General features: G+C 41.6%; 9 protein-coding genes, 1 long non-coding RNA gene and 1 other non-coding gene across 11 annotated transcripts; 4 read left to right on the top strand and 7 right to left on the bottom strand.

The window, feature by feature from the left end:
* Window positions 1-14,659: 14,659 nt before the first annotated feature.
* kdm4b (lysine (K)-specific demethylase 4B) lies at window positions 14,660-282,936 on the bottom strand. Its single transcript, XM_078424193.1, has 22 exons — window positions 282,735-282,936; window positions 248,229-248,383; window positions 244,851-245,026; window positions 242,941-243,055; window positions 234,472-234,665; window positions 195,080-195,129; window positions 187,511-187,614; window positions 165,989-166,126; window positions 104,632-104,828; window positions 99,643-99,878; window positions 94,124-94,545; window positions 92,722-92,842; window positions 80,578-80,756; window positions 76,242-76,458; window positions 68,935-69,011; window positions 65,099-65,154; window positions 61,750-61,858; window positions 35,480-35,665; window positions 27,963-28,130; window positions 25,970-26,089; window positions 21,852-21,944; window positions 14,660-19,200 (listed from the first exon to the last, which is right to left on the bottom strand). Exons 2-22 carry the CDS (start codon window positions 248,367-248,369, stop codon window positions 19,012-19,014), a joined length of 3,288 nt encoding a protein of 1,095 aa, XP_078280319.1. The 5' UTR covers window positions 248,370-248,383; window positions 282,735-282,936; the 3' UTR covers window positions 14,660-19,011.
* Window positions 282,937-285,475: 2,539 nt separating this feature from the next.
* On the bottom strand, window positions 285,476-310,178 carry uhrf1 (ubiquitin-like with PHD and ring finger domains 1). The gene is made up of 16 exons (XM_078423562.1): window positions 309,990-310,178; window positions 306,039-306,308; window positions 301,233-301,414; window positions 300,183-300,398; window positions 299,394-299,503; window positions 298,994-299,180; window positions 296,813-296,936; window positions 296,305-296,412; window positions 294,844-294,948; window positions 292,641-292,747; window positions 290,019-290,181; window positions 289,454-289,591; window positions 289,179-289,287; window positions 288,486-288,643; window positions 288,192-288,290; window positions 285,476-286,941 (listed from the first exon to the last, which is right to left on the bottom strand). The coding sequence occupies exons 1-16, from the start codon at window positions 310,140-310,142 to the stop codon at window positions 286,795-286,797; spliced, it is 2,376 nt and encodes a 791-aa protein (XP_078279688.1). The 5' UTR covers window positions 310,143-310,178; the 3' UTR covers window positions 285,476-286,794.
* Window positions 310,179-326,959: 16,781 nt separating this feature from the next.
* Window positions 326,960-333,117, top strand: LOC144607197 (arrestin domain-containing protein 5-like). The gene is made up of 3 exons (XM_078423876.1): window positions 326,960-327,236; window positions 329,875-330,101; window positions 332,614-333,117. The coding sequence occupies exons 1-3, from the start codon at window positions 326,960-326,962 to the stop codon at window positions 333,115-333,117; spliced, it is 1,008 nt and encodes a 335-aa protein (XP_078280002.1).
* Window positions 333,118-338,752: 5,635 nt separating this feature from the next.
* Window positions 338,753-338,935, top strand: LOC144607466 (U2 spliceosomal RNA). Its single transcript, XR_013549105.1, has one exon. It is a non-coding gene; the product is annotated as a U2 spliceosomal RNA (small nuclear RNA).
* Window positions 338,936-350,734: 11,799 nt separating this feature from the next.
* ticam1 (TIR domain containing adaptor molecule 1) lies at window positions 350,735-365,945 on the top strand. The gene is made up of 2 exons (XM_078423598.1): window positions 350,735-350,784; window positions 363,012-365,945. The coding sequence occupies exon 2, from the start codon at window positions 363,228-363,230 to the stop codon at window positions 365,370-365,372; it is 2,145 nt and encodes a 714-aa protein (XP_078279724.1). The 5' UTR covers window positions 350,735-350,784; window positions 363,012-363,227; the 3' UTR covers window positions 365,373-365,945.
* A 15,419-nt stretch (window positions 365,946-381,364) lies between these two features.
* LOC144607246 (protein fem-1 homolog C-like) lies at window positions 381,365-384,888 on the bottom strand. The gene has a single exon (XM_078423944.1). The coding sequence runs from the start codon at window positions 384,748-384,750 to the stop codon at window positions 382,900-382,902; it is 1,851 nt and encodes a 616-aa protein (XP_078280070.1). The 5' UTR covers window positions 384,751-384,888; the 3' UTR covers window positions 381,365-382,899.
* A 3,944-nt stretch (window positions 384,889-388,832) lies between these two features.
* On the bottom strand, window positions 388,833-417,797 carry LOC144607129 (cysteine dioxygenase type 1-like). The gene is made up of 5 exons (XM_078423749.1): window positions 417,515-417,797; window positions 399,153-399,230; window positions 398,375-398,535; window positions 392,544-392,713; window positions 388,833-389,936 (listed from the first exon to the last, which is right to left on the bottom strand). Exons 1-5 carry the CDS (start codon window positions 417,682-417,684, stop codon window positions 389,907-389,909), a joined length of 609 nt encoding a protein of 202 aa, XP_078279875.1. The 5' UTR covers window positions 417,685-417,797; the 3' UTR covers window positions 388,833-389,906.
* Window positions 417,798-441,959: 24,162 nt separating this feature from the next.
* LOC144607023 (immunoglobulin lambda-1 light chain-like) lies at window positions 441,960-444,717 on the bottom strand. Its single transcript, XM_078423567.1, has 4 exons — window positions 444,630-444,717; window positions 444,208-444,526; window positions 443,784-443,821; window positions 441,960-442,654 (listed from the first exon to the last, which is right to left on the bottom strand). The coding sequence occupies exons 1-4, from the start codon at window positions 444,673-444,675 to the stop codon at window positions 442,332-442,334; spliced, it is 726 nt and encodes a 241-aa protein (XP_078279693.1). The 5' UTR covers window positions 444,676-444,717; the 3' UTR covers window positions 441,960-442,331.
* A 19,776-nt stretch (window positions 444,718-464,493) lies between these two features.
* Window positions 464,494-467,644, top strand: LOC144607173 (immunoglobulin kappa light chain-like). The gene is made up of 4 exons (XM_078423839.1): window positions 464,494-464,614; window positions 464,695-465,013; window positions 465,399-465,436; window positions 466,950-467,644. The coding sequence occupies exons 1-4, from the start codon at window positions 464,569-464,571 to the stop codon at window positions 467,270-467,272; spliced, it is 726 nt and encodes a 241-aa protein (XP_078279965.1). The 5' UTR covers window positions 464,494-464,568; the 3' UTR covers window positions 467,273-467,644.
* A 13,492-nt stretch (window positions 467,645-481,136) lies between these two features.
* Window positions 481,137-490,912, bottom strand: LOC144607174 (uncharacterized). The gene is made up of 3 exons (XR_013549076.1): window positions 490,336-490,912; window positions 487,856-487,970; window positions 481,137-481,486 (listed from the first exon to the last, which is right to left on the bottom strand). It is a non-coding gene; the product is annotated as an uncharacterized LOC144607174 (long non-coding RNA).
* A 5,903-nt stretch (window positions 490,913-496,815) lies between these two features.
* Window positions 496,816-528,741, bottom strand: LOC144607358 (ELAV-like protein 1). Its single transcript, XM_078424144.1, has 6 exons — window positions 528,549-528,741; window positions 524,277-524,504; window positions 512,385-512,488; window positions 509,370-509,523; window positions 507,981-508,206; window positions 496,816-504,374 (listed from the first exon to the last, which is right to left on the bottom strand). Exons 2-6 carry the CDS (start codon window positions 524,485-524,487, stop codon window positions 504,047-504,049), a joined length of 1,023 nt encoding a protein of 340 aa, XP_078280270.1. The 5' UTR covers window positions 524,488-524,504; window positions 528,549-528,741; the 3' UTR covers window positions 496,816-504,046.
* Between the last annotated feature and the right edge of the window lie 47,975 nt (window positions 528,742-576,716).

Genomic DNA, 576,716 nt, shown 5'->3' on the forward strand with positions numbered 1-576,716 from the left:
CTTAACCCCAAACGTCACCCATTCCTTCTCTCCAGAGATGCTGCCTGTCCAGCTGAGTTACTCCAGCATTTTGTGTCTACCTTTTGTTCTTTTTCTTCTTGAATTGTAACCAAACCTTACAAGATGAGAGAGCATTGTAGAAAATGCAGCAGATGGATAATAAATAATTTGTCTCCAATCCACTTAATGTCATAAAGGATGCGAATTTATTTATTATGTGACTATTTTAACAATGGAGAGGATATGCACATTAGTGCCAAACATCACCCTTGTTAGCTAGTATTTTAGGTTAACAATTTAAATGTTATATTGATCATTTTGATATTGATCATTTGCTCTCCACAATCATTTCCTGATGCAGGCAGAGCCCCAGACAGAGTCAGTAACCCTGCCTTCCTGAGGTCTCAGTCAGCCAGAGACCTCACCGCTGATGGGTGGGGAAGGACATCAATGGAAAGGCCGGGAGATTGGAATGCAGCGTGGAGAGGTGGCAGCATTGGCCACTTGGGTCACTGAAGGACAACTCCTTCTTCCCCCCTGCAATAAATCTGAAGAAGAGTCTCGATCCAAAAAGTCACCTATCCATGTTTTGCGGAGATGCTGCCTGACCTGCTGAGTTACTCCAACATTGTGTCCTTACATCCCTCAGCCATGTTCCAACCAGCCATGTTTCAACCAGAAACAATGACAAGTACTGGCCATTTAAAACTCTGATAATCCAGTTCTCGGTGCTTCGATGTGTTGGACCAACAGATTTTCCAGATTATTGGAAGTTACTATGCAAACATACTTTCTTTTGGTGTGCTTCATGATATTTAATAAAACAGTGAGTTTATAGGAAGCAGGAAATTGAACCTGGTGAGTTTCAGCTTGTGTGTTTCAACACCCCATGTTCACAACCCTGACCCCAAGACCTGTCACCTTCTTGATCCTCAGCTCAGTCTGCACCAGCAGCCAGGACCTGCAGATCACAGATCCCAAGCAGTTGGACGGCGGATTGTCAGAACTTCAGTTCAAGGTCCAGACAATCGGTCTTGGGCAGGCAATCCCACATGAGAATCTGAGAGTCTCCAGGGCACAGCAAATCAAATACAGTCCCCTTGCACAAGGCAACAACAACCAACACAAACCTGGATGGAGCCAGCGCCTGTGTGGATTCAGGGAGGGAGGCTTTTTTTTCCAGATATGGAGATGGTTAATTAGAATTATAAAGCACGTGAGATTCAAAAATCTAAGTTGAATTAAAGCATGTACACTAAATAGGACTACGGGGAGAAAGGAAAATCTTTACAAATCTGATTGCTCTGCATTGCATTAATCAAACAAAGTGCCTAATAATTAGTTTGCATGGAGCTGTGTACGGGCCCCTTTGTCACTGTCTTTTCATTAAATGGTAAAGTGTAATCTTCTCCAGAAAGACTCTATGCTGTGGACAGCTTATCTCCATATCCCACAGGCAATCAGTCATTCTCCCTCTTAATAACATCCTGCCCAAAGAGGGGCATCATGGCAATTATTCACAGCTTGCAAGGGGCTACAAGCTAAACGCACACATGGTTCTGGGCAACGGCGTTTAATGAAAGAGGGGAGGCAGAGGTCCTGCAAATATGTATTTCATGAAATATGTGGAAGGGAGAGAGGATAGAAACACAACACATTAGTGCTTGATAGCACAAAGATTTGCAGTCTGAAGCTGTGTAATGGCTTCAGTTCAACATGGATATGAATATTTGTCAATGTCTACAATGTAGCTCAATGGGATTCTTTTCCCCTCAAGTTGAAAACACTAATGATTTTTGTTTTTGAATGATGTACCATCCAAAAAATATAAAATCCAATGACTCAATGGCTAGTATCTTGTTCTGTGCAATTAGGGTGAAAAATCTATCCCCATGTGAGACCTGCAAACGAATTGAACATTTCAGCTTTGCGGTTTTTCTGTAAAGTGCTCTTCTTGTGACAAAGCTGCTGTTGTATTTCTGACTGATGGCTAAGGGTATGTGGCTCACTAATGAAAAGGCAGTAGTCCTGACCAGAATCCAAGGAAAGTTTTGCAGAAAGGTGTGCAGTTTTGGTCTCCAAATTTGAGGAAGGATATTCTTGCTATTGAGGGCGTGCAGCGTAGGTTCACTAGGTTAATTCCCAGAATGGCTGGATTGCCGTATGTTGAAAGACTGGAGTGACAAGGCTTGTATACGCTGGAATTTTGAAAGGATGAGGGGGGATCTTATTGAAACATATAAGATTATTAAGGGATTGGACACATTAGAGGCAGGAAACATGTTCCCAATGTTGGGGGAGTCCAGAACCAGGGGCCACAGTTTAAGAATAAGGGGTAGGCCATTTAGAACGGAGATGAGGAAAAACTTTTTCAGTCAGTCAGAGAGTTGTAAATCTGTGGAATTCTCAGCCTCAGAAGGCAGTGGAGGCCAAATTATCTGGATGCTTTCAAGAGAGAGCTAGATAGAGCTCTTAAAAATAACAGAGTCAGGGGGTATAGGGAGAAGGCAGGAATGGGGTACTGATTGTGAATGATCAGCCATGATCACATTGAATGGCGGTGCTGGCATGAAGGGCCGAATGGCCTACTCCTGCACCTATTGTCTATTGAAAGCTTTTACATCCAGCTGTCTAATATTTTCTACATCTCTCCTTCTCTCCCTCTTGCTCTATTCCCGTTTCGCAATCGTTAACTTTTTCTCCATCCCCCCAATAAATTGGGGTACTTTCTCCTCTGAACTTCTCTCACTCAATTCTATAATTTCTCTCCCTGTCTAACATTGACATGAAGACTCATTGCATTACCTCCATACCTGTGTTGATCTCTTTCCTCTGAAGGTCTTAGAACTCAATCACTTGAAAAATTGCAAAATGCGATAGACAAATAGATTGTTGCGGAAAGATATTAAGGGGTTAAGGAGCAAAGATGCACACTCGTCAAAAAACAAACCAGGCTTGAGGAGCCGACTGGTCTCTCTTCCTAGTTTATCAATGAATCTTTTACTGCAGGATTTTCTTCGTTCTACAATCTCCATGTTTTATAGCAAAACCTTGACAACACCTGGCCACCACTTGTGTGGCACGGTGGCACAGCGGTAGAGTGGTTGCCTTACAGCACTTGCCGTGCCAGAGACCCAGGTAGTCCATCCCGACTACGGGTGCTGTCCGTACGGAGTTTTACATTCCCCCCGTGACCACGTGGGTTTTCTCCAAGATCTTCGGTTTCCTCCCACACTCCAAAGATGTACAGATATGTAGGTAAAATTGGCTGGGTATAAATGTAAATTGTTTCTTGTGTGTGTAGAATAGTGTTACTGTGCGGGGATCGCTGGTCGGTGCGGACTCGGTGGGCCCAAGCACCTGTTTCCACACTGTATCTCTAAACTAAACAAAACAATAAAACTCACCAGTACCAATGTCGGCACTGGTGGGGCCAATATGGCAGGTGAACTGGAGTGCTGGATGTTATTCGTAATAATACGCCAGCACACATTTAATTCACTTTTTTTTAAAATGTTACCCAGGGTTTAATACATTTTCCTTTATTATATAAATAAAGGAGTCTTATAAAATTGCCTTAATTGTATACATTTTCCTTCATTAAATGTGTGTTCTGTGCAAGATTCCAGCATCTGCAGTGTATCTCCAAGTTTATAAGGAAGGCAGGAACCGGGGCTGTGGGGAGTTTAAAGGGAGTGTGGGAACCGGGACCCAAATGATTTTAAAAGCAGAGAGGGACATGGAGACCCAGCATGTTTAGTGGGAATGTGGGAAACAGGGTCCTGATGAATTTAGAGGGATTGGTGGAAAAATCATCTGGTGTGCCAGATCCTGAACCATTCAGATTACTCAACATTCAGACAGTGGATTATCAGAGTTTTACATTCCTTTATCCTGAGCAAGTTTGCAGAGAATGCAGTGGACACAAAATGTTGGAGTAACTCAGCGGGTAAGGCAGCATCTCTGGAGAAAAGGAATAGGTGACGTTCTGGGTCAAAACCCTTACGTTACCTATCCCTTTTGTGTCTATCTTCGGTGTAAACCAGCATCTGCAGTTCCTTCCTGCACAGAAGGCAGTCTGCCACCCAGACTCACCTACTCTGCTTCCCACCTGTCGGCACTCACCTGGCCAGGATACAGAGGGTTAAAAGGGGCGATGTTCTCTGCACACTGGAGCCAATGCAAACTTTGAAGCACTTTTTATATGTCCTTGTATATAGAGGCATTCAAAAACTGCTGAAATTGCTTCAATTAATTAAATGCACATTTAAACACTAATAAATAATTTAAAAGCATTAAATTACAATTTTAAAATGGAACACTCATTGTTATTTAGTTATTCCCCATCTAATCTGCAGGGTCAGAAGTCCCCATTTAAAGTTGTTGATCCTGCACTAGGCCGGACTGCAGTGGGACAGCATGAGCAGACCTCCCAGTGGAGTGCTGCACGATTGAACTTTGCCTCTGAGCTCCACAGACTGGAGCGACTAATCACCATCACCTGTCATTTACTATGCCGTGAGCTCATAGGACTTACCAACAAGTTCTCTCCAGCCACAGTCATCCCAATTCCCCCCTTTGACGCCACACCACCAACTCCAAACCTTGAAAACCCTGGTGAGATTCTACATTTCATGGCATCTGGTTTTTAACATTTAAAAAAATTAGTTCCAGCACTGCAATAAATTTAATGGAGAAATACAACGGCTTGAGCAGCATCTGTACATAGAAATGAACCATCGATGCTTTGGGTCGGGAGCCTTCATCTGGACCATCATCTTGTCCATTTCCTTCCAGAGATGCTTCTTCATTTGCTGAGCTCCTCCAACAGTTTGTTGTTCCAGATTCCAGCATCAGCAGTCTCGTATATCTGCAACACCACAATGCTGGTCTCCAAGTGGGAAATCCTACGATGTAGACTTTGGCAATGGTTTGGGTGACTGGGAACTGTTGACCGATCTTTGGTGGAAGGAATTGGCCAGTCCGAATGCCTCAATCTGCTGTCAACTCACAGACAATGCCCAGCAATTCAAGAGGTTTTGAAACATTTGAATTTAGTTTATTGTCAAGTGCAGGGAAAAGGTTTTGTTGCATGCTAAGCAGTCAGTGGAAGGACAATATATGATTACAATCAAGCCATCCACAGTGTACCAATACATGATAAAAGGAATAACATGAATAACGTTTAGTGCAAGTGTAAGGCCCGGTAAAGTCTGATCAAAGATAGCAGAGGGTCTCTAATGAGGCAGACAGTAGCTCAGAACTATTTTCTTCAGCCGAACAGTGGAAAAAATGTAAAATTCCCACCACACTTTGGTACCAGTTCCTATAATAATTTAAAGTGTGAAATCAATAAATACATGCGAATGTAAAACAGAAAAAAACGGGAACTGAGCTAGGCACCATTTGCAGCGTAATTGCTGTCTGATACGCCATGTATTGCCAACAATTTGTGTTTTTAATTCAGATTTCCAGTATCCAAGGTATAATGGACAATTATGTAATAAGGGTATGACAGGATGTTGCTGAGGCAATGGCACTTAGATCTTTCTACATCTCATTAAATAGCTGTTTGGGCTAAAAGGACTGAATGGTGAACTGCTGTTTGCAGGTTTCTGTGCTAATCTGTTGGAAGTAGGTAAGAGAACTGACAACACTAAAGAGCATATAGAAAAGCAGAAAATGCTAGAAACCTCAACAGTTCTGGAAGCAACTGTGGAAAGTGAAACCGACTTAACACTTTAGACTGAAGACAAACAAATTTCTATCTGGCCTGCTTAGTGTTTCCAACATCTTTTGTTTTTTAATTTCAGATTTCTAGCATCTGCAGCTTTTTAATTTTCAACATTTGGGAGCTCCTGCATGAGAAGACTCAGAGAGCGAGAGGTGCACTTACTGCTCACTCTGGTAACTTACCCTACGGCTTAGTTAAATGACTCAAACTCCACTGTGATACCATTGACAGGGAATGCAACACTTTCAACATGCATTTTATCAACCACTCTGTGAACTGTCCAGCAACACAAAATCAGCACCCCAAGTTCCTCACTGATGTTATGCAGACAGTCCAATTAAACCACATAATTCTCATACCTAAGTTATCCTACCTGTGCCTCTAAAGCCAATACTTAACCAGTAAACATCCCTAAAACACAAATAAATTGTCTCATGGAACCTTATGCCTTTACTGGCCAATTTGACCCATTCAATTTCAGTTCAAGACCAACATAAATGTCTGGATACTCATCACTCCAAAACACAAACAGTTTCATTAGAGCTCATTATTTGAATGTCCAACCTACTCCATCCAAGGTTATCTCCCCATTATCGGCTAACTTGCCCCATTACAACCTCAACATTCCAATGATCAAATCGTCCCATTAACACTTGCCCACCGAAACCAATCCCAGCTATTGCAACTCATGATGAACAATTCCATTGAACCATAACTTTCCAACACCTACATTTGAAACTTATCCCTGCAGGGGAAAAAAAGAGGGAGGTAGAGGGGTTTTATAGGAACTCGGAAATTTCCATACCGTTGACTTGTAAGCTCCCCAAGTGGAATATGCGATGGTGTCCCTGCAGTTTATGTGTGACCTCACTCTCTTATGGTTGGTATGGGAGTGCGAATGGGCGTGAAATTGGTTCACAACCAGGAGATCCCAGCAGGCCCTGGCAGACAGGGTACAATTTTAGGCAAAAAGGTCACCTGGTCTATGTTTGGTCTTGCCGATGTGAAGGAAGCCACATCGGGAGCACTGAGATCATAAGTGATAGGAGAAGAATTAGGCCATTCAGCCCATCAAGTCTACTCCGCCATTCAATCATGGCTGATCTATCTCTCCACCCCAACCCCATTCTCCTGCCTTTTCCCCGTAACATCTGACACCCGTACCTGTCTCACTTCTCAATGTGTAGGGCTAAACAAGATGAACTTTGCATGAAACAGGTGCCTGAAGAAGGGTCTCGACCTGAAACGTCCTTTCCTCCAGGGATGCTGACTGACCCGCTGAGTTATTCCGACATTTTGTTTATTTTCAGAAGACGTGGAACAGGTTTTGTGCAACGCATAGACCTCAGTCGGTCTGTGGGCCCAACCACATTGCCCTGAATTCCTCAGATAGCTCCTTCCAGTAAAATTTATGAATTTAAGTAAATAAATTTAAACATTCCTTTTTAGAAAAAGATATCAGTTAATAATTCAGAACATTAGGTCACATAAAATATCTAACCACAAGCTTTTTCAATGAAGGGGGAACTCACCATTTGTACATCAGCTCTCAATAGACAATAGACAATAGGTGCAGGAGTAGGCCATCCAGCCCTTCGAGCCAGCACCGCCATTCAATGCGATCATGGCTGATCACTCTCAATCAGTACCCCGTTCCTGCCTTCTCCCCATACCCCCTCACTCCGCTATCCTTAAGAGCTCTATCCAGCTCTCTCTTGAAAGCATCCAACGAACTGGCCTCAACTGCCTTCTGAGGCAGAGAATTCCACACCTTCACCACTCTCTGACTGAAAAGGTTCTTCCTCATCTCCGATCTAAATGGCCTACCCCTTATTCTTAAACTGTGGCCCCTTGTTCTGGACTCCCCCAACATTGGGAACATGTTTCCTGCCTCTAATGTGTCCAATCTCCTAACTATCTTATATGTTTCAATAAGATCCCCCCTCATCCTTCTAAATTCCAGTGTATACAAGCCTAATTGCTCCAGCCTTTCAACATACGACAGTCCCACCATTCCGGGAATTAACCTAGTGAACCTACGCTGCACGCCCTCAATAGCAAGAATATCCTTCCTCAAATTTGGAGACCAAAACTGCGCACAGTACTCCAGGTGCGGTCTGGTAGACCATCTGCATCAGATCACCACTTCACCGATGGACACATCAACATCTGACCTTCAGAACATTTGGACTTGTGCACTGTAACAAGCACAAGCTGATATGCAAGATCTTAACAAATAGTTCTTTCGGATTATGCTCAATTTACCCAATCCCAGTTTTCCAACCTCTCTGCAGATCATCATGCATCAGGATAGGAACAAATCTCTGAACAAGTTTTCTTCAGTGGTCCCTTGGGATTGAGGATGACCTACTGCCATTTCGGTTTTGTGGATCCATAAATCAGAGGAGCATAAGTAGACCATTTGGCCCATCTGGTCTACTCCATTCAATTATGGCCGATCTCTTTCCTTCGCAACCCCATTCTCCTGCCTTCTCCCCATAACTCCTGATATCCATGCTAATCAAGAGTCTTGTCAATCTCCACCTTAAAAATAGACAATGACTTGGTCTCCACAGCCGTCGGTGGCAATGAATTCCACGGATAACTAAATACATTTCTCCTCATCTCCTTTCTAAAAGAACATCCTTTTATTCTGAGGATCCTGAGGTGGTTGTTGTGGTCAATGTGGTAACCACAGATTCTTCGTAAGAGGGAGTGCCTGATGGGGTGCGTAAGTGGGTAGTGTGCGAGATGGTGCGGACCTTCCAAGGCTTGTGTGTGTATCCAATGCAAAGATTCAAATTTCTCACTACACCTCAAATGCTCCTTTCCAACAAGTGTAATCAAATACACACATGGCATACACTGGTGTGGTACAAAAAGATGGGCTTGTATTAGTGGGAACCAGACAGTGATAATCCAACTTCAAGAACTGACTTGGCAGAATCACTTTGGAAAAGACAAATATATAATTAAGATTTCAGTTCTTGCAGGTTTTCATTTAGATTAACCTAGCTCTTTTGGAAAACATTGCTTGCTGCAATGGATTTTGATTCAGTTTTTAACTTATCTTTTGGACGATTACTCAGATATTCTTTGAGCTCTATCGCCCCTCGACAACATAGACCACTGAGAATATAGCTGATGGAATATAGCTCAGACAAGTAAGGAGATCCATTTTAGCAAGTTAAAGCAGGCCAGGACATAGAGTGAATTGCACAACTATAGGGTTTGCTATTGAGCAACAAGACCTTGGGATACAAATACAGAGTTCCCTGGAAGTGGTGACAGTTAGACAAAGCGGAAAGAAAGTGTATATAATATGGTTTCTTCTTCTTCTTCTTTCTTCTTAAGCCCTTGGCTCCTCTAGGGAGCATAGGCCATTGATAAATGTCCTCCACCTCACTCGGTTGTTGGTGGTTCTTTCGAGATCTCCCCAGTTGAGCCCATTCCCAGACATTTCTGCCTGGACACCTTTTCTCCAGCTGTTCCTAGGGCGACCTCTTTTCCTTTTCCCTTGGGGGTTCCATTTCAAGGCTTGCCGGGTGATGTTTGTGGCAGGTTTTCTGAGGGTGTGTCCAATCCAACCCCATTTTCTCATTCGAATTTGTAAGTCAATGGGATCCTGGCCTGTTCTTTTCCACAGGTCCACATTGCTTACTTTGTCTCTCCTCCAGATGTTTAGTATTCTCCTGAGACAGGTGTTAATGAATGTTTGCAGCCTGTTTGTTGTGTGTTTTGTTGTTTTCCATGTCTCTGATCCATACAGCATTACCTGCTTCACATTTGAATTAAAGATGCGTATTTTGGTGTTGATTGAGATGTATTTTGAGCTCCAGATCTTCCTGAGCATGTTAAACACCACCCTAGCCTTATTGGTTCTGCTTTTAATGTCTGCATCTGCCCCTCCGGTGGTGTCCACAACACTGCCTAGGTATGTGCATGTTTCTACCTCCTCCAGGGCAGCGCTGTGCATGAGGATAGGGTTGCTGGTTTTGGAGTGGATCTCCATCACCTGTGTCTTTGCTATATTGGGTGTAAGACCCAGTTTTGTTGCAGCTTGTAAGAATCTGTCCGTCTTCCCCTGCATTTGTATGTGTGTGTGTGTGTGAAAGGAGAGCTATGTCGTCTGCAAAGTCAAGGTCATCTAGCTGTTCCCACATTGTCCACTTAATATGTAGTGGTATCCTGGTTTTGGGAATATGTGGCTGCACTGCTGGTGGTGGCCTGTTTAGGACTTCTTCGAAATGCTCTACCCATCTGTCGAGCTGCGCCTCTTGGGTTGACAGCAGTTGGCCGTTTTTGTTTGTAATTGGTTTATTACTATGCAGGTATGTCCCGGACAATTTACTTGTGATGGTTTATAACTCCCTCATATTCCTTTGAGTCGCTGCAATTTCTGCCTCCTTGGCTAGCTTCTCCACCAGTGTTCTCTTGTCCCTCCTGATGTTCTTTCGCACTTCTTTGTGGCATCTGTTGTACTCCTTTTGGGGCCAAAGCCTTTTCAGCTCCTTTTCTTGAGTTGTTCACCTTCTCTTTGAACTGTCTCCTCTGTTGGATTGTGTTGAGGGTTTCTGGTGTTATCCACTCCTTGTGCTTTTGGGTCCTTCTCCCTAGGGCCTCCTCACAGGTTGAGCTCCAAGCAGCTTTTAGGTGTTCCCACTCCTCATTTATTGTCCATCCTTCCTTCCTCCTCAGCTGTAGCTCTGTATTTTCCCTTGAGAGGATATCCTTGAACTTCTTCACCACTTGAGCACTGCTGAGGTATTCAGTGTTGTATTTCACTCTTTGGCTTTTGGCCCAGTGGTGTCTCCTCAGCCTTAGCTTGAATTTCCCTACCAGGAGGTGGTGGTCTGAAGCTGCATCTGCTCCTCCTCTTGTTCTCACATCTTCCATGGACCTTCTGAACTTTTTACAGATACAAATATGGTCAATTTGATTTTCTGTGACATGATCTGGTGACACCCAAGTTGTTTTGTGGATATACTATGGTTTGCCTACTCCAAAGACGTACAGGTATGTAGGTTAATTGGCTTGGTAAATGTAAAAATTGTCCCGAGTGTGTGTAGGATAGTGTTAATGTGCGGGGATCGCTGTTCGGCGCAGACCCGGTGGGCCAAAGGGCCTGTTTCCGCACTGTATCTCTAAACTACATCAAATACATCGGGTTTAGGGGTTGGAATGCCATGTTACAGTTGTACAGATTGTTGGGTAGGTTGCACTTGGGAGTATTGTGTGCAGTTGTGGTTGCCATGTTGTGTGATTAAGCTACGGGGATGCAGAAAAGTTTCACAACACTGTTGCCTGACTGTAGGGCTTTAGTTATAAGGAGAGATTGGATAGGCTGCGACTGTACACCCTGGAGCAAAGTAGGCTGGAGTGACAATATAGACTTTATAAAATCATGAGTAGCATAGATAGATAGTCACAGTCTTTTTCCCCAGGAGCTTAAAACTATAGGCCAGAGGTTTATGCTGAGAAGGGAAAGATTTAAAGGGTATGTGAGGGGCAAGTTTTTCACTCGGACGATGGTGGGCATATGGATCAAGATGCCAGAGGAGGTGGTAGAGGCAGGTACAATTAGAATGCTTCAAAGACATTTAGACAGGTTCATGAATTAGAAAGGTTTGGAGGCATATAGCCAAATGCAGGTAAATGGGGTTAGTGTTCATGGGTATCTTGGTCGGCATGGACGAGTTGGGTTGAAAGGCCCATTTCTACACTACATAGCCCTGTGAATTTATAATCGATTATCTCATTACTTAGTTAAAAATGTGTGGTCACCTTAAGTCAGTATACAGCTATATTGAAGCTAGGTATAGATTGTATTTGGACAAGACTATCTCAAGTGCAAAGAGCTACACGATGGTAATTCTTTTTAAAATGGTTACTTGCTTGTTTTGCACTATGTTGGGAAACAGCACAGGATAACTCAATGACTCCCTGCTGACCACCGATCACTGATTTGCACAAATCCATGTCCTTGATGTGTGGGTAAGAAGGGTCAAGGCAAGTTGGGCGATTCTTGCACCTGTTTGTTATTTTGAGCAGCTGACTGGCTTCAAAGGGGAATGTGCCTTTCTCTGATTGCCAGGGAGAAATATGCTGGCAGTTATAATACATTGGGGAGCTCTTATCAGTAAGCTTGCAGGCTGCTGCATGTTCGTGTACACCCAATTTTGCAACATCAGAGATTATTATCAGCAGGATCTTTTCATTCAGAAGCTACTTTTTTATGGAGAACTGCATTACTTAAACTGTACAGGCTGCTGAGTGTTCAAAGCATTTGTAATCAGTTGGCAGAGAAGAGGGAGGTGATATTTCACGAAATGTTCACCTCGCTGGTGTTGGTCTATCTACTGGTTATCGCACATCCATCTCCTTATTATGATGTTGAAGACCAGGAAATAAAGGCATTGGACTAATAATCTTTACTCATCAAAACACGGTCGCAGGTTACTGGATGTAGGGGCAACAATCTCACTGAAAGTAAATCATCTGAAATTAATTAATCCGTGTTGTGGGCATACTGAGCATGAAACAAACTGTTGGAGGAATCAGCAGGTCAGGTAGCATCTGCAAAACAAATAGGTGCAGGAGTCACCAGAGATGGAGGCAGAGTCAAAACCTCCACAGATGCTGTCTGACCTGTCGAGTTCCTTCAGCAGTGCCTTTGCTCTGGATTCTGGCACCCGAGACTCTTGTATCTCATAAGCATTTTGCCTTGGCTACTCACACTAGTCCCAACAAAGGTAGATAACAGTTGCTAAGATTGGCTTATTCAATTAATTACATCACTGCAACGTGGCATCATATAAATCATCCATTCATAGTTAATAAATTTGCTTAATATATCATATCATTGTGTCAAACAATGTCACTTGACCCGTGCCACAGTAGGCATACCCATGTTTCATCTCTTGCTATTGGAGTGACCCACTCCAGTTCGCATACCGTCCGAACAGATCCACGGATAATGCGGTCTCCCAGGTTCTGCACGCCGCTCTCTCTCATCTGGACAGCCAGAAGGGGGGCTATGTGAGGGTGCTGTTCATTGACTTTAGTTCAGCTTTCAATACCATAGTCCCCACCAGACTTGCTGAGAAGCTGCTGGAACCGGGGCTTAACACTCCTCTGTGTGCCTGGGTCCTGGACTTTCTCACCGCCAGGCCCCAAATGGTCAGGATGGAGGAACACACATCTAGCCCCCTCACCCTGAACACAGGACCCCCCCCAGGGTTGCGTCCTTAGCCCCCTACTGTACTCCCTGTACACACATGATTGTGTGGCCAGGTTCAGCTCAAACTCCATCATCAAGTGGTGGTGGGCCGGATCTCCGACAACGATGAGAAGGCCTACCGGGAGGAGGTGGCTGATCTGGCACTCTGGTGTCAGGACAATAGCCTCCTCTTGAATGACAAAAAAACTAAAGAGCTGATTGTGGACTTTAGAAGGGCTCAACATCCAAGGACGTACACGCCACTGGAAATAAATGGGTCTACTGTGAACAGGGTGAGCAGCTTTAAATACCTGGGAGTCCACATCAAAGAGGATCTGACATGGACAACACACATTGCCACACTGCAAAAGCAAAGCAGCGCCTTTACCACCTTAGACAGCTGAGGAAATTCAGAGTGTCTCTGAGGATCCTTCAATGCTTCTACTCTGGGGCTGCAGAGAGGATCCTGTCCGGCAACATCACAGTCTGGTTTGGGAACAGCAGGCATTGCCACTTTCATTTCACTGCACATCGTGTATGTGTATGTGACATATAAACTTGACTTGACTTGGTTATCTGGCCAGGCCTTTAGCATCGACTATCCCCCAATCGACATTCGGTGTACGGAGTATCTCGGCGAGCCACGTGCCAGGAGTATCCTGGCGAGTCGCACTCTGGGAGTATCCCAACGAGCCGGAGCCAAGCCCTCCAGCAGACCCGGCTCGACCGCCATGGACCGAGGACTCGCACACTGAGGACTGAGGACTCACCCGGTAAGCCCAGCTCGTTCACCGCGGACTCAGCCCCAAGCCACCAGCGTTGACGGGACCTGCGCTGCCCGAGGGCCGCCGCGAGCAAGGTCGATGGTCGAGAGCGCGGTGGACCATCAAGAGCGTAGATGGATGTCGAGAGCCTAGGTGGACATAAAAAGCGAGGAGGGGCGATGAGAGCTACCCGGCAGAAGGCGGACCGTCGAGAACGAAAGGGGGACCATGCGGGGGGGGGGGGGGGGGCAAAAAGGATGAGGGGGCCCGCCGAGAATGAAGGAGGGACCTGGCAGGACGGGCTGCTAAGAGCGATGGGGGGGCCTGCCGAGAACGATGGGGGAAACCAGTGGGGGTGGGGGCGCACCTGCTACCAGGTGTAGTGGCAGGCAGAAGATAGGACTGTTTGGTGAACTTTTGTAACATTGTCAGTGCCAGAGACATGGCAACATTTACTTACTGCCTAAGTGAGGCCTGCTATATGATTTTATCAAGGTATACAAAAACAAAGCATTTCACATGTGGTAATCATTGAAGAAACATATTCATGATTTACACTCTCATCAGTTCCCAGACTGGTTTGAGGCTCTGTTAATTTAATCAGTGCCTAAAGTCTGACCTCTTTCTAATTAACCATGATAATCTTACAGTCACAGCTTTGTTACTGTTTGTCTTATAAAGAAAATGCAGGGATCGACTGAGCATGTGCAGGATAGGTCAACTCAATAATTCATAGTAAAAAGCCACGTTACAGATCACGCCGAGATATTTAAACTGCAATGCCATTTCACTTTTATTTCATTACCAACCCAGGGCAAACCAATAGGAAAACGTAAGTACAAGACACTGAAATCCAACAAGTCCAATTCCATTAAATCATACAGTTACAAATTCAAAAATGTACAGTATTTGCAAAGTGAATGAAGCAAATCAGTCCCTCCCACCCTCCACTACAACGTACTTTGCAATCCACAGTTGTAATAAATCGACAGGTAATGCAAGCAACATTTCTTTCTAGTCAAATGCATGTTAATTGTACTATTGCAGAAAACATTAATGATTACATTCGTACAAATGTAATATGGAAAAAGGGATTTGAGAAAAGCAAGATGCTCTTATTATCACTGACTAATTGATACTATGCAACTTGTCTTTGACAGTTTCCCCAGGTACTGATGACAAAATACAAATCATTTGTGTTCTGCTTTCATTTTTAGGCATTTGGTACTCATGAGTTATACCTTCTGTGATGAAGCAAAGTTTGCTATCCTGCTCGAACATTCATCTCCAATAAGAACCTGAACACCTGGGAACACCAAGGAAGAAGGGTCTCGACCCGAAACGTCACCCATTCCTTCTCTCCAGAGATGCTGCCTGTCCCACTGAGTTACTCCAGCATTTATGTCTACCAGGGAATCTAACTCTTGCCCAGTGAGGGTGAAGTCTCAAAGATCCCAGTGAACCTGGGCGCCAATGACCTAATACCATATTACAAGCTGCTGCGAAGGTTACATATTCCCACAGCCCAATGCAAAACAATCCCACAACAGAAATATTCCACATGCTTGTTTTTTTTGGCAACATTTATGAGAAGATGCTGAAGCCATCCAATGAACTTGAGTTGGGAGTGTAATCCAATTATTAATTAATTTCTGCATTTTTAAAATTTGATAAATTTGATTTGGCTGGAGATGGACAAAATATCTAACTTTATCTCACACTTGTGCTTAGACTAAGATCAGCTCCTCAATGCAGTCCAGAAATGGAACTTGGCCCATATGGTTCAACTTCTTTCTGAGCCCATTCTAGACGAGACAAAGTATTACTACACTGGAGCATGTTGAAAAGGGAATATCTTCCAACAACAATATGCAGATTTGAAACTTGGTCATTTTGTCCAGCGTTATCTGGCAATATATCTTGTACAACTTTTCTTCTTTTTTTTATCAATCCATGCACTTCAATAAGTGGCTGAACTGGAAGCCAAGTTTAGATGAAAATAAATTTTTCAGCAAACCAATAAACAGGACCTTAGAGATACTTGCCTACAGTACCATCAATATTATAAAGATTGCTTTCTCATGTACCTTTACCTTAACACAAACTATATAAACACACAATTACAAAGGTTAATAAAATGTTGCATCTCTAATGTTCACCCTCAGGCATTTTACATACAACCACTCTTTCTTTCTCACAGTTGGCTGAACTTTTAATTATCTTCTTGAATTTCCATGTGGCTGCAAGACTGCTGGTGGTTCTACAGATTAGATGCCAGTGCTCTGTCTGGTGTAAACGGAATAGCCCAAAGCAGACTTAGATTCATTTAATGGTTTATTACAATAGAGCCTCATAGACCCTTATCACAGATTGCTCTAGAAATCCCCTTGGGGATTTGCAGATTAACTGAGAGTGTGGGAGGATCTGCAGGGACGGTATCAGGGGAAACTGTCTTAGACTCCTGTCCATTGTAGTCTTGAGAGGACTGCAGTATGGTTTCATCATGTTCAAGGGAAACAGTGCACATGCAATGATTAAACTAATTTAAAACATATCATGCTCCATTAAATCTTCCTCTCTGTAATGTGATTTTGGGCTCAAAGTTAACTAGGTAGCAAGGGGTACAACAGACACTCTATATTATCGGTCCTCTTTATGGCTTTCTCCTTTTTAAAAAAAAAGATATTTTATCCCCTTTCTTGATAGCATTGAACAGCAGCCAAAACCTCCGAAGTTTAGTACGAACTGAGAAGTGCTTATGTAGAAATGCGCACTAAACGTGTTATGTAACTGGTGATTTGCTGAATTTTGAACAGCACAAAGCTGTGCTGTGAGGCCAAGGTTAGTCTGGTTCTTGGTCACTTTTTACAAAGTAATAGTGTGATCATTTTCTTTTTAAGGGTGCTCTCATCTCATGAGATAACACTTAATGCAACTGTTAAAAAATTCAACCAAATTAAGCACCATACAAGGTACTGAGAGAGGCTGCTGAGCAGGAATAATACCCAACATATAAACCATTAAGAATAAGATTTGCAGCTGAATTTTGAATGGTATTTATTGTTTGAGTCTGTACAACTAGAGACAATGAGGATCCATTTAAGACACTCTAGCCACAAGGTAAAAATTAATGCTCATATGTAATTGAAAATTATTGTGATGAAGCTGTGCAAATTATTTGGTAGATGTTGCAGATGGATATTTCTTTTTAAAAATGACACAAAACTCACCAAATTTGGTTGAGTCGCATAAAGGGAAAAGGTTCGCAATTTAGACACTTGGAATTACAAAGCTCAGCCTTTACTAAACCATCTACTCGAGAAACTATTTATTTACAACTGCATTCTATACATGGCCACCATACTTCTAAACAAGACATCCTAGTTCTAATGCAAAGGCTGAAAACTTACTTTATTAATAGTTTTAAGTCTGACATTTTGTGAAAGAAATAATTTAAAATATTTAATAGTGACATGATGCATTTTGTACATGATCATCAAAATGGAGCTGCTGATGATAACCACCTTTTAATTCCACTTTTATTCTTGCTTCATCTCATCTCTCATCAGGTGTACGATACCAAAATTTCTTCCAATCACAGGAACTAACTCATTTCGATCATCTTGATCCGTCCCTTCTTTCTCTCACTCACACACACGTGTTCTAATTCCTTCCAACCATCAATTTCACCATTTATTATGCCACCCTACTATTGCAAGGTGAGCGACCATGCTATTATATGTTAAAAAAAGTTAATTATGTCCTTCTGTTTTCTTCTAACTGAGCCAAAAAAATCCATATTTACCATCTGATGGCACAGCTAAAGGGGTGAGGGGAAGGGGGAATGTTAACTCACACATAGGAACTGGTGCAGTACAACTTCAACCAGCTCCAAATTGCTCATAAGAGCCATTGGTTTGAATGTTCCAGTTATGGAACCATCATTCACAGCCAAATGAAACAACATATTGAGATGAAGCAATTAAAACAGGGCAATATCAAAATTCGTATAAGAATACCTCTGAATTTACTAGATAAATATATTGGTTTCTAATTAACAGAACATGAGGTTGGTAACTGACTCAACTGTTTCTAGGAAATGTGGCTCAACAGAAATCATTTTTTTTTTTTAAAGTGCCTCTTTTAATTATTGAGAACCAATTAAGGTTTTAGCTTTGAGCCTCTGACAGCTCAAATTGTAGTAAGGATAAACATTACAGACTACAAGACAACATTAACGACCTGGGGTGGGCAAAGAGAAGGTTGGATGCACAAGGCTTTCTTTATGGATGGTTACGTATTTGCTTTGTGGCAACCCATATGAATTCTAGTGCGTTTATCTTAGCTTCAGCTGTAATCACAAGTGAATCAGACCTTAAATAATTCAGATATTTAGTTTAAAAAATGGACAAAAAAAGTCAGAGCCTCAGCATTCCCTGCAAACCTGGAATCTGCCAGTGGAAATATGACTTGGATTTGTGTTGAGATCACTGGCTCAGCATTCCTTTCACATGTCACCCCCTTCACAACTGTCTCCTTTCACCCTAAATCAGAAGTCATTTTGCAAATATGCAAAAGCAGAAATCAAAATGGAAAAAAATTGAAAGGTGCTATAACTTTTGCAAATGGTAAAGCTAATCTTATTTACTCCATGCACAGACACGCAAAAGATGTGTTCAGTCTAAACCCCAGTAAACGATGTTAACAATAAATCCCTCTCTGTTCAAGGAACCAGAGGCACAAGACCTGTCAATCAGTTGCATCTACGTCTTAAAATGATTTTTCCCGACTGGAAACAAAAAAAGAAATAGAGACTGTTTATTGTGTTTCATTTAAAAATTCTTCTAAACCAAACAAAAAATACTGTACCTGAAAAGTGTTTGGACAAAATCAAAGGAGTAACATTGGCTTCCTTCATGTCAACACTACCACATCGGACAACAGTAGCAAATATTGCTTTGGTTCAAACATGCCAAGGAAATACACACAAAAGCTAGAAAAATGCTGCAATTTGTTCTCTCTTTTTGCTTAAACCCAAGATTTTCAAAATAAAAACCAGACCTCACACACAAGTTTTCTTTCTATTTACAAGAGATGTGATTGAAGGCAGATTCAGTAGTTCATTTCTGTTTTTGTTTAGCACCTTCGTAGAAGATGGCTCACAGTATTTACTGTTGAGTCTTTGCTACAACTTTTTTTGTTTAAATTGAATTCATTTGCTAAACACAAAGACGTTTTGCTCTCCACTGAAAACCTCAAAACAAAGGTAAAACTCTCAAACAATTTTTTTCTCTTTAATTAATATATCCCTGCTGGTAGGATGGATGAAACAGGTTTTCCATAAATGTTAGATATTCAGGATTCTGGGTGTAATCTTTCTGGCTGTAGTCATTGAGGAACTTGGAGTTGGTTGACTGAGTCTTCTTTTCATCTTTCTCCTCCTCTCCCGAGAAAACGTCCTCACGCTGGGAGTTTAGCAGTGACTGTAAATTCAACGAGATTGTGAGAGGATGAAGCGAATCCAATGTTTTACAGCAAAACTAAGACAGCACTTTGTGAATAGATGGCTTGAAGGGGCATCAAGTCCAAATGATTTCAGTTGAACAAACAACAAATTATAATTAATCCATAAAATGGGTTTCAAATATTTAGACTAAAGATAAGGTGATTATCAACAAACAATTGTAATGCTGTGCTTCATTTAGATGTTACCCATAGGGAAAATATTCAGGTGGAATAATGGATGAAAATCAAAGCAAATTTTGCTATTTAATATGTTGAGATTAAGTTCATACCTATATTCCAATACCTTGATTGAAATATATTTGCCTCCTGAAATAATGATTCAAGACACATTTAACCCCAGAACAAGGCATTTGGACCTTAGTCTGCTGATGCACATGCCCAGGTAATCCACACAGATCTGACATCCATTGCACACTTTTCTTACCAACCTCTCCAAATCTGAAAATGTACTCCACAACCAAACTCAAGATGAAAAAGTAAAGCTATATATTTCTGGTAAATTTTAGAGTATGAAGGAGAAATGGAACACAGTTGATTTTACACCCTCAGCAACACCACACAGCAGTGCTGGATGTTATTCCACATCTGTAGCCCTCTGAGGTTCAGAGTATGTTCAAAATTTTAAATTAACATTTGGCATCTAGTTGTCATTGGCACGGGCAGCATTTTTTCCCCATTTGTAATTGCCATTGAGAAAGTGGTGGTTAGCCATCTTGAAGTTCTGAAGATACTCTCAGTGATGTTGGGAGGGAATTCCATTTAGACCCAGATTGCAAATCTGATATATTTCCAAGTGAGGATAGTGCAAAACATGGAGAGAAATCTACAAGTGGTGGTGATCCACTGACATTGAACTGCTTGGTGTAGAGGTCACAGATTTGGGAGATGCAGTGGTGGAGGGAATGAATGTTTATAGTGGTTGATGGGGAGCAGACAGTGTGGATTGCTTGGTCCTGCATAGCGTCAAGCTTCCTGAATGTTGTTGGCACTGCACTCACCCTGGCAAGTGGAGTGTATTTTATCTGACTCCTTTGTAGATTGTAGAATGGCTTTAGGTGATAAAAGGCAAGTAACAGGCCATAGACTTAGTCTGTTCTTGTAGCCACAATATTTATATGCCTCAGCCAATGAGCTTCTGGTCAGTGGTGACTCCCAGAATATTGATTGTGTGGGATTCTGAAGAAGGATCCTTGCCTGCAATATTGTATGCCCATTTCCTCCACAGATACTGCTTGACCCACCAAGTTCCTCCAGCACTTTGTTTTTTGCTCAGGAAAAAAAAAAGACATTCTCTTGTCTGTTTTTCAATTATAGCCCAGATTAGAGGATCACAGGATTTCTCCTCACTTTACAATTATGTTATACATCCAAAGTATTTCACTGGCTGTAAAATGCTTGGGTCATGCTATTTCAACATCTTCTTTCTTAACTCAAGAGCACAAATGCAGGTTCCAGTGTTTTCATTCATGTCTTTTAATTAGTCAGAAACAAATCTGCGGACAGATGTTAAGTAGAAACAAGGAACTGCAGATGCTGGTTTATAAAAGACACAAAGTGCTGGAGTAACTCAGCAGGTCAGGCAGCAACTCTGGAGAAAAAGGATGGGTGACGTTTCAGGTCGGGACCCATCTTCAGACTGAAAGTAGGGGGTGGGGTGAAGACCTGGAGGCGAGGAGAGAACAGGACCAACCACTAAGTTACTCCAGCACGTTGTGAAATAAACCAGCATCAGAAGTTCTTTGTTTCTACATTTGGGCTGATGTATACTTATTTAAATGCAGGGAAGATAATGAGTAATGTGGATGAACTTCGAGCTTCGATCAGTGTATTTACTATGGTGGTGTGGACATTACAGAGACTTGGTTGCAAGAGGGACAGGACTGGAAGCTCAACTTTCCAGAGTTTCAATGTTTCAATGCGAGAGGGAAGAAACGGTGAAATTGTGCAACTAATCGGAGAGAATCCCACAGTGGCACTCAGTGAGGACATGGTGAAGGGTTCATCCACTAAGGTAATATGAGTAGAGTTCAAAGATAAGAAAGGTGCAATCATTCTAATGGGAATATATAGGCCTCCCAATAATCAGCAGGAAATAAAGGAACAGATATGCAGATCGATTATGGAAATATATCAAAGCAACAGGGTTGTTGTAATGGGTGACTTTAACTTTCCCAATATTGACTGGGACTTCCTTAGTCCAAAAGATTTAGATGGGGCAGAATTTGTCAGGTGTATCGAAGAGAGTTTCTTGACACAGTATGTGGATAGTCCAAATTCGAGGAGGAACCATGTTGGATTTTGTATTAGGAAATTAGCCTGGACAGGTGACTGGTGCTTCAGCAGAAGAACATTTGGGGAAAATGATTACAATCCCATCAGTTTTAAGATAGTTATGAATAAAGATAAGTCTTAACCTTGGGGAGAAAAGTTCCAAATTGAGGGGGGGGAAATTCCAACTTTATTAGGCAGGAGTACTTTGAACTTGACAATTGACTTCCACCATTCTTACCACTGTTAGCTTAAAAATTTGATGGAACAATACAGAGGTAAACAAATACATTACAAGCTGAAGACCAATATGATATGTCATTGGGGTTTTGGAACTCACTAGTTGTACTTTGACATGCTTTGGTAGCTCCTCATCCAGTGTGAAAATCTCTTCTCTCTTCAAGGTCAGCTGAGAGCCTCTCTCAAACTCCACCTAAGTCACAAGTAAAGAATTAGACATACAACCATTGACTGACATTATGTCTGTTAACTTAGTTTCACATCATTCTTTCTCACTGTGACCTCCTCTTGTTCTATAACTCTGCATGACCTCTGGCTTCTTCGTATCCTCATTTTCTTCTTGGCATTCCTGCAGCTGTGACTTAGTTGTAGAATCCACTCCCAAACCTCACTATCTCCACCAGTCTTCTTCAGGTGGGTATTGTAATCTTGGCCATCTACTTCAATAACTCTTGTGCATCACCATGATAAACTGTTGTTTAAACTGCACTGGTGTAGCATTTTTGGATACTTTACATTAAAGGTGCTACACAAATGCAAATGCTGTTGTTGCTGATTCAATTTTTGTCAGTAGATGGCAGCAGGTTACAAGGCAATTGTTTAGTTATATCTGAATACACTGAAGAAAATGTATGACAGAGAACAGAGCAATTGCAATTTTCTTATGGATAGGATTACGGCCATGTTTTAGCCAAATCCAACACATCATGCTGGCATATCTAGCTCCTTTTCAGCTTTCAGGCCAATTTTTCATCAATTAGGCAGAGTCTCATTTGACATGTGGGAACTGGATATTTATGATACCAGGCTTTTGTTTTCAACTCCTGATAGAGAAACTTCCTTTAAACTATATCAGCATTTCATAATTTTTCCATTTGAACTTTCCTGTTTGTGCCACATGATATTTGGGATAATTTATTTGGATTGTTTTCTTCGGAGAATAAATTAGAGTGAGTGTGCAACAGGTGTTGAAATCAATCCCACTGAACAATCACTATCTAATTTACTGACCAAATAGCCCTTGCTTTCCCTCTCTCTCCATCTCCTCCCCTTCCCAGTTCTCCCACCAGTCTTACTGTCTCCGACTACAATCTAGCTCTGTCCCGCCCACTTCCCCTGACATCATCTGAAGAAGGGACTTGATCCGAAACGTCACCCATTATCTCCCAAGATGCTGCCTGTCCCGCTGAGTTACTCCAGCATTTTGTGTCTAGCTTCGATTTAAACCAGCATCTGCAGTTCTTTCCTACACACTATCTAATTTATTCTCTCTCGGGACCATTAAACGCAACAACTGTGCCTCCATTAGTTACCCTTTTCTCTTAGAAGCCACAGGTCCTTTAAATCACTCTGAGGATCAAACACATTTGATCGTCCTCAATAAAGGTGATGTCCCACAGTTTAGATTTGTAATAATGCAACTTAAAAAAAAACATGGTACATAGAATTACAAATAAGACCATCACGATGGAAGGCCCCGCGATGTCACAGAGTCACGTGTGGCGGCGCCTAACGGCTGCGGCTCGCTGGCAGTCTGTTTGTCCTTTGTCCTTTTTTTGTTTGTGTGTTGGTGTTGGGGTGTTTTGTTCTTGGTTGTGTATGTGCGGGAGGGGGGGGGTGTATGTGTAAGGGGGGGTTGGGGAAATCTTTCTTTTTTTAGGTCTCTTCCTCGGGGCGAGGCTTGGCCGCGGGGCCTTCCATCGCCCGGTGCGGCTCGGTCACGGGACTGAACAGTGCCCGGTGCGGCTCGGCCATGGGACTGAACAGTGCCCGGTGCGGCTCGGCCATGGGACTGAACAGTGCCCGGTGCGGCGCGGCCGCGGGACTGAACAGTGCCTGGTGCGGCTCGACCGCGGGGCCTTCCATCGCCCGGTGCGGCTCAGCCGCGGGGCCTTCCATCGCCCGGTGCGGCTCGGCCGCGGGGCCTTCCATCGCCCGGTGCGGCGCGGCCACGGGACTGAACAGTGCCCGGTGTGGCTTGGCCGCGGGGCCTTCCATCGCCCGGTGCGGCGCGGCCACGGGACTGAACAGCGCCCGGCGCGGCTCAGCCGCGGGACTTTCCAGCGCGGCGGCGGGACTTTCCATCGCCCGGTGCGGCGCGGCCGCGTGGACTTTCCATCTCCTTGCGGGGGCTGTGCGGGTCGGTCGCCTCGGTAGGGGTCGAGTTGTCTGTATGTGGGAGGGGCATGGGGGAAGAGAGAGGGGAAGTTTTTGGCCTCCATCACAGTGAGGGGGTGTTTGGAGTCACTGTGATGGATGTTTGTGTTGGGGTTGTGTCTTGTGTTTTTTGTACTGCTGGCTAAGTAATCTCGTTTGGAACGAATGACAAATAAAGCTATTTTGGATTTTGGATTTTGGATCCACCTCCTTGAGCATATTCCACAGTTTAGATTTGTAATAATGCAACTTAAAAAAAACCATGGTACATAGAATTACAAATAAGACCATCCACCTCCTTGAGCATATTCTGCCATTCAGTTAGATCTTGGCTGATACGTTTTAATTCCATTGACCACTCTCACTGCCTACTGGTCCCAGAAGTGGATCTGCATTCATTAAAATCGCTCATCTCTTTTAAATCTCTACTCCAGCAGCAGCATTTCCTACTCTAACTATGCTTTTAATATTCCCGTTATCCTATATCTGTGCACTGTGGACGGCTTGATTGTAATAATGTAGAGTCTTTCCACTGACTGGATAGCACTCAACAAAAATGCTTTGGTGGGAGAAAATATTGGCGGGAGTTGTTTGCTGGCCACCCAGTAGTTGTTGTAGTGTAGGATGCAGTTTAAATAAGGATATTAGATATTTTGAAACGGGGTCATACAATAATCTTTGGGGACATTAATTTCCATACAGACTGTGGAAATCCAATTAGTACCAATAATGCAGCAGATGAATTCCTATAAAGTTCATAGGATGGATTTTTTGATCAGTATGTTGAATGATTGATGAGGGAACAATCATTATAAAATGTACTGTGCAATGAGGAAGAGTTAATAATCTTGTAAATAACTCCTTCAGAAACGTGTATAGGCAAGGCCAGAGAACTTGCAATAAGGGGGCACATGGAGTACAGAGGAACAATGTGAAGATATTCATTTTGGCAGGAAAAAAAGTTGCTGGGTATTTGTTAAATAGTGACAAATTGGTACTTGGTGTCTTTCAGAGAGACGTGGGCATCCTTCTATGGAACTCACTAAAAGTAAAGTTAACGGAACAGAGAAATGCTATATTGTTTTTTTTTTACAATAACATTTGAATAAGGATGTCTGAGTAAAATTATACAGAACTTGGAATACTCTACAATTTTGGATTCCTAGCTAAACTATATATATTTATCATAGGAGGACTGGAATGAGGATTCACCAGACTGGCTTCTGAGGGAGTGAGGCTTGCCATACCAAGCAGATTGAGAGGGTTAAGCTTCTCCCCTCTGGAGTTTAGAAGAATGATATGTGACCTCATTTAAACACTCAAAGAGAGCTTGGCAGGGTAGTTTCCAGGAGGATGCTTCCCTGGCTAAGGGTCATAGACAAAGAACTAAACTGAGGCGACATTTCATCATTCAGTGGATTGAGCATTTTTTGGGTTCAGTCATTAACTGCATTCAAGACAGAGATCCATAAGTTTCTGGATATTAAACCATTCAATGATTCAAATGATCTGCCATTTAACAAGATTTGGGCTAATTTTTAATGAGGTTGAAAATTTAGCCTAGATCTTTTAAATGGCAGGTGCATGGTGTCACTTGGTCTCCACCTGCTTGTAGATTTGATGTGTTTATGCTGCTATTTATTTATCTCCCCATTCTAAAGGCGTTGGATGCTGTAAAATTTATCTCTGAGTCATACACAGCTGGTAGACAAATGTACATAATGAAATTATTCTCGGGTGTATTGCATTTATTAAGGGTTGAAGATAAGAAAAGCTGGAGAAAAGAGAATATTTTTCACACAGAATGGAAGACCAGAACTAAGAAGCTGAACAGTTTCTGAAGCAGATTACCGAAAGTGACTGGACTCGAATTCTAGAAAGCTAAAGACGAAAGAGGAATTTAAATTGAATATGCCCATGCCCTACAATAGTCTCCTGGGTCCCCTACAATGAGTGTAAAATGTGCAGTGATGGAATATTTGAGCAAAATTTCAATGATGTACATTCATAACACGGTGCTGCATGAGTCATTCAGAAAGGAATACGTGAACTTAGACTTACCTGATAGTTGTATCTGACCTGGGAACCAACAAACTTTGCATTGTACACCCGGCTGTCTGTCCATCGCACCTGGATGACCTCCCCTTCAGTGGGTGAACCATGCTGTACACAGTCCCTGTTCTGTACAGAGAGCAAAGAAATGCATAATGTGGGACAGCATTCTCAAGGTTAGGCTACTTCTCTGAAATTTTAAATTAAATGACGAATGACGACAATTGGACTAGCTTAAAACTGTGATAAAACTTCCCCCCTTAATTAAACGTAAGCTCCTCTTAATCGGATTAAACGAGATTATAATCAATGACCACTTCAAGCAATCTGACAGATACGAGTCATGCAGTTGAAAGGCAAGATTGGTATTATTGTCACATTTTGGTTTTGTTTAGAGATACAGAGTGGAAACAGGACCTTCAGCCCACTGAGTCATGCGCCGACCAACGATCACCACGCACTAACACTATCCTACACACAATTTATAATTATACCAAACCAATTAGCCTACAAACCTGTACGTCTTTGGAATGTGGGAGGAAACCGGAGAACTCGAGGAAAACCCACACAAGTCACGGGGAGAACGTACAGACAAGCCTCAGTAGTCAGGGTCGAATCTGGGTCTCTGGCACTGTAAGGCAGCAACTCTACCGCTGCGCCACCGTGCCGCTGGTCTCCCAAGGTCCGGACTAAGCTAAGTACCCTAGCTTAGAGAGTGTTATTAGATAGTTTCTTTGAAGAGCCAACTAGGGAGCTGACCTGGTGTTGAGCTCACATGTACTGAGAAAAAGTGAAAAATGTTATTCTGCATGCTGTGCAGGTTTTTTTTTAAATGGGGGGGGGGTCTGTACTTGCAATGTGCAAATCACTGTTCTCAATATCTTCTCGATACAAGGATTATCAGGAGAATTTTTCATGATCTGTAATACAGGATGTTGGAAGCCAAATCAATAACAGCTTCCAAAAATGATGATAAATAATTTCAAAAGAGAATATTTGTAGCATCATAGTGACAAAGCAGGAGAACGGGGAAAATCAGAGCTGATTCGTGCTTAAGGGACTGAATGCTCTCCTGCTGTGTCGTATGCCTCTGTGATGCCAGGTGAAATAATTCTAAGGTGCATGATATTAAGTATGTAGGAAGGAACTGCAGATGCTGGCTTACACCAAAGATAGACACAAAAAACGGGAGTAACCCAACGGGACAAGCAGCATCTCTGGATAGAAGGAATGGGTGATGTTTCGGGTCGAGACCCTTCTTCAGATTCTTAAGGTTGCAGCTCTTAATGATGGCCGTAACATGATAGAGATAGAGATAATCTAAGTTTAAGAAGCCAGGATATGAAACCATTTTGGGTAGAGCCAAGAAATAATAAAAGCGAAGGAATAATTTGTGGTAGATATATGTGGAACCCCTTAAGAGGAAACAAAGTATAAAGAATGAAATAATGAGAGCTTGTCAGAAAGGTATTTTAAACTACATATAAACTGGGGGGAAAAAAAGCAGATGGAGAGAAGTAGCCTAGCCTAGAGAGTATTATTGGAGAGCTTATTTGAAGAGCACACTGTGGACCCAACTAGAGAGCTGACCTGATGTTGTGAAATTAATGACCACTCGAGTGGTGCGTCAACGCAGCAGCATTATCGTTCAGTTTGAAGGAGAGAATGGGTCCAACAATAGTATTTTAAATTTAAATATCGGCAACCATCAGGGCATGAAAGCAGAGCGAGCTAAACGGAACTGGTTAATTGGATTAAAAGGTCAGTCAATCAAGAAGGTAGAAGGGCAGTTGTTTAATGGGAAGGGGATGCAGGCAAGGTAGGGGGTGCATGTAAAGAGGGAAGGATAAACCAGATGTCACCATACTCTGCACATTCTTCAGGATAACTGTCCATGCACCCCCTACGAGAAAACCCTACTGGCTATAAAATCGCCGTTCAGATATACTGAAAGTTTACACAAACAAATGAGTGAAAAGTTGTAAAGACATCAGCTACTTACAACAATATTTTCGGGATATACGTTGTCACTGTAGGATCCATCTTCAAAGTTGATTTCGTAGAAGGTCTGTGCTGCAGTTCCAATCACCTTACACTTGCAGTAACGGCCACTGCTATTTTTTGCAATGACCGTCTGACCTAATGACACAGGTGGAAGATCCCGGTTTTGCTACAGTTTATGGGTGTGGGAAAAATGAAAGGGAAGAAAAGGAAGGCAACTGAATTAAATTAAACATACATATTAGATTTTTCTCACTTTTAACTGATAATGGAAAGCATGATTATTCCATGACTGTAAAGAATTTATTTCTCATAAAAGCATTTCAAAAACTACTATGAATTGATTTCTTCCCTTGATACTCTCCTTCCAAAGCCTATTCTCTCTCCCCCCTCTAAGGTCACTCTGTACACTTGCATCCAAAGCCTCCAGTCCCACTATCTAATAATTATTTCATGGGCAATTGCCATATCCCGACAGGCCACGCGGCCAGAAGGCTTCCCGACGGGCCGCGGATGTGGACTAGGAACACGGCCGGAGGCATTAATCGAGGCGCCGCAGTCTCGGTACCTCCTGGATTGCCGCGTGGAAGCCTGGCTTGGGGCCCGGCTGGGGCCTCGTCAGTCGGACAGAGGAGCTGGGCCTCGTGGATCAGAGTCCGGGTCGGCGGAGCGGCTGACGGAGCCCGCGGCTGTGGCCTGGGTTGACACCACGGAGGCATGAAGTGGGGCGTCGACAGCGGTGAGACCTCGGCAGTGGTGAAGCCTCGCGACGATGGGACCTTGGCGGTGGTGAAGCTTCGCGGGTCAACGGTCGATGAGAGCATGGGGGGGCTGCCGTGAGGGGGGGGCGGGGAAGAACAATGGAGGACCCGGCGTGGGGAGGAACCGCTGTGGGAGGGGGGGTGGGGAGAACAAAAGGAACCTGCGTGCTTTGTAACTTTGTCAGCACCGTAGGTGGCCGCTATTTGTATACATTGGATATACAAGCAAAGAATTTCACTGTGCCTAGTCACATGTGACAATAAAGTATTCCATTCCATTCCAATCGATTCCATTCTTGTATCCATGTGGTTCAAAGGTACAAAGCACAGTGCCTCAGCAGTCACCGAGATTTAAGTTTAGATTCACGAGGGTAAGCAAGCATTCTGATTTATAACCCAGTGCGACAATTAACCTCTGTAAAACTCCAGACCTACAACAATACCATACAATACAATATATCTTTATTGTCATTGTACAGGGGTACAACGGGATTGGGAATGCACCTCCCATACGATGCAATAAATTAATTAGCTAGTCAGTATTAATTTAAACAACTCAATGAAACAAATTAGAACAGTTTTAAAACAGAATAAAGTGCAAGTAGATCTGTGCCGGTTCACTCAGCAGGACCGGTTCATAGCAGCTATGACCCTGGGGATAAAGCTGTTCCTGAGTCTGGAGGTGTGGACGTAGAAGGCCTTGTATCGTCTGCCAGATGGTAGAAGTTCGAACAGACTGTTGCAGGGGTGTGAAGAGTCTTTGTGGATGCCCACCAGATGAGGGCTATGTCAATAGTATTGATGGCCTGTGCCTTGGGAACCACAGTGACCACTATGAACACTTTGATGATCCCAGCTGCTTTCCTCTGCTACTGCAATGGTTTCTTTACAAGCATACAAATTAGATAAGCTATGGCTTATACAAATCGTAAACAATTTTTTGGTCACATAAATGAAATATTTCTAGTTGCTTGAACAATCATTCATACACTGATGAGCCAAAACATTATGGCCACCTGCCTAATATGCTGTTCATCCTCTGTGTGCCGCCAAAACTGCGCTGACCCACCGAGGCATGGACTCTACAAGACCCCTGAAGGTGTCCTGTGGTATCTGGCACCAAAACATTAGCAGCAGATCCTTCAAGTCCTGTAAGCTGCGAGGTGGAGCCGCCGTGGATCGGACTTGTCGATCCAGCACATCCCACAGATGCTCAATCAGATTGAGATCTGCAGAATTTGGAGGTCAGGGCAACACCATGAACACTTCATCATGTTCCTCAAACCATTCCCGAACAATGTTTGCAGTGTGGCAGGGCACATTATCCTGCTGAAAGTGACCACTGCCATCAATGAATACCATTGCCATGAAGGGGTGTACCTGGTCTGCAACGATGTTTAGGTAGGTGACACGTGTCAAATTGACGATCACATGATTGGCCGGACCCAGGGTTTCCCAGCAGAACATTGCCCAGATCATCACACTCCCTCCACCAGCTTGTCGTCTTCCCACAGTGCATCCTGGTGCCATCACTTCCCCAAGTAAACGGCGCACACGTTCACCGCCATCCACGTGATCTAAAAGAAAACGGGACTCATCGGACCAGGCGACTTTCTTCCACTGCTCCAAGGTCCAGTTCTGATGCTCGCGTGCCCAATGTAGGCACTTTCCATCGCTGAGCCTTGGGCGGCCAACACCCTGTCGCCGGTTTGTCCCTCCTCGGACCACTGTTGGTAGGTACTCACCACTGTTGACCGGGAGCACCCCACGAGCTTTGCCGTTTCAGAGATGCTCTGACCCAGTCGTCTGGCCATAACAATTTGGCCCTTGTCAAAGGCACTCAGGTCTTTACTCCTGCCCATTTCTCCTGCATCCAACACATCAACTTCAAGAACTGACTGTTCACTTGCTGCCTAATATATCCCACCCCTTGACAGGTGCCATTGTAACAAGATAATCAATGTTATTCACTTCACCTGTCAGTGGTCATAATGTTTTGGCTAATTGGTGTATGTTCGTGAGGCAAGAAGTGTTTGAAATTACCAGTGTACTGCCATTAACAGTACAGACTTACACTGGTGTTTGTACTTGAATTTTCACAAAATATGACAATAATAAATACGTATCTTAAACTACTAGAACACACCTGAAAATGTATACTGTAGTGGCCTGGCGGAGGCCAGAGAAAGGCAAGACGCCAGGCAGTGTTTTGTGAGATTCTTTATTAGGCTGTGAGCTCCTGCCCACAGCGTAGTTCTCCTAGGGAATAGCTACGCCTTCCCTTGGTCTGGCTTTTAACCCCTCTCTCTGTCCGTCACGTAACGAGGGGGCTGACCCAAGGAGTGGCCCGATCCGCCACAGGACCCCCCCCAAGAACCGGAGGTACAAAACGGACAGGAGGGCGCACGAGGCGACCAGCCCGGGTGCGCACCATGACCGGCGCAGGGACCGGCGGCTGACCGACAGGTGGAGGGGTCGAAACAGAGACCGTAGGGGGTAGCTTGGACGGGGGGCGACCGCGCGGACGGGGCTGCGCAACCAGCACCGGCCGATCAATGTCCACGTGTGCCGGCTTCAGCCGTGCGACCGAAACAGTCTCTCTGCGGCCCCCCATGTCCAGAACGAATGTGGCCGAGCCGTGTTGCAGGACCCGGAAGGGGCCCTCGTACGGCCGCTGGAGAAGTGATCGGTGTGCGTCCCTGCGCAGGAATACAAACTGGCAGTCCTCCAGAGCGGCAGGGACGTGTGGCTGGAATGTCCCATGACGTGACGTGGGCACAGGTGCCAGCCTGCCCACCGTCTGCCGAAGACGTTGCAGGGCGTCAGACGGCTGCTCCACTCGACCCTGGGCTGGTGGGATGAACTCCCCGGGAACCGTCAAGGGGGCCCCGTACACCAACTCGGCGGAGGAGGAGGCCAAGTCCTCCTTGGGTGCGGTGCGGATCCCCAGCAACACCCACGGCAGGGCGTCCACCCAGTCTGGGCCCGTGAGCCGAGCCTTCAGGGCAGCTTTCAGCTGGCGGTGAAAGCGTTCCACCAACCCGTTCGACTGTGGATGGTACGCCGTAGTGTGGTGTAGGCTGACACCCAAGAGTCTTGCCATGGCCGACCACAGTTCCGAAGTGAACTGTGGCCCCCGGTCGGATGTAATGTCCAGTGGCACCCCGAACCGGGCGATCCAGTGCGCCGCCAAGGCCCGCGCGCAGGTGGCCGTCGAGGTGTCTGCCAGCGGAATGGCCTCCGGCCACCGCGTGAAGCGATCTACCACCGTGAAGAGGTGGGTCATGCCCCGGGACGGCGGCAGGGGCCCCACGATGTCCACATGAATGTGGTCGAAGCGCTGCCGAGGGACACGAAACTCTTGCAGAGGCGCACGCACGTGTCGCTGGATTTTTGAAGTTTGGCACGGGATGCAGGTGCGTGCCCAGTGTGCGACCTGCTTACGCAGCCCGTGCCACATGAAACGGGAGGATACAAGGGCCACCGTCGCCCGAATGGAGGGGTGAGACAGCCCGTGGAGCACCTCGAATACCCTGCGACGCCAGACGACAGGGACGATGGGCCGAGGCAGGCCAGTGGAGGTGTCGCATAACAGTGTTGTACCCCCGGGGCCACAGACAATGTCCTCCAGCTGCAGGCCGGACACGGCTGTACGATAGGCGGCCATCTCCTCGTCCCCCAGCTGTGCGGCTGCTAGGGCGGAATAGTCGATCCCCCCGGCCATTTGTAGGACGGCGTGGATCGCGGGTCTAGACAGGGCGTCGGCCACCCTGTTGTTTTTTCCTTCCACGAACCGAATTGAGGTGGTGTATTCCGACACATAAGCCAATTGTCTCTGTTGCCGCGCAGACCACGGATCGGAAACCTTTGCGAACGCAAAGGTGAGAGGCTTATGGTCGGTGAACGCGGTGAAGGGTCTCCCCTCTAGGAAGTACCGAAAGTGGCGTACCGCGAGGTAGAGGGCGAGGAGCTCCCGGTCGAACGCGCTGTAATGCCGTTGGGCTCCGCTGAGGTGCCTGCTAAAGAAGGCGAGTGGCCGCCAACACCCGTCGATGTGCTGCTCTAGCACCGCACCAACCGCCACCTCAGAAGCGTCCACGGTCAGGGCGGTTGGGGCATCCTCCTTAGGATGGACGAGCATCGTGGCCCTGGCTAGGGCCTCCTTAGCCTGCTCAAAGGCCGCTCCTGCTTCGTCGTCCCACTCGAGCTCCTTGCGGCGACCAGCCATGAGGTGGAAGAGTGGGCGCATAGTTCGGGCCACCGAAGGCTGCGTGTTCGAATCACGTCGGGGTCACCAATGTAGTGGCCTGGCGGAGGCCAGAGAAAGGCAAGACGCCAGGCAGTGTTTTGTGAGATTCTTTATTAGGCTGTGAGCTCCTGCCCACAGCGTAGTTCTCCTAGGGAATAGCTACGCCTTCCCTTGGTCTGGCTTTTAACCCCTCTCCCTGTCCGTCACGTAACGAGGGGGCTGACCCAAGGAGTGGCCCGATCCGCCACAATACCATCCTTCCCTATAACATGCTCTTCTCTCCGAGCTGAACACCATTGTTCATTCTTTACAACAACAAAATTGCCTCATCTTCCAGCCAATAAAATCCACTTTGTAATGTTTCCTGTACTTAAATTTATTTTATATTGTAACCATCATTGTTTATAATTTCCCTTCAAATTAATCATGATTTTTGAATGTTGCACTTCCAGATATCAATATTTTAAGTTTGCTGCCTGCATCTCCTCCCAAAACAAATGGTGATAGTTCTATATATCAATATGGAATATCAATTTAAAAAATGGGATTTTGTGGCTGTAAACCACAGGGTGTCTTAGCTCATTAAATGTCTATGTACATAGATTTAAATGGTCAGGTACAATCAACAACCTATAGCCTAAAACAATCAGCACTTGCAACTGGAAACAAGCTTACATCTGGAACATGCTATACAAAGCTGTGGTTAGACCACACAATGATATCCATGTAATTTTTGAGACTACACCTTACAAAGTATGTATGGGGAGGGTGCAGCAAAGATTTATCAGAACAATATGTGCATTTCAGGGGTAAAATGAAGTAATATTAGACAACTTATATATTCCCCGAAAATTTGAAGATTAAGGGATTATTTGATCATCTTTTAAAAGATTTGAAGGAAAACTGGCTAGATAGTTGCAAATGAACTACTTTCAAAGATTAGGGAATCCTGGGGATCAAGAAAGTTTCAAAACTTGTAGCATGCTTTCAAGTTATAAAATATTTTTATACTGAAACAGTAATATAATTTTGGAACACCATAAAGAGCAATGATGCCAGATCAGTTGCATTTTGGAGTTTTATTTACTGAACGACAAAAGGAGTTAAGCCAGAGATTAGCCATTACCTCATTGAATAGCAGAACAAACTAGAGGGGCTAAATGGTCTTGTGTTTCTTAGTTTCGAACCATCACATTAACTCAAAAACCACAAAGTTCTGGGGCCAAGAAATCCTATACAAAAACAGGTTATAAGCAAAACAAATCCAATTTTTTAAATTGATGAACAGTATGTACATCATGCTGAATATTTCTGTACTTCTTGAAAGAGATAAGAAAACTAGCAACTTTCATGTCTTGATTTCAGCTGGAATAAACCTATAATTTTCATCCTGTGATATCACTTATCCCTCATTATAAATTCCCAAACGTTTCATTCTGTCAATTCACCTGCATAGCTGCTTGATATGATAATTTATGCATTCTTATTTCACTGAAATCCACTGCTTCTTTCAAAACAACCGTCTTAATCACAAGTGACTAAAATGAACGTGCTCCCTACATTTGTGATGGACTTAAAAGTACGTTAAGCTAAAGTAACCAAATGTGCTACAAAACATCTCCTATGGAGTTAAATTATTAAATTTACCTCAGCCTACTTCATGGTTTCAGAATTCAAAATCACAAGGTGCTTTTTTGAAACAAATTAAATAATGATCTAATGAGAGGACTGGACATCATTAGGCTGATTACGGCAGGTGTGATCAGTCGATTAAATACCACACCAGACTAATTTTAAGGAAAAACAAATTACAATAATCTACTCGTACACCTTCAACACAAGATTATAAATATAGAAAATGCTGAAAATACTCAGCAAGTTCGGTCCCACCTCTGGAAAGGGAAACAAAATTAATGTCTCACTGTCAGAAATGGGAAAGATAATATAAGTTGGTTTTCAGCGGAAGAGGTAAAGGAAGGAAAGGTAGAACAAAGGGACTATCTCTGATAGGTTGAGACCAGATGAGTCAATGTAGCGACCACACTCATTCATTAGGTCACACCATATCATTGTCCCTAGTGGGTGTAGGATAGTGTTAATGTACGGGGATCACTGGGCGGCACGGACTTGGAGGGCCGAAAAGGCCTGTTTCCGGCTGTAGATATATGATATGATATGATATGATCACATTCATTCATCCCATCTCAATCTTCACTGCAATTAAAAACTCAACTTGGTTTCTTTCTTTCCCACTACTGACGAAGTCTCAAGGATCTGAAAAAATAATTGTATTTCTCTTTCCACCCATGCTGCCTCACCCGCTGTGTTTTTCCAAAAAAATCTGTTTTATTTCAGATTTCCTGTATTTGCAGTTATTTCTCGATTTTCAATAATATCTATTAATTGTACAATTTTAAGCAAATTTGGCACAAACCCCAGTAAACAACAGGTTAACACTGATGTAATCAGTTATCATCAATTACCAACCTAACTAACACGTGCACTTACATTCTGGCTGGTTGCTTTGTGCTGAGAGCAGATGATGGATACAACATAGGGCCAGTCATCTGGTTCTATTACAACCCCTGCAGCATGTGCACACGTCACATGAAATGATGTGGAACAATGCTCGTACGAACACTGGATACAGGATCCCGGGCTGCTCCTTGCTTTTTTTCTGCAGTACACACATTTCTGAAGAAACAAAAAAGTGGAATATATGAAAAAATATTTTCTGACATTATTGTAACTAGTTTGTGTGCACTTGGATGTTTTAAAAATGAGATGAAGCAGAATGTGACGATGGGGTAACTGTAAACCTGAAGTGAATTCAAACAGCAGAGAAAGTTCCAAGTCAGGCTCTTAAAAGATCTTAATAATCTTGGTTACCCTCTCAATGTTTTTGCAGTAAATCCAAATGATACTTATTCAAACAACCATCTGCCAATGGTCATGAATGTACATCAATCTCAAAATCAGTACTCAGAATGAAGAAATGCCATCATTATTTTGTTTCTTAAATGGCTGCTTTTGAAATCTGACTTTAATTACAATCAATAAACCCATTCTAACAGCGGCTCTTCACATACATTTCCAAGCCAAGCTGCCATTACCATCTTCCTCTTCAATCATCAAAGGTCATGCTCAACCGATGAATATCTCAGGCTTTCCAACTGAGAAATAATTTTCAAAGGAGGCTTTAACTAAACAGATAAAACACTCATTGGTTCATAAAATTTGCTTTTCTCTAATATTGATTTAAGCTTCTTGAAACTTCTACTGATGGAAGACAGAGCATTGTGGCGGATGGACAATATTCAGGCTGGACGTCTGTGACCTGTGGAGTTCTGGAGGGATCTGGAATGCCGGAGGTTGTAGGGAGACCTGATAGAATTACATAAAATTCTAAGAGGCATAGATGGGGTAAGCAGTCAGAATCTTTTCTTCAGGATGGAAAAAATCAAATACTAGCGTGCCTGGAATATGCTGTCGAGGGTGATGGTTGAGGCAGGTACAATAGTGGCATTTAAGACATTTTTGGATAGGCTTATGGATATGCAGGGAAAGGAGGGATATGGATTATGTACAGCATAGATAAGAGTTGGTCTTGGCATCATGTTCTGCACAAATATTGTTGGCCGAAGGGCCCATTCTCGTGTCTACTGTGCTATGTTTCATGAAACAGGTTTCTGAATGCAAGGGAATGTCAACCGTTTGAAACTTATTTCTGAAAACTCTGTCACTGGTTCTCCAATCTACACTGTCGTTTCTGTGCATTATAGTGTTTGTGGCACCATCAAAGTTATACGTAAAACTGTGAATTTGTCTGCTCTCTCTGATTCACCAAAGTTTTGATGACACCAATGCAAAGAACAGCAAGGGGTGTTTACCCTGATTTCTGTACTGTTTAATTTTTTTTCAATTAAACATCACACAAACAGGTTATTCCAACATTATCACAGAGCTATAGGTGAACCTTCGGTATACAAATTAACTGCTGTATTTCTTACTTTACAATAGTGCCTACAATTAATATCTGATTCTTTGGAATGAGATGGAACTGTAAAAAGAAACCATATAAAGATGAGTGTAGAAGAAAAATTAAAATCTCCAGATACTTAATTAAGGTTGGAATTAAATAAGGTAATGGAAGGGTGTGCAGATGTGACAATTGGCATCTCTTGTTGACCAGCTGCAGAGAAGATCATGAGAATCTTGCAAAACAAGTTACAGACACGTTATCTCCTAGAATTGACCTTGCGCCTATGTTTATTGTCTGGGAGCGTAGCCTTTCTCAGGCCATTCTATGGGAATCCGTAGCATTGGTGAATAAAACACAACAGCAATAGTTGGGTAGACCACCTGCGCCCCCTGTCGCTAGTAGCGCAGAAACGTTGCAGACAAGGGGGCTTATGATTAGCTCGGGGAGGGGCAGTACTCTGATAAGGGGTGGAGTGGAGTGTAAGGGTGTCCTTCTATTATGTTTGACTTGTTTTAACCATCTGTTGTTGAATAAGATTAACATAAACAAAAAGTATATTATGACTAATGAAATAATTAATAACCATGTAGTAGATAGCAATAACAGGAAAACAGATAGCCAAGGACGAAGTATATTTTCATATAATTGTATCTAACTGGAAAAAAAGTTGTTTACTGCACAGTATAACTATCGGCTAATTCTCCTGCAAAGACAGAGAACTGGTAAGCAGTTAACTGCTGCCATCTCTCCATATCATGCAAGAAAGCCTCTTGCAGCGAAACTCAGTCTCCATTTTTCCTTTAAGTCAATTTCCTCGACAATGAGTTTACTTCTCTTGTTTCCACTTAATTTATCTGCAGACTATGGGTTTCGCAGCATTTGCTCTCTCTCAATCACGCACCAGGATGAAAGAAGCATTCGAAGCAAGTTCAGATTTCAAGGCTGTGGCCATCCTGCATCCAGTCATTTATGGGATTACAATTAGTAAAATAAATGTAAGTTCCACAAGGGAAACATATTAAGAATTGCTATTAGTCTCACTTTCATCTATTCAATACAATGGTGTGAATAGCTTTTACTAAAGCTTGTGTGGATGCTATCACTTCAACATCGTGAAATTGTGAAAATAGAAAAATGAAAAGAAAAAGCACGATTATTTCACTTTCTATCCAGTTTCAATGGACATTGTCTGACATTTCTGCCAGTGGGGAGGCATCCCCATTTGCACCAGATCTCTTGCAATTCTCGTGTTAAAAAGGAGAATAAACCCAACTCTCCAGTCTATCCACATAATTCAAGTTCCTCATCTGGAATCATTGCTGAATCTCAAGATCCCATAAATGCTTTTCAAATTAGTTTAAAATCTGTTCTTCAATGAACTTTGCACACATTCTCTCAGCTCTGTTCTACACCCATTTGAGATCTGTTCCCTAATTATTATTGCATATATTTCGTTTTTTCTCGCATTACCTGTACTTTTTACTTTTCAATATCTGCCTGTGCCACATTCCACTTTGTAACAAACGTGTTGCTATTGTCCTCTCCTCTCCCCATCTTTTTTTGTTTACCCACAATTTCCAAATCTAATAGGAAGTCACCAATCAGAAATATTACCAAATAAACCGCAGTTCTCTCCACAGATGTACTTTTCACATTTTCTGTTTTTATTTCAGATGATTTAATAACTAATATTTAATATTTCATTCACTGAGTAGCTATTCCAGCAGTGCATATTTTTTTAATCAGTATTACATTAAAGAGCCAACCTTCACTAAATCCTGAAAGTATTGGAAATACTCAGCAGGTCAGATAGCATCTGTGAAGAGAGAGGCAGTGTGAACGTTTCAGTTCAATCAACCTTCAGCAGGTATATAAAAGGGTCAGTGATCTGAAATATTAATTTACCTTAGAGATACAGCGTGGAAACAGTCCCTTCAGCCCACCAAGCTCATACCGATCACCAATCGCCCCGTACACTAACACTATCCTACACACTAGGGACAATTTACAATTTTACCGAAGCCTATTAACGTACAAACCTGTACGTCTTTGGAGTGTGAGAGGAAACCGGAGCTCCCAGGGGAAAATCCATACGGTCACAGGGAGAACGTACAAACTCAGTACAGACAGCACTCGTAGACTGGATCAAACCCGGGTCTCTGGCGCTGTAAGGTAGCAGCTCTACCACTACACTACTGTGCTGCCCATAAAAGGGAGCACAAGCAATTTATTTGTAGCTATTTATTTTTGCTTCAGATCTCCAACATTTGCTGTTTTTTTCTTTAATCCCCAAGACCTTTAAAACAGAATATGGATGACATTTCACATGAACCCAAAACCGTCCAGTCCAAGCATGAGGGACGAGAAAGGTTTAATTATTAAAAAGTAATGAGGGTAAAAAAAACTGCAGCTTTGTTTCACTGAGACAGTGATGAACATAGTAATTAAGAGTTTGGATCAGTCAACTCCCAGGTGACCTCAATGAGATACAGACAAGATAGATCCAGAAATCAATATCAAAATAAGCTATGATGTTACGAAGAAGCTCACATTTAAAACCAAAACAAGTTTAGACTATCATAAGGAATTTTGTTGCCACAAGAATCATAAGCGTATTAATAGATTTGAGAAAGTAGCAATTACAAATGTTATTTAAAATGTAGATATATATTGTGGGGAACAAAACTAACTGCTGACTTTTTTTTGATTAATGGGAGAAATGACAATCCTCCCCAATTAACACCATCGATATTTACTTTGATACTAAGGATCCCAAATCCAGCTTTGGGGAGAAGAAATTCTGAAGAAGTGCTTTTCTTTCATCTGAGTTTGCAGGAAAATTTAAAGATCATTCACACCAAGTACAATCAATCTGATATCAACGCTACCGATGAATGGTCCCGGGTTTCAACATTTCTAAAGAACAAGCACAATCAGAATCAGTAAAGCAGAAATTTCCCATTAAACTCTCTTTATTTACAGCTATCATCTTGTGCTGAGAATAAGGGGACTACTTAACCCATGCTCCTGCCTCTATGGCACTGCTATCACAGATTTTAAAGGTTGTGATTGCAGGTAAACTCACCTAATAATACAAGTCTCTAGCTCAAAAACCTCCATAATTTGGCCCTAACTTCAGCACTGCTAATATTAATTGTTTACAAGGATCAGGAAAGAGATGGATTGCAAACTACATAAATAAGACATGGTATTTTCTTTCACAGAGCATATGAGGCACCTTGAAACAAAATTGCGATAGCATCTCTCGTACATAATAATGGCTGGATGCTCTTGTACAATTTAATTTCAGAGAATGTGCTAACATTGCTTACTTCAGAAAAGGAAGTGTCACAATAATGTAGTTAGGTGTATACGTCTGAAACTATAAGTGAGAAACAGGTAACTCGGAAAGTACTCAAGGCAAGTTCTCAAAAATAATTTAAATAGAACACCCTTAGCTTTAGAAGATAACTCTGTTGGGTCTTGAAGAATCATCACTCAACCAGATAAAATCATTAAATGCTCTTGTAATCAAAACACATTCCTCTGCCAACACAAATAGGAACCTTTGGATTTCCCACAACATTTTAATAAATTCCATCCTTCTTGAATTTAAATTATGACTTTGTACATGGTGTATCAGCTTCGAACACCATGTTCTCTCAGGCTTTTCACTGTTCTCAGCATAGTAAAAGTCCCATGCTGAATCCATTTTAAATTAAAGGTTTAATCAAAAGATAAACTAGAACAAGCACAGGATGACTTTTATAGAAGTACCTGACAATTCAAGATCCCAAGGTACTGTCGTAGAGGGCAGAAGTGGTGCAGCAAAGGAATCTGAGGACACTTTTGAAAATGGTGAAGAAGGTAGAAGGCTAGTGGTGTTTACAAAGTTCATTCTAATGTATTCCTAAGAGACTGGGAGGGAAAATTCTAATGATGATTCTTGTCAGATATACATGGAAGAGTTAGAGTTCAACAAGACAGGGGTCAACGAAGCCCATCAGCTAACCCTTGCCATAACCAAGTTTGAAAATAAAACTGACCTTTGAATGAGATACAACAGCTGTATTTCCCTCTACCAACCAGTCAAAAATATAAACTATGATTTCTCAGTTGAAATAGCTTGAATTCTTTTGAGAATGGATGCCAAATAGTAAAATTGCAGCATTAGTTATTAAACCGCCCAGAGGAATTGCCTATAACGTAAGTGAAACTTCTATATTTCCCTACTGTCTCAGATTTCCTTGCTAAAAAATAAGCTGATCAGAACAAATATTACTTAAGCAGCCACAAACATCATAACTTTAAAGTTGGGCAATAAAAATTTCAGCTAATATTTTATTTGAATGGAACATTTCTAAGTTTTTGGTTAACTTATCTCTACATTTAATCTGAAGTGAAATAATCGCAATTCTATTAACACAAACTAACTTCATCTAACCTGTTTTCAAACTTTTCTTACTCTTTTTACAATCCAGTTCTTAACACAGCTTCTATTTAATGTGCAACAGAATACTCTAGTCTGTGACTTGCTGTATGAGCTTGACTTAATGTTAACTAGTTAAATGAGATAGAGTTAAGTAAACTAGCAACATCCTTCTGAAGGCAATAACCTGTGACATTGTGTGGTATTTCACCCACTGACTCAAAAATATCTCAAAATTCCTACCAACCAAGTGGGCTAAGGATCATTTGATAAGTACATAGACGGCTTTTTATTTATTTGGCAACAATTTACCTTTGTCTCGTGTTAGCTGGAATGATCAGTTTTGCAGCAGGTCAAAGGCTTCAGCAAATATTGCTCAGCCAGCCCAGAAACACTTGCAGAAACAGTGAGAGGTCTTCTTTCTATGAACCTATTCTGTATTAGTCATATAACTGTTTATACATGTTTTCAAATCTTGTTGGCTACCATATTAAAAATTGATAACTAGACACTAACTTCCTCTATAAATACAACAGATGTGTATTCACATTTAAAACAAAATTGCCTAGTAATATTTGTCATTCTATTAAGATAGACACAAAATGCTGGAGTAACTCAGCGGGACAGACAGCATCTATGGAGAGAAAGTATGGGTGATGTTTTGGGTTATATCTCCCTATTGTATCTTCCTATCACAGTGCTGCAGCACCTCCGTTTGTGTTGCCCATCTCTTTTTTGATAGTGTAGAGAAACATTTGTTCCAAATGTCTTAGGTTTTGCCAACAAAAAGAAAATAACCTAGTTTGTAAATATATACATACATGTATATACACAAATATATTCCCACATGTTGCAGTAATGAACGACCACTTAGTCTGTTCTTTGGAATACTTATTATGAGACGTTGTCTTGGATAAAGATTTTTTTTTAAACCTACTTGGAAAAAGACATGGGAAATTTCAAACACAAACGTATTAACACTCCCAAATATACACTTCTCCCATTGTACAGTACTGAAATTGCCAACAGGATCACATGTTCAAATTACAGAGGTAGGGTATGAATCATCGACCTTCCTAACACACAATTCCCGCAAGGCTCAGGTCATTCTTACTAGGCTTTATAAAATTAGGGATAATGTAACAAAGATTACGGTTGCATTCTCATCTTGGCACCTTGATTCAATTCGTACCACTATTTCACATACAGACTTCCATTTGTTCTCAACTCCCCATTTTCAATGCAGCGACAAAATGATCAAAAGTACCATAAAATCACATTCAGTGATTTTGCAGTCACATTATTTTTTAAGGTATATGGAATCTATCAGCTTGATAATCTATGAAGTGTGACAGCTGTGAAGGACACATAATGGAACTGCCTATCCAATATCGTCTCACTATTGTGTCTCACTATAGCAGTATAGTATAAAAGAAACAAAATGAGATTTAAAGTAATACAGCATTTGGTTAGGCAAGAATAATCTATGATGTGACTGATTTTAAATTAGTGCATAATAAGAAGATTTTTTTTTTTACAGGAACAGTTTCAGGAGTTAAAGAGGGTGAAGTGTTTTATCATGGCTGCAATATAAATAGATAAATAAATAGATAACTATTTTGAGAAAACTGCAGAGCTTTGGGGAGAAAGTAGAGCTGAGAAATTAAATTAGTTTACCAAGGCCATTCTGTGTATGGAACCAGAAAGTATGGGTGGTCCAAAATGAATACTTTTCAAATCAGTATTCAGAAAGGAAAACAGATTTGTTGGAGAGATACAAGGAACTGCTGGGCTGATTTACAATAAAATACATTAGGAGTAACTCAGTGGGTCAGGCAGCATCCCTGGAGAATATGGATAGATGACTGGGGGAGTGAAGAACCTGATGACTGGGGGAGAGCAAATGTGGTCCCCCTTTTCAGGAGGGAGCAGCTTGGCAACTGGCAAGAAAAAAACACGTAAACCGTGAACTGAAGACATTGGAAACAATTCTGAGGGAGAGGATAAATGATCGAAACATAGAAAATAGGTGCAGGAGGAGGCCATTTGGCCCTTCGAGCCAGCACCGCCATTCATTGTGATCATGGCTGAACATCTACAATCAGTATCCTGTGCCTGCCTTCTCCCCATATCCCTTGATTCCACTAGCCCCTAGAGCTCCATCTAACTCTCTTTTAAATTCATCCAGTGAATTGGCCTCCACTGCCTTTTGTGGCAGAGAATTCCACAAATTCACAACTCTCTGGGTGAAACAGTTTCTTCGCACCTCAGTTTTAAGTGGCCTCCCCTTTATTCTTAGACTGTGTCCCCTGGTTCTGGACTCCCCCAACATTGGGAACATTTTTCCTGAATTTAGCTTGTCTAGTCCTTTTATAATTTTATACGTCTCTATAAGATCCCCTCTCATCCTTCTAAACTCCAGTGAATACAAGCCTAGTATTTCCAATTTTTCCTCAAATGACAGTCCCTCCATCCCAGGGATTAACCTCGAACCTACACTGCACTGCCTCAATAGCAAGGACGTCATTCCTCAAATTAGGAGATCAAAACTGTACACAATACTCCAGATTAAGTCTCACCAGGGCCCAATACAACTGCAGAAGGACTTCTTTGCTCCTGCACTCAAATCCTCTCGTTATGAAGGCCAAAATGCCATTAGCTTTCTTCACTGCCTACTGGACCTGTGCGCTTACTTTCAGTGACTGGTGTACAAGGACACCAAGGTCTCGTTGCACTTCCACTTTACCCAATCTGACATAATTGAGATAATAATCTGCCTCCTTATTTTTGCCACCAAAGTGGATAACCTCACATTTATCTACATTATACTACATCTGCCATGCATCTGCCCACTCACTCAACCTGTCCAAGTCACCTTGCAACCTCCTAACATCCTCTTCGCAGTTCACTACCACCCAGCTTTGTGTCATTTGGAAAGGCAGGGACTAATCAGAGACAAACAACATGGCTTTGTGAAAAGCAGATCCTGTCAGACCAATTTGATTGAACTCTGAAAAGGTTACAACTTGTATTGATGAGGGAAGAGTAGTAGATGTAAAACCTTTGATAAGGTCCCACATGGAAGCTGATTCAAAAGGCCCGTGGGACCCTGGAAAAGTTGGCAAACAGGGTCCAAAACTGTCTTGACAATAGGAGATAGAAGGTGATGGTAAAGGGTTGTTTTTGCAATTGGATACCTGTGCTCCCAGTGACCCACAAGGATCTGTGCTGGGATCTTTCTTGTTGGTATTATATGTGAATATTTAGATGTGGAAGGCAAGATCAGAAAGTTCATAGAAGATGGGCAGAGTTATTGAAAGTGTAGACGCTGTAGAAATAGATGTGTTGGTGAAATGGTCTGAAAATGGCCGATGGAATGAAATTCAGATAAACATGAGGTGATGTCTCTTGGGAGCACTGATGAGGCTATGCCATACACCATGAATGGCAGGGTCTTAGGGACTATGGAAGAACAGGAAGATCTTGGAGTACAAGGCCATAGATACTTGAAAGAGACAACACATGGAGATAATGTGTTTAAGAAAGCATATGGAATAATGGCTTTATTGAGTTGGAGCATCACAGACAGAAGTAGAGGGGTGATGCTTCAAATGTATGAAACCTTGGTCAGACCTCAGGGTATGGTGTGCAATTCTAGCAACTAAGGTATAGGAAGGTAGCGATAACGTTGAAGAGAGTGCAGAGGAGCTTCAACAGGATGTCGCCAGGGATGGAACAATTCAATTAGGAGGAGATATTGGAAACACCAGGGCTGTTCTCCCCAACATGGGAAGATGAAAGGACCATATTTGATGTACATAAAACTATGAGGGGTATAGACATACGGTAAAGTTTCCCACAGTTTATCAGAGATAGATAAAAATAGAGAACATAAGTTTAGGGAAAGGGGGAAGAGATTTAAAAGGGATATTATGGGGACCATCTTCACCCAGAGTGGTGAGTACCTGGAAGGCACTGCCTGAGTGAGTGGTCGAAGCCGATCACATTTATGAAAAGTTTGGATGAGCACATGAATCGTTTAGGCAGAGGAAGTTGTGGACATGTACTAGGTGATTGTTTAATATGGAAAGGTGCCCACTGGTCAGTTTGGACAAGTCGGGCCAATAGTGGTGTGTTCCCCTACTGAATGATGCTATGATTCTATGGGCAGCACGGTGGCGCAGCAGTAGAGTTGCTGCCTTACAGCGAATGCAACATCGGAGACCCGGGTTCGATCCCGACTACGGGTGCTGTCTGTACGGAGTTTGTACATTCTCCCTGGGACCTGCATGGGTTTTCTCTGAGATCTTCGGTTTCCTCCCACACTCCAAAGATGTACAGGTTTGTTGGTTAATTGGCTTGGATGAGGTATAGGATAGTGTTATTGTGCAGGGATCGCTGGTCGGCGCGGACCCGGTGGGCCAAAAGCGCCTGTTTCCACGCTGTATCTCTAAACTAAACCAAAAACTAATTCTCACAGGCAGCACTAGCATGATGGCCCAAATTCCAACACGTTGGTACAGTAAGTAAAATTACCTCCACTGGCACTGCACCTCAGATTAAAACAACTCCAGCCTTTCCTTTCCACAAATAATTTCAATTTTTCATTATACAATGAATAGAATAGACAAATGTCTGCAGATTAAAAAAAATTATACTTAGGCCAGTAATATAGAAAATATCCATCTCTCGATTGAAAATGGTAAATACCTTGTCAATGTTAACATGTAACAGACTCGATATTTAATGAAAGGGACTTCAAAGGCAGTAGCAATAAGTTTAAATGGCTTGAACTAACATTCTGCTGTGAAAGATATTAAATACCTAAGAAAAGCTCTATCCAATCAAAACTGCTGATGCAATCAGCTCTGCAGTGCCACAATGAAGCAATTTAACTCCAACTGTGGAAGCCATTCAAATTTTCTTCAAAATCGGTTAGGATTCGTGCTAGCTATTTTTAAATATATATATACTTATTCATGCATTGTGTGCAAGGCTGGCAAGGACAGGTTTTATTTTCTGCACAACAATCTTTGATAATATGGTGATGAGCCAACTTCCCGATGACTCTAGATAAGGTGGTGAAAAGTAGTTTCAGAATGCTTCAGGAAATAGACACACAAATGAAGATGGAATGCAATACATTTCCAAGTCAGAATGGGAGTGCAATTGATGGGAACTTCGAGGTAGTGGTGTTTACACGGATCTGCAACTCTATTTTCTATTTGAGGTGGAGATTATGGGTTATTGGTGAAGTAGCTTCTGCAAGCTGCAACGGTGCTTCTTTCAGTGAGCAGTCAATGATATACCTCCTCTGCACCCTCTTCAAAGTCTCCATATCTTTCTTATAATGGGGCAACCAGAACTGCACGCAATACTGCAAATACGGCCTAACCAAAGTCTAATAGAGTTGCATTATGACTTCCTGACTATTATATACAATGCCCCTACAAGATCTCTCCGCACATCAAGGTTGTTAAGGGTCTTGCCATTAACCATATACTTTTCTCTTACATTAAACCTTCCAAAGTGCAACACTTCACACTTGCTCAGGTTGAGTTACATTTCTCTGCCTTTCCTATCCAAAAATCTGTCCAAATGTCTTATAAACATTGTAATTTTATCTGCCTCTATTACTTCCTATAAAAAAAATTATCCCTGGGGTCTCCTTTAAATCTTTCCCTTCTCACCTAAAAACTGTACCCTCTAGTTTTAGACTCCCTATCCGTGGGAAAAAAATGACTGTCCAACTCATCCTTGCCCATCATGACTTTATAAATCTCTGCTTCTTTCGCTCAATAGAAAATCGTCCCAGCCGATTCAGTCTCTCTTTATAACTCAATCCCAGCAGCATTCTTATGAATATTTTCTGCGCCTTTTCTAGTTTAATCACATCCTCCTGCAACTGACATTTCACAGACCTTGTAAATGAATTTCACGGTTGGTTACAAGCTTTTTCTTTGTACTAGTTGACCCAAGTTACAAGAAAACTAAGCTTCTGAAAGTTATGCATTTTATGGAACTTCCATTGTGTAGCTTTAAAAAAATAATCAAAAGGAAAGTATGATTTCTCCGAGGTTTCACATGAAAAACAAAAAAAAACGATGTTAAATCATCAGGTGAAGCCATTCCTTAGTACATAGACTTAATCTTTCATTATCAATGGTGAGGAAACAATTCAAGGATATTCTCAGTCTCTGAAAAAATCTAACATCTCCACTGACTCATGGGAACCCATGACACGATCTCTCAAAATGGAGGAATATTCAAGATGGCTGTGTATGGCAGATGTGTACACCACACATATGCCCACTCTACCATGCATGTCCTGCCTCACATGTGCAGAGTGGGAGGATCCCGCATTGGGTTCTGCGTTGGTACTGATGAACTAGAGAAATGAAGGACTGCCCAAGCAACCCTCTCCCCTTTACACTAATGCCATTAAGGAGTACTAAAATTGCCTCTGATAAAAGGCTTTTTCAATCATTGCTGTCATGACAGCATCAAGGAAAAAAATGCCAAAAAGTTCCAGAAAGATCAAGCTCAAAATGAGCAAGATCAGTCACAACATATTCAGTCTGTCAATGTTGTAGGATAATAATTATCTATAATGTTCCAGTTGACAGCATCTCCTCAGAATGAACATTCCAATTGAAGTTCGGTCTTTAAATTTTAAAAACACTGAATATTTTCATCTGACAGCATCAATCTCCTCTCATCTTTCACGCCGAACACATAATAACGTACAAAATCCACTAAAAGGCCGAGTTAGCCCTGTTTAGAGTGGAATGTGGTTGCTGTTTAATCCTTCGAGAACCTCAAGAGCCAGAGGGAAGTTGCACCATCATTTACAACATGTGCTTTTCTTTGCAATTCATCTGTGTTGGGATCAAGATTATTTATACTCATATCTTTCTGCTATTTCCTGCATTTTCCCAAGGCAAGAATTTCCTTTGTGCATGGACATAATTCTCTTCCTTGGCCAATAATGATAAGCGATGTGAAATTACAATTTGAAATATGCAACTTACTTCTTCAGCACAAATTTTCCATTAACAATCACATCTCAAGAGAACCAACAGTGCATTGAATTACTGTGCAAATCTTTCAAATTAACATATTCTTTGTTTACAAAGCAGGTTCAGAAATAGACAGACCTCACTTCTGGCCCAAGTGAGAATTAGGAATATGAAGAAAGAAATTATACTTGGATGTCTGACTTAAATTGCTTGGTCCTCCTCCGCCAATATCTTGGATTAATGGTTACTGGGCGTTACTGAACTTGCCATTAACATTGCTGTTACAAATGCAGATCAGAAACACTGGTAAACTATTCAGGAACTGACTCTCGGAAGCTTGTTCAACAGCTATAAGGGTGTGAGGGGGCAAGTTTAAGGAGATGTGCGAGGCAAGTTTTTGTTTACACAAGTGCCTGGAAATCGCTGTCAGGGGAAGTGTTAGAAGCAAATACGATAGCAATATTTAAAAAGCATTTCGATTAGCACATGAACAGGCAGTGGAGAAAGGAATATGAACCATGAGCAAGCAGATGTGATAAATTTAGATTGACTTCATGGTTGACACAGACATAGTGGACAGTTGGACCTGTTCCTGGTCTGCATTGTTCTATGAAATAGAAGTCATAAGTTAGCTGCATGATGGAATATTCCCTTATTTGTCTCAATGAATGCAGCTCCGTCAACAATCAAGCAATTTGATACCATCTGGGACAAAGCTATCCTCCTGGCTGACAATTCACCCATTCATCCTCTTCTCTAGAGGCCCACTGTGTATTATCTACAAAGCATACTGCAGCTATTCACCAAGACCACTTCAACAACACATCATGTTAAAGACAAGGCAGCTATCACATAGGATAACCACCATGCATCCCAAGTTTTTACAAACCTCCCTAACTAAGAAATATATTGCCATTCTTTCATTGTCTATATCCTGGAGGTTGTTACCCAAAGACAATGTTGAAATACTTTCACAGTACTGCAGCTGTTCACTGCTGCTTTCTCAAAGACATTAGGCACGACCAAAATAACTGGTCTTTCCAGTAAACCCCACATTTCACAAATTAGTTAAAAAAATGGTGGCTGAACAAACCTTGAGAAAGGAGACTGTATAACTCGAGGTTTTGTTCAAATTTTATCTTTGGCCATTTTACTTGAAATGGGAAAAGTTCTTCAGAAGAGTATTTGTAAAACTTATATTGGCTTGGCCAAACAAATCAAGTTTTCAGAATCATATCCCCCACCTTACAACAGTACATTTTTAAGGCGAGAGCACTGGGCACTTGAGTAGTCAGTACAAAGCAGGTTTCACTGCCAGAAGTGCCGACTTTCAGATTTCAGATATTAAATTGAACACATTCAGACACGGATGTTCAAAATTCCCTGGCACCACTTTGATAACAATTAGGAAAGTTATCCAAAATGTCCTGTCTAATATTAAACTTTTGTTCAACGCAATTTTTAAAAAAAGACCCAGGTTACCTGGTCATTATTTAATTGCTGATTGTGGAAGCCTGTTGTGTGTAAATTGGCCCCTATGTTTCCTACATTATAGTGGTGAAGGCATTTCAAAAATATTTATTTGGCTGTAAAGTTCCTTGGGATGTCCTGAAAAGCATGTGCATGATGCTTTATAAATTCACAATTATCTTTCTTTCTTTCATGCGAATTGATCAAATTATTCAAATTACTCTGCCAATAACTACACTGGTTCCCAGCAGCTTAGAATTCTGATCTATCCACTGAATTATGCTGATAATAATCATATTATTCATATTTTAATAGGCTGGCCTACGGCCAAATCAATCAGTCTAAGACTTTCAATGAAAGGTTTTAATAGATTAATTAGCTAACTCAGTTCTTTAAATGTTAATGTTGGTAACACCTGAAACTGAATGCCAAATATTAAAATGCTGATTACAATAAAAGTGTGAGCTACAGTGCCCTCCATAATGTTTGGGACAAAGATCCATCATATATTTATTTGCCTCTTTACTCCACAATTTGAAATTGGTAATAGAAAAAACTCACATGTGTTTAAAGTGCACATTTTCAGATTTTATTAAAGGGTATTTTTATACATTTTGGTTTCATCATGTAGAAATTACAGCTGTGTTTATACGTAGTCCCCCCCCAGTGCCGGATTAACCTAATAGCAAAAGTAGCATATGCTACAGGCCCCGCATTTTCGAGAGCCCCGCACTAAATGCTTCTTCAGACTGAAGTACTTTTAACTAAAGTACTTTATTTCTGAGTTGTTTTGTACAAGCCAACCTTACCCTTCCCTCCCCACCCTCTCCCCACCCCACCCCACAACAGTCCCGACTGAGATTAAACGGCCCCTGTAATGCACGGCTCAGTTTGGGCATGGCGATCTGTGGGCGTGTCTTGGTCCCCGGGCCGCACCGTCCCACCGGTCACTCTGCACTCCGTCCCGGCTCAGTGACGCTTCCGGTCCGGCCAGTTCCGGCTTCTCCTGCGGCCACTCCGCCTCTGGCTCCTAGGCGGACCCCTGATGAAGCCCCAGTCCACGCTGATGGGCTGCCCGGTCAGCTACGGCCAGTTCAAAGCCTCCATGGCTGCCTGCACCTCCTTGTAGCCTAGGTTTCGTACTCCATCAGAGCGTTGCCCTAGAGGTAGCCGCACCTCAACCTGATCTCACCGTACTCGGCAAACTTGTCATGGACGTCCTCCTCGTTGGCTTCCTCGTGGACCCCGATCACAAACAGGATCCACCCCTCCACCGAGCGTTGAGGGCCTGGCTCATCGCCGTCTTGCTCCACGGAGTCGTAGTCTCGCAGCTTGGATCGAGCGCCTTCCTCGCTGCCAAATCCTCGCCCCTTCCTCTTCTTTGCCTTCTCCTTCAGTGTGTGGTTACTTTCGTCGCCCTCATCGGACAAGTATGTAGGACATCCTCGCCGCCCGCCTCATGGAGGTCCAGCAGAAGATGGGTGATGTTTCGGGTCGAGACCCTTCCAAAGGTCACTCATTTCTTCTCTCCCGAGATGCTGCCTGACCCGCTGAGTTACTCCAGCATTTTGTGTCTACCTCCGGTAAGGGTGCCAACTATAGCACTCCCAAATACGAGACAAGGTGACGTCACTGCCCCTCGCCACATGTGACCTCACCCAGCCAGCGGCCACGAGCTCCTGCTCCATCAATGGCGGCCGCCCGGGCCGGGTGTCAGGTTGCTACACACCCTCCGTTAGGCAGGCCTACACTGTTCCGAGCTCTGGAGGGGAGGGACAGATTTTATGCAGCATCTGCAGTTTTTTCCTACCTACACTGTCTGGGCCGACAACGTCCAGGCCTACAGCGCCCCTCGGGCCTAATACGGGGCAAGGACGGTCCCGTACGGGCAAGCCAATTGGGCCCAAAATACGGGATGTCCTGGCTAATACGGGACAGTTGGCAACTCTAACCTCCGGACAGTGGAGGCCCGGGCGCCGCCTAACGGAGGTTGCATAGCAACCCGCCTCCCAGCCCGGGTGGTCGCCATTGGTGGAGCGGGAGCACGTGACCACTGGCTGGATGAGGTCACGTGGGGCGGGGTCGTCACCTTGTCCCATATTTGGGAGTGAGGAAGTTGGCAACCCTAGCTACAGACCCCGCATGAGCTTAATCCGGCCCTGGTCCCCCCCATTTCAGGGCACCATAGCGTTTGGGACACATGGCTTCACAGGTGTTTGTCATTGCTCAGGTGTGTTTTAATTGCCTCCTAAATGCAGGTAAAAGAGAGCTCTCAGCATCTCGTCTTTCCTCCAGTCTTTCCATCACCTTTGGAAACTTTTATTGCTGTTTATCAACATAAGGACCAAAGTTGTGCCAATGAAAGTCAAAGAAGCCATTATGAGACTGAGAAATATGAATAAAACCGTTAGAGACATCAGCCAAACCTTAGGCTTACCAAAATCAACTGTTTGGAATGGCGGCACGGTGGTGCAGCGGTAGAGTTGCTGCCTTACAGCGAATGCAGCACTGGAGACTCGGGTTCGATCCTGACTACGGGCGCCGTCTGTACAGAGTTTGTACGTTCTCCCCGTGACCTGCGTGGGTTTTCTCCGAGATCTTCGGTTTTCTCCCACACTCCAAAGGTATGTAGGTTAATTGACTGGGTAAATGTAAAAATTGTCCCTAGTTGACTGGGTAAATGTAAAAATTGTCCCTAGGATAGTGTTAATGTGCGGGGATCGCTGGGCGGTGCGGACTCGGTGGGCCGAAGGGCCTGTTTCCACGCTGTATATCTAAATCTAAATCTAAATCATTAAGAAGAAAGAGAGCACTAGTGAGCTTACGAATCGCAAAGGGACTGGCTGGCCAAGGAAGACCTCCACAGCTGATGACAGATGAATTCTCTCTATAATAAAGAAGAATCCCTACACACTTGTCCGACAGATCAGAAACATTCTTCAGGAGCCAGGTGTGAATTTGTCAAAGACCACTGTCCACAGAAGACTTCATGAACAGAAATACAGAGGCTACACTGCAATATGCAAACCAATGGTAAGCCACAAAAATAGGATGGCCAGGTTACAGTTTGCCAAGAAGTACTTGAAAGAGCAACCACAGTTCTGGAAAAAGGTCTTGTGGCAGATGAGAAGAAGATTAACTTATATCAGAATGATGACAAGAGCATTTCTAAATGATGAGAGATTGAACATTTGTTTTTCAGAGTTCTGGGTGCACTTGTGCACAAATTATGAACTTAACATGCAGGTTTGTTGTGTGATTGGTATGTGAAGAAGACAGGCAATATGCTGACCTTTGTTTCAAGAATAATAATGATGGTTTGCTAGAAATAACAAAGGACCCTGCTGAGACAGCACCTGGAATGTTGTGCACAGGTCTGTTCTCTCTATCTATGGACGGATACTATTTTGATAGTGGGGGGACAAGGACAATTCAACAGATCTTGGATTGGGGAAATTATCCTGTAAACTGAATACAAGTCACATGCTATCTTGACGTTAGAAGACAGAAGTTACTGAAACACAGTTTCAGGCTTGAAATGGTAATGCAGGGATGATATTTCCTCTTACTTAGGTGTTTAGAACTGGGAAGGTGGGGCGAGGGGTTCAAGCGATACCAAAACAAAGGCTCAGCCAGACATGACTGAGATGAGAAGAAATGTCTTTACTCAAAGAGTTGAGAATCTTTGGATTCCTCTGCTGAAGCGGGTTGTTGAGATTTATGGATGCACAAACATCGAACACAGAACAAAAACCGGCCCTTTGGCTCACAATGTTTGTGCCGAACATGATATAACCGCACATAACCCATATCCCTCCAATCTGAGCATATCCATACGCTTATCAAGTATTTTAAATGCCACTAATGGATCTGCTTCAACCACTGCTCCCTACAGTACATTTCAGGCATTCACCACCCTCTGTAAAAAAAACCTGCCCTGCACATCCCCGTTAAACTCTGTCCCTATCCCCTGAACGCTATGCCCTTTCGTTGATTTTTCCATGCGGTGTATGTCTGTCCACCCCTATCTATGCTTCACATCATTTTATATACATTTATATACATTAAGGTTTATGAAGCTAATATAGAGTAAAATATTAGCAGGCATTGTAGGGACAGAGAAGCAATTAGCCTGGACTTATTATGATTGCAAGGAATGGTACTTTGGAAAATCAAAGCAGGAAGCAATGTATTGGCATGGATAGAGAATTGACATTTGAACAGGAAGCAGAGTTGGCATAAATAGGAGAAATATAGAGACAAAGAACTGCAGATGCTGGTTAATACACAAAAGGTCACAAAGTACTGGAGTCACTCAGCATCCCCAGAAAACATGGATAGGTGACGTTTCGACCCGAGACCCTTCTTCACAGAAGGAGGAATCCTAAGAAGGGTCTCGCCCCGAAACCTCACCCCGAAAACTCTACAGATACTGCCTGACCTGCTGAGTAACTCCAGCGTTGTGTGTTCTTTTAGTCCTAGATGAGAGCTTTACTGGTTGCAAGATGTAATGAGTGGCATTTGCATGAAAAGTCACAAAATTTGCTGATGTCCAAGACTAGTGGGAAAGTAAGCTGCAAAGGCAACAAAGGGTGGATACAACGAGATAAAGGTCGTTTAAGAGAATGGACGAGGATTGGGAAAAATTGAAGATAACGTGGCAAAATGTCAAATTGTCCATTTTGGCAGGAAATATGAAAAGCACTTATCTACATTGTGATAGATTGCAGAATTCTGAGAAACAGAAGGATCTTGGCTCCTCAGGCATGATTCCCAGAGGGTTAGCTGGCAAGTATAGCATGCAATTAGAAATGATAACCGAACATCACTGTTTATAATGAGAGGAACTGATTATAAAGGTGGGGTCATTATCCTTCAGTCACATGAGGCATTGATAAGAACTTATCAAGAAATGCATGTCAAATATTGGGTTCTTCATTCAACGAAGCATATTAGGTCATTGGAACCAGTTCAGAGCTTTTTACTGCACTGATACACAGCATGCTGGGTTGTCTTATTGAGGAAATGTTAGATCGGCTAGGCTGTTATCTTTTAGAATTTTGAAAAGTGAAGCATAATTAAGACACAAGATCCCGAAGGGTGTTGACACGTGGATGTGGATAAAATGTTTCCTCTTTTGGGAGACATAAGGGTCAATGTTTAAAAATAAAGTGACATCGACCTCACATAAAGATGAGATTACATTTTTTCTCAGGGTGTTTTGAGTCTTTGGAATGCTCTTTCTCAAAAACCAGTGGAAACAGTCTTTAAATATTTTAAATATATAACTGTGTCAACTCCTGATAAGCAAGGAGTGGATGAAAGGTTATCAAATAGTAAATGGGGTTGAGGCTACAATTAGATTGGCAATAACCTTACTGAATGGCCAAGCTCTGTGGTCATCAGTCTTACTATTGCTCCTAATTTGTATGTTCATGTGTTTCGATTTGTTTCAGGAGTAAATTGTTATCGTATTGGAACACTGCAAATACAGTAGAGCATATTTCTAATCTAGAACAGTTAATCTATGTGAACACGTTGCTTTGCTTTCAAAATCCTCCATCATCTCTCCCCTTTCTAGCTCTGCCATCTTTCCAGCTCCAAGTATCCTACACCCTGATATATTGGAGGTTTTTTCCAATTCTGCGATTTGAAATTACAAAATGTAATCACTATTTCTGAATGTTACGTCTTCAGCTTAAGAGCCTCAGGTCTGGAATTCCCTCAACCAATCCCTTTGCTACATTCCTCCTTTATAATGCTCACAAAAACCTATAACTCAACTTTTGGTCAACTACCTGAATGCTGCCTTATGTGCTTGGTATCAATTCTTCATTCAGTAATGTTCCTATGAAATGCCTTGGGATATCCTTGCTACATTGAAGGCTTTTAAATTGAAATTTTAGTTCTTGCTGAGCCTTGAGGCTACTATTTCATACTTTCATACAACATAAAAGGAGACTATAGATGCACTGGGTCTGTGCCAGCTCTCAGAGTAATCCCATTCCTCCTTATGTTTTCTTGCAACACTATCTCCTCACACCTGACAACTGCCCCATTATTATTCTATTAACTTACTGTCTCTGGGTCGAGGTAGGAAACTGGTGCAAGAGGACGTGGTCGCAGGCAGAATATGCTAACTCCGCACAAACAGTACTAATGAACAAGATTAAGTCCAGGTTATTGGCACTCAGATTGCGTCACTATGTTTGCTGGTACATGAGATCATAACTCCTCTTATGGAGTTAAATCACAACATGGTCATGTGAATTAAATGTCTTAATTCTATGTTTGTATTTATTATATAACTTCTTTTAATGGTTTATGTTTTGCAGTTTCTAACAAATCGTCATTTTGGTCATGAACATCTCCAATGTGTTCTGGAAGCAGGTTTCTACAGTTGAAAAAACCAATAGTTGTCGAATCAAAAATTCATACATCATGGAAACGGGCCCTCCAGCCCAAAATGCATGATTATCAAAATGTTCCATTTGAGCTCGTCTCATTTCCCTGCATTTGGACCATCTCCCTATAAACCTTTCCTATCCGTGCACCTGTCCACATATTTTGTAAATGTTATTATTCTACCACCTCACCTACCTTCTCTGGTAAGTTGTTCCTTCTACCCACCATCTTCTTTGTGAAAATATTGCTCTTTAGGTTCTTATTAAATATTTCCTCCCTCACCTTAAACCTATACCCTCTAGTTCTATATTGCCCTATCCTGGGAAAATACATATATGTGTATTCATCCTATCTATGCCCCTCATGATTTACCCCTCGAAAAGATTACCCCTTAGTCTCTTGTGCTCCAAGGCATAATGCCCTACACTGTCTAACCTCTCCTGATAGTTCAAGCCCTCAGGTACTGGCAACATCAACATAAATCTGCAACAGATTTGAAAATGTACAGACATTTAATTAAATTATTTTTAAGGTTACTGAACGCACAATAAAATGGTAGCTGCCCAAATCTTTCAAAATCTATGAGGAAAAATAGTGCTAATTGACAGTAAATACCTTCTTGAAGGACTTACAGATATACCTTGACAGATCACTCATTATGTAAACTAGCTAGCAATGAAAGCAATTATAATATTGGCCAATAATTGAATCTGACAATCTCTAGTCTTGTTTGATCAAATTTACTAATCAAATATGCTCACCACAAAATTCTTTCCTCATTCCTAAACTGAAGTTATGGCTTCTGAATGTTCAAGCAATTCCAATTCAAATTCTTCTATATTTCTTACCCTTAATTAATTGTAGATATTCACAGTTTAAGAATGACATGCACTTTCTTCTTTGGATGAGCACATAAGAAAGAAAAAGATTTTCATTTCTTACCCGCCCTTTTTAGGACATCCCAAAGTGCTTTACAACCATAATACTTTTGAAACATAGAGGTGGCGCAGTGCCAGAGTCCTGGGTTCGTTCCCAACCTTAGGTGCTGTCTGCGTGGAGTTTGCATGTTTCCCCTGAGACCATGTGGGTTTCCACTGGGTGCTCCGTTTCCCCCCACATCCATAGAAACATAGAAAAATAGGTGTGAGAGTAGGTCATTTGGCCCCTTCGAGCCAGCACCGCCATTCAATATGACCATGGCTGATCATCTAAAATCAGTACCCCAAAAGTTGTTCCTCATCTCTGTCCTAAATCGTCTACCCCTTATTCTTAAACTGTGACCCCTGGTTCTGGACTCCCCCAACATTGGGAACACTTTTCCTGCATCTCGCCTGTCCAATTCTTTAAGAATTTTATATGTTTCTATATAAGATCCCCTCTCATCCTTCCAAATTCCAGTGAATATAAGCCCAGTCGACCCATTCTTTCATCATATATCAGTCCCGCCATCTCGGGAATTAACCTGGTGAACCTACGCGACTGCACTCCCCCAATAGCAATAATGTCCTTCCTCAAATTAGGAGACCAAAATTACACACAATACTATCCCAAAGATGTGCAGGTTTGTAGATTAATTGACATCTTTAAATTGTCACGAGTGTGTATTGAGTGGATGGAGTAAAGATGGAGTAGGCAATATCCAACCTTAAGACATTGTAGGTGTCTTAAGTCTTAGTGCTCTTAAGACACCTACTCTGTAGGGTACTGCCATTTTTTTGTGAGCAATACATCATGGTACAATATACAAGTCCTCTGATCACTGTGCAATTAGGTATTCAGTACTGTTATGAAATTTAAATTTTCTTCATAAACCAAATGCAATATCAGTGTACATAAAACTGAACCAAACAGCATTTTATTAACAATAACCCAAGTATTTAATTTGTAATCTTAACTCCCTGTTGCACACAATAGCTGTGTTAGATTATGGTGCTGGAAAACCAACAATACTTAGAAACATTAAAGTACTTCTGATAATGCATCGCATCGCTAGTAATAAAATCAATTCTAATTACAAAATCATAAATATACAGTTTCAAAAGTTGGCTATTCAGTGTATGTTCAGATTCTTTAGAAAATGCAGTTAGAGTTTTTCCTTCAACTTTTAAGGCAGAATGCTCTGACCCACAACACTCTTACAATACAAAACTATGCACGACATACAAAACATAAATGTCCCACAACTGGTGTTGAGTCCACTGGTCTGGCTAAGCTGCAATGGCTGTTTGGCCCAGTCTTGGCATCAGCAGCTCAGAGAGCAATAGGGTCCTCTCTTGAGTTAACCTTTTGGGTCAATTACAGTCTTAGGACAAGGCATTAGCTCCACCTCAAGAAGGTCCACAGCTGCTTCTTGATTCTGCTCTGCATATTCTGCTCGCGTTCATTTTAGGGACAGAGAACTCTCCGAATCAATCACGGATGGGTGAACGGAGGAGTGTATAATAAAAGACAGATTGAGTTCTCTTAGCTTTGTTCAGATATTTCGTTATTTTCTGATGATCAAACAAAGGGACCCAAAGAACCCACCACTAATCCTTAATCGGCTATGCTAAATCATACTCTCTTGGCCTACATAATTCAACAATAACTTCTGCACGGAAGTTCAAATTGTTCCATTTGGAATCATGCTGGAATCGATAAAATAACTGTTCAGCACAATCACATTAAGTCATAGAATCATACAGCGTGGAAACAGGCCCTTCGGCCCAACTTGGCAACACTGACCAATATGCCCCATCTACACTAATCCCACCTGCCTGTGTTTGGCCCTCTCCCTCTAAACCTATCCTATCCATGTACCTGTCCAAACGCCCAAGAGTCCTGGCAACATCATCGTAAATCTTCTCTGCACTCTTTCCAGTTTAACAACATATTTCCTATAACAGGGTGACCAAAACTGAATACAATACTCTCAATGTGGCCTCGTCAATGTCTCGTAGAACTGTAACATAAACTCTCAACTTCTATACTCAATACTCTGACTGCTGAAGGCCAATGTTCTGTAGGCATTCTTGATGTCACCTTGACCATTCTTGATGTCACTTTCAAGGAACTATGTACCTGCACTCCAAGATCCCCCTGCTCAACACCATTCCCGAGAACCTTGCCATTCACTGTGTAGGTCCTGCCCTGGTTAGACTTCCCAAAATGCAACACCTTGCGCTTCTCTGCATTAAACCCCATTATCCATTCCTCAGCCCACCTGCCCAGCCAATCAAGATCTTGCTGTAATGTTCGCTATCTACAATACCACCCACTTTCGTGTCATCTGCAAACTTACTAATCATGCCTTGTGTGTTCTCATCTAAATTATTGATATAAACGGCAAACAACAATGGATTCAGCACCGAACAAGGTGTACAACTAATCACAGGCCTCCAGTCTGAAAAACAACCTTCCACGATCACCTCTACTTCCTTCCATGAAGCCAATTTTCAAACCAGTGGGCTAGCTCTCCTTGGATCCCATGTAATCTAACCTTCTACGGCAGCCTTCCATATGGAAGCGTCAAATGACCTGCTGAAATCCATGTATACAACGTCCTTCTCAACCTTTTATGTTCCCTCACAACCCTCAAAAACCTCAGATTTGTGTGACACGATCTCCGACGTACAAAACCTTGCTGAATATCCCTGATCAGGCCGTGTCTATCATACCGCAGAATACTCCCTTGTAACTTTCTACCACAAATGTTAAACTCAAAGTCTAAAGTCTCAAAGTGGTTAACAGTTAACTAGGGGATAGTGCACAAGAATGTGGTCAAAACTCAAGTTAAGAAAATGAACAGTGTGGGCCAAAGGGCACAGGGAATATAGCTTAAAAAACCTTGAGGATTCTTAGTTTTGCTTTTGTACAAATACTTGGGATAAATTAATGTTAAGAGACAAATTACATGTGGGACAGTTCAAAGAAGACAAATTTACATCGATGTAAAAGGTGTGATGAAGACAGCCAGGAATGTACGAGTTCAAAGTCTGAGGAACACAGAATCCTGTGGAAGAATTGCAAACATAGCAAGGGATAAAGCTTCAGGAAGTAAAATATGAGTGCAAATGTTAATTTGTTCATTTCTGCATTGGCAGAGATTAGGATACAAGGTAGGTCAGTTGGGAAAAAATATGATGAATGAACTGGCTGAGCATAGGATACAAGCTGAAGTTTACAGTCAGTTGAGGACGTGATGCTAGTCAGGACCGAATTGGAAAGGTGGTTCTTCTTCATTAATTTCATTGCTGCATGTGAGATATTACTGTGAACAACATGGCTACCATCTACGGCTACAAAACATTAACTACCTTTCACAATAGTTTCAAGTATGTGAGTGCTGCGTGAAGACATAACATGATGCTGTGTTAGGTATGTATTTTCTTTAAATTCCATTCAATTACTTTACTGCTGAATTTTTAACCCAAGTAAAAATCCTCTCATGCAAATGGACTCGTCACAAGGTAATCCGCTATTATAAGATAATAACTCCGTTAAAAAGATTCAAATACCAACCTTATTAGCACAATTACATCTTGTTCACAAAAGGTCAACAATTTTTCTGGGTATCACATTATTGCTACATTCGTGAAAATCCGTTAATTTATTATGTTTTGCCAACATGGGGAACAAAGTTTTATTGAGCATTGTGACAGTGTCAACTCAAAACCACATCAGAGTTCAATAACTAGCCGTTGGGAAGATATTGTTTCACAGAATGAATATGGAAAAGCAATAATAAGTGTTCCCATGGCATTGATTTAACAAAGTATCAAGCCTAAATGCAAAAGCACAATAAACTTGAATTTAGACACATTATTTCTCGACATATTTGCATTGTTAACCTAGAAGCAAATTCATATGCAGAAAATGAAGGGATACTAATCTATAATTGCCAAAGAAACATGGCCCAATCGATTTGTAATGACTTTAACATTAGATAGCTATTTTGTAATTTTTTTCCTTCAGTAAAGGGTGGCATTTAGATTGCATATTACAATAATACTGATTTGTAAGTGTTATTATATTTAGTTGATTTGCTGGAATCCAAAGTAGTAACATATTATCAAAAAGATGGACACTACAGTAAAAGTCCAATAATCCAAGATCCAATTGTTCTGAATTCCTGCTAGTTTATCACCAGTTCTGATTTGCTGTTTTGCTTTTAAACATACAATGGCTTGGTTTCCCCACAATTCTTTGAAACGAATCGGGGATCCATTTCTGTGTTCTTTTCAACATCACTGGATTCTTTGGAAAAATACATAGGATTTGCAACATATAAAGAGTTATAGTAGGAGAAGCATCCAATGGTCCAGAAAATTTGTTAGTATAACACAAAGTCCCTCAGATTGTGCATTACTGGAGATTTAAGGCATGCATGCTCTCTATATTTTCAAGTTACGTTTTCTTCACCTCGATAAACCATGAGGATCAAGGTCAAGATAACAGTGATAACAGATTTAATAATGATCCATTAAACACCTACCAATTTCCGCCTTTGCTCTGGAATCCCATTCACATCAACTGGATTACGCTCCAACACGTTCACAAATTTCACCTCGGGAACAGCTATTGCACAGATTACATGGACCCACCTAAACAGAAAAAAGGCAATTATAAATTGTGTCTCACAGAAACTTTGGATCCAACTACAAATTGTCTTTACATTTCCATTTATAGCAATAGTGATATTAAATGTATTCACTTTCATTACATTGGGTTTCACCTTTAAAAACGAATCCCAAAGTTGCTATAGTAATTCGACTCTACAGTAATTCGAACAAAATAAATTACAAAATGTGGTAGATACTGCCCCGTCTATCACGGGTACTAACCTCCCCATGATCGAAGGGATCTATAGGAGGTGCTGCCTCAAAAAGAACCCACACCACTGCATTGCCATCGTGAAGAAGGTACAGGAGTCTAAAAACTGTGCCCTCCAGGTTCAGGAACAGCATCTTCCCAGCAACCAGGTTCTTGAACACTACAGACAGCAATTAAACCATGAACTACCTTGGTTGCAACTAAGGTTTTTTTTCCACTAATATTGGGGTTTTTAATTTGTTGTTTTTTTTTGTTTATTATATTATCTATGAGTACTTTGTTTAAAGACTTGTTATGCTGCTGAAAGTAAGAATTTAATTCTGTTTTTTGACACATCTGACAAATAAACACTCTTGACTTGGCGCTCCTGTGTAGGATGTGTGAAATGGACCTATTTCTTGGATAACATGGAGTAAATTATTGAGCTACTTATTGAGCTGAATGAGCTTGGACATTCAGGGCTGACAACCAGAAAAAAATATTTTTTAAGAAGGGCCATGGAAAACTGTAACCTTCTCCTTCTCACCCATGACAACAAGTAATTTGTCACAATGAGCACATTTAAATTTGAGGAGGTGAGGTAGAATGATTTGGTTAGTCATGTTTATTGATGTAGAGTTTGAACATGAAATGATTTTTCAGTTTTTCGTCAAATCAGAGGCAATACTATCGTATGCACATAAATAAGAAAATAAACAACCAGCGTAGTCCTACTTCCAACTATATGTCCCTAGCATTGCAAGTCATCACTGTTCAAGTACAGATTTCAGTACTGTATATATGTAATGAGGATGTTCACATCTATCTCACTTTCAACAGCAAATTCCATATCCCTATCAAGTTCTGGAAGAAAATAGTGTTCCTCTTTTCTTCCACCAATTAGTTTAATCAGTGACTTCCCTGCTGAGGGAAATAGCATCTTGAACTTTCAATTTCATACATCCCATTTCAATCTGTTGTTCCCTCTGTTCCAAAACAAAGAGCACGTAGCCTGTTCATGTTCACAAGTTATAGGAGTAGAATTAGGCCATTTAGTCTACTCTGCCATTCAATCATGGCTGATCTCTGTCTCCTGATCCCATTTTCCTGCCTTCTCCCCATAACCCTTGACACCCGTTCTAAGTTGAACCTTTCCAAGTTGCTAAAATGATTTAGTCCGACAATATTTTCATAAATTTCCCCTGCAGCCTCACTTGCACAATCTCACACTATTTCTAGAATATGATGACCAGAACTATGTAGAGTACTTCAGCTATGGCCCAACGTGTTGCCAACGGTTCAAGCACACAAAGGACTCTTATATTCTCTGCCTTATTTAATAGATTAAAGTATCACATGCCTTTTGTAACCACCTCATTGATCATTTTTTTAACTTTTAAGGATCCATATACACAAACACCAAGGTTCCTTTGTTCTTGCATATCATTCAATACTCTCACATTTCTTATGTATTCCATTCCCATGCTTCACTCTTCTGTAATTTAAATTTGTTGTCGTTTTTCTGCTCAATTTGCCAGACAATCAATATCTTCCTCGAGTCTAAGGTTTTCCTCTTCATGTTCAACAACACAGCCAATGTTGGCAGCCTCCACAGACTACTTTTTCACAGTCCTCACAGTTAAGCCAACATTATTAAATTATTATTACACAAAGCAAGAGACCAAATACCAAGAAATAATCAGCCTGCTCTTTGGGACCTTTACAAAGTCTTGTTACAATTCATCAAAGCACACAGCCCTCATTGACCTGCCTTGTTACTTACTCGAATGTTATTAAGACCTGACCTTCCTGTAACAAATAAAGGACAGAGGCCTGTAAATTATATCCAAAACACATTGTTTCAATGCGCCATACAATAAAGCTTCTGAAGAAACAAATCATGAATAACAATTTGGGTCTTGATATTCACTCCATGAGGTCTGCACTTCACCTTCCTGTCCTTCATGGGCACCAAACGACACATAAAGGCCCATACACAGATTTCACGCCTCCTCTTTTAAAACATTAATCAGCGTTAATCCTATGCATGGCCCATAAACTGATTCCAGCAATTGGGACAGATTTCACGCCTCCTCTTTTAAAACATTAATCAGGGTCCACCAACGTTCACACTCCTCCATCACCCTCACCACCACATTGTCCAAATGAATCAAGACCTGGTTCAACCTTCTACAGTTTTTTGTCACTCTGAACCCTCCCTAACATATGCATCACCTCAATCCAGCAGCCAACAACAGCCCATTTGCCCATACCTTAACCAGATCCTTAAAATCCCAGTTTCCACAACCATCCCGTCAATCAACAATTGCGGGGTGAGCAGATGATAGGTCTCTGATCACACTTAGCATGCGACGCTTGTCAAGTGCACACTATACCTTTGGCCTCAAGCAAGAAAAAAAAATTAAGTATTGAAAAATGTTCTCTGGCCTGTTGCAGACCATCAACATAAGGAACCTCTCCAGATTGGGATGACTTAAAACTAGAACACATTGGACCAGAACTAGGCCATTCGGCCCATTAAGTCTACTCTGCCATTCGGTCATGGTTGATTTATTTTCCCCGCTCAACCCCATTCTCCAGCCTTCTCCCAGTTACCTTTGATGCCCTTACCAATCAGGAACCTTAAAAAATACCCAATAATCTCCACCGCCAAATTCCACAAATTCACCGCCTTCAGGCTAAATAAATTCCCTATGTGTCACATCACAGTTAAGACAAATTGTATCCTAAATTACTATTAGACTGATTCATAATAGCAAATCAAAATAAGATAAAATATTTTTGCAAAACCAGTATCCCTGTTCTCACTACAAATAACAACGGTTTCAGTAACAATACTGCTTAAGTTCGGCTTTTTAGACAGCCTAATATTCTTATCCAGGCACAATATATTCTGGATCTCGCTATCCACTAACAAGGGAATGCTCTATTTTGCACCACCGTAACGATATGTGGATCATTATAACTTGCGAGTAATTTCAAATGTTTTTTTAAAATATGCTTCCATTTACCTTTTGTCAGTAGTACTTTTCAGTGCCCCACCTCGTAAGTTGCACAAACAGCAAGCCTGAATCAAGGAATAAAATACAAAAGGTAAACAGAAAATTAAAAAACTATCAACAATATTTCCACCTAAACAATCACAATTAGACTGAATCTAAAAAAACTAAATGTTTCCATTTTGAATTAAAATTTAAATTGTTTCTTTAATTTCAGTTCTTGCAATAACCACATGAAATGTGAAACCATATTGTGAAAGCCATTCCCACAGGTCACTAGACAGGCACAAAGATATGCCTCAACATATGGTGTTGGCAGAATGGTTAAGCTACACGTCCAGTACACGTCCAACTTGCACTTTATCCTGTCTAAAACTGTTACAATTGTTTCGTTGGGTTGCTGTTGTCTAAATTAATTAAAATATTGCATCGTATGGGAGGCGCATTCCCAATCTCGTTGTACCCCTGGGTACAATGACAATAAAGGTGTATTGTATTGTAACCCAGAGTCCTGTATTGACATTGCAGTTTAGAGTGTGCTGCTTCGAAACTCAGCCCATCGAGTCTATGCCAACCATCGATCTTACCCATTCACACTAGTTCTATGTCATCCCACTTTCTCAACCACTCCCTAGGCACTAGGTGCAATTTACAGAGTCCAATTAGCCTACGAACCCATGTATCATATCATATCATATCATATCATATCATATCATATATATGTCTTTGGGGTGTGATAGGTTTGCTAACTAATTTACCTCCCCTTCCCATTCTGAATTTTCTTCCTGAGCCTCCTTCATTGCCAGAGTGAGGCCACACATAAAACCAAAGCAACCACACCTCATATTCCACTTGGTAGCTGACAACCTAACAGCAGGAACACTGAATTCTCCAATTTTGGGTAACTAACCTACAAACAACCACCACCCTTTTTTCCCCTTTCATCCCTGTGCCATACTTGGATTTGTCCCCATTTCTCTTTGTAAACCAGCATTTGCAGTTCCTTTTGTCACCATGCCAATAGTGTCAACAGAAATTATCCATTGTTAAGGAACAATGATCCATTTTCCAAATAAACTGATCATATTATAATCAAAAGCAAACATCATTGTAGTTATTTATGTTTTAAAGTAAACAATTATTTTTATCTCCAACCTCATCTACTGTGTCCGGTTCCAGGTGTCAACTTCTCTACATCGGCGAGACCAAGCGCAGGCTCGGCGGTCGCTTCCCGAACACCTCCGCTCAGTCCGTCTTAACCTACCTGATCTCCTGGTGGCTCAGCACTTCAACTCCCCCTCCCATTCTTAATCTGACCTTTCTGTCCTGGGCCTCCTCCATCGTCAGAGTGAGGCCCAGCGCAAATTGGAGGAACAGCACCTCATATTTCGCTTCGGTAGTTTACACCCCAGCGGTATGAACATTGACTTCTCTAACTTCAGATAACCCTTGCTTTCTTCCTCCATCCCCTCCCCCTTCCCAGTTCTCCCGCTAGTCTTACTGTCTCCGACGACATTCTATCTGTGTCCCGCCCCCTCCCCTGACATCAGTCTGAAGAAGGGTCTCGACCCGAAACGTCAACCCATTCCTTTTCTCCAGAGATGCTGCCTGACCCGTTGAGTTACTCCAGTATTTTGTGTCTACCTTCGATTTAAACCAGCTTCTGCAGTTCTTTTCTACACATTTATTTTTATCCCCTATCTAAGGCATTTGACAAGTTCCTCATGGTACCTCGTGGTAGGCTGATCTGGTAGATTAAAATCCATAGGTTCCATGGTGATTTTATAGTTTGGATTCAGAACTGGCTTACCCATAGAAGACAGAGATTACAGGTGGAGAGATGCTATTCTGGCTGTAACCAATGGCGTTCAACAAGAATCTGTGCTAGGAAAAACATTCTGATCATCTACCCTAGCTTTGCCTCACGTAATTTTATAAACCATCAGGTCTCCCCTTAGCCTTCAACGCTCCACAGAATACAATCAACGTTTGTCCAATCTACCCTTACAGCTAATACTCTCTATTCCAGACAGCATTCTAGTAAACCTCTTCTGCACCCTCTCAAAAGCCTCCGTATACTTTCTGTAATAGGTCATAAGGAATAGGAGTAAGATTAGGCCATTTGAACTCTGCCATTCAATCATGGCTGATCTAACTCTCCCTCCAAACCCCATTCTCCTGCCTTCTTCCCATAACCACTGACACCTGTACAAATCAAGAATCTATCTCTGCCTTAAAAATATCCATTGACGACCTCCACATACTTCTGTGGCAAAGAATTCCACAGATTCACCACCCACTGACTAATGAAATTTCTCCTCATTTCCTTCCAAAAAGAACATCCTTTCATTCTGAGGCTATGACATCTAGTCCTAGACTCTCCCACAAGTGGAAACATTCTCTCCACATCCATTCCATCCAAGCCTTTCACTATTCTGTAAGTTTCAATGAGGTTCCCCCTCCTTCTTCTAAATCCAGCGAGTACAGGCCCAGTGCCGACAAATGCTCATTATAGGTTGACCTACTTATTCCTGGGATCATTCTTGTAAACCTCCTCTGGACCCACTCCTGAGCCAGCACATCCTCAGATATGGTGCCCAAAATTGCTCACAGTACTCCAAATGTGGCCTTACCAGCGCCTTATAGAGCCTCAACATTACATCCCTGTTTTTGTATACAAGCCCTCTTAAAATATATGCCAGCATTGAGTTTGCTTTCTTTACTACTGATAGGGCAGTCAGAACTGCACACAATACTCCAAATGCAGCCTAATTAAAGTCCGATAAATCTGCAATGTGACTTCCTGACTCCTATACTCAATGCTTCAACCGATGAAGGCAGCATACCATAAGCCTTCTTTACTACTCTCAATACCTGTGTTGCCACTTTCAGTGAGGTATGGACTTGACCCCAAGATCCATAATCATATTGATCACAGGCGGTGTAATGCTTCAATATGGTTCACGATTGAGTGTCTCAAAGATTGCTAAGATGTTATACAAATTCACCAAATGGGCACAACTGTTGTAATGCCAACACTTCTGCACAGTTTCAACCATTGATCTATAATTCTGACAAGAGCTTCCCAAACAAATCCAATCAAAAATATATTACATAACACCTTGACAAACCCTTCACTTGTGAAGCTGACATTAACAACTTAAAATGTAATCAATGACATGCTTGATTCTCAACAAATGAATCATCTGTCCATTGACTGCTTGGACATTAACCACATACTCAGCGTCCTTCCCCTCACATGTTTCAGTCCACTACTTTCCCTTTGCTTATTCTCATACTGTCAGACCCTGGAGCAGTGCAAGGAACTTTATGACATACATTTCTATTCATTGTCCATCTTTCCTCTGGGGAGGAATTTTCTACAGTGAGGCTCGAAAAGATCATAGTGTTTCACAGAATTGTCAGTGTCAGGTATCTACTGTGGACGATATCACAATTGACTTGTTTTAAAGGCCGTTGGTGGCTCAAAAGCATGTTTCTAAAAGACCAGCAATTTCTGTGAAAGCTTGCTACAAAGGCTTCACTGCCACAAAAATTTACCAAGGGAATTTCCGATAGATATTACACTGGATGTAACAGCGGGAGGATGTGAAAGCTGTTTGCCAATTAGCTGTCTGGGGAAGAAATGTCACCATTCTATTTCTAAATGGTAAGGCAAAGCACAAAACTTTCAAAACCATGTTTAGTTGAAACTGTTCATTCATTTCTCTCACGGCTTGTACCCCAATCCCAACAGTCAAGATAACTTGGCTTAGTAATTCAGAATTCAGATGCTGGATCTCTATTAGTTCAAAACTTTTCTGTAACACATTGGATGGAGGACTTACCGCTGTCCAAGCATTAGCTGTACATCGTGAGCAGGTCCAGCCATCCTTGACTAAATCTGGTCGAATACCATAACAACCTGTAAAGAGCAAATCAGCTCATTGGTAATGTTGACAAACATGCTTGCCTCCCCTCAGATCAGTGCTTTAATTATTGCTGTTCCTAAATATTAATAATTAATCCCCATTTCCCTCAGTATAATTATTATCTGAATGGCCGATTACTATCTGAATGGTGTCAGATTAGGAGAAGGGGAGGTGCAACGAGACCAGGGTGTGCTTGTACATCAGTCACTGAAAGTAAGCATGCAGATACAGCAGGCAGTGAAGATAGTCAATGGCATGTTGGCCTTCATTACAAGAGGATTTGAGTTTAGGAGCAAGGAGGTCCTACTGCAGTTGTATAGGGCCCTGGTGAGACCGCATCTGGAGTATTGTGTGCAATTTTGGTCTCCTAATTTGAGGAAGGACATTATTGCCATTGCAGCATAGGTTCACCAGGTTAATTCCCAGGATGGCGGGACTGATATATGATGAAAGAATGGGCGACTGGGTTTGTTTTCACTGGAATTAAGAAGGATGAGAGGGGATCTTATAGAAACATATAAAATTCTTGAGGATTGGACAGGGTAGATGCAGGAAAAATGTTCCCGATGTTGGGGAAGTCCAGAACCAGGGGTCACAGTTTAAGAATAAGGGGTAGGCAATTTAGAACGGAGATGAGGAAAAGCTTTTTAACCCGAGAGTTGTGAATCTGTGGAATTATCTGCCACAGAAGGCAGTGGAGGCCAATTCACTGGATGTTTTCAAGAGAGAGTTAGATTTAACTCTTAGAGCTAAGGGAATCAAGTGAAATGCTGAAAAAGCCGGAATGGGGTACTGTTTTTAGATGATTGGCCATGTTCACATTGAATGGCGATGCAGGTTCGAAGGGCTGAATGGCCTTCTCCTGCACCTATTTTCTGTGTTTTCTATGTTTCTATGAGAACTACTAGTAATGAAAACATAACTGAAACAATTCTGAAGTATATGGTCGTGATCATCTCTAAAGTGCTGCCTCTTGCCAAACACACACATGAAAACAATGGTAAACTTTTTTTTAAATCAATTTTCTGTATAGTTATTTTATGGCAAGGTAGGGCTCAATGGGCAAGTGTGCTATTTTTGAGTAATCTGAATCCCTGCCATGAGAAAGCCCAGAATATGAAATTCAATGTAAGAGTGTTTCGGCAAGAGTACAGGATAATCATGGTACAATGAGTCTTTGCGCAGGTAAAACAATAGAAAGAAATCATTGGCTCATTGAAAGTGGTTCTTCAGTTCTTGTGTGATTTCCTTCATCAAATGAGAAAGTAGTAAAGGACCAGCAGAAGTGAAGAACTAATTTGCTTTTGCGGATAATGCAAAGCATAAAAGAACCCCATCAATGCCAAATAAATGTACAGTGGAGGCACTTCAAAGCTACCTTGTGTCCATAAATTCAGGATCAGACTTTTACCATTCACATTCTGACTGCAAGCTCTTCTAATTATTAGAGCATTAAAGCTTCTTCACAATAACTAATACAAATTAATGTGCAGACTGATTAAGCCAGGCTGAAACATAGTTGCCACAAGGTTCACAACATATCCTCCTCCATTCCATAGGTTTTATGTTGTTGCTCATTAGGTATGAAACTGTCACTTCTCTGATTTAGGTTAAACTCAATTCTCAAAAGAAAATAATTAAGTTGTCTGAGGATCTCAGCATAAACATTTTACAAAGGGGACAGAAGTTATTATTTTATTTTAACCAGTTTCATTGGCATAGCAAAACAACAGGACGAACATTATTCTATTGCCACGTCTCCCACACCAAGGGATGATTTCCAGCTCAGTATTTTTATTTATAAGGCTGCAATCAACATTTGAAATTCACCATTCAAACAACTTTTTAAAATCTGAACACCAGAAAAATAGCATTACTCATTGCTACCACAAACAAAAAACCCAAATAATGAACCTCAACAATTGTCTGAGGGACCTTGTAGGAAACAGGAAATATACGGGCTTATCGACATCTGCAATTGCAAGGATAACTTCAAACGTGGGTGAATATTTATATCCAGTCTGTTTTCTATTGAATTGAATTCAATTTATGCTATGACATTCTACTTGAGTTTTAATAGATAAGTTTGCTTCTGGCCTTTCTCAGTCAGACACAAAGTAAAATTCCATTTCTTGAATGTAAATTCAATTCATCTGCAATCTGAAATGTTCTACTTTATTTAGCGATTGGATTGTAGATGGAGGTAATGTGCAAGTATACTCCTAAAAATATAGACTTGCAAACAGATAACTTAATAGAATGATAACACTTTTTCTGGGCCACTGTCGTAGACTCGTTGAGAATGGATCAGACACCAAGGTGTTTGCCGGGGGGGGGGGGGGGGGGGGGTGAATGAATGGAAGGGGGAGATCTGAAGGATTGCAGCAATGTCAGAAGCACCATATTTCAGCTTAGACATTAAATGTGTCTGCTTGTTTAGAAAGTGGTGCTCTGATTAGGATTCAACTCATTATCAAAAATCCAAGTCGCTTATCTAATTTACTATTTGTGAAACCTTTTGTTTTGGTCTATTTAATCGCCACAACTAATTTAATAACGTTATTAGCTATGAAGCATTTTGGGATCTCAAAGGTTCTGGGTTAATCTGTCCCTTCTTTTATTACCCTTCTGCCCCTTATCTGAATAACCTTGTGCATTTCATTGTACTGTTGACCCTGTGCCGACCTACATATGACAAATAAAATCTATTATTATTATTTCTCAAAGTTATACATAGCAGAACTTCATCAATGCATATGAATTCAGATAAAATATTCCTTTTGATATCGTGAACTTTTCCACTCTCCGAAAAGTCGACCGATCTACAATTCACTTCCAAAATATACTGGTTCAATTTTGTTTTTTTCTGTTTCTTATATATGCATTTGACTGTTCCACAATGAAGTAGGTAATTTATGTTAAAAGATGCGCTTATCAGATTTACGTAAACTTGCATGCAAAAGAAATCGAATTGTGAAATTACAGCAACATCTGCATGTTACATATTACAGCTACATGTTCAATGAAAGACTGAATGGAACAGCATCTGGTGTAATTCTCCCCATCTAATAATAATTCTCCCCAAATAATAAATGGCCTCCAGAAAAGTGAGAATAGTTTAAATCAAATACATCACAAATATGGAGATACGCAATGGTTCATATTAATTTCAGCCACAATTAGGGAAGCACATATTTCACAGTGCAACGGTACAACTGGTTTGGTTGCAGTGGGGCATCTACAATTGCTGCAGTAACTAAACAAAGAGATGTGATTGAACAAGCTCACAGCAAGTGTGCACAGCAGACAACTGCTGGAGTACAGCTAAAGAGATGCGTATTTTAGCAATCCTGTGTGCTTTGCAATGCTATTAGATAAGCACAGTAAAGTTTTACGCATTCTGCCACATGTTGGAAGATGATGGTGCATTGCCATGTTATGGGGTGAACTGTTGACAGAACACATGCAGAATAAAACGGTGCACAAGCTGCCTACACTCAAGTAGATTTCTAATTTTCTGACATGCCATAAGAAATATGTTGTTTACTGTTAAACTTTTCATTCAGTGTTCCTAGTTTTATGGCAATTCATGAACAATTAAACAGTGTGTAGGAGGCTACAGATAACAATGCCCAGCAAAGTGAAAATTGCTCATGTTCCCAGCAAGGAAGTCAAATCCTTTACAACTAATTACTTGTTATGTGCAAGGAGGAACTGCAGATGCTGATTCACATCCACAAAATGCAGTAACTCAACAGGCCGGGCAGCATCTCTGGGGAAAAGGAATAGATGATGTTTTGGGTCGAGACCCTAGCAGCTTAGTCTTCACTGTCGAGAGTTTTTGACTACAGGAACAAAGATGTCTTCCTTTAATGATGCAGTGCCTTGGTGAGAGGACATGTGGAGTATTATGTCCAGCTTTAGTCTCCTTACCCAAGAGAGGATATCCTTTTCTCTGAGGGTGTGTGATTAAGGCTCATCAGCCTGATTCCTGTTGTCCGAGGAGAGGCTGGGTCACCTTGACCTTTATTCACGAGTTTCAAAGAATGAGAGATCTCCTTGAAACGCACAACTGACTGGTTGGATGTATGGTCGATGTTTCTACTAACTGTGGGGGTCTAAAAATATGGTATCACTGTCTCAGGATAGATCAGAACAGTTATTACTGAGATGCGGATAAGTTTATTCACTTTGAGCGCTTTGAACCTTTGAACACGCTGTGGTGGGCAAGTAAAAAAATATATATTTGAAAGAAAATATAGATTTTTCAATAGGAAAGGCACCAAGGGAATGATGAGAGAGTGAAAATACAATATCGAAATGGTACTAATTTCTCACTTTAGCAATGGCACTGATAGGGCTGGCACCAACTAGTCTGTTCTGCTCTTGTGTATCTGTGTTTCCCCTCCTGCAGGTCATCGCTGACCAAATACTAAAATGGACAAGCTACATAAATACTGCAGCTGAGAAAGCAGGTCAGAGCTTGTTATCCTGCAGAGAGTGACTCAGCTCCTTATGCCCCAAGGCCTTTCCATCATATTCATGGCACGTCAGGAGTGTGGAGGGAATATTCTCTGGTTGATTGTATGAGTTCAACTTCAACAATACTCAAGCCGCTTGACAGCATCTAAAACAAAGCAACCCTATCCACCACCCTGAACATTAATTCTCCTCCACCAACAGCATATGGTGGCTGCAGTTGGCAGCATTGATCAATGTATCAATTACTTGCCTCATGTACTTCAACAGAATCTTTCCACCCATGACCTCCACCACCAAACAGGCAGCTACTGCTTGGAAACACCTAATGCAGGTCTCACTCCAAGTCACACACCGTCCTAGCTCGGAAAACTCAACAGCGAATACATTAAACAAAGGGACTGCAGCAGTTCAAGAAAGTGGTTCACTACTTTAGGGATGGGCAATAAATTCTGACCTTGCCAAGGATCCCCAGATTCCAAATAATGAACAAATACAAAAAGACCGCAGTCATTTGTGGATTTTAAACAAATTAATACAAAGGTATACTTTACCTTTGTTTAAAAATTAATACAAAGGTATACTTTACTTCATAGATATTCTATATCCATCTTTTCTGCATTCTAACTTTTCTAATACAAGAAAAACATTCATTCTACATGGGGGATGGTTAACATGTCGTCAATATGAAATGCACAACTAACGAAGACAGAAATTTTGTAGCATGGTGTTTGCAATGTGCTGCTTCGGAAATATTGCTAAGGAATTCGTAACTGTCCACTTCCGAAAGGAAATAATCACCACAGTTACTTAAACGGTCGATCGACAAGCACAGGATCCTCGAGGCATTGAATAAATAAATACGTTTCAATGGGTGAATAAGAAAACGGAAGTGCTGGCAAATTAGATGGATAAACATTGTCCACCCATGGAAATGTTTCATGTGAAATACGAGGAATGCTGAGAATCAATACCCTAGCCAAACAAAGAGCAGAATCTCAATTTTTCAATGAGTGCTCTGTAGTCAGAGGACAGTAATACAAGAATACAAAATGAGATCGAGCCGTTAAACATACAGAAGCCACAAAACCTATCAAACCTATCAAAATGATTATGCAGTAGTATCGTCTGTCATTTAGGAAATAATATGTTCCCCCTTTTTTCCCCCACAAAATCTCTTAACATGGAATACTACTAAGCTTAGTCAGACTCCTTCAGCTACCTAATTAGTTTTCTTTTCTGTTTTTTGCACAAAGCCCTGTAAATCTTTCCTCTTTAAATACAGGTTTAATTTCCCATTGAGAGTTATCACAGAATCTGCCTCTGCCATCTTTTCAGGTCGTAAATTGTTCTCATTTTACCAATTCCCCTTCATCAACTATATTAAATCTGTGGTTACTGGAGCTTCTAGCACTGGAAACAGTGGTTAAACAATCAAAACCTTTCCTAACTTTGAATACTGCTATTAAATCTCTCAACAGGCTCTGCGCAGAGGAAAGCAATCCGACGCTCTAATCCTTCTCCTTACTGATATTTCTAATATAGTCAAGTCAAGTCAAGTCAATTTATTTGTATAGCACATTTAAAAACAACCCACGTTGACCAAAGTGCTGCACATCTGACCAGGAAAAAAAAGAAACATACAGTGGCAGATGGGAGAGCAAAGTTCCAAAAGAAGATACACAGGTGTTGAGGTACAAAACTGCAGAAGGCAGAAATTCATGTGTAGGTAGTCTGTAATTTCTTGCTTCGGAAAACTTGGATATAAATTAAAACTGCTTATATAGATCAGAGCATTCCCAAATGATGAGATTAGAAACTGTGATCATTAACATGTAGGAGCTCATGTACAAAAGTCACAAACATTAGTACACAGGTAAATAAAAAGTAATAAAGCTAATGGAACACAAAGCCTTCACCTGAAGCAAAAGTTTTGCTTCAGCATATAAGGACCTCGTTAGAACCCAAATATATAGCATTTATTCTAGATACCATACTCCCTGGAAGGACAAATTGGCACCAGAAAAAGTGAACCACAGCATTACGAGAATGATGCTTGGATTAAAATACTTTAATTATGGTACAGATTTCATGGACTAGCATTTTACTCCATCAAGTTTTAGATTCATTGTAAACTATAGGGTAAACAACACAATGATTAAAGAATTTATAGGGTCAGTAGAGAAAATAAAATATGTTTTCAAGAACAATGCAGCAGAGTCTAACAAATTCAGGATAATGTTAGGAAACATTCCTACACACCAGGGGAGATATCTGTAATCTTGACCCTTCAAAAGGCGCTCAAGATAATTGAACATTTCAGAACAAAATTGGGCAGGTCTTTCTTACAGAAATGAAACACAACAATGACAGGTACATGGACCAAATGTACAGTTTTGATTTAATTAAAACCTGTAGACACAAAAGGTTGAACAGCTTTCTTCAGTTCCTCAGGCCCCAAACCCAATATCAACCCGTATCTTCTTCAAAACCATGACTTCCAACTTGCTACAGGAGAAAAGACCATAACAGAATGAAACACAGACTCAAGATTAAGTCTGCTTGAAAGGTCCTTCGTCATTCTGTTTACACTTTTCAATTCAAAATTTTGAATTAGGACAGAATTTGAATTTGGAAAACATGACATTAAGTCTGATAGTCTCAGCGACATGGATTAATAGATTGGAGAACTTTCAAGGAGTTACATTTTGAAGATATATTTGCTGGACAAATTAGAAACTTACTAGCATGGACTTGTAGACAGCATTTTGCACAGGAAATTAGCAAGCTGGTCCCATCTTCACCGATGTACGAGTTTGTAGGTAAAGGCTCTGTGTTTTCTCCACCTGATGTGAAACACATTTCAGGGATGATTGGCTTTGTCTTTTGCCCAACCTTGGCAGCCACTGGGATGGAACTTCCTTCGGCTATGGAAATGCCCTGAGCATTTTCTCTTTCAGGCTTTAAAAACAAAGACATAATTTAAGAATCAATAGGGGCAATTGCAATATAATTTTGCAACCATAATCTCAGGCAACGACGCGCAATTTAAAAAAAATCTTTCTAGGCAAAGAAAAAACATTCAGCTCGTGACTTCGGAGGCCAAGAGAACAGAACAAATTATCCACATCCCGTGTTGTTGCACCCAGAGGAGTCTGGTAACTTGACAGGCAGGAACAAGTAAGTGAAAAGCTGCCCAAGGATAAAATAAAATTCAGAGACTACAATTCATCTACCGGCTGGCTGTATTGACCTATTCTATTCTCAAGTGACAACAAAAGAACACAAGCCCTCTGGACAACATGCTGCCAGTCAACTTTAAAATATTATCCATTCACATTTTGTCACTACTCACCCTGTGAGTTTTTTTTCCCCCAAGCTCCGTCCAACCTCCTTTCCTTTTAAATTTTAAGGCTCTTTACAGCATTCGATAATATTCTCTTAAAAAAAGTATACAAAATTAACAGCAATACCTGTTACTACCACACGATTATTTCCTGAATTATCCAAGACCTCAGCTCATACATGAGGAAGCTCAGCATACATTCGGGAAATTCTGCATTTTGTTGGAGATCAGCCAATTTCAGGCAAAATGTTAAATTAAGTCTTCTTCACCCATGTTTACATATTAGCAATCCCGATTTATTTTTGTATTTATTGATGTGATGGATATGAGCACAGCTCGTAAGATTAGATGTCCTTCCATATATGCACTTGATCTGGCTGACTAGCTCAGTCATTTCACAGGGCAGTAAAGAGTCAACTGCATCCGAAAGCTTGGAATCACATTTAAACTAGGCAGATTAAGGATGGCAGATGTATTTCCTTAAAGGATATTTTATTGAAACACAGTTCCTGGGGTGGATTGTGAATATCAAAACCTGTGCAAGTAGTTATATTGCCAGAAGAGGAACAATGAGTTTTATTAACATTTATACAGATACTCATCTACATAAACACATACATTAATCGCATAGTGATGTGTTATGTGAAATCTTGCGATATTTTACTAATATGCCATGGAATTAAAAGTATTCTGTCAAAATGAATGCCATAAGGATGATATAAAATCCTGGATTGTGAGTGTCCATATTTGAAAAAAAGTGTTCAGAAATTACAACAGACCACGGACAAAGCCAGCAGAAGAGGAAAGTGAGCCCGATGGCACATGCATGTCTAGATAAATTTGAAAATGGATGTTCTCACAGCCAACACCATGTGGCTTTGATGTTCACCCATGGATCCCTCGTTTGGTGACATTTTACATAGAAAAAAGCCTGAGAACAGCATGATGTTGCTAGCGATGCCCAGTAAGACCTAGGGCCATTATATTTGTAGTTTTAAACCACAATGGTTTAAACTACTGATCATCTGTTGACCAATTCTGCCCTGTTCCGTTCACTGGTTATCTTAAACCAGAATACATAGTACTTTCAATGTACTGAATATTATTGCGCAAATTGTTCTCAAATATTCCTTCTGCATCGCTTCTCCTCCTTCCAATAAGGTTGTATCATGTCGACATTATACGAACACATTTAAAGATCATTTTCAATTACTTGAAGATGTCAAATTCTACATGTCTCTGTTTGATGTCGAACAGAATTCAATTCAAAATCAATCTCACTTTAATCAAAAGTTTGTTGCAAATGTAACATGGGCACATTATTTGGCCTTCCATCAATTTTAGAAAAAATTGTGCTTAGACCTTGCTACATGAATTTATTAATCAAAACATTCAAGCTAATAAATAAAAAGATATTGTAAAGACAAACTTATCTTTTCAAATGTGTGAACTTATATTCCTTTCTAGCAGCAAGACATCAAGAAAATGTACTTGGCTTCGAGCCTGTGCTCACAACTGGGTTTTGCTTAAGAAATTAGACTTCTAAAGATACAATTTAAAAACAATTTATAGACAGTTTCTTTTTAAAGGTACTTTGCTGGAGAAAAATAAAATTGAATGTTGGGCTGAAGGAGCAGAGATTATGAGGGAGGAGCAAATGCTTAATCAGATATTTCAAGAGAGATTTTAAAAGCAAAGAAGTATTCTAGTGCTTGGAACATTACCGATGATAGGCACTGCCAGCATTGCATGTCAAAGGCAACAATGTACACACAAGAAAATGACAATCTAATATCTTAGAAAATTAGAAGACAGTAGCAAAGTCAGCAAACTGTGCTGCGCAATGTTCTGGGAGAGAGGCCAAAGTGTTCATGGCAGACCTTCCCATAGTAGCTATAAGCATCGTCTAATTCCTGGATCATCTACAAGCCACAGCCCGAGCCCTCTTGTGGTCCTCTATGATAAAATGCACCAGCCTCAGTCTGGCTTCACGGGACTGCGTGGTTGTGGGCATATTCACCACTCTCAGTGGGGATGCCAAATTGCTTGGATTTCTCATTATTTTGGAGCTGTGGGTGGTCCAGTTGGCCATGAGCATAGTTTTCATCAGGCAATCTTCTGGCACATACTTCAAACTAGCAATGACTCCAAGCATCTGGAATAGTCTATGCAGAACCTGGGCTAGTTCTCTTAAGGGCTTCTTTCCTGCTGATCTATTGATCCCAACTGACTCGGGCATTTTTACCACATTGAATGTGGAAGCTGCTGAAACCTTTATCTTGCAACCAGCACAATGTAAGAGCTCAGCCAGTGGTGGTGCATGTGGTTTTGAAGCCAGGATTCTGATGCAACTGTTTTGCCAGAAAAGCACAAGGACAGGAAAGTATTTTTTACCAATCTAATCCAAATTCCAACGACTTGTCTATGTAGCCTGTAATTCTAAAACACAGTAGCATCACAACTTTGTTAAGTTTGTATCTCCATTTTTTTTACTTTGCCTGTTTTTGACTTCAAGAATATGGTTAATCCAACATGAACTGATGTTCCTTGTTCAATTGCTCCCAGAAAAGCTTGGTCTGAAATGCCCTGCTTTGCACATTTCATAGAGGTCAAAAAGAGGAACATCAAGAGCGAATCAAATCATATTGCTACTTATAAACAATCACGTCAAGGTTTACTGCCTGCCTTATGTAAAGCTCAATTAAGCCCTATGATCCTTGATTAACCCATGTAGAGACAAATCTTTGGTGCCAATCTTTATAAAATGTAATGGTTTTTCACAGATGTGGATAATTGGTTAATTACAAACAATTAGGTCACAATTTTCATAATGCAATGCATTTCTCTAATTGAGTTTCTCCATTTCTACTTCACTGAACTGCACAAGTACTTTCTTTGGTCCAAAACACCAGAATGACTTCTAGATGGCCGATTAGTATTCATCTCACAATATGTTAATTTTGAACCTTAATTATAAACAGATTTGAACTTTGCATAGTTTAACATTTATTCTTGGAATAACATTTCAGAAATGTCATTCATATTGAGTGAACTAATGCATCTTGTTTAGGGTGTTTTATCTTCCAAAGAAAAACTCAGCAGGACATTTCATATTTATTCCTTCCATTTTGTCTTCAGAGCCCATGTTTTCGGAGCCAACCAATCAAAGGAACCAAAGCGACCCATTGCATTGGAGCAGCATGCACCACATGGTTGATCACCAAGGAGATACACCACTCTGTTGACTATGAACAAAAGCACCATTGAATGTGTCTGTGCACAAGGGACCTGTGTGCTCTGTTTTAAAGTACAGGTACTTCCCTGGCATTATATGGAAAGATCAGAGCTACAAAATTCCTCGTATAATCAGCATTGCGAGCCAGGCCATAGCAACTCTCATCTTCTGAAATCACATTTAAGTGGCAAAGGGTTCCTGTTCAAAAAACATACTACTGGAGCAACTCCAGAGGGTAGGGCAACATCTGTGAAGAGAAATGGAGAAACAACATTTTGGGTCATGACCCATCTTCGCACTGCCCACTTCCCTCCACAGATACTGCCTGATTCACTGAATTCCTCTAGCAGTTTGTTATTGCTCAAAATTCCAGCAATTGCAATCTCTTGTTAAAATCAGATTTTAAAGAATAAAGATCAAACATACACAACAACCAAAAAAACCAATAAATTAGACAGATCAGCATTATCAGTAATAAGCGTGCAAAGACATTCTTTACCTGGTAGTAGGGATAGAACAGCGTACAGACAGCGCAGAATGGCTCAGTTAGTGCAGCAGATCCATTAAACTTCCTTTCTGCCAAAAAGTTGTACGACCGACTTTGCCAAAGGTGAGCAAGTGGCGCCTTCCAAACCTCTGATTCAGCTTGATCTTCTTCACTGGAGAAAACGAGCATTTCTATGGGGGAGAATTGCAAATCAATACTCTGATTGTATCAATTTATGTACATGATTGCCGGTATCCAGTCCAAAATGATCTTAGCTACTTTTCAGCAAATGAAGGTAATATTTTTGGTTGCTGTGATTAAACTTTATAATATGGCATTACTACTCTCTGCAGCCACTAAATGGCAAAGCAAACATGGTGTCTGTGGATGGAATAAATAAAAACTGTACAGTTTGAACAAGAACCGGTGGTTTCTAGGTCACGTGAAACATTGCCTATGCCCACTGCTTGCATTACATGGACAATCTCTACACGTGTATGATTACAGAAGATCTGTTTGAGCTGTTGCCCAATAAATCATGCCAAAGACAACATTTCTCATCTTTTAAAAATAAAAGGCAAGTGGATACTGATCAAATGCTTCAAATAAATAATCAATTATTTAACAAGATAGGTAGGGAAGAAAATTGCAGATGCTGGTTTAAATCGAATGTAGATACAAGATGCTGGAGTAACTCAGCGGGTCAGGCAGCATCTCTGGAGAGAAGGAATGGGTGATGTTTCGGATCGAGAACTACTGGTCTGAAGAAGGATCTCGACCCAAAACGGCACCCTTTCTTTTTCTCCAGAGGTGCTGTCTGACCCACTGAGTTACTCCAGATTGTTGTGTCTATCTACTGAACTTCCAGTTCTGCTGGACTGCAATCTAATTACAATTCACTGAATAACTCAAAATTAAATAATTCTTTAAATTTTCATCTCAGATTTTTAAATTACATCTTCGCTATATATTATTTATTGCAGGTGAGCAGTCGGATCCTGGAGCTTCTGTGAATTAAACAAAAGATTAGCAATTAAACAATTAGCTTATCACAACAACTTGCACTCAAAGTTCATTGAAAAGGACTGAACAGTGACAGGAAAGTTGGACTTGGATAGAGAATTTCAGAAGATAGAAACTCACTGCCTGTAACGATACAAGAAAGAAAATGACAGGAGATTGAGGGCACTCTCAAAGAGAAAATATACAGTGGGCCATTCAGAAGATGTGTGAGTAATGGTACAAAGATTGAAGCTGTTTCAATGTCTAGTAATTAATTCATTGAAAAGCGAATCAGTGAAAGCGCAAGAACAGGCCCTTCAGCCCACAATGTCTGTGGCAAACGTGATATAAAGGCCATCATTCATCTACCTGCATATAACCCATATCCCTCCATCCCCTGCATATCCATATGCCTAGCCAAAAGTTTTTTTTAATCCCACTGGTGTATCTGCTTCAACCACCATCTCCGGCAGCATGTTCCAGGCACTCACCATGCTTTGTGTAAAAAAAATTGCCCCCAACATATCCTTTAAACTTTGTTCCTCTAACCTTAAAGCTATGCTCTCTCATCTCATGATTTTTCTATCCTGGGACTGTCTAACCTCTCCCAGTAGCTAATACCCTCCAATCCAGGAATGATTCTGGTAAACCTCCCCTTTACTCTTTCCAAAAACTCCACATCCTTCCTATAATGGGACGACCAGAAATGCATGCAATACTTCAAATGCGGCCTTACCAAAGTCCAGTAAAGCTGCATCATGACTTCCTGACTCTTATACTCTTGCATTAATTATCTAGTTCAGTTTAGTTTATTGTCACGTGTACCGAGGTACAATGAAAAGCTTTCGTTGCATGCTATCAAGTCAGCAGAAAACCAATACATGATTACAATTGAGCCATTTACAGTGTATAGATACATGATAAGGGAATAACGTTTAGAGCAAGGTAAAGCCAGCAAAGTCTGATGAAAGATAATCCGAGGGTCACCAAGGACGTAGATAATAGTTCAGCACTGCTCTCTGTAACCTCACAAGGTTCTCGATCTCCTTCCTATACTCCGTGTCAACATTATTTGATATCCTGCCCACAATGGTGGTGTCATCTGCGAATTTGAAAATTGAATTAGATTTGTACATGGCTGAACAGTCGTGGGTACAAGGCATAAAGAAGGGGGGCTGAGCACGCATCCTTGCGGAGCCCCCATATTGAGGATTATCGCGGAGGATGATTTGTTCCCTATCCTCACTGATTGGGGTCTGTTGGTCAGGAAGTCGAGGATCCAGTTGCAAAGATGAGTGCTGACACCAAGTCCCGTGAGTTTGGTGATAAGGTACTGTAATGGGACAGCAGTTAAATTGCCAAAGTAGTAATCCAGAAGCCTAGAGAAATCCAGAAACCAGAATTCAAATTCCAATATGGTAGCTGCCCTTACTTGGTCTGGGCTAAATCTGACACCAGAACAATCAGTGGAGTTGACTCTAAAATTTCCCACCAAAATGGAAGAGCAAGCCTCTCAGTTGTACTGTGACTACCATCTTGACATTTAAAAAAAAACCCAGATGGAGCACCGGATAAGGATGCAAGCACTGAATTTAGATATGACAGTCAGCCTTGAAAAGTTCTCTTCCAAAACAGATGGGCATTGAAATCAAAAGCAGGAGAGTTATTGTACAGACCACTCAGGCAACAGCCCGATGCTGTCAACCTCAGAGAATCATATTTTGCAGATCCATGCCAAATTCCTCCATCAATATGTTGACCCAGTCATAAAAGATAAAATGGGATAGTGGTATAGAGGTGGGTGTGAGCAGCCGTGAGAGTACTCAACATTGAACTCAGATGCAAGAAATCTCTGGTCAAGCACAAGTAAGAAGACCAAGAACACAAGTAAGATGCCTTCCATCCTCAATTGATGAATCAGTGTTCCTTGATGTTGAATATCTCTAGGAGGAGGACACAGAATGGATGAAGGTATTCGATGTCCAACACCCAGTGGCTTGGCAGCCCCACCACTGGCTGAATTCTGGAGATATAGTTGCCAGATTGGATCGGTGGTCTGTAGTGAGGGAGCCAAAATGAATTTTAAACTTGCTTGAAACTTGTCCTTAAGTTCAATTTATCCATGGCAGATGAAAGCATCGGAGAGAAGTGACCAATGCACAGTCCTTTGCAATTCAAACCTTATCATTAATGAAAGGTGTTATGTGGCACTACAATTGTGACAAGTGGACAAATTCCAAATTGGGTATCTATAAGATGCTCGGCCTATTAGCAGCAGCAGATATGCACATTAACGCAATCTAAAGATTCATGACCTAGCATTGCTATCAATCAACCCAAATTTAATGAGTGCAGAGAGAATGTCAGGAGCAACACTAGATGTACCTAGAGATGTAGTGTCACCCTGGTAAAGCTGCAACACAAGACCATATGCATGCTAAACAGCATGAAATAAACAAAGTCACAAAATTTCAAAACCAATGGATCAGATCAAAGCTCTGTAGTCATTCTACATCTAGTAACAAATGGTGTTTTCTGTTAAACTGCAGAGGTTCCAAAAGGACTGTATTAGAGGTGACTCAACATCACTTTCCTCAATGGCCAATAAATGATGGCCTTGCTTCTATTGCCTAGATTCCCAAAAATGAATTAAACAAAATTCCAATCATGTTTATTTTGAAGCTCATTTCAAATTGTGTTTTGATAACTGTATCCATCTACCCAGTTAATGCGAGAAAAGGTATAAGACAGGAAAAGGCAGGATTCCATCTCAGAACCTCATCAATATTAGAAGTGTCCATGGGTCTGGTAGCAGCATTCTCCAATCTGTTGGTTGTGGCTTTAAATTGCATTTTAGATCTTTGAGCACAAAATCTGAACCAATATGTCAGCTGCTGTCTTTCATATGAAAGATTAAACTGCTACATTAATTGCACAGATTTTGGAGTTCCTGATGTAAAACATTATAAAAGTACAAGATATCTCACTCTTTTAATTTCCAAAAAGTAGAATTGCCTGTGAATCTCTAGAGCAATCAAAGCATATCACAAAATGACATGGCTGAGAACCATTTTAACTAAACCATAAGCATCCTTCTCCAAACCCGAATTTTACCTGCAGGCAATTCAGTAAAATACAGGATTAAAGTGATATCCAATGCACCTGCTCTCAATAGCCTCTGACCTGCAAAGGAAAACTAACAAGCAATTTGTTTAATGTGACTTTAGATCAACATTAGTATCTTGACAGCATTATTCTCTGGAGATGACAGTAGGAAACCTGCCTCTTCTAAATAAGTAAACCAACTTTCAGGGTCTATCTTGTATCTAATATTGCTAAATGTTTTAAGGGAAGCATTACACGTCAGACAAGTCCATCTTTCCAGTGGTTGGCATGAGCTACTTAAATATCAGCCGATGAAATAACAGCCAAAACATTGTTTAGAACCATTGCTATCAAAGATGCTTAAAACATTATACGTATACTTTAGAATATAGAACAGTGTGGCACAGGAACAAACCCTTTGGCCACAATTTCTGTGCCAAACATGATGCCAAGCTAAGTGCAAACCCCTTTACCCGTACTTGATCCTTATCACACCATTCCCTGTGTATTCATGTGTCCATCTCAAAGCCTCTTAAATGCCACTATAGCATCAACATCCACCACCATCCCTCACAGTGTGTTCAAGGCACCCATCACTTCATATAAAAAACATTTCCCGCACTTCGTTAACTTTCCCCCCCCCCCCCCCCCCCCCCCCCCTCCCCCCTCCCGAATTTAACATTATTGAAATTCCACCTTGGGGAAAAAGACTGTGACTATCTACTCATGCCTCTCATAACTTCATATAATTCTATTTGGTCTCCATTCAACCTCCATTGCTCCAGAGAAAACAATCCAAGTTTTTCCAACCTCTCTTTTATAGCTAATACCCACTAATCCAGGCAGCATTCTGGTAAAACCTTTCTGCACCCTCTCCAAAGCCCCCACATCCTTCCTGTAATGGGGCAACCACAACTGCACCCAATCCTCCAAATGCAGCCAAACTATATTTTTATAATGCTGCAACATGACTTTATGACATTTGTACTCAATGCCTCAATCGAAGAAGACAAGCAACCATTGCGAGGTAAATGCATCAGAGCCATGAAAGGGGGCATTGAAATTAGCGAGAGGGATGGGGCAAGATGGTGAGAAGTAGAGGGGGCGAGAGGAAGAGAAGCATCAATCTGCACAGATATTATTGAAATAGATAAGTATATACAGCAGGGAGCTAGGTTACATGGCTGCAATGTAAACTTTATACAATTCCATTGCTGTACTTTAGATCAATGGGGCCTGAAATTAAATAGTAAAGTTAAAGTCACTCTCTGCAGTTTGTATATAATGCAGGATGAAATACTTAAGAGATTTTCACTTTAAGCATGGTATGAAAAAGGTGAAATGCAATAAAATGCATAATGCCATTGCAGCTAGGTGAGCCTGTATTATTTTGGGTTTTTAATGATGAAAGTGATGCCAATTGCCGTCCCTAAATAGTTATTTTTCTGGCTGTTCTTGGATGATCTGCCAGATGGGAAAGCCTACTGACATGAAGCCCTTTCTAACACAGTGGTAATCGGCTTACAGATATGTGTTTCAACCACCCTGAGAAGCTTGGAATGACAGCTACTGCTGACCTGCTCAAAGTGACTTTGAAGGCAGGTAATTGGAAGTCATGATCCTTGAATCAATAACTGTCTTCATAAGCAAAACCATGGGGGAAATGACTACAACGCTGACAATCTGTCTCCAAACCAACCTTAATTGCTTTGATTGCCCAGAGAGCTCCTTGGCAAATGCCTGCCTGCATCTGGTGTGGTAAGTCAACCCTAGACTTCCTTTATCAGAAACGCAAAGTATATCAAACGATTCTGACTGCTAAATATATTAAGTTTAATTTCTATCTTGCTTTTAATAAGGTGCTTTGGCCTATTTGTAAGTGGTTAGAGTGGATAACCCCAGACCTTAGAGCACCAATTGGATTTAAATCAGCCGGGAAACAAAAACAAAAAGGAAGCAACAGGTAAGTATGAACCAAGCGTTTATCCAGCAAGTTATGACCATCTGCAGTCCCAATGCTGTAACAGGTATCCTGTTCAGCAGTGAATGCTGCAGTACAAATACAAAATATTAAACATGCCAAATAGTTATATTTGGCATAAATTTAATATTTTGTATTTGTACTTATTCAATCTCAGGAAAATACAAGTTCTCAAACTATACATCTTGAAAATTGAAGAAAAGCATTAATATTCATTTATTTTCGTGATAAAGCTTGTAAAATTCTGAGACTTCCTTCTCGGATCACTCGTTTTCCACTCCCTCCCAGAAATTGCAAAGTTGTATAATCTGAGGAGAGCAAAGTAATTGTTCTGTTGGATATTTCAAACATTTCTAGGTACTTAAATTCCACTGTGATATCAAGTTGCAGAGTGCCCTTCAGCTGACTGCATTAAACAGCAGCCCTGGGAGCAAAGTACAAGTATTGAAGGAACTCCATGGGTCAGGCAGCATCTGTGGAGAAAAATAGACAGATGAAATTTTGGGTTGGGACCCTCCTTCAAGGGTCAAGCAGGTCAGGATTTGGCAGTGGCAAAAAAAACCAGCAGCCATGTTCCATGTTCCATGTTCCATGTTCCAGAACCAGGGGCCACAGTTTAAGAATAAGGGATAGGCCATTTAGAACAGAGATGAGGAAAAACCTTTTCAGTCAGAGAGTTGTGAAACTGTGGAATTCTCTGCCTCAGAAGGCAGTGGAGGCCAATTCTCTGAATGCATTCAAGAGAGCGCTAGATAGAGCTCTTAAGGATAGCGGAGTCAGGGGGTATGGGGAGAAGGCAGGAATGGGGTACTGATTGAGAATGATCAGCCATGATCACATTGAATGGCGGTGCTGGCTCGAAGGGCCGAATGGCCTACTCCTGCACCTATTGTCTATTGTCTAAAAGCTGATCAAAATGCCGTATTTTCATTTTACTCCCGTGTTCAGAATGTAGGAAATGTGCTTTGATCATGTGATGTTGAGGGTGAAACTTCTAAATGTGCTACATATCCATTGACATTTCAATAGTTTTGTGAGAATTTAAGAGAAAAAAGCAAACAGGCAGCTTTTGGCGAGTAATTTGTTTTCTTTAATAGAACAAATAAACCCCAACAAAGAGCATGAAATTGCATACAGGATTCCAGCTAGGGATATTCACTTGACATTCCTGCTTTAATGAACCCATCGCTCCCTAAAGGCAAATATCATCTCTTTGGTTCATGTACAAAAATCCATCAAGATTACTGACAAACACCACAAGGGAGCTGCAAGGACGGCTTCATTATCTGACAAGTAACTGAAGCAAACTGAACTGAACATGATTGCATTAGGAGGACAGCAATCACAACAGAACATATTAAATTCAAATTAAACTTTTCCTACTGTTCATTCTATAAAACACCTTCAAATGGCGAGAAAGCCTGTATAAGTTAGGTGTTGGAATATATACAAGTGTGACTCAAAGTCAGACGGTAAGATTTATCCAGTTGTTTGCTACGTGCCTCAGTTGTTTTGTGATTTATTTAGGTTTCATAATATCCCTTTCACAGGCCAGCACGAAAGAATGGTGTCTCGGTAAAAAGGTGGGGTTCATTGGATTGCACAGCAGACTTTGAAACTAATTTGTAGAACTGATGGTTTGTCACTTTTCAGTTTTTACTCTACTTTCCTCACCCATTCTGTGAGTCAATCCAGTTCACACAAGTGTGGCTGCCTGCTTGTAGTATACAATACCAAGAGTTTAAATTGAGGAATGGACTGAGTAAATATAATGCTCGTAAGCTTTTTTAAGCACCTATCCTAACACCTAATAGAGTCTGTTTCCTTCTCTCTCATTATACTTATGATTTAGTTTTTAGTTTTGTTCAGAGATAGAGAGTGACCTTTCGGCCCACCGAATCCGCACTGACCATCGATCACCCGGACATCAGTTCTATCCTACACACTAGAGACAATTTACAGAAGCTAATTAACCTACAAACCTGCACGTCTTTGGAATATGGGAGGACCCTGAGAAAACCCACGCGGTCACAGGGAGAACGTACAAACCTCGTACAGACAGCAACCGTAATAAGGATCGTACGTGGGTCTCTGGTGCTGGAAAGCAACAATTCTACCACTGCTCCACTTTGCAACCCATGAATCGAGCAAAGAAATGAGTGTGAAAATAGAACTGCATGTTGCACAAAACCATTTTACCAAGATAGTTAAGATTTAGATCTACTGCAAGCAATGCACACAGGTTTAATCCATTCAATCAAATCTTACTGAAAATAAAGCCAGTCAACAAATCAGACAGCAAGGAAACAAGCCCTTTGGCAGAATGAGTCCATGCTGACCAACATATCCTGTCCAAGTGCCTGGCCAATATCTCTGTAAAGCTCTCTCTATGTACCAGTCCAAAATTATTTTTGAAGTTGTAGCTGCCTCAACTACTTCCTCTGGCATATCGTTCCATATACCCACCATGCAATGTGTGAAAAAGGTGCCTCCCCGTTTTCAATGAAATCTTTCCCTTCTCACCTTAAACCTTTGCTTCTAGTTCCAGATTCCCCTAGACAGGGAAAAAGACTGAAATTGATTCCCCTCGCGATTTTATATACCTCAATGAGATCACCCTTCAACTTCCTGCACTCCAAGGAATTAAATCCTAGTCTGCCCAATCTCTCCCGACAGCTCAAGGTACATGGAACAAATGGCACATGCTCAATCCCAGTCAAGTAGGAACTTGCACACAACCTTGCAACATTACAATGCCTTACAACATCACAATACATAACAGGTAAGCAGAAATTACTTAATAAACGAGTTGGGAATAAGAGAGTAAAGTCAACAGGTTAATTTTTTTTTGAAGAGGGTAAAAGAATGGAGGACAAACTGTAAAATGTTCTACTTGAAATCTAACGTACAGAAGGAGTGATCTTTGAAAAGCTGACAAAATAAAATGAGTAGAGACCAAAGTGTGAATGACAGTAGGCAGTCTACTTCACTCTAGCCCCTTCAAGCTCATGCCTACAATGCTACAACTATTCAATTCTTCAAAAGGTCAACTTTAACATGGCAATTGCTATGCTTTAAAGCAAAAGGTCACTAACTTATTGGTTGAAAGGGAAGAAAGTTAGTAATGGAAAGCCTCCCGTCTGCATTGGATAAATTACAAAAGATGATAACCGAAAAGCTGATATTTCCATCATATATGCCAGCAAATTCACAAGTTGCATGATGTCTAAAGTTAGTAGTCACGCTCTGATTAAGTGAAGAACTTTTATTTTGAGTTAACACGCTTCCTGTTTTACAAAAGCAGTACAAGTCTCGATCCATTAATTGCTGTAAAATTCTAGTGTGACGTCCATAACTTACAAAATACAGCGATACAGAATAAAATTGCACAATATATATTAGTAATATCATTACACATCAGGAAATTAATGAGCTTATTTGAATTCTTCGAAAATCTGTAAGCCATGTTTCACATTTTGTATCTACGTTATGGCCTGTTTACTTCATGGTATAAAATTGTAATAAATGCACAATCCAGAGGCTTTCTCACACTTCAGGGTCACCTTTCACACCTTTATATTTCTAACCTCTTACAAGTCACTTCTGTGGTAACCAAGGTTTATTAAGAAGCTCAATTGAAAGACTATCCCTCAAGTACACCTTTATGATACAATTAAGCAAAATTGTTCTGATTCTTTTTTTAAATATTCACTCAGTTTTCTTTACAATTCTAAACAGGCCCTTCAGCCCACTGAGCCCATGCCAATCATTGATCACATGTTCACACTAATTCTATGTTATCCCACTTTCTCATCCACTCCCTACACACTAGGGACAATTTTACTGCAGCCATTTAACCTGCAACCCCGCATGTCTTTGGGATGTGGGAGAAAATGAGAGCACCCAGAGGAAACCCACACAGTCACAGGGAGAATGTGCAAACTCCACACAAATAGCACCCGAGGTCAGGATTGAACCCGGGTCTCTGGCGCTGTGAGGCAGCAACTCTACCAGCTATGCTGCCTTACCTCTGTGGTTCAATGGTTCAACCTCTCATGTACAGTATAATGCCGCACTTGATCAGAAGGTCATAAGTGATAGGAGCAGAACTAGATCATTCAGCCCATCAAGACTACTCCGCCATTCAATCATGGCTGATCTATCTCTCCCTCCTAACCCCATTCTCCTGCCTTCTCCCCAAAATCCCTGACACCCGTACTAATCAAGAATCTATCCATCGCTTCTTTAAAAATATCTGATGGTACTGACCCTAGTCAGAAGATTGTGGGTTCAAGCAACACAGCAGAATTTGAGCACAATAAAAAATGGATAACAGTGCAGTTTAGTACTAAGGCATTGCTGGTTGGAAATTCTGTTCAAGTGAGGCTCCATTTAAACTTTCAGGTGAATTCAAAAGCTCCCATGAGTCTATTTCACAGTGCAGGGAGTTATCCTCAGCAGCCTGGCAAGGATTTATCTTTACTCAACACTTCAGAAACCTATTATCTAGCCATTACCACAATGGCACTTGCAGGAACTTTCTTTGAGAAATGCTCTGGGAATACATGACAATCTTTGCAATGGTTTTAAAAAGTTTAAATGATTTATCTGGAATTATGCAACTATAGACATTCCTCGACTTGTGCAAGGGTTACATTCTCCCGTTGCAATAACACAGGTCATTCCAGAAACAGGACCACCTATTCTGCATTGTTTACGCAAGTGTAAGTTTACATAAGTCGCATGTTACACAAGTCAAGAGTGCCCGGATTATATTTCAGATCCATAAATTTATGTATATATCATAATTTCCAGTTACATTACAGCACAATCTATGAAACTAATAATAATAATAATGAGAATGTCATTAGTTTCTGCATTGTTTGATCAAAATATGAAGGTAATATTGATCTGCCAGAATAATACGCAGGAAAAGTTTCAATATGAACTTCAGAATGATTAAATAGCATATAATATTTCCTCCAAACCTATTTTTATGAACATTCAACTCCATGTTAATCAGCTTCCTTCAGATGCTTCCTCAAGTTTTACAATCTTAGTTCTCTTGCAAAGTGATGGTTAAAATTATCAAACACTGATTCAACTATTTCATTGAACCAATGAAAATATCAATATCAGTATTGGAGACTCAGGAAAAGTTTAACTTTGGCAGAGGCACAGAGCCTGATAGCACACGAGTTTGATAGCTCAAGTTCTTCTACGTCTACAACACTTTGAGAAAAGCAAGTTGATCTAATGTACCAAATTTTATTTTCTCAACCATAATTTGGTTTAATTTGTTTGAATTCCAATATTGCTTTCAAGCGTGGAAACCTGACTACCTCTCTAATATGCCCGAACTGCAATTTTTCTCTCTTCCTTAAACTCATATTTACTTATTAATATTGTGTTCCCTAATCCTTCAAATGATTTTCTTGCTACTTATAAGGCAAACTATGAATTATTCCCTTCACATGCTGACTCAATTCCAATACTTTACTTCCTCAGTCTCAATGCTCCTTCATTTCCTTGGTGTTAAAATCTTTACCAATAATCCAGTCTCCATTGTTCTTTACCATTCAATCAGCTCCAGTCTTCACACTCCATAAATTCCCCATCCTTCACTGTTAATCCAAACCCAATATTTACCACAAAGTATCTCTGTTACTTCTCCAACTTGCACTTTTCTTTCCACATGAGAGAAAGTTACCCTAAATCTACTGAGAGGTGAATTTTAAATTGAGCATCATAGGTGGACATTTAGGAAAGGAATTTCAGAGCCTGGGACCTAGGTATTTCAAGACACAGTTTCCAATGGTTCGCAAGAGATCAGGAGGCCTGAATTGGAGAAGCACAGCCAATCTTGAGGATTACCGGAATGGAGGAGATTACACAGATGGGAGAATGATAAAGCACAGATAATATTGAACATTGCTCAATGAGTAACTTGGTAAGAATGGGGTATGGTGGAGATTAGAACTATTCTGAGATTTTTTTGTTATGTGTGCACAAAGAGTTCAACAAATACTGTGCTTCCCAATTTTTTTGATGAAAACAAGTTCACTCACCTTCATCACTGCTTGGTTCAAGTTTGACAACTGATAATGGAGATCTAGCTGGTGGTTTACTGAATGGATGGCGTCGACTCTTTGTGATCTCTTTCTTCAACTTTGGATAAACCGGAGGCAACTGAAACAGTCAAGAGATTAAAACTGGATTAAGAATCAAGAAATAATCCACAGATTTGGATTTCTGCCTAATACTACAGTAACTAAAACACAGTCAACTTGTTGAAAAGCAACTATTTTATAAGAGTCATAAATATAAAGAGAAAATGCTGGAAACATTTCCAAGTGAAGATCATTACTTCAGATTTCCAGCATCTGCTGTGTTTTGCTTTACAATTAGCTTGTTTATCTATCCTTTAACTTTGATAACTCATACTTATATGAAGTAACATTGTTTGTTAATTTTAAGATATATATAAATTACACTCTTTGATCAATTTTAATTTGATGATTTTTAATTCAAATTATTCCTTCATTGAAAAACAACACAAATGGTGCATGGTTTGTAGATGGGTCGAAACATTGCCTATCCACGTCCCCCAGGAATGCTACCTGACCCCCCAAATTATTCTGATACGGTGTTTAATTCATGATTCCAGCATCTACAGTTCCTCGCGCCTACGAATGGTTTTGCATTTACAAAAAGCTGTATTCATGTCAGAAATATTTATTCCATTACATTCTAATGCAAATGTAATGAACAAAAATTTAAGATTACAAATAGTTAAAAATGTATGTTCGTTAGCAGTCTCGATTGAAAGATACAGTCACCCTGCTGGCCTGTGTAACATCTTCTACTATTTGGAGTATATAAAAATAACTTAAAATTCGGAGGCAATGCAGCCTTCAGAATATGACTTTGCATCCCTGGACACCATGCAGTTCTTCCGTATTCACCACTTTAAAAGATGAAAATGAAATGGGATGAGGAGTTTTACAGGAATGCATATGGCGCAGTTCATCCAAACATGCAATGAGCAGATATTTTCAATGTTCACAGTGTTCTTCTTAAATGGGGTACAGAGATTGATATGGAAGGACAATATGCTTCTGATAAAGAAAAAATGGGCAATTAGGCAGAAAACTTAGTACATGTGTTATCCCCCCCCCCCCCCCCCCCGCGGGCTTTTTAAAAATAAACAGGCTGCTGATTTTATTCAGGGGAACAAAGCTTGACTTTAAAACCTTACATATAATTTTTTTCAAGTGTATTTTTCTGTTTTAATTAGAATCAAATCTGCTACTTTTTGTTGTTGTTTATTATGGTGTTTACAGAGTACTAGGTATACATCTCTGGTGTGCTACTGCTTGTAAGAATTTCAGTGTTCCGTTTTGGGATATATGACACTCTTGACGACTTTTTTGTTTGAAATCCACAACTTAGATTTTTTCTTTGCTGTACCTGTACGTCAGTAGTTTCAAAAGTGGCGTCAACACTTTCATGGTCACTCGCTTCCTCCTCCATTGCCGCTCCCTCATTGCTGGTCTCTGTTTCCTTCCACGATGTCACTTTGTCCCTGGTGGCGAACTGCTCAAAGGCCTGCTGGCAGGACATGTGCGCTTTGTCAAAGACCACCTTCTTTGATTTGGGGAGTACATACACCATGGTGGGTTGACTTCTGGGCTTAAATTCTGCATCAGCAGCAAAACTTTCCGACAGCATCATTGCCAATGCAGAGGGTGAATCTGCACAGGATGATTCTGCTCTGGCTTCGGTGCCATCAGTTGACGTAGCTGCTGTGGTGTCTGGTTCCACCCTTTTCTTTTTCTTTTCATTTTTGGATTTTGAAGAACGAGAATATGTTTTCAATGGCTTGCTATTTGCTGCTTACAGAAAAACAAAAATGTAGATTCAGATCTTGTAATAGTTTTCACACTCATTTACAATCAAACGCTATAGAAATTAGGCATACAATGAAATTAAAAGATCATTCTGTCGAGGACGGGTTATTTCATGCATCATATCAACTCAGCAGCAGCTCTCTCCCAAGTCAGTATTGGATAAAATTTAGTAGACACGCAAGTACAGTACTGAGGGAGCTGCATGGCTTTTATATGCAATGTTAAATCAAAGCCCTGTTTAAGTGGACATATATAAAGATCCCATGGGTATATTTCAGTCTTTTTCCCAGGGTAGATAATTCTGAAAGCAGAGGATATTGGCTTAAGGTGAGAGGGGAGAGATTTAAGGGAGACTTCAGGGGCAACTTTTTCACTCAGTGAGTAGTCTGCACTTGGAAAAAGTGCCAGAGGAAGCTATAAAAGTGGATACATATGGGCGGCACGGTAGCGCAGCGGTAGAGTTGCTGCTTTACAGCGAATGCAGCGCCGGAGACTCAGGTTCGATCCTGACTACGGGTGCTGCACTGTAAGGAGTTTGTACGTCCTCCCCGTGACCTGCGTGGGTTTTCTCCGAGATCTTCGGTTTCCTCCCACACTCCAAAGACGTACAGGTATGTAGGTTAATTGGCTGGGTAAAATGTAAAAATTGTCCCTAGTGGGTGTAGGATAGTGTTAATGTACGGGGATCGCTGGGCGGCACGGACTTGGAGGGCCGAAAAGGCCTGTTTCCGGCTGTATATATATGATTAATATGATGATTAATTACAGCTTTCAAAAGATATTTCAACAAGATATATATGTATTGGAAGGGTTCAGAGGTACATGGGCCAAATGCAGGACCAGTCCAGCTACCAACTTGGTTGACAAGTTGGGCTGAAGTGCCTGTTTCCATGTTGTATAGGTCTATGACACTGAGAACATAGCGTCCCACATTGCTATGACCAATATTCATCCCTTATTTAACATTAATGTCAACAAATCATCTGTTCATTATCAATCTGCTATTTGTTGTATCTTGTTCCTTGGAAACTGTACCATGGTTCCGACATTACAATTTACACAGTGTGGCCGCTGTTAGAGCTGCTGCCTCATATTTCTGTCGATCTGAGTTCAATCCTGACCTCAAGTGCTATGTGCACGTTCTCCTTGTGGCTATTTGGGTTTCTCCCATATGCTCCAGTTTCCTCCTGCACCCTAGATAGCTTGGGGAGTTAACTGGGCACTATAAATTGTTTAGATGAATGGCACAATTTGAATAAAGCGAGAAGATAGTTCAGAAGAACAAACTGGAATTAGAGGAGAATTAGTATAAATGCTCAATAGGCAGCACATACTCAGTGGATTGAAGGACCCAGTCTGTGTTCCATGATTCTAGATCTCAGAAGCATTTCATTGGTTTTAAAGCACATTGAGATTGTCAGACATGGATGCTAGATAAATGCAGTCTCCCTTTCCTTTGGTTAAAAAGTGCAGAATTCAATAGTTTATGAAATTTTCAGCAACGTGAAGGTAATTAACTTAGTAAGATGTTCAGGTGGCTCAACATTCAGATAGCCAGAGCTCTCTCCTTCATTCACTCTCACAGAATAATACTTCATGGTGGGACTTTCTCCAATTTCCCAGAATAAATTGGACCATAAATTAATTTCTAGGTAAGGAAAAAATGCTGAGATCTTATGAGAAATTCATACATGGAAAAAAGTTAAGGCAAAGGCCCAAATAATTTGTAACAATAAGCCTTATTTTATGCAGAATAAACTCTGCATCATGCATGAGCATTGTATGCACTGTCACTCGAGAAGGACTGAACAAAGATCTTAGTTTAAATTCCTTCGCCACAGATGAAGCTGTAAGTCGCTCCACTCAGCCGTTTCCATTTGAATTTGATGAAGGGGGAACGATTAGTGTATAGCATAAAGTGCTGAAGGAACTCAGCAGATAAGGCAGCATCTGTGGAGGGAACAGACAGGCATCATTTTGGCTTGGGACCCTTCTTCAGAACTGTTTGCTCATGATTGCAGCATCTACATTTCCTTGTGTCTCCAATTATTAGTGTCAACTTGCACCATTAAGTGTTTGTTATTTTTAATTATTTTTACAGAAGTTAGGCATTGCAGACAAAGGCAACATCTATTTCCTATGCCTAAATATCCTTGGGACTGAGTTTACTTAATAGTAAACTCTCCTGAACTACTGCATTTCTTCTGAAACTCCCACAGCAGATCAGTACAAAGACCTGAGATTTAAGTTTTGATATGATGAAAGGCCAATGTATTTCTCAGTCAGGGTGGTGTAAGTAAGTCAAGGAGGGGATCCTTTAAGTGATCATGTTGCCTTGCTCAGGTTATCTTTGCCTTCATGAAATTTCAGATACTGCCTGAAAAGCCAATTCAATGTTCCTGCAGCTCATTTTGCAGATGGCAGACATGGTAAAAGCTTTCGGGTGCTAGAAAATTAAATTTCTGATCAAGGTGATCCACATTAATGACAAGGGGCTCTACAGATGATCATTATCTAGTACTTCTCAAAAGTTATTCAATGCTTAAATGCTTCTAGGTCTGCGGGTAAGACAACGTGGATTACTTCAATTTCTGAGAAGCTATCAAAAGAATGAATCTTAGTGTAATTATCAGCAAATATGTCCACTTCTGAAACAGTGATGGAAGTTCATGATGTTGGTTGGGTCTCAGACACTGCCCGAAGAAACTCCTGTAACAATGTCCTGGAGTTGAAATGACTGCCCTCCAACATCAACAACCAATGCCCTTTGTGCAAGGTATGGCCACAAATACTGGTTCTCTTGGAGACTCAAGGAACTGCAGATGATGGAATCCTGAGCAAAACATGTGCTGGATAACTCAGTGTACTGGCAGCATCTGTGGAGGGAAGGGATAGGTGACGTTTAGGGTCGGCACCATTCTTCAGACTTCAGTCGCCTATCCATTCCACAGAAGTTGCCTGACCTGCTGACTCACTCCATCACTTTCTGTTTTGCCCACTTTTGCCCTCTTCTGCTGTTGACCTCCATTTTATCAAGACTCCTGATTCAGCACTGTCAAATACTAAAATATTGTAAAGTCCATCAGTCTGAAGAAGGATCCACACTAGATCTCATTTTACATAAACTTCAACTGCTTTTGTATCATTTGCTCTTTTAAGAGTAGTGAAAATGTTATGTATAAATGAGTTTTAACTGGTATGGCAGCGTATTAATTATGTTTGGATTTGTAAATTTAGGCATTTCACTGGGTACCGAACAACTTGATTAAAAAAGACATGTATTAATTCTATGGGTTTGTGCTCAATTTTAACCATGGCTCAAAGCATTCAGGGTCTGTACAAAACATGTGTTCTTTGCACCATTTCTGAACATTGACAAGTTCCCAGTTCTGATGTTATGATCTGAAACATATGAAATATACAACCTCGCTCCTCCAAAAAACTAACATTACATGAAGAAAGTTAAATTCTTCAAAAATAATTATTTCAAAATTCCAGAGATTTTTAAATCATTCAAGTTTGTTTATGACATTGCATTTTTTTTAAATCAACATGCATATCATATTCTTCATTCTCATCTCTTTAATATTTTTTCAAATTCACAAAGGTTAGAGCATTGTACTTCCCAGTCTGCTAAGTCAGAATTTTTCTGATTGTGCCCTCAAACTGTTTGATGACATTTGTTTTAGGAAAGAGGAGTCCATGTCAAAAAACCCACTGAATCATTGAGGATGAGTGCGAGCAACGTTTGCTGACTGTAAAGTCTAAGTTACTATTTTGGTCCACTGCATCCAATTACATCTCAATCATTACCAATAAAATTTACAGGCTTCAAGATTACATTCAATTGACAGAAACATTAAAGCACATTAACTGCTTTGTCATGAACTCAATTTTTCAAGAAATCAATTTAAAATAATGTCGCTTGTAAAAAAAAAATAACCTGCACTTTCTGAACAAACCAATGTCCTCAAATGTGGAAATATTCAAAATGCAGATTTGGGAAGTAATTTTGAAAAATGGCCTCTTAAATGTCCTCAAATTCTGTGATATCTGACAAGAGTTTTGCAATGATATTGATAGAGTCCAATTAAAGTAAAAATTGTTTAGGCTAGGTATTTCCATTGACACTTCAAGTACAACTTATAAAACATGCATTAATAAGAACTCTACAATAATCTTTTCCAAGTAGGCATGTGCTAAATATATTTTCAACCCGTAATCCATACAATCATGTCACAGCAAAGGAAGCGCATTTGAGAAAATGCCTTGATTTTACTTTTATTTTGAGAAAGGTTAAAGTGCATATTTCATATGCTTTAGATCTTAACTTGTCAAAACTTGTCAATGTCCAAGGATAGTGGAAAAATACATGTATTATAGAGATTGAATACTTGGAACCTGTGTTAAAATTGAATACATACTAATCAAACTAATGTATCGCACCTTTTTTAATAGGTTGCATGGCGCCAAGTGAAATAATTTTAAATTTACAAATCTAAAACTAGAAATAATAATGTTATTACACAGCAAGTGCTTATAAATTACTGCTGATTCACAATTTTTGAAAACGAACAATCATACTGGTTTAAAAAAAACGTCAAGAGAATGAAGAGCCTTGCAGAAAACAGCAAAGTACAGAAAATCCACATTCTCCAACACAGCATGAGAATGTCAGAAGCTGACAAAGTGTAAATAAAATGGAAAAGTGTTTCATGTTGACATGAAACTAAAAAACTTTATTTATGCAGGGATTGCTGGTCGGCGGTGGGCTGAATGGCCAGTTTCCGCGCTGTATCTCTAAACTAAACTAAACTAGAATGAATGGCAGATTGATGTTATCATCTGGCCTTCGATTTGTAATGCTTGTCTAAAAAGGGACCAAGAAAACATATGCATCATTTCTACCTTCACTGGTGAACTGTATCACTTTCCCTTTATTCCATATATTCGAGGTAAGCTTATCTATGTTCACTGTGTACTAATAGAAAATAATATATCACTCACAAGCATTCGTCATTTTCATTGCATTCTACATAAAACACAATGGAAAGAACAGTAGCAGCGTTGAATGCACACCTGGAAAATGGTGATCATACAAATTTTCTGAGAGACCATCTTGTCCAATCTCCAAGATTGTAACTTTGCTAGGTTTGCTGTCTTCTTCTGTGTCCATTGTTCTTTTGTGCTCTTCCCTGACTTTGACATCCTCTTCAGTCACATCTTTTCCAACAGTTTCCTCAGTTGCAGTCTCACCCGCTGGTTTCTGCTCTTCAGTTTTCTGTCTCCTCGTCTGTGTTCTTCGTCGATGGGACCTGTTGTGATTTTTTAGGGAAGAACAAAAATATGCATCACAAAAAGGGAGATTACAAAAGGGTACCACACAGAAGCTGGTCACTGTAAAGAATCTTTGGTCATAAAACTGTCAAAGTACAAAGATATCAACAATTTTTTGAACGATTAATGTTTAATAAACAGAGAGAGCAAGATGGGGACTGACAGGAGAATATAGAAAAAAACACCAGCGCATACTTTAAGTTCTATTGGCCTATTTCCATTCTGAAATACTGCTAATTCAAATATATAAGAAAATACTCAATTACCCCTTCAGGCTTACTCTGACATTCAATACGATGTTAGCTGAGCCTGTAATTGAAGTCTGATTTTCCACTCATTCTCATATGCCTTGATTCCTTAATGCCCAAAAATCTATTTCTCAGCCTCACACCATACCCTCCTCATTTTAATTTATAAAGAGGGATGAAGTTACAGCACATGAAACTCATGGTGGGATGGTCGTGGGTGTAATTGACTGGTATGTATTGAGGAATCTGTTAGCAAATAAGAAGCAAAGCATGGGAATTAACAGGACCTTGTCAGATGGACAGGCTATGACTTGTGGAACACCACAGAGATCGGTGCTTGTGCTCCAAATATTCACGCGGTGGGACTGAGTAGGGTGGAGGATATAAAAATGATTTTTGAGAATATAGTCAAGCTGAAGGAGTAGGTAAGAAAATGACAGATGGAACATAATGTGCAAATTATCTTCAGTGCACAAAACTGAAAAGCAGAGATTTTTACATGGTATCAAACTGGGCGATATTGTTTTTCAAAAGGAGAAGCAAGCAAAAGATGGTATATTGTCCTCTATCAGGAGTAAAGATGTCTTATTGAAATTACGCAGGCCCTGATGAGAATGCTAGTATTATATACAATTTAGGTATTTTTACCAAAAAATATATCTCCAATAAAGCTAGTGCAAAAGATCCTCCATACTGACAACTGAGGTGCCCAGTCTTGTCATGAGGAGAAGCTGATTTCAGCCTGTTTTCTCTAGGAATTTAAAAGAATCAGAGGTAATTTCCCTGAAACTTCACATTTCTTACGTGGCTCGACAGGGCAGATGCAGGTAGGATATTTATCTTGCCTGAAAAATGTAAAACCAGGAGTCATAGTTAAATCATTTTCGACTGAGATGAGGAAAAATTTCTTCCTTGGAATTTCCTACCCTGAATGGCTGGGGAGGTTCAGTCATCAATCAAAACAGTGACCAATAGATTTCTGAATATTATGGGAAACAAGGGATATGAGGATAGTGCAGGAAAATGGACACCGGCTGGAAGGTCATCAATGATTCTGTTGTTTGTCAAAGATGGCTCAAACTCTCTCCTAGTTTGAGCCATCTCTGAATGGCTCTCCTCTCTCGGAGTTCTCATTGAAGTTTGTCGATCACTGAGAGAATGTACACTCACTGAACCAATGTCAAGTGACTAGTAGCAAAATGCATTGCAAATATTGATTCAGATTTCTTTGATACACATAGAACAACTGAGATTTCTAATATTAATAACCTTCACGGGCAAGACAGTGATTTTTTTTCTATTATTATACACAATTATTATTATTGTAGCTGCAAATATCTTGAACAGCTCAAAGGAAAAAAATCATGCAAGAAAGTAGATGGAAAAATATCGCCATATCAATTTATTGTGTAATAACTGCGAGCTCCAAACGTGTTCTTTGAAATAATATCAAATAATTTTAGTGTTGCTCAGATCTTGGTTCAGATGACAGATTTTTAGTTGAATAAATCAGCTCAGTTAATATAGCAGATACAGTTATTTGAGCCAATCAGGTAATAGGCACCTTGAAGCTTGATAGACAGTTTATCAATGCTTCAGACGTGTGACAGACAGAGAACTTTTAATTATATGGATATTGTGGCAGTGTCATTCAATAGCTCTTGAGGAGAAAAAAAGAACGATATAATAGAAAGCTCAAATGGCACTTTGAGCAGTGAGGTTAAATGGAAAGGCATCTACAACTGCTCACGGTCTCTTTTTTTTTTGCCCGGATACAGCACTTACAATTTAAATCAACAGCCAATAAATATATGATGCCCTTCAACCTTACAACTGAATCAATGGATGCATCACACCGGACAATTTTACTGTATTACAAATTTACAATACAAGAATAACCTGATAAGAAATGTGTAACCAGTCAATGTTTCACATCCATTCCAATCCTTGGCCCCTTGAATTTTTCTTAAAGTCGGTGACCCCAGCGGTCTACAGTGCCGAGTCCATGTCTTCAATTAACAGCAATCTGCATCCCTTCACTCATGAGGAACGGAATGTGAAGTTTTCACAAGATAACAGTTTATTTCTTTCACTTAATAAATTGTGAAAAACAGTTCTAGTCCTCTACGCTGTGGTCTAAGAAATATTTGGTGCCACATCATGGTGAACAGTGTGACGGGCAGAACCTGTTCTTGGCCCTGCTCATTGGAGACTTTATCTTAATCTTGCTATCAAAGGATATGATAATTACAAGATTTATTTTCCATTTAAGGGATACTGGAATGGAGGAAGGAAGCAGTTTCTTTCAAGGTGGCATTTAGAGGGCTTGAGAGCAAGCTGCACAGATGTGCAGATGCAGAAATTGTTTGGGACAATGATAGTGGTTTTTCAACTGTAATTCTATATAGTTTTTAAATGTGCTGGAATAATTCTGAAGTCAGGCAGCATCCCTGGAAAACACGGAGAGGCGACGTTTCAGGTCGGGACAATCTTCAGACTGATTGTGCCTAAACGTTGCATATCCATGTTCTCCAGTGATGCTGCCTGAACCTCCGAGTTACTCTAGCACTGTGTGTTTCTTATTGTTAAATCAGCATCCGCAGTTCCTTATGTTTCTAGTTTAATATATAACCTAGTTATATCAGACCAACATCTGTTATGATAAAAGGTCTTCAATCTGCAATGTTAACTTTGTTTCTCTTTATAGATGCTGCCTGACCTGCTGAGTATTTCCACCATTTTCTGATTTTATCTCAGATTTCCTCAACCTGAAGTTGTTAATTTATTTATTTTTAACAGATATGATCTTTCTTCAATTATATAAAAAATAAAAACAATGTTTTGAATAAACTGAGATAGTCATGCCATTCTTTCAATCATAATGTTTCTTTGGGCCTCTCGTGACCAGTATATTAACCAAAATCCATTGGAGGCTTTGTGTCAGTATTTTGTGTAAAAAGTCATTAATTTACGTTTGTACGGTTAAACGTGATAATCAAGGTGGTGCTGTCCAGGATGTGCTATTCCTCCAGAAATAGTGCAAAGACAATGATTTGCTGTTTGTTTCTATAAATATAATAAATATATTAAGGAGCATGAAATCACAATACTTGCATGTAAATATACGTAAACCTAGCTACAAAAATGTAAGCACACGTCTATTTCAGCATAAGTGTGCATTTTATTGCCAGATACCCCTAAGAACAAAATCACAAGCTTTCAGTCTTAATTGCTGGAAATATTATTAATATTCCTCTTTTCACTTTTATCCCCCATAGAGGCTTCCATATTCTTTGGATCTCTAACTTTTATTAACTAGCACCTCAAAAACCCAAACATTAAATGGGCAGGAGCAATGTAATGATCAACTGCTGCCATTCAATCGCCAGTCCATTCTGACTGATTAGCTTATTTAAATTTATGCATCATATGAAGTTGATGAAGGTTAGTGTTCCAGTGATAAGGAGGCTTAATTTATGCAAGGACATTTTTCTAATTAGCATAGCTTCTATGGTTATTCCAACATTATAATTCACTTTTCCATATTTCACAATGATAAGATTTTCATTTTTGGTCACGGGGGAAAGTACTTTTTAAATTCAAAGTTATCTTACTTGGTCAATAATATGGCAAATGCAAGTTCAATTTGAGCTGCTTTAAGCTACTGGGAGATGAGGGCAGATCATGAATCTTGCAGGCTAGAGCTAAACTCATTATGTCAAGAACAATAAACCATTTTTTAATTAACAGTATTTGTATGACCTCAGACACAGTGCCATAGACTGGGTAGGATGTAGCCAGTGCTAACAATTCCCAACATGAATGTAGGATCCGAGTCATTCTGTCAGGCTGGAAGCCCTAAACAGATGGCAAGTGATTTTCCTCAAAGACAAAGGAATAAAAGTACAAAATAAAACCCACACATGATGACATGGGTTACTTGTGTGCACCTGCTGGTATTTGAACTGACAGAGCAGGTTAGAGCAAGCTTACCCCTGTGGAACCAAGGAACTCCAAATGCTGGTTTACAGAAAAAGGATACAAAGTGCTGGAGTAATTCAGCAGGTCAGGCAACATCTCTGGAGAACATGGATAGGTGATGTTTCATGTTCAGGACCCTTCTTCATACCTCTTTTTGTCACATTTTGAAATAAACACACATTTATTCTACTCTTCTAATTTGCAATAAGGCAAGTTATGCTCAATAGGATCAGATCTTCTAAATTTAGAAGTCAAATTCCAAAGTGCCAAACGTTACCAAATTCTTCCAGATAAAACAGATGTTAATTCATCTTGACAGCAACAATAAAGGTGGCCAAGTATTACGGGAATAAAGAACAGCCACCTACTTCCAGTGTACTTGACAACAGGGCGATGTGGATGAAAGAGTTTAAGTTAATTCAACTGTAAACCCGCTTACAGTAAACACTAAGTTAGTGACTTCCCCAGATGAAATTTCGAGAAGATGAAGGGACAGTTTTACCTTCTAATACATTTTGCTTTCAATGAAGCTTTTCGCTCCAGCCAGTCATCCATCTGAGGGCTTGATAGGGCAGTTGGCTTGTTGTGATCAATATTGACATTGTCTTTACCACTTTTCCACAGTTCATAGCGATCAGGCTGAAGGAGCTGCACAAATACATCCATTGATATCTTCACCATGTCCTTCCTGCAGGTACACTGTAAACAGGAGAGGTTGGGAAGAGAGGAGGAGAAAGACAAACAGATTAAGTATACAAAGCACATGCTAGTCAGAAATATGATTCTTTCAGTGTACAAAATATACCCAATTTCTTATAAAAAGTCTTCATTAATCATGTAAGTTTTAATTATGTCTAATACATTATATAAAATGTACTGAGCATGTCGGGAAATTTCTATGCAGCTGCACATAACACAAGTTAAAAATAATTTTAAGACACAGTCACAATTCACCTGGAAATCAGCCAGGGTTGGATATCAAAGAAGGGATCCTAAGCACAAGAGTCATGGTGATAGCGCACAACTATAATGGTGCTGAAGACTGATCCAAGAGCAGGATAAAAATCTCAGGAGCAGGAAAAAGGAAAGCACAATTGAAGATAATGCACCAACCCCTCGATGTCGAGATAAAAGCACTACTTCCTACCTTTTTCAGTTCTTTGTCTGGCTGTATAGTTACTGCACGTGCCTGTCCAGTATATCACAACATACCTTGTAAAATAGACATTTGTCATCTAGAAACACCCGTGTTGTCACAGCAACATTTGACTGCAATTGGATTTCTGGAGATTTTCAGAATTTCATTCAAATACTATAGATGTTTATTGTCCATTTCTTATTACCCTTGAGAATATGGGGTGAGAAGCCGCTTCAATTCATGTGGTAAAGATATGTAGCCCTCGTGCTGTTAGTAGTATTACAGGATAGTCTCAGTGACAGTTAGATAATACTTACAGCATTAACAATGTGATGTTAGTCAAGGAAATCAATAAGATGCCAGTCAAAAGATTATTTTGACAGAGACGATGAGTTTCTTGAACTTTATTGGAGCGGCACTCATCAGGCAAGTGAAAAGAATTCCATCACAGTCTTGTGCTTTGTTGATCTTGGAAAGGTTTTTGTCACAAAACATTCAGCCTCTGAACTGCTCTTCTTGACAACTTTATGCATCTTGTCTGATTAATTTTCTGATCAATAGTACCCAAATGTTAGTTCCAAATGCTTCAGCTTGTATTTGCGAATGTGCATTCAGAACGGTGATCGCTTAAAGCCTTCTCTTCTCGTTTAGCTTTCCACCACCATTGGATGTGGATGTGGCAGGTTTAAACTGTTCTGTTCCGATCTGTTGGTTTATGACTGTTTTCATGTTTCAATTGCTGAGATGCACTCATTGCTTGGTGCTGTCATGCCGCATGTTGCTCCCACTTTTAGCATACAGAGCCATCATTTCTCTAGGCTGATACAAAGACACAAAGTGCTGGTGTAACTCAGCAGGTCAGGCAGCATCTCTGGAGAAAATGAATGGGTTACATTTCGGGTCTGAAGAAGGGTCCTGACCTGAAACGTCACCCATCCTATTTCTCCAGAGATGCTGCCTGACCACTGAGTTACTCCAGCACTTTGTGTCTATCTTTGATCTGAACCAGCATCTGCAATTCCTTGTTTCTACCTCATTTTATAGGCATTGTTCTGGCATGCTCATTGACAAGCTTGGTCCCCGGATTATAAATGTCCAATTTATGTACACCCAGAACATATGAACGAACTTTTGGGAATATGGCAAGATGGATTTTTTGGCTACTGTGAGGCTGTAGGCTGTGGGGCTGTAGGCTACTGTGGGGCTTCCCTTTTCCCATCTCTTCTCTGAGCCTAAATAACTGAAGACTGGGTCAAACTGAGCAGACTCAATTGTTCACTCCCTGGGTCAGCGAGGCCAGCTAGCGTCCACTCTTCCTGCAGGAGGACCTCTTTGCTCCTATACTCAACTCCTCTCGTTATGAAGGTCAACATGCCATTAGCTTTCTTCACTGCCTATTGTACCTGCATGCTTACTTTCAGTGACTGATGTACTAGGTCACCCGGGTCTTGATGTACTTCCCCTTTTCCTAACCTGACACCGTTCAGATAATAATCTGCCTTCCTGTTCTTGGCACCAAAGTGGATAACCTCACATTTATCCACATTATGTAGGAAAATAACTGCAGATGCTCATACAAATCGAAGGTATCACAAAATGCTGGAGTACCTCAGCGGGTCAGGCAGCATCTCTGGAGAGAAGGAATGGGCGACTTTTCGGGTCGAGACCCTTCTTCAGACACATTATACTGCATCTGCCCACTCACCCAACCTGTCCAAGTCACCCTGCATCATCATAGCATCCTCGTCACAGATCACGCTGCCCCCCAGCTTTGTGCCAACTGCAAATTTGCTAATGTTACTTTTAATTCCTTCATCTAAATCATTAATGTATATTGCAAATAACTTTGTATATAGGTTTGTACGTTAATTGGCTTGGAAGAAATGTAAATTGTTCCCAGTGTGTGTAGCATAGTGTTAATGCGAGGGCATTGCTGGTTGGTATGGACTCAGTGGGCTGCAGGGCCTGTTTCCACGCTGTATCTCTACACTAAACTAAACTGTATTAGGCCATTTGCTTGGCTAAATTTGTGAGATAATTCTCTCTTGCAGCACATCCCCTTGACTGAATGTATTGTTGTAGGCAACAGATGCCGGGGGAAATGGGTGAGGGGGAGTAAAGGACAATGATTCTGGCCTTTGTTGTGCACAGTGATGAAGGTTTTGTACAACAAAATGCCTTTAAAGGGGATTAATGAAGTAGATAATTAGAACTGAACAGCTCGCTTCAAGGCCACTGCGAACAATATTTCAGTTTTATTTAATTACATGAATTTAAATTCAGTGGCTCACTGGAGACTCTTAATCCAGGCCTCTGGATACCAGGCCCAATAGCATATTCACGAGCTGCCCCTCCCCAATAAATAGAGAGATAATAAATGTGCTTCGACAAGATGTTAGAGGAGTAGGCAGTAGATTAATTTCTTGGAATTTATTCAAATTAACTTTGTAGGGCGCAAGTGTCACAGCTGGACAAAACTCCAATCGCTGGTTTTATAAACTGCACATTTTGCCGATTAGTAAGGTATTTCCCCGCCTCAGCAGGTATTTCCCATCCTTCCTTCACCCAAGCTCATTTGACGTCAATTTTCTCTAGCGCATTGTGTAAAAGGAGAAACCACAGGAAACACTGGAGATACTCAGCAGCTCAGGCACCATCGTAGAGACAGAAATAAAGTTAACATTAACTCGGTGTCTTCACAGATGCTTTTTCTGTTTTTAATTCACCATCAGCAATTATTTGCTTTGGAACAATTCAAAAAGAAAACCTCAAATGGGTGCAAATTTCTCTGCAGTTTGTTCAAAACTTTTAAACTTCGCAATATATTCCACGCAAATTAAATAAATCAACAGAATCATTTAAACCAAAATGGGAGGTAGGTCTAATTCCTGGAACTCCCTGCCCACAGAACTGTATTTACCAGAATGTACCATTTACCAGAAGGACTGTCACCGTTCAAGAAAGCAACTCTCCTTAAAATACATATCAAGTTATGTTGAGTTGTTTAAAATCAGTGAGATAATACTAATTAATTGCAGCTACACATCTTCGAATTCATCATCAAATGTATGTGGTCAAAGTACTATGCTAAAATAGTTACTGACATTGGTGCAAACCTAAGTCTTTGCAGAACAGGAGAGTGAGGCAGCTTTGAACAATGCCAGGTGTAAAACTCATTAGCTGTTTAAAGCTTTCAATCGTTTGTAGAAGGAAATTAAAAATGCACAATATGAAATCCAGTAAAGAGAGCTGCAAACCCCATGGCCTATTCACATACTAGAAAGGGACCCTCCACAACCTCCACCGTGTTTTTCAATCACTCTTAACATCTGTTAGAGGACAAATCCAATAACAGAGAACACACATCAATTGGACCTCATTTTATTTGCTCCTAGACTCTCTGAAATATTTATGTTGTATGATCGCAGTCTGTATAACTCCATAGTGTATGTTTTGCTTAGGTGCCTGTAAGATCATTCTTTAGTTTATGAAGTGCATTGTATGCCTTATGTTCAATTACTAAGAACAGGGTTTGGAAATTACCAGACAAGCAAATCAAACCACTCGTACACGCAAACATTCAAAATTATTTGGTGGCACAATTACATGGAGCAAATTTAATTATTTTAATTAAGAAAGGAACGGTACTGAAATGTAACAAGTTGCATGACACAAACAGTACCAAGCTCAGAAACAAACTTATGTCAGGCTAGTTCAGAGCAGACAGGTTCATGGATTCATTCACAGTGCCTCCGGATTATTTTCCTTTAACGATTAAAAATATCCCTTTTGTTTCCCCTGGGACAGGTCAGGTGGGGAAATTGGGTTACAAAAATTAACAAACTCCTCTTCGAATCATTATCTGTTCTAATGTTTCACTTACAAGTAATTCTTCTCATACTACTGACATGGACCAAAGAGTTAAATCCTAGAGGTGTGGTGAGGGTGACTGCCTCTGACATTAAAACAGGGTTGTAGCATTAAGGCACCTACAGTGAAACTGAAGTAATTGAGCATCAAAGGATAAACACTCAAATGACTGGAGGCATACCTTGCACAGTACAAATGAAAATAGTTGTGATTGTTGCTGAGGTGATTGTTGTCACCTCAGTCCATGACATTACTGCAAAGTTTCCTCAGTGCAGTAATGTCAGCCCAACCATCTTCAATTGCATCATCAATTACTTTCCTTCCATCACAACTTGAGAAGTGGGGATGTTCAGATCCATTTGCTACTCCAAATGAGGCAGCCCATACTTTAAAGTAGCAAAATGTTCACAACAATACCGGCACAGGATGTCAAGAGTCAGGTACATTTTCAAGCTGCAAAAGTGCCAGACAATAGTCTCCTGCAGGCACACCACATCCTTGATATTCAAGGGCATTACCATATCAGGGATAGGATGTACTCACACCAGGAAAAGCATAGACTTTTTAGGGATAGTCAGCATGCTTTTAACGTGATAATGGTCATGTCATCTAAACTTGATTCTGTTTTTTTGAGATGATGACAAAGATGATTAATGAGGGTAGGGGAGTATATACTGTATATTTGGACCTTAAAGTTTTTGACAAAGTTCATGGTAGACTAATCAAAGTGATTAAGCTACAGGGTATTCATGGAGACTTCTTAGATTGGATTCAAAAAGGGTGGTTGCGGAGGGGAATTATTCTAACTGGAGGTCTCTCATCAGTGGTTTATATATAAAGATTTAGATGAAATTGTAGCTGGTTTAATTAGTAAAATTTGAAGACAACGGACAAATTGGAGTTTTAGACAGTGAGAAATATTGTTAAAGGCATCAGCAAGAAATAGACTAGTAGAATAGACTAATAGAATAGACTAGTTGGAAATATGGGCGGAGAAATGGAAGATAGCATTTAATCCGAAGAAGTGAGATGCTGCAGTTTGGGAATCCAAATGAGAGGAAAGTATACAGTCAATGTTTACTTGACATACATTGTGAAGCATGTACAATCGCTGAAGACCTGCAGGAGCACTGATGTTTAGAGGGATGTTGGAGTTCAAGTCCTTAGCTCCCTGAGAGTGGCAACACAAGTAAATTGGGTGGTACAGAAGGCATACTGCTCGCTTGCTTTCATCGATCAGGGCATTGAGCAGAAAAGTGAGGAAGTCATGTTGCAGCTGCGTAACACTTTGGTTAGAACACATTTGGAGTACTGCATGCCGTTCTGGTTGTTGCATTGCAGGAAGAATGTGGAGGCCTCGTAGAGGATGCAGTAGGGGTTTATCGGGATGTTGCCTGGATTGGAGATTATTGGCATCGTTTTAAAGTGAGAGGGGGAAAGTTTAAAGGAGATTAATGAGGCATGATTTTTTTTTTTACAGAGAATGTAAGTGCCTGGAATACGTTGTCAGGGAAAGTGGTGGAAGCAGATATGATAACAACAGTTAAGAGTTATTTAAAGAGATGCATGCTAGGGCAGAGAATGGAGGGGTACTGACCATGTGCAGGCAGCTGTGTAGTTTAAATCTATGTCATGGTCAACACAGACATCGTGGTCTGATGTGCCTGTTCCTATACTATACTGTTCTGTGAAACATTGGCTATGTTTCTGCACGATACTTCTGTGAAACAAATGTTTTATTACATTAATTACACAACATAACAGTATCAGAGAGACGAGGTTTCCTTCAGTGAAAAACATTCATAATTTACAGAACTGTAGCAAAGATCATGATTTGTATGTGCAGTAAAGAACTGCAGATGCTGGTTTAAATCGAAGGTGGACTCAAACTGCTGGAGTAACTCTGGAGAGAGGAATGGTGATGTTTCAGGTCAAGACTCTTCTTCAGAATGGTTTGTACATCAGGGGTCAACTTCAGTAACACTGTTTCCAACTGAACTCAACCATGCCAACTGCCATGGTATACAGGTAGCAGATGGAATAAATGTCAAGAATGGCTAACAGGGTGTCACTCCAGCAAGGTGCTTTGTCCTGCGTGGTGTTGAGTCTCTGAATATTATTGGAACTGCCGTAAATTAGACAAATAGAGAGTACTAGACGACCCGTGGACCCATTGGGTTCCCGTTGATACTGAAGGTTCTTTAGATAGATATTACATATGTAATTATTTCCAGACATTATGTGGCAACAAATGCAGTGCTATGATCTAATCTGCTGGCTGTGGGAACACCCAATCCCATCCACTACATGGTGCTTCTGTTGTTGACCATGCCTTAGTTCTTAATTGCAGTTTCACAAAACTGGCATCTACCTTTTAGTGGGTCTTTCTGCATTCCTCATTGAAACAAATCAGCTGGAATTGAATGCATTGGAAGAAAAAGGGGTATACTGTTATGCTGTTACAGATTGTGGTGTTATATATTTCTGTTGTTGCTGATGGTCCACCTTGTCTTATTAATGCTCTATTTTACACTATGAAATCTGTTCTGAGTTCAGCAGCTAGATGGACATTGAAGACGAGATGTAGTAATTTCTCCTAAAAATGGTGATAACACTTGGTGAAGTCAAGCAAGTTTATGCCTTGACACAAAGTGCTGGAGTAACTCAGTGGGTCAGGCAACATAAAAAAGACTGGATGACGTTTCAGGTTGGGACCCTTCTTCAGACTGATAGTAGGGAGTTGGGGGCGGGAGGGGAGGTGAAGAGCTGGAAACAAGAAAAGACCAGGGCCAATCAGGGCTGGCCATTTTCTCCTTTTTCTCCAGAGATACTGCCTGACCCACTGAGTTACACCAACACTGTGTCTATCTTTGGTATAAACCAGCGCCTGCAGTTCCTTATTTCTAAACTTTGTCTTGCCTTGATTTACTCGTTATTTGATCCAGCCCTCACCAATATAAGACTCAGGCACACAAATAAATTCAGGTGGTCACTAAAATGTGATCCCTGGGGTTCTCCATAATCTTCATAGTGATCAACGTGATAACCTGAAATGAAAGGAAACAGGACTGGCAGATTTTACAATTTATTTTAGATATAACAAATTTATCCAGTATAGTTTTTTGGATGACTGATAACTCCCCTAAATTGTCAGAGGTAAATTAAAGGAACAGTAAAATGTCTTACACATAGCTCATTGTAAAGGGTCCTGGCCTATTTTAGTGTTTAATATTATCGTTGCAATACAAAATTGTGTTAAAGATAAGTTATATTAAGATAAAGATTAAAATGCAATTTCTATATGTTCTAACGTGTGTAAGGTCGAAAAGCAAAGCAGGATGACCAGTTAACTCAAACATGCGAAGAATGACCTGAGAGTTATGGTTTGGAATAAGTAGTGTGGTGGTGGTGGTACAGGGAAATAACTGCAGATGCTGGTACACCACTGTGGTGGTGGTAGATTAACGACCAAGGTGCTAACAAAGTATTCAATTACAACCACGTGCTAACAATGTATTTAATTACAAGTAAGGACAGAACGCAATTAAAAATACGGAGAACAAAGAGTTTGAAACAATGAATATTATATTTGTAAATTCTAGACAGCTGCTGGGGTGGACCCATTTAAGTAGCAGCTCGGTCAACAAATCAGCAAGGATAATAAAGAAAATACCGCTCTAAGAAAAAAAATGCTCAGAATGAATAAAACAGAGTGTATTTTCTAAGCATTGAGGTAAAATAGTTCAAGACCATAGAAACATAGCAAATAGGTGCAGAAGGAGGCCTTTTGGCCCTTCGAGCCAGCGCCGCCATTCAATATGATCATGGCTGATCCATCCTAAATCAGTACCCCGTCCCTGCTTTCTCCCCATATCCCATGAGTCCATTAGCCCCGAGCTATATCTAACTCTCTTGAAAACATCCTGAATTGGCCTCCACTGCCTTCTGTGGCAGAGAATTCCACAGATTCACAACTCTCTGGGTGAAAATGTTTTTCCTCATCTCAGTCCTAAGTGGCCTACCCCTTATTCTTAAACTGTGACCCCTGGTTCTGGACTCCCCAAACATCGGGAGCATTTTACTTGCATCTACCCTGTCACAGAATTTTATGTTTCTATAAGATCCCCTCTCATCCTTCTAAATTCCAGTGAATAGAAGCCCAGTTGACCCATTCTTTCATCATATATCAGTCCTGCCATCCCAGAAATTAACCTGGTGAACCTATGCTGCACTCCCATTTAGCAAGAATGTCCTTCCTCAAATTTGGAAACCCAAACTACACACAATACACCAGGTGTGGTCTCACCAGGGCACTGTACAACTGTAGTAGGACGAAATTCAAATCCTCTCGCTATGAAGGCCAACATGCCATTTGCTTTCTTCACTGCCTGCAGTACCTGCATGCTTACTTTCAGTGACTGATACAAGGACACTCATTGTACCTCCCCTTTTCCTAATCTGACACCATTTGGATAATAATCTGCCTTTTTGTTCTTGTCACCAAAGTGGATAACCTCAAATTTATCCACATTATTATACTGTATCTGCCATGCATCTGCCCACTCACCAAACCTATCAAAATCACCCTGCAGCCTCATAGCATCCTCCTCACAGCTCACAATGCCACCCAGCATTGTGTCGTCCGCAAACCTGGAGATGTTACATTTAATTCCTTCGTCTAAATCGTATATATATATATATATATATATATAATATATATAGTAAATAACTGGGGTCCCAGCACTGAGCCTTGCAGCACCCCACTAGTCAATGCCTGCCATTCTGAAAAGGACCTGTTAATTCCTACTCTTTGCTTCCTGTCTGCCAACCAGTTCTCTATCCATGTCAATGCCCTACCCCCAATACCATGTGCTCTAATTTTGCACACTAATCTCGTGTGGGACCTTGTCAAAGGCTTTTCAAAAGTCCAAATACACCACATCCACTGGCCCTCTCTTATCCATTCTACTAGTTACATCCTCAAAAAATTCCAGAAGATTAGTCAAGCCTGATTTCCCCTTCATAAATCCATGCTGACTTTGACTGATCCTGTCACTGCTTTCCAAATGCGCTGGTATTACATCTTTAATCATCGACTCAAGCATCTTCCCCACTACCGATGTCAGGCTAAAGTACTTCATCACTAAAATTAGAATGCAAAGAGAAAATTTACATAAAGTATAGGATTAGAGAGAGGAGAGGCAAGCATGACTAAAAGGAAGTAAATCTGCAGCAAACAGGACACAGTGGAAAAATGATCCGTACCACAGTCATTCAAAGGGCTAACTCCGTGATTTGGAAGAATGCTGTGACTATTGTATTAGTTAAGCGGTTTCAATGTTCTGGGTGCCACATACTTAATAAACCTATTGTGTTTATAAACAATAGAAAACCCGTCCTTGTAATGAGGACATTATGAGAGAGATGCAGCCTGACCCGCCGAGTTTCTCCATCACCTTGTGCCCTTTTCTCATTATGGTCTGTTGTAGTCACAAACAAGTCTTCTGTACATTTAAAATAAAACTACGTTTGAATTGGCAAATCTGACAAAATGCATAAGTAATGATTTACTAGAGAATAATATAATCTAAAATGACTTTTGTAAGTAAACTCAAACAGTTTCCTGCTAGTTTTTAGATCAAGATTTAATTCCAGCACAGGGTAATGCTTGCTTTTTTTTTCAGGTGGATGCATTTCAAATAAACTGGCTGTAACAACTCAGATGCTAGAAGCAATGTCTTACTGTTACAGCATAGGGTTCCCTTAATAGCTTTCAGCATAGAGGCAACTCCAGTTTTCATTCAACCCTACCAAATTTGACAAGCTGTTTTTCATCTTATGTTCTGGGCTGTCAACTCCCAACATAGTGAACTTGTGCAGCCAGCAAAATATTCTGAAGTGCTTTCCATTTTAAATATTGGCCTCCACTGGATCTTTTTGGCAAAATTTACTGCAGGTCTTGCTATCTGCTCATACCAGAAACCATGGCAATACAGAGCAGTGGAAAAACAATTCCAAAGGTATACAGAGATCGTACTAACCACAGACATTGCCAGTTGTTGCAATTCATTTATTTGATGATACAAACAGAAGTCATGTAGTAAAAATCATTTGGGTGTGCTAGTTATGGAGTAAGTGAATGTTTAGATTGGTGAACTGAGATCAAATCAAGAAGGCTGCTGTATCCTGGATGATCTTAGAATTGGTAGCATGCTACAAATGTTCCATTTACATTTTATGTAATTGCCATGGAGATAAAATTCATCCTTTTCCAACTGTCTTCCAACAACTCCACCAGAATAGGTGCCGGGTAACTTTTAAAGAGAAATGGTTCATAGATTCATATAACTGTAGCGATCGTCAGGATTAAGAATACTATTCTGCTGACAAATACTTTTTTTGGCAAATTTTGACATTGCTCTGGAATAGATATTTGCATTTTTACACAGAGAAAATAAGCTTGAATGAAACTTATTCCTATTCGGGTGAACTCTGAAAGATGGAAGTATCTGAGATAATTCCATAAGAGCTCAATGCAGTGGATTTACTTTCATCATTCTAAACATTTCATTAAAAATCACTTCATGATTTTCTTTTTACAATTTTCAAACAACGTCAGTTCTATCAAAGCTCAACGAAGCTTAAAAACATCATCGCCAGGTCAATGTAATGCTGAAAATTCTCATGTCATGTCAGAATAGGTAATTTCCAATTTAGTATCCACTGGTGGAGTTAAGATACTACTCGACTGTAATATATAAAATCTTGAAGGATTTTGACCAGGTGAAAAAGATGTTTAGGAAAGAACTGCAGATGCTGGTTTAAACCGAAGATCGACACAAAATGTTTCCTCTGATCAGAGAATCTGAAACTCAGGTTATGTCTGAAACTCAGGCGTCTCCCACTTCACACATAGGTGGAATTTTTCCCTGAGGATCATGAGTCTATGAAATGCTTTTCCTCAAAGAGCGGTGATGGCAAACTCTTTGAATATTTTAAAGGTAGAGATGGATAAGCAAGGGGGTGAAAGGTTGCTAAAAGCGAGTGGGAATGCAGAATCAAGGTTACAATCAGATCAACCACGAGCAGACTTTAAGGCCAGAATGTTCTAATTTGTATGTTCATTATTGAAGACATACTTTCCAAATTATTACTGACCTCAAACTTCTTCAAATCAACATGAATCTAAGGGGAAGAGGAATGGTGGATACATCATAGGGAATGGTATATACATGACGAAGTGGTAGATACATCAAATGGAACAGTGCTTCATAAACTCTGAAGGTGTCCCAAATGCAGACAGGTGGGACAAGTGTAGATGGGGCATGTTGGTCGGCAAAATGGGCCGAACGGCCTGATACCATGCTGTATTACTCTGACTCTATGACCATCTTCCAAATCCAAGAAGCAGGAATCTTTTCCTGCATCACTGGAATGCAACCAATTTCTAGTGCCAGTGTCAGAAATGGTAGGAGCAAATAATGCTGTATATTTTGGGATGTAACTAAGAATGTATACAAAAATTGTCTGTTCAATCAATTCCACAGAAGATTTCTTACTTGTATGGATAATATTTGTCTGACAATGTATTAGAACTGTTGAATCTCTATCACCACTCATTGGAACTAACAATTGATAATTAGTGACAATTGAATTAGAGGGTTTCAACAATAGAACCAGAGCTGATAACAGGGATGGTATGGGTTCAAGTTCCCTCCAAAGATCTGGACTGATAGAGAAATAGTTCACTGCCAGCAACTTAGCCACCAGCTCCTGTGAATCTCTAGCCCAACGTGGGAAAGGAGAATTCAGGAAGTGAAACCATGCAAGTCTTATACAGAAGCTCGGCATAAACAGCAAAAGATGCAGGCAGCTCCCTTCATGAACTACTGAACACGCAGTCAGTCACCACTTATCCTATGAATCTGCATTACCTCCTCTGGCCTCAAACTAACTTGGAAGAGAAGTACATTCTGCTCAAACCAGCACCAATGACAGAGATACCTCCTCTCAGATGAAATATTAAAGCAAGACTCCATATGCACTTTCAAATATAGCTGAAATATGCCATTGTATATTTTGTGGAAAGAAATTATCCTTGGTGTTCTGGCTAATATTTATCCCACACATCTAAAACGTATCTGGATGATGTTACATTATTGCATGAGGAAGCTTGCTTTGTACAGGTTATTGGCTGTTTCCTATGCTAATTACCATGATTGAAAACTGATTTCAAAGGCTTCAGTGTGCCCCATGATCATGAAATGCATTACACAAATGCAACTCCTGAAAGAGTTTTCCACCTTAAAACCTTTGTACTTATGCTCTGAGGGAAAGTTGTTTTATTACAGCAAAATTATGGCACAACTCCACAAAGCACCTTGCACAGTTACTCCATCTTCAGGTCCAATAAGCTTGCTCCAAGAGGCTATCATTCTGTAGACACAAGAAACTGCGGGTGCTGGAATCGTGAGCAAAGTACAAAATGCTGGAGGAACTCAGCAGTTTAGATGGCATCTGTGAAGGGAACGGATAAGCAACGTTTCAGGTCAAGACCCTTCTTCAACCTAATCATTCCCTCCACGGATACTGCCTGACCCACCGAGTTCCTCCAGCACTGTGTGCTTTGCCATCATTCTGCACCAGCTCTGGGCGTCCTAACTTACATTTGATTTATTTTCAATATTGGCAGCATGAGTTAACAATCAAAATAATTCAAGTCCTTCATTCATATTCAGAGGAATTTGGTTCTTATTCAAAGATTCAATTGAACACCATTAAGAATGCAGCAATTTACTGAAAAGCCAGAAATAACAGACTTATTTGTATATCATATCTTACTATCTACACTCAGGATCTGCCCAGGCAGAAGGACTGTAGTGGTTCAGTCTACCATTACCTTCCCAAGGCTACTTAGTGAGAGGCAGTAGATGCAAGCATTGCAAGAAATACACAATCCCCAAAAAAGTAAAAAACCAAACAGCCTAAAACTTTTGTGAAGGAGAGACAGGCAGTGTAACTGGAGAATGGTAAAGTGGGGGTAGAGAGAGTGGGAGACATACACTCCGTAATGACATTATGGTACAGATGCAATTACCAGATCAGGTTTTTATTTCCCAACGATTCATTTACCAAGTGATTACAAGCTGAAACAAGCTACTTTGAAAACTTGCAGGCTTAATTCCATGATACTCCATCATTAAGCTTTAAATGCTTCAGTAATTTTATGGTCAATGATTACATAGTTCATGTGGAGATATTTTTTATCAACACCAAATGCCGCATGTGATAATTGCAATTAGTATTAGGATAGTGTGACATTAATAGCGCTGGATGGTGGAAATCATTTGACATGGTTGGGCACATTCAATTCAACACAAATTTTTATGTTGCCGAGAGGCCAGTTCCATTTCTGTGCTAGAGGAGGAATGAAGGAAAACTCCATGCCATCTTCTAATCTACAGTCTTTAAAAAAAATGTCAATGAGGGTTGCTAGAAAACACAAGCCATGACCATTATATTTTAAATCAGGAACTGAAAGTTATGCACAATGTTCTATTCTAACTTGGGCAACACAATGACGCAGCAGTAGAGTTGCTGCCTTACCGTTTCACTTGAATTTCTTTTTGATCAGCTTGACTGCATCAGTTGCCATCTTAAATCTAAAATATCTACCCCATACATAAAAATGAAAACCTTTCCCTACACCCATCCTATCAAATCCTTTCATAAGATTTGATTTTTTAATTAAACAAATTTCTGGACAAAGTTTCCCCAGTCTGTCTTCCCAGATTAGTACATCCTCTAAATTCCAATTAAATGCATTTTGTCAAAACACATCCAAACCCTGCACTTAATCCACTCTAAAAATTGCCTTCCAAATCTGCGAAATTGTTAAATATCTAACAAACTTAGCTCAATTAAGATATCAAACAGCAATAGTTAACTGCATCACCTCTCAGTGCCTTGCAACGTGCTTGTGTATCAACTTCCACACCCATTTCAATTGCTTTCTTTCTTATAGTCTGATCAAGCGTTTAGAGTCAGATGGACACAAAATGCTGGAGTAACTCAGCTAGACAGGTAGTATCTCTGGATAGAGGGAATGGGTGACGTTTCGGATTGTGACCCTTCTTCAGACTGAGTCGGGGAGAGTGAGATACAGAGATAAGGAAGTATAAGGTGTGAAAACCAGACAAAATGGAATGATATCAAGGAAAATGTGGAATATATCGTTGTTAGCTAGGAGAAGGTAATAACAAAGCAAAAAGATAAAATGTAAATAAGAACAGTCAGACTAGTCGGAGAACTGGGAAGGGTAGAGGGATGGGGAGAGAGGGAAGGCTCAAGTGTTGCTAAACACTAACTCCCCCTCCCATTCCCTCACTGACCTTTCTGTCCAGGGCCTCCTCCATTGTCAGAGTGAGGCCCAGTGCTAATTGGAGGAACAACACCTCATGTTTCGCTTGGGCAGCGTACACCCCAGTGGTATGAATATTGACTTCTCTAACTTCAAGAAACCCTTGCCTTCCCTCTCTTATCCATATTATCTCTTGAATAACAGAACCACATTTTATGCCATCCAGTCACGTGATATCTCTTCTGTGGCCAGAGAAGATTTTAAAATTGCTGTTAGACCCCCCCAGCCACACTATCTTCTTACTAGGCATGGCACAGCATTCCCAACTCAAATCTGAGGTCAACAATTTCAGATAGTCTGCTTTCCCATTACTTTGTTCACATTACAGATTTCCAGAAAATACAATATATTCCTTATTGCAATTTTAGAATCTGCCTGACCCATTTGAACCTCTCACAGGCCAATCTTGTTTCTTTACTTGGTCCATTGAACATCCCTTTGTGCCTTGCACATCACCACTTTTCTTCTTTAATCTCCTCTCCCCAACACCTTTTCACAAACTTTGTTTTTCTTGCACTCTCTTCCCTATCATCTATGTATATCCCCAACTTTTCCCAGTTATCAAGATCATAGATTTGAAATGCTAACCCATTTCTCTCTCATGGTTACTGCCTGACCTACTGATTGTTTTCAGCATTTTTTGTACTTATCATCTCGATGCTAACCAGATTTAAGCATGAAATATTCCGAGATGATTTGACAAAAGAGACAATAGTAGCTACTGGTCGCTCAACTTCCAAGAACAACAACTTTCTCCATGATAGTGGAGCAGTAGCTTTGGGAGATATGCATAAAAGTTACTTTGCGGTCAGTTGCTTTTACAGGATTATTTGCTTCCAAATTAACCCAGAAAGAAAATACTTTCTTTGCATCAGGATAGGTTCTGCAAGGATATGTTCTGCAAGGCAAGAATTAAATCTCTCTCAGGAGATGTTTGGGGGGGTAGAGAGCGAGAAGGGGTACAAAATGGGTGAGCGAGAGCTTGAGAAATATACAGCAGGACACAAAGTGCTGAGTAACTCAGCAGGTTCACAAAGTGCTGATGTAACTCAACAAGACCACAAAGTATTAGAATAATGCAGGTGTCTGATTTGCTGAGTTACTCCAACACTTTGCATCCTTTTTAGACCATCATGTCTCTGTTTCGAGAGGGTGACATAGTGCACATTCTGGCTTTTTCCAATGTTATCTTTTTTCCAGGCATTTCAAGTATTCATCAAATTTTCTTGTGAGAGTGTGCTTCCAATACCCATTTCAGTGGTAATTCCATATTGTAATAAAGTGAAGAATTTTTTTCCCTTCATATTGGCTCTTGATTTTTTCCAAATGCTTTAAATTTGTCCTCTGCTGATTTATTGACCATTGTTCTTTGGGAAATGGTCCCTCATTTGCTTTCAAGCAAAACGCTTTGTGGTTTATAGCATTTCGAACAAATAATCCTTTAACCTTTCCAGTTTTCACCAGTTTCTCCACAGAACTTACTTGCCGTATTACTGAATGGATTGTATTTGTGCCCATCCTCCTAAATGCTGAAATAAACATGGAAGTCACACTGGTCTAACCAATATGTTATGAACTCATCTTTCCCTTCTGTACTTGGTTGATCATTGAGAACAAAGACACCAAACCCTTTTTTTAACATGAGGGGTAACTTCTTTACTCAGAGGGTGGTGGCTGTATGGAATGAGCTTCCGGTGGAAGTGGTGGAGGCAGGCTCGATTTTATTATTTAAGAGTAAATTGGATAGGTATATGGATGGGAGGGGATTGGAGGGTTATGGTCTGAGAGCAGGTAGATGAGACTAGGTCAGAGAAAGTGGTCGGCGTGGACTGGTAGGGCCGAACGGGCCTGTTTCCGTGCTGTAATTGTTATATGGTTATATGGTTATATGGTTATATGGTTAAACAGCCTTCTGGAATAGTCCGACCAGCTTCAAAATATCTCAACAAAAATGAATTTGCTATTGCAGCCTTAACAGCCAGAAGTCGGTAGCTAAGAGGTACATTTGAAAATAATCTGTACATGATTCTTCCATGTTCATGTCCCCTGCTCAGCCTACCCTACCAACTACACTGAATTGATGCAATAAAGATTACAGCAAAGTCCTAAAGAGCCCAATAATAAGAAAATATTTAGGCATTGTTATGAAGAATCCATATTAACATCACTTTCTTCCCTCATCAACATGTATGCCACTGCAAATAACCTGGGGGTAGGGGGAGGAGAGTGGAATGGTTAGGCACTGGAAGAAAAAGCAAAATTAAATTGGATCATATGTTACACATTTGTATTAAAACAATATCATAAACACTACTTAAAACTCTGAATTCTAAAAGCCAATCTCAATGTTATTGGCTTGGCTTTCAGTCTGTTAACATATTTTGAAAATTAAATGAACATTTATTCACTATTATATTTCTCAACCCATAAGCTTACTTAAATGTCAACTTCAGTGTACGCGCTGCTATTATTTCTATTTGTCAAGGAAATGCATATGAACATTTCATCCCCATTGCAAGCAGTTAATTGCCCACTGGTGATTGACTGATGCTCGAGGGCGACTCGTACAATGACCCAGCGCGGCAGGATTCTGTGTATCAGCAGCACAATCCTTTCATAGACACAGCTAGCTTCCACATTATTGCTGTGAGATACAGGCCCAGGATTAGGTTTTTATGGATCATTAAGTATTAATGACATAAAGCAGCTTGAATCCATCAAGCTGGAACATATTATAAAGGACAGAGGTTTCCACCATTCCCATCAAAATCGCCCCCTGTACTCCCACCACCCACCAAAGAAATTATACAAACCCACAAAATTATACAAATGGAATTGCAGCATGCAATAATTATTAGCCAGAGTTTTAGACTGTGTTCTGTAAGAAAAGTCTGCAGCACTATTACAGTTGGGTGCATTTCTGGGCACAGGGCTTCATGAAGGACATAGAGGCTTTGGAGAGGGTGCAGTTTGGGAAGTCAGAGTTTATATGGATACGCTGCCTGTCGGAGCAAATGGAAAGGCCATGCGGAGTTGGTGTTTGAAGTATTGCCAATTTATTGAAACTATTGTGCACCAGGAGACCAGTCAAAGCTGATCTGCTAAATGTGACTTTGGTACAGCATTTATATTCTCAGCTGACAAAATTACACAGAAACTTGAATAACAGTAAAACTAGGTCTTGATTACAGACTAGGTCTTGATTACAGTGTAAAATGATTATCCACAAGTCTAACTTAGTTGACAGTAGATCCAATTTTCAGTTACAACAACGGATGCACACTAGAACATAATCAATTAAGTTCCTGATAATCAATGTCGTCACTGCTGCATTCCATGTCTACTTTTCGGCTTTTTCTGTGGTTCCCTGTCACCACATTAGCACAATCCACATCCCTATTTATTATTTATTAGCCCTCAATAGTCTTTCGCCTACAACTCTGCCTTTCTTGTGATGGATCGACAAAGTCCCTATTTCTTTCCGTTTATTTTTTTCACTTAATGACCGGAATTTTATTTGGTTTACATTTGCTTCATCTCAACATCCTAGATTTCATACACTTTGGCTTTCGAACCTATGTATTCTACATTAACAAGTAGTCCGCTAACTTTCAATCAAATCATTTGTGAGGTATTTCATGATTTCTAATTTCAGGATTAATTAAAAACTCCAAAAATTAACACACCTGCATTTGGTGACGGTACAGGGAGGGTCTGCATAATGTATATTCTTTAAATATATCCACATAACCTGCTTTTACAACAAACTGATATCTTTAAATTAGGAAATTGAAGACATACATTATTGTTCTAGGTATTATTAAACATCTACTCTTTTAATTAATCAATATTACCATTATTGGAGATTTTTTATCTTATAGACTGAGGATAATTGTCTACTTTGTGGTATGTTGTATTTTGATGGAAAAAAATCTTAGTAATTGGTTAATTGTTAAAACAAACCTATACATTATATTCCTTAATTGTTTAAATGCTGCCCATGTTTATAGATAGCTATTTCATGTGTTTTATTGACACTAGACCATGCAACATTCTGTCTGCGCTCAAACATTGCCGGTGTCAAAATGTAATGATCCCTTTGCCACCTTGCCAGGTGTCAGTTTCTCTCCGAAGCAGCATGTGCAGGAATCTAAGTAGACACCTCTGACACAAACTATAGGAAAATAGAGTAGGTGAGCAGTCTGAGGTGATGTTCAATCTGATCTATTCAGCTGTTGGGAACTGATGAGCAGAAGGTCTTCCCCACAACAGCAGAATTGTTTTTGCACTGTCCTGGAAGCATGAATCGACTGAATCAGTGTAGTACATGCTCATTCCTAGCACACAATCTACAAATAATGTGATTTCTCAAGAACTGAGGACACCAGGTTAGTTGAAGGAAATAAACAAACTATTATATTCCAAGAATAGACAGTGCTGGAATAACTCAGTGGGTCAGGCAGAATTTCTGGAGAAAATGAATATTTCTGGAGAACATGGAATAGGTGACATTTCAGGCCGTGACCCTTCTTCACGGTGGTGGTGGGGCAGGACAAAGCTTGGCAAGTGGTAGGTGGATACAGGTAAGGGAGGTTGGAAGATGAGTGAACAAAGGCCAGAGTTGGGAAGAAGCCAAAAAGGTTGAGGAAAGGAGAGAAGAGAAGAGAAGAGAAGAGCCGTGGAATATGAAGTTGGAGGAAGGGACTCTCTTCCTCTGGGCAGATGACAGGAAAGCGTTGTTGTTGGTTAGTCACCTAAAATTGGAAATTTCAATGTTGATACTTTTGGGCTGTAAGCAACATCTTACATACTCAAGATGTCATGAGATGACCTATCAATACACAAAATGTGCTTTATCATTGAATAAGAAATTGTAGTCTTAAAGCAGAAAATACCTATTTTTCACGTTGTTCACGATATTTGAACCATCTACCAGAATGATAGTAAACTGTTGAATTCTGATCTACCTAAAAGCTGAATCAATGACAAGCTCTCCATATTACACTAGACACATTTCTATCAGTTCAGGAACCGGAGAACTGCTTTAACCTACAATCTTGCCATACTATAGGCTAGAGTGTTGCCAGCTAAAATGTTAACTATTAATTTTAAATATTGCATCTTGTGTATCACACTTTCAATCAAACAAGAAATAATAGGTTCAAGCCAAGTTTTAGAATAATTAGTCTGAGGGGTTGTGGAAGGGGAAAGAGGTGAACTATTAAATAACATCAAAACATTTAAACTTGCTCAGAGATTCCACACAATATCAGTGAAAGGGTTAATATGTAGGTCACTCTTTAAGGGTAAATGGATGATATAATTTGGTCTTTATTACACACGTTTTATGGGATTTTAAACAAGGGCAAAAAAAGCATTTTAGATGGCAGCAGGAGGTTAATGAACGTTGTGTTAGAGGAAGCACTACAGGACTTAACAGCAGCAGGATCCATTATAAAACTCTAATAGTCACCTTTCTGCATAGCCCATACAAGAGATGAAGAAACCTACAGGGGTCAAAGGAAAAAAACAATGGGATGAAGTTGCCCTGCAGAATTCCAGCAGCATTAACATAATGAGGCACACAGGACAGAGCTGCTCATTTGTTTGCTCTGTAAGAGTAATAATTCTATATTAGAAAAGACAAAGACTCCAGCTGAGTTGGAATTACTTTCTGCAGACCGCTGAGAAGTAGACGTAAAAATGATGTTTTACTCCAGCCTAGGAAGAAATATGCGGATGCAAACTCAGCAAATAGATGATCTGAAGCAGACGGAAAGCATTTCAAAGCAAAACATGCTACATCAGCCGCGGCAATACGAACCAAATGTGTACATTCATAGAGAACTTTCAGCAAAAGAAAAATAAACAGATTAAGCTATCTAAACTTGTGGATTAATGGCTGTGCTGAAGTAAACATATGGAGAAAGCTTGGTCTGATCATATTTAGATGGTTGGTGCTTCTGTAACCATCCATTTTGTTAGAGGATCCTTCTCTGCATATATTTCCTTAACAACCCTGTTTTATAGTATTGCTTCCATGACAAAATATAGTATTGCTTCCGGATGACAAAATGGCTCTCACAGATATGACATTATTTTTATTCATGTTTGGAGATTTCAAAAACTGCCTTTTGCTGAAGAGGAGACTCATGTTCTGATAAAGTTGCAGCAGAGCTTTGTGTAATACATTCAGATACTTAAAATAAAATAGCAAAATATTAACTCCCAGAAAATCACACCATGCACAGGCCACACGAAACAATGCAAAAACCCTTAACTTGACAACTCTGCCTTTACACACGTGAAGAGCAAATGCACCAAGGTAGTTAATTTTAAATTAATTTCTGGTACTAAAAAAAGGGAAACTGTTTCAACAAGGAGTGATGGGCACAAAAAAAAATTCTATGCTACGACCACAAAACAGATATAGATTTAATTAAATAACTTGGCTTCAAATAACATGTTAATTATTTTCCAGAGCTGAAAAAACTGCATATTACATAAACCTATTGTTCATTTTAGCTTGTAAGTTGGGAAGGCAGAAATCTTAAACATCAGTTTTGTGCCAATTTAATTTCCCATTGAACTTGCAATCCACTTGTCACATCAGTAAAAATTAAGTAATTGACGGCAAGTCCCAGAGCTCAAGATCAATAAATAACCCACTTGAGTTTCAGGTTTATGATCAGAACAATGGAACATTTTTAAATCACAATTACTTCAAATACTCAAGTGTTGGTGGCATCAATAATTGAAAGATTCAAGAGCTTTTATACATGAAAATGCTAAATATACTCAATAGATCACACAACATCTTTGGCAAAAAAACAAATGCTTTATGTTGACGGCGTTTTATCACAACACCAGGTTCTGTTGAACCATTAGACTAAAATGTTTTAAATTAAGAATTCTACAAGCATTAAGATAATGGATGTTTGAAAAATACATCCAGTGTAGAATTAAGAATCACTTTTTATCAATGCAAATTTCAAAATTATACTTTATGGTTTCATTAAAAGGAAGTTTTTACTTGACAGTTTAAAAGCTGGTTTATGTACAAAATAAATGTCTCAGCTATCTATTAAAGCATTCATTTAGGATATGCTCAGTCTTCACCAGAGGAGGGAATACTAAGATAGAATCCCTGTGAAATGTCTACTGACAAAATGAGATACTACTTGCAATTAAGACAATGTTCGTAGGTTGCTGATCGTGCACTATGAAACTTCTTCATCGTTATCTGCCCTAATATTTAACATATATTTATGACTCAGATTATGCCATACTCCCTGAAAACATTCATCCCTGCTTGAAAAAACTTTATAAGCATCACATGCGACATGGTGTTCACAATTCAGTACCTCTCACCTTAAACTCCCTGGATTAAGGGCATGTGCCCCTGATGCTTGACAGCTATTTTAAACAGACAAGGAAAAAATGAGCTATTAATATTTACACCTCTCCTTGCCTTATCCATGCAATTATGCATTGTCTTACTTCTGTATTTGTGGGTGGGTTGGTGCTACAATTGCAGAGCAAATGCATCACAAATCACATTTACACAGACCGAACTGAAATCTAATTTAATTTCAATTACTTGTTTCCTCACAGATAGTTTAGTGAGTTGAATAAACAATTGCTTTCACATATTAGCCGGGGCTCATGTTGTCGACCACCCCGTGGTGAGCCCTGTCAACTGACCTCAGTCAGACGAACGACAACAGAAACAGCAGAAGCAGAAGCAGCTTCATAACTTCTGTTGCCTCAAACGCAAGAAGACATATTAGCCAAGATGTTTGTCATTAAAAATAAGAAATGTAACAGCATTAAGTTCTTGCAACAATATTAGCTATCTCATGTTCAACCAAACAATTTTAAGGATATAATAAATGCAAGATGTGGAGGAAAGAACTGCAAATGCTGGTTTACACCGAAGATAGTCAGATAGTCGGAGAGATAGTCTGAAGAAGGGTCTTGACTTGAAACATCACCCATTCCGTCTCTCCGGAGATGCTGCCTGTCCCACTGAGTTACTTCAGCATTTTGTGCCCATCTAATTAATGCAAGAATCAGCTTGGTCAAATGATAACAAAATGCTGTGACTCAAAGATTACTCTACTCACAGGAGAAATTTCTACAGAAGGCTGCAGAGGCCAAGTCAGTGGATATTTTTAAGGCAGAGATAGAGAGATTCTTGATTAGTACAGGTGTCAGAGGTTATGGAGAGAAGGCAGATGAATGGGGTTTGGAGGGAGAGATAGATCAGACATGATTGAAAGGCAGAGTAGAGGATGGGGCGAATGGCCTAATTCGACTTCTATTCCTAATGAATCCACCTCTACATTGCAGTAAAGTATTATTGGCAGTCATGTCGTATGGATACAATTTTAAACTACGAGCCTGTCCAACTGCTTGGTTGGACATAAAAAAACATTTAAACTATTGAATTTAGAAGGATGAGAGGGGATCTTATTGAAACATAAGATTATTAAGGGAATGGAAACACGAGAGGCAGGAAACATGTTCCCGATGTTGGGGGAGTGCAGAACCTGGGGCCACAGTTTAAAAATAAAGGGGTAGGCCATTTAGAATGGAGATGAGGAAAAACCTTTTCACCCAGAGTTGTGAATCTGTGGAATTCTCTGTCTCAGAAAGCAGTGGAGGCCGATTCTCTGGATGTTTTCAAGAGAGAGTTAGACAGAGCTCTTAAAGATAGCGGAGTCAAGGGCTATGGGGAGAAGGCAGGAACGGGTACTGATTGTGGATGATCAGCCATGATCACAGTGAATGGCGGTGCTGGTTCGAAGGGCCGAATGGTCTACACCTGCACCTATTATCTTTTCAATGAAGAGTGCAGCATTCTGGTAATATTGCTCTCTCAACCAATATTATCACGATAGATTATGTGATCGTTCAAATCAGTTGTCTGCAATGCCTGATTCCGCACATATTTCTTGACAAAACAACAGTGAGTGTACTCTCAAGCTCTTTTTTTTAAATCTCAAGTCCTGATAGTGAGAAATGATGTCTACAGGCAGGTTCTTAATTTATGGTATGCAAATCAAACATACTGTTCACAGTGCAAGCAAATGTTCAAGTCAATGAGAGCCACTGATTAATTACTGCTTCAAATCATGATTATTATTGATCTAACACAACTTTAAATGTTGAAAACCAATGCCAGAACCTGGATTTAAGGATTATCTCTGACAGGTAAATGTAAGAAATAAACAATAGGTAACTCAGCAAATGTAATGAGGAAACAGGTTATTATCTGCATCCCTCAGAATGTAGGCAAAACTTCAGACAAGCAAGCAATTTTCTGCTTGTGTTGCTTTACAGATGGATCTCCTGATTAAAACATCCCATAGGTTTTCTTTTTAATAACATCTTGCTTTCATATGGTTCCAACACGCATGTAAATGTTTTGAATTTACTTCATAAAAGTCTTAACATTTGACACGAAGACACAAAAAGTTAGACAAGTAGCAAAAGCTAGATGACAATTTTATTAATAGGTAATCTGAAATAGTCGATGGAGAAAAACTAGAGGAATGCAATTCAGGGTGGTGATATAAGCAGTGCAAAGGATACTATACACTGACAATTTAAGTAACGATTGGCTGCACAGTATACACTGGAAGTATGGACACAAATGCCACATCTTGAAGCCTGCAACGTCTGAGAGATAAATTTGATAGTTTCGCTGATGTGAAGTTATTCATTGTAAAGTAATTCAGGTGTGAATAAATTCATCTGGGTACACTGATAAGAAAACGGCTGCTGACAATGGAAATTTGAAACGTAATCAGAAACTTCTGGAACCTTTTATCCAGCATTCAAAACATTTGGAGTAGTTAAGATCGCAAATTGTTGAACTCCATACTGTCAAGTATTTAATGATATCCGAATTAAAAGTCATTGGACTAAAAGATTAGTTTCTTCCACCCACAGAGGTTGCCTGACCTGCTAAATATTTTCAGAGTTATATTTTTATTTCAGGCTTCTAGCAGTATTTTTAACAATAGATTTTCTATGTTCCTAAATAATTATCCAATAGCTAAACAGGCTTACTTTGTCTACAGTGCTGTCTTAACTGTCATAAAAGTTGCCAAATGTGAAAAAACTTGAGACTTAGTTGTCCAACCATCTAATTCTTCATTTTAATTTATTAACGACAGTGCCCCTGATGAATTAAATTAAGTGATCCATTTCCTCCACCCCCATAATGAGTGAACTGCAATATTACCTGCTTCAGACTGACTATCAATTTATTGAAATAGGGTTAGTTATATTTTAACATGCTGGAGGTTGTTTTCCTCCAAAGAATAAACAAATAAAGAGTGTAAGCAAGTGACCAGGAAATTGCAACTATTCACTAATAATGCTCACCATGTCCTTCTTTACTGCCGCCGCACTGTTGAGCTTTCTACTTGCTATAAAAAGTCTGAGAAAGTGTTAGTGGGTTATAGAATCTAAAGTGAGTCATTGTTCCGTACATAACTGCTTTCTGCCTCCTACTTGACTCCTGCTCTTACTACTAACTTCTTATCCATGAAATCTGGGTCTCCTACAATTACCCTCCTTTTATCTGCAGAAATGGACTATTCCCAACCTTGTCAGTTCATCTTAAAGTCAGGGACTTTATTTTGTTCCGCAAAGAAAAGTAAGTTCATGCTCTCACGTCCTGCTAAGTGGAACCCCTTATGCTCAGGTTAAGCACTGCTATTTACGTCAGAATTGCTGAGAAGTGAACAGTGCTCCAAACTGAGCTAACCTGAATGCCTTATGATATAAAACAGAGTATAGTTTTGGTTAGTTCCTCTGCAAACACAATTTTACCTCTTTGCCGTAAAAGGGATTGTCAGTTATTTACCTGCTGCAATATCTTGATGTATTTTGCAACCAATGTACTGTACTGAATGTCTATTCTGTGATACTCTTCCCTGGTCCAGAATTATTTCACATTTACCATATTAATTGTTACCATTAGCTATGTTCCAGGGGGGGAAAAAAGAAAGGGATCACTTTCTTCGAAAGAATTCAGATTTTCTTCCATGGTTTACCACATCTTCTAGTTTGGTGACATCTGCAGAAAATGTGCTTTAAATTATAACATAAATAGAGGGATTAAAAAGGGTCATATCACAGATGAATGGATGGTGTTTTACAAAAAAGTGTGGATTTACCCAAAGACCCTGGAGAGATGCCTTTAATTATCCAAAATAATTTGCTTTTCTGCATATGAAAAGAAGCATTTTTTTTATAACACTTCAAAAATTTGTAGTACGGAGGTTACATGGTAATTCTTCATGTGGTGGAAAGTAAATATTTTACAAGATAGTCATTTATTGAAGCAATAGTAATTAAAGATTAATAGTTTTATTAACTAGAAGATTAATACAAACTGTGTCGAAGTAATACGAGAAGCTGGCCGCTACATCGCTATATCAATTAGATCCCAAGCTGCCACTTGCATTGACCGGGTCAGCGATAAGCGTAATGACTCAAACAAATAGTAACAGAGATCCTCCTTGACGTTTTAGTTAGTCTTCTTTATTTGAAGGTGCAATAAACATATTGGCATATCTCTTGTCATCGACTGGTTATTTATTGCTAGGTAAAATTCCATATCTTACCACAGTCTATGCGATCGATACTGGTTGCCAGATATTACTTCGACACAGTTTGTATTAATCTTCTAGTTAACAAAACTTACAGGCGATTACATCATGGCTGATAAATCTTTTGGCGGAGCTTCTAGCTGACCCTCTGTCAGCACCTCCCAGCTCACACACTCTGCCAGCACGTACCCAACTGCCCGTACTCTGGCTCTGCCCAGCCCCTACATAAGCATTGCATTAACTCTATAGTGTCCAAACTACAGCAGAATACAAGGTAATGATATTAATAAGCAAAAATAACTAATAACTGCAAAATGGCTCCTACAATGACTGAATAAAAATGCTACCATTTAACTGATTGCACAAATATGTAGTACGACTGCACGGCCAAATAATTTTATAACGTCTATCCTAGGGTGCAACAGTAGGACACTTCAGATTCCTGCATGTTTCCCCAATGGGCCAGTTTATTTTTTAGGGAATCGTTATCGAGTTGCACAGCACCAGTTTATGTGTGGAGTTTGGCAGTATGTATTTGGCCTCAGCTTTATGCCAGTCACGGCTAGTATAGGTAGCGCAGTCTCACTCATTTGATCTAGATTAAAAGAGTCAACAGTGTGTCCATTTCAAATTTAATCAATCTTAATTGTTATATCTATCATTTATTATAAATTTACTTAAAACATTTTTAATTTTATCAAGGACATTAAAAGTTAAAAAGGGGATTACACCATTCATAAATACAATCAAACCAGAACCCAAGTACAATAGGTAGAACAAAGGGGAAGAGAGCTGGGGGCAGGGTCCACAGCCTGAAGTAACATCATGGATGATTGATCACTCCAATTCACAGGACTGCTGTGAAGCATGGTGGATGCTTTGACCATGGGGTAGTAAAAGTATGTTCTACGTGGGAGGGAAAGCAGAAGCAACCAACTGGGTTGGGCAAAGGTGAGACAAGTCAGATGCAAGCAATTGAATAGCTTTATTTTACGGCAGAACTTCAGGGGAAAACCCCACTGCCCTTATTCGAGATAACATTACAAGCCTGCCTTTCTTTCCCTAAAACAATTACGGACCTAAACTGCAACTTCAGCTTCCAATGCCAGAACAATTTTTGCTTCCCGAGCCTTTTACACAAAGCAATTGCGGCTCAACAATGTGTTTCCCTTTCTTCAATTGCCAGCCAGAAATCAGTTGGTCGAAGTCCCTTTTCACCTTCATGAAGAAGCTCTATTAACCAAACAGCCTGAAAGTAGTTTCCTTCCAGTCATCTTATGGAAAGAACAGTGCTCACAAGACGTGCAAACATTTGCTTGCGACGTTAGATGAGGTAACACACTGCCCAAATGTCCTCGGTCATCCTGAACAGTGGGCCTCTAATGGCAACCTATCCTCATATCAGTCCGAAATAGATTGCTCCCTCTGGCAAATAGAAAATGCTTGAGTAACTCAGCGGGACAGGCAGCATCTCTGGAGAGAAGGAATGGGTGACGTTTCAGGTCAAGACCCTTCTTCAGACCTACCTCTGGCATTCGGTGCCTGGCATGTCTGGATTTAACATACTTTGAGTAACTCCAACTTAAGCTTTTTGGTTACATGTATTTATAAACGTATTTGTTTTTTTAATTAACCATTTAAAAAGAATCACAACTCCAAAATCAATGCCCATCTCTTTCAAAGAAAATACTAAAAAAAAAAACTTTAATACAATAGTTGACGTAAAATTAGTTGCCAATCGGGCTCAGAATAACCAGATCTTATTACATCCAGTTTTGCAAAATGAATTGACATTTTGATGAAGACCTGAAAGGGATAATGCTGATAGCATGGTAGAGATGGTGTACCTAGACTAGGGAAAGGCATGTGACAAAGCACTACCAGAGACATGTCAGTAGAATGGAAACCTGTGAAATTAATGGAACAGTGGCAAAATGAACAGTAAGCTGACTGAGGAACAGAAAGCACTGTGTATGAAGAATAACTGCTTTCCCAGATGGAGAGAAGTCAATAGTGTTGTGCCCTTTGGGATCTTTACTTAGGCTACTGCTCATTTCAGTTTTTGTTATCATCTATGTCTAGGGCTTGGCTTCAAAGTTTCCACAGGACACAAAAGCCTGAAGTGCAGTGAAGGGGGAAAAGTTGCAGATGTGAGCGGTATACAGACAGACACAGCAGGCACATGGCAAATAATTAAATGTATAAGTATACAGTGTTGCATATTTGGTGAGGCTGTAGAGAGAGATTATGTAACCTGCTGGTACATTTAAACAGTTGTACCAATAGCGACCCCTGCAGGCCTGAAAATGGTAAGACAATGTTAAAAAGGTTGTTATAAAAGCGTACTTATTTCATGTTTATAATATAATGACTACAAACTGAAGAAAGTCACACCGAATTAAATCCTAGCTGGGGAAATGTGTTCAATTTTTGATGCCGAAGGTTAGGAAGGCTGTTTTTGCATTTGCAAAATAGCATCCGGGCTGGAATGAATTATATAGGCAGATTCAAAAAGATCAAACTCTTGCTTTGGGATTAAAAAAATTGTTGAAACCATGAAGGATTTTGACAGAGTAAATAAGTAGCAGAAGGACTAGGAAGGTTTCAAGGTCAGTTTATTGTCACATGTACCAATTAAGGTACAGTGAAATTTGAGTTACCGCACAGCATACAGATTTTAAAAGATTATCATGAAGGCCAGTGACCTGTTGCGACACGGAATATAGTGTCTGAAAGAGTGCTTGCAGCAGATTCAATAGCAACTTTCCAAAGGAATTCGAAAACTATGGGAAAGTAGGAGTGGATTGGGACTAATTGGATGGCCGCTCAGAGTTACCATGAGCTGTTTGGATCATGTAGTCTCCAGTGCATTAAGATTCCTATACTTCCAGCTTCAGTGAGCCAAAAAAATGAAAATCAAAACGCGTAGAAAGGCTTCCTTCAGTATTTTCCATGTATTGATGCAGATACCCTGTCCAAACCGAAACAAGGTTTACATAGTGCAAGCGTGTTGGATTTGTCATTATTGAAGATTATGCTTTAGCACAACCAAGCTGTAAAGCACCAACTGTGCTGAATGCCAATTTATAATTTACACCCTCCTACTCTGCAGACTAACACTGTCTTTTTGCCACACCTATTCCTTGCAACGCAGCTATTTGAAGAGACCAGGGAGAGTAACTTAAGGAAAAATATACTTGGGTTGCAAAATGGAATATATTTCTCACATCAATCAGACATTTAAATTCTAATATAACTGAACAGTTTGTAACTGAACACAGACTGGCACTAATTTGCAGCTGTGCTGCCCAACAGATGAAATTAGTTAATAGCAAGGATGCCTTCCAACACCTTTGAGTCCATACGTTTTGCATTTCTAACTTGTGAAATATTCAGCACCTTACCAAGAAGTAATCTGCCTGAGAAAATACACCATTGTTATACACCATCAGGTAACCATCTTATTTACAAGCCTTCACTTGTAAATAAGATTTGTATGTCCCAGAGTGATTTAAACAAATGCCCAGGTAAGGTAAGTCAGTTTAACAATGCTTCGTACTCAGTATAACCAAACAAAAAACTCCAGTATAAAGGCTGTACTTTGTTCCAAACATTAGCCACAAAGAATTGCATTTAAGACATAAAAAAGTGAAATGCACATTACAGGAAATAAGATAGAGGTACACTGTTTTTGTGCAAGACTATGATATTCTAACGGTGCTTTCCACAGTTCCCGTCAAACCAGGCTTGTGAAGGATACAGAATTAAGAACTACTTATATGGAGAAAAATATATAATCTCCTGGATCTGACTATCATCAATAGAGGTAATAAACTTTTTTTTAAATCAGTCTTAAAAACTTTTTTTTTTTAAAAGGCAATCACTTCAAACACCAAGCACAAAGAAATTTGAATGTCAACTATCCCCCACAAAGCCGACAGACCCCTTAAAACCTTTTAAAGATATTTAAAATTGTGAAATCCATCCTAAATGCAATCAAATTTAGAAAGGAACACAGGATTCAGCATCCAATATCTAGGAATGGCCAATCTGCAAAGCAGGATGTTCGAAAATAGATATTTTTTAAAGCAAAGTGATTAAATTTCCTCTGGTTTTACGAGGCAAGGAAATACTTGACTCATCAATGCCAACAAATTGAGTAAGAGCACCATCTAGAGGACCAAGCCAAACTGTTCAGAGCACTGCTCAGAGGGAAAACTATCAAAAGCATTTTGCTGGTGGCTGTTCCATAAAAACAATGCAAAGGTGAATTCAGGAGTGGTGTTTATGCGGCGAAATGCAATTAGATTTGCTAGTCGTAGTTATAGTAAACTATAAACCAGACCGTAATTTGAGATAATTTTCACAAAATATACTAAAATTATGCGGGTCAGGCAAAATCTCTGGAGAGAATGGGTGACGTTTTGGGTAAATCGCAGTGGGGCGGCAAGTTGTGTAGGAAAATAACTGCAGATGTTATTTTCCTACAATTTGTACCAGCATCTGCAGTTATTTTCCTGCACAACTTGCCGCTCCTCTGCGATTTACCCAAAACGTCACCCATTCCTTCTCTCCAGTGATGCTGCCTGACCCGCTGAGTTACTCCAGCATTTTGTGATACCTTCGATTTGTACCAGCATCTGCAGTTATTTTCCTACATACTAAAGTTATGCAATCATTGGTAAGTGTGCCACACAGTTGCCAGTGACAACAAGAGTCCATATTTACCTACAGCCAACTTGCTGGCTGAGAGTGGCTCAATTTTCACTGGCAAATTGAGATAGCAGAGGCTTCTGGATATAAACACCACTAGATGGGAAGAGCCAGACAATAAACTCCTTCCTAAATTAGTCAAAGTTATTGACAAAGATTTCCTAATTCTTTTTGACACTAAAAAACATTACAAAACAAAAAAATTCAAGCTATTAAAAGTATGCTATTGGAAAATATAATAAAATCCTAACTAACATTAGTTCAAAACATGTAGAGAATTCATAATTCAAATGAATAGAAAGTGTTGCAAGTCCAGAAGGAATCCAATGCTAAACTCTGCCTAACATTGGCAAAAGGGCATCCTTCAAGTCTGCTTCCATAAGAGGGAATTCTAAAAATTGATGACATTTATTTATACTGGTAAATGAACTATCAACAAAAAAAAAACAGGATGCAGACTTTGTAGAGCTAGTCAACATAGTACTGGGAAATATATATACTTTGTAGTGTTAGACAACATATAAAAGACTTAAGACTTGAATTATCAAAGTAGAACTTTTGAAAGATATTCAAATATAAATTAGTGTTTAAAAATATGGCATGGAAACAGGCCCTTCAGCCCACACCGATCATTGATGACCTGTACACTAGTTCTATGTCCTACACACTATGGGGAATTTACAGAAGCCAATTCACCTACAAAACCTGCACATCCTTGGAACGTGGGAGGAAACCAGAGCTTCCAGAGAAAACCCATGTGGTCCAGAGATACAAACTCGGCATAGGCAGCATGCATAATCAGGGTCGAAGCAGCTTCTCTGTGAGCACTGTGAGGCAGCAGCTTTACCGACCGCTGTGCCGCTGTGCTGCCCAAGGGCAATAATGTAATACATCTTCTAAATGGAATTACATTATTGAAGACATTTCAATCCCTTCCAGATATATTTTCTATAGATAAACCTGTAAAAATAACATAGCAGTGCAAAAGTCAATTCCATTTTCAAATAAACAATTCAACTGGTGATAATTAACTTCAATGCATGAGGAATGAAATGGAATTGGTAACTTTGATTTTCAGTTCACAATTTTCCCTTTCCATAATAAACCAATAGGCTAAATTATATCTTATTCTCTTCCTACCTATCCCTGGACCATAACCCCACCGACAAACACCAGACCTTCATCATCAGCACCATCACGGACCTCACCATCTCCGGCGATCTTCCCCCCCAATGCCTCCAAACTCATAGTTCCCCAGCCCCGCACGGCCCGATTCTACCTCCTACCCAAAATTCATAAACAGAACTGTCCCGGCAGACCCATTGTCTCTGCCTGCTCATGTCCCACCAAACTTATTTCCACCTACCTCGACTCCATCCTATCCCCCCTGGTTAAATCCCTCCCCACCTACGTCCAAGACACCTCACACGCTCTCCATCTCCTCGATAACTTCCAGTTCCCAGGCCCCCACTCCCTCATCTTTACCATGTATGTCCAGTCACTCTACACTTCCATCCCCCACAAGGATGGTCTCGAAGCCCTCCGTTTCTTCCTCGACCGTAGAACCAGCCAATCCCCATCTACTAACACTCTCCTCCGCCTAGCAGAGCTGGTTCTTACCCTCAACAACTTCTCCTTTGACTCCTCCCACTTCCTCCAAACCAGAGGCGTAGCTATGGGCACTCGCATGGGCCCTAGCTACGCCTGCCTCTTTGTCGGGTACGTCGAACAATCCCTGTTCCGGACGTACACCGGCCCCATCCCCGAACTCTACCTCCGCTACATCGACGACTGCATTGGTGCTACCTCTTGTACCCATGCAGAACTCTGACTTCATACACTTCACTTCCAATTTCCATCCTGCCCTTAAATATACCTGGACTATCTCCGACATCTCCCTCCTGTTTCTGGACCTCACCATCTCCATCACAGGACACAGACTAGTGACGGACATTTACTATAAACCAACTGACTCACACAGCTATCTGGACTACACTTCTTCCCACCCGATCCCCTGCAAAAAGTCTATCCCCTACTCCCAATTCCTCCGTCTACACCGCACCTGCGCCCGGGATGAGGTGTTCCACACTAGGGCTTCCGAGATCTCCTCGTTCTTCAGGAAACGGGGCTTCCCCTCCTCCATTATAGATGAGGCTCTCACTAGGGTCTCTTCTACATCCTGCAACTCCGCTCTTGTTCCCCCTCCCCCCACTCGCAACAAGGACAGAATCCCCCACGTTCTCACCTTCCACCCCACCAGCCAGCGGATCCAACAAATTATCCGCCAACATTTTCGTCACCTACAACGGGACCCCACCACTGGCCATATCTTCCCATCCCCTCCACTCTCTGCGTTCCGCAGAGACCGTTCCCTCCGCAACTCCCTGGTCCACTCGTCCCTTCCTACCCAAACCACCCCAACCCCGGGCACTTTCCCCTGCAACCGCACGAGATGCAACACCTGTCCCTTTACCTTCCCCCTCAACTCCATCCAAGGACCCAAACAGTCTTTCCAGGTGAGACAAAGGTTCACCTGCACCTCCTCCAACCTCATCTATTGCATCCGCTGCTCTAGATGCCAACTTATTTACATCGGCGAAACCAAGCACAGGCTCGGCGATCGCTTCGCTGAACACCTGCGCTCGGTCCGCATTAACCAAACTGATCTCCCGGTGGCCGAGCACTTCAACTCCCCCTCCCATTCCCAGTCTGACCTTTCTGTCATGGGCCTCCTCCAGTGCCATAGTGAGGCCCACCGGAAATTGGAGGAACAGCACCTCATATTTCGCCTGGGCAGTTTGCAGCCCCTTGGTATGAACATCGACTTCTCCAACTTTAGATAGTTCCTCTGTCCCTCTCTTCCCCTCCTCCTTCCCAGGTCTCCCTCTATCTTCCTGTCTCCACCTACATCCTTCCTTTGTCCTGCCCCCCCTGACATCAGTCTGAAGAAGGGTCTCGACCCGAAACGTCACCCATTCCTTCTCTCCCGAGATGCTGCCCGACCTGCTGAGTTAAATACCTTAATTATATCTAAGCTCCATTAACAGTGAGGTAAAAAAATATATAGTTCAATAATCGCTGACATCAATATGGATATATATGAGCATTGGCATTCTTCTTGAAGAAAGGAGAATGTCAAATGGGAGAATGATGCCAGTGAAGCCTGTGTTACTGCATTAGCTGTGCTTGTGCACAACATCAATTACACACGCCTCCAGGTTTTCAGCAGACAAAACCCATGCATGGGGCTGCTGAGAAATTTTACAATGAGCATGTTTAATTTTAAACAACAACCCATTGTGATTTGTTATGAAACAAACCCGCATGTCTAGAACAAGAACATAAAGAATACTGAAATCTGATGGGTCTCCGAGTACTTATTTCACAGATGGCTTAAATCCAGGTGATGTGCATAAAATATATCAATAGCAATAAAGAACAAAATCAGAAGAAACTGTTACAGACATAATCTCTTCACTTTTAATCTTCCAACGTAGAGAGGCAGTAGTCAATTTATTCTGTTCAGGTGGGTTGCTTGCATCAGGCATTATAAAGCAAGGGGGAATAATTTGCAGGCATACTTAAGGCGGCAATTTAAAAGGGAAATCCGCCAGGAATCGCAGCATGGATTATCAATGGTTGAATAGTTTTCATATGTCAGTTTACATTTTTCAGCGCTTCTCTTGGTCATTCTGTGCAGGCAATGAAGGCAATGCACTGAGTGTTCATTGAACTAAGCAAAGTCTCCATATAAAAACACAACATGTGTGGAATGTGTGTGAATTTTCTCTTAAAAACCAGGCACACTCCAGAGAAGCATGAAAAAAGAAAAAGTGAGACGAAACACCAGAGTAGAGAATATACAAAGTCACGGGGGCGCCCTTTGAAAATATCACATTGCAACATTACAATAACAACTATTTTTCAAAAGTAAACCTTTGGGTGTAAAACATTTTGAGATGTCCTTATTTGGGTGCTCTCCAAGAACATACAATTCTTCCTTTCATGTGACTGTTATGGTGCGAAATATCATCGTGACAGATCAACTCTGGAAGTATTACACTTGGAATTTCAATGTTGATGTGTGTCTTCATAATCCATATTCATTATCCACCTAGCTGCCCCATTGAGAACTAATAACTATCTTGTAACATAGGCAACCATTTGTCCCATCAGGTTCATGCTAGCTCAGGGAAAAATCACATTCATCCCTTCACCCCCTTATCTCTGTACCCTGGCAACTGACTCTTACATACATCAACTCTTTGATTCCTCTTAGTCATTTACCTAAACTAAGGGGTAATTTATAGTGGCCAGTTAACTTACTGGCAAGTCTTCAGGACATGGGATGAAACTGCAACACCCAGGGCAAATACATATTCATGGAGAAAACGTGCACACTCTGCAACCCAGGTCAGGATCGAACCTGGGTCCCTGGAACCGGAAGGCAGCAATACTAACTGCTGCACCACCATGCTGCCTTAATTCTTTGCAACTGCCAGCTTCTAATATTACACTTTAGAGATACAGCGTGGGAACAGGCCCTTCGGCCCATCAAGTCCACGCCGACCAATGATCACCCACACGCTAGTTCTATCCTACACACTAAGGACAATTTACAGAATCCAATAAACCTACAATCCTGCACAACTTTGAAACGTGGAAGGAATCCGGAGCACCCAGAGAAAATCCATGCTGTTACAGGGAGAAGGTACAAACTCCATTCAGATGGCACCTGTAGTCAGGATCAAACACAGGTCTCTGGCGCTGCAAGGCAGCAACATCTCAAAGAATATATTTGGCTATGCAAGGCAGCGATGATAGCTGTTTTTTTATTAATTTTCTAACTGCTTCATTGTTACCCAAAGTAATGAGAGAAATATTTTCCTTGCAATTGTGCAAAATAGTGGGGAAAATATCAAAGAGGAAAGTAACTATTCCTTTAAATCTGAAAGACAAATCTGAAATTCCAGTTACAAACTGGTTAGTTTATTTTCACCATAATTCCACTGACACTGGAGAGTGAGATTCTATTTTTAAAACTCTATTGATTGTCAAGTAGGGTGTTCTGTGCTTAATAGAGAAATGTTAAAGAACCCTTTGTCTCTCATCCCTCCAAGGAAGTGGTGGCCACCAGAGGATAGAATGTACCACAACAAACATTGCACAGTTTTTCGCAAACAATAAAGCTGAAAATCCCAGCCAAAAGTTTCATTAAACAGCCTGTCAGCTCTGTGATGTGATGGCAGCAAATCGCAGCAAAAACCAATCCATCAAAATCAGCTTAAAACAACAAGGTGCCCCATGCCCTTCTGACTGAAGGGAATAGCAAAAACAAGCTGCAAGCTTTTACCCATTAGGCATGTTACGAACAGCAAATAAACAAGGCACTTAAACATCATAAATCAGAAGGCTACTGAAGCAGGAAAGGACCATTCTGCAGGCTGCATGTTGAACTTAGAGAAAAGTCAGGCTCAGCTCAGAAAATTTCACACTCACTGGAGGAGAAGTGACACTGGACAAAACAGGAGGGAACCATTATAGTGGCCAGTTAACTTACTGGCAAGTCTTCAGGACATGGGATGAAACTGCAACACCCAGGGCAAATACATATTCATGTATTTTCATATTCATATTCAAGTTTCAGTAGGTCGTGTATCAAGAGTTTATCGAGGAGTAAAGAAACATTACTTCTTGGTGAAAATCTCAAATTACTTCTTTAATTGATTAGAGAAGATCCAGCCAACCAGCACCCGAAATGCACCTCTAAAAATAATATACAACATTCCTGCAACACATTCAGATATCTCATCAATCAAGAAATAGTCATTAATGGAAAAACATAATAAATATCATTATCAATTTACATTTCTTGTAATCTGACTCAAACTGTGATTGGGTCTATAGAATAATTATATTCGTATCCAGTCATGAAAACAAACTCTCCGCTCCTGGATTTCATTGTCAAAAATGGTAATTAACTAAATCATCGCCTCCTCCTGGGTTGACACAGCTACATATATCACACATCACAGGGATTATTCTGCAGCAAGTTCCTGATAACAATACTAAGGTAAAATACATCTAGTATACAGCAGCATGATAGGTCCCCATCAACAGATTCCTGTGAGTCAATAGCTCATATGGCAACTAACTTGTCCAATTTACTACTTGAGCAGTCTGTTTTTCATAAGGTCAATTTTGGTTTCCTTTAAGATCCCAACAGACCCTCCAACTAGCACTGAAAATACCTTTTCAGTCAAAAGACAGTAGATGCTGGCATTGTGGGAAACATTTTCTATCATAACTTGTAATTAAATAAAATTTAACAAGCAACCCAACATCCTGGTCAAGGTGGTAGAGTTGCATTTTAGGGAGTACTTTTACAGCTTCTATTTATTTAACACGGGCCAGAATTCCACTTAGCACTGCGCAGAGTAGATTCATTTTAGCCCTGTTGATCTTGAAATCAGAACACTTGCAGGGATAACTCCCACTATACTTTTATATTAAAATAAACCTGAACTTTCTCTGTGCTTTTGAGTCAGAAACCTGGCGAGAGCCCCAACCCTTCACCACTGTTCTAAAGGCAATGAATATCTATGGATTGGTATTAAAAAGCTGCCTGTGAAGACTGTTGCCAGGTGAGCTGGTGAAAGCAGTGCAACTACTCAGCATGGCTTTTCTGTTGCCCCTAAATCTGAAGCAGTTGTAAATGCAAATGCATCTGTAAACCTCCTGCTATAATTGGCATGGTTAACCCATTAATGGTTGACACTTTGCTAAGATATTTTAACTGCAGTAAAGTCTGTTTCTTGGACATTTAATGTTCTTATAATTAGTTGCTATGTTTAAGAATATTTCCATACTTAATTAAATTCAATACTTTCTTCAAGTTATTGGGCAAAATAACACTGACTAGCAAATAGGCACTACACCGCTGACATCAAATTACTGCAAAATGCCCGTCCTTTCATTGCCCAGAGTAATATCAAAACATAGCCGAACTATTGGAGAATATTTAAACAAATTATCATTTTGCTGGCAGCTGACAACATTAAAGGTGATGACAATATTCTTATCGAGATTCCATATCCATAACCGAAGTTCATCATATAAAGTATAAACAAGGTTCTAGGTATTTGAAAAGACAATAATATAATATTCTTGGAATTTACATGAAGCTGTAAAATTCAGGAGACAAACTAATCCTGATTGAACTCGTGGCAAGTCGGTCGAGTGAAAGGAAAGGATTTTTATCCTGTTCAACACCCTCCAACAAGCATCAGCATCACCAACATTAATCACTCAGTCATTAATCTCAAGCCGGTTGAGGGATTCTGATGTGTACAAAATGCCTGTAAAAGTTATCGTGCTTTTTCTTAATGGAGTGAACTCAGATGCCCACTGAGAAAAATGGTTAGGCACTGAAGAACTTCTTTTTTTCCTGTAAAATAAGTGTCATCTGGCATGCAAATAAACACAGCCTGGGCAATAGTTCTGCTATTACTTTGCCGCACCACTGGTACAATTAGGAATCTTGAATGTATTGAGAATTTAAGTATAAATCCAGCAATAAACGTCCATTTATAATAATCCAGACTTGACCTTTGACCTATTGGATGTTGTTTTCTTGGGGCGAGCGTTGGTGTGGCACAAGCTGGCGACAAGTCTGTCATTAAACATCCCTGGCAGTGGCAGAAGAAAACCAACCCTGTACTCTCGTCTGTTTTCTGTGAGACCCTGCTGCAAAATATCTATTATGACTTACTGTTCAAATAAATGGGTTTTCTACATTAGGATTTTGTCACAAGCTTTTAATAATTAAAAATGCCAAAATATTATCTCAACATGTCTGCATTTTATAATGGAAATACACAACATTTTATTAACACTTTAAATAGTGGGGGGGGGGGGAAACAATTAGCCTGTCACAGTGCAGGTGCAGAAGCCAATGTTCAACTGGGACATAAATTGCCTGCTCCACCAACCATTGAACCTTTTTAGATTGTTCAACAAACGTGCAAGTTGGCTTAATGCAATAATTGACTAAATTAAATTTCCCTGCATTCCTCCAAAGTATTTCCTGGTGATCTCTTCGGTTTCATATTGAAACCCTGAATTGCTACAGCACGTACCGAGAAGAATTTGCTATCTTTGGCACCAGTTTACCAGCATTCCTGAATTGAATGTGAAAGTATGTATCTAGATCTTCAAATATGAATATAGAAAATGGAGGCCAAGCCATGAAGAGATATTCTTAAAGAATTTGTACCTCACAAGCTTCCAAGATGCTGTTGACTGCACTATGTGTTTTCATATTTGAAAATTAAAAGATATGTCTACAGAGATCTGCTTTTGAGAATAGAATACATTTTAATAAAGGTTTTAAGCTTAGAGATTTAGCTCTTGGAAATTCCAAGGAAATTTGGATGTTCTTCCGTCAGTCCACTTTAAAAAATGACTATTGCTCCATTTAAGCAATGAGTGGATGGATGGTATTTTTTTTATACATCTTGCACAGAAAATACCAACCTAAGTGAAATGCTGCAAATAATCGCTTTGATCCGAAAAACCCTTAAACTCACCACTTTTGAACTCCATGACTATCAAAGTGAGATTGTTCTTTTTAAATTATTTTCAGAACCAGAATGGAAGATAAGGTAGCTTGCCGAAGTTTTGGACCACTGTGCTGGTTCATTTTACAGCTAGGTATCATGTATCACTGACAACAAATTATATGATGTACTACAATCTCCAACCTACCCTTTCTGTCCAAAGTTTTGGAACGTGCTGTAGCTTCCCAACTAAAATACCACCTCTCTACCAATAACCTGTATGAAACTTTCCAATCTGGATTCCGTTCAAACCACTGTACTGAAACTGCGCTCCTCAAAATCACAAACGACATTCTCCTCTCCTCCGACGCTGGCAACCTCAACATCCTCATCCTACTTGACCTCAGCGCCGCCTTTGACACCATAAATCACTCCATTCTCCTCACCCGACTTGAAACCTCCCTTAACATCACCGGCACAGCCCTATCCTGGTTTAAATCTTACCTCTCTGACAGACACCAGTTCATCTCCATTAACAACTGTAAATCCCCCACCGCTCCCCTCCCCCAAGGTGTCCCCCAAGGCTCAGTCCTTGGCCCCCTCCTCTTCATCCTCTACCTGTTCCCCCTTGGTCAATTAGTCCGCCGTCATGGTCTCAACTTCCACTGCTTCGCCGATGATATCCAGCTCCTCATCTCCACCAAGTCAATCTCCTCCACCACACACTCTACACTGACAAACTGCATTACTGAAATAAAATCTTGGCTTCAATCAAACTTCCTCAAACTCAATTGCAACAAATCTGAAATCATCATCATTGGTCCAAAAATGCTCACCAAATCCACCCAAAACTTCATCCTCAACATTGATGGTCTCCCAGTATCCACCTCACCTCACATCCGGAATCTTGGAATCATCCTTGATCAAACCCTCTCCTTCGACAAACACATCAAACACATCACAAAGACAGCCTTCTTCCACCTCAAAAACATTGCCCGTCTCCGTCCATCCCTCTCCTCCACAGCTGCAGAAACCCTCATCCACGCCTTCATCACCTCCCGTCTGGACTACTGCAACAGCCTCCTCTATGGCGCACCCTCAAAAATCATCAATAAACTTCAATACATTCAAAACTCCGCTGCCCGTCTACTCACACACACCTCGATCCGTGACCATATCACCCCCGTCCTTTATAAACTCCACTGGCTCCCCATCCCCCAGAGAATCCAGTACAAAATCCTCCTCATAACCTACAAAGCCCTCCATAACCTGGCCCCATCCTACCTGACCGACCTCCTCCACAGGCACACTCCCACCTGCACCCTCCGCTCTGCCGCTGCCAATCTCCTATCCCCCCACATCCGGACTAAACTCAGATCCTGGGGGGACAGGGCTTTCTCCATCGCTGCTCCCACCCTATGGAACTCACTACCCCAAACCGTTAGAGACTCCCCCACACTCACCACATTCAAAACATCGCTGAAGTCTCACCTGTTCAGTACTGCCTTCAACCACTGAAGGTCACCTCACCTACTGTCTCCTTTCTCTGTTCATTTATTTATTTACTTATTTATCTATTTATTAATTTCCCTATGTTCTCAAAATCTCTGTAAAGCGTCTTTGAGTATATGAAAAGCGCTATATAAATAAAATGTATTATTATTATTATTATTACAACACAAATCACATATCTGTTGAAGTGCACAAGTATTTGTTCATACTCATGTTCATAGTCTGTCCATGCATGATATTGCATTTAAATTAGTTCTGTGTTCATAATTTCTACATATGAATTTCAGCGGCAGCTTGTAGAATAATGGGATTGCTGGCAATTTAAAGACTTAATTATATAACTTTTTCACGAGAAAAAAAATTCAATCATTCAAACAAATGAGATAGTACTTCATATAACCATCTCCAAATCTACCTGCCACACCCTCAGTCTCATCAGTAATTAACTAGACTTTGTAGTGAAATAACCAGACACAATCTGTGAAACTTGGGTTGAAAATGTTGTAATTCAGCATTCAGAATATATTCAGCATGTTATACTTATCTCAATAGTAAGCTTTACTAAAGTATTCCTATATACTTTAGCAGCGAAAAACATATTAACTGCTTTGAATTTATAAGGACAACATTGCACAGATCTCGGATGCAAGTAATTTCTCTGAATTGCACCTCTATTGGCCAATGGATATTTTAATACTATATAAATATTAAGTATAAGGCCCACACACTGCAAAATGCAATTGTTTTTCCAAGAAAATGTTTCAATTACATGAGGAAACTATTTTACTTCAATTTATATTGTCACCTTATTCAGCTATCCCGACACACAAAAGCATAATTGCCTCTTACATTGCTGCAGCAGTTCATTTCCAGTACAGTTATCGAAAGAACAAATCTTCATTTTGATAACCCTGAATAGCTCCCATTTTAAGGTCAGGGTATAAAACGATAATTTTAGGAAATATTTTGTGTCTCTGGTCAGTATTGTTATATAAATAGACAATAAACTCCAAATATTGCTTGATCCTCACAATGGGAAAGCTACTATACTCGTAAAGCAATAGAGGCTTGCAGAACACAAAAATACTTATCATGCTATGATTATGTGAAATTACAACCATAGTTTCTGTACTGTGGCCTGTTTTCAAATTGGGGTCAAACTCTCACAGCAGTGCAATAACAATAGAAGGTAGTGCAATTATAAAAATGAATCGTTTTTTATTCTCCATATATAATGAGAATGGATATTGGTGGGGAGAAATAAGAATATTTTTTAAATAGGAGTAGGCCATACAGCCCCTTACTCCTGTTCAATTATTCAATAAGGCTATGTCTGGTCTTATATTCCAGAACCACCTTTCTGCATTTCCTTTAAATTTGTTTCCATTGGAACAAAGGTGGCTGGTAGAGGTGTTCAAAAGTATGAGAGGTTTAGATAGGGTAGATAGTAAGAAACGTTTCCTCGTGGCAGAGATAGAAACACAAGTTTATACAGCAAGGAAACAGGCCCTTCAGTCCATGCTGACCAAGATGTTCGTCTTTGCGAGAACCCATTTCTCAGTGCCAGATGTTTAAAACCAGAGGACATATGTTTAAGGTGAGGAGTATGAGGTCAGACTTTTTTTCCACCAAGAAGGTGGTTGAGGTCTATATTGCATTGCCTAAGACAGATACTCCAACAATATTTAAGCAGCATTTGGACATGCACTTGAATTACAAGGCATAGAAGGTTATAAATCTTGTATCTCTAAATCTAAACTCAATGCTGGTAAATGAGATTGGTATAGTTGGGTACTTAATGTTCACCATGGACACGGTGGACAGAAGGGCCTGCTTCAATGCTGTCTGATTTTACCAATCTCTCCAAAGTGTGATAAAACATAAAGATTTTTCAAAAATAGGTATGTTAATAAATGGCACAAAAGAATATGGCTCTAATGCAGGCTAATGAAATTAGCGTTGATGTGCAAACTCACATTCAACCAATTATAGGCACCTGCACATTTGAGAGAATATCATACTGGACCTAGGTGCCTAACTCCAGGATATGAGGAAGCTCAGCTTTCCATCTTGGAGAAATTGTCCAGCTGATCTCATAAAAAGAAATGGCTGCATTTATGCAAAACCAAAGCTCGTTACAGAGTGATTTCTTAGCACCTTTACAACCGCATGACTAAGCACTTCTCATGTATAAACGGTCCTCTCCATCTTCATTAGTACGACGGAGGAGTGGGTCAGAAATTATCTGGAGAGTGCTACTAATTCACACATAATGCAGGGAAATTCACCTCCAGGATGCAGCTACAGTTTCCTACAGCTTCTCATGCAAAGAAATGATTCCTTCCACTATGCAGGAGAGCACAGGATCTGAAATATACTTTTGCAGCACACACAGACATAATACACTTGAATTACTGCAGTCAGCAATCATGCTGCGACAGTTTGAAAATGTCCTCAAATTCACAATGTCACTGATTTAACAGAAATATGTTTTTCCACAGGTGGGAAACAATAATCATCTTGGTTGGGTGATCAGTACATCCTAGAGATGTTACTTCTGGCGATTCCTAATACTATCTACTACTAATTGCCTGTCACATTCATACGGCTGAGATAAAAGAGGCAAGTGAACGGAGGCTATATCCAAATGAATAGAATCTTGAAAATCAAGAACCACTGATGCAAAAGCATCCCAATAACTCCAGCACCTTTTAAGTCCAGATTGATCGAATTAGCCATTTACATACACAATATAACACTATCGACTACAGACACAAAGAACTGCTTTTGTTGGTTAACTAAAAAGACAACGTGCAGGACTAACTCAGCGGCAAAGGCAGCATCTCTGAAGATGAATAGGTGACATTTTGGGTCGGGACCCTTCACGTGTCATGGTCTTCAGGCATCAGTCATGGTCTTACTCAAACAAATGAAGAACAATATTTCCCGTGTATGTACAGCTGAGGAACCCGCTTCAAGGAGTTAACATATGGAGAAATGGTTGCACACATCAGAAGTCCCAGTAGCAACTTGAACAATATTCCCATGTCTCTCTGGCAACTTCCATACTCCAGTGCAGCAAACTGCACAAATTAAGGGGAGGATGGCTAAATAATCTTAATTACCGTGCCACTATAGCAATGATAATCCTGTGGCTGACTGTGATTTGAACGGATTTTCTCGTCAGTTGCCATTTTACAGTTATTATTTTTATTGTTATTTTTCTTAGTGAAATTTGATCTACAAATGTACAAATCTACAAATGTAATCTACAGTTTTGATGCAAGTAATTACCATTTAATTGCAGTGCTTAAAGAAATGGCCTTTGAGTGAATAAATGGATGAGGGCATTCTACAAATGTTTGTGTGTGCAAGTAAAGCTGCTCAGAAAACGGCAGGGCTTCTTTCTGATTTAACGTAGCAGGGCTAATCAAGTTAAAGTTCAGTTAATAATGGAATTGAAATAGTTGGCCGACAGAACACAGCTGCACCAAGCACTAGCACCAAGGACAAATTGTTTCTACTTACATTTTTTTAATAGGACAAACATTTATAAACCATGTACATGCACACCCATCAATACAACTACAGATATTCACAAAAATAGACATATACATTAAATTAAAAAGTAAACAAATGTGAGGAAAGTGGATTTCTTCATGTTGCTTGGGTCCTTTATGATGTAAATGGAAACTGTTTGCCTACTGACATAGTCTCACCCTTCTCAGGAATTTACAGCATCATTCATCATAACGCTTAATAACAAATAGCAATATTTCAATCTAATGACAAGGTTACAACCATTTCCTGGAACACAACACTGCAAGTGTAAAAGATAGGAAATATTCAGAAAATAAGCGGTATATAGGGCAAATATAAATAAAAATGGTTGGCGGGGGGAGAGAAACAGAAAGAAGAGGGAACCTCTCAGTAGTGCTTGTACTGTAATTTCACGCTACGCTGCATAACAGTGTAAGCAAGGCAGCTCAATCAACTGCTTTTTATATGTCACTGCTTGTGAACACATTTCTGAACTAAAAATTCTTCATAATGTTCAATATCAGCTTCCTTAATTGCCAACAAAATGTTAAAAATCCACCAGAGAAATTAAAGCTGCCTGTGCAGCGATCAAGGGGAAAAACAATGAAAGCCTTCCAAGATGTGGCAAGACAATCACTGGAGTGTTTAAAAAGCACAGCAGGAATTACTTCCCTACCAGAATTAAATGGCTGGAATGGGTGGTTTCGGCTGGTATTAGAAAAGTACATACATGAAACCAATGAAGACAGTCTATGCTGGAAATATATGCTGGTTTCATTAATATGTAAAAAAAAATATCAGGACACACAGTTATAACAATGGATCGACACTTGAAAATACGAACCAATCTTTTTCTCTTACTTATTCTAACTAACCTGTGCATACTATTATTAGGATCCGTAGTTTCTGTTTCTTTATCTATTCTTATATCATTATCACGTCTAAATAGAGGCCACTTACTAAATTTGAAACAACCACCACTAAAAACATTCCAAACAAATTTTCCTTTCGGGTTATTGAAGCAGTTCCATTAAAACTGGGCACTTGCAAGATCAAACATTGGAAGAGATGTCTACGATAAGGTGCAACTCAATTATATAATAATGTTTTAATGCACTTTCTGTGGTTAGCAGAGATTTGCCTACTCGGGTCAACCAATTGGATTCGCTCTTATTGAAAGTTTTCCCCATTCTTTGCAAGAATTAGTCTATTATTAGGATGTTATCATGACTACCAAAGAAGTCTTATTTCAATTACTGAATACACTGCACAGGTAATGCAATCATTATCTTTTCTAATGTGTCTAAATACCACAGAGCCTGACCACACTGCTATTTATTTAACTAATTGATCGGTTACTTTTCAAAAGTGAAATTACACAAGCTAAGTAATGATATCTATAGTTAAAGCAAGGTAATGGAGGGACACTGAAAACCTATAATTTCAGGATGGATTGCAGCAATATAACTGGTGTCCTAATTTCAAGGTTTAGGTTAGTTTAAGATACAGTGTGAAAAAAGATTCTTCGGCCTACCAAGTCCGCGCCGACCAGAGATCCTTGCACACTAACGCTATCCTACATACAGAGGGACAATTTACAATTATATCAATTCAATTAACCTACAAACCTGTAATTCTTTGGAATATGGGAGGAAACCGGAGATCCCAGAGAAAACCCACGCAGGTCACGGGGAGAACGTACAAGTTGTTAAACATGTGCCCAGTTCTAACTCAACTTGCACATTATAAAGGCAGTTCTCTGATGGGAGGCCAGAGAAAAGGCTATTGAGTGAGCAAAATGAATTCAGTTTCCTGGTGAATGACACTCGCCTCCATAACTACAAGGGAAGCAAACTCAGTGGTCTGCTGAACCCTGCATTGTACCCACAGGAAATAAATATTCAACAGGCAGAATGGACTCTTCCAGCACAACAATATTACACAATAAGATTTATATGACAATAGACAATAGGTGCAGGAGTAGGCCATTCGGCCCTTCGAGCCAGCACTACCATTCAATGTGATCATGGCTGATCATTCTCAATCAGTACCCCGTTCCTGCCTTCTCCCTATACCCCCTGACTCCGCTATCCTTAAGAGCTCTATCTAGCTCTCTCTTGAATGCATTCAGAGAATTGGCCTCCACTGCCTTCTGAGGCAGTGAATTCCACAGATTTACAACTCTGACTGAAAAAGGTTTTCCTCATCTCCGTTCTAAATGGCCTACCCCTTATTCTTAAACTGTGGCCCCTGGTTCTGAACTCCCCCAACATCGGGAACATGTTTCCTGCCTCTAACGTGTCCAACCCCTTAATAATCTTATATGTTTCGATACGATCCCCTCTCATCCTAAATTCCAGTGTATACAAGCCTAGCCGCTCCAGTCTTTCAACATATGACAGTCCTGCCATTCCGGGAATTAACCTAGTAAACCTACGCTGCATGCCCTCAATAGCAAGAATATCCTTCCTCAAATCTGGAGACCAAAACTGCACACAGTACTCCAGGTGCAGTCTCACTAGGGCCCTATACAACTGCAGAAGGACCTCTTTGCTCCTATACGCAACTCCTCTTGTTTATGAAGGCCAACATTCCATTGGCTTTCTTCACTGCCTGCTGTACCTGCATGTTTCCTTTCAGTGACTGATGCACTAGGACACCCAGATCTCATTGTACGCCCCCTTTTCCTAACTTGACACCATTCAGATAATAATTTACCTTCTTATTCTTAAAGTGGATAACCCCACACTTATCCATATTAAACTGCATCTGTCATGCATCCGCCCACTCACATAACCTGTCCAAGTCATCCTGCAACCTCATAGCATCTTCCTCACAGCTCACACTACCACCCCAGCTTTGTATCATCTGAAAATTTGCTAATGGTATTTTTAATCCCTTCATCCAAGTCATTAATGTATATTGTAAACATACCGAGCCTTGCGGTACTCCACAAGTCACTGCCTGCCATTCTGAAAGGGACCCATTTATCCCCACTCTTTGCTTTCTGTCTGTCAACCAAATTTAGATCAATGCTAGTTATACACCTAGACCCGTAGAAGCCTGTAAAATTAATTTATTGCTAACCACCTTAGTTGCCACAGGAAACAACAAGGGTAGAATATCTTCTGAAAGCTACAAGCTCGATCTGATGTACATTGGAAAGTGAAGATCTTCAATGTGAAATAAAGAATTCTTAAAAATAGTAATTATATGACAGGCGACTACAGGAGGCAGCAAAAAAAGGGATTTGCAGCAAGTATATTCAAAATTGTTGAATTGTTTTCAAAAGGGGTGTTCAGGAGGCCTAAATTAGAGGAGCAGATAACTAGATCATGGCAGAGAAAGGAGAAGGGTAAGGTGAAAGGAACTTGAAAATAAACTTTAAATTGAGATATTGCTTAATGTGATGCCAATGCATTCTGATGAATAAATGGGGTTTGGTCGCGGTCAGATAAAGGGCAATTCAATTTTACATGCCCTCCAATTTATGCAGAGTTGAATCTGGACTGGCTGTCCGGAATCTATTGCAATAATGAAATATAGAGTTACAAAGGCACACAAGAGGATTTCAGTAGTAGATGAGGGGATGACAGAGAGAAACAAGCATTCTTAATAATGGCAGGTAGACACAAAATGCTGGAGTAACTCAGTGGGTCAGGCAGCATCTCTGGAGAGAAGGAATGGGTGGCGTTTCGGGTCGAGACCCTGCTTCAGACTGAATTCTTAATAATGGCATTGACTCTCATCTCAGGTTCAAATATGACACCAAGGTAACGGCACAAATGTTCACTCTCAGAAGTTGTTAAATTATCTTCATTGGCAATTAAATGCTCTGGAATGGAAGAAACGTCATGGACGAAATTACATAAAAAGATAATGTTTGATGCCAGTTAAAGATTTAAAATAATACTTTGTTTCTGAAAATGGTACATGTATTGCTTTTACGTTCTTCGTGTGTGACATAATGGCCCGTTTTAAGAGAGATACACGAAACATAAAAATGTCAAATACAGACTGATTTTTTTTAAACCTCAAATGATTAAAAGTAGCATTGACAAGAACTTGAAGATCGGGCACTAAGTGAAATATATGAAAACTACATACGTTGAAGGTAATTCCACTACTCATGGAATGGGTAACTTATTTATATCACCCAGCATGCAAGAGGAAAAGCTCAAGTCTTCAGATTTTAAACAGTTCAAAACCTGAAAACTGATCATATTCAGAGAAAACGTTATAAGCAGGCTCTCACTCCCTTACAAAACTATTTAGAACTCGCTCTCATCAGTACCAAGTCCCTTAGTTTTGTGCTATCACGTGCAGAAAATACAAGTGTTTCCCTCATGGAATTGATCAACATTTATTAAATCGCTCAGCAATATTAGAACCAAGGCTGAAAAAAGAACAAGGACATCTACGTACCACATTTGAACTGTAATCCTTTTATTAATGAACAGTAATGCTTAAATCCAGGTGGTCTCAGGTCCATCAGCCTGGATTTCAATCCCTTAAGAAGGAATTGTCTCAAAGTTCATAAGCTTTCCACTTACTAATCTGTGCACCAGACCAGTGAATGTGCACGGTCATAAAGGAAATGTATTTGAATCATATAGAACACAAAATTCCAATAGAGAGCAACTGCAAAAGGCTGTAAACAATCAGATGCAACATTCAGAGAAGCCTCTATGGGTGTAGCAGAAAATCACATTACAATCAGCAGAATCTACATGGCTTTATGAAGGCAAGAAAGCCAACGTTAAATTTGTTGAGAATTCTTCAATGGTGCAACAAGCAAAATGGGTAAAGGAGAATAGATTTGATGCTTTTGATTTCGAGAAGGCAATTAATAACGTGGTCATTGTTCCAGCTTCTGCCTCTTAGCTTCTTATGCCCTTGCATTTCCTAGTATTACTCAATTAGGGGAAATCTGCATCAGTACTTGGAATAATTGAGTTAAAGGAATACTTCACAAGAACTTAGAAAATTACTCAAAGTTTATCTTAAATGCTTAATTCACTCTACATTATGGCTCTAAATGTTTTAGCAGAGACAACACAAGGAATCTATTGCAAGTAATGTGCACAAGGGATGAACCCTCGTCAAATGTTTCACTTAAAAACAGCTAATTGATATTCCTTTGTGTAGATGAGCTATTGCATGCTAGCCAATCTGATCACTTCATTACACTTTGGAAATATCATTACATGTCATGCCAAACGTATGCTCTTGCTACTCAATCACATTGGTCTTGGGACTGCATCAAGTTCGTTATATTTCAAAATTTCAATGCACACATACACACAAACTCCCTCTGCAGACTTGGAAGAATAGGTAAAACTTGTAGTTAAGTCTGTTCAAAACATTTATCGCAATCCGAGCAGAAAATATTGTTGCAACAGTTATATTCAGCCAGGAGCAAGTTCCCCTCTAAAGGTGTGTTATTTTACACATGTTAGACCACCAGTTTCCACTAGATTTTGCTGCTTTCTTCAGAAACCTTCAACCCAACTTGGTCGAACCAGCAAAGATTATTGCAGAACATCAAGTGCAAATTACATAACGTTGTTTGAAGTTTCCATTATTTTTACAGTGAAAAAACAGCAAGAGTAACTATTGCTGCTTACAAGGAGGCCTCACCACTAAATATTTTCACCAGCTGAACATATTTACGGACCCTTGAGCTGGCTCTTAAAATTAGGCGTATGCAAGGGCTCCTCTAAGGAAGTTTTCATTAATGTTTCAGTTGTTTATTAAACCCATACCATGGTAGAGCAATGACTACATCCAGATTTCATTAATACCAACTTCCTGTGGGATACAATCAGTGTAACAGATAGGGGACACAGAATTTCTAAATAGTATTCAGAAAAAAATTATCTGGAATGTGCACACCATTTATATGTGCTTACAAGAAAGTGGCAGGTTTTGTTCCAATTGTGGATTTGGTCGAATCTGAAGAGATGGTAGGCGTCTCAGTTGGAAAGTACTTTTGTGGCCTAAACATCATTCAATTACATTTATCAGAGTTATGTAAAAGAGAGAGACGATATGGAAGCAAAGATTCTGAATTACAAATCAATGAACCACATTGGTTATAGCCTATTAGCCTCAAAACCATTTCTCGACTATTAATCCTTTGCTTCCTCCTACTGAATTACCTTGGATTCACATTACCACACTCACTTGGATCACATATGGAAAATTCTTCTCATATGGATTCCATTAATGTTTCCATTCCCCACTACATAACTTGCAAACTCTGATTTGGCTCCCTTAACAGGTGACTCCCAAGACATAGTGTTGACCCTATTACTACCTCTATATATCAACTGACGTGTCGAACAAAAGACTCGAAACCAAGGTTTATTTTCGTTTAGGATAACTTAACCTTTATTAACGCTCGAGTAACTTTAAACATGCATGCAAACAATTGACTTCTATTAACTTCTCATTTACTTTACTATTTCAACATCACTTCTTAAACTAAATCACAAAACTCATGACTTTGAGTCAGATATGACCCATGTGAATGAATTGGCCAGCTTCACTCTGTTGGTAGGGGGTTTGTCTTCTCTGAGGTTCGAACTCAGGTCCCTTTTCTTCTTGCGATAGTTGTTTCCGGATTGTTACTGCCGATGTCTCGGACCGCCCTTCTTTTATACTAATTTACCTTCCATCTTCGAAAGGAAGCATTTGTTCTAACCCAAGGCTCTCATGGCTTTACAGTCAATCATTTCAAGCTCTCACTCCTCCAAGGGCTGAATAAACAAAACACATCTTCATTACTTATCAGGCTTGGGAGTTCTTATTGGTGTTGCTTGTTCATATGTCCTTCTCATTATAGTTATTTTGCAATATGTCCGTGCCAGGCACCTTATCTTCTCAAGGCTGTACTGGCTAGCCGTGAAGTTACCTTCAGCTCTGCTCCCACCAGATGTCAATGACGTGACCGTTTTCACTGCGCTCCTTTGTTCTCCTGGCTCAAGCATTTCGTTCTGTCTGTCTCTAGCTCCTAGCATCCTCCCAAAACCTGTCAGGATACTTGACATCCAGTCCCAGGCTACAATAGAAAGTGATCCAAGTTTTCCAGGATGATATACTGAACCTTTATTGCCATAGGTACTATATCAGAAAGGTTGTTTTTGCTACATGTGACACATTCTTAGATGCTCCAGTGAGCAAATCAAGAATGACTTGGATCCATTAATTAAAATAGCTAACTTGCAGCAATGTTAACATGGATAATGATATAATGTGTTCTGATCAGATAAGACAGTAATGAAATTCAAACCAGACATGTGTGAGAAACACATTGGTGTGGATGAACATAAACATAGCACAAAAAGTAAGGAAATTTGTGTTTGGTAGATTATTTCTTTGTTGTAACAATGCTTCTTGGCAATAAATCTTATACCGTTGGAAAGCCTGTTTATTTCCCTTTTAAATGGTGCCACATTTGTAAGGAACATGCATTTGTGGGATGAGCAGCAGAGCTGAGTATATGGGTTGCGCCCATGAAAAATTTGCCAAATCTTCTCTGCCAATGCCAAACAGCTTATTCTGCTGTTGCTATTGACTCTTGTTTTGAGCTTCTGGTACCCCCAGGTGCTGACAAGAATGGGATGCCATCCCACAACAGTGTGTGACCAGGCTGGTGACCAGCATGAGGAGGAGGTGCCAGGCTGTTATGGCTGTGTATGGTTCTTCCACACGCTACTGTGGCTCCTGTTTATTAAATGAATAAATTGTTAAATTGCCAATATGTCTTGTTTCTTCAGACTTCAATCATCCAATCCACCAAACAACACTGAACAAGAGTCAATGGCAGAATAAGCTGTTTGGCATTGGCAGAGAAGATTTGGCAAATTTTTCATGGGCGCAACCCATATACTCAGCTCTGCTGCTCATCCCACAAATGCATGTTCCTTACAAATGTGGCACCATTTAAAAGGGAAATAAACAGGCTTTCCAACGGTATAAGATTTATTGCCAAGAAGCATTGTTACAACAAAGAAATAATCTACCAAACACAAATTTCCTTACTTTTTGTGCTATGTTTATATCCCCACAGACCTTTAAGCATAATAGGATTGGTCAAAAAAGTTATCAAAAACTTGTACAGGATAATAAAGGCTTTCCTTTATTAGCTGAGGCACATAATACAGACACAGGAAGTTAATTCAAGAACTGCCTACTAAACTACTTAAAATTGTCAGGAATAAAAAAAATTAGACTATGATGATAGTTTCGATAGGCTGGAGCTGGTTTGATTGAAACAGAGGCTGCATAAAAGTCTGGCACTCTGGGGCTCAGATAGAGTAACTGGGAAGAAGGATTAAAATCAAGGAAACATTAAATTTATTGGGAGGAAAATTAGAGGGCAGATGAGAGAAAAAAATCAACCAGAGGGAGGTAGAGTCTGGAACTTGCTGCTTGAAAAGATGGCAGAGCCAGAAAATCTCATCACATTAATATCATACTTGGCTAAAAACTTCAATAGTTGTCTCCTGCAGAGCTAAGGACCTTATATGGAGTTCAAACTGCGTAACTTTTTTTCCAAAGGCACAATACAATAAGCCAAATTGCCTCCTCGTACATTAAAATTTACAATAACTCATCATATTAGCACCTCAAAACATCTCAAGGAATATTAAACTAACAGCTTTGGAACAAATATTCGAAATGACTCTGTAAATGTGCCGTGTACTGCAGATATTTCATTTGGGGATGAATACGTTTGTTTGCTGGTAAAAATAACAGAGAAATCCTGTCTGAAAACTAGTACAACCTGTGTCAGATCACCAGCGAAACCCAAGATTCTATTCATTCGAACATGTCAATGAAGTACTCACAGGAAACCCTCTCTCTATATAGTACTGTAATTATATAACTTGCTTTTCAATTGCAAGTATCTTAGTTAGGCAATGTAGTTGAGTGGTTGTTTTCAATCAAACATTGTGCTTTGTTAATGTTAATACTTATTTATAGTCCCAAGCATTCATTGATCCATTTTTACTTGAAGTTCACCTACAGTTCCTTACAATTCCTAAGCATTTTTCCAATCTAATGTTGTATGAACAGTTCCACACAATCATACCCTTGAACAATTGCAGGCATGAATACCATCTCCCTCGTAACCTGGGGATCTTGCCGCCTTGCTGAGTTGCCCGTGAATCAGAGTCATCTCCTGGCCCTTGAGTTTGCAGATACCCACAATCCAAGCAGTACTTGCTCGAGTGGCAGACTTACTTGAACGGTACCTTGAGATATGCAAGTCAACTGCTTTAAGATGTAGACACCAAGGAACTATTTTTCACATGAACCTCTCTCACCGGAAAAACTGTTGTAACTACATGGGTTTTCTCTGGGTGCTTTGGTTTCTTCCCACACTCAAGATGTACAGATTTGTAGGTTAATTGGCTTCAGTAAAATTGTAAATTGTCCTGTGAGAAAGGTAGTAGTGTATCACTGGTTGGTGCGGACTTGATAGGCCAAAGGGCCTGTTTCCATGCAATATCTCTAAAGTTTAAAAGTCTAAAGTAATAAAAGTTGTGTTCTACATCAGTGTAGGAAGCAGCACCATTACAAGCATCTATATAATGGGAAGTGAGTTGAGAAAGAGGGGAGCAGAATAGCACTGAAGCAAGGATTGCTCATTGTATTCACAAAAACGGTTCAGACTTTGAGTATGTGTACATTTCTCAACATGCTAACAGAGGAGACACGTGTGAGGACGTACTTGACCATTCCTTCTCTCCAGAGATGCTGCCTGACCTGTTGAGTTACTCCAGCATTTTGTGATACTTGACCAGGCATATCATTTAACCGATATACCTCAACGCCAAGAATATCAAGTGAGTTGGGTGATTGACTGGCATGTGGCATTATTTCATAAACTGTTGCACTGTAACCGATGAATGATTTTCTTTCCTCCCTGCCCTGGGAGTAATTTAATACTATGTTTGGATTTTTCACATGCAAAATATTCTGCAAATATAATTAAAAGTCATCTTGTTTGCCATATCAGAACATAAATGGGTAACTACTTTACACAGCCCAGTTTTTCTCTGGTAATTCAGCCTAGAATGATTGAACTACTTAATCGTAAGGAAAAGATGTTATAAAATTGACATTTTCTCGTCACGGACAATAACTGCATTACAAGGCATTCATTGCTAATTCTCCAAAATTCAAAAGTAATATTCAGAGAAAATTCAGATGATTACATCTTATGATACAGCTCTCTATATTTAACTGATACAGAAATAAAACATCAAATGTATTTTCGAACAAACTTTGCTGGCACCAAGTGCAGAAACAGGAGGGCTCAGTCTGCATGTTTATCAGGCAAAACAGCCATTCAGGTTTAAATGTTATCAGCTACCTTAATGCGTAACATGGAAAAACGATTGTAAAATATGCAGAATCAGACCATTATATTGCAACTTATTCAAAATAGCTTGTAATGCATTTAATTAGCATGTATTAAAAAATAAAACAATCTTTTATTAAAATTGATACCCTACAAATCCCATTTTATGTCCATAATTGTTGAATCTTTGAAAAGTAAGTAAGAACCAATTCTAAACAGGCGAAATTTAAACAGATGACTATTCTTTCTACATTGTGTAGGAAAATAACTGCAGATGCTGGTACAAATTGAAGGTATCACAAAATGCTGGAGTCACTCAGCAGGTCAGGCAGCATGTCTGGAATTAACGAATGGGTGACGTTTCGGGTCGAGACCCTTCTTCAGACTGATGTCGGGGGGTGGGGCAAAGAAAGGATATAGGTGGAGACAGGAAGACAGTGGGAGTACTGAGAAGGGGGAGGGGAAGAGAGGGACAGAGGAACTATGCATTTCATTTAACCTAAACGATATTACCCAATCTGATTGTTACGAAGTCTGAAGAAGAATCCTGACCCGAAACATGGCCTCTATTCATGCCTTCCCGAGATGCTGCCTCTGATGTTTTTCCAGCTGGTTTGTGAAACCAGCATCTGTAGTCCCTTGTATCTATTCTGATTGTTATCATGTAGTATTATCAACAAAAAAGCCTGCTTGTTGTAGCTCTGAAAGATGTAGCTTGGAAGGAAGCGATCTGCAAACATGACATTAAAAAAAAAAATTTTTTTAAATCAGCCCAACAAAGAAATATCCACCTTCACCTGAAAGTATTGTGACCCTGCACTGCCCGTTTCTATCTCCAACCCAAAATCCACAAACAGTACTGACCTGACCATCGATCCAAGTGTTCTGCCACATAAATAACAAAAGGCTAGAAGATTGGTCCAACAAGGAGTTAGATTAAGGGGGTAGGCAGTTAATAGGTTAAGTAGTTAAGTCACATTTTGTGAAATAAATTAATTTAGAGGGAAATTAATGAAAAATGAAAAGCGAGAAACTTTTTGCTTTGAGATTTTATTGCCTGATATCATGGAGAGATGGCGGCAGTAAACTGCCCACCAGTTCTCTGACTTCACAGCAGAATTAGCCGACAGTTATTCTGTGCAGTAAACAACTTTTGTATTTCTTTTAGATACTACTCTGTGAAAATATTCTATCAACTACATGGGCATCAATTATCTCATTAGTCATAACATGCGTTTTGTTTATGTTAATCTTAATTCAACAACAAATGGTTAATACAAGTCAAACACAATACAAGGGCATCTTGACATTATTCTATCTCACATTTTAGGCGACGCAGGTGATCTACTGTAGCTTCCCACAAAGGAAAACAAGCTCCGTTATCACTTCTACTATTTATGTTCATATTTATCATCCACCCTTCAACACATTCCCAGACAAGAGGTAATACGTATAATCTTACTTTGCCAATTCCCACAAACCTCTTCTGCACCTGGTCAACGAAAGATGCCAATTGTCACTTCCAAGCACCCTTTCTTTCCCTTGTTTAATTCCAATCAGAATTAAGGAAGGATATTAATTTTTCTTCCACACATTTCGATAGGGAGAACACTGATGTGCCTTCTCAGGCCCCATAGCTCTAGATAGTATCGCAATCACAGTCATAGAGGCCGACATCAGAAGAACCTTCGGTAGGTTCACCCTCCGAAAGCATTTGAACCTAATGGTGTACCTAGTTGCATTCTCAAAACCTGTGTAGGCCAACTGACTGGAGTTTTCCAAAACATTTTTGACATCATTACTGAGGTCTGAGATTCACACATGCATCAACATTGGCAACAACACAAGTAAGGTGACATGCCTCAATTACTACTCACCAGTGGCACTGACATCCATAGTGATGAAGTGCTTTGAAAGGTTGATTATGGCTCATATCAAGTCCTACCTTAGCAAGAACCTGGACCCACCATCTCTTGACCACAAATGGTATTTTGTCCTACATTGCCAATGGTTTGGAGTTTAAAAATAGGGAGGTTTGTTGCTTTGTACAATGGGTATAGAAGGCCTCACCTAGAATACCGTGTACAGTTTTGGTCTTCCTACCTAAAAACCAAGATAGACAGATGAGTTTGGGCACAAAATTCTTAAGATTCAGAAGAATAAAGAGCGACCTTATTCAAGCACATAAATTTCTAAGGAATCTTGACAGAGTAATTGGGATGCTTTTCCTCACGGGGAATTTCAAACAAAGGGGCATAACTACCAGATAGAAAGCCAACCATTTTTAACACGGATGTTCATTGAAATTTCTTCTCTCAAAGGGTGATGAATTTCTAGAATTCTCTGCCCCAGTAGATGGTGGAAGATGAATCATTACAAGTATTTAAAATGGAGATGGATAAATATTTGGTAGAACGAGGAACAGAGGGTTATGGAGAAATGACACCAAAGGGAATACGAGGGCAGTATAGATCTGCCATGATCATATTAAATAGCGGTGCAGGTTTAAAGGACCTGAAGGCCTATTCCTGATCCAATCGCCTTGTGACTGCAATTGCAGAGTTTTAAGAGCAAAACCAGCAATCAGGTGGTCAGCATAGTTTATCCCAATAAGATACTATCTACTCTTGTTCAGCTCCACTCCTACTTGGTTTAATCACACATTCCTGCAAGTCTCCAAGCAATTTAGAGAACCACTCTACCCCATCATCAAATTGCTTGAATAAAACTTTATTAGCCTTGTAAGTGCCTTTCTTCAGGATAAGCGTTTCATTTCAAGGATTGTAATGTAAGAAAAAGGACAGAGTATCAACAGAATACAAATCTGGATGCACATTTTTCCACACAGAACAGAATGCAAAACAAGCATAGTAGCAATGCCTCCAGAAATAAATACTCTAAATGAGAAGTTTCTTGTAAGTGAATGGAAACTAATGCTCTGTCCAAATTATACACTTGTTTGCAACATTGATAGCTAAAATTGCAATCACGACTAATGCCACACTCCGCATTGATTCTGCAGTGGTCATTAGCATTCCATTGAAAGACGACACAAAAAGTTATATTTCACACAATATTTGAAATACTCTGCAGCGAATGCATCTGCTCCAAAACACTCTACATTTGCAAGTCTTTTGAATAAAAGCATTCCAAACTAGCCCAAATGTACTTTTGCGACAATGAAAATCAAGGCCAAGAATTCATTAACACAAAGGGAAGTTCAATCATTGATGAAGACAGAATTTTTAGACGTTAATAAGTACGAGAATAAATCAATACCGGAGGAAAAGGTTCAGTGAGTTGAATGATGTTCTTTTGCACTCACAAATGTAAAATTATAACTTTGCAAAACCAACCATCTTACATCTATCTGGAGAGGAAAGCACACTGCAATGTGCCACAAAAGAAAACAAAATTTGAGAGAAACAATAAAGGATTTGTCAAAACCAGAGTGTGCGAACAAGTTGAACTGTTTATCGGTTGGAAAAAAGCGGCTTCAGGCGGAGATCAGCCTTTCCAGATCTGGTGACACTTCCAAGGTTTCTTCCCAAGACCTTATTAAAGTAGACTGAAATTGCATTACTGGCTGCAATATTCAACAATTCAAAGTGTTCCAAAGAGTGGATAACATCAATTACTTTAGTCTTCATCATTTTAGGTTATGTGAAGTGGTTAACACTTATGGTCAAAAAATGCATGTAAAAATATGGTTTCTGTTCCTTTCGTCGGTTGAATTCCTGTTTATATTAGCAACTAAGCCAATTGGCCTCATTAATATATATAAAAACACAAGCATTTAACAGAATTGGATCAGAATTTGCAGGATATTGCCAATATTCTAGCAGGCTTGTGACTCCCACTTGACATAATATCGCTGGCCTGGGAATGCTGATTTTTATCCTTCTAAAATTCCTATATACCCATGTATTCCTGGAAGTCAGAGCTACTTGCAAATCTGTCTGCCATCAGTATCCTTGAGGTCATATCTAACCAGAATCTCAAAAGATTTAGCATTCATGTCACACACCAAAAACTATTTTTTAAAAATCAGTCAAGCCATTTGAATGCAGTTTTAAAAAAGTGTTGGAGTAACTCAGTGTTGATCACAGTGTTGGAGTAACTCAGTGGGTGTGGCAACATAGCTGGAGAGCATGAATAGGGGACGTTTCAGATTGGGGCCCTTCTTCAGACTAATTATGGTGGTGGGGGGAGTGAGGAGGAAAAGCTGGAAGAGAAGTGGAACAGGACAAAATGGGTGATAGGTGAATACTGGTGAGAGTGTTTTTCGATAGGCAAGATGATTCGACTAAGGTCAGAGATAAAAAGACAAAAAGTGTGAGATAAGGATAGCAGAAGAACGGCAGGAATCAGAGAAATAGCAGCGACAGTGTTTCAGAACTCCCATCGGAAAGCGGAGAACTTCTTCAAAGTAGGCATATCTTGAGATTTCACAGTGGAGCTGAAGAAAGGTGATGCAATGAACTGCAGATGCTGGTTTGCAAAACAAAAGACAAAGTGTTTGAGTAACAAAGTGTTTGTGTTGGGTCAGGCCGCATCACTGGAGATGTGGATAGGTGGCATTTCGGATCAGGGCCCTTCAGTCTGAAAAAGAGTCCCAATCCAAAACGTCACCCATCCATGTTCTCCAGAGATGCTGCCTGACCCACTGAGTTACTAACACCCTTTGTCTTTTTTTGTATTTATATTTCCAGAGTAAATCACTGACTGTAAAGAAGGCCTATAGAAGAGTTGCCAAAACAGAAGATAAATACAAATCTTTCTTGTGTCTTTGTTACTAATTTAGCAATGACTAGACCAAGTGGACCCGTTGGGCCCAAACCTCTCATACATTGGTGCAGCACCCTCCCCTCCCCCTCCCCCCTCTCCATCCCCCTCAACCTCCCTTATCCATTCTCCTCCCCCCTCCCTTCTTTCCACTTGTAATCTTGCTTTCAATGAGCTGTTTAATTGCAGAAATACTCTATCCTGGCTTTCTGCTTTAGTTTCAATAGCGATAAATTGAATTTATGACTGCACTATTTTACAAACTTATTAGAAATCTATTAGTCAAGAAACCCAAGTCCCAAGGGCAAAGCTAAAATGAGAAATCTCAGTTCCTGCCCTCCATGTACGGTGGCTAACAATGACTTGACTCATTTAGATCAGTCTTGCATGTCATTACACTGCCAAGATGTTTTGAGTTAAGATTCTTACTTTAAAAGCCACAAGCACTCACATATTCACATAGCAGTTTAAATCTAAAAAGAATAAATTATACAAAAACGTGCTATGAAAAACACTGCATTCTAAGGGGTTTTATTAGCAGCCTTGAAATATGTTTACACATCCATTAGCTTCCAAGTTTAAAAATTACAACAATGTTATGTATTTTTATTTTCAGCACGAAGTAGCCTGAGGAACACTCAGAAACAAATTAAACAGTCTAATGATACAATAGGTAAACAATACTTCAGCCTGGCTACAAGCCAACTCCTTATCCTGTATCTCGACTTGCTAATCACACGGAAACATTTCTGCAGGTAGACAGACTACCAAGCAACAGTCTTTTCCATTACACACACCTGCTAATGCAGTTGATAGCCTTTATTACCCAGCATAATAAGTAAACTGAACAGTGAGATACAGAATTGACGTCGATAATAATCACATGAAAATTGAAAGAACACTTCAAAACATAAGTTGATGATGCGCTTTAATGTGAAAAGAAATAATATAGTGTTCAACTTCAGGAAAGTTTATTATTTCCTCACATGACCGCCATTGTTAGTGGTACCCTTCTCGCCCACATCTAATTCATTGACTGACTGTTGGGTAAATTTCAAAGAGAAAGCGAAACATTGTGTCCACAGCTTTCTATTTCTAAAGATTTCTTTTTTCCATTTAGTGAGCAGATTTGTGGTAAGGAAAAATTGGAAGGAAATCATGGAGACAACAGGTGGGGTCAGGGGAGGAAAACGACAAATTGATTTGCCACTTGCATTATGTATTCTTGGAATGTGGTTTAGTAGTGGCTTACTGAACAATGAGATCTAACATCCAATAAATAACCTATGTAACTAAATTACAAGCGAATCACAGTTCTTACCTGAGTAGCCATTTTCCCATAATCGATCCAGCGAAGCGTGGCAAAGTTGGTTGATTCTGCACAATTGAATCCATGGTTAAAGCCAGCATGGTAGCCATAGGGAAAGGTGATCATAAACTCGCCAGCCTCTTGTGTAATCTGAAGTGAAAAAGTAGAAGCTAAAGACTTTGATGCCATTAAAAAACTATGTTGATCAACAATCACAGATCCCAGCATTGCCCAATAGGAAAATTAGAAATAAATGTCAATGTTGTATTGAATGCAAGTCATATAATTCGTTGACTGATAGTAACATGTGAATAAAACGCAGAATTAAGAGTTTTCCCAATGTTCAAACTGATGGTGTGGTAAAGATATTTTGGGCAGAGGATGGGGATAGGGGATAGAGTCTTTACAGGAAGTAACATTTATTACAAACCCACTGACTCCCATAGCTATCTAGACTACATTTCTTCCCACCCTGCTTCCTGTAAAGACTCTATCCCCTACTCCCAATTCCTCCGTCTATGCCACATCTGTGCCCAGGATGAGGTTTTCCATACCAGGTCATCAGAAATGTCCTTATTCTTCAGGAAACGGGGATCCCCTCGTCCATTACAGATGAGGCTCTCCCTAGGGTCTCCTCGATATCCCACAGCTCCGCTCTTGCTCACCCTCCCCCCATTCGTAACAAGGACAGAGTCCCCCCTGTCCTCACCTTCCACCCCATCAACTGTCGCATACAGCATATAATCCTCCAACATTTTCGCAACCTCGAACAGGATCCCACTACTGGCCACATTTCCCATCTCACCCTTTTCTTCTTTCCGCAGAGACCATTCCGTCCGCAACTCCCTGGTTAACTCGTCCCTTCCCACCCAAACCACCCTCTCCCCAGGTACTTTCCCCTGAAACCGCAGGAGATGCAACATCTGTCCCTTTACCTCCCCCCTAGACTCCATCCAAGACGCCAACTGTCTTTCCAGTTCAGGCAGAGGTTCACTTGCACCTCCTCCAACCTCATCTACTGTATCCGCTGTTCTAGGTGTCAACTCCTGTACATCGGCGAGACCAAGTGCAGGTTCGGCAATTGTTTCGCTGAACACCTCTGCTCAGTCCGCCTTAACCTACCCGATCTCCCGGTTGCTCAGCACTTTAACTCCCCCTCCCATTCTCAATCTGACCTTTCTGACCTGGGCCTCCTCCATTGTTAGAGTGAGGTCCAGCGCAAATAGGAGGAACAGCACCTCATACTTCGCTTGGGTAGTTTACACCCCAGCTTGATGAACATTGGCTTCTCTAACTTCAAATAGCCCTTGCTTTCCCTCTCTCTCCATCCCCTCCCCTTCCCAGTTCTCCCACCAGTCTTACTGTCTCCGACTACATTCTATCTCTGTCCCGCCCACTCCCCTGACATCAGTCTGAAGAAGAGTCTCGACACGAAACGTCACCTATTCCTTCTCTCCAGAGATGCTGCCTGTCCCGCTGAGTTATTCCAGCATTTTGTGTCTACCTTCGATTTAAACCAGCATCTGCAGTTCTTTCCTACACAAAGATATTTTGGGACCAGGGATTCCGAATAGGTGAGGAGGAGGGGAGGGGGGGGAGCTGCTTGTGTTTACATAGTTGCCGATAAAATATACTCTGGATCTTTTCACATTCATTTAAGGGACATCTGCAGCACTGCCAAAGCTAGCATTTATTGCTCATCTCCAATTACCTTCATAAGGTAGTTGTAATCGTTGAGAAGCTTTCTTGAGAAGCTTTCAGGATTTAAACTCAGTCAGAATGAAGGACCAATAATATATTCCAGATCAGAATGGTTTGCAGCATGGAAAGAAATCTCTTGTCTCACCCTTGATTGTCCATACTATAGCCAAATGTGAAGGCAATGAATGTTTAGGGAGTTTGATATGGTTGCTTTATCGTGCACAGGGTCAACTTACCTGACAGTTTCAGGTAAGTAGAGAGCATCTGGCAAGTGGGAGGATAGTCTATCACATCACTAATTTATCCCTTGTAAATACAACATGGCGCATCTAAAGATGAGTAATTGGGCAAAGAATACCCAGCCTTTGTCTGTTTCTTTAAGACATGGTATCATGTTGGGCAGTTGAATTTCTGGCCATTGCCGACACATAGGATATTGGTGGCTGCGGATCCAGTAATGGCAATAACGTTCAGTACCAAAAATAGGTGGTTAAACTCTCTCTCAAGTTGGTGATGATCACTTGCACTTCTGCAAAATAATTGTTATTCATACTTCAAAGTTGTGTCAGTCAGTGTGGCATGGAACTGGAAGGCCAAATAGCATTTTCTCACAATTGATCAAGACCAGAAACAACCTGTATTCCTCAAACATCTACATTATTACTTGTTTATTAATCATTTACTTCAAGCAAATGTATAAGACATTCATGGTGGATCAAACTACCATAAGTGCTAGATGGGTAGGATCTTGAAAATCTAGTAAGGAAACAGTGTGCAAGTACTGTGTTGAGTATATTTTTTATATCAGAAGCCCACAAAAACACCCAATTTCTATTTTGAAATTAAATTCCAGTCTGTAAGCCAGCACAAGATTGGGGCATTGAAGGCAAGCATAATTCGCATGAAATACAATTAATATCAGCAGGTAAAGGTGTCACGGCCTGGAGGATGGCTGGCAGGCATCAGCGAGCACAAGCTATCAGCTACTGTGCAAATTACAGACATAGAGTTATAAGTACACACCATCCCTCACTTCTTTTCCTGTATCGTAAGCATGCAGACCTTCGATTTCAACCAATATTTTTCTCCAGGAATTCAAAGTGTGATAAGAAAACCTTATCTTAATACAAGAGTAATGGTCAAGCCTTGAGTACTTTTATTGTTAATGGCAAATTAAAAATTATTGAAGATAAAAGACTAACTTGGTAAAAGAGATGAAATTGTAGGGAGCTTTAGCAATGGAAATGCATTTTTTGGTTGAAATACTAGTGATTTATAACGCACTAGTCTAAAGCTAATTGGTCAACTGAGTGAATTTAAGTGAATCTTGTTAAATATGGGCGAGAATGGCGGCGCTGCCCTAGCAGCTGCGGCTTACCTGCGATCCGTTTGTCTTTGTGTTTTTGTTGTTTTTTTTGTCTTAATTGTAGATGTGATGTCGTGTTTTTTTGTGGTTGGGCACTATGTGTGTGTGGGGTGGGGGTGGGGAGGGGGGACTGCAACATTATAAATTTGTCCCTTCCGAACGGAGACCCAACCTTCGTTTTCTAGGTCGGGTCTCCATTCCTGCTGCGGCCTACCATCGGCCAAACTCCTGGAGCTGGCGGCCTCCACCCGGGACCACCTGGGGCTCTGGTTCGCAGAGCCCGCGGGCCGGACTCACCATCAGCGGAGTCGGCTGTCTTTGTAGGCTGACATCGGGAGCTCCGGCAGCGGCAGCGTGTTCGCCCGCCCCGGATCACGGGGCTTGGGTCGGCCCGCCGCGGACATTTCACCGTCCGGCGCGGCCTGAAATAGGCCGCGGGGTTTTTTTCTGCTCGGAGGGGGCTTCAATGTCGGGAGCCACGACCGCCCCGACGTGCAGCAGCAGCGGCAGCGTGTTCGCCCGCCCCGTGTCGCAGGGCCTGGGTCAGCCCGCTGCGGACCTTTCACCATCCGGCGTGGCCTCAAACGTGGCAACTTCAACAGCCTGACCGCGGGAGAAGATGGCAGGGGAAGAGAAAATACATTCTGGCCTTCCATCACAGTGAGGAGGTGACTGGAGGAGACTCACTGTGATGGATGTTTCTTTTTTTAATGTTTTGTGTTGGTTGGGGTTGTGTAATTTGCTTATTTTATTGCTCTTATTGTTGGACTGTGGGTGACGAAATCTCGTCTAAAAAACTTGTTTTTTGGATGACAAATAAAGATATCCTGAATCCTGAAAATGATTGGAGGATCAGTGAGAATAGTGGGACGAGCTTGTACAGAGCATAATCTGTGGCATGTACATGTTGAATCAAATAGTCTGCTTCATAGTTGTAAATACTATGTAAAATGTAAGCTTAACAATAGATAAAGGAAGACAAAGGAGGGACTGAAACGGCAACTTGAGGAACTAAAATCAAAATTTCCATTGCTCCAAACCATTCCAACTGTTTTCTTGAAATGGTCGGACTCGCATGTGGTGACGAACTTCAGATGTAATTTGAAATAAGCAGTGTATAGCTTCGCTAGATCGATAGTTATTTTTCATTCTCTTATACATTCTCTTATATTTGTACAAAGTACTTTTCATTACAGTTTTTTAACCAGTCTCTGGTATTTGTGATTCAAATTAATATGAATTCTTGAATGCATTTTAAATAGGAAGAACCGAGGGAATTAATAAAACTGAGAGAAAAATATCTACTGAGCCTGAAAGTGCTGCGCAGTTACATTGACATCTGGATAGAATGTCTCATTAACCCAGGGATCCAATTTCATCATTCGTAAAGTGCAGCTGAACTGTCTGGCTTAACAACTCCTCCAATGCAGATCACAAGAAGATATCACCAATTATTATGTAAACCAAAACATTATTTAAAGCCAAAACACCTAAAACACATAACAGTCAGAAATAGCAGCACGCATAGTCTCACCTTCAATTACCAACAGGTTGGGAAGAATGTGCAAATGGTGTTAAAATGGACACAGGAAGAATGAGGAAAAAGCATCACTCGCTAATTTTGCCCCGACAGTGAAAAAGCATTCAACAATAAAATTACAGATTTTATCATTCTAAATTCACAGTATGTCAACATTTTCTCTTGTACAAGATCAGGGTGATGTTCTGCTCTTTGCGGACCTGTTACTAATATTTGCTCAGCATCATAGCAATATGTACTGACACAATATTAAAACAGTATGCCAGACAATAAAATGAACCCATTAACTTCAAATAATAATACCAAACAAACCATCTCATGCAACTGGAGACAATACTCAGAAGGAGAACGAAAACATTAATCTCAAAAGTTATTTATCTTCAACACTTCCCCATCAACCCACGCCCTAACACCAACTAACATTTCAGGATTTAATTTGTCAAAACAATCATTTAGGGTTTTCAACTCCATTAATCCAGCTGGAGGTCAATTAAATGCTACTGTTTCCTTGAATAAGAGTTTCCAGGTGTCAACGTTAATTTTATTCCAACTGATGCCCCCTTCAACCCATTCTTGCAATTCTGTTTGACATAATAAACAAGGGTCTGCTAAATCCAAAGAGCTGTACTGTTATTACTCATTCAACAATGACAAATTAATTTATTGGTAGCTCCGACAGCTGAAAAATCTAAAACTATTGATCAAACTTAAGGCTTTTCTCTCAAATGATTATTCAAATATTGTGTTAACTAGAAATGGTTTTCTGGCACATCCTTGGCACATGAGGAATTTCTTGAGCCAGTGGGTGGTGAATCTGTGAAATTCATTGCAGCATACAGTTGTGGAGACCAAGACAACGGGTATTTTTAAAGCGGAGATTGATTGAGCATATAATACCTTTATCATTTCCAATATTATCCTTGGCTATTTTTCCTCGCTTTATGGTCCCCAAGTTACTTGTTTTTAATCTCACCCTGTGTTCAGTGCTGTATGTACTCAATTTCCAAATCCATGTTGAGTCCATTCCACTTATTATAAATCAGCTTGTTATTCATTGCATTGCCATTAATTTGTGATAAATATAATTTCCCTGTCCTCATGTGTTCACAATTCACATGCAAAATCTTGGTACAAAATAAAAGTGCCATCATCGCTCACCTTTGAGCTTGAATAAGCCATTGAAAAGATGACAAAAAAACTGACTGTTTTAAGGCATTAATAACAGCATAATGCATTTTATTGTTATTGTGGCATTGATATACGAGTGATAGATTGCAAATACAGAAAGCAATTAAATCAGAAAATTTGAGATGACAAACACAGACTTGAAACTTTTTCCTGAGTGAATATGGGTTTTCAGGGAGAGTGTTTGACCAATAACTATCAAACTGATTCACTGCTCATTTAAAATCATGAGCTAATTCGCTTTTTACACTAAATAATAACATTTATATTGTGTTTTATTGGGTTTTTCTTAATACGTTTCATTCATTTTTGAAAGCTTTTGTTTCAAAATATCAAAAAATACTTTAAAATATTGTTGACTGAGCTGAGAAAGAAGTGTGGATTTACCACCCGTCTGTTTTTCTTTAGCACACTGGTTCTGCACTCCCAACATCATCCTCCCACCCACACCCAGAAGTGAAGGTAGTTAGTCAGTTATCGCAGCAATTTATCACTCTTCAGTGTTTGGAAAGCTACAGAAAGCAAGTTCTCAAGGGGGATCCCCTTTGGACACAAGGCAAGCATGGACATTTTGCTGTTTTAATAATACATTTAAAAATGTAGTGTTATTTTGCTTGTGTGTGAACGTGCGAGTTAGCAAAGATTAATTGGTGGCCCTGGTTTAGGTAATGCAATTTTACACATTCAGCTTCCATGTAAATTACTCATCAGTCACAGATATTTTTTATGTTTATAATAATTTTATTTTTACACCATCTTTAACATATTCCCAAAACCTTTCAAGGGAGGGACCGAAAATGCTGGATCTGGCAGCAAGGTTCATATCCCTTGATTTTTAAAAAATAGATTATTCCTAGTTAAGGGTAAAAGCAAGTAAATGGAGTCAAGGCAAAAAATCAGTATAATCTGATTCAACTAAACGGCTCAAGGGGCTGAATAACTTGCCCCGGTCCAATTTTAGCAAGAAAGCAGAATTTCAAAAAAGTATCACATCTGCGATAAAACAAATACTCCACTTGCCTATATATTTTTAAGAGACTTGATACCAATCACATAATTTCAGCAAATCATGTGCTCATCATCAGATATCCATTTTTCATCCAAAACTTTCAGCATCTTTCCACTGATAACATACCACATTTCTTTTTGTTCCCTATTCACTTATTCAAATTAAACGATGCTTCTGCCCGCACGATAAATCTACCAATTTGTCTGGAATTGCTCAAAGTGTTTTACAATAGGGGCTCATATCCATTGGTCTCCAATCTGGATTTGTACCACAGCTTAAATGAAACTGCTTCTCAAATGAGCTATAGTTGTACTATAATTGCATTTAGATAATATCCTCAGCTGCAGCCTTGATCTTGGCATTGAACCTTGAGCTCAGATAGATAGATGCAGCATTGATGCAAGCTAATTATTAGACTGAAGGAAGAAAATAGTACCAAACGATCTGTATAGTTATATCTAGTTACCCAAGGGATCGAGATCGCTTACCTAATATGCTGCTTTCAGCAAAACAAGGATAACGGACAATGAAATAATTAAATTCCACGATGGTATAATTAAATTTGAGTACTGCCGTTTTCCTGACAGAAACGAAAGCAAGAGCAATTTACTGGAGCTTTTCATTTTTATATTTCAATGCATGAATAATATTCTAAAGCAAGAGAACAGCCAAATATTTTCCCATTATGTTCTAAGTGAATGGAAGACTATACACGTGGTTAGTTGACTCCAACACACCAATTACTGCAAAAGCCATAACACAAACTATATGATGGCTAACACCCATCATATCGATTGCATTAAATGTGATGCATGTAAAAAGTCAAATATGGTACAGAAAAGATCTGCCAAGATGACTGGCTTCAGTTATGCAGAGCAATGAAAGGAAAATGGTATTCAGTTCCTTAGAACTATAATATTGGTTTAAAATTTAAAGTTTTGATGAGGTGAATATGGTAAAATCTATTCCACAGAAGCTGTAAATAGAGAGTATAACTTTGCAATGACTACAAAAGGGAAATGTGGGATTATGGAAAAAGTCAATTAAAATTAATGGTAGTAAGGCATTGGAATGTTCTGCTAGAAAGATGAAGTGAAAATAGGATCCATAACAGGTCTATTCAAAGTAAATTGGACAAATATTTCATTAAAACAATTAAAACAATATGGGAAAAATAGCAGACGAATGATCCTAAATACAAAGGAACCAGCACTGGCAAACTGCCTCCTGACATGGTACAACTTTCAGAATTTATCCCCATCTACACCCTAGACAAAGCCTCACATTATGAGGAATAACCTTGCCTTCTGATTGAGAAAAGTGGAAGACATGTCAAATATGTTCCAAGATCAATTTTACCAAGATTTTTTTAATTAAGGTTATACGGTGTCCAATGTCCCACAAGGGCAGAGATTTACACCACCTCCACAGCCTTCTGTGGCAAAGATTTCCACAGATACACCACCCTCTGACTAAAGAAATTCCTCCTCATCTCCATCCCAAAGGAATGTCCTTTAATTCTAAGGCTATGACCTCTAGTTCTAGACTCTCCCATTAGTGGAAACATTCTCTCCACATCCACTGTATCCAAGCCTATCACTATTTAGTAAATTTCAATGAGGTTTCCCCTCATCCTTCTAAACTCCAGTGAGTACAGGCCCAGTGCTGCCAACTGCTCATATGTTAACCCACTCATTCCTGGGATCATTCTTGAAAATCTCCTCTAAACCCAAGAGAGAAAACAGGGAATTATAGACCAGTTAGCCTGACATCGGTGGTGGGGGAGATGCTGGAGTCGATTATTAAAGAAGTAATAATGGCGCATTTGGATAGCAGTAAAAGGATTGGTCCAAGTCAGCATGGATTTATGAAGGGGAAATCGTGCTTGACTAATCTTCTGGAATTTCTTGAAGATGTGACAAGTAAAATGGATGAAGGAGAGCCAGTGGATGTAGTGTATCTAGACTTTCAGAAAGCCTTTGATAAGGTCCCACACAGGAGATTAGTGGGCAAAATTAGAGCACATGGTATTGGGGGTAGGGTATTGACATGGATAGAGAATTGGCTGGCAGACACGACACAAAGAGTAGGAATAAGTGGGTCCCTGTCGGAATGGCAGGCAGTGGTAAGTGGAGTGCCGCAAGGCTCAGTGCTGGGACCCCAACTATTTACAATATATATGAATGATTTGGATGATGAAATTAAAAGCAACACTAGCAAATTTGCAGACGACACAAAGCTGGGTGGCAGTGTGAACTGTGAAGAGGAAGCTAGGAGGTTGCAGGGAGACTTGGACAGGTTGAGTGAGTGGGCAGATGCATGGCTGATGCAGTATAATGTAGATAAATGTGAGGTTATCCTCTTTGGCGGCAGGAACAAGGAGGCAGATTATTATCTCATTGGTGTCAGATTAGGAAAAAGGGAAGTGCAACAAGACCTGGGTGTCCTTGTGCACCAGTCACTGAAAGTAACCATGCAGTTACAGCAGGCAGTGAAGAAAGCTAATGGCATGTTGACTTTCATAACAAGAGGATTTGAGCATAGGAGTAAAGAGGTCCTTCTGCAGTTGTGCAGGGTCTTTGTGAGACCACATCTGAAGTATTGTGTGCAGTTTTGGTCTCCTAATTTGAGGAAGGACATTCTTGCTATTGAGGGAGTGCAGCGTAGGTTCATGAGGTTAATCCCCGGGATGGCGGGACTGCCATACGAGGAAAGATTGGAAAGACTGGGCTTGTATTCACTGGAGTTTAGAAGGATGAGAGGGGATCTCATAGAAACATATACAATTATAAAAGGACTGGACAATCTAGATGCAGGAAAAATGGTCCCAATGCTGGGAGAGTCCAGAACCAGGGTCCATATTCTAAGAATAAAGGGGAGGCTATTTAAAACTGAGAGTTGTGAATTTGTGGAATTATCTGCCACAGAAGGCAGTGGAGGCCAATTCACTGGATAAATTTAAAAGAGAGTTAGAGAGAGAGCTCTTGGGGTTAGCGGAATCAAGGGGTACGGGGAGAAGGCAGGCACGGGTTACTGATTGTGGATGATCAGCCATGATCACAATGAATGGCGGTCGGTGCTGGCTCGTAGGGCCGAATTTCCTTCTCCTGCACCTATTTTCTATGTTTTTCTATTGTCACCAATATGAAATTTAGAATGAGGAAATGTGTAATTAATAATATGCATTGAAAAATAATCTCTATCAAATATGCCACTAGTAACTGTCATTCATCAGTGAACTTTCAATTTACTAACTTAAGTTGTCTCATATAAAATGAGTAATCAATAACAGAAATAGATGTTTTAATAATTAAGAGCATGGCATTGATTCCGTTTCAGCTAAATGTAAATATTGGAAAGATTTATAAATATAAACTTATCCATTTTAAGACTGCCATAATTTAAATTAATAGAAACCACCATAATTCATGTGAAAATACATTACTGCATCACTGAGTTTCTACAAATTTCTTTTCAGTATAGCAGGAATAAATAAATCAACTTTGAGGCACATTAAAGACAACCTAGACCAACACCAATATAGCTAGAAAATGCCTGATGCAAAACTGCACAACTCCAGAAATTTTCATTCACTATTTTTTTTTAATCCATTAACTTATTGTAATACTATATTGGAATAGATCTTAAATGTGATTAACAAATTTACAATCATTAGTTAAACTCATCAATGGCTTTAAATTCATGGACTTCCACGATTGAATTTGCTTCAACAAAATCACTGAACCTTGCCAGTTCTTGGGAAATCTCAACCTGTAAGGTAGCTAGTCACATTTTCCCGTGTTTGGCCCATATCCCTTGAAACTTTTGCTATCCATGTAACTATCCAAGTGTTTTTTGTTTCAGATTTTCATCTGTTGCCTCTCAGTTCCTGCAATTGTTTATTCCCTCTCTCTCACCTGTCTTCATTCACCTCCTCCAGACAGTTCAGATACGGTAAACACTTCCTTCTCAATAACCATCAGTATTGGGGCACCTCAGACCCGTGTTCAGACCCCAGTTCTACTTACTCACTCTATCCCATGACTACATAGCCAGACGCTGTTATAACTTTGTCTTTAAATTCACCATTGATACCACTGTGGCTAGACAAATATTGGGTGCTGATGTGTCAGTGTACAGGAATGAGATTAGCCTGTCCAATCCCTTAAGAATTTTATATGTTTCTATAAGATCTCATCCTTCTAAATTCCAGTGAATACAAGCTCAGTTGACCCATTCTTTCATGATATGTCAGTCCCGCAATCCCGGGAATTAACCTGGTGAACCTACGCTGCACTCCTTCAAAAGCAAGAATTAGGAGACCAAATTTGGAGACCTAAACTGCACACAATACTCCAGGTGTGGTCTCACCAGGGTCCTGTACAACTGCAGTAGGACCTCCTTGCTCCTAAATTCAAATAAAGGGATCGATTGGTGTGTGCTTCCAAAATGCAGCCAATATCAAAAACACATACCACCTTCCCTGATGGTTCTTCCCAACAACCACCAGGCTCTTGGACACTACACAACACTAACCTCAACTATGAACTTCTGTGGAAAGCCACAAAATGCTGGAGTAACTCAGTGGGTCAGGCAACATCCCTGGAGAACATGGGCAGGTGACATTACGGGTCGGGTCGGGTCGCTACTTCAGACTGATAATCTTCTGTGCACTGCCTTTGGTTGCACTAAGGACAAATTATTTTTGTGCTAGTATTATGGTTTTGTTTATTATACATTATGTGTATTATGTTTACAAGCTTGTTATGCTGCTGCAAATTAAGAATTTCATTGTTCAACTGTTGGTACATTCGACAATTAAACACTATTGACTCTTGAATAAAACTTCATCTATGCGGACTCAATATCTTCATCATTCAACCTCTCTTGGACTCCAATCAGCCTTCTTTGATTTCTAATTTTCCAATCTCTATTTTACTCCCCACAAATTCTACCGGATCTGAGCATTTTCAGCATTTTCTGTTTAAAAAAAACAAAAGATTGATATCTTGGCCTGCAAAGTTCAAAGGTTTTCCTGAAAAAGTCCTATTGTAACAATGATAGAAACACCAAGGAGCCCATGCCCATTGTTATGGTCAATGTAGTGGTGCTATGGAGATTTAACTGCAGTTAAGAATGTATTATGACTTTAGTTCTGTGCTCCAAATTGTTGGCTATTATTTGGTTATGGTTAAATGCTCCACCTATATTGAACTCAAAAGATCAAAACTTATAATGATTCCAAGTATAAAGAATAACCAGTTAAAACAAAAAAAAAGTATTATTTGGAAGATAAATTCTTAGAGCTCTACACGAAGGGTTTAAGGTTGTGACAATTTTATGGAAAAATAGCACTGACTTGGACTTCATATTGGTTTTGTTGCGAATAAACAATATTTTACCATATTAAATAACAGAGGGAAGGTTTACTTGATTTCTACATACCTTTGCTGCACACAACTAGCTTTAAGAAACTCAAAAAAGCAAGAATATTACTTCATCTTTTGACCAGCCAGTTCACAACCTTCTGGACTTAATACTAATTACAGTGACTACAAATCAAAATCACCAGTCTTTTGCAGAGCAAATGCTGGTGATGGGGTTCTTATGTGGTCACCTTCCGCTCCGACAGAACCTAAACCAACCTTTTTTTATCCCCGCAATATCAAGGGGTTTTTTTTCAGTTAATATCTCTTGCTTTATACTCTATTACAAAATAGTACCTTATCAAAAAAGAGACTTGAAAATATACCATATAAAAGGCTATTAAAGTAAGGACACAGGAGGTAGGTGATAATATAGAGTGACAGAAAACACACCTTAGGAATAACTGGTCTTTTTGATTTGGCAGGCTGTAATTTATGCAGTATCACAACTGAGCCCTCAGCTATTCACGATTTATATTCACATTTGGATAAGAAGAGGGCGATACATCCAGGTTCGCTGGTGATACTAAGCCAGGCAGGCAATCAAGCTGCGAGGAGACTAAAGATATAATCTAAAGGACAGTAGATAAGTGAGCAAGGAGAAAGCAGATAGAGAATAAATGATGGCAAAGATGAAGTTATTCACTTTTGATAGGAAGAACAGAAAAACAATTGTATTTAAATATAGGAACTAAAAAATATTTCATTGCAATGAAATCCTGAAATCCTCCAGGATTTGTTTTGGACACTACTGGAATGAATTGTAATCTCCCTGCCAAGGAGAGGATATATACCTGCAAGAGGTAAGGTATTCAAGTAATTCACTCTCTCCGAGATGCTTAACTCTAACTTCCTCCCATTCTGACAGAAGGACATAAGATTTTTCTTGCTCTGCAGATACTGCATGACTGTCTAAGCATTCCTGCATTGTTTGACTTATTTTTTTCTCGACTGATTTCAAGTCGAGAGATTGTGAAAAGTGTTTCCAGCCATTTTGAATACCGATTGTAACCAGCAATAAAAGTAATTAAAAAAAATTAAGAATGCACAGACCACAATGCCTCATCTTTAACTAATTCTTAATTAGTTAACACGGGACTGAAATGAGGGGTGCAGAGAGGTGTCCAATGGAGGGAAAGAAATAGGAAAAAGGGTAAATGAAAAGATGAAAGGTCACGAACATGTCCAATCAGAAAATTGATTTAGTATTTACATTTTTTTTCACATATCTTCTTTCAACTAAGGTTCAATACAATGGTCAAGGGATAAGATAGAGTTTAATTTCAGGTAAATCCACCTTTTCTTTCCCACAGATATGAATCTCAGTACCTTTATTTCAATTTATGTTTCAGTTTCCATCATTTTTGTTCGAACAGTTTTTTTTTGGTAATCTATACGTGGCAACTATAAAATTCCAAGGAAATCATTGACTCTCACTGTACAGGTGACCTTTGGATTCTGTTCAAAAATTACCAAGCTCGTACAATTCCTTGAAAGCGAGAAATCTTATTCATAATCCTGCACATAACCATCTCTTTATAGGCTACAAGCATTTTAAATACTGGCTAAATATTTAATGTCATGGCAGCAGATGAAATATAGTCGTTTATTAAAGTTACACAAAATAAATTGTTCCAATTTTCTGAACAAAGCAATAATTGACCCAAAATGCATAGCAAACAAAAACAAAACCTAAGTAATTGCAACCACTTATTTTAGAGAAAACTTTTTCTGCTGATGGAGATCATATTGCTGATTCAAATTCCCTTTTCCTTGCCTCAACTGCAATATCATGGCACTTAAATAGACATTTCCATCACCACACTTGCCAACATCTGAGCAAGTTTGTTAATATAATACTACATTGTGCTGCAATAAAATACACCATTAAAATTTTCACAGTTAGTCAAGCAAAAATAAAGTGAAACCACTAGAGGACGTTTTCCTGAACAACTCTTCATCTTATCACCGAAACAATGAATAACCTTCAGCTCATTGAGGAGGCAGTATCTACAGCTTTGGCTATTGCCGTATGGAAAAGACTACTGAGTTGAAGATATTTCTACATGCACAATCAAATAGAGGGAAAAAATAGAGTGAAACGAGAACTGCAGATGCAGGTTTACAAAAAAAAGTGCTGAAGTAACTCAGCAGGTCAGGCAGCATATCTGGCGAACATGGACAGATGACTTTTCAGGTTGAAACCCTTCTCCAGTCTGATTGAGGGGGATGGGGTAAGCTCCACAATTCCCCTCTTCTCCTCATCCCTCACCTCCACCTACCCCCCTCCATCCCCCCCGTCCCGTCCCTCCACAATCATTCATCAATCTGGAGAAGGGTCCTGTCCCGAAACATCACCCGTCCACATTCTCCAGAGATGCTGCCTGACCCGCTGAGTTACTCCAGCATTTTGTGCTCTTTTAAAGAGTAAAACAGTGAGCAAATCAGATTCATGATCATTCTTTCCACCTCTGCCTCATAGCTTAAAATTAAACCAAAATAGAAAGAATGGAAATGTTTCCAGTTCTGTAAGCTTCACAGACATTTTTCTAGTGGGTATGAGCTCTCTATACAAAAAAATCTGTTGAGAATAAAATGATAGCAAATAACAAATCCTAAGAAAAAAGAAATCAGAGAAACATTCTGGGAAATGATGGGAAGCCGGCAATACCCATAATTTATTTGTTTGTTTACAAGATATAGATGCCATTGGAAAATTCGGTATTTATGATCCAGACCACTAAGGGAGCTTGAGAAGGTTATGGTTATGTCTCCTTGAACTGTGGGAGCTACTTGATGGAGTTACTCCCACAGCACTGTTGGGTTGTAAATTCCAGGATGCAATCCCACAAACAATAAAGAGACATAACACATTTAAAAGTCAGGATGATAAACAAACTAAAGCTTTAGTTTATTTTTCAGGAAATTGTCTGGTTTGTATTTGCATGGCTTTTTTCCTGTATCCACGCAAATGCACAAGGAAAAGCTCCTGCCAAACAACATGAAAGTTTACTAACCACAGCAGTAATAGGAAATATGATGATATGCAAAATGATTACGGATTTTCCTTTTATTTATCCAAATCAACAAAATTATTCATGCATTTAACAATAAAAATTAGTGACTAAATATGTTTGGACTATATCACAGGATCATATTTCCTGACTACTGTTTATTGAGCTGCATGCACGGTTTCATGTGTTAATGATCTGATTTTCTTCTTTATTCAAGGAGCAGTCGATTGTAGGATCACACCAATGCTTCAACAGAATCATCTGTTCTGCTGCAGTTGTACAGGGCCTTGGTGAGACCGCACCTGGAGTATTGTGTACAGTTTTGGTCTCCTAATCTGAGGAAAGACATTCTAGCCTTAGAGGGAGTACAGAGAAGGTTCACCAGATTGATCCCTGGGATGGCAGGACTTTCATATGAAGAAAGACTGGATAGACTAGGCTTATACTCGCTGGAATTTAGAAGACTGAGGGGGGATCTTATTGAAACATATAAAATTCTTAAGGGGTTGGAGAGGCTAGATGTGGGAAGATTGTTCCCGATGTTGGGGAAGTCCAGAACCAGGGGTCACAGCTTAAGGATAAGGGGGAAAGTCTTGTAGGACCGAGATGAGAAAACATTTCTTCACACAGAGAGTGGTGAGTCTGTGGAATTCTCTGCCACAGAAGGTAGTTGAGGCCAGTTCATTGGCTATATTTAAGAGGGAGTTAGATGTGGCCCTTGTGGCTAAAGGGATCAGGGGGTATGGAGAGTAGGCAGGAACGGGATACTGAGTTGGATGATCAGCCATGGTCATATTGAATGGCGGTGCAGGCACAAAGGGCCAAATGGCCTACTCCTGCACCTATTCTCTATGTTTCTATGTTTCTATCTCTTCAGCTGTGCTCACCTGCAAAATAATAAGCAGCAGCTCGGCCCTCACCTCACAGGAAGAGTAATGATTGCTACAAAAACATGCAAGAGGGTAGGAAAATCCTTGCAGCAGCATATACATCTAGTATTTTGCTGGTCCAGTTCACATTCTATTGACAATACAAATACCGAGAAACAGTGGACGGGCATCACTGAACATCAGTCCCATTAAAAAAAAATCCAACAAAGCAGAAAGCAAGATATACAATAGTCCGAGGTGCAGGAAGACTAATATTACGAGACAAAAAGAAAATGTAAGAGCTTGCAAAGAGATTATTAGCCAATATCCAAATATAATTTATCAAGTGAACTATTGCAACAGATACTATCATTGCACCACCGCATCAGACTGAAGTTTTCACCGACAGGCTTTACAAGCTAATATCTACTTAAAAAAAGTTACATTACTAATTCTTTTAATACATGCAGCACTCATCTGAAGCATCTGTAATGTGTATCTTGAATGTACATGCTCTCAGGTATTCTGGCGTGGCAATTAATCACAAAGGAATTGTCTTGTATAAACCCAGGATTTGCCTCTAATTCTAAAATTCTTTTTTGCAGTGGATTTAAAAGTTCTTGTATTGCTTGATCAATACCAATTTCTCACTTCGTGACCACACAATAAACAATCAATCAATCCCAACAGCAGCAAAGCAATGACGATGGTAGCAGATAACATTTCCTACCAGGTAATTATTTCCAATTACAAGAATTACAGATTACCTATTCTCACATGAATTGTGCCTCGTGACAAACCTTCAATTTCAGTATTAAACCCACAGCATATTCTTCTTCAGTTAAATTAGCTTTTATACAAAGAGCACTTTCCAATTCATAAATGTTATTTCTAACTGAATAGCCACATCTGCCAGACCTTAATGACTTGTCCAAAAAATGTTGTTTTAGATTAAACCAAAAGCCTCATACCTAAGACAATTATTCCCTGTGTACCTTGTGGGAAATACTGATCTCTCCGCTGTATAGCCGACTCTATTTGGAGAGACTGTGCAACATATTTGAGGGACAAGGGGTCGTTCAGATTCCGTTCAGTGTCACTGAATATCCTGACCCAGTCCATTTTACAATATCAGTTAGAAGAAAATCATTAAAACAAAATCAATATAACAATTCACAATTTATTTAGAATTACTCAAGCGCAAGAAGATGAGGTTTGAAATAAAACTAAGGAGATAGTCACTGCTTGCCCTCTGATGCTTGTTAATTAACTTGTGCAAGTGGATTATGCAGTATACAAGGATTTATCAGTCACACACCCCAACAAATGCAATGTGTCAGTCAACATAAGGTCAGTCAACATAAAGACCTTAATATTGTTGGCATACATCTGCCAATGGGTAATAAATTTTTAACATACAGCAAGGTTTTCACATCAACATACATCATTTTAATACTTTAAAAACAACATATTCCTTTGGTGAACAAGTACCAGAACCTAAAGGTAGAATTGGAGGGCAAATTCGACTTTTTATCTAAATCATATCCTCCTTCAGACATACTTACTGAAGATGCAATCCCATCCAAGGTTTTCGACAGAGAAAACAAAAACTAATGTAACATTGCCATCTGAAGAGTGGTCCGCAATAACAATTGTTACTTATTTAACAACTTTTTCTACTCCCATATGTCAATCTGGTTCAAGCTATCTGGTGTAACTACCCCAAAAACTCTGCGTGATTGACCTATTTTCACAGTTTCTAAAACCACCCCAACACCATCTCTCATAATTGTAAAATGCAAACCTTTCTTGAGATGCATCAATTCAGTAGAGCAATGCTAAAGACAGTGCAGAGCTCCTAAATATTAGTAAACTTAAAAATACAGTAAAATGCTAACTCGTTCATTCCTACAACGGCCATTCTAAGACCCACAGACTGGCATTCCCAAGTTTCTGTTGAAATCCAGTTACAAGTTTAAACATGCAGTCATCACACTGGCCCAATCTCACTCAACGTGGATTTCAGCCTATTAGTCTTTGTATTAGCATACATGCTCTTAACCCTATTTACTTTTTTTTTGTTGAAGAATATTTGCATGATTGTTTATTTGACCTGCAAAAGGGATTAAGGATTGAATCAATTCAACATTACCAGCACTTTTATCATTAGAAAAATTATTCCCCAGTATTCCTCATTCTCAGTGAAGCTCCAAACAATTTGTGCAGTCATTTTAAACAATTTGTTGGCAGATCCAATTTGCAATATTACAAACATTTACCAACTGAAAGACTTGCTTAATATCCATTATTTTATATTTTGAAAATCAATATCACAAAAGTCAAGTGCAAGATGTTGTAGATTAATAATAATAATAATAATGCATTTTATTTATATAGCGCTTTTCATATACTCAAAGACGCTTTACAGAGATTTAGAGAACATAGGGAAATGAATAAATAGATAAATAAGTAAATAAGTAAACGAACAGAGAAAGGAGACAGAAGGTGAGGTGACCTTCAGTGGTTGAAGGCAGTATTGAACAGGTGAGACTTCAGCGATGTTTTGAATGTGGTGAGTGTGAAGGAGTCTCTAACGGTTTGGGGTAGTGAGTTCCATAGGGTGGGAGCAGCGATGGAGAAAGCCCTGTCCCCCCAGGATCTGAGTTTGGTCCGGATGTGGGGGGATAGGAGATTGGCAGCAGCAGAGCGGAGGGTGCAGGTGGGAGTGTGCCTGTGTAGGAGGTCGGTCAGGTAGGATGGGGCCAGGTTATGGAGGGCTTTGTAGGTTATGAGGAGGATTTTGTACTGGATTCGCTGGGGGATGGGGAGCCAGTGGAGTTTGTAAAGGACGGGGGTGATATGGTCACGGATCGGGGTGTGGGTGAGTAGACGGGCAGCGGAGTTTTGAATGTATTGAAGTTTACTGATGATTTTTGAGGGTGCGCCATAGAGGAAGGAGGCTGTTGCAGTAGTCCAGACGGGAGGTGATGAAGGCGTGGATGAGGGTTTCTGCAGCTGTGGAGGAGAGGGCTGGACGGAGACGGGCAATGTTTTTGAGGTGGAAGAAGGCTGTCTTTGTGATGTGTTTGACGTGTTTGTCGAAGGAGAGGGTTTGATCAAAGATGATTCCAAGATTCCGGATGTGAGGGGAGGTGGATACTGGGAGACCATCAATGTTGAGGATGAAGTTTTGGGTGGATTTGGTGAGCGTTTTTGGACCAATGATGATGATTTCAGATTTGTTGCAATTGAGTTTGAGGAAATTTGATTGAAGCCAAGATTTTATTTCAGTGATGCAGTTTGTCAGTGTAGAGTGTGTGGTGGGGGAGATTGACTTGGTGGAGATGAGGAGCTGGATATCATCAGCGAAGCAGTGGAAGTTGAGACCATGACGGCGTAAGTGTAAGAATTACCCTTTTAATTGCCATGATCCTTTTTTTCTAACTTTGACCACAATATCATATGCTCATCTTAACTCCATCTCTGCCTGCAGCTCATTTCCAGATCTCCAAATTATTTTTCCCATTAAGTCCACTTTCTGCATTTTTTAATTTTTACTCATTGTTAAAGATTATATTGTCATTGATAACCAAAGATCCCAATTACCATGGAAATTATGATGATGTCCAATTCAATCAAGTGGAGAGCCACAGAAAATTGACCCAGTGACAAAGGGATAGGGATATTATTTTGAGTTGAAAATGTAGATGGGGTTCAATTTTGGAGTTCAAGTTTCAATCAATGGAGGCATTGTTATTCCCATCCACCTGGTATCCTCGGCCTTGTAGTTGGCTGAAGTCACCAGGTGCTGCCAAACATTAGCAGCTTAAGCCTGAAATAATTCTGAGGCCAGGAATCTGAGCGTGACTATGACACAACCTTCAGAGTTATAGTCCAGGCATGTACTGGGGGTCAAATTAAGACTGCAGGAGGTCACAGATCTCAGTCAGGGGAGTCTCAGCAAAGTCCAGCCTGCATTACTATGTACGTTGCAGAAACGACACTCTACAGTCATGTTACATCAATGGTGAAGAAAGATAACTTTTAAGGTGGCGATGAGTGTGCCAAACAAACAACTGGTGATGCTAATATAGGACCAGGAAGCAATATGGCAGTGCATTTTATAGAATCTTACAAAATCATACAGTGAAAGACCCAGTGAAGTCTGCACAAACACAGAAGCCACAAGGGCTGAGAAGATGATCCATCTTGGCTTCCCCCTGAACATTAGTTTTGACCACAAACTATGTAATGCACTTCACATGATATTATGAAACAGTCATCGGCACTGGATACAATGAGAGCTATGGAGCCAGACAACATCAGAACTGAAGTGTTTGAGACTTGTATTCCAGAAATTCTATATACTTCCAGTCATGTTATTCAAGTGAAAGTACAACATTGGCTATCTGACAATGTGGAAGATTCCCCAGATACTTCTATCCAAAAGTAAAATGACGAAAATAATCTAGCTAATTAACAACCTTTTTAATCCACTTTCTAACTTCAGCCAAGTAACAGAAGACGTCATCTGTTCGCTGATCACTTTGGGTTTTACAAAGATTACTAGCCTCCAGGACACATTACACTCTTGATCTGAACATGGAACAAAGAGCTGAATTCCGGAGGCACGGTGGCATCAAAAGAAAAATGTGATGCTTTAGAGTGCCTTAATAAAAAATGAAGTGAATGGAAATCAAGGGGTCGCTTAAGTGACCCAAAAGACATGTTGGCAGCTTGATTAGCTACCAGATTAACTTTTAGCGTAGGTAAGTGGCAAACAAATCAAAAGGGAATGTGGAAGATCATAAACTGCAGGGGAAAAAAGGAGCGGGCATAAGGGCTGATAGGATTGGTCTATTGGTCTATTGGAAGTCAACATTGACCCTGTAGGCCGGACGCCCATTTCTGTCTTATCGTAAGAAAGCTGAGATTCAACAGATTGAGTACTGTCAGGATCACTTAATTTGCAAGTTAAAGAAACCTCCAGCAGAACTGTAACTGTTTAAATGCAATTTAAAATGACATGGTTCCAAAATCACATCCTTATTCAGTTTTGTAACAACAACTATATTGCAAAAGTGCATCATCCTCTTGAGGGAATATTTTTTACAACAATTCCAAATGCACATATATTTATTTCTATTTTATCTTGTAAACTAGGGTACCCTTGTAAGAATTAAATCATTTTATTGACCAAATTATTCCAATGAAAACCAACTGATGTCAATTTAAATAATTTCCAGAATTTTACAAGAAAACAATTCTTGCTCTAGTTCTATTGCTGCAATAAATAACATCAATTGCCGTACCTTGCACAGAACAATTTACATCTCAATTATCTTTGGTTCTGGGTAGCATGTGTAAAGAAAATAACAACATATGACAAGATGCATCTGAATCAGACCTAAAAGCAAGACCTACCCTGTCAAAAGGAATGCTGTACTTCTTCAATATGGAGGGCGATATGAGAGTCATTTTGTGGCGAAGAAATGCATCACATCCTTGAGAGCTGCCTGGAAAGAAGCCTGCAAACAAAGACAAAAACAGAAAAGTCATAATATTCTTAACACTTTTAATACAGCATAACATCAAAATACAGTGATCTAACACAATTAGTGTTTCTTTTGAAAGCCAATGATCATACTCTGCGGATTCACCTTAATTATAATAAAACAATGTAAATAACTTGGTTTCTTTCCCTCCTCTTCCTGAAGGTGTTGACGACACATAGTTGCAAGCTTGATAAGAGGAGATTGTGGAAATATTTTCAAATTCATGCCCACTGCGTATCAGAAGAATGATTAGATTATTTTAGCATTCTCAAATCCATGGGGGTGAAGGCTGGAGATGAAATGAACAAAATGGTGTCAGATGAGGAGAGAAATGTAAAGCTGGGGAGAGATATACAAATGGAAAAGGATGGAGAGTGGAAAGAGAGGGGGATAAAAAGGTGATGGGGTGACTCAGGGATGAGAGATGAATGCATGAACGATACAAAGATTATCAGAGTGTACAAAGATCAACCTTTGTCCTTGCCAGTTTCATTAGCTCAGCAATAGGACAGGAAAAATCCAAAATTAACTTAGAAGGGCCACAAAGCAAATACAGAGATTAGTTTTAGAGTGGAGACAATGTTCCTTTAAGAAACTGAAATTTTATACAAAAGGACATTTTAAGATAATGGACCAGGAAGGCAATTGGAAAGATCAAAGTGTGTGTTTTTGAGAGGAAAGGAAATGGCTGCTATAGAAGTTAAAGGATGCAGGTGAGGAGGCTGTCCTGGTGAGAAGCCTCAGGAATAAAGGCATAGATTATTTTCTAAATGGGGAGAGAATCCAGAAATCGGAGGTGCAAAGAGACTTGGGAATGCTGGTGCAGGATTCCCAAAAAGTCAAACTGCAGGTCGAATCAGTAGTAAAGAAAGCAAACACAATGCTCGCATTTATTTTGAGAGGCCTTCTGTACAAAAACAGGGATGTAATGCTGAGGCTCTGTAAGCTGCTGGTCAGACTGCATTTGGAATATTATGAGCAATTTTGGGCACCATATCTGAGGAAGGATGTGCTGGCTCTGGAGAGGGCCCAGAGGAGGTTTACAACAATGATCCCAGGAATGAGTAGGTTAACATATGATGAGCGCTTGACAGCACTAGGCCAATATTCGCTGGAATTTAGAAGAATAAGGGGGACCTCATTGAAACGTACAGAATTGTGAAAGGCTTGAATAGAGTGGATGTGGATAGGATGTTTCCACTAGTGGGAGAGTCTAGGACTAGAGATCATAGCCTCAGAATTAAAGAACATTCTTTTGGGAAGGAGACGAGGAGAAATTTCTTTAGTCAGTGGGTGGTGAATCTGTGGAATTCTTTGCCACAGAAGGCTGTGCAGGCAAAGTCAGTGGATACATTTAAGGCAGAGATTCTTGATCAGTACGGGTGTAGAGGTTATGGGGAGAAGGTAGGAGAATGGGGTGAGGAGGGAGAGATAGATCAGCCATGATTGAATGGCGTAGACTTGATGGGCCGAATGGCCTAATTCTGTTCCTGTCATTTATGATCTTATGATCTTCGCACAGAATGGTGCACAGCCTCTTCCAGGTCAGAAAAATATGTGTTTTCAGTTTTTATTCAGAATTTTTTTTTGTGATTAGCAAAAACAAATGATTTTTTAAGTCCCATTAGTCAAGATCCGTGGAAGTTACCAGTTTTATTCTGTAACTGATTACTAACTTGATGTCACAATGCAACATGACATGACTTTCACCTTATCAAACTTGTCAGCTAGCACACATCAACTCTGATCAATTCTGTTAGTGGAAAAGCACATTTGACGATGATGGATTTCACCATTAACAAAAATCCAATGTTGCCAATTTAAGTTACATATTTATCTCAATCACACCGGTCAGAATGAATCAAGTTCAACACCTTAGCAGCAGAAATCTTCCATTAATTTGGCTCCATAAATTTATTTTGCGGCAGGGTAAAAGAAAATTCCAACGGGGAAAAGTTATACAAGAAAAATAACATGGAAGAAAAATCTTATGACTTAACATGTCAACACAATGTTTACAGGGTCTTTTGTTGTCTTAACATAATGTTGGCGCACAGTGGAAAATGAACAAGCAAACGTCCCCTGAAAGTTAAGACCAACTCGACTTAAACCACATTTTGAATGCAATCGAAATCAGAAAGATCAATGCAATGATATCTCTTCTCAGCAGCTTGTTTCCAGCAATTTTCAACATTTGAAGTTGTCTTGAGGCTTTGAAATTAACATTGACCGCACACAACACCAAATACATCTCGGGCTGCATCAAGTTGACTGAAACGATTGGCTCTGCACTGAACCACTGAATCAGCATTCAGCAACTGCTGCCTGGTAAAATTCTAAAATTGAGTGATGGTCATCATTGCATTATGTAACTACATGGTGGATGTACTCTCCATACGAGGTCCAGCAACAAAGCCCCAACAGGCTTGCTGGGAAAATTGCCTCAACCATCCCAATAGCAACCCCAATGTTTAAACTGGGGATTCCCAGCACTGTGAAATAGCTGTGAAACAGTAAGTGCAATCAGATGATACATGTTTAGCTATTTTAATTATTTCTATAATTTGAAGTAAATCTAAAATCTGTTGTATAACGTCTAATATTTAAACCACTCTTCATAGTTTTTATATTTCTTTGAATTATGGGAAACATCCAAAAACTGTAAACAAGCCTTGACAGAAGACAAAGCTCCACCTCCATCATACAACTGCTGATGGTAGTAGCATAATGAATTCTGAAGTGTATAGACACATCCTATGTGCTCAAGTTCAAACAAATGCCTCACGCAAGGCAATGATCCCAAACATACTGCGAAAGTAACAAAGGAGTTTTTCAAAGCTAAAAAATGCTCAACTAGTGGCCAGCAACTAGTGATGTTCATGAATCACAGACTTCAAGCAGTCATTGCATGCAAAGGATATGCAACAATATACTAAACATGTCCACCATCACTTATATGATATTGCTGTGTCCCAAACATTATGGTGCCCTGAAATGGGGGACTATGTATAAACACTGCTATAATTTCTACATAGTGAAACCAAAATGTATAAGAATGGCCTTAATTAAAATCTGACAATGTGCACTTTAACCACGTCATTTTTTTCTATTACAAATCTCAAATTGTGAATTACAGAGGCAACTAAATAAATGATGTGTCTTTGTCACAAACATTATGGAGGGCACTATAAGTGCAAGCTGGGCCAAAAAAGGCCAACCAGACCCAGCTTCATTCTATTCCTTAAAAGCAAATCATTTCCTACATTTCCTACATTATTGTGTGTGAGAAAACTAATTTAAAACTGTAAAATATTTCTCATTGCACTACGTTTATTAAAGTACTATGTCAAAAATGAAATCACTTTGAACACACCAATTCTCAACATGTCTACTTTAAAAATGGACCAAGACCAAATAGGGAAATAAGTTGCCCAGAGTGAAAAACAAGTTAGTGTTAGAGGTTTCAGAGTATTAAGGTTGTGACATTTTAAAACATTTTTGGGGCATTCAGCAAAACTCATAATTCACGCCTTTCAGTTCAGTTTCCCCACAATAGCTTAGGTTAATGGGTAATTAATATGCCCACAAACAAGGAAGTATCTACATAACACAGCAATGGTACGGATGATCCGCTGCTATGAAGGGCCTTGAACTGCAAGGAAGAAAAATTGTCCAAAATTTAGTCAGTGAGATTGAATTCTCTAATTTTGAGATCTATGGGGCCCTTGCCGATGAGGAAAACATGATCGTTAGGCCCACCAGACTGAGACTGCAATGCCCAAGCCCTGAAGTGTCTGAACTGGAATGAGTTAGTTGGAGAAAGAGAGTTTAACTCCAAGTCAGGTACAAAAGCAAAACAAATGGGGGAAAGAAAGCTTTCATACAAAATGGAGGAAAGATTGTTTTAAAAATGAAAATCCCCATAACAATTAAGGAGCATTAACGAGATACAACAACCAGAACATGTAATGTCAATGCTAGAGAGGCTGTTTAGCAGTTTATACAATTTAGCATATTAAAATGGTTTTCGGATAAAAATAAGAAAACTGCAGGCACTGGAAATCTGAAAGAAAACCTGCAATGCTGGAAATGTTCAGGTCAGGCAGCATCTATGGAAATAGAGTTGATCTTTCAGTTATTTTGTTACACTTAATGGTTATTTGATTAAAATAGACACATCCCAACTATCAACGACAAATTCCAACTTTATCTAAATTTCAATGTTCGTTACAATTGAATACAGTGAAGCAGAATTTTAGGCCATCTTAAATAGTAATGCATTCAGCTATCAACATTCATTTTTTTACAGTCAGAATCACATCTGCAATGGCCAGAAATTGCTGTACAGCATGTGCATGATAAACAGATGGAACCATCAGAATCAACATTTTTTTATTAAACTATAAATGAAATAAATATTCTACTATTTAGAAGTGAATATATTTTAAGTAAATGAGATGCAAAAAAGGATATTATTTTTGATGACACCGGATCATTTCTGCTCATGTTTAAAGAGGACATTCAAAACCAATTATAAAAAAATTACAGGGAACGTCATGATATTTCATACTTAATCTTTGACATAGTGAATCAGTATAGATTCAATTGTGGAAAGAGCATTAACTGTGATGTACAGATGATGGGACCAAAAGCATAATGACTAGACTTCTGGAAGCCTACGTCAATGGCTGACAAAATAATAACTGAAGAATATTGTCCATTTTTTCCCCTACATAGATAACTTTGCACCTCCAGTGTTAAGTGCAAAGTATTATAAGTGAAACATAGACAAATAGAACACATTTAAAGCCAGAGCAGCCCAAACCTAGGCTTAGCAGTCAGTTTTTTAAAAAAAATTGCAATAAATAATATTCACACTTATTTCCAGGCATCTGTTTTGATTCTTAATTTTTTTGAATTTTCAGAACTGTGTAAAATTTAAGCATCAATCAAGCTAGTTTTACTACAGTTTAAATACCTGCTGCAACATGAACACTTATCAATATATACCAATAAAAAATGCATGCTGCCTTGCCAAATGTCAACATAATAAATTTATAGAGTGAAATCTTGATCATTTTAGCAATCCATTGGAAAATTGGAAATTATAGATTGCTTATGGATAGTTACTATTCAGCGGCTGACCTTGATTGGTGAAAGAAAATAGGAAGAACATTCCCTAACAAAATTACATAATCTTCTTAAGCCGCTGAGATCCTTCTGAGAAATAACATTCTTCATTAGGTGGTCCCAGGATGTGAAGCCAATAACAATAAAGTGAAATTTCCCAGTCAGGATGTTATCAATTTAGAAGGGAAAATTCTATTAACCTGGGCAGATGCAATTTAAAGATGCTTCGAACATAAAGTTGTTGCATCAGTAAGAATTGACAATGTAAATAGGTGTGTCTCTTTCTCCCAGAATGATTCCAAGATGGGCTGAAGTAAATTGAAAATTGAATGCTCAACAATTTAGCAGGCATTCATTTTGATTATGAAGTACTGCAGAGTATATTCAAATAGTTTAACTTACACTGCTCCCTCAATAAATAACACCAAAAGGTACACATAAATGCCATGCTTGGCTACAAATCATTCCATTATAAATGCTTCGATATTTCAACACAATTATAATATAAATATGTATTTATTTTTGTTTCTTCGCACAGTCATTCTAGCTCATGAAGATGTTTTTAAAATGAATTCCAACACGATGTTAAGAATACATTTCCAGCAATTAATTGGAATGACATGATTCTGCTAAAGGATGCTTATTCAACATAACCTGCAATGTTTTCCAATACACTTTTAAGACTTTTAAATTACATCGGCCACAATAACTGCCTACTACCACTTTCCTTTTAATGCTATTAGCAATCTGTTTAAATGCTATCAATAATACAACCCACCCCATTGAATGACTAGACAGATAATGTGGTATGTAATCATTTTTCTGTAAAGCATAATGTTTTGCTCAGTCACTTGGCAAAAGGATTGGAACTTTGCCATTAATGTTCTGCATTGATCATAGAAAATCTGAAAAAATCAAAACCTTGAATCTGTAGTTAATAATTGCACTAAATTTATTTAAAAGGTGAAAGTGAAAAAAGTAAGCTGTCAGCTGTATTATTTGATTAATTCAATGCTGTCTCCCAAGTCTTGTCGCTAAATGAAGAATCATTTGTGGAGATCAGAAAAATATCTACAGAATCTCAGGTTCCTACCAAACTAACATCCGCATCCAATTACATTTATAGTCATTCTTTTCAGACCAGTATTTATATATCTCAAGTAGAACTTTAAAGAACCTAGACACTTTCATGACCTTAGGACATGTTTTCCTACCAAATACTCCAAAGTTAAGGCTCATCCAGAAAACTGCATATATTATTAATGCATATATGTTGATATCCAAGAATTATATAGACTTTTCACACAAGATTAACTGTTGAATGTACATGCTGAGATCCACATGCAGATGTATTAACACATTTTTAACCAGACATGTATGCGTTCATGATATACCATTACAATGGCTGTCAGCAATATTGGCATTCGTGTGACATTTCTCCACTATATTAATACCATTAAATTATTTCTTTAAAACTGGTTGATGCCCCAGTTAAGGACAGAAGCATATCACGTAAATGAGTTAATTATTCTTTTGTTGATATATTCCTTTGTCGCTGTAGGTTTTTGTAAACCGTGATAGTTTAAATGTGATACTAAAGATTGCAAATACTCCGGCATGAAAGAGTAGAGATGGGTGAAAGAATAAAAACTGTTTTCTCCTAAAAATATACAAACTTTGCCATGAGGAAAGTCAGCTACTGTTAAGTACATATAGTTCCAGTTTTAAAAATTATTCTTTGTGGTTAAAGTAGGAAGTGTATCAGTTAGGAAATTAAAACTTTATTTTGTATGGTAGCATTAGCTGAAAACAACCAGTGCAATAAAATAATACCGGATGTTTTCCAAAAAGGTTTTAACTCTCTACCTTAAGCAGCACTTCCTGCAACAATAACGTGAGAATTTAATTGATGCTATCAATAAAACTGGTGTTTAAGATTACCAGAATATTGCTGATATGTACAGCACATGTCAAGTTATACCCATGTCAAGCACTAGAATGGGTATAAAAATGTGCATTGATCTCATCACAAGCAAATGCTAAGACCAGGTTTTCATAAAAATATGGCTGTATAAAAATTATATCAAATATTTCAACCATTGCAGCTGTAAGTACAAGCACATGAAAATAACTGATATGTATGTATATTTTATAAACTTACCTTGGTTATTAATTCCTGCTCCTTACAGTACCATGGTCCATTATTGCTATGCCTGTTTTATTTGGCTTTTTGAGCGCTTCCAGGATCAAAATCCAAGTAATGAAATGAGTGCAGAAAGATTATTTGCTGATATTTGTGCTTGCTTACCTTTTGCGAGCCGTTCTAGCCTTTTCCCATGTTCTGGTGGTATTGCATACCTACAATAAATTGAAAAATATTAAATTAGCCAATTTAAATTATGGTACAATTTTTAAATACGTTGCAGTTCAATTGTTTTGGTAATGAGGAATTCGTTTTTCAAACAGAGATTGACATTTGACTGCGACCCTGAATGATTTAGGCAAATTTCACTATTTTTTTTAATTATCAGATTTGCTGTACAAGTTGAAAATGGATCCTCTGTGGTCTTCTGAATATATCCTGGGACTTTGTCCATTCTCTCCAGGTCATAGTTGTCCATAACCAGTGAAACAATTTCTTTGAATGCAGACACCAGTACAACATATTTAAGACAATACACCGATTAAATCAAAGATAACTTAAAAAGCTAATGTTTGAGTTGATGTTTTTCTAAATTGAAGGCAGTACTATGCAGCCGGCTATAGTTCCACTTGTGCAGCTGTCAACTGAACTTGGTATTTACCAAAAGAGTTCACTCTGGACCATTCCCAGAAACCTATTGTGCCCCACGCCCCACCAATCCAAGAGGTTCTGGGGTTTTTATAGATACTTCTTACAATGCCCAAGTAGCTAGACAAAAAATGCTGGAGTAACTCAGTGGGACAGGGACGTTTCAGGCTGAGACCCTTCTTCAGACAGTCAGGAGAGAGGTAAACGAGAGGTATGGAAAGGTGCAGAACAGATCTGATGACTAAGCCCACAATGGTCCATTGTTGGCTGTGAAGAGGAACTCAGCAGATCAGATAGCATCTATGGCGGAACAGCAATGGTTGATTTTTCAGGTCCACCCTCTAATGCAAGATTTTGACCTGAAACATCAACAATTTCTGTCCCCACAGATACTGCTTGACCCACTGACTTCGTCCAGAAGTTTGTTTTTTGCTGTGCATTATAACATGTGGCATGAAAAGTGCTGCCATGAATCTTCAAGAATCTCCACAGTTGATCGGACATTACATTAAGCATACTTTTAACATAGCATTTAAACTGAATAGGTCATGGCTTACACAGAAAGATAATAAACATCTCCACTTGCAAAGCTGAATTATAAGGCACAACTCACAAGTTGGTCACTGAACTTCAATTCTAGAGATACTGATTATTGCTTGCCTGTAGCTGTCACATAGTCACTACATAATGCATTAGTTTCATGAGTGCAAAAAAAGGTTGAAAGTTGTACAACACATTTCAAGTGGAATTGACAATTGCCCTTCAATTTGAATCCTGGCCAGAGAACCATTTCACTCTTAAGTGATTTCATTCTTCAACAGCTTCTGTAAACTAGTCAGATACAAAAAAAAATTGCTAATCCTTTGCAAAAAAAATTAATACCAAAAAAATACTTTTCAAAACATACAAACTACGAGGTTACACTCAGTATTTATCAGAACAATGTCAAATAAAATAACTGGCTTTAAAAGAGAATGGAAAAATCTGTCCTTTTGAAAAATTGTATGCTTAATAGGTTACAATCAATCATTTGTGATGGCATGATTGTAACACTTGAATTAGGTTTAAGATCCAAGGATCCAACTATAGGTGAGAAACATTTTTTCCCTGGTTCCACTTGAAGTCCCAACACAAAAGTTTCCATTTGTTATTGTCCAATGATTAAAAGACCTCATGGAGAGAAACCCAAAGTGGTTAATCCCAGAACTGGTTTTGGCATCACTTTATTTTAAACTAATCCTTTATCACTCCAAAATAAAGTTTTACCAGTCAGCCTCTGGGTAAAGCAGCTGAATTTTGTGAAGTAAATGTCCGGAGCCAGCTAAGGAAGCACCAATCTCTTACCTAAACAACTGTCAGTATAAGGGAAGTGGAATTGCAGATTGTAATAAACCCAAATACCATCAGGCTTATCCCCTCAGGAGCCATAACTACTCTGAATGCATATAAATGATGCTTTGCATTAAAAACACTAAACTTCTGCCTCAAAAATACAATATTTCTGCTTTTGTATGTGATTCATAATTAAATGAATTTGAAATTCAGTTGAAATAAAATGAAAAAGAATAACAATAGGAATAAACAAGAGTCAAGATTGTTTTACTGTCATATGTCCCAGGTAGAACAATTAAATTCTTACTTGCTGCAGCACAACAGAACATGTAAACATAGTACACTGCAAACAAGATTCATTTAATGAAAAAAAACTTACCAAGATCAAAATGTCAGCTGAAAGAGATTCTGAAGGATGTTATATGGAAAATACCTACTTACAATTCACCATTCCATGAATAGTTCTCAATATCATTCCCTTGCGGAAAATCCACTAATAAGTCAAAATATGCCATTGTGATGGATGTCAGTTCCCAATAACCAGAATGCTACTTTCAGACAAATATCAAGTAACGTGGTGCTTTTCAGAAAAGCTTGTAACAATATGCAGTTCAATGCGTATGACATGACCTATGACCTCTTAATCCAAATTTCAGAACACACATGCTGTGGTAGTCTAAAAACTGCACTGATTGTTCATTAAAAATGACAGAATAGCAATTATCAATGAATATTTTAGCAGCATGATTATTTCTATTGATGCTTTGAATTGAATTGAGGCAGTTCACTTTTTTCCCCTAATAACCATAGACCTGAACGAAAATCTGTAAGAGAGCTTGTTGGTGGAATCCCAGCTACCTATCCACCGCAAACCTTTGATTTACAGTCTTCAGTGATGATGCAATACCATGACAGACTGAGATGATTGGGATGACACATACACTCCTTCGTACCTTGAAGCAGGCATCAGTTCAGTTAGACGAATTCCAATCTCATGTTCAACTTAAGATGGACCTTAAAAATATTCAGCTTGGCCAAACTAGCCAGTTCGATACGTTAACTTCCAGTGATTGAAGTACAGAACACCCAAGTTCCTCTAAAACTTCAACACCTTTGCTCCCTCACCATTTCAAAATGTTTTACCTTTCTTATTTTTAATGCAAAGTAGATTTTTTCCCCCAAAATAAACCTTATTCAGAATATATAAAAAAACAAAAAATGTGCAAAAACTCTTCATACATTCTATATGAAATCTATAAATTCAAGTGTCATATTCAGTTGTGTTCCATTGACTATTCACATAGCCTGCCTACATCCCCTGAAGCAAGCCCATAACCAATCCTCAATCCAATGCAGTATTTTCCCCGTAACACATGCATTCAAATTTTGTTTAAGCAAATTGTGTGATGCCTAATTAAAGGCTGCTACATCTTTCAGCCGAATCATTTTGAAAAAAATGAATTTATTTGGTTAGCTTAATCCAGAACTCAAATTAGGGTGATGCAGATTAATCAATTATTCAAATATAAATGTGGACTTATGTTCATAAATGTACATTTTAAGAATGAAGTTAAATTTTAAAAGTGCTCATTTGTGTCATAATCTTAGACAATCGGGCAAACACAAAATATGGCCATCAATAAACAAAAATATACTACTTCCAGGTTGGTTAGTACAAACCAAACTTGAAGTAATCAAAACAAAATAAAATTGCCATGAATTTGCATGAAAAGGGATTTACAATTTTATTTTGGACTACAATCACCATGTACTCACCAGCTTAAAGTGAGCTGAATTAATAAAATGTTACGAACAAATATATAGTCTTGTCTTGCCTACTTTCAGGTTTGGGGTAAATAAAACATGACATACTGACACCTTCTGGAAGCAGAGAGATCTTCACGCAGAACAAAAAAAAGAATATGGTGCACTTACTCTGACAGGAGAAAAATGAGTTGTAGTAGAGAGAGCAGGCACATGAAAGTAAGAACGTGGCACAAGATCAAATGTGCCAGAAACAAAAAGGCAAAGAATATCCTAGAACATAAAAGGTTTGAGGGCAAAACAGAGAGCACAATAGGACAAGCATGATCTTTTTTTCCCAGACGCTGCTGCAGGATCATGAAGATGAACCGATGCAGATATCAAGACCAGCAAGACCAACTACTGGAAAGCAGAAACCCGATATCTGCTTTTGTGACACAAAACACTACCCAATGTTTCAGGTTACACATCCTTTATTGTGATTTATCTTCAACACAAACTAGTATCTTCTACTTTTTCAAGATGTAACTGACACTAATTACCTTTGCGTTAATTTACCTTTTATGATTATATATTAATATACTCAAGTTACAACAGTGACTACATTTCAAAGGTACTTCAATGGCTCGAAATAGCCATAATACATACAATGTAACTGTAAGCCTTTATTTAAGTCTTTATGAAATCATTCTCCACCATTACAATTTCTAATATGTGACAAAAAAACAAGAATATTATTCATTAAAGTTAACTATGAGTTTCTGTGCCGATATACTGACATGTCCAACTTGTCTTTGGATTTTTGTGATCTAAAATGAGTATTAAATAAAATCTAGACAGTTCAAATATGTATTCTCTTAATTAAAGCCAATGAGCCAAAATAGAATTGTTATTTGCAGACTGCTCGACTTGCATACGGACATTAAACATTAACATACTACATAACTATAAAGCCAACTAATAGATATGTCAAACCATCCTGCAATCTTCCTCTCTCCCAAGAGTTATTTCCTGAACATAAAAGTCTTGCATCAAAAATTCGACAGATACGCCATAAAAAGCATTTTATAGTGATGCATCAAAGCATGGTTTGGGAACAGCTACATCCAAGACCACAAGAAAATACAGAGAAATTGTGGACGCAACTTAGACCATCATGCAAACCAATTTCTGTTCGATTGACCCCATCTACCCTTCATGCTGCCTCGACAAGGCCACCTGCATAATCAAGGACATCTCACCCTAGTCAATCCCTCCTTTCCCCTCACCCATCAGGCAAGAGGTACAAAGTGGAAATGCATACCTCCAGATTCAAGGACAGTTTCGTCCCAGCTGTCATCAGGCAACTGAACCATGCTATCACCAACTAGAGAGTGATCCTAACCTACCTCCTACCTCATTGGAGACCATCGGACCATCTTTAATCGAGCTTTACTGGACATTAGCTGCACCAAACGTCATTCCCTTTATCCTGTACAGTACACTGTAGACTAGTTGATTGTAACCATCTGTAGTCTTTTGCTGACTGGATAACACACAAAAAATGCTTTTCAAAGTACCTCTGTACACGTAATAATAATAATAAACTACACTAAACTAAAGAAAGATCAACCCTGATATTCACTGCCAATTTGAGATCACCATTTCAGTATCACTCAGAGCAGTAAAAAAAAGGCTCCCTTTTTAGCTGAACACTCAAATAAAGCCTAGGCAATCTAATTGGGAGGAATAACCTTCCTGGGAAAAGAGTTTCATGTGGATGAAAAAATTATCCTTCTCACCAATAAAATATTATGAAGCCATTTACAAGCTTGGATGTAAACCTGTAGAAGGACTTTTGTAGGAAGGAATAGCAGATGCTGGTTTAAACCGATTACACAAAAAACTGGAGTAACGCAACAGGTCGGGCAGCATCTCTGGAGAAAAGGAATGAGAGATGTTTTGGGTCGAGGCCCTCTGCAGATTGAGAGTCAGGGGAAAGAGTAATAAGAGAGAAAGATATAGAGCAAATGAATGAAAGATATGCAATAAACTGATGACAATCAAGGTAACAGTCCATTGTTGGCTAAGGGTTAGGTGATAATGAGTTATATATAGACAATAAAGCTCATCAGAACGACTATGAAACTAGTACGATGACTAGGGTGGGGAGGGATGGAGAGAGAGGGAGAATGCAAGTGTTACTTGAAGTGAGAAAAATCAATATTCAAACTGCTGGGTTGTAAGCTGCCCAACCAAAATCAGAGGTGCTGTTCCTCCAATTTGCGCACAGTCTCAATGGAAGAAGCCCAGGACAGAAAGGTCAGTTTGGGAGTGGGAAGGGCAGTTAAAGTGTTTGGCAACCGGGAGATCATGTGGACCAAAGCAGACAGAGCGACTTACACTAGACGCTCCCCACCTTCATTAAATAAAGCTGCCACTGCCACTGAATGGCAAGAAAAGGTCGAATGACAGGCACTCACCTCTTCAGCAATCTGGAAGCAGAGATAATGGACAATGATATTCAGGCTTATGACACTTGCAATTCCCACTGACTGCATTAATCTTATCTTTACAACTTGCAATTACAATTTGTAATTAACATAATGCTGTATTGTAGAAATGGATTATTGCATCAATCACAAAAGCCCAGGAACAATAAATTAGTTTTCCTTCCAATCCATCAAGTTCTTTCAAAATCAAACATAACTTACTTCATTTCAAATATTGTAAGTAATACAAATCCATCAAAGAGGCTTTATACATTTAAGTTTTTTTAATAACTATCATTCTTAACCTTTTTAATACCTTAATCGCTAAAGTACAAGCAGCAGTCACAAAGGTTAATTCCTATCAACCACCCACCATCCCTCCCAACCACCATTAATTTTTACTAAGAGTTTAAGAGATTCATTACTCACTGAGAAATGATTCTAGTCAGGTTGTGTATCAATGTCACCATCAGTATTCCAAACAACTTCATCTTACCCAACACAAAATTACCTCAACATACAGAAGGAAAAGAAGTCGAATAGACGTAGTTCTCACACTACCATTCTCGCCGTTATTGAAATTTGATTCCAAACCTCGTTATATTCACTAAACACATGGACAAAGGGATGACATGATCACAACAGCCTAATAATGTTTGCTGACATTGTTTTTTATTTATTTACTGCCACTCAGATTCCAGTAACTGGTGTCCATGACCCAGTCTTCTACCTTTACAATATCAAATCATTACTTCATAGAAAATTGTGGCTTAATGATTTGCTATCAGAATGAGGAAATCACATTTGTCCAAGTTCCCAGAGCTTACCTAGAAATATTAGCTTCTCAGAATCGCTTCATCACACAAATCAAACACCAATGCAAAATCAAACCATCCTGTATGTTGAACCCAGCTGAAACAAGCAGCTAGAAAACCCATTCTCAATGCTTCAAAACGACACATGCAATACATGTTTGTGAAACATTCAATGGGAACAGAAATCTCCAGGTGAGCAGTATTTAAGAAATAGAACAAGAAAGGCCGGGGGAGGGGGGGGGGGGGGAGAATCAAATATGTACAAAAAGATGATGTACTGGGAAATGTACAGCATGACCAGTAACATGCACATCAGCATTTTCTGATGTTACATGCTACCCAACCAGCTGAGTCGTTTCAGCATATTTTGATTTTGGTTTGAATTTCCAGCTGCTTGACTATTTTGCTTTATTTTCAAGAACAAAATTAGACATGGCCGTGCCATTTGACAGCAGTTAAATCTTTCTCATTAAGCAACATAAATTCTACTACTGAGGAAATCGTACTGCAGTTAGCAGAAGAATATAGATTTCTTTTTCACTGTTTGCCCAGAAATTGAATAGTTATCTTCATTAGAGACAGGTACAAAGAAGAATTGAATAAATACATCCAATCAGATTTCAAAGTAATATCGGCAGCAAGGAATACTGCACCTTCATTTGGAGTTTATGTGCATGGCAAATAAAGCACTTTCAAAGTAATTAATCACATGTAGGAGGACCTCAAGTTTTTTTTAACATGTATAGATATATAAAACAAAGCAAGTCATCGAGGCATTGTAAGGAGATATATAATATATATATATATATATATATATACATATACACACACACACACTTACACACAATGCCTCGATGACTAGCTTTGCTTTGATACCATGAAAGAAGAAACAAAAACATTTTCATCCACACCAGTTGTACTGCTAATGGATACAATCACCAGTTCTTGAGATTGTATTTTATGGTCTCAACATTAAAAGGAGGGGGAAATAAAACAGCTCACAAATAAATCTATTCAGTTAACTTGCAAATTGCTTTTAAGCAAGCGGCAAAAAGGAAATAGCCAGTCTGTGCACTGGGACATCAAGGAGAACATGACAGGTGTAAAATTACACTTGTAACACTTGTGTGCGTATCTGCGCAAAAGTCTCTAAATCTCTTTCAACACAGTCACAATGTACCCAAAACTAGATTTGACAACCGACATTTGAAAAAGAGCTGAACATGTAAGCAATAAAGCCATTTTAAATAGCTGTTAATAATTTAATAATGGATAACAACTGATTCTATTGACTGGAGAGTTTGCAGAGTTTATCTAATCATTCATTCAGTGTAAAGAAAAGGATTTATTTTGCCAATTCTCCCTGTCAGATAACCCATGTTGAAATGCAATTACAAGGCAATGGCACTTCTCCAAATGATTTCTCTGTACTTTTTGGGCATCAGCAAGCTGTTTAATAAACAAAAGATAGACACAAAAAGCTGGAGTAACTAAGCGGGACAGGCAGCATCTTTGGAGAGAAGGAAAGGGTGACGTTTTGGTTCGAGACCCTTCTTCAGTCTAATAAACAATACCAGAGACTTTATTCCAGACACAAAAATGGAATTCATCCCTCCCTTTACATTCAGCCTGAAAGGGAAGGTATAAGCATAGTTTTATGGCATTGTATGCTCACCAGAGATTGCTGCTTCAGAATGTCCAGATAGTTCTTTCTAAGACATGTCCGATTATTTACCACGCTCTGGGAACCAATCCAGAGTTTGGTAAAAGGGGATTGGGAACTCATATATTTATCCCAAATTCCCGAGTTCCTGAAATGCTTTTCGTATGACTATGCCATTTTCAAATTCTTAATGCATACCATATGACAAGCCTCCTTTCAAATTCTTTCTAAAACAGGTATTTGAAATCACAAGTTTTATTACTAAAACAATTCATTTTTAATGGTCAGTCGTCTTCCAAACTGAAGGCCAATGCAAAGCACCCGTTTAATATTGCTGCTAAGTCCAATGAACAGTTCTGTTCCTAACAACTGGAAAATCTTTTCTCATTAATGGATCCACATCTCTATCAGGCTTTCAGCTGAATTAGTTCTTTTCTTGAGCTGTTCCTGGTCCTCAGATCGGTTTGTTTGAGCATTAGCCGTATCTGGAGATTAGTTTCCTTCATTATAACAGTGTTCATACATCAAAAATACAGAAGTGGTCTTGAAGCACTTTTGAAAATTACAACACATGTTTTAGTAATGCAAGTTCTTTTTCCATGGATCCTCTAAGAACATCAAAAGGGACAGTTCAAGTGCTGAACCCCATATCACCACAGAATGCTACCAAGCATAAAGTTTTTGATGATTACTGAAATGGTGACCAAAGTAGGGTGGCACGGCGGCACAGCGGTAGAGTTGCTGCCTTACGGCGCTTGCAGTACCGGAGACCCCGGTTCGATCCCGACTACAGGTGCTGTCTGTATGGAGTTTGTACGTTCTCCCTGTGACCCCGTGGGTTTTCTCCGAGATCTTCGGCTTCCACTCCCACTCCAAAGAAATATTGGTTTGTAGGTAAATTGGCTTGGTATTAGTGTAAATTGTCCCGTGTGTGTAGGATAGTGTTAATGTGTGGGGATCGCTGGTCGGTGTTGACTCTGTGGGCCGAAGGGCCAGTTTCCACGCTGTATCACTAAACTAAACTAAAACTAAACTAAAGTATGCTCAGAACAAGCGTGCAAGCAAATGACCCGAACAAGCAAGAATGGTGATTGAAACACCCACACCTCTCGATCACCACATCTAGTAGAATAGATGAGATCTGCCCTCTTGATAAAGGTTGCTGCAGTGAGTACAAAGGGGTAAGGAAAATATATTCTCACTGCAGAGAGAGAACCCACATTTCTTCAGTCTTTTCAGATAATGTAAACCTCTAGCTTTAAGATCAACCTTACAAATCAATTTTGCGCTGCCCTAGCTTCCTTGAGAGTTTTTTAGCAACTGGAATAACATAATCAGATTCGGTAAAAGGATGGTCTGAACTTTTACACAAGTTATTTATAACTTTTCAATATTTCAGTTTTATTCCTCTGGAAGTAAAAGTTCACTGTTTTATTTTCATTGTCAGGAACGTTAACTTATTTACATAAAATGAAAAGTCGCTCCTCTGCAAGTTTTCGCAATCTTTCTCAAACACACTTTTAATCCTAATACATCCCAAAAAATAATGGCAGTAAAATTGAAATAGTTTCTGAAATGGAATCATTTAAAGCAGTACTTTCTACTGCTTAATGTTAAGCTGAAATACTGGCTAAGATGATTAAATCCGACAGGTTTTCAGGAAGAGAAATCACTTTCCTCATTAAAAAAAGTTTATTAAACCCTCCCGGGGTAAATCAGCTTTAGTTTTGGCAAATCTACAGACACACAACCAGGCAAAAACATCCAGCTATGCTTTCTCTTACTGCTATACGCAATATGCAATGAAATACACGAATGCTTTGCACAAGTTAGACACATGAAATTATTGAGATCGGATACATTCCCTAAGAAAGGATTTAGTGCAAGTTTATCTTACAATAGTTGATCAATGAAGTAGAGATACATTTTAACCTCACAAGTGTTTTCACATGTATTGTGGCAATAAATATCATATCATATCATATCATATCATATATATACAGCCGGAAACAGGCCTTTTCGGCCCACCAAGTCCGTGCCGCCCAGCGATCCCCGTACATTAACACTATCCTACACCCACTAGGGACAATTTTTACATTTTACCCAGCCAATTAACCTACATACCTGTACGTCTTTGGAGTGTGGGAGGAAACCGAAGATCTCGGAGAAAACCCACGCAGGTCACGGGGAGAACGAACAAACTCCTTACAGTGCAGCACCCGTAGTCAGGATCGAACCTGAGTCTCCGGCGCTGCATTCGCTGTAAAGCAGCAACTCTACCGCTGCGCTACCGTGCCGCCCATGGACAGCATTAGTTCATAGCAGCTGCTGCACCTCCTCGTGGCTCAGTCCAGGCTTTCCAAGTCAATGCTATGTTTAAATCTGGCACCAAATAAAGACTGTCTTCCTTCCATACGGATAAAAATATATAAAATTATGAGAGGCATAGATAACAGACAGTTAGAATCCTTTTTGCAGAATGGAAAAATCAAATATTAGAGGGCATAGTTTTAAGATGAGGGGCAAAGTGCTGGGCAAAACTAATGACATCCCCAACCTTTTCCAGTTCTGCTGTAAATTCCTTGGCTTGAAACACAATGGTTCTCTCTGCATAAATGTTGGCTGACCAGCTGAGTATTTCCAGTAATTTGTTTTTATTTATGCCATTTCTCTCATGAAGAATTTTGAAACCTGTATGTTGACAATTAAATATTTTAAGCATCTTGACCAGAACCAGTAGGTATCAGAAAGTGAACAAGACCACCAAACAAAAATTTGGAAAAAAATCCACTAAAGAGAAAGTAACTATAAGGGTCTTATTTTTTCTACATTAAATACAGCAAACCCTCACAATTGCTGTAGTTGCGAGGGTTTGCTGCATTCGTGGATTTTGGTTATAGTGGACCGAGGCACCCGCTGCACTGCTGTTCCCCCCCCCCACTTACGCCAGTTGCTCAATGAGCTGGCATCACATGACATGCCTCCGGCTGGGGGAGCGGGGAGAGTGAGCAGCATGAAGTCGGCGTGAGTACCTGGCCCGTCCCTGGTGCACCATGTGTGGGGCCGGGGCCTCTGCGGCTCCCTGGCCTGTAAATTCCCACTTGTTTAACCCCCCTCAATGCCATGTTGCCACGGCCTTGGGTTAAACTTTACCTCCCCTCACAGGGTTACAGCTGACAATCAACAGTAACGGACACCATCGTCTCCCCTCCCCCCCCTCCCATTGTCTGTTATTGTGGGGGTTTATTGTTAGTTAGTAGTCCGAACACACAAAATTATTAGAATATCATACCAAAGAAAGAAATCACTGACAATTGCTAGGTATTCTGATAAACCACCCTCCCACGCCCCTCTTACTAAAAAAAAAAAACCCTTCTATTTCATTTGCAAATAATATAAATTAAAAGAAAAAAAGGCACTGAAAGCCCAAACATTTTTACAACAACCTCACAATTTTCCATGGCCCAGCTTAGTTATTTGTGCCTTGTTCCTTTAATGTCTTCTTCAGTGATTACCTTTATATAATTTACCATTCTCATTAAGATGCAGGGCATATGCATCTCTTTTGTTTTGCTTCCTATCTTTCCCTAACTCCATTAACATGCACTTTAACCGGTATTTCTCTTTTGTAATGCTAGCTGGTTTTAAGCTATTTCCAGACGTCTCTTCATTTAAGCGAGATCTTATGGTCAGAGATTTACAGCATGGAAACAGACCATTCAGCCCACCACATCCATGCCAACATGTCCACACTAATCACCTTTTTCATCATCTACCTAATATCGTTTTATGCATTTATAATTTTTGCATTAACAAATCATCTAGAGTTCCTTTCATCCTTCTTCAAAATAAATTCTGAAAGTTTTCCATGTGTGAAACAGTGTTTCTCTTTGCATCAAATTTCTAAATTAATTTTTGCCAAAAATTGCTCTAGGCATTAATAGCATTTAAGTGGGAGAAAAGGGAAAATATACTGACCATGTCTCCAGCCTAACAATTTTGTCTTATATAAATTGTGGGTTCAATTAGGCATCTTCCAATTAAACATTAAAGATTTCAAAGATGGTAAAGATTTAATTAGTCACTTTGCATTAAATAGACACAGATGCACATCAGATCCAAATGAACTGAACTTCAGTTCTGTTAGTCAAAGATTATAATCTTGTACTTGATAAGAGCCCTTTGAAGGGCTTTTCTAACCAAGTCAGGTACATCAGAAGTCAATTTCACAGTGGCTGCACAGAGGTTGTACAAACAGCCGATGTGTATTTTAACATGCTATAATTACCCAAAACTGAAGACAAGGAATTTAAAATGCATAATTTCTTGCTCATACTGAAAGTTCATCCATGTGAATAAACTCATTCTGATGACTGCTGACATGCATAAAATGCCATCATTGCAAATTGAAAGTCAAAGCACATTCCAGCAATGACTGAGCTGGAGTGTTTTATTTATGGTAAAATTAAGACAGCTTGGGCTCTCCAAAAGATCTTGCTCATGCAACTTGTCATTAAACTGAAGTTAATGACCACCCAGCTTAGTCAGTCCTCTTTTTTACTTTTAAGTCTCCAACTTCCATTCTACCAGCACAAGAAAGAAACAATCCAGAAGAGTCTCGACCCATAATGTCACCCATTCCTCTCCAGAGAAGCTGCCTGTCGCACTGAGTTACTACAGCTTTTTGTGTTTATCTTCCATAAAAATAATCATATGTATTCTTCCATACAACAACAATGCATTACCATCAGATGGATTGTAATCATCTCTACACTTTTCAGTCCAAACCTCTGAGGTCTTGACAGATTGTTCATCACCATCAAGATGGTATCAAATCTTGGTGATCCAAACAACTAACATTTACCAAGGCAGCAAGGTCCCATAGTTAATGCTCAGTCACAGCAGTGGCTTCTTGTTAGAGTGCTTTGTTTACGGTAAACTTAAGAGGGCCTTGCTTACATTACTGGGCTGACTTAGTAATTTCTTTGGTCTATTGAATCCATCCTGTTCTCTATCTTTCTTTTCTTTTCCTTCCTTAAACTTTACCAATGATTTGAGTTCTGTGTTCTATTATTTTGCCCGGACCATTTACTTGCTCAGAAATGATGGTTCCTGCATGAACATCATGGCCTCAAGGGAACAATTACAGTTTATCTAGCCTTGGACTAAATGAATTTGGAGCCAGCTTTAAAAACACAAAACTTTGTGTGTTAAATGAGATCTTGCATTTTGTAGCATTGGCTGGTAAAAAAATGACTTCAAAGTTCTTCAAAGGGATGTTAAACAAAATTTGATATGTTGGAGAAAAGACCAAAAGTTTGGAAAAAGGGGAAGTTTAAGTTTTGTCTTAAAAAAAACCAAGAGATCTGAAGATTTAAGACACACGTCAATAATAGAGCCAAAGAAAACTCAGGATCAGCAAGTGTTGGAGGAATAGAAATCCCAAAAAGTTATGCTGAGAGAAGAAGTCAAAAGGGCAGTCATCGAAGAATTTAAATGCGAAGATGGAAATGTTATAAATTGAGATGTTGTTATACCAGGATCCAACAGAGGTCAGTGCACCCATAATTGATTATAGAATCACTGACCATTAGTTTGAACAAGGGCAGCAGTGCCCTGGATGAGGTCAAGATTACGGGAATTAGAATGTGGGAGGTTGGCCGGAAGACAACTGAAATTCCCTAGTGGATCTGGAAAGAGTCATAGCCTGTTCCTGAACCAACGATACTCTTTCTCAATTAGACCGAAATTAGTAAAAATGAAGCAAAATAAAATTCCTTTTTCATATCAGTGCCAAGCCAGGAATGGAACAGAACTCATAACCTGTAAAATACAATTATTAGCAAGTTATGGTCAGTGACTACATTAAAATAACTAATATGGAAGGTATAAAATTTGAACTAAATCACATAACTTCCTAGTGCTGTCAATTTCCTACTGTCGAGTCAATTGACAAAATGAGAGTTGTAAACTAATATTATTTTAGAAATAAAACAAGCATCACATGATTTAAATAATTAATTCAAGATTTAAGATTTTCAGTTTGGAGGATATGTAAGGTAACTTTAAGCATCATCTTAACTCAACTGTCAACAATCTCAGCTATGCATGGGATGATCGTGCATTTGTGACTCGCTATGGAACCTAAGCACACGATGCAGGCAAATATTTCAGTGCAGTAAACTCTCACTTTTGCTTAAATATCACAAAAGTAATTAACTGGCTGTGAAACCCCTGTGGCTATCGTAAAGTACAAGACACTCCAGTTCAAATTAATTTTATACCTTCAATGTTACTTATTTGAATTTACCTTATCAGTTACATAAGCAGAATATTTGATAAGCAGCCACGAACTGCGCAGTGACCATAACTTGCTTTTAATTGTTCCTTACAGATTACAAGCTTAGCTGCCTTCCTGGCTTGCATTGATATGAGAAAAGAATTTCATTTATATAGTGGCTTTTAACCGGGAGGTGAGAGGGGAAAGAAAAAGCTTTTCACATCAAAAAGTTTGTAAACAGAAAATATGTTTGCTGCTGCAGATGGGCTATGAAGGAAGTGGAGAACATTGTTATGAATCAGAGTAGCACGCTTTCTTTCCTGGAGGACAAGAACTTGGAAGATCTGCTCAATGTCAGCTATGGTCCCACAGTTGCCAATTTGAGTTGACCTGACCCGAGAAGTTAATTAGAGCAGCATCTGGGGCCACTGCAGTAGGGAACATTCAATCAACAGTTTAATTAAGATAAACAAGCATTCATGAATAGAAATTCTTTGTCCGGGAAGAGATAAGAAAACATTTGCATTATTAAATGGGATTTATTGTAGGTCAAAATAAATGGAGTCCAATTTTAGGCAACAGGCAAACAACATATTAGGCAAATAAACAACCTTATCAGATTTTTTGAACCTCAAATATAGTTGCTTCCTGTTTGGTAATATAACAGACTTTGCCCATAACATACCACATTTTAGAGGAATTCGTTAATGTTCATTGCAAGAATAGTTCCAGACACCCACCTATCTGTGTGGAAAACTTGCCAGGCACATCATCTTTACATTTGCCCTCTCCCACCTTAAACTGTGTGGTGCGTCTGTCACCGTGCCCGTCGGAAACCAGCACCACTGCGTTGCTAATGTTTTCAACAATTTTAATAAATTAATTAATAAACATTAAATCTGTACCCTCTTGTCTTTGACATTTCCACCCCTGGAAAAAGGGCTTTGACTATATGCCACTCATAATTTTGTTTACTTCTATCAGGTTTCTCCACAGCTTCCAACGATTCAAAGAAAACAATCTAAGTTTGTCCAAACTATCCTTAGCTAATATCCTCTAATCTGGACCATTCTGGAACTCTGCAATACTCTGCAGAGATAGTCTCAACACTTTTGAATCGCTGCTGTTTGCCGTTCATCTCACGATTACAGAGACTCAACAAATGACTGCAGCTATATACTGAGAAAGTGCAGAACATAAAAGGGCTAAAGAGGGGTGAAGCAAACAAAGGAGGAGGGCAGGAACTGGGGAATATTGCATGAAACAACTACTCACTCTACACTCATGACTGTATAGCCGGACACAGTGCGAACTCCATCTTCAAGTTCGCCGACGACACCACCATTGTTGGACGAATTATAGATGATGATGAGTCAGAGTATAGAAGTGAGATCGATCGATTGGCCAAGTGCCAGCACAACAATTTGGCTCTCAATACCAGTAAGACCAATGAACTGATTGCGGACTTTGGAAGAGGACGATGAGGACCCACAATTCTGTTTATATCAACAGGATGATGGTGGAGAGAGTTAAAAACATCAAATTCTTGGGCGTGCATATTTACAAAGACCTTTCCTGGACCCAGCATACTGATGTGATTATAAAGGCAGCACATCAACGCCTCTACTTCCTGCGAAGATTACGGAGATTTTGTATGTCAAAGAGGTTTAGATTCCCTTGAACTTCTACAGGTGTACAGTAGCGAGCATATTGACTAGTTGCATCACAGCCTGTTTCGGCAACTTGAATGCCCAGGAGCAAAGAAGTTTGCAAAAAGTTGTGAACACTGCCCAGTCCATCACCGGCTCTGACCTCCCCACCATCGAAGGGATTTACTGGAATCGCTAGCTCAAAAACCAGCCAGCATAATCAGAGACCCAAACCACCCTGCCCACACACTCATTTTACCCCTGCCACTGGGAAGAAGGTACAGGAGCCTGAAAACTGTAACGTCCAGGTTCAGGAACAGCTTCTTCCCTACAGCCATTCGGCTATTAAACACCACAACCTCAAAGAAGCTCTGAACTACGTAGACTTTTATTGCACGATTATTGGTTTTTTTTTAATGTGTACGTATATGTGCGGGTGTGTGTGTGTGTGTGTGTGTGTGTGTGTGTGTGTGTGTGTGTGTGTGTGTGTGTGTGTGTGTGTGTGTGTGTGTGTGTGTGTGTGTGTGTGTGTATATGTGCGGGTGCGTGTGTGTGTGTGCGTGTTTGTGCGCGAATATATAAATGTATGAGCTAAAAATATACACAGACTGAACTTTTTTTATCTCCGTCTCATTTATTATATTGTTTACAGTATACTATGTTTATATATTCTGTTGTGCTACTGCAAGTAAGAATCTCATTGTTCTATCTGGGCCATATATATGACAATAAAACACTCTAGACAGACTTGAAACATCATTTTAGCCAGAATGGACATAATGGACTGCATGGACTAAATTTCTATGAGTGGATGTTATTACTCCCTTTAGCGTAACTCAAACAATTTTAGTTACTATTGAAGGAAATATTACTGGACATAGCTAGCCCACTCAAACAGTGGTTTCCACCGCTAGGATTAAAGCAGGCCACATTTTCACTGTAGTCCTTAGACTTTTTGTGGTGCTGTAATGAAAGTTGAGGTTAGACGCAACTTAGTGGCTGGAGTCACAAGTTCTATTGGAGCTGCACACCATTGTAATACTAGAAATGATGTTTTCTAAGTTATCTAGTAAAGCTGACAAGGACTGCATGTTTTTTATCCCTGCATGCAGAATTTCTGGCATGCCTGCCAATAGACAATAGACAATAGACAATAGACAATAGACAATAGGTGCAGGAGTAGGCCATTCAGCCCTTCGAGCCAGCACCGCCATTCAATGCGATCATGGCTGATCACTCTCAATCAGTACCCCGTTCCTGCCTTCTCCCCATACCCCCTCACTCCGCTATCCTTAAGAGCTCTATCCAGCTCTCTCTTGAAAGCATCCAACGAACTGGCCTCCACTGCCTTCTGAGGCAGAGAATTCCACACCTTCACCACCCTCTGACTGAAAAAGTTCTTCCTCATCTCCGTTCTAAATGGCCTACCCCTTATTCTCAAACTGTGGCCCCTTGTTCTGGACTCCCCCAACATTGGGAACATGTTATCTGCCTCTAATGTGTCCAATCCCCTAATTATCTTATATGTTTCAATAAGATCCCCCCTCATCCTTCTAAATTCCAGTGTATACAAGCCCAATCGCTCCAGCCTTTCAACATACGACAGTCCCGCCATTCCGGGAATTAACCTAGTGAACCTACGCTGCACGCCCTCCATAGCAAGAATATCCTTCCTCAAATTTGGAGACCAAAACTGCACACAGTACTCCAGGTGCGGTCTCACCAGGGCCCGGTACAACTGTAGAAGGACCTCTTTGCTCCTATACTCAACTCCTCTTGTTACGAAGGCCAACATTCCATTGGCTTTCTTCACTGCCTGCTGAACCTGCATGCTTCCTTTCATTGACTGATGCACTAGGACACCCAGATCTCGTTGAACTCCCCTTCCTCCTAACTTGACACCATTCAGATAATAATCTGCCTTTCTATTCTTACTTCCAAAGTGAATAACCTCACACTTACCTACATTAAACTGCATCTGCCATGTATCCGCCCACTCACACAACCTGTCCAAGTCACCCTGCAGCCTTATTGCATCTTCCTCACAATTCACACTACCCCCCAACTTAGTATCATCTGCAAATTTGCTAATGGTACTTTTAATCCCTTCGTCTAAGTCATTAATGTATATTGTAAATAGCTGGGGTCCCAGCACCGAACCTTGCGGTACCCCACTGGTCACTGCCTGCCATTCCGAAAGGGACCCATTTATCCCCACTCTTTGCTTTCTGTCTGTCAACCAATTTTCTATCCATGTCAGTACCCTACCCCCAATACCATGTGCCCTAATTTTGCCCACTAATCTCCTATGTGGGACCTTGTCGAAGGCTTTCTGAAAGTCGAGGTACACCACATCCACTGACTCTCCCTTGTCAATTTTCCTAGTTACATCCTCAAAAAATTCCAGTAGATTTGTCAAGCATGATTTCCCCTTCGTAAATCCATGCTGACTCGGAATGATCCCGTTACTGCTATCCAAATGCTCAGCAATTTCGTCTTTTATAATTGACTCCAGCATCTTCCCCACCACTGATGTCAGACTAACTGGTCTATAATTACCCGTTTTCTCTCTCCCTCCTTTCTTAAAAAGTGGGATAACATTTGCTATCCTCCAATCCACAGGAACTGATCCTGAATCTATAGAACATTGAAAAATGATCTCCAATGCTTCCACTATTTCTAGAGCCACCTCCTTAAGTACTCTGGGATGCAGACCATCAGGCCCTGGGGATTTATCAGCCTTCAGTCCCATCAGTCTACCCAAAACCATTTCCTGCCTAATGTGGATTTCCTTCAGTTCCTCCATCACCCTAGGTTCTCCGGCCCCTAGAACATTTGGGAGATTGTGTGTATCTTCCTCAGTGAAGACAGATCCAAAGTAACGGTTTAACTCGTCTGCCATTTCTTTGTTCCCCATAATAAATTCCCCTGCTTCTGTCTTCAAGGGACCCACATTTGCCTTGACTATTTTTTTCCTCTTCACGTACCTAAAAAAACTTTTGCTATCCTCCTTTATATTATTGGCTAGTTTACCCTCGTACCTCATCTTTTCTCCCCGTATTGCCTTTTTAGTTAACTTTTGTTGCTCTTTAAAAGAGTCCCAATCCTCTGTCTTCCCACTCTTCTTTGCTATGTACCATGTATTTCATTGCACATATCCATTAACCATATCCTGCAGGGCATCTGATCAAAACATTATGCAGTAGACCTCACAGTCCAACAACCCAGCTCCTAAAATTTCACTAGCCCAGGATTTACCTCTCATGCCTGGTGACAATCCGCATGCATGCCCAAAATTGCATGAGGTGTTAGTAATCAAAAAAATACTTCAAATCTCAAACCAATTAATGATGTGGCTCTATCCTTACTCGTTCCTCTTTATTCTATCATTGCCTCAGCTGCTCAAAAGGAAGAAACAGGGCTATGATTGTGTCAAGTGGGAGTGGGGTGGGAAGGGCTATGGGATCCTGGAGGCACATTCTTGTATAACCTACAAACTAAATGTATCTGGCACTAAACAATAGTTTATTGCTGTGTTGAATGTAGACAAAATCATCTAGTGGTCTTAGAAATCACGGGGTGATATCACTGCTTTGTGCAACTTAAACTAATTTAGTAGCTCATACTACAAAGAATATATCCAAATACAAAGTATCCATTCATTCCCGAAGAACAAGCTGTTTGTGCCACATAGTATTTGCCATGCTCATGTGCTTTCCCCTCATTAAAAACATAGAACAGCACAGGAAAAGGCCACCAGTGCACAAAGCCTGTCCTAAACAAGGCCTATCTCCATCTGCCCTCACATTTAGTTTAATTTAGAGATACAGCGCGAAAACAGGCCCTTTCGGCCCATCGGGTCCGCGCCAAGCTACGATCCCCGCACATTAACACTGTCCTATACCCACTATGGACAATTTTTACATTTACCAAGCCAATTAACCGACAAACCTGTACGTCATATCGTTCCATTCTCTGTACCTTCATGTGCCTGCCTAACTGCCTCTTATATACCACTATTGTATCTGCTTCCAGGCATCTACCAGGCATCTACCGCGCGTTCTATATAGAAAAAACCTGCCCTACATTTCTCCTTTAAACTTGCCTCTTCTTTGACATTTCCATCCTGGGAAGGTTCTGACTGACTACACTATAGACAATAGACAATAGGTGCAGGAGGAAGCCATTCGGCCCTTCGAGCCAGCACCGCCATTCAACGTGATCATGGATGATCATTCTCAATCAGTACCCCGTTCCTGCCTTCTCCCCATACCACCTGACTCCGCTATCCTTAAGAGCTCTATCTAGCTCTCTCTTGAATGCATTCAAAGAATTGGCCTCCTGAGGCAGAGAATTCCACAAATTCACAACTCTGACTGAAAACGTTTTTCCTCATCTCAGTTTTAAATGGCCTACCCCTTATTCAACAGTTCAACAGAGCTTTATTTGTCATTCGGTACCAAGGTACCGAACTAAACTACATAGCAGTCACACACAAAAAAGAACACAAGACACATGACCCCAACACAAACGTCCATCACAGTGACTCCAAACACCCCCTCATTGTGATGGAGGCAACAAAACTTCCACTCTCTTCCCCACGCCCACGGACAGACAGCTCGTCCCCGACCGACCCGCACAGTCCCCGCAAGGGGACGGAAGTCCCCGCGGCCAAGTCGCACCGGGCGCCGAGACGTCTCGCGGCCGAACCGGGCGATGGAAGGCCCCGCGACCGAGCCGTGCACAGCTAAGTCCCGCGGCCGAGCCGCACCGAGCGATGTTAGACCCCGCGGCCGAGCCGCACCGGGCGATGTTAGGCCCCGCGGCCGAGCCGCACCGGGCGATGTTAAGTCCAGCGGCCGAGCCGCACCGGGCGATGTTAAGTCCAGCGGCCGAGCCGCACCAGCGATGAAAAGTCCCGCGGCCAAGCCGCATCGGGCGATGGAAGGCCCCGCGGCCAAGCCGCACCGGGCGATGTTAAGTCCAGCGGCCGAGCCGCACCAGCGATGAAAAGTCCCGCGGCCGAGCCTCGCCGGGCGATGTTAGGCCCCGCGGCCCGGGCACTGTTAAGTCCAGCGGCCGAGCCGCACCAGCGATGTTAGGCCCCGCGGCCGAGCCGCACCGGGCACTGTTAAGTCCAGCGGCCGAGCCGCACCAGCGATGTTAGGCCCCGCGGCCGAGCCGCACCGGGCACTGTTAAGTCCAGCGGCCGAGCCGCACCAGCGATGTTAGGCCCCGCGGCCGAGCCGCACCGGGCGATGGAAGGCCCCGCGGCCAAGCCGCACCGGGCACTGTTAAGTCCAGCGGCCGAGCCGCGCCGGGCGATGTTAAGTCCAGCGGCCGAGCCGCGCCGGGCGATGTTAAGTCCAGCGGCCGAGCCGCGCCGGGCGATGTTAAGTCCAGCGGCCGAGCCGCGCCGGGCGATGTTAAGTCCAGCGGCTTCTTAAACTGTGGCCCTTGTTCTGGACTCCCCCAACATTGGGAACATGTTTCCTGCCTCTAACGTGTCCAACCCCTTAATAATCTTATACGTTTCGATAAGATCTCCTCTCATCCTTCTAAATTCCAGAGTATACATGCCTAGTCGCTCCAGTCTTTCAACATACATCAGTCCCGCCATTACGGGAATTAACCTAGTAAACCTACGCTGCACGCCCTCAATAGCAAGAATTGATGCCACTCTGCCACTAAGAAATTTATAACATTCTATTATGTCTCCCCTTAGCCTCCAACGCTCCAGAGGCAATCAAGCCAAGTTGTCCACCCTCTCCAAGAAGTTGGCATTCAGAATTGACAAAATGTCTTTGATCCAGTGTTAATTATTTCTCTTTCCACTGATGTTTAGTGTTTCCCGCATTTTCTACTTTTAATCCGATGGTCCAGTGGACAAATGGGTAAGTCAAAATTTAACAAACCAAATTATTACGTAAAAACAATCTCAAAAACTGGAAACGCAGACAGTTGTAATATACATATTAAATAACCTCCCATGAAATGACTGTTATTCAGATCAACAAATATCCATCATAGAAAATTACAGTATGGCCCAACAAACCTTCAGCAGATTTAACAGCGCCACTTTTACGGAAACTAATTTAAGTTGGAGTTCATAGATTCATGGAAATGTTACAGCACAGAAGATAGCCATCCAGTTCAGGTCTATATTCACCCCTTGCATACTAATCCCTTCAATCCTATTCTATTAATCCTTCCCCACGGCTCTAAAAAGTATTCTCTTTCATGCCTATCTAATTTGCCTTCTCAACCCACTGATTGATTCTGTTTATACACCCATAAAGACAATTCTGGATCATAATTGTTCATGAATTATTTTACCTTCTCATCCTTTTGGTATATTTTGCCCAAAGATTTAAATCCAAGTCCCCTAGTGCTTTAATGGTCTGTTAACAGAAACAACGACATTCTATTTTCCCTATATAAATCACGTGGTAATCTTGTTAACCTGTGCCAATTTGCCTTCCTACCGTCTTAGCTCCAGAGAACTGCCCAGCTTCTCCAGACTAACCTTGCAGCTGAGATCCCTCATTCCTGGGCCTATTCTGCAAACACTTCCTGCATACACTCCTAGATCTTCACATCCTTCCTGAAGCGTGGTGCTGAATCAACACCAATAGAACCGTCGAGAACAATTTTCAATATATTTACCCATCAAGAACACAATCAACAGAAAACAAATAGATGCATGCACTACACAAAAAATGGCACTTGCTCAATTACACTGGTATCTTGCTGGTATATACTGGTATCATTAAAATCAGCACCTTTCCAACATTTTGGAGTGTTGCCAGGAAATGCTCCAATAATTGGGGCGTGGTGGGGAGGATTGAGGGAGCTGCCACCAGTAACTCACCCCCCCCCCCCCCCCACCTACCCCACCCCACATAAATGCAGGCATTGGTGACCTTGCTAATAGGTCTCTTTCAACTTTCTCTGATGAGAGCAGAGGTGGTTTCCAGTGCACATTTTGCCTGTGTTGCCTCCTCCCAGTCCTTCCCATCCCTGTACTCCTCCCCCACCCCTCACCCCAACCTCTTTGATGGGAAGGACAGGTAGGAGGCAACACAGACCTCAGAATGTGCACTGAGCTGGAAACCACCTTCTGCTCTCATCACAGAAAGTTGCAAGAGACCCATTAGCAAAGTCACCAATGCCTGCATCTCTGGGAGCCCTGTCGAATAATCAAATATAAAACTCTCCACCTTTACGAGTTGGGTTGCAGACAGTGGACTGTTACACCAACTCGATATCTTCTTATCTCAAAATAATTCTTATCAAAATACCTCACAACTTTATTAGTTTTTCTACCAAAGGTATTGGAAGAACTAACACTGAAATTCAATCTCATGAGGTGAATAGTCAAGAGTGTTTGATTGTCCTTTGTACCGAAACAATGAAATTCTCACCTGCAGCAGCAACACCAGGTTTATAAACACATCACTTAATAGATGATATAATAAACAAACTTATTTTTTATAAATAAATAACTCGACACAATGCAAAAAATAAAACCAAGCCCAAAATCCCTAATGTAACCAAGACAGATTGTAGTGCAGACTTTAGTTGAAGTTTGTCATGTTCCAATTGCCTGATGGTCATCAGGAAGAAGTTGTTCCTGAGTCTAGGTTAGTTTTCAGGCTCCTATACTTCCATCCTGATGGCAGGAGTGAAATGAGAGCCACGTCGTGCGAGTCCTTGATGATGCTGGTTGCCTTTTTGAGATAGCTCTTCCTATGAAGGATCCCTTCGATGGTGGTGAAGTCAGGCCCAGAAGTGTTTACCACTTTTTGTTATCTCCTACATTCCTAGTCACACCCAATGAGTAAATAGCCCATAGATCCAAGACTATCCCCCCCCCCCGATGTGAGGAAAATAAGCATCCATGTTTCTGATGATTCATCACCACACAATGTACTTACCACTATTGCCTTCCACATCTTTCAGCAATGCCTTGACATGGCCTGTAAACAGGCTTTTCTTTTATTGACCTCTGCACAGGTGCATGACATATTTTTCATTTAATCAGTCTCTTGGAATTAAATATAATTACAAATTAAACTTCCACTGTAACTTGATTGCGACCTGCAACAGGCAACATGGACTGTCCACTGCATTTTTAAAATATTGCATTTGAAAAATTGATCTCCTAGCGAAGCTTCATGAAAAACATATTTCTAGTTGTTATGAAATTTATTAGCTTCAAACTGTTGCCCCAATCCACCCCCATTTCCATCAATGCTAGGATGCCAATCCAATGTTAGGTAGCTGAAAGTGCTCTGCCATTCAACCCAGGAATTGCAACTGCAGCATCCCCACACCCCCCCCCCCCACCCCCCACCCCTCCGAGAATGGACAAAATACTCAATACTCATACCCAAATTAAAGATTTTGCAAAAAATGAGTGACTACTTTCATTTTAGTTCATTTGTAAATTAATTTTAGTTTGTTACTCAGTACATTCCATCTCAGATCCTAGATTTCTGCATTACATGCATTATGCTGTAGGCAAGCAAAGGTAGACCCACGCAGGCTTTTATTCCTTCTCACTATAATTAGCTTACAATGCTTTCAAGAAAGATACTTTGTTTTTGCATTTCTGCCATCTCCAATAATCCTTAAGAACTGGCTTACTCCACACGATATTGATTAACAAATAACTGCAGAGTGCAAGGCCAAAACATTAATGGGTTTCCCCCTGTCATTTATCAAGCTGAGGGAACAAAAGTATTTTGTCAATATATAATTTCTTTAAACAAATCATGCCATAATCAAGTGCGTGCAGTAATTTCACCAAGATAAATCTATTCAGTCCTAAATTCAGGTGGCTAACCAGCGAACAAACGACATTCCTCAATCTCAGATGCAACACCTGCCCCTTTACCTCCCCCCTCAACTCCATCCAAGGACCCAAACAGTCTTTCCAGGTGAGACAGAGGTTCACCTGCACCTCCTCCAACCTCATCTAATGCATCCGCTGCTCTAGATGTCAACTTCTTTACATCAGCGAAACCAAACGCAGGCTCAGCGATCGTTTCGCTCAACACCTTCGCTCAGTCCACCTTAACCAACCTGATCTCCCGGTGGCTGAGCACTTCAACTCCCCCTCCTACTCCCAGTCTGACCTTTCTGTCATGGGCCTCCTCCAGTGCCATAGTGAGGCCCACCGGAAATTGGAGCAACAGCACCTCATATTTCGCTTGGGCAGCCTGCAGCCCAGCGGTATGAACATCGACTTCTCTAACTTTAGATAGTTCCTCTGTCCCTCTCTTCCCCTCCCCTTCCCAGTTCTCCCTCTATCTTTGTCTCTCCACCTATATCCTTCCTTTGTCCCACCCCCCTGACATCAGTCTGAAGAAGGGTCTCAACCCGAAATGTCACCCATTCCTTCTCTCCTGAGATGCTGCCTGACCTGCTGAGTTACTCCAGCATTTTGTGAATAAATTCCTCAATCTCATTGTAGCTATATTTGATAATAGTCAGAGCTGATATTTATTAAGCCCTAGAAAATCCAAGCTAGAAAGGATATGAGGCAACAGATTGAGTCACTCTACTGCAAAAAATTACCCAAGCACGGGCAGCCTATTATAAATCAGTCACCTTAACAGCACTCCATTAAATAACCTTCAGAAAATTTTAGTTCCCAGACCCCTTCACTTACCAGGCATATAGTAGCTACAATCGTCATTACCCAAACTAGAAGAAAGTACCATACAAACCACTGCTCCACTAGTCACAAAAATTGTAACATTGATTAAAAAAAAGCATTCATGGAAAACTGAGCCCCTGCCCCACCATTCCAAAAACAAAACAGTAATAAAACTGTGGCCTAAAATCCCTAAATTGATTAATACGATTCCAAGAGAGAATAATTCCAACAGAGCAACATTACCACTATAAGGTGTGACATATCAGATTGGATTACATATGACGGTCCACTGTGAAGCTATATTCATCACTTTTTGATTAAGGTTCTAAGGTGACACTTCAAACTGCATTAATTACTTCATAAAAAAATTACCAGAAATATTACAATTTCCTGCTCGATGTTAACCTCCTCTACTGCTAATTGTCACACAAGTCAGCATATGCGTTTGTAGCATGACCATCGCAAAACACATGGGTTCAAAGTACCTGCCTCAACTACCTCATCTGGTAATTTGTTCCATATAACTACCACCCTGTGTGTGAAAATGGTGTCCCTCAGTTACTGATTAAATCTTTCCCCACTCATCTGAAACCTATGTACTCTGGTTCTTGATTTCCCTATTCTGCATTAAAGATTGTGCATTTATCTTATCTATTCCCCCCATGATTTTATACACCTCTGTAAGATTACCCCTCATCCTCCTAAACGCCAAAGAATAACGTCCTAGCCTGCCAACCTCTCCCTATAGCTCAGGCTCTCAAGTCCTGGCAACATCCTCGTAAATCTTCTCTATAACTATACCCGTTTTGAAGCAATACCTATTTTGCTGTCTATACCTATTTTGAAGGGAAATGGCCACAGAGCTCAGTTGCACTTGTGTACCTCAGCTATGACCACCTCACTATAACGCCTATATATGAAGCTTGTTTTTCAGTAACAATTTTGCAACTGAGGCTGAGAACCAGGGTTATGCCAATTGAACATGGGATTAGGTGAAGGGGAGAGAATGACCCGATCAATTGGATACCTGTGATAGTGGGGATGGGAGGAGAAATGAGGCAGGTGAAGATGTTCCGACAGATAATAAAATTAAAATTCAAGATCTGAAAGGATAAAACATATGGGATAGATATTCATAGACACCTGGTAAATCCAGAAAGGAAAATGTAATAGGGAACAGCTTGCAAACCTCCATTTTATAATTTTATATAAATTGTAATTGGTTCTCTTAAATGATCTGGACATTCAATGCATTAACATTGCTTCAGTTAGCATTTAACTCAAACTGATGTAAACATAAACATGCATCATGGTGTAAACAGTTTTTCGCATGGCTTGTGAGTTTAAGCTTGATCCATTCCATGTTCTGGATCTTACAGCTGAAATGGTCAGCAACAACACTATCTTTGGTCATGTTAGAAGAAACAGTCACATGATGTGCCCAAAAGCAATTGATGCTGATGAACCATAACACACCAAGGACTCAATGTCTTTTGTCAAGGAGGAAAGGTCTCGGTGAAACAATGGATGAAGAAAGAAAAAACATACAGCTCTTCTGCAGAGGGGCATTGTCATTTGGAGTTGTCTAGCCTTGTTAAATGTTTAATCGTGTAACTGGTACTGAAACTTCAAAAATAGCATTCTGAGATTGTATAAAACCTAGTGAAAGGATGCATGAATAAAATGACATATCCTAACAATCTGCAGTGATCACCATTGATCTCGATTGCCAGGATCACACTGTAACATCAGAAGATTAGAAAATCAAATTCATGAATACAGAGACAAGCAATAATGTCTTGCATATCAGTGGCTGAAATCACAAACTATACTGAAAGGCCAATTACCAATGAAATCCAACTCAATTCTTCTTATCAATTTCCCGGAGGCCAATTTTACTGATCACTTTATGGCAGGAATCAATCTTAACAAGTAAAGTACATATTCTGAAAGCAAAATACTGGTGTCTAATTTTTCCCCATTGTTAATTAAAAGTATCTGAACCAAGAACATCTTTACTTCTCTCTGCTGGATTTGCAAATCTGCTGGGTATTTCCAGCATTTTGTTTCATTTAAAAATGTTAATAATGTTAATGTTTAACCATCCAAAGAAAGAAAAAAATAACAATCATAAACAATTACCGATATAGCAATTTCACTTTCGTATCATTCCACAGATTCCACCTATGGCAGCAAATCGATATAAATTCCACCTTTTCCCTTTACACGCCTGGTTTTATGTCACCAACACTGCTTCCAGCACAAATCTTGTATGAAAGATTTCTCTGCAAAAGATGGGAGATACAGGCTGTGCCACAGGAACCTGTTTGACTGCTATTTACGCCCTTGACATTTGCTAATAACTTCTGAAGATGACAGTTCATTTTTCATTATGGAGGATGACCATCAAAATTGCCCAACTGTCGCCTTCACCAACAAGGATTTTTATTGATCCCTTTGTTTCAATGCACTCATTCTTTAACATCTTTTTTACTAATACTCTTCAAGCAACAATCAATATGATATATTCATAGGATATAACCAGAATGCCTCCCCAACAGAACGCCATCCTTTGAAGAATGGAATGGGTGGAATTGCTTCCCTGCTTGATGCGAACAATTAAACTAAGGTGCAAATTCTCCTCTGTCGACACATGGACCATCTCTTCCACAATGAATAATAGCATCAAGAAAACAAAATTTAAATACTTCATGGCCTAAAGTAAAAATGAGTGATGGCTTGCAGCTGAAGAAATTTCTTACTTGAAAACAAGAGTATTCAAGTACTTTGTAAAAATAAGTAAATATTTCTTTATAATGCTGCCCACTTATCATGTAATAGGCATAAAAAGCTGGAGTAACTCAGCGGTACAGGCAGCATCTCTGGGGAGAAGGAATGGGTGACGTTTCGGGTCAAGCCCTTCTTCAGATAGTCCCTATCGTGTAATAAGGCTGCAGAAGCCATTAATGCATTGATCTCAGATTTGCAGGTAGGTGTAATGCATCTTTAAGCATGCAACATGACGTTTTGGTGTGCACATGCATGCTTCTATCATCATCCTACTGGACTGCAGTCACACCATCTGCCTGCCTCTCAAACAATGAAATAACGTTGAGAACATTTCAGTTTGCAAAGCCTCAAAACTCAACATTTACATGGAGAGTGCAGAGTATTGTAGATAAACCTATTTTCTTTGTACATATTATCTGCTGTGCTTTAATGTAAACACTGTTTAAGCTTTCTTTGCCATAGGTAAAGAGTTATGGGTATTTATTTTGTCCTTAATTTATGCACAGAACGTACGAATTAAGGACGCAAAAAATACATGTGCATATTTTCATTCTAATCAATAATTAGATGTTCATGTGTAAAAATTATCAGATTCTAACAGATTTAATCAAATAAATCAGGTAAGCAAAAATATCCTAGGACAGGCCTCCTCCACTCATTTGTTTACCTCTCAATTGAAACCATATCCTTCTAAATACTATCACAACAGCTTGAACAATCTTCAGCTAGAAACAGCAAGGTCTACTTATACACTTAAGTAGTTCTGCACCAAAGTTTAACCATTGAGAAATTAATGTGATTGTCTATAGATGAAGCAGTAATTTTACAAGCTCATTCTTCCCTTTTATGGAAACATATTGTGTTGCTGTATTAAATATTCATATTCTTTTGTTACTCTAATAGAAAAAAAATAGCATCCTGATTTGCTGTGGTCCCATGTACAAAGATTCGACCAAGCTTTAGAGGTCCACAAGATACATTTGCAAAACGGGAAAATCACAGCTAACTGAATCTGGATTATGATCAGTCTGGGGCAGATTCTGCACCATACAGCACGTAATCAAGATTGATGAATGCAATTCTGTTGACCAAAACATCACATGCACAGCATGCCCATTCCTCTTCTTACAAAGAAAATATCTCTACCATATCCCCGAGCAGTAATGGCTATCGAAGTTGGATTTTGAGAAGGTATAGAAACTGCCATTACAATTACTAAGGTAAAGTTTTTCCAAAATGCAGATCATTAAGACAAAATAAAAGCTTGCATTAATAATAAAACCTGTTGAGGCCAATGCAAGTTGAGGAAAAGTTGAGGTTACCCCTCATCGATTCATTTGATTAACTTTCAAAACTGTGCTCAAAGATTGGCAGGCTTCAAGGAATCATTGGGAAAGTGAAGATTTTAATATTATTTCATAACCTCTGTCACTTCTATAATCCATAACATTACCTTTAACTTCCACAGCCTTGCAATGCTATAAACTGTGATTCAAAGCAGAGTTTTGGAGAGCATGACAAAAGTAGATCAGCCATTTTTAAATTGAGGTGACAATCCAGTGAAGCTACATGTCCACATGCACGATAAACAATTGAAACACCATACAATAGGCATTCTACACAAACACATAACTGAAGGATTGAATTTAAAGCTCTGCAGTCCGTCACCTCAGTTTGTCAAACAAATAAATCACTTTCAAAAGGGAAAAGGATACATAAACATCCATCCACATCTTCAACAATACACAGAAAGATTGCAAAAAAAGAATGAAATCATCACAAACATCTCCAGATAGAAATGTTGTGAGAATCGGCTACCACCACTTCTGGAGGTCTCCACCAAAAGCAGACACAAAGTGCTGGAGTAACTCAACAGGTCAGGCAGCATCTCTGGAGAACATGGACAGGTGACGTTTTGGGTCGTGTCCCTTCTTCAGAGACTAAGTTATTCCAGCACTTTGGCTTTTTTTTGTAAACCAGCATCTGTAGTTCTTCATTTCTCTACTCTTCGCCCAATTTGATTCATTCTATGATGTCAAAAATTAACCAAAGCAATGGGATTCAACAACATTCAGAACATTCTCAGAACATTCCTTTCCAACCCATTCAACACCCCCACTGACAGGAATAATATACAATAGCAAATTAACCTACCACGTCCAGTTATCTTCAGTGGCTATGTGAATTATATTCCCTGCACCACGATCAGAAATTATGATGCTAGATGATAGTTACTCATTGGTAAAATCCACTTGCAGCTATTGGAATTGACTGACTTAACATGCAGCAAGACATCAGGCATTGGGTGGCAAACGGTAAGAAACATCGGCATGAAGCAAGTGTCAAACTAAACTAAATTAAACAATTACCATGACCTGGAGAAAGCCGAACTCTGTATACTGATCTATCACACCATCACCAAGTTCCCCACCAACTGGCCAGAAACCTAACTACGGCAGCCATACAATAGCTATGTCACCAAATCCAAGGCTGGGTATCCTGCAACAAGTGAAGAACCTTAACTCCAAAAACCTCCAAGTCATAGACTCAATCATACAGTAAGGAAACAGGATATTCAGGAAGAAAAGAGTTGTATGTGATATCAGCAAAAATCAACGGTTATTCAAAAATATCTTGGAGATTGTGTATGGCGAAAAGTTTTGTATCATAGGTCACAGATTAAGTCGCGTGCAACTCTGGTCGCCACACAATGAGGACACGGGGGATAAAGTGGAGATTCACTAGGGTGTTACCTGGGATGTAAAGCTTTTGTTATGAGGTAAAAATTGATGAGTTGAGTTTGTTTCCCTTGGAGCAGAGAAGGCTGAGGGGCTTCTTGTAAATTGTAAAAACCTTTATTGTCACTACACAAAGTACAGCGAAATTAAAGCAGTCCAGATGATGCAATCACACACAGCAGACAGTACAAAGGACAAACCTCTAACCATAACAAGCCAAACCTAATCCACTGAATCAAACAAACTGACCTCCAATACAATATAGACAAAACAACTACAACACGGTCGAGGCAGTGTACAGTGCAATCAAGACAGCAAGTTATTGCACAGCAATGAGCTAACATATTGCAAGTGCCGTTTTAAAAAAATAAAAGAAATAATGTAATCAAATATAAGGTGCGGTCGGCTGTAACATGCAATAAGTTCAGCAAATGCTAACAACATAAGTGCAGTAGAATGCAAACTTGTATTAAATTGAGGCCTATGTTTTCTGACAAGTAACTGACAGTGTTCCGACAATTGAGGTACAAAATTATAAGTCATAGATAAAGGTTGCTAGTGAGATTTTTTTCTCGTTACTAGCGATCTATACCAGACAGTATAGTTTTATGGTAAGGGTAGGGGATTTAGAGTAGATTTTAAGATTTTTTCTAACCAGAGTGTGATTGCAATCAGGAATGGATTGTCTGAGGGAGTAGTGATGGAGGCAGGTATTCCTCAAAATATTTAACGTTTATATATTTAGACAAGCATTTGAAACACCTTGGCATAAAAGACTACGGGCTGAGTAATGGAAAAAGGGGGTTGTGTATCTTGATATGAAAGCCTGTTTCCATGCTGTATGAATTGGTTGCAATGCCAAATAACCTATAAAACTTCCAGTAAACAAGGCGGGAGAAATAGGAAGCAAGAGGATGAGTTACAAGCCTTCTGCGCAAATGCGAGGGCAAATGCCCAATATCAATCGCGCTTCAGCCAAGCAAAGTCAGCACTTGCACAAAAATAATGATATTTATTTTGTTGTTACAATGAAATTACACCAAAGAAATATAAACCCCAGTGCGCCATTCAGAAGACAAGGCAAACTTTTCAATCTAATTTCCCACATGGGTAGCTCAGCTCTATTTTTTTGTATAGCTGGGGAAGAAGTGCATTTCCTTAAGTCACAACATGAAAATAAGCCGTAACTGAACTGTTTTAAAAGATTCCAAAACTCTCCAGTCACCGAGTTGAAACCAGACCAAAAGTCTCTCAAATGTCACTAACATATCTGCCTCAACTACCATCCCTGATAGCACGTTACAGGGACTCAACACCCTCTGTGCAAAAAAAAATTACTCCTCACCTTAAAGCTATGCTGTCTAGTATTTAATTTTTCCATCCTGGAAAAAAAGATTGTAACTGTCCTATGCCCACCTCTCTTAGCCAGCTTTCTCACCCCTGCTCCAATTATTCTGAAGGATCCCAACCCAAAACATGACCTGTCCATTTCTTCTGCAGATGCTCTATGACATGCTGAGTCCCACCAGAACTTTGTTTTTGCTAAAGATTCCAGCAAATTGCCAATTAACAGTGTTTACACATACCTCCAGTTGTAGCTCTTCCACCACCAGACATTAGTTCATAATACATTAACTGGAATGGAGCCCATGACCCAAATAGGATCAAAAACATAGCTCAGCTCTTTGGTGAAGTTAACAGGGCAATTGTGTCATTAACTCTAATACATCAAAGGAAATGTATAACTGGAACTTGCAAGTACTGTATGTGTGGCTGTGCATGCATTGAAGTCGCACAAAGACACTCCTGCACTCGACAGGGAGACAATAATCTATATTCTGCAATTGACTGCCTTTCAGAGTAGTATAGTAAATACAATCTGCCGGATAGGGATGGTGATTGGCCATCACTTTATGAAACAGATTTTATTATTTTTGCTGTCAGAACAGTGTGCAACAGTCAAGCAATATTCAATGCAGGCTGCACAACTAGGCAGACAATTCCAGTCTCAAAATTACCTTGGTGTTGTTCAGCAATTCTGTCGTAAATCCTGAATGAGTCTTTCAACTGTTAGCGTTGGTTAACTAGATTTTCAACATTATAACAAACCTCGGCAGAGTATTTCAGAATTCTAAATCACTTTTGTCGAAGTCCTTTATCTATATACTAAAACTCTCATTTGTTTGTTCCTAAACGACAGCCAAAACAGTACACAATAGCGCAACAATATTAGGCCCACCTTACTCACCATCGTCCCTTTGGTGCTAATGGAAGAAGTTTCATTGAAATCGGTGTTATATTTTAAAAGTTATTCACATTTTAAAGTTTAAATCTATCTCCTAGGGAGGGAGGGCGGTGGAGGGAGGGAGGATAAGGGGGATGGAGTGGGGGGAGGGGAAGGGAGAGGGGGAGGGGAAGGGAGAGGGGAAGGGAGAGGGGAAGGGGTGGAGGGGAGGGGAGCGGAGAGGGAAGGGAGTGGAGGGGGAGGGGAGGGGAAGAAGGAGGGGGAGGAGGGAGGGGAGAGGGGAGGGGAGGATAGAGAGGGTGCTGCACTAATGCAGGAAAGGTTTGAGCCCAACGGGTCCACTTGGTCCCGTATACCAATAAAATACTCCTTCATTCCCTCTCTACTAAAATAAAAATGAGAATCTCACACTAATTCTGCCAGGCTGACATCCCCAGCACTCAGGCCCTAAAATGGATCCATTGGGCAATCTATGACATTTGCATGCCTGACAATAAAGTTCTGAAACAAGTTCTCCATTACAAAGCTTCCCTGAAGAAAAAGCAAATCCTGAATGACCTGTAAGACTACCTGGCCCATGACTTCTCGAAGAGGATGAGGAGCATTCCAAATGTGACTGAGAACTTGGCTCCATGTCAGGAATACACAGAATCCCTGAGGACTCATGAAAAGTCCACCTGCCACTAATGCTGGCAGTCACATCCTGCCCCAGCTGTGGCAGGTCCCAAACTGACCTCAGTCACCTCAGAACTGGAAACAAGTCACCGTTGATCCCAAGAGACAACATAACATGATGATTGTGTTGTGCACACCCAGAATATAATTCTAACTGTCCCCATAGATCTTGATCTTGAATCCCATAGATTTTGAACTTCAAAAAGGTATATGCTCAACCTCCAAAATATTTTATCTGGTCCAATGATGAAAATTGGTAAATGTGCCACAAATCCAGAAACTTTCCTGAAGCACTGAGATTAAAAGCAAATAAAAATAAAATTAACATGATAAAAACAATCCCCACTTCCCCTACAACTTCAAATGGACGTTCTTGGCCTCTGTTTTTTAGCTCTAGTGCATTGCAATGCACTTCAAAAGGGTGGTGTGAGATTGTTTTGGGGAAGAAAGGGCAGGAGGGAGACGGGTGGTGGAAAGGGCAGGAGGGAGACGGGTGGTGGAAAGGAGGAAGATGCTGCTCTGAACACAGGATGTGTTTGCAGAATTAATTACACAACAGCATCCCCCAGTGGAATAAACTGGAATCACAACCATTTCACATCAAAACACGTGCCATTTTCCCCCCTCTGCCAACAGCCTTCTGAACAGTCCTTCCATGAATTTGGGTCCTCCCAATTCACCTCTACCCCATTGTGAACATCGGACTGTCTATAGAAATGATACGCTACAACGCCAAGATCTATATTCCGCACTTGGTATCTCCAAGACCACCTCCAAGACCAAGGTGCTGATCGTCAACTTCCGTAGATCACACAACGGGGAATACGCTCCGATCTTTATCAATGGGGACAGTGTGGAGAGTGTCCAGCTTCAGGTTTCTGGGCACTCACATTTCGGAGGATCTCACATGATCCACTAACACCGCTGCGCTGGTCAAGAAGGCGCAGCAACGACTATTCTACCTGAGAACACTGAAAAAGTATGGTCTGCCCCAACAGCTGCTGACGACCTTCTGCATCCTAACGCATGACATCCCTGTGTGGTACCTCAGCTGAATGGAGGCAGAGAGGAGAGCTCTTCAGCGGGTAGTCCATAGAGCTCAGAAGACTATCAGAACACAACTACCAGCCTTGGAGGACATCTACAACACACGATGCCTCAGAAAATTCACAAAGACTCCTCATACCCCTGCAATAGTCTGTTCGAAATTCTACGATCGGGCAGACGCTACAAGGCCTTCTACGCCCGCACTTCCAGACTCAGGAACAGCTTCATCCCAAGGCCATAGCTGCTATGAACCGGTCCTGCTGAGCCGGGTGGTCACATCACACAGTGAACCGGCACAGACCTACTTGAACTTTATACTGTTTTAAAACTGTTTCTAATTTTGTTTCACTGGGTTGTATAAATTTATACTGATTAGCTAATTAATTTATTGCATCGTATGGAAGGCGCATTCCCAATCTCGTTGTACCCCTGTACAATGACAATAAAGATATATTGTATTGTATTGCTCTATCCATTGCACTTGAGTTTGACTTGATTGTATTTATGTATAATATTTCTGTCTGTTTGTATAGCATGCAAAACAAAGCATTTCACTGTACCTCAGTACACATGCCAATAATAATAATAAACCTAAAGAACCATTGAAAGAACTAAAATATTAAAATAGGCCTTTACAATTGGCATATATATTGTGAGGAACCTTGCCCTTGCCCAGTGCTTCCTCCTCACTTCCACTTTTCCCCATCTAATGTCCTCTCATTCTTGATTGTTCTGATCCCTGGATCTAATGGAGTTGTAGAGCCACAGAAACAGGCTGCTCAGCCCAACTTGTCCATGCTGCCCAAGTTGTTTAACTGAGCTAGTACCACTTGCCTGTACCTGGCCCCTATTCCTCCAAACTTTTTTCTCTCCATGCACCTGTTTTAAATGTCAATATTGTACCTGCCTCTACCACTTCCTCTGGCAGTTTGTTCCATATATACACCACCTATCTTTGAAATAGTGCCCCGAAGGTCCCTTTAAAAAAAATTCCCTCTCATCTTAAACCCAAGCCCTCCAGTTTTAGATTCTCCTTCAATGAGTAAATATCTGCGTCAATTCACGTTATATTGATGGTGATAGTGAGGAAGATAGTTTTATGTTCAAGAAGAATGCTGATTAGCTGGAAAAGTGGGCAGAACAATTGTAAATGGAAATAAATCCTGATGCGCATGGTGATGCATTTTAGGAGTTCTAATCAGTATATGACAGACATCATGAACAATTCTTCATTGTTCCCCTCACCCCTGTCCTTCTCCCTTCAATCCTTGCATATCCTTTCTTCTCTCTTGCATTCTGCTGCTTGTCTCCCACCTTCCTTCCTTGTTCCAGGTCACACTCCCTCTGGTCCTCTACTGCAAAGAGTATCCCAACAAAAATTCTAAAACTCAGCAGAGTTTGCAACTTTAACTCCCACGTGGAGAAGAACGTGCCACTAGATCAGTGAGATGCCAGGTCATGACCATCTTGAAGAAAGACGAAAACCACCGTATTCTTGATCTACCATCTCAACCACAGAGAAAATATTCCCCCAAGTCCTCAATTACCTCCTTCCAGCAGCCAAAGCATTGATGCCTCAAAACAGTATGAATTCTGTCCTACAATCAAACCGAAGCAATTCTATCCACTAGATCCATGCAAGAGAAGCAATCCCATTAGTCCCAATTTCTTCTCTTGTTATTTCCTTGTGGCCCCAGTTCGCTCTCTCGTGTAGTCAGCTTTTTGGATTTGTTTCTACGTTAACTTACACCAAGGAGTAATTTACAGGTGTCATTGATAAATCTACAAGAACCCACTTGGAAAGTGGGAGGAAACCAGACCATCTAAAGGAAACATAAGCAGTCACAGAGAGAACATGCAAACGTGGCACAGACTGTACCCAAGGTCAGCGACTCTGCCTGCTGCACCACCATGCAGTCCACCACACCTGAAGGAATAATGCACAGCAACTGCAAGAGAAATGCATCAACCATTACAACTGGTCTTCGAATCCATCAATCGAGAGGAACACAAAAACGCACTGACAGGCAGCATCGCTGGAGAGAAGGAATGGGTGAAGTTTCGGGTCGAGACCCTTCCTCAGACTGAGAGTCAGGGGAGGGGGAGACACAGAGATCTGGAAGTGCAAGGTGTGAGAAAGAGACATCAAAGTGGGTGGAGATCAAGGAAAATGTAGAATAGATCATTGTTAGCTAGAAGGTAGCAACAAAGCAAACAGAGATAAAATAGAATCAGGGACAGTCAGACTGGTCAGAGAACTGGGAAGGAGAGGGATGGAGAGGGGGGAAAGCAAGGTTACTTGAAGTTAGAGAAGTCAATATTCATACCGCTGGCGTGTAAGTTGACCAAGCGAAATATGAGGTTCTGGTCCTCCAATTTGTACTGGGCCTCAGTCTGACAATGGAGGAAGCCCAGGACAGAAAGGTCAGTGTGGGGATGGGAGGGGAAGTTAAAGTGTTTAGCAACCGGGAGATCAGGTAGGTTTAGGCGGACTGAGGTGTTCAGCGAAACAATCGCCAAGTCAGCGCTTGTTCTCACACAACTGGAACAGTGGATATAGTACATGAAGTTGGAGGAGGTGCAAGTGAACCTCTGCCTCACCTGGAAAGATAGTTGGGGTCCTTTGACGGAGTCGATGGAGAAGGTACTGGGACAGGTGTTGCATCTCCTACTGTTGCTGGGGAAAGTACCTGGGAAGGGACAAGTTAACCAGGGAGTTGCGGAGGGAACGGTCTCTACAGAAAGCAGAAAGGGGTGGAGATGGGAAGATGTGGCAAGTGGTGGAATCCCGTTGGAGGTGGCAAAAATGTTGGAGGTTTATGTGCTGTATGCGACGGCTGATGGGGTGAAAGGCGATGACGGGGGACTCTGTCCCTGTTGCAACTGGGGGGAGGGGGAGCAAGAGCGGAGTTGCGGGATATCACAGAGACTCTCGTGAGGGTATTACTGATATTCCTCCTTGAGATGTAGGGATGGATATCAAAATCCACACAAGGGTCAGGTCAACCCTGAGGTAAATTTGTAGCAATGCTGTCTGACCCACCGAGTTCCTTGAGCAGTTTGCTCAAGAGTCCAGCAGCTCCTCGTGTCTACATTTCCCTGAAGTTGTGCCATTTTAGGTTGTGCAGGTTTTCTACATCCAGCTTGACTTGCCATTAAATGGAAATCTGACATTTCTGAGTTTTAACATCAATCCTCTTTACCATGACATCAGGAATTCTGAAGTTGTCAGAAATCTTGCTTTTTAGAAAGGTACATGATTATGCAGGGAATGGAGGGATTATGGATCAGATGCACGCAGATGCAATTAGTATAACTTGGCTCCATGTTTGGTACAGACATTGTGCTGCACTATTCTAATGCGCCATATTCTGTTCAGCCAAAGCACAGCTCTTCCTATGTCAAAAGTGTAGGTGAAAGGTCTACCTTTAGTGTTTTTTTAGTGCAACCTAGAACTCAAGACGTACCAGACAATCAGAAGTCCCCCCCGTACATATTAACGAAGCTTTCTGCAGTCATACTCCAATCCCTTTAGGTGACTGATGTGAAAGAGGGAGCAAAGGCTTGGCAGAAACCTGTATAATACTTTGATGTAGCCAATAAGATGGTCAACAATGATAAACTACGTGGTCCCCAATATGTTGCAATATGCCAATAACCTTACATATTTCAACCTTACAAACAATCATTTTGTTTTCAAATATTTAAAGATGATGAGGTGGTGCTGAAAGAATGAATTTGTTAATTCATCTTGCTCATGCAATCTCTGAACATACCAAGATTTCGGTTCTCCAAAGTGCAAATAGTTAATGCTGTAGAGATCCATATCTTCCGTGTGCCAGGCAAAAGTGGTTTTCCACATCCCGAAGTACAGGTATGAAGTATTTACACCTTCAATCACAATCCCACATTCTTGCTCCACCATATCCAGCAACGTGTTCAGATTTCCAATATTCCACTCCTCAACATGCTAAACAAAAAATGGATGGCAATGAAAAGGTTACCATTAAGGACACAGGTTTTTTTTTTAAATTATTTACATTATTATGTATTTTGGAATCCAGATAGCAGATTGTGCAAATATTTCCAGACGTAATCTTGCCTAACATTTAGAAACTGTAACGTATGCTGCCATGATCCATTGTAACAAAATTATTAATTAATGACTAATAAAAGGCTACCAAAACAAGTTTAAATTGATTATACATATCATATTTTGAAACAGAAAAATTTATGACCCATTAAGATCAAGGAAAGTAAGATCATGGAGATGGTGTTGGCAGTGTAGATTACTGTGTATAGATCTCTTAAAGAAAAAAAAATTAAACCATTCCTGACGGGACAGCTATAAATTAATTAATTACGTCCATCTGCTATTCTGCCAAGAAAAAGGAGCAAATCCAAACGTACGTCAATGCAACTGCAACTAGATTTGCCACAGTCACACCTATCACTCTGGTGCATTTAACAATACCAAATGGCATTGACTCTTTGGATAAAAAATGATCTGAAATTAAAAAGGACTAATCTTAGAACATTACAGCACAAGAACAGGCCTTCGGCCCACGTCTATGCCAAACATGATGTCAAGATCAATTCTTATCTGCCTGCACGTAATCCATATCGCTCCATTCCCTGGATATCCATGTGCCTATCTAATAGTCTTCAAAATGCCACCATCGCATCCTCCTCAAGCACCACCCATGGCAGCACATTCCAGGCCCTCACCAACATCTGTGTAAAATAACCCAGCCCCAAACATCTCCTTTATACTTTGCCCCTCTCACCTTAAACCAATGCCGTCTAGTATTTGGTTTTTCCATCCTGGGAAAGGGGTTTTGACTGTTTGTCCTATCTAGGCGTCTCATTATATTATATACTTCTACCAGGTCAGCCAACAGCCTCCAACGTTCCAGAGAAAACAATCCAAGTCTGTCCAACCACTCTCTGTGACTAATACCCCTTTATCCAGGGATTACCCTTTCCAAAGCCTCTGATACGTTTTACTCAGTATCATTCTCTAAAGCACGCATTGAGTGGGAGACCAAAACATCACAGGTCTGGACACAAGATAGCCATTTTAACTCTGTGTATTTTAGCAGCTGCGCAGGCACAGCTTTTCCATATTGTTGCATGTATACATAGCATAGCAGCTTTACCATATTGTTGCATGTATACATCACATATCTCCCCCCTTAGAATTGTGATACTTTTTTTTAATCATAATGATCTTTATACATTATGTTTCCAAAGTATTTTTCTATAACAAAACCCCATTTAAGTAATTCAAAAAAACATGCATAATTTTGGTATCTATTTACAATCCAAATCAAAGTTTACATAACCAATTCATCTTTTGAATATGAGTATCATCTTCAATGTAATGCCGAAAGAGTATTCACGCTACAGTCCTTTCTATTAATGATAACCAAATTTTCATGGCATTTACATTGTCCGTATAACCGAGTCCGTATAATCAAGTCCGTATAGTCAAGTTCGTTTTCAGAATCCATAATAATCCGGTCGCTTTCTATTTCGCTTGGGGTACTGCTTACGCCCTGAATTGGTTTCTTCGTTGCGCTCTGATGTCGCGTCCTCGACGGTGTCATCGTGGTTACTTTCGTCGACGTTTTCAGGTGCAACGCTTCTTTCGTGTTTGCTTTCGTTGAAGTTTTCCTGTGTAACACTTCTTTCGTTGACGTCCTCATCGTGCACTGTGGGCGTACCCCTGTCAAAATCTATCGAATTTTCCGTTTCGTTGGTTGTGGGAGAGTTGATTTCCCATTTCAGAATCTGGTCTGCGTGCCGTTTCCAGATTTCTACCCCGTTGACGTGAACCTCGACCTGGTATGAGACAGGACCTAGCTTCTTTGCGATGTGTCCTGGTACCCATTTCTCCCCTCTCGCGTAGTTGCGCACTAGCACGCTCTCTCCCTCCTCAAATTCTCGAGCTGGGCGCGTATCATGGTGCAACTTTTGCGAGAGTTGTTTGTCACCAATGGTCGCTCTTTCATCTGGCACCGCGATGCTGAAACGCGTGCGAATTTTCCTTTTCATCAGCATTTCAGCCGGCGTTTGCGTTGTAGTAGTTTGCGGCGTTGAACGATACGAGATCAGGAATCGAGCGACATGCGTTTGCAGCGGTCCCGACACCTTGCGGAGTGCTGCCTTCACCGTCTGCACGGCACGCTCTGCGAGACCATTGGTTGCTGGATGGTATGGCGCACTTTTGATATGGCGAACGCCATTTGCTTTCATGAACTTTGCGAACTTTTCGCTAGTGAAACATGGGCCATTGTCAGAACCCAGTGTATGCGGAAGGGCATTTGTCGCAAACACGAAGCGAAGCTTGTCCATAGTAACGTCACTGGTTGATTCACGTGTGATATGCACTTCAATCCACTTTGAATATGCGTCAATGAGAACAAGCAACATCTTTCCCTGTACCAGGCCGGCATAATCGACATGAACACGTGACCACGGTTGACTAGGATGCTCCCATGAATGCAATGGTGCTTTGGGCGGATCCCGCTGATGCATTTGGCATTCTGAACATGTTCTGACTTTGTGCTCTAAGTCCTTGTCGATTCCAGGCCACCACACACAACCTCTAGCAATCGCTTTCATCTTCACAATACCTGGATGGGCATCATGCACTTCCTCGATCATTTGCGAGCGACATTGGGGTGGTAGTACGACACGACTACCCCAGAGAAGACAACCCTCGTGAATGCTCAGCTCCACTTTGCGACTGAAGTAGGGCTTGAAATCATCATTCGGTGGTTTGTCTGGCCACCCGCTCATGATGTATTCACGAACACGAGACAGAATCGGATCCCTCTGTGTCATGGTGCAAACACGCGACGGAGTGATGGGCGATTTCTCCAACTCGCTCATCAGAAGGACGATCTCTCCAGGTATTGGCGCTTGCGATACCGTCGCTCGTTGTGGGAGTCGGCTAAGTGCGTCTGCATTGGCGTTGGCTGAGCCCGGTTTGTACGCGATGTCGTAATCGTACGCTGCCAGTGTTAGCGACCAGCGAATCACTCGCGGTGAAGCCATTAGCGGAATGGCCTTGGTGTTACTGAACAACCCAAGAAGCGACTTGTGGTCAGTGTTGATTACGAATCGTCGTCCGTACAAGTACATGTGGAACTTCTTGACGCCGTAGACTATGGCTAGACCCTCCTTATCTAGCTGCGAGTAGTTGCGTTCGGCGTTATTCAGACTGCGTGAAGCGTAGCCTATTGGCATTTCCGTGCCATCTTCCATGACGTGTGATAGCACTGCCCCTACTCCGTAAGGGCTGGCATCACAGGAGAGAACGAGCGGCTTGTTGCTGTCGTAATGCGTCAGAACTTTGGACGATTTCAGGCCTTGCTTAGCTTGTGCGAACGCCTTCCGCTGAGCTGGTCCCCAGTGCCATCGAACCGTTTTGCGCAGCAGTTGATGAAGCGGTTCGAGCATGGTTGAGAGATTAGTGTGAGGTTATTCACTTTGGAAGTAAGAATAGAAAGGCAGATTATTATCTGAATGGTGTCAAGTTAGGAGGAGGGGGAGTTCAACGAGATCTGGGTGTCCTAGTGCATCAGTCAATGAAAGGAAGCATGCAGGTACAGCAGGCAGTGAAGAAAGTTGCTGCTTTACAGCGAATGCAGCGCCGGAGACTCAGGTTCGATCCTGACTACGGGTGCTGCACTGTAAGGAGTTTGTACGTTCTCCCCGTGACCTGCGTGGGTTTACTCCGAGATCTTCGGTTTCCTCCCACACTCCAAAGACGTACAGGTATGTAGGTTAATTGGCTGGGTAAATGTAAAAATTGTCCCTAGTGGGTGTAGGATAGTGTTAATGTGCGGGGATCACTGGGCGGCACGGACTTGGAGGGCTGAAAAGGCCTGTTTCCGGCTGTAAGATATGATATGATGAGGAGTTGAGTATAGGAGCAAAGAGGTCCTTCTACAGTTGTACCGGGCCCTGGTGAGACCGCACCTGGAGTACTGTGTGCAGTTTTGGTCTCCAAATTTGAGGAAGGATATTCTTGCTATGGAGGGCGTGCAGCGTAGGTTCACTAGGTTAATTCCCGGAATGGCGGGACTGTCGTATGTTGAAAGGCTGGAGCGATTGGGCTTGTATACACTGGAATTTAGAAGGATGAGGGGGGATCTTATTGAAACATATAAGATAATTAGGGGATTGGACACATTAGAGGCAGGAAACATGTTCCCAGTGTTGGGGGAGTCCAGAACAAGGGGCCACAGTTTAAGAATAAGGGGTAGGCCATTTAGAACGGAGATGAGGAAGAACTTTTTCAGTCAGAGAGTGGTGAAGGTGTGGAATTCTCTGCCTCAGAAGGCAGTGGAGGCCAGTTCGTTGGATGCTTTCAAGAGAGAGCTGGATAGAGCTCTTAAGGATAGCGGAGTGAGGGGGTATGGGGAGAAGGCAGGAACTCGGTACTGATTGAGAGTGATCAGCCATGATCGCATTGAATGGCGGTGCTAGCTCGAAGGGCTGAATGGCCTACTCCTGCACCTATTGTCTATTGTCTATTGTCTATTAGGCCGTAATAGTTCAGCATCCCAAGGAACGCCTTCAGTTCCCTGACGTTCTTCGGTTGAGCCAGCTCATCGATGGCTTTGACTCGTTCATCCACTGGCTGCAGCCCTTCAGCGCTCACCTTATGGCCCAGGTATTGGACTTCATTGAAGAGAAAGGCGCATTTTTCTCGTTTCAGTCGTAGGCCTGCATCTTGGAGCCTGCGGAGGACTTGTTCGAGGTTGTCGAGGTGTTCTTCCTCGGAACTACCTGTGACGAGCAGATCGTCCAGATACACCGCAACCCCAGAAATCCCCGCCAGAAGATTGTCCATCGTACGCTGAAATACAGCCGGTGCTGTTGAAATGCCAAACGGCATTCTGGTGTATTGGAACAAACCGCGATGGGTATTTATCGTCACCAGTTCACGGCATCTGGACAACAAAACCAACTGCTGGTAAGCATGCGACAGGTCAAGTTTGGTGAACTGCTTCCCCTTCACCAGCTTCGTAAACAACTCATCCATCCGAGGTATCGGATACGTATCAGATCGAGCTGCTGTATTCACCGTTAACCTGTAGTCTCCGCAGGTTCTCACGCTACCGTCTGCCTTGTCAATGGAGACAATCGGTGCCGCCCATTTCGAGTGTTGAACGGGTTCTATGATTTTCTCCTCCTGTAGGCGATCTAATTCGCGATCAACGCGATCGCGACGGGCCAGCGGCACTGGTCGAGTCTTCATGAATTTCGGTGGTACGGCCGGGTCGATGTAGATGTCGACTTCGAAGCCCTTGAGCGTCCCGAGTTCCGCTTTGAAGAGGTCACCGTATTTGGAGAGGAGGCTCTGCAGGCGGTCGTTCACGTTGACCTGGTTCACCTCCTGCCAGTTGAGTCGCAGAACTTTCAACCACTGACGGCCAAGTAGGCTTGGTCCCGCCCCCTTCGCTACCAGCAGCTTGAGTGTCACTGTTTGCTGGTTGTGAGAGACAGGCACTGAACATTCTCCCAACAATTCCACTTTCTCTCCAGTGTAAGTATGGAGAACCACGGTGCTATCACGAAGGCGTACCCTTTCACCTTTTCGCCACTGGTCCTTCCACGTCTCTGCACTGATAAGCGTAACTGCAGCTCCAGTGTCGATTTGCATGTGGATAGTCTTTCCCCCCACACACATGTCCACAGTGAAAGGAGTAACTTTCTTCTCACTTTTAGTATGATAAAGACCATACACATCACCTTCCTCGGTCAGTTGGTGGCTTTTATCCGTTTTTCCAGCTGACTGCTTTTTCTGCAGTTTTTCCTTTCCACGCTGAGCATTTTTCCCACTCGACCTGCACACCCGTGAGAAATGCCCTTTTTTTCCGCAGTTGAAACACTCCACCTGTTTCGCTGGACAGTCGTTCAGGTCAGCGTGGGGAGAGCCACCACAGCTATAACACAAAGATCCTCTTATGGTTCCCCGTTTGGGCTGACCACTGTGAGGCCCCCTTGATTTCGCGATTATATTTATCACTTCGCTGGACTTTTGTTTCCCGTCACGGAGAACAGCCGTGTTGCGGTCTGCCGTCCCCATAGCGGTGGCGATACCGAGTGCCTTGTCGAAATCCAGCGTGGCTTCCGACAATAACCGACGCTGAATGTGGTCCTCATCAATCCCACACACCAAACGATCACGTAACATTTCATTGAGCGTCGAACCATACGCACAATGTTCAGCGAGGTGACGTAACTCGGCCACATAATCAACAACTGACTCACCCGGTTGACGATGACGAGAGTTGAATTTGTAACGCTGGACGATGACCGACGGTTTCGGGACCTTGTGATTCGTGACTGTTGACACAATCTCCGAATATTCAACTTGCCCAGGTTTCTGTGGAGCCAGTAAACTCGAGATGAGTCTGTATGTTGGTCCTCCACACACGGAAAGCAAGATAGCCCTCTTCTTTCCTGCATCTGTAATGTCGTTGGCTAGGAAGTAATGTTCAATGCGCTCGGCGAACTGCACCCAGTCGCCCTGTGCAACATCAAATTCCCCTATTGAGCCAAAAATAGCCATTGTATCCACAACAGCCAGTCACCAAGCGAAATTTCAAAACAAGTTTATCCTCGTCGCCAATTAATGATACGTTTTACTCAGTATCATTCTCTAAAGCACGCATTGAGTGGGAGACCAAACCATCACAGGTCTGGACACAAGATGGCCATTTTAACTCTGTGTATTTTAGCAGCTGCGTAGGCACAGCTTTACCATATTGTTGCATGTATACATAGCATAGCAGCTTTACCATATTGTTGCATGTGTACATCACAGCCTCCACACCCTTCCTGTATTTGGAGAACCAGAACAAATGCAATGCTCCAAATGTGGCCTAATCAAAAAAAAAACCACATCACAACTTCCTCACTCTTATGCTCAATGCTCCAACCTATGGAAGCATGCTTACTATATGCCTGCTTTACCGCTCTCCACTGTGTTTCCATTTTCAGCAAGTTATGGACTTGGACTCCTACGATCCCTCTGTACATCAATGCTGTTAAAGGTCATACCATTTATTGTATATTCTCCCTTTCCATTTGACCTCGCAAAGTGCAACCTCCCAGGTGTTGCCAGGACTCGAGGGCTTGAGCTACAGGGAGAGGTTGGGCAGGCTTGGATTGTTTCCTTGGAGTGTATGAGGATGAGAGGTGATCTTGTAAAGGTGGAAAAGATCTTGGGGGAATAGGCAGATTAAATGCACGGTCTTTTACCCAGAGTCAAGAACCAGAGGACATAAGTTTAAGGTGAAAGGGGAAAGATTTAATGGGAATCTGACAGGCAACTTTTTCCACAGTGGAGGGTGGTGGGTACATGGAATGAGGCCCCAAAGGAGGTTGGGGCAGAACCCTAGAAATCCTAGTAAGGGATAGGAGTTGAGGCAGAAACTATAACATATAAAAGACATTTGGGCATACATTGTCAGGAAAGGTTAAGTGGAACTACTGTAGATGGGGTACCTTGGTTGGCATGAACAAAGTGAGCTAAAGGGCCTGTTTTTCGTGCTGTATGACTTTATGACCTCACACTTGCTCAGATTAAATTCCATTTGCCATTTCTTCTCCATTTCCAAAGCTGATCTATATCCCACTGTATACTTTGACAGACTTCCTCACCAGGAATCTTGGTGTCATCTGCAAACGTACCAACCAACTCTTCTGCTTACATCCAAGTCATTTATGTATATCACAAATAACGGTCGCAGCACAGATTCCTGCAGAACCTCACTAGTCACAGACCTCCAGCCTCAATATTATCCTTCCACTACAACCCTCTGTCTACACCCATCTGTAAGGTGGTTCCGAATCCATACAACCAAGTTTATAACAACTTGTGCCAATCTGTAAGTGACCAATCTCGTTTTAAATAAATACTCCAAAATATTTTTTTCTCTCTCAAAATGAAATGCTGTAAAGGAAAACAGCTATCAAAATATCAAATTTTTTGAAATCAATTTCTTAGATTTAAAATAGACAACATACTGGAGTAACTCAGCAGGTCAGGCAGCACCTCTGGAAAAAGGTATAGGTGACATTTCGGGTCGAGACCCTTCATCAAACTGAGGAGATTTACAACCCATGTCCATTCACTGGGCATAGGTGGTTCACTAGCTGGAGTAATAGATTACAACTCAAAAAAGATTCATGCTTTTCTTTAAATATGCATTACTACTCACATTGTCATACAGAGAACCACTGATATCAGCTCCATAGATGGGAGAAACAAATGTCAAGTTCTTCCAGTATTTGCGTTCAAGATCATCAAAATCTAGATGACGTGGTGTACAATACCTGAAAGAGAGGGATTACAACATTTATTTTTGTGTTCTTTTCAGAAATATGTTACTCTATTTTTAAATAGAGATGGTAAAAAAAAAAAGATAAATCCTCAGACTGACATGACATGTATCCCAGGCTCTTAAAAGAAGCAAGGGGTGAAAAAAATGCTGGCTTTATCTTTCCTATTTAACTACAGGTGTATTGGTCTAGAAGCAGGTTTGATGTGTGGTACGGTTATCTTAATATAAAACCAGAGATAGAGTTAGATTCAGGGACAGCTTTCCAGATTCAGGGACAGCTTTCCAAATTCAGGGATAGCTTCATCCCAGCTGCTCTCAGACAACCTCGAACCATCCCATCAACTAGAGAGCGTTCCTGAACTACTATCTACCTCATTGGAGACCCTCGGACTATCTTTCATCGGACTTTACCATGCATTAAACATTATTCCCTTTATCCTGCATCTATATACTGGATGGCATGATTGTAATCACGTATAGTCTTTGTGCTTACTGGATAGCATGCGACAAAATGTGCATAGTACATGTGACAATAAATTAAACTAAATTGTACAGAAACAGGCCCTTCCGTCCAACTCATGCATGCTAATCAGGTTTTATAACTGAGCAAGTCCCATTTGCCTGTTTTTGGCCCATGTCCATCTGAACCTTTCCTACCCAAGTACCTGTCAACATCTTTTAAATGTCACCATTGCACCAGTCTCTACAGCAGGTAAGGTCAGCATGAATGACATGCGGTCAGTAGGCTTCACATCAACATTGGGCAAATTATTGAACAGGACCTGTATATATCAAGACCGCATAGGGTTATCAATAAAAGTCACAATAGATTTATTAAGCAAAGGTCACGTCTAATTATTGAACCAAAGGATTTACCGGGGAGGTTCATTCAGGATGGCACTTTGGCTAAACATTTTAGTAAGGCATTGACAAGCTGCCGCCTAAATCGGGAAAGTAGAAACACACAAAATCACTAAGAAAGTGACATGATGAAAGGTAATGGTCAAGGTGGGAACAGAAAGGACTGAAAAGAAATTCAGTTTATTGAGTGTGCAATAACAGATTTAGGTTGTGCAAAAAAGGAAAGGATATTCAGTGCCCTCCATAATGTTTGGGACGTTCTAATTATGCATAATTAAGTCAGTGCAATGCTTCTGCAGGGACTGGAATATTCAATTTAAATCAATAAATAATTCATGAAAAAATCCTGTATACCTATCTTTGGAAAAATCTTGAAAAACCCTGTGCCATTAATGTCAATCATGCAGAAACTGTATTTTCATTCACTTTATTTTTTAATTTAATTCACGACTTTCGAAATGTGCCCATGGTGGGTGGAATATGTGCGTCAGTGTTGAGGCAGTGGTAAAATACTTTTGAGTATGTACAAGCCATGTTCTGGTGATCACCCAATGGAAAATGGAGATGGTGTCGAAAAAAGAGTGGAGCCTGAACTAGTCCATACTCGTTATTATCAGTTTTCATCGAGTTACATTTTTATAGAGATTAAAAACTGATGCATCACAAGTGTTTCTGAAAATGTCTTTCCATAAACTAAAATAAATAGTATTGTACAAGGATTCCAAAATTTCAAGTCATTAAAAGCACATGCTTTTATTTACATACTCTTATTTTGTATGGTTATGTAAGGCATTCCATTCAATTTGTTTGAGTTCAATGTATACAAATAACACTGCCTTTTTAAAACCACCACACCATTCTTGGATTTGTACCACCACATTTGCAACATTGGTTAAAATGCAAACTGAAATGAAAGGTGTCCATACTTCTCACTGTTGGCCAGTTTCCTGTACTCCCCAACTGTCATGGACTTCTTCTGAATGTTATACTGTGTGAAAAGCCCTGACTGGCCAGTCACCACCTGTTGGATTGGAGCTGGGATCGTCATATCATCTATTTCTTCATACGACTTCCTTGGTTTCCACTCCTTAGGTGGAATGACCTGAAAAGGATAGAACATACTCAACAATTAAAAGACAAAATCTGCAGTTATTCCGAGGATATACATCTGCGGTTTGAGAGTGCGGCAGAATCTCAAGTTAGAGGCTGCTTGTACAGAGTAAACTGGTCAAACCCTCTCCTTCGACAAACACATCAAACACATCACCAAGACAGCCTTCTTCCACCTCAAAAACATCGCCCGTCTCCGTCCGTCCCTCTCCTCCACAGCTGCAGAAACCCTCATCCACGCCTTCATCACCTCCCGTCTCGACTACTGTAACAGCCTCCTCTATGGTTCACCCTCAAAAATCATCAATAAACTCCAATACATCCAGAACTCCGCTGCCCGTCTACTCACCCACTCCCCGACCCGTGACCATATCACCCCTGTCCTTTACAAGCTCCACTGACTCCCCATCCCCCAGAGAATCCAGTACAAAATCCTCCTCATGACCTACAAAGCCCTCCATAACCTGGCCCCATCCTACCTGACTGACCTCCTCCACAGACACACTCCCACCCGTACTCTCCGCTCTGCTGCTGCTAATCTCCTGTCCCCCCCCATCCGGACCAAACTCAGATCCTGGGGGGACAGGGCTTTCTCCATCGCTGCTCCCACCCTCTGGAACTCACTACCTCAAACCATCAGAGACTCCTCCTCACTCACCACATTCAAAACATCACTGAAGTCTCACCTGTTCAACACTGCCTTCAACCACTGACCGTCACCTCTCCTTATGTTTCCTTTTCTGTTCGTTTACTTTACTTTTTTTTCCAATGTTTTAGTAAACCCTGTAAAGTGTCTTTGAGTTTTTAGAAAAGCGCTATACAAATGTAATGCATTATTATTATTATTATTATTATTATTATTATCTACAATCCCTTGTGTCTACTTGTCCATAGGTTATTTGATTGCATTTGAGAAACTTGCTGTGCCCTGGGAAAAACAATTATAATATTATTCAGAATTACACACATATTGACTGCAATTTTTTTCAACACCAAATTATTCTGCACCATTTGCAAATGTCATAGTGCCTGATTTCCAAATAGCATTGGTAAGCAATCCAATTTATCATTCCATTTGCATTTGCTTTTCAAAATAAAAATCATAATATTTGTGTTTACCTGTTTGTAGAACAGAGTAAAGGCACATAATACAGCACTGTAATAATGTAATCCATTAGCTTTAGTGGCAGAGAAGTTTCTGACATCCTGTATTGGCACGCTTTCACCAGAGAGGGGCACTAGTATGCCGTCACGGCCTGAGGGGGGCACTGCTATGCCTTCACCACCAGAGGGAGGCATGAACACATTGTCAGCAGGCGATTCTCAGTGAACAATACTGCTGCTTCCAACAAGAAACCTTCACTTTCACAAACACATTTGTGTCAGCACAAAAAGGTGCAGCGCACAGAGGACAGTAATGCAATATCTATACAATTCCATGTCAGGATATGGTGTCTAGCCAGGCACATAAACTATGGTTGGGAGGGAAATCTTCACTGAACCCAAAATTTTTGAATAGATGTTAAGAACACTGGGAGTGTTCCCTCAACGTTTTAGTCACAGGTTGTTTTTCCACATTCATCATTCTTGCATAACAACTGATTACCAGTCCAAGATTCTTGCAAACTTGTTTATTTTAGATGGATGAGTTCCAAAATGAAAAACCTAGAGACATTAAGGGGCAACAATATGAACATAAACCACGCGACTCCAAATTACTGGAGGCACATTAAAAAAAATGTTTAATGTGGGGCATCAGACGGTGGAATAAATTACAACAACTTCTGTTTATAAAACACTGCTAACACAACAACATTCTCAAGGCGTTTCCAGAAGAGGTATCAAACAAGCAAGACACAGAGCAACCAGACAGATAACCAAAATTTTGTTCAGAACGGGCAGGTTATAAGTTCAGCCTTAAGGGAGAGGGGAGAAAAGAGGCTAAAAAGAGAGGAAAAAAAAGAATTTAAGGCCTTAACAGGCTCTGTGATTAAATCTGGGCCTGATCAAGTGAATAGAAAATATCGTGGAGGATTACAGGGCTGCAGCCAATTAGAGATAGGGATGACTGAAGCTTGAAGGATTTTAAAATCAAAGCAATTAAGGAAAATTGTTTAAAACCATTGCCTTCAAACAATGATTCGATGACTCAAATAGGCAGCCAATATTAAAGACTCGCACCATCCTGGACGTGCTTTCATTTCATTGTATCATTGGAAATGTGGCAGAGAAGCCTGAAAATCATGATCACCAGGTTCAAGAACCAGGTTTCCTCCCACACTCCAAAGACGTACAGGTATGTAGGTTAATTGACTGGGTAAATGTTTTTTAAAAATTGTCCCTAGTGGGTGTAGGATAGTGTTAATGTGCGGAGATCGTTGGGCGGCGCGGACTCGGTGGGCCGAAGGGCCTGTTTCCGTGCTGTATCTCCAAATGAAAATGAAATGAAAAACTGCTTCTTCCTCGCAACCATCAAGCTCTTGTACACTACACAACACTAACCTCAGCAACTCCAATCTTCTATGGACTGTGATAGACACAAAAAGCTGGAGTAACGCAGCTGGACAGACAGCATCTCTGGAGAGAAGGAAAGGGTGGCATTTCGGGTCGAGACCCTTCTTCAGACCGTGTTTTTGTTTGCACTACGGGACATTGGTTTTTGCACATAATAGTGCAAAATTATCCGCTATTAGTTATTAATTTATTGCATATTTTATACTTTTCTGTGTGTTATTGCATTTTACAGGCCGATTAAGCTACAACAGATAAGAAGTATAAGAAAATAACTGCAGATGCTGGTACAAATCGAAGGTATTTATTAACAAAATGCTGGAGTAACTCAGCAGGTCAGGCAGCATCTCAGGAGTGAAGGAATGGGTGACGTTTCAGGTCGAGACCCTTCAGTCTGAAGAAGGGTCTCGACCCGAAACGTCACCCATTCCTTCTCTCCTGAGATGCTGCCTGACCTGCTGAGTTACTCCAGCATTTTGTGAATAAACAACATATAAGAATGTCATTGCCCCGTTCCCTATACATATGACAATTAAACACTCTTCCAGTAACACGCAGCATGAAGGGAATGGGTGGGAACCCCTGCAACAACATTAGTCAACAGACTGAGTGACAATGTCAAAATAACCGGATATCAAAAAGGAGCACACAATGTCGATAACGTGACTGATACGATGTCTTACCTTTGCCAGACCTGCCCGATGGGCTCCCTGAGATTCAATGTAAGCAATATACTTCCCAAAATCCTTGAACTCTTCCATTGTTGGATGAAAGGTCATGATCTTGCAGTTCGGATTGGGAGGACCTGGATTCTCTGATGCCATGGTGGTGCAAATTCCTATTTTTAAATAAAAGACAAGATAATTAAAAGTTGCATAAATTGAGTTGCGCAAATCTGGATTTAAGATCGAGAGGGAGTGATGTATTTGCTGACAGAGCATCCTCCAGAAAATGGTGTTGGGCACATACAGCAATGAGTGCGGATCTCATTGAAACTTACTGAATAGTGAAAGTCCTGGATAGGGTGGATGTGGAGAGACCATTTTGACTAGTGGGAGAGTCTAGAACCAGAGAGTGCCGCCTCAGAATAAAAGGACATACCTTTAGAAAGGAGATGAGGAGGAATCTCTTTAGTCAGACGGTGGTGAATCTGCGGAATTCATAGCTACAGATGGCTGTGGAGGCAGAATCAGTGGGTATTTTTAAAGTAGAGATTCTTGATCAATAATGGCGTCAAAGGCAGGAGAATGGGATATATCGGCCATGAATGAATGGCGTGGTAGACTTGAAGGGCCGAATGGCTTAATTCTGCTCTAATGGCTTATGGACTTACAATGGGCTGAAAGGCCCCCAGTTGCATTCAATTATTCCTATTGCTACAGGTTGTGCTCTCAACAAGGCTGTACGATCATTAGAGTACCTTCATTTCACACAGAAACAAGTGCAAAGTTTAGCCTTAAGATTAATTACATGGCACAGTAGGCTTTAAAATAAACAGTATTGAGATGTATAGCTTGTGCACGGAATGTACCACAAGTAGTTTGGAAAAAGGAATTTAGGCTGAACTATTTATTCTATGCAGCTGCCAGTCCTCATTAGAAAGTGCAGGCTGTGGTCAGAAGACAAGACAACTTCTTGTCATACCAACAATGGAACATAACGTGCTGTGATGGGAAAATAAGATCAGTCGTTAACAAACCCATAACTCTGAAAAGGTGTGTATGTATGCGGAATGTTGAGTGTGCCAAGAAAATAAGTGTCACTGTCAACCGGGAGAGGAGAAAGCGGTTACTGAGAATTCTGAATATGGCTCATCTTGCTTTCTCCCTCATTTCCCGGCCGGTACGGAGGCACAGCGGAAACATAGAAACATAGAAAATAGGTGCAGGAGTAGGCCATTCGGCCCTTCGAGCCTGCACCGCCATTCAATATGATCATGGCTGATCATTCAGCTCAGTAGCCTGTACCTGCCTTCTCTCCATACCCCCTGATCCCTTTAGCAAAAAGGGCCACATCTAACTCCCTCTTAAATATAGCCAATGAACTGGCCTCAACTACCTTCTGTGGCAGAGAATTCCACAGACTCACCACTCTCTGTGTGAAGAAATGTTTTCTCATCTCGGTCCTAAAAGACTTCCCCCTTATCCTTAAGCTGTGACCCCTGGTTCTGGACTCCCCCAACATCGGGAACAATCTTCCCGCATCTAGCCTCTCCAACCCCTTAAGAATTTTATATGTTTCTATAAGATCCCCCCTCAGTCTTCTAAATTCCAGCGAGTACAAGCCCAGTCTATCTAGTCTTTCCTCATATGTAAGTCCCGCCATCCCAGGGATCAATCTGGTGAACCTTCTCTGTACTCCCTCTAAGGCAAGAATGTCTTTCCTCAGGTTAGGAGACCAAAACTGCACACAGTACTCCAGGTGCGGTCTCACCAAGGCCCTGTACAACTGCAGCAGAACCTCCCTGCTCCTAAACTCAAATCCTCTTGCTATGAATGCCAACATACCATTCGCTAAGAGGTGTTGCCTTACAGCACTTGCACCACCGGAGTCCCGGGTTCGATCTCGATACGGGTGCTGTCGGTACAGTTTGTATGTTCTCCCTGTGACCACGAGGGTTTCTCCAAGATCTTCGGTTTCCTTCCACACTCCAAAGACGTACAGGTAAGTAGTTAAATTGCCTTGGTACAAGTGTAAATTGTACCTAGTGTGCAGGATAGTGTTAATGTGCGGGGATCGCTGGTCGGTGCAGACTCGGTGGGCCACAGGGCCTGTTTCCACGCTGTGTCTCTAAACTAAACTAAAATTTACTTCTATTTAAATCATAGGATGAAATCAAGCAACTCTTGAGTGATGCAGTGTAGCCCAGATAATTTTCTTTGGCAACTCTAGTCATTGACTTGGTGAGCGAGATTTTCAAATGGTTAATAATAAACAAGGATTTTTTTTAAAGCACATAATAGAGTCATAGAGTGTGGAAACAGGCCTTTCGGCCCAACTTGCCTGCATTTGGCACATAAATGCAACCCTGAAATGCCAAATGAAGTCTGGTGTCTGGATAGACCACACTACATAAGGATGAGTCTCAGGGTCAAAATTTTGGCTCTCCCCACCTCACAGCACTGCAGAACTATCTTCCACCCATGATGGCAGCTCTGCACCGTCTTCCTGAAGGCAACAAATGATATGTTTGACGGAGGCATCACATCCTTCTGAAATACCACCCACGGTCTCAAAAGAATGGGAAGCAACCTCAGCCACACATTCATTCAAATAAAAGGAACTTTCCGTGCACTAATACACAGGGAGCAGAGCCCAGTTTCTAACTACCCTGATCTGTTGCCATTGGCTTAAAACTTTGTTATATGAAGCCCTTATAGGTGGTTTGCAGAGGCTACCCCGTGCACAAATGAAACCAGGCACAAACAGTCCACACGGTGGCGCAGTGGTAGAGTTGCCGCCTTACAGCGAAAGCAGTGCCGGAGACTCGGGTTCGATCCTGACTACGGGTGCTGTACTTTACAGAGTTTGTACGTTCTCCCCGTGACCTGGGTGGGTTTTCTCCGAGATCTTCGGTTTCCTCCTACACTCCAAAGACGTACAGGTTTGTAGATTAATTGGCTGGGCAAGTGTAAAGATTGTCCCTAGTGGGTGTAGGATGGTGTTAATGTGCGGGGATCGCTAGGCGGCGCAGACCCGGTGGGCCGAAGGGCCTGGTTCTGCACTGCATCTCTAAATCTAAACTATGAAGTTGCAAACCTGGAATGCAAGGACCTTCATGAACAATTCCAATACCATCAGACTTGCCACTCAGCTAATTTGTTGTTTGGGAACTCGGGACACCTCAACACCGACATGACTGCACTGAGTAAGACACAACATCAGGAGATGACCGGTTCAATTAACAAAGCAATGGGTACACCACCTTCTGGAGGGGCAAACCAGAAAAGCAAAGTAATTTTCTAGAAGTGAGCTTCGCAACGCTTGCGCACTGTCTCATTTTATAGCAATCCAGTTCCAGAGACAAAGTCCAATATCCACAATGGGGTAGAGGTGAATCGTACAGTACCGTAGCTTATGGAAGGACCATTCAGAAGCCTAACAAAGGAGGGGAAGAAACTGAACCAAAGTCACTCTGACCTTAGTAGGAAAGCTACCATAAAGCTCTGCACAAGCTTAAAAGCTGAGCTGCAAGTCATCATGAGCTTTGAAGAAGATGTATCTTATACTAAACACCCACAAGATAAATGCCCCTCAATAATCCATACCTGCTGCAACCCATTGTCCTCTGATTACAATTGCTTTCAGAAAGATCCTGGAAAGCACAACGTCTGGGCAGCCACATCTTGGTGTATGTAGGCAGCCATTGATGATAGGATTCACCACCACTTTCAAAGAACCAGAACAGTCTTTGGTCAATTGAAGAAAAAGGTGTCTGAAAATCCTCAGACATGACACAGGACTCATGGTTAAGTGGTGTTCTTGCTTTCCTACATCCTTCAGAGACAGACTACCCACAGCAGGCATCTGAAGACACGAGAAAAATACCACCAATGTGTCTCCAAAGTCCTCCAATTTCACTGGGAGAGAAAGGAACTTGTCTGTGCCCTGTCCCAGGCCAACATCCTCTTTTACACTCAATCAGCTGCACTCAGCAAGCCACATCATTCCCATACCTGATACCAGACTCCGAAAACAGACACTCTATACCAAGTTTCGTCAAGGGCAGAAATTACCAAGCAGCAGGAGCAAAAGATTCAAAGACATGTTCAAGGCCTCCTCGAAGCAAAGCAACATCCCTCCCGACTTCTGGGAGACTCTGGCCCATTACTGCTCACAATGCAAAGGGAGCATTCGGGATGGCAATGGGAATCTGAAGTGCACGCATCCGGACCACACAGAAACCGTGCGAGAGCACAAGGTCATATGCACCATCTCACAAACGTCCTGTTCGCCCTATCAGAAAGCTCTTGTCCCATCTGTGGGAGAATCTACAGTTCCCATTTCGGCCTCATCAACTATTTCAGAACCTAAAAAAAACAAGACTGGAAACGAGCTTATCTTGAAGCCAATGGACTAGCGAAGGTGATGTTGTTCTTAACAAAAAATATCAGTTTGTGAACATACTCTCTCCCTGCTAGCTATAAGTAACTGTAGCATTAACTGATTCTATTAACTTAAACACTCTAAAGTAATCCAATAAAACATCTGGCTTCAACTAAGCATCCACAGCTTAAAAGGTGACTAAATTATTAACAGTAATTAATAATGTTCAAAAGGACACAAAGTACTGCATGGCATCTCTGGAGAATATGGATAGGGTGACTTTTTGGGTCGAGACCCTTCTTCAGACTGGGTCTGATAAATAATGGTGCCTGTTATACATAGTCGGTTGATGAAATGGAAATGGTCTATGCTGTTGCTTGCCGTTTTGCTTTTTTAGCATTTCCACATTACTATCATACTGAGAATCTACAGACAGTGCCTGTTGCGAGGTTTGAGTATCTGTGCTTGCACACAGCCATATAGTACGGGTGCTCCAATTGTTTTCTTTGAAAAGTGGTTACGTTTGGCATTTCTGCCACCTTTCTATTGGGAATCCCGTTGTGTGTGATGCACATCATAACGGCTATCAACACTTTGCAAGCAGCATAAAAACTGTTGAATGAAAACAGCACAAAGATAATGAAAACTAAACTGCACTGGTTGCATTTGGTGCATTAGCAAAGGGCAACAGACTTTAGAATCAGGTATTAATTTGCCACCTGCCGGGAATTTACATCGTCAGATTGAAAATAATAGGTTAAAATTCACTTACTTTGTCAACACACAGAATTACAATTTGTTAAAAGCAATGGTAAAATGTATTAGCTGGAAATCTTTTGCCATGTGTTATCAGAGATTATATTTTGCAGCTAAATGCTACGTTCACCTAAATTACCAAAGGAAGCTTTCAAAACACATTTTCAGCACGTCTATAACTTTCCTCAAAGCCTCTAATTTACATTTTGATACTTTGATTAGAAAATTCAAAACTCTGCTTATGAACAGTTAATTGGTTTGCTATACTGCAAATTACTTTTAAATTCAGTTTGATGGTAAACAGAGACCAGGCGAAGTGGGGAGAGAACTACACTCTCCTTTGTGGTCACATTTGTTTAGAATGCAGAGAAGTCGCTGCAATAATGCAAAACACTTGGCTGATGCAAAATTCTTGAGTCCCAAAGCAAAAGGGAGTGTCAAAACTAGAGTACTCAAGCTGCTGCTTTTGCAATAGAGACCTATCATAATATCAAACAAGTTGCTCCAATGATAACACTTTTCCTTCAACTTCAGTTTTTAGACAATAGACAATAGGTGCAGGAGTAGGCCATTCGGCCCTTCGAGCCAGCACCACCATTCAATGTGATCATGGCTGATCATTCTCAATCAGTACCCCGTTCCTGCTTTCTCTCCATACCCCCTGACTCCGCTATCCTTAAGAGCTCTATTTAGCTATCTCTTGAATGTATTCAGAGAATTGGCCTCCACTGCCCTCTGAGGCAGAGAATTCCACAGATTCACAACTCTCTGACTGAAAAAGTTTTTCCTCATCTGTTCTAAATGGCCTACCCCTTATTCTTAAACTGTGGCCCCTGGTTCTGGACTCCCCCAACATTGGGAACATGTTTCCTGCCTCTAATGTGTCCAACCCCTTAATAATCTTGTACGTTTCGATAAGATCCCCTCTCATCCTTCTAAACTCCAGTGTATGCATGCCTAGTCGCTCCAGTCTTTCAACATATGACAGTCCCGCCATTCCGGGAATTAACCTAGTAAACCTACGCTGCACGCCCTCAATAGCAAGAATATCCTTCCTCAAATTTGGAGACCAAAACTGCACACAGTACTCCAGGTGCGGTCTCACTAGGGCCCTAGTGCAGAAGGACCTCTTTGCTCCTATACTCAACTCCTCTTGTTATGAAGGCCAACATTCCATTGGCTTTCTTCACTGCCTGCTGTACCTGCATGCTTCCTTTCAGTGACTGATGCACTAGGACACCCAGATCACGTTGTACGTCCCCCTTTCCTAACTTGACAACATTCAGATAATAATCTGCCTTCCTATTCTTACCACCAAAGTGGATAACCTCACACTTATCCACATTAAACTGCATCTGCCAAGCATCCGCCAACTCACACAACCTGTCCAAGTCACCCTGCAACCTGATAGCATCTTCCTTACAGTTCACACTACCACCCAGCTTTGTAACATCTGCAAATTTGCTAATGGTACTTTTAATCCCTTCATCCAAGTCATTGATGTATATTGTAAATAGCTGCGGTCCCAACACCGAGCCTTGCCGTACCCCACTAGTCACTGCCTGCCATTCTGAAAGGGACCCATTTATCCCCACTCTTTGCTTTCTGTCTGTCAACCAACTTTCTATCCATGTCAGTACCCTACCTCCAATACCATGTGCTCTAATTTTGCCCACCAATCTCCTATGTAGGACCTTGTCGAAGGCTTTCTGAAAGTCGAGGTACACCACATCCACCGGCTCTTCCCTGTCAATTTTCCTAGTTACATCCTCAAAAAATTCCAGTAGATTAGTCAAGCATGATTTCCCCTTCGTAAATCCATGCTGACTCGGAACGATCCTGTTACTGCTATCCAAATGCTCCGCAATTTCGTCTTTTATAATTGACTCCAGCATCTTCCCCACCACTGATGTCAGACTAACTGGTCTATAATTTCCCGTTTTCTCTCTCCCTCCTTTCTTGAAAAGTGGGATAACATTAGCTACCCTCCAATCCACAGGAACTGACCTGGAATCTATAAAACATTGGAAAATAATCACTAATGCGTCCACAATTTCTAGAGCCACCTCCTTAAGCACCCTGGGATGCAGACCATCAGGCCCTGGGGATTTATCAGCCTCGAGTCCCATCAGTCTACCCAAAACTTTTTCCTGCCTAATGTGGATTTCCTCCAGTTCCTCTGTCACCGTAGGATCTCTGGCCACTAGAACATCTGGGAGATTGTTTGTATCCTCCTTAGTGAAGACAGATCCAAAGTACCGGTTCAACTCATCTGCCATTTCCTTGTTCCCCATAATAAATTCCCCTGCTTCTGTCTTCAAGGAACTCACATTTGCCTTGACTATTTTTTTCCTCTTTACATACCTAAAAAAGCTTTTACTATCCTCCTTTATATTATTGGCTAGTTTACCCTCGTACCTCATCTTTTCTCCCCGTATTGCCTTTTTAGTTATCTTCTGTTGCTCTTTAAAAGAGTCCCAATCCTCTGGCTTCCCACTCTGCTTTGCTATGTTATACTTCTTCCCTTTTATTTTTATGCTGTCCTTGACTTCCCTTGTCAGCCACGGGTGCCTCTTACTCCCCTTAGAATCTTTCCTCCTCTTTGGGGTAAATTGATCCTGCAACTTCTGCATTATTCCCAGGAATACCTGCCATTGCTGTTCCACAGTCTTCCCTGCTCGGGCCTCCTTCCAGTCAATTTTGGCCAGCTCCTGCCTCATGCCTCTGTAATCCCCTTTGCTATAATGTAATACTGACACCTCCGATTTTCCCTTCTCCCTCTCAATTTGTAGAGTAAAACCTATCATATTGTGGTCACTGCCTCCTAATGGCTCATTTACCTCGAGTCCCCTTATTAGGTCAGGTTCATTACATAACACTAAATCCAGAATTGCCTTCTCCCTGGTAGGCTCCAGTACAAGCTGTTCTAAGAATCCATCTCGGAGACACTCCACAAACTCTCTTTCCTGGGGTCCATTACCAACCTGATTTTCCCAGTCCACCTGCATGTTGAAATCTCCCATGACCACCGTAGCATTACATTTGTAATACACTGGCTCTTTTGTTATACATTTTCTGATAGCTACAATCAAAATTGATTGCATCTGTTTTAGTCAAAAGAGACTTAACACAGAATAATTCAATCTTCCAGTATTTGGTCCAGACCCCTGATGATCACAGATCTTCAAGTTCACATACAAATACTTCAAAAATGATAAACCTTCCTGCCTATAAAACCAAACCTCAACCAGTGATTGAAAATGATTTTCTCATTTCCCTTCAGCCAGCCTGTCAATAATTGATTCTTAAATATAATAGTGAGACCACAGAGGAGCCGTTTTTCAACATGCACTCCAAGGTTCCACTGTACCTCTCTTGCCTTCATATCATCATATCATATATATACAGCCGGAAACAGGCCTTTTCGGCCCTCCAAGTCCGTGCCGCCCAGTGATCCCCATACATTAACACTATCCTACACCCACTAGGGACAATCTTTACCTTTACCCAGCCAATTAACCTACATACCTGTACGTCTTTGGAGTGTAGGAGGAAACCGAAGATCTCGGAGAAAACCCACGCAGGTCACGGGGAGAACATACAAACTCCTTACAGTGCAGCACCCGTAGTCAGGATCGAACCCGAGTCTCCGGCGCTGCATTCGTTGTAAAGCAGCAACTCTACCGCTGCGCTACCGTGCCGCCCTTGTTCCTCCTTTTCATATGCATTACTTCAGACTTCTGAATTGAATTCCATTTGTCACTTTTCTGCCTGACACCAATGATGTCAGATCATTCTGATATCCAAGGTGTTTTCTGAGGCAAAATAAATTAGTAGATTTATTGCTGGCTGACGCCATTATTAGGAAACTCCAAAAAAAGAGAAAATTTCAGATTGGAAATCTGCATACAAAATTAAGATTCACATTTTCAAACTGATAATCTGCCCTCAACAAGAAGAGGAGATAGTCAGCTTGCACGGTACACAGCTAATTTAACATAATAAAACAACGCATAATCAAAAACAAAATCTACTGCCAAATTTATTAGATTTTGTCCGCTGCCACACAGACTTTAAATACCCTGTCTTCCACTACAGTACCATCCAAACACAGCACTTTGTGACGGTCCATGGTGTACCAGCACCTCTAAAAGGTAAACATTATAATTTTGTTTTCTGGCCACATGACACATCTGTTTAATGAAAGGGTGTTTACCGGCACCCTTTTGTCTACAAAAAAAAAGTAGTCTGTAATGCTATACCCCTCCAAGTTCTCTCCTCAGGCTTAATGCTTATTTTAATAAGCAAAACAAGAATACCAATCTGTACTTTTGCTCAAATCAATGCCATCTGTAATTGTACAGACCCCTTAATTTTAACCCCACTTGATTTGGCTGCATATGCTAATGGCTCCCAGTTGTACCAGTTAATTTCTCTTGATACTGAGCAGTCTCAGCCGAGAGATTGAGTGATGAATCATTTATTTTTAAACTAACATCATCACACTGAGAAACAAGTTACAGGATTCTGATGTATGCTGCCATCTCAACACTACCTCTAGACAGACAGGACACTTGTTCTAAAATCTGTGAAATGCAGGACAGGGCTATAGAAATTTGTAACTAAAAGAATGCTGGAAGTATCAAGAGAGAAAAGCTGAATTACTGGCATAATACAAGAAATACACTATTTATAAAGAGAAATTGTTGAATTTGACAGTCCTGAAATGCCCTGATAGAAGATAAGATGCTAATTCTTAATCGACTGCTTAGCTTCATTGGAACAGGGATTTCAAGTTACAGGCAGTTGGATCATCATGTGGGTTGATAAGATAACATCTCCAATCTATGCATGATTTATCTTGTGTTAAGGAGGCCACATTGTGAATGCAGAGTGCAATATACGAGATGGGTAACACCATAGAATCACTGAATTCCACAGGGAACAGGCCAGTTTGAAAACGCAAACATCCAGATTCAGGGTCAGTTTCTTCTCAGCTGTTACAGGCAACTGAACCGTCCTCTCACCAGCTAGAGTGCGATCCCGACCTCTTATCTACCTCATCAGAGACCTTTGGATTATCTTTAATAGAAATGTATCTTGCACTAAATGTAATACCCTTTATCCTGTATCTGTACACTCTGGATGGCTTGATTGTAATCATGTATAGTCTTTTCATTGACTGGATAACACGCAACAAAAATCTTTTCACTACACCTTGATAATAGTGACAAAGCCTCTAATTTACATTTTGATACTTTGATTAGAATTTTTTAATGCATTTATGTACATTGTAATACAGTATATATATTCCATTAAATGAATTGTGGATATTATTTGGTTGATTATTCAATGAAATGGAGTAATTATAGAAGATGCATGCACGGCATTATGAAACGAATTACTATAGAAAATGGACGTTACTGACTTGCAGAAAGAAATCGACTTACAAACAGTTCTCAGGAATGAAATCCTTGCATAACCCAGGGACTGCTTGTATATGTGTTTGGAGGGAAGGTCAAAGCAGAAGACAGGCAATAACTATTCCTGGCACTTCTGGTATTATAACCTGGAGCATGGAGGTTGTATGGTATGCACAAGAACAGCAATGCTCATTTGGCATTACTTACTTCAAATTCTACCACACCATGCCCCCCGAGAACATTCAAACACATCTTTATCGCAAGGTTGAGATCTGCTTTAAAGCCAATTAAAGGGCTAAGCACGCCGAGACTACTGCCAGAGAAATCAACGAATGATCTTCCTCCTGGTGAACATCTTTAATTTTATATCCCGACCTCCTCAATTCCTTCACCCTTATGCCCATATTCTTTGTGCCCCATCCCCCACCCAATAATCTGCCAGATTAATCTGGCTGCGGAGGACAGTTCCTGAGGCAGAAAAATAATGAGATTGTTGTAGGAAGGAACTGCAGACGCTGGTTTAAACCGAAGAAAGGCACAAAATACTGGAGTAACTCGGCGGGACATGGAACATTTCTGGAGAGAACGAATGGGTGACATTTCGGGTCACAGACAGAAGGGGGGTCTCGACCCGAAACATCACCCATTCCTTATCTCCAGAGATCCTGCTGAGTTACATCAGCTTTTTTTGTCTATCCAAGGAAAGAATGTTTCGAGCCTGCCTAAATTTTGCTCAGTGCATATTTTTTCGTGGTTCAAAAAATAAATCCAAGGGAATCTTGTTAAACCTGTACACAGTCTGCCAGTTAACAATCATAACAAGCAAGTACACAAGCAGCAGACTGGTAATCTTTGGTCATTCTCATGAATATACTGTATGACAGATCAAAAGAAGCATCACATCACAAGTGTAAGAAAACATTCATTCCTGAACTGGGAAGTAGGATGCAGTCGGACATGGCAAGATAATGAGGCATCAGCAGGGCAGACAATACTTTTCAGTAACCAATTGGTGTTACACTCACCATGTGCTGTGCATTGGAAGAGGAGCATAAACAAACAGGGAAGCCGTTCTTTGACTTTAAATTCAAAGTTACAGAGACATGACCAGCAGTGGACTATGTCCAGTCTAATTCAGATCTCACAGCTGCAATAAATAGCAAGGTACATGGCTTTGAGCTGGCTTATTAAAGGATCCTGCTACGACTGTCTTTTTGGCACGAGCACAACAATGTGCAGTAATGCCAACAAAAGGGCTACACAAGGTTTTTCATTAAAGATTACACATAGTAATTCAGGACAGTAATCAGTCATTTCAAATTCATATTTATCTGATTTATACGAGTCGCCATAGTTATTTCTTATTCGGTTTATTAAGTTAAAACATGATGAGATTATATAAAAATACAAAACATCAACAGCAAGCAAATCCCAATTAAAACAACACAAGCAGCTTTAGAGACAGCATGTGCATTGGTAGAGCTCAAATTCTCCAAGGAGCTTGACAATTTATCCTTGACCATCTGTTTTTTATATTTTGTAAGACATGACACTTTACCTACCGTATTTATTAAAAGACGGTTGGCACTATTTCATGAGAAAATGCGACAAGTAAATTCATATTTATCTGATTTATATCTGTTTTGCACCTGCAATTAAGTATAGGGAGTGTTGATTACAAGGAGTACACCAGATCTCAAAATATCACATTGTATTAACTACCAAGTAGACAAGTCAAGAATATTTTTTTAAACGGGATATAGACAATTTATAACGTTTTTCTGATTTTCTTCTCGTGTCTGTTGAAATCATCAACACTCATATAGCCTGGCCTCATAAGCTGCCTCTCTGGTAGTTTACCCAAATAGCTAAATGCTTGCATCTATTTCTGAACAAGTCCCAACAGGCCCATCCCTTTAGAGCAGGGGCCTCCAAACTTTTCAGTATGAGGGCCACATTATGTATTTGGTACATTTTTGCAGGCCGTAGGAAAAAATAAAGAAATGTCAGTTTTATAAATTTAATGAACTCAAAAAAGAACTTAAGTAAAACAAATGGAAGAAATTCAAGCTATCTGGAGTACATGGCAGCTTCCGGCATACACTAGTAATACATGCAACACGTACCTTCTTATCTTGAAAAAAACCGCCAAAATGGCCAATTTTTGTGCAGTAAAAAATGGGGAAGAAGCTGGAGGATCCGGCGGATGAAGAGGAACTGGGAGAAGAGTTGCAAAACCCACGGATGCAAGAAGCAGCTGGGAAGGCGTCTGGCCAGCCGGCGGGAGAAGGGGAAACGCAGCCAGGGAGGGAGGCAGGAGAGCAAGGCCGAGAAGCAGAGGGCCGCCGACCAGGGGGAGAAGGAGGAGGAAAGGACAGGGTTGAGCAAGTTGGGAGAGGAGCAACGGGAAGAACCTGAGCCGAGGGGTCTGGGAGGGTCTGCAGGGCCAGAAGCAGCGAGCGCTGGGCCAGGGCTCGATTCTGCTCAGCGGCCCCGGCCTCGAAGTGTTGAGCGCCGGCCAAGTGGAAAAGGAGCCCGGCAGTCCGGCTGATAGAGATGGGGAGCGCGGAGGAGGGCTGGAGCGGTGAGGGGCCGAAGAGCCGCAGGAAGTGAGGCGCGGAGCAGGGGCGCTGAGCCTGGAGGAGCGAGGAATGCAGGAACAGGGTGAGGTGTCGGGACACTCGGAGCGCTGGGAGGGAGCCGGAGACGCACTGATGGGAGAAGATGGGGAAGCCGAGCTGCAGCACAGAACGCGTTAAAATCTCTTGGCGAGCCGGATAAAATCTCTTGGCGGGCCGGATGTGAAAAATTATTTGGACAGTCACAGTGATAAATTAGCCTCATTTCTAAACTCTTAAGTGTGATCAGTTTTTCCGTTGTTTATTTTTTTTAAATTTTTTTTTTTACAGAGGTGCTGGAGCAGCACTCCGGTGACCCCTGCCAGTACCTGGAGAGGGAAAGGAGATTGGCATCAGAGCAGGGGCCATAGTTTGGAGACCCCTGCTTTAGAGCATCAGTAGAGATGCATTTTGAGCTTGGGCCACTGGGTGTAGATCAAGAGCGAGATCACTGTTGAACTCGACACTCCTAAACAGTGCGGCAACAATAACTGTAGCATTTCTGTTCCTGGCCTGACTTAGCTTAGTTACAAGATCTGGGCCTTCTGGTATAGATGGTTTAGCATAACCACAAACTTCCCCTTTATCAATAAGCTACTGGAACTCAATATAAGAAATCCCTGAGGATTTCAGGAAATCATGCACCATCAATTAGTTCATAAATCACAGGAGCAGAGTTAAGCCATTTGGGATTAGATTAATGTCCATTTAATTTGGATTATGTTCCAAGCAACCTCACTTTATTTCACAAACAGCATTTCCATGATTTATATAAATCTTTTAAATATTTCTTGACATGCACCTAAAAAAACAGATCACACTTAAGAGTTTAGAAATTAGGCTAATTTATCACTGTGACTGTCAAAATAAATTCTAATATCACTACTCTTTGCACCACACAGCACCATCAAGTCCTTCCTCTAGTGTATCAGAATTGCAGTCAGACCACATCATGATGGGGTAAACGAATGAAAGCTTCAAATTAGGACATTTGAAGACCAAGGACAAGCAGAGGGGGGCTACTTCCGTAGAAGGCTGAAGTAGTTTGGCATGTCCCCAACAAATCTAACTTCAAAAGATGTTCTGTAGAAAGCATTTTAGCAGGATGCATCACAGCTTGGTTAGCTCTCAGGGCTAACGGAATCAAGCGATATGGGGAGAAAGCAGGAACGGGATACTGATTAGCCATGATCATATTGAATGGCAATGCTGGCACGAAGGCCGAATGGCCTACTCCTGCACCTAGTTTCTATGTTAGTCTTGAACTACTATCCACCTCATTGGAGATCCTTGGACTACCTTTGATCGGACTTTACTGGCTTTATCTTGTGCTAAATGTTATTCACATTATTCCCCTTATCATGTATCCGTACACCATGAATGGCTAGATTGTAATCATGTATTGTATTTCTGCTGACTGGTAAACACACACGAAAAGCTTTTCACTGTACCTTTCATGGTACACGTGACAATAAACTAAACTGATAAGTGACCAGTACCCAGTGTTGCAGTGCTAATCTTTTAGGTGCCGGAGCTGTCACTGGTGCCAGAGCGGCCGCTGTTAAATTCCCCGCTAATTAAAATTCCCCGTTGTTTATTTTGGCTTTTTTTTTTTTTACAGAGGTGCCGGAGCGGTGTTCCGGTGACCTCCGGCAGCACTGCACCCCTGCCAGTACCTGGAGAGGGAAAGGAGATTGGCACCAGAGCTGAAAAATGGAAGATGGCAGCTTAACCAAGGGAATAACATTTAATCACAGTACTACAAGCAGTCAATACCTTGAAATTACAAATCCAAAACTTAAAACAGATAGAACTTCACTGCTTGACTTTCATTATCAAACTAAACCCCAGTAAAAAAAAAAGATTCTGGTTTTATTTGAAAGAACATGATGTACAATCAGTACAATACAGTACAAAATAAAACAAGGTACAACAAAGCAACTGTACAATAACACAAAAAATTGGCTACAAGGGCAGAAGTCAGAAGAACCTTACATGGTTTACAGCCAATTAAATAATTTGTTGTCGTAACTGCTGCTTAGATAAATTTTCACACAGCACAGCCCCACAAACAAGGATCAAGTTGTGTTGCTAATAATCTTGGCTGGAACAGAGAAGTCATCCTCCACTCTTCCTCAAATAATGTCATAACATTTTCACATACACTCCAAGGAAAGAGTGTGCCTCAGGAATAGAACAGTGCCTTTATTAGTGAAATACATCATGTATTGTACTGAACTATGCACCTGAATTATGCATTCAAATCTATGGGATAAGATTTACATTCAATGCTTTCCAATTCTGAGACAAGAACACTACCAATAAATCAATGCCGACAGATATACAGGAAATAGAATAAAAGGAAACACCCTGAAACCATCTTCTGCAGAAATTGGAATCTATAAAAATATGACATTAATCTCTTCATTTTGGGATTCCTTTGCTCAATTTACCTTCAAATTGCACATTTGTATCAATCATGCCAGATTCTAAGGATATTCACTTTATAGACAAAACAAATGACAATACGGAAGACATTTTGGAGTAATACGCAGTCTCCATACCCATCTCTCTTTTCCAAACAGTCAGATAATAAAATGTCTTTGTGAATTTCAAATACAGATACATTCCAAACACAGGATTTTTGATGCAGTAAGCACCCCTCAAGCAATTCACATAAATGTTAGGAATAGCAAACAGTGAGGGATAAGAGAACTGAATGGGTCTTTCTATAGGGCTGCTAAGCTGTTGGGAGACAAAAATCTGGAAAGTGAAAACATATACAGATTTTAAGCAGTGGTGCGAGTAAAGGGGGGTGGGGTGGCAGGCAATTGTATAGATAGAAGCAAGCAGTCTAGATGTTGGCTGTTATGTTTCAACATTCAGTTGAAAATCAAATTGTACATATACCAATATTATACATAACCAATGTATTGCCAGCTATAAAAAGTATAAAGGAACGTTTTTGGCGAGAGCAAAAGAGAACGGAGTCAATCCTACTAAATTTAAATTGGAAAATATTTGCATTTCTCTATTATCTAGTGCTAGACAAAAAAATCTAACAGAAAAAAATTATGGCCTTGCAGTCTACAATGAGGGAAAGAATTAAAGATACTGTATTTGTACAGCGACACAGATACATTAACTAATGCCTTGTAACTTCAGAGACCGGGCTCAATTTTGTCCTCTAATCTATCTTTGTGGAGTTTGTGTGCTCTCCAGATAACTGTATGCTATACATCCAAGTGCTCTGGTTAAATTCCACACATTTCAAAGAAAAGGCCCGCTTAATTGGCCACTAGTATGTAGTTCCTAGAATATAGACAAAGTAGGTGACTGGTAGAATCTGAGAGTTATTGGTGAGAACACAGGGAGAATAAAATGGGGGCTTGATGTTCAGCAGGGACTTAGTGTGCCAAAGGGCCTGTTTCCGAGCAGCATGACTTTATACATTCATTCAAAGGCAGAGTCCAAGCCTTTTGGATAAAGTGGGGAAGGTGGTACCAAACATTGAATCTTACTCTATGCATCAGTTAAAATGGAATTTTAAACTTGCTCTCACAGTTGCAGCAGGTACCATTTTCACTGTCGGTATTTTATTTAAGAACACAAATGAATAACTTAAAGATCATTGAAAATACATTGGGACACGTATAGGAAAGCATTCAAGGGACATGGGGCCAAACATGGGCAGGTAGGGCTAGTGTAGATGAGGCATCTTAGTCAGTGTGGGTAAGTTGGGCTGAAGGGCCCGTTTCTGTGTTGTATGAGTCTACCACTAAATTTGCAGAAACTGTACTCCCACTTCCCAGGCACACAGTGCCAAAGTCAGTGTTTCACAAGTATTTCACAATACTTAGAGTGACAAAAAATGGCTATAATACACAACTGATTTCAACAAGGATAACAGTGGAAGATTTGGAAATTGGATGTTTTTTGCATGCCTAGGATTTTAAATGCCTTCTTTATTCCTTTTCGCTGCTGACTTCCTCCAGTTACATGTGTTAAGTTTTTCTACCTGCCATCTGGCTTCTCGGCTAAGGCCATGTGAAAAAAAGGCACATTTGAAGTCAAATAGAAGTCAAACAAGGCAATCAACGCAGAAGGGTTCGGTTGCAAGCAGGATAGCTGCAAGACAACTAGGTCAGTGATAACAAGTTTTGATGAGGGCCCTCAACTTGAAATATTAACTTGTTTTCTCTTGTCACAACTATTATCTGACCTGATGAATACTTTCAGCAGTTTCTGGTTTTAAATGCTGCAACAGCATTGCTTACAGCACTGGCTCACAATGTCCAGTAATCAACATCACAATTGTATGTTCCGCATGTATTTTTATTACCAACACTCCAGGCATTGTTTAATTCTCCTTTCAAGGGCATTTTAGAACCATAACATGTCTGTTTCAAGTAAGCTTAAGAAGAGTTTGATACATAGTTGAATTTTCACAACCGCTTTAGTTCCTTACAGCAACTATTTTTTTATATAATGATGTTTCCAGAACAATAGTAGATTAGAATATTTTCACAAATCAAAATTGAACATTGGTGGGAAATAAGAAGTTCCATTTGCCATGGTGTTCTGGTGAAGATAAAGACTTTTATAGCAGGGCACTAACAAGAGAGGAGGAGCTAATGTCCTTAAAAGACTCAAAGTAGTTGACTCTTAAACATCCTCGAAAATTACTAAGGAAGCCACTCAGTTCAAGGGCAATTAGGGATGTTTGGCACTAATGCTCAACTCCTGAAAAATGAATTTTTCAAAATTTCCATTCAAAATTTGTCATCTGTAATTGGGATTTAAAAAGAGCCCATGAATTCTGCAATAATCTTACAACGTAGAAGTATATCTCCCGTTTAACTTTCCCCTGACTAGTCTGAAGAAGGATCTCAACCTGAAACATCACCCATTCCTTCTCTCCAGAGATGCTGTCTGTCCCGCTGAGTTACTCCAGCATTTTGTGTCTATCTTCAGTTTAAACCAACATCTGCTGTTCCTGCCTATCAACCCCCCCCCCCCCCCCCAACCCCTTGCCTGTATCAACCAGTTTGCGGCCCGGTGGTATGAACGTCGACTTCTCCAACTTCAGATAGCTCCTCTGTCCCTCCCTTCCCCTCCTCCTTCCCAGATCTCCCTCTATCTTCCTGTCTCCACCTATATCCTTCCTTTGTCCCACCCCCGACATCAGTCTGAAGAAGGGTCTCGACCCGAAACGTCACCCATTCCTTCTCTCCCGAGATGCTGCCTGACCTGCTGAGTTACTCCAGCATTTTGTGAATAAATCAACCTATTAATTGCAGGCTTTGTCACACCTTGCAATTCCAGAATTCTTACCTCCCCCCCCCCCCCTCCCCCCCTTACAATCAGTCTAAAGAAAGATCCCAACTCAAAACATTATCCACAGAGATGCTGCCTGACCCAGAGGTATTCCAGCACTTTGTGTCTTTTTTTCAAGATTCAAGATTCAAGATAGCTTTATTTGTCATCCAATATTGGACGAAATTCAGTCACCCACAGTCCAACAATAAAAGCATTAAATAAGCATTAAAATTACACAACCCCAAACAACCTTAAAGCATAAAGGAACATGTACCGTTGTGAAGATTTTCAGAAATAGCCTGCTTAATATGTGGACCAGCAATTGCACAAGCTGATTAAGAACCTCTCATAGTAATAATGCAGAAAACCATGCTGCTTTTCTGAGCATGATTACATTCGAATACCAATGCAATTAGACCCGTTACCCTATTGTATACAAAGTGAAATTACTTACTAATAGCGAATGGAAAATGCATCATGCAAAGATGCAGCCCTGTTGATGTGTATTGATCCTGCTCACAGATGCATGGAAAGGTTCCAGTGCACAAGACCATGCGAGAATAATCCTGTTAGCCCCATTTTCCTCACCACTGCAAATTTCTTAGTCAATTATTTGTTCAGTTTCCTTTCAAACCCAGTGATAAAATTTGCTTCCACAACCCATTCTATCACCAAGTTCCTGATCCTAAGCATTTGTTGTGAACCTTTTTCCCCTTGTATCACTTTTTGCTCTTTTGCCTTCATAGCCTGTCCTCACCTTCTGGACGATTTGTCAATGGGAACAGTTTATTTTTCTAGATGCTTTATGATTTGAAATAACTTTCACACAGCACCATTACCCATCTTCTTTCTGAAAGAAAACAAACCAAGCTTAACAAAAAGGGAGGCTAGGAGAATAATTTTTTTATGGTTTGCAAGTGACCAACCTCAAAAAGTGATTGCTGGATAAATTGATATCGGGAAAGTTGGCAGATAATTACAAGGCCAGATGGAGCAGGAAACAAAAGTAGACAAAAGCACATTTAAAAAAAATAATTTCAACATAGAGCAAACAGTTGTCATTATCAAGAAGCAATCCACGGATCTATACTCAGACTTTGAGCCTCTCCGAGTACCAGCATGTGGAATATGATAAAATTAATGACATTTCTCCAATGAGAAATTTGTGATCCACATACTATGGCATCAAGCCCTGAAGTCAGCATACATCAAGGGGAAAGCACTTAATGGTTGGAGTCTTACCTCTAAAAAAAGTTGTTGTTAATCAGTCATTCTAGCTCATGAGAATTCCTCAGGACAGTGGCCCATTCCCAACAACCTACAGCTGTCTCCTCAATAACCTGCCTTTAATCATAGCTGGGGACATTTGATGCAAATTTAATAATATTCATTTCCATTTCACAGAATGGTTCAGCAAGGAGGTAGACATTTACACATCAATGCCATATCATGCTCTGGGCAAGAGCAATCCAACTGCCACTCCACTCCAATTTCCCCTCTCTAATGCATACCAAACTTCTGTTTTGCTGTTTATTATGGTGTACTATGCTACAAGTAGGAATTTCAATGTTCCGTTTCGAAACATATGACAATAAGACGGGGGAAACAATTTAGACAAAGGAATTAAATGTAAAATCTCCAAGTTTACGGGTGAAAGCTGGGTGGCAGTGTGAGCTGCGAGGAGGATGCTATGAGACTGCAAGGTGACTTGAATAGGTTGGGTGAGTGAGCAGATGCATGTCAGATGCAGTATAATGTGGATAAATGTGAGGTTATCCACTTTGATGGCAAGAACAAAGCGGCAGATTATTATCTGAATAGTGTCAGATTAGGAAAAGGGGAGGTGCAATGAGACCTGGGTGTCCTTGTACATCAGTTACTGAAAGTAAGCATGTAGGTATAGCAGGCAGTGGAAAAAGCAAATGGCATGTTGGTCTTCATAGCGAAAGGCTTTGAGTATAAGAACAAGGAGGTCCTACTGCAGTTGTACAGGGCCCAGGTGAGACCGCACCTGGAGTATTGTGTGCAGTTTTGGTCTCCTAGTTTGAGGAAGGACATTCTTGCTATTGAGGGAGTGCAGCATAGGTTCATCAAGTTAATTCCCAGGATGACGGGACTGACACATGATGAAAGAATGGATCGACTGGGCTTATATTCACTGAAATTTAGAAGGATGAGAGGGGACCTCAGAAGAAACATAAAATTATTAAGGGACTGGACAGGCTAGATGCAGGAAAAAATTTCCCGGTGTTGGAGGAGTCCAGAACCAGGGGTAAGCTATTTCAGACCTAGATGAGGAACAACTTTTTCACCCAGAGAGTAAAACTTACTTGCAAGTTTCACAAAGATGAATAGGGAATGGTTGTTTACAAGATCAACAATTGGGGCCAGAGATAACATACTGCAAATGCCCAAAAATACTTTCTCCTTAAAATAAATCAATTCTACCCGTGACCGACTGTGTTAAACATTCTCCAGTAGCTTCTGCAGAACAGATACAACAAAATACAATACATATCCAGATACAAAGAGAGCATGCTCCATTATCGCCATTTTCTGTCAGAGCATTCAGTTCTTAAAAGTTTTGCAATGCTTTAGTAAATGTTTTTTTCTATTAAAAAAGACTGCACAGCCATTCCAGTTTTATCTATTATTTTGTTATACTGTTATTAATAAACTTGAAGTTAGAACCCCAGATTGTACAAGATACCAACAATGCAACATCTTTCCTCGGAGGCTAAATGCAGGTAAATACTGCAACCAATTGTAATTTGCTTCTTTCCAAATAATATTTAATTATTTCCAACAACATCTATTTGATATTCAATTTATCCTGTTCTACAGGGTGACATTGTTATATATGGCATTTATGGGGTGCAGTGACCAGATCCAGAACCCTAGATGCAAAAATAAAAGTTCAAATTCAATCGTGACATCGGCTGAATTCAAATTAATTTTAAATTAAATAAATCTATTTAAAGTTAATATCAGTAATGGCAAGCATGAAACTACCAGATAATAACGAAAACCCATCAAGATCACTATTGTCCTTAAATCTGGGCCATATAGAAAATTTGCCATCTTCGTTACTCCTGACTCATCTGCCAGTGTTATCCCTGAACTGCCTCCTCACTTCATGGGCAATTTAAGGACGAGAGGTAAATGGCAGCAATATCCATATCCCATGATATGAATGAAAAAAATATGCTTCCCTTCATTTCCCACGTCTCAGGCCTCATATCCATTTTCAAACCCTGCAACATACACAATACCTACAACTTTATATAAATGAAAGCTAGCCAATGAATTTTATTGTAATTTTAATTACTGCTATTATTTTTTACCAATTCTTATTTTGAACTAAACTAATTTGTGCACGATTAAAACAAAATTTAAATATTCATTTAACAACATATTAGACAATAATATTAATTGTAAACATTAAATGGTCCCTCGGGATTTTGTCGTCTTAATTAGTTTTTACCTAAAGGCATCAGCTGCTCCTAAAAGCACATTGGTTTATGCTTTCCATCTCAATTCATGACTGAAATGTAACATTTTATACATTTGAGCAAGTGCAACATACCTAATCACACAACACACAATTGACCAAGACTGATATACCTTGAAATATTTCTGAAATTTTCTTCCTGTTTGCTTAATTTCAGGCTTTCATGTAAAACGTAGTTTATTTAAAATGCTTGAGTCCCCAAGAAAAATAGTATTCTCATTACACAGTTTATAACTTTTCTTTCATGCCTATAAGCTTTAGAAACTGTATAAGGCCAAGGGAGAGTGTTGTGGGGGGTGCGAGAGAAAAAGCATGAACCATTTTCAATACAATGAAGTATCAAACACTTCAACTAACCTTAGTTAAAATAGTTTAAAAGTGAACCAATTACCACCTATCAGAGCAAGATAGAGATTATTACTGTGTTTGATTTACACCCACCCCACCACCTACCAAACAAATCAGATGAACAAAATCTTTAAAATTGTAATTGTCTATTTTTGTTGTTCATTTGAACGTTTACAAATCTGTTTTGAAAAAGGAGAAATACAGGTTTGGATCCAGGAGACAGTTATGACACAGCAAACTCAATCTCTAAGCACAACTTCAAAGTATTTGCAGGTGAGAGATTTCTAATAATTTCCAAAAATACAGACATACTTGCAACATCAAGGAAACCCTAAACAACTGCAGATGCATGGCAGATGCAGTTTAATGTGGATAACGTGAGGTTATCCAGTTTGGTGGCAAGACCAGGAAGGCAGATTATTATCTGAATGGTGTCAACTCAGGAAAAGGGGAAGTACAACGAGATCTGGGTGTCCTAGTTCATCAGTCACTGAAATTAAGCATGCAGGTACAGCAGGCAGTGAAGAAAGCTAATGGCATGTTGGCCTTCATGACAAGAGGAGTTGAGTATAGGAGAAAAGCGGTCCTTCTGCAGTTGTACAGTTGTTCTGTAGTGAGACCACACCTGGAGTATTGTGCGTAGTTTTGATCTCCAAATTTGAGGAAGGATATTCTTGCTATTGAGGGAGCGCAGCGTAGGTTCACAAAGTTAATTCCCGGAATGGCGGGACTGTCGTATGTTGAAAGACTGGAGCGACTAGGCTTGTATACTCTGGAATTTAGAAGGATAAGAGGGGATCTTATTGAAACATATAAGATTATTAAGGGATTGGACACCCTAGAAGCAGGAAACATGTTCCATGTTGGGGAGTCCCGAACCAGGGGCCACAGTTTAAGAATAAGGGGTAGGCCATTTAGAACGGAGATGAGGAAAAAACATTTCACTCAGGGAGTTGTGAAGCTGTGGAACTCTTTGCCTCAGAAGACAGTGGAGGCCAATTCCTTGGATGCTTTCAAGAGACAGTTAGATAGAGCTCTTAATGATAGCAGAGTAAAGGGATATGGGGAGAAGGCAGAAATGGGGTACTAATTGTGGATGATCAGCCATGATCATGGTGAATGGCAGTGCTGGCTCGAAGGGCTGAATGTCCTACTCCTGCACCTATTGTCTCTTATTGAAACCTGCAAGTTAGTAAAGATAACAGTTGTAAAATTGTTTTTTTTCTTGCCCAGAAATGGGGCAAAGAGCAGCTTGCTGTATGTCACTTCAGAATTATTTTCTTTCAACCAGTTTTTTCTAACTAGGATTTTAAATATCTGACGTTTAGGTTTGGAGCCACTACCAAGATATTAAGAATACCATAAAAAGACACAAAGGCTGGAATAACTCAGGTCAGGCAGCATGTCTGGAGAACCTGGTTAGGAGACTTTTTAGGTTGAGACGCTTCTTCAAACCGAGTCTGAAAAGTCTCGACCCAAACGTCACCTAGCTATGTTTTCCAAAAATGCTGCCTGACCTGTTGAGTTACTCCAGCACTGTGTTCATTCCGTGTGGTGATCAGCATCTCCAGTTCTTTGTTTCTACATATTAAAAATGTCATTCTGAATGGTTTAAAAATATGAAAATTATGCACATGAAATGTAAACTACAATATCCATATCAATATTTCATTTGCACTTCAACTGGGATTTAGTAAAAAAATATTGGACCTCACACAAGTAATACAATCTTACTAGACCAAAGAACACCGTGTTTCATGACTATTCCCAAGATATAATTATCAGGAAATTCTGTTGTAAACCTAGCATTGATGAGCCCCACCAGGCTAAGAGGGACAGGCACGCAGTACCACTTGCTTTAAAATTTCAAGTGAGCGCAGGTGAAAGATGAAAATAAGTCGCGGCAGTAATTAGATCATATGAATTAGATTAACATCTCAATGAACAAAAATCAAATGTGGTAAAGTTAATTGCTTGAACATTTAGCAAGCTAAATATTTACATTTAAATTCCTGTTATGAGAATTAAGTTTGTTTGACTAATTTTAATTAGTGTAAACTAAAATCTCACAGGGCTTAAGTTCCTCTTTGCTATCTATCGACCGGAAGAACACACATTCTTGTTAAATGAGTACAGGTTCATTATAATTCTTGTCTAATCTACAAGTTCATTTAATTAGTCTCCAGTATTCAAAAAAGTTTATGTGGTTCTCGTGTTACAACTACTTGGTTAAATGGGACACCTTGGTTAGCATGGATGAGTTGGGCCAAAGAGCCTGTTTCCAAGCTGTTTGACTCTCTGATATTGTTTAGTGGGGCACGAATGTACTGCTCATATTTTGCATGTACCACTAGTTTCAAGAACATTTTTTCCACGCTGCTATCAGACTGATGTATTCCTGATCTCCCAAAATACTTTGTTACGGTCCTTGAACATTTTTTTAACCTGCACTTTCTCTGTAGCTGTAACACTATATTCTGTACTCTATCCCTTTGCTATTTGTGCCCTTGTATGGTTTGATTGCAATCTTGTAAGGTATGATTTACCTAAATCGCATGCAAAGCAAAGCTTTTCCACTGTATCTCCTACATATGACAGCAATAAACCAATAGCAACTCTATTCACCAGATTTAAGTTTTCCCAGGATAGAGGATGAGTTGCTTCCACTCCAGATCTCAGGAGTGCAAAATACCTACGCATAAATTATTTTTGTGTACACAAAACTTTCACACCAGCTACATCACAGAAATGGCTAAGCAACATTTGATTCAATGGCAAGAAAACAATCTCAATGCATTTGGAGAACAGGTGTGTCACAAGGATGTCGCAAAAATGCAAGATGATCACACACAAAACCGACACTGTCAGACACAAGGCTACAGATAACCAACCTTACCTATACCCTAATTCCTTGGACTCAATACCGCCTCTACCTTAATTCCATTATCTTGAGTACCCTAATCTTTGTGAGCTTTGTTAAGATTGCATTAAATACATTTGAAATTAAATGAACACACTCCAATCAATGATCAAATAGGCATTTTTAGAATATTCCAGCAAATCCACCCCAATGGAAGCTGACTTTTAAGGAAGGAAACGGAAAAAAGTTTTGTCCCACACAACTTCTTACACTTTGAATGAAAGAGAACAATCTAATTTGATTTGTGTTGTACCACAGTTTTGAAAAAGGTATAGGTCCTTGTTCCACATCGATTTATATCAACATCTTTCATCCACTCCCTGTTATCATTCCTGATGCCACAGCTCTTTCCCTTCATATCATAGTGTGCATGTGAGATTCCCTGAAGATGATCCCGGGGAGTTTTGAATTTAAATCATTTTGAACATGTGCACAATGTCAACTTAGTTTTACTTTATAGAGACCAAAGAAGCATAATTTTGTCAAATAAATTGGACATAAAAAAAGACACCCACACAACCAAAATTCTACACAGAACAAGCTGTAACATTAAGGAGTATGTTAATGATGCATGGGTGCTACTATTTTAAAGAAATATTAGCCTATTTTGATTCCTGTTGATGGGATCTGAACTACTGTGTATTTCCAACATTTTCTGTTCGTGTTGTAAGTAAAGAACAAATGAGGAGCTCAACAAAATTATCATTCGTAGGATAAAAAATGAAAATAATATAACTGAAACCTGATAAATTTGTAAGATCTGCCAACTGGTAAGCCAAGCAGTTAACTTCCAAATTGTTATCTTCCAAAATTTCATACATTGCTGAATTGTTTCCCAAGATTGAAACATAGCAAATATAATGTACTATTTAAAGGTCTTTTTAGGCAGTCCCTAGGATCAAGTAGAACTTTCTTCCACTCCAGCGGTAGGCTGAGATGGCCAATGAGGCCAACATGGGGGCAGGTACCAGATGGGATGGGCAGTTTGAGACGTAGTAAGCCCTTTCCATTGCCAATACATAGATTAGGTTCTCAATACCATCTGAAAGGTTCTTCACCATCAGCTGTCATGGACCAGAAAATACCAAGAATTGGGCACCAACCTCCCCACCATTGAAAGGATCTACAGGACACACTGCCTCAAGAAAGCAGCTAATATTAAAGATCCACACCACCATTTTGCTTTCATCTCATTACCATCAAGAAGGTACAGGAGTTGAGAACCGTTGCTTTGAGTTCCAAAACTGTTTCTTCCTATCAACCATCAGCTTCCTAAACCACCCTGTATAACTGTAACCACAACCCTACCCTAGCACTGACTTACTATGGACTTTCCCTTAAGGTTACACTTTGTACTTTGGCTTGCGCTATCATGTCTGATTTACCTAGAGTGAATGATAACTGTATATTTATTTGTGTTATTGCATTTAAAGTGCCAGTAAAACTGCAGCAAGTAAGATTTTTATGTCTCCAGTTACGATGCAGATGACAATTAAACATTCTTGACCCTTCCTTGACTTTAGTCGGTAGTGATGATGCCAGTTTGGGACTTTGGTATCAGGCTAGAAAATGAAGTGTAGAAACAACAGGAACAGATGCTGGTTTACAAAAGAAGACAAAGTGCTGGAGCAACTCAGTAGATCAGGCTGCATATCTGGAGCACAAGGATAGGTGACATTTCAAGTCAAGACCCTTCTTCAGGTTGATTATAGTTGGTGGGGAGGGGGAAGGGGAGGAGGAAGGACGGACTTTATTTTAATGCCTACATTCAGTCTGAAGAAGGGTTCCTACCCAAAACGTGATCTATCCATGTTCTCCCAAGATGCTGCCGGACCCACTGATTTACTCCACCATTTTGTGTCTTCTGAGATAAATGAAGGGGCCTGACAATCTATTCATCAATATTTCTTGAGCATCTGGACTTTCTAAATTATTTCTTCAAAGTAACTCAGATTTTTGCTTTAAAAAAAATTTGAAAAGCTCTCATATTAGATTAACAATTAACATCCTACATTTACTCAAAGAATACCACCTGCAATCAGTATCATACAAACACTTGCATGCAGCACCAGATTACTATTAAACTGAAGTGTGAAAGCACCATAAAGGTGAAAGAACCAACAAAGAATATAAAGAAAGAGACAAGAAAGAATATCAAGAAAGAAGCGACAAAAAAAGCTTCATAAGTGGCAGAAGGAGTACATCATTTCACAATTACCCAGCCCTTCAGCCCCTCCTGCACTCATCTTTTGAAAAGTCTGTTGTTCCACGTTACCTCAAGTAGCCACCCTCGAACTCACAGAACTGAAGTGGAACAAGTCTTCCTCAAAACTAAGGGACTGCCCAAGCAGGTTAAACAGTAATAATGCATGATAAGCAAGTGCAATGCCAATAATTATTTCTTAGCTACACTGAGAATCTCTCCTCTTAACAAATCATGCATTATTAGTTATTTAGAACTTTACAACTTTAAGATCCAGTTTAACTATTTCAGTTAAACTTAGAACACTAGAAATACACATAAGAAGGCATCTGTTAAGAGAAAGACCAATGTGTAAACTCTCGTTCAGGATATTTTGGATGCTAACATCATTGTTGCCTCACCAGAATTTTCTACTTTTGTTTAGTACAATTAATATTTCAGCTATTATCATTAGTACAATTATCATTTCAGAATTAATAACACAGAAAATGAGGTAGACCATTCATCCCATCAAGGACACTCTGCCATTGAATACAGTCTTTCTGTCTCAGTAGCATAGTCCCTATCTCCCATATAGCTCAGTGACCTTTGTATCTTGAAATATATTTCCTTCTTAAATAATTCAACTATTTGCCTTCAGAGCTGTAAGCGGTAGAGAACAGGAACACCACCCAGAGTGAAGAAATTTCTCCTCACCTCAGTCCTAACTATTCTACCTGATATCCAGAGACTATGACTACTCCACGTGCTAGACCACTCGAGATAGGGAAACATCATCTTCACATCCCATCTGTCGAGTCCTGTCAGAATGTTGTGTGTTTCAATGAGATCCCCTCTCATTCTACCAAACTCCAGTGAATACAGGTCTTTGGACCCAATTTCTCTTCATGTAAAAAAATCTATGATGCTAGGAATTAGTCCAATCAACCTTTGCTACATCCCTCTGGGCAAGTATATCCTCCCTTAGTGAAGACCGAAATAGCACACAAAATTCAAGATGTTATCTCACCAATGTCCAATAGAAAATCTAGGAAGACAGCTGCACCAATGTACTCAAAGGACAACATACAATTTGTATTATTAACTGCTTGCTGTTTTCAGTGATTGCTGTAGAAGGACATCTAGGTCCATGTTCACATTAACATTTCCCAATTTCTCACAATTTAAATAATACTCTGCCCTTGTGTTTTTCCCTATTGAATTGGATAACTTAACATTCTCTTCAATACTGAACCGGTTATATATTGGCCCACTGACTCAACTTGTCTAATTTTCCCCGATGCCTCTTTGGATCTTCCTCACATCCCCACCCAGTTATGTCAACAATAAACTTAGAACTATTACATTTTGTTCCCCCATCCACGCATATTATGAATAGCTAATGCCCAAGCTCTGATCCCTGTGCTACCCCACTATACTCTACTTCTTATCCTGAAAAAAGATCAATGTTTTCCTATTCTGTTTCCTATCTGTCACCTAATTTTCAGTCAAGAATATAACCTGTGCTTTAATTTTCCATATTAGCCTCTAATGTGTAAGGCCTTCTGAAAATTCCAAACACGACATCTACTGTTTCTCCCAGTTAAATCCTCAAAGGGTTTCAATCTTCTAGTACATATGTTTCATTATCCCCAAATTTTGGGACAAATGGTGTCATAGAATTAAGATGAACAACTGAAATGCACAGAAAAGTATCAGACTCACTACTCTATAGAACTAATTTATCTTAGCAAGATCAGAGGGTGTAAAACATCAAAGTACCACTTGTAAGCTAAAATACGAGTAAAAACTATATACAGTTTGTTTACGGAAGCAAAATTGATCAGCATGTTAACAAGGTATCTAGTTCTTCACAATGTTTAAATAAATAAAGCACACAAACAAATCGTTTAGGGGAAAAAAAATCACTCCCAGACAGGAGAATATATACAAATCCATCCTAAAACAAATTAGCTCGCAACATTTCTTTAAAGTATCCATAACATTTCACTAATTTACAAACACTGAAATTTCACTGCATCAACAGAAAAACTATTATCTACCTCATTGATGACTGTCAGACTATCCTTGATCAGACTTTGCTGGCTTTACCTTGCATTGAACTTTATTCCCTTATCATGTATCTATACAGTGTAAATGGATCGATTGCAATCATGTGTTTCATATTTTATATTATATTTCAGATACAGCGCGGAAACAGGCCTTTTCGGGCCACCAAGTCCGCACCGCCCAGCGATCCCCGCACATTAACACTATCCTACACACACTAGGGACAATTTTTACATTTACCCAGTCAATTAACCTACATACCTGTACGTCTTTGGAGTGTGGGAGGAAACCGAAGATCTCGGAGAAAACCCACGCAGGTCACGGGGAGAACGTACAAACTCCTTACAGTACAGCACCCGTAGTCAGGATCAAAACAGTCTCCGGCGCTGCATTTGCTGTAAGGCAGCAACTCTACCGCTGCGCCACCGTGCCGCCCGTTATCTTGTTACATTGTTATCTTGACAATGACTGGTTAGCATGCAACAAAAACCTTTCACTGTACATTTCGGGTCATGACCCTTCTTCAGACTGAGCAGGTCTGAAGGAGGATCTCGACCCAAAACGTCACCTATTCCTTTTCTCAAGATGCTGCCTGACCCGCAGAGTTACTCAAGCATTTTGTGCCTATCTTCGGTGTAAACCAGCATTTGCATTTCCTTCCTACACATTTTAGCTAATATTGACATCTATCTCCTGAATATATTGTCACATGCATACAGCAACTTACCAAATAATGTTGTTTTTTTTTTAAATAAAGCTTTATTGCAAGAACAGTACACAAATTAAACATATTACATTTGTCCAAATTAAAATTATCCAGTCACTCTACACTTCCATCCCCCACAAGGATGGTCTCAAAGCCCTCCGTTTCTTCCTCGACCGTAGAACCAGCCAATCCCCATCGACCAACACTCTCCTCCGCCTAGCAGAGCTGGTTCTTACCCTCAACAACTTCTCCTTTGACTCCTCCCACTTCCTCCAAACCAGAGGCTTAGCTATGGGCACTCGCATGGGCCCTAGCTATGCCTGCCTCTTTGTCGGGTACGTCGAACAATTCCTGTTCCAGACGTACACTGGCCCCATCCCCGAACTCTACCTCTGCTACATCGACGACTGCATTGGTGCTACCTCTTGCACCCATGCAGAACTCACCGACTTCATACACTTCACCTCCAATTTCCATCCTGCCCTTAAATATACCTGGACTATCTCCGACATCTCCCTCCCGTTTCTGGACCTCACCATCTCCATCACAGGAGACAGACTAGTGATGGACATTTACTATAAACCCACTGACTTGCACAGCTATCTGGACTACACTTCTTCCCACCCGGTCCCCTGCAAAAAGTCTATCCCCTACTCCCAATTCCTCCGTCTATGCCGCATCTGCGCCCGGGATGAGGTGTTTCACACTAGGGCTTCCGAGATGTCCTCGTTCTTCAGAAAACGGGGCTTCCCCTCCTCCATTATAGATGAGGCTCTCACTAGGGTCTCTTCTACATCCCGCAGCTCCGCTCTTGCTCCCCCTCCCCCCACTCGCAACAAGGACAGAATCCCCCTCGTTCTCACCTTCCACCCCACCAGCCAGCGGATCTAACATATCATCCACCAACATTTCCGTCACCTACAACGGGACCCCACCACTGGCCATATCTTCCCATCCCCTCCCCTCTCTGCGTTCCGCAGAGACCGTTCCCTCCGTAACTCCCTGGTCCACTCGTCCCTTCCTACCCAAACCACCCCAACCCCGGGCACTTTCCCCTGCAACCGCACGAGATGCAACACCTGTCCCTTTACCTCCCCCCTCAACTCCATCCAAGGACCCAAACAGTCTTTCCAGGTGAGACAAAGGTTCACCTGCACCTCCTCCAACCTCATCTATTGCATCCGCTGCTCTAGATGTCAACTTATTTACATCGGCGAAACCAAGCGCAGGCTCGGCAATCGCTTCGCTGAACACCTGCGCTCGGTCAGCATTAACCAAACTGATCTCCCAGTGGCCGAGCACTTCAACTCCCCCTCCCATTCCCAGTCTGACCTTTCTGTCATGGGCCTCCTCCAGTGCCATAGTGAGGCCCACCGGAAATTGGAGGAACAGCACCTCATATTTCACCTGGGCAGTTTGCAGCCCAGCGGTATGAACATCGACTTCTCCAACTTTAGATAGTTCCTCTGTCCCTCCCTTCCTCTCCTCCTTCCCAGATCTCCCTCTATCTTCCTGTCTCCACCTATATCCTTCCTTTGTCCCGCCCCCCTGACATCAGTCTGAAGAAGGGTCTCGACCCGAAACGTCACCCATTCCTTCTCTCCCGAGATGCTGCCTGACCTGCTGAGTTACTCCAACATTTTGTGAATAAATCGATTTGTACCAGCATCTGCAGTTATTTTCTTATACAAATTAAACATACTTGCATTTGGCTTCCTATCCCACAGTCCTATTCATAACATCTATCTACTAGTTAATTAAAGACTATATTTACTCACAAGGTATACTTATGTTATCTACCGTCCCGAAGTGAAATAAATCTATCAAGCAATACACCAAGGATTACGCCTACAGGTCTCAGGCACACCATGGTAACTAATGTCTATTTCTCTTGAGTAGGTGGACTGTCCCATACATATCAGTATGGTGTCTAAATTACTGCTCGCAATCCGACATTTAGAATTTCAATTATTATTGAGTTCACTAAATCTCTCACCTTCACTCAAACATTTTACTGAAAAAAATGATTGTGCATGCCTAAATTTCTCTATCAAAGGACACTGATAACACAAGTTAAATGAGAAAACACTATGCCCAATATCATAATGAATTTAATTTATAACTACATTTAATGTATAAACTTTGTTCATGTACGTCAACATTGCTCCAAAATATCAAAATGTAAACTTTCGAGCATCATTTTTTCTTCACTAAAAATGCAACATTTACTGTATCCATTGAAATTACTGCCACAAATGTTCACAAAACCCAACCATTCATTCTTGAGCAGTGAACATGAGAATAAATGCTCCTTATTCCTGAATACTTTGTTTAAAACCAAAAAACAATGACAAATATGCTTCTGGTAGCTTAAACAAAACAAAAAGCTGCATTTATTACACAGGTAGCAAGGAATAAAGAATAAGACACAAACTGCTGGAGGAACGCAGCAGGTCTTGAGTCTAGCAAGGAATAAAGATATTTTTTAAATTAAGTCAAAGGCAAAGATCGAGCTGCAATATACAACCATGTAGAATCTGATATTAATGCAAATTAGTTATCTAGACATTACTTAATCAGCTAACTACAATGACATGTACCAATCTTTCGCAAGAGTACAAAGCTGCGGTGAGGAAGAGTTGCTTTCAGCAAGAAAAAGAAACCTTGTGCAAGCAACACTGCTTCTTCATCTGTACCCCACAGATGTAGGTTTATTATTGTCACATGCACGGAAGTACACTAATCTTCCCTTCCATGAGCTTTGCCATAACTATCAACATCAAGTAGAAAAGAAACAGCTACTATTCCTCAATGTATCCGATATCTCCAATTAAAATGCAACCAAGAACAACCCTCCTTCTTATTCGCTACCTCTTACTGTACACCATTGCTCTACTTCAATGAATTGGAAACAATTATAGGACAGATATACATCTATTCACTACTTCGCCAAAATGATAACTATCGTTTTGTCACCAGTCACAAATACAAAAATATATATATTCAAGCTTTATAAACGGCAATATTCTGGAGGAATAAAATGTCAGTTCAGCCAATGCATTTTAGTGTAATAATGCACAGCTTGGATTATACCAGTAATGTACTAAAGCATCATAGGATTTTTATGTGCTTGGATCACAAGCGTATAAAGGCAACACCTGAAATTGCACCTTCAAACATTTCAAGTGATGACAGAACAATTTCACATTGTCACTAACACACTGTACTGAAACCATGACGGCCAAAATACTTCAGAATGAGACTCAAGCATCTTAGCCATTTTCCCCACTCACCATCACCACTAAACCATGAAACGAGAATGGACCCTGAATCCTCCAAGAAAATAAGCGATGAAACAGGCAACATACATATGATTTACAGAGCAAAACAAAATGCTTGAGTAACTTTGAGGGTTAGGCAGGAGAAAGATCCTGACCCGAAATGTCACTTTTTCATTTTGTCTTTAATTGAAAAGATCTGTCTGTTTGGCCCCTTGTATTAGTGAACAAACATTTTATTTCATTCATGTTATTAATTTCTGGATGTTTTTACTACTAGACATTCTAATCCTCATTTGTTATCCTTATTCTGCACCTTTACCAGATCACATCATCATACCATAACATACACCACCATCTTCTCTTTTTTTAAATGCTGCCTTGTATCACAATGAATTTATAACTGCCAATAGCTCCATCAAACCACATAGAACAAAAAATAATCAAAACTTCAAATTTAAAGCAATTTAAGATTTAGCTACGATGGTGATGATGAGCAAGACCAGGCCTTGTTTTTAAATATCACCTGCACCAGTCGGGAGTAACAGAAAAAGTTAAAGACAAGGCTAAAACTAGTGGACAAGAGAGGTCGTGGCCATAATGAAAAGGGTATTTTTTCCTTGCTGTTGCCAATGGACTTGGTCTATTTTAACTACATTTTCATTGGTTTTTCACGTTTCCTGATTAACACCGAGTTGGTAACAATAAAGAGTGAGAAGAGAGGAATGTTGAGCAATTGAAATGCAAATAATTAAAGCAATGATGCGGCTAAGGAAGTCGAAGGTGTTTAAGAGTTTAAGAGTTGTTCCCTCCTCCCACTGACAGTTGATGGTAGACGCAACTGCCTGGCTCCGACTGACTGACCCACACTCTTCAGTAGCATCCAACCGTCACCTCTCCCTCTAGGCCTAACATCAACCTGGCTTACGCCTCAAAATTGCTGCTCATTTAAACGGCCCTGGCCTCGCTTCTCCAAGAGGATAACCGGTGGTTACCGCCGGCCATTACTCACCCGTAGAGGCCGAGTGACCGCTTACTCCGGCAGCGAAGCGCTCGAGCACAGGAACGGGAACAAGCACGGAAGCTTCAAAGACATTAAACGAAAACCCAGTCAGTCTAACATGCTGTCACCAAACGTCCGCCACGAACGCCTTTCTCCATAGGTCCTCTGATTGATTGCCACGGGCTGAGAGGGAGTAACAGCGTGCAATTGGATAAAAAACACCATCCGTCTCCGTCGCCCAGCCACTCTGCGGAGAGCTTCCGGTACTGCTTGGTTGCAAAGCGCAGATACGTGAGAATGAAGCAGTCGCGAGGCTCTCAAACCAGTCCGCTCTGTAAAAGTAGTACCGCATATATACTTGGTGCTTTGTTCACGCCGTTACGCCTTTTTATAGCTCATCCCAAGTGCTTTAAATTTGAATATACTCATTCTTTTCTCTACGGGATTGTTTTATAGTCTTCATATTTAATTAAGTATGCAGGAACCCATACTTCTGCATTACTCTGCTAAGATAAGCAAAGTTCCTCATCGAGACGGCTGCAATTGGTGGGATCATTGTTACTGCTAAGAAACATTGTTCTGGTACGTTTCATTCCACCCCCCACCCCCCATCTCACTCGACTCATCATTACTTCAATCTTCAGCAGGTTTACGGACTAATGGGAGACAGCTCGGTGGACAATTGGACAAGAAGCTTCCTAATTAACTACTAAGTCTATCTGTTACGAAAACAGTGCATGGCCAGCAATTTTAAGAGATGTGGTTCAATGCTTAACCGACATGATGTGGCGAGAAATGGTGACTACAATGTACTCCCGAAACGTTAACGGGTTTACCAGATTTTATTTTAAGTATAATTTATTATACATAACATGTCAAAATAATATCGCGTTCCGGGGATATTTCAAGTGACTTTAAATAAGGACCGAGCTGTGATCGTACACTTTACTAGGTGATATGTGCTCCTTGAGGGAAATAAACACACGGTTCGTTTTCGGGTTTTTCCAAATCTATGTCTGTTTAGCAAGGTCACCCAACTGTCCTCAACTAAGCAACATGGTTAATCGTCTCAGAAGGCGGTTAAATGTTAACTACAATCCCCTGGTCAAACAACCGTACAAAAAAATCGTGAACTTTTCCCCTGACAATACAGGTAATATCCATTATCACAGATATCAATTTATTGTAGAATTTAATCAATGTGATAATTACTATTTGAAATTGACTAACGTTTGGGTCATTTCATACGTTCGTTACTATTTTTCAAGAGAAATGTGGGAGGGAGTGGTATAGGAGCGAACAATTTTATATGATGCAAACCTACAAATTGCAGTCACAGAAGAGTTGAGCCCCCATTTACCTGGTTTTACCAGTAGAGTAAACCAGGTCAACAGAAGACCGGCCTTTTATCCCAGACGTCTAGAAATACAAGGATAGAAGTTAAACCAAAACAAACCCTGGGATATTGCATGGTTGAACTAAAGCAGTTCGGAGCAGCCATCCCCAAAACCAAATTTTCATCAACTCGTTCCCCGCCTCCGCCCAAGTATCGTGAGATGAAAACTCCATTTAATATTTGCTCTATCTTTATATTCCTTGAATTTGACCTTGCTGTTTTTGACTTTTAACTCATAACTCTGCATTTTTCTTCCAAATTCACTTTAAGACATTGTGTCCCATCCATTGATATTCTTGGCTTTGCTTCCAACATTGATCATTTCTTAATACTTGAAGGAACTGATCCAAGCATAGCAAAGAGTTTACACACGAGGGAACAGGTGAACTTTGAATTTCAATAGTAGTAACAATGTTAGATTCTGATTGAATTTGAAACTTTGTATTACACTGGCCATATTGTAGGATTAAATTGCCCAAAATCAACGTGAAAAATAATTTGCAAAACATTCCAATACTGAAATTATTTCAGACATGAAGTAGATAAGGAATTGACCATTTTAATGACTCAAAAGGAAAAACAAAGGAATGGTGCATATCTAGTAAGGGGTGAGAAGATATGTAATACCATATTTTTGGCAAATTTTGGCACAGTTGTTTCTTCCAACTCAAGTAGGGTACCATTGATATACAAAAGGTAATGGATAATCAGAGGCATTCAATTTTATTGTAGAAAAGGAGGGATCCAAGGCAACAGACACTTATTACTGGCAAGTTTAAAAAATATTTACAAAATATTACATATTTCAAAGTACATTCTCAAAGTTACAACAGCATCCATCTATCTTGAGAATATGGGGTTTGTATGAAATTGTGGCAATGAGATAAAATCATCTTATTGAATATCTGCAAGTGGAAGCAGCTATTGTGGAACATTACTAAGAAAGGACTTAAGCACAGTATGAAACAGCAAGTGTTGGGAATACAACACATTCTTCCAAAAATATTCCTACTAATGATGTATTTCTTCATAAACATTTTCCTATATGAACCGTATACATAATATTCATACAACTAAATATAGAAAGTTCCATGCATTACAACGTGCTAAAAAGATTGAGGAGATTCGGTATGTCAGCAAATACTCTCATGCACTATGTGCAATCTATACTCTTGAACTATATTTCACTGCTGTCATCAGGAAAAGGTACAGGTCTGAAAACTATGACATCCAGGTTCAAGAACACCTTCATCCCAACAATCAGCAGGCTATTGCACACTAAACCAACTAAACTTCAAACTACTGATTGGTTACACTAGGGACTACAGGCTTTTGCTTTGTACTATATTGGGTTTATTAACTTAACTTTTTGTTTGTTTATTGTTATCTAGTGAGTATTGTTTATAAACATTTTGTGTTGCAGCAAATAAGGATTTTATTGTTCTGTTTTAGTGTATGTGACAATTAAAGACTCTTAACTGACCGAAGGCATAAATACGGCAAGGCAAAAAATAATCTAATTCTCATAACATTTTACTTCCCTAAAAACATTTCTAGAATGAAGTATATTATCACGAGTGATAATGAAGTGAATACTTTCTCAACAACATTTGTGCATTGCCCGTCATAACCGGCAAACAAAATGATTCCTCTGCCAAGGATGGCATAACCAACAGAAAGATTGACACGTGTTTAGAGCTTTGAAAGGCAAAAAAACTTTATTTTATTGCAGCGTATAAACATAGCAATTAACAAGTGGAAGATTCGAATGGAAGTTCAAAATTCCACAGCATTTCAGAAACAATTCAACACCCTTAAAGAAATTAATTGTTAGATTATGTCCAGTCTAACTCCATGAAAACCTAAATTCTGAAGTATGAAATGATGTCCATGCAATGTTGAGGTACCATACTGCATCCTTTGGTATTGTCATTAGAGAAAGAGGGTGCCTGTGGAAAAATTAATGTACAAGTACAGACATGTAGATTGCAGATCGCCCAGGTTACATCCCCTTTCGCAAATTTCAATTAATAAAGGATTGCTTTTCACAGTCAACCAGGGTCAGAAAAAGATATTTAACAGTTCAAAGCATTTAAAAAAATAAGTGTACAATTCTGAATCAAACCAAGAGGTTACTGTTCTATAAAAATACAGCACCAATAAAGCTGCATATTCCCTGCTAAAATAACTTTGATAAATTTATCTGCATGGCTAAATTTGTCAACCAATGTGCTAGTTTTAAAATAAAATCAGTGCTAGGAAGTCGCTCACAGCCCAGCCTTCAACAAGGACAAAGGCACTTATGTGATGGCTTAACTTATCAAGCAGAGAATCAAGGCTGATTAGACAGATATCATTCTGCTGAACTTGCTCTGACCAAAGAAAATCCCAAGAAAATTATCCCCACTTTGAGGTAGTATTTTTTTCCCCTGCAATGTTACACCAATAACATCAATCTGCGTATCTAGACAAGCTCCTAGACTAAAACAAGCACAAACATTTTGAGGTTCTTATATCCTACACTTAAAGATTGGGGATGGGAAGTCAGCTACCCTGGATTAATTTGTCAATCTGTCCTCCAGTCAAGCTCCACAGGCCAGAATGCCTATGTTCTTAACAAAATAATGACGAACTGTCAAGTAAAAGGCAAGAAATAATCCCAAAACCAAGGCATCACCGTCCATTGCCATATCCTGGGAACAGCTGGATTAGAAGACTTTGCAGGCATTTGTTGACCACCATGCTGCAGTTCTTGCCAATATCATAGCGGCAGGCAGGACAAGTGTACACGTCAGCCTTGAAGGAACGTTGTAAGCAGCTCTGGAGTTAGTGAAAAAACAAAAGAGAAACAAACTGGAGTTGAGAATTGCGTTGAGGGTAATTGCCTTATGAATTCTTATAAATAACGCTCAAAATCACCAGCATTTAAAATTTTAAGACAATTTAATTGCATGATCAAAGGGCTTTCATTATCTGATGATCATAGTCTTGAAAGTCTGGAAACAATAACATGATTTCTAAGTTTCCTGGCACAGCAAGACACTTCAAAACCACTTATGTGAGTGAGAGGTACCTTCTTGAACTGCTGCGGACCTTCTGGTAAGGGCGCTATTGTTCAACCGTACTTCTAGCTTATTTCTGGTAAGGGCAGTACTGTTGGACAGCAAATCCATGTAGATGCATGGGGATAACACTTGCAGATAATGCATTCACATGGATACATTTATATTCTACTATTGATACGGTTTAAATCCTGGAATTTGTGATCCAATAGTACTAGATTTGTCTTTAGCAGTAGTCTAGGTGAGTAAATTTAATGCATTTTATAAATCATATACAATGTACCCATTGTATTGTTTAGGTGTAATAAAAGTTTAGGTGTTTGCCATTCGAAACATCTGCTTAGACTTAATTATTTCCCCCACTCTGATTGATTAGAGGACATTGTACTGAGAAACCTATCTGGCATGGTACTGGTATTTCAGTGGAAGTAATCCATGCGTTTTAAAATAATTATGAATAAGGATGTCTGGGCCTTGACAATAATTCTGGGGCCCATTGCTCGTGGTAGGACAAGCAAATGTCAAATTGAAAAACACTTAAAATATGAGATTCGTGGCAATATATTTTATACAAGAATATAATATTACAGGCTCTCGCCAGTCATCTACTTTAAGAGGCTAACCATCATGTTTCTGAAACTCATTGCAAACTTGGACGCACGCCCAGCTCCATATTCCTTTCCGTCTGAAGAAGGGTCCCGACCCGAAACTTCACCTATCCATATTCTCCAGAGTTGATGCCAGACCCACTGAGTTACTCCAGCATTCTGTATCTATGTTTGGTACATAAACCAGCATCTGCAGTTCCTTTTTATCCCATATTCTTTACTGTGTTATTGCTAAACATTTTATGTAAAGGTCTATATATATCACTTCCAAAATCAATTTCACAATATAGCCTAGTACACATTTGTAAGTCTCGCTCAGAATCTCAAAAAAATCAAAATATATCCGATGCAGTGAATCTATGATGAGAATTTCAGGATAGGATTGATTTATCATACTTACTTTGCAGACATTGTGCTGACATTCTGTTGTAATTGGTTGGAATACCACCTCCTGGCAACAAATGCACAAGAATGTCTCCTCCAATTTTGACAGAAATTTCTGGAAAAACATTTGAAAACCATTGCTATTTATAGGAAATTAAGATAATCTACGCGGATAATCTACTTAGTGCTGATTATAGAATCTGATCTGAATGTCTTTTAGCACCATGTCAAAACTTCAGTCAAATCAAGAGAACTGCATTTGAATTAGATACATGCAATATAGGCCTGGAAAAATGAATTCAATCCATACCGGCCCATCCTTAAGGGATAGAAGTGCTTCATCCCACACTTTCTTATTAACTTCATCATCTTTTATAAGTTTCTTCTGTTCTGCTGTCAACTTAAATGCTTCCACCTTTGATTTCTTTGGAGTGGCTTTTGGTGACGTGGTTGATGAAACTCTATCATCTGGGGTGGGAAAATAGATTAAGAAAATCATGAAACTGTACTAACAGGTCTAAAGTAATCAAAAATGTCTTGCAATATTATTTAGAAAGCAACTTTTTACCTGCAAAGAATTTAGGAAGTTAGAAGTAATCGGCAGATTTTTAAGTGTTATTCACAAAATTAAAAGTGAATAAAATGTCAGTAGATACAAACAATTTATTAAATACTCATGTTAAATTATCAAATACAGCATGAATACCAAGAAACGACACAAATATTTTAGGACATTTGTAGATCATAAAAATACAATGTAAACTCTTTCTAATCTGCCATATCATGTATGGTACACAACAGCAGGTGGAAGGAACTACCTTGATGACAAAATTGTTCATTCAAAGTAGGTTTATCAGCATCACCAATACCTTCTGAAGGAGAATCAGAAGTGCACAATAAACATTTGCTTTTGGTATTGACAAAATTACAAAAAGAACTTTAATAATCTAACAAAACAAATTCCAACAAATTTGAGTTGCAATCTCAACATGAATCGACAGACCTGAATTTGATTTTCTTTTCCTTGGTGTTGGCTCAGGATCTTCATCTCTCTTTTTGTTCTCCTTCTCTTTCTCTTTATTGGCGACAGAATCAAGGTAACCTTCGGGATACTGTTACACAAAATTTGTTGATGAAATACATTCCTTAACTAAAGTTTTGTTACAACTTTTGTCTGAGCCCAACTTTGCTGTAAAAGCCAGCTGAACAATACCCAATGAGTCATTTTTGGTCATACATTATGAAAGATTACTGGACAAGCCGTGAAATTTAAGATACCTGCATAATCAATCCTAGCTTCTTCATTCTTTCTTTACCATCTTTGGTCCATGGAGCTGGTTCTTCATCATCCCGTTTCAACAAATATCTCCATACCAAGAAACCAGATTTTCCCTTCTCAGGCCAGTACTTCACCACCTAATTCAGAAATAAATTACAATTCAGCAGATTTACTTTCTCTTTTCATATTCTTCCCACAGTTTTTGAATTGTACCTCAAATTGCAATAGCTACAAAATATTATCCATATTTATTCCTTATGTATGTGAATTTCAAATGAACAAGATTACCTCAAATCCATAATAACTTGTATTTGAAACAAATACAACTCAAATCAATTCAATAAATTCTCGCCAACAAAACTAAATTTGCTGAACAAAACGAATTTGAAAAAATCTTGGTAGAAGAATGGAGAAGTCTCCCTGATCTATTTACACTCTCCCCATAACCAGCCAAGTTGGAATACAAAAAGAAAATTACGAGCATCAATAACTAGCTTTTCATCTTCAAATTGTACTTAATGTATTTGTACTTGTGAAAATGTAAACATATTAGCATATTCATACCTTATAAATGCCATCATAACGGTTCCCTTCTTCTGGTGCAAACTTGCTGTGTTTACGACCTTTCGCACTTCTCACAACTCTGACCGATTTTCCAGCTCGCCAGTCTTTAGCATTAGCTCCCTCTTTGTCATTAATAGGAGCATTACAGTTCAGAGCAAGAGCCCTGCAAAATAAATTTGTTGTTCGAGTTCCAATTTTTGCAATGTATGCACTTGCATATCAGTAAACATAGAAAATAGGTGCAGGAGGAGGCCATTTGGCCCTTCGAGCCAGTAGATTTTTTTCCCACCAAAAAATAAAATTTATAATAATTAGGTTTTATAATAACCAATTTACTTTGTAATAATGAAAATACGATGAGAAATGGATAGACGTTAAATCTAACAATACAAAAGCTGTTTCAAACATCTCTCATCTCTCAATTAAAACCCATACACTCCAGTCATAAGACGAAAGAGACTGCAGATGCTCAGATCTAGATCAATAACCAAATGCTGAAAAAACTGAAAGGGTTAAGCAAGTTTAATTTATATATTTTGAGTTCACAGTATCAGGGCGAGACCCTGCCATCCAGACAGAATAGTAAAGATTTCCAGTACGTAGCAGTACATAGGTGGGTAGTAGAGTGGTTGGTCGGTGATGGATAGATGAAATCAGGTGAGGGGAGAATGGTAGGGATGAGCAGATGGAGAGGAAAACTAGGTGGACTTCCCCACATTCACCTGTTCTCCTCAATTACTTCTCCCTTTGATCATCCATTCCATCCCCTTTTCCCCAATCTGGTTGCATTTACCACTCATCACATTCCAACCTGATTCAACCAATCAATTACCAGCTTCTGTCTGCATTTCCACTCCTTCATACTACGATATGCTGCCAATCTTTCCAGTTCTCTCCCAGTCCTGAATCAGGATCTCAGCCAAAAATGTTTACTTCACTCTGCTTTAACCACCAGTTTTTCCAGCATTCTGATTTTGGTCCTCCCAGTCATCACATGAATATAAGAATCTGAAGAAACTCCCTCGAGTAAATGATGTAGGTTGAAAAGTGTAAGTTATTGGGGCAAATCCTCCAGAATTATGGAAGAACTCGGGGATAAGGACCTGGACATTTTTTTAAACAGACATGCTGGCTGCAAAAACACAAACCCCCCCCCCAAGGGATCACAAAGGAAGAACAAGTTCAAAGCCTGTCTGTGGGCCTGAGCAGCCACATGACTATGCGAGTGGTGAGAACAGGAAAGGTCGAGACAGAGATAACGAGATTACCTTGGAAAGACAAAGGAAGGAACGGACGAGATTACCTTGGAAAGCCAAAGGAAGGAACGGAGCACAGCAGACGGGGGTGAATAGCCCAGCAGCAAGACAATCACCATCGTTAATGGCCCATCCATCGGGACAATGGGAGCCCATCCAGGTGATGGAATAACGATTAGGCCGATGCATCGTGACATCAGCAAACCCATTATCATCGGAAGCCTATTGTTCATGCCAGATCGAAACTGGCAATCATCAAAGACCCTTTTGTCCAGAGGATCAGCTGGGAGTTTTCAAGGGAGAAGCCCTCAGGTAGAAAAAGGGGAGCAGGCAAGCAAGAAAAGAGGCCCCTTTCTTGGTTTTCGGCTGCTGTTGGAGCGGAGCGAGATGTCCGTCAAGGAATGTTGCCGACTGGCCCGCTGCAGACTGCAGGAGTACCACAGTCTAGGGTCCTTCCGCTGCTGGACATGGGGGGGCAGGGTGTGGTGGAGAGAGACGCCCCTCCAAATATGGGATACTGGGTAAATGTCTAAATGTAAGTAAATGTCTAAGTGAATGCCTGTATCGAATATAACCTCCGGAAATGTCGGATGGGCTTGTTTAAAAAGATGTTTTGTAAATGATATTTATTACTAGAATAAAGTATTTTTTGATATTTAAAAAAAAAGGCTCCTGACCCTGCATCAATCTAGCTGTAAGTACCCCAGACGACCTGGTGAAGTTCCTGAAATAGGATAGGTTGAGAGAAGGAGGAGAGGGGGGGGTGTGTATTTGTAATTAAATTGTGTAAAGTAAGTTTTTACGACATGCCCGATAATTTTCTTTCCATAGTCTTAGTTTAAAGCATAAGTTTAGTCACGTGTTATGTAGTATTGGTGAGATTCGATTTTCCATTTGTTTAATAAAGCCTGTAAATTTTAGACTCGCTTTGAGTCCGTCTGGGTCTCTGTTTTCTCTCATCAGCACGCTCTGGTCAAGTCAACCTTTTATCATATCCCACCATAATTCCGAGGTCTAAAACCCAGGGGAATTCGGGCGCCTCGAAACACCCACTCCCTTTTGTATTCTCTCTTGGGAACCGCTCGAGTGGAGTGGTGGCCAGGGTGGCCGTTTGACCCACTGACAAGGGAGAGAATCACTCGGGCAGTTGGGCCCGAAGTGGAGCAAAGGGAACTAAACCCCTACAAAAGCTCAATTAACCATCAAAAAAGCAGAATCCATTATCAATGCCTAATCCAAAACCAGAACCAAAAATGCATGGTGCATGCATTATGGGATATACGTCGATTGTTTCAGATCATCTTAAATTGGCAGTAAAAATTAATACCATCTTAGAGACTATATTTTCATAAATTTAACAACCAACCTGTTCATGTTGGTCAACTTCTGATCACATGATTGTTCTGCTGTGCGTTTGTTTCCAGAAAGATCACGACCACCACTTCCAGTGTAGGTGAAGTCACTTCCATGATCCTATAAGAGAAGCACAATACTAATCTTCAACTTTTCAACTGATGTGAATTCTAAAAAAGAGACAACAAAACCTAGAACAAGAGACATCTGTCTCATCAGGCTACCCTAGTCATGAGATGAGTATAAGAATCTGAATCAACTCCAAAGTGTGGCTGCGCCTAACGGCTGCGGCTCTCTGGCAGTCTGTGTGTACTTTTTCCTTTCTTTTTGTTTGTGTGTCGGTGTTGGGATGGTTTTTGTTTCTGTTTTCGGCTGTGTATGTGTGGGGGGGTGGTGAGGTGGGGGAAACCTTTCTTTTATTAGGTCTCTTCCCCGGGGCGCAGCTCGGCCGTGGGGCCTTCCATCGCCCGGCGTGGCTCGGCCGCTGGACTTAGCATCGCCGGCGCGGCTCGGCCGTGGAACCTAACAGTGCCCGGCGCGGCACGGCCGCGGGGCCTTCCATCGCCCGGTACGGCCGCAGGACGTCTCAGCGCTCGGTGCAGCTCGGCCGCGAGGCCTTCCATCGCCCGGCCGTTGGACTTAACATCGCCGGCGCGGCCGCGGGACTTGGCAGCGCCCGGGGCGGCTCGGCCGCTGGGCCTTCCATCGCCCGGCGCGGCTCAGCCGCTGGACTTAACATCGCCGGTGCGGCTCGGCCGCAGGACGTTTCAGTGCCCGGTGCGGCTCGGCCGCGGGGCCTTCCATCCCATTGCGGGGGCTGTGCGTGTCGGTCGCCTCGTTAGGGGTCGAGCTGCCTGTCTGTGGGCGTGGGGGGAAGAGAGGGGAAGTTTTGTTGCCTTCCATCACAGTGAGGGGGTGTTTGGACTCACTGTGATGGATGTTTGTCTTGGGGTCGTGTGTCCTGTGTACTTTTTTTTGTTGTGTTTTGTGACTGCTGAAATTTCGTTCGGTACTTGTACCGAATGACAATAAAGTTCTATTGGATTGGATTGGAGTGTAAAGGATGTAGGGTGTAAACCAAAATCTCCATTCTTTCTGCAAATACAGGAAACAATTAAATTCAACATGATCAATAATCTATAATCCCAACTTCATTTTTTCTCACATGTTTGCAGGTTTCAAAAACATGTACTCGATATTGAGAATTTAAAAAATATTTTTTTAATGTTCTTCCATTTCAGTACCTCCGACCTTTTAATTGTTTAGACTGCATTGCCTCAGATCCTCATTTGGAATATTCTAACCTTTCCAGATGCATAGTTGAAAAGATTTTCCCACTCAAATCAAATAATACTTCCCTCTAATTTAGTGCTCGATCTGCACTGCTTATAATGCTGTTCACTTCACTGTCACCCTTTGTTTCACTATTTCCTTTCTATAGCTCGGCAAGCTAGTAAACCGATTTCTAGCAATTGATTCTAATTTATAAAAATAATTAATTACTGGGGCCCACAAAACTTTGCAGCACCAGCAATCACACCATGCCAACTTCAGTACACAGGTGTTACACCAGAGCCAATTTCCTATCCAGTTCAATAATGCGCTTGAACCAAGTCTCTCATACTGGAGTCCTGTAGATAACATACACAACCTCCTAAAGATGATTCCTCATCAAATTGTATCAGATGTTAACCATGACCCTTTTCTCTTTAATCTTCTCATCCCTATGCCAATTTGCACATGGCTTAGGCAGCAATCCAAATTCCCTGAGCAGAACCTCTTTGCTTGTTTTACCATCGTCATTGGTTCCACATGGACTACGAGTGAATCTTTCCCCTCCCATTCCAAATTCTTCTGACGGTCAGATGAGATGTCCTGAATCTGGGTACCAGAGGCAAAAAAGCCTTCAGAACTCTCGATCCCCGTGACAGATAATTGTGTATATTCCCCTAACGATAATACCCCCAATTACAACTATGTGTCTCTTCTCCCCTCATGGATAGCTCCATGATCCATGGTGCCCTGGTTAAGTTGATCATCCTTCCACGTGTGCCCCCACACATGTCTGCACAGGGAGCCAGAATCTCAGACCTGCTTGACAAGCTCAACTCGGATTCTGAGAAATTAACCACCAAGAAAACAGCATTTAAAGAGCACAAATTTAGAGATAAACAGATTGACATCTCCAGCATTAATGAATAATATGGGTTACTCACCACATCATCCTCATAACCTCCTGCAAGCACAAGGGAATATGCACCATCATTGCTCCGGCCATGAATTCCAGCAACATGGGGCCGATGAACTCCTGATTCACTCACCTTGAAATGGAATTAATTGGAGGGCCCATTAACATGTCTATATCCACAGGTAGTACAAGGACAAAATTACTCGTATCTGTTCTAAATTAATTCATATAACGTCACCATAAATATCCAATCAAGGAAGAGATCTTGAGCTTAGTCAGAATACATTTCTGAAACATATGCAGGGTTTTATTAGCCTCCACTTGAAAGCATTATTAGAAATTAAACCCTTTATACCATTTTGCCAACCAGATCCATCCTTGGGTCAGAAGCTCTGGATAAATTTGATTTATACCACTGTTTTCCGAATTTTGGTGCAACACCTTCCTTTACATTGTTCAAGCTGTATATAGTGTTATCACAAGGTATTTTATCAGCAGTTTCTATGAAAACTCTCAGGGTGTTTTGGAGCCATTGGTATTTCAGAACTACCCAAGACAGCATATTTTATGGTGGATTAATAAAACTAAGCGTTTTGACTGTTTTGCACCATCTTATTATAGTAAAACTTCCGTTATCCAGTACCTGGATCAGCGTATATCAATATATCAGCGGAATATTGGCTGGTTTGTGGCTGGAGCCGAGAATCAGGAAGGTGGCCAGGGCAGAGGCAAGGGTCCACAACGTGGGTAGGTTTGCAGTTGGAGCCCAGAGTTTGTATATTTTTCCACTTTCTTTAAACTCACCGGGTTCATTAGAAAATGTAAGATGGACACGAAATACTGGAGTAACTCATCGGGACAGGCAGCATCTCTAGAGAGAATAGGTGACATTTTGGGTCGAGATCCCTCTTCTGACTGACCCAACCCATTAGAAAAAGTATATTTCTTTTACATTGTAAATAAGCCAAATCAAAGTGTGTTGTCATAGTAACCTCCAACAATCCAGAATACCGGCCCAAAACCAATTTTCTAGCGCCTTTGGTTCAAGAGCATTTCTGGATCATCCATTTGACCGGTTCAAACAGGGCATGGCTTCCAAGAGGAGTCGAACGGTACGCCAAGGGGCCACAACACTAGCCCACAAAGTTGGCTACTAATGTCAGCTATGGGAACGGATCTGTCAGCTCCTGCTCCAGCCTATCTGAGATAGTGTACAGCACCATAAGGGGTAAAATATTATCTCACCATGGGTGCAGAGGTTATACTGCTGCTGAAGAGAAACAAAAATGTAATGTTTCACTTTAAATGTTTACTTCCTCCTGTCCAAATACAAGCAACACAATACTAACAAAAGCAATAAACACAGCTACTTCTTGGTTATTTTATCATATTAAAAAAATGGCAATCCTATTAGTATAAAAGTGATTGCTATGAGCTTCAATAGAATTCTACCTAATTTCATCTAACCAGGATTATAAAGTAAACATACCTGGACCCTGAATTTCCACTGAGTTCCTACTGGAACACCTGGGATAGGCCCATAGTGATTAGAGGGTACAATTGTGCATTCCTTTGTGCGACCCACGCAGGCCATACCCTGGAAGAAGGTACATTAAGAGAAATTAATGGCTGATAATGCACAACCTTGGAATTCATAGCTGGATGTGGCTGGTTAGGCTATTTATATGTACACATTACAAAACATGCAAATTAAGCATTGTCAAATTCACGTCATTTTCAGATTCCCACAGCCTGTAGATTTCTATAGTACTAGCAATTATGGTGTATACATGGTCAATTTATCCTGTGAACTACAACACCCAATAACTTGCAACCAACTTTACAACTCCAATTCAGCTGCAAAAACGCCTTAAATGAGCAGTTTATTTCTCATCCCTCCCACCCCATCCTTGTTAAAACTGCATGCAACATTTAAAATATTATTCCAGACCCGTCTCCCAGAACCACTAAGTAAATCCAACATGCAATATGCTCACCTTTCCCCAGTCTCTCTGGCAGGCAGAATTAGCAGAAGCCATCTTGGCCTTCTTTTTACTTTCTTTTAGTTTTTCACCAGCCAACACCACTTCATTTGCATCAATCTTACATAGAGGACAATACCTGTAAACACCCACACCCCCATGCATAAATTAGTTACAATCAACCAATAGTTTTTAAGTGGAGTGTAAAAGGAGAAAATTAATACAAGCAATTAAAAAAACACTCTCAAATGTACCACTTCCCACGATCCCACCTCTCCACACCTGTGCTGCAACAATATTTAACAACACATTTCCAACAATCCGGAGTTCAAATAAACAAGCCCATTATAATACAAAGGTTTCATGAGATCATGACGAACAGGTTGCAAATGGTTGAAAATGAGTTATTTCCACTCGAAATGAACAATTGTATTTAAGGCACAATAAAATTTTAATGGCTTCATATTAATAGAAATTATATAGCAGATTAAGATTCAATTTGGAACAGAACCAGATTTTAATATTCAGATACATTACATAGATGCCTTCATAAAAATTGTACTAAAACCTTTCAATCTGCAACCAATAGGAAACTTAAGAGGATTTCCCAGATGTATCACTCAAGTTAAACAATACACATTTAATTGCTTAATGAAATGTTACCTCTCAAATGCCACTCACCTCAGCCTCGTGCCGCAACTAGAGCGAGCCATGGACCCAAAGCCTCTCCTCCATTGGTCCAACACCCTCCACTCCCACACTCCATCCCTCCTCTTCTCCCCCCTCCCACTCCATCCCCTCCCCCACCCACTCCATTCCCCCCTCAATCTCCCTTAAAACTCCCCAAAACCTCTGTTGTATTGGTCTAGCACCCTCCCCTCCTCCCCCTCCGTATTTGTGCCCGTCTCACTCTACCGCGACAATTTTAGGACCACCTTACTCACATTTGTTCTGGGGACCCTTTCATCTGTTTCATTCAAATTGGTCATATTTTTTTTAAGGTGATTTTTAAACTTTAAAATCTCTAACTTTAGAGATTTAAAAATCACCTTAAAAAAACAATTTATTGGCATGTTCAGCATGTGACGTCACAATGGGACCCGTCCGAGTAACGGCCAATGGGGGGGGCTCATGATGACCGCCGGTGGCGGGACCCGCCAGAGTGACGTCCCACGTGGGGGCCACACTTTTTTTTTTAAACACGCATGCCTCGCGCCTGACCTTCCTCCAGTGGTGCAACGCGGCGCCAAGAGGGTCCCCCTGTTGCTCAGCGCTGCACGCAAGGAACACTTTCGCCGCCAACAGGTTCACGGATCGGTAGGGTTGCTGCGACCGCCACAGCCCCGGGGGACACTCCCCGCCCGCCACCATGTGGTGAGTGAGTGGGGGGGGTGGGGAGTGGGTGTGGTGTTAGACTAATGCAGGAGGGGTTTTGGGGAATTGAGAGAGGGATGGAGTGGGAGGGGGGGATAAGGGAGGTTGAGGGCGGAGGATAAGGGGGGGAAGAGGAGGGGAGATAAGGGGGGTTGAAGGGGATTGAGTGGGTGAGTGGCACCCTCTCCCCTTTTCCCCTTGCCTGCCCACGGCCCCGGGAGACATTCCCCACCCGGCAACGGGCTTTGCCAGGTCCGCAGGATCGTCAGTTGGGAGAGGGTTGCCCCAGGAGAGGCCCACAGGAGAGATTTGGACCCAACGGGTCCACCTCAGTCTAATTCTTATTAAAAAGCACATGTTGTGGCGGCTCCCAAGGGTCGGGCCATACAACTACCGAACCCCTCGGAACGGGAATGGACCAGTTCAGGGGGGCGGCCCTTAGCTACGAGGATAAAGGGTTGGATTTTAGGCGCGATCTCTCTGGCAGACTTGACTGGTCTAGAGACACCACAAAATAAATCCCTCGCCTTTATTTCGGGCTTTTCGACGCGCCGCAATGTACTTTACAACAACCCAGCGTAGTAAAGGTTTTCACCAATGTGTTTTGGTACCATCTTATGGGTCTTCGCAGTGTGCCAAGTGACCACCCACTTTATGTAGCATCAATGAAGTATCTTGGATCTATTTTACAACATAATTTATAACTTCATGCAGCAAACATAGAAAAATAAATTCTTCTTGTAAACATTCAATACAAAAAGTAATTTTTGCCTTTTTTTTTTACAAACTAAAAAAAGAAATACAAAGCTTAGTCCAACATACCAATCATCAACTTCCGGTATGCTGGTAAGAGGAGGATTCAAGCAGTAGGTATGGTAGGCCATATCACACTCATCACACAGCAGTTGCTTCCCTGGGTCCCCCTTTCCACCACATACGTGACAGGCACAATGCTTGCAGTCTTTGTTAGGATTATCTTTGCAATGTTTGCATTCAGGTCCATTCTGTCCTGAAGATAATAAAACAGATCAAACTAGTAATTTAACACAAAGTACTGGGATAAAACACAATAAACTATTAGGGAAGCTAAGAAAAAGAGCAGTTGAGCAAAATGGAATGATGCTGCAGTTACGAAAGCTAAAGTTGCATTCTTTCTTATATTCAGTGCTAGGATACCAAAAGCATGATCATAACACCAACCAACCAAGTAACAGAACCTTACTTTTCATGGGACTTTCAGATGCATCCACTCCAATGCTTCCTGGCTCTTCAATCTTATAGACTTCATCCACTAATGAGATCTTACAATCATTCAAAGAATCGCCAGCATCCCTATAGCAACAAAGAATAAAAATCATAACAATTAAAATGATTCCACCAAAGGGGAAGAGGTCTGGCCAAAAGGACACAAAGTGCTGGAGTAACTCAGGTCAGGCAGCTTCTCTGAAGAACACGAGTAGGTGACATTTGGGAAGTTTGCCCATCACATTATACATGACAAATAATCTGAGCTATGGAGAAAAGAGTAGGAAAACTCTTGAGATGGGATGGGAAAACTGACTAGATATTTAAATATAGCTGGCCTTCAATATTTTTTTGGTTCTATTCTGATTTGTAGAAATGGTTTACTTAAATATGGGTCGACCCAAATCTATAGCTATCAACAAAATATACAAAACTCAAATCATAGCATGAGATTATAGTCCCACACCATGTCCTTCAGCGGACTTGCCCCATTAAAGGCATGGGAGACCTTTTTTAAAATATTTTTCCAAAGTTACAGAATGAACAGATAGCACAAGGACCAGAGTATATGAGAGAAGCCAAAATCCTCAAGGTTCACTGACAGGCACATCAAACTTTTACTTTGAAAAGAGACAAAAATCTCCAAAACAGAGGACTGCATTTGCAATAGGCATCCCATACTAATTTCTAAAATCAACAATTTAGCAGATAAACTGAATGCTTCCGAATTTAGATTAAGAAACACATTCAATGTTAATATCCTCACCCCAAAATAATTTTTGCATAGATCTCTTTAATAGTCCTGGTCTCCCTCTTCCGTAGAATTTCAGCATCATACCAGTATCCTCGCTCTTTAGGTTCATCCGGATTATAGTTGACCATCACCACATGTCCAACATGTAGTTGGTGCCATTGCAAAACTGTCCTTGCTCGCGGCCTGATATCCTTCCATCGTAACTGCACAACACCATTTTCAGGGTAACTTGGCAGTCAAACAAATAAATTTCAATGTTACAAATTTAACATTAAGCAATGAATATGTGTATCAGTTTAAGACAAATTTACGTGACAGCATTTAACATACAGACATTTGTCCTTGCTCATGACCTATAAGGGGTGAAGTGGTCTCTTGACAGGTTTTGATCACCTTATAAGATTGAGGAAGAACTGCTACACTTCTGACCCCTTCGATCATCTCCACAACCTCTTAAATTTGTCTGGTGTTTTCAAATTGTTTTTTTTAATTTCCAGGAAAGTGCATAATTTTTAAGTTAGATGGAATGTCTCTAAATTGTGACACAAAGGCATTCTATTTGACTACATCTCAATTCCACCATATTTAAATCAGCGGTAGCGCAGCGGTAGAGTTGCTGCTTTACAGCGAATGCAGCGCCGGAGACTCAGGTTCGATCCTGACTACGGGTGCTGCACTGTAAGGAGTTTGTACGTTCTCCCTGTGACCTGCGTGGGTTTTCTCCGAGATCTTCGGTTTCCTCCCACACTCCAAAGACGTACAGGTATGTAGGTTAATTGGCTGGGTAAATGTAAAAATTGTCCCTAGTGGGTGTAGGATAGTGTTAATGTACGGGGATCGCTGGGCGGCACGGACTTGGTGGGCCGAAAAGGCCTGTTTCCGGCTGTATATATATGATATGATATGATAAAGAATGCAAATAAAGTCAAATGGAGAAGTTTGGATTACATTTCTCCTTTCCCTCAAAAATATTAAAATCAAGCAAAAATGTATTCCTTAAGTAAAATTACGTAACATGTCCAAATTAAAGGGTTATGTCCATTAAATGGCCCATTTACATACTCTTCATATTTAATGTGGTAAATCACGTCTTCATTGGCAATCTTGGTTTCGGTAGTTTTGCTTGAATGTGCAGATTCTTCACCCACAGCTCTGCTTGCATCTCGATCCTGCGTCACATTGATAATGACCGCTTCAAACCAAGCACCCATGTGCATGTCCCGGGCATCAATTAATTCATTTATCTTAAAAAAAGACAATAATTCAAAATGTTTTCCTATTCCATTGTATTTGACTTCCTCTACCACCAGTAAGGTAGCGAGCCATTACACTGAAGAAAGAATTTCAAGACTTAAACACAATGAAAAGGGTTAAACAATAAGGCAAACATTCGAGTCTCTCCAATATCAAATCACATATGAAATAGACAATAGACAATAGGTGCAGGAGTAGGCCATTCAGCCCTTCGAGCCAGCACCGCCATTCAATGCGATCATGGCTGATCACTCTCAATCAGTACCCCGTTCCTGCCTTCTCCCCATACCCCCTCACTCCGCTATCCTTAAGAGCTCTATCCAGCTCTCTCTTGAAAGCATCCAACGAATTGGCCTCCCCTGCCTTCTGAGGCAGAGAATTCCACACCTTCACCACCCTCTGACTGAAAAAGTTCTTCCTCATCTCCGTTCTAAATGGCCTACCCCTTATTCTTAAACTGTGGCCCCTTGTTCTGGACTCCCCCAACATTGGGCACATGTTATCTGCCTCTAATGTGTCCAATCCCCTAATTATCTTATATGTTTCAATAAGATCCCCCCTCATCCTTCTAAATTCCAGTGTATACAAGCCCAATCGCTCCAGCCTTTCAACATACGACAGTCCCGCCATTCCGGGAATTAACCTAGTGAACCTACGCTGCACGCCCTCCATAGCAAGAATATCCTTCCTCAAATTTGGAGACCAAAACTGCACACAGTACTCCAGGTGCGGTCTCACCAGGGCCCAGTACAACTGTAGAAGGACCTCTTTGCTCCTATACTCAACTCCTCTTGTTACGAAGGCCAACATTCCATTGGCTTTCTTCACTGCCTGCTGAAATCACCACAAAGTTCTCAAGAACAGCACATCACATCACAAAAACCCTGTTGAATTATATTTGTAATATTGTTGATGATGCCTAGTCTTTGTGCAATGAACCAATCACAATTTGCAAAATCAAATTGCAAGGAAAAGGTTTGGCAGCAATCACATTGTATGAAAATTCCAGACTTCAAATCCCCAACTTTTGACACCAATAGAATTTAACAACAATAAACAACATCATTTGGGGATACATTTATGTATGCAACAAAAAACATTACTGCAAGTATACTGAGATTGAATATGACATAGACAAATCCGATGACTCAACAATTGCTCGTTCAGGAAAGTACCCATCAATGGTACAAGCTTAACACCATCAATTGTTCCCATCTTGATATTAATCGTTACGCTCCTCAAAGCATGCATGCAGGCCAGGGGATGGGGGTGGGAGGAAACAAAGGGTTTAAATTATACACACCATGAATGACAAAACCAAAATGTTTTCATTATCACCAATAACTTAATTCACATTTTTCATTTCGGTTGATCTTCCAGAACTGGAAGTCACTGGCAAGGCCAGCATTTATTATCCACACACAATTCCCCTCAATTTGGTGGGAGTGAGCCACTTTGATAAAACACTGCAGTAGTCCATCAAAGGTTCTGCCACAATGGTTTTGGAGAGGGAGTTCTAATATTTTGACCTACAATGAAGGAGAGTAATACATTTCCATGTCAGGATGAAGTGTGGGTTGGAGGGGAGCCAGAAGATGGAAGTCTTCCCATACAGTTACATTGTATTGCCCTCCCAGCTTGTGCCTTGTAAAGTGGTAGACACTGCCCAGTCGATCATGGGTATTGACCTCCCCACAATCGAAGGGACATTATAGGAAATACTGCAACAAAAAGATGGACAATATCAAACCTCCCTGACCATGCTCTCATTTCACAACTACCATTGGGAAGATGATATAGGACCACGAGAACTGTGACCACCAGGCTTAGCGGAGCTTCTTCCCAACAAGCATCAGACTCTTGAACACTACACAACATTAACCTCAGCAACTATGATCTTCCATGGACTGAATCTTTGATTGCACTACAGATTTTGGTCTTTGCACTATTATGGTTAACTGGTATTATGGTTATTAATTTACTGCATTTTACTATATATTATGTTTTATTATATTTAGACAGTCACGCTGCAGCATGAAAGATTATTCCATTGTCAATTGATATGACAATTATACCCTCTTGACTAAACAGTAGAAAGGCTCTGGGGCCTAAGGGGGCTGTCGACTCACCATGCAATAACCACCCACTAAAAAACTCCGGCAATCATATATTCACGGAATTGACTTTCAGGTCAATGGCAATACCCATTATAGCATTGATAGGATCGACATTCAAATGCTTTGCCATTGCAAACGTTAGACCCTCTCTTGCCTGGCACAAATGTTAATTGATACATATCAGCTCATGCCCAAATTTTGTTTCAGACTTTATGCATGTAGACATGAACAATTTACTAGCAAGCTGTAAATGAAATTGAATATTGAACAATCACCCATGACGCCAAGAGTGTGCTATCAGAATACTATCAACACTTCTCCAGTCCCACCAGAGGCCCAAACACCCTTCATGACTGCTAAACATCCTGGACCATGAGGCTGCACTCCTACTCCCTGCCCGCAAACTTAATCTGAAACCCAAGAATCCCTCACAGAAAGTCAAAAGGTTGCTGGTCTTGGATAACAGATGAACTCTTACATGACGGTTCAAGTCTGTGGACTGGTCCATAATCAAGGACTCAACAGCCAACCTAAGCGAGTACACCGATGGGTGGCACGGTAGCGCAGCGGTAGAGTTGCTGCTTTACAGCGAATGCAGCGCCGGAGACTCAGGTTCGATCCTGACTACGGGTGCTGCACTGTAAGGAGTTTGTACGTTCTCCCCGTGACCTGCGTGGGTTTTCTCCGAGATCTTCGGTTTCCTCCCACACTCCAAAGACGTACAGGTATGTAGGTTAATTGGCTGGGTAAATGTAAAAATTGTCCCTAGTGGGTGTAGGATAGTGTTAATGTACGGGGATTGCTGGGCGGCACGGACTTGGAGGGCCGAAAAGGCGTGTTTCCGGCTGTATATATATGATATGACATGATATGATGCCGTCAGACTTTAGTAATGCAATGAAGACCACATGCTGAAGTCAATCTGAATGTTCCACACCCAGAAACCATAGTTGAACTGCGAGATCGACACCCTCGTGTCAACTAAGTCTGAGGCGTTCAAATCAGGTGATCCTGAACCACACAAGAAACGTAGGTGTGACCTTCACAAAACTTAAGAGAACAGAGTAACCACATAGACACCTGTCAATTGTGGCAAGGCTTGAATGCGATGATGTGCTACAAAGTGAAGTCAGGTACAATTACTAGTAACACATTCTTTCTCGATGTACTCAATGCACCCTGTGTTCATCTTGAACAGATGGCTCCTAGAATGACATCACCCATGTTAGATCAGCTTTCCTGAAAGCAAATCCATGGAAAACAATTGGCCAGGTGAGTTGTCAGTACCCACATGGACCAGCTGGCAGGATAATTTGCTCACATCTTTAATTTCCCCCTCACCTAATCCACTCTAAGGCCACTACTATTTTCCTGGTGCCAAAGCACCAGGTAACATGCCTTAATGACTCCACCCAATGGCTTTAACATCAACCACCATGAAGTGAATTGAGAGGCTGATCATGGCTCACATCAACTCCAGCCTTCCAGAATGCCTTGATCCACTGTAATTTGCTTATCGCCACATGTCCACAGCAGATTTCATGTCCCTGGCCCCACACTCATGCCTGGATTATCTGGATAACCAACTTGAGAAAGAATGTCAGAATCCTATTTATTGACTATAGCTCTGCTCAAAAAACAACATCATTCCAACCAAACTCCTCAAACTTAGCAACCCACTCCAGAACAGGATCCTCAATTTCCTGATCATAGATCACAATAAGTAAAGATAGGCGACAAGACATCCTCTGTGAACATTCTCAACACTGGAATTATGCAAGACTGCATTCGCATTCCCCTATTATACTCTCAAGACTCCATTTGTAGATGACACCAGCATAGTGGCCCAAATCTCAAGTAATGATTAAATCGAGTAAAGTATGGAAATTGAAAAACAAGTAGAGTGGTGTTATGACAACAACCTTTCCCACAATTACAGCAAAACAAAGAAGTTGGCCATCAACTTCAAGAAGTGGGCGGAGTAAATGCCCCATTCCGTAACAATCATGTTTGGGCAATTGCTCTGCCCAAAGCTCCTCGAAATTTTTGATCACGGCCCTGTCCATCATGCAACTAACCCCATCCCCCTCAAATCGACTCAATATTTTCTTACCACTGCGACGGGAAGGCACTAAAAATCTCAAGGACCCCCTCAGACTCCAGTCATTCTCTCTTCACTCCTCCCCCATCAAGCAAAGGTGAACAAAGGAATGTCAAATGGAATTCAATGATAAATGTGAGGTGTTGCACGATGTGCAAACAAGGGTAGCCGTGCTGTAGAATAGAATAGATCTAGCAGTACAATAGCATTGTTCCACAAAAGTGACAATTCAGGTGGACATGCTGGTGAAGGCAGGAGACATGCTTGCCTTCAATTGGAAAAGGTATAGAGTACAAAAGCTGGCATATCATGATAAAACTGTTCAAGTCAATGGTGAGACCACACTTTGAGTACTTGCACCGCTGTAACTGATTGTCATAGCAATCCAATGCTCACCTTGTATAAGCCAAACCCTGGGTCAACAAGGTCAGGATGACCTGAAGTTACAGCTTGGTTTTCCAGTTCCATAGCAGCCTCATCATTATTAGAGCTCTTATCTGATTCACTCTGTGCAGATCCACATCCCGAATCTGTGTCAGACAGCTCTGCATCTTTTTCTTTTCTGGTTGTGCCCTTCTGCACAACTTGATCAACCTGGCGAATAAGCAGCTGGATTATGTCATTTAGCCCCACATTATAGTCAAAAAGTGAATGATCATCTTCCATCTGAAAAAAAAAAGGAAAATGACGTTAAACAGCTGCTAAAGAACCATCTGTATCAATATATGCGAGCTAAATCTATTGGTAGCTTTTGTTTGCTGATCATCAGGAAACTGTGGTTATAATACAGAAATCATAAAATAAAACACATTCACATGTCTTCAATTTGAAAATGCAATTACTCTATAGAAATACTGACCCTCCCTGCCCAAATAATAACCTAATCTTAAAATGCAAGAAGGGAAGATAATACACCACAGCACAATATCTTAAATAGCACAGCCCAATCAATTAATTCAATTAATCTGGAAATTTAAAAAGGATCAGCAACAGCAAGGGTGAAACTACCTGTCATAAAAACCCTTGCTTCACTATGTAATTCAAGTTGCAAGGAAACTAGGAGTTTAGATATATGTTCATTAAGCAATGTAGAATTAACATGAAGAAAAAGACAGTGGTGGAGTAACACACTGGGTCAGGCAACATCTCTGTAGAACATGAATAGATGTTTTGGGTAGCGACCTTTTGGGACCAGTCTGAAGAAAGGTCCTGGGAGGGAGAGAGATGAGGGGAGGGGGGGGAGAGAGGAGGGGGGGAGAGAGATGGGGTGGGGAGAGGAGGGGGGGGAGAGGAGGAGGAGGGGGGGGAGAGGAGGAGGGGGGGGAGAGGAGGAGGGGGGGGAGAGGAGGAGGGGGGGAGAGGAGGTGGGGGTGGAGAGAGGAGGAGGAGGGGGGGGAGCGGAGGAGGGGGGGAGAGAGGAGGGGGGGAGAGAGGAGGGGGGGAGGGGAGGGGGGAGAGGAGGGGGGGAGAGAGGAGGGGGGGAGGGGAGAGGAGGGGGGGAGAGGAGGAGGGGGGGGAGAGGAGGAGGGGGGGGAGAGGAGGAGGGGGGGGAGAGGAGGAGGGGGGGGAGAGGAGGGGGGGAGAGGAGGGGGGGAGAGGAGAGGGGGTAGAGGAGGGGAAGAGAGGAGGGGGGGGGAGAGGAGGGGGGAATGTGGGAGGAGAATGGTGCTGCACCAATGCAGGAGAGGTTTGGGCCCAACGGGTCCACTTGGTCTAGTATCCATATAAAAAGCAGTTAAAAATGACTAATTATCAGGCATTTACTGGATTTGCCACTTGACAAGCATTTTTTTAATGGCCTTCTACGTCAGACAGTGACTAGATTGGGATCTCTTATACTACTAGATTGGGTGAGCTTGCCAACATACAAGTGAGGCAACAGCCCAACAGTTAAAACTCCATGTAATTCCAGGATATGTGGCCAGTTCCACTAGCCATAACACCAATTATAGATTTAGCCTCAGGTTAAAAAAATTGGATTGCAAATATCTTGAATAAACTATAGACAGACATAAAAGCTGGAGTAACTCAGCGGGTCAGGCAACATCTCCGGAGAAAAGGAACAGGTGACGTTTCAGGTGGAGAAACTAAACTTGTGCAGTATCGGACTACTTCATAATGCATGCTGCTTTGTAACCAAATTCAATCGACACAATAGCCTTTTATTGTAAAAAGGCTCATGTGTAAAATTGAAAGTTATCTGAATCACTTTAGTTTCCCTCTGCCCCCACCTCAACGAGTTCCATGTCCGCCACGACGGAGAGCTTTTCTTCCGTCACCTCCGTGCCTTTTTCTTTTGGAAAGACCCAGTGAAGACCCCTTCTCCACCAGTCCCCCTCATCTTGGACTCCCCCGGATACATGCTAGCTTCAGAGTTAAGCAGGGAGGAAATACAGCTAAATAGATTCCGTTTAACTTCACTAACTCGACCTCAAAGCTCACAACTAATCATCAACATACAATATAACTACTAGCAACAGTTTCTCATTACTTTGCTGAGGAAACAGAGAATGGGAAATAAAGATTAATCTTGCTGGTGATCCCCACGTCTTGAAATGTAAGCTTTTATACAATGTGAATATCAAACTATAGCTCTATTACTGCTTAATTTATTGATCAAACTATTGTACAAACTGAAAAACAAACTCAATCTGACTTTATGAGTTTACACAAGACTAACAAGACACATTAATGCCCGACAGGGTTATCCACTTTGTTGTCAGTTGTATAGCTGGCCATTATTCCTATCAGTAGTTTAACAGGTATTTGATTATAATGTCTGGATTCACAGAATTTCCAGCCCTAGGTATACAGCGATGACATCCAAATACCTACGCCAATCGAGGCTGAAGCAGTAAAAGTAACAATCAGCCCCCACCTTCCCGAAACCAAAATTACACAAATGGCAATATTTTTGGGAAAGGGATTGAATAGCAGAGGGAAAAAATCAAACTGGTTGCCCTTTTAGGCGAACTTCCATGTTGTTGAAATTCTTCTCCAGGCGGCGCTCAAAACCAATAATCCTTTCTAGTAAAAAGATGGCGCAAGAAAATCTCATGAATTAATAAGTATACTAAAATATATTCTTATTCACTAATTTCTACGCTAACTGTCCGATTGTAAACAATTATGTCGGAGATCTCTTGGTATACATGTTGTTTTGCGACAAAAATGACTTTCCGGAGTGGCGCCAACTGAAAGCAATACTTTCCACTGTGTAGGAAGGAACTGCAGATGCTGGTTTAAGCCGAAGATAGACATAAAAAGCTGGAGTAATTCAGCGGGTCGGACAGCATCTCTAGAAAATAACTTACGTTTCGGGTCAAGACCCTTCTTCAGACGGAGAGTCAGGGGAAAGGGAAACGAGAGATATAGACTATGATATAGAACAAATGAATGAAAGATATGCAAAAAAGTAACGATGATAAAGGAAATAAATTGTTAACTACGAGCAAAGGCTGTGAAATGAGTTATACTGACTGAAACTCACTAGAACGACAGTGAAACTAGTACAACACGACTAGGGTGGGGAGGGACGGAGAGAGGGGTGTAATGGTTACTTGAAATTCTTGTATTGAATGGACTAAAAAGAAATCCTTTAACAAAAAAAGTCAGCGCAGGTAGCCTAAGCGGTAAAATGCGTTCACAGTGCAGCAAGTGAATGAATTGGAATAAGCTGTAACCGGATACAGGACACTTAGCGCCTTTTTGTTCAACCAACTCCTCCCGCGCAACCTCACCCGACAGCAGAGCGTCGGGCTGCTTGATCGACAGGCGAAGTAGCCAAGCAGAGAGGGGACAGCTGGACACTAGCCCAGCGGCCGTAGCCCTCCGGCCAATGTAAACGCGATAAGCACAAGGCGAGGTTCCCCATGTAAACACCTCGCTTCTGAAAAGTAGTTGCAAGAAACTACAAAATTCAAAACCACGTAAAGTTTAGTTAATGGTGGAACGGAACGCCGGAGAGCTGACGATCAGCGGTGAGTCAACATCTCCCGCTTAAAACAATGACTGATCCCCTCCACAAGCGGCCACCATCGCTGATGGGGGGATGATGGGGGGGGGCAAGGCAAAGCCCCTGTCGCCATCTCCGTTGTAAGTTATCCGGCGTCAACTTGCCCCATACTAATTGCCTTCTCCGCAGGCAGAACCCCCTGCCTCATCTGCCCTGCCCCCCCCCCCCCCCCCCCCCCTCCCCTCCTGCAAGTCTGCCATTGTCTTTGTTTTTCGAACCATTTGTTGGTAATCCAGAAAGGTAAAGGCGTTCCAATCCCCCATCTTCCCTCCCTCCGTCTACCTCCCCACACCTTTGGTGAAAGCCGCCGTCTCTCCCTCGCACAAAAGTACCTGCTTTCCCCGATAGAAAAGCCGTTGGCGATCGGCCTCCACCCCGAACGCCTCTCGGATCTTTTCCCTCAACTCCTGCACGGGAGTCAGTTTGGAGAGACCGTCGATATGCCGGGTCTCCTTGCCGTCCATCGTCCGCACCTGGATCCACATTTTTTCACTGCTGGCTCGTAAAATACCCAAGCTATGTATTGAGAATGGACGCGGCGAGTCTATCCCTTCTCCGTCTACTCACTCACTATCGAAGAGAAGGTAAGGGGAGGCAGGGGAGAGGGGGAAAAAAAGTTTCGCGCGAATTCGAGTTTTTTTTTAACCCAACGGATCTCCTCCTCCGCCGCGCGCGCGAACCGCCCAGTTCAAAATCGCGCTCTCCCGCCTATTGTAGCGCGCGCGCATCGCCCAGTTCAAAATCGCCCTCTCCCGCCTCGCGGAGAGCCGCCCCCCTCGCCTCCCGCCTATTGCAGCGCGCGAGCGCCAAGCCCGCCCCCGTTGGCCGGGCGCCGGATCAGAAAGCGCATGCGCGTGGAGAGAGAGAGAGAGAGAGAGAGAGAGAGAGAGAGAGAGAGAGAGAGAGAGAGAGAGAGAGGGGGGGGGGGGAAACACACCGGCTCGCAGAGGAGGGGCTTCGCTCGGCATTACGTCAATGCGTTCGGGTGATTGCGTCACCGCGTACACACAGGGAGCTCAGGGCTCCCGGTGTAAAGGATCAGCTTATTGTGGGCAGAGCAAAGTTGGTGCAGATTGACTAATAAAACATTGTGCATTATACATGAGTTGAGAATTAAATGTTAAATTAAAAAAACATGGGCGAACGCTAACAGAAAAGTAAAACATAATTTCGCGAGAGTTTAAAAAATCCGACATTCCTGATTTAGCGCCAAAAATCTCTGGTTACTTTGCTGGTTTGATTGCGGTTTGGCGGGGAATGTAACTTCCTGGTGAGTCAGGGATTGAACAGCCTCTCCAGCCCTGTTCCCAAAGTTTCCCGGCAGTGTTTATACTTCTGATACATTTACCATCAAATAAACTTGGGCTATTGGTTGTGATATGGAAGCTGAAGAACTATTATAGCCCTGCAGGGCGAGTTATTTCCCTACAAATTACAACTGATGGGGTTTCAACCTCCTGTGAATTCCAGAGTCGAACATGGTTTCTTTCGCATCCGTTTAAATCCAAACCCGAAAAGGAGACGCAGCTCAAGGAAAATGCTTGTAAATATTAGTAAATCTGTTTTCGTTGGTACTATCACGAGAAAAGTATGGACTAAATCAATAAAAACTACTGATGTTGGAAATATATCTCTGAATGAACACTTATTAATTATTTTGTTTTTGTCCACAGATGCTGTATGACATGAGTATTTCAACTCATGTGACTTTATAGTCTACAGTCTATAGTTCCTTCTTAATATTCTGAACTTTGTCCATCCACTTTCTATTTCTCAACACAGTATCCTACCATTTATTCCCTCAAAACATAACCTCACACATATTCTGATCTGACATGCTGCCCACTCACCGATCCATGTGATCCATTTAGCTGAATGTTCTTACGGTTTCTCTCAGTAAAACTAGTCCCAAGTGGCAAACAGAGAGCAGATTTCTAAGGCCTAGATCTGTAGATAACGTGTATAAAAGATGAACTGTGTAAAAATAAATTTGTAATAACTTATGAAAAAGTGGATGGGTCAACATTATGAAAACTGCCAGGAAATTTGAGGAATGTGCTTTGAGTCACTTAACATCTAGGAAGTGGCTCAGTCTCTGACTAACAAGAAAGTTACATTTCTCACCGAACTGCAGTCTAATCACCGAAAATTAGGATCATGAAATCATCAATATTAGGTCTGCTCTGATGTTCTTTATCTTGGTGTTGCTGTTGAATGCATGTTTTGTTGATTTAGTCAACTGGTATTCAGAATGTTGAAAAATAATAAAAAGTTAAAATATCAATGTAAATTAAATTAAACCATGGTAAATTAACCACATACATAAGAATAAAGTAATTTAAAAAACAAAACAATTTTCCAGAGTTGATGAATGCAGTCATGGCTGATGCATGAGCCATTTTGTGTTTATTAGCTATCTTAGCATATTATTGTTATTTTTAATCCTGCTGTATTATTTTGGACACCAGGGGTTTGTCGTGAGATAATACTAGGCTTACTTATATGGACTTGCAGGAGCCATGGGAGGGGCCACAATTATGAGTATAATTTACCGAGCACTGACGTAATGCTTCAGTAACACCGGGAGCCAGCTAAGATAATAGGGTTTTAGCAGGCCACACAAGAGGAGCCAAGCCTACTAAAACATGGGGTTTTAGTAAGTCAATAACAGGATACGAAGGAGTGACGGTGAGATACTAAGTTCTTACCAAACAAACAAGTTATCAAACAAACAAGTTAATGACGGGAGATATACTAATCTGTTTTGTATTGCTACTTCAATAAATGACTAACTAAACTGCAACATCGTGAAGATCTCTTGTTGTTTTTGCATCAAGAAATATCGCTCCACCTCCTTCGTCAACGGTAAGCTTAAGGACTTTATTGGGAAGGACTAAGTTGCTGCTACAATTGTAAGAACTTATCTTAGCCGGAGTGCTATTGTAAAAACTTCCTCAGTCGGACAGAATAGATTAAGAGCTATCCTCAGTGAGAGAAGATTAAGTAACCTGTCTCTAAGAGTTATTTAAAGTTTTAATTGGCTCTAGGAAGGAGACTGAAGCTTGTGTACTGACTGCATGGAACAAGAATTGTTTTATTGCAAAAGCTTTGAAGCCGAAACAGACTGATAAGAGTCACTTTCTGCGTTAATCTGTCTACGGAGAAAGGAAAACTTCGAAATCCGGTATAGCGTTAAGCTTTATTGGGAAGCTGTTTTTCAGAAGTTGTGTAAGAAAACTACAACTGAAAAATGTTGTAAATGCTAGAAACAAAGAAATGACCTTGTGCAAGCTTGCTATCAGTTTTGTTTGGAATTCCTTTGAAGCATCAATACGTCCTAAAGGGATATTGATGTACATGCGTATTTGTATGTAAATCTGATATTCAGCCAGCAGGTGGCAACATCAGAATGGATTCCCAAAGGGAAAGTGGTTTTTCTTCAATAGGTGGAACTTCTAAGTTTTCTTACGTCTTGGAATGGGTTGCTACCCTGAAAGGACAGCGTGAGATGGAAGAAGAAGAGGAAAACCAGAAAAACTCGAGATATAAACAAGCCACATATCGTGCATCTTGGACGACTCTGCTCATATGAATGCTAAGGCAGACCTGGCCGTTCTTGCAGAACAGGCTGCGTTCATGGAAGACAGTCATGAGATTGAGGCACAAGAAGAACAACTGAGAAGAAAGGAGGAAAAACAGAAGAAACGAGATGAACAATTGAAAAACAAATAATTGTCCATTGAACAGAAGAGAAGACAGTTGGAAATGGAGCTCGAATGGAAGAGGAAGAAGGAAGAGCTGAGAAGACGGAAGGAACGATTGGAACTAGATGCTGCGATAGCAGCAGCCAAGACATGACTCAATGTACTTGAGGCTAGGAAATCAAGATACAGCTCGACAGTAGCTGATGGGATAAACTATTTGAAAAGAGGAACTGTCAAAGGCCCTACCTTTGCAAAGGCAAGAGAAAAGGCGCAAACAGCCAAAAGCAGTTTGGCAACGACTACAGAACCTGTGGAAGCACAGGTGAGAGAAGATCATCCTGAAATACTTCATATTGAACAAAAGGACAAGAAGAAACCACAACAGAATGAAAAGCCAATTGCAGGTGATGCTGTTCTCCCATCTCAGACGTGTGACCATATCGGGGCTGGTGATAAAACCTGCATCTTCTCCAAAGGAATCCAAACTAATCCATTGGCTGGAAATCTGGTCCTGAAAATACTTGTCTGAGCACAGAGATGACTGAGACCAACTCTGAACTGGCACCAGTAGATCGTGAATCTTTGGATCAAGAAATGATAGAATTGGAAACTTCAGGGGATCCTGCACCAGAAAACCTAGCTCACACTGAAGACGTTTCAACCAAAGTAATTGCTGAAAAAACTAGTTTCACAGAGAACTCTACAGTTTTTGTCGATGGTGGAAAACTAAATGAATCCATCACCAGCAAAACTGAAGATGACCATCCAGAAATCTCTGTTACAAATGTAACTACCCTGGATGGTGAACTGAGAAGAGACCACGACAGCAGGGATGGGAATGGCTGCCGTGCCGATGCTGTCAATCGAATATCCATTGCAAGCCAAGAAGAGCTTCTGGTCAAGCAATACAATCACGACTTCATAATTGGAAAATCCACAGTTGATAAAATGCTGTGAAAAGAATTACAGCTTCAACTGGACAAATCCATCTTCTGGACGGATAGCACAACGGTGCTTTAGTACATCAACAACAAAACCAAATGCTTTCAAACATTTGTAGCAAACAGAATCTCTTTCGTAAGGGATGTTACTGACATATCACAATGGAAATATGTTAGCACAAAGGAAAATCATGCAGGTGAAGCATCAAGAGGACTGGCAGCAGACCGCTGTCTTAAGCTGGAAGAGAAGAAGATTGAAGATTCTGGCTAATGGGCAGAATATTGGAGACTACACCAGCTGCACAAGGTTTTGTGCGTACTGTTCAACTTCAGATTGAGGCTGATACCTGAGTGCAACAAAGACTGGTGGCCTTGATGATTGAAGAATCACTTTAATAGATTCGATGCCAATATATAGTGCATGCTTTTTTTGATTAAGTGTGAAGTTTTTTATGGCTACTTTTAATGTTTATCAGTAATTGTTTCGTTATATACTTAGAACAATTAGGGGCCTGTGTGTAGTAGCCATTTTGTGTTTATTAGCTATCTTAGTATATTATTATATTTTGTATCCTGCTGTATTATTTTTGGACACCAATGGGTTGTAGTGAGAGAATACTAGGCTTACGTATATGGACTCGGAGGAGCCATGGAAGGGGCCAGAATTATGAGTATAATCCACCCAGCACTGATGTAATGCTTCAGTAACACAGGAGCCTGCTACGATAATAGGATTTTAGCAGGCCATACAAGAGGAACCAAGCCTACTAAAACATGGGGTTTTAGTAAGTCAGTAACAGGATACGAAGAGTGATGGTGAGCTACTAAGTTCTTACCAAACAAACAAGTTATCAAACAAACAAGTTAACAACGGGAGATATACTAATCTGTTTTTTATTGCTACTTCAATAAACGACTAACTAAACCAACGTTGTGAAGATCTCTGTTGTTGTTATTTGCGTCAAGAAATATCGCTCCGCCACCTTCGTCAACGGTAAACTTAAGGACTTTATTGGGAAGGACTACGTTGCCGCTACAGCTGGTGTAAAGCTGAGGCCCTAACTACAACAAAGGAGTGAATATCCAAAGTTCACAGAAGCTTAGAAACAGAAAATAGGAGTATGCCAAATAGTAACTATGATTCTGGCTACCACAGGCAAAGCATATGACACTGTTTTTGAGGTCACAAGGGGTGATACATTTCAGTGAGGATAAAAGTTGAGTTTGATGGTTGGCCCGTTAAATAACATGGTATCAGAGGAATCAGTGTTAGTGAAGCTTGGATGCTCTGTGGCTAAATAACAAAAGCTGTTTTTCAGATCTGCAAGGTTGAAAATCTCACTACAGATGAACTGGTTGGTTTTTTACTTCATTTGTGGGAATTCCTTGTTGAAAGAAAGTAATAGGCTAGAAGAAAATCCCATCAAAAAAGTCAGGAGTATAATTTCTGCAATGGTGCAAAGGCACATCGATACGTTTGTTAAATTACTCTACATTCAGACAATTTTTGACTGCAGAGCATCTTTTATTTTGAAGACGCACATACAATTTTTGAATCCCTTAAGTGCCACCTCCTATCATGTCCAAACCAACCATCGTTCCTTGTACCTATACTCTAGCCGAGTTCCATGCTGCCTTTTTAGGAACAAAAAACAAAAAGACAAGACACTTAAACAATTCATGTTCAATGGCTGTTCGTTTTGCCTGTATTACCCTTCCTAAAATCAAATGTTAAAATGAAACACATCGTGGAGAAAATCATGGCTAATTCTGACCTGGTTTTCAGCAATGAGTTAAACATCCCCCTTAAACCAAATAACGCAACTTCCCTTTGGTATTAGGATTTTAATGAGAGGGAACACTTAGGTTAAATGAATTAATGGGTAGTTTTTCAAGTTATTTGAAGGAGATTTATTTGCCATCAAGTCAAATAAATTGGCAGACTATATTTTGAGTAATAAAAACATTTGTCACTGAGTTGATGGTCACTCAATGACAACTTGTGCAGCGAAGTGAGGCACGATGATGGAATATTTGGTTATACAGAAAATTCATAGGCAGTTCCACAGGGCTCAGGGAGACTCTGGTTAGTGGGTTCTGAGATCACTGATGAGGGCAATGTAGGACCCACAGATAACAGATGGGAGGGATTTGATGGTGAAGTTTGTAAAATCGTGCATTCCTTTCGTTGTTATTGCTTGGCGACAGGGGATAGAGGACTCGAATTCACAAGGGGCGACAGAGGACTCGAATTTCCCACCGTTATAAGGTTTCTTCGCTACTATCAAAATACTGCAGCAAATGAAAGAAACAGAAACAAATGTTTAGGTAACCAGTTACTTTGATCATCTCTGAGGTGTGGCAGGAATCACTGACTGGTTTGAATGATAACAGATTGGCCGTGGTTCATCACATTACTCTGAAATGATTAAGGACAGTGTCAGCAGGGGTCTAAATGCGGATGTATATTATCAAAAGAGCAAAGAGAAAGGCGGAGAGAAGTTTTAAAATGACAGAGTTGACGCTGAAATTCCCACTGGAAAGAGTCAAACCCTGATTATATGGAGGGAGTGATCTCAGGGAAGTGAGGGGTCATGTCTTGACAAGAAGTCTGACAAATTCTGACAACTTATTTGGACTTTTTTGGAAGGTCTTCTTAGAAGGGTAGAGTTTCACACAATGAGCAATATCAATAAAGATATTAGTAGATGTTCCCTATTTGGGGGTTTTTTAAGGCTGTGGCTCAAGTGGATTCATCTAGATTCATATAATAGCGAATAAATGAACCAGATTTTATAAACTAAGGTTCATTCCTGATGGATGTCAGAATATTCTTTCCTTACCAAACCCTTCTCAGCTTTGAGTCAAGTCTTCCCTTTAATAATATCCACATCGTGAAATCTCATCAGCAAAAATAGGTGCGAATATCACAGTTTAGCTGTAACTAGAACAGGGTGGACCCATTGGCCCCAAAGCTCTCCTGCATTGGTTTAGCACTCCCCCCTTCCCCTCACCTACTCAATCCCCCCTCAACCCCCCTTATCCCCCCCCTCCTCCCTTCCCCTCCTCACCCACTCCATCTCCCCTCAACCCCCCTTATCCCACCCCCCTCCACTCTTAGGGGCTCTCTGGTGGTGGCGCCGCCATTCCCGCCCCGCGGTTCCTCTCTTCATTGGGGGTGGGAGCCTCCCCATCCACCTCCTTCCGGTCGCGGCTCTTCCGCTCCACTCCCCCACTCCTCATTGGCTGCCGCTCCCATCACTCGTGCAGATTCCCGTCCCCTCCCTCTCCTTCCAGTCCCGCCTTTTCCGCTCTCCTCACCCCCCCCCCCCTCATTGGCCGCCACTCCCGCCAATGAAATGGTGATCTCATATATGACCCGTTGGGTTCCCATTGTGACGTCGAACACGGAGGTATTACTGCGGCTGACGGGCATGGCAAGTGGAAAAGGGATTGATTAAAGTTTAAAATATTGACATTTTAAAAATATTGAAAACTTTCAAAATATAACAACAATTTGAACGAAACTTGCTACTTGCACACCGCAGGACAGTGGTGAGTAAGATGGGCCTAAAATTGTTGCGCTGTCATGTACCGTTTTGCCTGTATTTCGGGAACAAATAAATATATATACAAACACCAAAAAAAAAACATACAAGATGAGAGTTTTAGTAATATAATAAAGTTGAGTGATGATATCAAATAGATACATAGCCAGGCCATCTCCATTTCTTCAACTCTTCACACAAAGCCTGAATATTTGGACAAAGATTGCATTTCTCAAAATCATGTGACATTATCTGACAATGGAGAAGGACTGGTGTGGGTGGGAAATTATGGATTTCTTGGAGTTTGCAGTTTTCAGGGCAGTTTTTATAGTGCAGGTACTTGTCATAACCTATAGAATCTCAGTCCACCTTACGACTGACTGCAAGATGGCAAATTGCATGAATTTATTGTGCAAATGTGTTTGCTTCTGTAGTTTTGGTGTTCAAGTATTACAAGTGCATTTGAAACACGCTCAAGGCTATCCGAAGAGCAGTTATTTAACTGTTTAATTCCTTACTGAGGGATAGTATTAAACAAACCAGGGAGTTTGGGGGGCTTTTTGTGTGTAAACTTAGGAATGGATTTCCCTTTGAAGTCGATTCTTGAACATTCACATGACTCCACATCGCCACTTTACAGTGATTTCATATTTTTATTTGACTCTTCTATTCCTTTTAAACAAAACCTCATTGTGAAAGACAACAATAGTTTTAATTGAGTAACACAATGTGCAAAATTGATGTGACTTCTTTACAATCGTTGTGTTGACTTAGTCAATTAATAAAATATGACACTTTTTTTACTTGCAAGAATTGTGTGGTTTATAATGTTATCCAGTCTTTCTGTCCAAATGACTCATTGCAAAAAAGATTGAAGTATTTTTCTGTAAGTGGCTACTGAGTTATAGCAGTAAATATTATAATCAATAGCAGATTGTGCTATAGTATTATATAGGAACGGATTCACACAGGATTAAATATGAACACTAAATACAGAGACACAAAAGTCTTCCTGAGGTGGAAGAATTTTAAATTTATCCACAGAAATTGATCACAAGGATAACCTGACACACTCACTTTCCCTGAATTGCTGTATGACTATAATGTTTAGCCGACTGTACCTTTCCCAGGAAATGTGAATATATATTTCTCCTATTTAATTACTTGTTGACAAAGAATTATACATGTATACAATGTTCACAAGAACTTTCTATTCCATTAAATTTACCTTCAAGCTTTCAGAATAGATGTCCGATTAGCAATGGTGAAAAAATATTTGATGAATTCAGTATAAAAAAAGACATGCCGTTTCAAGCAGTAAATTCCCCACAAACTCTGTTTATCAATGTTTCTACACTCCCAAGCTGAAACGAATTTAATGATTCTGAGCTGGACACTAGCAGCAAGAATTTAGGCTTGCTTTGGACACCTCCCCCAATAATAATGATCTTAAAAGTCTAAAATGTTGTTTGTCGCATGCACATTTCTTAGGTAAATTGCACCCGAGGTTTAATTGTTGAGAATCTTAGCATGCAGTTGCAAACATTGTCTAAACACCTCCATTCACATTGAATGAAAATAAAACGAAAATTGCAGATTGCTGGAAATCTCAATCAAGACCAGAAAATGCTGGAAAAACTCAGCAGATCCGGCAGCATCTGTGAAAGCGGAGCAGTCAATGTTTCTGGTCCATGATTTCTATTTCGAACTAGGAAGGAGAATGATGCAAGTTATTATTCAGCAGCAGGGAGGTGGGGAAGGAATGTGTAGACTCTGTGGTATGAGTTGAAATGGTCAAAGGTAGTAGTTTCAGTTTGCGTGATGTGCTGTTAATGATAAGGTGATAAGACCTGTCCACCAAGATGTGAGTATGATAAGAAAAACGGAACCATTATGATTTAAAAAAAAGAAAATAAAGCAGCTGCAGAGTTGCTGCCTTACACCTCTTGCAGCACCGGGGACTCGGGGTCGATCCCGATTATGGGTGCTGTCCGTCCATGGAGTTTGTACGTTCTCCCTGTGACTGCGTGGGTTTTCTCCGAGATCTTCGGTTTCATCCCAAACTCCAAAGACGTACAGGTTTGTAGGTTAATTGGCTTGGTATAAATGTAAATTGTCCCTTGTATGTGTGTAAGATCGTGTTAATGTGCGGGGATCGTTGGTCAGTGCGGACCCGGTGGGCCGTAGGGCCTCTTCCCGTGCTGTCTAAACAAAACGAAACTAACTCAGACCAAAGTAAGGAAGAGCTATGTTAATCTAATTGCAAAATGTGGGTGAAACGAAGGGAATGTGTCACATAGCAGGTGGGCTAAGGAATTCACATAGCAGGTGGGCTAAGGAATTCACATAGCAGGTGGGCTAAGGAATTACGTTCATGTTATTTGTTGCTGGTGCGATTCTGGGACATGACCAGCCGACCAAACGAGACAGGTCCTCCCCACAATATGAACACCCAACATATGCAGAGTCTGTGCACATGATGAGTATGTGGGAAGACCCCCATGGGATAGATTTACCAGTTGCTGTGGAACCTCAGGCATCTTCTGCCTTGTGGGAATTCTGTTTGCAGCAATATCTGAATGGTTGAGTTAAGCACCTGGTTTCACAACATGGTGCTATTGTTTTTATTTAAATATACTAGACCGAGGTGGACCCAAATCTCTCCTGCGAGCCTCTCCTGGGGCAACCCTCCCCCAAATGACGATCCTGCATCCCTCTCCAACTGACGAAGCCCATTGCCGGGTGGGGTGTGTGTGTCCCGGGGTCATGGGCAGGCAAGAGGGACAGGGAAGGGGAGAGGGTGCCACTCATCTCAGCCCCCTGCCGCCAGCGCTGCAGCCAGAGTGTCCTCCCCCACTCACTCACCCACTCCACCCCCCCCTTCAACCCCCCTTAAAACTCCGCACAACCTCTCCTGCATTGATGTTGCACCCTCACCCCCAACCCCCACTCCCCTTCCCCCCACTCCCCCCACCCTTCCCCTCCCCTCCACCCTCTACCCCCCACCTCTCCCCTCCACTCTCCCCTCCCCCCCCCATCCACACACCCACTCCCCCCACCCCCAATCCCCATCCCCGCTCCCCCCACACCCCACTCCCATCCCCCTCCTCCTCCCCCCTCACTCCCTCCTCCCCTCCACTCCCCCCCATCCCCCTACACACGTGCCCCCACACCCCCCCCCCCCCCCCCCCAATTGTGGGGTCTATTGTCTAAAATTGTGGGGGTCATGTAGGGTTTTTTGGTGGATAATAATGGTCCACACGGAGGAAGAAACATACTGGAGGGAACACAGGGAAGCTGAACAGGGCAAGCAATGGGTTTAACTTTAAAATCTATGTAAGTTGACAAATAAACCTCAATAACTTGAAATATATAAGAGCAATTTGAATGAAACGTGGATGAATGTGTGCCCCGGATAAGCGTGAGTGAGGTGGGCCTAAAAGTGTGCGGGTCGTGTACCGTTTTTTTGTGGATAATAAGAGTACACACCGAGGAAGAAGCATAGGGAACACAGGGAGCAAACAAACAAGGAGATAGATAGATAGATAGATAGATAGATAGATAGATAGATAGATAGATAGATAGATAGATAGATAGATGGATGGATGGATGGATGGATGGATGGATGGATGGATGGATGGAGAGAGTCAGGCAGCTGCATTTTGACTTATGCACAGTTTAGATGACGAACTGTTCTCTGCAATGGAATTTTGTCATGGAGATGGGGAGGGGACCTGGACATGGAGAGGAAAACAGGTGGGCAGATGGGAAGTGTTCTTACATAGACAAGAAGAAAGACCATGTTATCCAAAATTAGAGAATTAGATATTAAGTCCAGAAGATTGCAATGTACGACTAAAGATAGAGTTTTTTCCTCAAGTGCATCGCAAATGCAGGAGGCCACGGCCAAGGAGATTACAGTGGGATTGGAATAGTGAATTAAAATGGCAATCGACTGGAAACTCAGGGTCATTCCTGTAGCCTGAACCTCACATTGCTGAGCAACATTCAATGATCTTTGAATCAAAACTGCTCAAAGGAACCAGCCATTTTTTCAGTTTAGTGGCCACGTGCTTTTGTTCTATTATTGTGATTCTGTATGTGTTTGTAGCTTTATTCGGTTATTTTTTATTGAAAAAGTCCACAGAAGTGGTGTCGCAGGTGCAAATATTTGTTGACTTCAAGCTTCTGGTGCACTTCTTGCAATCAGACAAGAATGTATTAACAGCCATTCATCTCCCATGTAATACATAATACTGTGAGTATGGGAGAACCTTCAACTGCATCCATGACTGCAATTCAGAGCATGGCAGGGAAAGCATTGATGAAGCCATGACGATGAACCTTTGTGCACTTGAATGGAGGTAGGGACAACACCTTGCAGTTTTACCCGCTGTTTGGTCATGTGCATGGAATTCAACTGATTGAAAGATGGATGGATCTTGTAGATGTGCAATATGGAAAGATGAATGTAGTGAAGCAAATTTGCTTTATCCCTCTTTTCTAGACTTGCACCGACAGCTGTTAAAATTCTGGACGAAACATTATGTATGTTTGAAAAACACAGATCTAATTTTATCAGGTTAAAGTGTTACATTATCTACACAACAATGAACACCTGTCCAACTGTTTTAGAACAGTGTCTGAATCTTCCCTATTTGACCTGCCTTGCCAGTGTGGCAACAGATTTGTAAAACTGACTGCAGAAATGTGTAAAGTTTGCTTTAATGAAGTAAAAAAAATATACTAGAAATACTTGGCTGTTCAATCAGCATCTGTGGAGAATAATGGAGTTAATGTTTCAGGCTGATGACCTTTCCACTTCAAGTTACCAGTATCTGCAATATTTTGCTTTTTAATCCATATTTTCTTAAAATCTGGAATCGATTTTTGTTGAGATGTGTGTGCTGCTTCTGTTTTCAGTTCTAATATTTAATTTCTTTTTAAAGCTCCTTGCAAACCATCAATTGCTGGCACAAACAATCGCACAATGTGACCTGGGCACCTCAGAAAGTAACCTAACTAACTGCTGGAGCAACTCAGTGAGTTATGAAGGGAAAAGGACGATGAAGGCTTCGGTCAGGACCCTTCAGACTAATGGAGTAGAGAGGAAGTAGCTGGTATAAGCAGGTGAGGGGCAGGGTGGGGCAAGAGCTCGCAAGTAACAGGTAAATGAAGATGGTCAAAAAGCAGGATAGCCGTACGAATCTCAGAGGGGGATAAGTGAGAACGGTTCTCACAGAACTCCCATCGGAGAGAGGAGAATGTCAAAGTGAGCATACATTAAGGAGATTTTGCAGTGAAGCAATAAAATGGAGACACAATAGACTGCAGATACGCAATATTACAACATCTGCAGTTTATTTTGACTTCAACAAGTAATCTGTCAGCTCTGGTAAGAAATTTGAAACCTAGTAAACCATTGAGGCCCGTGTGGAATTAATGAAGAACCTTGTTATTCATTGCCCAGATTGAATGGGGTGCTTTCCCTCCTGTACATAGTTAAAGAGGGATGTGAAAATGTTTCATAGTCATTACCTTTTATAATGATGTTTAGTCCATGAGCAAGTAACATTAACCAATCTGTAGTTATAGAGAGAACCAAAAAGGTTTATTTTGGGGAAGACACCCACACACCCCGATTAAACATATATTTCCACTAAACTAATAGGAAACAGGAAACTCAAACCCATTTTCTGTCTGCGGTCACTTAACCCACACATTCCTCAACAGTGAATGTTTTCATTTGCAGATTTATTATATCTGTTCTGGGTTTGAGCAGTGCTAGAAAAACAAACTCACAAAACAGGCAAAATGAATGGCTGCCGGGAGGAAGCAGCGTGCACCAGGCATGTGCAGCAGAAGGATAGAGGTTGTGGTGAGCCCCAACATGTATCAACAACAGCAGGGGAAACTGCACTGCCAAGTCTCAACACACACTGTGAAAGAATGATGATAGCATGGCTGAGAGGTGTACACCAACACAACGACAGCTTTGCTGAGTCCCCACACAGATGTACTGATCAAAAAGCTGTTAGCTTTACTGAAGCCCAAAACAAATACTGTAACGGCAGGAGCCATTATTCTAAAGGGAGATCCGCTTATTCTTTTAATCTTTCGGCTTCATTGCAACCTAGCAGAAATATTAACAACAGTTTACTGGGTTTTGCTGTAGACAAATATGACGAAAGAGCGCCAACTTTCAACGTTAACTCTGATTCCCTTTTGACAGATGGCTTTGAGACCTGCAGAATATTTTCAGATGCAATCCCCACACTTTCCCCAACTCTAAGAAAGCCAGAGTCCCTTCTTCCTCCAAGAGGCCCAGTAAGATCCTAAAATAGAAAAGTCACTGAGTCCGATGCCAGGTTTTGCCCCTACTCTACCAATTCTGTTTAATTGTGGGTGTGGTGAAAGAGGACTGGAGAGTTGTTCATTTGCACTCCGATTTAAAGAAGGGAAGGTATAAGTCTGACATCTACAGGCCAGTCCGGTGAAAAACAGTGGCAGAGATCTTTTTTTAGTTAATAAAGAAAGACAAAATTAACTGGCATTTTGAAGACAACAGTCTAAACTTCCAACAAACAGCAATTGAAAGAATCTGCTATTCAAAACTTAATTGAGTTAGTTGATAAGGTAAGTCCAAGTGTCTTTGAGGGCAGTGTACAAGATGAATGTAGTAGGTAGGAACTGCAGATGCTGGTTTAAGCCAAAGATAGACACAAAAAGGTTGGAGTAGTTCAACGGGTCGGACTGCATCTCTGGAGAAAAGGAATAGGTGATGTTTCAGGTTGAGACCCTTCTTCAGACTGAAGGGTCTGAAGAAGGGTCTCAAACCGAAACGTCACCTATTCCTTTTATCCAGAGATGCTGTCTGAGCCACTGCGTTGCTCCAGCATTTTGTGTCTGTCTTTGATGAGTGTAGTATATGGATTTACGGCTTCCAACAAGAATTAAAGCGCATGGGTTTAAAGAGATGATGGCTGTGTGGGTGGGAGGATAGTCGAGATTTTAAAAACAGGTATTACTGAATCCTAATTAGCATTCTTGCTCCAGATTCCAGCACCTACAGTCTCTTGCGTATCCAGTATTGAATCCCTGGTTGCTTGATATATATTTAAGGCCTGAATATGGAGATGTGGCATAATTAGAAAGATTGTGGATGTCATGAATCTTATTAATGTACAAAGTTCTAGCAGATTTAACAAACTTAACAGGAGCTTAGAACAACTGGAGAAATGGACAGCAACAGTGAGATGTGAAGTTATGCAGCAAAAGACAAAGTGCTAGAGGAACTCAACTGGTCAGACAACTTCTGTGGCTATAACAGACAGATGACTTTTCAGATCAGGACATTTCTTCCGACCGGTGGAGTGGGGGGGGGGGGGGAGAATGGTGGGAAAAGTGAGGTGGGGTGGGGCAAAGCCTCACAAGCAATAGGTGGATACAGGTGAGGGGTGGGGGTGATTGATAGATGGTCACATTTTGGGAGTGATGTGAAATGTGCTGAAAAATGGTAGTTTTCATGTATTGTGAAATAAACGAGGCAATACAGTCAAATTTCTATGCCTTCTCAGACTTCATTTATCCATGGAAATGCAGTTTAAAAGTCATATGCGACATCTGCTGTATTGGCGGACCTTTATTGATTCTAATAAATTTGATTTGAAGTTTGTGACCGAGTCTCTTTGTCTGTTGAATATTTATTGTATATGAGAGTACTTGTATTGATTGAAGGGGCTAAATATGGCTTCAGTTCAATCCTCAGGCAGCATAACCGTACTAGTTGTAATGCCTAAAAAATTACACTTGTGGCATGGACCCTGGAGCTGGCATGAGATAACATTTTGGGATATTCCTAAATCTATAGTGGTCTTGCAAGTCCAATGGATGGCTTATGACACCATTCTTTCCTTTCACTTTAAAACCTAATCTCAAAACTAACTCATTCAGAAGAGATAATAATCTCCTCTGTTATTTAAGGATAACTGTAGATCACAATGCATATTAGTGCACTGCCCTCTTGCCTTTTCAAAGTTTTCTCAGTGATTTTTGCACACAATCTAAATTGACCACCCAGTGCCCAGCCAACAAATATCTCAAACAATTTTCTCTGGTCGGAATTACACCAACTTATGAGAGTTTAGTTTCCACAACTGGCTTTTGCATTCCCCGCATTACGATATTGACTGCATTAAAAAAACAACTTAATCTAGCTGTATCACTCTAAGGTCAAGAGATATGCCACTGCAAAAAAATATTTCACAGGACTAAGTTTGCCCGTTACTCCTCAGTTATTTCCTATTTCCCTAATACATTTCGACACAGAACTGTGCTTACTTACCACAATATGAGGGAAAATATATATTTTTGTCAATATCAACATCAATTTACAAAGAGGGTATGGTAAATTGATACATTGATTGATTGAAAGATATAGGTTGGAAACAGGCCCTTTGGCCCACCGTGTCCACGCCAACCATCGATCACCCATTCACACTGCTTCTATTTTATTCCACTTTCGCATCCACTCCCTACACATTAAGGCCAATTAACCTACAAATATCCGTAAGGGTTATGGAGAGAAGGCAGGAGAATGTGGCTGAGAGGGAAAGATAGATCAGCCATGATTGAATGGCAGATTAGACTTGGCTTAATTCTACTCCTAGAACTTATGAACTTATGAAACACACACGATTTTGGGATGTGGGAGGAAATCAGAGCACCCGAAGGAAACCCACGTTGACACAGAGAACACTCGTTCAAACTCCACACAGATAGCGCCTGAGGTCAGGATCGAACCTGGGTCTCTGCCTTTTAAGAGATCGTTTACCTGAGGAGATGCAGTTTAAAAGTTTATAAATAAATGAAATCTACTGTAACGATTCATGTCTTATAATGCCAGGAGGGAAGACTTGCAATATCTGATAAGTATTTATGTAACAATAGAGCTCTCAGCTATTGATGCTGTGGGGTCATTTGTCATTCCATTCGTGACATCATAATCATACTGAGCCTTGACCCTCAGAGGAGTTTGTAAACTGCTTCTCAGGTGACTGAGAGCAAACAATCAGTACCTGGAGCACTTGTTTCAAGTTCCAGCCTTGTCATGGGAACAGTTTCTATGCTAGTTCCCATACCAAAAGTCACAAAATTGGAACTGATATTTCAAGATCTCATTTATATGGCCGGTGACACAGTCAATGGGAGAGTGATCTTGGAGTTGAATGATCCTTTGTCCCTTTATTCGGTGAAATTGAAGATATCAGGCAAAGGATTTGTGGAGTGGATTGGGGAATCAGATGAGGCTCTAGAATACAACAGGAAAATCCACTGCAGTAATAAAGAAGATTATATTCATCACACCGTCACCCTATGGGGAGCAGGTACAAAGTTGAGATCAATTGTAGAGAACAAGTTACTTCACACCCTAAATCAATTTGGAGCATCTTGACAACTCATAGCATGCTGGTACCTTTGATGCCCTTAACTGTAAAATTGGGTATAATATTTATTAAATGGTGATAGCACTGAGATTTGTAGTGAATGAATGAATGAATGAATGAATATAACTTTATTGTCATTCAAAACTAGACAGACAAGTGCATATTTGAACGAAATTCCGTTGCAACTGGCTTCAATGTAACACCAAATAATAAAATAACAGTCCAGAACAGAATAAATGTGGGCTGATTATATTAAAATCTAACTATACATAAGTGAGAAATATATTCTTTAAGAAAAGTATACACCATTTCCAAAATATGATGTGTGCAACAACCAAAATAGAGATCTATTTTGTTTCCAGCAGGTTAATTTGGTGTTCTGTCGTTTAAAAGAAAACGTACACATTGGGGTACAGTTCTGCTCCCTGGAACATATATAAAACATCTTAAATCCCTGTCTGAGGAAATAAAAAGGATTTCTCCCGTGACGTACCCAGCAGCCCAAATAAAACAAATTATTTCTTATTATTACATTGCTGTTTGTGAGACGACCTCGAAAAAAATGCAAATGGGCCACCGTGTTTCTGACCATTCATCAAAATGGTGAGCACACATCAAAAGTACGTAATTTGTTGTAAAGCACATTGGGATGTCTGAGGTCACAGAAAGTGCCATCAAAATGCATTCATTGATAAGCTGATAAGCTGATCTTTTGTTCCTCTCTAATTTACCTGAAATGAGAAGGCAGAAGAGTCAACCACATTGATGGTTCAGGAGTGCCATACAACATCCTGGATTTCCACCCCGAACAGCATATATAAAACAATTTTATTTTGACAGTCTACTCTGACTACCCTTAATTCCATATTTTTAAAATTTCCCCAGCACACAAGAGTGTGTGTGTTTTGTGAGGGGGAGGTGGTTTGGTTAATAAACACATAAATGAAATAGAAAATCATAGAGGAATGTGGAGTTACAGATTCATAGGTCACTGAAGTAGCAGTGCAGATTAATGTCACAGATATATGCACTGAAATTGAAAAGATGCTAATGTTGGAAATGTTATACTGCACTTGGAGCATCATACACTCTGTTCTTCATGTTCTAAAAAGGTTAAAGCAGCTGTGGTGAAGTTGCAGAAAAGACTTACTAGAAATGAAAGGTTGCAGCTGTCATGGAAAATTAAATAAATTGCTAATTGGTTCCAATTTTAGACATGTGTAAAACTGAGGATCATAATTATAAGTAGATCAATAATGTTTGTTTGGGTTTTCAGATATGCAATACAAGCAGAAGGAAGGAGATGGAATCTAAAGTTGGAGAATTTAATATTGAGTCTTGAAGGCTGCAATGTGCCCAGACATTTATTTTTATGCAAGGAGAACACTGCCTTGAGAATATTTTTTTCAAATATATGCCAGCTCCCAATAGAAAGCCATAAGGGAATCTTCATCTGCTACTGTCCATAAGAGTCTATTCACTCTTTGCACAACAACACCTTCCTGGCTATGGTTGGCTCTACAGTATATTTCCCTGCAGGCACTGATTATTAAAGCTCACTTGAAGAGTGACCCTTTGCGTTCAGGCACTGAAGTTTGCCGAAGCCTGTGGGACTCTTTGTAGCAATCTTCAAGAGTGGATAATAAAACTGAAAAATGAAACTGTTACATTGATCCGTGATGCATCAGCATGACTTCTGCATGGATATGCAAGATTATTATTTTATTTTATATCGAACACTGAACAATGCTCCAAAATCTTCCATTAAGGTGAATGCATACAGTTTTTCCCGAGGATCAGGGAACCAAGAACTAGAGGACTTTGGTTTAAGATGATTGGGGAAAGATTTAATAGGAACCTGGGGCAACTGTTTCACACAGAGGGTGTGATGTATATGGAACAAGCTACCAAAGGAAGTGGTTGGTGCAGGCATAATAACAACATTTAAAATACATTTGGACAGGTACATCATAGGAAACATTTAGAGGGATATGGCCAAAGGGCCTATTTCTGTGCTCTATGACTCTGGACATGATTAAGGAAAACCTTCATTTGAGAGGTGCTCCCTTCCATCTCTAGATTCTCTTCCAATTAAACATTTTTTCCCTATCTATATGAAATTTACTAGAGTGTTACAGAGCAAAATACAAAGTGCTGGAGGAAATTAGCGGATCAGGCATCATCTGTGGAGGAAATGGACAGACAACATTTCTGGTTGGAAACCTTCTTCAGATTGATTGGTTTTTAGTTTAGTTTAGAAAAACAGCGTTGAAACAGGCCCACGCGGTCACAGGGAGAATGTACAAACTCCCTGTATCTTAATAAGTGTAGTAGGTCCTTGGGTACTCTTTCAAAGGAGAGTAGATATGATTTCCGAATGTCTTGGCTAATATTTATCCTTCAATCAAAATCATTATGATAGATATTTATCCATACTGCTTTCTGTGGGAACTTACTATGTGCAAAGTTGCCACCAAATTTACGGCAATGATCATACATCAAAGTTGAATCACTGAAGGTATGTAGAGTACCTTATGATGGCACTATCTAAACACATCGCTGTCCTTCCTTTCCACAGATTACAATGGCAATGGATTGGAACAGGTCCTTGAAGCAGGCACACATGACTTCGAATTCAGCTATAAACTAGACAATTCTCTCCCATCCAGCTTTACTGGCAGACATGGCAAGATCCATTACTATGTACGAGCACTATGCACAGCCACTGTCGGAACCATTGCGCAGGTGGAAAAAGATTTGACAGTACAGGAATCATACAACCTTAACATTGACCCCACTAGTAAGGTACCTACTTCTGACCAATTCTATTACATAGTAAAAAGTTGTTGGTGCCTTAGCAAGGTGTAGATAAAAACGACACCTGATTCCATCATTTGTTTGTTTGTTTGTTCATGAACTACAGCCAAAACGGTACATGATAGGACAATTTTAGGCCCACCTTACTCACCGTCGTCCCTTTGGTGCTAAGGGAAGAAGTTTCATTGAAATCAGTGTTATATTTTTTAAGTTATTCACATTTTAAAGTTTAAATCTATCTCCGAGGGAGGGAGGGAGGGAGGGAGGATAAGGGGGATTGAGGGGGATGGAGTGGGGGAGGGAAGAGAAGGGGGAGGGAGATGGGAGGGGGAGGGAGATGGGAGGGGGAGGGGGGTGGAGGGAGGGGGAGGACGGAGGGGGAGGAGGGAGGACGGAGGGGAGGGGGAGAGGTGAAGTGGAGGAGAGGGTGTTGCACCAATGCAGGAGAGGTTTGGGCCCAACAGGTCCACTTGGTGTAGTTCAACTATAAAAATGAATGTATGATTCACAAGACAGTGGGTCATGGGGCACATGATGGCGCAGCGAGTAGAGTTCCTGCCTCACAGCTCCAGCGGCCTAAGCCAAGGTTCATTCATGATCACCAGCATGGGTTGTATGGAGTTTCAGCATTCTCCCTGTGACTGAATGGGTTCCCACCCCCAGCCCCCCACTCCCCCACTTTGGGCGCAGCGGTAGAGTTGCCGCCTTACAGCGAATGCAGCACCGGAGACTCAGGTTCAATCCTGACTACGAGTGCTGTACTGTACGGAGTTTGTACGTTCTCCCCGTGACCTGCGTGGGTTTTCTCCGAGATCTTCGGTTTCCTCCCACACTCCAAAGACGTACAAATTTGTAGGTTAATTGGCTGGGCAAATGTAAAAATTGTCCCTAGTGGGTGTAGGATAGTGTTAATGTGCGGGGATCGCTGGGCGGCGCAGACCCGGTGGGCCGAAGGGCCTGTTTCTGCGCTGTATCTCTAAATCTAAAAAAAATCCCGTTCTCCCACATCCCAAAAACATGCAGATCAACAGGTTATTTGTCTCCTTGTATGTGGATGAATGATATATAATCCTGATGGGAGGGGAGTTGATGGGAATGTGGGAAGAATATAATTGGTAAGGGTAGAATTGATGTAAAAATATGTGCTTCGTGGTTAATGTGGACTCAGTGGGCTGAAGGGACTGTTTCTGTGCTGAATTTCTCTATGACTAATACAGTGATGCTCAACAGAGATCTGACATTTTTTTAATCATTCATGCCAAGGATCCCTATTGTGGGATTCCCACTGCCACCCCAGCCCACCTTGACCAATGAAGGTCTAACAAGGGATCAGACTTGCACCATCCGAGCATTCATGCTTCAGGGCTATAACAGTAACTCATTTGAGTTACTGTACAAATGAAACAGTCATTTCATTTGAGGCAATTATTTCACTTTTTCATATCCAGCCTACTTAAAATCATACTGGATCAATTACAGGTAGTCTATCAATCCCCCAGAATTATACACTTGAATAAAAACCTATCATTAGAAAAGTGAAACAGAAAAGTAAATTATTATTCAAACTAATTTCAATCCAATCCTGATTTTATGCCAACATGCCACTAAACCTCAGGAATGCACAGAATTACAAATGGGACTTGCGGAATTATGAGATAGAAATAGATTTTGAAGTTAACAGTAACTTGAAGGCAGTTAAAGCAGAAAATCCAGAAAAAAAGAAAGTTTTGCATTTATTTAGCAGTTTAGAACAACCCAGAGTTTTTTATAGCCAACAAAATACTTTCGAAAAATAGTCACGGTCGCAAATGTATTAGGATAGCTGAAGATAAATACAATTTGGTAAATGACAAGATAATCAGTTTCTCAAACCAGGAGTAAATATTGATCACTACATCTGGAGAACTTAACAGTTCTGCAAAAATAAAATCATGGGATTGTTTCTGCCCACACAAGGGGACAGAAGGAGCTGTGGTTTAAAGTTTAATCTGAAAGGCAGCAGCTCCCACAATGCAAAGCTCCCTCAGTAGACGATCAATCTACGTTTTCTGCTTGCCTCTCTAGTGGTACAAACTTTGGGCCGGTCGGTACACCCCATTCAGCATTTATGAAGAGAACATGCAATGTAGACCACAAGAAAATAGAAACATGAGTGGATTGTAACAACCCTTCTGATTTGGTCTGTAGTGATGTATACTTTGCACCCCCATCATGATATGCCCCAATCACCTTCCACCCAGACAATCTAATGTTGCAAGAATTACAGATACGTTTTAGAATTATATTGAGTGGACAGCAGAGATGTGTAATTTGGCCCAATTATTCCATGCCAATGCAATGCCTCACATGAGTGTCACGCCACTTCCCCAAACCTGATCCTGTCTCAAGTGGTGCGTCCTTCACAGATGCTGGATGGTGTGTGTTTCTGTTCCCATTTCACATTTGAAGCTTTGTCATTCTATTTTACAATAGATATGCCATTTTTACCCCTTATCTCCAGCTTCCTCTGCTATTTTCAGTTGAGAGAGACATCTCATACTGGTGCTGGAAGTCGCCAGGGATTACAATGAATGTCTCAGTGCACAAGAGAGGATTCATCCCAGGTGATGACATCATTATCACATCTGAAATAAGCAACCAAACGGGAAGATACCTCCGGCTAATAACGTACGCCCTTGCTGCTGAGATCAAGTACAAAGCATTTGTCCAGGAGGCCTTTTGTGACCACTATCGGGAGTTAATCGAGAAAAGCGATCTGAGGAGGATGGAAGCAGTAATTGAGGCACCGCCTAAGCAGACCACAAAAATTATTGGATCCTTACAGCTCCCTAAACCAATGTTTGTCAGTGACATGTCAAAATGTAAGATGATATCAGTGTCATACCAATTGGAAGTAGCAATCCCAATTCCAAAGCATCGAATCATGGTTAGCACTAGAGCTCCCATTAAGATTGGAACATGTCCTGTCCATTTCAGTCTACATAGTTTGACATTGCATGGTTGAATATTCATTATTGAATATTATTTTATTGAATATTAGAGTTTGTATTTACTTTATACGGGAGCCCATGACCAGGTGCATTACATGTGTGAAACAGCGACACAGACTGCTCAATACAAATAGTAAGCTTTTACATATGCTTTTATCACTATTTAAAATAAAGATATTATTTAAATTTTCAGTTACAGTGCATTACGTGATGGGTGTTGATGTTATACAAACATACAAAAATGAAACTAAAAGACCACCTGTCTCTCCAGTCTGCCCTATCTGGAGCATAGTACTCATCCCTCTTCATCCCGAGAAGCAATGTTGTGTATAGTATCAGGGACAGAACAGAATTAAAACAAAGGAAATACATTTTAGATCATTCTTCTCCAACCATTCATGACCAGGACCTGCTGCTGCAGGTCCTGTAATCGCTGCTGCAGTCAAATAGTCCGATTAATCCCCACAGAGACAGACACAATGTGGGCAATCACTGCACCAACCAGTAACCAGTAACATGCCATCCAAAGTAATGCAGTGATGAAAGAATGGATCAGAGAAAGAAAGTCTAAAATATCTCTCCAAGATATTGAACCACCATCCCATTCTTTTACCATGCCTTTGTAATTTTCTTTCTTCAAATGTTTATATAATACTGTTCCGGGAGGCACGTTGACACGGTTAGCAAAGCTAGGACACTATCTTTGTGGAGTTTTCAATCTTTCCCTATGACTGTGTGATTTCCTCCAGGTGCTTCAGTTTCCTGTCACATCCCAAATACATGTGGGTTGGATGGTTAAATGGCCATGGGTAAATTGCCCTGAGTAAAGTGCCCATGGGTGCATGGGAGAATTTGCAACAGTTGCTGAGAATGTGGAGACAGTAAAAATTAGATTAATTCAGGATTGGTGTAAATGGGTGGTTGATGCCTGACATGCTCAGTGGGACTGAAGGGACATGTTACAGTGTTGTATCTCTCCGTGACTTTATGACTCTTTTGAAAGCTATTATTGAATCAGTTTGCATCAACCTATCTGGAAAAATCTTCCTGCTGAATGATTAGTTGCAGCATCAGTATTTCATCATAACCAAATGGTGTAAATATTATTAATATAAAGATCGCAATAAATGCTCAGTGGATCAAGCAGAAGGAAAAGTTGAGAATTCTGGAAATTGGAAGCAAAATACAGTGAAAGATCAATGTTTAAGATGCCAGCCATTGTAACCATCAGCCAGTTACTGAGTTGGCTGGACGGGGCTTGTAACTGAGGAGCTAAAATTGATGAGGAGTGGTTCAGGTGACACCAGGGGTTCTATGCAAAATTTTGATCTGTGGGGCTTATCCTTCACTGGACAACAATATTAAGTATTGCTAGTTTAATCTGGTGCCAAATCCACACATGTCTGAAGAAGTGTTCCAACCCGAAATATCACCCATCCATGTTCTCCAGAGATACTGTCTAACTGGCTGAGTTACTCCAGCCCTTTGTGTCTTTTTTTGTAAACCAGCTTCTGCAGTTCCTTGTATCCACACAGTCACACGATCAACAAAAAATTCATTGATAATGGGTAATATTTTAAAAAATATTGACAAGGTGAGCAGGATGGGTGGAGTTGGAAAGTCAAGGATATTTGTACATATTAAGTGCCACCAATTTACGTCTCTGGGAAAAAGAGAATAAAACTCAGCCTGGGATTTTATTTCTATTTTTGGCCGGTGATTTTCATAAGTGCATTTGGCAAGGTAAGGATCAAGCTTCACTGTGACTTTCTCGTTGGTCAAAGGGCACTTTAGCTGTCAGTACTTGAATTTTCCTTGGGTTCCTTCGACCCTCAGAAGCCTGGCAGATGGCCAGAGGGAGTAGTGTTTTAAGTGGAGGTTCTATAACCATCCTCCCTCCCACATCTAACATAGTGTGACGATGTTCTTGACTATGAACGTTGCCTGGGAAGTTGTGAAACCATTGGGAGAGAAGAAAACTATAGGAACAGCATAAACACGACCATAAGTATAGGAATTTGGCAACTGCATTAAGGTGTCATAATTGAGATGTTAACCCCACCCCTTCCTCTTTCAGATACCGATGTATTTGTTACGTTTTTCCAGCATTTTCTCCTTTTATTTCACATCCTTCTCAAATATTCTATTCACAAATATTGTTTAAGCTATATGCAAATGAAAGGTTACCTGGATTTCTCGTTCTATTGCATTAAATAACCTACCTACCTTAATCTGTAGGTAAGATAAAGCTGGCATGTCATTGCTCCAAAGGATGTAATGAAGCAGTTTCATTTTTAGAACAATCCATCAGCTTTCAGCCAAGATAAATAACATGCAGTGATTAAATGCGAATGGGAGTTTCTCCTGGTTCTTTAAAGGAGCAAATTCTAAAGCTCTGGAATAATAGTACAAGTAAGTGTGAAGTTGGGATTGTGAGCAATCATTACATCATTCCTTGCCTGCCATTTACAGACGGGAAGAGGAAGTAAAAACCAAAGGAGGAAAGAAGTTACATTCTGCTGAGGTTTTGGGGAAAAACATGAGAACAGAAAGTAGTAATGAATCTTGACTTTAAAAGTATGTCATAAATTGTAAAAGTACATAGTTTTAAGAGGGCATAAAATTCACATTGAGACTTACTTATATCAAAACTATTCAGAAAAATGATGGGTCTCAACTACTACATTTGCACTGTATAATTAAGTTGTCCAAAACCGGTACCGGGTATTTTTTTAAATGTAAGAGATACTGATCAATTCACAATGATGCATTTTATGTAGAAAAATGAGAATAGGACATACGAAATAAATGGGAGGACCCTAGGGAGTACTAACAAATAGAGGGACTTTGGTGTACACATCCAAAGATTCCTGAAGTTGCATCACAGGTAGATAAACATGGTGAAGAAAGTGTTTGGGATGTTAGCCTTTATTACTGGGGCATGGAATACAAGAACGGAAGTTATGGTACAGCATTATAAAACTTTGGCAAGGCCACAGATGGAATATTATGTGCAGATTTGGTCACAACAAAGGACGAGATTTCTCTTGGGAGGGATTCACGAAAATGTTGCCAGGATGGAGGGTCCTTGTTATGAGAAAAGAGTGGATTGGCTGGGTTTTCCTTGGAGCAGAGATGGTGGGGGAGAATTCTGATGGATGGGCACGGACCAATGAAGAGCATAGATTGGGTATTTAGTGGCATCTATAACCAGAGGGCCTAGGTATAAGGTAAGGAGTAAGTGGTTTAGAGGGGATATAAGGCAAGAACTCTCACCCAATTGGAGTTTGTAATACACAGCCCGTCTGGGTGGAGAAGGCAGAGACTTTCAGAAAGCCTTCGACAAGGTCCCACATAGGAGATTAGTGGGCAAAATTAGGGCACATGGTATTTGGGGGTAGGGTACTGACATGGATAGAAAATTGGTTGACAGACAGAAAGCAAAGAGTGGGGATAAATGGGTCCCTTTCGGAATGGCAGGCAGTGACCAGTGGGGTACCGCAAGGTTCGGTGCTGGGACCCCAGCTATTTACGATATACATTAATGACTTAGACGAAGGGATTAAAAGTACCATTAGCAAATTTGCAGATGATACTAAGTTGGGGGGTAGTGTGAATTGTGAGGAAGATGCAATAAGGCTGCAGGGTGACTTGGACAGGTTGTGTGAGTGGGCGGATACATGGCAGATGCAGTTTAATGTAGATACGTGTGAGGTTATTCACTTTGGAAGTAAGAATAGAAAGGCAGATTATTATCTGAATGGTGTCAAGTTAGGAGGAGGGGGAGTTCAACGAGATCTGGGTGTCCTAGTGCATCAGTCAATGAAAGGAAGCATGCAGGTACAGCAGGCAGTGAAGAAAGCCAATGGAATGTTGGCCTTCGTAACAAGAGGAGTTGAGTATAGGAGCAAAGAGGTCCTTCTACAGTTGTACTGGGCCCTGGTGAGACCGCACCTGGAGTACTGTGTGCAGTTTTGGTCTCCAAATTTGAGGAAGGATATTCTTGCTATGGAGGGCGTGCAGCGTAGGTTCACTAGGTTAATTCCCGGAATGGCGGGACTGTCGTATGTTGAAAGGCTGGAGCGATTGGGCTTGTATACACTGGAATTTAGAAGGATGAGGGGGGATCTTATTGAAACATATAAGATAATTAGGGGATTGGACACATTAGAGGCAGATAACATGTTCCCAATGTTGGGGGAGTCCAGAACAAGGGGCCACAGTTTAAGAATAAGGGGTAGGCCATTTAGAACGGAGATGAGGAAGAACTTTTTCAGTCAGAGGGTGGTGAAGGTGTGGAATTCTCTGCCTCAGAAGGCAGTGGAGGCCAGTTCGTTGGATGCTTTCAAGAGAGAACTGGATAGAGCTCTTAAGGATAGCGGAGTGAGGGGGTATGGGGAGAAGGCAGGAACGGGGTACTGATTGAGAGTGATCAGCCATGATCGCATTGAATGGCGGTGCTGGCTCGAAGGGCTGAATGGCCTACTCCTGCACCTATTGTCTATTGTCTATTGTCTATTGACACTTGCAACATTTCATTAGTATCTCGGGGCGCTCTTGATTCGGCAAGGCATAGATAGAAGGCTACGAGTGCTGTTGAATGGGATAAATATGGACGCATACTTGGCAGTTAGAACGGACAGGGTGGTTTATAGGGCTCATTTCTATGCTTTAAATTGAGAGTTTTAAATATTGGAGATCAATAAATATTGGATTAAAACAAGAAAGTAGTGCTGAGGTAAGAGCCCAGCCATTAACCTACCAAAGAGCAGGGTTGGCATGAAGGGCCAAATGCCCTGCTTCTGCTTCGATTTCTTGTATACTTCCAATGTTATATGTTAACAAGATGCAGCTAAATCATTTGATGTGAGATGAATATGAAAGGAAATTAATGTCGAGCTCTGTGTGCAGAGTGGTTAAAAGTGCAGGGTTCAAAAATGTTTACCTCGTATTTTCACCGTTGACTAAATAATTTAATGATAACTTGTAAAGTTATTGTATATTTAAAAGAAAAACATCAAATATTTGCATTTGTACAACCTTATTACAAATGCAATGGAAAATTGGGAGATTTTTCTGAAAAAGATGAGACATGTTTTAATCCCAAAGTGGAATACATGGTCTATTACAATATTCTTTCACAGAGTTAGAAAAACTTTTAAAGCCTAAAATGGTATATTCCAAGTGACATGCGGGACTTTAACATTGCGGAGCTTGCGATCCCATTGCCGGGGATCGAAGCTCCAACTGCGGGGCCTGAGGACTTTAAAATTGTGAAACCCACTTTAACATCGTGAAGTCCTGGTAAGAAGAGGCCGATTCCATGCCACAGAGAGAGTTTCGATCACCCTGACGGGGGTTTCGATCGTCGGCTGCAGGGGCTTTGATCGCCCCGACTGCGGATGGTTTGACTGCCCCGACCGCGGGAGAACAAAGAGGAACAAGATGGAGCTTTATTGTCTTTCATCACAGTGAGGAATGTGGAATCCACTGTGGTGGAAGTTTATATTAACTTTTATGTGGTTGTGTGTCTTGTTGCTTTTCACTCAGTATGGCTGTATGGTAACTCAAATTTCACTGTACCTTAACTGCTACATCTGACAATAAACTGACCTTGAAACCTTGAATTAATTTTAAGTATTTCAGTGGATGTCATCGGCCTTTTGGCTAAGATCAAGTGTAGTATCTGTTCTGGCACAATCTAATGTTCTTATAAGAACAGTGTAAGTATAAGAGCAGTATTTGCATTAGATCATCGACGAGGAGCGGAGGTCAGGAGCACGTGTCTGGTTTAGGGGTGGATCCATGCTGGTTGGGTAAGTCCCACCTTATCCAGGTGGGATGGCAGCACCAAGTGGAGCTGGAGGGCAGGGTATCCGGAATACCCTGCGAGTATCGGTGAAGGACCTCAAGGAGGGGAACCCTTTCTCAAGGGATCTCTTCATCAAGAAGGTGCTGCTGGAGGCCTGTGGATTCAAGGCCGGGGACATCTTCTGCCTCCAGGACTTCCCAGGTAACGGATATTTCGACGTTACCTTCCAGAACCCGGCGGGATGGCAGAAGTTGCTGCAGGACTTCCGGGAGAAGGGGGATGAAGCTCCGCTGTCGCTCCTGAAGGTGCAGCCGCTCTTCACCCTCCCCACCCAGAGGGAACGGATGATCACGGTGCACATGTTTAACCCACATGTGCCCGTCGTGGATGTCCTCACCTTCCTTGCGCGCTACGTCGAAGGGGCCGGGAACTGCGTGGACATAAAGGACTTGTTCGGGATCTGGACGAGCAAGAGGCAGGTAAAGGTGAAGCTGAGGGTGGACGGGAAGGGATTCATTGTCCACCCTCCCTCGGTGTTCGCTATCGGAGGGAACCGGGGCTACATGACGTACGTGGGGCAGCCCAGGGTGTGCAGGAAATGCAACAAACCTGGGCACGTGGCGGCAGAATGCAGGACAGTCGTCTGCAGAAACTGCAAGTTAGAAGGCCACGAGACAAGGGATTGTAAAGAGAGTAAGAGCTGCAACCTGTGTGGGGAGGCAGGCCACCTTTACAGGGCCTGCCCTAAAAGAGCAAGCACTTATGCACAGGCGATAAGAGGGGCCGCTGCCAGCACCCCCAGGGTGGACGAGACGCCTCCTACCACGGAAAAAGTCCAAAAAGGAAAGGAGAGCAGGGGTGAGGACAACGCGACCACCAGGAGCCCCCACCCGCAGGACAGAGCCCCCCAGGCCCCCGCCCACGAGGGTGAGTCGATGGAAGAGGGGGAACAGGAAGAGGAGGAATGGAAGGTGGTACAGTCGAGGAAAACATTGAAGGCTGTGCGCACGGAGAAAAAGGCGGAGGGGGCAAGCAAGTCCCAAAAAAGAGTCCTCTCCCAGGACGAGGCCAGCAGCCTCTCCGCATCGGAGGATGAGACGACCAGGAAGAGCCGACAACGGAGGCAGAGGCAGAGGAAGAAAACGGGGGAGGAGGAAGGTAAGAGAAAGAACGTGTCTGTTGCCCCCCAGCCCCAGGAGACTGGGAGCAGTGCCAATGGGCCCCAGCCCCAGGAGACCGTGAGCGGCACAACGGCCAATGGGCCCCTGCTCCGGGAGACCGTGAGCGGCACAACGGCCAATGGGCCCCTGCTCCGGGAGACCGGGAGCGGCACAATGGCCAATGGGCCCCAGCTCCGGGAGACCGGGAGCAGTGCAGTGGCCAATGGGCCCCAGCTCCGGGAGACCGGGAGCAGTGCAGTGGCCAATGGGCCCCAGCTCCAGGACACTGGGAGCAGTGCAGTGGCTTCGCCAGAAAATACACCCTGTGCTGAGGAAGCCACCAACCTGTACCACTACCTGTGCGACAAAAATGTGCAGGAACTCAGCCAGATGATTGGCATGCGGGAGGATCGCCTGGGACTCTAAAGGACAATGGAGCTGAAACTGGCATCCTTAAACGTGCGCAGTGTGAAGAGCACTGTGCGATGTGTATCCGCCTTGCAGTACCTGGCCAAGGTAAAGGCGGATGTGACTTTTTTACAGGAGTGCGGGCTGCCACACCTTCGCTGCTATCGGAGGTGGTCGCGATGGTGGCCCCACGGACTGTCGGTATGGTCGGGGGGAAATGATTGTCGTGCGTCCGGTCTGGGGATCTTGCTGCGGGGAGGGGGCTTCACCATCACTGAGGTAAGGGAGGTGGTGGGGGGTCGTCTCTTGGTGGTGGATGTAATGTACCGTGGTTCTCCGCTCCGGCTGATTAATGTGTATGCCTCACCCAGGTGGAGCGAGCGGGTGGCCGTCCTCCAGCAGCTCCCACCGCTGCTGGCCACGTCTAGACCGCTCGTTCTGGCCGGTGACTTCAACTGCATCATCGATGCGGCTGGACGATCCAGCAGTGCCAACCACAGACTGGACGGCACCTCCAAACTCCTGGTGGAAACGGTCAAAGATGCAAAGCTGCGCGACGCCTTCAGTGACCCTGCAGGCGGAGTCCAGCCACGGTTCACCTGGTCAGGACCAAACGGTTCAGCCCAGTCCCGGATAGACTTCCTCTTCACATCGAGGGCCGTCACGGTCAGACACACCGACCTCGCCCCGGTGTTCTTCTCTGACCACTGCCTCCTTCAGGCCACCTGTCACCTACAGGAGGACCGGAAGGCGGGCAGAGGGACGTGGAAGCTAAACGTGGAGCTGTTGACCCCGGAGAACGTTAAGGAGCTAAAGAGGGACTACGCATGTTGGAGAACTGTGAGGCCCCTCTTTGACTCCCAGACACTCTGGTGGGAGGCAACAAAGGAGAACATCAAGAAGTTCTTCGTCTCCAAAGGTGTTCAGAGAGCAAGACAGGGTAAGAGGGAACTGTGTCAACTCCAGACAGATTTGCAGCAGCTACTCCTTCTGCAGAGGAGAGGGGTGGATGTGAGGGAGGAACTGAGAGAGTTGAAGGGCCGGCAAGCTCGGCTCTTTACCTCTGAATCCTCCAAGATCATCTTCCGGTCCAGGGTCCGCCATGTTGAGCAGGATGAGACGTGCTCACGTTACTTCTTCCATAAGGTTCACAGGGGGAGCTCTGTGATCAAAAGCCTTAGGGAGGAGGACGGCTCGGTAACATCCTCGCAGACAGACATGCTCAAGATCTGCAGATCCTTTTATAAGGATCTGTACGATGTAAAGACCACAGACAGCACCGCCTCCCAGAACTTCCTGTCCTCCATCACGGAAGTCTTGGACGACAGCAAGCGGGAGAGTCTGGACCAACCACTGACCCTGGAGGAGCTGACTGGCTCCATCCGTTCCTTTGACTCGAGTAAAACTCCCGGAGGCGATGGCTTACCGGCAGAGTTGTACTCGGCTCTGTGGGACTGGGTGGGCCCGGACCTGCTGGAAGTGTACAACGATATACTTCTAGCAGGCAGCATGTCAGACTCTATGAGGAAGGGCAACATCACCCTGATCTACAAGCAGAAGGGGGAGATGAATGACTTAAGGAATTGGAGACCCATCACATTGTTGAATGTAGACTACAAGATCCTGTCTAAGGCCATCGCCAACCGGGTCAAGTCTGCTCTGGGACAGGTGATCCACCCGGACCAAACCTGTGCTGTACCTGGCAGGAAAATCTCAGACAGCCTGGTGCTGCTGAGAGATACCATTGCCTACGTGCAGGACAGACGGGTGGATGCCTGCCTGGTCAGCTTGGACCAGGAGAAGGCCTTCGGCAGGATATCGCACACGTACATGAGGGACGTGCTCTCCAAAATGGGCTTTGGGGAGGGAATCAGGAAGTGGATACAACTGCTCTACTCTGATATCTGTAGTGCAGTCCAAATTAATGGGTGGGAATCAGACAGCTTCCCCGTCAGGTCTGGAGTCAGGCAGGGTTGCCCTCTTTCCCCTGTCTTGTTCGTCTGTTGCATTGAACCCTTTGCCGAATCCATCAGGAAGGATGCGAGCATAAGAGGAGTGACACTGCCAGGCAGTGGGGGCACTCAGGTCAAGGCCTCCCTGTACATGGACGATGTCGCCGTCTTCTGCTCGGATCCAGGGTCGGTCCGCAGACTGATCAGCGTCTGCGACCAGTTTGAGTTGGCCACGGGGGCCAGGGTAAACCGCAGGAAGAGCGAGGCCATGCTCTTTGGCAACTGGCCCGACCGATCTTCCATCCCCTTCACCATCAAGCCTGACTTCCTGAAGGTGCTGGGGATCTGGTTCGGGAAGGCTGAGGCATGTAACAAAAATTGGCTGGAGTGGATAGCCAAGGTGGGGAAGAAGCTGGAGCTGTGGAAGCAGCGCTCCCTCTCCATCACGGGGAAAAACCTGGTCATCAGGTGTGAGGTGCTCTCGGGGCTGCTGTACTTGGCGCAAGTGTGGCCCGTCCCTCCCTCCTACGCCACGGGGATCACCCGGGCCGTCTTCCGTTTCGTCTGGGGGTCGGCGATGGACCGGGTGCGACGAGCCACAATGCACAAGTCGGCAGACAACGGGGGTAAAGGCGTGCCCAACGTCGCCCTCATTCTGATGGCCACTTTCGTGTGTGGCTGCATCAGGCGGAGCATAGAGCCAAAGCACGTGGGCACCAAATGCCACTACCTGCTGAGGTTCTACCTGTCCCCGGTGTTGCGAAGGATGGGCCTGGCGCAGATGCCACGCAATGTGCCAGTCAGCTGGACATTGCCGAACCATCTGTCGTTTGTGGACAGGTTCTTCCGGACCAACACCTTTGACCACAAGTCCATCGGGCAGTGGTCAGCACGGAACGTCCTGCAGGCACTGCAGGGGAATGACTCCATGGATCCTGTGGCGTGGTTCCCAGAACAGACAGCCCAGCTTGTCTGGCAAAATGCCTCATCGCCAGTACTCACCAACAAGCACCAAGACCTGGCTTGGCTGGCGGTGAGGGGAGCCCTCCCAGTCAGATCCTTCCTGCACCGCCGGAACCTCACTACCAGCGCACGCTGCCCTCGGGACGGCTGCTACGGAGAGGAAACGGTGGCCCACCTCTTCAAAGAGTGTGGATTTGCCAGGAGAGTCTGGAGAGGTCTGCAGGGGTCCCTGTCACGATTCATTCCGAGCAGCTCCGTCACAGAGGACTCTGTGCTCTACGGACTGTTCCCAGGGACGCATTCCGAGACTGACATCGAGTGCTGCTGGAAGGTCATCAACTCGGTGAAAGACGCTCTTTGGTCTGCCCGATCCTTGTTGACCTCCCAGCGGAGCGAGCTGTCCGTCAAGGAATGTTGCCGACTGGCCCACTGCAGACTGCAGGAGTACGTGCTGAGGGACGCTCTGAAGCTCGGTGCAGCCAACGCCAAGGCCCTGTGGGGGAGGACCACAGTCTAGGGTCCTTCCGCTGCTGGACATGGGGGGGGGCAGGGTGTGGTGGAGAGAGACGCCCCTCCAAATAAGGGATATGTATGTAAATGTATGTAAATGTCTAAGTAAATGCCTGTATTGAATATGTAACCTCCGGAAATGTCGGATGGGTTTGTTTAAAAATGATGTTTTGTAAATGATATTTATAACTTGAATAAAGTATTTTTTGATAAAAAAAAGTGGATGTCATGTGTGACAACAATGTTACCATAACGATTTGAAGCCATTAGCCAGACTTCTTTGGCGGGGCAATTTATAGAGGTTAGATGCTACGGAAGTGCACGGAACCTTATTATGAAAGGCATATTTAGGACAAACAGAAAGTAATTTAGTTTTTTATGCAGAGGTCAATCAAGGACTAGAAAGAATAAGCTGTCGTGTAGGTTGAGAAATAACCTTAATAAACAACCTAATGGTTTAATGAGTATTGATGCTCCACATATAAATATATCTATAAAATATCTTTTCACAACCTCAAGATGCCAATAGGTTTTGTTTGGATTAAGAAAAGAAATCCGGCTGTCAATTTGTACAAGCTCTTGCAACAGCAATGACAGACAATCTCCTCTGGAGACACAACAGACTGCAGATGCCGGAACCTTGACCAAAAAAAAAAATGTGCTGGAGCTGCTCAAAAGGCAAGGCTGCATCTGTGGAAGGAAACGGACCGACAATGTTTCAGATCGGGATCTTTTTTTAGACTGAATCTACTATTCTGCTTACTAAAAAAAAAAAAAAAAAAAAGCAAAGATCTCCAACCTGAACGACTACCGCCCTGTTGCCCTAACACCGATAGTCATGAAGTGCTTTGAGAGGCTGGTCCTCTTACACATCAAATCCAGCATCCCTGACTCACTGGACCCACATCAATTTGCATACAGGGCAAATAGATCCACAGAGGACGCCATCTCTCTGGCTCTTCACACTGTCCTGACTCACCTAGAGAGACAGGGCACGTACGTGAGGATGCTATTCATAGACTATAGCTCCGCCTTCAACACGGTCATCCCCACCAAGCTCATCACCAAACTCCACCAGCTAGGCCTCAGCTTGTCATTATGTGACTGGATCCTGGACTTCCTGCTGGAACGACCGCAGGCAGTGAGAATAGGCCCGCACCTGTCCTCCACTATCACCCTGAGTACCGGCACACCACAGGGCTGTGTTCTGAGCCCCATGCTCTACTCCCTCTTCACACACGACTGTGTTCCTGCATTCGACACCAACACCATTGTCAAGTTTGCAGACGACACAACGGTGATCGGGCTTATCACCAACGGGGATGAAACAAACTATAGAGCGGAGGTGCAGAACCTGGCGGACTGGTGCTCGGATAACAACCTGTCCCTAAACACCACCAAGACCAAGGAGCTGATCATCAACTTCCGTAGGTCACATAACGGGGAATATGCCCCGATCTCTATCAACGGGGACAGTGTGGAGAGAGTGTCCAGCTTCAAGTTTCTGGGCACTCACATTTCGGAGGACCTAACATGGTCCAATAACACTGCTGCGCTGGTCAAGAAGGCACAACAAAGACTGTTCTACTTAAGAACACTGAAAAAGTCTGGTCTACCCCAACAGCTGCTGACGACCTTCTACCGCTGCACCATAGAGAGCATCCTAACGCATGGCATCCCTGTGTGGTACCTCAGCTGCATGGAGGCAGAAAGGAAAGCTCTACAGCGGGTAGTCCATAGAGCTCAGAGGGCCATCGGAACACAGCTACCAGACTTGGAGGGCATCTACAACACACGATGCCTCAGAAAAGCCACCAGCATCCACAAAGACTCTTCACACCCCTGCAACAGTCTGTTCGAACTCCTTCCATCGGGCAGACGATACAAGGCCTTCTACGCCCGCACCTCCAGACTCAGGAACAGCTTCATCCCCAGGGCCATAGCTGCTATGAACCGGTCCTGCTGAGCCGGATGGCCACAACGCATAGATCAACTTGCACTTTACCCTGTCTAAAAACTGTTACAATTGTTTCATTTCGTTGGGTTGCTGTTAATTACTTAAATTATTGCATCGTATGGGAGGCGCATTCCCAATCTCGTTGTACCCCTGGGTACAATGACAATAAAGATATATTGTATTGTATTGTATTGTAGTTGAAAGATAAACGCTAACACTGCGAGCACCTAAGATGAACTTTGATGCTCTTAACTAAAAGCAGCAAATGTTGGAAATACTTGGCAAGACGGGCAGCATCTGTAGCGAGAGCAACAACGGTAATGGTTTAAGCCAACAACTTATTGTTGGAAATATACAAAAGCAGTATGTTTTTAATTGCAGGAAGGGGAGAAGTGGGGAGAGCTAAGAGAATATCTGTATTAAGGTGGATACCAAGAGAGAATGAAGCAGCACAGTAGCACAGCTGGTAGAGCCATTGCCTCAGTGCTCCAGAGACCCAAGCTCAATCCTGACCTCCGGTGCTGGCTGTAATGGCGTGGGTGCTCCAGTTTCCTCCCACAACCCAAATATCTGTGGCTTAGGAGGTTAATTGTACATTGTATATGCCTCCATTATGTAGATGAGAGGTAGAATCTAGGTGATTACTGATGGGAATGAAAGGAGAATAAAATGGATAGGATTAGGGTTAGTGTGAAAATGGATGCTTGATGGTGAGTGCGGACTTGGTGGATCGAAGGGTCTGCTTCAGTGATGTATGTCCCTATGACTCCATGTCAATGCAAGAATCTGGAAGAATAAAGAAAATAAATGAGAAATAGATAATTTCTGTCAAATGAATAGTTGGAAAAATTTGAACTAAATCAAAAATCAGTGAATATTTTGATTTTAATCAGATACTACAATGCAATGAAGGATGTAAAATAAATTATAGCTCTTTATTTGGGTCAGACTTCCTTTTGTTGAGATTCTTATTTCCTCTTTCTCTTAAAGAAATTGCCAGTTTGTCTGCCTCTCGCAGCTCAATGCTCAAATAAAAAAGTGCGTTCATTTTCACTACTCTCCCTCTTTACCTGATACTCCCCAATACTGCTGATCCAGCTAAACTATATCAGAAGAAGACCCACTTATACTTTTGCAATTTAGTTTCAGACTTAATAAAAATGTTGTTAGCAGCTCAAGAAATCTTTAAAAACACGAGTAAGTTGTCAATTTTCCCTGCACAGCATCCAGGCGTGTGCTGATAAATGACGTTGCATATGCACGACTCCATACCGGGAAAAGACATATAGGAATATAAGAGAAGAACTTCAACGCCTATTTCCGTTGGACTATTATTTTCCATAGCTTTCCATAACTTAGAGGAAACACTAAAATTTATTTGCCACAACGTTATTGATTTATCCAATCAATTAACATCCCTTCGTAGTTTAATCCTTTGACATACACTGCTTGTAACAATTCCACAGTTACCAAGCAAAGAACAAGTCAACAAAATCAAGTCTAATTCATCGGCAAATGATTGTCATTGTGCCTGGATCAGTCACATAAATGCCTTGACAATTAAAGCAGGCCAGATCCTGCAGTGATTCACCTGTTGACTCTAGGTTGTGTTGGTTTACCCTTCCCTTGTCTGTGTGAATGTAGCTCCAAAAACCTAAAACAGTCTGTTTGATTAACTTCCCATTGACTAGATTAAACACCCACTTGCTTGACATACAGTGGCTGCAATCACTATATCTAGAGGATGGACAATGGTGATTTGTTGAGCATCTCATAACCAGAAAGATTATGGCAACAGGTCCCTCAGCTGCACACTATTGCAATTTGAGCATAGAACACAATTATTTAATCATTCTTTGGTCTAAATACAAAACTCACCATCTAACATTAATGTGGAAGTTCCCCCATCACACAGACTTCAGTACTTCCACATTTTCAAGACAAGTAGCGATTGGCATTTCCAATAATAATACATTACCACATCCTGAGAGTGTTAACACTTCCTCTCATTATGTTGGAGTAACATTGATTGTGGATGTTTTGTGCATATTAAAGTTCACTGCAATCAACTAACATAAAAGCAAATGTAGACATTTTATAACAGTGCCTTTGGACAGAAGGGAAGGCAGCAAATGTTTACACTTCTAAATTCAGCTTTCAGTGTTCTTGCAGTGCATGACAGAAAATGTTTGAAAGTGGGTGGACTTTAATTATTCCTGTTTTGGGTGGACTTTAGTTATTCCTATATATGGACTTATAACATAAGTATCATTGTACCTACAATCTATCTCAAAACCTGAGCACATAACATTTTGCAAGAAAGAGCTGCTTCGGATTTGAAATTTAAAAATAAGTCAATGTCAGTGGACGGGGCAAAATCTGCAGCGAGAGAAAAACTCAGCGAACTTTCTGAGTTCCAATCTTTACCGCATCTGCAGTATTTTTCTTTGAAAAATTAGTTAAGGTAATACGGCTATACTTCAAAAATTCCCTTTTAAAATTGCCTTTGAAAAGTTCAAATACCTTGGAATCTACGTGACTAGGAAATATACTTCTTTATTTAAATCAAATTTCCCTTCTTTAGTTACTAAATTACATAGAAATATCCAATTTTGGAAAACACTCCCCATTTCACTAGCTGGTCGAATTAATGCTATAAAGATGATTTTCCTCCCACAGCTACTATGCTTATTTCAAGCAATCCCGATACACCTTCCAAAATTTTTTTTCAAAAAAATTGATTCAATTATTACTAATTTTATTTGGGATTATAAGACCCATAGAATAAATAAAAGACATTTATGCAAGTCTAAAACTAATGGAGGATTCGCTTTACCAAACTTCCTATTTTATTACTGGCCGATTAATATTAAAAATATAACCTTCTGGCTAGACGACATTGATCGGCAACCAGATTGGTTAATGTTGGAGAAGGGGGATTGCTTACCATTTGACATTGGTGCGATCTTATTCGCCCCAATAACTGTGAATAAAAAAACATGTGGAGGAAATCCGATTATACATAGTGTTATCCGTATTTGGAAACAATTAAAACTCACTTTAAAATTGAGTAATTTATCTTTCTTCCTACCCATTGCAAATAACCCTTCTTTCAAACCGTGTGTCTCAGATAGAGGATTCATTCAATGGAAAAGTTATGGAATTAAAATGGTGGGAGACCTCTATCATAAGGGAACTTTTCTCTCTTTTCAGGAATTACAACAGAAGTATGGATTACATGCTAATAATTTTTTTAGATATTTACAACTCAGAGATTATGTAAAATCACATACGCAAGAATATAGATTTAGAGGCCCAGGAATTCTTGATGAATGCTTGAACCGTCACTACAATACAAATAAATTAATATCTTATATTTATAACACTCTTTTAGATACCGACATTCCGTCATCAGAATCATATAGACGAGCATGGGAGGACGAATTGGCTCAACCCATAACGCAAGACATATGGGACGAAAGTTTACAACACATACATCAATGCTCGTTAAACACTAGACACTCATTAATACAATTTAAAATATTACAGACTACATTATTCGAAGACAAAATTAAACAGGATCTTCCCAAGTATCTCTCCTATTTGTGATAAATGTCAATTTCAAGAAGCCAATTTAACTCACACTTTTGTGACTTGTACAAATATGCAAAATTTTTGGATCGATATTTTAAAAATCATTTCCAAAGTTATCGATAACCAACTGATTTTAGATCCAAAATTAATAATTTTAGGATTATCAGAACACATTACAAACTTTACGCTAAGTCAGAGACGCTTTCTTGACTACAGTTTAATAACTGCGAAAAAATAAATACTTAAATTTTGGAAAAAAACAGTAACCCCCACAATTAAAATGTGGATTACGGAAATGACCGAGACCTTGCATTTGGAAAAAATAAGGTTTGCCTTAATTGACAAACCAGATCTATTTTTTAAAACATGTTCTCCATTTATTGAATTTAAAAAAAAGTAAATGGGTTTGTCACAAAACCAAAATATAAAACTAAAGTTAAAACTTGAGTTTAGGGTTGGATGTACAACTATACTCACTAACTCCCGGATCTATCCCCATAATCTTTATGTTAGTAATTCTCTTTTTTCTTTGCTCTCTCTCTATTAGTTTAGAGTCTTTTTTTTTTCAGTCTCTTTTCATCTTTATTTTTTCTTTAAAATTTTAAAATTGAAGCTATGTAAGAACTCTATAACCAGTTTGTCGTTTATTATTATTTGTACATATGCTTTAAAAAAAAAATTTTTTTTAATTCAAAAAATCTACAGAGAAAAACTCAACTAACTTTCTGAGTTCCAATCTTTACAGCATCTGCGGTATTTTTATTTGAAAAATTAGTTAAGGTAATAACTTTGCCAGATGTAACAAAGAAACATTTTTTTTAACAAGGGAGAATTGAACTGATTCTGCAAAGATAATCTGGAGGGCAACAACCTGGTGCAGACAAATGTTTGAACGAAGGTTGTTCCAGACGGTCCAGGCAGCCCCCTGCGCCTCTGAAACAAAGAGATGATGATGTCTGAAGAAGGGTCTCGACACATTCCTTCTCTCCACAGATGCTGCCTGACCCGCTGAGTTACTCCAGCATTTTGTGTCTATCTTCTGTTTAAACCAGCAACTGCAGTCCCTTCCTACACAGAGAATGTTGGACATGGCGTGGAAGGAGGAGGTGGGTGAACAAGTTCAGGTGTAGTTAGATGTGCGCCCCAATAACTTTGAATAAAAAAACATATGGAGGAAAGTTAGATGTGCGCAGCGTGCCTTGCGTTCAAGCGCCGCTTTCGCTTCCTCCAGTCACTGGTTGCTTCCTGAACCAGCGGTTCCGGGTTCAGGGTGCCCTTCGACATCGGTCTGATCCTGCACCCAACGAGAAGGAATGGGCGAAGAGGTAAGTGCAGGAGTCAGGCAGGTGATTCCCAGAGCTAAGGTCCCCCAAAGAAGTTCGCTCGTCCGGTATTACTGTACGGTATAACCGACCAACAAGCGTTGTGTTGTGTGTGTGTGTGTTGGACGGAGCTACAGATGCTGGTTTACACACCGAAGACGGACACAAAAAGCTGGAGTAAATCAGCGGGTCTGGCGGCATCTTCGGGGAAAAGGGGTGGGTGACGTGTCGGGTGGAGACCCTTCCTCAGACGGAGAGTGCTGTCGGGGTTGCCGAGTTACCCCCAGCACTGTTTCTTATGCAGAAGTTTGGAATCGCCCACCAGTCCCCGTCTAAACACATCCGCCTCCCCCCTCACCTGCTCCACCAGCTCCTATCTCATCATCTCTCTCTCCCTTCTACATTCTCAGTCCTGGTGTAGTCCTCGATCACCCTTCTGCCTGCACGAGGGAGTTAGATGTGGCCCTTGTGGCTAAAGGGATCAGGGGGTATGGAGAGAAGGCAGGTACAGGTTACTGAGCTGGATGATCAGCCATGATCATATTGAATGGCGGTGCAGGCTCGAAGGGCCGAATGGCCTACTCCTCAGGGCCGTCTTAACGCATGGGCCTGATGGGCACTTGCCCGGGGCCCCACGAGCATAGGGGCCCCATGCTGATCTGTGTATGTTAAGTGACTTGCAATAAATAAATACTACTTTAAAAATGTAGGTTCAATAAGTGCTTTTTTCGCAACATTTTCGGTCACTAAGTGCTTCTCACAGCGATCTGTAAGTGCTTTTCGCAACAATGTAGCACCCTAAGTCCATCGCTAAGTGCTTTTCGGTAAGTGCTTTTCGCCGGCACGACAGGGGGGGGGCTGGTAGGGAAAGGGGGGTGGGGGAGAGTAACGGTAGGGGCCCCAGTACACTGCTTTGCCCGGGGGCCCATAATGCTGTAAAAACAGCCCTGCTACTCCTGCACCTATTTTCTATGTTTACTGCCTGGCCCGCTGAGCTCCCCCAACAGTTTTTGCTTGGCTTGGAGGTAGCTCCGCCAGAATAGTTAAGTATTGCTCGGTACCATAATCAATTCGGAATAAATTGAGATCACTAAACCTCCACACAAACAGGCTGACAAACTTCCCATTTAAAAACCATTGATGTTCGTTATTGGAAAGGTGTGGTTCTGGGGGAGGTGGAGGGGGTGCACAGCGCAACATTTCAGAACATGATGAATTGGAAGCACATTTAAAGATTTAAATTTCGCGAGGATTACACGTTTTAGGAAAAAAAAAGTCAGGTAACTAAAATCAATTGTTCTAATCGAAGGACCTTCAAATACGTTTAGAGACCTACAAAATCCTTAAAGGATTGGATAGGCTAGATGCAGGGAAAATGTTCCAGTTGTTGGGGGTGTCCAGAACCAGGGGTCACAGTTTAAGAATAAGGGGTAGGCCATTTATGACTGAGATGAGGAAAAACCTTTTTCACCCAGTGAGTTGTGAATCTGTGGAATTCTCTGCCACAGAAGGCAGTGGAGGACAATTCACAGGATGTTTTCAAGAGAGTTAGATTTAGCTCTTGGGCCTAAAGGAATCAAGGGATATGGGGAAAGAGCAGGAACGGAGCACTGATTTTGGATCATCAGCCATGATCATAGTGAATGGTGGTGCTGGCTCGAAGGCACCTATTTTTTTTTCTATGAGATGAAACATTGACGACATCTCCTTCAGCAGATGCTTCCTGACCTGTTTCCAGCATTTTGTTTTTGATAGAGTTTGGACATGTGGCTGAGTGTAGGATGCTGAGGGAAGTAAGTGGTTGCAGGACTTTGTTTGGGAAGAGGTGAATGGGCATGTGTTTTAATTTTGGCAAGGACGCAGTGTGGGCAGAAGCTAACGAGGTAGTTTTATCTCTGTGTCAGAGATTCAACGTGGAAACAGGCCAATTTGTCAATGCTGACCAAGTTGCTCTCTTGACCCTAGTTCCATCTGTTAGCGTTTGGCCCATATATCCCTCTAAAACTTTCCAATCCATGTACATGTCCAAGTGTCTTTTAAATGTTGTTATAATGTTGTGCTGGGAACGATACAGAGAGATGACGAAAGATCTGGTGGGTTCAGTATTAACATTAACGTTCACAGTGAAAATTTGCTATATATTTTATGGTGCTCGGAAGTGAAGAGTGATCTACAATCCTATCCTTTGCTTACTTGCTATCACATGTAATAGTGAGTAAGCAGTTATCTGTCAAACCTTTTTCATGTTGCTTTTGCAAATTATTGATTCCACCATTCTTTTAGGCAGCATGGTCAAAGTCATAGATATGGTTTTTTTAAAGACCTATTTCACCCATTAAGATCGCCTCTTTTTCTTACTGACTCTCTTGCCAATGGAACGGGTTTCTTGTACACCTGACCAAAATCCCGCACAATGTTACGTGCTAGAAACAACAGGGAATGACACAGCAACTTTAGAGGCTGATTTGGGTGAAAGGTGAAGATAAAAAAAGGTGTTGCCGAGCTGAAAGGTGCATCTGACAAAGAGTTCTCCGTTGGGCGTGCTGTCATGTGTGACTCACCATCTATAATCGCGTGGCAGAGATTGGGAGTGTGACAGTACTAACAGCCTGGATGTGTGCAGCTACCTCAACTCTCAAGAGGCTGGGTATAATCTAAGTTAAATGGCCCACTTGGTTTGATCCCCCATCCAACATTCTAAACATTTACAATCGAGTACAATACAATACAATACAATACAATATATCTTTATTGTCATTGTACCCAGGGGTACAACGAGATTGGGAATGCGCCTCCCATACGATGCAATAATTTAAGTAATTTAGACAACAGCAACCCAACGAAACGACACAATTGTAACAGTTTTAGACAGGGTAAAGTGCAAGTTGATCTATGCGTTGTGGCCATCCGGCTCAGCAGGACCGGTTCATAGCAGCTATGGCCCTGGGGATGAAGCTGTTCCTGAATCTGGAGGTGCGGGCGTAGAAGGCCTTGTATCGTCTGCCCGATGGAAGGAGTTCGAACAGACTGTTGCAGGGGTGTGAAGAGTCTTTGTGGATGCTGATGGCTTTTCTGAGGCATCGTGTGTTGTAGATGCCCTCCAAGTCTGGTAGCTGTGTTCCGATGGTCCTCTGAGCTCTATGGACTACCCGCTGTAGAGCTTTCCTTTCTGCCTCCGTGCAGCTGAGGTACCACACAGGGATGCCATGCGTTAGGATGCTCTCTATGGTGCAGCGGTAGAAGGTCGTCAGCAGCTGTTGGGGTAGACCAGACTTTTTCAGTGTTCTTAAGTAGAACAGTCTTTGTTGTGCCTTCTTGACCAGCGCAGCAGTGTTATCCGAAATGTGAGTGCCCAGAAACTTGAAGCTGGACATTCTCTCCACACTGTCCCCGTTGATAGAGATCGGGGCATATTCCCCGTTATGTGACCTACGGAAGTTGATGATCAGCTCCTTGGTCTTGGTGGTATTTAGGGACAGGTTGTTATCCGAGCACCAGTCCGCCAGGTTCTGCACCTCCGCTCTATAGTTTGTTTCATCCCCGTTGGTGATAAGCCCGATCACCGTTGTGTCGTCTGCAAACTTGACAATGGTGTTGGTGTCGAATGCAGGAACACAGTCGTGTGTGAAGAGGGAGTAGAGCATGGGACTCAGAACACAGCCCTGTGGTGTGCCGGTACTCAGGGTGATAGTGGAGGACAGGTGCGGGCCCATTCTCACTGCCTGCGGTCGTTCCAGCAGGAAGTCCAGGATCCAGTCACATAATGGCGAGCTGAGGCCTAGCTGGTGGAGTTTGGTGATGAGCTTGGTGGGGATGACCGTGTTGAAGGCGGAGCTATAGTCTATGAATAGCATCCTCACGTACGTGCCCTGTCTCTCTAGGTGTGTCGGGACAGTGTGAAGAGCCAGAGAGATGGCGTCCTCTGTGGATTTATTTGCCCTGTATGCAAATTGATGTGGGTCCAGTGAGTCAGGGATGCTGGATTTGATGTGTGAGAGGACCAGCCTCTCAAAGCACTTCATGACTATCGGCGTTAGGGCAACCGGGCGGTAGTCGTTCAGGTTGGAGATCTTGGCTTTTTTCGGCACCGGAACTATGATAGCCGACTTCAGGCACTTGGGGACCGTAGCCAGAGATAATGACAGGTTAAAGATCCTGGTGAATACCTCAGCCAGCTGTTCAGCACAGTCTTTCAGTACCCTTCCTTGAACTCCATCCGGTCCTGCAGCCTTGCGTGGGTTGACCCTTTGCAGAGCGCGTTGTACCTCCTGTGTGCTCAGTTGCAAGACCTGTCCCACCGCCTCGGCTGGGGTTCTTTCACTCAAGGTGGTTTTGCCAGTTTCAAAGCGGGCAAAGAAGGTGTTAAGCTCGTTGGTCAGTGCCATATCGTTGTGGGGGCAGGCAGGGCTGCTCTTGTAGCCAATGATGTCCCTGACACCCTGCCACATGCTTCTGGTGTCCGTGGTGTTGAAGTGGTCTTCCACCCGTTGCCTGTGGGTGTCTTTGGCCCTTTTAATACCTTTGTTCAGGTTTGACCTGGCAACACTGTATGCTGAAGTGTCACCAGATTTAAAGGCATTGTTGCGTGCCCTCAGCAGGTTCTGTACCTCCTTGTTCATCCAGGGTTTCCGGTTTGGGAACATCTTTATCTCCTTGTCCTCCATGACATTCTCCACACAGCAGTTGATGTAGGAGAGCACAGTGGATGCGTATTCCTCCAAGTTTACCTCTGAACTGTAGGTGGCCTGTTGTGCAAACAGGTCCCAGTCGGTGCGATCAAAGCAGTCCTGGAGTTGTAGGGTGGCATCCTCGGGCCATATTTTGACCGTCTTTATTGTAGGTTTGGTCTTGCGGATGAGGGGTTTGTATGCGGGCTGTAGAAACAGTGAGAGGTGATCGGATTGTCCCAGGGGTGGGCAGGGGAGAGCTCTGTAGGCGTCCTTTACATTGGTGTACACCTTATCCAGTGTGTTTGAGCCCCTGGTTGCAGTAAGTGGCGTTGGAAGCGTACCCAGCTCACACTGACAGCACCAAGTCACACAGCCTTCAGCATTGCGGGGTCTGCATCCTGAAACTCCTTCCTGAATAGCACAGAGGGAGAACACTCACCAGGGGAACTGGTGGTTCATGAAGACTGTTCACCACCACCTTCTCAAGGACAATAGAGGTGGGGAAATAAATAAAAGGTGACAACATCCTACAAAGGAATAAAAAAAGGTGCACTTGTGGAGATAATCTGGATGATGAATACAAGCCCAGATGCAAAATGTGGAGCCATTAAAAGAGAATGGCTGCAATAGGGAGAAGAAGTCTACAAAGGAAGCAGGAAGGGGAAGAAGCAAAATCCAAGTCAGTGTGGTAGCCTGCGACTTTGCAAAAAAACTCTGCATAAAGTTTATTGTCAGAGATTTTGTGAGAGAGATCCAGAAAGGGAAAAGCTAAAGAAAGAGCTCTTTGTGGAAGAGATAGATACCTAACTTCCTAACTCTAGAAACTTAAACAAAGCACAGCCCTCCACCACTAGATCCTCATCTTCCAGACCCGTAGACCACAACCAGTAAGGATAGATGACAAAACATCCTCCACGATAATTCTCAACACCGGTCGGTGCCCCTCAAAGCTGTGTTCTCTGTCCCTTACCATGCATTTGTGACTGCAGCCAAATTCTCCAATAACTCCATTTACAGGTTTGATGATGACACCTCTGTAATGGACCAGATCTTGTGCAATGATGAGATAGAATGCAGGAAGGAGACAGAGAGCTTAGCATGGTGTCAAGACAAAAATCGTTGCTCAATGTCAGCAACATGTAGGAGCTAGTTAATGATTTAAGATAATGCAATGGAGTACATACCCCAGCCTGTATCACAGGTGCTGAATTGGAGAGAGCTCCAACTTTAGTTAAGTACAGTACAGAGAAATGCTTTTGTTTGAGTGCAATCCAGTCAAAGAAAAGACTATACATGAATATAATCAATCCATCCACAGTGCAGAGTTAAAGGATAAAGTATACAACCTTTAGTGGAAGATATAACATTGAGGTCTGATAATGTCCAATTAAAGTTCAAAGGTCACCAATGAGGTAGATGGGAGGTTAGGACTGCACTCCAGCTGATGAGAGGACCGTTATCTTGTCTGATAACAGATGGAAATAAACTGTTCCTGAAACTGGAGTTTTCAAACTTCTGTACCTCCTGCCCAATAGGAGTGGGGAGAAGAGCGTCTCTCTCTTGTGAGGTGAGGGGAGACTGGTCCTCGAATACGCTGGCGGCCCTAACGAGGCAGCGTGAAGTGTTGATGGAGCCAATGGAAGGGAGGCTGATTATGGTCTGGGCTACATCCACAACATTCTGCAATTTCTTGCGATCTTGAATGAAGCTATTCCCAAACCAGGCCATGATACATCCTGATAAAATGCTTTCTGTAGAAGTTGGTGAGGGTCGTTGGGGACATGATGATTTTCCTAAGCCTTCTAAGGAATGTAGAGGCATTAGTGTGCTTTCTTGGCCATAGCTTCTTTGTGGTTGGTCCAGGACATATTGCTGATGATATTTATTCCTAGGAACTTAAAAGGTTTCGACTATCTCTAATTTGGCGTCATCAATATAGACTAGGGGTTCCTGAAGTCAGTCACGATCTCCTTGCTGACATTCAGGGAGAGGTTGTCGTCTCGATATCCGGCCTACTACACTGGTGTCATCTGCAAACCTGTAGATTGAGTTGAGTTGGTGTATGGTTGCACGGTCATGATAGTATAAAGAATACAACAGGGGGATGAGAATGCAATCTTGCAGGGCACCAGTGTTGTGAATTATCATGGAAGGTAATTTGTCATCTATCTCCGTTGGGATCGATGTCATCGCCCTGTTAGGCTTTGCTCAAAGCGAGCGTAGGATTCATTGTTCATTAGGGAGGGGCACACTATCACCAGCGATGCTGCCTGACTTCGCTTTGTAAAGATCCTCGGCATAAAGACCGCCAGCAATTTGTTCTGCTTCAACTACATTGACGCTATGGCCTCTGCTTCCATAGAAGACTAACGATGGCATGTCTCCAATGACTCTTAGCAATTTCTCCAGATGCACCATAGAAAGCTTGGTCTGGCAACTGCTCTGCCGAAGATTACAAAAAATTATGGAGAGTTCATCACACAAACCAGCGTTCGCCCCCATCGACTCCAGCTACACCTCACTCTCCCCCGGGAAAGCAGCCAACCTAATCAAGAACCACACGTGCTCCAGACATTCCCTCTTCTTCCTCATCCATCAGGGAGTAGGCACAAAAGCGTGAAAACACATACTCCAGATTCAGAAATACAACTTCTTCCCCACTGCAATCAGACTATTAAACAGCCCTCTCATAAAATAAGAATGCATTCCCTATCTCCAATCTACCACATTGCGGCCCTTGTACAACACTTTCTCTGCAGCTTTAACACTATATGTTTTCACTATCTCAATACACCTGGCAATATGAAATAATACTCATACCAAGAAAAGGAAGAGCAAGCAGTAAAAATATTGAATTGAATAAGTTTATTGGCCAAGTATGTACACATACAAGGAATGTGCCTTGGAGCTCCGCTCACAACAACACAAATGTACAGTAAACAATGAAGAATAAAGCATAAAACATTAAGAATAAAACATTATAGTTTAAACATGTGAATGAAATAAACCAGAGCAAAAGGAGGCTACAGACTTTTGGTTATTGAGTAGAGCTACTACTCGCAGAAAAAAAAGCTATTTTTATGTCTGGCTGTGGCGGCTTTGACAGTCTGGAGTCGCCTTTCAGAGGGAAGTGCTTCAAAGAGTCTGTGGCCAGGGTGAGAAGGGTCAGAGATGATCTTGCCCGCTCGCTTCCTGCCCCTTGCAGTGTACAGTTCATCAATGGGGGGGATGGTTGCCGCCAACAACCGTCTCAGCTGATCGAACGATTCGTTGCAGCCTCCGTGCTTGGTGGCTGAGCCAAACCAGACCATGATGGAGAAGGTGAGGATAGACTCTACGATGGCAATATAGAATTGGACCATTATTGCCCGTGGCAGATTGTGTTTTCTCAGCTGCTGCAGGCAGTAGATCCTCTGTTGGGCCTTTTTGACTGTGGAGTCGATGGTGGCCTCCCATTTAAGATCCTTGGAGATGATGGTTCCAAGGAACTTAATTGACTCCACAGATGTGACTGTGATGTTGTTGATGGTGAGTGAGGGGAGGGGAGGGGAGGCTGTCATTGTCTTAAGAGCATTGGGCTCCATTGTCTTAAGAGCATTGAGCTCCAGGTTGTTACTAAGGCATCAGGACGCCAGCTGTGTCACTTCCCGTCTATAGGCAGATTCCTCCCCATCCTGGATCAGTCCAATCAGGGTTGTGTCGTCCGCAAACTTGAGAAGCTTGATAGAGGAGCTTGTGGAGGTGCAGTCGTTGGTGTAGAGAGAGTAAAGGAGAGGGGAGGGTACGCAGCCTTGCGGAGCTCCTATGCTGAGGGTCTGCGGGTCCGAGATGTGCTTTCCCAGCCTCACATGTTGCTTCCTGTCCGTCAGGAAGTTGATGATCCACTGACAGAGAAGGGTTGAGGCACAGTCAACTGGGAGAGTTTGGATTGTAGTAGCTCTGGCACAATGGTGTTAAATGCAGGGCTAAAATCCACAAACAAAATCCTTGCATAGGTCCCCTGGCAGTCTAGGTGCTGGAGGATGCAGGCCTAGATTGGCTGCGTCATTCAACGTCTATTGGCCCTGGATGCAAACTGCAGAGGGTCCAGTAGGGGGTTTGTGATATTTTTCAGCAGGGCCAGCACAAGTCCTTCAAAGGTCTTCATGACTACAGAGATCAGTGCAACAGGCCTGTAGTCATTAAGACCAGTGACCCGTGTCTTTTTGAGTACAGGGACAATAGTGGAGACTTTGAAGCAGGCAGGGACAGTACAGGTTTGCAGGGATTGGTTGAAAATGTCCGTGTAGTTGTTGTTGGGCACATAGCTTGAGGGTAGAGGGGAAAACATTGTCCGGTCCTGGAGATTTCCGGCTTTTCTGTCTTCTGAATAGCCTCTCCGCCTCCTCAGTTTCTATTGTTGGAGATGGAGAAGTGGCCAGACTGATGTTGGGCAGCAAGGAGGGTAGTGGACAAGGGCCCAGTCTTTGCAGACTGGAGTCAGGCTGTGAGTAGGTGTCAAGTGGTGATTGGGGAGGGAGAAAGGGGTACCAGGGTTATTTTTCTGTTAATTGAACCTGCAGTAGAACTCGTTCAGGTCGTTGGTCAGCTGACGATTGTCCAAGGAGCGGGGGTTTTCCTATTGTACTGGTGATTTCTTGCAAGCCTTTCCAAACTGAAGGTGAGTCATTAGCTGAGAATTTGCTCTCCAACTTCTCAGAGTACCTTTCCTTGGCAGCTCTGATTCCGTTTCTCTGCTTATAATTGGCCTGCCTGTAGAGGTCTGTAGCCCCGCTCCTCTAGGCCTCATCTTTAGACTGGCGGAGCTGTCTGAGTTCTGCTGGAAACCTGGGCTTGTCGTTGTTGCACCAGATCCGGGTCTTAGTGGGAACGCAAAAGCTGGCATAGGATGTCACAGTGTCTGTCTACTCATCGAGGCTTCCCTGAACACATTCCATTCAGTGCAGTCAAAGCAGGACTGTAGTTTTTCAATGCCCTCGCTTGTCCACCTTTTGTTCTGACCACAGGCTTAGCACTCAAATAAATCTATACACCTGTCTTTACCCTGTTCTTTCTAAAATAATAAATAACAAACACCCTTGTGTATTTTGTTTCAGTTCAAACCAACATAAACTGCACCACCCATAAACCAGTGTAGTCAGGGTGTGGATTTGGTTACAGGGCTGCCTAACATATTGAAGCAGCTTGTTGTGTATTTGAGCACAGCGCGGTTTACCTTTTGTTTACAGCATATTGAGTACAGAAAAGAGTTAATGCGGAAGATTGAGACAGTCAGAGCAAGGAGGTGTTAAGGAAGTGCACAGTTTTCTTTGAATCTGAGGAAAATTAAGGAAGTTCTTAAACTTATCAACTTCTAAAGATGCACCAGAGAAAGCAGGGACATCGGCCAAGTGCAGGCAACTGGGACTAACTTACATGGGGCATCTTGGTTAGCAAGGAAAAATTGGGCCAAAAGGCCTATTCCTGTGCTGTATTACTCTGTGACTCTATTTGCATAATTATTGAAAACTGACATGATTCATGATCTTTATTGGTGTTTGGTCTGGAAAATATGCAGTCTTGGAGAGTGCTTGTAAATCTCCTCAGAATAAAAAGCCTGAGATGACTGTATTTCAATTGTAAACAGTTGACTAAAGCTCTTGAGATATCCTGGGGTTCTGATGAGATGATGAACATAAGTTGATTAATTTATCTGTTTACCTGAATGCCCCTCTTCAAAACCAATTATCTGTACCAAAACATATAAACATAAATTGTTTTATTTCAATTTTTTCAGCACTGGCAAGGAAAATTAACCAAACATTTTGCTAAGTCCTGAACAGAATTTAAACACTTCTTTAACATGGGCTATTTTTACCCAATAGCTATTTAGTTCTTGTGCTTAAATTCACCAATTAGCCCATGTTTTTATGGAAATACTGCCATTTTCATTTGGTATAAAGAGTGTATTTAAGAATGCATTGTTTAGCTTATTGCAAACAATCTTTTTTTAAAATCAGTTAGAACTGGGTTATCATATCATCATATATATACAGCCGGAAACAGGCCTTTTCGGCCCTCCAAGTCCGTGCCGCCCAGCGATCCCCGTAAATTAACACTAACGCTATCCTACACCCACTAGGGACAATTTTTACATTTGCCCAGCCAATTAACCTACATACCTGTACGTCTTTGGAGATGGAATAATAAGTTGTTACATTTTATTTAATGAGGTAGTAACATCTCGTGAATTTTCCATGCATTGAGAGTAGGTGGTATTGTTATTGGTGCAAGTTTGAATGAATAAACCTGAATTTGCTCAATGTGTACAAAGAACCCCACCACAGCAATCACAAAATGCAGATTTAAACGTTGGAGTCCGAAGTCAGCTACTTTCAACTAGATAGACACAAAAAGCTGGAGTAACTCAGCGGGACAGGCAGCATCTCTAGAGAGAATGAATGGGCGTCACCCATTCCTTCTCTCCAGAGATGCTGCCTGTCCCGCTGAGTTACTCCAGCTTTTTGTGTCTATCTTCGGTTTGAACCAGCATCTGCAGTTCCTTCTTGCACACTTTCAACCAGTAGCGGTTGGCTGTACCAAAATGAATACTCTTGCTCTCAACTACTGTATTTCCATTCCATGCACGCAATGTGGCCTCCTCTAGATTGATGAAACTAAGTGTGGACTAGGCGGCTATTTTGCCAGCACCCAAGCACTGTCTCCATTGGCCATCTCGAGTTTAGTTTAGTTTAGAGATTTAGAAAGATTAGTTCAAGCATTTGGTTCCAATTATTTTAACACTGCTGCTTCCCATTCCCATACCAACATGTTGCTGCGGAGAGGCCAAACATGAATTGGAAGAACAACATCTTGTATTCTGCTTGGGTAGTTTACAATCCAATGGTATAAACATTGAATTTTCGAATACCAGGTAACCCACATTTCCAGTGTCCCCCCCTCCCCACGCCAACAAACACATACACTCATTGTCCATTCGTTTTTTTCTCTCTTTGCACAACTCTCCATCCCCTCCCTTCCTCCCACCTGCTTCAATACACCCATCATTCCCTCCTGTCACTTATTGACCACAATCCCGTCCCCTCTGCGCTGCCATATACTGACAATCTTTCCTCTTTCCTCAGTCTTAATAGAAACATAGAAAATAGGTGCAGGAGGAGGCCATTCGGCCCTTCGAGCCAGCACCGCCATTCATTGTGATCATGGCTGATCATCCACAATCAGTAACCCTTGCCTGCCTTCTCCCCATATCCCTTGATTCCACTAGCCCATAGAGCTCTATCTAACTCTCTCTTACATTTGTCCGGTGATTTGGCCTCCACTGCCCTCTGTGGCAGCGAATTCCACAAATTCACAACTCTCTGGGTGAAAAAGTTCCTTCTCACCTCAGTCTTAATGCAGGGTTTCAACCTGAAGCCTCAACTTGCACCTCTTGCCTCTCCAGTATTGTTCTTTGTTCTGGATTTCATCATCTGCAGTCTTCATAATTCTGTCTCGAAACATATGGAGGATTAACCCTTTTTGCCATTCGAATAAATGTATCCCATTTATTTTTTCCAGATTGAAACAACGGCTTCTTGCAAATTCCCTCTGCCTTCGTGAGGACCTCAAGTTGCAAGTCGGGTTTGCAGACCGACAAACCTCTTTCTGTGGTTGTGTGCCCAAGATGTCTCCTCCCATTGTTAGCAGTTTGAATGGAATCAGTGGCGATACCAAAATACACCAACACAGGGTGGTTCCTTTGTGTACCATTCATCTGATTGAGTAGGTAGGATCATGGCAGAGGATTATGATCTTCCCCCATCCCTTGACGATATCTTTGACATTTTATCCGGAGTTCCAGAAGAAAGGCTGTTCAGCTTGTGGTACAAATTTAATCCCGACAACTCAAAAGCTTCCATGTCACACCGCCACCTTTATAGCATTGTATCATTTTTCCTGAAAAAGGATAAGGAGGCTGAGAGAGTAGCAAGGTCTGTGCTAAAGGAGAGATCCACAAACAAATCTGCTTTGTACATTTACAACAGAGTTCAGGGTTTGGTTGATGCAGCGGGCAGGGAAAAGAGACCACCCGAAAATTCGAACAAAGATCTTTCTGTTGAAGACGGAAGTTTACTTGAAGACTTGGCTTTGATGTTCGGAGTGCTTGTGGAGGAAAATCTGTGCAGTCCCTCCGTACGGAATCGAGCATGTCGAGCTGCTGTCAAAGCTGTCAAAGCGATCAAGTCCAACAAACAAGACTGCAACATGGAACTTCAGGAGATTGTTGAAAAATTTAGGATGCTATTTGGCTTACTGGATTTTGACGGTGAAGATGGAAATGCGGAAATATCAGCTCTGAAGTCAATGGAAGAGCCAGTCCAAGGCAGGTTAACAACTATGGCATTTCGAACTAATCCGATGACTAATTTGAGTCAAATAGTAATTAACCCACCTGGTACTTCAGAAATGACACTACCCAGCCATTTTGAAATCAGTGCGTCTCCGACTGCATCATTTACTACCAATCTCAGCCCAGATGATTTAAAATTGTCAAACCCTGACGACTGTACAGTTAATTCTGCAAATTTCACTACTGTTCGCTCACATAATGATAATCTTCCATCTTCTGACAATTGCTTGGGAAATGGTAAGCAGACCCACAGTGCTGGGGATCAGCATCAAGGAGAGCTGGATCTTGCCTCACTTTGTTCAGCCAAAGGTTCATCAGGAGACAAAGTGAATGAAGTGGGGCCAAGTGAATGTACTGGAAAAACAAGCAGTGATCAGATAGTCACTTCAAAGTCAAAAATGTCACAGGAACAGAGCACAGGGAATGGAAAATGTACCAATTCTATTTCATATGATCCATCTCAGGAAACAAGCAAACTAAAGACAAGCGATCAGTCCAATTCATCTGAAAGCCTTTTGGCTAAATCCAGCTCTTTAGGAGAGCATCCTGAGGTAATGGAGAGCTCTGAGGACACATTTTACTCTTTTGTTGTCTTACATGTCCCAGAGGATATTGAAATCGCAGAAGAGGTGCAGGATAAACTGGCATCTTTGGGGATAAAAGGCACAACAATCGACCACCTCGCCGTTCCGGGAAGGTCCCCGATAAAATGCATTGAAGATGCAATCAACAACTCTGCCTTCACAATCCTCCTCCTCACAAACAATTTCAACACACAATGGGCTGACTATGAGGCCAATGTTACTCTTATGCATTCGATCAATAATGAACACAAGTACAATACAGTGGTGCCACTGTTACCGAAGAAGAACTCATTACGAACAGATAGGATTCCTTTTGCACTTAGTGCAATCATACCTTTGAATGAGAATTCCAGGCACTTTGAAAGCCAGGTGAAAAATATTTTTAAAAGCACCACACTGGAGAAGCACAGAAGAGATTGGCTTCAGCAGCAAAGACAAAAGCAGATTCATTCAAACACAAATCAGATTAAAGAGGACCTTCGGATTACCCGGGAAACAATATCAAACGAAAGGAAGTATATGGATCATTATAATCAACTAATTGAGCTGCAGAAACATTATCCGTTCCCCCAGCCAACATCTGTGTCCAACCCAGGCAATGTCCAGGGTCAGCCCATGTTGCATCCACCTCCATACCCTGGATTTTATACACTACCCATGCCACCCGTGTCACTGAACCAACTACACAGCAACATACTCACACCATCACTGTTTCAGTTCACCAACCCCAGCAGTGGCCCAGGAGGTCAGAATATAACAGTCAACAATCCCTTGCAGCATCAAGGGCAAGGTGCCAACATAATCCAGATTCAGAATGCCAAAAATGTCCAAATAGGGGACTCCAACCAGATGACAATTACAAAATGCACCGAGAGCAGTGAAAGCACAGATGATGATGAGGAGGAGGAGGAGGAGGAAGAGAGTGTGAACCATAGATACATGTAATTTTTTTTTGTTAAATAACAGATTCTGGTAAAGACATTATCTGCAAATAACATATAGAAGTACAAATTTTCTTTATTTACGGTAAATGGTGTACAGAAAGTGGAAGTATACTTGTTTTACCTAAAGTTCACATGATTCCTATTTCATGCAATGTTAAACCATTCCAGGTCTGTGCTCTCTTTACTGGGGCATGGCTTAAAGCACCGATAAATCTCTGATTCTCCAATGGTGGTGTCTTTGGCAGGATTGCCAAAGTTTGCCTCAGCTGGTGAAGGATAGAATCAGGCCCTGCTCTTGACTGTCACTCAGTGTCCATCAGGAAAGATTGAAAGTGTTGGTGTGTGGCTGCCCCTCTGTCGCTCTTCCCACTATGTCGCTCTTCCCGCTTACTGTTTAAGCTCACACATGATCAATGGCATCTTGGTTCAGCCCAAGCAGCAACCACACCGTCACACAGGGTGATTCAGCGACTTCACGATGGTGTTGCATGCAAGTTGAATTCTTTTTTCTTTTTTTAAGATTTTTCTTTTTAAGCTGCAATCTGTACTTATTTCTGAATGAGTTCCATGGAAATTCTGGGAAATAAAAATGAATCTTTGTTCTTGACTTTATTACTTGGTGATTGGCCTCTCAGCGGAAAGTCACATTATGTTTTAACATGGCTGACCTTCGGTTCTCACTTTGATGCTGTTGTGTTTGATTCACTCAGTAATTTATTACACTGCCAAATAAGGCACATACACTCATGTATCCTCATATATCCCCGTAAACCAGAGTACACAGCAGAGCACACCGCAGGATGTTCATGTTCTTGATCACCTGGCACCGCTCGCGACATGGTCCAAGGCTGGGGCTCTCTCATCTGGAAGGGTGGCCGACACCATCCTTTATGGCATTTTTTTATCAGAGCAGACAGTGCCACTGCCCCCTCCCCGAACCAATCCTAAGCCCCCTTTGTCTGCAACGTTCCTGCGCTACTAGTGGCAGGTGGCGAGGGTGGGTCTACCCAATTATTACAGTTGCGTTTTGTTCACCAATGTTACGCTTTCCCATAGAATGGCCCGAGAAAAGCTACGCTGGTGTGAGAAGAGTCAGACTTGTGTGATAAGAGTTAGACTTTCTCAGGCATGAACAGGTGCAGAAAATATCTCCCACTTGTCTGGAAAACGGTGTGTTTGATTCTTGTTTTCAAAGGGCTTGGAATGCAGTGCTGTTAATTTTGCATTTTAGCTGAAATTGTCTGTTTTGCAACGGTGTTGGATGCGAAATAAGGCTAGACGCCAGATGAATTATGAGAAGGCTGTTTAATAACGACTGCTCCCTTCGCACGCCACTAGACAGACAAAGGACTGTCCAAAAACCCCCCCAAGAAACCCCGTAGCCTAGGGCCGTCCCAGACCTGTCCGTCCAGTGCCGAGGGGTTCGACCCAGGGAGTGGCCTAATCCCCAGGAGCCGCCACAGTTTAACCCTTACACTACACTCCACCCCTTGGAGTCATCAGCCTACATGTCACTGAGTATACAAAACAATAATAATCAAACGTTCAATATAATAATTCTATTTCTAAGAATGTGCACATACCCAGCATGAAGTGTTCACACTCAGTTTACGTAGGTACGCATGCAGGAGCGAGAGATAGGCTTTTGATTCCGTGCATACAGGCAATGCAGCAGCCAGCACTGCTAGAAGTATCAGCCCATGCCATCATCCACTATACATGCTACGCCTTGCGGTTGTTCTGTAAAGAGAGGGCAGAGCAGGCTCGCTCGCCTGGTTAAGCGCTGTAAAGTTTGACATACAGGTTTATCCTCCCCGGTCACCATAAGCCACCGCGTATTGCCTTGCCCTGCGGCACTAACGTCCCCCTTGCAAGGGGGTACCCCACTAGGGACCAAAACCCACACCATCCTGGCGTCTTCCTGAAGTTCTTTCGTTGGTGTGGCGTCATTTGGCTCGACTGCAACAGCCAGGTGTCGGTTCATGGGCGTCCCCCCTGCCACAGGTCATTGGTTCAAGTTGTTTACTGTTTGCTGTAACACAAGGGCCCACCCCTGGAGCATGTGAGAGTGTGCGTATCTGCTCTTTTAGTAGACCATTCATATGCTCCAGCAGCCCTGCTGCTTGCAGGTAATTTGGGATGTGGAGGGTCCACTGTACTCCATTATCAGCTGCCCATGTGGTGCCATACACGGCCATGAGCTGTTGCAGGCCTCGCAATGTCTGGTCCTGATCAGCCTTACTGGCTGGGACAGGCATTAGGACCCCAGAGTAGGTGTCTACCAGGGTCAGAGCATATCTCTCTGACACATGGGCATCGGGCCGATATTGTCAGTTCTGTGAGACTGGGGAAAAAAGAGTCCAGAGCACGGCTAGAATAAGACGTGTGTGGAAGACGGATGAGAGAGGATTGAACTGGTATAGATGGGAGTTTGGTTGCGAGGGATCTGTACAATGACTTGCACAGCCCAGTGAATTTTACTTGCTGGCATTTATGTATTATTTCCTCCATCCATTTCTCTAAGACTCTCCACTTCCGTGCTATCTTCCACTGATGAAACCGTATTACCCCCCTGGTTCAGAAATGTTTCCTTTTAATGATGGTTGTTGAGGTCCTTGAGCATCATACAACAGTTCAGAGTCCATCTGAAGAAGGGTCCTGACCCAAAATGTTACCTGCAGTCTGAAGAAGGGCCCCAGCCCAAAATGTTACCTATCCACGTTCTCCAGGGTTGCTAAATTACTCAAATGAATGAATGAATTAATACTTTATTGTCACATGTGAGGAGTCACAGTGAAATAAACGAGTTCGGTATTCCGACTGAGCATGCGCAGGTCATAGGTCGCGGGGTATAGAATTGTCGACAGCTGATCTACTATGTGTAAACAAACCTTCGTTTCATCCGTTTTTTCCAGTTTTTCTCCGTATAGGTAAGAAGATACTGTTTTCAAAACTGTTAATTTGGTGTATATATAGTTAATTAGTAAAAACCACAATGATTTTGTAGGTTTTTTTGCTTTATGCAGTGAGTTCCCCTCGACTCTCCCCGACTCTTTAACTTGTCCCAGAGCCGTGGAACCGCCGCGGCGGAGACTGGAGGCAGAAGCTGCCGGCGAAGGTTCACCGGCAAAGGTTCACCGGATCGCCACCAACCCAGAGCCGGGACAAGGCGAGAGATCGCAGCGCCCCCTCGCAAACAACAAACTCAAGGAAACTTCCTTCCTCGCCGCCGTCAATCACCCCGGGGCATCTGAACAACAACTACAACACTTGTGTTTGTTCTTATTTCGCTGCGTTAGAGGGAGACGGGGCCGGGGAAGAGTGTGGAGGAGCGGCACAGATCTCACTGGCGCTGGGAGAGAGAGAGGGAGGGAGCACCCCCCCGCAAGTGGCGGCGTTCCTTCACCGGACCCTCTGACCCCCTCCCCGCGCTCCCTGTCTCACCCACTGCTCCCTCTACTCTGACACTCTCCCCCCCTCTCTCTCCCCATCTCTCTTTCTCCTCACTCTCCCCTCTCTCTTCCAGCGCCAGCGAGATCCAGATTGTCCCTTGATTGTGGCAGGTTACCTACTCTTTCCCCAGTTTATGCCCCTCATACCTCCACCAGGTCTCCCCTGAGTCTCTTCTGCTCCAAGAAGAATAAATCCAATCTCTCCTTATGACTGTAACATTCCTACCCAAGCGACATCCCGGTGAATCTCATCTGCACCCTCTCAGTGCAATCACATCCTTCCTGTATCGTGGTGTCCAGAACTGTTCGCAGTACTTCAGCCAACTTAACCAATGTTTTATAAACTTGAACCATAATCTCCCTGCTTTTATGTGCCTTGTCCCAGCTAATGAAGACAAGTATGCTGCATGCCGGCTTCACCTTACCTACCTGTGCGGTCACTAGTTACAAGCACTTGGTCTTCAGCCTGCAATGCCATGGCAAATCAGAGAGGTTCTGCTTACATCTTCGTGATTTAGGGCAATCAGCGATTTTGAAGGTTATATAGGAGCTGGAGGAGCCAGGATTGGAGGTCTGGGGAGTGATGGGGCTGGTTACAACACCTGTGTCAGAACAGTTTGCAGAATTAAAATAGTGCTTAAATTTGTTACAGTTGTCGAGAACAACTGTAACAAATAACTAGAATATAAAGCACAACCACACATTCCAGATATAATATTTTTCTTTTCATTGCAATATTCAGCCACTCCACTACCAATATGGACTTTTGACGAATTGCTCTGCACAGATCACTAAAGCCTCTCCAACTCTACCCGATAAATCTCTGCATCTCGGTCAAGGCTCATGGCTGTTCACAAATCCACAGTTCACTATGAATGGCTATAAATCTCTACTGAACAGCACAGGGAAGCACCTTACCCAGTAGGACTGCAACAATTCAAAACAATGGCCCACCTTTTCAATGATGGACAGTAAATATTAATCTTGATGCTAATGCCCAGATTATGTAAAGTGTGTAAAAATATCTACTTTTACAATGGTGAGAAGAATTTCAGAGAAAGGATCCAAGTTTCTGGCATAACATTGAAGAAAATGCTTGTGCATAATTAATAGCCAAATAAAATGTGAAACATGACAGTTCAATCAGCAATCTGAAGGGAAAAAAAGTGGGTTTCTGATGAAGAACTAGCATATTGCTTATTTAATTGTAAAATGAATTGAGGAAAATTAATAGCTGGAAACCAATTATACATGAAACAGAATATTACATGGTGGGGATAACTGTCAAACTCTTCTGTCACAAAAATCTGAAGGATTCCCAGAAACTTGAAGCAAATCTTAACATTTTCTTTCAAATTACCTAATTAGGATTATTTCCTTGGCCTCACACACTGACATTTTCCATGTTAAAAGACTGTCCATTTAGTTGGCAATTAGAAACAGGTTAAATTTAAAAGGGATACTATCACGTTAACTGAAAATTTCATACAATTCCCTGTTTCTTAAAGATTTGGCTGTATTCTTTGCTACAACTTGAATTTGAATGATATTGTTTATTCAAAAGGAATTTGAACTGCCTGTCTATAGTTCAGTTACATTTACAGGTGCAAAGTTTCTATTCTTTCATCAGCACAGAGAAATACAAGATCAGTTTCAAATCTTCCCTGTTGATCTATTGTGAAATTATGAACCTTGAATTTAAAGCATCACAATATAGTCATTTGGTATTTGGCCAGCTCTGCCATCAGTAGTAATCGTGGAGTTTGACACGAGCTGTAATAGTTTCAACAACTGAAAACCATTATATATAGCATTGGCTTCGGTAAGTAAACAGGTGTTTACTGTTCAGTAAAATGTCATACTTTTGCTGAACTGTTTGCAAAAAAGAAAATCTCACAGTAACAATAATGTACCTTTGAACCAGTTGAATGTGGGTTTGAAATAAAGAGACTCATTGGTGACATCTGGTGGTGCGATAGTGTAAGAAAATAACTGCAGATGCTGTCACAAATCGAAGGTATTTATTCACAAAATGCTAGAGTAACTCAGCCGGTCTGGCAGCATCTCAGGAGAGAAGGAATGGGTGACGTTTCGGGTCGAGACCCTTCTTCAGACTGATGTCAGGGGGGCGGGACAAAGGAAGGATATAGGTGGAGACAGGAAGATACAGGGAGAACTGGGAAGGGGAGGGGAAGAGAGGGACAGAGGAACTATCTAAAGTTGGAGAAGTCAATGTTCATACCGCCGGACTGCAAGCTGCCCAAGCGAAATATGAGGTGCTGTTCCTCCAATTTCCGGTGGACCTCACTATGGAGGCCCATGACAGAAAGGTCAGAGTGGGAGGGGGAGTAGAAGTGCTAAGCCACCGGGAGATCAGGTTGGTTAAGGTGGACTGAGCGAAGGTGTTGAGTGAAACGATCGCCGAGCCTGTGTTTGGTTTCGCCGATGTAAAGAAGGTGACATCCAGAGCAGCGGATCCAATAGATGAGGTTGGAGGAGGTGCAGGTGAACCTCTGTCTCACCTGGAAATACTGTTTGGGTCCTTGGATGGAGTTGAGGGGGGAGGTAAAGGGACAGGTGTTGCATCTCCTGCGTTGGCGGATGATTTTGTTGGATACGCTGGCTGGTGGGGTGGAAGGTGAGAACGAGGGGGATCCTGTCCTTGTTATGAATGGGGGGAGGGGGAGCAAGAGCAGTGCTGAGGGATGTAGAAGCGACCCTAGTGAGAGCCTCATCTATAATGGAAGAGGGGAAGCCCCGTTTCCTGAAGAATGAGGACATCTCTGACGCCCTAGTGTGAAACACCTCATCCCGGGCGCAGATGCGGCGTAGACGTAGGAATTGGGAGTAGGGGATAGACTGGTGCGATATCTTCATTACTGCACCAATTCTCAAAGTACCTGGATTAAAACTCTGATATCTCAAATACAAATTCCTAGCTGTGAATGTTTATTTTTTACTTAAAGTGATTCGGTGCAAAGTCCTGTTAAAATAACACAATGGTCGAAGCCACCTAAACTCAATTACAGAGGGATTCAGTTCAATACGAGATACACTGTCAGTTTGTTGTTCAGGGAAACAATTGGGATTTATAGATACAAAATGTTAAAGGGAGAAGGAGATGAGGGTGTCCAGAATACGTGATCCGCTGGAGGACGGAGTAAAAAGAGGAAACATGTTCTCTTCAGTACACAACATTTGCAGAGACTTCTCCCACAGCAGGACAGTGACAGTAATCCACAGCACGGTCTGTATCCGTGCAACTATTCAGCCATGCATGGGGTGTTTTACAATAGATGTGAAGTTCACTCTGACTCTCAGTTTCTTTGTTTCAGTGCCTTTCTGGGCTCTTTCTGTGGAAAACAGTAGCATGTCAGGATTAGGCCTTTGTTGCATTGGGAAGATATGGGACTCTTCCCTTTGGATAGAAAGCAGCATGTGGTGTATGTAGTCACCGATGATTATAGAGTTCACAACAGTGCGTGGTGCCTTTGGTTATGCCCACATTATCTCATGAGCTCCTTAAATGCAGCAGCCCTAGAGTGCACTGTGAACATATATCTTAATAATCAATGCCAAACACCTGAGGAGCAGTTTTACATCATTGTTCTTCTTTGTTCTCTATCTTCTAGTTTCCATTGCAGATCAATGGCCAGCTGCCTAGAGATACAGTAAGAGCTGCCTACTATCCAACTAGCCTTTTATTCCACAACATACACTGCATAGAAATTGTGGTCACAGTTGAGTAGATCATTGCTGGCTTAAAGCAATTGTTATGTTATCTGGAATATTCTGTAGGTTGACAGCATACATGGTAGCATACTCTTGAGTCTCATAACTTCTTGTCATTTGCTGAATCTTTCACAGCCTGACAATTATGTGGGTTCAGCCCTTGCGAACAACTGCAAAGCAGGAAGAAAGGTACGAGGCAGAGGAAGACAAGAAGCGTCATGTAATGGTGGCAGATTCTAGCAAAGCATTTACACAGAGATAGATTTCAGTGCACCTTCAATGATGTGGAGTCAAGTTAAATCATGACTCCCAGAGAATTACACTGCCTGTGCTCACAGATACACAAAGACGTGCAAAACTCTGAGGTTGGGGCTGATACGTGACAAATAATTTCCACACCAAGGAAGAGTGAGATAATGACTGTTACCAAAAGGAAGTGTAACTATTTTTGCTTGGCATTAAATGGCAATACTGACTCTACGGAGGTATGATTGGCAAGAAACTTTACAGGAGCAGCCACATAAATACAGCAACTAGGAAGTTCATTATTCATAAAATCAAAGAATCGTACATCACAGAAACAAGGACTTTTCACCCACTCATCCATGCCATCTGTGTTACCCATATATGCTAATCTAATTTTCCCATATTAGGCCCATAACCCTCTGCTCTATTCTTATCAAGATATCCTTCACCACCTCCTCTAGCAGCCAGCTCCAGATATTCACAACCCTCTGTTTGAAAATTTTATCCATCAGATTTCCTTTACATTTTGTACGCGATCTCCTTTAAAGCTGTTATCCTCTGGTTCTACACTCCCCTGTCCAGGAAAAAAAATTCAGACTATCTCTTCCATCTGTGCCCTTCATATTGTTATAAATTTTTATAAGATCACTCCTCAGCCTCCTATGTTCCATTGAGGATACCCATTACTCAACCTTTTGCTTCTAATGCAAAGGTTTTAGGATTCTTCTTAATCCTACTTCCTAATGTTATTTTGTGCTCTCATTTTATTCTCTCCCGATTTCCCTCTTACATTTTCTCCTCCATTCCCTATAAATGTTGATGTTTTGATCATTATTTCCTACACCTGAGGTACACTTCCTTCTTTTCCCTGATCAAACCTTCAATAAATTCCCCAGTAATAAGTACCCCAAATTTACCAACTTTGTTTTTTACCCTTACAGGGAGGACATGCCGACTCTGGTTTGCAATCTTACTCTTAACACCTTCCACTTATCACAGCTGGCTTTTCCCTGACCGGCTGCTTCTAATCTTCCTCTCCCAATCTGAGGAAATCTGCCTTCCCCCATTTAGGGCCCTAAATTGTGGACCAACGTTATCTTTTTACATGATGACCATGAAGCTTACCAAACTATTGTCAGTGTTCACAAAGTGTCACTCCAGTGACTTGCCTATCCTCATTCCCTGAGGTATATCAGGTATCAACTCTCCCTGGTGGGACTCGCTACATACTGCTTCTTAAAATCCACTTGAATGCAGTTTACAAATACTTTCCCATGTAAGCCCTTGCAAGAAGGAACTCGCAGACAATATTTGAAAAGTTAAAAACCACTACCAGTACAACCTACCGCCTTTATGCCTGTACGATTTTCCTACGTATTTGTTCTGATTCCTGCTGACTATTGGAAAACTTGTGGTATAACCACATCAAAGTGACACTGCCCATTTCTTATTCCTGAATTCAACCCATATTGCCTCATTAGCTGATCTCCCCAGGATATTCACAATCACAACTCGTTCCTAGTCATCCCCTTCCCCACCCCTCCACCTTCCTTGTGTAAACCTTCCTGCCTAGCACTAGCAAACCTCCAAGCATGGACATTGGGACCCCCTCAAGTTCAGGAACAAACCATCTTTCTTGTACTGGTCACCCCTGCCCCAAAAAGGATCTAAATGTTCCAAAAACTTGAAGCCATTTAGTTATTTGTTTGGTTTAGTTTAGAGATACACCGCGAAACAGGCCTTTCGGCCCACCGAGTCCGCACCGACCAGCGATTCCCGCACACCCACACTATCCTGCACACACTAGGGACAATCTTACAATTCTACCAACTAATTAACCTACCAATGTGTACATCTTTGGAGTGTGGGAGGAAACAAAGATCTCGGAGAAAACCCAAGCAGGTCATAAGTGATAGGAATAGAATTAGGCCATTCAATCATGGCTGATCTATTTCTCCCTCCTAACTCCATTCTTCTCCCCATAACCTCTGACACCTGTACTAATCAAGAATCTATCAATCTCTGCCTTACAAAAATCTACTGACGGCCTCCACAGCCTTCTGTGGCAAAGAATTCCACAGATTCACCACCCTCTTGACTAAAGAAATTTATCCTCAGCTCCTTCCTAAAACAACGTCCTTTAAGTCTGAGGCAATGACCATTAATTTGGGAGACTACTGTAGCATTTCCTGCACTCTCTTTCCCTTTAACTCCACCCTTACACTTCCGATTTGCTGACCCCACCCCCCACTGCAGCCCTGGCTATATGGTTGCCCGGAGTCGGGTTCAAATGGAGTCCGTCCCATCGGAATAGTTCCCTCCTTCCCCAATACTAGTGCCAATGTCCCACAAATTCAAAACCACTTCTTCCACACCAGTCTTTGAGCCACATGTCCAACTCTAACCCTCTCAACCCTATGCCAATTTGCATGCGGCTCAGGTAGCAATCCAGAGATTACGTTCTTGGCTCTGCTTTTCAATTTGGTACCTAGCTGCTCAAATTCCTTTCGCAGAACCTCTTTCCTCATTCTACACACGGAGAGAACATACAAGCTCCATACAGACAGCACCGTAATCAAGATGGAACCCGGGACTCTGGTGCTACATGGCAGCAATTCTATCGCTGTGCCACCATGCCGCCCATTTCTCCTGGATCAGCTCTCGAGCCACACATTCATATGTCCTATCAACTGTGCCATCGCAATTGTATAATTGATGGTGGTAAGGCTTTGAGGAGTCAGAAACTGAGTCAGTCCTTGCAGAATTCCTCTGTATTTACATGGCTGGTCCCAATTAAGATTCTGTTGATGATGATCTGAGGATGTTGAAAATTGAAGTTTTGGTGATAGAATGATGTTGTTTGTCACTGGGAGTCAACAAGACTTTCTTGTTGGGAATGTTCATTGCCCAACACTTTGTTTGGCACAAAGGTTACTTGTCAATTATCGTGCCCAGCCCAAGTATAAAAGTATGGGTTGTTAAGTTATCTGTGGATGAAAATAAGACTGCAGATGCCAAAACTCTGAAATAAAAACAGAAATAGTCATCAGATCAGGCAACATCTATGGAATGAGAAATAGTTAAGTTTTCTTTGTCAGAATTGGGAATAAGGAAAATGTACATTTTATGTTTATAAGGGTGTGGATATGTACTGCACTGGGAGTATCTGCGGTAGGGTGAGGCATTTTTTGAAACAAGGCCGTAATGAGGTCTGCTCCTAAGCATCGGCAATCAGACTATTGTCAAGGTGATACGAGTTTATAGCATTAACAAAAATCCTTCCACTTTTATGCCCATAAGTGAAAGGACCAATTAGCCAGTTGGGATTTGTTTTGCCTTCTGTGTACAGGACATGCCTGGAAAGTTTGCCCATCAGGGAGAAGCCAGTGCTGCAACTGTACTGGAACACCATGGCTAAAGGCATGGATGGTCCAGCAGCATGTTTTTAATCATTACATAGCCAGCACATTGTGGACCCATAGCCCTTGCTGTATCTGTTCTCAGCTGTTTATATCTCATGTAGCTGATGTGATGATCATAATTGCTTAAGCAGGCTTTGATTAATTCACTTGGTACTTCTGATTGAAGATGTGATGTTGTGTACTGCACTTCACCATCAATGGACATAAGAACATCCATGGATGCCATCTCCCGCTAAAAGTGTTCAACCATCCAGCACCACTCATAACTTGGGATGGCAGGACTGATGATTTTTGATGCGATTGGTTATTGAACCTTTAAATGCAAGCTGAGGCAAGGTTTCCCTTCAACTTTGTACACACCTGGTACTCCAAGCTTTCTTACAGAATCATCGCAGATTTATGTGACAAAGCCATTCGGCCCATTATGTCATTCCAGTTGAAGTCATCCAGGCTGGTCCCACATTCCACCACATGGTCGATCAATGCTCTCCACGTACACGTCTCAATTTTTCCCCCCATATAATAAGGGTTTCTTTTCACCACTCCAGGCAGAGTTCCTGACCTCTGTTGCTTCCTTGTCTCCTCTTAAAATGCTTTGATCAATTACTTTAAAAATTGTGCCCCGTGATTTATTTTCCCTTTACTATGGAAATACTTTTTTTTTTTTAAATCTGTCCTGTCTTTAGGGATCTATGGGTATTCACCACAGGGACCATTTGTTCTTCCACATCTCTGTTCTCCCATTTATTACATTTTCTCTTGCTTTGCCAAATCTGCCCAAAAGCATATTGCATTTCTTCAGATTGAACTCCATTGGCCATATTTCTGCCCACTGTCAACCACATGCCAATTTGTGTATCATTTCTTGTAAGCCTTATGTTTAAGACTATCCTAGTGCTGAAAACCGAGTGCTGAATCCAGTGGAATGCCACGGGCAACAGTCTTCCAATTGTTAAAACACTAAATAGCCATTAACCTTTGCTTCGTGTGACTGAGCCAAATTTGCCACTCAACCACAGATTACATTGGCTTGTAATCTATGATCAATCTGCCATGTGAAACATATGTGACAAACTATGCTCAACAACTTCAAATACACTGTCCTTATGGTTCCTCTTTGTTATCACATTAACCCCCCCCCCCCAGTCAGGCACAACCTATTCTAAACAAATCTATCCTATCTATCTCAATTAATCTTTATCTTTCTAAGTAAAGATTGACATTATCCCTCAGAATCAATTCCAATAATTGCACAACCAAGGCTAAATTAACTGGCCTGTAATTATTCAGTTCATCCTTTTCAAAAACAGAGTACAGCATTAGCGGCCCTCCAATACTATGGCATCACTCATGCTGTAAGGGAAGACAATAAATTGAGAGTCTCTGATATTTATATATTTGTTTCTTTGAACTGCCTGGGATATATTTCATCTCGGCCTGGCAATTTATCCACTTTCAAAGATCAAAAATCTCTTAAAACTTCCTCTTTCACTAAATTCATCCTAACCATTATTTCACATTCTTCCTCCTTACCTGCAGCATTGGTCTTGTCTTCCTTTCCTGTGAAGCCAACAATTTTGCAAATTGTTCATCAAGAACTTTACCAATATCCTCTACCTTCACCCAAATGTCATAATTCCTTTTCTTTTAGTAATCCTCTTGTTCATTATGTAATTAAAAACAGTATTTTTAATGCCCTCTCTTTGCTTCCCCAGTTGTTTTCACTTCTATGTTTTCTGTACTAAGTTTACAGCAGCATTCAGTTCACTGTCTGCCATTGGCTTATTTTTTGCCTCATCTTACCCTCCCACATAACTCGTCATCCAGGGGCATTTAGCAATCTCTAGATAAAGACTTTTCCTTTATGGAAACATGTCTATCCCTGATCCTGGAATTCAAATCCCAAATACATCCCATTGTTTTGGATAGAGATTTACTTTCCAAGTCCTTTTTCACTCCATTCGTGTGTATATATATATATATTTTTTTTTCTTTGTCCTGCCCCCTCCCGACATCAGTCTGAAGAAGGGTCTCGACCAAAAACGTCAACCATTCCTTCTCTCCTGAGATGCTGCCTGATCCGCTGAGTTACACCAGCATTTAGTGATACCATCTCAAAAACATTATGTTCCCCAATTTAAAACCAATATTTATTCCTCTGTCCTTTTCAATACTATGCTTATACCAAACAAATTATAACCCCTACCACCAAAACATTCTCCCCTATAAATTCATCCATCCAGATTCATTCCAATTCAAAACCCAATTCTGAATTGCCCCTTTTTGGCACGTTTATCTAAAACATTATCATTGAAATCAATGCAAGAATGATGTGCAAGATCAAAGTGATATTAATCCTTGTTAAAGGCCTGGTTTAAGCAGTTGACAGAATTCTCCATACAAATATGAATACGAGATGAGTATTGTCCCACATGTGTGCCCTCAACGGAGCCTGGTCTCCACATATCATGTTGCTCTTGCCAGTGGATCATAACTTTACTCTGTGAAAAATGAGAGTTGAATGCAACAGCCAACTCACTTAAGATGAAACCAATGCAAATTTGGGGGTGGTGGTGGTGCCAAAGATACAATAGTGGCATTTAAGAGACTTGGATATGCACATGTAGGGAATAGAGAGAAGTTAGACACAAAATGCAGGAGTAACTCAGCGGGTCAGGCAGCATCTCAGGAGAGAAGGAATGGGTGATGTTTCGGGTCGAGATCCTTCTTCAGACTGATGTCAGGGGAGGGGGCGGGACAAAGATAGGATGTAGTCAGAGACAGGAAGACTAGTGGGAGAACTGGGAAGGGGGAGAGGATAGAGAGGGAAAGCGGGGTCTATCTGAAGTTAGAGAAGTCAATGTTCATACCGCTGGGGTGTAAAATACCCAAACGAAATATGAGGTGCTGTTCCTCCAATTTGCGCTGGGCCTCACTCTGACAATGGAGGAGGCCCAGGATATAAAGGGCAGATTGGGAATGGGAGGGGGAGTTGAAGTGCTGAGCCACCAGGAGATCAGGTAGGTTAAGACGGTCTGAGCAGAGTTGTTCAGTGCAACGATCGCCGAGCCTGCGCTTGGTCTTTCAGCAAAACAATCGCCACGGCTGCGCTTGATCTAAATAAAGAGATATGGATTATGTGCAGGCAGAAAATACTTGATCTTGGTATCATGTTGGATACAGTCATTATGGGCCAAAGGGCCTGTTCCTGTGTTATAGATGTCTGGAGTCAGAACCTTTAAGACCGGCACCAAAAGTAATGCTATTAGAGATCAGATACTTTAACAGCAGCATTGCCGACCTGATCAGAGCCAGAACAGGCAGGAATCAGCCAATTCAAAGAATGAGGTGATGGGTCCACTGTTTTTTTGAAGAAAACCGTCAGAGGAATATGGTCTTCACAGAATCAGCTGAGCTGGTGTTTCAGTAATTCTCCCTATGGAATTAGTGAACACCCCGTGACCCACCAACTCATTTTACATGGAAGTTAGTCATCAATACATCTTGGAAACCATGAATGATAAGGAGAATTTCTGATCTTGAGTAAAACTCAGTTCTTGATCCAAGAGGAAGCAACAAAAAAAAAAGGATCATCCTGGGTCACCCAAGGATGGGAAGATTCACAGCCGTCTGGTAAGGCGTGACCGGCAGGGAAGGTTAACTCCAATGCTCTTCTGGCAAAACACTTGGCGCAAGATCTTGTTTAGCAAGGAACAAGCACAGAACTTTCCCATAACACCCCAGACCAGAACAGAACTAATCTTAGTGTGGACTGGTGTCAAGAAAGGCTACTTTATCGCTCATCACTTTACTCAATTGTTCTTGCTACAATGGTGCACCCTAACTCCACGTTTCCTGCTTGAGCAGAGCCAATCTGCAAGACAAATGGAAAACTGTTTGATCTGGATCACATCGAGTCCAGAATCATGATTATACCAAGTTCAGTGTTTGAGCTGCAGTGTGTGGATAACATTTTCTTATATGTACATTCTGGGGCTGAGTTTCAAGTCACCCTTGATTCATTTACTGACCAAAACAGAGTGGCTGGGTCTTATTCCTAATAGCAGCAAAATAATGATCCTCCACCACCTGCACCTGCCATTCCAACATCACCTTCCAAAGTGAAGGTTCACATCAATGTGGAAAATGGGGAGCACTTCATAAATCTCAGGAACCGTGTCACACTTAAAGCAAACCTGGAGTCCAGGTCCTGGACACCCTAATTATACTGAGCTTAGTTACACTGAGCAGGGCACTTTGCTTGCATGATTATGGTCAACTTCTGAAACATTCTTCCAAGCTCTCTCACAGCAAGAGATTACACCAAAAACAAATTCAAGATATTAGTCTTTTGCTCAAGTTAATGTTCAATTCATCTGGCATTCCAAATATCTTTTTGCCTTAACTGCTAACTCTACAATGTAGAAGTCTATCCAATATTCCAACACAACTCGGAAGAAGGGTCTCGACCCAAAACGTCACCCATTCCTTCTCTCCCGAGATGCTGCCTGTCCCGCTGAGTTACTCCAGCTTTTTGTGCCTATCTTTATCATCAGGAGATGGTTTCTAGAACTCCTCTAGGCTTTTGGATATGAAAGAAATTTTAATCTTTCCATGTCTCAATCTACTTTGACAAACTGTTAGAGAAACTGAAGGAATCAGGCAGCATCTGTGGAGGGAAACGAACAGTTGGTGTTTCAAGTCAAGATCCTTCATCTGGCTAGTCCCTTAGAAGAGTCCCGGCCCAAAATATTGAATGTCCATTTGCTCCACAAATGCTCCCTGGCGAGCTGACTTCCTCCATTAATTTGTTGCTTACTTGAGATTCCAGCAACTGCAGTCTCGGTTCCTCAGACATTCTTCTTTTAAACTAATATTTTCTTATTAACTTTTTCTTCTCTAAATTTCATAAGACATGTGCTTTCTCTCACACATCTCAAACTAGAAGCAAAGTGCATTAATCTCCAATGCAATTTTCTTTCAGAATCTTAATTTTAGCCAATTCTCTATCTCTGTCTTGCGTTCTTCCTATAAAGCATATCCTACATGTGGCAAACATCTAAATTATTTATTTTAAGGTCTATTAAAGTGTTCTACATTTGGTCTGTTTAAAACATACTGTTTTATTATGAGCCATCCAATTCACACGTACAGCTCAGCAGCAATTTGCATTTAATATTCTTCAAACCAAACAATATAGTGTAAATTCTGAATGGGCAAAGAATATGCAAAAATAAATATTCAAGAGCCAGATTTCCAAGTGTAGTTATGAACCGTTTTTTAAAAAAGCATCTTTACGCAATATGAAAGCTAATAGGTCCACTGCTGGTTTGCAATTTTTTTTCCATTAAATAAAACCCTATTAAAACAAATTAGATCTATACATAGTGCCTTTTTAAACAGTCCTGATATTTGCAATAGGGTTCCAAGTCTTTGTCTTTGCTCAACCCAATGTGGACTGCAGTTGCATTTTAACAGTATATTTTAAAACGTTCTGCTTATTCAGAGAACACAGATTTACAACCTTGTGGCTCAGTGGTAATCTCAAATGACACTTGTATTAGCCAGTGTTAAGATTTTTTTTGGGGGAGACAAATGTACAAAATTCAAAGGACATTTCTCACCCAAGAGGGTTAATCTTCTCAATTCATTTCTGTGATGTATGATTCTTCCTTGTAATACACCTTCTTTCTGATCTACTAAGAACCCTTTCACTTCAAGACCTCTTGTTAAGTTTCAAACAAAGGATGGCTAAATATTTAAAGATGTAGATGTTTTACAGTTGTACTGCTCTCACCATTTGCCATTCTAGTTTTATTAACTATTGTGCTCTTAAATGTTCGAGCACTGAAATTTTATTATATCTATAACATGAGAGTTTCATGTAAAATCAGCACAGTAAATTGAGAAAGCAGGTTTGTTTGAATCTACAGGGATCTCTTTCGAATGCTCACAAGCACACTGATTATCTGCTGCATCCATGGTTTTGGCCTTCTTAAATAATTAGGTAAACAAGCCAGTTGAATATTTATCTTAGCTCCATTGAGCATACGATGCATTGTAATATGGCATTTAAATTTAAAATGCAACTTGAGTCCTGACTGTATCCATCTACGAATAGTTACGCGCAAATGTTTGCTGAATCTTAGAAAAGATGACCGAACATAATAATCATTGAAAATGATAAAATTGGAGGCTCTGATTTTCCAACAGTTTTTAAGTAGTTTGGGGAAAATGCCTATGAAATAACAGCCGAATGGAAATTTGGAATTCTGGGAGCCATAAACAATGCCATTGATGGCATTTCACTATGATCTATGCAGCAACGGGAACAGAACTAAGCCAACTGCAGGAGGCACACATTTTAAAAAAAAGATTCTCTTTAAGTGTGCTTTGGCAGTCATATGCAAGAGCTTGTCTTTCAACCCCAGCTCTAGCTCAACATTTAGTTTCTGCTATAATCCAGCATGAACAATGCTATGATGAAAACAGAAAAATCTGCAAATTTAATTTTCTACCTTCAGTTTTAGCCCTACAAGATATAAATAGCCCTTCAGTAGACAGATCAATTTTAATCTCACTCAAGTCTCTGGTATATCTACACATCAATGCAAGTTGTTGAAGCTCCATGAGAAGCACCTTGGCATGCATCTAAATTCATTAACACAATTTTGCTCTAGTGCAGCTGAATGAAAGCATCCAGTTCTTCTGGAATTAATCCTTTATAAGTCACCTTATGTTTTTCAATAGCACGAGCAGCAAGGCACTGGAGGGTAATGTGGTTAATGGGCTGAATCAAATTCTTAGCCATTTTCTTTTCATCCAGCAAATCCCAAGCAGTTTTCTTGGAGGAATTGGTGGCATCAAAATGTGCACCGGTGTCAATTAGCATGTTCATAATATCAAGATTGTTGTTGAATGCAGCTATATGCAGGGGAGTGTTGTTCTCAAAATCTCTCGAGTCAACATCAGCACCACACTCTAGCAGAACTGAGGTCACTTGCAACGAAGGAAATTTGCAAACTGGATAGCGGCCAACCGACGTTGTATCTTTGTCAACAGCTAGATGCAGTGGGGTAAACCCACCTTTTCCTCTCGGGTTCAACTTCAAAAGCCTATAAATGGTTCGCTTCTTGTAATGCTCCTGGTCAGGGCTACATTTTACTTTTTCCAACAAGGAGATCAAGTGCAAAATAATGGACAAAGCTTTGGTGAACTGGGCAACCTCTGGTGGGTTCTCTCGCTGATTCACCGCCCGCTCTATTTCACGAACGCTTTTGCACAGGATACACATAAGATCATTGAAAGATACCTTCATGGCCAAGTTACCTTTTGAACGATCTTGCAAGACAAATGAAAAGAGTTCAGCAAATGATAGCAAACTACTCGCAGTCATAGGGCTCAAGGGGTCTAAATTGTTCTGCTGCATATTTAGTGCATACTTCCACAAATTGATGCAGCGTTCAAAGTTGCCAGAATCAGCATAGACAGCACCTCGATAACGAATATAGTAAGAAGTGTCAGGGTGCGATGGTCCAAGAATTCTCTCTCTGATCAACAAAGCCTGCATCCTCATTTCATCTGGGTCAGTTATCAGGGCTTCCAATTCCTCCGAAGTCATAACTTCCTTTGCATAATCGTAAGCCAGCACCACCTGTCCTACTTGTGGCTTCTTAACTATTTTAGTTTTATCGCAATGTCTCATCTCCATTGCTCTCTTCCAGAACTTCATAGCTGCAAGTAAATCCCTTTTCTTATCAATAAACGTGGCTCCCAGTAGCTCAAGCGCGTCGATTCGATCTTCCTTCTTAGTCTGCGCATTATTAATAAGAAACTCTACGATATTCATATGACCTGTGACACTGGCTGCAAGCAAGGGGCTCATTCCATATCCGTCCTTTTCCATCTTAGCCCCGCACTTCAACAACATCTTCATGATTTCCAGGCTTCCCGACTCTGCACAGTCGTGCAAAGCCGTGTTTCCCTTCACGCTCTTCCTAATCACGTCCGCCCCCTTCTCCAGCAGGTACTTGGCGATCTCCTTGTGGCCTTTGTAACACGAGATCATGAGGCAAGTGTGGCCGTGCCTGTTGGCCACTTCCATGTCCGCCTTGTGCTCGATCAGGTACTTGACGATCTCCAGGTGGCCGTCGAAACAGGCGGCCCGCAGCGGGGTGGAGTTGGTCAGAGTGGTATTGTTGACGGACGCGCCGTGCTCCAGTAGGCTCCGCACCACCGTCAGGTGCCCGGCGGCTGAAGCCGCCCACAGCGGCGGGGCCCCTTCGATGGTCTCGCCGTCGAAGTTGACCGAGCCGCCCAGTTCCACCTTGGCCTTGCAGTACTCCATCAGGTAGTCTACCACCTGCAGGTGGCCGTACCTGGAGGCTATGAGCAGCGGGGTGCCGCCATTGGTCTTCTCCAGCGTCACCGCCTCCAGCTCCTCGGCGCTGCGGTTGTTGAGCAACTTTTGCATAAGTTTCAACTTCCCGTCGCGAGCTGCGTTAAACACCGCCGTCTTGATGTCCATTTTCGGGCCGCTGCTGCCATTGAAACACCGGCCGGGCCAATAAACCACCAGCCTGATCGGGAGGCCGCGGCTGGCCCTCCAACGTCGCCTTGACCAGTTTTTTCCTCTCTCTTGAAAGCAAAATGGAGATCTTCCGGCTGAGGGCTCCAGCCGGCCTCGGCGCGCATGCGTCTCCGCGCCGCTGGGACAGCGTTCCGGCGACCTTGCCACGTGACAAATCGGACTACAAGACCCAGAGAGCATTGCGCTTGGTCTCGCAGCCAAACGTATTTGGCAGAGAAGGGGCGGGTTCGGACGGAGATCACCAGGCGCTTGAAGCTGAGTCATGCAATGAAAGCGACCTCTACTGGAGAGAGCGAACAAGATGGCGGCAGGTAGATTGAGGGTGTCCTCTACCAAGTGCCACAGGGGATGTTATACAACCTGATACGCCTACTACCTTGCATAGAGAAAACAATCTATCTGTAACACTATTGAAATGAAGGAGTAGTTAGTTTGCAATGTTATCAAAGTACATAAAATAGAATCAAAAACATTTTTTTGCTCAATTGCACCTTTTACAAACAAGCCTGGCTTACGGAAATCAGAATTTATGCAAATTATTCCCCAGGTTTTATAGGACATTTTGCAAGATCGGAAAGTTGTTTACATTAATGAAGATATGTTCAGGTAAAAATCAGTTAATTCAAAAGAACACCAGTATTCAAAACAAGTTTCTATAAAGTTATACAGCACAGAAGCAGGCCCTTTGGCGTAACTTGTCCATGCTGACCAAGTTGGCATACTGGGCTGTTCCCATTTGACCCATAGCCAACTTAAACCCTTCCTATCTGTATATCTGTCCATCTGTCTTTGAAAGTCATAATTGAATCTGCTTCTTTAACTTCGTCTGGCAGTTTATTTCAGATATAGTATCTGAGTGAACAAGTTGCTTTTGTCATCATGTCAGAGTTAAATTCATTTTTCCACCTTCCCAATTGATCCAAATCCTAGATAGACACAAAATGCTGGAGTAACTCAGCGGGACAGGCAGCATCTCTGGAGAGAAGGAATGGGTGATGTTTTGGGTTGAGACCCTTCTCCAGACTGATGTCAGGGGAGTGGGCAGTACAGAGATAAAATGTAATTGGAGATAGTAAGACTGGTCGGAGAACTGGGATGGGGGAGGGGATGGAGAGAGAGGGAAAGCAAGGGCTATTTGAAGTTAGAAAAGTCAATGTTCATACCACTGGGGTGTAAGCTACCCAAGCGAAATATGAGGTTCTGTGCTTCCAATTTGCGCTGGGCCTCAATCTGACAATATAGGAGGCCGAGGACAGAAAGGTCAGTGTGGGAATGGGAGGGGGAGTTAAAGTGTTGAGCAACCGAGAGATCAGGTAGGTTTAGACGGACCAAGCGGAGGTGTTCAGCGAAACGATCGCTGAGCCTGCGCTTGATCTCACCAATATACAAGAGTCCACACCTGGAACAGTGGATACAGTAGATGAGGTTGAAGGAGGTGCAAGTGAACCTCTGCCTCAACTGAAAAGACTCGGGATCCTTGGACAGAGTCGAGGGGGGAGGTATAGGGACATGTGTTGCATCTCCTGTGGTTGCAGGGGAAAGTACCTGGGGAGGGGGTGGTTTTGGGTGGGAAGGGACGAGTTGACGAGGGAGTTGTGGAGGGAACGGTCTCTGCGGAAAGCAGAAAGTGGTGGAGATGGGAAGATGTGGCTAATGATGGGATCCCGTTGGAGGTGGCGAAAATGTTGGAGGATTATGTGCTGTGCCGAAAATGTTGGAGGATTATGTGCTGTGGCGAAAATGTTGGAGGATTATGTGCTGTAGGTGATCTAGATCCTTTTGGAAACTTAAATATCCCTCCTTTCTGTCCTGCAGCAGGACCACAATATCATTCAGGCATAGGATGCTGATAAATCACAAGTCACGTTCATGGTACCGAAGTGCCAGACAGTGACATTCTACAAGAGAGTCTAACCATTTGCTTTTGCCAATCAATGACAAGAATGTGATGGAACTTTACGCATTATGTGGGCTTTCCTGGCTGATTATTCGTGACAATGTTTGTGTTAATAACTAGAACATGGTAAGGCCATCTTGTTGGCAGTGGGAACAATTATTTAGCAGGCTCCTAATGAAAATTGTCTTTCTACTTTGGACTGGGTGCACAATATCTTTCGCCTCTGCTCTCTCGATGTTGAGGTGTGACATCCCCCTGTATCATTCCTCTTGCTTCTGCTGGCGTGCAGGACCTGGACCTCTTCAGTCCTTTCCCAGGGACACCAGCTGTTGTCACGTTTGGCAACGTTTTGCAGCGTACAGTGCACTTTGATGAAGATTCTGCACAGCAAGTTCCCTGGACAACTGCATGCAATTGGAACTCATCTGGAGGAGACCAATAGTGTTTTCACTTCTTAATCTGATACGACAGTGAAATAGTGCAAACAGGACCGGAATAGAGTCTCGTTCTTTTTCTCAATCAGTGCTCAGACCCATTCCTCAGTCGGTGCTGAACACAGAAAATGTCCATGGAGCCCTTCAAGATGAAGGATTCAGGTATGTGGCACTGACCATCAAGAAGTTATTCGCAAGATTAACAACTGTCCCTGTATGCAGGGAGTGAAACCACTTTCCTTTCATGAGAAGGTTCTGGTTTTCAGTTACCTGAAACTGAGAAGCTGCAAACTTCAATACCTGAGATGTCATTCTCTCCTGATTGAGATAAATGAACTTATTCCTTTGCAAGTAGAGAGAGTATAAGTCTTCTCTGATGCTGTGGTGAGCAGCCAATTAAATGATACTTTATGGATCCATTGAAAGCTGTGTATCCCTGGTCTTCACACTGAATGAAGATCACTGTATTGGGATCCTGGCTTTAGACCATCACAATGAACAGCTCAATACTCCTGATTTGTTGTGCTGCCACAGTGGCACAACTACTGCCCCACAACCCTAATATTCTGACCTTGTGTGCTGTGTGTGGAGTTTCCTCTGGTGCGTCACTTTTCAGCCACATCCCAAAAACATAATTGGTATATTAATTAGTCTTTGTAAATTGCCCTCATGTGTGAAGTTCACAGTGGCCCAGCCACTGGTTCACAACCCTAGAATTCTGACTTTGTGTGCAATGGAGTTTCCTCTGGAACATTGCTTTCCACCCATATCCCAAAGACATCATTGGTATGCTAATTGCCCTCATGTGTGTGGTAGAATTGTGGGGTGGGGAGAGGAGTAAAAGGAGTTGATGAGAATATGGGGTGAATTAAAGACATGGGGTTAATTTAGGAATAGTGTAAAGGGATGATTGATGTGAACTTGATGGGCCGATGGGCTGTTTCTGTGCTGTATGACTCCATGGCTCTGTGTTTGTGCAGCCTGCAAACAACACAAAGCTTCCCAATCAGGATCCCCAACACTTTTTAAGTATCTAGAAAATCAAGAATGTAATGTGATGTGTTCCCAGTTCCATAGAGACCAGTCCATTTTGATCATTATGTGATCTCCCATCTTTATCAGTAAAAATGGAATTGGTGGTGACATAATGTGTTCACCTGACAGTTGGAGCAGTTCGACGTATTTATGTGGATTGTGGCCAGATGTGCCTGGTCCAATCTTGCAAACGGCATAATTTTGCCTGAAAATGATTGCTAGCACAATTTACTCTGGATAAAACTTTTTGTGGAGTTTCATTGTGCTTAAAATCAAGTGCTTTGTAATCCAATTCCTTGGAGATTAGTTCAACCAAAGTTATAATAATGTTTAGTATAATATTAAGACTAGTATCCCAAAGGTCACACAACAGCTGCAAAGTATGTGTTGTGGCAGACAGAGAGGCCGTAGAATGGCGGGAGGGTTACTATGACTTCCTTTCTTCTGGATAGGTCGTCAAAGTCCCAATGGATTAGATCCACTCAGAATGGAGGTAGTTAGTGCCATGAGTGAGGGCATTAAGCCTTCTCACTTTAATGTGTGCCACAATGTGGCAGCTCAACTCATTGTAAGATGTGGTATTACACAGAGCAAGTAAATAAATGGCCTATCAAGATATGTCAGGTTGAAAAGGCACAATAATACTAACAAAATCTGATAAAATAGGTATAAAATTTATTGTTCATTTCATTCCAACGAAAATCAGGATGAGTTCTGGAAACATTTTACGATGGGTGATCAGATGAGTCTAGAAATTGCTGATTGTGATATTAGTGATATTATTATTATTATAACCTACCTTTGCCCATACTTTTTATTGAAGTGTCGGCCTGAAAATTTTGAATGCATTATTAGCTCTACTGAAATAATACATTGGGAATATATCTGGCACCATTTAGATGGATGAATGGATGTAGAATGGAATTTTCAAAATCAATGGAAATCAATAGCTTTTGGAAGGAAATTGTGAATCATTTTATGAAATAATTAGTTTGTTTTTAACCCTTGCGGGATAGAAAATCCTAATTTGGTCTGTCTCCTTACCCCACTTAGGAGTCGGAGGAAATGACCCTTGAATTCTGAGGATGGCACAAGAGGGATTATGGCAGAGACCAACAAAAGTCAGTCTGGATGAGGTGGGCCAAAGAGCATAAACTGCTTTTCTCACCCCGAAGAGCTTAAGCAACTTTTCTCATCCTGATGCATTCACATGGAAAGTGTTCATTTGTTAATATCACAAATAATTTCAAAGCTATTATCTGATGTGAGAAATAATTATTACTGTGTACCCCTGATTGATGGATGGTGCATCCCAGAATGGCACGTGATCCACATGATATCGAGATAATTTTGCTTCATTGGTTGTTTGCATGGGGGGGATGGAAGACTTCAGAAGTAAAATTACAACCCTTTAGCTTACCACTTAGAAAGTAGCTTCACAAGCCAGTGGTGAACACACCAATGATGAACATAACTGGAGATTTCCCTTAAGTGTAAAATTAAAAGATATGAGCCAAAGAACGTTGGTTAAAGTCAAAATAGAGGAACTATTTTGAAACTTTTATGGCTTAAATATCATTCAAAAGTAGAACCTAGTAGCCAGGTGTTAATTTCAAGAAAATAAATTCACATTGGGCAGACAAATCATAAAAGAGATATTCTTCTGACTTTATCCACAACAGTGAGATATGGCACTTCGTACTCCATGTTCTCATGGTCCATTTGTTTCAGTTGTTTTCTTTTGATTCTGTAGTTTCCTTGGAGTGATAGAAATATTCTGTTACTGTTTTATTCAAGAACATTTTCGCCCTACACTGCACTTTATCTGCCTTCTAGTTGCAACACGGTGGTCTAATTGCACTCCTCAACTATATAGGGCTCTTCCACGGCCGGCGAGGTCACGACCCTAACCCGTAATGTTGCCATGCAACGCCTTCTGGAGGACAAGCGGTGTACGGGAGGCAAACACTTACTATGGCTGCCAGTACAGCGGGACCATCTTTGGTCCCAGCAGCCGTTGAATTGTTGCAGTTTTTTGCCAGAATTCTGCCAGAGACTCTGAAGCCAAAATCGCCACTAAACTTGCAACACCTCAGTCCCAACCAAAAATATTTATGGATGGCTCCACATAATTACAGTGCTTAATCACATCAGGTTGCTTAACTTCATCCCAATAAACTTAGTACAGCTGCAAACCTCGCGCTACATACCACAACATGCATACACTGCCTGTTGAACCATGTCAATCTCACCATCCCAGTATAATCCACAACACTCGTTCTTGTAGAAGACAAGTTCTGCAATTAGAGGTAGCAAGAACTAATGAAAATGGGAGAGACTTTCCTGCAGGGCCTGACCCCCATGGAGGATACAATGTTGGTCATTGTCAGAGAGACATTAGACAGGGCTGGATGAACATTTGAATTGCCATGGCATAAAAGACTATAAATGAAGTATTGTAGATGAGATTAATATAGCGATGCTGTTGATGATCGACAGGACATGATGGGCCAAAGGGCCTGTTTGGTGCTATATTCCTCTATGATTATGAAATGCTCCTTGACTGCCGAGTGTTCTCACTATTCTTTTTTTTTGTTTCAAATTCTGTTTTTCTTTTTCCTTTTGGAAATAAAGGCCAAAACACCGTTAGCATTTTAATTTTCTACGTTTTATGCATTAGCACTCTTGTAACTCTTTACAGTGATATTGAGCAGAATGTTAACATTTTTCTAAATAAATCTGTTTTTGTTTTAATTCTTCATATCAAAGTAAATAATTCATCTCATAGCCGAAAATAGACAGGCTATATTCCTCAATATTTCTCTCCTTGTGAAGCAGACCGTTTTTTAATTCAATTTTTCTATTTTGTTTCCACCTTTCTGGAAATGACTTATGAAATATGGTTCTCTCTGCTCACGTTCTGAGCTCTGGTATTTTCTCCATAACCCCCAGTAACTTCTTTTAAGATGCTCTTTTGATGACAGATGATAAGCCAGATACCAGCTGCAGAACTCACAAATCACTGTTCCTTGGGGCTTTTAACCACACTAATCCAAATAGTTCCCTCTGGGCCAAACTATTCTGGACTGCCTGTTTCCATCTCTCAAAAGTGAGCTCTGTACAATCAATTCTTGTACTGATTCCCATCCTTCTCATGTTACAACATAGCAGCTTTTATGTCACTTGGACAAACAAATTCAGATTCAATGACAATGAAGCTTGACTTCTAGTTCCCTATATATATTTAAATAAAATGCTATGATTGGAATTTCCAAAGAATCGGCTACATTTTTATTGTTAACAATTAATTAATTGTTCATATCTGTCTACCTCTGTGTGAAGGTGTGACAAGTGACAATACATTGAATTTATAAATAATTGACTGCGGGCCAATAGCTGGCAATGCATTGTTGCATGAATCACCAGTGCAAAACATTGTGCAGTTTCCAGTGAATTGAGGCAGGGGGCATTATTGTGGCATGATGCGGCAAAAATATGAAACGGCAAAAAATATGAAACGGCAGATGCTAGAATCTGGAGCAACAAACAATCTGCTGCACGAACTCAGTGGGTGTGGGAGGAGAGGAAATTGACGACTTTTAGGGTCGAAACCCTGCACATTTTGTATTGCACTGTCAACAGTGTCTACATCCAATCATGTTTTGGTCATGATTTCCACAGGTAGTGCTGAGATTCCGCCTTATGCTGTCCCTGCAGGAAGGTTGCATGTTTTCTCACTGCATAACCGTGAGGGGGAAACAAATCAAAATTACATTCGATAGCAGACACCTCAAAGGAAAGAACACGAGACTCTAAATGGTGGCAAGATTATTTTTCTTATGTTCCACGTAAGATTACTTTTCTCCTGAATGTGCTAACACTTGTAGGAGAAGAGTTTGTCCAACTGGCTTTAGTGCCATTGAACATCAACAGAGGAAAGTTTGCAGAAAATCATAGCTGTCTTATCCTCTTCTCACCTTACAAACTTGCATACATTAGACATTAGAGTCATTTAATAATTGGGAGTGGCTACCATGCCCTGTATTTTCTCTATTGTGATAGGGGAGCTTATGGCCTTTGCAGGATCTATACCATTATCTTGGCTTATGGAGTGCAGCCTGGAGAATGAATTTGGGTAGCTTTTGTACTTTGTCTAATTTGTTGATAAAGCAACCAGGGAGATATTTAGCTTATACCATGTTTATAAACAATAAATCTATGATAGAAGGAAACCTCTGCTATAGTTATAAGAAATTGTGCTACTTATGTGGAAGAATGCACTGACCAATAGAACTGTACATCCCACATGTTGTGGTCTTTCTTATCCACAGGATGTTAATCCCAATTCCTTCATTAAAGCTTACCAAAGGAGTCTTTTCACCAAATTTACTCCAGAAAGTCATTTTGACTTTGTTCTTGTAGCCTGTTCTTTCATCAAAACAATGGCAGCTGTCAAATGGAGGACTGTACAGGTGAAGGCTGACTGCGGGCTCCGTATGACTCACATTTTCCACTCGATGTAGCCCAATACTGTCTGCGATTGAGGTAGAGGATTAGGGGACAGAGTACATGTCAGTTAGTTCAGTGAAATAATTTGTTCCTTACAAAACATATTCTTTCCTACTTGCACTGGAATATGAGCCTCAACAAAACTTGTCATTTCACACATTTGACATTGAATGTAACTAACAGCTGTTTAATTTCAAATAGGTTCATGGCCAATTGCAACTTTATCATCACCATGTTCTTGCACTCACAAGTTGTTGTAAGATGTGCTAACTTTCCCACGTACAAAGGCATTCAAAGCATCTCTGGCTTTGTCATTAGTGCTGCACCGATTGACAGATGAATCTGATATAAACTATTTCATTATTATTTAATATCGTTGCAGACCCTAAAAGAAGGGGAGTCAGAATGTGACATTAACAATCAATAGCGATGTTGGCAAAAGGCAGGGAACAAATTGTTGAGCAGCTTGCGAGTGTGACTGTCAAATGCCTACTTTATAAGCTGTCAACAGTGAAGTAAAGAATAGAAAGGCAGCTTGGTCAAGTGAAGTTTGCATCCTGTGCCATGTGGGAAGTTGTGGAAACTTCCAGTGATCGAGACGGCCACAAGAATTGCCTCCAGCTGAAGTCCTGATTGCAGAGCTTTTGTGGTGCCTGGAGTCACGGGTGCATCCACGAGGCTGAGAACTTTGTTAAGGCCGCGTTGTAGCGTAACCGTTTGCAGGAAGGGAAGGAATGGGTGACCATTATGCAAATCAGAAGAAGTAGGCAGGTACCACAGATGTCCTTAGAATCCATCTTACTTTCTAATGTTTTTTTTCCCTTTTGGATATTAGTGGGGCAATGGTTCTTCAGGGCTGTGCAGTCAGAACTAGGAGCATAGTGGCATTAATAGGTCGCCACTACAAATGTGAACGAGAATTGAGAGAGCTTTAGTGATAAAGTAGTTGATAAAGTAGTTGATAGTTTGGGCAATAACTGGATGGGAGACCATCCAGCTCTACAGCCTCCATGTTGCCAGGGCCAAGGATAACTCTGAGTATCAACAGAGCACCTTGAAATGGGAGTATGACCAACCGTAAAATTGTGGTATTCATTAATACCAATGATGTCGTTTGTAAAAGAGATGAGGTCTTGTAAGCAGATCCTAGGGAGTAAGGAAAGAGATTTAAAAGCCGTACCTGAAAGATTGCCATCTTAAAATTATTCCCAATGCCATGAGAAAATTAGTATAGAAGTAAGAGATTAAAGCAAATGAATGTTTGGAGAGATGGTACAGGAAGGGAAGCCTTTAGATTACTGAGACACTGGAATCTTTTCGAGGGTAGATGGGGACCTACAATGTGAACGGATTGTATCCCAGTAAGATGGGATCAATATCCCCATAGGGATCTTAGTGGGGCCTGGTGTTGCTTCAGAGATTGGGGTTGCTTTGAACTAACTTGGCAAGGGGTAGGTGGGAGGGAACCTTAATTCAGGAAGGAGAGAAACAAAATAGGAAATGGTATGTTAGAAAAGTAGTGAGGGAAATAAGGGCAGAGTGAAACAGTACAATTAATACAAAAGGTCATATTGGAAAAATGTTAAGAGTAAAATTAAAGATACTAAATCTAATTGCATGCGAGGGAGAATGAGGAACCAAAGAAAAAAGGTATCAGAGTATTTGGCAAGATTGAAAGCTGATAAATCCTGAGAACCTCATGGTCTACACCCTAGACTTTTGAAAGTGATGGCTTTAGAGATTGTGGATGTATTGATTATCAACTTTCAAATTCTGCTGATTTTGTAATGGTGGAGATTGGAGGACAGAAAATGTGACTCCAGCATTTTTTTTAAAAAGAGAAAATAGGGAACTACCAACATAATAGACTGATAACAGTAGTAAACTAATAATGTTGTGATAGAGTCCCAGACCTGAAACATTACTGTTTCTCTTTCTGCAGATGCTGCCTGAATTGCTGAATGTTTCCAACATTTTCTGTTTGTAATTAAGTGGAAGGGAAATGCTGAAATTTACAATGAGGTAATAACATTACACCTACGAAAGAATTAATAGATTGAGCAGAGTCATCATTGATTTATGAAAGAGGAATCATGCTATGGGGCTGGGGTTCATTGAGGTTGTGGATTAGTGAGAATTGATAAGGAGGAACGCAGTTTTAGATGAAGTTCCAAAAAGGAGGTTGATCAATCAGGTTAGAGCTTGTGGGTCTATCCTGCAATACACTGAGATTTGGTTATCAGAGAGAAACAAAGAATGGGAATAAATAGTCTTTTTCAAATTGACAGGCTGTGACTTGTGGGTTACTACTGTGATTTGTGCTTGGGGTCCCACCCACTCATAATCTGTATCAACACTTTGGTTAAAGATCAATCAACTTTGCTGATGTTACAAAACTGAGATTTTGAGTAGGGAGGAGGCTTCAAGGGGAAATAGACAAGCTGAAAAGATAGACTAGAACATAGCAATAAGGTGGAAATGTGTGGTTATCAGCACTGGTGAATAAAACAGGTCTGATGCTGTAGGACCAAGGCATACAGTATTACTGGGTGCAAATTTATCACTGCGCTGACCATGTTCTCAAAAGCTTTATTGATCTGGCTATTAGATTCTTGGGATTACCATCCCTGCTACATCCAGCACTCCAGATCTTCCTTTAGTTGGAGAGAGGCATGTTTGAACTGAAAGAAAATGTGCTCAGCTTCCTGACTGAAATGTGTGGGAAGTGTGTGCTCTATGAGAGGAGGGTGTGAACAGATACTCTTAGACAATAGACGCAGGAGGAGGCCATTCGGCCCTTCGAGCCAGCACCGCCATTCAATGTGATCATGGCTGATCATTCTCAATCAGTACCCCGTTCCTGCCTTCTCCTCATACCCCTGACTGCTATCCTTGAGCTCTATCCAGCTCTCTCTTGAATGCATTCAGAGAATTGGCCCCCACTGCCTTCTGAGGCAGAGAATTCCACAGATTCACAACTCTCTGACTGAAAAAGTTTTATCACTCTTCTAAGGAAAATACTTAGATTTCATTTTTCAGAATGGCTTGAACAAAATAAAATATTTCTTGTGAGTGGCCCTTGGAAGCAGTTTGTAGGATAAACCTGGTCCTTCCTGCGAAAAGACGTGCATCATCAGTCATCACATGATGACAGAGTGAAAGCCTCCTGGTTTAGCCTGGCTGCCAGTCTTTGGTTGGATCTCCAAAGCAGACCCAGTCTCCCAGCCATCACTCTCCCGGCAGTTCTTCAGGCCAGTCCATATACCCAGATAGCAAACCACACCTCCATCCACTGTGCAAGATTTCTCATCACATAATATTTTCATTTCATTTTGCCTTCAGTCACTTTCATCCCTGGTAAAAATTCCAACGTAAAATTCATTTGTTATCCTTCTCTTGAAACATGATCAGTTATACCATATATTTAAAAACGGCAAAGAAAGGAATTTCATATGGTTTATATTTTGATGTTTAGAACCACAGTTCCCAGCTTGATAGCAAGAGTGTTCTTTCCATTGAAAACAAACTCAATGATTTGCTTGACTTTGTGTGAACTGTCGTAGGAGTGAATCGCTTGGAGCTGTAGAATCTGGTGGAACAGAGAACAGAACTAAAGGGTCCAGAGTAGCTGAGAGAGTAGAGGAACAGAAAGACTCAGATCACAGGAGTTGGGAGATTCTAGGTAATACAAGAAACCACTCAAATGGATTTAACTCATTGCATTGTTCTGAAATGATTGCTTACTGCCTTCCTTAGCTGAACAGGTGTCATCCAAGGCAACCTTCAAGATACTGAAACATTAGTTAAGTCTGGAGTTTGAATACTGGCTGACATAGCATGAGGTGACAAAGTTCACGTAATTCATACACCATTGCTCACTCAGGGATAACTTACTGCTGCTCACCTTGATTAAACTCTTGCCAAACAATTTTGCAATAAGCCTTCATAGTGATGTTGCTAAATGTTGCTAAAAATGCAGATTTTCACAAGAATTAGAGAAACTTAATAAACCTTCATGGATAGGAGAGGTTTAGAGAAAAATGTAGGCCAAACCCGTGGTGGGGGGGGGGGGGGGGGGGGGGGCGGGACTTGGGATGGCATGGATGAGCTGTGCCGAAGGGTCTATTTTTGTACTGTATGATTCTATGATCTTCATAGCTACTTCCACTTCATTGAATTGCATACAACTAAACTAAATTCCACCATTACAAATTCCCATGTAGCTCATTATTCTTCAAGAATTTCATAAGAATTCATAAGAAATAAAGCAATTAGTTCTTCTTTGAAATGTTTTCCTTTAAACTGTCTTGCTAAGATATTAAGAAATTATATTCTATTCTGTTCTCTCTCCTGCAATTTTATTGAATCATTTTAAGGGTTTTAAATCTATCTCCATTTCAACATTTCTTTAGCTTCTCTATTGATGACTTCAACCTTGGAGGAACACAGATCATCAACCTTCATCTGAATTGCCCTAAAATTAAATCCACTAGCAGGGTGTTTCTCTTATTCACATGGCAGCTGATCAACATTATCATTGATTGCACATTAGCAATAAAAATATCTGTTACGGCAAAGTGTTCTATGCTACTCTCATTAATATATCAAATAAACATGTTAAAATATCTTTAAGAAAGCAAGGAATAAAATGTTGTTGGCAACTTTAAATGTTCTTCTACCACAACTAACAACAACTTAACATCTGTAGTTGGAAAGTTACTAGAGAGTATTCTGAGGGATAGGTTGTACAGGCATTTGGACGGGCAAGAGCTGATTAGGGATAGTCAGCATTGTTTTGTACGTGGGAGGTCATGTCTCACATATTAGATTTAGTTTTTTGAAGACGTGACCAAAAATGTAGATGAGGGCAGAACTGTAGATGTTGTATACATGGATTTCAGTAAGGCATTTGACAAGGTCCCACATGGTAGGCAGCTCCGGAAGGTTAGATCGCATGGGATCCAAGGAGAAATAGTTGAATGGATAGAAAATTGGCTCCATGGAAGGTAGCAGAGGGTGATGGTAAAAGGGCGCTTTTTGGACTGAAGGCCTGTGACTAGTGGTGTGCCTCAGGGTTCGGTGCTGGGCCCGTTACTGTTTGTCATCTACATCAATGATTTGGATGAGAACATACAGGGCAAGATTAGCAAGTTTGCTGATGATACAAAAGTGTGTGGTTTTGCAGAAAGTAAAGATGGTTGTGAAAGATTGCAGCAGGATCTATCACTTTAAATTAACATTTCTCATCAAAATAATTCCTTATCACATTTATGAGCAAATGAACACACAGACCTTTTGGTGAAATACACATCAGGTGCCCACAAAATGTGGCCTGTGACATTCCATGAGCCTGCCAGCTGACGATAAATACTTGTTTAGGGGTTTGTGATGGACAAGGTCAGTGATGCACATGTGGTTGTTTGAAAAAGTGATCACTTATTTTAACTTCCAAGATTAGTGATGTTACTTTCCCAATTTATGATTTGTGAAAAAGAGGTGCTGAAATTAAATTGCAACAAAAAATGCAAGCTATAGGTGTTCCATTAGTAATCCTGTTAGTGCGATACATTCATGCTCGACCATTCAAACCAAGGACTGTCATCCGTAATCAAGCTTTTCATTAACAAGACTGTGCAGTTCTGGTTCAATCGGGGCAAGTGGTATTGTTAATGTTACAATAGCTTACCATTAATGTAGGTACACTGATTTTCATGAAAGACTTTCTCCCATTTCTTGACTATTTCTCGGTTCTTTTGATTAATGTCTGGGATATTGAACTGCGTTTCTTTCAGCTGCCCTTGAAGTAGTTTCAGGAAACAGTGTGAATCTGCATGGTCGTGGATACTGCTGCGGAACAACCAGAGGAGAGGCACTCAGACAAAGCAGACTCTTTTGCAATCATCAATGAAGGAGAGTTGATGTGGTTAAGTTTCAGTTGGAACATCAGAAAATATTAACAGTAGCACCTCAAGCCTGACCCACCATTCAATATGATCATCATTTCAGGCCTCGGCCTCTCTTCCGTGCCAGTTCCCATAGCCATCACTTCCTATTCATATACCTTCGATCGGGTCTCCACAAACCCTTGGGGCTGAGAATTCCTGAGGTAGAAATAAGGGCTGCACAATAGTGTAGTGGTAGAGTTGCTGTCTTACAGCAACAGACCTGGGTTTGATGCTGTACGGGTGCTGTCTGCATGAAGTTTGCTCCAGTTTCCTCCCACATTCCAAAGACATGCAGGTTTATAGGTTCATTGGCTTTTGAAAAATGTCCCTGGTGTGTAGTAGACTCCGTGGGCCGAATTGGATCTATTTTCACACTGCATCTCAAAACGAAACTAAATTCCAGAGATTACCCATCCCCTGCAACAAGAATTCCTGTGTCTCAGTTTTAAACTGTCCCCTGTAACTATGTCCTCTCATCTGAGATATCTTTGTTATTCTTCTCTTTGTTTTTTTCTGTACCTGCCATGGCCTTCTCCCCAGCATAGGATCATCAAGTTAAACTTTCCATTTCCTTCATCTACCAGGTTTCGAGTATATCTGCAAAAAAACATAAGTTTAATTAAATTATGCAAATTTGCTCAAAATGGTCCTTTGGTGAGGCATTCCACACATGCATCTGTAATGCCTTCCTTCCTCCTGGACCATGGTTTCTCCTCGACTAAAGTGGACCTTGACCTCATCTCATCTATTACCTACACCTCTACTTTCACTACCTCTCCACCAGGGCAGAGCAAGAACAGAGTTCTCCATGTCTTTACTTTCCAGTCCACCATCCACTTTGTTAAACAGATTATCCTACACAATTTTCATGAGCTCCACCAAGATTCCACCAAATGACACATATTATCTCCCCTTTCAGCTTTTCAAGGTTGCTTCCTTTGCAACTCTCATTCACTATTCCATTTCCACAAACCATTTCCCATTGTATGGCACTTTCTCAAGCAACCACTGGGGATGCAATATCAGTCGTCTCAACTTCTTCCTTTCCCACCAGTCGGGTGGGAAATAGTCTTTTCAGATAAAGTACTAATTCACTTGCACTTTTTCCAACCAAGTGAATTGCATTTGAGGTTGATAATGTGGCCTCATCTATAATGGAGAAACCAAATAAAGATAAGACGATCATCTTTGGGAGTACCTACATTTGGCCTGCAAGAGAGATCTGAAACTTCTCATTGCCTGTCACTTTAATTTCCCATCCCATGCTCAGGCATAGCCTCCCGTAGCCTTCTGCACTAGTACAACAATGCAAGCTTGAAGAACAACTCAGCTTCTGTTTGGGAAGTTTTCCAGACTTGACATCGACTTCTCTAATGTTAGGTAACTCAATCTTTTACTTTATCAACATCAGAATTTATGCCTGCCATCATTTTGAGCAACACATTATTTAGACAAAGAAGGGAAATCTGATCCTATCTGCTACTTCTACTGCCACATTAACTCATTTGGTCTCATTGTATCGGAGAAATTCCCAATTTTCAATCCATCCCTCCCATATCTTCTCTGACTGAAAACCACCTGTTTTCCTCTCTTTCGCAGCTCTGAAATAGGATTCTAGACCTGAAATATTAACAGTCTAATTTTTCACAAATATGCCTGACCGAGAGTCATAGAACTATACAGCATGGAAACAGGCACTTCAGCCCATCTGACCCTAATATTAGAATCCTGCACCCCGGAGAAAGAACAATGAGCAATAACTTTATCCCTACCTCTCATGATCTTATAACTTCAATAAGATGACCCTCAGTTATCTACACTTCAAAGAAAAAGTCCTAGCCTGTCCACCCTCTCCCGATAACCCAGGCCCACAAACTCAGGTAACATCCTGGTGAATCCCTTTCACACCCTTTCCATCCTGATGATATCCTTCCGAAAGAAGGACAACCAGAACTGCACACAATACTCCGTGCAGTCTCACCAACAACTTGTACAGATGAAAAAGGATGTCCCAAGCCCTGTACTCACTGCCTCTTCGATGAATGGCAAGCTTACCAGTTTCCTCCTTCACCATCTTATCTGTTTTCATGGAACTAGTACCTGTACCTCTTAGTCTCTCTATTGGATAACACTTTCTTGGGGTCTGCCATTTCCTCTGTAACTCCTGACCTGGTTTAGTTTACCAAAATGTAGCACCATGCACTTGTCCAAGTTAAATTCCATTTGCACTCGTCTGATTTCTCAGGCTCATCTAGATCTTGCTGTAATCTTAGATACTACTGTTCACTCCACAACCAATTTTGGTGTCATCCTCAAGCGTACTGACCATGTCAACCAAATTGTCATCCAAATTGTTCATATAAATGATAAAGACCACTGATCCATGTGACGTACCACTGGTCACAGGCCTCCAATCTGAATAACAAAATCCACTGCCGCCTTCTGTCTTCTTCCACCAATCCAATTTTGTATCCACTTGGCTATCTTACTCTCGATCCATGTGATCTGAACTTGCAGACTATCCTACTGTGCGGGAACTTGTCAGAGACCTTGCTAAAGTCCATGCAAATAACATCCACTGCCCTACACTTGTCATTCTTCTTAATCACCTTTTTAAAAAACACAATCAAAATTAATCCGTCCAGTGCAACCTACACTTTCTCGCTAACTACACCCAATTCGGACGAGTGACAGAGCATTATCACTCCGTGCTGTGCTCCAAATGGTGATCGTTGTAATAAACATGTAGCTTAACAGGGTGGTCACACGCAAGGACAGATTATTCTCTCCAGCTTTTAATAAAACAATTTGAGAGGATGAAGCATCAATGTTAGACTGACTCTCATGATTAAACTCTGGATATTATGATTACATGTATTTTTTCCCCAATTATTCCATGGTCTTAAACAAAAACAAAGGAGGAAAATACCTGCAGTGTAAAGAATATCCAGTGCCATATATTTCATGACAGTAGTACAGAAATGCAGGTGTTTGGCAATGGATGGTGGCCTTAGGCTGTGCCAAGGAATTGGATGCCTTACTTTCTTGAGCAGATGGCTTACCTGATCACATGTTGGAAGAACTTTGCCTTGTGGTATATGTAAAAATTACATTCTATTCTAAAATAAATGCAAGTAATGCATCACATTGAAACGCTTCAGGAAGTGAAGTAGCCCATACGTGCATGTTACAAGACCTGGACAAAGTTCAGGCATGGGCTGATACGTGACAAGTTACATTCATGCCACAAAAATACCAAGCAATGACTATTCCTAAAAATGTTAAAAGTATCTACCTTAAATATTCAATAGTATTGTCTCATTCAAAGCCCCATGGATTCCCATTGCTTCATTGACTGCACTTCCCTCCAACTGTGCTTCCTGGAAGGACTCCATTTGATTCTCCCAGTTTCTCCATCTCTTTTATATCCAGCTAATGATGCCATTTGATATACCAGATGTCTTCCTTCTACCCAAATATATTTGCTTTTTGCCGTACAAACATTTACGGTTGAAGGAAAAGACGGGGATGGCAATGAAACAGAAATATAGAAAATAGGTGCAGGAGGAGGCCATTTGGCCCTTCGAGCCAGCACCACCATTCATTGTGATCATGGCTGCTCGTCCCCAATCAATAACCTGTGCCTGCCTTCTCCCCATATTCCTTGATTCCATTAGCCCCTAGAGCTCTATCTAACTCTCTCTTAAATCCATCCAGTGATTTGGCTTCCACTGCCCTCTGTGGCAGAGAATTCCACAAATTCACAACTCTCTGGGTGAAAAGGTTTTTCTCACCTCAGTTTTAAATGGCCTCCCCTTTATTCTAATACTGTGGCCCCTGGTTCTGGACTCAGTATGTGGAGTATTTAAAAGTTAGATGTACTTAGAGATGCAAATAACTTGAAAATAAGGTAAAGATGGTTTTTCTGTCAATGATTTTAGGCTCTCCTGTTCTCCAGTGGGAGCTTCCCCCCCCCCCCCCCCCCCAGGGAATTGAAATGCACCGCTTTTGGGCACTATGACCTCACTGGTGGATAAAACCTAATTGGAGCAGTAGGGAAATATGTTCACTTAGAGCCTGTAAGTTGTAACCTCCTGTTACACATGGGGATTCTGCTCCCCCTCTTCACACACACATATACTGAATGGAGACCTGGTTTTGAGTGCTCACTATGTTTGGACAGGTGTGCACACCTTGGCCTGAGTACAAGCCAGGACATGTTCAGGTGACCCTGAATTCACAGCCAGGTGCTCGGTGACCAAGTACATTTTATTGGTAACTGGAGATTCTGGGTCAGACTAAGAATGATGTCAACTGACCATAGATTTCAATTGTCGGCCACATATCTAACTATAGACTTAATTTTTAGGGGTGGTCCTTATTAGCTAAATAGCTGTTGAAAGTGAAATTCAATGCAACAGTCTGAGTGACCCACAAACTAGAAAAGGGTTTGGAGCACAGAATTCGAGCTCAAGCAGCTTCAACCCAGTGATCAGTGGAGTTCACAGAAGATTGCTGCTTCATCCCGATCTCCCGCAGACTTGGCTCCGTGCTCTTCTGAAGTTTGATTGTCATGGAACTAGCTCCACCCAGAGGATTGTTCCAAAACACTGAATGGGCTCTTGTGTACATCATAAAACTCCGGCGAATGTTTTGAAAGGGCCTGCTACGAAACTAGGCTGGCAGTCAGGCCACTTAGTAATACATCATGGAGGATTCAGATACTCTCATGAAATGCAGGAATGGGACATTCATTTGCATGGTATTGTCTTTTTACAAGTCAGAAAGCTTTCAAATCTGTTAAATATAAGACATTCGGGTATGAAATGGACGATCAATTTAAACTTTGTAGCTTCTTAAGTTTATTTTGCACACATATAGAAATGGTTGCAGTTTGGATTTGATACTACTGATAAAGAGGACAGTGAAAACCACAGTGGTTATCTCTGAGTTGATCATCATACTGTCATATACTGCAGGGCAATGAGGAGAGTTATTGGACAGTAATACCTTATCCATAGTTCCCTGATAGGATAGTGAAGAAGTGGTTGGGATATCATGTTACGACAGTACCAAACTTTGTTTAGGCTGCATCTGAAGTGTTGTATGCATTTCTGGTCGCCACACCATAGAAAGATGCACAGGAGAGGATGCAGAGGATGTTGCTTGGATTGAAGGGTTTAGAGAGGCAGAAATAATGTTGATAGTAAAACTCTTTTTCCCATGGCAGATATATACAAACCATATAAGGTGAGATGGAGGAGATTTGGAGAAGATCAGATGGGAAAGCTTTATTTTTAACACAGTGATGATGTCTGTAACACGCTGCCAGAAGAGTTAGTGAAGGCAGATACAATCACATTTGAGTGGCATCTAGACAGGCCCTTAGCAGCCAAGGCAAGAAGGTTACTGGCCAAATGCAGGCACATATATCATGGAATTGGTGTAAATTTGTACAATAATTGGTGTGGACACAGTGGGCTATAGGGTTAATGTCAGTGTGACATAACTCCATGACTCTTAGTTGACAAATACAGAAGAGAGCATAGGAATGGTTTGATAAATATGCTTTCCCAATTGCGGCCACTCGTGGAAGCACGAGATGGAAGATCAGAGCCCTATATCCAACCTTAATCTTATGATTTCTATTATCTGATGACATCAAGCGATGTGACCAAGAGGTGAATATAAAATCAGACTTCAACATGTTGAGGGATCCAGGAACATAATATCCTTGGACTAGGAATTCAACTTGCATTAGTTAACTGGAGTAAATACAAAGTAATGCAGTGGTAAGAAGAACAAAACAGGTAGCTAAGGATAGAAAGGCAGAATTTGGAAATAATGATCAACCTTTCAGTGTCAGCATGTAATACTAGTTAGTGTCTTCCACCTATTATTTCGGTGGCACAGTGGTAGAGCTGCTGTGATAGAGCTGCTGCCTCACAACACCAGAGACCCAGGTTCCATCTTGACGACAGGTGCTGAATGTGCAGAGTTTATATGTTCTCCCTGTGACCGCGTGGGTTTTTTCCAGATGCTCCGGTTTCCTCCTACCCCCTAAAGATGTTCAAGTATGTACGTCCAAACTAGCTTTTTACTGACAAAACACTTTTAAAAACAAAGGTTTTACATTTTTCAAAGTAAAGTGATTGAAATGTGATGCATTAATTATAATTAATTGTGGTAATGACATGGTAAGCAGGTGTATTAAAATGAACAAGTTCAAATTCCTAAAGCATTGCAGGGTTGAAGATATTGTTCCGAGGTACTGAAACTACTGATTAAGCTGATAGTCTCTGGGAGCTTGTCATTCTTTAATATCAGCGTTACTAATGCACAACTTTCACCTCACTGCTTGGTCAAGGAATGGGTTGACTAGAGCCAGAAGTTCTTTAAAGATCAACATTAAATCTATCTTGTCACTGAGAGGAAATAAATCAACAGCAGCATGTTAGGTGTATTCTACAAAAGTTTCCTTCATTTTATGCCTTCATCTAGGTCAACCTTTTGAAGCATTGGGATATCTTCCAGTTACATCAAAGATGATTTGCTGTCTTATGCTTAGACATGCAAATCTCCTCCCCAGCAATGCAAAGAATTGCTGTACTCAACAAAACTGCCGTGGTAAATATGTTCAAAATTTGGTTAATTTTGCACGTTTCTCTAAACAGTGTCTTAAATGTATTTAGTTGTGAACGTAGCAGAGCATCTTAGAGAAAGAAACTCAAGCCCACTGATAAATGTTCATGGTCATCTCCAAATCCCAGGAATGGCCACGTGTGAGCAAGGTGCCCTGCGCTTCTCCATTGCTGTGTGTTTCAGCTGTGTCAGTGTGGTCGCTGTAAGGCAAGATGAACAACTAGCATAAGGCCTTATTCAAGAGTGCACAAAGGCTGACTGTTGAGCAGAACATTCTGGTCTCTGGATGTACTGTACAGGATTATAATGAATTTATATATCATTGATTAACTTATTGAATAAACCAAATCATAAAAAATTCCAGTGCAGAACCTAGCCAATCGAGCCATCACAAACACTTATATTTTACTCTGCATGAGGCACCTACTCAAATTCTACTTTTACCCGTATTTCCCTATCCTGTGCATCTTTGTCAAGTAATTCTCTGATTCATGGATTACGTAACAGTGAAAGCACACTTAAATTTAATTTCGCAACCAATGTTATTTTCTCACTTTCCTACAACTCCCTTTGTGCTTATCTGAAATGATTGCCACATACAGAATTATTCTTCACTATTTCAATTTTTTCACTTTCAATATTTTCCGGTTTTATGAAATAATTTTTAGCATCTTCCCTTTAAATCTATTTCAGAGAAAATTGTATTTTAACTCTGGGACAGATTGGCTCGCAGGACCAATGGTGCCTTAACATTCCAGGTTTATCAACACTGTTATGGTCTCCATTGTTAAAAGGGAAGATAGATCATCTCCACCAGGGTAGGACAACACAATCTGATTGCTCTGAAAAAAGAAAAAAAAACGGCAGATGCTGGAGGTTTAAAATAAAATCAGAAAATGTTAGAAGCATTCAGCAGGTTAAGCAGCACCTGTGGAGGCAGAAATAGAGTTCATGTTTCCAGTTTGAAACGTGACTGTTTCTCTTTCCACAGATGTTGCCTGTCCTGTTGAGTTTTTCCAACATTCTCTGGTTGTCCTGATGTTGCTAACATTTACAGAATTATCTTAAAATTCTGCATTCTGTGCAGTTACCTCAAGGCCACTTAAGCGACCAGGCAAAAAGATTGTCCAGTATTCATATGCTTGGAATATTGCTTGTGTGAATTGCTGTTTAATTCACCAACATTGCAACAATTACTGTACTTTAAAAGTAACTCATTGGAAGTGCAGGGTTTGTCGAGGACATAATCAAGTGGCAATGAAAGTTTCATTTCTCCCTTTCTTCATGGGCATGGTCTACATCATTTTCTTGAAAGTTGCAACCAGAACTGAACACTGTGTAATCGTCAGCAGAAATATCCATGGGACTTCATGGTTATTGATGAAGCAACTGATGTTTACAAGTAGAATACAGCTCTAAGAAACTCTGGCAATTATTTTTTGGGCCTCCAACAAGAAATGCCTCTTATGGTTTGTTACAGGTGGGAAGTAATTGAGTGGTTCTCAGCTGCAGCTTCAAATAACAGAGGCTGATAACTGCATGACTCTTCATATCAAGATAGAAAAGTTAATTTCAGATCATTGACTTCCTAAATGTCGTTAGGTTTGTTCAAAACAAAATATTTTACATTTCAACAGACTGTGTGCACAGGAACACAACCACCTCGGCTGTTGCAGTGAAAACTTGTGTAATTCTGAACTATAAATACCTCTTGCCAAGTGGTTCTAATAAAGCTGCAACATTAACATTTTTTGGACAAAGTGAAATATTTTCCAGGTATGTATCCTCCACTAAAAATTGTACAAATTCAGTGCAAGGACGTACACGCCACTGGAAATAAATGGGTCTACTGTGGATAGGGTGAGCAGTTTTAAATACCTGGGAGTCCGCATCAAAGAGGATCTGACATGGACAACACACATTGCCGCACTGGTGGGTAAGGCAAAGCAGCGCCGTTACCACCTTAGACAGCTGAGGAAATTCAGAGTGTCTCTGAGGATCCTTCAGTGCTTCTACTCTGGGGCTGTAGAGAGCATCCTGTCCAGCAACATCACAGTCTGGTTTGGGAACAGCTCTGCCCAGGACAGGAAGGTCCTGCAGAGAGTAGTGCGTTCGGCAGAACGCACCAATGGAACTACACTCGCCCACCCTGCAGGATCTATACATCAGGAGGTGTAGATTGAGAGCAAGCAAGATTATGAGGGACCCCTGCCACCCCAGCAACGGACTGTTCCAGCTGCTACGGTCAGGCAAGCGCCTCCGCTGTCATGCTGTGAAAATGGAGAGGATGAGACGGAGTTTCTTCCCACAGGCCATCAGGACTGTTAACTATTATAATTCCAGGGACTAAATTTTGTCTCCTCTGTATTAACTTTAATTTATATGCTGTAACTGTAATTCTTTTTTTGCACAATCCGCGGGCATTGCCACTTTCATTTCACTGCACATCGTGTATGTGTATGTGACAAATAAACTTGACTTGACTTGACTTGCAACTAATTATTGCCTCATTAATGTACTTTCAATTATCCGCAAAGTATGGATGGCTTTGACTGAGCAAACAAGTGGCACTATTTCACCATAATCTGCTCAGCAGGACTGTTCAATTCCAGGTCAAATAATGAATTTGGGCCAAACATTGTGAAAGTATGAATTCCAGAGGTGGAGTGCAAGTGGCTGCCCTTGACATCAAAGCAGTATTTGGCAATATTTCTGATATCAACTGTATTTAAAGCCAACGTGGATGAGTAGCCTGGACTATATTGCAAAATAAATTTGTCTGCTTGCGTGGAATGGCAATAGACAATAGGTGCAGGAGGAGGCCATTCGGCCCTTCGAGCCAGCACCGCCATTCAATGTGATCATGGCTGATCATTCTCAATCAGTACCCCGTTCCTGCCTTCTCCCCATACCCCCTGACTCCGCTATCCTTAAGAGCTCTATCTAGTTCTCTCTTGAATGCATTCAGAGAATTGGCCTCCACTGCCTTCTGAGGCAGAGAATTCCACAGATTCACAACTCTCTGACTGAAAAAGTTTTTCCTCATCTCAGTTTTAAATGGCCTACCCCTTATTCTTAAACTGTGGCCCCTTGTTCTGGACTCCCCCAACATTGGGAACATGTTTCCTGCCTCTAACGTGTCCAACCCCTTAATAATCTTATACGGCATCTATCTATTGATCACTCCCTTAAACATCAATGTTGTTACTTATGCTGTTGTTAATTTGACATCAGAAAAAAAGGAGGAAAATTGTGTGTTGCAACATCGAATGTGGCAAGGAGTAAAGTGGAACCATATATCAGGGCAGCTTTGAGATAATATTTGTTATTTCATAGAGGTCTGTTCCTTTGTTTCTCTTCCCATAGATGTGGCCTGACCTGCTGAGTGTTTCTAGCATTTTATGTTTCTGTTTTAAACAATGGAACATTCTCCACAAGGACCATGGGGATGTCACCGCTGCTATTCCTGTGGCTGAAGGAAGCATGAGGCAGCTTTGCTCAGGTGGTTTGCTTGCTTGTGTTTAACCTGATGCCATGAGAATTCATGAAGTTCAAAGCCAATGTTATGACTCTCAGTGGAACTCCTTGTGGCACTCCTTCAGGGCTCTGTATAACTGCGTCATCACCTACAGTAGTTCTGTCTGCATGGAACAATGTCTACCCAGTATGATTTAGCACTTCAACTCCCCCTCCTATTCCCAATCTGACCTTTCTGTCCTGGGCCTCCTCCATTGTCAGAGTGAGGCCCAGCGCAAATTGGAGGAACAGCACCACATATTTAGTTTGGGTAGTTTACATCCCAGTGGTATGAACATTGACTTCTCTAACTTCAGATAGTCCCTGCTTTCCCTCTCTATCCTCTCCCTCTTCCCAGTTCTCCCACTAGTCTTCCTGTCTCCGACTACATTCTATCTTTGTCCCACCCCCTCCCCTGACATCAGTCTAAAGAAGGATCTCGACCCGAAACGTCACCCATTCCTTTTCTCCCGAAATGCTGCCTGACCCGCTGAGTTACTCCAGCATTTTGTGTCTACCCAGTATGAATGTCAGACTAGTCCAGAGAGTTGGCTGGGAGTTGTGATGTCTTTGAGATACGAAATGACGGCAGCAGCCATAGCCCTTTAACCAAATATCACTCGGCTCTCCACAAGATGAAAAATAGCTTGCGAAAATTAATTTGGTACCATATTCCTTCTCATAAAATTCATTGTGCACACATCTTTTGTTTCATTTTCACCATGAACACTGTTCACTTCTGGTTCTTCATTTTCATCAAAAATGACGTTGGAATAATGCATGCACTCTGTCTCTTCTTAGACTGTCCCTTGGGGCAGAGAATGACTTGCTTCCTTCCACTCTTGTTTTGTAGAATGTAACATGGCTCTTGAGGCCAGTGTGAGGACCGTGGGCTTTTCCACAGAAGTGATAGGAGTTGGTTGATGGGGCTAACGAGTAGGTCATGTGTGAGGCTATCTGCCCTTTCTGCTCCTGTGGGGCTTCTGTGTGCTCCTCCTCCAATGAGTGGTGATGGCCCAGAGCTTTCCAGCAGTGGCACTTCTAGAGAGGATGTTGCATTTATTTAAAGAAGCTTTGATCACATCCATGAATCCTTTTCTCTGACTGACTGGTAATCTCCCATGAGAGAGCTCAGGTAATTGAGAGGCAGGTTTTGGAAATCTGGTGGCAGGCATGTGAACGATGTAGTCTGCCCAACTTAGTCGAACCTCAATGCTGGTAATGTTGGTCAATGTGAAGACGTTGATTTCCATGTCTTTCCAGTGAATTTGGAGGATGTTACAAGGACAGCATTGGTGGTATTTTTCCTTGAAGTGGTTGCTGTGTGTAGGCCTTCTTGGGAGCATGCAAAGTGTTCGGGATCACTGATGAACTGTGTGTTTCATGCTAGATCTGAGATCTTAATCGACAAAAACCTTTTTCCTCAATTGACCATAGGATGTGCTTGCACCTTGAAGGTGGATTCATTATCAAAAGCCAATTTTGCCGAGAGGTATGGAAAGTGGTACATGTTTTCCAGGCTCTCATCATGAACTTTTCTAATAGAAAGGAAATAGGATGCAGGAGGGACAAGTTGATAGGGGACATTGGTCTCACAGTTGTTGAGTGTAAAGCCTATTGCCTCTCATACTTCAGTGAACACACAGAAACAGGTTGGGGGAGAGATTAGTCCCTTTGGATGTGCAGAACAAAGTTCTAATTAATAAAGTTATTTTCTAAGAAATTAAGAACCTTCGACCTGGAACGTTAACTCTGGTTCCCTTTTCACAACAGTCGACTGAACTACGAAGTGCTTTCTCCATTTCCTGTATTTGCCAGATCAGGAAGATGTGGCCAAATACTTAGTTTTTAATAGATCTGAGGCTTTTAAAGGTAGAGGGATGCAAGAAAGGAGATGCAAAAAGTAGAAAGGTGCCATGTATAAGCTTTGTAAAATTAAAGGGAAATATCAAAGCCCTCATTTTCAAAGCAAAAGTGGGTGAATTAGTCAGATACTGGCGAAGAACTGACTTTTGCAAAGTGCTTCCTTTCTTGGGAAACATAAAATGATTTTAAATAAAAAGATAAAACTGTACTGAAATGCAATACTGTTGAGCAGAAACACTGTATTATTAAAATTATTAAACTATTAATGTAGAGATGTCATGGTAGATTTTCCTTTGCCCACCAGATCTTTACCTTGCCTTAAAATGGCATTCACAGGTTCTTGTGGTTACTTGGCTCCATCTTAAGTGCCCAGTTTGGCTTTTGTCCATGCCAACTCACAGAGCATTTCATTCCTCACTAATTGTCTCACATTCCCATCACCTCCACCCCTCATCCACACACTAAGGGAAATTTACCATGGCTAATTAACCTACAAACCTGCACATAGAAACATAGAAAAATAGGTGCAGGTGTGGGCAATTCGGCCTTTCGAGCCAGCACCTCCATTCAATGTGATAATTGATGATCATCTAAAATCAGTACCCCGTTCCAGCTTTTCCCCATATCCCTTGATTCCTTTAGCCATAAGAGCTAAATCTAACTCTCTCTTGAAAACATCCAGTCTGAAGAAGGGTCTCGACCCGAAACATCACCCATTCCTTCTCTCCTGAGATGCTGCCTGACCCGCTGAGTTACTCCAGCATTTTGGGATACCTGTGAATTGGCCTCTACTGCCTTCTGTGGCAGAGAATTCCACAGAATCACAACTCTGGATGAAAAAATAGTTCCTCATCTCAGTCCTAAATGGCCTAATACCCATTATTCTTTAAATGTGACCCCTGGTTCTGGAATATTTGGGATTTGGGAGGAAGTCAAAACCCCATTGGGACACCTGCATGATCACAAGGAGAATGTACAAACTCCCAACATCCTGGTCAGGATTAACCAGGGTTTTTGAGTCTGTGAGGCAGCAGCTCCTCCAGCTGCGGCACCACATTAATTTGTAAGGCTTTGGACTCTGAGGTAACTGGCATCCTATTGCATTTTTAACTTATGACCACAGAGTGTTAATTAACATGGTTGCCAATGGAATCATTCATAACTCCTGCTTTCTTTGGTAGTCCAGTTCTAGGGGAGGGATGGAAGAGGAGTCATGGTGATTTGCTGCAGTGCACCCTGGCAATGCCGAGCGAGGGAAAGTAGCGGATGGAGTGCTTATCTAGTGGACTGCTGTGTCCTGTATAATGTCTAGCTTCTTCAGTGCTGTTGAAGTTGCACTCATCTAGGTAAGTGGAGAAAATGGAGAGTGTAAATGAGTGCACAGACCTATTTGCACTTTATACTGTTTTAACTGTTTCTAATTTTGTTTCTCTGGGTTATCTAAATTTCTGTTGATTAGCTAATTAATTTATTGCATCGAATGGAAGTCGCATTCCCAATCTCGTTGTAGCCCTGTACAATGACAATAAAGATATATTGTATTGTATTGTATTGAGATGAATAATCCATTTCAAATTTTCCTGCTACAATTAAAAAAATTGAATTCACTTTTATAAAAGATTGATACCATCTGGGGTGGCTATGAGATGCATTAGATTGCTGTAAGATCTAAACAGGTTTACTTCTTCATGATAAAACAGACACAAGGGATTGACTCCAAACTGTATTCTACCTGTGCAAAACCTCAATCAAAAGGCATTTTTCTGGTGTCAGGATTTAGACAATAGACAATAGACAATAGACAATAGGTGCAGGAGTAGGCCATTCAGCCCTTCGAGCCAGCACCGCCATTCAATGCGATCATGGCTGATCACTATCAATCAGTACCCCGTTCCTGCCTTCTCCCCATACCCCCTCACTCCGCTATCCTTAAGAGCTCTATCCAGCTCTCTCTTGAAAGCATCCAACGAACTGGCCTCCACTGCCTTCTGAGGCAGAGAATTCCACACCTTCACCACCCTCTGACTGAAAAAGTTCTTCCTCATCTCCGTTCTAAATGGCCTACCCCTTATTCTCAAACTGTGGCCCCTTGTTCTGGACTCCCCCAACATTGGGAACATGTTATCTGCCTCTAATGTGTCCAATCCCCTAATTATCTTATATGTTTCAATAAGATCCCCCCTCATCCTTCTAAATTCCAGTGTATACAAGCCCAATCGCTCCAGCCTTTCAACATACGACAGTCCCGCCATTCCGGGAATTAATCTAGTGAACCTACGCTGCACGCCCTCCATAGCAAGAATATCCTTCCTCAAATTTGGAGACCAAAACTGCACACAGTACTCCAGGTGCGGTCTCACCAGGGCCCGGTACAACTGTAGAAGGACCTCTTTGCTCCTATACTCAACTCCTCTTGTTACGAAGGCCAACATTCCATTGGCTTTCTTCACTGCCTGCTGAACCTGCATGCTTCCTTTCATTGACTGATGCACTAGGACACCCAGATCTCGTTGAACTCCCCCTCCTCCTAACTTGACACCATTCAGATAATAATCTGCCTTTCTATTCTTACTTCCAAAGTGAATAACCTCACACTTATCTACATTAAACTGCATCTGCCATGTATCCGCCCACTCACACAACCTGTCCAGGTCACCCTGCAGCCTTATTGCATCTTCCTCACAATTCACACTACCCCCCAACTTAGTATCATCTGCAAATTTGCTAATGGTACTTTTAATCCCTTCGTCTAAGTCATTAATGTATATCGTAAATAGCTGGGGTCCCAGCACCGAACCTTGCGGTACCCCACTGGTCACTGCCTGCCATTCCGAAAGGGACCCATTTATCCCCACTCTTTGCTTTCTGTCTGTTAACCAATTTTCTATCCATGTCAGTACCCTACCCCCAATACCATGTGCCCTAATTTTGCCCACTAATCTCCTATGTGGGACCTTGTCGAAGGCTTTCTGAAAGTCGAGGTACACCACATCCACTGACTCTCCCTTGTCAATTTTCCTAGTTACATCCTCAAAAAATTCCAGTAGATTTGTCAAGCATGATTTCCCCTTCGTAAATCCATGCTGACTCGGAACGATCCCGTTACTGCTATCCAAATGCTCAGCAATTTCGTCTTTTATAATTGACTCCAGCATTTTCCCCACCACTGATGTCAGACTAACTGGTCTATAATTACCCGTTTTCTCTCTCCCTCCTTTCTTAAAAAGTGGGATAACATTTGCTATTCTCCAATCCACAGGAACTGATCCTGAATCTATAGAACATTGAAAAATGATCTCCAATGCTTCCACTATTTCTAGAGCCACCTCCTTAAGTACTCTGGGATGCAGACCATCAGGCCCTGGGGATTTATCAGCCTTCAGTCCCATCAGTCTACCCAAAACCATTTCCTGCCTAATGTGGATTTCCTTCAGTTCCTCCATCACCCTAGGTTCTCCAGCCCCTAGAACATTTGGGAGATTGTGTGTATCTTCCTCAGTGAAGACAGATCCAAAGTAACGGTTTAACTCGTCTGCCATTTCTTTGTTCCCCATAATAAATTCCCCTGCTTCTGTCTTCAAGGGACCCACATTTGCCTTGACTATTTTTTTCCTCTTCACGTACCTAAAAAAACTTTTGCTATCCTCCTTTATATTATTGGCTAGTTTACCCTCGTACCTCATCTTTTCTCCTCGTATTGCCTTTTTAGTTAACTTTTGTTGCTCTTTAAAAGAGTCCCAATCCTCTGTCTTCCCACTCTTCTTTGCTATGTTATACTTCCTCTCCTTAATTTTTATGCTGTCCCCGACTTCCCTTGTCAGCCACAGGTGTCTCTTACTCCCCTTAGAGTCTTTCCACCTCTTTGGAATAAATTGATCCTGCAACCTCTGCATTATTCCCAGGAATACCTGCCATTGCTGTTCTACCGTCTTCCCTGCTAGGGCCTCCTTCCAATCAATTTTGGCCAGCTCCCGCCTCATGCCTCTGTAATCCCCTTTGCTATACTGTAATACCGACACTTCCGATTTTCCCTTCTGCCTTTCCATTTGCAGAGTAAAACTTATCATGTTGTGATCACTGCCTCCTAATGGCTCTTTTACCTCTAGTCCCCTTATCAGATCAGGATCATTACACAACACTAAATCCAGAATTGCCTTCTCCCTGGTAGGCTCCAGTACAAGCTGTTCTAAGAATCCATCTCGAAGGCACTCTACAAACTCTCTTTCCTGGGGTCCATTTCCAACCTGATTTTCCCAGTCTACCTGCATGTTGAAATCTCCCATAACCACCGTAGCATTACATTTTTGACACGCCAATTTTATCTCCTGATTTAACTTGCACCCTAAGTCGAGGCTACTGTTTGGGGGCCTATAGATAACTCCCATTAGGGTCTTTTTACCCTTACAATTTCTCATTTCTATCCATACTGATTCAACATCTCCTGATTCTATGTCACCCCTTGCAAGGGAATGAATATCATTCCTTACCATCAGAGCAACCCCACCCCCTCTGCCCACCTGTCTGTCTTTTCTATACGTTGTGTACCCCTGAATATTCAGTTCCCAGCCCTGGTCCTCTTGTAGCCATGTCTCAGTGATCCCTACAACATCATACTTGCCCATGACTAACTGAGCCTCAAGCTCATCCACTTTATTTTTTATACTACGCGCATTTAAGTACAACACTTTAACTTCTGTATTTACCTCCCCTCTCACATCGTTCACAATTGGCCCTGCCCTTAATTTCTTTTCCGCTCTAGAACTTCTGTTCCCATTCTTCCGAGAGTCTTTTGCAATATCTCCTGTATTCCCTTTTACCTCATCTTCATATTCACAATTTGTTAACCCCTCCCATCGATTTGATCGATGATTTGCCCGAAACATTAGATTTATTTAATAAACCTGTGCTTTCCTGACACCAGTATTTTACTCATCTTTCCAAAACAAAACATGGGATTTCTGGTAGACACAAAATGCTGGAGTAATTCAGCGAGTCAGGCAGCATCTCTGGAGAGAAGGAATGGGTGACGTTTCGGGTCGAGATCCTTCTTCAGACTGATTTCTGGCATCTCCTCGGGGCTTCCCGAAATCTTTCATGAACAATTATGTCATTATTGCAAATGTAGTAAGTGCAGAACCAATTTCTGAACAACAAAGTCTCTGATTGGTTTTTAAATCGGATCAGTGTTTAGGTAATGTTGATGGAAGGACTAATATTGTGAAGGACATTGGGGAGAAGTCCCCAGCTCTTCTCTGATATACTGCACATCAACCGTTGATGGCAAGTAGGGCCTGGGTTGGCTTCCGAAGATAACTCTTTCAGGAACACACTGGATATCAGTCTAGATTACGGGCTGAAACCTCTGGAGAGGACTTTGAACCATAGTCTCCTGATTCAAATGAAAACAAAAAATGCTGGAAACACTCAGCAGGTCAGGCAGCATCGATTGAAAGAGAAATAGAGTTAACCTTTAACTATGTTCAACTTTCCACAGATGTCACAGAACCTGCTGAGTGTTGCCAGCATATTCTGTTTTTATTTCATATTTCTGGATGATAACTAGCCCTGCCAGTTTGTTTTAGATTTCCAGAAATTTTGTTTAAAAAAATACGCCCCTCAGATATTGGCTACTTATTGACACAATTCGTTCACAAATAAACAGAAACACAAATTATAGACGTCATGTTAACTCGTGTGAGGTTTGTGATAGAAAATAGAACTAGATGATCCCTGATGTTTTTCATAGACGTTCTGTTATTGAGTATAACAACATGGCTTTGAGAACGTAAATTTCAGAGGATGCTTAAACATATATTTGAGAAGGTTAACCAGTTAATGACAGTATAGTAATTACACGGCAAGTGACGGTGATGGAAGCATTCGGTTTTGCTGCAAGGAGAATGTGAGACTGAGGATTCCAAATTCACCGGATTTCGTTTGAATCGACAGATGAAATTGTAATGCAAACCTCCGTCGCTCGTCAACTTTGGGTGACGCAAAATGTATTTATCGGTATGAAGTAAATACGACAATGTTTACGAACCTGGAAACTCTTGCCTTTCGCTGCAAACCTGCTTACAATACCAGTGCCATAATAAACGCCCTACCATGGTGTGCATACTGGCGATGGAAGCCGCTTCCGCTTCTTTAAGGCACATTTATCTAAAGAAACGGCGTCGCATTAAGATTCCTAGGTCTCTCCCAGAGACGCTAGTGATTTGGAAAAAAACCCCATCATGGTGTCTCCCGTATTGAATTTACCCACCTTGATTCAAATGCAATAAAAAATACAATGTTGCGCCAGATTTAATAACCCTTCACAAGCAAAGCTACGGTACTGCAGACACTTTTGACTGCCTCATTTAACCTTGGATAGATCAATCAAGGTTGATCCGTAGAGTGATGGGAGTTTAAGATTCTAAATCGTAGCGAGGAATGAAACCGATTATAAACCGCTAATTACATACATTGCTCGTTGCGAGTCACTCACTGCACCATGCATTCAGTTCATAGACGCAAAAAAACTGCTAGGAAATCCACTTGCCCGAGACCGGATAGGAAACAGCCATACACAGTCCAACGCGCCTCACTGACTCACGTTCCAAAGTTTATCCGGATAGGTGTGCTGAACTTAAAATACAAACTCGCAACACTGTTCGACATGTCAACAAATTGTTTACTGACATTAAAAACGTGTGAACGGTAACACTCCCACGGGCATCTAACGCCAGTTTTTCACGTTTCGTAATGCACGATGTTTACATGAAATTTCTAAATTCTAGATCACGTTTCCTAGAGAGTGTTTCTACTAGCGGTCTGCGGAGTGGCTTCCCATCATTTCACTGCTAAATGGTTACCTGAATTTGTCGAACTTTGCGAATTGAAGCCACTCTGCTGGATCACTTTTATAAGATTCCATCAGAGTTTGCACCTCTTCCACGTTGACTTTGTCACTGGAGAATATGTCATGAAGTTCTTTGATCAGATCATCCAGACTCTCGGGGACGTGGAGGTTCGTTTGGTCCATGTCGTTGCCCACCTGATCCCTGCTCTCGGCGAACTAAGTTCGGCGGATCTGGCAAAATAAAATAAAAGTGATGTCGGGGCTGCAGGAAAGTTTATAAACAGCTTGTAGAAAAACATGGGCGTTCTTTATGGCAGAGGGAGGAGCTGTAAGGAATGAAAGTGACACGAGTTAATCACCATATTACCACTGACAACAACTGACGCATGGACCTTGCATTGTGAGTCTGTGGCTCAAAATATAAACCAGCCTGCGGGCTTGCTGATGCATGCATTGTATCAAAGTAATCTCAAACTGTGCTAAAAACGTTTTGGATTTTTTGTTTAAAAAGGAACTGCAGGTGCTGGTTTACACCTAAGATGGACACAAAATGCTGGAGTAACTCAGCGGGCCAGGCAGCATCTCTAGAGAAAAGGAATAGGTGACGTTTCGGGTCGAGACCCTTCTTCGGTCATGTTGTTGTAAAACTTGCATTTACAACAAGTTTTCAAGGACAGTGGTGAAATATTAGAAATTATTTACATTCTCCAGGTTCTTGAGATACGCGTTGACGATGCACTCCACAAGTATGACACGCTATTAAAGATATTTCGCATGTTCTTTTACCGTGAAAGGATTGTATGCTTTAGCTTTCCCCCAACTTTCTGATTGGTTAATTAAAAAGGATACCAACAAGCTTCAGCACCTGGAATTTGGATTTTATTCATTTCTGGAGCACTCAGTGGGTGCCGTGTGCAACAAGAACACCCGCCAGTTATGCATGCATGCAGAAACAAACCTCCACATAAAATACACCTAAAACATCTTCGTTTTAAACCACCGGCTGATTTATACGCAGAATCGTCCATTAAGAAGGAATTTCGCTCCACTTTGTGCTCCTGAAATCACATTAAGGCTCTAGGGTAAGACAGAGGCTTCAAAGTGAGGTACAGAGTGTGCCTGGATTCAGTTAATGCGACACCAAGCATAAGTGCAGGAAGAGACCAGAATGTTTTCGCCAGTGGAGAAAGATGGCGGTGGAACAATCTGGCCAAGCCTGGGTGGGTTTAGAGAACAATTACATCATGCAATGTCAGAAGTAACTTAATGAATTGATCAAAAATGTCAAGGTGACATAGATTAATGCACAAATAAAAATCTTTCATGCTGACTTGTACATATATTCATACATACACACTTATTTGCATTTATGTACACTCACACAGGCTGCAACTTCATTTACACTCTCCATTTTCTCCAAAACAACCCCTACTCTAATCGCACCATTGCCATTCCATCCCTGACATAATTCCCACATAGAGGTGAAGCATGGGCGGCACAGTGGTGCAGCGGTAGAGTTTCTTTCTTACAGCACCAAAGACCCAGGTTCATTCCTGACCATGGGTGCTGTCTGTATGGAATTTGTAAGTTCTCCTTGTGACTGCGTGGGCTTTCTCCAGGTCCTCTGGTTTCCTCCCACAATCGAAAGACGTGCAGGTTTGTAGGTTAATAAGACTTTGCCAAATTGTCCCTTGTGTGTAGGATGGAACTAGTGCACAGGGTGATCGTGGTTGGCGCAGACTCGGTTGGCCAAAGGGCCTGTTTCCATGCTGCAGCTCTGAACTAAACTAAACAGATGCTGGTTTACAAAAATTGCTGGCTTTCTCAGCGGATCAGTCAGCATCTCGAGAGTACATGGATAGACAGTGTTTCAATACAAAGTATTGAAATGTCACCTATCCATGTTCTCCATTTATGCTGCCTGACCCCCTGGGTTACTCCTACCCCTAGTGTCTTATTTGTGTCCTTTCCCTCCTTTATTGATGCAGAGCAACTGCTCTGTAGTCAAATCCTGCCACCTCAAATTCCCCCGAGAGCACCAGTGCTTCAGTGAGAATGTGATGACATCACTCGGACTGAGGGGCAGAGGGTCATCTCGTCCAAGCGATGATCTCCCCTCTGATTTGATCAGTAGGTCCTCATTGCCATCGGCGTTGTTACATCAACACATAGCTCACCTGTGTAACGAGCCTCAGCCTAGTTCTTTCAGGGTGTAGAGGCAATCCAGTATGTCTCCAAATCGACCTGAGCAGAGTAATCAATGCAAGGAACTGAGGAGCAGGAAGTGGAAGATAGGAATGATGATGCTCACACTGTCAATGTGCCTGAAACACTAGCCTGCTGTCCAAACTTTGCCATCTGAGCCATTGCCATATGGCAATGTGAATCAACCTGTTGTCACTGCAAAACTATTAATCAGGCCACCTACATTCCCATATTTCGCTTGGGCAGCTTATGAATATTGATAATGAACGTTGATTTTTGGTATGAACATTGATTTTTCTAACTTTAGACAGCTCCTCTGTCCCTCTCTTTCCTCTCCCCCTTCCCAGTTCTCCCACTGTCTTCCTGTCTCCAACTACATCCTTTCTTTGTCCTGCCCCCTCCCCTGCCATCAGTCTGAAGAAGGGTCTCTACCCGAAACGTCACCCATTCCTTCTCTCCTGAGATGCTGCCTGACCCGCTGAGTTACTCCAGCTTTTTGTGATACATTCCCGTCAAAGTTATTTTCAGTATTTATATTACAAACAACATAAACTGGTTCCCAGCACCAATTCCTGTGGAACCATTTCTAATATCACTAGATCAAGTAGACCCATTCGGCCCAAACTTCTCTTGCATTGGTGCAGCACCCTCTCCTCCCCCACTCCCCCCTCCATCCCCCTCAACCCCCCTTATCCTCCCTCCTTCCCCCCTCCCTCCCTCCTCCCTCCCTCCCTAGGAGATAGATTTAAACTTTAAAATATGAATAACCTTAAAAATATAGCACCGAATTCAATGAAACCTTCCATTAGCACTAAAGGGACGGCAGTGAGTAAGGTGGGGCTAAAATTGTTGTGCTATTGTGTACCGTTCTGGCTGTAGTTCAGGAACAAACAAACAAACAAACAAGAGTTTTAGTATATAGATAAGACATAGGAGCAGAACTAAGTCACTCGGCTCAACGAGTCTGCTCTGCAATTTCATCATGGCTGATCTATTTTTCCCTCTCAACCTCATTCTCCTGCCTTCTCCCCATTACCTTTGGTGCACTTACTAATCAAGAACCTATCAATCTCCACATTAAAAATACCCAATGACCTGGCCTACACAGCAGTCTGTAGCAATGAATTCCATAGATTCAACACCCTCTGGCAAAATAAATTCCTCTTCCTCTTCATTCTAAAGGCACATCCCTATTTTGAGGCTTTGCCCTCTTTTCCTAGACTCCCCCACTCTTCTTATCAAGTCCAACCCCCAGAGCCCATTCGTCTACTTTCTTACCCATTCCCCACCCTCTCCATCTGTCCATCACCCACGAATTCCTCCAATTATGTCCTCTCACCCAATTGTTCCCATCTGTCTACCTTACCTCCCTTACTTGGTCCCATGCTTCACCTTCCTGATCCAGAATGCTGTGCCTAACAGATGGATGCATGCAGATTCAAGTAACTTTCCAAAGAGAATTGGATTGCTGTTTAAAAGTAAGGCACACAGAACAATGGGGGAAAGAGAAGAGGAGCAGAATTAATTGGTAAGAAGGAACTGCAGATGCTGGTCCAAACCGAAGATAGACAAAAAAAACGGGAGTAATCCAGCGGAACAGGCAGCATCTCTGGAGAGAAGGAATGGGTGATGTTTTGGGTCGAGACTGAAGAAGGGTCTCAACCCGAAACGTCACCCATTCCTTCTCGCCAGAGATGCTGTCTGACCCACTGAGTTACTCCAGCTCTTTGTGACTATCTTAGAATTAATTGGTAGTTCTTTCCAAGTACGTGTTTAATGCATAATGAGTGATAGATTTTTTTTTAAAGGTTTTAAACACAAGCAGGACAAATTTTGACATGATAAGATAGCAATTCACCACAGGAAGCTAGGCTGAATTTCAGTGGACTAAACCAAATGGGTGAACCACACAATTGAAAGTATTCAAAGAAATATTCTGTGCAGTACAAAACCAGTACATACCTTAAAAAGGCAACCATGTTCAACAAATGAAGGAAGGAGTAGTATCCAGCTAAAAATATATTTACAAAAATGGAATAACAAAATCCAGTGCATTAGAGATGCTATAAAAAGCCTTGGATGGATACAACGAAAATATTTAGAGGAAGAATAGCGATAAGTTGCAAAACCACTGCAGCATGTTAAATTAACAGTAGAGTTTAAAAAAAAAAAATATTAGCAAAATGGGGTAGATAACGAGAAAGGTTTGCACAGGTGAAATTTATTTGAAAATAAAGAATGAACTGATGTCAAAGAAATGTTTTGAATTCAGCTTCACATTATGGAAAAAACATAAAATACAGTTCTTATGTGAAAGTAAAAATGAATCAAGTTGAAAAACTAACTGAATTTAAAATGAAAAATATGGTAAGGGAGTTCATGGTGCAGTCAAGAGGCAAATGTCCAGATGCTGATAATTTTGTCCCATGGTCATGACTTGAAAACGGTAAACAAATTGCAGATGCAGATTAACATTTTCCAATATTCTTTCATAGACATTCAATTTGAAAATTGCCATTGTTACTCCATTACTCAAGGAAGAAGAACTGGATAAATGCAGATATGTCAGTTGTAAGAATGCCACCAACATAATCAGCAGAGCTAAGTGTAAATTAAGCAGACAAATTCAGCATAGATATGTGAAGTGAAGGCATATTGTAACTTAACGGGATTATTTCAGAATGGGACTGCGTGTGATTTGGGCCAAGGTGAGGTTTTGGGGGGTTGCTTAGTGGGGGCAGTGTTGGAATGGAAATGGAGGACACGAATATAGTCGGCATGGATATATAGATATCTTTTAAATAGACTTAAAGAAAATAATAGTAAAAAATTTGCCCGAAATTGCTTTGTTTTACCCACCCTGCTGTAATTTTGGTCACTCTTAGGAAGGATTCGTAAAGTTGGAAAGAGTGCAGAGAAGATTTACAAGGACTTGATGGCCTGAGCTTTCGGGTGAGGTTGGGCAGGCTAGGACTTTATTCTTTAGAGCGCAGGAGTCTGAGGGGTGATCTTACAGAGGTGTATAAGATCATGAGAGGAATAGATAAGGTGAATGCACAGTCTTTTACCCAGAATATTTTACCAAGGAAAATCAAGAACTGGAGGACATCGGTTTAAGCTGAGAGGAGAGATTTAGTAGGAACCTGATGGGCACTTTTTCCAACAGAGTGAGGTGGGTAAATGATACGAGCTGCCAGAGGAAGTAGTTGAAGCAGGTACTATAACAACATTTGAAAAAAACATTAGGACAGGTATATGGATAGTAAAGGTTCAGAGGTGGACTCAAAATGCTGGAGTAACTCAGCGGGACAGGCAGCACCACTGGAGAGAAGGAATGGGTGACGTTTCGGGGTGGAGACCCTTCTTCAGGTTTAGAGGGTGTGTCGTCAGGGATGAAGACAGGTTTGGCAGTGACTACACCAAAACTCGCAGCGGGGTGATCTCACGTTGATCTATTTTAGTTACAGTGGTAAGGAAGTCCAGGGCTACATGGGGGCACTGTCTCTCACCATCAGGGCACACGTGTGATGGCGCTGGCAAATTCGGACGTCCCGCAGCTCAGTCCGGGTTTCGAAGGAGTGGATGTGTTGATTGATCTCAGGCTTCTCCCTGTAGTTCACCCTTACCTCGAGGTCATTGTCACTGTTCCACAGCCATTTCAATGTTGAAATCATTGCCCAACTTTGGGAGATTGGAACTGGTTCTTGATGTGGACCTTCTGTTGGTAAAGCCGACTTTGAACTTTTAGAAGCCAGATTTGCATCAATGGTCTGGGTTAAATATTTCCTGAGCAACCATGGTAAGCTACTCAATGCATTAAGGAGCAGGAACTCTCTTCAGTAATTCCCAAAACGTTTTCACTCTCTATTAGTGGCCGACAATAGGGTGCGGGTAAACAGGTAAATTCGGTCAAGGCAATGTAGGAAATGCATACATATTGCTATCAAATGACGGGTTAGGGAGGTGAGGCTACCAAAGTTACATTATCATTAAACCAGTGATATGCAGAGATGTAAGGTCCACTTTGACAATACATCCTGGGATTCCCTGCTACATGAGAGCCGGCAGTGGTTCAATGCTTTAATGAGTGGGTGGGTAACTGTATTGGCAACAATGTAAGAATGGGCTGCAGCACCTAAATTTTCAGACTACATCAAGCTGGCAGTAGGAGAATGCTGGCAAAGGCCAGGTAATATGGAGGCAGCTGGTGATGGCCTGGCTGGTGGGTAAAAAAGCAGTAGGAACAAGGGCGGTTGGGATGCTTCCTGTGCAAAAGCAAGAATAACCCCCTTCAGCGCCAAAAATAAATCCATGCTCTCCGATTTTGTCATCAAAAGCTTGGGGATAAGAGTTAAATGACAGTCAGAATCGCTTACTCCATTTAATGTTATGAAAGTGGGGTTCATCATTTAGGAGTCCTTCCTTACTGTGAGACGTTTTGGTAGGAGTATCTTCTATCAGATATTCTTAACTCTGGAGCTGTACTAATCCTGTTGCTTATTTGTGCAGGCTGAAAATGTTACTTATTAATTTCCTGTTTTAATTATTGTAGGCATCTCAAAGAACTTCCTACTCAGTCCAGCAGAGGGTTGTACATACTGTGCTGCTGCCAAGTGGCTCTCCATAGAAACTGCAGGCAAACCCATTATAAATATAGATCACACAAAACTGCAGAAATGTATTAAAAAAGGTCATGGCCAAATAATTATTCCTTGATAAATATTAATGTGCCACAGCATGGACAATTCTATTCATACATTCCGACAATCCTTTGTATTTTTTTTATAGCATTATAAACAGCAAATTTTGAAGAGACCAATATTTGTGTTAAATTACTGGCCTTCAATTTTGAGCAGAAATAGATATTACATTAAATTCTGATTCAAGAGTATGGATGTGTATGTTTCCAATCTATCACAGGGTCAGGTGGAAATGGTGGTTGAGAGTCAGGCCTGGGAGATGATAGAAGGTTGGAGGCTGTGGAAGGGAGATCGGCAGAGGCGTGAGATCAGAAATAGTTTGGGAGATGATGGCCTGGTCTGACACTTCATCTGTAGGTTAATTGTCACGGGTTAAGTATGAAGAGGTGTCCAAGAGCTGGTGTCTGGCCTCAGCGCAGTAGAGATCAGCCCACCAGACCACATGACCGTGTAAGTCAGCCTGACGGACTACAACTTTCAGTAGGAGGCTGCATTACATTCTTATCTTACTACTAACCTTCCTGCCTTTACAGCGTGACATGAAATTCATTCATACCAGCTATGGATGTACTGGTTAAATTACCAGAGTGGGAGTACAGAGGGCTGGAGTAACATTCCAGACAACTGAGTTCAAATACCACTGTGGCATCCGTGGCATTTAAATTCAAATAAGAATTTCAAATAAACAATGATTAGTTTTTGGGGTGATATTGCGACATAGCTGGGAGAGAGTTCTTCTTTACAGCTCCAGTGAGCTGGGTTCAATCCTGTCCTTCGGTGTTGCCAGCATGGAGTTTGCATATGCTCACTGGAATTGCATGGGTTTGGTCCAGGTGCTCCAGTTTCCTCCCAGATCTCAGATACATGTGGGTTTGTACATTAATTGGTCATTGTAAATTGTCCCTAGTGTATAGGTGAGAGGTAGAATCTGGGAGGAGTTCAGAAGATCATAAGACAAAGGAACAGAATTAGGCCATTTGGCCCATTAAATCCGTTCCGCCATTCAATTATGGCTGATCTAATTTTCCTTCACTGCTCCATTTTCCTGCCTTCTCCCAGTTACCTTTGACACCATTACTAATCATAAACCTATCTCTAGTCCTACCCAACTTACAGAAGCTAAAATTATGTGCAACCCATAAATATGAATGTGTGTGGCGAGACCGGCGAAATAGATTTGCCAGTTACCGTGGGGCTGCAAGCATCATTTGCTGTTCAGTTGTATTCAGTTTGCAGCTGCATTTCTGAATTGGGAGCTTTCCAGGTTATGAACAGTTCTCAGGAATAGAATGCTACTGTAAACCAGGGAGGATCTAGTTATAAAAAATGGTCTTCCTAACCCGAAACCTTACTGGTTGAACTCTAAATTAAGATTTATGTTTAATATTGTCAAACATACCAAGTGAAGAGCTTTGTTTGCTTGCTATCTAAGCCAAAAGGAACAATACTGTACATAAATGCAATCAAGTCAAACTCAAGTTCAATAGGTAGAACAAAGGGGAAGAGACAGAATGCAGAATATAGTTCTTAGCATTGTAGTGTAACAGTTCCACAGACAAATTCCAATGTTTGCTATGGGGTGGAGGTGAATCGGACTGTACCCTAGCGTACAGAAGGATCTTCAGAAACCAAACAAAGAGGAAAAAGCTGTTCCTGATTCTGGCAGTGCATGTTGTCCCCGCAAAACCATTCATACATGATTACAATCAAAGCATGCGGGTTCAAAGGATAGTGCCAAAAGGGGAAAGGAACAGAGTTATGGAGAAAGCGCAGATAAAAAAACATTCTTTGCTTACGAAAGGATAATTGAAGAGTTTGATAACAGAGAGAGCGAACCTGATGGTACGTGCTTTCAAGCTTCTGTACCTTCTGCCCAACGAGAGTTGGGAAGGGGGCGTAAATGTTCCTTGATTATGTTGGCTCCCTGTCCCCTCCAAATCTCACCATCTGCTCCTAGTGTTCCAGCCTGTACACCTCTCAACCCCCCACCCCCCCCCATCCCCCTGCATTTGACCGATATCGCTCCAAAACTGCCATCCATGTACTTGAGGCCATGTCTTTTAAATGTTGCAATTGTACCTGCTTTCATCACTTCTTCTGGTACTTTGTCATGTATACCCAAGTGAAAAAGTTGCCAGATCCAATTTAACCTTCCCCCTCTCATTTTAAACCAATGCCCTCGAGTATTAGACTCCCCTACCACAAGAAAAAGCCTGTGATCATCCACCTTATCTAAACCTTATAATTTTATAGACCTCCTTCACTCCCAAGAAAACTGCCACAGCCTAACCAGTTTCTCCTTGTAATGCAAGCCCTCTAGTCTCAGTAACATCCTTGTGATTTTTTCTGCACTCTTTTCCAGCTTAATCAGATCCTTTCTATGGATGACAACCAGAACTAAGGAACCAGAACCAGCGCAGCAGTAGAGTTGCTGTGCTGACCGCGCCAGAATCCTGGGTTTGATCCTTACTACAGGTGCTCCGTAGTCTCACCAATGCCTGTACAGCTGTAAAATGACTTCCTAACTCGTTTACTCAATGCCATGGTGGATGATAGCAAGGGCGCGAAACACTTTCTTTGTGGAATTTGGTAAAAGCAATGTCATTTAATATCACGGATGGGGAAATAGATTTGCTTCTGTCTTCCACAACACCTCAGTCTCAATTTGTTCTCTCCACCTGTTCTCCTCTTTTGTGGCATCTTAAAATCTGCTTTATTTGAAATCAATTCCTGGTGTAAGATCCTTGACCTGAAACCTCTATTCCTCTTCTCTCTCTATAGATTTTGCCTAACTTGCTGAGTATTTCCAGCATTTTCTGTTTTTCGGTTTGGAAAGATTCATTCTCAAGCCCAGAAATGGAGAAAATCCCATAGAAACTTATCGTTTTGGGCGGAAGGAGAGGAAGAGGTCAATGTCAGGATTGTCCCTTTCTTGGTGGCAAAGCAGTACATAGATTCTCACTCTCTCACTCTCTCACTCTCACTCTCTCACTCTCTCACTCTCTCTCACTCTCTCACTCTCCTTGTTTTGGAAGTAGGGGTGGGGGCTTTACGAAGTTCGCTCTCTCCAGTTCCGTATTTCAACTTTTAAAAAATTGTTCTGCGGGTTTACAAACTTGTTGCTATATTTCCACTCGCAGGGCCGCCTATGTTTCCTTGAGGAGGACCGGCGAAGATCGGAACTTTTCGTTGACAATCAGTTGTTCAGCAACAGATTTGAAGGTGGGACTCAGGTCAGCAACAAAGCGCTTCCGGTATCAGAGTATAAGAGGTTGTCGTCGACTTACTTCCGGTCCTTCCAACGCGCTGTGAAAATGGTGAGTGAAGCGCTGAGCTGGCGGCGCGTCGGGCAATCTACGTCCATCCTCACCCCGCCGGTCCACGGCCGCGAACTGCTGGTCTCCATCAGCTCTCCGCACGTTCGGGCTAATTTATGGCGCCGATATTGTGGGGTGGAGGCGGATGGATCCCAGTGGTAACCGGGAGTGAGATCTAGGGCCCGGAGCCCCGAGCTCTGCTCCGCGCCTGTGGCTGGCGCTCGGTTCGGGACAAGCCTCCTGTGCCTTAAGCTCTCAACACCCACTACACTAGTCTATGCCCCGTGGTGCTTTCGCACAAATAAATACCATGGAGGTATCGGGGCGCTGTCAGCAGAATCTTTAAATGGAGTGATTGTTGGTCAAACCGCCATCCTGTTGCAGGCAGATACAAAATGTTGGAGTAACTCAGCGGGTCAGGCAGCATCTCAGGAGAGAAGGAATGGGTGACGTTTCGGGCCGAGACCCTTCAGGCATGTTCTTCCTGCTTGCCCCGCCACAATTTTCCTTAATGTTACTTGTATTTTGCTTAGGACGATAAAGATTGATGCTTCCCAGTTTCAACAGATATTTGATTAAAGGAAAGTTTGCAAATGCTCAGAAATAAAATTAGGAAATGGTGTACATGTATAGCACCCTGGTCAGTGGAGAAAGGAACTTAATATTTAATCTGTCAATATTCATTCTGAGGCATTAGTTCAGTTTCTGCAGTAATGCTGGACCAGATGAATAATTCCAATGTTTTCTTATTCTTTGAACTGGTTATAGTATAAAGGATTATGACAAACTATTCTGGGGATCAATAATGACTTGGAATAGAAATGATATTGTTAAGTTAACACCAGAAAAGATGATTCGATTAAATATTTAAATATCTTTCAGAGGAGAGATACCCAGTAAAACCCGCACGTCACAGGGAGAATGCAAACTCCACACAGACAATACCCGAGGTCAGGATCGAACCCAGGTCTCTGGTGCTGTGAGGGTCCAACTATACTGGCTGCCCTATCTTGATACACAACATGTATAAATGGAGCCCTTAGGACATCTCATTTGTCACAGCCTACCGAAGTGGAAAATATAGGGTTGAGTTGGATGACGATCCACATTCTGTCCCTTGCAAAACTGATCAATGTGATAGTTGTATCTAATAGTACTGTATTAGTTGATACCCAATCGGTTAGCTAACTCAGCACAATTTAAAAAAGATAAAGTTACACTTGGCATGGCACAGAGTGAGCAGATCTTGTGAGCCTGAAAATCACTATTTAAAGCAGTTTTAGAGTTCTGTACATAGCAAGTACTGAATATGGCATTGGACCAAGAGCTTTGTGCTTTCCTGTGAATTCCCGGTTGAAGATAGCGGCACGGTAGCGCAGCGGTAGAGTTGCTGCTTTACAGCGAATGCAGTGCCGGAGACTCAGGTTCGATCCTGACTACGGGTGCTGCACTGTAAGGAGTTTGTACGTTCTCCCCGTGACCTGCGTGGGTTTTCTCTGAGATCTTCGGTTTCCTCCCACACTCCAAAGACGTACAGGTATGTAGGTTAATTGGCTGGGTAAATGTAAATTGTCCCTAGTGGGTGTAGGATAGTGTTAATGTACGGGGATCACTGGGCGGCACGGACTTGGTGGGCCGAAAAGGCCTGTTTCCGGCTGTATATATATGATATGATATGATAAGATTCCGCACTTTGGTCACATTAGGCAACTAGTAATTAAAGCTAAATGAAAACACCTTTTGTGGTTAATTAGGAACAGCTTGGAAATATTGTTGGAAAACTGGCTGCTGCTGTTCATATGTTTGAATTGAGAAAAGTGCTTGTTTTTATGCCCAACTTCAAATCGGTTAATCTTAGAGCACAAGTATGTTAGCCAGAGAACCGTCTCTTACATTGGATGACTCAAGTGCTAATTTTAAAACCTCATGTCAACATGCTTTTTTCATTGTCATTATTTTAATTCTATTTTAGACGAAGGGAACATCGTCATTTGGTAAGAGGCGGAACAAGACTCACACTCTTTGCCGGCGGTGTGGAGCTAAAGCATTTCACCTGCAGAAATCCACCTGTGGTAAATGTGCCTACCCTGCCAAGAGAAAGAGAAAGTGTAAGTACCCCTGTGGTGAGGATTAGCTTCTCTTCTGTGTCCTCTGAGGTCAACTTGTTTGCTGATGTGTTGACAAGGTTTTGATTATGATGATTGAACTTTTAGATGATGCTTTAAGTCAGTCAACACATTTGAATAGTGATAATAATTGGTGTCTGCAGAAAAGGTGGGAATGTTTGTTTATAACCCACATGAGACATTCCAAATGGTACAATGTTTAACATTATTGCTTAAACGTATGTAGCATTGAGAGGTAGTTTCATTTATCAAATCCATGCTGGTAATTTTCTCCAAATAACTTACCATTAATTCCATGAGATACAAGGATACAAGATGCTAGTTTACAAAAGGCACAAAGTGCGGGAGTAACTCGGCGGGACAGGCAGAATCTCATGGAACATGGATAGGTGACGTTTCAGGTCGGGGCCCTTCAGGCCCTATGGTGGGTGGGGAGGAAGCTGCAACAACAGAAGCAGTAACACTTGACCCTATACCTCCTCCCTCATCCATCCACAAGCCAGCAGTCCTTCCAGTTGAGACAGATTTCTGTACACATTCTATTACCTAACCTCCTGTATTCAATGTTCTCGGTATGGCTGTTTTAATGTTGGCAAGATCCGGCGTAAACTCGGCAACTGTTTTGCCGAATCGTTTGACGCTCTGTCCACCAAAGCCTGCTGGATCGCTTGGGTGTTAACTATTTTAATTCCCATTCTGATATTAACCTTTCTGTCCTCGGCCTACTTCATTACTAGACTGATGCCACATGCAAACTGTATTCTGCATAGGAAGCTTACAATCCACCACTTTGATCATTGAATTCTCCATTTTTGTGTAACTTCCCGAGAAACAACTTTTTTTCTCTCCAGAGACACTGCCTGACACGCTAAGTTACTCCAGCACTTTGTCCTATTTTTGTGAAATGGAATCTGCAGTTCCTTGTTTCTGTCACCTATTGATCTTTTGATTACTAAGTATCGAGTGATCTGAAGTGAGCTCAAAGATGGTAAAAGTCAGCATAATCAATCAAGCCTGTTGCACTGCTTTTTATTCAGCATTTTGTTTGGACTTTTATTGCTTAAGAGACATTAGTCATGTTCCTGTCTTTTGTTTTGTAGATAACTGGAGTGCAAAAGCGAAAAGGAGAAACACAACAGGCACAGGTCGCATGAGGCACCTGAAGGTGGTGTTTCGGAGGTTCAGGTAAGATGGAGGAAAACTGGTTGTGATGGTAGTGTAACATGGTTTAAGTCGGTGTCATTAGCATTTACTTAACACTGCAAGATGAAATTTCCAAATGGGAGAAAACAGTAGTGTTTTATGTTTTTATTTGAGGTAGTGGACTAAATATGAATCTACAATGATGAGGCAGCGTGCACCAAATTGTTGGATAAAATGTTGTGAATGTATCCATGCAGATTGGATTTGAGAAATTAGCAGTGGCTATTCTATACATCATGCTTTTTCTGTCTTTAAAGCCTGACTTAATGTCATTTTTTTTAAGCTATTCCATTTAAAATTCCAGTCTCCCGGGATATAGTGGAGACTGCTTTTATTAACATTGTCAATTGCATCTTTCTATTAGATGTAGTGAGTGTCGTCCTATATATGTTGTTTCCTGAGACCACCATTCAGCCTCTCATGCCCATTTTCGGAGGGGGGGGGGCAATTTAAACTATTCACACATACTAGATATTGGCTCATAATATGGCAAATGGCACAATTAGGGACAGTCAAATCAGTGTACACTATGCTGTTTGGTTTGAAAATGCAACATATGGTTAAATGTTTATTTTACTTAATGTAGGGTTTTCTCCAACACAATGTTTGGTGCTTGTTTCTGGCTTTGCTGTTCTTTCAGTTCTGGGCTATGACCACTTGGAGAAAACATTTTCTAATTCTCTCTTCCAATTTTTTTTAATGATAAATATTCAATATATCTGATTATAAAACTCTGGCTCGGGGAATGGGCCTTCCTGTTTGTCTTGACTTATCCCACTTCAGAAGTGTGGAATAAATCTTCCCTTGGTCTTCCAAAGAAAACAAATGCGACCTATTCAGAATGTCCCATAACTATGTCTGACACGGCAACATCCTTGTGAATCTCCTGTGTTCCTCTCCTTTCTTGGCACGTGCATTGTATAGATTTGTAATCAACATGGTACATTATACTCTTGTCAGTGGCCGGACTGATATTTTACCTAGATCCACTATAGGTCAGCAAAGAATGATATCACATGTAGAACAGAAACAAAATGCTTGAAAATCTCAGCAAATCAGGCAGCAACTGCGTAAAGAAATCGAGAAATGCGAGTTGGAAAAAGTTATGTTCTTTTTCCACAAATTCCATGAGTGCAAATTTTATTCTGTGTCAAACATTTGAGTGGCGTTTTGTGAATACCGTAAGGGGCAATTTTCCATTAACCGAATTGCTATGACCAAGTAAGTTCTTGGTCTATAGCTTATTTAAAGGAGCAGGATGATTCCAGAACATCCTGTGACCCACCCAAGTATCCCGTCATCCACATAGAACATCACCGACTGAATCTCAGTCTGAATAGTCTCAACCCGATACGTCACCATTCCTTCTCCGGAGATGCTGCCTGTCCCGCTGAGTTACTCCAGCATTTTGTGTCTATTTTGGTGTAAACTAGCATCTATAGTTCCTTCATACATAGAACATCACTGATGTAGACGATGATATTATTTCTATTTAAATAACTAGAATTACATTGAGGGAAATTAGTGGCAACCTATGGCAATCAGAATTAAGTGCAAAATTGGGGTAGAGGAACCAAATAACAGTACAGTGTAACTGGAGAAAAGTTTTTAAATGGGCTTGTGTTACATTTTTGTGATCTGTATTAATTCGCCTCTGTCAACTTACCTTGCATGATCTAAGTTTTAGCAATGGTATGGGAAATTGTCCAATGTTAATCAAAAAATCCCCGTCTGGTCAAGATGCGAAGAATCTAGCGTAATAAAGGTGTTTCATCTTTGCCATTCTCAGGCAGCATTTGAAATCAGTAACTTACCAGATGGCAATGTTACAGATTCCCCTGCAACCCTGAATGTTGCATGGTAAGTTTCATGATCAATTGGCCCGCTAGTACTCATTTAACGGGCCACTCTGAAGGGGGAAGAACAGGGCTTGGTGCATCAATGATACTGGTAATTGTGGGAATTTTAGTGAGATGGATTGAAAATTTTGAAATTGGCAGCCTGTGATCTTAGTGATCCCAGTGGATAAGTATAAGTTGTGTTGTAGTTTGGAGAGGAGCAGGGCATCGGGTAGTTATTTCATTGGAGGAACTTTTGGATTACCAAGGTTTTTACAACACTTGCATGAGAAGTTGGGGTCTCCTCTGACATTCAAATTAAATCCTGGCCACCGAGTGTTGCACTGTACTAACCACTTTCTTCCTCTTGCTTGCAGGAATGGATTCCGTGAAGGCACCACCCCAAAGCCCAGACGTGCTGCAATGGCTTCTTCCAGCACTGCATAAACTGTTGGTGTACCAATGTAACAAATAAAGCTATCATTTGGAAAGTTATCTTGCCTTCCCGATAACTTTTTTGATTAATAGCACAGGTGCTCCTCAACTTACGATGGGGTTACGTTCCGAGAAACCCATTGTAAACTGAAAATATCGTAAGTCAAAAATGCATTGAATACACGTGACCGGAAGCGAGTTGTGGTTCGTTATGGGTCGCTGCACCATCGCAAAGTCGAAATATCATAAGTCGAAGCATCATAAGTCGGGGAGCATCTGTATCTAACCTCAACCTGAAAATAAGGAAGCTTATCTACAAACTTTTAATGCATAGGGACGGCACAGTGCTGTAGCTGATAGGCTGTTGCGTAAGACCCGGGTTCAATCTGTGTAGAGTTGCACGTTCTCCCTGTGACTGCGTGGGTTTCCTCCCACAAAGACGTGCAGGTTTCTCAGTTAATTGACCTATAGAGAAAAAAACCTCTTGGTGTGTCGCGAATGGATGTGGACAACATAGAACTATTGTGAACAGGTGATCGATGGTTGGCGTGGAGGGTGGGCTGAAGGGACTGTTTCCATGCTGTATCTCTAAACTAAATAGAGACAGTGGCTGTGGCTCCAGATCTGCCTGGTACCTCTTGTTAGACATATATGTCCAGCTATGCCTTTCTGTTCTATGCCTATCTGTTCTAATACAGTTCTGTATTAGTGGGTGAGTGCCTAACGATTAATAGTTCCGCCCTCTTGTACAATGGGGGTACATTTAGACAATAGACAATAGGTGCAGGAGTAGGCCATTCAGCCCTTCGAGCCAGCACCGCCATTCAATGCGATCATGGCTGATCAGTCTCAATCAGTACCCCGTTCCTGCCTTCTCCCCATACCCCCTCACTCTGCTATCCTTAAGAGCTCTATTCAGCTCTCTTGAAAGCATCCAACGAACTGGCCTCCACTGCCTTCTGAGGCAGAGAATTCCACACCTTCACCACTCTGACTGAAAAAGTTCTTCCTCATCTCCGTTCTAATTTAGTACTTTTCAATTCACTAGGATTTCTAGAACTAAACCCAGTGCTACCCTCTCACACCCAACAATCAGGGTTGTTGATGGCAAGCTGGAGTGGTGAAATCTGACTGAGTTTTAACCTGTAACGCCAGAGCAAGGAAGCTGGTTGTAGTTACTGCATGCTCCAGGAAGATCAATTGATCCATTCAGAAAAAAAGAACCAAAGCTTGGTCCTTCTTGATCTTTAGATGTAGATACATGGATGGGAAAGGTTTAGATGGATATGGGCCAAATGCAGGCAAATGGAACTATCACATTAAAAAAACTGAATTGAGTTAAACACTGACTGTATATCTTCAATGTATGTTCAAGTAGATTAAATGTATCCACATATTTGGCACGTGATCAGTGAAACTCATCTTCATTGTGACATTTTTGATGCTATCACAAAATGTTCCTTTGCTCAAATGTCTCCGTTTCTGCTCTCTCCAAGATGTTAACAATTCACAGATTTAATCCATGGTTTCATTTATCCATTAATGATGCAGTGTGCATTAGTTTCAATTAGTAGTGCTATATAGCACATAGAACAAGCAGCATAGGAGCAGGACCTTTGGCACACAATGCACCGAACATGATGCAAAGTTGATCTCTGCCTGCACCTAATCCATATCCCTCCATTCCCTGCATATCTATGTCCATTTTGAAAGCATACCAAGTGCCACAATTGTATTTGCTTCCATCACTACCCCTGGCACACATTCCAGGCACACACCACACAATGCATGAAGAAACTTTCCCACACTTATTTAAAATTTACCCCTTTCACTTTAAAACTACACCCTCTACTTCGGGGAAAAAGTTTCAATTTGCACTATCTGCCCCTCATGATTTTATCTACTGTCAGGTCTCCGCTCAATCTCTGATGTTGCAGACAATACAATCCAAGTTTGTCTTACCCTGTATCTTAAACACGCAGCATTATGGTAACCGTCATCTGCATTCTCAAGTCTCCACATCCTGTAATATGGCAAACAGAACTGCACATGATATTCCAAGTGCAGTCCAACCAAAGTCATGCAATGCTGCATCATGATTTCCCGACTCATATACTCAATGCCCTAACTGATGAAGGCAGGCACATCATATACCTTTACCACTCTATCCACTTGTGTTGCCATTTTCAGAGAACTGGACTCTAAGATCCCTTTGCACATCAATACTGTGAAGGATATTGCCATTAACTATATACTTTCTCCTTACATTTGTCAAGAGTGTTTAATTGTCATATGGACTGAAACAGAACAATTAAAATTGTTACTTGCAGCAGCACGCCATGTCTATAAACATAGTACTCAATAGATAACAATAAAACAACAAACTAAAAAGTTCACAGACCTCCCAAAGTGCAACAGCTCACACTGGTTCTGATTGAACCCCATCTGCTATTTCTCCACCCATTTTGGTAGCTGATCTATACTTTTTAGTATACTCTACTTTTATCTATACTGATACTTTGACAGCCTTCTGCAACTCTGCCACTTTTGATGTGAGCAAACCGACCAACCCATTTACATTTATACCCACATTGTTTACATTACAAAAATGGGTCTCAACACAGATTCCTGAGGAATTCCACTGGTCACAGACCTCCAGCCGATCAACATCCTTCGCTCACAACCTTCTGTCTTTACTGAGTTCTGACTCCAAATGACCAACCCACTGTTAATCCCGTGCATCGTAATCTGCATCAGCCTCGAAAGGGAGATTATCAAATACCTTACTAAAATCTATGGACAACATTCATTTCCCTATGCTCGATGATAACCTTTGTAACCCCCCTCAAAAATTCAATCAATTTTGTAAGACGTAACATGTGGACAAAGACAAGCTGACCGTGCCTAATTAGCCCATTCTCTTCCACACGTGAGTAAATTCTATCCAGAAGAGTCCTCTCCAATAGCTTCCCTACTACTGAGGTGAGGCTCACCAGCATATAATTTCCTAGATTAGCTCTGCTTCCCTTATAAACCAATGGGGAAACAAGTAAAGGCTACCCTCCAGTCATTTGGGACCTTACCTGTGGCCAGAGAAGATACAAAGATCTTTGTCAAGGCCCCTGCAACAACTCTTGCTTCTCTTAATAGCCTGGCGTAGATCTCATCGGGTCCTGGGGATTTATTCACCTTAATACTCTTCAAGAGCTCCAACAGCACCTCCTTGATGTTAAACGGCCCTCATATATTAATGTACCCCACACTAACCCGACTGTCCTTCACGGTAAATACAGATGCAAGTACTCATTTAGCACTTTACGTACATTCTTTGACTCCAAGCATAGATTTCCTCCTTTTTCAATGAGCCTATCTTCTCCCTGGTTACCCTCTTGTTTTTAATGAATGTATAAAAAGCCTTGGGAAGATATTTAATCTGACATGCCAATTACATTTCATGACCTGCTTAGGCCCTTTGAATTGCCCAGTTGAGTTCTTTCCAAACATAAACACAAAGTGCTGGAGTAACTCAGGCAGCATCTCCTCAGGGTCTTGCCTGATTTCACCTTTAAAACTGTACAAAGGCTTCCTTTTACTTTTTGACCGTTTATAACCTCTTTAGTCATCCAAGGTCCCATTACCTTGCCATCCTTTTTCCTCCTCCTTACTAGAACATGCTAGTCTGAACCCTGTTCAGCTGGCCTTTAAACGCCTCACATATATCAAATGTCGACTTCCCCAGTAACTGCTCCCAATTTACTGTCTCTAACTCTTGCCTGACAATGCTGTAATCTGCCTTACCCCAATTTAGTGCCCCCACGGACCAGACTTATCCTTATTCATAACTATATTAAAACTTATGAAGTTGTGATCACTGTTCCCAAAATACTCTTCCACTGATTGAAAATCACCTGGCCAGGCTCGATTCCCAGTCCAAGGTGCAACATGGCCCTCCTCAGTTGGACTATCCATGAATTGTTTCAGTACAATATATCCTCTTGGATACAACTAACAAATCCTGCCCCATCTAAGCCTTATGCATGATGTAAATTCTACCTAATGGAGACGCAAGGAACTGCAGATGCAGGTTTACAATATTGGCACAAATTGCTGGAATGCCACTTCTCCTGCTGAGTTACTGAGTAATTTGTGTCTTTTCAATAAGTCTTAGTTAATATTGGGGAAGTTAAAGTCACCAACCATGACAACCGTGTTGCTTCTGCATCTTTCTGTAATCTACCTACATATCCGTCCCTCTGATTCTGCTGCCTATTGAGAGGCCAATAGTATAATCCCATTAGAGTGATTGCACCTACCTATTTTTGAGCTCTATCCATATTGCCTCAATGGACAAACCATATGTCCTCTCTTGAGTGCCACCAAGACGTTCTCCATTCTCACTGATTCGTAAAACAATACCTCCATCTCCTTTACCTCCATCTCTATCACATTTGTAACATTGAAACCCTGGATTGTTGACATGCTAATCCTGTCCTCACAACCAAGTCTCTAGAAAAGGCCACAAGATCATAGTTCCACGCTTCATCTGCTTTACACTTGATAAAACTGTCCCATTGGAATTGATTCTTTTGCTTTCCTCAGGCAATTCACATTCTGTTCCCCCCAAAGATGTATTTACTACCCAAGGTTGTTTTTAAATCTGCCGCTCAAAAAATGTCCTCCAGAGGATGGAAATCAGGAGCCTGGAAACAGACTGTTACCCAATAAAAACAGATGCAAGACTTACCTCAAGTGGATTAAATCAGTTCAAGATGTAATCAGTCTAAGTGGACACCAAAGCACCCAAAGAGATTTTGGAGGATCAAAGAAAAGGGTTCTAAAAATATACAGATGGAGAGGGATGTTGAGGGGAGGGAGATTTTGGGAAGAGAATTTCAAAGAATCCCAGGATTTGGATGGCTGAAGGCAAGGCAGTCAGTGGTGGGGTAAAGGCCAGTTAGAGTGCCAGTGAGTTAAAACACAGGACGCCAAAGGAGATCATGGGGTAATAGAGAAGAGGCACACAAAGGAAGTGTTGAGTGGTGTGGTCTGAATCACCTGCAACTCAACATCGACAAGACTAAGGAGTTAGTCGTGGACTTTAGGAGGAGAGGAACACCCTTGTCCCCTGTCTCCATCAAGGTGTGGATGTGCAGTTTACCAAGGAGTACAAATACCTTTGGAGTGTACTTGGACAGTAAACTGGACTGGTCCAGGAATGCTGAGGCCCTGTACAGGAAGGGCCAGACCGGCTTTAGGGTGAAGGCCGCGGACTCCAACAGGATTAACAGACACATCAGGAGGGCTGGCACCATCCTGGGGGTGGAGTTGGATTAATGGGAGGTGGTCTTGGAGGGGAGGATGCTCCTCAAACCACGGAGCATCTTAAACAATACAGTTCACCGCCATGACACACTAGTCAACTTTAGGAGTACCTTCAGCAACAGACTGGTTCCACCAAGATGTAGCACAGAACGCCACAGGAGATCCTTCTTCCCTGTGATTATCAAACTGTACAACTGCTCTCTCTTCTGTCCCCAACTGCCAAATCTTTGCACAGCCCCAATCCCTTCCACTCCTCATTTTAATTTCATGTATTTTGTGTTTTATGACTGTTGGCAGATCAATTTCTCTCCTGGGATAAATAAAGTTCTATCGTATTGTATCGAAAGAATAATGATTTTTTAATTAGATGTATTGTTGGGGGAAGGTTGGAGATGTTGAAAAGGGGCTGGTTTGTGTATATGGACGCATGTGCCTGGCGTGGGAGTAGCTTAATCATGCTCTTGGGGATTTAATGGTCAGTGTTGTAATCTGCACCGTGATCAGTTCGAGTGTGGACAACACAAGGCAGATCGAGTGATGACTAGATTGAGTTGATGCCAGTAATTAGAACAGGGGGTTGTAATCACACCATGACACCGGGTGGTGGTGCTTGCCCTGGAAAAAGATGCGTGTGATGCCGAGTTCGTTTTGTGTACATAGTTCCAACCAGCGCTATGCATTCTCATTCATCTTTCCAACACCGCGATGGCCGAGACAGCTCAGCCATGATTTTCTGCGTCAATGCTGGCATTGAAATCGCCAAGAATGAATTTATTTTCTTCATTGCGTACGCGCATCAGGGTGTCATAGAATCGGCCCTTGTCTTCGGCCTCGGCACACATAGTTTTGATGAATCTTTCCTTTGAAGAAAGGCGGCGAGATGTGATGTGCTCAGATTTTGCTTTGGGGATCTCCAGTGACTGCAATTATCTGCTGGAAGCAGCAAAGCCTACACGGTGTTCTCTGCCATCATCAGCGCTCTTGCCGTACCAGCAGAAAGTATAGTTGATATCGCTGGTGGATCCTGTGTCGGGAAGTCTGGTTTCTTGGAGTGCAGCAATTTCCAGACCGAAACTGTGTATCAGTCTGGAGATGGGTCTCGACCCGAAACGTCACCCATTCCTTCTATCCACAGATGCTGCCTATCCCGCTGAGTTACTCCAGCATTTTGTGTCTATCTTCTATCAGTCAGATATTGATTCCAAGTTCTCGTTGTTCCCAGGTCACATAGTCCTGACATTCCAGCTGCCAAGCTGGAGGAGTTTCGTATCATCTTTCTTTTGTTTCTCGGGTGCCTAGTTGGTGTCAGCATGTCGGAAATGAAAGTCTCCAAGTCCCCCCACCCCCCACCCACCCATCCACCCATAGAGGAAGGCAAATGTTGACGGGGCAGTACCATATTGACTGGGGACCGCCCAGCTTGAGGCGGGCGGTAAGTGGTCAGTCGCACCCGATGATCTTTCCCAGTGTTGGAGACAGCCCATGACGGCCATGCCCTACTCCAATCGAGCTAGACCAACAACCTATTATTGCTACCTCCCGTTGATGGACCCAGTCCACACGTCAGAAACCTTACACCTCACTTCCCTGGGGGGCAATGTTCTTCCGAAATCCCCACGCTGTTTCGCCCGGGACCAAAGATCCCAAAGGTGGTCCCGGTTACCCCGCGTTGCCATGAAGAGGCTCTGCACGAGTCTTGATGATGCAGGGACAGTGTACTGGCAGAGGGGGGGGCTTCGGCACTCGGCTCCCTTTGTCGCAAGAGCTGTCAGCCCACGGCGTCTGGATTTATACCAGCGCACTAGACACATGCATCACCCTATGGCTCGAACCACCAACGGTGCAGAGTAAAGTGAAACCCCACTTTTTTTACACCCATGTTACTTGCACCGTAAGGAAGAGCCCTCAATTGGAAGACCGACGCAAAGGTGCTGAGATATTTTTTTCGGGGGGGGCGTGCAGGTATGCTCCTGCCTCACTGCTGTAGGGAACGATTTGTTCCCGACCTCAGGTACTGACTTTGTGGAGTATGCTTGCCCACACTGTGATCGCACGGTGTTCCCCCGGGCGCTCGGGTTCATCCTACATCCCAAAGATGTGCAAATATAAGTTACTCTTTAGTGCAGGCAAGATGCAAAAGGATAAAATGAGTTAAAGGCATGTCCAGGAGAATAAGGGAAACAAGGGAGAGAAGACTCAGCGTCACCTCTGTTTTATATGGGCAACTCCTGATTTTAAAATACTCACAACATAAGTTCAGTAGTGATAGGAGCAGAATTAGGCCATTTCGAACCATCAAGTCTATTCCACCATTCAATCCAGGCTCATCTATCTTTCCCTTCTAACCCTATTCTCCTGCCTTCTCCCCATAACACCTGACACCCGTACTTATCAAGAATCTATCTATCCCTGCCTTAAGAATATCCATTGACTTGGCAGCCACAGCCTTCTGTGGTAATGAATTCCACAGATTCGCCACCCTCTGACTAAAGAAATTCCTCCTCGTCTTCCTAAAAGAATGTCCATTAATTCTGAGGCTATGGCTTCTAGTCCTAGACTCCCATTGGTGGAAACATCCTCTCCACATCCACTCTATTCAGGCCTTTCACTATTCGGTAAATCTCAACGAGTTCCCCCCGTCATCCTTCTAAACTCCAGCGAGTACTGGCCCAGTGCCGCCAAATGCTCATCATATGTTAACCCACTCATCCTGGGATCATTCTTGTAAACCTCCTCTGAGCTCAAAATAAATGCATTACATTTGCCTTCCTTACTATCGATTTGATTTGCAAATTAACCTTTTGGGAATCCTGCACCAGCACGCCCAAGTCCATTTGCCCCATTTCTGAATTCTCTCCCTATTTAGAAAATAGTTTATGCCTTTCTTCCGACTACCGAAATGCATGACTCCACACATTGCTGCTCTGGAATCCATCTGCCATTTCCATCCCACTTTCTGACTGGACGCGTTTCATTCCTCGGGACTCAGTCCCCAGTTCACCCATTTTAGAATTGGTAAGTTCTGGTGAAAGGTCTTTATCCTTCCCATCTACGAATTGTTTGGTTATTTTTTTTTGTATCATCGCTGCCTTCCAATCAACGCTTCACCTGTCCCCATTTTCCCCCAGTCCCCCATCAATGGAACTTCCCGCCGATCTTCCCTGATATCCCAAGTCCAAGGCTGCCGCGAACCAGCGCTTTCCTCTCACTTCACGGAACCAGTACACGACCCGGAGCAGAGACGAGTCTCCTCCCCCCAAGAGCTCCCAAGTTAACGACACACACACACACACACACACAAATAATTCCAGCACTGATCATCTTTATTGGTAGTTTGTCGTCGTTACAGAAGGACAGTCTGATACTGACGAGCAGTCCAAAACGCATTTATTATTTTTATTAATTAGATCCACGCCTGTTGCCAGAGAAAATTATTCACGAGCTGAAATTTCTGATGAAGCCAAGTTACCGACCACTTTAACCCGTGTAGCCGAGCGGTGGGAGAAACAGAACAACAATCAACTCGAGTACAAATATTGCAATAACACTGGAAACCGGATAAAGCGGATGGGAAGCAGGGAATACAGAGAACAGCGGGCGCACAGAGTGGGAGAGGGGGCGGAAGATGACAGGCAGTGATCTCCCGTTAATCAGGGAGCAAACACGCCCGGAGCCGCGCTCTGTTTAACAGCCGGATTGTGTGAGTGTGGCGGATATTTTCGAGGCTGCTCCTTGTTGAACTGTGCAGGAGTACACCTTCCCACTGCTCCAGTCTGCGCCCCGCACCGCCAGGTAGCTGCTGAGACTGAAGGTGTTGTCCGTGTCCCGACTCACCGCGCTGGTTTGCACCTCACCGCTCGGCGGATTCCCGTCCACTGTCCAGCTGACGGCGGGGAAGCCCACGGACAGTTTACTGACCAGGCACACTAAGGTGCCCGCTCCTTTAGCGGACATCTCGTCGGCTGACGGCCTCAGCAGTTTCACTGAAGGGTCTGGGAGCTGCGAAGCTGCAACGGGAACAAGAGAACATGTGTTTCAGGTGGCGGAAGAGCTCGGTCATCTCAGCGTTTGACTGAAGCGCGGTGAGAGGTTGCAGATTCCTCTGGTGGGGCCCGAGTCTCACTGAGGGCCGGGACGGTGGCCGCATGGATGTCAACGCCGGGGAACTAGAGATGTGAGGCGCAGTTCCTGCTTTAGGGTCCTGCTGGTACCTCGCTGGTTCACAGCATCAGCCGCTCGGTCACCTCGCCTCCACTCCCGCGTCTACCCGGCCTGTGCACATGAGCTCATTGGGGGGGGGGGGGGGGGGGGGGAGAGCCCCACAGGGACGCTTCACTTGGCCTCAGTGCCAGTGGTTAGTGAGGGAAGGGATCCATGATCCCACTACCGACCGCCAACCACTGACCCCTCGCTCTGGGACCAACGATTGCCGGTGGGGAATCTACTCCAACCGGTGAAGTTTTGCGGCACCGAGACATGACCGGAGCCGAGACACACACCGGGGCCAGAAGCGAGCCCGGGTCAGTTCAATGCGCCCACTCACTGAGCCACGATCTACACGTTCCTCCTCCTCTTCCCTTCGCCCACCCACCCACCCACCCATCACTGATGTACCCGCTCTGCCCCCCACTGCCGCCGGGAGAATGAACACATTTCAGACTCTGCACCGCCCCGGGGGGTGAGGACAGCGGCAGCGCCATGCTGAGCTTCACGGAGCTGGACAGGGCAGGCGCTTTGTGACCAGTGACGGGGCCGAGGGATTCGGGTCCCATTCACTGTGGGGGAGGGCAGGTGCCATTCCCCCTAGACCCGGAGCTCCGGCCTCAGTCGCTGAGCAGCGGTTCCCGCAAAGGAGCGGCGGTTAAAAAAGAAGAGAACTGATTAACCGAGAGTGCACCTTTTTGAATCAGTGAAGCTTCACGAAATAGAAAATGTGGTCATTAAAAGAAAGCGACAAAAATAGCTAAACACAACAATATTTAGTTGAATTGGCGCTGGGCACAGAACTCAATTGGTTTGAAAAATCAACATCTTCTCTGTAGAATTAGCCATGTAATAATAAAGGTTAAAGTATTAGTTGCCAACTGACCGCATTGGCGCCGTTAGTAATTGCGGGATGATTTCCCAGATATTTACCTGTAACAAAGAGCTTGGTCCCTGGGCCGAACACGCCCACAGTGTGTGGTTCCGACTTCAGCACAGTCAGTTATCCTGCGCCCTGGAATCGGACAGAAAACACGGTCAGACGCTCCAGTTTCCGCATGAAACACAACTTCACACATCCCGAGTGACCCCGCCGGTGTGGGGCGGGAAGGGATCAACTCACAGCCGCATCGCCAGGTTTGACATTAAACGGCAACGAATCCCAGTAGTGGGCGGCGGGAGTCGGAATCTTCCAAAAAATGAAATATTGAAATTGGGAAATACTGTATAAAGGAGAACATTTAAGCGACTTTGTGAAGAGCGAAAGATTAGAATGTTTTCATCGATACAAAGATGTGAAGTGCATCATGTTTGCTGCCTCCAGTTTTTGTTTCACCTTCTCTCACTGTGACACTAAGTACTGCTCGCTGTAAAGTACTTGAAACAGTAATAGACGGCAGCGTCATTCACCTCCGCCTTGCTGATGATCAACTGGTAAACGGTGGCGGCGGTGTTGGCTTTCGATGTGAAACGATCACTGCTAAACCCTGACCCATAGGTCGGGGCGTTGTGTCCGTGATAATAGCGGAGGATGAACTGAGGAGTTGTTCCCGGTATCTGTTTGTACCAATAAGAATATCCGGTGTCCTTTATTCCGACATTGCATTCCATCATGGCCGTGTCTCCTGGATTCACCGACACAGTCGCGGGTTGGGTTACGGTCTGACATTCTCCAGCTGTAAAATAGAAGGAATTCAACTTTAACCATTAACTCTTTAATGCGACCCCAAGAGCCCACGTTACACCCGCCGGCGGGGCAGACATGCTGCGTGTACTTACAGCCCAGCCACAGTGCCAGAGACCAGAAAAAGCACAGCGTCCGCATCGTTACTGCCCTCAGCTCTCTGCCTTCCTGCAGCCGTTGTATCTGTGACAGACTGTGGACGCCGCTGCCGATGGAACCCACTTATAGAGCCCTTCACACAGGAAGGAAATGCGTGTAAATCAGGGCGGGTCACACTGAGAGGCCGGAGCACGGATCTGAAACCCTCCCATTTGCCATCAGTCTGAAGAAGGGTCTCGACCCGAAACGACAGCCGTTCCTTTACTCCAGAGATGCTGCCTGTCCCGCTGAGTTGCTCCAGCATTTTGTGCCAACTCGCCATCGGACACGGTCGTGTTGAAGCAGTGACACTGTCAGCCACTGACTGGTCTGTTGAACACAACCCGTGAATGAGCAGGTCGTTTGTTGTCTGATATTCCCCACCTTCTCCCTCCATTGTTGTTGCAACACTCCATCAGTTGAGTCAGTTGTTGCAACACTCCATCCTTCAGTTCAGAGATGCCCCTTATACACCCCAGTCAGAACAGGGGAGGACAATGCAGACTTCAGACACAAGAGATTGGAGTCGGGACCCTACAATCTTGACCCAAAACACGATCTGTCCAATTCCCTCCACAGATCGGAGTTCCTCCAGTAGTTTGTTATTCCGTACTGATTTAGACATTAAGTTGAAATCCACCCAAATAATTTGACGATTTGCAATGAATTCAACTCGAGGATGCAACATTGGCTTGGTGGTGAGACGGAGAGGGTGAAAGTAGAGCATTGTTTCTCAAGTTCGCCTGTGACCAGTGGTGTGCAACAGGGACTGGTGTTCGGGGCAATAGACAATAGGTGCAGGAGGAGGCAATTCGGCCCTCGAGCCAGCACCGCCATTCAATGTGATCATGGCTGATAATTCTCAATCAGTACCCCGTCCCTGCCTTCTCCCCATACCCCCTGACTCCGCTATCCTTAAGAGCTCTATCTAGCTCTCTCTTGAATGCATTCAGAGAATTGGCCTCCACTGCCTTCTGAGGCAGAGAATTCCACAGATTCACAAATACTCTGACTGAAAAAGTTTTTCCTGATCTCCGTTCTAAATGGCCTACCCCTTATTCTTAAACTGTGGCAATGCTGATTGTCACATATATTCATGATTTGGATGAGAATCAAGGTGGCATGATTACCACATCTGTAAATAACGTAAGAATTGGGGTATAGTGAACATGTGAAAAATACTGTCTACGTTTGCAACCCAACTTTATCAACTGGGAAAGTAGGAAAATGAATGGGGGAAATGAATTTGACTCAGACAGTGTTGCAGGACCGAGGGGGTCCTTGTTTAGGCTGCACTTGGCATGTTGTGTTTAGTTCCTGTTGCCATGCTCAAAGAATATATGATGCATCTAGAAACAGTTCAGATCAGATGCGCAGGCTTAGTTTGGAGGGTTTGATTTATAAGCAGAGATTGGAAAGGCTGGAACTTTAGTCCCTTGAGTGAAGGAAGGTGAGAGGTGAACTTTCTAGATGTTTATAAAGTGTGCGGGGTATAGATAAGGTAGAAAGTCACAGTTTAATGTAAGAAGCAATCGTTTGAAGGTGAGAGGAGAAAAATTAAGATGTGCTATAAGGGTCAGGCTTTTCACACAAAGGGGATGGGTATATGGAATGAGATGTCAGAGGAGGTGGCATAGGCAGATACAACAACATTGAAAAAGCATTTAGAGTGCATGGATATGAATGGTTCATGGAATATGTGATAAATGCCAGGAAATAGGATTATTTGAGATTGGTATCCTGGTTAGGAATGGACAATGTGTGCCAAAGGATCTGTTCCTGTGCTGTGTCATTTAAGGAATCCCTAAACCTACGAATGCAGTCAAAACGTGAGGATGGAAATTGGTCTCAGTCACAATGAGTTGTTGATGGCCTGAAACACCGGAAGGCTAATTAACCCTTTGGGGAAGGAACCTCCCATGTGAATGTTTTCAGTCCCACACCCTGCCTCAGAAGTTTCCCAGCAACCCAGTCAGTGGTCTATAACCACCAATAGGCCCTCAGCCATTAACATGACCAGGCACCACTGGAATGGCAACAACTGGCTTTGCCAGTGGTGTCCACATTCCAAGAATGTGGAATGTTTCCAAATACACAGGACAAGGTGTTAGAAATCCAAAGTGCCAAATGTCAACTTGCTCCCGGTGGTGATGGGAGGCTTATGCACTCACCTATGCTCCTCCGATGTTGAGAAAGGCTAGACAGACAAGTCATTGGGGTTATCAAGTGGGCACCTACTTTCATCGACGTTTCGCTGATTGGACCCACGACGTCTCCAGTAGGCTCAGCAGTGCATTCTGGCATCCCAGAACCACCCCCCTGCAACTGCCTAGCCGGCTTATTTCGGAGACCAGATGGGATCTTTCCTCTTCAGCCAGATCCACCGGCTACTCTGCTCTGCCACCCGTGATGTTTCCTTGATAGCCTGGCGTAGGGCTTGTCCGCTGATCCTCAAGTCCTTCATCAGTCTTACGGTAGATGTTGCCACCAATCCTCGACATCCAACTTCTACCGGGCAGATCTTTGCTCTCCAGCCCCGCTGTTCTCCCTCCGCTGCAAGGTCTGTGTAGCGCAGATTCTTTCTTTCGAAGGCTTCCTGCACAGCTCCACAAAATACACCATGCGCTGAGAGTTCGACAAGAGGACAAGATCAGGCCTCAAGTTGGTGATGGCTATCTCTGATGGAACTGTAAGCCGTTGGTCCATGTCCACCAGCATCTGCCAATCCCGGGCTGCCTCCAGCTGTCCAAACCTTGTCCTTGGTGGAATTTTCCATTGCTTTTGTTCCCCCTCCCGAACAAAGGCAATTGGCATAACTGGGTTGGTTGTTGGTTGGGCATTGTTGGTTGTTCTCCTGCTTTCCAGAGTCGCTGCCAGGCATTTGAGCACTTGATTATGTCTCCAGGTGTACCGTCCTTGGGAGAGGCTTACTTGTCTCCAGGTGTACCATCCTTGGGAGAGGAAAATCAAAGCTTGATCAGTCCCAGGGTCTAGTGAAATAATTTGTGTAAACATAAAGCAGGAGACAGGGTCCCAGTGAGTTACACAAGCAATTGTCTTCAACAAAGACCCAGGGAATTAAGTAAGTTTGTTCGGTTTAAGTTGGGCAATGGCCCATTGAAGAGTGATAATGTTTTGATTGAATTCTTTATTAATTGAGAGGGACTAATAAAAAGAGGCATGGGAGGGGATCTCTGAGCCATGGAAATGGGCGCACAGTGGATTCTGGGAACTTGCAATGCTTCCTGATTCCTGGACAAGCTCAGATACTGGAAGTGTTGCCAGCTAGATCAGCTCAAGCTCTGGGTTTGGAGCTCAAGCAACAACAGTCCATGCACAAATGGACCTTGATCCCAAGGCCGAATGTTTCATGTGCAGCAGGTTTCAGGAGGTGGCCATCCTCCAGCTAAAGTGAGTGCTGGCAGTGGGGGAGCGGGAAACCACTAGACAGCCAAAGAAGTGACAGATGGGTCAGGGTATATGTGCGGCACCCTGCTCTTTCTGCCCTTCCTTTACTCCATCTGACTGTTGTGGTACCGTGGTATCATCTATAAACCTGCAAACAAAGTCAAGGCAGAATTTGGCCTCACAGTTGTGAGCGTATTGAGAGTACAATAAGGAGCTGAGAACAATGCCTTGCAGGGCACCAATGTTGAGAAATATCATGGAGCAGGAGCTGTCACACATCCTTCCTGATTGTGGTCTATGGGTCAGGAAGTGGATGACAGAATGGGCATATCCAAGGCCTGCAGGATGCCTCCTCAAAGAGCAAGACTGAGCCACATCATGGGAAGTTTAGCCGGATATAGAGAGGGGTGAGGGAGGGGAGGGAAGGGGGGGGGGGAGGGGGGGAATGAGGGAGGGAGGGAGGGGAGGGGGGAAGGAGGGGGAGGAATGGAGGAGGGGGAGGGAAGGAGAGGGGGAGGGGGGGAAGGAGGAGGGAGGGGGTGGGACAGGGGAAGGAGGGGGAGGAATGGAGGAGGGGGAGGGAAGGAGAGGGGGAGGGGGGAAAGGAGGAGGGAGGGGGTGGGACAGGGGAGGGAGGGGGATGGGGAGAGGGGTGGGGGGAGTGGGTGGGGGAAAGGCGAGGGGGAATGGGGAGGAGAAGGTGCTGCACCAATGCAGGAGTGGTTTGGTCTAGTTATCATATAAAGCCAGAGAGAGTGAAATGGAAGGGAAGTGGCAGAGGGGAGGGGAAAGAGGAACGGATAATAGGAAAATGGGTTCATCGGAATGGGAGATGAGTGAAGGGGTGGAGTAGGGTGACTGGGGCAGTGGAAGATGGTGGGAGAAATTGGTGAGCATCCAGGTGCTAGAGGAGGCACAGAAACGAGAGAAGCGTTGGGGAAATTACTTGAAATAACTATTCATACTGTTGGGTTGAACACTACAATATGAGGGGCTGTTCCTCCAGTTTGCGTGTGGCCTCACCCATGTTAGAGCTTGTAATAGTCTATGTGTTTCAAGAGTACGGACAAGGGTATGCGAACAAATCAACCAAACTTGAGGAGGGTATTCCACAATCCCTCACGATTGGCAGTCAAAGGATTGGTGAGATTGACAATCTTCTCCTTGGCCTCCACTGCTTGCCTCCAGCACACTGATTCGACCACAATGGGTGATTTCTGTTGAGCTCTGAGCACCATACATATTGAGATCATAATTATTCAGCCATCCCAGGGTATATCATCTTCATCTACTTTGCCAGATACATCCTCAGACATCCAATTGCTCAGTAAAGTGAGATTTTCTCAAATCTATGTTGATTCTGCTTATTCATGTAATTATTTCCTAGGAGGCCTGATCTCACACCCTTGATTGTAGGTTTCAGCAGCTATTGATGCCAGTCTAACAGATTGGTTGTGAGCAGTTTTCTTCTGTCTCCCTTTGGGGACTTTAATGCCTTTCAGCATGCAGCGTATCTAGACAATATTCAAGCATGGGCAGATAAGTGGCAAGTAATGTCCACAACATAGAAACATAAAAACATAGAAACATAGAAAATAGGTGCAGGAGGTGGCCATTCGGCCCTTCGAGCCAGCACCGCCATTCATTGTGATCATGGCTGATCATCCACAATCAGTAACCTGTGCCCAACATCTCCCCACATCCCTTGATTCCACTAGCCCTCAGAACTCTATCTAACTCTCTCTTAAATGCATCCAGTGACTTGGCCTCCAGTGTCCTCTGCCCTCATGGAGAAATGCCAGTCCATGACCATGTTCAACAAGTGTAAGTCTAACCACATACCCTTGGCATTCAATGCCATCACTGTCTCTGAGCCCTCCCCACCATGACCAATTTCCTGAGGATCAGCATTGAGCATAAATTCAATTGGACCAGTTGTGAATTCTCCACATACAGGAAGGCCAGATGCAGGATATGTTGAATTGATTGACCGATATCACAGAAACTTTCACCATTTACAAAGTCCAAGTCAAGTGCTCTTGATTGGAATAATCACCATCCAGCGAGATGAGCACAGCTCCAACAACATTCCTAAAGCTTAACACTGTCTAATACAAGGCATAGACAAGACAAGCCACTTGATGACTGCTTAACCACCACCCTGAAGATTAATTACTTCTACCACTGAAGTACAATATCTGCACTGTGTTCAATCTACAAATGCTCTGGAGTTACTTCCCCAGGCTACAGTGATAACACTTCCAAAACTGTGCGTTTGTCTACCAAGGTCACATGGCAGAAGGTGCATTTGTTGTACAACACGTGTACGGTCACTTCTACGCTTCTTTAGCATCCTGTCTCAATAGTCAATAGTCGTTTATTTGTTACATACACATAAATGTGTAGTAAAATGAAACATTACCCGCAGTTGAACAATAAGACCAATAAGATTAATCAATAAAAATGCAATAACACATACAATCACAACTAACACCAAACAAAAAGAAACATCCATCACAGTGAGTCTCCTCCAGTCCCTCCTCACTGTGATGGAAGGCCAAAATGTATTTTTCTCTTCCCTGCCGTCTTGTCCCGCGGTCAGGCTGTTGGATTTGCCACGTCGGGGCGGTCGGGGCTCCCGATATTGAAGCCGCCGCTGGGCGGTGAAAGGTCAACGGCGGTTGATGGACCTTTATTGTCAATGGGTCTAAATCCTGGATCTCCCTGTCCACCCACACTCTTGGAGCACCTTCACCTGAAGGAATGTAGACATTCTAGAAGACAGGTCACTACCACTTCCCCGTAGGCAGATAGGACAAATAAAGCTTGACAGAGAAATTAAAATGTAACTAAAATGTGATTAGCTTTGGTTGTGTGGATTGTCTTGTTCAGAATAATGGAGATCTCACAGTAGTATTTAAAAGCTTAGAGGGAATCGACAGAGTAGAAAGGAAGAGAGTGTTTCCATCAGTAGAGGGCAAACAATCAGGGGGAATGGAATAAAAGGGAATGGAAAAGTGACGTTGAAATTTCTTCTTTGGAGAGTGCTGAGTGATTGTGAAGAAGAAGAGTGAAGGGACCTTTATTGTCATATGTCACAAAATGGAATAATGAAATTCTTACTTGCAGCTGTACAACAAAAGAGTACAGCCTAATGCAATACAGTGGGATATCATTGCAATGTTCAGAAATGAATTGGACATGTATCTGAATCTGCAGGGCTGTGGGCAGAGGACTAGGGCTTGGGGCGCTGGACTTCTCTTACATAGGGGTGGTATGAAGTCAATAAGCTGAATGGCATCTTTCCGTGATGTAACCATTCTGCGAGTCTGTGATTCTTACCCTCCAATGTTGAACTCTGATGCCGAGGCAGTGACACCGATGCGAGCAGTTCTATTCCAGTTGAGCACCTCCTGACTTGGAGTGGTGAGTAGGGTAGTTATTAGTAATGGCAGATATATCCCAGTTTCCTGCTTTGTTTCTGCTCTGTCCAGTCACGGAGATTAAATGGGAGCTCTCAGCTCCTGCAAACACTTTCCTTGGTCAGATCCAACACCTCCATCCAATGACTCTTTTATTTGTTTAGAATCCATTAACTCCGAGAACAATGACACGTGTTAAGTCGCATTGTTGGCAGCTGTTAACCACACAAAGTGTCTGAAATATTCTCCTTACAACAGAATCCTCACAGCAAAATATTTAAAATGGAGACTTGATGGAAAATGTAAGTGAACCGTTAGTTCTTGTTCAGACATTACTGTGTACACAAAGAACTGCAGATAGACACAAAATGCTGGAGTAACTCAACGGAACAGGCAGCATCTGTGGAGAGAAGGTATGAATGTGTTGGGTCGAGACCCTTCTTCAGACTGCAGGAATTGCAGATGCTGGTTTACAAAAAAACTCCACAAAGTGCTGGAGTAACTCAATAGATCAAGCAGGATGTCTGGAGAACATGGATAGGTGACATTTTGCGTCGGGACCTTTGTGTGTTTGTTTCCATTTTTCAGCTGTGAATCATTCTGCTTCACTCCATAGAACTGATATCATAAATAGAGCTGATGTACTCATGCCATTGATCCTGACTACGGGTGCTGCACTGTAAGGAGTTTGTACGTTCTCCTCGTGACCTGCGTGGGTTTTCTCCGAGATCTTCGGTTTCCTCCCACACTCCAAAGACGTACAGGTATGTAGGTTAATTGGCTGGGTAAATGTAAAAATTGTCCCTAGTGGGTGTAGGATAGTGTTAATGTACGGGGATCGCTGGGCGGCGCGGACTTGGTGGGCCGAAAAGGCCTGTTTCCGCGCTGTATATATATGATATGATGATATGATGATATATTCTACTCGTGCATTAAATTGATCAGCGTGATAAATCTATTTCAAATAAAATCAGGATACTGAAGTCAACTGTGTTAATTTTAATAGAGAAAGGGTATTTGTTGAGCCAAGGCTACAGAGAGTTGGTACTGCACCAATCAGTTTACAGTTTTTCAGATCAGCTTCAGGACACTGGTTTGTATTATGATGAAGGAAGTCTGTGACTTAATCTAGTGGGAGAGAACTCCACGGGATATTCCGGCATTATTGAGCAGTGTAAATGTGGGGAAAGCGTTCTTTTCAATGCTCCAACTTTTGAAATAAAAATGTCCTTGTCGTTTAAAGAAAGAGGTGTGATACAGTTGGAATCAGCTGCACCCTGGGTGTGATAATAACAAACATCTGCGGCCACTGCAGGAAACGGGCTGTTATTTTAAGGAGCGGGGCTGCCCAGAACTGAGGCAAGACGTTTAGATCTGCCTTTTATACCATATTATCCAAATATCATAGTTTCTCTTCTATCATAGATGTTATTTTGAGTATTAATCAGGCACTTGACTGTTTAAAGGGACATCATCTCTGGTGCTCTCATTGAGTTGTGGCAGTCAGAACAAGAATTGCTTCTGAAATTCTGGCATGTTGTTTTCCAGAATAACTTCACTCCATAGATTTTTCTCTGAATTCTCTGGGAGGAAATGTTAATTCATGTTGATGGTTTAAATTATGACAGCAAATTCCCATCCATTACATTGAAAAAGCTTGGTTTCCTTTCCACTGAAATCAGAGAAATGGTTGAAGTTAGATGCAGAATGCAGCATCAATTCAATGTCATGATCATATCGAAGGGCCGAATGGCCTACTCATGCACCTATTTTCTATGTTTCTATGTTTCTATCCACTTTACATCCATCCAGTGGTAAACTGATCCTCTGTATGTTTGTGGCCTCATGATGTTATTTTATTATTTTTCTTTGATGGATTGTTCTCTTTGTTTTTGAAATCTGTGAAACACACAGCGTCGTTTCAAGCACAATCATATACATTTCAAGGATATTTTTAGATGTTCAAGCTTTCAAACAAAGGAATGAGAAAGATGTTGATCATCTAAATCTACACATTCAAAAAACATCCCCACTTCAGCCAAAACCCAAACTGCCTCCATGCATCTTCACTTTCTAATTCATACTTCCCCATCCTCTCACCATTCTTCCCATGTTTCTTGTGGAACTTTCCAGGGGAACACTTGAGTTCCTGGATCAGCTCCTTAGGAGACCTGGTAAGGTCTCAGTCCTTTGTGCACTGGGATAGCATCATTGTGCCTGTGACCCCTTTCCCTTTGAGTTTGTTTGCCTCTTGCTTCATGTGACCCTCTTACCCCAGTTATAACATTACCTCAGGTTTGTGCTTTTGACTCAAACATGACTTTTTCCTTACCGCCAGCAGCTCTTCACTTTTACCCTCTCCATCTCACGCTCTCATCCCTTGGGATACCACAAAGCCAGGGCGTGGCTTAATGAAACTGCCCCACATTGAACACAAAGGTAATTTACTTTGATTTCAAACATGTGGTGCGATTGTTAATCTCTGGGTCAAAATCCGGAAAATGGTCTTGCAGTTTTTCCAATTTTTTTATGATATTTCTTAATGCAGGTTGCTGTTGTTGAGCTTGAAGAACCATGAAAAGTGATGCGATGGCTGAATATGTCATGGATGTCAAATTTGTGGCCCTTTGCTTGAGCCATTTCATTCTCCAGCAGATAACAAGGCAGAGTGCTTCAGTTTTGAGGGCATCAATGAATTGTGTTGCCTTTTAATTTCCGTCATATGATAGATAACATTAATGTGAGGTTTAGACTTGACTATTTCTGTAGCCTCGTGGGCACCCTCCTATCCCTCAGCTCCACAGCTCTCAAGTGCCCATTATGATGCTCATTCTGGGACAGATTATTCACTGAGTTCCAATACTATAATTTGAGGTACGGGAAGTGGCCTGATTTTAGCTTTTGTCTTTATTCCTATGGAGACAATTTCCTTGTGTGTCTTTATAACCATTATATGTAGATACAGACACGGGCATTTGACCATCTGTACGTGAAACAACTTTGACTGTGGTAGGAGTGTGTGCTGAATAGGGAGGTCTTATGCTATGAGATCATCCTTGAGATGACCAGGATTATAGATCAGAATGCACTTAGGATTTGTTCACTCCTGCTCACCATCAGTGTTCCTGAGTGGTGGGTGTGAGAGGAGGGCAGCACTGGGCCAGTTGGTTTCACTTGAACTTGCATGGTCACACTCACTGTACGGTTTCCCAAGGGAGGAATGGTCACTGGATCAGTGAGACTGATGTTGCTGATGCACAGACCAGGCTGATTCACAGATTTTAGACTTGGAGGGTAGATTTGACCAAAAATTAATAATAAAAAGGTCATGAGAATGGAAGGACATACAAGGGCAGTTTAACTTTGTGTGGATGAAAAGCGGATGACATTGAATTCAAGCCCCGTTGTACAACTCACTTCATTTCTCAATTCGAAGGTGGACACAAAATGCTGGATTAACTCAACGGCAGCATCTCTGGGGAGAAGGAATGGGTGATGTTTCGGGTCAAGACCCTTCACTCATTCCTTCTCTCCAGATTTAAACCAGCATCTGCAGTTCTTTCCTATAACTTCTCAATTCCTTGAATACAGTGGAAAGTACACCAGGCATGGACTATGTAATGGGGATGAATTCACTTTCAGCCATCTATGCCATCAGCCCTAATTAATATTTCCTCCCCCCAGAATTCACTGAAAAATCAGTGGGTTGAAATTAATTAGGCAATCAATATGGTGGAATATCTAAAGCAATTCTTGTGCTGACTGTTATAGCTCAAAGAGAGCACCAGAGATAATGTCCCTTTAAATAGTCAAGTACCTGATAGATGCTCAAAGTAACATCCCGGGGTAGAACAGAGACTATGATATTTGGATAAAGTGGTATAAAAGGCAGATCTAAACGGCTTGTTTCAGTTCTGGACAGCCCCTCTCCTTAAAATAACAGCTCGTTTCCTGCTAAGCCCACAGATGTTCGTTATTTTCGCACTCAGGCAACAGCTGATTTAAACTGTTCCAACCTCTTTTTTTAAAGGACTTTGCAATTATTACTTACAATGTTGAAGCATTAGAAATGTTAGCCTCCCTCGCATTAACACAAGTGTATATTGTCCAATATCCCAAGGAGTTATTTCCCACTGGATTAGATGACAATCGTCCTCCATTCATAACGTAGTCAAGCTTTATGAAGCCAATTTGGAACACTGGAAACTGATTGGTGGGTTACCAACTCTCTGCAACCTTGCCTCAACCAATCCAATATCTGCATTGAAATTAGTTCAATTTACTATTAATATCCTGATTTTACATCATCTCGCAGACACACTCATGATAAATTTTTACTTTGAGTAGTATATGTGGTCTTAATATTCTTCTTTTTATTGATAGCAAATTGGAATACAATAACCAGATAGGATTAGTCTGTCAGCACCATAGAACATAGAACATAGAACATAGAACATAGAACATAGAACATAGAACACAGATCTTACCACAATGAACAGTACAGCACAAGAAGAGGCCCTTCAGCCAATAATGTCTGTATCCAACATGATGCAAAGACCAGCTTTCACCTGCCTGCACATGATCCATATCCCTCCATTTCCTGCATGTGCCGATCTAAAATTCTCTTAAGTGCCGCTATCATATGTGCCTCCACCACCATTCCTGGCAGCATGTTCCACGCACTCACCACCAAGTGTGTCAAATCCATCTCATGCATATTTGCTTTAAACATTACCCCACTCACCTTAAAGCTATGGCCTCTAGTGTTTGATATTTCCATTCTGGGGAAAAAGTTCTGACCATCTACACCAATGTTGGAGGGAATGAATATTGCAGATGGTGGATGAGGTACAAATCCTTTGAGCGGCCTTGTCCTGGATAATGGTGAGCTTCTGGAATGTTACAGGAGCTGTAGTCATCTCGACAAATGGAGAGTATTCTGTCCTCTCTTGACTTGGACCTTGCAAATGGTGAAAGGCTCTGTGCCGTCAGAGGGTGAGTCATTCGCCTCGGGCTTATCCAGCCTTTGGTTTGCCTGTTACTGTACAATTCATATGGCTGGACCATATTAATTGATGGTAAATGGTGGCCTCCTTGCCGCATATCAGCCAATGTCTGGATGTTGTCTTGGTCCTGCTGCATGTAGTTATGGACTTGTTCATTTGCTAAGGAGCTGCAATCACAAGTGAACAACACCACTTCTGACTTTGTGATAGAAGGAAGGTCATTGATTCCAACCATTGGTGTGTTTTTATCTCGACGCACATTGACTTCAGTGTTACCAGGACAGCTTGATATCACACTTGGTCAAATGTTGCCTTGGTGTCTCGGCTACTCACTCTCTCCTCACCATTGGAATCCAGCTCTCTGGAGTTACAGAATTATAGAATTGTCCATCACAGAAACAGGCCCTCTTGCTCCTAAAATCCTCATAAAATCCTTTCAGTTTCTCCATAATTTAAAAAAAAAAGATACAGTTTGGATACTGGCACTTCAGCCCACCACATCCACACTGACTATTGGTCACCCGTTCACACTAGTTCTATGTTGTCCCAGTGATGTTTCAAGGCCCTTCAATGCCCTACAAATATATTTTTTAACTTCTCTCCTCCAATATATATGCTCTTCAAGGGACTCTCCCATTTTCAGTCACTTGTACCAGCCATTTACTGCTTTCCTTTCTTCAAACTCTCAATGTCATTTGATATCCAGGATTCCTTTAACCTCGCCATCCTTATCTTACTTACATCCTAATGAGGACATGTTTTCCATGAACGCACACCCTCTCTCTTTTGAAACACTTTCCCAATGGTTGGATTGTTGTTGTACCCACAAGCAGCTGCTCCCCTGCCAACTTTCTCCAGCTTCTGGCTTCTGTTATGGAAACAGCCTTCCCCTAATTTTGGATATGAACTGCTAGAGTATTTCTACCATTTTTCACAACTGCCTTGAATCTTGCAGAATTGCAATCCCTATCCTCAAAATGTTCCTCACTGACACTTGCACCACTTGCTGAACCTCATTCACAAAATACGTTCTAGTGCAGACAGGCACTAGTCTAACTATCAATGTATTGGCTAAAAATACTCTGCCGGATGTTCATCATGAATTCCACCCCATCGAAGCTCCTCATACTTCAGTAATCTCAATTAATATTGGGGGTATTACATCCCATTGCAGTAACACTGTTCCTCTTACACCAGGCTGCGATTTGTCTGCATTTCTGCTCCTCTACCTCCTGTTATCTGATCCGGAGATTTGAGGCAAGTGACCAGAAATTCAAAGATTTGCACAGAACAGCAACAGGCCCTTTCACCCGTCTCATCCATGCCAACATTCGTGCCCATCTACCCAAACCCATGTAACCAAGCTAGGTCCGTTTTTTATGCCTTGCCCATTTAAGTGCCTGCTTCAACCTTATCTTTAGCATCACATAGTAGGTCGCATGATGGTTGAGGAGAGGAATGTGTTTGGAGCCTCCGTCACCTGTTTAAATTGTCTTCCACCATTTCTGACCCAGTATGGTTGACTTTCGGGCTTTAATCTGGTCCATAAGTTGTTAGGTTATGTCATTCCACACTGAGTTTACTGCTAAATGTGCCAGCAATCCTCTGCTGCAGCTTTACTTAGCTGACACCACTTGTTCAAGTACGTGTGGTAGAGTTGCTGCTTTACAGCAAATGCAGCGCCGGAGACTCAGGTTCGATCCTGACTGCGGGTGCTGCACTGTATGGAGTTTGTACGTTCTCCCCGTGACCTGCGTGGGTTTTCTCCGAGATCTTCGGTTTCCTCCCACACTCCAAAGACGTACAGGTATGTAGGTTAATTGGCTGGTAAATGTAAAAATTGTCCCTAGTGGGTGTAGGATAGTGTTAATGTACGGGGATCACTGGGCGGCACGGACTTGGAGGGCCGAAAAGGCCTGTTTCCGGCTGTATATATATGATATGATATGATATGATATGAGCATCTTCATTCCTCACTGAACCAGTGTAATTTCTCTGGTTTTATAGTAATGGTGAGGTGAGGTTACTTTTCTGACAGAGATTTCTGGTGTCGATTGTCCAGGGCACCTCCAGTACACCCAGTTTCAAGCTGTCCAGTTTGTTCTGAGTCTATCAAAGTTAGCATATTTGCTAGAGCCATTGATCACGATGGAAGGTGTCCTTATTGTGAAGATAACACTTTGCCTGCACAAGAACTGCGCACAAGTTCAACCAACGTTGTCTTGGATGGGTGCATCTGCCACGGGTTGAGTGGTGCAGATGAGGTCAAGAAGGTCCATCACTACCTGCTGCTTCCTCAGTTTGTCGGCTAATCTTCTGCAGTACACGGTCACCTTATATTGGTGGGGCAGCCAAGCTACTTTCAGTGTTTGTGAGGAAGCCTTTGTAACGAGTTGTCCCCACTGTTTATCAAGCAAGTGAACTGGGAACTGTCAATCAGTTAGCATGGTATAAGCATTTAATGGAATGTATAATCAAGCATGTGTGATTAGGTCACCTAGAAAATAATTACATTATTGAGCAGGGTCAGCATGGATTTGTGAGAAAAGTTATATTCGACTAATAAATTGGAGGTCGTGAGGGTGTATCCAGTGGAGTGGATGAGGATGATCCCGTGGGAATGCTAAATCAGTAAACCAGGTGAGTTTTTAATGACTTTCCATTAGAATTCTGAGTCAGCCGATTTGGTTTCTTATTTCAGATTGCAATTTATTAACTGAATTTAGATTCCACAGCTGCTGTGTTTCAGGGGTCATGGTTATGGGTGGGGTGTGCGGATATGTGGGGAGGATGCAAACAAACTCCAATGTGATTTGGGCAAGTGGGATAAGTGGGCAAATGTATGGGAGATGTAGTTCACTCTGGATAAATGTGAGATTATTGACTTTGTTTTCACAAACAGAAAAAGGAATGATTATCTGAATGTAGAGAAGTTGGGAAAAGGGATGGTGCAGCAAGACCTGGATATTATTGTACACCCAGTAACGGATGACCTGCTGCAACTAGACAAGGCTTTGGTGAGAGATGATTTGGAATTTAGTGCACAGTTTTGGTCTCCTTATCTGAGGAAGGATGTTGGTGCCATTAAGGGAGTGCGACAATGGTTTATTGAACTGATTCCTGTGTTGGCAGGACTGATGTATGGGCAGAGATTGAGTTGATTAGGCCTATATTCACCAGAGTAGAAGATAGTAAGAGTGGATCTCATAGAAACCAATCATGTTTGGAAGGATTGGTCAGATCTGTTCCCAGGAAGATATCACAAATCACTGAAGAGTCCAAAACCAGGGCTCATGCCCTCAGGATTCAGAGGATGCCTTTTAGAACAAGAACAGGAGGAATGTTTCCACTCCGAGTGTGATGAATCCTTGAGATTTTCTTCACAGAAGGCAGTGGAGGCCAATATATATTAAATACATTCAAGAAAGAGGTGGATATCTTACTCAGTGCTAAAAGGATCAAGGGATTTGAGGGGAAGATGGGAACACATACTGAAGAGTCGGATCGAGCATGCTGGTGCTGATCTCAACCATAGGCCGACATGTCTAAATGGCTGACCCTGCTCCTGCTCTCACGATTTCTATGTGGCTCTCCGCCATCTGTCCCACCATTTGATCTGCATGTCACCCCCACAATTCATGGTGCCTCCCAGCTTAGTTTCCACAGTCAGTCGGGAAATTGTGCTCTGTAAACCCAAGTACATCATTAGTATACATGAAGTAAATGAATGTACCTCACTCTAAGTCTTGGAGAGCTCCACTCACACTTCCCTCCACTGAAAAATAATCCCTCCCTCTTTATTCCATTGATTCATCCATGTTAAGTGCAACTTTGTCCTCATTGGAACACAAAGAAGGAATATCTCAGCACCTTCAAATCCTCACTTTTTACCCCTTATGTTATTGCGGTCCCGTCTATATTGAGATTGTGGAAGTTCTCCACAATCACTGGATTAAGTCTTTTGCAAACTCATGTTATCTCATGGCAAGATTGCTCACTATTCTTCCCACAAACTGGTATTCTCCACAATGGTGTTGTTTGGGCTATCATCCCTCCAATGTTTCTACACTGAAAGTAGATAGATACTGTCCTCCATTGTCCAATGACATCTTCACCAGCAGTGCAATATTCTCATTCATGAATACCTGACGAGCTGCTCCCTGAATCAGAGTGTGATATTAGTCAATCTTGAGGCACAGAGAACATGATCTTCACTCTCCAACAACTCCTGTTACCAAATCCATGCCAATTATCAAACATCTACTAAGTTTAGCTCTACACAAGCGCCATTCCATTCTCCCATATTCCCTTTAACCCTACATTTTCTCTCGCCTCCTCACCCATCTGCATATTACATGCAATTTAAAATGAACAATTAATAGGCCAAACTGCAGAACTGTGGAAAGTGGGAGGAAAACTATGGATTTGGAAGAAATCCAGACAGTCATGGGGAGAATGTGCAAACTCCACAAAGAGGTCAGGGGCTATGAGGCAACAGCTCGTCGAGTTGTGCCACCAGAGCACTTAATCTCTTTTCCACCCATTGCGTTAGTTCCGATTTCCACCCAAGTGGATGGATCACTATTCACCTTCCTGCGCCACACTTTTCTGCAGCTGTTCAGCAGAATGATTGATCTCGACACTACAGAGACAGCATACCCACCTGGAATCATGGCTGTGATTGTGGCGGTACTGTCTATTCTCTAACTCTACTTCTCTACTCCTGATCCTCTCTAAACAATTCTCCCCTCACCCTGCACAATTCACCCATCTGTATGGTCTCGGCTCCATCCTCAAGGGCAGCATTCTCCATTCAGCGTCCTGAATATAGAAAATAGGTGCAGGAGTAGGCCATTCGGCCCTTCGAGCCTGCACCGCAAGTTACAGAGCAGGATGCCATCAGGGATGTCCTGACCAATCTGCTTCTGCTTTGTCTCTCTGGTGGTTTTCCTCTCCCCTGCTCCCCACTGCCTGCACTCACTTTACCTGCAGGATGACCAGTCCCTGAAACCTGCTGCACATGAAACATTCGGCCTTGGGGATGGACTGTTGTTCATATCATATCATATCATATATATACAGCCGGAAACAGGCCTTTTTCGGCCCTCCAAGTCCGTGCCGCCCAGTGATCCCCGTACATTAACACTATCCTACACCCACTAGGGACAATTTTTACATTTACCCAGCCAATTAACCTACATACCTGTACGTCTTTGGAGTGTGGGAGGAAACCGAAGATCTCGGAGAAAACCCACGCAGGTCACGGGGAGAACGTACAAACTCCTTACAGTGCAGCACCCGTAGTCAGGATCGAACCTGAGTCTCCGGCGCTGCATTCGCTGTAAAGCTCGACCTTCAGACCCAGTGCTCAAGCTGCTTCAGCTGGCAACCCATTCTCTACCTGTGGTTCTCCAGTAATTGGGAAGCATCCCAAGCCCCATTTTTTCCACTGGGTGTTCATTCCCATGTTTCAGAGATTCCCTGCCATGCTTTTTTTTATTCGTCGCTCTCAATTACCAAGTCAGGAATACACACAAAATACCATCACTATTCAATTACCTATTGACTTACTTACCCACAATGAAGTTAGTTAATTCCTGGGTCTTTGTTGAAGACAAATACTAGTGTAAACTCAGCGGGACCCTGTTTCCTGCACCACATTTACTCGACACTTTGCCTCAGACATAGAAACTGGTCAACTTCTGATTTCCACACTTTTGAATGTGGCTGTCACTGGCAGAGCCGACAATTGTTGTCCATCCAGAGATGCCTGGAGAATGTGATGGGTGAGGGCCTTCCATTGTTGGTCACGGGCAACTGCAGATAACTGCAGATGGCACAGATGGGACTGGGGATAGAGAAAGTCCAGGTACATATGGGGGGTTTTATTCCACAAAGGGAGGAAGGGGTGTCACTGTGACTACTATTTATCTTAAATATTGTTATAAACTTCCATCATGTCATCCCTGAGTTTCCTTCACTCAAGGGAAAAAGTCCCACCTTATCCACATCTTCCTCTTACCTCAAGTCCTCCAATCCAAGTAACATCCTTGTAGATCTTCTTTGGAACCTCTCTGGTTTAATCACATCCTTCCTATAGCACTGCGATGAGAACTGCATACAAGTTCACAAGTTAAAGGAGTAGAATTAGGCCATTTGGCCCATCGTCCACTCAGCCATTCAATCATGGCTGATCTCTGCCACCTAATTCCATTTTCCTGCCTTCTCCCCATAACCCTTGATACCTGTTCCAATCAAGAACGTCTATCTCTGCCTTAAAAATATCCACTAACTTGACTTCCACAGCCCTCTGTGGCAATGAGTTCCACAGATTAACTACCCTCTGACTAAAGAAGTTCCTCCTCAAATCCTTTTTAAAAGTGCGCCCTTTAATTCTGAGGCTATGACCTCTGGTCCTAGACTCTCCCAACAGTGGAAACATCCTTTTCACAGCCACTCTATATATGCCTTTCATTATTCTGTAAGTTTCAATGAGGTCCCCCCTCAACCTTCAAAACGCCAGCGAGTAGAGGCTCAGTGCTGTCAAAAGCTCATCATATCCTAACCCACTCACTCCTGGAATCATTCCTGTAAACCTCCTCTGGACTCTCTCCAGTACCAGCACATCCTTGGATATGGGGTCCAAATCTGCTCACAGTACTCCAAGTGCAACCTGACCAGCACCTTATAGAGCGTCAGCAATACTCCATGTGCAGTCTAACCAACATATTGTACAACCATGACATGACCTTCCAACTCTTTTAAACCACAGCATGCCACATGCTGCCATCACCATCTTGTAAACAAGTTTGTGTTGTTACCTTTGGGGAACGATGTACACCTACCCCTAAGTTTCCTTTTCAGCAATACTACCCAGGATCCTGCCATTCATTATTATGTCCTTGCCTGGTGTAAGCTTCAAACTGCATCACTTCACGCTTGTATGAGAAAGTTCCATTTACCATTATATTGTCACTTTCCCAGTTGATCAATGTCCTGTTGTAAGGTTAGACAGCATTCCTCACTGCCCACTCTACCACCAATTTTCACACCTTCCAGAAATACATACATAAGAAATACATACATACATACATAAGTAATAATGCCACCTATTTTCCTCCCCATCATGATTTAATGTATCAGCATCTGCAGTTTCTTGTGTCTGAAGCCTGCACTGTCCCACCCTGTTGTGACTGGGGTTGTGAGGGGCATCTCTGGACTGAGAGATGGAGTGCAGCAACAACTGAATCAGCGAAATGGTGGGAGAATCCCCATCATGAATTAATGTGACAAACAACAGTGGACACAGTCCCAGCCCAGTGCCACGCCACTCGTCACAGACCTCCCATCTGGGAAACAATCCTTCAAAACCATCCTCTGCCTCCTCCCACCAAACCAATTTTGTGTCCTCAAATTGAATTGAATACAAAACATCATCAGTAAGGGTGAGAATGAACTCAGACTAAATTATTGAGTAAAAATATAAACTGCTGAAGAAAGTCAATGGATCAGGCAGCGGCTGTAGAGCGAATAGACAGACCACGTTTCTGGTCAAGACTGAAACCCGGAGGGTTTTTCCTCCACTGACGCTGCCGGACCCGCTGAGATCCAGCGGCAGTTTCATTTTTGCTCAAGAATCCAGCACCTGCAGTCTCTTGGGTCTGGATTATTGATGTGGGAACAGGAAGACTGCTACCCTGTTGTGACTGAAGGTGTGAGGGTCATCTCTAGACTGAGGGATGGAGTATTGCAACAACTGAATGGAGGCAGAAGGTGGGGAATATCAGACAACAACCGATCTGCTCATTCACGGGCTTGTGTCTATCAGATCAGCCAGTGACTGACAGTGTCACCGCCTCAACCCGACCGTGCCTGATGATGAATGGGAGGGTTTCAGTTCCGTGCTCCGGCCGCTCAGTGTAACCCGCCCTGATTTACACGCATTTCCTTCCTGTGTGAAGGGCTCTATAAGCGGCTTCCATCGGCAGCGGCGTCCACAGTCTGTCACAGATACAACGGCTGCAGGAAGGCAGGAAGCTAGGAAGCTGAGGGCAGTAACGATGCAGACGCTGTGCTTTTTCTGGTCTCTGGCACTGTGGCTGGGCTGTAAGTACACGCAGCAACGTGGGCTCTTGGGGTTGCATTAAAGAGTTAATGGTTAAAGTTGAATTCCTTCTATTTTGCAGCTGGAGAATGTCAGACCGTAACCCAACCCGCGACCGTGTCGGTGAATCCAGGAGACACGGCCACGCTGGAATGCAATGTCGGAATAAAGGACAACCTTTATTCTTATTGGTACAAACAGATACCGGGAACAACTCCTCAGTTCATCCTCCGCTATTATCACGGACACAACGCCTCGACCTATGGGTCAGGTTTTAGCAGTGATCGTTTCACATCGAAAGCCAACACCGCCGCCACCGTTTACCAGTTGATCATCAGCAAGGCGGAGGTGAATGACGCTGCCGCCTATTACTGTTACAAGTACTTTACAGCGAACAGTACTTAGTGTCACAGTGAGAGAAGGTGAAACAAAAACTGGAGGCAGCAAACGTGATGCACTTCACATCTTTGAATCGATGAAAACATTCTAATCTTTCGCTCTTCACAAAGTCGCTTAAATGTTCTCCTTTATACAGTATTTTCCTATTTCAATATTTCATTTTTTGATGATTCCGAGTCCCGCCGCCCACTGCCGGGATTCGTTGCCGTTTAATGTCAAACCTGGCGATGCGGCTGTGAGTTGATCCCTTCCCGCCCCACACCGGCGGGGTCACTCGGGATGTGTGAAGTCGGGTTTCATGCGGAAACTGGAGCGTCTGACCGTGTTTTCTGTCTGATTCCAGGGCGCGGGATAACTGACTGTGCTGAAGTCGGAACCACACACTGTGGGGGTGTTCGGCCCAGGGACCAAGCTCTTTGTTACAGGTAAATATCTGGGAAATCATCCCGCAATTACTAACGGCGCCAATGCGGTCAGTTGGCAACTAATACTTTAACCTTTATTATTACATGGCTAATTCTACGGAGAAATTTTTGATTTTCCAAACCAATTGAGTTCTGTGTCCAGCGCCAGTTTAGATAAATATATAGTTGTGTTCAGTGAATTGTTACTGTCTTTTAATGACCACATTATCTATGTGGTGAAGCTTGTTTGATATTTCAAAAAGGTACACTCTCGGTTAATCAGTTCACTTTGAGGTGCCGTTGCCCTGTCTCTTCATGTGCTTGTGAATATTGTGTTTCTGAGACTAACTTCATCTCTGAGTTTGCGAGTTAGTTTGTCCGCTTTGGTGCCGGTTTGATCCGTGAACGTGAGGGGTCCCAGCTTCCTCATGTGGGGCCCCGGTGTCACAGTGGGGACAGGACATTGGCGACTGGAGACAGCCCGGGGTTGTTGAGACAGTGGAACTATAAGTTTCACGTTATTGTATGAGGATCCCACAGCGGAATCTCCCCCGGACTGTCACGGAACCTCCAATACTCCCGGTGACGGCGGAACTCTGCTGCACGCCCGCCCCATGAAAGCCCCTCTCCCGTCCCGTCCCATGTCATTGCCTCCTCTCTCCTGCCGCCCATCTCCTTTGGCCGCCGCTCCTTTTGGGGAACCGCTGCTCAGCGACTGAGGCCGGAGCTCCGGGTCTGGGGGGAATGGCACCTGCCCTCCCCCACAGTGAATGGGACCCGAATCCCTCGGCCCCGTCACTGGTCACAAAGCGCCTGCCCTGTCCAGCTCCGTGAAGCTCAGCATGGCGCTGCCGCTGTCCTCACCCCCCGGGGCGGTGCAGAGTCTGAAATGTGTTCATTCTCCCGGCGGCAGTGGGGGGCAGAGCGGGTACATCAGTGATGGGTGGGTGGGTGGGTGGGCGAAGGGAAGAGGAGGAGGAACGTGTAGATCGTGGCTCAGTGAGTGGGCGCATTGAACTGACCCGGGCTCGCTTCTGGCCCCGGTGTGTGTCTCGGCTCCGGTCATGTCTCGGTGCCGGGAAGCTTCACCGGTTGGAGTAGATTCCCCACCGGCAATCGTTGGTCCCAGAGCGAGGGGTCAGTGGTTGGCGGACGGTAGTGGGATCATGGATCCCTTCCCTCACTAACCACTGGCACTGAGGCCAAGTGAAGCGTCCCTGTGGGGCTCTCCCCCCCCCCCCCCCCCCCCAATGAGCTCATGTGCACTGGCCGGGTAGACGCGGGAGTGGAGGCGAGGTGACCGAGCGGCTGATGCTGTGAACCAGCGAGGTACCAGCAGGACCCTAAAGCAGGAACTTCGCCTCACATCTCTAGTTCCCCGGCGTTGACATCCATGCGGCCACCGCTCCCGTCCCTCAGTGAGACTCGGGCCCCACCAGAGGAATCTGCAACCTCTCACCGCGCTTCAGTCAAACGCTGAGATGACCGAGCTCTTCCGCCACCTGAAACACATGTTCTCTTGTTCCCGTTGCAGCTTCGCAGCTCCCAGACCCTTCAGTGAAACTGCTGAGGCCGTCAGCCGACGAGATGTCCGCTAAAGGAGCGGGCACCTTAGTGTGCCTGGTCAGTAAACTGTCCGTGGGCTTCCCCGCCGTCAGCTGGACAGTGGACGGGAATCCGCCGAGCGGTGAGGTGCAAACCAGCGCGGTGAGTCGGGACACGGACAACACCTTCAGTCTCAGCAGCTACCTGGCGGTGCGGGGCGCAGACTGGAGCAGTGGGAAGGTGTACTCCTGCACAGTTCAACAAGGAGCAGCCTCGAAAATATCCGCCACACTCACACAATCCGGCTGTTAAACAGAGCGCGGCTCCGGGCGTGTTTGCTCCCTGATTAACGGGACATCACTGCCTCTCATCTTCCGCCCCCTCTCCCACTCTGTGCGCCCGCTGTTCTCTGTATTCCCTGCTTCCCATCCGCTTTATCCGGTTTCCAGTGTTATTGCAATATTTGTATTCGAGTTGATTGTTGTTCTGTTTCTCCCACCGCTCGGCTACACGGGTTAAAGTGCTCAGTAACTTGGCTTCATCAGAAATTTCAGCTCGTGAATAATTTTCTCTGGCAACAGGCGTGGATCTAATTAATAAAAATAATAAATGCGTTTTGGACTGCTCGTCAGTATCAGACTGTCCTTCTGTAACGACGACAAACTACCAATAAAGATGATCAGTGCTGGAATTATTTGTGTGTGTGTGTGTGTGTGTCGTTAACTTGGGAGCTCTTGGGGGGAGGAGACTCGTCTCTGCTCCGGGTCGTGTACTGGTTCCGTGAAGTGAGAGGAAAGCGCTGGTTCGCGGCAGCCTTGGACTTGGGATATCAGGGAAGATCGGCGGGAAGTTCCACTGGAACAAATGGGGACGGGGTGGTTGGAAGGCAATGATGATAAAATTATAACAAAAAATAGTTAATGTTTGGGAACTACAATAAAGAAAGTAAATCTAACAATTGCTGGAAATGTTCAGGTGGTCACGCAGCATCTGTGAATAATTTAAAAACTGAAGTTACATTGCGGGCCTTTCACCAGAACTGACCAATGCAGACACAAACTGTAATGGCTGTTTACCTGAAATGGTTACAATATAGGCTGGGTACTGAGTTCAGTCAGAAGGTGAGATGATGTTCCCTGAGCTTCAGTTGGGCGCTGTTGGCCGGGTGCAGGAGTCCAGAGACTGAGTGGTAGTAGGCCAGCAAGTGGGAAGTAGAAATTAAGGTGAATCAGTTGCTGGGGTGGGGTTCGCGGCTGATGGGTGTTTTTGTTCGCCTGTTGCCGATGGTGCAGCCCCTTGTGTGTGCAGATAACAGGGTGGCAGGTCTTGGTTTATCATCTGTTAATCAGGATCCTCATCGTCCCACTCTTACCTCTCCCCCCCCCCCCCCCCCCACACCTCTCTCCCCATCACCGCATCACTCCATGGTCATTGAATCAGTGGGACCGATGCTGTTGATTCACAAACCAGGCTGATTCACAGATTTCAGAAAACGAGGGAAGATTTGACCCTCAAAAAGGATAAAAGTAAAACTACGAGAATGGAAACACACGACCCTTTACCTTTGGGTGGATGTCAAGTAGATGATATTCAATTTAAACCCTATTCTACATTTCACTTCATTTTTCTATCCCATTAACAGAAAGCAAACCAAACGTTGGCGGTGTAATTGGGGCGGGGGGCGAGTGAAGTGGCATCCATTTAAATCAATAGCCTTATTTAACATTTACTCGCCCAGAATTTAGTGAAATATCTATGGGATGAAGTTACTCAGGCAAAGAACAATGCAAAATTTATGATACAATCCTTGTTCTGACTGCCACAACTCAAAGAGGGTACCAGAGATAATGTCATTTAAACAGTCAAGTGCTTGATAGATACTCAAAGTAACATCCCAGGTCGAACAGAAACTATGATATTTGGGTAAAGTGATATAAAAAGCAGATCTAAACGTCTTGTCTCAGTTCTGGACAGCCCCTTTCCTTGAAATAACAGCTCATTTCCTGCTGGGGCCGCAGATGTTTATTATGTTCACAGACAGGTAGCAGCTGATTTGAATTGTACCAGTTCCCTTTCTATAAATGGCACAGCAATTATTATTTATAAAGTTGGAGCATTAGAAATATTTGCTTTCTTCTACATTAACAAACCTCAATATTGTCCATTATCCCTTGGAGATCTTTCCAACTGGGTTAGATGACAATCCTCCTCCATTCATAATTTAGTCGAGCTTGCTGAAGTTCATAAGAGGAGCAGAGTTGGCCCATTAAATCTACTCCACCATTCAATCATGGCTGATCTATCCTTCCCTTTCAACCCCATCCTTCTGTTTTCTCCCTGTAATCTTTGACAGCCTTACTAATCAGTATCTGGCAATCTCTGCTTTTAAAAAAAGTGGAGATGAAGCCAATTTGAAATACTACAAACAGGTGCAGTGCCAACTCTCTGCGACCTTGCCTCAACCAATCCATTTACTGTATTGAAATGAATGCAATATACTGTTCATGTCCGGATTTTGCTTTGAATAGCAAACACTCTCTCGATAGATGTTATCCTTGAATAGAATGAATGGTCTCATTATTCTGGTTTTCATTGACAGCAAACTGGAATACAATGGTCAGATGGCATTAATGCATCAGCACTGTTTATAATGTAATTCCTATAGAGCGAAGCTGGTTGATTCGTTATTGAAACAATCTCCACCAGTTGTACCAACCAGAAATGTATCCCTTTTCTACCCATGACTTTAGTTTTGATATGGCCCACGTGTCCTAGTTGTTTACCCTCCTGCTCCAGAATTTTCTCCATGAACAAGTCAAGAACACACAGCAAAACACCATTGCTATTTAAGGACCTATTGACTTACCCTCAAAAAACTTATTTAATCTCTTGGTCTTTGTTAAATATAAATGCTGGTATGAACCCACTGGGATCCTGTTTAGTGCACTACATTTACTCGGGAGCATCGCCCCAGACACTGAGACTGGTCAACCTCTGATTTCCACCACCTTGGAACGTGACCATCACTGGCAAAGTGTCAGTTGTTGCCTACCCAGAGATGCCTGGAGAACGCGATAGCTTCTATTGTTGGTCGCGGGCAACAGCCAACGTTACAGGATAACTTCAGAGGGCAGGGATGCGACTGGAGATGGATAAGGTCCGGGTACAGATGGGAGCTTTCTTCCCTCAAAGGGGTGGAAGGGGAGTGATTATGACTATGTCTCTCACAATTCTATCCTCACTCCTCAGCTTCCTTTACTCAGTCCCAGCTTATCCGAACCTTCCTTTTAACCCAACCACTCCAATCCAGGCGACGTGTTTGAAGATCTTTTCTGAACCCTCTCTAGCTTAATCGCGTCCTTCCTGAAACACAACGGCTGGAGGGAGGCAGCGAGCTGAGGACAGCAACGATGCGGACGCTGTGCTTTTTCTGGTCTCTGGCACTGTGGCTGGGCTGTAAGTACAGACGGCAAATCCGCCCCGCCAGCCGGTGTGATGTGAGCTCTTGGGGTCACATTAAAGAGTCAATGGTTAAAGTTGAATCCCTGCTCTTTTACAGCTGGAGTGTGTCTGACTCTGACTCAACCAGCGACCGTGTCGGTGAATCCAGGAGACACGGCCACGCTGGAATGTGGCATCGATATAAAGGATGGCAATTATTTTCATCGGTTTAAGCATTCTCCGGGAACAAATCGTCAGCGGGTCCTCCATTACACAAGTTCACAAGTTCATAGAAACATAGAAAAATAGGCGCAGGATTTGGCCAATCGGCCCTTTGAGCCAGCACCGCTATTCAATATCTAAAATCAGTTATCGGAGTAGAATTGGGCCATTCGGTCCATCGAGCCCACTCTGCCATTCAATCATGGCTGATCTCTGCCTCCTAATCCCATTTTCCTGCCTTTTCCCCATAACCCTTGACTCCCGTTCTAATCAAGAATTTGTCTATCTTTGCCTTAAAAACATCCATTGAATTGGCCTCCACAGCCCTCTGTGGCAATGAGTTCCTCAAATTAACGACCCTCTGACTAAAGAAGTTCCTCCTCACCTCCTTTCTAAAAGAGCGCCCTTTAATTCTGAGGCTATGACCTCCGGTCCTAGACTCTCCCACCAGTGGAAACATGCTTTCCACATCCACTCCATCTATGCCTTTCATTATTTTGTAAGTTTCAATGAGATCCCCCCTCAACCTTCAAAATTCCAGCGAGTAGAAGCCCAGTGCCGTCAAACGCTCATCATGTGCTAACCCACTCATTCCTGGAATCATTCTTGTAAATATCGTCTGGACCCTCCCCAGAGCCAGCACAACCTTCCTCACATATGAGGTCCACATTTGCTCACAGTACTCCAAATGCGGCCTGACCAGCGCCTTTTAGAGCCTCAGCATTACATCTGTTTTTTTTGTATTCCAGTCCTCTTGATATTTGCTTTCCTTACTCCCGATTCGACTTGTAAATTAACTTTTTGGGAGTCCTGCACCAGCACTCCCAAATCCCTTTGCACCTCCGATTACTAGATTCGCCCTCCATTTGGAAAATAATGTACGTCTTTATTCTTATTACCAAAATGCATGACTCCACACTTTGCTATACTAAATTCCATCTGCCACTTCTCTGCCCACTCTCCTAACCTGTCCCTTGCTTCCTGTAGACTGCCTGCCCCTCCACCTACCCTAGCATTTATCTGCACACTTGGCCACAAAGCGTTCAATCCCCTTATCCAAATGATTAATGCACAAATGATCAGCGCCCCCAACTATGGGTCGGTTGAGCAGCGACCATTTTTACTCGGAATTCAACAGCGCCGCCGCGCTTTTCCAGTTGATCATAAACGCGGCGGGAGTGAATGATGTAGCCGTCTATTACTGTCTGAAATGGGGTTTCGTCGAGCAGATGGATGACTCTTTGTTAAAGGTCAATGTCTGGGAAATCCTTTCGACTCGGTCCTGATGCAGTATCCGGATCGGAAGAATTGTTCCCTCCATTCTCTCCGCAGATGCTGCCTGACTCGCCCATTCCAACCAGCAGTTTTATTTTGCTGCAGATTAGATTTTTTTTCGTATCTACACACACACACACACAATCCTCTCAGTTTTCGCTGTTAATGAGGACATAGATTTTCTAAATGTTCTTATTGTCTGGTTCCGCTGATATCAATTATGTGTAAATCATTGAGCATCTAATAGTTTGCTATTTATTAGTGAAGTGTTTTCTCGTCCATTCGTGTTGACCCTTCTTTCTGCTACTAAATGTGGTTATTTCAAGATGCTAAAACTTCTGCCAATTTAAGGCTGCGTGTTCCGCCGGAGGCCAAACAGTAATTTCAGCACAGTGGCCGGGAGATTATTTCTGCCATTTCTAAGCGTGAAAGTGGTTAGCGCTTGTTGGCAATTGTTCGCTCAGTCTGGGTCATTTCATTGGGTTCGACCAATGGTATTTTTGTATTGAAATGCTGATTATACTTGGCAGTGTTTTCCGCCCCGTCGTGTTCTGTTACTTGCTGTCGAATGTTACTTACCACAGTTAATGAGAATTATTTCTAAAAACCACAAATGCTAGAAATATCAAATCAAGCTGCAAAGATTGCAGGCCAGACCGCATCAGTGGAAAGAGAATCGATTATCGTGTCAGGTTGGAGACTCTAGGACTCCGACCTGAAACGTTAATTCTGTATCACTTTTGGCTGAGATAAAATCATTTTTTCTACTTCTCCTGCTTCTTTGGAGTTTGTTATTACTAAATTTCTGGGAAATTTTGCTTCTCCTTTTTAACACGCAATAAATGTTCTGCGTTGTTAATTTTGCACTGGCTGTTAATTAGTTAATACTATTATGGTGATAGTGCTAGTTTATTCTTTGGAGTAACTAATTCTGTCGTTTTATGTTCACATGCGCGGTGACTTTGCAAAACAATTATCACCTTCCTTAAAATACATTTGCTGGTATTTTGAACAGTTGATGTCGACTATCTGGAATTGTTGAATTAATTTATGTGTTTAATTTGTAGTTTATGCCCTCAACGCTACTTCTCTAGTCGTCCTGCTAGTTTCATTGTTGTATCTATTCGTTAGATCTTTTTTTTCTTCACAGCCAACAGCCACAAACCATGGACTCCACCTTTCCTCGATCATCGTTGCTGACTTTGTTTAGTCTTGGTTGAATTTAGAGATACAGCGCGGAAACAGGTCCATCGGGCCATCGACCAGCGATCCCCGCACATTAGCACTGTCTTACACACACAAGGAACAATTTACACGTATACCAAGCCAATTAACCAACAAACATGCACGTCTTTGGAGTGTGGGAGGAAAATGAAGTTCTCCGAGAAAACCCACGGGGAGCAAAGCACAAACTCCGTACAGCTAGCACCGTGGTCAGGATCGAACCCGGGTCTCTGGCACTGTAAGCGCAGCAAGGCAGCAACTCTACCGCTGTGCCACCGCGCCGCCCTTTGATTTGCTCTTTTCATATCTTCATTCATTTGTTGTGTGTACCCTTTTATATCTCTAGTTCCACTCTTGCCTGACTCTCGGTCTGAAGAAGGGTCTCGATCCGAAATGTCACCTATTCCTTTTCTCTAGAGATGCTACCTGACCCGCTGAGTTACTCAAGCATTTTGTATCTAATTCCAACACTATTAAACTGTTTGGTTAACAATGGCAGGAATGTATTTATATTACTTTTTTTTAAATGTGAGGTTTATCACATTAAGTGCGAAAGGGGTCGTATCAATTTGCTAATGGGCCAGAGCGACGTGATGCGCTCCCTTAATAAGCGAGTTCGGTAGCTTGAGAAACGCAAGGAATCGCGGGATTTGTCAAAGGTCATTTGGGATAAACAAAGAGCGTTGTTAGAGAACATAATGGCTAATGTACACTGAAACATTGGTTGATAAATGATTAAATGAAATGAGTTGTATGAACTTCTGTACATTTATTGATTGAGTTCTGGATTTCAGTTCAATACAAATCTGGTTGAACATAAAGTTGAACTTCTGATCAAAATGATCTGCAAGTGCAACATCGTCTCTTTTTCACACCAATGGAGGCAGGAAATTACATAATGCTGCGCAGACGGTGAAAATATCATCAGTATGCGGAACTAAAGTGTTGGGTAAAGTGTTTCTCAGGATGTTAAACCACTTTAGACGAACGTTCAACATGATTACGGACATTGGCAACCATCTTGCTTTTGTGTACCTTTTCTCTGGTCATTTGCTGATAACCACCGCTGGGAGGGGAATCTCTAAATAGGCTTGGCGAAACATCAAGACTTCTTGAATTTGAAATCCTCCATCCACCATTATGCAATCCCCAGGATCAACTAAAAATCCACTTTTCCTAACAATGTGTGTATCAGATGATCGCCCACCCCAAGGGTTTGATGAGAATGTGATCATGCTTCTTTAGGGCAATTCCAACAAATAGTGTTGTGTTTCTTGTAGTCGGACCCATGACGAAGCCTGCAGCTGTAGATGCCGTGGTCGTTCTATAAATATCAGTGTGCAGTCGAGAATGCATCTCAGTGCTGGGCATTTATTTATTATCTGTTTCGGCTGCGTGGACCTTATCAAATCGCGATCTGTAAGCATATCCATTACATACCGCGAAAGTTACAATGCAAAAGAAAATGGTGCAAGTATGATGAACTAATTTATGCAATCACAAGATTATAACTGAAAATTGGAATGTCAAATACTGATTAAAATTATCCAATGTAATGGGAATCAGAAGAGACATGATTAGTCAGGAAACTCGTGACTTAGTTTTGTACTACACAACTTTACTTACATATGAACATGCAGAACTCATTCAGAAGTCAACAAACGTGCATACAGCCCGTAGCCGTGGACTAGTATAGTAAGAGGTGAAAACCCCACAAATATTTTTCATATTATCTGTTTATGGGGTGAGGTGGGGGGAGAAAACAAGTCCTGGGGTTGAAGAGAACCACGCTGGTAAAGAGTCAAATTAAAAACCGGATCCCTAAAGAATAGGTGTAAGTCAAATTTATAATGCTTCTATCTTGACAAGGAAAGGAACGAGGCCAAGTCACTCATTCTGCCTGTCGTTTATAGATGGCAGCTCTCCCCACCCCCCATCTCTGTAATAACGTAATGATTCTCTTGTTCCCGTTGCAGCTTCGCAGCTCCCAGACCCTTCAGTGAAACTGCTGAGGCCGTCAGCCGACGAGATGTCCGCTAAAGGAGCGGGCACCTTAGTTTGCCTGGTCAGTAAACTGTCCGTGGGCTTCCCCGCCGTCAGCTGGACAGTGGACGGGAATCCGCCGAGCGTTGAGGTGCAAACCAGCTCGGTGAGTCGGGACACGGACAACACCTTCAGTCTCAGCAGCTACCTGGCGGTGCGGGGCGCAGACTGGAGCAGTGGGAAGGTGTACTCCTGCACAGTTCAACAAGGAGCAGCCTCGAAAATATCCGCCACACTCACACAATCCGGCTGTTAAACAGAGCGCTTGTTTGCTCCCTGGTTAACGCGAAGTCACTGCATCTCATCTTTCACTGCGCTGCTTCTTTCAGCCACCCGCCCCTCAGTTCATTGTACCTTGTGCTTCTGTTTTACCTTCCGCAGTTCCAGTTATTTTGTACACACGGCTTTTTTTAAAACTCCGTTTCTAGTTGTTACACAGCTTCAAAGAGACCAATTACTTGGCTCAATTAACATCTGCAGTTGAAACGTGGGTATAAATAGAACGACGAAGGGACCATTCACTTGTATCAGATTGTAACAGCGTATGATCATTCACTTGTATCAGATTGTAACAGCGTATGCCCATTCACTTGTATCAGATTGTAACAGCGATTAACCACCATTAAAGTTAATTAATGCAGTTCGTGTTTCCATGTTGGACCTGGTTACTTTGTGTAAGGGTAATTATTGGAGGGGATTCTTCGGTATAGGATTGACTCGCATTGGGTAGAAAATGGGGTAATTAGGGACAATCGTCATGGCTTTATCCGCGGTATGTCTGGCTGATCTGATTTAGTTGTTTTTTTTTTACTAAGGCCTCTGATAATCCCGTGCTTCTATTTCTTTTGTTCTTATTCGCTATCTGACCCATTGTCAGGATGGAAATATCAACGGCTGGAGGACAACTACCAAGGTGCGAGGGGCAACGTTTAAAGGAGATGTGCAGGGAGACTGTTTAGAGGGCGATCGGTGCCTGGATGGTGGTTAATGCAGATACGAAAGTGGCTTTTGGGTCAGCATACGGTTATGCAGGAAATAAAGGGATATGGATTATGCATAGGTAGATAATAGATGGTCTTGGCCTCATGTCCGGCGCAGACATTGTGGGCCAAAGAGCCCGTTCTAGTGCTCTGTTCACATATATAGCAGTGTGGCTGAGGAGTAACTGTGGTGCATATAATATGTGTGCTAGTATGAATAATTAGACTGGTTATTGTGACGAGAACAAAAGGTTGCTTTGTCCCAAACAGTGATTCCCATGCACTAATGACTGGCTTTCAGGTGGTGAAAAGTCCTTGGGGTGACATGAAATTGTTCATTCACTACACGATATAGCTGCTTCTGACTTGCTCCTACTGATACACCATTTATGTGTAAAGGTTTAGAGGGAAGTAGATCAACAGAGGGGAAGTAATTTGGTATAGAACCATCTTAGTCAGCATGAACAGGTTGGGTCGCATGTTTGTTTCGTAATGTAGAACACTGACTCACCTTGGCTCCCATATGATTGAAATCCACCATTTTCTCTGTTATTATATAGCCAAAGCAATCTGGCAGATTGAGCCAGTGGGAAAATATACTGCAGATGCAGTAAAATGTGAATAAATGTTAACGGCAGCGGCTGACTAGCAGTCTGTCCGTCTTTTTTTTGTTGAGTGTCGGTGTTGGGATGATTTTTATATATTTTTTTTTGGTTGTGTGTATGTGTGGGAGGGGGTGGTGGTGTGTGGGGGGTGGGTGTGGGGAACTTTTCTCTTCCTCACGGCGCGGGGTGCGGCTCGGCTGCGGGGCCTAACATCCCCCGGTGCGGCTCGGCCGCTGGACTTACATCGCCCGGTGCAACTCGGCTGCGGGACTTAACACCGCCCGGTGCAGCTCGGCTGCGGGGCTTAACACCGCCCGGTGCAGCTCGGCTGCGGGGCCTAACACCGCCCGGTGCAACTCGGCTGCGGGACTTTTCACCGCTGGTGCGGCTCGGCTGCGGGACTTAGCTGCGCAAGGCTTGGTCGCGGGCCTTTCATCGCCCGGTTCGGCCGCGAGACGTTTCAGCGCCCGGTGCGGGGACTGTGCGGGTCGGTCGGGGACGAGCTGTCTGTCCGTGGGCGTGGGGAAGAGAGGGGAAGTTTTGTTGCCTCCATCACAGTGAGGGGGTGTTTGGAGTCACTGTGATGGACGTTTGTGTTGGGGTTATGTGTCTTGTGTTTTTTTTTGTGGTTTTTTTTCTATGACTGCTATGTAGTTTCGTTCGGTACTTCGGTACCGAACGACAAATAAAGCTCTGTTATACCTGTTAAGTAGAAGAGACATAAAACATTGGAATGTGGAATGGGAGTGAATTATTTAGGCATTTGTTATTCATGATCTGTGAATTAACTCATTTTTTCATGATCTGTGAATCAACTCATTTTTCACAAAATCTCTCAGCATGGCCTTGGTAAACAAAAAGGAATTAATCGCAGATTTTTAATTTACAATTAATCTAATTGGTCGCTCACACAAGTGTTCTGAATTTTAACTACCTGTTGTGATACTTAATTTCACTCCTAATAGGCTTTGCGCAATTTTTTTCCTTCCGATCTTCTTAGATTTGTCAATCTGTGAAAATAGTTTGGACTTCAGAGATGGAGCACGGAAGCAGGCCCTTCGGCCCACCGGGTCCGCGCCGACCGGTAGCACTATCCCATACACTAGCACTATCCTACCTACACACTAACGACAATTTACAATTTTACGAAACCAATTAACCTACGAACCTGTACATCTTTGGAATGTGGGAGGAAACCGGTGCACTCGGAGAAACCCCACACGGTCACAGGAAAAACATAGAAACTCCGTGCAGACAGCAACCATAGTTAGGGTCGAACTCGCGTCTCTAGCGCTGTAAAACAGCGACTCTACCGCTGTGCCGCCCAAATCACCTACAAATTTCAGAAAATATTATCGTTGTATTTTTTTAACAACCCGTACTGTCTAAGCGTTATTTGAAAAGCTGAAAGAAGAAGCGCGACGTTTAAAATACTAATGAAATGCTCAATAAAACGAGAGCTCCTGTTTCTTCACACAATGTATTACGAACCAAGTGAGAGCCGACAGGCAGAAGAAAATAGTTTAGTTGAGAGAAAGGTATTAAATTTCATGCAAATGCATATTATTTGATGGATTTCAACATGCAGGTAGAGATTTCAACATGCAGGTAGACTGGGAAAGATTTCAACATGCAGGTAGACTGGGAAAATCAGGTTGGAAATGGACCCCAGGAAAGAGAGTTTGTAGAGTGCCTTCGAGATGGATTCTTAGAACAGCTTGTACTGGAGCCTACCAGGGAGAAGGCAATTCTGGATTTAGTGTTGTGTAATGATCCTGATCTGATAAGGGGACTAGAGGTAAAAGAGCCTTTAGGAGGCAGTGATCACAACATGATAAGTTTTACTCTGCAAATGGAAAGGCAGAAGGGAAAATCGGAAGTGTCAGTATTACAGTATAGCAAAGGGGATTACAGAGGCATGAGGCGGGAGCTGGCCAAAATTGACTGGAAGGAGGCCCTAGCAGGGAAGACGGTAGAACAGCAATGGCAGGTATTCCTGGGAATAATGCAGAGGTTGCAGGATCAATTTATTCCAAAGAGGTGGAAAGACTCTAAGGGGAGTAAGAGACACCTGTGGCTGACAAGGGAAGTCAGGGACAGCATAAAAATTAAGGAGAAGAAGTATAACATAGCAAAGAAGAGTGGGAAGACAGAGGATTGGGACTCTTTTAAAGAGCAACAAAAGTTAACTAAAAAGGCAATACGGGGAGAAAATATGAGGTACGAGGGTAAACTAGCCAATAATATAAAGGAGGATAGCAAAAGTTTTTTTAGGTACGTGAAGAGGAAAAAAATAGTCAAGGCAAATGTGGGTCCCTTGAAGACAGAAGCAGAGGAATTTATTATGGGGAACAAAGAAATGGCAGACGAGTTAAACCGTTACTTTGGATCTGTCTTCACTGAGGAAGATACACACAATCTCCCAAATGTTCTAGGGGCCGGAGAACCTAGGTTGATGGAGGAACTGAAGGAAATCCACATTAGGCAGGAAATGGTTTTGGGTAGACTGATGGGACTGAAGGCTGATAAATCCCCAGGGCCTGATGGTCTGCATCCCAGGGTACTTAAGGAGGTGGCTCTAGAAATAGTGGAAGCATTGGAGATCATTTTTCAATGTTCTATAGATTCAGGATCAGTTCCTGTGGATTGGAGGATAGCAAATGTTATCCCACTTTTTAAGAAAGGAGGGAGAGAGAAAACGGGTAACTATATACCAGTTAGTCTGACATCAGTGGTGGGGAAGATGCTGGAGTCAATTATAAAAGACGAAATTGCTGAGCATTTGGATAGCAGTAACGGGATCATTCCGAGTCAGCATGGATTTACGAAGGGGAAATCATGCTTGACAAATCTACTGGAATTTTTTGAGGATGTAACTAGGAAAATTGACAGGGGAGAGTCAGTGGATGTGGTGTACCTCGACTTTCAGAAAGCCTTCGACAAGGTCCCACATAGGAGATTAGTGGGCAAAATTAGGGCACATGGTATTGGGGGTAGGGTACTGACATGGATAGAAAATTGGTTGACAGACAGAAAGCAAAGAGTGGGGATAAATGGGTCCCTTTCGCAAGGTTCGGTGCTGGGACCCCAGCTATTTACGATATACATTAATGACTTAGACGAAGGGATTAAAAGTACCATTAGCAAATTTGCAGATGATACTAAGCTGGGGGGTAGTGTGAATTGTGAGGAAGATGCAATAAGGCTGCAGGGTGACTTGGACAGGTTGTGTGAGTGGGCGGATACATGGCAGATGCAGTTTAATGTAGATAAGTGTGAGGTTATTCACTTTGGAAGTAAGAATAGAAAGGCAGATTATTATCTGAATGTTGTCAAGTTAGGAGGAGGGGGAGTTCAACGAGATCTGGGTGTCCTAGTGCATCAGTCAATGAAAGGAAGCATGCAGGTACAGCAGGCAGTGAAGAAAGCCAATGGAATGTTGGCCTTCGTAACAAGAGGAGTTGAGTATAGGAGCAAAGAGGTCCTTCTACAGTTGTACCGGGCCCTGGTGAGACCGCACCTGGAGTACTGTGTGCAGTTTTGGTCTCCAAATTTGAGGAAGGATATTATTGCTATGGAGGGCGTGCAGCGTAGGTTCACTAGGTTAATTCCCGGAATGGCGGGACTGTCGTATGTTGAAAGGCTGGAGCGATTGGGCTTGTATACACTGGAATTTAGAAGGATGAGGGGGGATCTTATTGAAACATATAAGATAATTAGGGGATTGGACACATTAGAGGCAGGAAACATGTTCCCAATGTTGGGGGAGTCCAGAACAAGGGGCCACAGTTTAAGAATAAGGGGTAGGCCATTTAGAACGGAGATGAGGGAGAACTTTTTCAGTCAGAGAGTGGTGAAGGTGTGGAATTCTCTGCCTCAGAAGGCAGTGGAGGCCAGTTCGTTGGATGCTTTCAAGAGAGAGCTGGATAGAGCTCTTAAGGATAGCGGAGTGAGGGGGTATGGGGAGAAGGCAGGAACGGGGTACTGATTGAGAGTGATCAGCCATGATCGCATTGAATGGCGGTGCTGGCTCGAAGGGCTGAATGGCCTACTCCTGCACCTATTGTCTATTGTCTATTGACGCGTTTGAAGGATGAAACTATGTTCTGGCATGTCTGGGAGGGAGGAAGGACGTGGGAAAGGTATAAAATGGGATGAATTCTAGAAGTCTGAAGAAAAATGAAATGCGTAAATTACAATTAAGCAACCAGTTTATCTTGTAGAAAGCCATAGCAGATCACACGGCAACAATTTATAGAGTGAAAATCAAATACTTTATTCAAAGCATGTGGTTTTGAGATTTGGGTTCTTCAGTAACTCACCGCTAAACTGAGTTTGAGAGTCTCCCCCCCCCCCCCCCCCCCCACAGAGACTGATTGATGGCCTATGTAAAATAATTCCTGTAAATTGTAGGTCATCCACCTGCTCCAAAACAGAAATACAAAATGCAGCTCGCCAATTTTTCTGCAAGATCTGAAATCAGGTTGTGATTTTGTACATAGACTTTGGTCACTTGCAAGAAATATCTGGGAAATAGATTGTAGGATTACACATTAATACAAAGCACATTTACATTGAAATCTCATTTCATAACGTTTCCTCTAGTTCAATCCGCAACGCAGTAAGTCTTGACCCTTGGTAAAATGGCTTGTGTTTTCAGTCAACGCATATCCATTGAGCAATGAGGCCCAATAGTGCAATGCTGTGAAGCAGACAACATCAATCTCAACAGCCACCTGCAGAAGCGGGAAGGTATACACCTGCGTAAGTGAACATGGAGCAGCCTTGAGAATGCTAGCACAATCACAGGATTAAAGAGATACATGTTTGTACATCTGACTGTGGCAAAAACAAGGCATTGCAAAACTGTCTCGTTGCAGAAAGTGTTCAATTCAAGATTTTAATTTGAAAACCTTCAAATGAAGCATTTATTCCTGTATTTTTTATTCATTGTATGGTGTTCTATGATGTCTTGAATTATTCACCAATTCAGTACAATTGCTTTTCAACAGTTTTCAGCTAAGAAGCTACTTCATTTTCACGTTCTATGCTCGCGTAGCCGATTTGTCAAAAATACAAATCCCTTTCATTTCTTTCCAGTTAGTTTCAGCATAAGCCGAGTTTCTTTGAAACTGCTCCAAGAGCCTGAACTGCAGCTGCATAGGCTGCTATGAAACGCAGCACATTGATCAGGAATGTCCCAGATTAGTTCCGCAGTCCCCAATGATTTATTTGGTGGTAGTTCATGAGCTACACCTGGTGTCACTGCATATGAAGCAGACCCAGGGAGAGGCAAGTATGGGTGGGGAGGGGGGAAGAAAAACTCAGGATCCCTGTTTCGCACAACTAATGGAAAGGGAAGCAAGGATGAAACACGTTCAATGGATGAGTGACTTGACATCTCGCAATAGGACGCGATGAAGATACTGCAATGGTTGCACATGGGAGAGGCGTCACCTTTGTGAAAGGCGAGGAAAAGGTTAAACATTCAAAAAGGGAGCGACCATTTATGATTTACATGAGAGTGACCCTTTCAAAGAGACAGACATCATGTCCAGCCAACATTTATCCTTATTTTTATATTTTGTATTTCCATATGACATAAGAGACCAGTTGGAGCATCAAGTTAACACCAGTTCAGAACAATTCCATTTCCTCAGTTTAGAGGTACAGCGCAGAAACAGGCTCTTCGGCCCACCAAGTCCGCGCCGACCGGCGATCCCCGCACATTAACACTATTCTACACACGCTCGGGACAATTTACAATTATACCGAAGCCAATTAGCCTACAAACCTGCACGTCTTTGGAATGTGTGAAGAAACCAGAGCACCTGGAGAAAACCCAGCAGGTCACAGGGAGAATGTACAAACTCCGTACACACAGCACCCGTAGTCAGGATCGAACCCGGAGCTCTGGCGCTGTGAAGGCCGTAACTCGACCACTGCACCACCGTGTCGTCCTATTCCCTGCAATTCTACCATCCACCTGCACCAGGGACACTAGTGACAGGATCAGTTGTAAAGGATTGAACCTGAGTCACTGGAGCTGTGAGCGATTCTATCCACCAGCTGCCCTCCCTCAATCAAACGTCATGAAATATGATTATCTGGTCATTATTGCATTGACGTTTATGTTGTGTGCAGATTTACTGCCGTGTTTCCTACTTTATAACAATATTTACGCGTTGAAAGTATTTAATTGACTGCAAAGCCCTTTTGGTGCTGAGGACATACAAGTTATAGAAATTGGTCTTTTCAATGATTTCCTCTAGAATAAAAGAATCTGCCATTTGTGGAAGGTTGTCAAACACTGGGGACTCAATTGAACCGAGGAGCTGTGGTGCAGCTATTAAAGTGCTCAAATTGCAGCTAGAATTATGGACTGTTGGTTCAGAAACAGTAGTTAAACTGACTACGCCAGTATGGCAATCGGAGAATTAAAGTTCGAAAGCATAAAACAGTGCAGCACAGGAATAGAGCCTCTCGCCCACAATATCAGTGCCCAAAAGATGCCAGATTAAACTAATCTCACTTTATTTGTACATGTACATGAGGTGAGAAGGACGTTTTTCACCCAGAGAGTTGTGAATTTGTGGAATTCTCTGCCACAGAGGGCAGTGGAGGCCAAATCACTTGATGAATTTAAGAGAGTAAGATAGAGCTCTGGGGGCTAGTGGAATCAAGGCATATGGGGAGAAGTTGGGCACAGGTTACTGATTGTGGATGATCAGCCATGATCACAATGAATGGTGGTGCTGGCTCAAAGGGCCGAATGGCCTCCTCCTGCACCTATTTTCTATGTTCCATACCTCTCCATTCCCTGTATACTTAACTGCCCATGCAAAAGTCTCTTAAATGCCACCATTGTATTTATTTCCACCTCCCCTGGTAGTGCTTTCCAAGTACCTACCATTCTCAATGTGTACCTTGCACATCCTCGTTAAACTCTCCCCTCTCATCTTAAAGCTATGCTCTCCAGTATTTGACTTTCTCTCCTTGGGGAAAACAATTCTGACCGTCTATCCTATCTATACCTTGCATAATTATACAGTTTTATCAGGTTCCTATATCAGCCCCTAATGCTCCAGAAAAAAACAATCCAATGTTGTCCAACATCTCTTACAGCTAATACTCTTTAATCCAAGCAGCATCCTGATAAACCTTTTCTGATCCTTCTCCAAAGCCTTCACATCTGTACCTGTAAAGGGACGATAAGAAATGCATGCAATACTTCGGAGATGAGGAAGAACTTTTTCAGTCAGAGGGTGGTGAAGGTGTGGAATTCTCTGCCTCAGAAGGCAGTGGAGGCCAGTTCGTTGGATGCTTTCAAGAGAGAGCTGGATAGAGCTCTTAAGGATAGCGGAGTGAGGGGGTATGGGGAGAAGGCAGGAACGGGGTACTGATTGAGAGTGATCAGCCATGATCGCATTGAATGGCTCGAAGGGCTGAATGGCCTACTCCTGCACCTATTGTCTATTGTCTATAAATTCAGCCTAAACAAAGGTTTTGTGAGGCTGCACTTTAACACAAGGAACCCCAGATGCTGGTTTGCAAAATAATGACACAATGTGCTGGAGTAACTCAGTGGCTTAGACAGCATCTTTGCAGAACATAGACATGTGACGTTTTGGGTCAGGAGCTTTCTTCAGTGATTGTGGTGGGGTGAGGGGGGAGAAAGAAAGCTGGAAGGGGCAGGGTGGAGCCTGGATGGGAGAGTGGGGTTTGATATGCAAATGTTGGACAAAGGCCAGAGATGAAAAGACAGGTGTGAGACAAAATGATGGAAGAGTTGTAAATGGCAGAGCTAGAGGAAGGAATTTAGGTGGAAGGGGAAAAAATAGGTGTGGGGGGGGGGGGGGGGATTGCTATTTACTTAAAATTGAAACATTCAATGTTCATACCATTGGCTTGTAGGCTACCCAAGCCTGCCAATGGAGGAGGCCCAGAATAGGAAGGTTAGTATGGGAATGGGTAGAGGAGTAAAAATGGTTAGCAACCAGGAAATGCAATAGGTGTTGATGGACTAGGTGCAAAAGTTCAGCAAAACGGACGCAGAGTCTTCGCTTGGTATTACCGATACCAAGATATAGTAGGAGGTGCACGTGAATCTTTGTCTCACCTAGAAGGACTGTTGTGATCCCTAGATGGAGGTGAGGGAGGAGTAATAGCGACAGGTGACAAATCTCCTTTAACTGTAGAGGAAAGTGCTGGGGAAGGGATGGTTTGGGCTGGAAGAGATGAGTGAACAAAGAGTTGCAGAGGGAGTAGTCTCTGTGGAAGGCGGAAAGGGGTGGGGTTGGGAAGACATGTGGGATCACATTGGAGGATATGGAAATGTCAGAGAATGATGTATCATCCATTCCCACTCCACCACCCACTCCCCTGACATCAGTCTGAAGAAGGATCTCAACCAGAAATGTCACCCATTCCTTCTCTCCAGAGATGCCGGCTGTCCTGCTGAGTTACTCCAGCATTTTTGTCTATATTCAGAGAATGATGTGCCAGATGTGAAGTCTGATGGGGTGGAAGTTGCAGACCAGGGTAACTCGATCTTTGTTCCATCTGGGGGCAGTTGTAATGAGAGAACTACAGTACATAGAGACACAGGTGAGGGATCCATCTTTGACAGCAGGGGGGGAAACGACATTTAATAAAGAAAGAGGACCTCTCGGATGACCTAGAATGGAAAGTCTCATCTTGGGAGCAGTTGTGGCGGAGAGGGAAATTGTGGGTAAGCAGGGCTAACCCTGCTTACCCACAATTTCCCTCTCCGCCGTGTAGATCAGATAACTGTGGGAGTCGGTGGGTTTATAGTAGACGTCAGTCGATAGTCTGCTATTGTGGAGATAAAGAGATTACAAAAGACGAGGTATCAGATATGGCCCAAACGAATTTGAGAGCAGGGTAGACGTTAGTGGTAAACTTAATGCAATCAACAAGTTAATGTGGGTACAGGAGGCAGCCCCGATGTAGTTATTGATGTAGCAGAGAATGAGTTGGGGGATGGTGCCTATGTGTAATTGGAAACAAGGATTGTTTGACATAACCAAAAAAAAGGCAGGCATACCTGGGGCTCATGCGAGTGCCCATGGCTAGACCTTTAAATTGATGAAAGTGAGAGTCAAGAAAAGTTGTTGAGGGCGAGGACAAGTTCCGCCAGGTGGAGGAGAGTGTTAGTAGAGGGATATTGATTTGGATCTCCATTCAAGGAAGAACTGGAGGGCCTTGTGACATTCCTGGTGGGGATGGAGGTGTAAAGTAAGTGGATGTCCATGGTAAGGATGAGTGTGAGACCTGAGGTCCTGAAAATAGAAAGTCATAGAAGAGTTGAAGGGCGTTTGAGGTGTCTCATAGATGTTGGAAGAGAGAGGACACAAGATTAATAGGTTCTGTGGGGCAGAGGCAATGGGGATACCAGGGCAGTCCGGTCTTTCCGGCAGGAAGACATTCTTGCCATAGAGGGAGTACAGAGAAGGTTCACCAGATTGATTCCTGGGATGGCAGGACTTTCATATGAAGAAAGACTGGATAGGCTCGGCTTGTACTCGCTGGAATTTAGAAGATTGAGGGGGGATCTTATAGAAACTTACAAAATTCTTAAGGCGTTGGACAGGCTAGATGCAGGAAGATTGTTCCCGATGTTGGGGAAGTCCAGAACAAGGGGTCACAGTTTAAGGATAAGGGGGAAGTCTTTTAGGACCGAGATGAGAACGTTTTTTTTCACACAGAGTGGTGAATCTGTGGAATTCTCTGCCACTGAAGGTAGTTGAGGCCAGTTCATTGGCTATATTTAAGAGGGAGTTAGATGTGGCCCTTGTGGCTAAAGGGATCAGGGGGTATGGAGAGAAGGCAGGTACGGGATACTGAGTTGGATGATCAACAATGATCATATTGAATGGCGGTGCAGGCTCGAAGGGCCGAATGGCCTACTCCTGCACCTATTTTCTATGTTTCTATGTATGTGGATTTTGGGAAGAAGATAGAAGCAGGGAGAGCTGAGCTTGAGAACTAAGGGTTAATGCTGGGGAGGGGCAATCATCAGAGGAAATGAGATTGGAAACAGTCTGGGAGATGACTTTCTGGTGTTCGCCTGTGGGGATGCAGCGAAGATCAGTGTTGGTAGGCCTGGCCTGGGGGCGGGTGGGAATGTTGTGAAGGTCGTCAGTAGGCCCAACCAGGAAATAATTGGGGATGTAGTGATGGTCGGCATTGGTAGGTTCAACCGGGGAGCAGGTGGGGATGCCATGAAGGTTGGTGTTGGTAGGCCCAGCCTGGGAAAAGTTGGGGAGGCTGTGAGGGTCAGTGGTGGCGGTGCCTGTACTGAGGAGTGGCTTCCGTCTGGCCACTCTACCACAAAGGCCTGATTGGTGGAGTGCTGTAGATATAGTTGTCCTTCTGGAAGGTTCTCCCATCTTCACAGAGGAACTCTGGAGCTCTGTCAGAGTGACCATCGGGTTCTTAGTCACCTCTCTGAGTCACCGCCCTTCTCCCCCGATTCTCAGTTTACCACTGGTGAACTCCAATCAAGTTGTAGAAACGTCTCAAGGATAATCAATGGAAACAGGATGAACCCAAGCTCAATTTTGAGTGTCATAGCAAATACTTATGTGAATGTGATATTTCAGTTATTTCTTTTTAATTACTTTGCAAACATTTCTAAACACCTGTTTTTGCTTTTTTATTATGGGGTATTGTGTGTAGATTGATGATAAAAAAAGAATGTAATCCATTTAAAAATAAGGCTGTAATGTAATAAATGTGGAAAATCGTGAAGGTGTCTAAATACTTTCTGAATGCACTGTATTTTATTAGTATTAGTGGTTATGAATTGTGACATTCATTAGATTGTTCTTCCCTTTGGCCAATGGTCAGAATCCATTGTTATAGCATTACCACTTGGTCATTGGTATATTTCTTGGTTGACATGGTTTATGTAATATTGGCAGTATTTCCAAATTGAACCAAGGGGTACAGGCCTTTTGTTTAATAGATGTGCCACAGACAAGATGGAAGGACTGTCAGTGGAAATGCTTGGACATACTAACTCATTCGTAAACAATGGAAATGAACACATAAACACAAATTCTTGAAAAGTGTATTCTTACCTGTAACAAGGGGTCCACAATCAAGCCAGGAAGATTTTTGCCAAATAAGTGGTGTAGTTCACATCAGATTGTTAATCCTTTGCATCAGCTCCACTGATAATGCCACCAGCGCTAACTATTTATGCAACAGTATTCAAAAAACCAATAGAAAGACAAATTAAACCATTCCATCCATCAGAAGCAGTCAGTGGTTACATTTTAAACAGTGTACTAATTCTTAAGCGCCTGAATTCTGAAATGTCAGACAATCCTTATTTTTAAAAAAGACATTTGTACTTCAGATGTGTCAGCTTCTCCCAGGTTTTTTGCTTTTATGAATGCATTGAGCTATTTAGTAGGAACAGCCTGATGGTGGAATTCTTAGGTAGAGCTCCATCGCAGTCATTGCTTGAAAATGCCCATTTCCAAATTTACAAAAGGCTCTGCAAACCTATCCAACACTACTCTGAAGATATCCGTCACATAGGTAACTGGGCCATGGCAATAATTGAAAATAAAATAAATCAGTAGATGCAGGAAATCTAAAAGAAAAACAGAAAATGCTGGAAACGCTCAGAGTTCTTTCAGCATCTGTAGAAAGAGATAGGCAACATCTTAGGTCACAAAAACTTTCTACCTCAACTTGAATTGCTCTGTGTTTCTTTCTCTGCAGGTGCTACCCATTTCCATCATTTTCTGTTTTTGATTAAGGCGAGGATAAGAACATTATTTTGTAAGGAAGGGAAAATGTGAATAAAATCTGGGTGTCTTTTACTTGTACCAATATCCCCAAAAAGTCTGATTCTTGCTTATGCTTCACAATCATTTGCAATCTAATGCTAGCCAGCAAACAACTGAAACATAGGGGTGTTGGAGCAGAGTAAAGTTATACTTTCACAATTTTCATACAGACAGCCTCCACGTTGCAGTGATTGCATTCCTAGAAAAGTCCATATCACAGTTTTCCATAATGCCAACCACATCATCTGCATTTGCATTGATGGGAGTTGAAAAAAAGTTTTTCGTTGGGAGATTTTATTCTGTACCCGTTTCTTTGTTAGTGATTTGTGAACTCCACAAGGGCAAATTTCCATTACCCAAATTACCGTAAAGTGAGTCACCTGCAGGAATTTCCCGAAATACTTTAGTGACTCTGGATTGGGACCAGAAAGACAATCTATTTTCTGAAAAGTGAACACTGGTATAAAGACATGCTGCATCAGCTGTACCCTTGCCGACACCCTTACCCCTATAAATTAATAATGGCCACAAGGACAATTTGTTTGATAACATCAATAATCAGTGCCCAAGCATTGAGAAGCAGGTTCAGGAATGAGAAATGTGAAACCAATGAAAGAAAACTTTAATCTAATTATTAGTCAAATAGTTTTGGGGCAAAGTTGTGAAGATGTTAGTTACCCATAGTGCAATTGTTTAAAATTAGAATTGACTATTATTACTCATTTATTGTTAAACAATTCAGAAGAACTGGAAGTGGGATTGCAATTCTGTTGTTGGTGAAACAAAGACTTGCAATATCAAGCTGTAATGCTTGTAATTGATGTGTCTTCATTAAACAATACCGATGATTAAATGTTTAACAAATTTGATGTGGCACAAATTTACACATGCTACAATTATCCATTAGCATTTTAGAACAGAAAGGAAGTTCTGTCCTGTCTAAAAACTGTTCCAACTGTTTCGTTTCATTGGGTTGCTGTTAATTACTTAAATTATTGCATCGTATGGGAGGCGCATTCCCAATCTCGTTGTACCCCTGGGTATAATGACAATAAAGATATATTGTATTGTATTGTAAGTTAAGGGAGCTTCTGGATGCTTATCTTATCTTTGCTTATAGAGGATTAGTGGACACTTTAGTTAAATTAAAATTTCTTCAATAGGTAGATCCCCCAGATCCAATAAGAGAAAGAATGAACAAAGTTACAGTTCTACTTCTGTTATGAAAAGTACCACACAAAAAATGAGAAAGGCCTAATTTCATATCTCTCTCTACAAAAAAAATCCTGTAATTTATTGTTTCAAATTCAAGGAAGCTATTGAAACAGTCAAGCGTTCTCATTTTCTAAGTCTCAGAAGTGAATCCGAGTTACAGGAACTTGATTTCATCGTGTGATCTTGGGAGCTTATACATAGACGCTGCAAAATATGGAATTCGAACCAAAACAAGTGGCAAGGCTGAATAATTGCAGCCATTGAAGATAATGCAGTGGCAACATATTGAGACACTGAGTTACCCAATGATTTAATTTCTAAGCAACTTGCTCATTTCTTGAAAGAGAATGATTGGAATAGGAAAAAGATAAAAATAATCCAGAACCAATTACATGAGCATTAAAAAGTGTTTTTATTTCTGAGGTTTTGCCTTTGGAAAATAAGTGTGGATTCACTAATCTTTCAACTGAGCTGTTAAGTACGTTTGGGGGAAACGAGGCAAAAAGATAAAATAAGAGCTGAAGATAAATTTTCCAAAGTTTTACCTAGATAAGTCTAATTCTTTCTTCATTTCTCAGGATATTCCCCCTGGAATTTGAGCAAATGTGTTGATAACTGCATCATATCCGAATCCAATAGCTTTTGTAAAAAAAGAGAACATTCTGCATATTTGTAACAATGAAGTGAACAAAGCAAAACATCAACATTACTTTGACATTGAAGCAGGACAATCAAAGTATCTAAAAGCTTCAATTTGTGCAGAGTGGCAATGTTGAAGACGCAATGATCTTGGAAATAAAATTCATTCATTAGTTGAGTTTAGAGATACAGTGTGGAAACAGGCCCTTTGGCCCACCGAGTCTGGCTGACCAGTGATCCCCACAAACTAACACTATCCTACACACACTAGGGACCAAGCCAATTAACCTACAAACCTGTACATCTTTGGAATGTGTGAGGAAACCGGAACACCTGGAGAAAACCCACGCAGGTCACGGGAAGAACATACAAACTCCGTACTGGCAAGCACCCATAGTCAGGAGCAAACCCGGGTCTCTGGCACTGTAAGGCAGCAACTCTACCGCTGCGCCACCTTGTCGCCCCTAAAAATGTTTAATTCCATTAGGCCTATTTCTCCCAAATTTTAATTTTCTCATTGAATTATCAAAAAGGCTGAGTGAGACATGCCATGATCCCCTCCCCCCACCCCTTAAAATAGTATAATGATCATAGAATAATTTGTTATTTTCAGACAGTCTATGTAATTGGACTAAAGATAGCAAAATTATCAAGCTACAATATGGAAAATCAAACTTCATGCAAAAGGACCAAAAGTTTGTTATTTAAACTTGTAAGCAGAGATCTATAGAAAGGGAATCAAATTTGAGTCAGTGGACTACTTTTGTTCTTAAAAAACCCTACAATTTAACAGATGGCTTCACTATGAACAACTGAGAACCTGGCATTTAATTCTTATTGATGTAACTGTTAGCAAAATTGAAATCCTCCCAAAGTTTTGGTTGAATTGAATTGAATGCAAGTTGCAGGATACCAGAGCAAAACTCATGCCCTGTAACGAATTAACACAATTGATTAATGTTTTAGAATAACCTTGACTATGAATATGGGACTAGGGAATGGTATAAGCTAGGGGGTGGGGAGAGAGAATTTAGCTCATTTGCCCTGATGAATACCAAAAAAAAAATCAGCTGTACGTTTTCAATTAAAAAAAAAAATCAGGATTTAACCACAATGCAACTGCGACATACTGCCAAGGCTCATGATGGGACACCCATTTGAGTGAGTGCAAAGTATTAAGCACCCATGTCCCAAAATGGAAGGTTACCAGAAGCAGAGAAACCAGTGGAAAGATCAGTGCGATGATTACTTAAGGGGCTGCATTTGCTTCCCTTCTACAATTCCTGTTGCATTATGCCCCAATAATTCCAGAGATTTAATGGAAATTATAATCTGCTGACTGAGGAACAGGTTGAAGGTAATTTTTTTGGCCAAGTATCACTGAAAGCTCTGCTGCCATTTCTGATAGACTAGAAATAGGGAATACATATACTTGCCCTCAGCCAGGACAGAAATGCCAAAGTGCTGGAGGAAAGGGATTGGGTTTGGACTAAAGAGATTTGAAGACAAGGATCTGTTTAAATTTGACAAGTATCGGTCAAGTACAAGGATTCATTGTAGGGCTACTAAAACTATTTCATAAAACCAATTCAGAAGTAACCTCAACTTAAATTTTCACATCCTTGTGATCATTATGTTCACCAAATTAAGGTGCAAAATACTAGATTTTCTCATCGTCATTGTGTAAACAAGAACCTAGGCTGATGCTCTAATTAATTTCAACTATCAGTTACATCATCTTGCGTAGAATTTCCTTGGTAAAGGTTTAATTTTTGCCCCCAAGGTCACAATTATCCACGAGCAGCAATTTTAGATGTTCAGTAAGAAAAACAACACAACATTGCAGCTAAGCTGGGATTTGATTGCAGAACCTATTTTAAACATGAGAATGCTCTTCTGGATGTTATCCTTCCACACTAGGCTGAAGCCACCAATGGAATCCAACTTCAGTGAAGTTGAAAAAGGTTTCCAAATGTTTAGGCTATTTATCATACATGGGTACAAAATAAAGATGATCCAAGACAGAGGCTAGATGAAAGGTTATTAAAAAAGAGCCTAGATGTTATTTCAAAGAGTATTTATTCCAGTCTACATACTTCAGGCCTGCTGTTTTTCCACTGGACTGTACCGCAATATGCATTTTCATGAAAATTGGTCATAAAAACAGTAACTTCTTATAAAAGACATGTACAGTAATGTTCCTAATAACCCCAATACAAACCACTTCTGCACAGTTGACATGCAATCCAAAGTGACAACTTAAAAGTAAAATAATTTTCCACTTGTGCATTTTATTTCATTACTGGAATATAAAACACAATGTGCTATGCTTGTTTTGGGCAGACCTCTCATGGGCTAGACAGATGGGGACAGAGATAATGGGAATAAACATTACACCTGCAGTTGGAAAAAAAAGATTTAAACCATTGGGATGAACGTCTGTCCTCAGCTCATTTGTGAAGTCTCAGCAATAGAGATGAACAAATGCCTCTTCAACAAATGGGCTGCAGTTCTCCAATTTACAGTGGAATGCATATGCTCACCACTTAAAAGACCAACAGAATACGATGTCATATGTTGATAACCCTTTCCTTTGACTTGAGTCTTCAGTGTAAAAGGATATTAAAGATATGCCTCTACTTGGGCCACAATTGTACTTAATTTTTAATCTAATTTATCCAATAATGAGGCAACATTAATAACTGCCTTTTACAATCCTCTAGATACAATATCCAAATTGATCAAACCAGAAAAATAGTGTGCAGCCTTACACATGAAATCAAAATCTCAGTGAATCACCATAATCTGGGTCGTAGTTCTTTGCTTCCCACATTTTCTGCTTTTTGTTCCAATTAGAATATGGTTGTCCGGACAAGAAGAACTGATTTCAAATGCAGCCTGCTTGGGACCCTCTGAAGTAATCCAATTTTATGGAAATTGCAAAACTGGATTTTGATTGGCCTCAATATATTACCTATGCTATTCTTCAGTAGTTTAGGGTCAAAGGTCAGGGTTAACCCCAGGTCTCTGGAGCTGTAAGGCAGCAATTCTACAGCTGCACCACTATGCACCCATAAAGATGACACAAAATACCCAAATTGCAGCCTAAAGATGATATGTGGCTCTTATCTCATCAACCCAGCATCCAAAGTACAACCATTTTTTACTGATTGGGTGAAGATTCAGTTTGAAGGGCTTGTGTTTTTAAAAACACACTTACCTCAATTGCAGATACATTCCAGATCTGCACACTATTTAAACAATTTCAATTATGCACATTATGGTAAATGTGGATTTAATTTTTATATTTGTTCCCCAAAAATCCAATTGAAGTAGGATGACTAGAGGACACCTTGAACTAAATATTTACTACACCTTGAACATTTCAAATGTTTTGGAGATGAGGTACACAAAAGGTATCTTATTCCTACCTCTCTTCCACAATCCAATGTCTATTATTAACTCATTGCAGAATCTTAAGAACGGGGATTTGATATTCTTTTTGTAATCACCACCAAACTGAGGTTAGGTCACATCTTGATTGTGAGACCTTGTTTGGCACAAACAAATTGTCATATTTACTTCCACACAAGTAAGAACGCTTGAGAATAACGAGAAATAAATTCAAATACAATGATCCAATAGAATAGGGATTAACTGGCAAAATGGGCAAGGGAAAATTAACCCAGCCAGATGCAAAGCGACAATCTTTTGTAAGTTAAACAAGGCCAGGGCGTACACATGACTGGCAGAACCATGGGGAGTGTTACTGAACAGCGAGACCTTGGATTGAGATCTTGTTCTCTGAAAGTGACGACAGATTGGGTGGTGAAGAAAGCATATGGCATGCTTGCCTTCCTTGGCTGAGGCATTGAGTATAGGAGTTCGAATTGTTGGTCACGCTGCACTTGATCAATATGTTTAGCTCTGATCACTCTCCTCTTGGATGGATGTGAAGCAAGTGAGAGTCCAAAAAAGATACATAGGAATGTTGCCAGGACTGGAGGGCTTGGGTTATAGAGATTGGATAAGGTGGGACTGTTTTCCTATGTGAAAGGCTAAAGGGTGATCTTATTGGGGTTTATACAACGGGCATTAATAGGGTAAATAGTTACAATCTTATTCCCTTGGAGTCTAAAACTGAATGACAGGTTTAAGGTAAGAGGGAAAAGATTTAAAGGGGAAATGCAGAGCAAGTTTTTCCACTCACGGTGATAGTGTGTATGGAGAGTGAGCCGCCAGAGAAGACAGAGGCCAGTACATTTGAGACGTTTAGACTGGTATAAGCATAGGAAAGGACTGCTATATAATTGAATTTCTTTATATCCACAAAACTACATTTTTTATCTGTTTCTGGGATATACAATCATCAAAGCATTCAATATCAATGGTACTAGACGTCAGTCTACTATCTCCTGCCATCTGTTAGACATTCTCTAATTTTAATGTGCTTAGTAATAAATTATATAAAATCTTGATGTAATGACGAGATTGGCACCAGACACAAATGTATAACACTAATCAGATGTGCAGCACTTTGGTCAACGTGGGTTGTTTTTAAATGTGCTATACAAATAAAATTGACTTGACTTGACTTGACTTAACTACCATAGCAGGCAAAGTTGAGTGAATAGGAATTTAAGCAAAACACTTGCCTGTTGTACAAATCTACCTAAATCGTGGATATTGTCAGTTTCCAAATAAATCTACCTTAATGATGGATATTGTTGGTTTCCCATTTAATAACCTGATCATTGCAAAATCAATGGTGCATAATCATATAGTAAATACTACGCCTTGCCTCAGCATTTTCAATCAAAGGGAGCAAAAGAAATCTAGATTCCAGATGAAAAGTAATTCTTAAAGCTGACAAGAGTCTCAACCAATTATTCAACTTGTAAAATTTGACCTTTGGTGGATTATTATTCAGTAGCACAACCTAAATGGTGCTGGTGACATTCCACATAGGAGCACGATTAATATACAACAGAAACAAACAATCCAAGGAACTTCCTCCATGTTAATTCCAAATAGACTTCTGCACATTATTTATCAGACGTCGCACTGATAGCAAAGCAGTTGGAATGAGGTAAACTTATACAGTAATTCAACATTGCAACATTTTTACATTAATAGAAATATTAGCTTAACTGTTCCTGAAACAAATTTAGCACCAGTATTAGTGTAGGTTTATCCTCTGCTGAATGCAGTTGCTCAAGCTGAATGACTGTTTGTTAATATCTGGCTCAGAGACACAAAGATTTGTCTACTTCAGAAGCACTCTGTATAAAATAATCAGTGATTAAATGCCGACAGTACATTAATGAGTTAAATAGTAGAACGATTTGGAGTAAATTTCTTAAAAGCTGCATTAATTAAATTATTTAATTCCATGCTCTGCACTCTCCACCTTATCACCATAAATGTTAGCAATTTATTCAAGATTTACCCTAAGCACAATGTTGATGGCATCCAGCCAAATAACTACAATTTTCATTACAAATGCTTCATGAAACCACAAGAAAAAAGAGCTAAAGGCCAATTCTGAGCACACAAATTAAGCTTATAACCACATTAAAAAAGGATAAAAATAAAGGAATTTATTAGTATGTCCCATTTCTCTTCAAAGTGAAGAAATTTCTGCAGGCTGCCTGCAAATTTCTTTCAATAATTAGATATTGAGGCACTAATTATTTGTTATAGCTAATCTACACAGATATTTCAAATTTACCACAATTGACTCAAACTAAAAATGTAGGCATGAAATCATGTGGCAGAAGTTGAAAATGCAGTATTAAGTTCAACAAAACACATAATTGCGGTGCATTAATTAGCCTACAGAAGACCGTTGTTTGGTAGATCTAAGTGGTTAATTTCACTCCTGCAAATCTAAAGGATAACTACATATTTACCCATTAACATTGTGGACAATATACAGTAGTTTCATCCAATGTCGAGACAGTTGCTGTATTTCTCCAGAGTTGAAAGTAACATTGGACATAACAGTTTAAAAAAAGGTTGCCGAGAAAGGAGAAAAAAAAAGCCGAGATATGCAAGTGGTGGTCCATGTATTCACAGCTGAAAGCATTGGATTGCGTAAAAACAAAGTTGGTACTACATTTCGCCTGTACATTTTTATCTCAAATAACTAATTATTTCAGATTAAAGTTTGCATTATATTTCAGAATCTAACAGCCACAATATGACTAAAAGCACCATAATGGGTCAATTTTGAGAACAAAACAGTCCCGATGGAGAAAATAGCATGTTAGATCAGCTAAAGTTTAGGATTCTCCTTGGTGCTTAGGGACCAACGAATACATCATGCTAAACAAGCTAAATTGATATTTAAGATGTAATTGCTTGTTTTAAGGCTTTATCGCGTTTAATTAAATAAATGAATGGTGGAAACAGCAGTGCTTTTAGTGGGAATATTTAAATGAAAATGTGTCATAGCCCAAAGCTGGTCTGCGAAAATCAGAGTGAAACATCAAAATATAATGACAATAGTGCAAATATTGGTAAATGGTGCTGCCATCATTTTGTACATAAATACACTACGCTGATATTGAAGTTCATATCAATGTGTAGAGTGGGAAGAAGAGAACTGAAAAACATTTTCAAATACTTTTTTAACTGTTTAGTTTAATCCTTTTAGGCAACTCAAGATAGTCATGGATACAGTTTAATTTGGCTTTAAAACCTGAAAATAAAACCCACGAACACTATTTTTCCCTTCAGAAACTGTAAAAAAGCAAATCAAGAGTTCAGTCAGACTTGTCTTTTAAAACAGAATCAAACATAATTTAATATTGGTGAGAAAATAAATTAAGTACAAAATGTTTAATAACTTAAAACAGCCTTTGTCTGGCTTTGTAGCAAACTAAAATAAAGCAACAGTATTTAAACATTTACATCCACGAACTCACAGTACACATCAAGCCCAGGCACATCAGTCTTGCCAGGAACTATACCTTGTACTGCATTAGTAAAAGTAACTCCTACTAGCTGCCATGCATTATTTAACTCTGGGGGAAAAAAAAGTGTAACATACAACTTTAAAATGTATTACACCCGCCCATTCTTTTTGACTCAATCTCAAAACTTATGGCTGTTACTCAGGGTACTCCACACAAACATCCAATCTACATTGTACCACTTTTCCAATCCTGGAACATTTCCAACTCTTGTGCTTCTTGCAGTTTCACTCTGGAATGGTTTCACTTTAGTAGTTGTGGTGCTAAATATTCAAGTTAGTAACATTATTAGATACAACATACTTTCATCTCTGGTAGCTAGAACTTGTCTTATATCATGTTTATTAGGGCACTAAATTATAGAATTATTTGACCAACTGCAGAACATTGGTTCAAGGCATAACAGATCATTTATTTTACCTCAACATTTTTGGAGATTCACCAATATATTTCACCTCCCTGACCTTAGCCTTACTAGAATCACAGCATCAGTTTGTAATTGGCATTAGTGGAAGAAAATAAATATCCAAATGAGCACCATGTACAGAGGCTATAAAGCGCTTACAGCCAGATTGAAAACTGTTGGGCTTACATGCATCTGAATCTGGCTACAATCTGAAAGATTCAAATCCCCATGTCATCTTTCCCATTATACATGCCAATGCTTGCACTAGAACTGTGACATTGTACCACACATGAGGTATATGTGTTACCATTAATTTTAACAAGACTAAAGTTTGATTGAATTCTAAACTCAATCAAAACTATAGAAGAGGGCTGGGCTTTTTATTTTGTAATTAATTGTTCAAATTACTCCATCATGTCTCTTACTAAAAACGTTAATTTAAGCACGGTTTTGCTTCTACAAAATAAACAATCTAAGCACAGCTACAATCTAGAATGGAGGCTATTAATGCAACTCAATGGCTAATTTGTAAACCATCATATTAATTTTACAGAGGTCTGGCAGCTTTGACCAAAATTCAAATTTTAGCAAAATATATTTCACCCTATGAATCCCAAGCCATGTTTGATATCTAGTGTTTCAGCTGTAAAATCCACTCCAAATACACTCCCTTATCCAATTAGTTACGCTGCACCATCTCCAATTTTTGTTGTCAATTTTATGTATAATAGCAAATCAAAAGTAGTTGTCCAGTACTGAACAATGCCTAAATTAGACAACTTTGCCAGAAATGTAAAAGAGTTGAATTGGTTACGATATGTCAATTAAATCAACTTTGTCTAACTGCAACTAAGCATGGCTGAACATCTGTGTTTATTTTTTGTAATTTAAAGAGGAAAAACATAATTAAAGCTGTCAAGGGCTACACTTTTAAAGTGCTGTTTGATACCTCTTTATACAATAAGAGGTATAGTTGAAATTTAACTGAGGGATCATCCTAAAGACAGTTCAAAATTAAGCTACAAGGAAAAACCAGATGACTTTAACAATTAATATAAACCATTTTCTCTGGTTGGAGATACAAGGATCATAAAAGCTTGGTTTTTGCAGCATTTATTTCCCTGTATCTCCTGCAGGTCATGGAGTTTGAATTTATAGTGTGCATAAATTTTACACACGCAGAAATTAATAAAGCATCAAACAAACAGATTGCTACATTTTTGTTGATACCAGAGTACTGAATTCAAGTATGTCAAAATGACGTCAGCATTCTACACTACAAATTAATCTACAGTTCCCATTAACAGCTATACAAGCACAATGCCAAAAACAAAAACTAGTTGAGACAGCATCAAAAATATTCTGTAGATAATACTATGAATGAATATACAAATATACAAAATAAAAAAATGATGCAACTAAAAATAAAGGAAATGCCCTGTATAGTTGTCAATCTACTTTAATGTTCAAGCAACTTCACGTGTCATCTGATAGCATTAGCTGAAGGTGCATTCGTTCCTGAAGAGGTGCTAATTAACATTTGGTCCCATTTTAACTCCCAATATGTGTGATGAGCATGTGAAGCCTTTATTGCCTTTAGTTTGAACATAAAACATTGCCTTTCATTTTCTTTGAGATAAAGGAAGAATATAAAGATCCATTGGCACTGCCTGCATTTCAGCTATTGGAGGGTTTTAATATCCACTGGTCCTGTTTCAATTTCAGCTGCTTAATTTCAAATGGAAGATCTAACAGACACTAGCACTGGTCCTTTGTAAAAAAAGAACATTTACAGGTCTGGCCTGATATTCCTGAATCTGTTTCCCCACGATAAAAATCAATCACAATAAAGTATATTAAAAGCAAAAAAATCAGTGGGGCAAACATCTACTTTAGTTTTCGGCCCATAAAGAATTTTCATTGGGTACTTGGAATGGATATAGGATATGAATGATCCCTCTCTCTCCTCCTCCAACCCAGCAATCCCACCCATTCTCAAAATCTGAAAATAATAGTGATCAGGTTAATAAGCCGACAGAAATCCAATAAAATGAAAAACCATTACTGACTATATCAGATTATTTGGATATAAATACATTTACTTAAAATGTTAAAGAACGAAAGTTTTCAACGGAAAGACTGGATTCTTAACACGGTGACAATTTAAACTACTAGTCCAAAACACAAAGTAATGGCCAAATATATCAAGAAAAACCTACCGAATAACTGGGTACAAAGTACAGTTCTCTCTTATTTATTTTTAACTAACTAGTTTCCCCAAAAGAGTTATAATGCCATCAAGCTCTTCAGCCACTTGCTTAAATAGCCATTACTCACCTCTAAGTGAATAGTTGACTGGTTTGTTATAAAATAAGAGCTTGATAACTACTATTTTCTACATGTGGAAATAACCACATGAAATCCAATTATCTGAAGCTATGAAACTGTCTAGACAGCTGTGTGTACTGTCGAATTTGTAAAGCCAGGCAGTAATGTTTGGCTCTCACCAAATGAAATTATAATGGTATAAGTGTTTTCATTACCATTACAATCCTAGAGTTTACAAGTAAAACAAATTACACCTGACAAGCAACAGAACTCTAAAAATGGGGGCTTTGCAGTCACATGGATACAAAGTACAGAAATAGTCATTGTCAACTGTCGCTCTTCAAAATGTAATGAATGGCACTATCTGAAGAATCAGCAAAACCACAAACTATGCTGAGAATGAAACCAGGAATAGCATTTTCTTTAACACTTTTAAAAAACAGGTCAAGTCTATTTCAGAATCATGCAGTCTTTTGACAATGTCAATATGCAAGAAACTAGTCTCTCTCTATATTACAGGTTTCATTGTTGAACATTAAAGCATTAAAGGGTCACACAGCACTTTTTGACAAGATGAGGTGTGGTAGATATTTTTTGGTGGTTTTAAGAGGAAACACAGAGCGATAATGCTGGGGCAATTGGGCAAAGAATAAGAGGGGATGGAATTAATTACAGAAATCTTATTGATTAATCTATCCCATTCTATATGGTTGTTCAGCTACTTTGGGAATGTAATAATTTGAAAACTATCGGTCTTTAAAAAATGTCATTGCATTTCTAAATTTGAAGGAATTAAATGTCTGTTATTTTGCAATAAAACATTTGTAGACAACAACTGAGCACTTGGGAAACTCAATAAAGTTTCCCCAAATTAATAGAATTCAGGAACTGGAAGCAAAACAAGAATCATACCTTCAAAAGACAAAAGACCTATTGTGAAGCATTATCAGTGGATGCAACTCCATGGTCTAGTTCTTCACTTAGCTTTTGTTTTGGACAGAGCAAATACTTTGGATATCACAATTAATTTTGGATACAGCATTAAGGCTTCACCACTCAACAGCACACAGGCATAAAGCAAGACAGTGAAGACCAGAGAGTGACATCTCTGATATTTACTGGCTTTGATTTGTGTTGTGATCAGTTATTTCAAACAAAAGTGCAAAGTGATTGGTTATCACACATCACACCATTTAAGCTAATGGTATTAAGCAGAAACCAATTCATATTAACTGGAGGCTGGTCAGTAAATAAAGAGAGGGAAATGTGAATTATAGAAGATGGACACAAGTTTGAATTCATTTAGTTTAACCTCCAAGCAGTAATGTGTTCTAAAGTGTGTCAGATGGGAGTTCAAGGAGCAGTGACCATGATATGTCGAACAATAATTGCACAAAACCCTTTAGCTGGAAAAATATGCCACCAAACCTACTTATATAAATTAATTGTTGACCATTCACTTATCAGTATGGATTTATCAGCTTATGATTGTAGAAAATTTGGCCCAGTATTCCACTAAAAAAATTCTGTTATCAAAAGTTTTATCATTTTAATCATACACAAAATACCAAAAGGAACATTTGTCAAATACAGACAGATCTTTTGGTAGAGATGTATATTGTTGAGTATTATAAAGACCCAACCACAAACCATACTTCCTAATAATATAATCTTCATCTCACCATTAAGCACCCAAGCTGACAGATATTCTCATTTCACAGAGTTGTCTTACAAATGCTGAATGTAGTTGAGCAAATTGAAGATATTTAACTTGGTTGAATGATAAATCAGTTTGCACGGATGAATGATCAGCCTTAAACCAAATTTAAGACAACAAATTGTGGTGGAAGTCAAAATAAATGAGTGCTTTGCTATTTTACCTCATCATGTTTCTCCAAATTATTTCAGGTACATAGTACTTCAAGTTCTATTGAGATGGAGTAGTCCTTCCATTTTCTACCTCAATGTCAAGCAAATTCTAAAAGAGTGCTATAATTATCTTCTTATCATAATAAAAGTAAATTACTTCTAATACTCAAAGCAGCAAAATTAGGAGGAAGCGGCCCTAGAATGAGACATACAAAAACCTTAAATCAGTCTCCGCTAATCGGATGGTCTTATTCCCCTCAAATGCAATCACAATAACTTTCCAGCTACAGTCCAATATTTACACATGAAAATTGAACGGCAAATTTTATCACTATTTCCTCCACTATTTCTTCCTAAAAATCGTGGAAGCTGGGGAATGAGAAAAGTAACAGAAGTATACAAACTACTTTGAGACATTCTAATTGAGACACTCTCAAAGCCTTGTCTCATATTTAAATGCAGCACTGCATTTGGCACAAAAAGATTTAATGTATTGCTACGTTTAGTGTCAGTTCCTTGTGCCACAAGTTGGAAATCAGACTCATTTGTCCATTAATAGTTTAGCTTCCCCAAATCACTTAGCAGTCCCCTGAATAATATGGTAAGCCTAAGCAACAATTCTATCTTTCCAGCCTGCCCTTACTTAAACAGGACCAGTGGATTTATGTCTGCATTTAATTCCGACAAGTTAAAAGCCGGCTACAGCAATCTACCTGCTGAAGCTTATTTAAAAGTTTACTGGTTGGCATACAAAACTTTCCATTCAAAATCCTCTGCTAGCACTCCTGTAAAAAGATTGTTTATAAAAATAGATGCTCTGTGAAGCCCACTTCAGTATAAGGTGTGAAACACTTTGGCAAGATACCTAAAGATCAGGTGCCTGATGGCACACTGGTCCCTCAATCCCTACCATAAATTGTAAAATAAAATTAAAGCACTAAACAGCAAATTAATTTTAAAACAGAAAAAAAACCCCAAAACAAAACAAAATTGGAGCAAAACAAAACAAATTTAATGATCATAAATGCAAAAGTAAAATCAATAGTCAAACAAAACAAAGGAAACAAAATGAAAAGAAATTATATAACAGAACATTAACGAAATTCAAAGGCAGTTTGAAAAAACTTTTAGATTAGTCTTTAAATCTATTTTAACAAAGCTTTGTGTTGACAGCTAACCTGCACGGAAAAACATTTAAGTACTTTCTATTCTGACGCATTATCCCAGCTTAGCATGTCAATTATGCAAAAACAAAAAAGTTAATAAAGAAATGCAATGGAGTTCACTAGATGGGGTGCAACAAACCTAAACGTTCAAAGGTTTGAATCTCCAGGAACTTACGGGAAGATTCATTACAACTTCCCAATCATGTTCTTCCACCTTGAAATTTGGCAAAATATGTTAAAGCTACCACACTCCATTCTTGCTCTATATACTGCAAAACAAATCAAATGCAATTTTCACTCCTTGCACTGCTTTTCTTCAGAAATTGGAGGACAGCGAAGGTGCAATTTATATTATGTACAGAAAAACATTAGCTACAGACATGGTTCAAGTGTGTAAATGAATAATTCTCAACAGATTAACTTTAAGGAAAGAAATCAGGCATATTTAAATTCAGAAAGGTTCATTAATATATGAAGCTCTGCTAAAAAGGCTGTAGATTTACGAAATTGCCTACAACCAAGGGATTCGACCACGAACTCCTAGTTACAAAACATACTAAAAAGAGGCTATTGCAAATTAAAGTCATCTCCTTCAAAATCTACAGAACTATAGTATTAGTTCAATATTTCTCCTCCTAATTGGGTGCATGGAAAAAAGTAATATGGAAGGTAAGGTATCAAACATTTGAACATTTCTTGTTAATTGCATCCCAGAGTAATAGTAATATAAAAAAATCCTTTTCACTTATTCTAGAATGGTAGACAAAACACGTCTGTCACAACAATAAGAGTTGCTTTACACTAGTGGACTTATTCACCTTTCAGCAGTGTATTTCTAATCAAATGCTTACAAATGCGCTTAAGCTTTAAATTATGCCTTGTGAGATTTGCTGGTTTTGAAGGAGACCTGAAGGATTTTGTCTCCGAGGCGATAACCATTTAAGCTAGCAATGGCCATGGCAGCCTCCTCATAGTTTGTCATTGTTACAAAGCCGAACCCTTTACACTTGTTGGTGTTGAAGTCGCGTATAACTTTGACATTGGTCACAGCTCCGAATGGGCCAAACATCTGCCACAGGATTCCCTCATCTGCGTCTTGGCCTAGGTTGTAGATGAAGATGCACCAGCCAGAAGGATTGTGACCACCAACGTTCACACCCGACAAACTACTCATATTGTCAACACTCATCGGCGAAAACCTAACAAAAAACAAAGAAAATTAACTCAAGAAGTTGGTGCCAAAAGCTTCAAAGTAATAAAAACAAATAGAAATTAGTAAAAATTCACACCACCTCAAAATCAAAAAGCCAACAAAAAACTCAGGTCATAAGACAATGTGGAAGCTAATAATTTTAAGATGCTTGATCGGAGTAGTTCCATACCATGTTTGTACAAATGCACAAGTTAGCACACCTCAACTGTACTCATAAGAGTTATAATCCTATACTATTATCGGACAATTTAATATCCTACAATTAGTACGGCCAAGCAATATCAAGTAATCTCTTGTCTACTACATTCCACATGTACATAATTGCTCCTAATAACAGCAGCATTTTATGAACCCACTGGAATTTGAAAGTATTATCACCAATGTAAACTGATTTGGTTCAAGTATGTCCCTTGATTCGAATTGGTGCTGCAACGCTTACCACATGCTAGGTATAAAAGTCTCAAAGATTACACATCCTATTGAAAAGACAGGCAGGTGGGCAGAGGGTCTGGGGTGGCTCTGCTGGTAAGAAATGAAATTCAGTCCTGAGTAAGGGACGACATAGGATCAGAAGATGTGGAGTCTTCTGATCCTATCAGATTCCAGGGAAAAGGCAATTCTGGATTTGGCTTTGTGTTACAAACCAGATTTGATTAGGGAACTTAAGATAAAGGAACCACTAGCAGGTATTGCCATTATATGATAAAATTCAACCTGCAGTTTGAGAGCGAGAAGATGAAATCAGATGTGTCGGTATTACTATTGGGTAAAGGTAACAACAGAGGCATGAAAGGGGAGATGGCTAAAATTGATTGGAAAAGGACCCTAGCAGGAATGACAGTGGAGCAACAATGGCAGTAGTTTCTGGGGGGAATTCAGAAGATGCGGGATCTTTTCATCCCAAAGAGAATGTTCGATTCCAAGGGGAGAATGAGGTGACCGTAGCTGACGAGGGAAGTCAAGACAGCATAAAGCTAAAAGAGGATGCATATAATATTGCAAGGATCACTGGGAAGCTGGAGGATTGAGAATCTTTTAAAGACCAACAGAAGGTAACTAAAAAACCAATAAGGGGAGAAAATATGGTAAGCTAACCAATAAGATAAAAGAGGATAGCAAATTTATTTTCAGATACATATAGAGTAAAGGGCCAAGAAAAGATGGGCTCACCTTCTTGATTAGTGAGGGTGTTAGGGGTTATCAGGCAAAGGCAGGAGAATGGGGCTGAGAGGAAAAGATAGATCAGCCATGATTGAATGGCGGAGTAGACTTGATGGGTTGAATGGTCTTATTAGACAATAGGCAATACACAATAGGTGCAGGAGTAGGCCATTCAGCCCTTCGAGCCAGCACCACCATTCAATGTGATCATGGCTGATCATTCTCAATCAGTACCCCGTTCCTGCCTTCTCCCCATACCCCCTGACTCCGCTATCTTTAAGAGCTCTATCTAGCTCTCTCTTGAAAGAATGGACAAAGAGGTGGCAGAATGGAATACAGCAGAGCAAAGTGTGAGGTCATGCACTTTGGAGGTAGGAATAAAGCTTAGACTATTTTCTAAATGGGGAGAAGATTCAGAAATTGGAGCGTTAAGAGACTTGGGAATGCTGGTGCAGGATTTCTAAAAGGTTAATTTGCAAGTTGAATCGATAGTAAGGCAGGCAGATGCAGTGAGCATTTATTTCAAGAGGACTAGAATATAAAAATAGGGATGTTAATAATGAGGCTCTATAAGGCACTGGTATGACCGCATTTGGAATATTGCGAGCAGTTGTGGGCCTTGTATCTGAGGAGGAATGTGCTGGCATTGGAGAGGGTCCAGAAGAGAATGATCCCAGGGACAGTTGGCTTAACACATGAGGAGCGTTTGATGGTACTGGGCTGTGCTCTCTGGTGTTTAGAAGGATGAGGGAGGATCTCATTTAAACTTACCGAATAGTGAAAGGCCTGGATAAAGTGGATTAGGAGAGGATGTTTCCATTAGTGGGAGAGTCTAAGACCAGAGGGCACAGCCTCCGAATAAAGGGATGTACCTTTAGACAGGAGATGATTTAGTCAGAGGGCGGTGAATCCGTGTAATTATTGCCACAGACAACTGCGGAGGCTAAATTATAGGGTATTTTTAAAGCAGAGATTGAGAGATTCTTGATTAGTAAGAGTGTCAAAGGTTATGGGAAGACGATAGGAGAATTGGGTTGAGAGGGAAAGATAGATCGGCCATGATTGAATGGCAGAGTAGACGCGATGGGCTGAATGGCCTAATTCTGCTCCTATGACTTATAAACATAAATCTGCCAATTTATTTCAACTAAAAAAAACAAAACCCCACCTCTCAACATCAGTTAAAATGTTTCTAAATAATTATTCTTTTCTTTGCAATTTTCCTTGAAAAAAAAAAAATGTAATAAAATAACTAGACAGCCATTTCCCTGGGAAAAATACAATGGCATTTTTAAACGTGGGAAGCAACTAAAAATGACAATGCGAATTGTGGAAAACTTAGCACATTTGTGAATATTTTAAAATCTTAACCATATGCAACATTGTTCCAGTTCACTTCGATTTTAGATCACTTCCCAACTGTAAATAATTACACCTCCTCACCAGACACAAAAAAGCCACCTTCAGACTGCCACCCACTCAGGTGGCCCCAAAACAACAATCTCTACCAATTCTCTTTTCCCATGTAGGGTCATTAATATTTTAGTCAAATCTTCAAGATTTAACCACTCTTGCTGGGACAAACCCACGAAGTTAATACCTCATTGGAAAATTAATAACTCAATGAATTGGTTTCTCCCCAAGCTCATCCTTCCTCATAACCAAAGCCTTTTGAACTCAAAGTCCATATTCAGTCTGGGTCTTACAAAATGAGATGGAAATCTGCTGGTGGGACGTAACCAAACTATTCAGCATTACCTAAAACAATCATTAGAGGATCTTGATCAATGAATCCAACAATGCTGCCCTTTAACAAGTTCCTCATCAAAATAAAGTTAAGCTTAGAAATTGTTTTTTGACTGAAGTATACACTTTTTGGAAAATTCTTTGGCAAGTCCCACACTCAGCATATTATTTCCTCCATAGTTGCAGAGACAATACGAAAATTAAAAGAAACAGGAAATAAAGGAAAATAGTAAACATGTCATAGTCCCCGAACTGCAAAGGTTTGCAGAGGTGCTGAATTAATGGCTCCATCTAAGTTAGAAAGGACTAGATCCATCTGATAATTGTGAACAATGCAATTTTGGCCTAAAACTGCACTACTAATTCATCCAAGATGGCTCAACCTTACCCACTATTACTGTCATGTTTCTATATTTTCATAAGAAACTCAGAACTAATCATAAAAATCTCTGTAAACTGAACTCAAATCTAATACATTATTTAAGTTACTCAAGTTCCAAATTGGTGGCCATTGAAAAGCAAATACACACATTTGGTCAAATAAGATTGTTCGCGTTTGCACAAGTACATCTAAAGTAAAGATAGTTGAAGTCCACAAGAGACAAGCAATCATTCAAGGTATTCTTTGCTTCTTTCTCATTAACCCCCCCCCTCCCCAAATAGAGCCAGAGTAACAATAACATACCTGAATCTCTGTGCCTGATGATGCAAAGGTCCTGGAAACCGCCTTGCTGGTGAATGGTACAGCTGTGCCAGCAAGGATGCATTTGTTTTCTGGTTAGGATTGGCTGCAAGTTTTACTGTAATTGGCTCAACAGAACCTGGTGGTTTGTGCCCATTCAAATTGTTAATAGCCTCATCAGCTTCAGATTTCCTGTCAAAACGAATAAAAGCCACTCCCCTGGACATACCTGAAAATGGACAATCACCATGAAATTGATCATTATAGTGATTAGGGTGCCAGCAATCCATCAGGCGCAGTTTATGAATACAGTTCATTGATGCGTTCTGATATACATCATCGTTACATAGAAAACCATTGCAATAAAGGATCACCGGGGTTGGATGAGGACGGTGTTCATTATTACTAAATGTTTGCTATAACCGAGTGACGGGAGTAAAGTTGAACCCGAGACCGGGAGGGAGGAAATGGAGCGTTGAGGATGGAAGAAGAGGGGTGTTAAACAAGCTGGAATTCACAGACCTGGGAGCCGCAGAGCCCCTGGCCCCTCACATGGTGCGCCACGGACGGATCCGGTACTGACGTCCCCTTCATGCTACTCTCTCTGTTTCCGCAACTGGAAACATGCAATGTGGCGGGGTTGGGGGTGAGGGGTGCAACCAGAGCCTCTGTCTGCTATAACCATAATCCACTATATAGAGGCCCTTTATTGAGAGGGTTTACTGTATTAGTTTCAAAGTGGCATTGAAATTATTGAAAAAATATCCACACAAGTACTTGGAAATGAATAAGTACAGCATTTATCAAAAGATCAGAGGTCATAATGATGTCAATAGTTTCAATGTCAAAGATACAAACTACCAGCCCTATTAATTCAATTTACGAATGCAAATAAACTTAACTGGTAACATTCCCCAATTGAATCACCTTTCCATAATTTCTGTATAAACAGATGTTGGCTGGTGGGTAATGGTTTATTCGATAGCTTGCTGGGTAGGAGAGTAACCACTCCTCCTCTTCCTGTCTCTCGAGCGGTATTATTAGGTATTTATGAGCAAATTAGCCCTTTTCAGCACCCTGCAGCTATGGAATTCAGAGTACAAGGATATCCAATCAAAAGGTCTAAATTAGGATGACTTTAAATGAAGATAGGCAGCCTATTTGTTTATTTAAAAAAAAGTATTTTCTTAGAGGAGATTGTATGCTGCCCCTTGCCCAAGCTCTGTAAATATTGCAATTTTATGGGGTTCCAATTTCAGATTTTGTGAATTTTAACAAACCATCTGCTTCATGAAGTGTTGGAACCTCACTATATGGAAGTTATAAACATGACCAAAAAGTACACGTAGAAATAATCCTTTTATCTTTGAAAGAAATATAAAAGTCACCCACCCGTGACTTGGTCAACAAGGACACGGGATGTAATGATGCGACCATAACGTCCAAATAGCTGCTCTAAATCCTTCTGAGTCATTGTCTTTGGCAGTCCACTCACATATAGGTTTGCATCTTTGATGCTATCGGAGCTTGGCCGGGCATATGAAACCTTTCAAAAGGATATACATATATATTTTAAAAAATCACATCCATTGTCAGAGTTAACAGTTACTTATAATAACTGCAGTACCAAATAGTACAACTCAAGTACATGCTTGTTTTGACTTTCATCAATCTATCTGTTGCAGATGTATCTATCCATGATAGTATTGGTGGGAATGACCACCACAAAGTCCTATGGAGACAGAATCCCAGCATCACGGTGCAAATGGACTTCATCGTGATGTGCGTCACTACCATGCTAAATGGGGCAGTCTAGAAACCCAGACCCACTAACTTGGCACTGGGTATTCATGAGGCACGGTGAGCAACCAGCAGCAGCAGAACTACCCACAATCTGCAACCTCATATTCAATGCTGTATCACCACTGTCAAACCGGGTGATCAGCCCTGGTTCAATCAGGGGACCAGGTGGGCATGCCAGGACGAGCACCAGGCATACCTCAGATAGAGGGACCAACCTGGTGAAGCTTCAAGACAGGCGTGCATGCATGCCAAATAGCATGCAGTAGATAGCAAAGTGATCCCACAACCAATGGATCAGGTCCAAGCACTACAGTTCTGCACATCCTGGTGTGAATAATGGCGGATAATTAAACAACTCCCAGGAGGCGGCTCCACAAACACCCCATTCTCAACAATGAGTATGCCCAGCACATCATTGCAAAAGGGAAACTGAAACATTTGCAAGCATCCTCAATCAGAACTGCCATGTCGATGTTCCATCTTGGCCTCCCACAGTGGTTCTCAGCATGATAGATGTCAGTCTTTAGCCAATTCAATTCACACTTGATATCAAGAAACTGCTAAAGGCTTTGGATACAGCAAAGGCTATGGGCCCTGACAATATTCCCCTTATAGTACTGAAGACTTCTTGTCCAGACTTGCTGCGGCCTTGGCCAAGCTGTTGCAGTACAGCTACAACACTGTCATCTACCAGACATGGTGGAAAATTGCCTAGGTATGTCTTGTCAACAAGTAGCTGGACAAATCCAGTTTCGCTAATTACTGCCCATCAGTCTACTCTCGATCATCAGCAAAAACTGATGGTAGAGATTATCGAAACTGCTATCAAGTAGCATAAAAACCAACCCACAAAGCTGTAATAATGGGCATATTGGTTTGGAAAGGAACAAAGCTCTAAAATATACTGCACAGAAAGCTCTCAATAGATTATAAACTGATGAATCTCAACTAACAGCAGCCACAAACAGCCTACAGTTTCTAGTCTATCCTGAAGTTCACCCTAATTAGTACCGTGAGGAAGACTCTTGCCTTCTTCAGCTCAGAACAGCGAGTTAACCAAAGCACTAGACTTTAATGGATTGGAAATTCCACATCTCTCAAGGGAAAGAAAAGCTGATATACCTGAAGGTGGTGCCATCAGTGATGGCAGCCTCGTCAACAGTCTGTCTGTCTTTTCGTCTGTTTGCTATTTTTAGTGTGTTTTAGAAATTTGTGTTAATGTTCTCTGGTTTGTTTTATGTGGTGGGGTGGGTGGTGGAAACTTTTTAAAAAATCTCTTACCTTGCCGGAGATGCGATTGTTTGCCGGATCATATCTCCGGTCGCTCTGTGGCCTAACATCATGGAGTGGCGGCCTTGCTCGTGACTGACTTTGAGCCCCACCGCGGGGACGTGGACGTACCATCGGAGCCTGCGATCCCTTGCTTGGGATCGACGCTCCAACCACTGCCTGCGGACTCCAACATTGAGGAGCTCGCAGTCTCGGGTAGAGACCGATGTCGGCAAGCTCCAAAGACGCAGAAGGTTCGACCAGCCCTGACCGGGTCAGATCGCCCGGTGCAGGGGAGCTGAGATTCCCCCCCAATGCAGGAACTTGATCGCCCCGACATGGAGGGCCCAACCGCCGGCTATGGGAGTCAAGATCACCCTGTCAACGGAAGGCTCGAGGTCTCCGACCGTGGGAGAACAAGAAGGGAAGAGATTTAACTTTTTTTTGCCTTCTCTTCACAGTATGGAATGTGGAGGAGTCACTGTTATGTTAAAACGTATTTTGTGTGTTCTATTGCTTTTTTTTTGGTATGATTGTATGGTAAATGAAATTCCTTAAATGTTGCAAAACATACTTGGCTAATACAGGATGATTGTGATGATTATGAAGACTTGGAATCTTATATCAAAAAAAGATGCTGGGTCCAAGGCACCATATCCAGCAATCAGCTATAACTACCAGCATTTGGATTCTTCAGTACAGTCAAGATCATTCATGGCATAAACACCCATGGGCCCATCCTACTGAGTCAAGAAAGATGAGCTTATCAAGCAGTTTGCAAATTCTTCCTTAGATCCTGGGTGTTAATGATGCAATGCACATTTCAAAGATGTGATAGTTAAGTTAATTAGCTACTGTAAATTAACCAGAGTGTAGAAGGCTGAGGAGAGAATCCGAAAGGCTGTTAATGGGTATACGGTAGTGAATAGGCCATAGGGGAAAAATAAGGGAAAATAAATAGCTGGTAAAGACGAGGGATGGAATGGCCTTCATTACATCAGAAGGAAATATGGAAGCAATGAAGATGTACAGTGAACCCCTGTAAAATACAGATTATTTTCCTTATTTTGGTAGCTACTGCCTCAGTAAATAGTTTAGATATACGGCCAGGCATAAATAATATCATAGAAACATAGAAAATAGGTGCAGGAGGCCATTTGGCCCTTTGAGCCAGCACCGCCATTCAATATGATAATGACTGATCATCCAAAATCATTACCCTGTTCCTGCTTTTTCCCCATATCCCTTGATTCCTTTAGCCCCAAGAGCAAAATCTAACTCTCTTTTGAAAACATCATGTTAAATATCACATGTAAGATTATATTAAGATCTTACCTTAATAGTTTTTGATTGCAGCCTCAGACCATTGAGTGTATTAATAGCTCTCTCTGCATCTTTAGCATCCACGTAATTCACAAACCCATATCCCAGGCTGTGGCCTATTTTAAACAAAGTGTTTGGTAAGCAGCATCCAAGTTAACATTTCCTTAGTGTTATTATCTCTTTGTATTCCATTTAAATTCATTTACTTAGAACAAAGTTTTATCAGCTGCATTATGTGAAAATAATGCTCATTTGAACATGTGAAGAAACTAAAACTCTTGAGTCTATAATTTCCTCAAACCCACCATCCTATTTTATGTTAACACTTCCTGGGATACATTGCACCTGCCAAAAATGCATCACATGAATAAAACCCAGGAGTTGAGGCATGTTCCAATGAAAGACTGACAGAATGCAGTAGCTCTCTCTTGCAACACTAGAATTTCTATATAAAGCGAGCTAGCCCTGAGATCAGTTTTATTTGGAATTTTATTTTCCTTTTCCAGCATAAAAATTGCAAGCAAAATCAGCAATATATTAAAACAGAAAAACGATCAATGGCACCAAATTTCACCTCGAGAATTATACTGATTGAATAAAACAAGCCCCCATAACTCACAATCCATCTTCATTTCAAACTGAAACTGCAATATAAACCCAACCAAGTATAGCAATGCCATTGTTTACTCCATCTCTTGCAATGTACATTTACAGTACAACGACAACACTGAGAACATAAAAATACATTTAGAGAATAGAAACAAGGAAATGCATGTGCTCTTTTACAAAAAAAGACAAAGTGCTGGAGTAACTCAGCAGGTCAGGCAGCACCTCTGAAGCATGTGGATAAGTGGAGTTTTGGGCCGGGAATGTCCTTCAGACAAACATACATTTGTTCATTCATACAAATATGAATGAACAAAATACATTCATATCACTAAATAAGAATTTCTATCATGTTAATTTCTTGCAGCCTTTGTGGACCAGAGCAGACACTATAGGAAGGATGAGCAAACTGAGCATGGCAAAGAGCAGGGTAGGCGTGGGGGGGTGGAGGTGGAGGGGAAAAAAGCACGAGAAAGAGTGAGTACAAGAAGAGTGAGAGAAAGAAAGACATTGAAAGGTAAAAAGGAGAGCAGCAATACCCAAGTATTCTCCACAGTGCTATGAACAGCAGTGGAAAATACAGGGGCAGAGTAAAAGATAATTATTGATGCAGGCAACAATCACAGAGCTTTCATCGACATACAGACATCAGACATACTGCATAGAAGATGCTTTCCATGACCAGGACTTTATATTGAGGAACCAATAATTGGTTACTTTATATCTAGTTTCACTAATCCCATTAATTCTTAATTGGTTGCTATCTCCAATTTATAAATCTATATTTTGCCATAATTAAGCAGCCTGTCAGATTCGACCCATTCAGATAAACAGTACCAATATACTCAATGGATTCTGGCCATTTTTTCAGTTAGCAAAACATTTTCCAGGAACTTATCCTTTCTGTACATCGTAGAATGATTGTATTGTACAAAGAGAAAGAGGTAATTAACAAGTTGATAGTTCAAGGACCTTCAGGGAAGAGATTGGATAGAATTTCAGACTGAATGCAATTTAAACTATACCATTGATTTGCAAACCACTTTAAAAGGAACAGTGCGCAAACAATGGATGAGATTTAAGTTTACAATATATACACGATTTTAAACCAAAAAAGTTGGCGCCAACACAATTTGAAAAAAAGGATTATGCAAATTTGTATAAAAACCTAATAGTTGGATGACAAAAGCTAGTCATGAATGAGGCAATGTGGGACTTCTGGCTTCTGTGGCTCCTGCTCAATGGTAGCAGTGACAAGAGGGCATGGGCATAATGGTGGGGATCCTTGATGATGGATGCCATCTTTTGAACTAGTGGCTCATGCAGATGATTTGAATGGTGGAGAGACAACCGAGTGCAGACCGAGTCCATCGTTCTCTGTAGCCTTCCTTTGCTTTGAAGTGCTGCACCAGCCCTTGATGCAACCAGTCAGATATTTTCTGCAGTACATCTGCAGAATTTCGTTCATATTCAGTAACAGACTGAATCTCTTTAATCTTCTTAGAAAGTAGAGGCGCAAGTATGCATTCTCTGCGATTATAGCAATGAGCTAAGCCCAGGACAAGTCATCCAACATATTAATGCCCAAAAATTTCTGTCTTCCACCAACTCACCAATTAAAAATGGAGCCCGGTCTCCTGATCTCTCCTTCCTGAAGTCAATTAGTTGCAAGTTTTGTTGACATTTACCTAGTTATTGTTGCAACACCAATCACAGGTGTTATATTCTTTCCTGTACGCTGACTCACCAACACCTGTGATTCAGCCAACAATAGTGGTATCATCAGAGTACAGCAGCAGGCGAAGCACACAGGCTTGAGGTGTTGAAGACTAGTGATGAAATGTTGTTTCTGATCTACACTAATTGAGTTCTGCCAATCAGTACTTCAAGAATCCAATTGCAAAGGGAGAGAGGAGCTGATCTGCGCTGTAACCAACTACCTGAAGCCCTTCATTACGGTGAGTGGGCAAATTGAAATATTTCGAAGTTCACTGATAATACAAAATTGTGTATCAGTGTAGATTACGAGGAGGATGCAGGGAGGCTTTAGAGCAATACAGATAGGCTGTGACGGGGCGAGGAATGGCAGATTGAATATAATATAGAAAATTTGAGGTTATTCACTGTGTGTGAAAAAGTAAAACTAAAAAAGCATGTTCAGGCTTAGTTGCTCTTATATACAAATCAAGTTATGCTAACATGGATATAGGAGCATGAAAGGCAAATGGTAAGCTAGCCTTTGCTCAGAGGTTTTGGGCACTAAAGAGATCTTTCTGGATTTATATATTACCCACATGATATGGGCACGAGTCCAGGGGGCGGCACATGGAAGGGAGGGGGGGAATTCTTGTTTGGAGGTGACTTATCTAAAATTGGAGAATTGAATGTGCATACTGTTTGGTTGTAAGCTACTCAAGAGGAATACGACTTCTGTTGCTCCAGGTTTTGTAGCCTCAATCTGGCAATGGACATAGCCCAGGACAGAAAGGTTAGTATGGGGTTGGGAGTTAAAATGGTTAGCAACCTGGAGATCCAGCAGGTCTCGCAGACTGAGTATATATGTTCGGCGAAATAGTCGCCAAGTCTACGCTTGGTCTCACCAATGCAAAGGAGGCCACATTAGGAACACCAAATGCAGTAGATGAGGTTAGAGGAGATGCACGTAAAGCTGTCTCACCTGGAAAGACTGCTGAGATCCATGGATGAATGTGATGGAAGAGGTATAAGGACAGGTGTTACATCTCTTGCAGTTGCTGGGGAAAGTACCTGGGAAGGGGGTGGTTTGGGTGAGAAAAGAAGTGAACCAAGCAGTTGTGGAGGGAGTGGTCTCTGCCAGAAAAGGATAGGATTTGAAGGTGTAATTGATCGTGGGGGAAGAGGAGTGAGAGCAAAACTACACAGGAAACGCGAGTGAGGGATTGATATTAGAGCTTGGAGGAAACCACATTTACTCAAGAAAGAAGACATCTTGGACAGAGAAATCAAGCCTATACATTTGTTAAGTTGGAAAGTACATTTTTCATCAAGAGGGTAGTGAAGTTTGAGGATCTAAATTCAAGACAAAGATACAAATATTTTTGGATACAAATGGAATTTTGCAATATGGGGCAAAGGCAAGAAAGTGGCAGCGGGGTAAAAAAACCCCAGCCATAATCTTACTGAATGGCAATGCAGGCATGAAGGCCTGAATGGCTTCCTTCTGTCCCTTACAGTGCTCTCCATAATGTTTGGGACAAAGACCCATCATTTATTTATTTGCCTCTGTACTCCACAATGAGATTTGTAATAGAAAAAAAAAATCACATGTGGTTAAAATGCACTTTGTCAGATTCTAGTAAAGGCCATCTTTATTTATTGCTCAGGTGTGTTTAATTGCCTCCTTAATGCAGGTAAAAGAGAGCTTTCAGCACCTAGTCTTTCCTCCAGTCTTTCCACATCACCTTTGGAATCTTTTATTGCTGTTTATCAACATGAGGATCAAAGTTGTGCCAATGAAAGTCAAAGAAGCCATTATGAGAACAAGAAACAAGAATAAAACTGTTAGAGACATCAGCAAACCATAGGCTTATCAAATTCAACTATTTGGAACATCATTAAGAGGAAAGGGAGCAGTGGTGAGCTTACTAATCGCAAAGGGACAGACAGGCAAAGGAAGACCTCCACAGCTGATGACAGAAGAATTCTCTATAATAAAGAAGAATCCCCAAACACCTGCCTGACAGATCAGAAACACTCTCCAGGAGTCAGGTGTGGATTTGTCAATGACCACAGTCAGCAAAGGACTTCATGAACAGAAATCCACAGGCTACACTGCAAGATGCAAACCACTGGTTAGCCGCAAAAATAGGATGGCCAGGTTACAGTTTGACAAGAAGTACTTAAAAGAGCAACCACTGTTCTGGAAAAAGGTCTTGTGGACAGATGAGATGAAAATTAACTTACATCAGAGTGATGGCAAGAACAACTGATTGGGTACTGATTGAGAATGATCAGCCATGATCACATTGAATGGTGGTGCTGGCTCAAAAGGCCGAATGGCCTACTCCTACACCTTTTGTCAAAGTATGGAGGAGAGAAGGAACTGCCCAAGATCCAAAGCATACCACCTCATCTGTGAAACACGGTGGTGGGGGTGATATGGCCTAGGCATGTATGACTGTTGAAGGTACTGTTTCACTTATCTTCAGTGATGATAAGACTGCTGATGGTAGTAGCATAATGAATTTTGAAATGTATAGATACATCCTATCTACTCAAGTTCAAACAAAAGCCTCAAAACTCATTGGCTGGTGGTTCATTCTACAGCAAGACAATGATCCCAAATATACTGCTAAACCAACAAAGGAGTTTTTCCAAAGCTAAAAAATGGTCAATTCTTGAGTGGTCAAGTCAATCACCCGATCGGAACCCAATTGAGCATGTCTTTTATAAGCTGAAGAGAAAAGTGAAAAGGACTCGCCCCCAAAACAAGCATAAGCTAAAGATGGCTCCAAACAGGCCTGGCAGAACATCACCAGAGAAGGCACCCAGCAACTGATGATATCCATGAATCGTAGACTTCAAGCAGTCATTACATGCAAAGGATATGCAACAAAATACTAAACATGACTACTTTCATTTACATGACATTGTCTTGTCCCAAACATTATGGTGCCCTGAAATGGGGGGACTATGTATAAATGCCGCTGTAATTTCTACATGGTGAAACTAAAATGTATAAAAATGGCGTTTATTAAAATCTGACAATGTGCACTTTAACCACATGTGATTTTTTCTATTACAAATCTCAAACTGTGGAGTACAGAGGCAAGTAAATAAATAATGGGTCTTTGTCCCAAACATTATGGAGGGCACTGTATTGTCCAAAGGCCTTTTGGGAATGACAGTGACTATGTCTTTTTAAAATAAAATGTATTTCACTCGTGGAAGCCCACCTCAATTAAATCATTTTTATTACTTTTCAATTAAATCATTTCAGTTCAGGAAAGAGGCTTAGATAGCCCTTTTATGTACCTGCACGAACTTGCCGAGTCTTTTTCACAAATTTCCTACAATGCACTACTTTGCTTTATTTAGTTGTACGATTACAATTTACATTATTGTTAAACATTTAACTTCTGGTGAAATATTCTCAGCGTCATTTCACTTGGCTATTAAGGATTGCTTTGATGAGCTAATTGACAGTGATAGATACTTACCATTCCTATTGTTGGCCAACTACTGAAACAAAATATGACATTGCAAGTGACACAAACTCAGTTTCATTAAGGCAGACTCAAATGGGATCATAAGCACAAAGGAAAAAATGACCACTGAATAAAGAAAATATTGCTACCACTCAAAGAACACAGAAATATTTGTTGATCGGTTAGGAACAATATAGATGTTGACATTTTATATACCCTTTACTTTAAAATCTTTTGTAGAACATTACCCTTGATCACTGAACTCAAAAGGGAATAAAGGATGAGGCAAAGAAATAGGCACAGGTAAATTTCTGTAAACCTGTCCACTTTAAACAAAATTAGTAGATTCTTCTCTCCCAAGGTTAAATTGAACCAGAAATCTGCCTATTTTGCCTTGTTTCCTAATTATTCTACGTCTACACTTTAGTTTGGAATAATTAAAAATATTAGCGTTATACACAAATGCATAGCCAATTTGTGCAGAAGATAAATATCCATATACAAACATGCCTGCATTTAAAGTAAAATTATGGGTTTAGAAACACAAAGCTGTATTGCAATTTAAATATGTGGCAAATGCTGTTCTTTTAAATACAAATACACAGGTATCAAAAAATTAAATTTGTTCATCGCTGATTATTCATGATACACATTGCCTAAAAGCTATATTTATTTTCTCTATTTTGGAGGTGGTATAGTAAAGATTGAATTAAAAAGTCTTGAAAAATTATGGAATTCCTTGCAATTGAAACATGCGCAGCAGATGTTGGACAGCTCCTGCCAGTAGTTAAATAAGCAGTGTGGAATGTTGCAATATGCCAAATGCCTCAGTTTCATTCAGATAATCATTGGGCATGGTTTGGGGGTAGGGGATAGCAACCATGGGAGAAGGTAAGTAAGTTGACAAGACATTCTATCCTGATCTTTATTCATGATTTTATTGTATACATGTAGAGTTACTGAATTGGTTACTTTTCCTTCCCCATGCAAGGAAACCAGAAACCCAATTGTCGTTCCCCACTGGAACCCCAATGAAAGGCAGCTTATTCGTCAGAAAATAGGGATGGGTCCTACCTGTCTGTTTGGCTCTGTATCACCCACATCGTACATTTACCTATGAACAAACCAAAAGAACATCTGCTCCATAAATGGTTCAAATGTGAATTGTTTAAAGATGAGCAAGAACTGGGGCTTGTAAGGATAAGGTGTTGAGAGCTAACATAATGCATCACAGATGAAAGGAGCGTTATTCACTTTTGATAATAATTGCCTATATGTTTTTGATTTGGTATTTGTTGTGCTGCCTTATGAAATTTGCTAGAAAGGAATTGTTGCATACATTTCCACCCCAGGTGACTAATGCTCGACCTATGCACAGCCCATTCACGTGAATGAGTGTTCGAGAGACCAGTGGGATGGATTTCCCAGCTATTGTTGGGCTTTAGGCATCCTCTGCCAGATGGAACTTGGTTTGCAGCATATCTGAACGGCTGAGTTAAACGCACTGTTTAATTACACATTGCGTTTGGTTGGCCTATATTTATGCCCAAATATATTGTCAGGAACCTATTTGGGTTCCAATCAATTCTCAGGAATGAAGCCTTTCCCTAACCTGGGGAGACCTGTAGGCTGCAAAAAAGGAGAGATCATCATTAAATACCACGAACAGAGAACCGGGGAGGTCTTTGATTTACCTGTATATCACTAGAATTATCATTTAAAAATGTGGATTGTAGCAAATAATCAGAAAATTATGCGATGTCTGCACATTGATGCCTCAAGCTCTACCCTTAATGTAGTTATCTTTTATAGCTGGATAACAAAAAGATCTTTAGAAGTGAGATATGGTAGAGTTGGGTATAAAAGAACAAGTAGTATCAAATACGAGCATTATTTGGTGATTGTTTTTTTTTTGTTTTGCTGTGCTTCAGTGAAGATGGCAGTGGGGGGAAGAAATAGGTTTGCGTTATTGGCTGGCAATAGAAACATCTTTTCCTCGTGCCAGGACGAGGAACTCACAAATCCAGGTATTTCTGAATTGAGAGCAGGTATATAGGTTAACACAAGAATTATGCTCAATAAACTATAATCATGCTGCACAAAATAGATCAAAATATGCAGCTGCACTGAAACAAAATACATTTAAACACCTATCATAAAATAATTATCTGCTATTAGAAATTAAGTTTAAATGCTATATTTAAAGTGCCTTTCTATACTATATCAGAAACAGATGTGCAATGGATAATTTCACGTCTGCACAATACTGTGACATAGGGGCTCAACACATGCCCTTTTGTTGGTTGCACTTACTGTAAAATTAATCTAGTGCAGCAAACAACACTAACTTTTTTTGCTCAACGATTATTCTGTACAGCAGTTTTGTCTTTCTGGAATAGTAGTGAATAGCATTGTAATATCTTGCCCATACATGTATAAAGCATATTTTAAAGACGTATTCAGAGATATAGTATCTATTACAAACAGCATTCAAGACCAATGTTTATTGAGAAAATGAGGGTGGAGAAGCATGCCTACAATTTCTGTTTAAATCAAAATGCCCAACTGTGTTTGCGATGTACTTGCAAAAGTTACAAGTGCAAAACACCTCAATTAGCAGCACACCTGAAAATTTAGGCAAATTATAAAGTCTACAAATCATGAATAATGCAAATTCTACTGTATTTTTTTATTTGGCCCTAAAAGAAACATTTACAAAAGAACAGCAGTTTTCCAAGAGGTCATGACTTCCTTTAATAACATGTATCTTTGTTTACGTCATTCTATGAAACAGCTACTAATGTTGACCCGTTACTTTAAATGTGAAGGTAGTGGTTAACAAGCAACCATGTTACATGATGCAACAAGAAATTCTTTAAAAATATAGAATCAAATGTTTTGCAGTAAAATAAGTTAATCATTTGGAAACTTAACTGCAAATGAGATCCCTCATTCAGTGACACTGGGTTACTGAAGACCTTTACTGAGACTTGCTAATTACTATCATGGAACAAAATCATTGCTTTGAATAGTTCCCAAATTAAGCAAAATGAGAAACTGTCCAAGAGATGAAAATAAAACAAAAGACGAACTTTATTCATATACAACCTTGTCTATGTATATTTTAGAAAATGTTGCCTTCCTGGAAATTTACAAAGAAAACAAATGAAAATCAAAAACTATTTTCATTTATGAACCTATAAATATCATGTTATCAAACCAGGAGAAATCTATTGATTGAGTATTCCACATGCTAGATGTAAAATATAAGCATCATAGTATTATTTGAATTATATTTATCAATCTCAATTTTAATTTACAATCAAGATTATATTTATAGCTTATGTAACAGTGCAACTATCTATATGCTTCTCCTGTTATGAAATAGTAGGAGAGGGGTAAATGTGGGTCCTTGGCAGAATTTACAATGGAAAATAAGGAAATAGCAGACAAATTAAACAAATGGGCTGGTTTCAGGGTAGAAGACAAAATAGCTGCAAAAAAGTCTGGAGATGCAAGGAACTAGCAAGTGTGAGGAGCCAAAAGAAATCAGTATTAATAAAATTTGAAACAATGACGAATAGGGGTGATCAAATCTCATGGACCCAATGATGTGCACACCAAGTTCTAGGAGATGGCTCTAGTCAGGGGATACATTGGTTATCAGAGACATTGTGACTTGGCCTGTAAAACTGTACACCCTAGAATTGGAAATCTCATCAACACTTTAAAAACTTCTTATAGGCCTCAACAGAGTGAATGCAGGGAGATCATTTTGCCTGACTGAAAAATGTAGAACAACCAGAATAAGAGGCTGGCTGTTTAGGTCTGACTAGACTGAGGTGGACCCGTTGGGTCCAAATCTCTCCTGCGGGCCTCTCCTGGGGCAACCTCCCCCAACTGACGATCCTGCGGGCCCGGCAACCCTCTCCAACTGACAAAGCCCGTTGCCGGGCGGGGAGTGTCCCTCGGGGGACAGGGAGCCACTGACCTCTGCCCCATGCCACCACACTGCAGCCAGAGCAAGCCGTGGACCCGAAGCCTCTCCTGCAGCACGCAGGCGATCGTTGGCAAAGGGTGGCCACGGCCATCTTGTTGGACGCTCTGCTGCCGTACTGCACCACGGGAGGAAGGTCAGGCGCGGGGCACGCCGGGACGGGTGCCGGTCTGCCCGGCTGGGGGGGGGGGGGAGCGCATCTATTAAAGTTAATGGCTGCTCGTGGGCTCAGCAGCCCCCCCCCCCCTCATTGATCCCAAACCTCTCCTGCATTGTTCCAGCACCATCTCAATAGACAATAGGTGCAGGAGTAGGCCGTTCGGCCCTTCGAGCCAGCACCGCCATTCAATGTGATCATGGCTGATCATTCTCAATCAGTACCCCGTTCCTGCTTTCTCCCCATACCCCGACTCCGCTATCCTTAAGAGCTCTATCTAGCTCTCTCTTGAATCTCTCCCCCACTTCATCCCCCCATCCCCACCACCGAACCCCTCTCCACCCCTTCCCCTCCACTCACGCACCCACCCACTCCATCCCTCCTCAACCCCCTTTATCGCCCCCCTCCCCTTCTCACTCCATCCCCCCTCAACCACCCTTATCTCCCCCTCCTCCCCCACTACATTCCCCTTAGACCCCCCTCCCCCCCACTCACTCCATCCCTCCCTAACCCCTCTCCTCCTGCACTCCACCCACCTCCTCAACCCCCCCCCTCATCCACTCCACCACCCCTTATTCCCCCCCTCCCTCACCCAACTCCACCCCCCCTCACGTGGCCGGAAGCGAGCTGCGGCTCGTTACAGGTCGCTGCCGTTTGCACCATTGCAAAGTCGAAATATCGTAGGTCGCCCCAACTGCGCACACATGGACTGGCGTCGAAAACATAGCTCGTCCTCCCGGCCGGGAAAGAGGGGGGGGGGGAGTGTGAGGGATAAGGGGTGGTTGAGGGGGGATGGAGTAGGTGATGGGGGTGGGAGGGGAGCAGGGAGATGGAGTGGGTGAGTTAGCGGCAGCTCGTCGGCCCAGACCCCCCCCCCCTCATTGGCTGCCACTCCCACTACTCGGGCGGGTCCCATTGTGACGTCAAACGCGTCTGATGGCCAGGGACTAGGAAAAGGTAATTTCTTTACTTTAAAATGTCTCTAACCTAAAAAATATAAGATCAATTTGAATGAAAAGGTGACCCCAGGACAACGATGAGTAAGGTGGTCCTAAAATTGTCATGCAATCGTGTGACGGGGGCACAAAATAAGGATCAAACAAACAAGATGCGTTTAGTAATTTATTCAGGTCTGACGATGAGTTGTTGGAACTCTCTACCTTGAAAACAGAGCTCAGACATTGAGACAATTCAAATCAGAGATTGATCACGTTGTCCAATAAAACAATATATATTTTTGGATATTAAGGCAGTTTGAAATAGCGCAGGAAAATGGAGCTGAGATAGGAAACAAGCCATGACCCTAATGAATGGTAGAGCAGACTTAAGGTTCCGGATGTCATACTCCTACTTCTAATTCTAAAGTTGCTACTTTGAGCTCGCATGAAAATAATCTAATTTTCCAGGTAGAGTGACAATTGGCATATTTTATGATAAATACAGCTTGCCTTGATGATTAACAAAATTGAACAATTTACAGCTTCCAAAGTTACGGAAGAGTAATACATTTGTCATTCTTCTAAACACAGTTTACTTGTTAAGATAGACTATGGCAAAAGCTTTTCTACCCTTTAATTTTAATGGCTCGGTCCTCAAATTCCACAAAGCAGAATCCTCGAAATACAAGGAATAATTGTTTTGTCAGTCAAAACATCACCCCAAACAGATATGCACAGCATAATTCATCATTCACAAATGCAACAATAATCGACAAGAAAACAAGCTAGCGGTAATACCCCAAATACAATATTGCTCTGCTGGCAGCAGTACTATCCCAAATATTGTTACTTTTTATTTAGTGAGGAGTAAAATGCCCAATGCAATTCTGCAGAAGTAAACTTGAAGTTTAATAGCAGTTTGGAAAGAAAACGATATCTTCAGTGGCTAACAAACATTTGCATATAAATCCAAGAATAAAAATCCAAAATTGGCAGAACCTTTACCCAGAAGACCCTTACCTGCAACCTTGTCACGGATGAGTTTGGCAGACTCCACCTCACCTATGCTACCGAAAAGGCTCCGTAGCTCATCCTGTGTCATGTTCTGAGGCAGATAGTTGACAATTAAGTTAGTTCTTGCATTGTCATCCCCATGATCTTTGCAGTCTTCAGCCATGAGATCAAGCCCTGCTTGGTAACCGTTACTGTAGCAGGAGTGGCCGTTTGACATTTCACAAAAAAGCTCACCTGTGAAAAGAATAAAGTATATACATCCATCACAGCTTGGAAAGGAGGCAAGTCAGACAAGCTGGTCGAATGACATTTAATACAACCAAATATGAAAGTGAACATTTTGGCAGAAAGATTAATAAATATCATAGATTAAATAGCAGACTTTAAGGTTTTGCAGAAGCACCTAGATCGAAGACTGCATACATTCTTGAAAGTATCAGAAGATATTGAGTGTGTAGGAAGGAACTGCACATGCTGGTTTACACTGAAGATAGACACAAAATGCTGGAGTAAGTCAGCGGGACAGGCAGCACCTCTGGATAGAACAAATGGCCACCTGTCCTGCTGAGATACTCCAGCATTTTGTGTTTATCTTCAGAAGATATTGAGTGCTTGATTAGTAACGGAAAGAGCCCTGGGATTCATAGAGACAGTACAAAGTTATATTGAATCTGTACAAAACTATTTTTTGCCACAATAGTGGTGTGCCCAATTGTGGTAAGAAATGTGTTAGATGGTTGTAAGATCATGGCTCATTTAGATAAAATACAAAGAAAAAAGCCCCATTATAAGATGTTTCGAGGGCCAGCTTTATAGGTTATGATTCTGAGCAATGGACAATGTCATTGACAGAATTTTTTATTTTGATTTATAATTTATTGCTGAGAATAGTAGTAAGAGAATTACTGTCTTCAAAACGGAACTGGATAAATACATGAAAGAGAATAATTTGGTGGACTCTGAAGAAAGTGGAATAGTTGGGATAGTAAGACAGATGGGACCACCCTCAACTTTTACTCACTGCATGGTTGAGTGTACTCTTTTCATCCTTAGTGCTCTTGGATTGAAAAAAAAACAAGTGAATAATAATTGCACTCTTTGGTGCCTTAAAAATTGTGGTAATAAAAATGGATAATTGACAGCATCAACAAGTTCAGCTTGAAAACTCTTCCAAATGTAGCCATGTAAAAGCCACTGAATACACCAGACTGCACCCATATGTGCAAACAGTTTTTAAACTTTGTCCTGTATTTTTATCTGTACTGTTTCAGGTTCTGAGTAGTACACTATTAATTTCAATAGTGATCCACAGACCAATTTGGACATCAATCATTTGGTATTGAAAATATACAGGGAAATTCTGGATGCGGTGTATGATAGAAAATAATAATCTTGAACACTGTCAAATTAAACCACTACTGCAGAACTGTGGGATTCGATACAAAATATGTTTTGGATTGCTGACAAGAAGTTATTTAGTTATGCAGCATGGAAATAAGCCCTTCAGTCCAACATGGCTATGTTGGCATTCTGGGCTAGTCTCATTTGCCAGCATTTAGCTCAAATGCCCCAAACTCTTCCAATCCATTACTGGTCCAAATGCTATTTGATACTTCATGACACAGAAACAATACTGCAATACAAGGAACTGCAGATGTTGGTTTACAAAATAGACACTTGGATAGCTGAAAATCCAATGGTATGAACAGTGAATTCTCCAAATTTAGGTAACTACCAATGACCATCCCCCTCTCCCCCTCTTTGTGCCCTACCTGGAGGTGCACCAATTCCCCCCCCCCCTGAATCCAACTATCATTTGCCTGTTTTTTCCCTGATGCCCCCCGCCGCCCCCCCCCACCCCACAATCAGTCCGTCCCAAAACGTCACCTATCCATATTCTCCGCTGCCTGACTCACTGGGTTACACAGTATTTTTATCTCTGCAATTATTAAAGCAGGAATAGGATAGGCAGTAGTTTCCAGGGAGGATGAATTAAACAGAGCTTCCACATTCATTTCTGTGTTCTCTGTGAAACAAGACATACATTTAGTTGCCACTGAATCCAACTATCAGCCAATGGGTAAGTACAATAAATGTGAATGATTAATGTGGTTTCACACACCAAGTGGCAAAAACAATACTTATGTGGACCATTGTATTTGAAACTAATTGAACCGATGAAGAGGAGGGATTCAATTAAAGCATGAATGCTTTTTCCTCTTACAGGTATGTTGATGCAATTCACGGGCTTTTATATTGGCATATACAATTGAACAGTGATATCAGCACTGTTCATATTGGTGGATCTATTGTTTTTGAATTTGTATTGATTTTTGTAACAAATTGGCAGGTATATTTCTTCAACAAAAATGGAAAATGTTTGCACTGAAATTCATGTGCTCAATAAATACTAACTGGTCACTCCATATTCTGAATTCCCATTTTACAGTTCAAAATGGTTCTATGGAAATTCCATTTTATTTTACAGACACGGTAGCAACAAACAGGTAAAGACCATTTTTCCAACCAAGCATCATTTTATCGACTCACTGTTAACCGTTTCAACTGTTTGCATTATATGGATCCAAAGATTCAAAAAATCATTTCTGGTTCTGTCAATAAAGCGTAACAGCTATGGTGTAATGATTAACTTTGGAGCCTTGATTTACAAAAAAAGTTACCCGTCACGGTCAGTGGTCTAAATATATTTAAATTCTTAAACTGGACACCAAAAACTAAAGATTTGTGCCTCAAATAATTAAACTGACAAGCTGATTAAGCTAACATGCAACAATCCTCAAAAATATTTTCTCAGTGGAAATGGCAAAAATCTTTCCATTGATCAACCCTAAATATTTTCTGACCAGGAAGCCTTCGTTATCAGCACAGTGGCTATCATTGAAATACAGACGTTAAAAATATCCTTCAGGTTAAATGAATTAAAACACAATAGTCAACAGTAGCAGTCAACCCCAAACCAAATTAAATTTACAAGGAAAGAAATCAGCAAAAATATTCAACCGTCAAAATGCCATGTTTCTTAACATTTACTTAAAGCTAATGGTTTCGACTGATGCATCACACAATACTTGCTAATAACTAAAATGTTCATCTTCTGTTCAAATGTGTAGGAGAGGTTCACGTGAAGACCTGGCCAACATTTCACCCTCAACCACTACCATAAATGTTAAAAAACTATTTATCTAATTTCATCTGATTCGACTGCTCTTCCCTGCACTATCCCTATATCCAATCTCCTTGAATTCTTAAAAATCTACTAAGGTTGAATGCATTTCAATCAGCCACTGGCTTCTGGGGCAGAGAACATCAACGAACACTTTAAGAAATTCCTCCTGATCTCAGACCCTTCTTTAAAGACGAGAAGTGTTTATGTGGGTCGCTGCAGAAAATCTAAAAGGCACAAGAAACAGCTGGTTCATTTACTTTTACTTGGAAAAGACGGTCTTCTTTATGAACTCATTCATGCAATACCTCCGTAACTAGTTAATTGTAACTAAAAGGAGGTATGAGATTGGAACCTAACCAACTATCAACAAATATAAAACGTTAAGGTGAGTTGGTGACAGTGCGTAGAGAATAAATTATGTGTTGGAAAAGGTAGGAACATTTGAACGACCTCGAACAAGCCTAAAATTCCCACTAAATGATTTGTAGGAATTGCGAGTTAATTTTAATTAAGCTAAGGAAGAGATATTTTACATACTTTGGGCCTATTACTTTAAAATATCCTTTCCTAAATGCAGACGCTCTTCTTTTGATCTCTACGCAAAATTAAAGCTCTTTGTGCAATAAAAGGCTGAATGTCGGTTATAAAGGCAGCTGACCCGGGTGTGGGCGCATTGTTCTGCCGGGTGTAATGCCTCGTTCCGCCATCTCTTCCTGCTGAAAACAGATGGGATGAAGGTACCGATACCTCAACATCCCTTTTTTCTCCCAGCCCCTATATCGTATTTGAAAAGGGCCTCTTCCGACAGAGTACATCCTCGGCCTGGATTTATTGAACCGTTTCCCTTGAGTTATTCAGAGCCCAGGCGTCACTATTGGCTTCCCCGCTGAAATCCTGGCCTTTGTTCTATCACCGCACTTTTCTTACTGAATTCGACTGCACCACTCTTCTACATCAGGAACGTCAACTCACTCCAAACAGGGCCCTATCTGGCTTGTGCCATAATCGCAGGCCCAATGCCGCATGGCCGCGGCCTGTTTCCCGGCCCCCTTTGCCGGTTTTATTTTCTATTTCGATAAAGGCACACTTACTCTCTCCGAGCCCCGTAATCGTACGGGGTGAGTGTGTCGAGCGGCTCTAGCGTCTCTCCGGGGACACGAGCTGAGGAAGAGGTCGAAAGAGAGAAAAAAAAATTCCCCCGAGCAGGGAAGAGATGCGAAAAAAAAAATCCGTTAAAATCAAACAAAGTCAACCCCGCGCTCAGCCGCCTACGCGCGCACCGTCGGCGGGTTTGAGCCCACCCCCACTCGTTGATTGGATCAAGCGGCTATCCATCTCGCCGATATCCCGCCCTTGGCTGCGTCCCATTGGCGACCAGCAACGTCAGACATTTTCCGCCTTGCGACGCCCGATACGCCATCACTAATGGCGTAAAGTACAGTGGCGGCGTCGGCGGCGACAGCGTTTTGTCGTTTTCTCGCCACCCTTGCTGGAATATGGGGAGGAGCGAGTTTGCGATGAAGTTGTTTGGAACGCGTATGGAACAAGCTGCCAGAGGAAGGAGGTAGTTGAGGCAGGAACTATCCCAACATTTAAGAAACAGTTAGACAGGTACATGGATAGAGGACAGGTTTGGAGGGATATGGACCAAACGCGGGCAGGTGGGACCAGTGTAGCTGGGACATGTTGGCCGGTGTGGGCAAGTGATGCCGAAGGGCCTGTTTCCACACTGTATCACTCTATGAACCACATTGGCGAGTTTTGGGTTTACCAGCAGATGATTGATTGTGAGCTTTGTGCTGAGGAAACAAATGAAAAACGTTTTTGTATAACGCTGGCCGTGACGTCTGGTGCCTCGCCGAGATTCAGCACTTTCTCAAATGTAATACATGTATTGTACCCAATTTGCGCACAAACTCCACTAAAAGCAGTGTGATAACCAGTTTCAGTAAACAAATTAATACATTTTAGTTAGGCCACTTAGAAAAACTCCTTTGCATTTCTTAAAATCAGTGTCATAGGATCATTAATGCCCTCCTGGGAAACAGGTTTCAAATTCACCACCCGATGTCAACGATAACAATCTCTTACAGGAGGCCACATTGCCAGTTTGGATTATTTTTGTGTGTTTAATATACATAAAACATGGGAGCTGAATTAGGCCATTCAGCCCAATGAGACTACTTCACCATTCTATCATGGTTGATCTATTATACTCTCTCAATCCCATTCTCCCTGTAACCTTTGACTATCCAGGTTGTCTCATATTTCTTTATGTTCCAGACATGTTTTATTTTAAATAATACTCCAGTTAAAATTCAATATTGTATTTTTAAATTGTTATGTCACTTTGGTATGTGATTAAACCTGAAGATACGAGAGATTGCATATGCTGGAATCTGGAGCAAAAATTAAGTTGCTGGAGGATCTAGGCTGTCCAGGCAGCATCTGTGGGATGGTCAATGTTTCAGGTCGGGAACCTTCATCTGGACTGAATGAGTAGAGGGAAGATGGTTGGTATGTAGGAGGTGAAGGAAAGGGGTGAGGCAAGAGCTGGAAAGTAGCTGAGGCAGTAGCTGGATCCAGGTGAGGGATCGATTGGCAGATGGAGTCAAGTGGCTGAGGGAAGTGGAAAAAGTGACAGAAACTGGGAGGTGATAGATGGTAGCACCAAAATGCTGCAGGTGATGGGAAAGGAAGATGAAACATAGAATCAAATAAGGGAGGGAGGGAGGGTGGGTAGATGGGAACATTGGGAGGAGGACGCAGTGGGAGGTATGGGTGATGGATAGATGGAGTGGGTGCGAGAGGGGAAAGAAACTGCATGATTGAGAGTTGGGGATGTTTGTGAAAGAAGGGTTTGTATGTGAGAGGACCTGTGTAGATCAGGAAGAGAGGGAAAGGAACAGAAATATGTCCTTGGACAAACATTCTTTCTTTAAGACGATCAGACAGTGTATGTTTGGAATTAGATATATTAGTTATCTGGGTGATAATGTTCAACTGTATGTGCACTGAAACTAACTGGAGAGCAAGTTATTGATTTATTTCATATCATATCATATCATATATATACAGGCCTTTTTCGGCCCTCCAAGTCCTTGATAACTATTTAAAAAATGACAAGTCTCAAAATAGTTGAACTACATTTTTATTTGGTACAGAATGTCAGAAACATTCTCCTTCCAGACGTTTAGTTTATAATTGCGTTCCCAGTTAATATTGTTTATTTTTTAAATTATGCTCGTGATTAATTGTATATTAAAGATTTTCTGCTGGTTTTTAACTCTTGCATTTTTAATCAGTTTTATTTATTTATAATGCAAATTGCTTTTACAGTGGTGTTGTAAATTCATCTTCAGCTGGTCAAAGACAAAAGTCTGCTTGGCTCAAATATCTGTCAACTTTTACCTTCAAATAATTCAAATACTGCCTCCACAGCTCTTCAGTGTAGGGAATTTTGAAGATTCTGAACCCTTAAAAGAGAACAAGTTCCTCCTCATTCCCATTTGAAATAAGGGAAGCATTATTTCTGAAGTTTATACTCTTCGTCCCATATACCTCTGCCAAGAGGGGACATCCTCTCACTTTGCATCCTCGGAAGGTTTTTTGTTTCAATAAGATTACCTCTCATTCTTGTTAACTTCAACACTGTACTCAGAAGCCCAAGCCATTTATACAATTGGAAGTCTTTCTAGAAATATGGAGAACAAATATCTTTACAATATGCCAGATGTTACAAATATTAGTGGAAGCATATGTTGTGAGGAAATCACGTATGTGCAAAGAGATTTAGAAAAGTTAGTGGGTAAAATGATGGCAGATTGAAGTAAATATGAGGCGTTGTGAGGTTATTTACCTTGGTAGGAATAGAAAAGGAGAGTTTATTAATGGTGTGAGAGCAATGAATGTTTTGTATTCTGTGTTTACACATAAAAAACATTAAAAAAGCATGCCGGTAATATAGCAAGTATTTCAGAAGGCAAATAGTATGTTGTCCTTTTTCTTAAATGATAGGTGGCATGGATGTTCAGACTGTAACCATTTTGTATTCTTATCTAGCAATTAATCTTTCACCCCTTGCTTTTCAAGAATCTACCTCTCTGGTCTACTTGGTGTTTGCATCTGGCAATCTTGCAAATATTGTGGTTTCATTATCTTCAATCTGGTAATATGGCAGTGATAGATACAAAATGCTTGAGTAATTCAGCGCGTCAGACAGCATCTCTGGAGAAAATGGATAGATGATATTTCTGGTCTGGACTCTTCTTCAGACTAATTGTGGTAGGGAGAGTGAGGGAAAAATACTGGAAGTTAAAAAAACAGGACAAATCAGGGCTGGCCACAGGTGACCTCAAGCAAGGAGGTTCCCTGATAAGCCAATTTTTGGAGACAGGTGTGAGCCCAAGATGGGTACAACATTGCGAGCCGGTTCACAATCCTTTAGTGAAGGGGTGGGGTGGGGAGGAGAAGGAGGAGGAGGAGGACAAGGAGAAGAGAGGGAAATGTTTGTAGAAATTGTCGAGGGAGGAGATGCAAGGACAGGTATTACATCTCCAGCGGTTGCTGGAGAAAGTACCTGGAGAGGGGGTAATTTGGGTGGGGAGGGGTGAACCAAGGAGTTGCGGAGGGAGCGATTTCTGTGGAAGGGGGAAAGGGTGGAGATGGGAAGATGTGATTAATGGTGGGATCATGTTGGTGATACTGCAAGACTACTCAATATCACCACCTGCAGGAGTGTGATGAGTATCTTGCTGAGATTTCACCCAGAGGTCCTGTACCAACACAGATTCAGGAATCTTGGAATATCCAAGTTGTCATGCAGATTCCATTGTGCAATATTTTCCCAGGGATTGGCTAAACATGGATTTTATAGAACTCATGGCATCAATTTAGTCTTCTGTTTACATAACTGTAATCTCAATTTTAAAATAATTCTACCTGAGAAATCTTAGTTTTGGTGTTAATGGGGCATGGTTTGGTCATTGCATGGCACATTATTTTAAGATTCTCACTCAGATTTCCACAACTCTTTAACTCTTTGCCTATTCTTTCAAGTTATTTAATTATTCTAAGTGTGTAGGAAAGAACTGCAGCTGCAGGTTTAAATCAAAGGTAGACACAAAATGCTGGAGTAACTCAGCAGGACAGGCAGCATCTCTGGAGAGAAGGAATGGGTGACGTTTCGGGTCGAGGCCCTTCAGACTGAGTTATTATTCTGTTCCTTAGATTACTATGCTTGAACTATACTTAAGGCCATACAAGAAACAACAAGAAGAGACTAAAAAGTGAATGCAGAAGAATAAAACTGAATAGGAGTGAAAATTAGCAAGTAATATCATAGAAACATAGAAGCATAGAAACATAGAAAAAAATAGGTGCAGGTGTAGGCCATTCAGCTCTTCGAGCCAGCATCGCCATTCAATGTGATCATGGCTGATCATCTAAAATCAGTACCCCGTTCCTGCATTTTCCCATATCCCTTGATTCCATTAGCCCAAAGAGCTAAACCTAACTCTCTTGAAAACATCCAGTGAATTCGCCTCCACTGCCTTCTTTTGCAGAGAATTTCACAGACTCACAACTCTGTAGGTGAAAAATATTTTTCCTTATCTCAGTCCTAAATGGCCTACCCCTTATTCTTAAACTGTGACCCCTGGTTCTGGACTCCCTAAAATCGGGACCATTTCTCTGCATCTAGCCTGTCGAATTCTTTAAGAATTTTATATGTTTCTATAAGATCCCCTCTCATCCTAAATTCCAGTGAATACAAGCCCAGTTGGCCCATTCTTTCATCATATGTCAGTATTGCCATCCCAGGAATTAACCTGGTGAACCTATGCTACACTCCCTCGATCGCAATAATGTCTTTCCTCAAATTAGGAGACCAAAATTGCACACAATACTCCAAATGCATTCTCACCAGGGCCCTGTACAATTGCAGTAGGACCTCCTTGCTCCTAAACTCAAATCATCTCTCAATGAAGGCCAACATGCCATTGACTTTCTTCACTGCCTGCTGTACCTGCATGCTTACTTTCAGTGACTGATGTACAAGCACACCCAGGTCTCGTTGCACCTCCGTTTTTCCTAATCTGACACCATTCAGATAATAATCTGCCTTCCTGTTCTTGCCACCAAAGTGGATAACCTCACATTTATACACATTATACTGCATTTGCCATGTATCTGCCCACTCACCCAACCGATCCAAGTCACCCTGCAGCCTCACAGCATCCTCCTCGCAGCTCACACTGCCACCCAGCTTTGTGTCGTCCGCAAACTTGGAGATGTCACATTTAATTCCCTCATCTAATTGTTAATATATAATGTAGATAACTGGGGTCCCAGCACCAAGCCTTGCGGCACCCCACTAGCCACTGCCTACCATTCTGAAAAGGACCCGTTAATTCCTACTCTTTGCTTCCTGTCAGCCAACCAGTTCTCTATCTATGTCAATACCCTATGCCCAATACTATGTGCTCTAATTTTGCACACTCATCTCTTGTGTGGGACCTTGTCAAAGGCTTTTTGAAAGTCCAGATACAGCACATCCACTGGCTCTCCCTGATAGAAGGCAGGAACGGGGTACTGATTGAGAGTGATCAGCCATGATCGCATTGAATGGCGGTGCTGGCTCGAAGGGCTGAATGGCCTACTCCTGCACCTATTGTCTATTGTCTATCCATTCTACTTGTTATATCCTCAAAAAATTTCAGAAGATTAGTCAAGCATGATTTCCCCTTCATAAATCCACGCTGACTTGGATCCGGTCACTGCTTTCCAAATGCGCTGCTATTACATCTTTAATAATCAACTCCGGCATCTACCGATGTAAGGCTAACTAGTCTATAATTCCCTGTTTTCTCTCTCCCTCCTTTCTTAAAGAGTGGAGTTACATTGGCTACCCTCCAGTCCACAGGAACTGATCCAGGCTCGAGAGAACATTGGAAAATGATCACCAATGCATCCACGATTTCTGGGGCCACCTCCTTGAGTACTCTGGGATGCAGACCATCAGGCCCTGGGGATTTATCTGCTTTCAGTCCCAACAGTTTACCTAACACCATTTCCTGACTAACATGGATTCCCTTGAGTTCCTCCCTCCCATTAGATCCTCGGTCCCCTAATATTTCTGGGAGATTGTTTGTGTCTTCCTTAATGAAGACAGCATCAAAGTACTCGTTTAACTGTTCTGCCATTTCCTTGTTTCCCATTATAAATTCACCTGTCTCTGATTATAAGGGACCTACATTTGTCTTCACTAACCTTTTCCTTTTTACATATCCAAAGAAGCTTTTAGAGTCAGTTTTTATATTGCGCGCAAGCTTTCTTTCATGCTCTTTTTTCCCCTTAATTAACCCTTTTGTCCTCCTCTGAGTTCTAAAATTTGCCCAGTTGCTACTTCCTTGGATTGAACACGATCCTTGATTTCCCTTGTTAGCCACGGTTGCGCCGCATTCCCCGTTTTATTTTTTCGCCAGACAGGGATGAACAATTTTTGGAGTTCATCCATGCGATCTTTAAATCTTTGCCATTGCATCTCCACCGTCAACCCTTTAAGTATAATTTGTCAGTCTATCCTAGCCAATTCTCGTCTCATACCTTCAAAGTCTCCTTTCTTTAAGTTCAGGACCCTTGTCTCTGAATTAACCGTGTCACTCTCCATCCTAATGCAGAATTCCACCATATTATGGTCACTGTTGCCCAAGGGGCTCGGCACAACAAGATCACTAACTAATCCTTCCCCATTACACTATACCCAGTCTTGGATGGCCTGCCCCCTTGTCACTTCTAATATTGGTTTAAAAAAACACCCTGTATACATTGCAGGAAATCCTCATCCTCAGCGGTGTTACCAATTTGGTTGGCCCAATCGATATGTAGATTAAAGTCACCCATGATAACTGCTGTACCTTTGCCACACACATCCCTAATTTCCTGTTTGATGCTATCCCCAACCTCCCTACTGCTGTTTGGTGGTCTATCTACAACTCCAACAAGCGTTTTCTGCCCTTGGCTATTTCGCAGTTCCACCCATACTGACTCTACAGCATCCAAGCTAATGTCTCTCCTTGCTATTGCATTAATCTCCTCTTTAACCAGCAATGCCACCTCACCTCCTCTTCCTTTCTGTCTATCCTTTCTGAATATTGAATGCCCCTGCATGTTTAGCTCCCAGCCTTGGTCTCCCTGGAGCCATGCCTCCGTAATTCCAACCAGATCATATTCTTTAACTACTAACTGTGCATTCAATTCATCCATCATATTATGAATGTTCCTCGCATTAAGGCACAAAGCTTTCAGGTTTATTTTTCTTTTCGCTCTTCTACCTTTTGCTTCTGTCCTTTTATGGTCCTCTGTCTCCTTACATTGGTTCTCATCCCCCTGCAGTGTTAGTTTAAACATGATCTTTCCTGCACTCTCTTTCCTGTTAACTGCACACATACTTGTTGACTCCACCCCCCCCCCCCCACCACTGTTTAGTTTAAACCTACCCGTGTAGTATTAGCATAAAATCCCTGCTCCCTGCACCAAATCCTCAGCCACACATTCAGATCCTCTATCTCCCTGTTCCTACCCTCACTATCATGAGGTACTGGAAGCAACCCAGAGATAACCACCCTAGAAGTCCTTTTCTGCCCCCTACCTTGTTCTCTATACTCATGTTGTAGAAGCTTCTTCCTCTTCTTACCCACATCATTTGTGCCTACTTGCACAACTACTTCCGGCTGCTCACCTTCCCTCTTGAGGATGTTCTGAAGTTGGTCTGTATCAAAACAAACAACAAAGGGTTCTATAGATATACAAAAAATTACAGCGTGGCTAAGGAAGGAACTACTAGAGAGTGAGACAAGGGAATTAATATAAGGAAACAATGAAATTGTGCTTGAATCAATACTTCCCATTAGTCCTCAGATACTGCAAATATTCTAAAAATCCCTGATGAGCTAGTTTCAAACAGAATGGTAACAATCATGTAACAATAACTATCACAGTGGACAAAGTATTGGAAAAACTAATGGGACTAAAGGCTGAGAATTCACTAGATGCTGATGACCTCCACTGGGAGGTTCTTAAAAAAAGCAGAAGCAGAGATAGTGGAGCCATTGGTTGAAGTTTTTCAAAACTCAGAGCTCTCGGAAAGTAACAACAGATTAAAAAAGAAATACAAATATAATTCAAGAAGGCAAGATGCTACTATCTATATTCAAGGAAGAAATCTCCAATCATTTAGAGAAGCTTGATGTAATCAAACCAAGTCAACTTGATTTTATGACTAGTAAATTGTGTTTGACAATTTTGCTGGAGTTGCTCAAAAATGTAACAAATACTATCGATAGAAGGGAATCCACTTATTTAAATTTGATAAAGTATTCAACAAGGTGCCACATAAAAGGCTGGAGCACAAGATAAGAGCTCATGGTATTGGTGGAAGTGTGTTAGCATGGACTGAGGATTGCGTACCACATAGAAATGAATGGGTCTTTCGCATGCTGGAAGGACGTAACTATTGGAGTGCACTAAGGATAAATTATTTCTGATTAAGGAGACCTGGACAGTACCAGATGTTGCGCCTCATTGGATTATCAATGGTTTGATCCCAGGGCTGATCCCAGAGTGTATGTAGTTTATTGTTGTAGGTAGAGACAGAAAAGGAAGGGAGCTATTTATTACATATCAAGAAATGTTGTTACCTCATTTTGTGTATTTAAACTAAAGTGTGAGCTGTTATTATTATTGTAATCTATCAGCCTCAAGAAAAAAAGCATTTTACATTATCTTTGCTATATGTAGGTATCACAACACAGTATTTAATGGTGTGAAGCTCATCTTGTCATATTTTATGAACTTGTGAAATTTGTTTGACATTGTTCTATTGTCCAGAGGTTTTTACTTCTCAAGGAGGCACCTCTAGTCACCTCCTGGCAGGCTATTCTAATGGTGAATCTGCTGGGTCTCAATATATATACATCTTTCTTTCCCCTTTCCTCTCCGACCCCACTCCCATCCTCCAAGCATCCTCATGTCTAACTACACGGAGACTTCCATGTACTCCAGCTGCCCCTCTTTCCTCAGTGGCACCTATAATCATATAGCTGTTCTCCAGCTGCAATGGAGAGTGTTTCTTCAAGGGATAATTTCTGTGAACAGTGTCAGTAGCCATGCTGAATAGGGAATGATTACATTGGGAACCGACCGCACAGCTCTTTATCCTCGGCATAAACTATCTGTGCTGTTTCAGATGTATTCCTGATCTTTACCAGGGTTCCAAGTTTGGTGCCAGCTCAACCCTTCTGGTTGCATATATAAAGTAGGTGGTCTAATTTCCAGGGAAAGATTTATTTGTAGGGACCAATTTCAGTACAGGTGAACCCACTGTTGCAACAGCCAGAATAAGTTGAAGCTGTAATTGCCACCAGAGGGCAGGCATAGCATAAGTTTGTAACCATTTTCATGAAATGCCCAGAAACTTGTGCCTGGAACTTGGATTATGTAGGATTTTAGTTTTAAAAACACTGAAGTTAACACTGAAGTAAATGTCTATTTACTTTCTGTAATGTTCTGGCTATAGAACCCAAAGAACCATGATCAAACCCTTTTCTGGAATCTCAGCAGATAACGTAAGGGGAAAGTATACAATTAATGACAGGACCCTTCACTGAATTGATATACAAAGGGATGGATCTTAGGGTCCAAGTCCAAGTCATGATGGTGGCAACACAAGTAGTGAAGGTCATCTGGTACGCTTGGCTCCAATGGTCAAGGCATTGATATGAGAGTCGGGAAGTCAAGTTGCAGCAAAGTAACTTTGGTTAGGTCAAATTTGGAGTATTGTGTGTACTTCTGGTAACACTGGCCAATATGGAAATTAGCTTAAGATGAATCCAGCTTGTGGGACAGAGTTAAAGCCTATGGCTTCTACTCAAGCTGTAATTCCTGTCTGTTGCACCTACTGTATGTTATGCTGAGCGAGGGAAAAGTTCTGATTTGACTTTGGTTAGCTTTCATAAATTATTTATGGGGAATGGCTGTATTGTAGATTGTTCACTTGATTGTAGATGGTCTCCTGGAAGCACCAAGGAAAAGTTTCCCCATAATACAAGGGAATTCATTGCTCCCATTCACCTTATTTGTTGAATGTAATCAAATTTGAAAGACGATCAAAACTGTTGAATTGAGTCAAAAGCAAAATTCCACCAGCAAATAAAATGTAAATATTGTGAAGTAATAATAATAATTATATTCAAATTGTTTAAACAACTAACAGGTCTTGTGGATTGGCTGTATAGCATATGGAGGTGTCAAGCGTGACAATGTTTGCAGTGAGTATTGTACACAAAGACTTTTCAAATTGTAGTTAGATGTTACTGACAAAATTGCACAACATGTGTCAATAACTCAGATTCAGTACCATATTAAATGGGTCTAATAACAAATTATTAGAAAAATAATCATTGCAGAGGACGTACGTTTTGTTCGTTCTCCCCGTGACCTGCATGGGTTTTCTCCGAGATCTTCGGTTTCCTCCCACGCTCCAAAGACGTAAAGGTTTGTAGGTTAATTGGCTTGGTAAATGTAAAAGTTGTCCCGAGTGGGTGTAGAATAGTGTTAATATGCGGGGATCGCTGGTTGGTGCGGACCCGGTGGGCCGAAGGGCCTGTTTCCACGCTGTATCTCTAAACTAAACTAAACTAAAGGACAGAGATACCTGAATCAACTGCTGAATTGGCAGATGTTAGCCAGACAGAAAATACTCAGTAGATTGGACAGTGTGGTTGGAGAAAAAAAGTAATGTTTCAGGTTGATGAGTTAGACTATTACAATTAGTGCAACATCCTTGGGTTGAGAATGGTGTTATATTAGAGTCATAGTTATACAGCACTGCAACAGCCGTGATCCTTCAGCCCAACCTATCCATGGCAACTAAGAGACCCCATCTAAGCTAGTCCCATTTGCCATAGTATTATTATACCAGTCATAACAAGATTTGTCTTGTATTAGACACAAATTTTAAAAGCACTTATTGACAAACCTGACTATTAATAACTTTGAAACCTGTCACAGGCAAAGATTATTCCAGGTCATAGACTACCACATGTAGTAGCTGTAGCATGCTTGGGATGAACAGGTGACTTTGGAACTAGATTTTTTTTTCTCTGCCACCTGTGTTCGTTGCAACATGTGTGGATCTGTTGTGAAATAATAGTTAAAGACTGATGTGATAATGGTGTTAAATCATATCCAGTATTGCATATCAGTACTTTCACTGAAGCAAGAGGACAAGAGAGCTAAGATCCCCATTCTTAATTTACAGAGGGTGGCAACAAGGCTCAGCTCTGATTCACTTTGTTCAAATAACCCATCTATATTTATATCCTCAAGATGATCTGTACTGAATACTTCCTGTGAAAAGTAGTGAAGGCAAGTATTTGAAACTGCATCAGGAAGGGCTTTTGGTTGGCTTCAGGAAAAAAAATCCTTAAGTGTAAAAAATAACTTTAGTGTAAAACTGAGATATTGTTCCTCCAATTTGTGTTTAGCCTCACTCTGACAATGGAGGAGACCTAGGACAGAAAGGTCTGTGTGGGAATGAGAAGGACAATTAAAGTGTTTAGCAACCGGGAGATCAGGTACGTTCAGGCAGACTGAGCGAATTATTTTTAATTGCCACATTCCTGCCAGTATAGGTTCTGTAATATATCTTTTAATTAAAGTGGTTTAATTGATACTTTACTAGAACTCATTGGAAAGTATAATGAAAAAAATGAAAGTAACCCTACTTTGTGATTTAATCAGATCATTATGAACACTATTCATTTTTATTGAATATTTTATTGCAAACCTCCAGGGGTCAGTAGTGTATCAAGTTATGCATTGTGGAAATATTTCTAGTTAGCACCAAGGACAGTGATATCATGAAAAGTTTGGACGAAAGGATCATAAATAGAGGTTTGAGTTTGAGTTTAGTTTATGTCACGTGTACCGGGTATAGTGAATAGCTTTTGTTGAATGCAAACCAGTCAGTGGAAAGACAATACATGATTTCAAAAGAGCCATCTACAGTGCACAGATGCATGATAAAGGGAATCCAGGAATGGTAGGAATCTAGAGGTTGCAACCAAGTGGAACAGTTGAGGTGAATAACATAGATAAACCTATAAATAAGAGAGATGTGCACCTAAGTAAGAAAGAAACAGAATCATATGCTAATGGTGTGGAGATAACAAAGGTTGCATGGAATAATTGAAATAAATGGCCATAGACTCTCGATGCTTGAAACCCTTTGAAGAGAAGGCATGTTGAGCAGGTTATGGAGGTGCCAAAGTGAGAGTCCACTGATGCAAAGTACTATTATGCTCGATGCCCAAGATAGTTTTATGCAAGAGGCCTTGCATGTTTGCAATGCACAAAGACTTTCTCCCCATTTCAATGAAGAAAGGTAGTTGTAAATGAAGGTGGGCATTTGTTTTCTAGGGGTTTCTGGGGGTTTGTTTGGATTATCAAAGATTGTTTTTGATATGTAGTGATGGAAGATTGGCTGGGGTTATGGTCAGGGTATGGTGGAAGAGTCCATTTGGGGATGTGTGAATGCACTATGCTGCCTCATGGAACTGGATGAGCCATAATGCAATTTACTTCAATAACTTTATATAGAAGGGTCGGTAACACAAGACAGCAGATCCTATTCATAACAGATTATTTCATATTTGAACTTGATTGGATGTCAAGTTCTTTTGCTGTTCTTTCTCCACCCTTCCATATTACATCTCAGTGACTGACTGTGTCCCAATATTTTTACTATTATATGCAGAATGCTACAATATATTCAGCGAACGAAACAATTCTCTCACCACATTGTGTCCAGGAAATTATACTGAAATGTAAGTAGGTAGTTCTTCCACCAGAGTGTGTGTGTGTGTGTATGGAGCTGCACTGTCATTATAATGAAGGTATGTTGGGAATCAAATTGAAGAGAGCCTTAGTTTCATTCCTTGTTCTTAGACTGGCAAAGGTGAATGAACCTCAAAAATAAATTTATTGGAATAGAAAAGTGACAAAGCTTTGCTGAGATTGTACAGGCCTTCAGTGACACCATGTCTCTTAAACTCCATGCCTAACTTATGGAATAAGATGAAAATAACTCTTTTTAACCAATGGATTGAAAATCTTTGGAATTCTCAACTTTAGTGAGTTGTGACTCTCATCTTTGACTCTCTTCAAGAAAGAAAATGAACAAGAGTCATTGTCATCCCGTTCTAAATTGAGGTGAAGAAGTTGGCAGTTCAAGATTATAGTGTCCCTGATAAGGTTCTTGTCACCAAGATTTGGCTCGTTCTTTACACTTGCATTCTTAAGGTAAAGTTTTGAACCATCTGTGAATACTTTGCAGTGAATGTGTACCATTGGGCCAAATAGTGCTGCATCTGTTTCACCGCCTGGGGTACCTGCTCAACCACATATTTCTAGGCCAGATATGGAGGACTGATCAAACTGAATTTTGCGTACCTGGCAAGGGTTATGTGATTTACTACTGAGTTTCTGTTCCAGGGCGTCCTGCCAGCCTTTGAACATAGCCAATGATCTTCTTGATCATTAACCCCTGTCAAAACCTATGGGGTTTTCTTTATGTTTTTCATATTCAAAGACTTCTGATTTGGAGGCAATTTCTAATATTGTTGATACTAACAAATACATATTTTAAAAGTAAAAGTAAATAACTAATTAAAATACGGAGATTTTTTTTAAAGCATTAATAAACAGGTTTAAAAAAAAAGTAACGTACAATTCCAGGCAGAGAATCCCTGCTGAAATGAAGTTGTCTTCAATCCAGTGCCAAGTCCAACTGTTGTAGGGTTGGAGAGAGATTTTTCAAGACAGCTTGCCAATCTGAGAAGGATCCTTGTTGTTTATTGGATGTCTTTTATCCAATCTCAACCCACACTCCCCTTTAAGTCATTTTGACAACCTCTAGCACCCCCTTTTTTCCCTATATATCCTTCCCCTGCGTTCCCTCCTATTGAAAACCTACTTGCATCTCGCTCTTCTCCAGTTCTAATAAAGGGTCTCAAACCCAAATCATTGATGGTTTCTTTTTTCCACAAATGCTACCTGACTTGATGAAATTTTCCAGCATTTCTGTTTCAGATCTCATATCGCAGATTTTCCAGGTTCTCAATATTATCTGTTTTATCTCAACTTCCATCTGCTTTAGCTTTATCAGCGTCCTCATTGCGGGTCCTTATCAAAACCCTTTTTTAGAAATCCAAGTGTATCAAATACACCACTGGTTCATCTCATCTGCGGTGCTGGACACATATTGAAATAATTACAATAGATGGGTTTATCTTTCTGATAATTATGATTTATCTTTCATAAATTCATGTTGACTTTGCTCAATTATGTTATTTTCCAAACAATGTCTTGATATCATATCTGGAACGTTTGTATGGACACTGAACACTTGTAACTCTTTAGAACAATGGGCTGCAGCCAACATGCCAAACCCTTTTAGGTTTGTCCTGTCATTGCATGCATAGTTCAGCAATATATCCAGGTTAGCAATATATATATCCATTTATTTTGCAATTATGCCATAAGCTTGATAACTGTGCAATAAAAAATTAAAATCTGAAATCAATATTATGTATGGAATTAAGAAGTAATGAGCTTAAAATTGATAAATCCCAACAATCTGTTTATCTTCCTGCAAGATTTTTGCAAGACCATATCCCAAGGCTGTGGCTCTTATACTGGGCACTCCAGCCATCAGGAACACCATCCCTGGAAATAATCTATCTGGTCCTGTAAAAATCTTGATGGTTTCTGTGAGATACCCTTTCATCCTTCTATACCACTAAATACAAGCCTAACTGATCCAGTCTCTAATAGCAAGTCGTGGCATATCAGGAATCAGTCCAAAAAAACTCTCATTGCACTGTCTCCATGGCATGAATATCCTTCCTCAGATAAGGAGGCTAAATCTGCACTACAAACTCCAGATGGGCGTCTCACCAAGGCGCTGCACAGCTATAGCAAGACATCCTTACTTCTGTACTAAAATCAAACAAAAGCAAACAGAAGTCTGTCAAACAAAGGGTAGCTGAAAGCGGCAGCAGCTCACTAATCCAGTCTTTCGGGAGTAGGGCCTACCTGAGTATCCTGTGACTTACTAAAATGGATTATTCTTTTTAAAAAGCCATCTGCTTTGCAGACAGGTGCCAGCTGAAAAACAGCTAAATTATCAGAATGCTTCCTTTCTTTTTTTTAAACTTTGCTTTCAAATCAGTCTGCAAGTTCTTAGAAACCAAACCACTCAAAAGCAGTGAATGGTTCAGCACCTATATATTCTGGCTGTTCGTTTTTTTTTGAAAGGTTGCAGCACAGTCTGGTTCTTATAACAGGATGAATCCAAGCCATGCCTCACTTATTACAATGAAAATCTAGACAGCTACTGTCATTCATTTCATTAGGTTGTCTTTAAATTGTGGAGCTGTGTGAGAAGATAAATTATTTCCTGTTGCGTTTTTCTAACATTGCAGAAAATATATGATGCACCCACTCCCTCCAAGCAGTCCCTACCTGCTATTTGCCTCCATGGTTTCTAGCATTCTTTTTTTATCCATTTATTCATGTGTACCCCATTTTTCAATCTGCCCTTGAAGTGCGCGAGGCTTTGTAAACTTATCTTGATATTGCAACTAAAGTGTTGGAAGATTGTTTTATCTTTTTGGTAAGGCATATACAATTTCAACTATAAAATTAAAAAGAGGAAACATGAGATATTCAGCAGGTCAGGCAGCATGTTGGTGAGAAAAACAGAATTATGTTTGAGATTAATAATCCTTCTTCAGAACTGGAAAAGTAAGAACACAAGCATCAAGGTGTATCACAGGTGAGTCAGCAAACAACATTTGATGAATCCCCACAGGGAAATATTAAGAACAGGTGACCAAAAGCCAAGTCAGAATGTGCATTTAACAAAGAATATAAGAACATTAAGAGTAGCAGTAAACCATCTAGCTCCCAAAGCTGCTCCAGTATTAACCACTATCGTGGCTGATTTTTATATACCACAGCACAACTTTCAGGCACTTACAAAATATCATTTGATACCCTTAATATTCATAAATCCATCTTCCTTGTTCTTGTCTATTCACTCAGCTTTCCCATATCCTCGAAGCCTCTTTCCACACTCCTCCATATTGACAGTAGCACATAATTGAGCATTTTCAGCAAACTTGGAAATATGCATGTGATGTCCTTAACCAGGTCATTGATATAGGTCATGAATAGATGGGGCCTAAGCACCGATAATTGCTGTACCGATTGGTAGATTGGGAGTCTAGCAATCCCAGAATACAAATAGGAGTAGGCCAGCTGTAATTGCAAGCTGCACCACTAATTAAAATAATTAATTGTACTCTGAGGTTTGTTTAATGAGATTTTACATTTTGCCTCAATTTTGTATCTAGGTTCGAATCTTTAGGAATATTAAAAGTTAAGAGATCTATGAGAATTCTTCGGTGCTATAAATTGCTCAGCTTGTTTGATGATATTAATATTACTAGATGTTAGGGAAAAGCCAGGACAGAAGATCCACGCCATAGACGTTGCTGGCCTTTTGTTGTTTCTTTGACATCAAAGCCAATTAGTTGCTTTTTCAACTTCTCCACTAGAGCTCTTGTGAGCTTCAGGAGCTTTCAATACTGGAACCTTCGTTGTTTTTTTGCTGTTGCTTCTAACCAAAAGGTAAGCAGGGTTGAAAGAGTTAATGGAGGTGTTTGCTTAATTAACAATAAACAGCACAGCTGAGAAATATTAATTTCAAGCCTAATTGTTGCTCAGCAAGAAACAGAATTTTTATTGAATGTTCAGTTTTCATTTAAGCATGTTGTAGATGGGTAGACACTCATTATTTATTTTAATATTCCTTTATCTACTGACAATTACTTTGAGAATCAGAGTACAAATGAAGGAATACAGTCAACAGCAGCCCCTGTAATTAAGGAGTTGTTCCGTATAATTGATTCCTTGTTTGTCCCTGTTACACTTCTCAAACCAAGGAGCAACAATTGCTATTCTCCAGTCTTCTGGGACCATGCCCGTGGCTACAGAGGTTACAGAGATCTCATGTCAAGATCCCAGTAATCTCTTGCCTCCTTCAGCCTCCTGAGAGAGATTCTATTAAGGCCATGGGGACTTATCCATCTTCATGTTTTTTCAAGACACACATCAGCTCCTCTCTCAATATTGACATGTTCTAGAATATCATCATACCCCTGCCTGTTCTCATCATGTTCAAATTATCTCCTTTGTTCTTGAGTTAACTTGTACTCCAGGGGATGCTGGATTTGATGTGTGAGAAGACCAGCCTTTCAAAGCACTTCATGATTATAGGAGTTAGGGCAACCGGACAGTAGTCGTTTAGGTTGGTGATTTTTCCTTTTTTCGGCACCGGCACTATGGTAGCCGACTTCAGGCACTTGGGTCCGTACCGTAGCCAGAGATAACGACAGGTTAAAGATCCTGGTGAATACCTCAGCCAGCTGTTCAGCACTGTCCCCAAGTACCCTTCCTTGAACTCCATCCAGGCCTGCAGCCTTGCCTGGGTTGACCCTTCGCAGAGCGCGTTGTACTTCCTGTGTGCTCAATATTAAGACCTGTCCCTCTGCCTTGGCTGGGGTTCTTCCACTCATGGTGGTGTTGTCAGTTTCGAAGCGGGCAAAGAAGGTGTTAAGCTCGTTGGTCAGTGTGACATTGCTGTGCTTTTACCGTTATGCTTTTACCATTATGCTTTTACCAACTATACTTTTACTGTTGCAACAACCTCTTAAGAAGCACAGGAATAGAATTTGACCTAAATACAATATAAAGTGATTGAACAACAAAATTACACTTTGACTAGTTGGAAATAGGAGTAGGGGTATGCCATCTGCACTTTGAACTTGCTCTATATTCATCAAGATCATGACAGAGCTACCTCAGAACCCGTTTGCTGCTCAATTCCAACATCCCTTGATTCCCCAATACCCAGAAATCTTTTGATATTTGTTTTTAATGAACTCAATGACGGAGCTTTCACAGGTTTCAAGAGTTTAAAAAAATTAAACTTTCACTTAGAGTTAAGAAATTTCTCTTCACTTCAGATTTCCTGGATCTTTTGAGGCTCTAAGCCTTAGTTCTAGACTTCTTAGCCAGGAAATCACCCTCTCTGCATCCAGTCTGTCAAGTGCTGTAAGAATTCTATGTTTCAATTGGATCTCCTTTCATTCTTATAATTTGGAGCAAACAGTGCTAGTCTGCTTCAATCTGTTGAAACTTTCTTAGTATGTCAAACCCAGCATCTTTGAAACTGGTCTAGTGAATCATCACTTTATTCTCTCTATAGCAAACACATCCTTTTTTAGTTGCAGTAAGATTTCCTTACAATTTAATTCAAAAAGTGACTCGGTTAATAGAACTTTTGACTTGCAGTTCCAGCAAACCGGGTTCAAACATTATCTCCATTGCTGTCCATGAGCAGTTTCCACATTCTCCCTGCTTTTACAGAGGTTTTTTTCTGAGTGATCCTCCTAAGAACTAAAAGATGAACGGGATGGTAAGTTAGTTTACCATTGTTAATTTCCCAAATCTGAAGAAGGGTCCCAAATCCAAATGTCACCTACCAATGTTCTCCAGGGATGCTGCCTGACCTGCTGAGTTTCTCCGGCATTTTGTGTGGTAAGTTAATTGTTCATTGTAAATTGCCTCATATGTAAATGAGTGATAGAATCTGGAGGTGAGAAAATGGGTGATGGTAGATCGAGTGTGACAATGGGTGCTCAATGGTGTGCATGGACACTGTGGGCCTGTTTCCAAGCTGCATCTCCAAGACACCGAAGACACCAAACAGACAATAAAATCCCTGTAAGCATCAACACTACATCTCACACATTTTAACCGATAGTGGATTAAAGTAGTGAATTTCTATTGGTTTATTATAAAATGTAAAGAACCTTTGAGGTAGCATATGATGCCTCAGTTTGGAGCAAAAGGCAAAGTAACCATCCATAATGTAGCATTTATTTGGCATTACCTTAACAAAAACACATGTAACTGTGCAAACTGAAGAGAAAAGGTACTTCAGTGTGAAGAAATCCATTAGTTCCAGCTGGGAAAACCTTTTGGTCCTGTTACAGATTATAAACTGCTACTGGCAATCTTGGAACATAGCGATAATTTCAGCAAAAGCAAATAGCCAGGGTGCAAAGATGGCAGGTTTTGGTACCATAGTATGATCATATGATTGAATCTTGATTAATAAACTAAAATATTATCTGTTTTCTACTAACACTGTCGGAAAAGCCATCTACCTCTGCAAATATATTTGTTTTCATAATGATTCACCTGACTCTCATTAAACGGCGCAACTTATTCATGGGAGGGTTGATGAGGCAAAAAGATAAAAATGCTATGATTTGAGGGAAAAAAGGGAATTTTGACTAGTTGAGAGAGTCAGTCATCAGATCAATGGGCAAGTGCTAGACTCAACAATGGGATCTTGGTAAAGCACCCTAAATCCACAGTCTGAAAAGTATTCATTGCACATCAGGAGTAGTCCCTATTGATTAGATGGTCACATTAAGTGATGTACCTGAAGATTGGAAAGGGACATACTGTACAATAATGAATTTGTTTCTGATAACACATTCTGTATCACGTTCTGTTGAAGAGTCACAGAACACCAGCGTATTGATCCAAGAAGTTGCATGTTCTACGGGTCAAGGAAACATTACAACATCAGAGGAAAAATACACTGTTGAGATTAATCCAATTAAGGAGGATAATGAACAGACTGAATCTCTAATGACTTTGTATTTATTTTCAAAGAGGGAAAGCAGAGGGATGTATTTATGTATAATATTTAAATAAGTCACTTGCTGTAAGGCATTATGACATCATAAATTTATATAATTTACATAGCAAGTATGATGGTATTTCTTGCTGTTATACTAAAATACCCACTTTTTTAAGCTCCTGTTTCCTGCTGATATTATTATGTCAGAATTTGCCGTCAAGCAAGCTCAGTACGAGCTATACACTGAATACTTTACATATCAGTATTTCTCAGTTGTCATGGGTCATAATTTTAGTAACCATCATCCAGCAGCTCTGTGGGAGCTCCAATATCTCCAGCACAATAGCAAGTCAAGAAGGCTGCTTCTTGCCTGCTTCTGAACGGCCTTGGGCAGCAATCACTAAATACTGACTTGCACTTGACATTTTGCCTAAAAGTGAAGAAGAATTGAGGAGTCAAAACCACAACAATTAAATGGTTGAGTTACATTTTTCTAATTGTTCATCACTTCAGTGTGAACACAATCATAAATACATAACCCTGCCAAAGCAATAGTTCAAGCTATATTATTACATCTAATCAATAACAGAACTATGAAAACATTCAGAGATTATTCTTAGCCAGACGTTTGGTTCCTGGGTTCAATGTACATTTGTCTGTCTTGCTTTTCTCTCGAAGGCTACAACCAGATACTTTACAGCAGAACGTGTGGAACCTTGCCTCTGTGGAGCTGGCACCAAGGCTACCTTTAGCCTTTGAGTTAGTTGCGAGCCTTGTATGTTGACTCAATGCGTCGATTTTGCCTGGAAACTATAATAATTAAGAACAACAAATTTGGAAAGGAGCTTCTGGTATGCATTTGGGGCAAGCGAATTAGAGTGCATTTGCTTTTTAGAAAAACGAAAGATCGAAGGATCTGGCTATGCTGTTGGACAGTTAGTTAATAGGGATGCTTGCTCACTCCATTTACATCTGCAGTAAGATGCTGCAGATGTTCTTTCAATCGGTGGTGACCTGTGCCATCTTCTTTGCTGTCATGTGCTGGGGTAGCAGGGCGAAGAATTAACAAGCTCATCAGGATAGCTGGCTCTGTCCTGGGGATGGAGTTGGATTCACCGGAGGTGGGCTTGGAGGGGAGGATAATCCTCAAACTGCTGAGCATCTTGGACAATACAGTTCACCCACTTCACGACACACTGGTCAACCTGAGGAGCACCTTCAGCAACAGACTGGTTCCACCAAAATGCAGCACAGAACGCCACAGGAGATCCTTTTTCCCTGTGGCTTTCAAACTGTATAACTCCTCCCCCTTGTGTCTTAGGAGAGACTGACTCCCCTCCTCTCCCCCCCCCCCAATCTTTGCACGTTCCCAATCCTAGACTTTCCATTCATAATAAATAAAATGCTATCGTATCGTAGTAAGAATGGAATGTGAGACAACAAAGAGGATTCAATGTAGCAGTACCATCATACATTTTGATTTCCATGCCTCTCCATGGAATTTCTAGTTGTTGCCCCAGTAATGGCCCGTACTCCCTTCCCGAAGGTGCTAAGCAGATGAAGTTCGGGCGCAGATTGAAACAGATGAGGATTATTCATCTTTCCTGGTTCTCTAGAATATGGAACTCATTTTCGGAACTCATTGCTGCTGTATAGCTCAGTTTTACACTTAAGTTCTGCTACATAGGAAGCTCAAAGGTAATTTTTGTTATGTAACTACAAGCAGAGAATTAACATAAAATTCTTGTAAATGGGGAATAAACTAATTGTAAAAGAAGATGATGATGATGGTGAATATTTCTATCATTTCAGAATCTTTTTTGTCACAAATTAAAGAAACCTTTCGTAATTTTTTCAGTCACCGTGGCTTGCATACTGCACAAAATATGTCAGTCAGCTCTGAGTCAGTGTCGAGCCTATCGCACGTAGGTGAACGTGAGCCTTCTTCCATCTCCAGTCAGCCTCAAGGACCATTCGCAGCTCAGTTCCATAGTCTGCTTTTGGGGGAATGCATGGGGTTGTCCCTGCAATGCTCAAATGCACAACGTGTTTGGTATTTACAATTTATTGGTCCAATAGGGTTTTATTTTGTTGTATTTTCAACTGGCCTAGCCAACAGACAAAATAGATTTTCAAAGGTGCTTTACCTTACTGCATTCCTGGAGTAAAATGTCACAGGTTTCATCCATTTGTTTCATATTGTTTATGTACTGTATATATTCCTATAAAATTTATTGGGGGTGCATTAATGCTATTATTTTGCACATTGAATTAAATCAACAGTGTTGAGCCTTCTATCCTGTTGAGTGCTACAATTTTTAGAAAGAGTTAGTTTGTCCTTGATAATGAACGTGATAGAGCACTGAACCAAAATGGGACATTCAGTCCATCACATCAGGCCTTGATTTAGTGGAAGTCCAAAATGGAAAGGGTATGAGAAACATTGGCAGTTGACATCAAAGATTGGAAAGTTAAAAATTTAACTTGGGATAAGCGTAGGAAATTAAATGATCCCAGATGAGATAGACCAGATAACAAGATTAGAAACATGAATATGTTGATTCAGGGTGCCTTGCTGCTTCCAACTCAGCATGCTTTTACTCTGCATTGATTTCAATGGAAATATTGAATTGGTGAGCACTTGCCAAATACAAATAGAAGTAAATTGAAGTTAACCATAAAGACCATAATATGTTCAGAAATTAAGCTGGGTAAAAAAAAAGGTGGTGTTGCCTAAATGTACTTCAATGAGATTAGTTCATCTCATTGGAGTCAGGAAATAACAAATTGAACTGCTATTGTTAAATATTTATTATATGAAAAAGTAAATGCTCGTACAAATTGCCATCAGCAGGAAATGATAATTTGCTCAATGAATGTATTGTAAGAATATGCTATCACATTAATCAACTTGGAGACTTTAATCAACTGGGAGATCTGAAATGATTTTGAATTTTGGTGTTTATGTATTCGCAATTCTCATGCGTTGTATGTGTAAAAGCAAGCAGATGGTGACTATGTCTGATGAAACTATGGTGTTAGTGCTGAAAACAAGTGAATCGCATTATTGGAGCATTAAATACTGATGAATTCAGAGAGAATGTTTTTAATAGTAATAAATCTCAAGTTCAAGATGAAGAAAGTGATGAGGAGCCAGAGAAACATTGCATCCGAAGAAAACCTGTTGAGCAACAACATTGTTTTTCTGCTCAAAATGTATTGTAGTTTCACCTCCTTCATTCACACTAAATAAATTAAATTTAAATTAAATTAAATTAAATTTAAATTAAAAATTTTATTTGTCATATGTAGGTTGGCACAGGGTCAACGATACAATGAAATGTATTTGACAAGACAACGGGTCACCTCAGCAGTAATATTCCAAGGACAAATAAGATAAAAATGACATTAATAAGGTATTTTAATAAGTTAAAATAATCAACATATATGATGTGAAATGTATTTATGAGTTCAATAGCCTGATGGCCTGATGGTAGAAACTGTTCTTAAGTCTGGTGGTACACGCAGCCATACTCCTGTATCGCCTGCCTGACGGTAACAAGGAGAACAGCCTGCGTGCTGGATGGCTGTGGTCCTTGATGATGCTGCGTGCCTTCCGCAGGCACCGCCGGTAGAAAATGTCCTGAATGGCCGGGAGACAGTTGCCAGTGATGTGCTGTGCCGTCTTCACCACTCTCTGTCGTGATTTGTGGCTGTGGGCAGAACAGTTTCCGTACCAGACTGTAATGCAGCCCGTCAGCAGGCTCTCGATGGTGCATCTGTAGAAGTTTGTGAGGATGCTGGCGTTCATGCCAAACATCCTCAGTCTTCTCAGGAAAAAGAGCCGCTGGTGGGCCTTCTTTGTTATTGTGTCCGTGTGCAGTGTCCAAGAAAGGTCCTCAGTGATGTGCACACCGAGGAACTTAAAGCTGCTGACCCTTTCAACCTCAGCATCACCGATGTGGATGGGGAGGTGTCCACTCTCCCACTGTCTCCTGTAGTCCATGATCATCTCTTTAGTTTTGCTGACATTGAGAGAGAGAGGTTGTGTTCCTGGTACCAGCTGTTTAGTGCCTTTACCTCCTCTCTGTAGGCCATCTCATTGTTGTCTGTGATGAGGCCCAAGATGGTCGTGTCGTCAGCAAACTTTAGGATGATGTTTGAGCTGTGCTTAGCAGTACAGTCGTGCGTGAACAGAGAGTACAGGAGAGGACTGAGCACACAGCCCTGTGGTGTGCCTGTGTTGAGGATCAGTGAGGAAGAGGTGTGGCTGCCAATTCTCACCACCTGGGGCCTGCCCGTCAGGAAATCGAATATCCATCCGCAGATGGAGGTCTCCAGTCCAAGATCAAGGAACTTGGGGATGAGTTTTGATGGAATAATAGTGTTGAATGCAGTATGTATTGCCATGGCGATGGCATCGGCACTATTCACTTGAGAAAGAAAGCATGGAAACAAACAAACATAAAATGATCTATTTAAGAAGGCTAGTAAGCTTGATTCTCCTCAGCCATCTATATACTAAAACTCTTGTTTGTTTGTTTGTTTTTTCCTGAACTACAGCCAAAACGGTACACAATAGCGCAACAATTTTAGGCCCACCTTACTCACCGTCGTTCCTTTGGTGCTAATGGAAGAAGTTTCATTTGAAATTGGTGATATTGTAGCGACCATAGAGAATGGTCCAGGTCGTCGAACCCTCGGATTGGCCAGCGAGGTCACGTGGGAACGCGACCATGGGGATTGGTCCAGGGAACGACATCGCTGATTGGCCAGCGATGTCAGGTGCGCGTTTGGCGCCCGTTTTAGTCAGTTCGGCGAAGTCTTCAAGGAAGACAGTAAGTTTGTATTGGTTGTCCTGTACCTTGTTGTTTAACTCTGTATTAGTGTATTGCGACTGCAATAAACTTCGTCTACAACCAACAAGTTTCGGACTCGCCATATTGGTGACCCCGACGTGATCTGGACGATCACCGACTGAGCAGGAACCCGACGCCTCGTTGACGATGGCTGAGCAGGGCACACCGGAGTCAAGCGCGGCAGGCGTTCATCTTCCGTTATTTTGGACGTACGCACCGCAAGCTTGGTTTATCCACGCCGAGGCTCAATTCCATATAAAGAAGGTGTCGGACGAGTCCACGAAGTACTTCTACCTCGTCAGCGCGCTATCGCCGGACACAACCAAGCGCGTGATGCGGTTCATCGTAAATTCACCTGCGGAAGACAAATACGAGGCCATGAAGAAGGTATTACTACGAACCTTTGGGTTGAATAAGCATGGTGGTGCGGCAAAACTTCTGCACCTACCGGATCTTGGAGACCAACTGCCTTCCGTCCTCATGGCCGAAATGATGATGCTAGCCGGTGAGCATACGGATTGCCCGATGTTTGAACAGGCATTCCGCGAGAAATTTCCCGAGGATGTCCGACTGCTGCTTACAGATTGTTCTTTTAAGGACACCGAAGCATATGCAGCGAAAGCGGACGCGCTCATAGCGGCAAAAAACAAGGCATGTGGTTCAATCAACAAAGTCTCGACATCGGTGGCCACGCCACAGCGACGGCAAGATGGCGCCACGTCTCCCGCCAATTCTCCGAAAGCCCGCCAAAAAGATCCGCACAAGCGCGGCTGGTGCTATTATCACCTACGATGGGGTAACGAATCCCGCAACTGTCGTTTGCCTTGTACCTTCGCGGGAAATGCCTCGGCCGATCGTACATAGGGGCAGTTACGATTGGCCAGAACCGGCGCCTCTATGTCCATGATCGATTCACGGACACAGAATTTTTGGTAGACACGGGAGCCATCGTCAGCATAGTGCCGCCGACCGACCTCGAAACCAGATCGGGTAAGACAGGTCCCACCCTCATCGCGGTTAATGGCAGCCCAATTCGCACTTTCGGTACACGGAAGATGTCCCTTGTGTTAGGCCTCCGCACGTACGAATGGCCATTCATCATAGCCGACGTCAAACAAGCGATCCTGGGCGCAGATTTTCTCTGGGCTTTTTCACTGGTTCCTGATGTCCGCGGTAACGACCTCCGACCCTCTGCCGAAGATGAGCACGTTGCTCCGACAATCGCCTCCTCGCCCAGCCCTACTGTCCAGGCCGTCGTCGCGGCCCCCGACTCGTATGCTGCGATTCTGGCAGAGTTCCCAGAGCTGCTCGTCCAACGTTTTGACGCAACTTCGGCTAAGCACGGTGTGGTCCATCACATCCGCACCGAAGGCCCTCCCGTTTTCGCTCGGGCCAGGAGACTACCGCCAGACAAACTGATGGTGGCAAGGGCGGTGTTCAGGAAGATGGAGGAAATGGGAATTGTCCGTCAGTCTGACAGCCCGTGGGCCTCGCCGTTACACATGGTCTCCAAGGCATCTGGGGGGTGGAGGCCATGTGGCGATTATCGGCGTCTCAATGCTGTCACCACGGCTGATCGCTACCCCATACCGCACCTACAGGACTTTTCATCTGGGCTGGAAGGAGCGGTGGTGTTTTCCAAAATCGATTTGGTGCGAGGATACCATCAGATTCCGGTGCGACCGGAGGACATACAAAAAACTGCAACTATTACTCCGTTCGGGTTGTTTGAATGGTTGCGTATGCCTTTCGGTTTAAAGAACGCGGCACAGGCTTTCCAGCGACTGATGGACCGCGTGGGCCGGGGTTTACCCTTTTTGTTTATTTATTTAGACGACATCCTGGTAGCCAGCCCCTCAGTGCAGGAACACCAGGCCCATTTGCGGACCGTGTTCCAGCGGCTCCAAGACCACGGGCTCATTATCCAACCCTCCAAATGTCAATTCGGCCTGCCTGCCCTCGATTTTCTAGGGCACAGAATTACTCCTGCCGGCGCCGCCCCTTTGCCCGAGAAGGTGGAAGCTATCCGGGCTTTTCCCAAGCCCACCACAGTAAAAGGGCTGCAGGAGTTCGTAGGCATGGTTAATTTCTACCATAGATTCGTCCCGGCAGCGGCGCGAGTCCTGCGCCCGCTTTTCCAATGCCTTGCAGGGAATCCGGTAGAGTTGTTGTGGTCCCCGGCCGCAGAGTCGGCTTTTACGGCAGCTAAGGCAGCCTTGGCAGACGCCACCATGTTGGTCCATCCGAGCCCCACGGCCCTGACGGTTGACGCCTCTGACGTGGCGGTGGGTGGAGTTCTGGAGCAGCAGGTCGGTGGCCGTTGGCAGCCTTTAGCGTTTTTCAGCCGGCAACTAAATTCGGCCGAGCTGAAATATAGCGCATTTGACCGAGAGCTTCTGGCTCTCTATTTAGCTGTCCGTCATTTCAGGTATTTCCTCGAGGGCCGCCCATTTGTGGCATTTACGGACCACAAGCCATTAACATTTGCTTTTTTGAAATTGTCTGACCCATGGTCGGCCCGCCAGCAGCGGCACCTGACTGCTATCTCCGAATTTACCACAGATGTCCGTCATATCGCGGGAAAGCTTAATGCCGTTGCTGACGCCCTGTCTAGACCTGCTTTTCCCCCTATTTCGGCGGTGGACTGCGAAGTGGATCCCCAGGAGCTCGCGGAGGCACAGCTCCTAGCGGATACCGTTTCGGCTTACCAGTCCACCACTTCGGGATTGAAGTTGGCCCAGGTAGCTTGTGGGTCGGAGGGCACGAAAGTCTGGTGCGATGTTTCTCTTCCTCGTCCCAGGCCGGTAGTACCGCCCTCCCTTCAGCGTCGGGTTTTCGATGCCATTCATGGGCTGGCGCACCCGTCCATCCGCTCCACCTCTGCCTTGGTAGCAGCGAGGTTTGTCTGGCATGGCCTGCGGAAACAGGTAGCGGGGTGGGCACGTTCCTGCGTGCCCTGTCAGACCGCTAAAGTCCAGCGCCACGTCCAGCCCCCCGTACAGGATTTCGAGGTCCCGGCTTGTCGTTTTTTCCACATCCACGTGGATTTGGTCGGGCCTTTGCCTTCCTCCCGGGGCTACACCCACCTCCTCACGGTGGTGGATCGGTTCACCCGGTGGCCAGAGGCTTTCCCATTGTTTGATATCTCGTCAGCGTCTTGTGCTAGGACTTTGGCCCTTCATTGGGTAGCTCGTTTCGGGGTCCCGGCAGTTATTACAACTGACAGAGGGCCACAGTTCACTTCGTCCCTCTGGGCCGCGCTGGCGGAACTGTACGTGTCCAAGTTACAACCCACAACTGCATATCACCCCCAGGCAAATGGACTCGTAGAAAGGTTCCACCGCCAACTTAAGGCGTCCCTCAGTGCAAGGCTTGAAGGCCCGGACTGGGTAGACCAACTCCCTTGGGTTCTTTTGGGCATCCGGACTGCTCCTAAGCCAGATCTCGGTGCGTCGTCCGCAGAGCTAGTATATGGCTCGACACTTCGAGTACCCGGAGATCTGTTTCCGGACCCTTCAGCCCTGCTCCCTACAGTCCCATCAGCGTTAGCATCTCTCCGGGAACGGGTGGGCTCCCTGGCTCCAGTGCCGACTTCACGTCATGGGTGTCCCATGGTACATGAACCGTCTTCCCTGAAGGACTGTGAGTTTGTTTTTCTGCGTAAAGATGCCCATCGCGCCCCGTTGCAGAAGGTCTATCAAGGGCCGTTCCGGGTTTTACGTAAGGGAACGGCTACTTTCACCTTAAACATGGGCGGCAAGAGTGAACTCGTCTCGGTGTCCCGGCTCAAACCTGCCCATTTGGACCCGGATCAACCAGTCCTGGTTGGTCAAACCCCTAGGAGAGGCCGACCTCCGTTAGTTCCGCCCAGTCCAGAAACCCCCGTTCCGACAGTTCCTCCAGGACCCCCCGTTTCGGCAGTTCCTCCAGAACCCCCCGTGCCGGTAGTTCCTCCAGAACCTCTCGTTCCGGCTGTTCCTCCAAGTCCGGAACCTCCGGCTCCTGTGGTTCAGGCTGTCCCTCTCCGTACTCGTTATGGTCGCGAAATCCGGCTCCCAGCTAGGTTCCGCACCACGGGTTCTGGGGGGGGTCATGTAGCGACCATAGAGAATGGTCCAGGTCGTCGAACCCTCGGATTGGCCAGCGAAGTCACGTGGGAACGCGACCATGGGGATTGGTCCAGGGAACGACATCGCTGATTGGCCAGCGATGTCAGGTGCGCGTTTGGCGCCCGTTTTAGTCAGTTCGGCGAAGTCTTCAAGGAAGACAGTAAGTTTGTATTGGTTGTCCTGTACCTTGTTGTTTAACTCTGTATTCGTGTATTGCGGCTGCAATAAACTTCGTCTACAACCAACAAGTTTCGGACTCGCCATAATATATTTTTTAAGTTATTCACATTTTAAAGTTTAAATCTATCTCCTATGGAGGGGGGGGAGTAGGGGGGATGGAGGGAGAGGCAGGGGAGGAGGGGGGAGAAGGAGGGGAGGGGGAGGGGGAGTGGGAGTGGGGAGGTTTGGGCCCAACGGGTCCACTTGGTCTAGTGACTCATGAAAGCTATGTTGATTCCGATGAAATGCCATTAGAGTATCCTAGATAATTTGTAGCTCCCTTTTGACATGTAGAATTAACTGATTTTAATTCGAGTGGTAATTTAGCCTCTGCTAAAAAATACTCAAACACTGAACTTTATTTTAAATCTTAATTTACATGTGCAAAAATATATTTTTAGTTTATTTACGCTTATATGAGCTGTCACAGAAGTGAAAAGCAAAAGAATGCAAATGGATTTAAAGGTGAGGATAAGGTCAAAATAATATATACTCTGAATGAATTATACTTTAAAATATTCATTTGATAAGCATGTTCATCCTACACAAACAAAACCTAGAAGCTGTCAATGATTGGAATATACATGAAATGTCAAGCTCAGAACAAATAAATTCACAGGGATGATTGGTATTTCCGAGTTTATTAATAGAAAAGGGATTTTCAAAGCACTTATCATTATAATGAGTGAAGCAGTGGTTGTATTTTAGTGCTCATAACTCAAAGTTGAATTGAAAATATACACAGCAAATTACTGCAGTATTGATGATTCCATTTTGTGTAAAATAATAATTAGGGGGAAATCCGAGGAGATATAGTACTCAGTAAACTGCAATCAGTATATTAACATTCACATAACACTGCAGTGGTGCTTTGGCCCATATTGTTATCATGTAATGTCCTCATTAAAAAAATGTGAAACTCTTTCCAGCCAGTTTTATACATTTTATAACAGGTAAATTTGCGTGCAGCAAAGTTGCAGAAACACCAATAAGGTAAGTGGATTACCTCATGGCTTTGTGATTAGCTGAGAAAATTAGCATAAATCATGCTTCGTAATGAAGTTGTTGCTCTACATTTGTAGCAGCAGTATATCCTCTCGGCTCATCCTATGATGAGCATTTGTCAGCACTGGGCCTGTATTTGCTGGAATTTAGAAGAATGAGGGGGGCTTCATTGAAACATGCAGAATAAGCGAGTTTGGTATCTCGATGAACACAAGGAATCATGGGTATAAGAAAATAACTGCAGATGCTGGTACAAATCGATTTATTCACAAAATGCTGGAGTAACTCAGCAGGTCAGGCAGCATCTCGGGAGAGAAGGAATGGGTGACGTTTCGGGTCGAGACCCTTCTTCAGACTGATGTCGGGGGTGGGACAAAGGAAGGATATAGGTGGAGACAGGAAGATAGAGGGAGATCTGGGAAGGAGGAGGGGAAGGGAGGGACAGAGGAGCTATCTGAAGTTGGAGAAGTCAACGTTCATACCACCGGGCCGCAAACTGCCCAGGCGAAATATGAGGTGCTGCTCCTCCAATTTCCGGCGGGCCTCACTATGGCACTGGAGGAGGCCCATGACAGAGAGGTCAGACTGGGAATGGGAGGGGGAGTTGAAGTGCTGGGCCACCGGGAGATCAGTGGCGTTAATGCGGACCGAGCGCAGGTGTTCAGCGAAGCGATCGCCGAGCCTGCGCTTGGTTTCGCCGATATAGATGAGTTGACATCTAGAGCAGCGGATGCAATAGATGAGGTTGGAGGAGGTGCAGGTGAACCTCTGTCTCACCTGGAAAGAATGTTTGGGTCCTTTGATGGAGTTGAGGGGGGAGGTAAAGGGACAGGTGTTGCATCTCGTGCGGTTGCAAGGGAAAGTGCCCGGGGTTAGGGTGGTTTGGGTAGGAAGGGACGAGTGGACCAGGGAGTTGCGGAGGGAACGGTCTCTGCGGAATGCAGAGAGGGGAGGGGATGGGAAGATATGGCCAGTGGTGGGGTCCTGTTGTAGGTGACGGAAATGTTGGTGGATGATATGTTGGATCCGCTGGCTGGTGGGGTGGAAGGTGAGAACGAGGGGGATCCTGTCCTTGTTGCGAGTGGGGGGATGGGGAGCAAGAGCGGAGCTGCGGGATGTAGAAGAGACCCTAGTGAGAGCCTCATCTATAATGGAGGAGGGGAAGCCCCGTTTTCTGAAAAACGAGGACATCTCGGAAGCCCTAGTCTGAAACACCTCATCCCGGGCACAGATGCGGCGTAGACGGAGGAATTGGGAGTAGGGGATAGACTTTTTGCAGGGGACCGGGTGGGAAGAAGTGTAGTCCAGATAGCTGTGGAATCATGGGATTTGTCAAAGGTCATTCGGAATAAACAAAGAGTGTTGCTAGTGGACTTAATGGCTAATGTACACTGAAACAATGGTTGATAAATGATTAAATGAAATGAAAGAAATTAAGAGTTGTATGAACTGTACATTTACTGATTGAGTTCTGGATTTCAGTTCATATCAAATCTGGTTGAACATAAAGTTGAACTTCTGATCAAAATGATCTGCAAGTGCAACAACATCTCATTTACACACCAATAGAGGCAGTAAATTAAATAATGCAGTGCAGATGGTGAAAATATCAATATGACAATAGACAATAGGTGCAAGAGTAGGCCACTCGGCCCTTCAAGCCAGCTGATCATTCTCAATCAGTACCCCGTTCCTGCTTTCTCCCCATACCCCCTGACTCCGCTATCCTTAAGAGCTCTATCTAGCTCTCTCTTGAATGTATTCAGAGAATTGGCCTCCACTGCCCTCTGAGGCAGAGAATTCCACAGATTCACAACTCTCTGACTAAAAAAGTTTTTTCTCATCTCTGTTCTAAATGGCCTACCCCTTATTCTTAAACCGTGGCCCCTGGTTCTGGACTCCCCCAACATTGGGAACATGTTTCCTGCCTCTAACATGTCCAACCCCTTAATAATCTTATACGTTTCGATAAGATCCCCTCTCATCCTTCTAAATTCCAGTGTATACAAACCTAGTCGCTCCAGTCTTTCAACATATGACAGTCCCGCCATTCCGGGAATTTACCTAGTAAACCTACGCTGCACGCCCTCAATAGGAAGAATATCCTTCCTCAAATTTGGAGACCAAAACTGTACACAGTACTCCAGGTGCGGTCTCACTAGGCCCCTGTACAACTGCAGAAGGACCTCTTTGCTCCTATACTCAACTCCTCTTGTTATGAATGCCAACATTCCATTGGCTTTCTTCACTGCCTGCTGTACCTGCATGCTTCCTTTCAGTGACTGATGCACTAAGACACCCAGATCACGTTGTACGTCCCCTTTTCCTAACTTGACACCATTCAAATAATAATCTGCCTTCCTATTCTTACCACCAAAGTGGATAACCTCACACTTATCCACATTAAACTGTATCTGCCATGTATCCGCTCACTCACACAACCTGTCCAAGTCACCCTGCAACCTCATAGCATCTTCCTCACAGTTCAAACTGCCACCTAGCTTTGTATCATCGGCAAATTTGCTAATGGTACTTTTAATCCCTTCATCCAAGTCATTGATGTACGTTGTAAATAGCTGCGGTCCCAACACCGAGCCTTGCGGTACCCCACTAGTCACTGCCTGCCATTCTGAAAGGGACGCATTTATCCCCACTCTTTGCTTTCTGTCTGTCAACCAACTTTCTATCCATGTCAGTACCCTACCTCCAATACCATGTGCTCTAATTTTGCCCACCAATCTCCTATGTGTGACCTTGTCGAAGGCTTTCTGAAAGTCGAGGTACACCACATCCTCCGGCTTTCCCCAGTCAATTTTCCTAGTTACATCCTCAAAAAATTCCAGTAGATTAGTCAAGCACGATTTCCCCTTCGTAAATCCATGCTGACTCGGAACGATCCTGTTACTGCGATCCAAATGCTCCGCAATTTCGTCTTTTATAATTGACTCCAACATCTTCCCCACCACTGATGTCAGACTAACTGGTCTATAATTTCCCGTTTTTTCTCTCCCTCCTTTCTTGAAAAGTGGGATAACATTAGCTACCCTCCAATCCACAGGAACTGACCCGGAATCTATAGAACATTGGAAAATAATTACTAATGCGTCCACAATTTCTAGAGCCACCTCCTTAAGCACCCTGGGATGCAGACCATCAGGCCCTGGGGATTTATCAGCCTTGAGTCCCATTAGTCTACCCAAAACTTTTTCCTGCCTAATGTGGATTTCCTCCAGTTCCTCTGTCACCCTAGGATCTCTGGCCACTAGAACATCTGGGAGATTGTTTGTATCCTCCTCAGTGAAGACAGATCCAAAAATACCGGTTCAACTCTTCTGCCATTTCCTTGTTCCCCATAATAAATTCCCCTGCTTCTGTCTTCAAGGGACCCACATTTGCCTTGACTATTTTTTTCCTCTTCACATACCTAAAAAAGCTTTTACTATCCTCCTTTATATTATTGGCTAGTTTACCCTCGTACCTCATCTTTTCTCCCCGTATTGCCTTTTTAGTTATCTTCTGTTGCTCTTTAAAAGAGTCCCAATCCTCTGGCTTCCCACTCTTCTTTGCTATGTTATACTTCTTCCCTTTTATTTTTATGTTGTCCTTGACTTCCCTTGTCAGCCACGGGTGCCTCTTACTCCCCTTAGAATCTTTCCTCCTCTTTGGGATAAATTGATCCTGCAACTTCTGCATTATTCCCAGGAATACCTGCCATTGCTGTTCCACAGTCTTCCCTGCTAGTGCCTCCTTCCAGTCAATTTTGGCCAATTCCTGCCTCATGCCTCTGTAATCCCCTTTGCTATTCTGTAATACTGACACCTCCGATTTTCCCTTCTCCCTCTCCATTTGTAGAGTAAAACTTATCATATTGTGGTCACTGCCTCCTAATGGCTCATTTACCTCTAGTCCCCTTATCAGGTCAGGTTCATTACATAACACTAAATCCAGAATTGCCTTCTCCCTGGTAGGCTCCAGTACAAGCTGTTCTAAGAATCCATCTTGGAGGCACTCCACAAACTCTCTTTCCTGGGGTCCATTACCAACCTGATTTTCCCAGTCTACCTGCATGTTGAAATCTCCCATGACCACCGTAGCATTACATTTGCGACATGCCAATTTTAGCTCCTGATTCAACTTGCACCCTATGTCGAGGCTACTGTTTGGGGGCCTGTAGATGACTCCCATTAGGGTCTTTTTACCCTTACAATTCCTCATCTCTATCCATACTGATTCTACATCTCCTGATTCTATGTCACTCCTTGCAAGGGAGTGAATATCATTCCTTACCAATATGCGGAACTAAAGTGATGGATAAAGTGTTTCTCAGAATGTTTAACCACTTTAGCCGACCTATGGCCCGTTCAACATGAATGCGGACATTGGCAACCTTCTTGGTTTTGTGTACTTTTTCTCTGGTCATTTGCTGATAATCACCACTGGGAAGGGGAATCTCTAAATAGGGTTGGCGAAACATCAAGTCTTCTTGAATGGGAAATCCTCTATCTGCCATTATGCAATCCCCAGGATCAACTAAGCTCAAAAAATCACTCTTCCTAACAATGTGTGTATCAGATGATTGCCCAACCCAAGCTTTTGATAAGAAAGTGAACATGCTGTTTGGGCTAATTCCAACCAATAGTTTCATAGCGTTGTGTTTCTTGTACTCGGACCATGTCAAAGCCTGCAACTGTAGATGTCGTGGTCGTACTATAAATATCTCTGTGCAGTCGAGAATGCATCTCTGCTGGGCATTTATTTATTATCTGTTTTGGCTGCGTGGACCTTATCAAATCACGATCTGTAAGCATGTCCATTACATACAAGTGACAATGCAAAAGAAAATGGTGCAAATATATTGAACTAATTTATACAATCACAAGATTATAACTGAAAATTAGAATGTCAAATACTGATTAAAATGATCCAATGTAAGTGGACTAGTATAGTAAGAGGTGAAAACCCCACAAATACTTTTCATATTATCTATTGATAGTTATAGAAATCATACATTTCATTTCATTCTCCTCCCCCCCCCCCCCCCCCCCACCCTCCAAAACAAAAACAACAAAAAATGGTTGTTATTAATTGTCGCGCTCTTGCTCACTCACTCACCGAAGCGGGCCAGCAAGGACCAAGGAAAAGCGAATTAAACCATCAAAATCATTGTAGTTTTGTACAAATTAACCATAAATACACCTAGTTAATAGTTTTGAAAGCAGTATTTTCTTACCTTGAAGAAGCAAAACTGGAAAATATGTATGAAACGCTGGCCTGTATAGACACAGTAGATCAGCTGGCGAGAATGTTTATCCCGAATGACCCATGACCTGGGCACACGAGTTGTAATACTGAACCCGCTTATAGTGAAAGGCATGGATAGAGTGGATGTGGAGAGGATGCTTCCACTAGTGGGAGAGTTTAGAACTAGTGGTCATACCCTCAGAATTAAAGGACGTTCCTTTAGGAAGGAGATGAGGAGAAATTTCTGTAGTCAGAGGGTGGTGAAACTGGAATTCTTTGCCACAGAAGGCTGTGGAGGCCGTCATTGGATATTTTTAAGGCAGAGATAGATAGATTCTTGGTTAGTACTGGTGTCATAGGTTACGGGGAGAAGGCAGGAGAATGGGGATAGGAGGGAGAGATAGATCAGCCATGATTGAATGTAGGAGTAGACTTGATGGGCCGAATGGCCTAATTCTGCTCCTATTCCTTATGACCTTATGATCATGACAGTAGGATGAGGTTTCATAACTGCACTCTGTTAAATCTCCACTGCGCCCTCTCCAAGTTGACATTGTTCTTTCAGAGTGATGCCTGTGGAGTGTTTAGATAATTCTTCAGCTCTGGGCTAACTCACTACTGTAAGTTACATTGTTTTTTTCTTTCTTTGTTCACAGAGTTAGGGATCTGTCTTGCCCGTTTCCAAAATGTGTCATATGCATTGTTGGTCTCTGTTCTTCTACATGGTTTAAAATAGTACTATTTAGTTCAAGCTGTCTTTCAATATTTCTTCCAGAACACATTACTCCTGTATTACTGTTTACCTGGCTTGTGTCTGCCTGCCACATCCTCCATGAAATGTCTTCTTTATTTGATACATTCCTGGTCGTTGCATGTGAACTTTCAAATTGTGCCCTGCCTACTAATTCTTCATATGCACCCCAATCCAACTGGCTCCTTGACTTCCTGACCAACAGACCCCAGTCAGTGAGGAGAGGTGACAAATCATCCTGCATGATAATCCTCAACGCTGGTGCTCTGTAAGGATGCATTCTCAGTTCCCTACTGTACTCCTTGTGCACTCATGACTGTGCAGCCAAATGCCAATCTAACTCAATTTACAAGTTCACAGATGACACATCGTCATGGGCCAGATATCAAATAATGATGAGACGGAGTACAGAAAAGGGATTGGGAACCTTGTAACCTGGTGCCAAGACACCAACTGCTCCCTCAATGTCAGCAAGACAAAGGAGATTGTGATTGAATTGAAGAAGCAAAGCAGTACACACAGTATACATTGATGGCAATGAGGTCGATATGGACAAAAGCTTCAAGTTTCTATGAATAAATGTCACCAGCAATTCATTCTGGACATGCTACATTGAAGCTATGGCCAGGAAAGCACAATAACTACTTCTTCGAAGGCTTAGGAAGTATGGCATGTCCCCAACAACCCTCACCAACTTCTATAGATGTGGTGTAGAAAACATTTTATCAGGATGCATCACAGCCTGGTATGTGAACAGCTCCATCTGAGACCATGAGAAATTGCAGAGTTGTGGATGTAGCCCAGACCATCATACAAACCAACCTGCTTTCCATTGATTCCATCTGCACTTCATGCTGCCTCGGCAAGGCGACCAGCATAATCAAGGATTAGTCTCACCCCGGTCACTCCCTCTTCTCCCCTCATTAGTTATGAGGTACAGAAGTTTGAAAATACATACTTCCAGATTAATGGACAGTTTCTTCCCAGCTTTATTTGGGCAACACAACAGCCCTCTTATCAGCTAGAATGCGGTGGTGACTTCTCATCTACTTCATTGGAGACCTTTGAACCTCTTTAATTGGACTTGATGGAACTTTATCTTACGCTAAACATTGTACCCTTTTTCTTTTATCTGTACGATGTGGTAGGCTTGGTTGTAATTATGTGTAATCTTTTCTTTGACTGGATAGCAAGCAAACAAAAGCTTTTCACCGTACCTTGGCATATGTGACAATGGCTGCCTCGCCAACAGTCTGTCTGTCCCATCCTTCTTTGTTGTTTTAATAGTATGTGTTAAATATATGTTTTTAGTGTTCTTTAGCTTGTTTTATGTTGGGGGGGGAACTTTTTTTAATCTCTTACCTCGGTGGAGATGCGGGTTTTTTTTCCCGTATCGTATCTTCGTCCGCACTGCGGCCTCTGCTGGAGACCGACTTTGGGAGCTCCAACTGTAGGAGCTTGCGGGACTTACCATCGTGGAGCTCGCGATTCCTTTGCCAAGGATCGACCCCTGAGCTCCAACTGCGGGAGCCTGCGGACTTTAACACCGTGGAGCTCGCGCCCTCTGGTTAGAGACCAACTTCGGGAGCTCCAAGCTGCAGGCGCTATGACCGCCCCAACGTGAGAGCTTCGATCGCCCCGACGTGGGAGTTTCGATCGCCCCGACGGATGGTTCGACTGCCCCGACCGCGGGAGAATTAAGAGGAAGAATATTGGACTTCATTGCCTTCCATCACAGTGAGGAATGTGGGGAATCCGCTGTGGTGAATGATTATGTTAACTTTTATGCAGTTGTGTGTCTTGATGTGTTTTTTTAGTATGGCTGTATGGTAATTCGCATATCACTGTACCTTAATTGGTACACGTGACAATAAAAGACCTTTGAAACCTATGAAAAACAGTTTTGGTGCTTTGGGTATGCAACTCTGTATTTCTTCCAATTGCTTTCAAGAGAGAGCAAGATAGAGCTCTTAAGAATAGTGGAGTCAGGGGGTATGGGGAGAAGGCAGGAACGGGGTACTGATTGAGAATGATCAGCCATGATCTCATTGAAGGTGGTGCTGGCTCGAAGGGCCAAATGGCCTACTCCTGCACCTATTGTCTATTGCTACTAGCCAGTTTTTCTTTTTGATTCTGCACTTTCCTGTGAATATTTTGTACCAAGTTTATTTTGTGGTACGTTGTCAAATATCTTTTGATTGAATATGTACATCCTATAGCTGTCCTATACTGATCATCTGCTCTCTTACTTTATTAGGTTGCCATTGGTATTGGAACTTCCAGTAGAGCTAATGCTATCACAAACCATAGAATGTGATTTTTTTTACCTCCTCTTTCATCTGGGGTCCAGTATAATTCTTGTACGTTCATCTATCCGCGATCAAGGGTTCCTGGAAAATGCCGCTGATACAGTGTCACGCAGTCCCATTTCAGATAAAAGGTATTTTTGTTCACTGGTGGCCAACAGCTCTAGTTGAGGTTGTAGGCGGATTGCTTGGAAATAAGTGGTAAAATGCAGTAAGCCATTTTTCTTTTATTTGGATCAAAACACATGATGAGAAGAATAAATAAATCTATGCCCAAGATGGATAATATAAACTCTTTATGGAAAAGGCTGCAGAATTACCTTGCCATAATAATAATTATGTTGAGCTTTCTCACTATATCCCTCAAGGATTTCTATTTCCTCCCTTCCAATTATTACATTCTGTCTACAGGAACACGTAAATTGAAATAAAGCTGTTGGTGAATGCAAGTTGATAGAGCCAAAAATGGGATCTTTGTGCACTTAGCAATGTTTTTTGTGATCTCATTCCAGTCATGACCATACAGCATCTGCTCCACTGCTTGTTGCTTTATTGTATCATTAATGGGGTTTAATGTTTTGAATAGCTAGTATTTTGAGTTAGCTAATGCAGATTGAAACTTGCCTGCATTTGTAAAAGGTTGCTTCATGTTTATGGTTGGAATTGCTGCTCCAGTCCTAGAGCTTATTGGAAATTATGGCTGTTCACAGGACATGAATAGACTTCCTGATGTATGGCACAGCATTGTAACCTTGGCAATCAAGGTGAAAAGGAGATTTTCTTCAAACAGTTCTCTGGGTAACCCTTAAATTGGTAAAAGGAGAAGAGCAACTCAGAAAAATGTGATTCAAGCTCCTGGAACATGAATGCAGTGCAGGGAAGTCTCGACCATTTCACCTGTGCCTCCAAGGACAGTGAATGCATCTTCAGTGTCTGTCGCACTCAACTTATCATTGTCTATATCTCTCTTTTCCCTTATCCCATACCAGTCTGAAGAAGGGCCTTGACCTGAAACGTCACCCATTCCTTCCCTTCAGTGATGCTGAGTTACTCCAGCTTTTTTAGCTGCTTGCCTGTATAATGTCTGAAGTGCCACCCAGATAAATCTTCTTTCATCTGGGGTCCAGTACAATTCTTGTACATTCATCTATCCGCGATCCGGGTTCCTGGAAAATGCCGCTGATACAGTCTCATGCAGTCCCATTTCAGATAAAAGGTATTTTTGTTCACTGGTGGCCAATAGCTCTAGTTGAGGTTATTTGGTTATCTCCAAATATTTGGAGATAATATCGCTCAAGATAATATTCTTCAATTACACACATAGTTGGAAATGCCTAAACCCAACTTGATATGCCTCTCCGTAACCTTAAACTCTGACCACCCTATCAAACTGTGTGGACAACGACTGCACCAGGACAGTCATGGTTGTCTGAACTCACATGAAAAGGTTTTTTTACAGTAAAGGAGGATGTTGAGAAGGTCCAGGTCCGTGTGAGGGTGCAGTCCCTCATCATCGGTTGCAACTGTGGGGGTGCTGGCAGTCTCAGGCTTGTCCCAGCAGCTCAGGCCTGGACCAAGAGGAAGTGCTGGCAGTCACGTGCTTGTCCTGGCTTGTTCTTGCACCAAGAGGAGATGTTGGCAATCTCAGGCTTGGCCCAGCAGATGAGTCTTGCTCTCCAGGTGGGGGCACATTCCAACATCATCATCAGTGTGGGTGAGGGGACACTGGTGGTCTCAAGCTTGTCTCAGCAACTCAGTGTTGCTCCAAGAGGAAGAGCTGGCAGTCTTAGGCTGGTCCCAGTGGGTCAGTCTTGCTTCCTGTGTCGGAGATCCATTCCTCATCAAGTCTGGGCAGATGAGGAGGAGCTAGCAGCTCAGTTTTGCCTCAAGTCTGCAAAGAAAAGCACAGCTAGTAGGAAAGCATCCTACTTTCTCTCAGGCTGGCTTGAAGTGCCTTGGTTTTAAGGAGTAGGGTTGATGATTAAGGAGTATGCTCCTGGGATGCACTACGCGGTGGCAGAAGGCTCCCAGGATGCACTGCATGGCGGCCATTCAGGGATGATGTGCCATGGAGCCGAACGACCAGTGGGCCACAGAGAGCAACTCGGCAGGCGGGCCTGCCGAGAACAAAGAGGGACCCAGTGGGAGGCCACTGGGAACAAACAGGGACCCGGCAGGCTGCCTGTGGCCACATGCGGTGGCTGGCCTGGTTTGCACCTGTGAGAAGATAAAACAGTACTAAGAACTTTTGAAACTTTGTCAGCACCAGAAACGTGGCGACTCTTTTAAGTCTGTTGTATGATTTTACTGGATTGTATGCAAAAACAAAGAATTTCACTGTACCTAGGTACATTTGACAATAAATTATCATTGAATCATTGAGGTGCAGGTGAGTTAATCCAATTGGCAGTAGCTAATTGGATGCTGCTGTTGCTCCTCTGGCTGTGGCTCCAGCTCAGTCCAGAGCACTGCCCAGGGTGCAGGTGTTTTCTAGGCAGGCTCTCTGTAGTGCTGGTCTTCAGCTCCTCCTGGTCTGTTTGTTGTTAATGGGGGTCAGATCAGCATTCAGGGATGATGCATTGTTATAATACGTAATAGACTTGATGAATGAAAGCAGAGTGTGATGGCAGAAGGTTGTATTTCAGACTGGAGCTTGTGACTGGTGATGTGCCTCAGGGATTGTCGCTAGGCCTATTGTTGTTTGTCATCTACATCAATGATGTCATGAGCATCTACAAGGGATGGTCAGTAAGTTTGCTGGGGACAGTAGACAGTGAAGAAGGTTATCAAGAATTACAGCGGGATCTTAATCAACTATGTAGTTAGGTCAAGGAATGGAAAAGGGAGTTCAGTTCACATAAATGTGAGATGTCGTAATTTGGGATGTCATAGCAGTCTAGGGTTTTCATAGTGAATGGTAGGGACCAGGGGCTTGTTATGAAAGACATAGAAACATAAAAACATAGAAAATAGGTGCAGGAGTAGGCCATTCGGCCCTTCGAGCCTGCACCGCCATTCAATATGATCATGGCTGATCATCCAGCTCAGTAGCCTGTACCTGCCTTCTCTCCATACCCTCTGATCCCTTTAGCAAAAAGGGCCACATCTAACTCCCTCTTAAATATAGCCAATGAACTGGCCTCAACTACCTTCTGTGGCAGAGAATTCCACAGACTCACCACCCTCTGTGTGAAGAAATGTTTTCTCATCTCAGTCCTAAAAGACTTCCCCCTTATCCTTAAGCTGTGACCCCTGGTTCTGGACTCCCCCAACATCGGGAACAATCTTCCCGCATCTAGCCTCTCCAACCCCTTAAGAATTTTATATGTTTCTATAAGATCCCCCCTCAGTCTTCTAAATTCCAGCGAGTACAAGCCCAGTCTATCCAGTCTTTCCTCATATGCAAGTCCCGCCATCCCAGGGATTAATCTGGTGAACCTTCTCTGTACTCCCTCTAAGGCAAGAACGTCTTTCCTCAGGTTAGGAGACCAAAACTGCACACAATACTCCAGGTGCGGTCTCACCAAGGCCCTGTACAACTGCAGCAGAACCTCCCTGCTCCTAAACTCAAATCCTCTTGCTATGAATGCCAACATACCATTCGCTTTCTTCACTGCCTGCTGCACCTGCATGCTTGCTTTCAATGACTGGTGCACCATGGCACCCAGGTCACGTTGCATCTCCCCTTCTCCCAATCGGTCACCATTCAGGTAATACTCTGCTTTCCTGTTCTTGCCGCCAAAGTGGATAACCTCACATTTATCCACATTATATTGCATCTGCCATGCATTTGCCCACTCGCCTAATCTATCCAAGTCACTCTGCAGCCTCCTAGCATCCTCCTCGCAGCTAACACTGCCACCCAGCTTCGTGTCATCCGCAAACTTAGAGATGTTGCATTCAATTCCCTCGTCCAAATCATTAAAAGACCAAGGCATACAAAAGACCAAGGCATACAAAATCTTTGAAAGTGGTGTCACAGGTGGACAGGGTGGTGAAGAAGGCTTTTGGCATGCTGGGCTTCATCAGTAAGAGTATTGAGACATTGGTGAGGCCACACTTGGAATATTACGTTCAGTTGGTGACCTTGCAGAAGGAAAGATGCCTTTAAGCTGGATGTTGCTATGACGACAGACTGAATAGGGAGACTTGGGGACTCTCTGGCTTTATTCCTGGAGCATAGGAATCTGAGGAACGATCTTATAAATGTGTATAAAACCGTGAGGGGAATAAATACGGTGAAAGCACACATACATTTTCCCAGGTTTGAAGAATAAAGAACTAGAGGGCATAGGTTCAAGGTAAAGGGGGAGAGAGTTAATAGGAAAGTGAGGGACAACTTTGCACACAGAGGAGAATAGGTATATGGAATGAGGTACCAAAGGAACCTTTTGAGGTAACATTTAAAAAAACATTTGGACAAGTACATGGATAGGAAAGATTTGGAGGGATATCAGTCATCTGCGAGCAAATTGGACTAATGTGAACGGGCACCTTGTTGGCATGGACATGTTGAGCTGAAGGGACTGTTTTTGTGCTGTGTGACTGTCAAAGAAACAAGAAAGGAAAGTCATAGAATTAATGTATACATCAATAAATCAGAAAATGAGAGAATGATTGGAAAATGTGATTTGGATGACAATGTAGTAAATTGGTATTAAATTTGCAGATGACACCATATGCACATATTGGACAAAGAGGAAGTATATTTATGTTTACAACACGATCTAGATCAGTTGGGAAGGTGGACGAACAAGTGGCAAATGGAATTTAACTCTAACAAGTGTACGGTATTGCACTTTGGTGTGTGGCAGGACTTGCACAGTAAACAATAGAGCCCTAGAGAGTGTTGTAAAACAGAGAATCTGGGAATTCAGGTGTATGGTTCTCTGAAAGTGTGTGGTCAGGAAGGCGTTTGGCATGCTTGCCTTCAGTTTGGACATCACGACATAACTGTATCAGTTGTTGGTGAGACCACACATGGGGCACTGTGTGGAATTCATGTCACCCAGCTATGGGAAGGATATTATTAAGTTGGCAAGGGTACACAATAGATTCACAAGGATGTTACTCAGACTTGTGATTTTCAGTTATAGGGAGAGGTTGGACAGGCTGGGACTTTTGTTCTTTGGCGTATAGGAGAGTGAGGGGTGACCTTTCTGAATTATGGGAAATCATGAGGGACACGGATAAATTGAACACTGACGATATTTTTCTCACGGTAGAGACTTCTAAAACGAGACAGCATCGGCTTAATATATGTGATTTTCCTCACATTGTAAATGAGAAACTACAGATAAATAGTTATGTACGTCCAGGTCAGGGTGGTATCGGACTTAATGACCAGCAATAGCTGCCCTTAGGGAGATAGAGGTTGAGACTTTGGAGAATTGCTGACATTGACTTTAGTGAGGAGCAAAGAACACTGATCATGGAAGATGGCACTGGACATCAAAGGTGATGCCCTTAATGAATTCAAACTTATTCTATCTTTGCATCAGTATCAGTCATGAAAGTAAATTACAGACACCTTCAAAGCTTTGGAACTGTACTTAAGATACAAATAATGAGCGTTCTTAAAAGTCTTGGTAACTATTCATAAAAATCTCTGCTCAGGTCCTCAAGTCCTGGCAATGTAAATCTTCGCTGCACTCTTTCCAGCTTAACCTCATACTTCCTCTAGCAGGGTGACCAAAATTGAACACATTATTCCAAATACGACCTCACCAACATCTTGTACAACTGTATCTGATGGTGAACATAACTTGCAAAAGATCAGCTGGTTTTAGAATTAAGGATTTGAGTTTTTCTGTACAGCATATGCAGTCTACAATATCTTCTTTTAGATACATTTAATAAGTGCCTGATCCACGTAATGCCTTGTTAATAGTGATCTCTGAATGTTGCTATCGGGGTAATGAGCATTGATATTTGGGATAATGGTGACATTTTTACTTGATGCTTTTACTGGACACTTATACTACAATGTTAATTTAAAACATCATTACACCGCCTTAAAGTGCCAAGATCTTGATACTCTTGCACGTGGACTGCACTCTCTGTAGAGAGAATAGGTGAGCTGGTGGAAAGTAATCTGTATATTCGCAAGGCACGTGATGACAGCAAGACCACATTTCTCGTGATGCATTAAGAGATAACAAAGCACGGAGCCTTCCTGGAAAGTTCAATGGGGCACTTCTTGAGTAGTGCAGAAAATATAGTTGCAACATATACCCCAATGGCAATGTCCTCTCTGTTGCACGTGACCTTGAGGCTAAATTGATATATTACTTTCTAGCATTTCCAGTAGCCTGCACAAAAGTGAGTTCCTTGGACACAGAGGATAGTCATTGTAATCTATTGTCCATACCTTTTTATTGTGGATTGAACCTGTTGAGAGCTGCCTGCTGTCTGAGAATGAAAGAGTCGTGGTCCTCCAAAGGCTTAGGATAGACCGCAAGAACATAGTGGAGATGGTCACATATCTGTACATTCAAGGAACAACATCCATTCTTACTGATGTGTAACACCTATCATTCCCATAATCCTCAGGAGAGCTACAATCTGGGCAAATTCATGCGCCTATTTAACCTGATCCTTTTTGTACAAGGAAGAATAGAGGCCATCTGTAACATCCCACATGTGCTACAATTGGTGATGTTTGTTAGGTTGGAAAGCCAAACTGACACCAACTTTTGTTTCAACAGCAGAGCAGTTCTGGCATGTGTGCAGGGCTGGAACTCTAACTGTAAGTCTGACTTACTGGAACTCCTTGCCGTCACTGCCTTTCAGAACTGCAATTCTGAATGATGACTTGCACCCAGCATCTGCTAGCTTCAGCTTTCAATGCTCAAGTTGTTTCAAACCTGAAGTCACAAAACTAATTGTTCCACCACTTATTACAGCCTTTGTATACTTCATACATGAAAGTCAAATGCCGTTATCTGTCTCATTGGTTATCCTGCTTCTCAGTGGCAGAGGCCATTCATAGAACTTGACTAGAACTCAGAGTAGATGAGCACATGGTTGCAGAGGGTCCCACGTATGGCATGATGCAGTGATTAGTATAGCAAAGATGCAAACTATTTCATGCAGCTCCCATTAGTACCATGCAGTTCCAATGTCATGTTCGCAAAGGTGAATTGCTCACAAAAGTGACTGTACCAATATTTTAATGGTTGTGATTTACCCATAAATAATCGCTGGATTAACTGTTGCTATGTAGTTTGGCACCAGAATGTTTGCTTTACTTGTTCACATTTTTACATACGTCCTAGCGCATGATTCTGGATGCAGCCCACTCTGACACTTCTTTTATCACTAAGAAAAGTGAATTTTAAAATAGGCTTATACATCAGTTATAGAGAGCATTTGTGAGAAGGAATTTGGAGTATCATGTACAGTATTGATTTCATTATTTAAGGAAGAGGGCACATGTTTCAGAATCTATTCAGAGAAAAGTTACTTGTCACTGCAATGGATGAGTTGTCCCAGGAAGGATTTCCCAGGTAGACAATCTGGGCTTCTACCAACTGGAGTTTAGGCACACATAGGTTCCTGAGATGTCCTGAGATTGTGGATGGGTTGAGGATGCTTGATCTCATGGGGAAATCCAGAACCAATGTCAGTCAGTATTTAAAACTAAGGGAAGTCCATTGAAGACAGAGATGAGGTGATTTTTTTTCTCTCTCACAGGATCAGGAATCTTTGCAATTCTCTTTCTCAATGATTGGACGAAGCAGAATATTTGAGCATTATTAAGGCAGGGGGGAGACAGGTACTAGATAAGCATGATGGTGAAAGATTGCTTGAGATGACAAAAACTTGGAGTTGAGGTTGCAGTCAAATCAGTCATGGATAAATAAATGGTGTAGCAGACTTGAACAGAGTGTGCGACAAGAGGCTTAGGTGTGATTTAGGATACAAACAACATTTTGTTTTGGATGAGTTCCAAGGTTATTGAAGCTGCAAGGTGTGGTTCTATCCGGGAGAGCATGATTATCGAATAACTACAGGCTTTTTTATTTGGAATAGAAAGCCTCTTTTAAAATCTGTCTTTGAATTTTGTAGAGTCCGAAGTACTGTAAAGCTTGCATTAAAAATAAACAAACCTCTACTTTAATCTCAGTATACTTACCTGACTTGAATCTTTAATCAATTCTGTAGTTTGTATGCTTCTGGGCTTAGTCTGGCAACATTTTATCTCCCATGATTAGTTCAAGCTGATATTCCATACCTTTCTGTCGTATTTTACACAGCATCGTTCTATATACTTACTTTTCCTTGTCTCATGCTTTCAAGTGAAGCTTTAAAGCAACATATTATTGATCAATGTATTGCAGTTATGAGTGCAGTACTCCAAAGAAGTGTTCCTTTTCCTAGCAACATGTGGCATGTTGAACGATTGCAGTGGTTGTCATGTCAACAGAATGAGCACTATCTTGCTGTTGCTTGTTTAAGCCCCTTCAACTGTCTTAGCATTCAGTTGTGAATTAGTCAAATTTAGTTCAAGTTGAGCATTGGGAAGACAAAGTTATTGCTTTCATATCCAAGCTATGAAAAACCTGTCCTTACTGCTTATACCATCACTGTCTCAAGCTGATCCTGACCTATTACAGCCTTTGTATCATATTTGACAATGAGCAGGGATTTTTAACCCTGCAGCACCTCCTTCATAAACCCATTTCTGCTTCAAAATCATTAACCATCCCTTACTTCTTAACTTAGGCCGTCTAATGATGAAATATTAAGCCATGCTTTTGTTACCTCCAGACTCAACAATTTCAATGCTTTCTGAGCTGACCTCTGATCTTCTGTTATCCATAAAAAAACAGAAGAATTTTAGTAAGCCCAGCATCTGTATTTATAGGTGCAGTAATCTATTCACAATTTTTTTTTCTGCAAGGTTTTAATTTTGTTTTCCAGGTATATCAATATCTGACTGATATTTGATGTGGGGCTGATATTCTGCTCAAATATCCTCCGACTCACAGAGGACTTGGGGGGTCTCCTGTTAGAGATTTGCCTTCACCTTTCTGTTTTGAACGAGATCCATCTGCTTCCTTGGTCAAGATCATTGCCAATGATAATGGGGAAAAAAACAATTTTTCACAGTAAGTCATACAGAAGCAATTGGGTAGTTAAGTGCCTTCAATGGCAGTTTATCATGCGTTTTCTCAGCATGTGAGGTAAGACCTTTTTTATCCAACAGTTGAAACTCGCTGTTATCATTGGTCATGATATTGACCAAGGAAGTAGGTTTTACCATTTCGTACCAATGGTTATTTCACACAGTGTCAGCATACAGAAGTCACTGGACATCAAGGCCCTTCAGTCAATGTTTATTATATCCCGCTGATTTCTGAGAACATGGACTGAACACTGATACAATATCCCTCCAAAAAGCAGTGGAATATTTTTGCACACAATTTATGCAATGAAAGCATGCTTGAGCTGCCTAGAGCAATTGAAAGTACCTTGCAATATAGTTAGAGTCCTAATTTAATTTAACGTGAGCTGCTGTTGGATCATGCCTACTTCCACTCCTGGAACATTACAGAAGCTGACTTTTATGGGTTCTCTTATTTGACTATAATGTAAGATTTGCCATTATTGCCATGGCCCAAAATGACAGCTGAAGCCAGAGTGGATGCATTGCAGGTAAATGCTGCAAACAATTAAATTGTGTCTGTGCCTTGTGGGTCGTATACATTAAAAATCAGAGTGGAAAAAACTATTAAGTAAAAAATGGGGATATGATATCTCTGGGATTTGTTGAGGTAGAAGATCAACCCTGGTCTTACTGGAAACAAGAGCAGCCTTGAAGGGTAAGTTGGTTCACCTCACTCCTATTTTTTAAAATCATTTTATGAAGCCATTGGGAAAGAGTTTGAATAAATGTCATGATTTCCAAGGAAAGGCAACATT

Source organism: Rhinoraja longicauda, chromosome 28 (assembly GCF_053455715.1).
Source record: "Rhinoraja longicauda isolate Sanriku21f chromosome 28, sRhiLon1.1, whole genome shotgun sequence".
NCBI classification, from domain to species: Eukaryota; Metazoa; Chordata; class Chondrichthyes; order Rajiformes; family Arhynchobatidae; genus Rhinoraja; species Rhinoraja longicauda.

What these genes read in the sequence shown, in the direction of transcription:
- kdm4b (XM_078424193.1), bottom strand. Translation starts at nt 248,369, where the DNA reads ATGGCATCAGAGAATCCAGGTCCTCCCAATCCGAACTGCAAGATCATG. An exon ending in TGAACCAAGCAGTGATGAAG is followed by an intron (nt 80,757 to 92,721) that starts GTGAGTGAACTT and finishes TCTCCCCCATAG; the next exon opens with AAATGCTCGTTTTCTCCAGT. An exon ending in AGGTCAGATACAACTATCAG is followed by an intron (nt 21,945 to 25,969) that starts GTAAGTCTAAGT and finishes CTTGTGACTTAG; the next exon opens with GTGGAGTTTGAGAGAGGCTC.
- uhrf1 (XM_078423562.1), bottom strand. Translation starts at nt 310,142, where the DNA reads ATGTGGATCCAGGTGCGGACGATGGACGGCAAGGAGACCCGGCATATC. An exon ending in TACCACATTAAATATGAAGA is followed by an intron (nt 300,399 to 301,232) that starts GTATGTAAATGG and finishes TTGACTGCCAAG; the next exon opens with TTACCCTGAAAATGGTGTTG. An exon ending in TATGCAAAAATTATTTTGGG is followed by an intron (nt 299,504 to 300,182) that starts GTGAGGATATTA and finishes TTGTTGCTATAG; the next exon opens with GGATGCTGGCGATTCTTTGA.
- LOC144607197 (XM_078423876.1), top strand. Translation starts at nt 326,960, where the DNA reads ATGGGAACAGTTTCTATGCTAGTTCCCATACCAAAAGTCACAAAATTG. An exon ending in CGTCACCCTATGGGGAGCAG is followed by an intron (nt 327,237 to 329,874) that starts GTACAAAGTTGA and finishes TCCTTTCCACAG; the next exon opens with ATTACAATGGCAATGGATTG. An exon ending in ACATTGACCCCACTAGTAAG is followed by an intron (nt 330,102 to 332,613) that starts GTACCTACTTCT and finishes CCTTATCTCCAG; the next exon opens with CTTCCTCTGCTATTTTCAGT.
- ticam1 (XM_078423598.1), top strand. Translation starts at nt 363,228, where the DNA reads ATGGCAGAGGATTATGATCTTCCCCCATCCCTTGACGATATCTTTGAC.
- LOC144607246 (XM_078423944.1), bottom strand. Translation starts at nt 384,750, where the DNA reads ATGGACATCAAGACGGCGGTGTTTAACGCAGCTCGCGACGGGAAGTTG.
- LOC144607129 (XM_078423749.1), bottom strand. Translation starts at nt 417,684, where the DNA reads ATGGACCAAACGAACCTCCACGTCCCCGAGAGTCTGGATGATCTGATC. An exon ending in GCAAAGTTCGACAAATTCAG is followed by an intron (nt 399,231 to 417,514) that starts GTAACCATTTAG and finishes GTTTTTTTGCAG; the next exon opens with ATATACTCGAAACCTGGTAG. An exon ending in TTGGTGAAAAGACTCCTTTG is followed by an intron (nt 389,937 to 392,543) that starts GTAAGCTTTAAT and finishes TATCACTCCAAG; the next exon opens with GAAACTACAGAATCAAAAGA.
- LOC144607023 (XM_078423567.1), bottom strand. Translation starts at nt 444,675, where the DNA reads ATGCGGACGCTGTGCTTTTTCTGGTCTCTGGCACTGTGGCTGGGCT. An exon ending in TCTGGCACTGTGGCTGGGCT is followed by an intron (nt 444,527 to 444,629) that starts GTAAGTACACGC and finishes TCTATTTTACAG; the next exon opens with CTGGAGAATGTCAGACCGTA. An exon ending in GACCAAGCTCTTTGTTACAG is followed by an intron (nt 442,655 to 443,783) that starts GTAAATATCTGG and finishes TTCCCGTTGCAG; the next exon opens with CTTCGCAGCTCCCAGACCCT.
- LOC144607173 (XM_078423839.1), top strand. Translation starts at nt 464,569, where the DNA reads ATGCAGACGCTGTGCTTTTTCTGGTCTCTGGCACTGTGGCTGGGCT. An exon ending in TCTGGCACTGTGGCTGGGCT is followed by an intron (nt 464,615 to 464,694) that starts GTAAGTACACGC and finishes TCTATTTTGCAG; the next exon opens with CTGGAGAATGTCAGACCGTA. An exon ending in GACCAAGCTCTTTGTTACAG is followed by an intron (nt 465,437 to 466,949) that starts GTAAATATCTGG and finishes TTCCCGTTGCAG; the next exon opens with CTTCGCAGCTCCCAGACCCT.
- LOC144607358 (XM_078424144.1), bottom strand. Translation starts at nt 524,487, where the DNA reads ATGTCAAACGGCCACTCCTGCTACAGTAACGGTTACCAAGCAGGGCTT. An exon ending in CCTTGTTGACCAAGTCACGG is followed by an intron (nt 508,207 to 509,369) that starts GTGGGTGACTTT and finishes GTCCATTTTCAG; the next exon opens with GTATGTCCAGGGGAGTGGCT. An exon ending in CATCAGGCACAGAGATTCAG is followed by an intron (nt 504,375 to 507,980) that starts GTATGTTATTGT and finishes GTTTTTTGTTAG; the next exon opens with GTTTTCGCCGATGAGTGTTG.